Source organism: Dermacentor silvarum, chromosome 9 (assembly GCF_013339745.2).
Source record: "Dermacentor silvarum isolate Dsil-2018 chromosome 9, BIME_Dsil_1.4, whole genome shotgun sequence".
Taxonomy (NCBI): Eukaryota; Metazoa; Arthropoda; class Arachnida; order Ixodida; family Ixodidae; genus Dermacentor; species Dermacentor silvarum.
In genome coordinates this window covers 995,926-1,572,641 of record NC_051162.1, presented here as the reverse complement: position 1 = coordinate 1,572,641, position 576,716 = coordinate 995,926, and the positions used below count along the sequence as shown (strand labels likewise).

Below are 576,716 nucleotides of genomic sequence, written 5' to 3'. Positions count from 1 at the left end.
GTTGACAAGAGGTGTATGCACAGAAAAGTATGACATTCATCTTAATACTACATATAATGATTCTATACTCCTTGTGCCACAGTGACCCATGCCCAAATCAGCAGACGGGCCCAGAATGGGCACATAACCATTTGTGCATACCGCATAAGCCATGCTGTCCACTCGGCAAAACAGTAGCCACCACAGTGTAGGCAGGAAGAGGCAAAGAAACCTTTATATTATACTACCATTGCAAGGAGAGTACGAAAGCGAAGGGCCTTTGTACTCTCCTCGCAATGCTTGTCACACTTCACTCGCCATACACAAACACGTTGGTCAATGCTGCAATGCTCGGCAGAACCCTAAACATAAATCCCCACAGTGTGTGGGATCTACATAATTATTTTTTTCATTTTTCAGGCATTTGGTGGTAGAGGCCAGTGCATTACACAGAAATCCCACTACAGTGCAGCAACGTTCAGAATGTAGTACGAGGTACATTACGTAGTTGGCTATAAGTTAAAAAACATAAATTATATTAGTCGTCAAAATATAGTAGCCAGTGTTGAAACTACAGATTTTTTAAAATTCAAAATACCCCCAAAGGCCCTCATGAGGGTATTACATGGGGGGGGAGGGGTCACAGGCACTGGTCATAGATTATACATCATATTAAAAACAAGACAATATAACAAAAGTAATAATAGAGTGAAACATAGGTAATATACAAAATAAGTCACAATTATTTCAGAGAAAACATTAGTACATATTAGGACAACATAAGGCAACTGCAATGAAAAGCAAAACAGCAACAAACATCGAAAACACTGTAAAAGTCCCAAGATAATAATAATAAGATTAGTTGACAAGTCGTGAGCGAATTAAATCTTGAAACTTAGCCAAGTCAGGTTCCGTGGCAATGTCTGATGGTAAGGCGTTCCACTCAGTTATTGTGCGCGGTAAGAATGAATATGCATAATGGCATGACTGGCAGTTAATGTGTTTGACTTTGTATGGATGGTCACGACGTGTAAAGATAACTGGTGGTGACTGAAAGAAATCATCATGAAGTGATGGATGGTGATAAAGCTTATGGAAAAGTGATAGGCGAGAAATTTTACGGCGAAATGCTAAGGTGTCCAACTCAGCTTTATTCTTTAACGAGGTGACGCTGGTGTAACGTGAATAATCTGAAAAAATGAATCGCGCAGCACGGTTTTGCGAGGCTTCGATGTTGCTGATGATATAAGTTTGTTCGGGATCCCAAATGGCAGACGCGTATTCTAGTTTAGGACGTATTAATGTTGTGTACGCTAGTTTTTTAACATGCATTGGGGCTTCTTTTAAGTTATGTTTAATAAGTCCGAGAGTGCGGTTAGAAGAGGCAAGGGTAAGATTAATGTGATTATTCCATGATAAGTTTGACTGAAGATTGATGCCAAGGTACTTGTAAGTTGTGGCGAGTTCCACAGCGTTGTTATCAAGGGAGTAGGTCGTTGGAATTCGTGGCCTATTGGTGAAAGACAAGAGTTTAGTTTTGGAAATATTTAATGGCATTAACCAATTAGAACACCATGCACTTATTGCCTCCAGGTCAGTTTGTAGTAAGTGATTATCAGTGTTACTTGTTACACATCGATAAAGTACACAATCATCTGTAAATAGTCTGATTTTGGATAACACGCAACTGGGTAAATCATTAATATAGATTAGAAAGAGTAAAGGTCCAAGTGTTCTGCCTTGTGAAACTCCAGACGTAACATCAGCATAAGATGAGTTAGAACTGTTAACTGATGTAAATTGAATTCTAGATGAGAGAAAATCGGTGATCCATGCAATTATAGTAGGATGAATGTTAAGCTGTGAAAGTTTAAGTAACAACCTATGGTGTGGAACACGATCAAATGCCTTGGAAAAATCTAAAAATATTGCGTCAACTTGAAACCCAGCGTCTATCAATGCATGTATGTCACTAATAAATCTGGCTAGTTGGGTTTCGCATGAGTAGCCCTTGCGAAAACCGTGCTGATACTTGAAAATAATGTTATGGTCTTCAAGGAAGTTGATGACTTGAGTGTGTATTATATGTTCGAGTAATTTGCAAATAGTACTGGTTAAGGAGATGGGACGATAATTCAGCGGACAAGCACATGCATTCAAGGCTGAGCCACAGCATGAGAACACGGATGAGCAGACACACACGGTGGTCACTTGAGTTGGCATTCTGTCTATCTTTACCAACAAGCCCAGCTGCACAATGAGTAATTAATATTATGGCGACTGCAGCACAGCAGTGGTCTAGTGGCATAGTCTCGACCTCGCATATAGCACGTACTAAGTTAAAAACTTCGGAACTGCCATGAATCTCACAATCAATCCTTATCCCTCGTTTTCCCACAGCTGCAGTCAGATGTGCTGTATATTGGTGGGTGTCCGGAATCTTGAGATCCAGACAGGCTGCCACTGGAAGTCCCTTGGGTCAGGTGATACCTCAAATGCCTCCAAATATTTCACTGTATAAACCTTTATAGAATGAGAAACTTGTCAAGAGCCAAGTTGTTACACACAAAAGAAAACTGTCACTAAATAGTGACCAGTTTCATTTCTTTTGTAAGCCACAGGTTGTGTGCATTTGACATTGCTGACCAACTCTTATCTACTCTCCGATACAATATCCATACTCATTGTATATATATTAAATAAAAATACATATAAGATTGATCTGGTCAGAAAGAATTGCCATTTTGGGAGGGGGTAGGCTGGAGGACAATTTGTCATTCCTTTCTCTTCTCTGTGATCGAGCTGATCAACTTCACTACAATGGTAAACGTACTGCAGTTCCCTGCATTCACATATGTTTTCAGAGAAAACTATTGTGTGGAGCCATGTTTGTGGTAATGCGATGCAAGATATATGCTGTGTCGCGTGACTCTTTAGTAATATTGTTAAATTCGAGTTGTGACCAATCTTGCTGCTCTTTATCTGGTTCCTGGTGAGTTCGTGGAAGTTCAGGTCACGTGAAGATACTCAATGAAGTTTCTCTGCGAAGTTTTTAAAACTCTAGCGGCTGGCATCATAAAGTAAGTATGTAAATTGAGAGAAAATGTACATGATACAGAATAGTTCATTTTCGCCTGCCCTCTTTGTTTTATTTCTGGATCTGCAATGAACAGATCCACAGCTTGCTCACAGGCAAGTAGGCAGTGGCTTTCTCAGCGATGCTAATATCTCTATTCTAGTGAAAGACAATGTAAGCTACTGTTTTTGCAAGCATTCCGCAAATGCGGCTCGCCATCAAGCACCAAACTTTTTATGTCTAAAAAAATAACTTGGAGAAGTAAATGCCCAGTATTCTTTTTTAGCTTTCAGTAAGCTTGCCATATAGCTCAGTGTTAACATGCAGGTTAGGTTACAGAAAGCAATAATAAACGACAATAAACACTGCTTGGATGGCAAAAAACGTGAATCATATCACTTTTTTTGGCAATGACTTTTTGGGAAATAGGAGGCTAAGCAATTGGTGATATGGCTACACTGTAAAGATTGGATAAGATGGATGACTGAATCTGCAACAGAACATTTGTGGACATTGTGTGAGCCACATTTTCCATGCTTTTTCGCCGACTAAGCGAGACTACATGCAGTGAGGCAGCATAGCTTACTTTTCTATGCTTTTTTGCTGACTAAGCAAGACGACATGCAGTGAGGCAGTATAGGTTACTTTCCTGGTGCATCAGCATGGGCTTTCTACAGTTGACTTCCGTTAATTCTACCCTGACGGCACCAACGAAATTGATCCAATTATCTGGTGGGTCGAATTGAACATTCAAAAAAATGCTAAAACACCGCTGATTCATATGGCAGTATGTAATTGACTTTAAGACGCCTCCGAGACAAACGTGCGCCAACTTTCTATTTTTCCAAACTATAAAACTGAAGTGCAAATGACTTAAAACTTCAAACCCAAGTATAAACCTAACGCATACCTTATTTTTGAGAATGTAAGCTGATTTTCTAAAGTCACCCTCGCTGCAACAAAGCCGTGTTATGCGGTAAAGTGTATGAATGCTGCAAATGCAGTTTTAGTTTCCCACTCGAGTGCACAGTGCAGGCAGTTTCCGGCTTAATTTCCTTCGAAAACAAAATGTGCCCTTTAGAACCAGGTCAATACCATAATCGGACATTGTGAGCTACCGTTATGGCTTGAAAATCTTGAAACAGACGCTGCCACTAAAAGGGGTCGTTATTGGAGTCAGGTGCATGCCTGTAGCTTGGTCAAGTTTGGATTATCTGGCGAATGCCAATTTTAGGATCAAAATAACAAATGTTTAGGGCCGTAGAACTGCATGGGAGCTGGCCAAGATCTTTGGTCAGAGTCGAATTAACTGAAAGATTAACCGGAGTTGGATTAACGGAAGTCTACTGTATACACATTTTTGTTCAACAAGGAGTTGCCATTTTAATACTGCTACGGGGAGGCAAACACAACAGAAAAACGTATTTACAGTATATTTACAAGGCGATCAAGCGTCAACCATATAATCGAGAGCATGCGCCAGATCATCAGCGTCTTCTTCATCAATGCTCCTCTAGATGAATCATACCGTGACAATATGTAGTTTTCTTCTATCAGTGTGGTAATCGTGCTAAATTTAGCATTTAAGTTAAAAGGACAAGTTGCAAAGCAGGGGCACGCTTTGAGACTTGAAACATTTGAACATATAAAGGTAGGACACATTAACAGCTGCTGAATTAACCTAAGTTGGTTGTATTATGTGCATAGCATGTGGTTGCTTTTTGGGAATGTGGTCATTCTGTAAAATAAAACTGCATTTGTTTGAAATAAATTGCTGAATCTACTGCTTGTGTGTTTTCCTGTGCTCTCTGTTCTGATTGCGTGTTTGAAAGCGCAGTGAGTGACTGCAGACAAATGCACAAGGCTTCACTTTATCATGTGGCTTGATAAAGGAGCCCCCTTCGGTGCACACACACTTTCATGTGCATAAGCCAATTAAAAGAAAAAAGACCTACCTTTTCTCACGGATTTTAAAACCTGCCAGTGTTAAAAACAGAGTGAAGCTGGACAAATGCAATTTACTAGAAGTATTATTGCTAAAGCCTCGTGCGTGCAAAGTATGTGCATGCAGTGCTGCCTATGCCTTGGAAGAGCCCTGCAACAGCTTTCACCACACTGCTTGCTACAGCATTGCTGTATTTTTCAACCTGAGAGCAAAACTACAGTTCATCTCTAGAACTTCAGTAGCACAATCAACAGCTTTTTCTGCATGTTTGATGCACTCCTGGCCAGGGACTTTTCGTCCTGTAGGCAAAACAGACGGCCGCCTCGGGCGGCATTTTAGAAACAGCACAGCATACCTTGAAAGCCCCTTGTTCACCAGCGAGAGTGGAGAGGGGCACAATAATTGGATGTTGCAGCAAAATACCTTGAAAAGCTGCTGCTTCTGGCACCCGTTTACAATGCCATGCTTGTAGACCTGAACATGGAGCAACCCCATTTTACTTTATTATTTAGAATACTGTAAGCCCAAAAGGGCTGTTGCAGGGTGGGATGTGCATATACAATAGAATAAAATCTGCCATCAATACTATAATAGTAAAAAAAATACTATAATAAGAAGAAAAAACTATAATCAAGAAAAAAAATACTATAATAATACAACTTATAAAAAATAAAAGTCCAAATTCCGTTCAAAAAAAGTCAAGCCATCAACACCATTGAAAACTTCAGGAACAAGGTTATTCCACATAGCTATAGTGTGAACAAGAAATTAATATTTGCACACATCAACTCGTGAGTTATAGGGTAAAAAGATGTGGTTGATCCCTCTTATATAGGAATCGGTATAGAACACGAAAGTGAAACGTGTCTTCACAGAAGTAGTGTAATGTTTATTGCACATTGATATATAATGTCTATTGGTGTTTTGTGGCTAAAGCGCCCTTAGGCGTTGATGCACCCACGCTGACGCCTGGTGGCACGTCTCCTCCATCACGACTACCAACGTCGATGACCATGAGCAACCGTCGTGCATATGGAAGCTGCACTACGCTGCACACGCTAGCACAACGCGAAAGACGAAGCACGTAACTGACACACTAATACAACGCGCAAGACAAAGCACGTAACTGAATCGTCACCGAGTCAAATCAGCGCGTACAGCGCGTCGTAATTGCAGCCTCCGCGATCAACTTCAGAAACATTTTCAGAGCTAATTGCGGAGGCCACGCTCCGCTGTGCTGATGCCAGCGTCCTTGATGCCAGCGTCCCTTCGAATGCTGGCATCGAGGCGTCGTAGTGCTGAGACCACCGAAGCGTTCACTGTCGGTGCGCGTTAGTGTCATAATGCAGTACTTCTCTTTTCTGCTCGTAAGCGGCGGCACCGCCCCGAGCAAGAGCGCGGGTACACGGAGGAGTGTTAGATATATAAGGCGCGTCTGTGTAGCTCTCTGCAAATGCGTTTGTGGCGCAATGGGTTAAACGCTCGGCGATCTATCGTCGCGGACCGAGAGGTCGTGGGTTCGATTTCCAAATTTTCCATGTTTGTGGAACTTTTTCTTCTGGTTTCTTTCTTTGTATTATGTTCTATGACGTATTTCCGTGACGGAAATACGTCAGTGAAGTCTTGGTGGACCCCGGCATAAAACACTTTCGTGTTAAAAACATTCTTCTAGGTGGGAGCAGGTGAGTTAGGTAAACTTACTGTTCAACTGATAACGGAACTTTAGGCAGGCTATTTTTCTCCAGACATTCACTGTTTGCAGTCCTGCCCTTGTTAGCAGGGCTGTTGCAGATTACGTTCGTCGATAGGAAGAGTAAATAAATCTTGCTGCCAATTTCTGAACGCGTTCAAGTTTATTGATTTGGTATTGCTGATGAGAATCACAAATTACACTGGCATAGTCTAAGCCCGGGCATAAATGGTGCTTTTACTAAAATTTACTTCTGAATTATTCTACCAACGTGGTGTGGCTATCTATGATCGCCGTATAAAACTGGGGCAAACATTGCATGTCTAAAACGTACAAAAGCTGGCATAACTGTAATGAGTGACCTGCATTCATCTGAAATGTGTAACATTGCAAGAATGGGCCAAGCTAATTTAAAGATTGCAGAGTTTAAGTAGTCCTGGCACAATCTTTTTCTGATGCGTGTGTAGCTGTCAATCAGTTAATTACACTATGAAACTTTATATTGCTTCTGTGCACAAGAAATATATTATCCTTAATGCGAACATTTAAAAATGCCAAAGGCAGTTTGGCTCCACGATTTCACGACATCATGGCATGGTAGATCAGAAGCAAGTGATGCATGCTCCAGTTTGTGAGTAAGCCATGCCATTATTGTGCTATTGAATGCCGAACATGTCAAGGCCTCTCTGCACCACAACATTGGCCTTTCTTTCTTGGTGCACATTTGATGTGTGATGGGAGGAGCCACTTGGAAGGTGAGGGTGATGCTCCATGTTCCCTGAGAAGTACCAGTAGAAAAGTTTGTAGAGCAGACTCATTTTGTGCTCAGTGCAAAGAAATGTCTGAGAAGCATTGTGCTGCTGAGGTTGCGGGTTCGATCCTGGCCGTGGCGACCTCAGCAGCACAATTCTCATTCGGATGGGGGCGAATACAAGAACGCATGTGTGGATTGGGTGCACTATAAAATACCTCAGGCAATCAAAATTAAGCCGGAGTCCGCAACCACAGTTGTGACTTGTAGAACACCAGAATTAAATTAATTTCAGTTAAGATGTTTGAGAAGGGCCAAAAGAATATCTTATTTAGTGAAACAGGTCTTGGCATTCGTTAAGAATCGCTCAAAGCACACCCAGCTTTTCAACGGCATGGTGTGATCTTAAAAGCTGGCATGTGCAACCAGATTAATATAAAAAATTAAGCACAAAACTCCTATGTCAGTGCTTCTTTACGTGGAAGCATAAGGGACACTTGTCTTTAAAGGCGTCATCTAAATCCTGTGTAAATATTAATTGATGAACATCAAATGGCTCTACATCTAAGGCAGTGGTTCTCAAATGGGGGATCCACAAAACCCCCACTAACAAAAAAAGCAACCAAGTTTTTCTTTTTTTTTTTTGTGGCCACTGCAAGTCTTGAGGCATTCTGGTTGGGGACTGCAGAAATGTTTTCCCTTCTACATAAGATGGCTGTAAAGCTTTTGTTGCAGTTTTATATCATATGCATGCAAGCATGCTTTTTCCATGCTTGCATACTTGAAAAGCAAATACAGAAACAGGTTGAATGTGGCTGCAGATATGTGACTCTGCTTAAGCGTGACTGCATCATGTATTGACAAGCTGTCCAGACTGAGTTGAAGTGGCACTTTTGTTTGACCATTCTTTGCAAAGTAGCAATAAAAGGCACCTGTTTCACGCCTAATATTGTGTTAGTTTATACCCCCCCTCTCCCGTCATTGCAAGTGGTCCCCATCACTTCCACCAATCCACAAGGGGTCCCTGACACATCCATGGCTGAGAACCATGGATCTAAGGCAATTATAGGGTGTTAAGACAACAGGAAGCCGCAAGATTTTTGTTGTGCACTGTTCCTATAGAAACAATATAGGGAAACAACAAAACTGTTGAGCCTAGTGAAGAATTCATTCAAGATCCTTGTGAATTTGGCTAGAGGATATTCATGCCCAAGCCTCATCAGCGTGGCATCACTGATTTCAAATAATTTTATTTTGTCATTCTGCCAGAGTAAAAGTTCTCGAAACCTGCTAGGCTGCACTTTAATTTAAAACCAGCACTTTATTAATTTTTACATACCACACACCTTTAGCAGCGCTTGAGCTAATGCTGGTCGTAATCTACTATAATTTAAGCCACATGGCCATTGTCATCGCATTATTTTTATATGGTCCTACAATATATTCCCACTGTGTACAATTGAAATCTCTGCCAAGGACAACCGAAACAGTACGATTGCAAACTGCAGAATTCCCCATCTGCGGAGGCGGCTGGCTGATTACCGTATGAGGTGCTTTGTGAGCTGGCATTGATGTCTAAATCTCAACTGCTCTGCAAGCATCCAAAACAGGCTTTGGGATACACTCTTACCACAAGAAGAGAGACTATATAATGAGTGTTGCCTATGAAATATGGCACACCCATGACGAGGGATTGGCCAGGATTCTCCATGAACGCAACATCAAATGGCTTCATATCCCAACTTAATTGATAGTATATAATACTGATGTGTAACAAAAGTAAATGACAAACTAAAAAAGTGACCAGGTCTACTTATGATTGAGCCACAAAAAGAAAAATGGAAACATGTTAATAGTATGAAAAAAAAAGTGCCTGTGATCCTCCCAGTAGCAACAATATGATTATGCACTAACTAACAATACTCTTCAGACACTTCCCAAGCTGTCACACCATTATCTACAAAATGCTATGGCCAACATGAAAAAGGCATAGCTGTCAACATGTTTTTCCGGCTGAATATGTTCAGAGAAAAAGAGAAAATTATTGTATTTCATATCCTCACATGAAACACTTAACAATATTGTTACAAGCCATTCTTGCACATTGAAGAAGGCACTAGCAAGGCGGTGATGGAAGACAATTGAAGAAGCACTCATGTTGTTATTTCCGTTGCAATACAAACCTACACTTGCTCACTTGAAAGTGTCAGTGCACAATTCGACACGGTAGAAAACTAAATGGCACCATGTACTGTTATGAAGAACACGGAACAGACATTCCAAGGAAATGCAAATACAGCAAGGAGGTATTCGCTGTTGCTGTCAACATATTTAGCCAGTCTGAAGGGTAACAATAAATTCAAAAAAACTTACAGGCCCACTATGCAATACTTTTTTCAAACTATGCAAATCTGCAATCTGTGCAAGTCCTTATTGATCAGGAAAAGAAAAAAATATTTTGAGCATTTAACGAAAAATAAATGTTGCAACAATTCAGAAATGTATCCTTTGTACTTTCTAGTGACATACGGATAGAGACAGTCGGAGAGCACAGTTATTACATGAGACGCATCTGGATCTTGAACTCATGGCAGTGCTGCAGGGCAAATACCACTCTCATACCTCTGACAGGCGTCAGTTACAATACTGGGTTGGAAGGAAAACCTTTCAAGTGCTCCTTCAGAAGTCCAAGCATGTGACCGGTAAGTAGTTTAGCATGACTAGGGGAAAAATATAATCAATTTCACCAATATCACAACATCCAAATAGTGGCACACCGCTTTGATTTTCAGCTGACAACTATTTTTGTTAAAAGCCTCGGCGCGTAAATGCAACCTGAGGTAGCTAGGTCACATGAAATTGGAAAATATAGCGGCTAATGTAACACTGAAATTTGCTATCTCGTGGACATGAGCGAAAACTTAATTTGAAAAGGTTTGCTCGAAAGCAATGCTTTCACGGACGTTCGTATAACCTGAACGTCGCCCCCGAGGGCTCCGTGGTCGCTGCGCATGCCTGAGCTGAGAGAAGGTGAGAAAGGAGAACAACTCTCCTTTGCCGGATGCGACGTCACATTGTTTCTTTTTTTTTGTTTGCTTTTTGAAATAGCTACTCTCGAACGTAGATCAGTCACGAATGTCGGGTGTCGGCTGCACCACGCTCTGCGCGCGCTATTGTGCATGTCGGAAAGGCCCAAGCGTGCGCGATATTCTTGCGAGCGCAGTTTCGTGGGCTTGGACTCCGTGACATTTGCTTTCGCCATATGTGAATTAACAGCTTGCCGACAGGTCAACCGCCGCTGTACTTCGGTGAATATACATTGTTTTTCGTGATCCTGAAATAGCAAATGGTGCATCGCTGCGTTGGCGGCTTCAATTGAGTGCGGTTGCTGCGCATAGCAGGTGATTTAATTCCGCAAATACGTGCTACATTATCGGTGTAAATAGTGAAAAACTTAGGCTGTGAGCCTTACTACCGTCAGTCAGTCGGTTACCACATGTTTTGCTGTTATCCACTGCACATTTCTTCATATCCAATAACGATCTGCTTCAGATATCTCTGTTGAAACGGTCTCTTCAAAAATCTGTTGATCGTGCAGCTTATTATATTTCTTGTTGTTTTTTTTCAGTCGGCCTTTTTTTTTCGCTTACGACTCGCGATGGGCAGCAGCGTTATGTCCGTGCACGCGTCCGTACACATGTGCACGGCGCTAAACTGGATGCACTACCTGCAAGAGAGAATGAGGGAGAGTGAGCTTCACGTCACTCGAGCACCTGCTTACAAATGTTTTTTTCTTTGGGCACAGCATCGAAGCTGTGATTGAGGTAATGCCCAGCACCATATCGAATACAAAGCACAATACACCAAAATAGAGAAACCAAAAACAATTGCACGCACAAGGCGTCACCAAAGCAAACACAACACCTGCTTTATATGTTGCATATGAGCTGAAACGGGTGAATCCCAAACTCTGCGAGTGTCACATAACACCTGAAAGCATTAGCTGCTACGAGAGAACCAGTGCGGTTAATCTGGCGAGCTATGCATGCATCTGTAGCCTAATGGGCAAATAATTGGGCTGCTGCACTAGGGACTCACGTTCAATACCCACCATCAGGAGCATTACTATTTATTAATGAAGCTACCTGGGCAGGTGTACTAAGAAATTCGAAAATAGATCATGATAATGCTTTGCATTAAGAGACAACTTGCTGCCGGTTGGAGTTTAACCAACATTTTCTCCTTTGCGCTTGCGATGCTCTACTCTACCAAGTGAGCTACGTCAGCAGTTGTCCCAATGTCCATTTTCTTGGATAGTTTCACATGTGTACCAAACTTTGTCCTGGAAGTGCTAGGCAGCAGAACTAACAGCCATGATGGCAGATGTGAAGTATCCTTTAAACCCCTGACATTAAATACAACATTATCTTAAAAGCAGGCAACTGGCCAATGAACACTCGTGTTCTACCTTGAGGCACTAAGGCTGCCAATGTCGAGACATTTGCATTTTATGAGCTACAAAAATCAGGGGAACCACGGAGCTCAATTTCTTGTTAGTAACAAGCACAGACAACGAAGCAACAGTGGCTGCATAGAAAAATGGGCTAGAGCTCACGACAAGCATTGGCAACTCACAATAGAATTCTTTCTCTACAATTCATTGTCTCAAGACACCTCGAAGCAAATTTTGTGGATTATACTTTTAGCACGTCTTTTGCGACTGCAAATTTAAATGCGTGTAATACTTTGAGGCAACTTGGAACATTTTAATGTTTAGCATCTCCATACTTTAAATCTGTGCACGGACAAGCTTTGCCACCATTTTATAACAATAATTATCTGGTGTCATACACAATGACTCAAACCACTATTAGTTAAAGCAACCTTTAAAGGAGCAGAAGCATGCCCTTAGCAAATAGATATACATACCAGGTTTAGACTAAGCAAACTAAGCAGTACTTGTCGCCACTTGCTTTCAACAAGGCAGAAACAGGTCAGATGTTGACAAAGACAACAAATATAAGGTGCGGCCAAAGGAAATAAGCAGAAGCAGAAGACAGCAGCAGCACAGTGAAACAAATTAGACAAATGTGCACACCGCAAGCGTTCCTGAGGACAATACACAACGTCACTGCCGCAGTTAGAAGCAAATCCTCCTACAAGAAAAAAAAAATATCAAGATTGTTTTGGTGTAAACAGCAAGTGTGTGGAGTTGTTTACATTATAAAAACAGCACAGACAACAATTAAGGCGGACACAGTATTTGTGTCATCTGCCTTCCTGCTGTTTTTACAATGTCGATTACGGTTGCAAAGGTACGCACATGATCTACGAACAACGAAAGCAACGGATGTGTATAGAAAGGTGAGCTGAATTCATACACTCATATATGTTTAATTTTGAAGGTGCCCGTAAAAGCGACAGCAGCAGTAAAGCGGGTTTGGTTAACAGCTTGCTCACAACGTACACATTGCATGATTTAACTCCACGGCTCTCAAAAGAGTTGCTAAGAAGCTGTAAGTGAAAGAAATACGCTTTCTTTATCTCACTGCAACAAATGAAAGCCTCTGACGCACCTACCGCGGTCAGCGCAAGCAGTGAGCAAGGTAATTGAATTGCATGGGTAAATAAGAGGCGCATAGCGTAGTCATCCCATAGAGATGGAGAAACAAAGACCTACGCACGAGATATATACCAAAGGACGGCATTCACCGATAGAGCTAGTTGAGTGCATGCATTTTCCGGCGCGTGAACGCTTCCGCCGTTCGTTTTACATCGCGGTAACGCGTAGGAACTGTGATAGTACTTGTTGAAGGCACGAACGAATAAATTATCCTGCGATCACTACGAGACCTGCGACAACCGTTTCGTGCTCCTTCGAATTTCGAGATCACATCGGCCACAGCTCAAATGCGCAACCGGTTGTTTTTACAAGTGTCAGCTAGAGAACGGGCAATCGCACGACACTCACCTTTGCTCCAAATGTGTCGCGGCAGCTGAGCAACAAATGTCATCAAGCCCAACCCTGCAATGTCCGCAATTTCAGCTACTAAGCAAGTGCAAAAAACGAAACTTGAATGCTCACAATGCGCGCGCGAACGAGGCGCGAACCATAGTGTCTGAGTTCGAGAGTAGCTATTTCAAAAAGCAAAAAACAAACAATAATGTGACGTCACATCCGGCAAAGGAGAGTTGTTCTCCTTTCTTACCTTCTCTCAGCTCACGCATGCGCAGCGACATCGGAGCCCTCGGGGGCGACGTTCAGGTGTCTATTGCTATCGCCACGGCCGGGCTCGACTGGCGCGCGCGCTCGCTTCTTACGGCCTTCTCACCCGTCGGGGAAACAATGGGAGAGTTTCTCAGCACGTTTCGCCGCCCGTCGGCGGTAGGGGCGCTGCGACCCTGACCCTGCTCCGCGTACATGCGCTTGCCTTCGCGCTCGCACGATCGTTTTCCCGCGCATTTTATTCGGTGCTCTGTCAGTGTCGGTCTGTATGAAGTAATTTGTGGTCTCCGCGCCCAAAAGGACACTAATAAAATTCTCCATCCATCCATCCTGAAGACGGTCGTACAGCCTTAAGTACGCGCTGCCACAGCCAAGACTTGGCGCCGTTCATTGCACATCGGTATATAACTGTTGGGTGATGGTGTATTGCTGTCTTCCGTATTGCAAGTCCCGTTCCGGGAAAACACCCGGTGTTTCTTTTCACCAGTTCCCAAGCAATGAGTTTCTAGCTCGAGTTTCTAGCGCTTTTGGACAAGATAGCATCAACTAATAAAGGGGAATTATAAGATGGACATAACAAAGATCGTAGCCTTCTCCCCCGGATGCGCTACTCGGCAAGTACATAATTTCACTATAACTCCTTTTTCCTCACGCAGCAACTCTTTTAAGCATTCTTTTTTTTCCGCGCACAGTAGTGGACTGGAACCAGCTAAAAAAATGACGTCGTCTCTGCGCCAACATTAACTTCTTTTTTATCATGTTTACAATGACATTATTTTGTTTGTTCCATGTTTGCAGTGACAGTGTTTTACTTCTTTAGAGTAACGTTGAGTGTGCCCAACCTGTACGCTTTGTATTTATTCAAATAACAGTTTTCTTTATTAACGTGTGCATTTTCTGTACATACCAATGTATTCGTTATGCTTGTACCACCCTGCTAATATCACCGCATGGTGATTGCAGTATTTATTAAATAAATATAAATAATTAATAGCGGTTTTTTTTCGATAAAGCCTCCGAACACCTGCCACGCAGGAATATACAAGAAGTACTCGAAAGAGCAGTGCAGCCCTATTTACAACGCGCTCCCATCTTCAGCTGCCCTGAAGGTGTTGACGACAGTCATGCGATACGATCCGCAAATCTAATTACCGAGAAGTTTCTGAGAATACTCCTTGTAAATCAGTCAAACCAACTGACTGAAGAAAACGACAAGCCTTGGGCCTATGTACACAAGTCGCCAAGGAAACACTTTAGATTGTAATTGTGAATAAGACACATTTGTGAGCTACTGTGCCCGCAAGTTTTCGCCTGAAAGTATGGCAACCATTGTAGGTGCATACGAGCAATAAATATTTGTTTTCATTCCTCAAAATGCATTTTATGGCGGAGAGCTGTTCTCCCGGCGCATGCAGCCCCAGTGAACTTAAAGAAGCTCGATGTATTAATACAGTTACACTGCATCCATTTATAAGAAGCCTAGATGAAACATTTACGAGTCCTCTACAATTAGGCGACTTGTTCTTGAATGTACGGTGAGGTAAGAAGCGCGCCCGACCCAATCTTCCAGCATTGCGCCCGCTGCACAGATCGGCTGGGAGCAGCTGAGCAAGAGGGTGGGGTCGCAGCGCCCCCCTCCAAGCAGCGGCGATAGGCATGAACTAGCCCCGATGCGAAGGCCGTAAGAAGCGAGCGCGCGCGCCAGTCGAGCCCGGCCGTGGCTATCGCAATAGGTGAGGCGTAAACTCGTAAAGGCTCACGGGAAACGTCGTCTGCTCAGCGCTTCCGGTTCAACCGCTGACGGTTCCGGCACACGATTCTCCGTTCGCGGGGCCGGTCGCGCTTGCTCTCTGTGCACTTTCATCACAAAGTATCACCCACGCTGCAAATATCTAGAGCCCGTGACGTACGCATCGATGACTGACCATTATATCTGAGCATAGGTAGTCATTTAAAATATTTTTTTTCTGCCCGAATTGACCGAACACGTGAATTAGGTATGCGTGCTGTCACAGTCGCGGGTTTATCTTGAATGACGAATCGCACTTTTTTGTTCTAAAGTGAATTCTGTTCGTGCCAACGACAGAACCCACCACAGCTTCGCTGGATTCCATCTGCACGGTAGTGTAATAGCGATCTGATTTTTTTTTTTTACTTGTTACATCTAAGTTTCATGGATGGAAACAACTTTATTCAAATCCGGCGAAGTTTAATGACCCGGGCTCAGGTCTCCCATGAGGGGACTTCGAGGCCTTGCCTCGTCGCCGCCTCCCGGGCCCGCTGGACTGCCCACTCTTGTGTCTTGAGGTTGGAGCTGCGCAGAGCGGCGGCCCACTTCGACGCAAGAGCCTCCGGAGCTACTGCCATTTTCGCTGCTATAACAGGACACTCCCACAACATGTGTGAGAGTGTCGCTCTAGTTGCCTGACATAACTTGCAAATAGGACTCGGGTATTGCGTGGGGAAAATGTGCTGCAATCGCACCGGACTGGGGAAGGTGTGTGTCTGCAGTTGTCGCCAGACGACTGCCTGGCAACGTTTCAGTTTGGGGTGAGGTGGGGGCAATATCCTCCTGCCTAACTGGTAGTGCTTGGTGATATCGTTATAGCTTACTAAGCGTTCTCGCGTGTTTCGCACCAGGAGGTCCGAACTCGAAGAGGGTGTCTCAGACTCTGCGCGGCGAGTCAGTTCTCGCGCAGAGCGGTGTGCCACCTCATTCAAGTTAGGGGGGCCCTCGTCGGTGGGGGTGGCGACGTGCGCTGGGAACCACATGATTGCGGTGCTATCGAAGTGCTGTCGACCAGCTTTCCTTAGAATCTGAAGAGCTTCGGAGGCAATGCGCCCCCGCGCGTAGTTACGAACTGCGGATTGTGAGTCGCTAAGAACTACCTCGCAGAAGGGGTCGGTAAGCGCAAGCGCAATCGCAACCTCTTCCGCTGTATCTGGGTATTCCGTGCTGACACTACACGCGTGAGTAAGCCGGGAGTTAACGTCTATGACTACCGCCGTAAACCGGTGTTCTTGTGTGTACTCTGCCGCGTCTACGAAGCGCGTAGTCGTCTTCCCACCAAAGGAGGCCAGCAGTGCCTTGGCACGGGCCTGGCGTCGGCCCCCGTTATGTTCGGGGTGCATGTTTCGAGGGATAGGGGCGACGATCAGCGTGTCGCTGATGTCGGGTGGAATGGCCTGTTTCTGACCGTGTTGGACATGGTAATTGAAGCCTAGTTTCTGCAGGATGTACCGACCCGTGGCTGTCAGGGACATGCGTTCGAGTTGGGAGGCTCTTTGCGCATCCACGATTTCCTCAAGCGTGTTGTATACCCCCAGCTGTAGCAGACGAGAAGTGCTCGTGGACTCCGGTAAGCCAAGGGCGATCTTGTAAGTCTTGCGTATAAGGGTGTTCAGTTTCTCCCTTTCGGTGACATTACAGTTGTGGAAGGCAGCCACATAAGTAATGTGACTGATTGCGAAGGAGTGTATGAGGCGCATGACGCTGTCCTCCTTCACGCCCGTGTGCTTGTTTGTAATGCGTTTGATCAGGCGGGTAGCCGCTGTAACCTTGCCTTCAATCCTGCGAATAGATTCTGCGTTTGACCCGTTGGCTGCTATATGCATGCCAAGGATGCGTATCTTCGGGACTCGGGGAATACAGGAGCCGTCTTGCGTATACAGGAGTATTTCCTCACATTGGCGTGATTCGCCGGTAGGCTTGGGCCGGCGGCGCGGGCGGTAGAGGAGCAGTTCCGATTTGAGTGGAGATAGTCGGAGACCCGTGTCTTGGAGGTAGGTTTCTATTGCAGAGACTGCTGCTTGTAAGGTGCCTTCTATCTGACCGTCACTGCCCTTGTCGACCCACAGGGTGATGTCGTCTGCATACAAGGAGTGATGGAGGCCGTCAATCTCGTCAAGGTAGGCCGGGAGACCCAGCATCACGAGGTTGAAAAGGAGCGGGGATATGACCGACCCTTGAGGAGTGCCGGCGCTTCCTAGTGCATGTTCGTGGGATGTCATGCTGTCGACTGCGAGGGTGACTGTGCGGCACGACAGGAAGTCTCTGATGTAGTTATAGCTGCGCTCGCCCATGTTGAGCTTGTTAATTCGGCTCAGGATTGCTGCATGTGATACATTGTCGAATGCCTTTTCCAGATCGAGACCAAGGATGGCGCGGGTGCCACTAGTTGGGTCGTTGATGATCTGGTGGTAGAGCTGGAGCATAACGTCTTGAGTGGAGAGATGTGACCGGAAGCCCACCATAGTGGATGGGTAGGCTCCAGTGTCCTCGAGGTGGCGGTTGATACGGGTGAGGAACGCATGCTCCATAACCTTGCCAACGCAGGATGTGAGGGAAATGGGCCGCAAGTGATCCAGGCTGGACGGCTTGCCTGGCTTCGGTATCAGGACTGCCTTAGAGCGTTTCCACGCATCTGGGATGCGACCCACTCGCCAGCATTTGTTGACGTATGTCGTGAGAGCGGTGATCGAGACATCATCAAGGTTTCGTAGAGTCTTGTTTGTAACCTTGTCAGGACCAGGTGCTGATTTGCCATTAAGGTCGTGTAGAGCTGCGCGGATTTCTGACTCGTGAAATTCTTCATCGAGCGTCGCGTTTGGCTTGCCGGTGTAATCTCCGTGTTGGACATCGGGTCATTGAGGGAAGTACTTGTCTAGCAGGCGTGTCACGATCTGTTGATCACTCGTGGTAGCCCGTTCCTTGTGTAGAAGGCGCTGCAGGTTGGCACGTTGAGCAGACTTGCCCTGCGTTTCCCCCAACAGGTGACGCAGGAGACGCCACGTGCTGCCATTGTGCAGCTGCCCGTCGATTGCGTTGCAGATGTCGTACCACTGCTGGCGGCTTAAGGTGCGGCAATGTTCTTCTAGCTGGCGATTGATCAGTGCGATCTTCTTACGAAGCTTTCGGTTGTGCCGTTGCTTCTTCCATCTTGCGTATAGTGATGTCTTGGCTTCCCAGAGGTGGGCTAGTACGACTGTCGATTTTATCAACCTGGACTTCGGGTGTGACCGTCTGTGTCGCCCTGTTCATGTCGTCATTCAGTGTCTCCACCCATGCCTCGATGTTATCGATGGTCTCCTCACCTCTCTGTTCGACTCGCTGCTTTCGGAACTTGTCCCAGTCCGTCCATTTGAATAACTTAGGGGGAGGGGGTGTACCCGCCTGAGGAATCCGTGTCTCTATGACCATGTGGTCGCTACCGAGATTTTCAAAGGTATTGCGCCACGTTGCTTGAAGCACGTTTCGGACCGCCGTCAGGTCCGGCGTCGTGTCCCGTGCCGTTGACGTGCCCGTGCGAGTCGGCGCCGTGGGATCGGTAATAAGAGTTAGTTCTGCATCATGCAGGTCCTGCCACAGGCGTCGGCCTTTGGCTGTAGTGTAGCCATATCCCCAGGCCTCGTTCGGGGCGTTAAAGTCACCCCCCACCAAAAACGGGTGTGCGCCCGCCAAGGCAAGCGCCCCCCGGAACAGAGAGAGGAAACGACGCCGCGAGTGAGCCGGATTACTGTATACGTTGAGGAGAAATACACTGTGTTTACGTGTCCTATTAGGAAGGAGCTCTACGAGCATGTGTTCCGCATGTGCACCGCGTACGGTGTGTTCTTGTATTACGATACCTTTCCGTATTAAAATTGCGAGTCCTCGATCAACGGGAATCGGCGAGGCGTGTACATTGTAACCTGGAAGCTTTGGTATGGTGCCTACTGTTTCCTGTATCATTATGACGTCGGGCTTGGGTTGCGCATGTCGGACGTATTGTTGCAGCAGTGGTTGTTTTTTCGTGAAGCCCCGACAGTTCCACTGCCACACCACGAGCTCGTTAGCTGGGCTGGCCATCGTGGTGCTGTACGTGTGCATTAACTGAGATAGGACTAGTGTGAATGACGGTAGGTCCCATGGTGGGCATTGGCGTGCTTTCGCGAAGGCCTATATGGGTTTCAACCCTGTCTGTGCGAGCAGTGAGGTTATTGACCGCAACGCCAATGTTGCGGATCGCGGTTTTAATTTCAGCGAGCAGCTTCCTCATTTCTTCTTGTTCTTTGCGCCAATCAATTACTGTGGCTTCGAGCTTGTCGGGCTGTTGAGACTCAGAGCTGGCTGCAGCGCGTTTCTTTGCGGGCGGCGCCGCACTGTCGTTACCGTTTGTGACGGAAGTGGGGACTGAAGTTGCTTTAGCTATAGATGGCTGCGCCATCGACTGTTTAATCTCGCGGATTTCTTGAGTTAACTGTTGCACGACCATGCGTAACTGCGCGTTTTCGCGCTGTACTGCTTCTAATGCCACATCTCTAGGGTCCCTCTTATTGCTAGGCTCTGAGGCAGTAGCTCCCTGAGCCCCGCGTCTCAGCGAGCCCTTAACCGCATCTGCCCAGCTCACCTTGTCAGATAGCTCCAGGTCCCGGTGGCCGGCTTGCTTCGGACGCCGCGAGCTTGAACGACCACGGCTCTGTCCGGGGGTTCCGCTGCGTGCCCGGCTCCGGGATCGGCTCTGCTGGCGAGATCGAGTCCCCGCTGCCGAGCGAGACCGCGTCCGTCCTCGAGAGCGGGAACGTGAAGCAGGTGGGAAGTGTTCGTCGTAGTTCTGCTGCTGTAGCGCGAGGGCGGCCTCCGCTTCTGCCCTCTGTCGGTCCCCGCGTCGTTTCTTAACGAGATAGGGGGTCTTGAATCGAGCCATGCAGGTCCTGTCCGCTGTGAGATGCGCTCCCCCACAGAGGCGACACCTTGGCGTGCATTTGTGGTTGAGGTCTGGGTTCGAGGCTCCGCATCCTCTACAAACACGGTCTTGGGGGTTCGGGCAGACGTCCATGCGATGACCAACGCGTCCGCACTGGTGGCACACGTCAATCTGCTTTCTGTACAAGGTGCACCTGAGCATTGCACCCCCGTAGTATACCCAAGTTGGGACCTGATCACCATCGAAGGCGATAATGACCGAAGTGGTCTTGCTGAGTCTTTTGGCCGCTAAGGCGGTCGGGTTTCTCTTGTTGACAATATTGACGTGAATGGCCTTGACGTCTTCTTCGAGGGGAATGCCTCGCACGACTCCCTTGACTGTATAGTCGGGCGCAGTCTCATAAGCCCGAATCTCGAACTTGTGCCCGTCGAGCTCAAAGCTGGCAAGTCGGCGGTACCGTTCTGCATTTGAAGAGTGAGGGGTACTCACAACGATGATGTTTTGTTGTATATTTGGGCATACAATGTCTTCCATGGCGTCTTGTGGAGATACGCTTGCTGCCCTATATAGGGCCGAAGCTAGGCGGACGACCCCGACTGTTGCAACGTTCAAGCCACCCCGTGGCCTGATAACAACTTTGTGGTGATCACGTGGAAGGGTGGGCATCTTTCCTGCCTTCAAAATTTGCTGCTTGTGTGCGCGCGGGCGTTGCTGCGCCTTGTTCGTGCCTCCAACGCCGGCTTGGGAGGCTGGTGAAATGTTAGGGTTAGCGTGCTTGCCCGCAGGAGAAAGTCGTTCCCGCCGGGAAATGGTGCACCATCCCGCTTCTTCAGAAATCTCGGTGGGTGAGATATCCATTCCTTCAACTTGTACTACCATGGCGGCTTGAGGAAAGTCGACGCGCAGCCGTAACTGCGGTCCACGTAGCGGCCGAGCACGCCTTAGCTTAGCTCGGCGGCTTAGCGGCTTGGGAGAAAAGTCCAATAAAGCGGTGAAAAAGCAGTTCCCACCTTGAAGACGAATATCGGTAGAGTCCGGATAACTTGCTGGAGACGATGATGCAAAATTACAGGGGTATTTTGCAAAAACACTCCGAAATCATTTACGAAAGACGGAGCCGACGTGAAGTGCATCCGCTCCCTTCGGCTTCTTCTTCTTCCCCCTTCGGCTTCTTCTTCTTCCCCCTAGCTAGGTGCGCTCCGGTGCACAAGGGCATTCGTTCCCGACGCGCGTTCTCTTTATCTCTCGTCCGTAGCTGTGGTTTACCCGAATGATCCCCCGGTGCTTCGCCCACTCATCATCATTCACTTCGTGGATATGCTGTGATTTTTTTACGATACCGCAAGGAAGGCGTGATGACTTGCGCAAGAAGCAGTGGCTGCACAACATTGGCTGAAAGAACTTGGTTCCGTCAAGGAACAGTATTGTTTGCGAGGTAAGGCGACTTTCTTATTGCTCATATCAAAGCATCCCCTAATGCTGCAATTTTTAAGTTCTTCCGGCCTGCGCATTAGCGTTTTTGTTGCGGCAATTTGTACGTTGCATAAAAATGGGGTTCTCAGAATGCTGAATATTCTGCTGGGACTCCATCACCTCGCACGTCGTCAACTGTTATGCAATCAGAAATGCAGCACTATAGATTCTACTTTTCACTGAACAAATATATCCGAAGAAACAGCCTCTCGATCGCACTTTTCGTGATTGTTAGGATCCGTTGCCTGTTTTACTTAAAATCGGAATAGCAGCTTGTAGAGGAGCTATTTACAGCTTCGATGTGTGTGTCATTCACTTAAATACAATGAATGCAGGGCCTGAATAAAATTTGTGGGAAGTATACCCGTGGTATTGCAGGTGACGAGCGCCCGCTAGTCCACATTTTAAGGCGAGAACCTTAGTTGGATATGCTTCAAGGTGAGCGTTTGAGGTACAGAAAGTAACGTGACCTAATGAAGGCCAGAAGCGCGCCAAATCATGTCCAGTCGTGTATAATTGTCACGGAGCGGCATATTTTCGAATGGTTTGGACGCTGATTAACGACACGCCGAATTACGAGCGTCAAACACGTGGGCTCCTGACTGTGCAGCGTATAATGCATTCGACATCGACACGCCGAATTACGAGCGGCAAACACGTGGGCTCCTGACTGTGCAGCGTACAATGCATTCGACGTCGACACGCCGAATTACGGGCGTCAAAAGCGTCGTGGCCGCTCGGGCTGCCATCTCGATTCCAGACACGTCACGCCGATTACGGACCCCGAAGTGTGCGCGTACGGCCACGTGGTAGTACCGGGCTCAACCTTGGCCCTTGACATTGGGAGAGAGGCTAATCTGCGGTTCTTCGTCCATAGTGAGAGCGCGGCCAAGATTGTTGGGAGCTAAGAGAGCTGAATTCGGAGAATGCTACGTAGCGGCAGTTTCCCTACCTAGGGAACTAGGGAAAGGAGAGGCTATTTAGGCGCATGTTTTGGGCCCTGCTGAGTAGTCTAGAAGCTGAACCTATGCGCTGCTGAGAAGCCGTTGGGGGGCTAGTGCCGTCCAGTATCGCCTGGGCCGCCTGGCCACGTCGGAACTCCGAGGAACTTGTTGACGTACGAGACGTCAAACCAGCGTCTGCAACGAAGCTCACGGTAGTTCGCCTCAAGTTAGCTCAACCTGCTTGAGGGAAGTCGTCAGATCTAGACTCCCGGGAACCCCAGCTCAGCAATTCGCATCCACCTCGACAAGATTGGACCGCCAGCCTTCTTCGGGAAAGCTTTGTGCACCGACTTCCACAGTTTATGGACTTGCTGCTGCTGCCCGGCAATGCGTATGACACCATTTGTTTTCTTTGGAACTTTGATTTCTTTTGAACTTTGCCTTAGTGAAATACTGTTAAGTGTATTCTTGTGTATTTGATCCTCGCACTGTTTCATATGTATATGTACTGTTAATTGCTCGTATTTATTTGTCTTCATCATTGTGTGATATTAAGTTCAGGTGTGTTAGTCTCTCTTGTGTTTTTCTTATTATTTTATTTCATTAACTTGTGTATATTTATCAGTCGATAAATATCTTGCTTTTTTGTTTACTCCCGACTCTGACTCTTTTCACTGTGCTCGCTTGCGTACGGAACCACCAACCAGCTTGTCTACCCCGTCGATTGACTTCGCGCCGACGACGAATCGGGGACAGCTGTGACAATAATAGATTATTATTGATTAGCAAAGCAAATTCATGACATATTAATGATTGGATTAAGGTGGTTTAAGGTCGATTAACGTTAAATAAGGAGGGCTAGGATCGATTAAGGAGGATTAAGTTGGATTAGGGTTGTTTAGGGTGAATTGAGGTGGATTAAGGTCTATTAAGGGGTATTAAGGAAGACTAGAGTGTATTAAAGTCCAATAAGGTGCTTGAATGTGGATTAGTGTGGATTGAGGTGAATTACAGTAGATTTTACAAGACTCGCATTCGCGTCTCATAGGCGATAGCTTAAAGACACCTGACCCGCCGTGGTTGCTCAGTGGCTATGGTGTTGGGCTGCTGAGCACGAGGTTGCGGGATCGAATCCCGGCCACGGCGGCCGCATTTCGATGGGGGCGAAATGCGAAAACACCCGTGTACTTAGATTTAGGTGCACGTTAAAGAACCCCAGGTGGTCCTAATTTCCGGAGTCCCCCACTACGGCGTGCCTCATAATCAGAACTGGTTTTGGCACGTAAAACCCTATCATTTTTAAAGACACCTGGTAATCTTTTTTCAGTTCTTGAATTTGCTTTGAACTGGGCTGCCATGCACGCGTGAGTGGTTGACGATTATTGTTTGGTTTTCTCACGGATACAGGCAATGTGCAGGAGATGTTCACATGATCGCGCACCCTTGCTGTTGATATCGACTTCTAGGTGGAGACCGGGAATCTTCGCTTTACTAGCGAATGCGTTACAATCACCTTTCTTCGGTTTTGTTCTGTGCGTAAACCTTTTCCATCCATGTAACACGAGCCGATGTCATTGTATCAATGCGCTTTGATTACGAAGGTTGAGCAATAAATAATGATTATGGTTATGATGTAGCAATGCAGGGAATATTATGTAGGCAATAATGTTTAGCACTGCAGCGTATTAGCCCCTTGTAATTGTACAAAGGACGTTTTATTCATCCTGCCTGAGTTTGATCCGCGCATATTACAAGAACTTGAAAAAGAAGCTGAAGCCCAACGCAGTTCCAACAATTTTCTCCCACCGACCTGTCGTGAAGCACAGGAAGCCCCCTCGACAGCGACAGGAACCTCGAACTGACAGTATTAAGTGATTGCTGCTGCTTGATCCTTGTCCCGCCTCTAATAATTTCAGCAATAATGATCTCGGTCGCTTAACAACGCAGCCAACGACACTATGATCCTTTGTGCAGAGCCTGTCGCCACCGCATGCTTGGCCGCAATCTACAATGCGTCGGCAATAGGGCCTCCCGCTAATCAAAATTACAATTTTAAATATCCTACTACATAAGTTAACGGTATGTCGGTGTGAAATATCAACATACCTAATCCGGAGGCGTTTCTTTTGCCGAAAAATATAGAATGCCTTCTCCCATAGGCATACCGAGTATTTGTTAGGCTTCATTGACACCGACGCCTAAAGAATAATCTGTAAATACCTTTCCTCAGCTTCTGTTATTGTGGGCGATTAGTGGTTGCCGGCACCGCTTCATCGCACTGAAATTGCACAACCGTCCTATTCAATGCAGAAACCCCAGCGCAAAAGCTACTTTGACATTGTGACAAACACATGGACGGACGATGCGCTCGCCAGTAATTCATTATAAGAAGGCACGCTGAATATAATACCATATAATACCTGCGGTGCACATGCGCGCACATCCAAGAAAAAACTGCCAAACACAGAACGATTTGCCACAAGCAATACTAGATCAGATGCACAAAGTAAAGCAGCGTATCATGTGGCAGAAAAAAATTAATGGAGTATAGAACTCGCCTCAAAGCTCCTTTTACATCAGTGTGTGTCATTCATACGGCTTTAAGATGAAACGAACCTCCTCATAAACGTTGACTTCAGCATTCGCCATGCTGTTATCACCATTTTTTAAATTTTCTACGCCACTGGGGCGCGCAACTGGACCAAAATCATGCGCCTCCATCGAATTCTGCGGCCCGTCCGCGGGAGCAAGGCGCAATAGCGTGCCGTGCGCAGCGCGCGCAGCCGGCGGGCGAGGAGAATTGAGGAGGAAAGCGCGCGCGCGGAGGAGTCGCTACCACGTGGTCGCTACTTTCAAGATCAAGGGGCTTTGGTAATGAGCAGAGCGCCACGCCGCCTATTAGGAACTTTCGAAACGATTCGTACATAGTTCCAGGTTCGCGCCAATCTGCATCACGCCAAATGCGGACACGGTGCAGTCGAAGTAACGTCGTCAGCGCGAAATGCAGCATGCTGCATTTCGCGCCGGCTGCCGCCGGGCCGCGTACGGACGCTGGTCGCGTCGGTCGCGCCTCGCGTCAGACTATATAAAAAATATCACAGTTTCGCCCTAAGGGCGAAGCAATGAATGCGATAGCAACACAGCAATGTCATACGAAGTAAGGTGAGCGGCTTTGGTAGCAATATGAATTGTAGTAAACATGAGCTGATTAAGTAAGCAGGTGTGCTGCGGCGTAAGTAGGCCGACATGAATGACTGAGAAGGCGCGTGTGAAACGGTGGTGTTGATGAGAAGCGCTTCCCGTGGGCAGCGCGTGCGAAGGGACACACCTGTAGCGCTGCACTGCCGATCCGGGCAGCATTGCATGTGTAGCGTGCGTTGGAAAATGTAGCCCGACTATTACTAACTGAATGAACAAGCGTGGTGTGAGCGCGCACAAACAAACACGAATAGATCACACTGAATGACTGCAGACAACGACTGTCAAAACGCTGGCAGCAAGCATACGCCGCAGCAACGGGCGAAGGTACGTGCGGTCTATCGCTTCAACGGCAACTGAGCGGCGAATGCACGGCGCATAAAGGTCAGAGCCGTGTGGAGATAAGAGACGGTGCGGACGAGCGACGAGCGCGGTTGCTGGCAGAGTAGAAGTGCGCCCCCTCCCCCGCTCCCTCCGGCGCTGGCTTCCTGCTTCCTTGCTTGCGCGTGGGAGATGAGTGCGTTCGCTCTCCGTGATAGCGCGCGTCCCCACACGCTTCCGCTCGGGCATACGGCGCGCGGCGAAGATATTATCTATAGGGAACCTCACGGCGATGGTGACGGCGACGGCAGAAATCCGGTTGAAGTGTCCATATAATTGCTATCGCAATAAAAATAGAGTGCTCGCGTTTTGCTAGGGTAGCGTCGCTGTGCCCAGCGTGCGCGCGCGTCGAGGTTACGTCCGAGTATGTCGAGCCCATTAACGACTGGATCTGCGCATGCGCTGAACTTGAGGTACCAGCCATAGAGAAAGGAATTCAACAAGAGGGGACACTCCCATAGGGCCCAGCGGCCGAATTGACTGCAGTGTGCCAAGCGGTCGGTGTCGATCGCTTACATCACTTATAGTTTCGGTTTTGGGCGCGCGTATTTTGAACGTAAGCTAGCACGCCGGCTGCGCCCCCCCCCCCCCCTTTGTTTTTGCTCTTCGTGCAGAATCGGTTTATTATTTAGTAAAAATGATTGCGAACGATCTCGTAAAGTCCCATCGAATCTGTGCCACGTGCAATTTCACAAAGTAGACGCAAGACCTTTTGTGCAATGAGGAAATATTTATGTTGCTCTATATAAAAGCTCGTTCCGCGCTTTTTGTGCGTTCATCCAACGTTGTGACACCAGCAGGTAAGGCAGTAGTTCCTGTATGAAGCTCCACCGGACGGCACCAGCTGAAAAAAAAAGTAAATTACAAGCATGTTACATTTGCAAGCACGTAACAGCATGTTACAAGCATGAGTCATTTTGGTATTTAGACATAGGAATACTGCTTGTAGAGGCGAAACGTGCGAGAGCGGTGAATGGGCGGCATTACAAACAAAAGCAATTCGCTTTTACATGGCGTAGAAAATACCCGACTCATCCCAAACCATATATGAAAACATCTGATTTCCAAGCGTTCCCCCATTTCCGGACATTATTTCCTGCACTTTGGCAGCACAAATACACCAGCGACTTCGCGTTTCCGAAACTTGGCCTCGGGCGACGTGACGGTACGCTACATACATAGAGACGGACGCAACAGGCACTCAAGACAAATGCGTGGGTACGATGCCTTTTTTCAGTCCTTTAGAAGACGTAATTTTCGAATTACAATTTTCTGATATGTTCGTCGTTCGCGCGTTCTGCCGGCGCCAGCAGCACACCGCATGTTATCACTCTTGGCAATCGCCCATCGCGTTTTCAACAGGCGTCAGTACCGAAAGAAGGTATATGTTGTTGCGGAGCCACAAAAAACGTCACAGACTTGTCCCTCTAAGATTCATTACACGCCAAACTAACTTTATATCCACGGCCGAGATGCTTATCGCTAACTGCGTCACAGCACGCTGTGCGGCCAGCGTGCCTCAAAAGTACCCCAGAAAGTAACGAAATTACTTTTCAGTAATGTCTGGCGTCAGAGAAAGCGGCACAAACTTCTCCTAGCAAGATGCACTAGACTACGCACCACGGGCGAGTTAGTTCTCGCTAACTGCGACACGGCGCCCTGTGCGGCAAATGTGGCTCAAAAACCGAAATAAGTTACCATAATCCTCTAGGAAGCGTCGGAAACATGTCTCAACACGATTCATTAACTCAAATTAACTGCGCCAGGATGGCCGAGCTGTTTTTCGCTAACTGCGTCTTAAGTCTCGGTCCCGTGCCTTAAGCCTAATTGCGTCGTAGACTGTGAAACAAGATTTCTCACCTTGCAGTAGTCCAATAGTGCAGTGGTGTCTTGTCCAAGTGCAGAAGGAACGCAATAATACGCCGAGAGCCCAATAAACCAGGTTACATTTTAAAAAATGTCACAGTTTCGCCCTAAGGGCGAAGCAATGAATGCGATAGCAACACAGCAATGTCATACGAAGTAAGGTGAGCGGCTTTGGTAGCAATATGAATTGTAGTAAACATGAACTGATTAAGTAAGCAGGTGTGCTGCGGCGTAAGTAGACCGACATGGAGAGAGACTCGATGACTACGAGAAGGCACGTGTGAAACGGTGGTGTTGATGACAAGCGCTTCCCGTGGGCAGCGCGTGCTGTTGCGAAAGTCGACGTCCGAGCGTCCACGAAGGTTCCATGTATGGTGCCGTGCCAGGTGCCAAGAGGAGGAAATATCCAGGGAGATTAGAAAATTGTTTTATATACACTGTACAGTGTACATGGTATTTTACAAGAAGGGCTCCATGATATTGGAGCCGTCTACGTGCTAACATCTTTGTATGTAGTAGCGTTTACATCTCCGAGCGTTCTCCATGGTCGAACGTCTACATGGTCAAGCCTTTCTCACAACACTCAAGTCCCCTGTTTTATCCCTTTCGTTACCCTCTTTCACTCGACGAGGGAACACACTGTAGTTCTTTTAGCCAATCAGCATCTTGGATCAGGTGGCCATATCCCGCACGTGATGTGTCGTCGTTTCCCGCCGGGCTCCGCCTCCAATCTTGTTAGGTCGCCCCCGAACACAGGCAGCGGTTGACACCTTGGGAACCGAACGTTGATGTCGTTCCCCCGGGATTGCCAGACACGGGCCCCTTTCAAGATTCGCCTCTCCATAGCGGTCAGTTCGCGGAACCAGGTAGGGCGGTGGCTGTCTCGAAAGGCAGCAGTCGGCGTAGCGTCGTCGTGGTTCGGGCGGCGCTGGTAATTCACGGGACCGCACCAAGGGGCGACGCTGCCGTTTAGCCACGCATGAGGTAGCCCGGAGACCAACTGCTAATCTCTCAGTCCCAGGTGACAATTCTCGGCCGCGAGAAAGGGCGCCAGGTTGGCGCGTCTGAGTCGGCGCCGGCCTCCTTTGTCCCGAGGGACCGCCAGACACAACAGTGCGAAGGGACACACCTGTAGTGCTGCACTGCCGATCCGGGCAGCATTACATGTGTAGCGTGCGTTGGAAAATGTGGCCCGACTATTACTAACTGAATGAACAAGCGTGGTGTGAGCGCGCACAAACAAACATGAATATATCACACTGAATGACTGCAGACAACGACTGTCAAAACGCTGGCAGCAAGCCCATACGCTGCAGCGGGCGAAGGTACGTGCGGTCTATCGCTTCAACAGAAACTGAGCGGCGAATGCACAGTGCATAAAGGTCAGAGCCGTGTGGAGACAAGAGACGGTGCGGTCGAGCGATGAGCGCGGTTGTTGGCAGAGTAGAAGTGCGCCCCCCCCCCCCCCTGCTCCCTCCGGCGCTTGGCTTCCCGCTTCCTTGCTTGCGCGTGGGAGATTGAGTGCGTTCGCTCTCCGTGATAGCGCGCGTCCCCGCGCGCTTCCGCTCGGGCATACGGCGCGCGGCGAAGATTTTATCTATAGGGAACCTCACGGCGACGGCGACGCCGACGGCAGAAATCCGGTTGAAGTGTCCATATAATTGAATAAAAAGAAAAAAAAGGAGACAGATGGGTCGCCGCGCGCGAGCGCTCAAACGCGCGCGCAGCCACCCTCGCTGGCTTCGGGGGAGTGTCTGGCGGATGACGCATGTATCTGGCGCGTCATTGACCTGTGGCTACGTAAGGCAAGGAAAATAAGTCGCAAAGCTTAAGTTCATTTATACGCTAAACGTTTTAGTTTTCGCGGCAAAGAATTAAAAAAATAAATCAATGCCCGTTAACTTAAGTTCACTTTCTTTTTTTTTCGATGCTCGCGGCAGCGAACGTTCGGTGTCAAAAGTATAGCGTGACGTATGGTGACGTGTTTCCTGTTGCCAGTTTTTGCCGAGTGTCCCCTCTTGTTGAATTTCTTTCTCTATGCACCAGCTATGTGAGCGTGTGCGCGGCGGCGCTTGATCAGTAGAAGCCATGGGACGCCCAAAGATAGTTCGTACTCCCGAAGAAGAGGCTGCGCTTCGCGATATATTTCGGAAAATGCTGGGGATAACTTGGTAGTGCTTAGCCTAGCCCAAAAGCCAGGACTAGCTACGTGCCCATCAGCTCCGCTGTCTCTTTATCGTTGCTCCTCAAGCTACGCTAGTTTTTTCCTCGGCTGCTAGGAGTCTTTCTTCCACTGTCTTCCGTGCATCACGCTCCGTATTAAGTTCGTTTCTCAGATCTGCGATCCGTTTCACAAGTTCATTCTGGTCATCCTCCATTTTCTTTAGCCTGTCTTCGACATCACAGTGTCTGTTGATTGGCTCAGTTGCCATGCTATTCTTATCGGTCCCCTCGTCAACCTTGAGGGACCCCCCGCACGCTGCACGCTTTACCGCCCTTTTTGCCATATGTTGCACATGGCATTCTCAAATGCTGAGCATGAATTCGCGGGATCGAATCCCGGCCGCGGCGGCCGCATTTCGATGGAGGCGAAATGCAAAAACGCCCGTGTGCTTGCGTTGTAGTGCACGTTAAGAACCCCAGGTGGTCAGAATTAATCCGGAGCCCTCCACTACGGCGTGCCTCATAATCATAACTGGTTTTGGCACGTAAAAGAAAGAAGAAGAAGCTTTCTCAAATGCTATCATCGAACCTTCCGAAGCACGTATCTACAAAATCATCGAACCTTCCGAAGCACGTATCTACAAAAGGCCGATACGCACAGAACCTAAAACCCTAAGATGTCACAATTTATTTATCGGCAATTACTCTCAAAGTATCTGCAATAAATGTCGAGCAGACTTAAGTCATGACACACGTTCGCACGTGTTCGGACACGTGGCCACGCCCTTACTGTACTACAAAAGCAATATTCTCGATACAAATACACACACGCTAAAAACACTAATGGCTAATGTACTTGACAATTCCAACCTACTATTTCAAGACTAAAAAGACAACGTACCACGCAGTCGCATGTGTTGAAACACGTGGCCGGAAGAGACTGTCCTACAAAACCAAATACACCCGATACAAACACGAAAAAGGAAATAAAAGAAAACAATATCTGATAGCCCTGCCGCTAAAAAAACAGCAAATCTAACAACAGAAGCAAGCTCAAAGCATGCACAAAATGTTTTCGTCGCCGCCCCGGAGAAACACGTCCGTCCGCCACGACTGCCACCACGACCACTGGACATGTTTTGGTCAAGCCACCTAGAGGGTAATCTGGCACCACCGTCTATGGGAATTTCCTGAAGGGCACTGTGCCGTCATGTGAGGCTTGTGTTGTACGAGGCTTCTTCTAAAACGTGGATATGCCTCCACATATGTGTTCTTAAGTTAAAATCTACATAGAAGGTTTTCATTCACCCATATTACAGCTCTCAATGAAGTTTACTCATCCACAATGCATAATTAGGTGAAGAAAAGCAAAAACTTACAAGCTCTTCCAAAGCGAGCGCGAATCTTGTCGTCGGTCCTCCAACTTTAGCGGTGCGCTGATACTTTCTTACGTTTCATATAATTGTACATCCAATAACGAGTACTCATCATTAAACAAAACATGTTTTTGTGTAACAATAAAGCTAAAGCAGCTTTTTACGTGTTGTTTTAGTAGAAAATGAAGCATTGTGACAGACGGGACGGTGCTACTCAGGCGTATCTTCAAGGTGTCCTGGCTCTCCGAGAACGATGCCAATCCGAAGTCACGATATACCGGCATTCTCATGCATATCACAGCGCAGCAGCGCCTGATTTCCCTCTAGGTAATATAGTGAGAAACTCTGTGGGCCAGGCATTTCGCTTCCACCACACGCGTCACCAGTTATCGCCTATTGATAATTGTAAAGTAAAATATAGTTGTCATTTCTTTCCTTGCCACACATATATAAAATTGATCACGAATCGTATTTCCGGTGAATGAATCGATCTGTGTCTCGTTTTAATTAAAAACGCTTTTCTTTCCCAAAGTTAGTTCGCTCCTCACATATTTGCGCTTCAATCACTGACCACCCATGCTGATGTCGATGACAGTTTGTTCTGAACCGCTTTTCGCCCGACCACCTTGGATCCATACCTTGGCAACAACGCGATGTAGCCTGGTGTAGGCGCTGTAGGCCTTCTGCTGAGGTGTCGACGCAGTTTCCGCACATGGTTTGTCTTTCGCGTCCGATTAGCCTGTGACGCCTCGTCGCCTACGGAGTGCAGCTTCAACATACATCAGTAGTGCTTACACGCCGCCTACTGCTTCGCTTGCCATCGCTTGCCATCGGCTGCTCACTAAAACTGCTCATTAACTCAGTGGGCTTGGCAGCACCGTACTCGGACGGATGCTCATGCATTTCTGCTTTTTCGTCCAGTTTGCCCTTTTGCGGGCAGAAGCCGTGGCGGGACCGACAGAGATTCTTTCACGACAAGCCCGAACAGTCGCGCCTGCGCCGGAATGTCCCCCCGATGGAGCACCGTCATGGAAATCCGCGCCTCAAGTGCTGTTCCGACACAATCTCGTCAGCAGTGTGACGTCAGCGGACACTTCCCAGCTTGAGCATAAAAACCGGAGCCATCTCCAGCAGCCTTTCAGTGGGCTTGGCAGCACCGTACTCAGACGGATGCTCATGCATTTCTGCTTTTTCGTCCAGATTGCCCTTTTGCGGGCAGAAGCCGTGGCGGGACCGACAGAGATTCTTTCACGACAAGCCCGAACAGTCGCGCCTGCGCCGGAATGTCCCCCCGATGGAGCACCGTCATGGAAATCCGCGCCTCAAGTGCTGTTCCGACACAATCTCGTCAGCAGTGTGACGTCAGCGGACACTTCCCAGCTTGAGCATAAAAACCGTAGCCATCTCCAGCAGCCTTTCAGTGGGCTTGGCAGCACCGTACTCAGACGGATGCTCATGCATTTCTGCTTTTTCGTCCAGGTTGGTGACAAATATTTTGTCTACTCTATACGGGACGATTCACTTACTTTGACAGTGCTGCCAAGCCCACAGTGCCTGCTTGTTTCTCTGTCCGATTGTTTGCACATTATTAGACTGCTCTTATTAACATCAGGGGATGTGGAGCTTAACCCTGGACCGTCGTCAGAGTCAGAGTCCGAGGCAACTGTAAATAGCCAGCTTCTCAAGAAAATCCTAAAAGAACAAACAAAGACCAATAAGACGCTCAGCATACTCTCCGCCAACATGAAACAACTGGAAATAACGGTAGGCAACGTTCAAGAACGGCTATCTTCAATGGAGAAAGAGCTTGGACGATTACAAAAATGTGAGGAGAAGCTGGCCGAGCACGAAGTAAACCACAAAGAGAAGAGGGAGCTAATGAATGAGTTATCGAATAAGGTGGATGATCTTGAAAACCGTAGTTGGAAAAACAATGTGATAATTTATGGATTAAGTGAAGAAACAAAAGAGGATAATAAATCCTAGCAAGACAGAGTCAAACAAGATATATTTAAGGAGTTGCTTGACATCGAAGTGAATTCAATTGAGCGCATTCACAGGGTTGGTTATAAACATGCTGTCAAATGCCGACCAGTTATGCTGAGGCTATTTGATTTTTCTGAGAAAGCTAGAATAATGTCATCATGCTCTAAGCTAAAAGGAACGCAAATTTCAATATCGGAGGACTTTTCTAAAAGTATTCCTGACTTGCGCAGTAGACTGTGGCGTTCTGCAACTGTGGAAAAAGCCAATGGCACAAAGGTGTGGCTTGTTTTTGATAAATTGAAAGTAGATGACAAAGTTTATATCTGGGACCAGCTTCTAAACCGCCGAGTGGAAATCACACGATCTGATGCGCAGACGCAGCGTGGCTCCGATCATCCTGCGTCTGGCCGTGTGACCACACGAAGTCGCGATAAAAAAATGACAATCTCCATGCAAAGTTCTCCGAGTTGTTTCGCTTAATGCGCGCAGCGTTGTAAATAAATCCGGTTGCTTCGAAGATTTAATCTCCTGTTATCATCCACATGTCTTAGTAATTACTGAAACATGGTTACATGCTCATGTACAGGATTCGGAAGTCGTACCTTCTACTTATAAACTTATCCGTAAAGATAGAGAATCACGAGGTGGTGGAGTAGCTATCGCCATAACAAATAATATTGTATTTACACTATTTGATGGCATTGATAACCAAAAAAGTATATGGTGCAAACTTAAATTCCTGGGCAAAAGTATACTTCTAGGGGGCATGTACCGACCCCCAAATGCTTCACCGGAATATTTGGAAGCCATGCACGACTACCTTGCAGATAATACGAATTCCCGGTCGAACATTATAATAACAGGAGACTTTAATCTGCCTGGTATAAACTGGTCTAATTTTTCTCACGATGGCAAAGATTCTAAAAGTGCTCATGCATTGCTCACGACTACATTCAACTTCTGTTTACACCAACTAGTTTCCGACGATACCAGGGTCAATAGATCATCATCTTCACTCCTTGATTTAGCACTTGTTAGCAGCTCACTTCAAGGTTGTACGGTTAGTGTTGAAGACGGCATATCTGATCACAAGTTGCTCGCTGTGTCATGTCCGGTTACAGGGACACGTTCTTTTACTAAGCCTTCAGATACTTTCGTCAGAGATTACACACACGCCGACGATAATGCTGTTTTAAACTATTTGGAATCACGCTTTGATAATTTCAGGCAAATCAGTGATGTTAATAAAATGGGGTCATACTTCAGAGAAATTTTTCTCTTTTGCGAGCCACAGTATGTCCCGTTAAAAAAAAAAACGCACTAATAGGGAACACCCATGGTTCACGCGAGAAATGATTCATTTAAAACGTAAAATTAAGCGACGACGCAAGCGCGGTAATACAAGTGACCTTTCAAGCCTTATTTCTAACCTTCGGGAGCAAGCCAGATCGGCGAAAGAACGTTTTTTTTTTTTTTCAGTCACTTTGCACTTTGCACTTTGCAGTCATTTATGAACAAAGAACCCCAAAAGTTCTGGCGCTATCTGTCGAAGGATAAACGGTGTATAACAGAGATAAAAGTTTCGGGTGAAAGTATTGTTGACTCGACTCTCATTTCTAACAAATTTAATGGGTTTTTTCAATCCGTGTTCACGCGAACAGTTTCACATGCACTGTTACCGTCATATGTATATGATAGTCCTATGCCTGAGGTAGAGATGACTGAGGACGGTGTTCTTGGCCTCTTGCATAGGCTAGATGTAAAGAAATCACCTGGTCCTGACCAAATGTGCAATACCTTTTTGATTAGATATGCTATATGGGTGGCCAAATATTTACATCACATTTTCGTCATATCTTTAAGCACTGCAGTAATTCCTGATGATTGGCGCTCGGCCAAAATCATTCCGGTGCATAAATCTGGCTCTCTCTTGAAATTAAAAACTACAGGATCGTGTCTTTAACTAGCACCTGTTGTAAATTATTCGAGCACATTATCTTTAAGGCCATTATTACCTACTTGGAAAATAATAATTTGCTTTATCCGCAACGACACGGCTTTAGATCTGGCTTATCTACTGTAACCCAACTAGCTGAAATAACGGATGAATTAATTAGTACACTCAATATAAAAGGCCAAACAGACGCTATATTTTTGGATTTTCCGAAAGCATTTGATGTCGTTCCTCATCAAGATTTACTAACAAAACTAATAGCAATTGGCATTGAACAGAAAGTAGTGGCATGGATTGAATCTTACTTAAGAGATAGAGTGTTGCCATAAATTGGAGTGTCTCCGAATATTTCGATGTGTACTCGGTTGTTCTACAGGGCTCTGTCCTCGGGCCTCTCCTTTTCTTGGTATATATTAATGATATTCATCTTTGCGTAGAACAACCAATCCACATTAAACTATTTGCAGACGACTGTGTTGTATACACAGCCGTAAATAACCGAGATGACCAAATTAAGGTGAACAATTCTTTACAGTGCATTGATGCGTGATGTGCAAGGTGGGGCTTAAGAATAAACACTTCTAAAACAGCTTCCATTATGTTTAGCAACAAAAAGAAGCCCCTTGACTTTACTTACTCTTTAGGTAACGTTACCACCACGAGAACTGACAAAGTTAAATATTTAGGCATCACACTTACAAGTAACTTCAATTGGGAACCGCATGCTGAAAATGTATGTCGGGGAGCGCTACAGAAATTGTCGTTTTTGAAAAGGAAACTGCGTAATACTCCTTCTTCAGTAAAGCTAAATGCATACAAATCGCTAGTACGACCGAAATTGGAGTATGCATCGGTTATTTGGACTCCTAGCCAACAAGACTTGATTAATAAAATCGAAAGAGTGCATAATTTAGCTTTGCGTTTTATTTATTCTGATTACTCCTGTCACTCTAGTATTAGCAACTTACGTAATAGGGCCAACCTACAAAAACTTGAGCAGCGCAGGATCATATCTAGATTAACATTTATTTACCAACTTTATCACGAGAACTTTAAACTATCACGGGAACGATATCTTGAGGATCCTTTCAAACGATCAGAGAGAACACATCACAGTAAAAGTATCAGACAACCAGTTAGCCACATTAATTTTCACAAGTTCTCTTTATTTCCTCGCGCAATTTATTATTGGAATATGTTATCTGAGCAGACAGTAAACTCCGTCTCGTTGGAATCATTTGTTGAAAGTATTAGTAATATCAACTTCTGTTGAAATTCGAGTAGTCCAATAGTTGAGTACACTGCGAGTTAATGATAGTCCTTTGTTCGAGCATTCAATTATGTCATCTATGTCCAGTGTATTGCCATGTTTTTCCACTTTTGTATGTATTATATCTTTGCAACTATGTCAAGCACTTGCTTTAAATTTTCTTCTCTTGTTTGTATCCACTCCTGCATGGGCCCGAGAAGGGCCTGCAGTATCTGTAAATAAAAATAAATAAATAAATAAAACTGCTCAAGTGCTCCCAAAAACTGCTGCGCTAAGCGACGCAGAAAGGCCACTACGTCAACGGGCGAATCTCGCTTTGGTCCGGCGAGAGACGCCAGCGTGAAGCAGAACGCCTTCGCACGTTCGCGACGCTCGCTGCGAACTCTGCCACTCGCATTCCTGAAGCTGAGCTACGATGGCTAGATGGGTAGGTGTGCTGAACGGCGAGTCTGGAGCGTAGTTCACCGCTTCCCCAGGTCATGACGCGAAATTGGCGCTGCGGTCAGTATAACGGTTCCGCAGCGCGCGTCTTCTGTTACAGGCGGCAGACGGTGTGCATAAAATAAAGCCCGTATTGGAATAGTTGTATGTCGTCTGTTCGTGTCAGTTTGAAAGGTGAGCAGTTCCGGGTCTCTCTGACTGTTTGAAAGTTCCCAAGAGATGTGAAATATTCTTGATCGGAAAAATGACCGACGAGATTAGCGGCGGTATTGCTCCACCAAAGAAGACCACCAAGGACACTTAACTGCTCCGCTCCGACCTGCAAATCAGGTTCTATATCTCTGAGAAAGAGGCCCAAAATAGCCTTGTTTTCTGTACCAAAAGACCCTGACCGTTTTAGGAAATGGGAACTGGCTCTTCATCGAGCGGACAAGCAACTGCTGCCGACATCGGTTGTATGCGAGACACCCTTTCAAGAACGTTTCGTTCAGCGCGATTTCACCCATGTGGTCAACGGGGAGGTTGACCTGATTCCAAGGGAGCGTCCACGGCTTACCAACGATACAGTGCCATTAATTCTGCCAGGTGCTCCAGCCTATCTCTCTATAATGTGATGCCGCCCAAAAAAAGGAAACCGAAGAATTCTTTGGGACTGCGATCACAACAGGTGATTAAAACAGCCGGCTGTTTTGAGAATGCGGAGAGACGCCAGGAACAAGATGTTAACGAAGCCTGCGAAAATGGCGACGACGACTTTCAGTTTTCTACACCTACGCTTGCTAGTGCGTTCTGTCGCACGGCCGCTGGACCCGGCATTCAGTGGAAGGTACAGCGGCTCCCGCATTTTCCGTTTGCCTGAAAAAATTAGTAGCCCTTCCCCTGTCGAGGAAATGGGGGTAAACGAAGCTTGGCGTGTGGGGAAGCTTCGGTGTTCCTCGGAACGAATTGCACTGACGAGTACCACGTTGTGCTCGAACCACAACCCGTCACACGCACTGCAGCTAGCTCCGAATTTCCGGTTGAGAAACTCGCGTTGAAACCTGACCGTTGCACCGGGGAAGTTGGCGCTAGCGTTGCCAAGGCGTGCACCACCGTTGTTGGGTTCCTGGAGGGCTGGACGACGCTAACGTTTGGCCTCAACCAGGGGCTCGATCCGCAACAGGGGGGGTGGGGGGCATGCCCTATACTCAAAGCTGTTCCGACCTTCTCCTCCCAACACCCGTGAGGCTAGCGACTCCTTTGACAACAAAGGACATCACATTTTCTGGAAGTTTGTGACTTCTGATACCCGCTTTGTCGGTGCTTTGTCTACAGCGCTGCCTGTTTTCGTCTGGTTCAACGTATCTTCTATCCAAAAGTGGTTCTCCTTACAATGTGCTTTCCTAAAGGCGTCAGAGAACTCAACAGACCTTGCGAACATCGCACCTGTATGTCTGGCCTCCATAAAATCCGAATGAGGTGACAATTTGTTATCATTTGAAGAACTTCTTAGATCATCGTACGTAAGTTAACCCACAATCCGCGGATTGTCCAAACAGTGCCGAACACCATAATTAACCGCGCATTAAATAAATCACGTTTTTTGTGTTGTGTTAATGAAGTCTTCTTTCATAAAAATCAGACATATATATTGCCACGGGGCAGAAATAGTCAAGCGAAGGTGTATTTACACGTATTTACAAACTGCAGCAACGCTGGATACACACGATGGCTGCCCGAACCAGCCGTGCGGTTCTCAGCACGGCAAAATCTCAGCAAAATCGTCTTCGTTGTTCATGGACACACCATGCCCTATTGCTCCGTAACATCACGCCCCGGTCGGAAAGCCACCGTCTCGGCGGTACTGTTTTTGGGGGCGAAGTCGCGGTGAAATAGGGTTTCAGCCTAGAGACGTGGACGACATAAGTAGGAACAGGGGCAGACGGTGAACGATTGTCCAGAGGGGATACTTCGTAACTTACGTCGCCGAGCTAGCGTAGGATCTTGTAAGGCCCTGTGTAGCGCGGGAGAAGTTTTTCAGGCAGGCCGATGCGGAGGCTTGGTGTCCATAGAAGAACTATAGGGACCCAGTCGGAAATTTAACATCCCGGTGGCGGCTGTCGTACCTCGTCTTCTGTGCAACCTGTGAGGCCGTGAGCGGGCAATCTGGCGAGCTGTGTGAGACCGAGCGAAGATGTCGCGGGCATACTCAGTTGGAATGTTGGTCGCAGGTGGAAGAAGTGTGTCGAAGAGCAAAGTTGGGTGGCGGCCGAACAGCAGATAAAAGGGTGAAAAGCTGGCGGTCTCGTGGCGGGACGAATTATATGCAAATGTTATGTAGGGTAACGATCGGCCCAGTCACTGTGGTCCCTAGAAACGTACATGGATATCATCTCCGTCAACGTCCGGTTAAGCCGCTCAGTTAGTCCATTGGTCTGCGAGTGATAGGCGGTGGTTAGTCTGTGCACGGCAGAATAGGCACGAAGAAGATCTTCGACAACGCGTGACAAGAATGTGCGGCCGCGATCAGTGAGCAGCTGCCTTGGGGCGCCGTGATGTAGTATGACGTCATACAGAAGGAAATCCGCAACGTCCTTAACGCAGCTCGTCTGCAATGCTCGCGTGATGGCGTAACGCGTCGTGTGGTCAGTCGTGACTGCCAGATTTGTACAGAACAGTAAAAGTGTATTCTTGTAGCCGCAGCGACCACCAACCCAGTCGGCCAGTCGGGTCTTTCAGCGATGAGAGTCAGCAGAGGGCATGGTGATCAGTGATAACGAAAAATGGGCGGCCAAATAAGTAAGGGCGGAACTTGGCCACTGCCCAAACCAACGCCAGGCGTGATAGAAAACTTCCGCTCTGTGGTCGAGAGAAGGCGGCTTGTGTATGCAATGACGCGCTGTGCGTTGTTCTGCTGCTGAACGAGAACAGCGCCTATGCCATGGCCGCTGGCGTCTGTGTGAATTTCAGTAGCAGCGGATGGGTCGTAGTGAGCCAGCAAAGGCGGGGCCGTTAACAAGCGGACGAGGGCGGAGAGAAGGAAACATCTTTCTACAGCGAAGCTGTGTACCAGCCAAGCAAACAACTTCTACCGCAGCTGGCTCGTTGGCGCCCCTCGGTTTGCCCTCGTGCCACTGATCCCGCGTTCGTCGTCGTCTGCTTCCACACCTGGCTGCGTTGCCGCTAATCATTCCAGCGTATAATTTCACTTCTCTTCTGTCGTCGTAATGGGGAGACGGCGTTTACGGGGGTATGAGCCATTGCTTAAGGGGGTATCAGCCATTCATGAGCAACTGACGATGTGACCAAACGCGTTTGAGCAACGCCGCCGCGAACGCGCTCGGGAAAGGGCTCGACGTCGACGTGCCGATTCTGCCGTGAGGGCTTCCGAAGCCCAGGCGAAACGTCAGTGAAGAGCCGCCGACCCCGAGTTGCGGGAGCGCGATGTTGAGGCCAAACGCCAGCGTCGTCTTGCCCTCCAGGAACCCGACTACGGTGGTGCACGCCTCGGCAACGCTAGCGCCAACTTCCCCGGTGCGACGGCCAGGTTTCAACGCGAGTTTCTCAACTGAAACGTTCATGATAGACATGGTCGGTTGGGTGATTCCCAACTACGATACGCTCATTCTCATCGTGGGGGCAATAGTCACTACAGCAGACCCACCATAGTCACAGCTTCGCTAGCTTCCATCTTCACAGTAGTGGAAGCAGACGCGGATCCAGAGGGACGTCCGGATGTCCTGACCCCCCCTCAGATTTCTGCATCGCCCCTCGCTGACAGGGTGATGGCCCTGTCGCAAAAAATATGGCTACCAGCATTTTTCTAAAGTATTTTATTGCGATAGCAATTGTATAGACACTCAGAGGATTTCTGCCGTCGCCGTCACCGTGAGGGCTGCAGAATTAAGCGTATCTTTCCACCTTTACAATCACCATATATAGAGAGAAAACGCGACTTCTTCCGTCGCGCAAAAGGCCGTGGGGAGACGGAAGGGAGGGAGGGGAGGCGACGTTTAGCTGCGGCACCAAATGCGTATTTATATAAAAACGTTGCGAGGCGAGAAGGTGGTAAAGACTTCCGGCGCTCCTCGACGAGTTTCCCGTTCTGATCTCGTCGAATACCTCCGAGCCTCCCCCAGAGGCCCTGGCAACAGTCACCAAGCAAAAGTCACAGGCCGCGCGCCCTGGAAAAGGCCCTGGCAAAAGTTTTGTGACAAAACGGCGACGGCGTCGACAACAGTTCTGCGTGTTGCTGGTGCTGCTGCGTGTCCAATTAAGTTTATAGAGCTGATAGAGCTACTATCCTTAGTCCGTATAGCTCTCTACTAAGTTGCTATCGCAATTGATGCTTCGCCTTTCGGGTGAAACTGCGACATTTTTTACAGGGAAAGCTGTATATGGCCAGGCGAAACGAAAAACCGTCCGTCCCATGTTTCGATAAACGTCTCCATTGGCTGCGCCGTCAGTTACTCGTTCTCTACGTCGCACCCAAGCGCGCGCGCCATTGGCAGCGCCGTTAGTGGCATCATTCTCTGCGTCGTACCTGCTCTGCCGTAACGCCGCCTCATCGGCTCGCCGTTGTCGCATGCGTTCGATATCTCGAGTTAGCTCGGCGTCGTGGTTAGCAGCATCCGCCCGCCATTGGCACTTGCGTTTCACTTGGCAATTTCAACGTGGACGTTTCGTCGCAGCTGAAGCCACAGTGCCGCTCGAGAAACTCCCGCCGAAAGCGGGCGTTGGCCCCGGCGAACGCGTTCCCGCCATTGCCACGTTGACGCTGCTCTGCCGTAACGCCGCCTCATCGGCTCGCCGTTGTCGCATGCGTTCGATATCTCGAGTTAGCTCGGCGTCGTGGTTAGCAGCATCCGCCCGCCATTGGCACTTGCGTTTCACTTGGCAATTTCAACGTGGACGTTTCGTCGCAGCTGAAGCCACAGTGCCGCTCGAGAAACTCCCGCCGAAAGCGGGCGTTGGCCCCGGCGAACGCGTTCCCGCCATTGCCACGTTGACGCTGCTCTGCCGTAACGCCGCCTCATCGGCTCGCCGTTGTCGCATGCGTTCGATATCTCGAGTTAGCTCGGCGTCGTGGTTAGCAGCATCCGCCCGCCATTGGCACTTGCGTTTCACTTGGCAATTTCAACGTGGACGTTTCGTCGCAGCTGAAGCCACAGTGCCGCTCGAGAAACTCCCGCCGAAAGCGGGCGTTGGCCCCGGCGAACGCGTTCCGAAGGTGCGTGGTCGCACGTATCAGCGCGACCCAGGGTGATGTAACGGTGCTTACATGCACAAAATCTACGTGTTTTGATATGTTCTGACAACAATTGATGTCACCGATGAGTGGCTATCTCAAGTGAACGACGTACGAGTGGTCGCGGTACCTGCGCCCCTTGTAAACAAATGCACCGGTCGGTGCTTTGGACAGTCAGCGGCGTTCTTGTGGGATACAAATACGGAAAGTAGTGCTCCAAATCTTACAGTGAGCATGCGAAGCGGTTCCCTGAGAGGGGTAAAACACCTAAAATAGCAAGCAGCACGTATATCAGTGGTTAGGGCTACCCTTGGTCTTCATGTCGCAGCGCGATATGTTGCGCATGGGTGCTGGCTCTAGTGGTGGAGGACGGCGATTCGTGGCTATTGAATTCTTCTGAATCATAATTGTCACTGTTTGACAGATCCGAATAGGTGGTGCAGCTTACATGCAATGTCACCCGAAGGTCCGGTGCGGTCACGAATAAGCTGAGCGTCTGCTCTTCGCCGGTTTCGTTCACCCCGCGGGCGAGACCGGCATGCGTTGCGCGCCTTCCCCGCCGGGGATACATTCGTGACGTCACACGCAGAGGTTCGCTCGGCTGCTTGCTCAGGTTTCGGTTTCGTTTTTGCGCTTTTTTGCTTATTTAAAATTATTTTCGAATTTGCGGAACAATTCTCCTATCAGATGCGTCACAGGAGGGTCTCGGGAACCTAAATATTTTATTAGCTCGACATGGTCAAAAAATCGCCGGAGTTGCCCTTTAAGCTCCGAACGACTAGACTGGGGAATGCGTAGAATTTACAGACAGTATTCTGGAGAGCTGGCGTCATAGCAAGCACTGCTAATGCTTGCGTGCGAAGGCGAGAGAAAATGAATGTTCCCTGCTTTGTCATCAGCTACAATGAGAGTTCGCCCTGACTGTCGAAGAGAGAGGTTGTGTTGCGTCTCGCTCCAACGACCTCGCCTCGCCAGTCGCGCCTAGCTCTTCTCCCGTGCGGTCGTGCCTGCACATCGCCCCGGCGTGTGCTGCACGAGCCGCGTGGCTCACCATCGTCGGCGACGTCACCTGCAGCCGCGCACGATTCGCGCGTCCCAACGTGCAACCTCGTGTGTTCCCTGCGGGCTTGCATCGTGCGACGAGTGGATTTACTTCAGTGTTGTGCTCCGCGAGTGGCGTGCCCAACCCGACATCTGTGCCGCGTCCCCGGCTGTGCCGCCTCGTGCGCGCATCGCGTGGTCGGTGCTGTGCGCGCGACGTGCGTGTAGTGTGTTTGCCCCCTGTGACGCGCGGTTCGCGTGTTGACTGCGGAGCCGAGCGGCATGGAGGGCTTCCGCAGGCCAGGAGAGCGCCCGCCGCGCGCGGGCCATCGTCGAAGTGCGAGCGCGTCTCTCGCGACCCTTGTGCCCGTGACGCTACAAGCGCTACAGGCGTCGCGTGAGCGAGGCGAACTAGAGGTGCGCGCCGCCGAGATCGTGGACGCGTGGATAAAGAAACAGGCCACCACCACCCAAGCAGCTGCCGCCGCGGCCGCGCCCGCCGTCACCGAGACACACGTGGCGCCGGCTATACCTTCCCCGCAGGCGAGCCTTCCCCCCTCGGAGCAGGACGCCGCCATTGCTGCCATGGCGAGCACCCCGCTGCCCCCATCCGACGACGAGGAGGCCATGGACTCCTCCTCCTCGCGCAAGCGCATGCGCGAAGCAGAGAGCGAGGAGGAGGAGCAAACCGGTCGCCGCAAGCTGCCGCCGCCGACCGCCCCACCTTGCCCGGAGAGCAGGGACGACGGCGACGCCATCTCCCGGCGCCCGGGGGACTCAGCCGCCTCCTCGTCACCGCCCGCGGCACGAGATGGCGCCCCCGCCGATCCGCCGGCTGCGCCGGCTCTCCTGCTCCCCTCGACCACCAGCGCCGCCCCTCGGACGCCCGGCGAGTCGTCCGCTGCCTCCTTCGCGCTCTCCCCGAGGGAGGGCGCGCGCATCAACACGGTCGCTCCTCCGGCTGCCGGTGAGGCTGGCGCGAGCCCTGCTGCGTCGTCTGCTACGGCGGATGCTCGTGACGCGCCCGAGTCTGTGCCGTTGGGGCTCGCGCACGATCCCCGAGCAGACACAGCCCCAGCCGGTCCGACGCAGCACGGCCTCGCCCACCCAGCGGCGAGGTTCCTGAAGGATCCCCACCACCACACTCTACCGAGGCAGGAGGGGAAAAACAAGAAGAAGCAGAAGAAGGCGGGGAAAAGCTCTGCACCCAAACAGGCTTCCCGCCCTGCTGCCCCTCCGGCCCCGAGGCCCACTCTGGCGGGCTCCGGCACACCCACAGCAAAGGCTGCTGCACAGGAGGCCCCATCCACCCATGCACCACCAGCTGAGGGCTTCCAGCTGGTGCTGTCCAAGGCCGATCGCCGCCGCGCAAGGGCACCAGTGAGTGCTGCCATCCCGGTGGACCCCGCGGTCATTGGCACGGCCCTGTTCCGCCCATCTGTGGTGGGTGGCACTTTCAGAGGAGCACCACGCCTCTCTCTTGCGGTGGTGCTCTCAGCGCGGCCAGATGTTGCCGCTGTGAGAGTCAATCACAGGCGCAACATCGTGGCCGCCGACGCCACCACCCAGAGGTGCTTGGAGGAGCTGCTGGCCACCACGGAGCTCCGGGGAATACCGGTGACTGCCCGGCAGCCTGCCGAGCGAGGCAGGAGCACTGGTTTTGTCCACGGCGCCGACGGCATCCCCGCAGACGCGGACCTGCTGGGGGCCATCGAGTCGGGAGTCCCAGTGCTGGCTGCTACCAGGGAGGCCGACACCATCACCATCCGGTTCGCGGGGCCGGTCCCCCCTGAGCATGTGAGCCTCTACAAGCTCCGGTTCAGGGTGCGGCCGTCCAGACCGCGTCCACTGCAGTGCCAGCAGTGTGGCCGCTTTGGGCACGTGGCTGCCTCCTGCGACTCGCCATCCAGCTGCCGTCATTGTGGGAGGTCTCACGAGCAGGGTGACAGCTGCCCCAACGCGGCCCACTGCCACAACTGCGGTGGCCACCACCCCGCAAATACTCCTGCCTGCCCCAGATGGCAGGAGGAACGCAGGGTGGCCACCATCTTGGCAACTGCCCCTGCTCCCCTCTCCCGCCGGACAGTCCGCGCTGGTGTCCGGGAGGAGAACCTGCAGGCCAAGGCCACCTCAACGCCTGTGCAGGGCCTGTCTTATGCACAGGCACTGGCCGGCCTCCCACAGGCGCCCCAGCAGAAGGCAGCCCCCCCCCCGGACGGCCCCCTACACCGGCCCCACGGAAGCAGCGACGCCAGCCGCCTGCCACCCCTGGGAGCGAGCCCACCACACACCCAGCATCACTGGCAATGCCTGGCCCGGACCCTCGGGACCAGATCATTGCCAGCCTGCAGCTCGCCCTGAAGGCCATCGGGGAGATGCTGCCTGCCGAGAGCCCCCTCCGAGCCATCTGCCTGCAGGCAGTGGCAGTCCCGACCACAGTCAACCAGCATGGCTGATCCCTCACCAGCCACAGCTGGGAAATGCCGTCGCCGCCCGAGTGTTCTCCAATGGAACACCAACTCACCGCGGCGGCGGCACGCAGAGCTGTGCGCGCACCTCCTGCGGTGTGATTTCGACGTCCTCGCACTGCAGGAGGTGTACACTGTGGCCGAGGACCTGCGGCTGCCGGGATACACGGGCTACTCTGGCGCCACCACCTGCTCGACGCAGAGCTGCACGGACGCTCCCTGCCTGGAGGGTGCCCACAAGAAGGGGAAGCCGAGGACTGCCATCTACGTCCGCAGCAGCCTGGCCCACTCGGTGACCCCAGTCTCGGACGTCGTGGGCGGCGCCATGGAGTGCTGTGCTGTCACGGTACGCCTTGACAGACAGGACACGACCGTGGCGAGCGTCTACGTTCGTCCTGGACAACAGTGGGACCCCTCCAGCCTGGTGCGGCTTGCAGCACGCCTCGGCGGACATGCAGTCCTGTGCGGTGACTTCAACGCCCACAACACCGACTGGGGCAGCCGCAGGTGCACCCGCCGAGGCAGGGACCTCTGCAACGCCATCAGCCGAGCAGGCCTGGTGGTACTCAACAAAGGAGGACCCACGTACGTCCGCCGTGGGGTGAGCACAGCCATCGACCTCTCCCTTACCACCGAGCAGCGCTCCTTTGACTGGGCTACAACTCCCGACACTTGGGGATCTGATCACTTCCCCATCTTGATCACCCCCGGGTGTGGGAGAAGGCCGAGGTCACGAACATACCACGTCACAGACTGGTCCCTGTTCAGGAAGCACTGCAGTGAGTTGGAAGATGGCTGTGACCTCCTGAGTGCCATCATGGAGTGCGCCCAGGCAGCCACAGTCCAGTGCTCTGCTCTGCCCGATAATCCTGCCCCGGATCTGCTCCTGCTCAACCTCCATGCGTCCAGGCGACGCGTGGAGCGCCGAGCAATCCGTACGGGCAGTGCAGAGCACTGGACCGAATACAGGAGAGCGGATGCCCGCTGCAGACGACAGGCCAGGCGCAGAAGGAGCCAGAGCTGGGGGAGCCTCTGCGCCACCATCGAGAACCGCTCCAAGGGCCCCCTGGCCTGGCGCCTCCTAAAGTCCCTGACCGGCAGGAAGGTCAACCGCCACCCCGTCCTCGCAGTGGCTACCTCGCTGGGCATCAGCGAGGCGGCCCTGGCGGAGTTGCTAGCGGACCACTTCGCCCCCCCGGCTGCCCTCGCTGCGGCCATCCTGCCGGTCCGACTTCCCCCTGCCAACCCGCCTACCTGCCTGCTGGAGCTGCATCCGGAGTGGGCGACCAGCCAGATCGCGGCCATCTGCCAGGACCCACTGACTCTCCACGAGCTGCAGACGGCCCTGAGGAGGGGCAAGCGTCGCAGTGCACCGGGAGCAGACGGAGTGACACTCCAGATGCTCCGCAACCTGGCCACCAGTGAGCAACGACGCCTGCTCGACTGCTACAACAACATCTGGTGGTCAGGACAGGTGCCGGAGGCCTGGCGCACAGCCATCGTGGCCCCCATTCTGAAGAGCAATAAGCCGGCTAACGAGCTGTCCTCATACCGACCGGTCTCTCTCACCTCCGCTGCCTGCAAGGTGATGGAGGCCATTGCTCTGGCACGGCTCGAATGGGTGGCCCGCGCCTGCGGGTTCCTCGCGGACCAGCAGACAGGCTTCCGGCGCCGAAGGTGCACTGCGGACTCCATCGCAGACGTCGTCTCCACCCTGGAGGACGCCAGGGCCAGCGGAGACCTCGCCATGCTCCTCCTCATCGACGTCAAGGGGGCGTTCGATGGCCTCCCACATGCGGTCGTCCAGCAGGCTCTGGACCTCCTGGGCATTGGCGGCAACCTGCGGCGGTTCCTGTCATCGTTCCTGAACGACCGCACCCTCAGGGTCCGCGTGGGCCATGCAAGGAGCACTCCCCGTCCGGTCGCAGCAGGCGTACCACAAGGGTCAGTGGTGAGCCCGTTTCTCTTCAACCTCGCCCTGGCCCGGTTGCCTGCTGCACTGCCGACCGACCCTCACTACAAGGTGGAGTGCTCCATCTACGCGGATGACATCGCCCTGTGGGTGCGGGGACCGCCGCAGTCAAGCCGCCACGTGTGCCTGGCCCTCCAGAGAGCCCTGGACACCACGGCCGCCTACCTGGGAAGCATCGGACTCTCGGTTTCGACGGGGAAGACGGTGGCCCTCCTCGTCCACCCGAGAGCAGCGGCACGGCGCTCAGCTCCCCGGCTGCAGCTGGAAGGCGTGCGCATCCCATGGAGTACGTCTGTGTCGTACCTTGGGCTGCGCATCGACCACCGGCTAACCTGGCTACCGGCAGTCGGGGCCATGCAGACCCAGACCATCAGGGTCCGCAAGGCCGTGTCGCAGCTCCTTGCCCATGGAGAGGGCTGCTCGGTGAAGTGGGCCCTGCGGCTCTACGAGGCGGCGGCCACATCACGCCTGCGGTACGCCCTCCCGCTGGTGGCGCTGCCGCCACGCCGCCTCGAAAAGTTGGAGCTGCAGCACCGGGCGGCCATCCGACTCTGCCTGGGCGTCCCCCGGAGCTCCCAGATTGCCGCTACCCTTGCGGAGGCTGGAGCATGGCCCCTGTCGCTCCTCTTCCTGCAGCAGGGGCTGAGGCACGTCGACCGCCTCCACCATGCTCCTGATGGCAGAGGCCTGCTGCGTCGCCTCCAGTCCCGGCCTTCCTCAAGAATGGGTCAGCTGTGCCGCCTCTACGAGGAGGTGGTTGGCAACCCACCGCCGAATGCGGTACAGCTGCCCCCACCGCAGAGGCCTCCTGTCCCCATCGCCACGGAGCTGCCCGGGATTTCGAAGAGGCGCTCGCCCGCTTGCGCCCTGCAGCAGACGGCCGCCTGCCTCCTGGACGAGACCCTCGGAGACCACCTCCTGGTGTACGTCGACGGTTCGGTGGTACCGGACACCGGCTCTGCCACGGCGGCCTGCACGGCACCAGCCCTGCAGAAGAGCAGGCAGTGTCGACTGCCCAGACACGCCAGCGCGACTGCAGCGGAGGTGGCAGGCCTCCACCTGGCCGTCGACCTACTCTCCGAGGAGCTTCCTGGGGTACCAGCGGCCATCCTCTGCGACTCCAAGGCAGCCCTCCTCGGCCTGCAGAGGCCAGAAAGCGCCAGCCTTGGAGTCGCACTGCTGTCTACCCGGCTGACAGCGCTGCAGGACGCAGGCCACCCGGTGTCCCTGCACTGGATCCCCGCCCACGTAGGGATCCCGGGCAACGAGGCAGCCGACACCCTGGCGAAGGACGCCCACCACACCACTGTGCCCCTCAGTCGGGCCGTGACGGAGGGCGACTTCACAGGACTGAGGCTGCGGCGACACCTGGCGACCCACCACCCAGACAAACGGGTGGCACTGGGATGCCCCCCACGACCACTCCCCCAGCGAGGCCTGGCTCGCAGGGAGACCTCGCTCCTTCTCCGGCTCCGCATCGGCTGCAGCTGGACGGCAGCACGCAGCTACCGACTGGGACGAGCGACGTCCCCGGCCTGCAGCTCCTGCGGGGAGCCGGAGACGATCGAACATCTCCTGCTGGCCTGCCCGGCGTACCTCCAGCAGCGGGGTCCACTCCTGCAGGAGTTCCGCCGCCTGGGCCTCCCCTCTGGCAAGGAGGAAGATCTCCTCTTCCCCGGCCGACACCACCTTTCTGCACTTCGAGGCGTCGTGGAGTTCCTTGACTCGTCAGGGCTCTCCGCACGCCTCTAAGGACATTTCTACAAGCGGGAAGGCCTCACGGCCTCCCACCCCACCCCGGGCCTGACCGGCCTGGCACAACACCCCTGCAGACTCTGCAGCACACCAAGGCCTTCCATCTCGGCCTGATACGTGCCGCCTATGCCTGCCGGTTTTGCTTCGCCCAGCCATGGCGACTCCACTCTATCCCTTCTTTCGCTCCCACTTACCCCTCCCCGTTGGCGCTGAGCCGTGCTCCCTCAAGGGCTGCAGAAGATAGCGCCAACTTTTCCCTTTCCCTCAAGAACCACTTATCTCTCTCTCAGCTACAATGAAAATACTGCTTCTTCCCGTATGAATTGCTGCCGTTAAAAGAAGCTTTTCTACCATGCACCATGAATAGGCTCTTAAAATCAGAGAGATGTCACATGACGCCGGCCCATGTCGATGCGCTGATGAAAATTTCTATCGAAGCTCCAAGTATTCCCAATATTAGCAACGCAACAGACGAAGAAAAGGATGAATATTTGCAGTTTGTGGACCAAGCCTACATGAAAACAAAAATTTCGCAGTTTCACCCTAAAGGCGAAGCACCAATTGCGATAGCAACTTAGTAGAGAGCTATACGGAGTAAGGATAGCAGCTCTATCAGCTGTATAAACTTGGACATGCAGCAGCACCAGTACAGTGCCTAGAATATACTTATAAAGTAAGTATATTCTAGGCACTATAGCACCAGCAACGCGCAGAACTGTTGTCGACGCCGTCGCCGTTTTGCCCGCATTCGTACCGAACGCGCGCGGCGTTGGTGACTGGTGCCAGGGCCTCTGGGGGCGGCTCGAGGGTTTTCTACGAGATCAGTCGAGAAACTCGTCGAGGAGCGCCGGAAGTCTTTACCACCTTCTCGCCTCGCAACGTTTTTATATAAATACGCATTTGGTGCCGCAGCTAAACGTCGCCTCCCGTCCCCCCACGGCCTTTCGCGCGACGGAATAAGTCGCGTTTTCTTTATATACATGCGACGTAATAAGTCGCATGGCTCTATATATGTGGTGATTGTAAAAGAGGAGGGAGCCGCTTAATTCTGCAGCCCTTCAGGGAGCACGGCGCCGAACGCGCGTTTGTTCTCCGCCATGCGTTCGCTCCCCGTGAAAGCGCGCGTCCCTCGCGCCCTTTCACTCACATACAGCGTCCGGCGCGCGGCGACGATTTCATCGCCGTTGACGTCGTACGGAACCTCACGGCGACGGTGACGGTAGAAATCTTCTTTGAGTGTCCATATGACTGCTATCGCAATAAAAAATGTCTCAGTTTCACCCTACAGGCGAAGCTTCAATTGCGATAGCAAATTGGTAGAGAGCTATACGGACAGCTTAGCTATAGAGAGCTTAGGAAATTTCCAGGCGCAAGTTGGAATCAGTTAGCGTAAGACAGGGGAAATTAGAGATCACAGGGAGAGGCCTTCGTCCTGCAGTGGACCTAAATAGGCTTATGATGATGATGATGATGATGATGAAACTTGGACATGCAGCAGCACCAGCAACGCGCAGAACTGTTGTCGACGCCGTCGGCGTTTTGCCCGCGTTCGCCGAGATAAGAACAGGACACTCGTCGAGCAGCGTCGGAAGTATAGTGAACTAGAATATGTTCTAGTACACTGTAGTCGGAAGTCTTTACGACCTTCTCGCCTAGCAACGTTTTTATATTGTTACGCCGTGTCACTGCCAGTGAAAAGTGAGGGAAGCGGGAGAAGAGACAGAGGAAGACGACGTTGCTCCTACGATTGACACCAGCCAGCATATCCCAAGGATATGCGTTTTCTATATATATATATATATATATATATATATATATATATATATATATATATGTGTGTGTGTGTGTGTGTGTGTGTGTGTGTGTGTGTGTGTGTGTGTGTGTGTGTGTGTGTGTGTGTGTGTGTGTGTGTGTGTGTGTGTGTGTGTGTGTGTGTGTGTGTGTGTGTGTGTGTGTGTGTGTGTGTGTGTGTGTGTGTGTGTGTGTGTGTGTGTGTGTGTGTGGTGATTGTAAAGGAGGAAAGAGGCGCTTAAATCTGCAGCCCTTCAGGGAGCACGGCGCAGAATGCGCCTTTGCTCTCCGCCGTGCGCTCGCTGAAAGCGCGTGTCCCTCGCGCGCTTTCACTCGCACATACGGCGCGCGGCGACGATTTCATCACCGTTGACGTCATACGGAACCTCACGGTGACGACGCCGCCGATGGCAGAAATCCGCTTTGAGTGTCCATATAATTGCTATCACAGTAAAATATTAACTTCAAATTTTAAGATAATATGCCATGAAAATTGATATTAACGATGAGAATTCATTTCATATATCATTATTAAATAAAATCCTATTTAAGTATTCTTCCCTCTTCTACCCACTGTCGCCAGATTCATGGCAAATCACCTCCGTAGTGGGTTGTGCTATACATATATGCACCAAATCAAATCTATATCGTATGAACCAAGAAACCACGTCTGGTATTGTAGATATGTGCGGGGTGATACGGTGCAACTGTGTAGTTTGTGTAGTCCCACCTTTTTTTAAATTATTTTGTGAATGTGGCAGCCACGGTTGACCTGGTAGTTTCTTTGGATATTGTATGTACCGGATTGTAGCGGGCATGATGCGCATATATACTTTTTAAATGCGAATCATTTCTTGGCGATCATATACCACTTTGAGAGTATCTATATATATATATATATATATATATATATATATATATATATATATATATATATATATCCCTCTATCCGCCTACGTCTTGGTGTTCTCATGCTCGTTTCGTTAACTTTTTATGTACCAAAATTGGCATAGTATGACAAGAGTGTATGACGAACATAAATGATAGGTCGTCACATGAATGCCATGACATGCATGTCATCTAGGTCATGAAACAACCGCCTACGTCTTGGTGCTCTCATGGTCGTTTCGTTAACTTGGTAGGTGCCAAAATTGGCATAGTACAAGAGTGTATGACAAGCATAAATATAGGTCATGACATTAATATCATGACATGTGTGTCATGTAGGTCATGGACTGTGGTCAAGAACGCGGGGGGAGGGGGGTGTGGATTGTGGATACGAAGTATTGATCATCTTTTTTTGAGCGAAAGGCGGGTGTGTGTGTTTGTGGGGGGGGGGGGGGGGGGGGGAGGTTCGAGGGGCTAGTGCTTTTTGCCACGTTGTTTTATTTCATTAGGGCTTAAGGCTTTTTTTTTCAACAAATGGTGACGGATAAGCTGCTAATTAGCAGAAGTACACTAATTAACCTTTTAAGCAAGCCTATTAAACCACATCTTACAAAGGCGTTCGTCCTTGTTGGTCTATGTAGAGCTGATGTTGTTGCGCAAACAATACTACAACGAAGGTGGAGACAGTGTTGCCAGGTCCAACGAGGTGGCGTAGCCAAAAGCTAGAGAAGTTGTAGCCACAATGTAGCCAAACAGAAAAAAAAGTGCAAAATATTTCGTAGCCAAATATAGCCATTTCTTTTTGCAATTTTATTTGTGTATACATTTTCACATTCGACTACGGCAGTCCTTTTTTGCACAACCCGTCGTAACGAAATGTTCCTGCCGCCGTGACGGTCGGCCCTTTACATCAACAGCAGCGACATCATGCTTCCACAGAACACTTTTTCGATGGCCCAGGAAGCTCTTAAGTTCCAGCGAATCGTTGCAGAGGGTGAAATCAGTGCTTTTATTTTATGACAGATAAATAAGTAAGCCGAAGACCATAAGCCGAAGCCCATAAGTAAGCCGAAGAACGCAGCCACCTGCTTTTTCTTTTTTTATATAAGCAAATTCTTGGGTTTTACGTGGCAAAACCACGATATGATTATGAGGCACCCGGTTTAGTTTTTGCCACCTGGGGTACTTTAACGCGCACCTAAATAGAAGTACACGAGTCTCTTTCCATTTCGTTCCCATCAAATTCCGTGACCTGGATTGAACCCGCGAGCTCCAGAATTAGCAGCGCAACCAGTGGCGTAGCCAGAAATTTTGTTCGGGGGGGGGGGGGGGGGGGGGGGGCTGAGGTTGCAGCGCGGCCTCCTCCTTATAGAATTTGTCGAGGGATCAAATACATGAATTTGCATTGCCAATGCATTGCCAATGCATTGCCAATGATTGCAATGCCATTGTATATTAGATGCTGCAAACGAATTATTGAACGCTACGCACTGTAGCGTTCATAAAAGAATATATTCGTATGTCCTAAAAATTCTGGCAGAAATAACTGATATCAATGCGGCCGCATTTTTTGTCTATTTAATAAGGAAAGAAAATATCACACGGACATTAGAACTATATGAGTTCGAAACCAGCAAAGCAGTTTATACAGCTGATATGAAGAACGTAAAGGCCATGAAATGAATAAGTTGAGGACAAATATTTTGATGAATCTTCCTCATTCAAGAACCTTGTTTACATTTTTGAACATATGCAACGGCCAGGAAAAAACCTCAATGACGCTGTCCCTCGTTGCAATAGATTGCGCAGGAGCAGCTGTTACCGGTCGTGTATTGTAATTACACCGAGATTACACTCGCAACAGTGAGTACAAATAAAGAGTAGGAGAGAGAGAGAGAGAAGTCATAAGGGAAAGGCTGGGAGGTTAACCATGCTAAGCCCGGTAGGCTACCCCACACGGGGGAAGGGTGAGAAGGGATTGAAAGAGAAGGAAGAGAGAATTTCCCAGTTAACACGTTGCACATTTACAGTTAAGCGTTCATCGCTGAGTTTCGTCACAGGCGGTCATACAGGCTTGCGCACTTCAAAAAACACAGACGCGCCTTTGTAGCCCTGCACACAGCAGACGCACGAGGCCACGCGCCCAAGATATTTTCCTCCGTAAAAAACCTCTCGTCTAAGTGCTCCAAAGCCGTCCGAAGGGCAATCCTCTCATCTTCGTATCTGTGGCAGTCACATAAAAGTAGGAGTTCTGCAAAATATACATTAGAAATTCGAAGATAGAATGAAATATACAAATGCGAAGATACAACTCGCTAAAGGGCAAAAAAGAGTCGCTGGAAACAAAGTTCACTGCTTGTATACACAACACCTCGCAACAAGATATTTAAATGTACGTCTAAGTCTCCAATAAATCTACGTATTTAAGCAAACGTCACTGTACATAATGCGTCCAACAAGACAAATAAACATTTTGCGCTGTCACAGATTGTAAACTTTGCGCACAGAAAGACAGATAATCTAAACAAGAACAAAACTATGATCGCAGAAACCGTGATATGTACTCGGGCCATGCGGCGGTCGCGGCAGCGCCATATGGGTAGAATAATAGAGGAATAATGCAGAAATCAGTGCGAAAATGTGTAATTTAACTGCCTTCACAGCGGCAACCATTATTCTGCACCCAAAATTAAAGGAGGGTATTGCTTCGTTTCAAAAAAGAAATAAAAGCAGGTAGCTAAAAAGGAAGGCCAAACGAAAGCCACAGATGATGCTGCAAGTTGAACTATACCCAATATCCGCGATTTTTTTTTTTTTTTGCAAACGCCGCGTGGGCCGGGCTTTCAATGAGCAAGGTCGGTCAAAATTGGTTATTGATGTCCTGGTAATTTTCGTATTCGCATGATAATTTTGATCATGATGCTAACTGCTACAATAAACGGCAAAAATTTCTGCAGTTTTAAAAGCCAACGAACAGTCATACGTTTTCATAATTACGAGCTTATGTACCTGAAAGAATAGAGCTTTTTAGTTGCATTTATTTGCTGCTTCGCTATCTAAAGGACAAACTTCTCTCGGCGGGGAAGTTGAGCGAAGCGGTCAATGACTTCGGACACGTTGATGCCGACGTCTCTGTGGGTGTATAGAAGCACCAGTCTAACCATGCGTTCCACAGACATTGTAGAGCGCAAGTAGTGTTTTAGTAAACTCTTGTAAAAAAATATTCTCTCTGCGCTGGCAGTGGTCACTGGAAGGGTGACTAGAATCTGGAACGGTTTGTACACATTTACATAGAACCTGCAGTTGCAATGAGAGATGGGCATCTATTCCGGTGCTAAAACCTAAAACACTCCCTCGATGTCGTTGGCATCCTTGTTTAGGTACTTTGCACAAACAGTAGGCTGTTCGTTTCCAGCAATATACGTCGTTTCGCCAGGAAGTATGGAGAAGCAGCCTGCTTATGCAACTAGGCTTTTTTTGATAATTTCGCCACAAATTCCTATAATTTGGTTTTGTGCATCTGGGCTTAAATACGAGGCATTACTGGGGCAACTTTCCAAATGGTTCTTCAGATATGTATCTCCACAATCAGCTCGCATGCGAAGAAGCGCTCTGAAAATACCCGTATTTTCAGGGGGCCTATGCTTGAATCCATAGGGCCACTGTCCCTGTGGCCAACGAGAGCCAGACCTTGTAGCCCGCAAAAAGAATTTCCTCAATAATAGGACATTTCGTTTCGCCTGTTTTCTCAAATTGTACTTTGCCTGCCCTGGTCCAGCTGATCGATCACATTGGGCACGCGTCCTGAAAATGTTTGGCGAAAATTATCAGCTGCTAGCTCACAGTCACGGTAATATTTAGTATTTTCGTGTGTGTGGAAGATTGCGAGCGCGTGCTTTTATTTCTGGAACGGCTTGGACATGAGGGCTCCAGTGCACGCATGTTGGTCCAAGTTTATAACAGCATTAACCCCATAAAGTTCCAGAATTGAAAATCTTTTGAAGCACGCCTTTGGAAATGTCAGTGCACCTTTCGCGTCAAAAGTTTATGAGAACTTTACACCCATAAAATTTCGGAATTGAAATCCATGCACTCCGTAGATTCCGCGGCCGCTGCGAGATGCCGCAACGCGCCCGCTCGCTATCGAAAAGCCCTTGAAAGTTTGTGCTCGGATGGGGCTCCTTGCGTTACGTGACCCCAGGTGCCACGAAATCCACCACAGGTGTCACGAAATCCAGCCCGAGTTCGCAATGTTCGTGCCGAAATGTCTTTCGAGCGTGAAAAAGACATTGTAGACAGAATGCAGAATGATTGAACATAGCTCGCCTACACGAACATGTCGCAGCCTATGACACTAGGACACCTGAACAATGGAACATTCTGCACTCAAGAACGAATTATGGTCAACAAATGCTTCGACATACACTTCCGACTTTACTCAATAACCTCGCCTTACGAGAAACAGACCTTCTGTCCTGATGCAGCCTGCACAACTACTTTCAGTCAAACTAATCCTTGTTGTTTAATGAGTTTGTTCATATGCAATACTGTATGACTTTTCCCCCCTTTATTTGCTTTAGTTTATGCTGCACTGAATATAGTGCTATGTTATGTTTTTTTTTTCCTATTTTCGTATAATAAGACTTTCTTTATGTAATGTATAATGCTGATGTATAAATTCAATATTTCCTTGTTAATGCAGACTACTTGTTTTTCTAATTGTTAAAGTGTATTACACCTGTCTCGTATACACATTTTTTTTTAATTGACACCTTCCCATCTGTTTACTCACATGTGAGCGCCCGACGCCCTCTGTTGCCTTTGATGGGTTTTTGGGCTGGTCAAGTTGCCTGCGTGCAACTTTTTATCCAGAACCCCACCATGTCATTCTTTTCATGGGAAGTAAGTTATTGTTATTATTATTATTATTATTATTATTATTATTATTATTATTATTATTATTATTATTATTATTATTATTATTATTATTATTATTATTATTCCCGGCGTCGGTGGTAGTTTTGGTCGGCGGAGCATGCCGGCACGAAAAAATTGCGGGGGGGGGGGGGAGTTGAAGCCCCATCAGCCCCCCCCCCCCCCCCTGGCTACGCGCCTGAGCGCAACGCCGTATCCACGATATAGGCACTAATTAGGCTACCGCGCAGGCTTTCTTTCTTTTTATTTTCTTTTTTGAAGTATCGACTGGAAAAAAAGTATCGGCTTACGGCCAAAGATTAGCATATAGAATGGCTAACTAAAACCGCTTTCGGCGCTCGAGGTCCGACTGCATGCAATAAATGACCCCGTACCAATTACTCCGCATCCTCTTACGCGAGAAAGGCGGAAACTTGAATGGAATGTTGCACTGCAGTTTACTCTTTTTTTTTTTAATCTATACCAGTGCTTCCCGTAAATCAAAGTACAAGGCGCCGGATGGGGCAGATATGCTTTACTTGTTTGAAGCGGCAAGCAGGAAGGTTACAAATGCTGCTTCGTCTGCGTTTCGTCAGACCTACTGATAGAAAACTATATGCGCAACAATACACACGAGAGATACATGTTGCTTGAAGAACGAGAAAATTTTTTTCTCTCCAAGGGTAACCGTACAATAACATAGTAGAATGAAAGCCGACACTGCGGCCGCAATACACGCGCAATCACCGAGCGGCATTAGAAAATAATAAAATATAAATAAAGAAGAGAAAGGAAAGTAATTTATTCTTAAGGCATAAATACATGTCATATGCAATTATGAACAACATTTGATCGGTCTGAACGCAAATACCAGTGCGCGAAGTAGTACGAATGACCCTGCCGAGCAGTATCGCCAGCAGTTTCCAACGGCGCGACCTTGATGCGGCCCAATCCACTTCGACTGCAGCGCCGCCCCAGTATTTTTCCACGTCGGGCGCCTCACTGCAAAGCATGCGCCGCCCCAGCCGCTCGTCCCACTCGACCGTATTCTAGTCCACTCTACCATTGCTCTTTGTGCGCCGTCGCGGCTTTTACCATTTCGAGCGAGTTTAGTTCGGGACGTGCTCGTCGCCGAAAACGACTGCGCGCTCCTTACACTTGTGTGCCGGTTTGCGCAGCATTCTTTTAAAGCTCCGCTTACACGTATTCCGACAGTGAGTGGCATCTGTTGCCTCTCCCTTTTCTTAACGCATGTTCTTGGCGTGCTAGAGACCTAAGCTGGCGGCCAGGTTGATGTAAATTGACACTATATAGGTAGTGGTGTCCCACATAATCCGGTCCGAGCTAATTAAAAAAAAGAGAAAACAAGATAGAACGATGCGAAAAATAAAGCGAGATATCGTAGCGCGAATGACTTGTTTTAGCTCATCAAAAAAGAAGCCGTGAGCACGTCGCCGTCGCAGATAGCTGGACAGCTGAACTAGAGAGATAGATGACGCTGAACATTATTTTGTGTTCACGACAGCTAAAAAGCAGAGTGCGTAGTTAATATTGCTGGAAATAACTAAAAATAATAACTTAGTACTATCTGTCATAAAATAAAAGCACTGATTTCGCCCTCTGCAACGATTCGCTGCAACTTAAGAGCTTCCTGGGCCATCGAAAAAGTGTTCTGTGGAAGCATGATGTCGCTGCTGTTGATGTAAAGGGCCGACCGTCACGGCGGCAGGGACATTTCGTTACGACAGGTTGTGCAAAAAAGGACTGCCGTAGTCGAATGTGAAAATGTATACACAAATAAAATTGCAAAAAGAAATGGCTATATTTGGCTACGAAATATTTTGCACTTTTTTTTCTGTTTGGCTACATTGTGGCTACAACTTCTCTAGCTTTTGGCTACGCCACCTCGTCGGACCTGGCAACACTGTCGCAGCGCCCTCGCACTATTTTAGGGGCGAAGCTCCTTAGGGTGTGGGTCGTTCCCTCCTCTGTAGTAGTAGTAGTAATAGTAGTAGTAGTAGTAGTAGTAGTAGTAGTAGTAGTAGTAGTAGTAGTAGTAGTAGTAGTAGTTAAAGTAGTAGTAGTAGTAGTAGTATGTAGCCACCTCTAGTTTATGAATTGCTCAATAGATGGCGTTGTGTGTCCGTAGCCACCTGTAGTTTTATGAAGTGTTCACTAGATGGCGTTCCGGTTCCGGTTCCACTTCCGGTTCCACTTCTGTTTCCGGTTCCACTCTGCGCGCGTTCGGTGCGAACGCGGGCAAAACGCCGACGGCGTCGACAACAGTTCTGCGTGTTGCTGGTGCTGCTGCATGTCCAAGTTTATACAGCTGATAAAACTACCTTGAGTCGACCCCATGGCTGCTTCGCATACTACTCAGGGTTCCCCTACGGGAAGATGGTGCGATTTTCTCTCTCGTTCCCGACGCGCGCTCTCTTTATCTCTCGTCCGTAGCTGTGGTTTACCCGAATGATCCCCCGGTGCCTCGCCCACTCATCATTCACTTCGTGGATATGCTGTGATTTTTTTTTCCACACGCGGCGCCTCAGCGGCAGAGCGCCGTTCGGCCCACTCGACCATTGTCTAGTACACGCTAGCAATGGTAAACAACAAATTGATAACAGTGTTAGCTGTGGAAACCGGTTACTGTCAAAAAGCAAACCATGTTGATGCCTAATAAAGTTTTAGAATAGGGGCCCCTAAAGTTTGGGGCCCCAAAGAGCTTTGCGGGTGTTAGCGTTGGGGCCAAGGAGGATTTAAAAAAAAGACTGGAGTGGAGCTGCCGTCTCAAAAGTGAAGCCGGACCGCCGCCATCTTACCAGAGGCAAGCAATAACGTTAGGACATAGCTGACAAGGAAATTTATTTACCCGTAGGCACGCGTACAACTGTTGTATGAACGTATACAATGCAATATAACGTACCACACATACAATACATCGTACTTCATATAAACAGAACAGCTGAGCAAACAAAACAGTAAATTGCGTCTGCTTGACATTAACTTTGCCACACATGACAAACACTACGACAGTGTACATGCAAAATCATAAATGTCAGCCTCGGATTCATGAATGACATCCGAAGCACCGACAGGTACAGTTTCTACTCAGGCAAACAAAGTTTGGGCATTATTCTGGCTGCAGCAAAACTTTGCCTCGAGACACGGTTAGGTACCGCGTAGACCAGCGGCGAAGAAACTCGGCTTCACCGAGCTTGAAGAGCTGTTCTTCAAGATGACCCCATATTATCACCCTTAGTTTGCGCACTCTGGGGTACATTGCTCTATTTGGCTGCCGGGATCGTTCTGCAATGTTGCGGAAGCACCACAAAACGTAGCTAACGCTGTAGTAGACGAGACTCGCAAACCGATCTCGCCGCCGTGGTGCCCGCACGATGGATATTCCAAATAATCTTCCAACCAGCTTCCAGAAGGTGCGCGCTACAACGCACTCCTTTACTACATGCGTGTTGGTCTCTGTTTGTGCGCAATGTATGCATAAATCATTCGCTACCATATTCCAGCGTTCAAGCCTGTCTCTTGTAGGTAGAATACCCCACTGATATTGACAGTGAAAATCCTTCACTTTAGAAGGCAAATCAGGTGAAGAAACGGCTGTCCATGTGCTTGTAGTAGCTGTCCCTGAAGGCACAGCCGTCTCACACAACATTTCACAAAGCCTTGAAACTGGTGTCGTATGCCACTTTGTATTCCTTACTTGCACAAGCTGGCTCTGTAAGCGCGCAGCCGCCGCATACTGCGGTGCTGGCGTTACCGCTGTCGGAAGCAAGTTGCCTGAACTTTGTGGCATGAGCGTTCGACGGTAATGACCCAGCCAATAAAGGCGAAGTGGCCTACCTGGGTACTCATCATCATCAAGTAGGTCACATGTACTCTTAGTGCACAGCAGTCTACCAAATGTAACTATACACGGCAAGCTCCCTCCTCCGCTGGCTTTCGGAAGACGCAAAAATTGTTGCGCTACGTATTGTGTCTTGTTTAGCCAGAACCACGAGAAAATAATTTTGTTTACTACTAGTACTGTTGGTGACGGCGGAAGAGCCACTCTTGCAGCAAACCACAGTTTACTGCACAATACATTCTTAATAAAGAAAGCCCTTTCTGCTAGCGGCAGTCGCGACGCAGTCACTGCTTCCGACTGTGCTTTAATACAGCCGATAATGTCTCTCCACGTGTGAGGTGAAACACCACTTGTAGAAAATGTTATGCCTAATATTTGCATATGCTCGGTCTGTTTAATATTTCCTGGTAATGTTATTGCACTGCGTCCTAAATTTAATGCTTCGCATTTCCTCATATTTATTTTACCCCCTGACAATGATGCATACTGATTATAAATACGAAATACCTCTACAAGACTGTCCCCATCCCGTAAGAACAAAGTAATGTCATCCGCATACGCTGACACTTTTATGCACCCATTGCCCGGCATAGGAAGACCCCTTATAAGCGAGCTCTCGCTAAAACGCCTTAACAATGGGTCAATCGCAAGCACAAACAATAGAGGTGACAAAGGACAGCCCTGCCGCACTCCCCTTGTCACATCAAATCTAGGAGTTAAAGTGCTGTTAAGTAGTATCTCGGCTGTTGTTCCCGAATACAACATCCGCAGGATATCTACAAACTCTTCGGGAAACTTATAGCATCGTAACACCTCAAATAAGTACAGGTGTTCTAAGCGGTCGAACGCTTTGGCTTGGTCTAAACTTACCAATACTCCTGAAGCTTCACGCGCTGTTGTGTATTGTATGATATCACGTGTTAAGTGGAGAGATGAAAATATACTCCGACCAGGCACGGAACATGTTTGATGCACACTGACTATTTTAGGTAATAATACCTTCATGCGGTTTACAAGAAGGGTTGTGAATATCTTATAGTCTGTGTTGAGCAGCGTTATGGGCCTCCAGGATGTGTTTCCTGGATGAGGGTTCGGCAAGGTTGGAGTCTGGCTTTGGCAAGAGTATCACGCGGCCCCGATTAAACGATTTAGGAATACCTAATTCCCGTGCAAGGCCGTGCTTACTTCTGGCCAGCAGGACCGGTAAAATTCGACTGGTAAGCCATCTGTACCGGGTGTTGATCCACTGTTCATAGACCGGATAACATCAAAAACTTCTTGCGAATTTGTTGGAGACAATAAATTCTTGCCTTCTATGTAGTCCACGTGGGGTAGATTATTACAAAAATCGTATATTTCTTCACCTAAAAGTTGGGCATTGTAAATATTTTCGGATGAAAATGCGTCTGAGAACCAGTTCCGAAATATTCTTTCGATATCTCGTCTCGCACCGCTCTCTGTGCCATCCTCTATTATAACCTTTTCAATATATGAGCTGCCATTTTGCCTCCTGCTGGAAGTACGAGCCAGCCGCAGTACCTCAGGATCAGAAATTGGCCTGTTTGTCATCCACGCCTTTGCAGACGTACGAGAGTACCAGCTCATAAGCCTACGGTATCGTTCGCGCTGGTGATCTAGGTACTCGTACATTAGCTGTGTTTGGGAGCCACCATCTCGTACTATTCTTATCCTTCTCAGGCACTCACAAAGCTGCTCAGTCTCTTTTCTTTTGCGTTTCCTGCTAGCTACTATGCATGCCGTCCTCCACCTTTCTTTTAAAGTATCCCACGCTTTGATATTACATTCATAATCGCTTACTGATGTAGCTATTGCGGTTCTGAGTTCGCTTAGAGTCACCTGGTCACGCAAAGAAGCAATGTCTAGTTTCCACATATCGGTGCGTTCACCTGGCCTTCCTTCGAGGTTCAGCACGACAGTGAAAGCTCGATGATCTGAAATGTATCCTGCGTCTGCAGGAAGATCGAGGGTGCTGCATTGGACAATTTGCGATGTTAATTCAGGGGGGAAATACATTCGATCTAGACGACATTGCGTTTGCCTTTGCTGCCATGTGGCGGCAAAATTTTCGCCATGCATGTGTACCCAGGCATCTGATAAATTGTATTCTTTCACTATACGAGATAATTCAGCTGCATGCGCATTGGAAGCGTTTTGCCTTGCCCTTCGCGAGTCGCGCATAGGGTCGATCACACAATTAAAATCGCCAACCATGAAAAATGGATGGTTGTCTAACAAAAAAGGGGAGAGTCTAGCAAAGAAGTCATTGCGATCTTGACGTACGGCGGGCCCATAGACATTCAATGCCCGAACTTTCCTCTCGCCCCAAGAAGAAATCAAAAGCGATCACACGACCTTCTAAATCAAATAGGCGGTGACTTCCGTGTAGAAGCACCCTACGAAAAACAACTCCTACACCTCGACATCGCCCAGGGCTATATGAAAAATATGCTTTTACAGAAAATTCATCACAAAACTTCTTAACTTCCTGCTTGTTCCTTAAGTTACACTCCTGAAGAAAGAGGAGATCGACTTTTTTCTCGCGGGCAAAATGAATTACTTCTCTCTGTTTTTCTCTGCTACGAAATCCCTGTGCGTTAAGTGTCATTATGTGCAAATACATGGTGAATGAGTAAGTTGCGTACAAAATCGACTAAGGCAAATGGCTTACCATAGGTAAGTTGCGCACTGAATGGGCGTCGTACATCGTTGCAACAGCCAGACCGCGGCAAAGTAAAAAAGAGCATAGGAGCATCACAGCAGCGAACGTGAAACAGGCACTGATTATGTTCCTCACACAGGTTAGTCGGAAGCAAGCTGATTCCTAAAATGCCAAGGTTGCAGAGTCTCGCACAGGGACGGGAACGCGATTTCTGCGCCAAGCATCGTTCCGTGAACGCTGCGTAAGCTTCGTAGTGGGGAGTAGAGGAAAAGCAGCCCTTACGGGCAGCAGGAGCGGTGTAAGGCGCCATCGTTAGTACGTCTCCGAATCGGAGACAACGTCCATGGTAGTGGTGTCTCGTGGCATTTTCTTGCATTTTTTGGAGGGTGTCGAAGTTGGTTCTGATGACGTAGAACTCTCTGAAGACAGAATTCTTTTGGCGTCTTCAGACGCCGTTTGCGAGCGCGTGCGTCTCTCCTTCACCGCCGCACTGGTACTACTTGCAAGCGCTGTCGTTGTCTTGACAACCGGCGTGATCCTCGACGGACCGGCCGAGACTTCGGAGATGCCGAGATGGCGTCCATCTGCGTCCTCGCCAGCGTTCAGTGTTGTAGCACATGTAAGAAGCCGTTCTCGCTGTGATCGCGGAAGTGGGGCGTCTAACGCAGGCTCCTCGTCATCTTCCGTTGCCGACGACGACATTAGACAGTTTTAGCAGAGCGTTCACGGTCCGCTCCGCTCAGACCATCGCGTCCGAACGATTCGCGCAGAGCCGCTCAGCGGAACGCTAGCGGGAACGCTAATGCGCGTGCGCACAACGCTCATATCGGCAGCGGAACGAAGAACGCGGCCCACGGTCCGCTACGAAGCCATTTGAGCGGAGCGTTTGGGTGCGTCTACTGGTTGCTTTGCCGTTTTACAGTCGCGCTGAGCGCGCGTGGCCGGCGTCTCTGGCCGACGCGCTTGTCAAACAAGCCAAATCAACGCAGTTCACGCAGCCAGCGGTGTGCGTTAAACGTTAGCGGAGCGGAGCGTAAGCAACGCTTTGCTAAAACTGTCTATTATGGCTCGCACCGGCGGACGCTGGCGTCGGCACCTCTGGTGCACTTTCTTCTTCTCCTGGTTGATCGGTGGTTTGCGTCTGCGCTGTTCCTTCAGGTGCGTTGTCCTCCAGAGCTGGTTGTGCGGGCGTTGCTGGTGCCACCGCAGCAGCATACGAACGTGGTTGCACGCAGTCAACACTGGCGTGCTCGCCATTGCAACATCTGCATGGTGCATTGCACGTTGCTGTGGGATGGCCGAAAATGGCACATCGGGCGCATCGAGATGACGTGCAGGAGGCTCCAAAATGACCTTCTTCGCCGCACTTGGAGCACACTCTCTTCATTCCTTTGTATTCCAGCCTTACCCGAAAGCCAGTCACCGTGACGAAATTCGGTGGAGGTTTTACCATCTCGAGCTTGACCAGTCGGCTGTCATTGCTGATGTCCGTCCTGTCCTTGAAAACAACATCGGAAATGCCTCGGCACTTCCCATACGGTGCAAGTGCAGCAGTCAGGACGTCGTCACTCACACAGGGTGGAAGACGATACACCGTCACATAAACCACTGGAGTGCCCATGCGTTCCAGCGGTACGATCTTGTTGGCGAGTAGCAGAGAGCCTTTCGCCGCCATCTTGGCTGCCTGAGCCGCGGAGCGGACAGCTGCCAAGAACTTGTTGCCGCCGTGATGTTGCAGATACTGCAAACCTCCGGCACCTACGACTTCTTCGACGGAGTCGATGATGGCGTCAACCAGCGTTGAAACCGGCACATTGAAGAGAAAGCACTGGGCTTTCGTAGGGCGTTGCACGGGCGCTGGCCTGTCCATGACTGCTTCACCTAAGCAACCACGACGCAATGCGTGGTGCCCAGGCTGATGACACGTATGAAAAGATGCGCCGAGAAAAAACGAGATCTTCCGAAGCACTTTCTTCCCACTCCGTGCTGTTTTTAGGTGAATAATTTAGTCGTGCAGATATAGCTGGACGTCTTCCTTTCTGTCACTGGTTTCAGAAGAAAGCCTGAAGTTATTTTCAAATTTTATGGCACATCATGATATTAATACACAGACAAAGGTAATATTTTAAAGGGGTTGAGACACCAAATTTTGAGGCTATAAAATGCCTGCTGTAGGCTTCCTCTGTATGCTAGGACACTCAACATGAAGTGTTGGACACAGCAAACGCTTACAATATATTTTAATTCACTTTCAAAGAGTGCCTAAATGCTCGTTCTCGCGATCGAGACCCATCGCTAGCGCGATTGACACCAACGTCACTGTATTGGTAGCGTAACGAAATTTTTAGTGACGTCATACCACATTACAGTGACGTATGTACAATGAGCGGTAACCCACAGCACCGGCTAGAGAGAGTAGACAGTTTTAGTTTAGCGTGGTTACCGGAATAGCGGGCGTACCGAAATAGCGGGATCGAAGTGCGCATGCGCAGAACGCTAACCGACCCATACCGTTTACCGTGCGCACGCTATTTCTCAGAGTTAACGTTACCGTGTTAGCGTGGTGTACGTAGTGTACGTAAAACATGGCGGCGGTCGAGGTCGCCCGCTTCGAACTGAATTTGGCGTTGTTTTTGTAGAATTCACTTCGTTCGTAGCAAATGACTGCGTAAACGGCTTTTGCTTAGTCTCATGCCGCTTCGCCGAGAGAGTGTTATGGCTAATCTTGAGGAGCTGTCGAGATCGCTTCTCGTTTCGAACGCGCCTAAGCCTAACGAGATAAATTTTTTCTGAGATGCGAGCGCCATCTGTCGCTAAAGTCGGGAGATAGGCGACGACGGCATATGGCCTCTGAGATTGGAGGATTTCAGAGGCTATGGTAGACAGCTTGTACTGCTTGTCTGTTTCGCTGCAGATCGGCGGACATGGCAAGTAAAAATACAACGCGCTCCTGGCTTCCATTGCGCTGCCTCTCGCACTTTCCGGACGCATACAAACATATCTTAGGTGCCCTATGTATGCGAAATTCAAAGCGTAATGGAATAGCGTCCCGCACGTAAACTACGCTATCACGCTATACTAAAACTCTCTTTCTGCAAAGTTCGTTTGCGGAACGGTAACGCTATTTCCCGTAACCCCGCTATTACGCTAACGCTAAACTAAAACTGTCTAGTAGTGCAGGGAACCGCATCGGCTGCGGATCCACATTCGCTCGCCTAGTTTTTCTCAGCGAACTAGCCAAGCTTGCTGGCATTTTGCAAAGTGTTTCGCGTCGTCACGCGAACCTGCGACGGCGACATTCAGCGTGTGAGCTTGCTCGAGCGTTGGAGGCATCCGGACGGTTGCTCGCGCAGTGACCATGGGCCGTATTCTGAAACGTTCGCCTAGGCGAAATCAGCATACGCGCTGATTGGCTGGTTGAGCAAATTGAATGACGTCGGGCTCAACCACCCAATCAGCTCATCCAATTTTGCTAAAACAGCCAATCGGCGCACGCCTGAAAGCGAAAAAAGAAATTTCGCCTAGGCGAACGTTTCAGAATACGGCCCCATGCCTGTGTACTATTGTGCGTTGGACTTCTGCCCCAGCAAATTCGGAGACCCTGTGAGTTTCCATAAGTTCCCCCGAGATGATGCACAAAGAAACGCCTGGATAGACTTTGTTCGCGCTACCGGGCGGCACTTTTGGACGCCGGGGAAGTCGAGCGTGCTTTCTTCGCTCCACTTCTGCTCGGACGCGTACGAGTCAAAGTATGCGGTCAGCTTCGGCATTCCGAAGAAGCGTTGGTTGGTATCCGGTGCCGTGCCGATGGTGTATCCCGCTGCTGCACGAAGTCTCCTACCGTCTGAAAGCGGAGCAAGTTCGCCGAAGCGTCAGGTTTGTATTACGTCCGAGTGTATTAGCTGCAGGCATGTTTGTTGACAATGGTGGTAATGCTGGCGTATTTGATGGTTTGCGCAATGCGTAGCTGAAGTTGAGAGCGACGGTGTTGATCTCTTCGAGGAGACGACCATGGAAGAGAGATCTTCGAGCACAGGTATTTGATTTTCGCTGATCTGTTTCGTTGTAAGCCTCATTCGCACTGCTATGTGCAAAGTGCCGAAAATTGAAATTCAATGTAATAGAAACTGCCGTTGGTTGATAACTAGGCTTTGTTCTTCTGTTTTTAGCTTGTAGTTTTAGTTTTAGATGTTCTAATTACTCTGCTTTATCTCAGTTGCAGCTGTTTAATTTTTGTATTAATTTGGTGATTGCTCATGCTCCTTATTGTTATTGTATCAACTGTTTTTTCCAATTTTGGTCTGTAATATTTCCCTCCCCTCTATAGTGTAATGTACAAACCCTGAGGGTAAAATAGATAAACAAATACCGATAAACCCATGTAAGTAGGCCACATATAGTACTGTATCATTAATCTTAAAATTCCTTGGCATGTTGAAATGGTAAATGTTCGATTGTAGGGAAAATATATTCGGCATTATGTATTTGTACTCGTGAAATTCGATGAGCCGTGCACCTGATCAACAAATCACTAACATGATAGTGGCAATCATGCCACGTACGGCCTTGGCCTCTGAGTGCAAAAAGTGATTGATTAAACTTGTCGCTAAGACTGACCTCTCTGATAATCTCCTATTGATCCAGCACTTGGTCATCACTCCAACACATTATCACCACCATGTGGAGCCACAGCAGGGATTGGGTGTAATACATGCAACTCCCAGACTCAGTGCTCTGTGCAAGTGTCACTGAAGGCGACACAAGCAACAATACGTCCAAAAATGAGAAGCATTGGTGTGCAAACCGAAGGTGCCAACAGGACTGTGGGTGCGTATGGAGCGAGCGAACATATCTGGCGTTTATTGAAAAAATGTGAGGAGCATGCGGCCACATATATACCAGTAGTGAGCATTGCTGAGTTAGGATATAGGGAATGATCATATTTTGGTGCAGCTTAGTGTTATATGCAACATAAATATCATATGCAATGAAATAGACATGCTCAAAAATTATACAACAGTACAGGAGTTCACACTTTTTTATAACTGTTAGTGGTTTCATAATTGCCTACGACAAGCTCTTGTGCATGTAAGTTCTGCATAGTGGTGGCTGAAATCTAATTACAGCCCAAAATAAATGGAAGTTTGCGCGACAGTCTTGACCCAGCATTCTGCATGAAACACGAAGTGCCCTATTTGCTTTTACAGCCAAGGAGGCCACAACTAGATGCTGTGTCCGTGCACAATGTTGCAAAAGCAACGGTACAATCTTGTGACAACAACTTCGTTAAAATAGAACGAGTCAGGAACAGACTATGAAATCTGTTTCTACATTGAATTAATTGTTTTAATAGCAATAAAGACGTGTTAAAAACTGGCTGCCTACGTAGATGCGAGGGAAGTGTCTGTCCTAGTATAGCACACATAAGGAGCTTTAGTAGGCCTAGATGCCCATGAGATGGGCTGGTTGCTGGCTTTTTGCAAAAAAGTGCCAGTGCCGCCCTTATAGCTTGGCCACTACCAGCACATGATTCTGAGCAGGCTGTTCGTGGGTGGCATCCCACATGGCTACCTCTTGCTCCCATTGCTGCTCTACTCGTTCTTGGAACATTGTGCAAAACACAGCATGCCCTAATGACCAATCTGGCAGTGTCAAGACTGCATTCCATGCGCTTCATAACAAAGCGAAATCTGGCTTTCATTCGTCCAAAAGCATTTTCCACAATTCTTCTTGATTTTGACAAGTTGTAATTAAGTGCATATTCAGGTGTGTTTGGTAATGCATTTGCGTATGGCTTTTGAAGATTACATGTCAGTGAAAACGCCTGATCGCATAAAATAATAGGAGGTACATGAACACCTTCAATGGCAACTGTTGGACGTTGAAATAAATCACTTTCAATGAGCTTCCGAAGTGTCGACCTGCCATAAACAAATGCATCGTGGCATCGCCCAGGAGAGCCGACGTTTGTGTAGCGGAACCGGTAACGGTGGTCGACCATTGCCAGCAGGATCATACTGTACCTGCAGACAGAACGAAATAAGTGTTAAACCAACAGCGATCAAAAGCAAAAAAATTCCAATCATTTGCAAATATGTTCATACTTCAAAGAAACGAAATTCTACACTATTCAAGAAACTATGCAATAGTAAACAACCGCTGAGAGAACATAAAGTGCGTAATCATGTTACTGCTTTGAAAGTATGAAGGCATAGTCGAAAAAATCTCAACTCACCACCCCTTGTAGTTGTGGTAATCTGAAGCATGTTCTTTCGGAGGCGACACCGGGAAATGGCAACCGTCGAGCGCCCCAACGCCTTGCGGGAACCCAGTCATGGCATGAAACTCCCTCATGTGATCTTCAATGTCTGCAGGTGCAGGCATCTTGAGCCAGGCTTCCTCAAGGTTTTGCAGAACGGCTGCACAGAACTCCTTGTATATTTTGTTCACTGTTGAACGGCCAAGTGAAAATAACTCTGAAATCGTCCTGTCTTCCGCAGTACAACACAAACGGTAGAGAGCGACGGCGACTCTTTTTTCCACGGAAATGGCCTCGGTCATTACAGTATCTACACGTTGCAGATCGCTGCGACAAGATTCCACGATATACCTGAACGTGGCTGGTGAAACACGAAAACACCTCTTGAAGTGCGCTTCTCCCAAATTAGGCAGGGTGTCTTCAAACCACCGCTGGTTGCGAGAAAAGCGCCATCGAGATCTGGCTGTTGCGCTCAACATGGTAGCGACGGCAACTAAGTTGAACGAGTTCGAAAACATCTGAAGCTCTACGTCGCAGATCTGACGTTTCACAGCTTCTCTTTGCTCTTGGAGTCTGCGATGTTCCGCACGATCTTTTGCGCGGAAACATATTAACGCAGCTAACAGGAGTTGTGCTCGACGAATTTCCTCAGGTCGGCGTTGCAACGGTCGCGATAGAGCAGGCGCCATTTTGTTTATGGGTTCCGGATTTGACATACATTGGCCAGAGTTGCTATGGTCGATTCTAAAAGACAGTAAAAAAAACTCACGCTAACCGTACCATAGTATGCTTATTTGTACATTTCACTGTTTACTACGGTAGTTTTAAATGCATAAACTTCAAAATGCATATTTATTTTTTAATTAATACCATAAAATTGCTCACTTCAGAAGACGCTGCCATCGACACCATCGTGTCAAATGTCATTTAACTACGACGTGTGGCAGCTCCGCCGAAAAAAATGTCATTCAGGAACTTAAGGCCTTAACTACTGAATGCCATTTTCGGCGCCCGTGTGGCACGGGTATAAGTGTATCATATGAGTAACAGCAATAAGTGCATGCCCGCATGGGGCTTCTGCCATCCTGTTGGCTCAGTGGTTACGGTGTTTGGATGATGACCCGAAAGAGGTGGGTTCGATCCCGGCCGCAGCTGTTGCAGTTCGGAGGTGGCGAAATGCCAGAGACCTGTGCACTGTGTAATGTCAGTCAGGGCTTAAAGTCTCCCTTCAGTCGAGGGGGCCCCTTGGCGGCAACACACGCATGCACACACACACAATGTTGCAGGATCCGCCAGTGAAACAGGTCGAACAATAGAAGCTCGTAGGAGAACTACCAGGATTTTACCTCTGTTTCGGCCGGGGTCCGACTTACTCCGACCGTGGCCGGTCCTCGGCCAAAACGCCAGTAACATTCTGGTATATTTTATTACCTGCTGTTATGTCTTGAGATATACATACATACATATGGTGGTCCTGCCTTCGTTTGAGTGGTGTTTAAATGATGAAGGCAGGGCCACTAGCCGAAACGTTAGTAAAATTATCTTACGTGTGTGCCATACTAGGGCCTTCGTACATGACCAAATGTGATTCTACGTGACAACCGGTTCCTCACAACTCTCAAAGGCCACAGAAGTTGTGTTTGGGACCTTCACTTTATCTTTACGTATTTGGCGCGAAAAAGGGCAACGTTAAGCAGGTGTAGTGAAGCCAACTTTATCATTAATTACACAAATTGTTATGGGTGTTAATCACTTGTAAATGAGTCGCCTTTAAACTTGTGACAGCTGATGTTTACATTCTGTGTCCACTTTAATTCCCTAATCCATTCAAGGGAAGTGTCAATTTATGTGGACAACTTGTTTCTGATTACCTTTTGGTCTGAGAGTGCGATTCAATTATTTGACCGATCTGTGAACTGATGACTCGCATAGTAGTTTTTTTGTTTTAATGTGCCCACACACAGTACTGATTTCAAGCACAATGCTCTCAAACAACAGACCTGGTGTAGGTGGATTTTTTGGTTGTGGCCTCTCATAAAATTTACTTTTTTTATAAGCAAGGGCTGAAGAAGCAGTGCCACAACTATACTTGTTGCAGAATACATGCTTTTTGCAGAGCTGTTGTGTTCTTATGCTCTTGACACTTTAGCTTCAGCCTCAATATGTGCACATCTTCCATTGCAGAATGTCAGACCGAGTGCGATTTTATGGACATTGTGCTCCCCGAGGACAAACAGCCAAGGTGCTCAACGCCTAAGCCAGCAGAATTGTCACTGACTTTTCAGGATGACCCAATGGACACTACGTATGAGCCATCCTTGGAGGACTCAGGACCGTAAGTGTACTTCATGGCCCAACGCAATTTTTTTTCTATGCATTGCTTACAGATATATTTGTTGGTCATTATAAGTACTTGGAAGCATAAAAGGTTTCTTGAGATATTCACACTAAAAAGTTACTTTAGTTCAATTTGAAGTAATGCCTCTTTATAGGCCTGCCAGTTAAAGGAAAACTGTAAAGGATGCTGCATGGAAACAAAGCAATTGAGTGAAATGGAATATAAATTCACTTTACAGTGCTCTCGCCGAACCATGTCCTCGCAAAATTATTGTGTTCGAGGAAAACCTTCTGCAACTTGTCAAGTCTTGCAGGAAATGCCACCTCCCTGCAAAGTCATCACTAGAGGTATGGAAATCACTTTTGTTATTCAAAGCTGACAGCAAGCTTTTCTGGAATGGACCTTTTTTAAGTGATGTCCAAGGGTGTGCCATGGCTCCTCCGTCATTTTGCCTGCCATAAAGGGGAAGTGTTTGCTGCATTTGTTCTGCCACGAATGACGTTTTCTGTGTGCATGATGTCATTGGCACGCCCCAAGGTTCGGTAATATCACCTATGCTATTCAATCTAGCACTAATCGGGCTACTGGCTAAGTTATAGGAAATGCAACTTGCCTTACCAGAGGATAGCGATAACAGAGCAGCACACGACTCGGCTCAAAGGTTTACGGACCGAACTGCAGTCGTGGGCAACACCTGCAGTTCCATCTCATAGCACTTGATTTCCTTCACCTAATACCATAGCAGCATAACAGTAGCTGTAGTCCTACAATTTACCATATGTAGGGTGCCGCATAGGTATGTTCTTGTTTGTGCAGGTTTTTGGCTCTCTTGCTGTGGTGACATCAACATGCCAAGATGGCCATGTTTTGAGCTGGCACAGCCAGCCAAAGATGAAACGCTTTGCCATGGGCAATGTTGCTTTGGCTGCTGCAATTTTATTTACTGGCTCAAGTCCAACGCAAGTCCTGCGGCTTTTCCAAAGTGCTGGCATCGCATGCTTCAGTAAGCGTACATATGACCACCTACAGAGGGACATTATGATTCCTGCTGTGCACCAGGTGAGCATGATTTGTCTGTAATTGTTTTTATCGACCACAAAATCCTAATCGTCAAGATGGCCATGCCAGTATTCATGAAAATAAATTTATTAAGTGTGTATTTCGATGCCCAGTCCTGAGAAAATGGACCACCTTATGTGGTACTACATTGCTGATTAGTGCAGTTCTATCGTTCGAAGCATTGTTTCAAGGTTCTTGCTTTTTCTCCTTTTTTGCCTTATTTCTGGACCTAGAGAACTCTCTCTCTCTCTCTCTATATATATATATATATATATATATATCGTCTTCTTTGTTCATGGACACACTATGCCCCACTGCTCCGTAACAATATATATTTACTATTCCTTTCAGCTGTGGGAACGTGAACAACAGTCTCTCTTAAGCTGTCTAAGCAGGACGGGTGCCCAACTCGCAGGTGACAGCCGTGCAGATTCACCAGGCTACAGTGCAAAGTATGGAACGTACTCATTGCTGGACACTTCACTGAACCGTATAATTGACATGCAGCTTGTGCAGGTGAGAAATATTTCTTTTCGTTTTCACTTGTAGAGCATAGTGGCAACGAATGGAATATACTCTTCTCCTTCTCTTCCTTGACCTCCCATTGCAGTCAAACGAAGTTACCAGCAGTGGTGCAATGGAATTAGAAGGACTGAAGAGGGCACTAAAGGGCCTTGAGGACCAGAAAGTTTGCGTGCGTGAGCTTGTGACGGATAGGCACACCCAGGTGCGCAAACACATGAGACAAAATCGGCCTGATATTGCCCACCTCATTGATGCTTGGCATGTTACCAAAGGTTAGTACCTCATTTCTTTCAGTGCATAACTGGTCTGCTGTTTGCTGGACAATTGTTCTTGCCATACTTGCCTAATGTTGGTCAAGGAACCTCTCGTCTGTATTTTTTATGCCCATGTTTTTAAGCGAGCAGCAAAGCTGCCGCCGTCATGAAGCACATCAAGCAAGTCAGCAGACGAGAGAGGCTGTCACATTAGCAGAGTAGGGAGCTTTTTGGGCGTAAAGTATAAACTGCATGCACACAGTCTTGCGCGCGACAAGTGACGCGACGGAGATGGCTGTAGCAGTCGCTCTTCGCCTACAAGTCGTACCGCATGCGAGCGACGTCTCCCCGGTGTTGCCGGTATGAGGGCAGGAAATACTCGCTACAAATGGCGTGACACTTGCTTTATTAATTTAAGATTATGTGTTTGAGTGTAAAGAGGAGCATAAATAATTCTAAAGGTCTTGCACTACATTATTATCCTTGCACGTATCAAAATCTAGTCCTTTGCTCGTTCCGTGCGACAATCGGTATTGCTTGACTGATGTATGTCCAGTTCCGGCTTTGCGCTATTGGCTAGTCGCTCATAGCACTTCCGGGCGACGAGTGACGAATTGTAGATTTCTAGAACTGAGCGATTGAGCGAAAAGACCGAGCGATCTGTTCGTGCGACGGTCCGTTTCATCGCTTGTTGCCGTCGCACACAAAATCGTTCTCATGCGGTTTGGGCTTAAGTGATGTCATGTTTGTGTTTTATACAGGGCTACTTTCCTGTAAGCTGCTAAAGGGGCAACCTTATTAATAAAAAGAGTACTATAATTTCTGATCATTCTAATCATAGCCCTGCAGTTCCCTACATGAAGATTGGTCATGTGCATACATACTGTGTGCTTATTTTCAGGTTTTTATTAATGCACATTGCTCTCGACTTCATAATTTTTTAGAGTATAAATCAAAGTGGTATCCTCATAATCATTGAAGACTACTTCTCAAATGGTTGATAGGTGTTTTGGTGATGTGATTGTGCCAATTGCTTTTAAACAGAGCATTTGAGAGTAGCTGCCTACGTTCATGATTTTGTTTTGTCTAGGGCTGAAAAAGAAGCTGCAGGCTGTCTCCCGGTCACGGGGCTGCGGTGTGATTGAGAAGTGGGAGACCTCCATCATTAACCACTTCTACTTTTCGGTGAGGATAGCTGCAGCAAGAGTGATGACCGCTGAAAGAAGAGGCGAGCTCGCGGTAGCCATCTGGCTGTCGCTCCTCAACCACATTCAGAACAAGCACTGTGGCCACAGCAAGGAATATGCCAACTGCGAGCATGGGGACCTCTTGCCTAGAAAGTGGATTTTTCCAGGTACTTTTCCATCAAGCCTAGTAACTTTCCATTTGATTCACAGCGGTATCCTTTAGTATTCCTATGCAGGGAAGAATAACCCTTGGCAATCACTAATGACACTTTGAAACTTGAAGAAGATGATTGTTCAGCTGATGTATTTCAAGCAACAGGGGTGTATGCCTGCTCATTGCTCTACTATTCAATATTTATTGGTGTAACCCTTCAAAATATTTCTTCTTGCATTTATGTTGTATCCTTGAATTTCATGCTACCAGGTACTGATGCCTTTGACAAACTGCGCGGCATAGTGGAAAATAATCGCCTGCTTCTAGACATCAAGCAGGTGTCACCATCATTCCAAACATCAAGTTTGGAATCCTTCCATTCTGTCCTGAACCGGTTTGCTCCAAAGAGCTTCACATTTTCTTTTCATGGGATGCTGGCAAGGTATGAAAGTGAATCAATTTCTTCACATACTTCTCATACGTACATACTTCACATACGTACATTGGTGTAATCGTGTGCTAAATGTCATAAAGGGCAAGACTAATGTGTTAAGTGTACCTGCATTGCTGTACAAATGAACTCTTTGTTGTCCACGCATAAAAGTATCAGCACCTGTTTACTAAAATGAAAGCGGGCAATGTACATGAGATTTCACATTGTAATATTTTCAGCCATGAAAGTTGGTGTGGTTGCGTGTGAAATTAGTGCAACTCCATGTGACCACAAGCTGGTTAATGCACTTTACCGACAAAAGTGTTGTGAGCACTGTGCCGACAACAGTTTTGCTCTAAAGTGCCCTTTTACCTTTCATTTAACAATAAAGGACTTTCAATTTAAATAAATTTGGAAACAACACTTTTGCATGATTATCTGCAATAACAGTCATGTCTGTGGTAAATAAGTAGAGATGCTGTTTTACAGCAGCAACAAGGCAGAAGAGCAAGTAGTGAGTTATCATGTGTGGCTCCAAAAACAGATAAACCGATGCTAAGAGCCTGCATAAGTTGATGGTCATGGACTGCAGTTACACAACACACAAAAAGAAAAAATGGGCTGCGAATTTAGATGACAAATGCGCCAGGCTGAAGCGCATGGTTGCGAGCTCTGCACTAGACAAAGTTTTCCATATACTTGGTGTTAAAAGGTGTGCTTTCCTTGCAGCATGCATTTAGGCATGCTTTTCGCAAAACTGGAAGCAAAGTATGTTCTCTTAGCAGTTGTTTAGGTAGTGGTATGCACTTCTGATATTCTACATCTCCTTACACAGGTCAAAACTGGCTGCTTTGCACTATAATGAAAATGCGGACAGGGTGCAACACAGAACTACTGTGGGCAAGCGGCAGTGGGCAGTGAAGTACCCAAAAGCAAGAAAAGGCAAGCCAGTGGCATGCCCAGTCAAAGAGCCTGCAACTTTTGGTGCGTACATAACTGCATAGCGAGGCCAAAACTTGAATTTCTACAATTAAGACAGCATACTTAGCCCACTGTTTGCAGCAGATGCATGAGTCAAAGGTTATGAGAAAAATCATATAGCACGCACTAATAGCCTTGAAGCAGTTGTGGCATGTATAAGTAGCTTTCAACACTTTTAGCCACAACAAAAATGGCTGCACAGGTTGACACCAGCAGAGGCTCTCACATACTGTATCTTCTGTTGTTACACCTGAGTGTGAGTTCCATCCTTGTCTGAATGACACCTTTGCAAAAAAAAAAGTCACATATACACGCGCTAGTGTAATAAGACGACTGTTCGTTCAGTAAGCACTGCAAAACGTACTGAGAGGACTTCTTTTAAAAACGTGTGATAAAAATGCATGCTTGCGGCAGCTGCAGTATGAATTATTTCCTTTTCGAACATAGTTACCGGCTATGGCAAAAATTGGTGCTAGTTGTGGTGCCCACAGGTGAGGTGAAATATTAAGAAAAAAAGCTGAAATGGAGTATAGTAGCAGATATTTTTTGTCCATTTAAACAATACCTGCACTGCTGCTTTTGGCACTTAAAGAAACCAGAGACTGCAGGAGAGACACTCATACGTTGTTTTTGAATAAGTTTGACGTGTTTTTTGTTGCTTCTTTGCATGCATCTGGTGCAGGTTATGTTGGGCTTCTTCTTGAAATCGTGAACGAGGTTGTCGACAGTGGCAGTTTCGGTGATTCGCACGTCACAACTTTGCCTACGCCACCGCCACTTACAAGCTCTTTTGGACCAGTGGACAAGGCTGCGCTAGTGCGGGGTCACCTTTCAAGGTTTGCGTCCAGTGAAGACCGACCTAGGCACACAGAAGACTCGAGTGACGACAGTGCGTGATTAGGTCACACACATGCGCATCTTTTGTGGATCAGGCGATCATTGTCAGCAACTTCCCACAAGTTGTCTACGTAGGGTTAAATGTCTCAGCGTGACTCTTGGGCTTGAGTTCAAGAGGTCTTGGATTAATTTCAGCCACTGCATGGGAGAGGGATTGCTAGGTAGCTTACAATCACAATGTTAGCGTAAAGTTTGTAGTGCTGTCATCCTAATGTTTGCTTATGTTTTCATATTCTGTGTGGTGGTATTTTTCTATGCCCAGTCATTCACTCCAGCACTGCCACTTGACATTCCTGACCTGCTTGCACCTCATGAAAAGCGCTTGCATTCCAGAATAGTTTTCACCACGTGTCTATGAGCACGTGCTAGTTTCCTCGTATTCCAAACATTTGGCCCGAATCTGTGGAGCAGGATGACAACGCCAACTGTCTGAGAACTTGTGGCAAACAATATTAGCGCATTCTACCAGCATACAGTACTGTGGAAATTGAAAGATGATGCAATGGGCAGGTGAAGGGAAGGAGCACACACAGAAGAACCAATGTGTATGAAGAAAACGTGACAAACCAGCGCTTACAGGAGAACAAAACGACCTGACAGAGTGCTATATTTTTAATAAGAATGTTTGTAATGTACTGAAGGCACTGGGCCACAGTGCTGGTAAAGGAAGAAGAACACAAGAAACGCTTGCTCGCCCACTCCACCATAGCTCCCATTGACTTGTTTTTGCTCTAGCATTGAAACGATAGATTGAGTGCTGCTAGACAAACATCCCCATTGCATCTGGTGGAGGTGCTGGGTTTCTCTTCCACATCCTGGAACTCCGCAGTCGGACGCTACCACCTGCTCCTGCGATGACTGATCCCGGACCATCCCAGGCTCCTGACGTCTACCGGACGACCGGAACTTTCCATGTACTGCCACCACCTTCACGTCTGGTTCCCGTTCCTTACTCGGCCGCTGGAGCCCCTGTCATAAACCCGTGGCGCACACCTGACAACCGGCCAATATACTATTCCTGTGGTTTCCCAGGCCACGTAGCACGATTCTACTGCCGTCACAACTTCCGTTTCCTTGACAATGGGGGTGCCTCTGGCTACATGCCTGCTCAACTTCCGCGTCATGACGTCTCTAATCTTCCTGCGGACTCGTCTTCTAGTCGCTGCCCCTTCGATTCACACCGGTTGCCCTTCCCACGTTACCAATCCCTTTCCCCCATGGTTCGTCGACTCAGTCCAGCCCGCGAGGAAAGCTAACAGTCGCAGTTCCCGAGGCAAGAACTGCGTTTACGTCGAACATTTCAAGGCCTCATTTTTCTCCTGCGAACGAAATTGAGCTGTCTGTAGATAGCGTCACTGTACACGCACTTATTGACACCGGAGCCGCCGTTTCTATTATTAGTGAAGAGCTTTGCCGCAATTTGAACAAAGTGACCACTCCACTTACCTATCTATCGCTGCGTACGGCAACCTCGCATCGCATTCAGCCGTCAGCATCATGCACAGCCCGAGTCGTCATTCAAGGCGTTTTGTATGTTGTCGAATTTGTTGCCCTGTCTCGTTCCTCGCACGATGTCATTCTTGGATGGAATTCCCTATCTGTAAATCAAGCTGTTGTCGACTGCGCTCGTGCCGAACTTACATTCTCTGTGCCGTTCTTTGACCCTGACGACCACCGTTCTACTAAAGTTGCTGCCTCTGACATCGACATCGCACCTTTCTCAATCGCCCTGGTCCCTGTGTCGTGTGACTCTGTCGCGAACTCATCTGTTTTGTTTATGCCGTCAGCCCCTTGTGCGAGCCATCGGAACCTTCTGCTTCCTTTTGCTGTCGTCACTTTTTGCGGTGGTTCTGCTGCCCTTTACGTGTGCAATCCCTCCGCGTGTCCTTCATCCGTACTCTGCGGCGAGTGCCTGGGGAGCTCTGAATATTTCTACTGTATCATCCCGGCTACCATGTTTGACGATGCGGCATCACTTCCACTTTGCGCTGTCAGTCCTCCCGAAGCGACCGATGCCCCTGTGGACGTCTTTGCTCATGCCGTCGACTCAGCACTCACACCTGTCCAGCACGCTGAAATTATCAAGCTCCTCCAGCGTTTTCGGGCCTCATTCGACATTGGCCAACCGTCATTGGGTCGAGCATCAGCAGTCGTTCACTGTATCGACACCGGCCAACAAACCCTTTGCGCCAGCATCCGTATCGTGTGTCGGTTGCTGAACGCCGTATCATCGACAAGCAGGTTGACGACATGCTGCAGCGTGGCATCATCCAGCACTCTAACAGTCCCTGGGCATTTTCGGTTGTCATCGTTAAAAAGAAAGACGGCTCCATAAAGTTCTGCGTCGACTATCGCCGCCTTAACCGTATAACACGCAAAGATGTCTATCCTCTGCCGTGCATCGACGATGCCTTGGAGACCCTACAGGGCGGAGAATTCTTTTCCTCGCTGGATCTGCGCTCCAGGTACTGGCAACTGCTCATGGCAGAGGCCGATCGCCAAAAGACAGCCTTTGTAACACCTGATGGCCTATATGAATTCACCGTCATGCCCTTCTGCCTCTGCAACATGCCTGCCACTTTTGAACGAATGATGGACACCATTCTCCGAGGCCTGAAGTGGAACCCGTGCCTTTGTTAGATGACGTAGTTTTTTCTACCGACTTTGCGTCACACTCAGCCGCCTCGAGCAAGTCCTTGCGTGTAGCTAAATTTGAACAAATGCCACTTCGGCGCTCGCAAGCTTACTATTCTCGGTCATGTGGTCTCAAAAGACGGTATGTTCCCGAACCCCACGAAACTTGGTGCCTTGTCCGCGCTCCCCAAACCAACTACCCTGAAAGAGCTTCGCAGCTTCATCGGCTTATGCCCGTATTTCCGACGTTTCGTCCTTAATTTTGCCTCCATAATCACCCCCTTGACCGCGCTTCTTCCCGGCCGTTCTGACCTCCCGGACTGGTCCCCTGCATGTGACGACGCATTTCAAGAACTGCACCGCATTCTCACTTCACCGCCAGTACTGCGCCACTTCGATCCCTCTGCTCCAACTGAGATTCACACGGACGCTAGTGGTGTTGGACTAGGCGCTGTTCTTGCACAGCGCAAGGATGGCTTCGATGAGTACATCGTAGCATATGCCAGCTGCACCCTTACCAAAGCTGAGGCGAACTACTCAGTTACTGAAAAGGAATGCCTGGCCATTATTTGGGCTATCGCAAAATTTCGTCCTTACGTGTATGGCCGCCCTTTTGACATCGTGACTGACCGTCATGCCCTATGCTGGTTGTCTTTACTCAACTGCTCGGCTCGCTCGTTCATTATGCCTACAAGAAAACGACATCCGTGTTGTTTATCACTCAGGCTGAAAGCATTCCGACGCAGACGCTCTTTCCTGGTCACCCCTGTCACGTGATCCTGTCTGCTCGTCTATTTCTGCCTGCGGTGCCTTCGCCCTCAACATTTCCGACATGCCATCAGAGCAGCGCAAGGACCCATGGATCTGTTCGCTTCTAGACTTCCCGTATAGCCGGTCACCAGCGCCGATCTCTCGGACGCTTCGTCGCCAAGCCACGCACTTTATTATTCGGGATAACCTGCTTCACCGCCGCAACTACAACTCCAGCGGCCGCAAGTGGTTGCTTGTTATTCCCCGACACCTGCGCTCCGACATCTGCGCCACTTTCCACGATGACCCACAATGCGGCCACGCAGGGTATTGAAGACATACTCTCACCTCCCGGTTCGGTACTACTGGCGCTGTATGTACCGTTTCGTATGTACGGTCATGCCCGCTGTGCCAACGACGCAAGACGCCACCTAAACATGCTGCCGGCCCCTTGCAGCCTTTACCATGCCCCTCTCGAGCGTTCGATCGCGTAGGCATTGACCTATACTGTACGCTTCCCAGCACTCCCAGCAGCAATCGCTGGGTTATTTTGCTATCGACCACCTGACGCAGTACGCTGAAGCTTCAGCCCTGTCATCTTCCATAGCAAAAGACGTTGCCAGTTTTATCCTTCAGAACCTGATATTACGGCATGGAGCAGCTCGAGAATTACTGAGCGACCGCAGTCGCATTTTCCTCTCTGACGTCATTACCACGTTGCTAAAGGAGTGTCGCAACATTCACCGCACTACCACGGCATACCATCCCAAACTAATGGCATGACAGAGTGTTTTAATCGCACCCTTGGCGACATGTTGGCCATGTATGTTTCATCTGACCACTCGAATTGGGATCGGATTCTGCCTTTCGTAACATACGCTTACAATACTGCAACGCAAAGCACCATAGGATTTTCCCCTTTCTTTCTTCTTTATGGACACGAACCTTCATGCATTATGGACACGATTCTACCCTACTGGCCGGATGCTTTGGAGTCGACGACTGTTTCCCGAGCGGCTGCATACACAGAAGAATGTCGCCAGCTCGCTCGCTCGTTTACATCCCAGGACCAGTAGCGCCAAAAGCATCTCCACGATGCGTCCACTACGGCTACATGCTTTGCTCCTGGTTCGCCGGTCTGGTTGTGGGTGCCGTCTACACCACCGGGCCTTTCCTCCAAGCTGCATTCCAAGTACCACGGTCCCTATCGCGTACTGCGACAAACATCCGCAGTGAACTACCTCATCGAGCCGGTAGACGCGTCTTCCGACCAGCGTCGTCGCAGCCAGGAAATTGTCCACGTCTCGCGCCTCAAGCAGTGCCACGACCCCCCTGTGTTCTGCTGCCCCTAGGTCGCCAGGATGGCTCCTCTTTCGGTGGGGAGTGATTGTACTGAAGGCACTGGGCCACGGTGCTGATAAAGGAAGAACATAAATGCTTGCTCGCCTGCTCCGCCATAGCTCCCATTGGCTTGTTTTTGCTCTAGCATTGAAACGCTAGATCGAGTGCTGCTAGACAAACATCCCCATTGCAGTAATAAAGAATCATGCTAACGCAAGGTAGAAGATGACGAAGTTGACTGTGCTGCGATTGTCTCCGTAGATGGCATACCTTGAGCTATCATCTCCCATCCTGTAAATAAATGTGACACATCGTCACAATAGTTATCTTGGTTTTCTTTCGGAGCTTGTTGCATTTCTTATACTAATAAACATTTCTGCTGCTACTTCTGCTTCTTGATGTACTGCGACATTGTAACATTGCATTTACAGTAGTTTTTGCGGTGTAATAGCCATGACACATTCGTCTGACTACAGTATTCTCAGATTATCATTGTCACCGTGAGTAGAGAGCCCAATATGGTTACAAAGAAAACAAAAACAAGGAAAACTCAAAACTTTCTATTTGAAATTGCTGCCTCTAAGCCCCTTCTGATAGCAACTGCCACTTTAGCATGGTCTGTGCTACATCAGGAAGTGAGGGGCTACTACTTTGTCTCTCGTGTTCTACTATTTTAGACCCCCTTGTAAACTCACCCACTTCGTTTCTGCATCATTCTGACGAAAAAAAAATGAAAGGAGGCCAGTTCTGCCATAGTTAATGAAATCTTGTCTAATGTAGCACTACTTTGCATAAGCCTTGGCTGAAATGGCAGAAAGGATGATCGCACACGACTAGAAGCGGGCAAATTTATAGTTTAATATGCGTTGTCTACTCTTGTGCCATTTGTTGCAAGATGAACCTGTACCAAATAGGCCAAGAAGCCCGACTTTGCACAAGCCAGTTTCCCATTTCCGAGAGCTGCCTATGCAGGTGTGTTTGCTTGATACACCGTCGTTGAATACACACAACCACTAAGCCCTCTAAAAATTTTCTGTGTAGCTACTCTTAGGTGCAATTGTACATGACACAAACACGTAATGCGCTCCACTTGCTGCTTATAATATTGCACTCGGAAGTAGCCATTTGGTATGTGCATGTAAAGAAAGCGAATAATTTCTAAATGCATGTCATGTCTCTGAGGGCTTCTAGTTTTCGTATACCAAGATGTATTGCATGAATTGTTTCGTAACAATAAATGGACATAATAAGCAGAAATCGGTAGTAATGATTGAGCAGATCAGATTACCTATCGCCTGTATTCACTGAACTTGAAATGTTCTACCAGTCTGTGCTATCATGTCAACTGTGGATGTGTAGGCCACAACAAGTGATGCAGACCTTGGTTGTAGCGCGGTTAGCAATAGTGCCATATATTTTGTCAATAAAAAACTGTATTTTCCAATTTGTTGAGAAGGCAATTAACATCACTTGCAATGCAAGTTTGATGTCCTGAACCCTCTTCTTGTCACAGAGCATTGCAACAACAGACACAGGCACATTTTGTTCACATTTTTTTAATAATTCGGATATTTAAACCCTGCATATGCCTCAGATGGGAAGGCATCCCTCACGGCTGCTACGACACAGCTGGGCAGCACCTTCCTGTTGCCCCGTCCCAGCCGATGCCACACCCACCGTGCAAATTGGCGGTATGCAGTGTATCTGTACCGCCTGAAAAGATATGAACAAGGCTAGGAGAATTTACAAGATAACGCTATAATTAGCGGCGGGTGATGCCTCCTGTAGCGTACAGCCGGCGTCAAAAGGATAGGGTCAGCGGCTTCCGAGGAAAGGCTGAATATTTTCATGACCCCTGCAGGAATCGCGCGTAATTGAACGTTTTCTGAGATACCGTGATCCGTAAATTTGTGACGCCGACTGCACGTACGTCTCTTAGAGGTTGCGCGCGTGCTACGATTGATGGGCTCGAACACTAACACGGAAGGTTGCGACGTGAGATCACAAATACTTCCCGACTGAAAATCTAATATTGCGAACGTCGAGGCCACGGTGGAAAAGGTAAATAAATACCTGTGGATTTCTGGGGCCTCTACAAGCGCCGGGCGGTCTTCCATAAGGGCGTAATACGCCACTTCGAGGGTATGTACGTTCAGGCAAGCATGAACAAAGGTGGGGTGGCTTGTAATGCAGGCCTCGTTGCCCCGTAGTGCGTCCACGCGGTCAAGCTCTGAGCAGCACACCGACTCGAGCTGTGTATCCATGGCCCTGCAGTGTCCACATCGGCACCTGCGATAATCGCGATACAACATGAAACGCGCGCTCTGCTGGCTCCGCACACTACAATTCGCCGATGTTGCTGAGCATCGTAGTTTTATTTCCAAAGTATACCCTGAGGGTAACATAAATAAATAAATAAACTGTCTGCTGTTAGACCGACATATAGGTGGTATTCACGTGACGTCACGGAAGAGCAGTCTGGCGGGCGCTGTAGCGGAAAGGGCACAAGCTGCGTTGGCCACTATGAAACCGCCATATTTTTGGGGAGTCGGTGTCAACAAAGCCTATCTCCGCTGTTGAAGCGCTGACGATGTGTGTGTTTTTTTTTACTTTAGGAGGAGTCACTAAAGTGCCTATCTCTTGCAACTTTGCAAGCATGAATGCCAGCCCCTCATTAATGCACTTAAGCACGTACGCGCAGAATTTAGAGTCCGGTGCGAAGGTGCGCTACGTCGAGAAAGTGGAGCTTTGCGGTGGCGTCGATCCACTTATGCTTACTGGCAAAGAGGCGTCATTTGATCTCGCGCTCGTACCCAAGGTAGAACTTTCTGATATTAAGGACTACCTTGTGCACGCTACAAGCTTCATAACTCACGAACAGCTGAAAGCAAGAAAATCCCTGGAGTCTCACAACTATTTGACCAGCGGCTTTGTTCAAGAACCCCAGCTGAGAAGACACGGCGAGCACGTCATTGTGCGCACGAAGGTAAGACAATCTAAAACGCTACATCAGCTAGTTGGTCTTTGTATTACCGGGTCGAATTGTAACGCTAACGGGTAATACTTGCCAATGTGTGTGACAGTAGTGTGATTCGTGTTCGGAATGTTTCGCTGCGCAGCGAAACATCGTAGCACTTTCTCAAGTTACTGCCAGCGAGCGGCACTTTTTTCATCGTTTATGTACCGTTGCTCCTTGATAGTAGGTGAAAATTTCAGGAGTAGGCTTTCGCGCAGCGCAGCGTCCAGCAACGCAGTGCCTTCCGGAGTTAAGGGAGCGAAAACGATACCAAAGAAAATCGTTTGTACGCAACAAGTCAGCTACCACCATGCTGCACCTTTAGAAACACTTGCTGTTTAGCGGCTACTTCCAGCGGTTCACCTTGCTCCAGCCCCTCTCCCCCCCCCCCTTCCTTTTTTTTTTTTTTTTGCAAATTCCCGTCACCTGCCCAAGCGTTTACTACGTTCTACAAATTATCGCTACCGACGAGGCCGCGAGCTTTGCATACGTATGCGCAGTTGCGATTCGATTGTGCAAGCATAAAAACCACTCGCTGGTGTTTTGCTTATTTACACTCATGGATACACCTACATTAGTTTCACTCACTGCTGATTTAGTAACTCGCCTTGCTTTTTGTGCAGTGGGGCAACCTGTGTTCTCAGCATGCATAGAACCAGCAGCTAAATAGATCACTTCCTCCATTTGCAGGTAAATCACTCCCAGGCAATTTCCACTCAGCCACTCGAGCCATGGCTTCTTGTCAAGCAGGATGGAATGGTCAAAGCTGCACACTGCACGTGTATGGCGGGTCTCGGCGAAGCCTGCTCACACATTGGTGCACTGCTCTTCTATTTAGAAGCAGCTTCAAACTTTCGTGATGGTCAGGCTTGCACTGATAAGGAAAATGCATGGCTGCCTCCATACTCAAGTACTGTGCCTTGTGCGCCACTTGCACACATCGACTTTGCGTCAGCTACCACCAAGAAAAGGCGGCTAGATGGACATCGATCATCATCCTCAAAGAAACCAGCCACCACTATTGAGAGGCCTTCACAGTGCGAATGGAAGGGCTTTCTCGACAGAATTAAGAAGGCTGGCAAATATTCTGCAGTGTTGGCACTGAAAAAGGACTATTGCGAGGAGTTCATTCCTGTGCAAGTGAAGCACTCCACTGCTCTTCTCGGACACTTGGCAAGAGACAAGCCATTGTCAAGGGATGCGATGCTGGAGGAGTGCGAAATGTTTGCCCAGGCGTATGTTGTAGAGCCAAAGGTATTTATATTTCCATTGAAGGATAGCTTTATTGATATAAAGTAACTACATGTTGCATGACAGACAAGGCACTGCTAAAAGCTTGAAACTACCAGTGTTTACATTGCCCAACCTGCATGGTTGCTGCTAGCTAAATGCAGTTTTGTGATCATGTACATTGAATTAGTGTGAAAAGTCATTGTATTGAAAATGCAGGTCTGTAAGATGTGGAAGCGGCAACGAGAGGTCAGTCGGCCTCACCAACATGGTTCGCCTTCAGAGCAGGCCGGGTCACAGCATCGACAGCCCACGCAGCTTGCCGAACGACCTTGACTCAGCCATCTGTGAGCCTGGTTAAGAAGATCTGCTACCCGGAGGAGAGCAAGTTTTCTTCTCCTGCAACTAATTGGGGTCTGCGCAAGGAGGACATTGCCAGGAACCAATACGTTGCTGAAGCATCCAGCCAGCACAAAGAGTTTGTTTGCAACAAGTCTGGATTGCATATTAGTTCACATGAGCCCCACATGGCAGCAAGCCCAGATGGCCTGATTTCTTGTGCCTGCTGCCAAGATGGCGTTTTAGAAATTAAGTGCCCATATTCAGCTGCTTGTGTAAAGGACGTTGTGACCCAGAAAAGTGGCTGCTTAGAAGTTGCTGCTAGTGATAATACACTAAAGCTGAAACGACAACATGCTTACTACACGCAAATACAAATGCAGCTTTTTGTTTGCCAGCGCAGCTATTGCGACTTTTTTGTGTGGACACCAGCAGATAGCCATCTTGAAAGAATCTTCCTGGATGCCGAATTTTGTCAAGGGGTCGTGAACAGGAGTAGGGATTTTTTCAAGATAGTCCTGTTGCCAGAGTTGTTATTTAAGACCTGGACAACATCTTCAGAGAACAAAAATGGGCCTGAAGACTCTTCTGATGACGGAGCACTGCATTTCTGTTATTGCGGTGGTCCAGAGTCTGGAGACATGGTAGAATGCAGTGGCCCAGACTGTGAGGGTAAATGGTTTCACTTTCAGTGTGCCAACTTGAAGCGCCCTCCGAAAGCGAAGGCTTGGTTCTGCAAGGGTTGCAAACCCCGAAAGTGATAAATATGCATATTTGTAGTCCTGTTATAGGTAATGTAAGTGCACACATGAAAGGACCTAGTGAACTTGTTCTGTGAAATTAGCCTTACAAAATATTGCTGCATACAAGGGGAAACTGAACAGAGTCATCAAACTGTTCACCTTATCACTGAATTTTACATAGCGAAGTACATTATGAAGGAGCAGTCTAATAAATGTGGAATCTTTGGATGACAGCAGGTATTTTTCATTCACAGCAGTTTTGTTTCTATTGCAGTGTTTTCTCTAGCATGAGTGCTGCACACGTTGGGTCGCTGGGGTTCTTTGACATAATGGGCTCGGCATGTAATGCACATGGCAAAACATGGTGGATTAGGGTAGGAGCGGATTTCAAGGAACGAAAAGTGAACTTGTGCAAGACAAATTTAGGTGGAAAGATTAACTTTATTTCCAGTGCGACGAGGTTTATTGTTGCCGATAACGTTGCAATAACGTTACGTAAAGGTAGGCACTGCAAGGGCTTTTCGTAGCACGGGGCTCACTCGCGATCACGGCACGATACTTCGTCTTCCTCTTCAGTTGGCACATACATTGTTTCGTAACAATAAATGGACATAATAAGCAGAAATCGGTAGTAATGATTGAGCAGATCAGATTACCTATCGCCTGTATTCACTGAACTTGAAATGTTCTACCAGTCTGTGCTATCATGTCAACTGTGGATGTGTAGGCCACAACAAGTGATGCAGACCTTGGTTGTAGCGCGGTTAGCAATAGTGCCATATATTTTGTCAATAAAAAACTGTATTTTCCAATTTGTTGAGAAGGCAATTAACATCACTTGCAATGCAAGTTTGATGTCCTGAACCCTCTTCTTGTCACAGAGCATTGCAACAACAGACACAGGCACATTTTGTTCACATTTTTTTAATAATTCGGATATTTAAACCCTGCATATGCCTCAGATGGGAAGGCATCCCTCACGGCTGCTACGACACAGCTGGGCAGCACCTTCCTGTTGCCCCGTCCCAGCCGATGCCACACCCACCGTGCAAATTGGCGGTATGCAGTGTATCTGTACCGCCTGAAAAGATATGAACAAGGCTAGGAGAATTTACAAGATAACGCTATAATTAGCGGCGGGTGATGCCTCCTGTAGCGTACAGCCGGCGTCAAAAGGATAGGGTCAGCGGCTTCCGAGGAAAGGCTGAATATTTTCATGACCCCTGCAGGAATCGCGCGTAATTGAACGTTTTCTGAGATACCGTGATCCGTAAATTTGTGACGCCGACTGCACGTACGTCTCTTAGAGGTTGCGCGCGTGCTACGATTGATGGGCTCGAACACTAACACGGAAGGTTGCGACGTGAGATCACAAATACTTCCCGACTGAAAATCTAATATTGCGAACGTCGAGGCCACGGTGGAAAAGGTAAATAAATACCTGTGGATTTCTGGGGCCTCTACAAGCGCCGGGCGGTCTTCCATAAGGGCGTAATACGCCACTTCGAGGGTATGTACGTTCAGGCAAGCATGAACAAAGGTGGGGTGGCTTGTAATGCAGGCCTCGTTGCCCCGTAGTGCGTCCACGCGGTCAAGCTCTGAGCAGCACACCGACTCGAGCTGTGTATCCATGGCCCTGCAGTGTCCACATCGGCACCTGCGATAATCGCGATACAACATGAAACGCGCGCTCTGCTGGCTCCGCACACTACAATTCGCCGATGTTGCTGAGCATCGTAGTTTTATTTCCAAAGTATACCCTGAGGGTAACATAAATAAATAAATAAACTGTCTGCTGTTAGACCGACATATAGGTGGTATTCACGTGACGTCACGGAAGAGCAGTCTGGCGGGCGCTGTAGCGGAAAGGGCACAAGCTGCGTTGGCCACTATGAAACCGCCATATTTTTGGGGAGTCGGTGTCAACAAAGCCTATCTCCGCTGTTGAAGCGCTGACGATGTGTGTGTTTTTTTTACTTTAGGAGGAGTCACTAAAGTGCCTATCTCTTGCAACTTTGCAAGCATGAATGCCAGCCCCTCATTAATGCACTTAAGCACGTACGCGCAGAATTTAGAGTCCGGTGCGAAGGTGCGCTACGTCGAGAAAGTGGAGCTTTGCGGTGGCGTCGATCCACTTATGCTTACTGGCAAAGAGGCGTCATTTGATCTCGCGCTCGTACCCAAGGTAGAACTTTCTGATATTAAGGACTACCTTGTGCACGCTACAAGCTTCATAACTCACGAACAGCTGAAAGCAAGAAAATCCCTGGAGTCTCACAACTATTTGACCAGCGGCTTTGTTCAAGAACCCCAGCTGAGAAGACACGGCGAGCACGTCATTGTGCGCACGAAGGTAAGACAATCTAAAACGCTACATCAGCTAGTTGGTCTTTGTATTACCGGGTCGAATTGTAACGCTAACGGGTAATACTTGCCAATGTGTGTGACAGTAGTGTGATTCGTGTTCGGAATGTTTCGCTGCGCAGCGAAACATCGTAGCACTTTCTCAAGTTACTGCCAGCGAGCGGCACTTTTTTCATCGTTTATGTACCGTTGCTCCTTGATAGTAGGTGAAAATTTCAGGAGTAGGCTTTCGCGCAGCGCAGCGTCCAGCAACGCAGTGCCTTCCGGAGTTAAGGGAGCGAAAACGATACCAAAGAAAATCGTTTGTACGCAACAAGTCAGCTACCACCATGCTGCACCTTTAGAAACACTTGCTGTTTAGCGGCTACTTCCAGCGGTTCACCTTGCTCCAGCCCCTCTCCCCCCCCCCTTCCTTTTTTTTTTTTTTTGCAAATTCCCGTCACCTGCCCAAGCGTTTACTACGTTCTACAAATTATCGCTACCGACGAGGCCGCGAGCTTTGCATACGTATGCGCAGTTGCGATTCGATTGTGCAAGCATAAAAACCACTCGCTGGTGTTTTGCTTATTTACACTCATGGATACACCTACATTAGTTTCACTCACTGCTGATTTAGTAACTCGCCTTGCTTTTTGTGCAGTGGGGCAACCTGTGTTCTCAGCATGCATAGAACCAGCAGCTAAATAGATCACTTCCTCCATTTGCAGGTAAATCACTCCCAGGCAATTTCCACTCAGCCACTCGAGCCATGGCTTCTTGTCAAGCAGGATGGAATGGTCAAAGCTGCACACTGCACGTGTATGGCGGGTCTCGGCGAAGCCTGCTCACACATTGGTGCACTGCTCTTCTATTTAGAAGCAGCTTCAAACTTTCGTGATGGTCAGGCTTGCACTGATAAGGAAAATGCATGGCTGCCTCCATACTCAAGTACTGTGCCTTGTGCGCCACTTGCACACATCGACTTTGCGTCAGCTACCACCAAGAAAAGGCGGCTAGATGGACATCGATCATCATCCTCAAAGAAACCAGCCACCACTATTGAGAGGCCTTCACAGTGCGAATGGAAGGGCTTTCTCGACAGAATTAAGAAGGCTGGCAAATATTCTGCAGTGTTGGCACTGAAAAAGGACTATTGCGAGGAGTTCATTCCTGTGCAAGTGAAGCACTCCACTGCTCTTCTCGGACACTTGGCAAGAGACAAGCCATTGTCAAGGGATGCGATGCTGGAGGAGTGCGAAATGTTTGCCCAGGCGTATGTTGTAGAGCCAAAGGTATTTATATTTCCATTGAAGGATAGCTTTATTGATATAAAGTAACTACATGTTGCATGACAGACAAGGCACTGCTAAAAGCTTGAAACTACCAGTGTTTACATTGCCCAACCTGCATGGTTGCTGCTAGCTAAATGCAGTTTTGTGATCATGTACATTGAATTAGTGTGAAAAGTCATTGTATTGAAAATGCAGGTCTGTAAAGATGTGGAAGCGGCAACGAGAGGTCAGTCGGGCCTCACCAACATGGTTCGCCTTCAGAGCAGGCCGGGTCACAGCATCGACAGCCCACGCAGCTTGCCGAACGACCTTGACTCAGCCATCTGTGAGCCTGGTTAAGAAGATCTGCTACCCGGAGGAGAGCAAGTTTTCTTCTCCTGCAACTAATTGGGGTCTGCGCAAGGAGGACATTGCCAGGAACCAATACGTTGCTGAAGCATCCAGCCAGCACAAAGAGTTTGTTTGCAACAAGTCTGGATTGCATATTAGTTCACATGAGCCCCACATGGCAGCAAGCCCAGATGGCCTGATTTCTTGTGCCTGCTGCCAAGATGGCGTTTTAGAAATTAAGTGCCCATATTCAGCTGCTTGTGTAAAGGACGTTGTGACCCAGAAAAGTGGCTGCTTAGAAGTTGCTGCTAGTGATAATACACTAAAGCTGAAACGACAACATGCTTACTACACGCAAATACAAATGCAGCTTTTTGTTTGCCAGCGCAGCTATTGCGACTTTTTTGTGTGGACACCAGCAGATAGCCATCTTGAAAGAATCTTCCTGGATGCCGAATTTTGTCAAGGGGTCGTGAACAGGAGTAGGGATTTTTTCAAGATAGTCCTGTTGCCAGAGTTGTTATTTAAGACCTGGACAACATCTTCAGAGAACAAAAATGGGCCTGAAGACTCTTCTGATGACGGAGCACTGCATTTCTGTTATTGCGGTGGTCCAGAGTCTGGAGACATGGTAGAATGCAGTGGCCCAGACTGTGAGGGTAAATGGTTTCACTTTCAGTGTGCCAACTTGAAGCGCCCTCCGAAAGCGAAGGCTTGGTTCTGCAAGGGTTGCAAACCCCGAAAGTGATAAATATGCATATTTGTAGTCCTGTTATAGGTAATGTAAGTGCACACATGAAAGGACCTAGTGAACTTGTTCTGTGAAATTAGCCTTACAAAATATTGCTGCATACAAGGGGAAACTGAACAGAGTCATCAAACTGTTCACCTTATCACTGAATTTTACATAGCGAAGTACATTATGAAGGAGCAGTCTAATAAATGTGGAATCTTTGGATGACAGCAGGTATTTTTCATTCACAGCAGTTTTGTTTCTATTGCAGTGTTTTCTCTAGCATGAGTGCTGCACACGTTGGGTCGCTGGGGTTCTTTGACATAATGGGCTCGGCATGTAATGCACATGGCAAAACATGGTGGATTAGGGTAGGAGCGGATTTCAAGGAACGAAAAGTGAACTTGTGCAAGACAAATTTAGGTGGAAAGATTAACTTTATTTCCAGTGCGACGAGGTTTATTGTTGCCGATAACGTTGCAATAACGTTACGTAAAGGTAGGCACTGCAAGGGCTTTTCGTAGCACGGGGCTCACTCGCGATCACGGCACGATACTTCGTCTTCCTCTTCAGTTGGCACATACACAGGGGCGGCCTCTGCTTCATTACACCAGCAGTTGTTTCCGTTGCAGTACATGGCAGATCCTTAGGTGTGGCAGGGCCCCTTCATTTAAAGTGGTTGAGACATCAAATTTGTGGCTTGCGCGTTGTTTGTTTCAAACGTTTCTTATTGCTCCATAAAGCATGATACACGCTGGAAGGATCATATATTCTCGGTAAATAATTTAATATCGCATTATTTATGTGCACCAATTTCGGTTTCTCGGCGCCGAGTTGGACAGTGACGTCACTGGCTAGGAAGCTTGGTCACGTGGGCCCACAAGGCTGTGACGCACGCACTGCTGCATCGTCTGCTCTCGCACACACGTTTTGTACCAGCGCAAGCAAACAAACCCACGCCGACAGTTGCCATCGCTAGCTGCGGCAGCTCCGATTCCGACTGCGTCTTCGTCCGATGCAGCTTATACTGTACTCTAGACTCGAGGCTTGCCCCGTGCTGTGGGTCACCGCTCATCGTACGTCGCTCTAATGTGGTATGACGTCACTAAAACACGTTACGCTTCCAACACAGTGACGTCGGTGTTAATCGCGCTAGCTATGGGTCTCGATCGCGAGAACGAGCATTTAGGCACTCTTTGGAAGCAAATTAAAATATATTTAACACGTTTGCTGTGTCGAACACTTCATGTTGAGTGTCCTTTCATACAGAGGAAGCCTGCAGCAGGCCTTTTATACCCTCAAAATTTGGTGTCTCAACCCCTTTAAGTAAAATTTAGATTTGGCGCATCCAGATCAGTCAACAGGCACAACCGATTTGCTCAGATTTGTCAGCGCAGCACACACCGCAACAATTTTGTCAAGTTGTGTTAGAGTGTCCTCGCTTTGCACTGCTAGCAGATCAATAGGGATGGTGCTTGAAAGAATTTTGTACTTTCGCCTCAGCAAACCTATCACACGTTCCACGTGGATGCGCACATTCGCAATTTTCCTAGTTTTTTCAACCTCCCAGGCTGATAGCTGAGGTTTGCCCCTTGTGAATGCAGGAACCTCAAGGCGTGCACGATGAATGCCTACGGCATCACCAATCGTGAATCCTCTGTCGGCGAGCACCGTGTCACCTGGGAGAAGGTGGTTCAACATTCCACTCGACTCTGTTATAAGCTTGTCGCTTGTCCTGCCTCCCCACCCTTTGGAAATGAAAGTGATTGCTCCCTGAGGTGCTATTCCTATCAGATATTTTGCCGTGTTGTGGTGCTTATACCGCGACCACGTCTGTGACCTAGGGAGCATTGACGAAGGGCGCTCAATGAATATCTCGAAGCAGTCTATAATGACTGCCACACTCGTGCCAAATGCTTTTCTGAAGGCCATTGGCATGGTCTGCTGCAATTGTTCACGACTGGGCCAGTCCACCAGCTGTTTTAGTCGTACATGCATGGCCGCGATCCACCGGTTGACTACTCGTGTTGCTGTGGCTTGGCTGACCTGAAAGATAAAGCCAGTCACTATTATAAAGCAAACAGGGCCATCTTGCCACCAAATGTTAGCCCACGAGAGTATTATAACATATACGTGATGCCAACTGTAAATAAGTGCTCGCAACAATACAAATTCCACCAGTCCACTTACCTCAAATCTATACGCCAGGTCCTGCAAGGGCACTCCTAGTCGCAGCCTCACAAGTGTGAGCACAAGCTCTTCGAACTTAGTAAGCACATTGTTTGCGCTGTGCGACACACCACTCTCGAGAAGCGCGAACAGCGCTATCAAAACTGTGTAGCTTGGTAGGCCAGTGTAAAATTTTACACGGTTGTCGTCTTGCTCCAATGAAGCTTTAGACAACTGAAGTCTACGCAAAGAGCCCTTCACTTCGTTTAGCTCTGCACGTAGGGCCTGGTTGTCGCCTTCGAAGCTGTTTAATGCACTGCTTGTGATATCTGTTTGGGTTTCAGCGTCCTTTAGCACTGAAAGAAACATACAGACAATACATTACTACGCGTGTCATATTCAGGTGCAGGCTGCTATGAGATATGTGCCACTGTACTTACATGACGTGGTGTTCACTGAAGCTTCAGCCGTCGAAGTGGTGGCTTGAACACCAGCCTCAGAGAACTTCACATCTGATAAATAAATAAATAATGCAAGAATGTAACACTTGTACTCAGCATGGTGCTGAAAACCTCTGGTTTGCTGCAATTGCATGAATGCAGTACTCACAGGATGCGCCATCCACTGCAGCTCCAGCAGTAGAACCAGTTTCAGCTGAGACTGGGGCCCTGCCTACCTCAGGTGATGGCATGGATGGTGGGTCTGCGGTGAGGCATTAACAGTCATTTAAATTGTGTTCTTAAGGTGCTCAGGCCCTTTGCAACTGTGCAAACAAAGTTCACTCACGAAATATGTCAGCTGCAGTATCGGCATCTTGTGGTACAGTTGCAGCTGGTACTTGTTGCAGCATTGTTGGGCCTGCATTAAAGTGTTATCATTGGCATTTCACAACCATCAACCTTGTTTCTGCAACAACTCGGGCGCATCAAAACTGCACATATCCTGTATACACACAATAAGGCGCCTACAGCTCCAGAAAGAGAAGCACCCAATAGGTCATGCTGGGCGACCGTCGGATATGCGACACTGCTTACTGCAAGAAATGGGGTAGATGATGGGCCACCTGCAGTGAGGTTGTTCTTGACAGAAAGACTAATCATGCAACCATTAACTGCATGCAAACTCAAAGAAATGCAAGAAATGGGGTAGATGATGGGCCACCTGCAGTGAGGTTGTTCTTGACAGAGAGACTAATCATGCAACAATTAACTGCATGCAAACTCAAAGAACATAGGGAACAATAATAATTCCATTACAAGCACGCTGTAATGTTATGTCCAGTCTAAATGAACAGCTTACACAGGGCACTGACCTGAATCATTTATTGTGCAATGAGACATATGTGACTCATTGCCTTGGTCATTTTGTACTGCAATGGGACTTGCAAGTGGTGTGCCTGCATAAAAACAAAGATGTTAAGACGCTGAATGTCATTAAAGGAAATATTCCCCTTGTATGAATCAGCCATTTTACTTGTGACAGTACTGTTCACAGCACTCTGCTGTGCATTCAACATTGTAGTCAAGGGTCGCAGCACTCTGCTATCGGCCTTTTGGACCACCTTTGGAGTCGCAGCCCTCTTGCAACGTCGCTGGTGCCTGAAATAAAATGTACCTCTCTGTAAAAATGTCTACGTTGTACTCATTACCACTACTTGCATTGATGATTCTACCTCTACAACTGCTTGCTATTTGTCACAGTGCTGGCACCAGTTCTCACAAATTTGTATTCTCTTGGAAACTGAAACCCGCCTACTCTCTGCAGACACAACTATTCTCAAAATAATGCTAACTTGGAAGTAACTGATTGGAATGCATTACTTGATGACTATGTAACTTATACTACGTAACTGCAGTCGGGAGTGCAATATAAAACATAGCTGCTGTATCAACACAGTGTCCGCCAGCACCTCTTAGGTCTCAGCTATTTTTAAAGTCTGGGTTTGCTGTGCGCTACCAGAAAGAGCACATACATACATACCTTTCTTCAGATCGAGTTGTTGACTTTGTGTCATACCCTAGGTGCAAGCTTGGCGCCCAGTCCGGGTTCGTCAGATCCATTAAGTAGGATGGCCTGCCTGCAAGTATGAACGAGACTGCGTTTGCACAACAAAACAAGTTCCTTGAAAACTGACGCATTTCTAACAAGAATAGCCACTGGTTGCAGTAGCAAGAAGTCTAGCCATTACTTGAGGCCACAACTGCACGACAACCAGCTTTTACACAAAAATCACGCAGTGTGCTAAGGGCTCTCGGGCAAAATAACTTCAAACAGCAGAATCAGCAGTACGACAGGCTTCGCTCGTTTCCGGAACAATTACGCCAGCATCATAAACACGAACAGGCATGATGTCATAGCATTAGTTAATTTCTGGGGTTTTACATGCCAAGACCACTTCGAGTTCTTGCTTTAGCGCAACTCAGTTTGAGTATGAAGGAAAAAAGGGAACAGGTGACAGAATACGATGCACCAACTTGCCCAATCTACAGTACTTCTGAACCACTTCGAGGCACGTCGCAGCGGGGGACTGCGGAATGATTCTGACCACCTGGGGTTCTTTAACGTGCACCCAATACACGGTACACGGGCGTTTTTGCGGTTCACCCCATCCCATCAAAATGCGGCTGGCGTGGCCGGGATTTCGTACCGCGAAATCGCGCTTAGCTGCGCAACGCTCTAGCCGCTAAGCCACCACGGCGGGTGTCTTGGCATTTAGTGCAACTCAGTTTGAGTGAAAGGGAACAGGAGAAGGCGGCAGAGTAGCAACCACCGTGTTGTCTTTTACTACAGTTCACTACCTAAAGCAAGCCTTCAAACGTTATGCTAACCACATACGCTACAGCATTACTAGCATCGATCACGTGCAAGCCCTACCCTTCAAATTCGCGCTGCGTAATTTGTAGCAGAACGACAAATATGCACTCACCAGAAACGAAGTGCTCGCTGCAGACTTTGTAGTGGGTAGCGTCTGTATTAATGTCACCCCGGTAGAGGCGACGAAACCATTCCGCTCGACGCTTCGTTGAGATCTCTAAGGTCTGGCTGCATTGCCAACGAACAACATTCGGCACAGAAAAAAAACTAAGCTTCTTCGTGTTCTCACCAGAGTCAGTTTTCCGCCGCGACTCGTTGTTGCATCCGAACACAGCGCAATTAACCATGATTAAAATGATTGCCGAGGTCCTTGAGATTGCAATGCCTGCTGCTGCACTTCAAAGCACCACGAAACGAAAGCATTCCCCCAAGGATATGGCGGCCGGAAGCGCAAAGCTCGCCGCGCCGGCCTGAGCCCTTCCGGTCATGCTGCACGGGATCACAGTGTTGCTTACGCGTGAATACCACCTATAAAGCAAATAAAGCAATTAGTCGTCGCTCATTCGAAAACCACATTGAATGTAGGTACACTCTATCACTCTATCATTGTCGTCTTTATGCATTCACACTTAATTTACATTGAGTAAAATGCTGATGGAATAAAGATCGTCATCATCCTTGGTGTAATCATAATTATAACTATTAGGCATTTTATTCGCTGTTGGATTCCTTTGGCTAAAGCAAGGCAATTGCATATTATGCAAAGTGCTTGCTCTCCCGCCACCCTAAAAATCCCCCCCCCCACCCCCTGGCAGAGATTCTGCGTGCGCTACTGAGCCCAGATGTGTTCTCAGTCTGCTTCAGTGGGAGTATAGTTACTAACACAGTGAATGATCATGAATCGGTGTGTTTTTAGAAAGTGCCTTAATTATGCAGCTGTGCATAATGCTATACTCTCTTCTAGCACTGATTTCTTGACATGTGCCTTCAAAAAATGAAGTCAACTGCATGACATATTATGAGACAGAATTGTCTAAGTTATTCAAATGAAAAATCAACCTGGTGAAAGCTTCTTGAATGTTGCTGAACAACACATACAAGTTAGGGAATGCGTTGGAAAGCCTACGTGACCTGGCTTTAATTCAAGTTGCATGCCTCAATGAAATATTGCATTGAGAATTATTTTATGCCGGTAAGTGCACACATATTTGTGTTTATTTCTGATGTTCTTCGTTAATTACTTTCTTGGTTCAGTGCATATATTTATAAAGCAAGAGATACTGGCTTGTTATTTCTTTGCATTAGCAAATTACAATATTCGTTTAACAGCACACCTAACATAAATGAGCACACTAAACGCTGATTGGCAGCAAAACACGTACTTGTCTTTTGAATATCCCAGCTTATGTTTTAGTGTGTGCAGTTCGAACACGATTCTTGAAAAGCACTACTTGACTGTTACAAGTATCTGATGTACAATTACTCAGCACAGCCGACAGATCCAAACTATTGCAGACTGGTACTTACCAGACAATGCAAATCTAATCATGCCTCAGTATTTTTGTTTTATTTTCTTGGGTTGCCACACGGCATAATGTCAGTATGCCTAAGGACTGTAGAGGTGGATGCCGAGTACACATATTAAGGAGGGGGGGGGGGGGGGGGGCTTTGGCATGAACACTGGTAAAGGAAGTATTATTTGTAGGGGTGGAAGAATATTTGAAGTTTTGGATGTGAATCGAACATTACATGCTAACTATTCGTATTCTCAAATAATTAACTATTCAGCATTTTTGATTAAGTAAAACTAGGCAAATACTTCGCAGTAACCAAGTGTTAAAGTTGTTAGTGTTCACCATCTGCTAACAAAGTATCACAAGTTATCACAAGTGAAACAACAAAAGTTTTCGAAGCAATGCAGAAACAACATTGGTAATACAAACTGTGTTTTTGGTTTCATGATGGACGGCTACATGACAACTCCTGATTTTTTATTATAGTCTATCATTTAATTTTATTGACAGTCTAAGCGTGTAAATTTTTTATAACCAGTGATTTTTTTCTTGCAACCTGTCCTTTTACATGTCTTTACAGCAAAACAGTCCTCCTGCAGCTTTCGTCTTCCGTTTTTTTTTCGGCAACCATTTATTTAGTACTTTTTTACAGCTAGTCATACAGCAGCTATTTATTCCTAGAACTCTTGTTTGCCACCAGGCTCTAAAGATTTTGAGAGGTGTTTGTGCAGTGTTTTTTAAATCACAATTAGTGAACTTGTGTTTAAAAGTAATCCTAATCTTCCCTAATAGTTAGCAGTATTTTTCTTTTTTTTTTGTAGTCAGTACAAGCACGGTGCTTAATTATATCAAGATAAATATGCCTGCTGTAAATGTATTCGTCTGTATTCGACTATTCAACACTTACTATTCCCATTAGAAAAAATTTTCATTTGCCAACCTCTAATTATTTGCATTGAAGTAGTGAAGAGTTTGACGGAAGCTCGTCTGGTCTGGTCGAAAGAGGCATGGTAAGTAGTTTAAATGCAAACCATTAAAAATGAAAAATTAGAGATGGTTCAACTGGAGCTTTGTTCACAATCATGGCTCTCAGGTAGGAGCTGAAACATTTAATATGTTTATTTTTGTGGTTGGCATTCAATTTTCAATTGATTATTATAATTAATTGCATTCATCAAGTCCTAAAGAAGAGGCAATGTATTTGGAGTACTACTCTAAATTTTGTTTCTATTGCCAAGTTTTTTTTTATGTAACTTGATTCACCACACCAGGTACAACTCATACATATTCAATCTTTCAAGGACTTCACTACTAGTGGAGGGTGTTATTCTGTGCTTGCACAATTATTTTCAGAGATTTCCAGCAAATATGTAGTCCTCATAAACAGTACCTAAATAATTTTAGCCTATGTGGTTATTCATTAACCATGTTAATGGATAGTTACCTTCCGGTTAACCTCCCTGCCTTTCGCATCTCATTTATCTCTCTCTCATGTAGGCTTCATCAACTACTGACACGACGCGGCCTTGGCAAACTTGTGAGCCCACAAATTTGAGCATGCAGTAACCCCCCTCCATATTTGTTTTGATAAAGGCTTCTCCTTTGGTGCTACTCTGGATTCACCCTGTTTCCTGTGATTACCACCATGGGCTTCAAGGCAGACAACCGTAGGAAAACTTTTCATGCACAAACGTGGTTCTTTCACACTTTTGCTGATAAAGACGGATATTGAAATCAAGCGTGCCATACCAGGCATGTTGGTCACAGACAGAACTGCGGGGGGGGGGGGGGGGGGGGGGCGCTGAAAGTATTCATCTAGTGGACACGTCCATTTCATCTGTCGCTGAAGTGTTGATTGACTGGGGCACCTGTCTCCCACTCACGTGTGCCCCAGCCCAGCCATTAAGAACTTTAGCAGCAGTTGAAATGGTTACGTCCGTTTGGTTGATACTTGCAGAATACACCCCCTGTGCTCTGTTCCATCTTTTTGCCCTTCCGTATGTAATTTACTCAGTAAACTACTTGTTCATATGTTCGTTATCTTAATCAATGTTCAAATAGCTCAACGCTTAAATAGGTATGTACAAGTAAGGCACTATAAACCCAAGCAGTTGGGTTGGTGATTGCCACCATACAGACTCAACCAATGGCTTCACTGTAGCTTTCCATGGTAACTTTACTGCACTTTGAATGTAGAGAAGGTGGAATATAAAAATAGACTAGCATTTCTCTCATGTGCATCACCCCCTCCACTTTGTGTTGTTACAATCAGTATATTCAACCCAAACGAAGTACTAACAAAAACGAATTGACACTAATTTCATTTCACTGCCTAATTTTTAGAGGTGTAGCAAGACTCTTCAATTGCATTACCAGATGTTACTCAGGTTTCAGCTATCAAGGCCTTATGGCACGTTCGGACGTTATCTGAACTGAGTAAACGCCACAGATTGCAAAATTTCTCGATACATTTGCACAGCTTCCTTCACCTTTAGTTTTGAATTAAAGCCAGCATTTCTCTTGTGACCATCTTTAAAGAGCTTGCAGTAATGTATACCTAACATAAAAGATGGGTGCTTTGTAGTGCTAGCATGCTCTGTCCTAGAGTACATTGTTGTATGGAAAATGTGCCGACACACAAGCCCGACAAATGCCACATCAAGCATTGGTGTTTGCTACTCCACCTGGTGTTTCAATTTTACAGCATGTGCACATTTTACCTTAGCACCAGTAAAAAGGGTCCAAAGCTCTTCCTGAAAACTCTCACAAGCACTTATCACAATCAATTCCCCATATAAGTGGTTTTGCTGAAGAGAATACAGGGATACAAGCATAATTAGACACTGAGGAATGCGGGTAGGAACACTTTATTTTCAGCACACATGTTTTTTTGATGAACTGCTTCTATACTGGTGAAATCTGTGCTTTTAATAAAAGTACACCATGCTGCTTCACGACTCCATGCCAACTGCAAGTATCCTGTACCAGGAAGTCAAACCAAGACGTGGGATGTTCAGTCTGTCAAAAATAAAAACGAGTGTGAAACGTTGACGATTAAAAGGTAAAGTACACTTAAGAAAACAAACAGCACAAGAACAAATCCAACGAATCAGAATTACATTTGAGAGCAAACATATACTTTCTATGGCACAGTGAAGAAACCTTATTCCTCCAACATTTTTCTTTTTTTTTTGTGAGAAAAGATGAAAGTTCACGTGTTCTATCCCATTTTGTTATATTTCACCTTTTCACACACAAAAAGATGTCTTAACGTGCCCAACTGTCTTTGCATATCCATTTCTCTGCTCTCACGCCGTAATACCTACAGTTAAAGGTCGTAGTAATTCTTAGCTTGAATGAACCAACACCAACTATGTGCACTGTGCTAGTAAACATGGCAATGTAAGTCAAGTTCAAGCACAGCACATTCAGTGCTATATACGTTTGTTCTTGATTGTAGGTAAGATAAATAAAAGGAAGGCATGTTAATAAGAATGGTCCTTGATGCGCTATGCAGAAGTGCTCTCCCATTTGGACAGAAGTTAAGCGCAACCGCAATGAACAAGAAGACAACTTATACAGCCTTTCAAATCTAGGGACTCGATGTGCTGGAGATTTTTCTGAATTCATGGTAAAAAATCTAGATGCTAAAGGTGACGCATATATAAATAGGTCTCTGCTCAAACTGGTAATGCTATGTGTAGCTTAGTTTTACAAAATGTGCCCTACCACTGGTCTCCCAAGCTGAGGCTGCAGTCCAGTTGCAACTGCAAATCACCCAATTACGTCTAGAGCACACTTGAGCAAAACGCAGGCAAAAATTACTGCACCACTGAGAATGTACTAGAGGCTTCAACAAAGCAGCTGACAGCCTGCATGGACTGGAGCAAGAGAAGTGCGTTTTGGGTCTAGGTGTGCACAGCTTGCAGTTGCTCATGGATGCTATTTAATATATTTACATATTTCACTTACTTGTTGGTTTCAGACAAGAAATATAATGTATTTTGTATCCTTTACACTGTTAAATACTCAAACCCAGGATACCACAGGTCTGTTTTTGGCATCTGATTTCTTCTCAGAAAACTACCCCTCTAAAAAAATTTCACAGGTACTTAACCCCAACCTCTCTTGAGAAGAGCCTGGTTTTTTAACATGACAAGGCCACTATTTACACAGTGACTCCTTGCGATGTGATGTACGTAAGCACTTTAAAAGGAAAGGAAAATTTAATAGCAGTATGACAGGTACACAACAAAGCAAAGTGCCTGCTTTCACCCACGTATTCAATGTTTGCTTGTCTAATTTTCATTTTCTCTACAAAAATGCAACAGGCGAAGCTGACTGCTCTGTTTAAATCAGGGGACAGAAATGACATGTCAAATTATCGGCCGGTGTCAGTGCTCCCTGTCACATCAAAAGGCTTAGAGAAGGTTATCTGTAAAAGAGTTGTGTCATCACACCAACAGCCAACAAAAGTTGTCGAAACATCATTCTGGCGGAAAAATATGCTTTGAGACTAGAACGTTGAGACTGGTAGGGTTCGGCGCTGGCTGAAACCCTACACTCTCGATTCGCGTGACCCCTACCCAATATCGGTATGCTTCACCGCAATACACAAACTGCGGTGATACAACAGTGGTCGAACATTCTGGTGCAAACGTTTCGACAAGAGAGCTTGCCTTAACCAGCTTTTCTTGGCAGTTTTCATATATGTGGGTACACCTGCCAATACACTTATTACGCTCCTCGGCGCGCGTAATGTGATGGGTGAAGGCGAGTGCGCGCGTACATAGTTAAGGAACATATATGATGATGATGATGATGATGATTATTGGCATCCCCTTTGAAACGGGGTGGCGACAAATAGTCACCTAGCCTGCTTGATTTAATCAGGTATACTACACATGTTCTTTATCTAGCATTTTTGTATACCTTTTTCAAAAATTTAGCTTGTACCGCTGCCTATGATTTTAAGAGATCAGGTCGTATCCATCTTTTCCCTGCTTTTTTTCCACCAGTACTCTAATCGTCTCTTGCTGATCTCTACGGCTGATCTGTTTATGTTTCCTTCCACTTTAAACCCAAGCGCTTCTGGGAGTTGCACGTTACCTACGGTTCTCGCTGGGTGGATCCCGTCGCATTCCATTAGGATGTGCTGAGTGGTCTCTGGATCTTTACTGCAGCATACACATGTCTCATCTAGTTCCGAATATTTGTTCCGATATGTTTTCGTCCTTAGGCAACCGGCTCGAGCCTCGAATAGCAAGGCACTGCCCTTTGTGTTATCGTACAGATTTTCCCTTCTAATTTCTTTCTTCTCATTCTTGTAAATCTCCATTGTCCTTTTCGTTTCCATTCTTTGCATCCAATTCACGGTCTCTATTTCTCTCACTTTCTTTCTGATGACCCCTGGTTGTCTATTTACAGTTTCGATTATCCTGTACTTGGTTGCCAACTTCCTTGACCTCTTCCTCCATTCTGTGTCCACGCTTTTCATGTAGAGATACTTGTGCACTTTAGCCGCCCATTTATTTTCATCCATGTTCCTGAGCCTTTCTTCAAAACTAATTTTGCTTTGTGCTTCTCTGACTTCAAAAGAGGCCCAACCCATGTCTCCATGCACTGCCTCATTTGTCGTATTACCGTGTGCTCCCAAAGCCAACCGGCCTGCTGATCTTTGGTTAACTTCCAAACCCGCCAATATATCCGATTTTAAGCATATGATGGCATTTGCGAATGTTAGCGCTGGCACCATTACTCCTTTCCAGATTCCACGCACCACCTCATACTTATTGTGGCCCCACAGTGCTCTGTGTTTCATTAATGCTGCATTCCGCTTCCCCTTTATTTTCAGATTATCTTGGTGGTTGCTTGAGTAATTCTTTCCTTCGTTTATGTGTACGCCGAGGTACTTATATTGCTTCACTATGGGTATTACTTGCTGTTGAATTGACACCACGAAGTTACTCGTGTGTTCATTAAAGATCATAATCCCTGATTTCTCTGTGCTAAACTTAAGGCCTAGATTTGTCGCTGCGTTCCCACAGATATTCGCAAGTATCTGTAACTCTTTTTTATTGTCCGCTAGTAGCACAATGTCGTCTGCGTACATCAATCCAGGGACCTTCTGTTGCACCATTTGTCCATTACGCATGTAGGATAAATCAAAACCTAATTCGCTGTTTTCCAGTCGTCTTTCTATGCCCTTGACGTAAAGCGTGAACAACAATGGTGACAGAGGGCATCCTTGCTTCAATCCTTGGTGAATTCCCACCATTTCATTTCCTTTTCGGCCTTCCCATGCCACTTGTACTTGGTTGTCTCGATATATCTCCCTCAGCAGCTCCACGAAATCGTCATCTATGCCTTCGTATTGAAGAATATCCCACAACAATTCCCTGTCTACGTTGTCATAAGCTCCTTTAATATCTAGAAATGCTACCCATAAAGGTCTTTTCTGAGCTACTGAAATCTCTATGCACTGAGTTAGTACAAACATATTGTCTTCTAAGCGTCTGCCTGGCCTGAACCCATTCTGAACCCCCAATACACCGTTTTCCTCCACCCACTTCGACAGTTCTAATTTTATGGCTTGCATTGCCATTCTATATATCACCGACGTTACTGTAACTGGCCTGTACGAGCTCGTCTTATCCTTATCTCCTTTGCCTTTGTAGATGAGATTCATCTTGCTTTCACGCCATCCAACGGGAATATTCTTTGTTCTAATCACTTGCTCTATGGCATTAGTCAGCAGTGCCTTGCTTTTTGGACCGAGGTTTTTGATTAGCTGTATTGGGATTTCATCGGGTCCTGCTGCCGTGTTGTTAGGGACATTTTCTGCTGCCTTTTTCCAATAGAAGCTTTCTATGCTGAATTTTGATCTCTCAAGCCTCTCTGTTGTTGCTGGATCTGTTGTCTGAACTACACTTTTTCTCGTACCGAAGTTATGCCTGATAACGTCTGTGATGTACCGCAGCGCATCATCGCCTTCATAGATGTTACCGTCTTCATCCCTTATAGCCGTTTGCGAGTTTCTAGTTGGAGCTCCGAGTGCTTTTATATGGTTCCAGAATCTTTTTGGGGCGCCTTTGTCTCTTTTGTGAATGTTATGCACCCAACGTTCACTTGCGCATTTAATTTTCTCTTGCACGAGCTCACTCACAACCCTTTTCTTTTCTCTGTATGTATTCCATCTAAGGAGCACCTCTTCTTCTTGTAATCCCAACTTTTTGGCTTCTCGATGAACCCTAGATGCCTCTTTACGCTCTTCTATAGCTTGTTTAATTTCCTTGTTCCACCACTTACGTGGTTTCCTCTTTCCAATCCAACAATTGTATTGCCGTGTCCGCCTTATTTCATGCTGCATAACCTCCACCAGTTCCTTATATTCCCAGACTGCTGTAGGAAAAGCCTCAATTTTCTTCTCTATGTTGTTTGCGATCTCTGTTATTTGCTCGTCATTCATTTTTAAAAACTCTGAAGCTATTGGTTCATGTTCTGAGCTGATATCTTTCCCAAACTTTAATGCTAAACGTCTATGATCGCTTCCCAGGCTATATTTTCCATTTTCGTCTATTATCATTTGTTCCAGTTGTTCGTAGACCATTTCTGAGACTAAGGCGTAGTCGATACATGACTGCCTGTTTCCGCATTGCCACGTTACCTGTCCATGACACTTATTCTCCCTGTTAACTACTATAAGGTTCTGTTCATCACACAAATCCAGCACTAGAGAGCCGTTGTAATCAGTATATCCGTCTAAATCGTCCATGTGCGCGTTCATATCTCCCACTAATATCACCTGGCCCGAGTTACTGAACTCATTAATATCGCTTCTAATGCAATCGACCAATTCCATATTTTTTTCCCTGCTATCACTACCTGTCCATAGGTAAGCTACTCCCAGCCACGTCTTTTTACCTTGCCATGTACCACTAATCCATAAATGCTCTTTACATGTCTCGTTTACCCTTCGCCACTTCAGACCTCGCCTAATTAGTACGCCTACGCCTCCGCCTTTCCTTGACCCGGTCATTCTGTTGCACCCTTCCCATACAAAGTTGTCAATAACAGGCGGCTGCTCCAAATCTCGTAGATGCGTTTCGGTCAAGGCGTACACGCTAATCGCTTCATCATTCAGTTGCGTTTGAATTTCCAGCCATTTTTCCTGCTTACGACCACCCTGCATGTTAATGTAGCAAATTTTACCTTCTCTATTCTTATCCCTTCTGCGTCTTTTCCTGACTTCTGGTCGCCTAATTCTGCCCTTTACTGGTGTTTCGCTATGTTCAATACTCAATTCTGCTTCCTGATTGCCTGGGGCCCGCCTAAAAAAGCTACAGCTCGTGCCGCAAATCGACTTCCGACCGGTGTTGCTACACTTCCACTAAAATGTATCCCGTCACGCACAAACGCGTCTTCGCGGCCTGCTCGGTGCACTTCTCGGTTGATGTCAATGACCGTAAAATTCATTGCTTTAGCTAGAGTCCAAATTTCCCTGTTTACTGCAAGAACTGCCCTTTCAATTTTATAACCCTGCCTTTCAACCTCTGGCACCGTGCACACCGCGATTTGTACTTCTTTTGAAACATTCCGCAGGTCGGTGACCCCTTTGGCTATTTGCTTTGTGATTCCTGCTCCTCGTCCGTTCAGTACGTCAATCACTCCGCCCATTATCACCACTAGGTGTCTCTCCTCCATTGTGTCCCACATGCGTTCCTTGGCCTTCGCTATCACCTCTCTAATCGGCTTTCCGGGAAGCGCGCTAACCTGGACTCGTTCGTCTGCCCCTACCCTCTCTGCTATCGCCGGTTCTACTTTACGCATGTTGGAATCCCCAACAAAGACAACTCGACGCTTTTCTTCCCCCTCACCGCCGAAAGCTGCCCCCGAAGTCACAATGCCCTCCCCTCCTTTCTTATCCGTGCCCTTGGCGTTGTTTTCTTCCCCGGCCGCGTCAGTGGTATCCCCTTCGTGATTATCACTGACGTTTCCGCCACTGCTTCCCGGCGTGGCGGGTTCGGCTGTCTCTGCACTCGCATCGGAGCCAGCTCCGTTCGCGCTGCTCGCCTCGATGCGTTCATCATTGCTTTGCAGAATGGTGGCGCTCAGCTGGATTTCTGCGTTAGCTAGCTTTTCTTCTGCCTCCTTCCTCTGCTTCTGCTCGATTTCAAGTTCCTTTTCTAGCTTTCCAACCCGCTTAGCTAACTTATCCTTGCACGGGACACGTAAGCATCACGGGACATGTAAGCATATACATGTCCCGTGATAGCGGCCCCTTTTCACTTTTGGTATGCTTCACTGCAATAATTTTTGGGTAAGCTTCACCGCGTAACACGTCTACTGCGGCGAAGCTGACTTTAGAAAGCCGATTCATTCAACGCATCTTACGAGGCAGGTCCGCTTATCACGCTTGGCAACGTTTGAACACCACACTTACTGCATTAATTTCTTTAGTTATTTTAATTGTATTGTCACCGTGATCCTGCAGCCCGCAGTAGCAGGCTGATACTGCGTCATAATCGTTCCAACTGCATCAGGACAGCGTGTAGCTGGTAAGCGTGCATGCAACAGGCACGGCGGCATTGGCTGTTGGGAAACTTCCGAGACGCTCTTTCGCGCAGTAATGCCATTTGTCTTATTAAAAAGAATGCAGGTGGTGATTAAATGAAATGCAGCAAAGCTGTAGAAAAGCAGTAGCAAAGCTGTTCGACCATCTCGCGCAAAAACGCGATTCAACACGATCTGGCGGAACAGCTCACCATGCCAGGATTTTCTTGCGTCCTCGTTTTTTCACGCATCATTCACTGAACCACACTACTGGATGGTTCTGTACACGTACTAACGATCCTGACGGAGGATCAGCTTTATAGCTTTATATGGGATGCCACGGCCCATTCCACGGGCCGGCTGCAATTTGACGCGGCCACGAGGCAAAATATGCGCGCAAGATAACTAACGGCAACACATCAAGCAGCTGACAGCCCCAACCTTTTATTACATGCATATAGAGTGGAAAAATGGATTACTTACTCTGTAAGAAGGCACGGAATACGGACCGCTTCACAACGCGACCGGCCCCGAAAAACAGCCGCCATGAAAATAAACGGACGTGACATCATGGGTTATAGCGGACGTGACGTCATGGGTCGCACCAAACGTTTTGGGCACCTTTTGCCTGCTGCGACCCGGTCGCCGCAGTCACGGCCTTTTGATTAACCAACTTTACGCACCTTCACCCAGCCAAGTCAATCTGTGATAGGCCTACGAGCCATGAAATTGACAATTGAATTCGAAATCAGTGGTGTATAATGAATCAATCATCATTAGACATGTTAGTTAAGAGAAAGCGATAACCGCAATCACTTCTAGCGTACAATCTTCACGCATTACCACGAATCGAGCCCAGTTTTGTGCTAGGTTAGAGCCGTCGCTTCGATGGGCGCCATCACGCGCCGGCTCCCACTAAATCGATGAAGTAGCGTGCCCGACGCTAAACCTAAACACAGTTTCCGTCTTGCGCATGCGCAGTGGCTTCGACGCTATTTCTTTAGGGCCCCAATACGTTTGAGGCCCGTATTCTAAATCTCTAATAATTGCTGGGGTTTAACGTGCCAAAACCACGATATGATTGGCTCAGGCATGACGCTGTGGGGGACTCCTGTTAATTTTGGCCACCTCGGGTGCTTTGACTTACACCTAAGTACACTGGTGTTCCTGCATTTCGCCTTGATCGAAATGCGGCCGCCGTGGCCGGGCATTAAACCCGCATCCCCGAGCCAGCAGCACGACACCTCACAAGCTAAGCTAACATGGTGGGTGTTCATTTGACGTGGTGCACTGATGTCTTCGTGGCAAACATGTTTCGATATTAGCAGAATGAGTATCTGCATCCATGACGTTACGGGCAAGCCATCTAGAAGTAAAAGCACCAGAACCCACCTTTGGCTCGGGGTCTTGCTCCCATTCTTATTTATACGTTCTCGCATACGTGGCCCATTTCCCCATGTTTGGATTCTCCTCTCTGAGGAGGATCCGATCTTACGTCCAACCTATCGAAATGAATCTCGAATCTAAGCGCGAAGAAAAATTAATCTAGCAGGAAAAGGAAAATGGCAGTAAAGCTTCGCGCCAGAAACGTGGAGTAGGTCGAAAGTTGTGCCCGGCGCGATACTTCATCCGGAACTCATGGCCATGAACACAGTGGAGCGTGTCATCCACCTGTGCTTCCCTTCTTTCATGTCGGCGCCACGATCGCCCGACGGCCCCGACCCTATGATATTGCTCTCCCTTCCTGAGCATATATCCATGTTAGTACAGTGTACCGTAAAAAACTCACTTCTCCCAGGTTCATCCCGATGCCCGGGGATCGGGTGCCTAACGGTCAAGCAGGGTGTAAGTTTAAGTGCATCAAAGATTAAAGCCACCGGCTCAGACAACGGCCGGCACCGAGAGGGCAGGAAAGACGGGGGGGGGGGGGGGGGGGGGCGTCATTTTGCGCACGCACACACGCACAGCCACGCGGCCGGCTCAGACAGCTAAAACACCGCCTTCGATATTTGCTTCTACCCGATCAGGGCCACCTCTGGAGCGTGGATTAGTGTGCCACTTATAGCCCAAACACAGATTTTCAGTAGCCAAAATATAGCCACATAGCCAACTCGTCCAAGTCGACGCCACAAAATTTTTCCCGTAGCCCAATTTGGCTATATATAGTCAAACCTGGCAACACTGGGTGGAGACAGGCAGGCACGAACGAGCGCTGTATAGAAGACCGAAATGTGTGCCTAGTTTTTCGGGAATATAAATTCAGTACTATATTTAAACACCCGGCCATGGCATTCTGTCACCACGTTTAAAAATTGCAAGAACATAAGGGGCAGCATTTAGAGTTTTCATTTGATTGCACCAAGATTATTGTTTTTTTCTATGCAGAACAAAGTGAAGCAAGTTCTTAACCTACAAGTCTTATTGAAAGAACAAAGTGCAGACATTTTCAAAACTAAGTATAACATCACTTTGCACGAGAAAAAAGAATACCAAGCACAATAGGCACGGAGAAGGGATATACCTTAAACAATACAATTAAAATATAACTAAGAATAAAAAAAAGCCGGCAGATCCCACCCCCTATGTGAATCGATGTTATGCGAAGCAGTGAGCGGAGACGCTACCAAGTTAACGAAACGACCATAAGAGCACCAAGACGTAGGCAGCTGTTTCATGAAGTACATAACACGCATGTCATAACCTATCATTTATGTTTGTCATACAGTCTTGTCATACTATGCCAATTTTGGTACATACCAAGTACATACCAAGTACATACCAATTTTGGTACATACCAAAGGAACTTGGTATGTACCAAGCACCAAGACGTAGGTGGATAGATAGATACTCTCAAAGTGGTAGATGATCACATACCTGCCAACCTCAAGACTTTCAAATTCGTAAACTCGCGACCGGGGGGGGGGGGGGGGGGGGGGCGTGCACGGGAATTCTGCCGAGGAGTACGACTTCAAACACACTTGGAAGTACTGATAGTATCTAGTACTGACGAGGCTTCGAGCACGCCATCACACTTCGCAGCCTCTACGGCTACAAAACACCGGAGTGCCGGAGTCGCACTGCGCCCGATGCAGTAGCACGTCGCACAAAAAAAAGCGAGGCCCACAAAACAGGTCATACAGTAAAAGTTCGTTAATTCGGATTTCACGGGACCGAAACAAATGTCCGAATTAACCGAATGTCGAATTATCGAGGGTATCAAGAAAACAATAAACAAATGCTTACTACGTCAACACGCTCTTATTTGCAGTATGAATCAGCAAATTCTGTTTCTATTTTGCATAAACGCAATGCGGAAGCTGCAATTCTCGTCATCTCGCGACTGATTAGAGCTCGCAGCGGCTAAGGTTTCGCGACTTCCTTCACATTGCGGCCGCGGCGCGCGTCTTCATCTGAGACGGGCTTTTCACTAGCGCGCGCACATCCCGTTTATTTTTTCGCCAATGTCACCGGGTCGCCGCCCATCGCGATGTAGACGGTGCGCCTCTGGTAAGTGGTTCTTGAGGGAAAGGGAAAGGTTGGCGCTATCTTCTGCAGCCCTTGAGGGAGCACGGCTCAGCGCCTCTTCCTCTTCACAACCGCAATCTCTCTCTCTTCATCCTCGACAGCTTTACACTGAGTAAAAACGAAACTATTGCTTACCGCAACCGCTGTCAACGCGATCATGCACGGCGACCTTGCGGTTCTGAAGGCGCGCGGCCGACGCACGCATAGTCAAACCGAAACTACCGTTTGCTGCAACTGCGGACGAAACCGCTGTCGATATCGACGCGATCATGCATGGCGACTACCGAGTTATGAAGGCACGCGGCCGACGTGCGTACCGAGTCAAAACGAAACTACTGTTTGCCACAACCGCAGCGGACGGAATCGCGGCAGCTATCAAGACGATCATGGTTGGTAACTACGCAGTCACGAAGGCACGCGGCCAACGCGGTGCTATGTGCGGCGGTAAACGCAAGCTAGGCACGAATAGGAACAAATAGGCACGAAGCCTTCCGGCGTTGTTGTCATTCCAGTACTCCGTCGCTTCGTTTCGGTGGACGCTAACGTTGTTTTGGCGCGGTCCATTCATGTTTCGGAGGGTGGCGTGGCTTAGAGCTATGGGCGCGGACCATTCGTGTTCGGAGGGGCGGAAGGGCAACGGGACAGAGGCGCGCGAGGCTGGCGATGCGGAGAAGGATGGAAAACAACGCGCGGCGGCGTGGAATGGCTCAAATTTCTTTCTTTCTTTTTTTTTTTTTGTCTTTTCAAGGAGTTCGTATTCCATTCCCTGACGGCACGGACACTGAGTGAAAACTAGAGTGTACTAGTGAAAACGAAACTACTTTTAACCGCAACCGCTGCGGATGAAACCGCGGCCGCTATCAACGCGATCACGGACGGCGACTACGCAGTTTTGAAGGCACGCGGCCAATGCAGTGCTATGCGCGCCGGCAAACGCAAGAATGAAAGCTTTAAAGGCTCAAATAGGCACGAAGCGTCCTGGCGTTGCTGTCATTCCCGTACGATTTGAACTCCGTCGCTTCGTTTCGGTGGACGCTAATGCCACGTACACACTAGCGGAAAAACGCGCGCGGCACGCCGCCGGCGGCAAGACGCGCGCCGCGAAAGCAGCCGCGAAACGGGTTTTTCTTGCCGCGGCAGGGATCGCCCCTGGACCGATTTCTTGCGGTTTGCCGCGTGCCGCGAATGAAGGAGACCAATGAGAGCGGCCCGCTTCCGTGACGTGCGCGCGGGAAACTGGTACCATGCGGACCCGCCCGACCACTTGTTTCTCGTTTCGCACTATCATCTGCACGCGTGAGCTCCCGGATAGTTCGAGAAGGGGAGAGGAGTCTAGTCTGTCACGTAATTGCCGCAGCGGCGCGCCGCCGGTTGGTGTGGCCGCCCTGCCGCTGCTGCGATTTGCCGCCGGCGGTGCGCCGCGCGCGTTTTGCCGCTAGTGTGTACGTGCCATAATGCCGTTATGGTAGAGTACACTCTAGTTATAGCTCGTTTGCGTCGCACATTTGCGGCGCTCCGCGCTCGCCGAGCACCAAGAATTGTCCGAATTAACCGATGTGCGGCCAAATACGTCCGAATTAACGAGAGTTTCATTGCATTAAATAATGCAAACGCCTGCCGGGACCAAAGGACGTGTCCGAATTAACGAGCTTTTACTGTACTCGCGAAAAAAGCCTAGCGTCGCGAAAAAAGCCTAGCGAAGGTGACAGGCAAGACGACTAGCCACAGCCTCCCATACCGAAACTGTGCCTGCCGCATCGACCCGAAATCGCCGTCGTCTCTGGGGGCGCCACTTACGTACAGGTGGACCTCTATGTTGAGAGTAACGACAATCAGTGACTTCCAGCCGTCGTCAGGTACTCCAACAATCCGATGACGAAGGCAACGTCACAGATTGAAAAATCTCCTTACTCTGCAGACAATAAAGATTACGGCGCATACCTCCATCTCTGCGCCCCTACGTAAGTGGCGCCCCTACCCACCAGCAACGGTGTGAATTTATTAAAAATTTTAAAAACTATTTCGCGAATATAACCACTTTTCCGTAAAAATTGAGCCGACATTCGTAAAATCGTAAGACGTGTCCAAATTCGTACATTTTACGGAAAATTCGGAAGAGTTGGCAGGTATGTTCAGATCACCAAGAAATGATTCGCATTTAAAAAGTATATAGGTATGCGCATTATGTCCGCTACAATCCGGTACATACAATATCCAAAGGAACTACTAGGCCAAATGTGGCTGCGACATTCACAAAATAATATTAATAATAATCATAAAAAAGCTGGGACTACACAATTGCACCATCTCACCCTGTACGTATCTACAATACCCAACGTGGTTTCTTGGTTCACATCATATATGTTTGGTTTGGTTTGGTTTGGTTTGGTGCATATATGTCTAGCACAACCCACTACGGGGGGGATTGGTCATGAATCGGGCGACAGTGAGTAGAAAAGGGAAGAATACTTAAATAGAATTTTCTTATTTAAGAATGAGATATCAAATGAATTCTAATGGTGAATATCAATTTTCATGGCATATTATCTTAAAATTTAGCGTTATTATTGTTGTTTTCATGTAGGCTTGGTCCACAAACTGCAAATAATCATCCTTTTCTTCGTCTGTTGCGTTCCTAATATTGGGGATACTTGTAGCTTCGATAGAAATTTTCATCAGCGCATCAACATGGGCCGGCGTCATGTGACATCTATCTGATGTTAAGAGCCTATTCATGGTGCATGGTAGAAAAGCTTCTTTCAATGGCAGCAATTCCTACGGGAAGAAGCAGTATCTTCATTGCAGCTGATGACAAAGCAGGGAACATTCATTTTCTCTCGACCTCGCACGCAAGCATTAGCAGTGCTTGCTGTGAAGTCAGCTCTCCAGGCTACCGTCTGTAAATTCTACTCATTCCCCAGTCTAGTCTTTCGGAGCTTAACGATAACGAGAGCAATGTGACACATTGTAAATTTTATGACTAAGCACAGGGGTAGCGCTCATACTGTACGTATTGTGCATACGAGTACGTTGACTTAAAAATGGAAAAACAGAATGACCAAACGTGAATCTCGCATCTCATTCACGTGCAAGCGTTTACCGTGACCTCAAGGATTCTCCGCTCCCTGCAGGTTGCAGTGTAGCACTGTCGCCTGCGCGCTGAACATCAAAATTGGGCCTCAAAATTAAGGCTATGTAGCATCCACCTCCGCAAAGAGTAAATATTTCGTAAAGCGATTATCACAGTGCATGGGTTCAGCGTAATTTTTTTCCCGAATGCGTGCCTGTCTGAAAGAGGAGAGGGGGGGGGGGGGGGGGGGTGTCCAGATCCTCCTGGGGGGGTGTTAGGGGGGCGTGTATAAATCCCTGACCCTGATGCAGGCCGGTCCTCCAGCCAAACCGTCAGTCAATAGATATGCCATAACGTTCGTCTTCTTTCCTTTTTTGAATATTATACCTTCGGGTCTGGCGCGAAACCCTTCGTCTTGTATGCATATAAATATATATACAGAGAGAGAGAGAGAGAGAGAGGTGAACTATACTATGCGACATGAGCCCTCAGACGTCGCCCTCACACATCTGGTATACTTCCGGAGCCCCTGGCCTCAACATCGCGCTCCCGCAACTCGGGGTACGCAGCTCTTCACCGACGTTTTGCCTGGGCTTCGGACGCTCTCACGCTAGAATCGGCACATCGACAACAAGCCCTTTCCCAAGTGCATTCATTCGGAATGGATTTCCATTTTCTTCAAAATTAAATCTGTCCGTTATGTAACACAATGAATGGCTCATACCCCCGTAAACGCGGCCTCCCCAATACGACAGAAGAGAAGGAAATTCTACGTTGGAATGATGAGCGGCAACGCAGCCAGCTGTGGAAGCAGACGACGACGACGACGAACGCGAGAGCAGTGGCACGAGCGCGTCCCAAGCGATGTTGAGAATAGTTTTGCTTTGCACGGCTTACAGATTGGTTTAACAGTGTCCGATTCGTTCGGATAATGCTGGCGGAGGCACCGTGCCGTCTTAACCATTTGTTTTCTTTTCTTGTGCAAGATGTCGCGCGGTATTCATTGGTTCTTTTCCTCTTTTTTCGTTTTATTTGGCACAAAGTTCTCTATGCAGTACAAACATAACTGTTTAAATTTATCCCGGAGCTCTGAAACATCACACTTACCAAAACTGCCGAGGTTAAGATCAAGGTAGTCTAAAATATTTTCATCTTTCGCATAAGAAACAACAAATTTAACAGTCACTGATTTTATAGGAGCACTATTGCGTGCTTTTGGAGGGCATGAGAACTTCACCATGTAGTGATCTAAAAGACCTGGTTCGACTGACACTGAAAAATTTTCCGTACATCGGCTTACAAAAACAACTTCCAATATTGAGGACAAACTGCCTTGAATGCGAGTAGATTGCTTAACCACTTGCTGCTGGCTCCTACACAATATTGTCTAGTACACTCTGAACATGCACGCTATGCTCACGAGAAGCAAAAGGATCGTTCCAATCAACTCCAGGAAGGTTGAAATTGCCACCAATAATTATTTTCTCCAGTGTGAAATTCACCATGTGTTCATATAGATCATGTGAAAACTGCGGTGGTGCGCCGGAAGAATGGTACACGGCAAAGAGTAATAAAGATAAGCCCCAGCATGACAACTTTAAAGAAATACTTTCACGATTGTCGATTTGTCTTATAAGAGTTGCTGGAATGTTATGTTTAATCAAGGCAGTGACACCGCCACCTCTTGTATTCCTATCCCGCCTAAAAATTTGGTACGAAGGTGGAAAGATGCTGTTGTCACGAATGTCATCACGGAGCCAAGTTTCCATGATCACGACAACATGAGGACTGTATCCCATCTGCACAATGATGGCTTCAAGTTGATCACTTTTATTCACAACACTGCGCGCGTTTATATTTAAGACGTAGTTCTTCAACGCATGAAGCTTCCTGTCAATTTTCGCTGGAGGTTCTTTGACGACTAACCAATCCTACCCTAGAATTGGCGTCATCATCCCGTGCGTATAGGTCATTGTCTATGCACAGTTTATTATGCTGAAGAGTCACTTTCTTGCCCTGTTGTTTTTCTATTTTGGCGCTTTGCCATAACAGCTTGCGTTTTCTTAGTGTGTCCGCCAAATAATCATTCTGAATGGAAATTTTTGTTCCCTTCAGCTTTCGCGCATTTTTAAGGAATTCCTGTTTTATTGCGATAGCAATTATATGGACACTCAAAAGCAGATTTCTGCCGTCGGCGTCGCCGTCGCCGTCGCCGTGAGGTTCCGTATGACGTCAATGGAGATGAAATCGTGGCCGCGCGCCGCCGAACGCTGTATGTGCGAGTGAAAGGGCGCGAGGGACGCGCTCTTTCACGGGGAGTGAACGCACGGCGGAGAACAAACGCGCGTTCTGCGCCGTGCTTCCTTAAGGGCTGCAGAAGTAGGCGTCTCTTTCCTCCTTTACAATCACCATATATGTAGAGCAAACGCGCCTTCTTCCGATGCGCGAGAGGCCGTGGGGGAGGGGGGAAGGGGGAGGGAAGGGAGGCGACGTTTAGCTGCGGCACCAAGTGCCTATTTATATCAGAGGCTCCGGCAACAGTCACCAACGCCGCACGCATTTTGAGCGAACGCGGGCAAAATGCCGACGGCGTCGACAACAGTTCGGCGCGTTGCCGGTGCTGCTGCATGTCCAAGTTTATACAGCTGATAAAGCTAATATCATTACTCCGTATATCTCTCTACAAATTTGCTATCGCAATTGATGCTTCACCTTTCAGGTGAAACTGCGACAACTTTTTTTGGTGTAATTTTGAAAGGATACTATCACTGGCCTTTTCCTTCCCGCCTTTCCAATGCGATGTATTCTTGCGATAGAGCAGCATGTTACGTTGAGTTTATTGCAAAAAATATCTTCAATCATTTTTGTGCGCAGAGCTGTCTCAGTTTCACCCCTGTCTTCTTCTATGTCAAAGACAACCAGATTCGAGCGTCTGCTCGAATCTGGTTGTCTTTGATTCGTCCATCTGCTAGAATCTGGTCGAATCATAAATTTTAAATGAAAGGGAAACATAAACAACATACCAACTTGCCACTGGAGGGAGCTAGATCAACTATCTCAACAGCTGCAGCAGTACAACAGCTACACTGAAGAAAGAAGGAACTAGCTGTCCCGAACAAGAAATAACACATTCAAAAAATAAAACACTTATTTCATTACGCATAACTCGCAGAAACAAAATATACAATATAAACTGTTTTTATTACGTGAATTGAAACACTTCCAAAACAGGATGCTGTACCCCAAACTTAAGATTACTGAGAACTGTGTCCCGAGTTCTTGAGCGAAAGCACAGCCAACACGGATGGGCTAATGCCAGGCAGCCCATAATAACCTATTCTTCTTTCCTTTATCTGAATCAACAAAACTGTTATTTTTTTTTGTGTGTGTGAGCAAAGCGACTCTAATATTGCACCACTATAAATAAAATGGTATGACAGCATCCTACCGCAACCTGTGACATCATCACATTTAGATCATTAGAATAAAAATATGCATTTGAGTTGTCAGGCTTGCAATCGGCAATTCTGAAATTCTAATGTCCCACAGATAGGCTCATGCAGTAGTGCGCTGCTTTTTCATTTCCTTTATTTCTTGCTTCACCTATGAAAGATCCAATAAAGGGAAGAGTAACCACTTTCAAGCTGAACCAAACATACTAATATGAATATGATCCATTATACAAGGAAAACATAATTGCCTCCCTCAACATAGAAACACTGCAATAGAAATCCAGCTGCCACACTTAATGGAATGATCTGTTTTCTTTTGTGTGAGCACAGGTTAGCATTAATGGGCTTGAAGATAGCTGAGGCTTATCTTTATCACATTTAATGTGACCAGTTAAAGAGGATGCCTGTACGCAGTTGCAAAATACCGCAGGCCAGATGCAAATCACCTAGCGTCTCAATTGGGACACGTGTGTGCCCTCAGCCTTTCAGCTCGTTTAAAAGAGAGTGAACATCCTTTGCAAACAAAGGGCTTGTTTCCGTCATGTGTCTCCCGTATGTGTCTATTGACACTAGACCTGTGACTGCTCACAAAGGGGCAAAGATGACACTTGAATTCATTTACACTCCCATAATGAGTAGAGTCCTCACTCCCTGAACCATCCTTAAATACGTGGAAATTTCCCATTTTGGTTTGGCTGCTGTCTGTTCCATCACTGGCATCAGCATCCGAAGAGGTCGATAAAACAGGGAACCTCCGCAGCAAAAGAGGGGCCACAGTTTCACCATCTGCGCAAACCAAGAGATTTCCAACACTAATTACAGCAGAGTACCAAGATGATGAGAAAAATTTATGAATGACCAACCCCAGTTGCTATCTATGTGTTAGCATGCTTTTAGCATGCTTTGGGAGGTGGTTATATTTGTGGCCCTATGTTGCACTACGGGTGGCGCTTCCCTTACCACTGTGCCTTGCCGGTACAGGGGAGCCAAGCAGTACTTGGAACGCCACTTACTCAAGGACCAGTTCGGTACCCTACGTAGCATCTCCGACCTCCTCTGGCCGAAGATGCTGCGACCAGAGCCTGAACAGCATCTGTCTTCAACCAGAATTGCAGCAACTCAACGACAGCGTCTGAAAATGCTGGCTGTCATAAGAGAAGAATGTGAAAACACTCCCCTTACCACCGTGCAGTACCGCCACACGGTGGTACCTGAGTATCGTACCATTCTAACTTGGACTGCGTTATCCTCGGAATCAGCCCACAACAAGGTTAGACAGTCACAATAAATTGTGGTTAGTTCCCAATGAATGCTAGACGCATTAAAACACTCCCTACTGAGAGAAGAGTTACAAATTTGTATCAGGGCCATTACATACAAGCCCAGAGATTACAGATTTTGATACAAGCAACTACGAGGCACAGTTAAAACACTGCCTAAAAACTACACTCTCTAGAATGTAACTTTGTCATTTCATTGCACAAAACAATAACGATGATCAATAATGCATGCATTTCCTTTAACAATGCATGCTTAGCATTTCAGGAATGCCATATAGGTGGAGTCCAGTAGCATTCCTAACAGGAAATTACTGGGCACAGAGTGTTAAATGAAGTACATGCGGTTGGTGTTGATTATGGTAATGCCAAAATTACACCTTAAAAGGTGTGCAACATCTATGAGTGCATTAAACCATTGTTTGTTTTCAGCCTGCGTAACAATGAGAACATATATGAAAACAACTTATAATTTCCTAACATACATCCTAACATACGCCCATGACATATTGCAACATGCGTATGGATTACAGAGCAAACAAGTGCAGCTGATATTCTGGTTGAGATTAAAAGGCCTGTTAATGTAACATAAATGGTGCCAAGGGGAAATGAAACACAGCTGAGCATGGTGGTGTAATGATGGCATGGAGTTGGCTAACTCAAAGCAGGCATAGTTAGAGATTGCTGGGAAAGGCCTTCATTCTGCATGAAAATGAAATTGGTTGATGGTAGTGACAATTATGAACCTGCATCTATCAGACACTTAATGCATGCGCACCAATGCTTCACTGATAAACAAGTTCCATGGCAAGACAAATTTTTGTGGGTAATAATGAAGCCAGAATACACTGTTGCCTTGTACCTATGTTTAGTGCGAACCGTAGTGCCAACACAAATGGCTTAAAAAGCTTCTAAGGTATAAAACTTGCTTGGTACCAGGTCATGCAAGTACAACAGACAAGAAATTCACTGACAACACAGATTATTTTTTCGGCCAACGTTCTTGCCATGAACAAGTGTGCATTCTCAGGCTGCTGCAAATGACCAGAAGTAAGTAAACCACAACTTTTTGACCAGGTAACACGGTTCCGGTTGTTCTGGAGCACATCACAACACAACAAAATACCCCAGTGACACTCGGTCACCTGGGCAATTTTCAGCTATTATCTTTAGTCCCAGAAGACCATGAGCATAACAATTATGCCAAGTGTGGGTACTGCTGAAAACTTCCTTCAGTAGCTGCGTCGAAGTGGAAGCGTGTTTATATGTGTGTATGTATGCATTATGTATATATATATATATATATACATGAACATTTATGTGTGTACATATGTGGACATAAAATATACGCTGATGATGATGATATGTGTGCATCTACTTGAATATATATATGTATATAATACTTCATTGTCTATAATATCAAATTTTGTACCCATCCCTTATGCAATACCCCCGAAGTCGGGCGGGGGGGGGGGGGTCATTAAAAAAAATAAACTGAACCGAAGTGGGCCTCAATTTTTCGTTTACCTGCTTAATGTTTGGCTCGGCATTTTGAATTAAGCACCCATGCTAAGACCAACTCCAGTGAAATTTCACTTGAGCAAAATTGGTTATAAATGAGTAGTACATACTACTGCACCAATTTTGGCAAACCGGCAGGGCTGGCGATTGTTTGATTTCTTTATTAACAGCCTTTAAGTAGACCTAATCAGACAACATGGTTAGTGATATGATGCAAATTCCACACCACGGTGTTTCGAGATTTCTAGTGTGCAATAGCTGCCCCATAATCTCGGAATTCATGCCATAGAGCAATGCTGGTTTTTAACACTCTGGGTCCTGCATCATTTCTGTCAAAGTTAAGGGGTGGCCTTTTTTTTTTAGTGCCAGTATCATAAGAATTTATTTTTGCGAGCTTTTCATGACGTATCCACTCGCACCTCAAATGTAAAAATTTGCACTATTTGGCTCTAAACCTATACAATCTTATACTAGGCTATTTTTTCACTGTCTAAACTTTGATTGCAGTTGGCCTTTAATGGGAATGCACTGAACAATATAGTCTTCTTAAACATCACTGCCACAAAAGTGTACTGCAGATATTTGATTGTTGCAAAAGGATGGATAGTTGGGCGAGTTGGTACGGTATTACCAAGAATATGTTGATTGTTGCACCTTAATCACAAAGATAAATTGTTTTATTAATCATTTAATGGATACTGTGTTCAACATTGTGACTAGCGCAGATGACAGGGCGGCAAGAGAACACAGCTCATAGGTCTCATTGTTTTATCTTGCCCTGTTGTCTACAATCTATGCCATGTTGAACAAAAACTAAATAGCCCTGCTTTGAACTCTCAGACATTTCATTGTTGCACAAGATATCCTAAATGATAATTCAGCTTATTGATGCCCACTACAGGACAAAGGACACTCCCGGCAATCTCCAATTACCCTTGTCTTGCCCCAGCCAATTCTCTCTTATAGCTGCAAATTTCCTAATTTCATCACACCACCTAATTCTCTGCCACCCACCCACTCTGTAACTAATAAACTGCCGGTTATCTTCCCCATGCATTGCTTGTGCCACCCAACTACATCACTTCCTAATGCCAACTAGAATATCGGCTAGCCATATTCATACTGCTGTGCTACGCCTAACATATTTTGTCCCATCTCTTGTAGTGCTATTGAACATTCATAGTAGCACAATGCACCATTCTCAAGCTTCTTTGTTAACCTCCGACTTTCTGCCCCATATGTCAGTACCGCTAGAATGCAATGATTGTCCTAAACGAATTTTAAATGATGTAGTACATAACTCTACCAATCCCACAGGTATTTCATCTAGAGTGGCGCACCAGGTTTCATGTATGAGCCATTGAGCTTCCGAAGTTCAGTTTAGTCTCATTGGACTGACATGAACGAGGTGGGTTTGTCAAACATGACTCTCCAATTTAGGTAAATCTTCTTACCACTAGTAGAGCTATTAAACTAACATACAACTGCCTCCAAAGCGCTTCTACAACTTGCAATATATATATTTCAACATGATTTTTCTCACTCATTGCATAGTGAGGGCCTCGACCTTGGCAGCCATGAGGTAGCATACAAGGGTTTACGGCTTGTTGCCTGCTCCTAAGCTCACTTATTATGTGATGTCTGCGGTTAAATGGATGTTCCACATTGGCTGCATTGGTCGTGAGTAGCACTGGCTCCCAGCGATAATCTTGTACACATACACAAATGCCCAAGAAAGTTGGCAGCAGGATGACGGATGCAGTATCTGAATCAATAAAGCTGTAGAAGAACAAGATCCACTGAACATTGTTCAACATCCCATTGAGCCATCCTGAATAATGGGCAAGTCCATTTGGTAAGTTGGTGCACTCACTTTTTCAATATCGGCACACTGCTTTTTGTTTGAAAGATCACTCTGATATTTCTTTGCACTGTGCTTGGTGAGCTCATTACACATCAATGCAAATTTCCTTAATATTTGTTTTAGGGCATAAGTTGTAATTGGAAAAATTTGTAGAGCATGCTCAAGGACACTTGACGCAGCTCTTTCTACCATGCTATCCTGTAAGGTATCCCTTCACCAAAGCCCTGAGGAAAGCCAACGGCAATTTTCTTCAAAGCTCCGATTGTAAAGCCTGCTCTAAAACTCTTGGAAATACAGTGTACACCTTTCAATGAAAATTTAAAATTTAATTATGTTGAGCTAATTAGCTCACCAAGCACATACCAGAAATATCTTAAGTTTATAAGACATCTGCAAACAGTATGCTGCTAGTTTAGTCCAGCTACTCACTTTTTTTTTTTCTTTTTTTCTTTTAGTATGGGCCTCATTACATGAAACACTCACTATTGATTCAATGTCACAGAGACGAATACATAAAATAAGATATAAATTAAAGACAGTACAGAATCAAGGCAAAATATTCCACAGATAAGTACACACAATAGCAACGGAATACATAATAATGGTCAATCATCTATACATAAAGAAAATTTCAAGGCAGAAGGTTAGCATTAAAACACAGCTTGCATTTGGACAATATAATAATAATAAGCAGCAAAAAGCCATTGTCATACTGGAGAACTCAGCATAAAACGCGGGAATAAACAAGATATCCCTCGACTAACTGCAGGTCCTGTTGTCAGCTGGCAGTGTAATTATTATATTGAGCAGAAACATCAGACAATCCACAACCAGAGTAAAACACAGTACAGCACACATCTGAATCACAGGCCCACATTAGAACACTGTCACGTTATATGAACATTACACAATTGACTTTTCATGTTTGAAGCATGCGAACAAATATTGCTTGAATATCCACCGCGTCACACGTAAGTCAAACAGGCTGTCATCCTGGAATAGTTGGCATTGAATCTATGAAGGCACATGTGCAGATCCAGACAAATCTCTGAAAGTAGAAAGAAAAAAAAACATTGACTACATGTGAAGTAATTAGCATACTTTTACAAGGTTAACCTAGTTCGAAAGCACAGGTCAGCAGAATAAGCGGATACTCACTGACGTGCACTTGTAGGCACTCATTCATGTTCCTACTCACGCTATCCAACACTCACTCACATTCATAGTCGCATCCATTCACACTTACTGCTACTCACGCTCATACTCTCATCAATTTGCACTCACTCGCATAAATTCTCACGTCCTCTCACATGCACCGACAGTTACTCATGTCCACTCAAACTCACCGTCACACACAAATACCCAAGTCTACTCACACCCATCGTCACTCATTGACGCTGTATTTCATGCCTGTAAAATGAGTGTCGAGTGGGTATGTGTCAGTGTAACTGTGAGCGAGTATGCTCACCTATGTTGGCAAAATAGCAACAGTAGTAATAAAGTTTATGTGTATGCACAGTCATCTACACTTCTGTCTAGAGTGCTGAATCGGTGCACTCTTATGCAAGGAAACAGATATCATTGCATTGCTGGCAGGTTTGTGAGAATGCTTGTGACCAATGGAAGCACCAAGAACACCTAGGCGACACAGTACTCAGCCTTAAACCGTGTCGTGTTATTACTTTTCTGTTATGCAACCACATGATCGAGCGCTCTAGAGAAAACCGTGAATGACTGACTGTACAAACTTGTACAATATAGGAGACTTCCTCACTGTCTTAATTTAATGACATGTTGATAGGGGTTGACGGGGCTAACAGGGGGTGCTGAAAAGTTCAAAACCTATTCCTTTTACTTTTCCATAAACTTTAGATGTTTATGCTTTGCAATGAAATTCAAAGCCTAGCTCAGAGTTCTCATGTATAAGATACCCGAGGCACAGAGGTGTTCAATTATAAATAATGTCATTCAGTATCACAAAATTTTGGCATTTTGTTCCTGTCCTGTGCACAAGGCCATGGGTTCGGTGTTCGGTCACAATATACCAAAAACATTCCAGAATGCACACCAATATTTGTCTCGCCCATGCATTCTGATTAGGCAAGATTCTGTCACAGTTACTATAAAGTCGACAATATTTTGGAATGTTCAAAAACATGTAGCGCCATCTTGTGCTGAGTGGTAATTTCGTAACACTTGTTAGTTCGTGAAAAACAGCCCTCAGAATAAGCCGAAGAAAGCACACATCTCATTACTTTAATTCAGACTAAAAAGTATAGTTGGTCACATGGGCAGTATTCAAAACACACCAGCTTCAAGCAAATGCTGGCTCATACTGGCGCACTGTTAAGTTGCTTCCGATGGCTGTTTTGGAGTTGGCTCTTGGTTATGCATGCGTTTTATACTGCAACTTGCAACTCCATCATCAACAGGAGCTTATCTACAACCACTGTGTAAGACAAATACCTCTCTCAAAAACGAGTTTTCAAGCAACTGCTATATAAAGAATTGTTGCACATTGTAGTATACAGTTTTACATAGCTTACAAAACATGTTTCCGAGCTTATTTTTACTCAATACACCAGCTGTCAATTATTTCTATTCACATACACTAACACTTCCCCAAAATATGATTTCAGGCATTTAATATTTATCAAGCCAAAACAAGAATTAATTATGAACTGCAGTTATTAAATTAGCAAATTCCAAATCTCTTAAATACCTGCCTGCAATTACTGCCTTTAATTAGATGGTCTCATTTATTACTATTTAGCAAGCAATTGAAGATACTGAATATACTCAACTAAGGGCCGCACTCCTGCATGAGCAGCAAGCCCAATTTGGCAGCCCAAAATTCACAAAAATGTTGAAAATAACCAATTGGAAGCCTAAAGTGAGCATCACAGCTAGTGTGCATGGTCTCACATTCTGAACACGTAGCGCGCGCTGTCTTCGCACATCATTCTGAAAAGCTTTGACGTCACAGTCATATCTACCACCATGAAGGATACTGAGAATACTGAGGACGACTGTATCCAAGAGTGTGCTACCCAATTGAATTTGAGCAGCAGTGAAAGCGACAGTAGTGAGAAGTACAGACGTGCACCAGCTGCATAGCGTGCTTGCCTGAACAAACATTTGCTTTTTTGCACAAAGAAATCAAGGGTACTACACACAGCAGCAAAATTAGACTGAACTGGTCCAACCCCGTGTAAGGGCCGGCACCTACAGTCCACCTCAGTAGTTCCTTGCAGCACTGGGGAAACTGCAGGGCTTTTTAGCCCATAGGAAGGCTGAATGCCTCTCGAGATGTGTTAATCTGCGCCACGTCATCTGCTCAGCGTCTACTTGCCATCCAGTCAATATATGTTTCACGGGTGGTGAAGTGAAGCAACCAATGTTTTTGTTTAGGCTGCGTTTACATGAATGCCATAGCAGGGCTTCGCTTCACCGATACACTTCCTCAGCAGCTCATTGCAGCCTCCTTAGCCAGTTCTAGTAAGAGTGAACGCCCTGATAAATCTTTACACGTGCCACTTTATCTGCTCGACGTCTACTTGGCGTTTGCTCACCAGCATCATCATGTACCATACTAGAGCGGAGCAGTAAATCAATGATGACATAAGTGGATCTTTGGCCCTCAACACCGCTCCTTTTTGGACATTGTGCAAGAGACAGACCTTCACAATTATGTGCAACACTTCCTTTTCACGCTGTAAGGCAAACTAATACAATAAAAGCAAATCAATGACGCAGTGAACAATCAGGCCTCCATAGCGTTCCACATTGTCAACACATCACCAGCGCTGATGCTGTGGCACCATCCGCTAAATGGAAATCAAACCACTTTTACTGCTCGGCGCTGCCTTTGTAGTCCTAGTAGCGTCAAAACAAACAGCTGATCTCAACAATAATGACAAAACATACCTAATGCTTTGTGCTCAGCGTGATATGAGACTAAGCGATGATGGATTTTACCATTTACTTGTTGCTGTCAGGGCAGAGAGCCAGTAAATAGCGCAAATTGGGATCGAAGCGGGCGGTCTGGGCTGCACGGGCTGCTGCCATGTTGCTGCATAACCATGGTTAGGGAGGAAGTTACTGGTGGTAACAGCCACAGTAAGTCGCAGTATACGATGTGCATGCGCAAAGGGACAGCATCTTACGTATTGCTGTAATGTATCATGTGTTAAGCAAAAAAAATTTGTCGGCCCTTCCACTCCGTGAAGATGGTTAACCAGTGAAGCTGAAACGTGCGGCCCCGGTGTTTATCACTGGGTTAATCCCGATGGTTCATTAAAGTATCTCTCAATTATAAGGTTAGATACATGTTCGGCTGTGACGCAGAGAATTACATAACTGATGGTACGCCCTCGATCCGTTGTCATCACTTGCGTTCGATGTCTCGAGTTTCCTTGGCGGCGTGGTTAGCAGCATTCACCCACCACTGCCGCTTGTTCTCAAGCTTCTTTGTTAACCTCCAAGTTTCTGCCCCATATGTTAGCACCGGTAGAATGCAATGATTGTACACTTTTCTTTTCAATGACAGTGGTAAGCTCCCAGTCAGGATTTGGTAATGCCTGCCATATGCACTCTAACCCAATTTGCCGAGCATTTAACCCATTGCGCCACAAACGCATTTGCAGAGAGCTACACAGACGCGCCTTATATATCACTCCTCCGTGTACCCGCGCTCTTGCTCGGGGCGGTGCCGCCGCCTACGAGCAGAAAAGAGAAGTACTGCATTATGACACTAACGCGCACCGACAGTGAACGCTTCGGTGGTCTCAGCACTACGACGCCTCGATGCCAGCATTCGAAGGGACGCTGGCATCAAGAAGCACTACCAACGCCAGGTGGCGTTCACCGTACTCAGCACAGCGGAGCGTGGCCTCCGCAATTAGCTCTGAAAATGTTTCTGAAGTTGATCGCGGAGGCTGCAATTACGACGCGCTGTACGCGCTGATTTGACTCGGTGACGATTCAGTTACGTGCTTTGTCTTGCGCGTTGTATTAGTGTGTCAGTTACGTGCTTCGTCTTTCGCGTTGTGCTAGCGTGCGCAGCGTAGTGCAGCTTCCATATGCACGACGGTTGCTCATGGTCATCTTCTGTAAATTTCCTTCTCATGATCAGGGTCCCCTGTGAGTAATTAACCTAGATAAACGTACTCCTTTACAGACTCTACAGGCTGACTGGCGATTCTGAATTCTTGTTCCCTTGCCAGGCTATTAACATTATTTTTGTCTTCTGCAAATTAATCTTCAAACCCACTGTTACACTTTTTCGGTTAAAGTCCTCAATAATTTGTTGTAATTGATCCCCATTGTTGCTGAACAGAACGGGACAATGTCATCTGCAAACCGAAGGTTCCCGAGATATTTGCCATTGATCCTCACTCCTAAGCCTTCGCAGTTTAAGAGCTTGAATAGGTCTTCTAAGCATAGAATGAATAGCATTGGAAAGAGTGTGTCTCCTTGCCTGACCCCTTTCTTGATAGGCAACTTTCTACTTTTCTTGTAGAACCGATGTAGCTGTGGAATATTAGTAGATATTTCTGAAGATATTCACGTATGCCTCCTGTACTCCTTGATTACGCAATGCCTCTGTGACTGCTGGTATCTCTACTGAATAAAATGCCTTTTCATAATCTATGAAAGCCATATGCAGAGGTTTATTGTACTCTGCAGATTTCTCGATTACCTCATTGATGACATGGATGTGATCCATCGTAGAATATCCCTTCCTGAAGCAAGCCTGTTCTCTTGGTTGATTGAAGTCAAGTGTTGCCCTGATTCTATTGGAAATTATCTTGTTGAATATTTTGTACAGTACTGAAAGCAAGCTAATAGGCCTATAATTCTTCAATGTCTCCCTTCTTATGGATTAGTATAATGTTGGCATTCTTCCAGTTCTCTGGTACACTTGAAATCATGAGGCATTGTGTATAAAGGGCCGCAAGCTTTTTAAGCATTATATCTCCTCCGTCCTTTATTAAATTGACTGTTATTCCATCTTCTCCAGCAGCTTTTCCCCGGGTCATGTCTTGCAAGGCCCTTCTAACTTCATCGCTAGTTATAGAAGGAGCCTCTGTATCCTCTTCATCACTACTTCGAATGAAAGTAGCTTAACTGCTCCGGGTACTGTACAGTTGTTCATTGTCGTTGTATATTGCTTGTAGTTGTACACTGATAGTATATTGCATTGTTGTAGCTAGATTACAGGATGTAAATTCTGTTACTGTTACCTGTCAGTGCCCACTGTTGTAGGCGAAATTCACTTTATTTTTTGCAGTTGTGCATCTACGTCCTTGTATGGTAATTTCAGTCTCTTACAGCAATATTTTCAGCAAGGAATGCTTATACAGTGCTAGAGGCCTAGTCAGGTGACTATCTAATGTCAACTTTTGCCTCAAGCATCATGACAATCATGTTTTGTTAACCAAATAAATAAATAAATATAACCAAACATTACAAGCGATACATAACGATACATAATGTGCAATTAATGTGTGTGTCACAGATTTCAATGGTCTTTGGTTCCAATAGTCTGAAAGCGCATGTATGACAAGGGTCAACATAGCATGAAAAGCATGATTATGCTGTTTCACCATAATACAGTATAGACCACTTATAATTTAACCGCTTATAGTGCAGGACCGGATATAGTGCGGTCTTTTCCGACTCCCGTTAATTTTCCCATAGCACTCCATGTATACACGTATTGCTTATAGTGCAGTTGCGGGAAACGAAATACCGGTTACAGTGCGGCTGCCTGGGAGTACGGAAGTCAGCAGAGACTGCGAACGCTGCTCGAGGAAGAAAGAGAGATGAAGTGGAGGAGAAGGGCACGTGGTGCAACGAACAGCCAGTGAGGCTGAAACCAGAATCTTGAGTGCGAGTCGTGAAATATCACGGCACACATAGCGAGCGAGGGCCACGAAACTGCCAACGTCGGAGAACGCTTGCTTCACGATAACGGCAGTAAACGAAACTTCAGCGAGCGAGCGGCGCCGGCACGGCACGACGAAGGGCGCACGCGGAGACCGTGGTCAGCAGAGACTGCGAACGCTGCTCGAGGAAGAAAGAGAGATGAAGTGGAGGAGAAGGGCACGTGGTGCGAACGAACAGCCAGTGAGGCTGAAACCAGAATCTTGAGTGCGAGTCGTGAAATATCACGGCACACATAGCGAGCGAGGGCCACGAAACTGCCAACGTCGGAGAACGCTTGCTTCACGATAACGGCAGTAAACGAAACTTCAGCGAGCGAGCGGCGCCGGCACGGCACGACGAAGGGCGCACGCGGAGACCGTGGAATGTGAGGGAGGAGGGCGGCAGGGAAGCGGATTTCGTCTCGGCAACTCCGCCGCTTCGGTGGCTCCTCTCACCCTCCTCCGTAGCTCCCTCACTTTCGACTGTCACCGTGCGCACCCGCCGCCGTGCAGGCGCCGCTGCTACAGCCGGCCTGGCGCCAGCTCCCCGAAGTTTTGTTTTCTGCCGATATCGGAAAGCCGGCGTTTGCCCGCGTGGGCAGTTTCGTTGGCCGGCCTGGGACAGTGCCGCTGCTTCCCTCTGCGCCGTAGCCGCAGCGTGCAAGGTCAACACGTGACTAGAAAGTAGAGGAAGCATAAAGGAGAAAGAAGGGTTCACTGCCGTTTTAATACGTGTGGCTACGGTAGCGTGGCTGAGACGTCGGCAAGTACACGCATCTTCCGGCGCAATGCAGAATCGTCGACCTTGCCATTTGAGAGAGGGTGAAATGTCCGCCGCGTTTTTTTTTTTCTTTTTGGTTTGTTCGCGCACGAAATTGAGGGGTCTCCCCTAAGCTTTTGCTCTATGGCGCTGCCAGAGCAATGCCGGTCGGAGGTGCCGCTGCGTGAATTATTTCGAATTAACGAGATTCGACTGTAAATTGAATGCAAACATTCTAGCTGCATTCCTTGACTGTCGCATACGCATGGCGGCTCGGTGCACATGTTTTGCATATGTGCGGGCCTTGAAAATTGTTGCTTGGTTATAGTGCGGTACCGTTTATAGTGCGGATATTTGCGACTCCGGCGACTTACGTTATAAGCGGTCTACACTATATCTATTCATTCAACCTTTGTGCGACATTCTCTGCTAATTCAAAAATTCCTTTTTTAAGAGGTTAAGCCATCCTTCCTTCGAGACACAGCCTCTCCATTAGCATAAAATTACATAATTCGACCACCCTTATTAAAAAAAACAAGGGAAAGAAGGCACATAAAAGGCCTTTGGCTCTGATACAGCAGTCTTGTCTACAATTGTGAAGAAGGCTCAATCTTGTTTGAATGTCACCAGCTGCTTTGACCAGCCTGTTGAGCTATTGTCAAACCCGTTATTCGACATGCATTGTCATGCACACCATACCACCACCCCGACACACAATCAACATTGGGCCAGTGGGGGGCACTGCCCGAACATATACCATGCGTGAGCAGTCTGAAAGCTGTTCCTAGCTTAGATTTGTCAACGCTGCACAAAATGTGGATGCATATAAGCACACTTTGGCACTCTATGCCAACAAAAGTACCCAAACTGTGGAAAATGTTCCACTGAGGCTCACAGATTTCAATGGTCTCTGGTTCCAATAGTCTGAAAGCGCATGCATGACAAGGGCTGTGCTTCTTTCCCTTTTCCCAGTTTCTTTTCCATTTTATTGCGATAGCGATTATATGGACACTCCAAAGCAGATTTCTGCCGTCGGCGTCGTCGGCGCCGTGAGGTTCCGTATGACGTCAATGAAGATAAAATCATCGCCGCGCACCGAACGCTGTATGTGCGCGTGAAAGGGCGCGAGGGACGTGCGCTTTCACGGGGAGTGAACCCACGGCGGAGAACTAACGCGCGTTCTGCGCCTTGCTCCCTTAAGGGCTGCAGAAGTAGGCGTCTCTTTCCTCCTTTACAATCACCATATATGTAGAGCAAACGCGCCTTCTTCCGACACGTGAAAGGCCGTGGGGGGGGGGGGAGGGAAGGGAGGCGACGTTTAGCTGCGGCACCAAGTGCCTATTTATTTCAGATGCTCCGGCAACAGTCACCAACGCCGCACGCATTTTGTGCGAACGCGGGCAAAACGTCGACGGCGTCGACAACAGTTCTGCGCGTTGCCGGTGCTGCTGCATGTCCAAATTTATACAGCTGATAAATCTACTATCCTTACTCCGTATAGCTCTCTACAAATTTGCTATCGCAATTGATGCTTCCCCTTTCAGGTGAAACTGCAGCAATTTTTTTCAAATGTGCTCTCTTTTCATTCGTTCATGATCACATCACCCCACCTGTTGTCAGTGAATTTCATGCCTCCAAATTTAATAACGTTTCAGGATGCTTGCCGAGTCTCCTTTCTCGTCGTCTATTCCAGTTTATGTCATCCGTTACTATCAGCAATTGATGTTGCCAATTCAGTTCGATTCAGCAGCTTCGCATTGTGTGCCCCATTCGACTATTGCCCAACTTAAATTTCATGGTCAGCTCATATGGTACAATGACCACCTTGGAGGTCCTGTTTTCAATCCCCAGGCCAGAACAAATCATTCTGCAACTGCAAAGCTTTCTTTCTGAGAAACTCGCACCCTTGCAGCTTCATGCTACTCTCGAGTGGCCATTTTCTTTTTCATTTCATCACCATCGGCCTATTTCATGCTCTACTACAGAACAAAGGACAGCAGTGTCATCAGTGTCCTGAGCAGACTCCGTCGTAAGCCTGCAAACTTTCTAATCTCACCACATCACCAAACCCTTTGTCATTCTTGGCTCTCCATCTCCACCCTGTTGCTGTGGACCTGGCACCATACCAGCCTCGTGGTACATCCAGCCTCGTGCCACGAAGCAGTAAGAAATCACTGCACTTCTGAAGCAGGCTAATCGACCAAAAATACAATGTAAATAGAATAGCTGGCCTGCACGGTGCACTTTGCATGCTCATAGACCACGCTCAGGTATGTTCTTGACACCAGCCCGTGTGCATTGTAGAGTCAGTGACGGCATTTAGTAAAGCCAGAAAACATTGCATGAAATGCGCCAAACTAAAGCTTGTCCACCATTCAGATTACTACATTGCATCCGGTTCATTTGAATCAACCGATCCGATGCCAGGGCCCCCATCTAGCATTCTAAGACTTCTTTCAACTGCAACTTTGGCCGCTATTTTGTGCCAATTCTTTCTTCTAGATTCTGTGCCACCTTTATCATCCACCATTCACGGCCAGCTGGTCTCACTGATAATGCAGGCGGAGCATCACTGTAAACACTCAAAGTGGAAAAATAATAGCATCAAAAAAGGAACTGCTAAAAAATTGTGGCTTTTACCATTCTTGACTAGAAAGCAATTTGTCTTCATTACCATGCTTCATTGTTTTTATCAATATTTGTGACGAGCCGTGGAAAAACCACGTTACGGCTATTCACATTGGATAGTGCCACTGCAACATTTGCTGTGTCGCACGTGGCAGTAGCACACAAACAGCAATGCAAACAACAGAATTTCGTAAGCAAAGAATACTTCATGTGGATCAGGCTTGAAGAGCAACTGTGGCAATTTTCCAACAGTTTACGAGGGCGGTCCAATAAGTACTTAGCCTCACCGCGAGAGCGCGACGCTATCACATGAGACATATACTGACGTTGAGTACGCTCTCTTAGAGGGACACATGCAAAGGTCCAGTCGAATCGGGTTCGCGGTTTCGTTTTTGGCCGCTTGAGGAAGAGGAAGCAGGTGATTTTTCGTGTGTCCGTTAAAAAAATGGAAAAAGAGCAATATCGGTCGGTGATTCGATTCTTGTTTTTGGAAGGGAAATCGAGCAGCGAAATCAAACAGCGACTGGATGCCGTCTACGGTGAGTCTTCTCCTTCGATGGCAACCGTCAAAAAATTGGTTCAACGAGTTTAAACGTGGCCGCACGTCGGTTTTTGATGAGCCTCGCCCAGGGGCCCCGCAAACGGCTACCACAGCCGATAACGTGGCATAAATCCACGACCTCGTATTGGCAGACTGCCGACTGAAGGTGCGCGAGATAGCTGAGACAGTAGGCATCTCAAAAGACCAAGTGGGTCATATGCTGCATGAAATTTTGGGCATGAGAAAGCTGTCGGCGCGATGGGTGCCGCGTTTCCTCACTCCAGACAACAAGCGCGTCCGTGAGACCGCTTCAGAGCAGTGTTTGAAGCTGTTTAAGCGTAATCTGAAGGAGTTCCTGCGTCGTTTTGTGACCGTCGACGAAACATTGATCCACTGGTACACACCAGAGACCAGAGAACAGTCGAAACAGTGGACTGCTCCTATGTCACCACCGATGTGACAAGAAGCAGAGCTCTGGGTTGCGCAGTCTAGTTGTTGATTTCGATGCAGTTTTGCTTGATTCTTTAAGACTATTTCGGTGTCTCTATACGAACTGAACTATCTTTTGCACGACAGCAGGCACAATGAAATCTAAAAGAGCCACTTTTAAAGCGTGATAAAAAAACAAGTCGCTTTGCTCTTGTTCCAACAAAGCAGCTTCCGAGAGGTGTTGCGCGATTTTTAATAACAGCTTAAACAGCATATTGGTTGTTTCTGATGTATCTCTTACATCAGACACCAACTTATTGCATTACCCAACCCTGCATTACCAACTTCAACAGCAGTAGTACTGAAAGTTAGACATGTTACTGTTGGTCCATTGCTGAAAGAGCGCGAAAATACCGGACGTAAAAAAGACAAGACAGTGCTGTCTTGTTGTTCCCTTCTTTACGCTCTGTCTTTCCAAGAATGAAATAGCCAATTCAAGCATTGCCTCAGTGAAAGAATAAACAGTATATAAAACCATGCATACAAGTACATGAGCTACACAATTAAAGGGGCCCTGAAGCACTTTTTATTGAAATCGAGAAATGCATTTGGAGTTAAAGAAATACTTTGCAGCGAAAAGTACTTCAATGCGTTCAGCAGAAGCGCAATTATTGGCCATCAAAGATTGCCTGTGATCCCCTTACGGTGCTCCCGTTCCTTCCATGCCTTGCACTGCGAAGACTACGGCAGAGCGGGGCGTGCCCACAACGCTCCGCCTACTGAACATCACCATGAAATTTGATTTTAGATGTGCACGTAGATGCCACTATTTCCGATTTTGGCGCCTACGACGCGCCAAATGCAACTGTCCTCTGCAAGCCACAGTGCACTCAGTAAGCAAGCTAATCACGGCACCTTACGGCAGCTGAGGTATCTACGCTATGCAGCAGGCCGCAGCTACATGCAAATGTTGTATGTGCAGCATTTGCTTTGTGCACGACAGGGCTGGAATACACACTCACGCCAATGTGGCCATGCTACATGGTGCGCACTGGCTGCAACAGCTTGACCAACGGATAGTAGCTACATCCAACTTGTGCATAGTGAAGCACTGTCAATAGCTCAATACAAAAGGATGTCTGCCAAGGCGTCTAACCAGGAGCGGTCCGGAATGAGCATGCACTGGCAAGTGTACGTCTGGTCTGACCTCAAGTGTCGGGTGGTTCGAGGCTAGACGAGTGTTCAAAACTAATAGAAATTAGCGAGACTCAAGGGCTACAACACTGATAAGCAGTGCAGCCAAACTTTCATTCTTATGCGGGCGGGCGCCACCGAGCGTTAGCAGATTGATAGTCCGCGATAGTACAATAGTCGTACTTCCGGAAGTACGTAATTCCTATGAAAATTTGAAACGCAGATTATTGCTTACTTCAGCCCGTTTGGTAAACTTCGTCAATAAATATACATGGCAACAGTAGGTAGAAGCAAACACCCTTCTTAATTAATGTCAGGTAGTATTGGCCAATAGCAGCCACGTATGGGAATCTGCAATGTGATGAAATATAGCAGCCTGAAGACATTGAAAAGAGAGTGTTTGAGAAAAAGGTGACTTCGTGCAAAGCTTGCGAGCTCCTAAGCGCTGCACACGGCTGCAAAATTCAGCTGAGATATTCACAGCAGCATATGGTATGGTATGGTAAAACTTTATTATTGTCCCTCGGAATGCGTGTCAGCATGTAGCAGGCCGCCCCACGTCGGCACAGAAAGGCCGAGCCTCTCTGCTGCGTCGCGGGCCCGATGGACAGCCCATAGCTGTGCTTCAAGATCGGGGCTGCTTAGGGCAGCCTCCCATTTGGTCGACGTGACATCGTCGCCGTCGTGTAACGCGGGGCACCGCCAGAGCATATGTTCCAAGTCAGCTAGGTCTGAGCATAGCTCGCAAGCATGCTATCTAAAAACTGTGTTTTTTCTCCAAGCCTGAGGGGTGGTTCAGGACCCCTCTAAACAAGTGAATCCTGGCTTCTATGGCAGACTTTTCTAGGAAGATTAGTTCTGCCAAAGGATGAGGTATTTCTGACAAGGAAAATTAGTGCAACATAAAGACAACACACACAGGAAAGGAACACAAGGACATGCGCTTGTCTTTGTTTTCTCTTCCTACGTGCGTTGTCTTTTTATCGTGCTAATTTTCCTCATCACCAATACAAGACCAATTGGCCCAACAATCAATTCTTCTAGATAAGGTATTTACATTGACAAAGCAAAGGAAGCTAGCAGCTGCATTTTCGAACAATTTATTTCACTTTCTATTCTTTTCACCCTTCATCATTGTCTCCAATACCACTGAGGTGCCACAATTGCTCAGATTGGCCACTTGGTGTGGCAGATAAAAATAGAAGAATAAAAGATGAAATAGAAGGTTACAAAATATGGGCCAATGATCAAATGGCATGATCACGAAGGCAGGTACATGCAAGTGCAATTTTGCATGTGATTTTGTGCATTCTGTACGGATGCCTATGTCTGCAGAGTGGTTCAGTGTGATACACAGTGCAAGTGTAAATCCACCAGACTAAGCATACATTTCCAACTTCTTCAACATGGTATACCGTATACCATTCTATGCCAACGATTCTATTGCATAGTTATTTAAATGATTAAAACGTTATTTCCCACAGCTTAACTTTTCAATGACACTTATTCATGACAATATGCACTCAACGAAAGCTCATCAGGCGGGTGCAGTTATGTTAACAATAAAATGAGCATCACCCAAACAGAGAATATATATATATATATATATATATATATATCATAGGAAGCCAACAAACGACACCAAGAACAACGTAGGGGAAATTACTTGTACTTACTAATTGAATTAAAGAAATGATAAATTAATGAAAATGAAAATGGATGAAAAAACATGGGCAGCTTGGACTAGCGGTGCAAGGCTGGAGTAAACAGCGGAGCTGGTGATCAACCTAGCTTCTTCCAGGCTTTACTAGGCTTGGCTAAGTTTTGCTAGGAAATGCTAACTGCTGCAAGGCACGGTATTCCGAATCGGCTCGCCGCCGATGCGCAGATTCTCACTTGGCCGTGCGGCGCGCTTCAAGATGAGTGGCTTCTTTTTCGGGTGTCCGGATCTTCTTTGGTCGTCCCATGTCAAGGCTACATGCACTCCCCGCAGAGAGTTGTGCCACTGTCGCAGCGACTACGAGCTTTATCTCCCCAGTGACGTCACGGCCAAGCTGCGCCTCCACACTTGCCGGGGCGTGGCTGGTCGAAACCTGCTGAGCTGGTGCCGACGCCGCCCGTGTTTCTGCGGCGCGAGCGTGGGAAATGTGGGCGGCGACGACAGCAGCTCTGCGCGTTGCCTCGTTGGTGCTGCTACAATTTCTTTCTCTATCTCGCTCTCATTTTCTCTTTCCCTCTCCCGAGCATTGCACGCACCACGCGCATGCTCTCCTTCCCTTCCTTAACGTGCCATGTCAGGGCAACATGTGCATGGTATGGAGAGGAGGCGAAGCACATGCCGCTCTGAGAGGTGGCTGCTAGGCAATGCAGTGACGTCGTAGCTCGGCAAGGTTTTGCAGCAGGCAGCACTTTTGACGGTTAGCTAGAACAGCTTCGCTGTTAAAAACAACTTGCTGCAGGTGGAGAACAATCCCACTCTTCGCATTATGCGTGCGATGCTCTTACCAGTTGAGCTACCGCGGCGCCGTTTTCCCATCCACTTTCTGGGGTATTTATGTTTTGCTACTACAACTAACCCTGGGAGTGTTAGCCAGCGTGGCACCAATCACAAACCTTGGCGGCGGATGTGGAACATCCTTTCTGCCGCAGGTGTCACGAGTAAGTGATCTTTTTGAGTGAAGGCAACTGGTCAATAAACCCACACATGCTACCTGAAGGCATCATTGTTGCCAGATTCGAGACCCTCATTATGTAAGGAACGAGAAGAAAGAGAACGGAGGGGCCCTGATTTTATTAATCATATCATAGGAGGGCAACAAACAACGACACCAAGGACAACATAGGGGAAATTACTTGTACTAATTGAATTTAAAAAATGATAAACTAATGAAAATGAAAGTGCATGAAAAAACAACTTGCCGCTTGTTGGCGTCCTATGATGATTAACAAAATCATGCCGCTCCTTGCCCTTTCTTCTCGTTCCATGTATATATAGATATATTGTTTCAAGGTCGTGAACAAGTGCTCCCTGTTCACACTAAACAAAATATGCAATCACCTCACTATTAACACTCCTGTGTTGTTTAATGCAGGAGGCATGCAATCATGTACAATGACCCGCGTTTTTCCCTTAAGGATAATTTTTTTTAATTTGCACGTATCGCTACCTTGTTCTGCCTCGAATTTCACAACAAAGTTGCATCGTATGATCCAGATGATTCAATATAACACTTAGCACAGTTACTTGCTTGGTTTATCAAATGTGAATTTGAATTCATCTGCACCTCTTGTGAGTAATTGACACAGATCACGAAGCATTATCGTACTGCAAACACCATCAGAAACCAGGTGATGCAACAGCCACTATGTTTTAGGCTACTAAAAGCAGGAAAGAGAACCGGCCAAGCGGTATCAAATCATGTGTACTACTTCTGTCTCCTTTGAATTGGTAGAGGGCCAGGAGACATTCCCTTGTCTATACTTGTACAGTTATCCATTCATCCAGCTTGGGTATTGTCCCCACATACTTTTGACGGAAGTGCAATGAAAGTCAGGGAATTCTCATAGTATGGCTTCGCTGTTGTCTTGCACGAGGGGCAGCCAAGTGCAAGCTCGGGAATGGGACTATAATTGATATCTTCTCGATTACATTTCTTTTGCCAACATGCAATAACATCTGGTGTAAGGGCACAACCGGTGCGGGCTTTGTGAAATAAGACTTCGCAGCAAGCCTGAAGGCAGACGATGGGCGATGCTGTCCTTCACGTACTTGTGCAGCCCTTGTCACTCGGTGTGGAGGATGGAAGTTGCTGGTTCCATCTCCAGGGATGGAAGTGGCCAAGAGACTTTGGAGCAGCTATTGGAGCAGCAAATTTGGCACTTTGAAGCAGGTTTGGAGCAGGAATTGCCTATTTTAGAGGAGAAGATGCGCGTTTTGGATCAGCTTGGTAAAGCTCAACATGAGTGAAATACAGGCAAACCAAGAAATGTGCGTTCTGCGGAGGCCCACAAGGTGGAGTGCAGTTCACACACCTGACATAGGAAACCCCATATGGGTTTCTCAGAAATCACTATTCAGTTACATATTGGGTGTGCCAACAATTGTGGGCAAGAAAAAAGGAACAACCTAGGGCTTTGCGTAAACAGCGCCCACTGTATCTTGATAGGCTTTTGGTAATGCTTGTCAAGAATTCCTTTTTATTTCTTTTTGGTTGTGCACAAGCAACTAATATTTAAGTTGAATTCACTATCATTTATGAATTCACTTCCTCGATAAGGTTCCAATGCAAAGGTTGTGGAGGATGTCGAGAAATTACCAATAACAACCTAGGTCCTGTGCGATCATTTTTTTTTTCAAAAAAAAAAAAGAAAAAGAAAATAAAGCCTGCATAATTTTTCAAAATCTATGCAACAACCCATCCCCATGCCAGTGATATCAGCAGTCTCAGACCTAAACATCGTTATCTAGTATTCACTGTGTGTATTATGCATGACTGATTCTGATTTTGTGCAGCATGGTCGTGCAGGAAATAGAGCATCTGGAGTCAAAATTTGAGTGACGATTAGGTTGCCATTGAATATTTCTGGTCAAGAAGTTTAACGAAAGCAAGCAGGCCATTTGTCAACGTGCCGTACTAACATCCCGGTAACCAAACAGAAGCAAAATCTATTTGAACGTAACATTCATGGTGTTCGCCATTAATTGATGCAGATTTACCAATAGGGCTCACCAGTGAGCCCTAAAAGACACAACGAAACTGCTGATCTACACGCTTTACAGACTGTACGACTTATACATTCAGCTGAGAGTGTGGCTTTCTTTTCCGACTGCCCCATAAAAGGAGCGCCAGTTCAAATCATCTTTAGCTGGTCCGCATAGTACACCAAACGCATAGGACTTATATAAAACATTCATAATTCAATGTATAGCACAAAACAATTTTCATTCTCCTGCAGGCAAGTTACAATATGCCACCAAACACACCCACAGTAAATGGACACCGACGCTGAAACGGATTGCTTAGGCTTGGATTCCAAGGCCAACAAATAGCTGCGTGGTTGCCAATGAACATGCACATGCCGCAAAATTGAGCGACTACATTCAAAATTAGCATTTTGACGCAGGTTGGCGCAGCTTGATGGTTTGGCGCAAGATGGCGCAGTTGGCGCAGCACTTCCATCCCTGCATCTCTGTTCGTGAGAAGGCACATGTCGCACAAGTGTAAGCAGGCTACGGGTAGCCCGTTTTCTTAAACATTTTTTAACTATTTATATGTTTCTGACTTACGCTAATCAGCCATCCTTTCAATAAATGGTCCATTGATTCAATCATTTGTACTGAAAGATCCAGACCTAAATGTGACCTTGCTGCAAAATTTGAGCAAGATCAAAGCAGCGGTTAGTGTGATACTTTTTTGCAATCTTTTAGGGGTAACATCTTGACTATATGGCAATGGTGCTTTAAAAAATAAAAATTGCCCCCCTTAAACGAGCATGTGAAAGGTCTTGGGGAGGCCCTATTACAAGTCGGTCCAAATGTGGCTATTGCGGATTGCAACAATGAGGTTTCCTGGTTTTGTGAATTGTATTACTCTACTAGGACTGATACTTGGGCTAGTTGGTAGAAACAGCGCAGGCAGGTCATCTTTCGAATGTGCAAAAGAGACAACCGGAGGATGCCTTGGTTCTCATTGATGTGCATGCTGTTATACAAAATGTCTGAAAATGCAGCACAGCTCTAAGCTATTACCGTCACCAGTTGAAGAAGAACAGTTTTATTCCGCCTCAACAACACCAACTTGCGTTCCTTGTGCTTCCTCTTCGACCTTGCACCTCTTTGCTGGCGAGCAGTCGAGAGCGCACAAAATGTTCAATGAGAGGTCAAACGACGCCCGCATCATGTCCTTGTTTGGTGCAACGTTGCGCACAAATGACACCTGCACGTCCCTCTCCACCGGTCGCCCGAGCCCGTCTTCCACTTTCTGTTTGGCACCAGTCACGCCCTCCTCACCCTTCACGAAGCAGTAGCAGTGGATTTTCACATGACAGTTTTTCACCTCCTCATTCAAATTCTCTCTTCCCCGACAGCAGTCCCACAAATGCATCCAAAAATTCTGTTGCGAGCGCTGGCAGGTTCATACAGACGTGCACGTGCTTGTCGTCTGCTAAGTGCTTGACAAGGGTCTCTCCCATAACTTTCTGGATAAACTCACGTCCATCCATGTTGTAGGTGGTCACCCTGTCTGACACTTTGTTGAGGGTCACGTTGTGATTCAGCCAGGTATACGAGTGTGGGTTCAGGTCATTCGCGATGACTGTGCAACCCTTGCGTGCAGCGGGAATGGCAAAGGGTCCGACACCAGCAAAGACATCATACAAGACATCACCATCACGCAGAAGGTCGATGACGCGCGAGTGCTCAGTGCTGAGTCGTGGGTTCCAGTAGACATCCGTGAAGTCAAACTCGAACCTGCAGAGATGGAAGAGATCATCCATTTGTAAACCTGAAATGCAGCTTTCCAGATATCTCTACAACTACACGCTACTGTGGATAAAGTTAAAAAGTGTCCCACTGGAAAAGAAGACACCAGCATTAGGTCACGAGCCTAATGATTCATATACAAAAGCCTGAATCTTCAATACAACTTGAGCTACTGTCAAACCCACTTATAATGACACTGTTATTAACCATATATATAATATAGCATATCAGAGTATTGTATCCGAGTATCTGAGTATTATTGAAACCAGTATTGCTATAAGTGGATTTGACTGAACTTCTTACTAATTAAAATGTTTGTCCCCTCTGCTTTTTTGCGCAACCTCATTATAACCTGTCAGTTATAACAATGGGCATTTTCTTGGCACCTGAATATTGTTACAAGTGGAACCGACTGTAGTGTTCAATTCCATTGTCTTAACATGTGTTACAACAAAGTTCATGCAGCTAAAAGGCAGCACAGGGTATCAAAACTGTCCACAGGAGGTTCCTCAAACACTTAGAACAACAGAAAGTTGAGCTAGTTGGTAGGGATTGCTGAGTGTTAGGAAAAAAAAAAAAAAAACAAGTGTTACACGTTTGTAAAACTTCAAGGCGAAAACTTGTGTAGTGGGCCAGTGCTGTCAGCACCTTCGCAGAAGGAAGGGCAGTATAGGAACGCTGGCATGAAGAGTGGCATCGGAGCCAGCTGTGGAAGAAGATGAACACGTGAACAGTGGCACAAGCACATCTCTGTGACCACATGACATTTGTACTCACAGAGCATCAACACAGGTTTTTTTCAAGGTTGTTTGAAGGTCATTGTATGATAGGCATATAAGGCTTTCGCCTTAAAAAGTCAGGCATGCAGACACGGACACAAGTAATGGACAACACGAACACCATACGTTTGCCTTGTCTGTTTCCCTCTTATGGTGTCCGTGTCCGCATGCCTAGCCTTTCAATGCGATTAGCATTCTTTGTCTACTTCAGGCATTTGAAGTCTATGCACTAGTGTCGTACGCCAATGCAGTAATCCAAGCTTTCTACCAGCTTAGGCCACTAGGGTTGTGCTCATGGTCATAATGCCATCAGGGGCGTTCTATCGTCATCATTCCAGCTTTGTTATCTGACTCGTCATGCCGTAGTCGTCACGCCTTCTACGCTGACCCAGTGGGCCAAATTGCCTAATAGCTTGGGCCACTAGGTATGTGCTCGTGGTGGTGACGCTGTCATGTTCGTTGCATCATCATCATTCCAGCTTTGTCAACTGCCTCTCGTCAAGCCGTCCTCGTCACCCCACCGTCATGATACTATCATCGTCATACGGGTCGCGGGATCGAATCCCGGCCCCGGCGGCCGCATTTCGATGGAGGCGAAATGCAAAACGCATGTGTGCTTGCGTTGTAGTGCACGTTAAAGAACCCCAGGTGGTCAAAATTAATCCGGAGCCCTCCACTACGGCGTGCCTCATAATCAGAACTGGTTTTGGCACTTAAAACTCCAGAAAGAAGAAGAAGGCTTCATGATACAATCGTCGTACACTCGTCGACCTCCGTTTTCCTCATACCGTTATCATGCCATCATCGCCATGCAGTCGTCGTGGTGCCATTGTGGTCATTCGACCGTCACTGCAACTTCATTCAACTTTCAGCATGCCTTCATCGTCATGCCATTGTCATCACACAGTCGTCATACCAATGTTGTCATGTCGTGGCCCTCATACCGCTTTCACCGTCCATCGACGCCAATCCGAACATTCTATTGTAATCATGCTATCGTCATTCAATCGTGATTACGTGGCCGTGGTTATGCATCGTCATCATTGCGTCATCGTCAGACAGTCATCATCATGCATCTGTTGTCATACCATCGTCATCATTCCATCATGGTGGTGCGATCATCGTCACTACAGCTTCACCATTCGACTCTCATCATGTGATCGTCTTCATGCCGTCGTTACACAGGCCTTTCGTACAGTCGTCGTCAATTCCATTGTCATGCCGTTGTTGTCATTGTATCTTCATGATACAGTCGTTCATTCTTTCGTTGTCATGCCATCGTTTGCGATGCGTCATTGGTCATTCCGTTGGCATCATTCTAACTTTGACATCTGACTCTCTTCATGATACTGTCGTCATCATTCATTGTGATGCCGTCGTGGCGTTCTATCCAGCATCATTCTACTTTGGCATCTGACTTCATGTCATCACGCCATCGTCGTCACACAATCATCATACAACCATTTTCCTTGTCGTCATCACGCTGTCCTTTTATCATTACCCTTTCAGTAACATCATCCAACTGCTGTCATTCCGTCGTCATCATACCACCTTCGATCCATCGACATCATTGCTTCCTCGTCATTTCATCATAATGTAGTCATCGGTTATTCAATCGTGATTATGCTGCTGCTGTCATGCCATTGTAAGACAGTCACTATCTGTTGCCATACCGTCGTCGCTGCGCCACTGTCGTCATTCCAGCTTTGTGATCCAGTTGATACACCATCGTTGTCCTGCCAACGTCATCATCTATTTATTTTTTGTCGGCATCACTATAATATTGTCCTCATTTAAAGGGACACTAAAGCAGAAACAATAAATCAACTTAGACGGATTTTGTTCGAAAACTCTGCTGCCGTTAATTACACTGCAATAGGTTAATTATTTGAAGAGGAAAATGAAGCTCAAAGTTAATTTTTTTAATCTCGCGCGGAAACCCCAACGTCACATCAGTGTGACGTCACGACTTCTAAACTAATTTTCGTATTTGGGCCATGTTGGCTCAGTAAATGTTCGCAAAACTTGACATATTCAGTCTTGGGCTCCTTTAGAACACAATGCAGTCTACCTTTACCGCTAAAGAATTAACTGAGACCTAAAAGACGCTGTGAAAATTCATGACGTCACGGAGAGCTGGTGCGGGAACCACTCGCCTTCTGTGTCTTTTATTTATTCTGGCTTACCAACTGGTTTCTTGCGGTAAGAGTGATGTTTTTGGTATTGTGGAAGGTAATCTACTGATACAGCAGAAATCATTATTCCTTTCATCATCAGCCATATATAATGTCCACTGCAGGACGAAGGCCTCTCCCTGCGATCTCCAATTACCCCTGTCTTGCACTAGCGTATTCCAACTTGCACCTGCAAATTTCCTAACTTCATCATTCCATCTGGTTTTCTGCCGACCTCGACTGTGCTTCCCTTCTCTTGGTATCCATTCTGTAACCCTAATGGTCCATTCTACGCATTACATGGCCTGCCCAGCTCCATTTCTTCGCTTAATGTCAACTAGAATATTGGCTATCCGCGTTTGTTCTCTGATCCACACCGCTCTCTTTCTGTCTCTTAACGTTAGTCCCAAGATTTTTCGTTCCATCGCTCTTTGTGCGGTCCTTAACTTGTTCTCGAGCTTCTTTGTTAACCTCCAAGTTTCTGCCCCATATGTTACCACGGATAGAATACAATGCTTGTACACTTTCTTTTCAACGACAGTTGTAAGCTCCCAGTCAGGATTTGGCAATACCTGCCGTATGCACTCCAACCCAATTTTTTTCTTCTGTAAATTCTTTCTCGTGATCAGGGTACCCTGTGAGTAATTGACCTAGATAAACGTACTCCTTTACAGACTATAGAGGCTGACTGGTGATCCTGAATTCTTGTTCCCTTGCCAGGCTATTGAGCATTATCTTTGTCTTCTGCATATTCATCTTCAACCCAATTGTTACACTTTCTCGATTAGGGTCCTCAATCATTTGCTGTAATTCGTCTCCATTGTTGCTGAATAGGACAATGGCATCTGAGAACCAAAGGTTGCTGAGATATTCGGCGTTGATCCCAACTCCTAAGCCTTCCCAGTCTAGAGCTTGAATATCTTCTAAGCATGCAGTGAATAGCATTGGAGAGATCGTGTCTCCTTGCCTGACCCCTTTCTTGATAGGTAACTTTCTACTTTTCTTGTGGAGAACCAAGGTAGCTGTGGAATCTTTGTAGATGTTTGCTAAGATATTCACGTATGCCTCCTGTACTCCTTGATTGCGCATGCCTCTATGACTGCTGGGTATCTCTACCTTATTCCCTTTAGTGCCCCTTAAGAATGGTGATCTCAATGTTGTCATACCACCTATGTTGTTCTATTGAGATCGTCAGCAGAGACTGCGAACGCTGCTCGAGGAAGAAAGAGAGATGAAGTGGAGGAGAAGGGCACGTGGTGCGAACGAACAGCCAGTGAGGCTGAAACCAGAATCTTGAGTGCGAGTCGTGAAATATCACAGCACACATAGCGAGCGAGGGCCACGAAACTGCCAACGTCGGAGAACGCTTGCTTCACGATAACGGCAGTAAACGAAACTTCAGCGAGCGAGCGGCGCCGGCACGGCACGACGAAGGGCGCACGCGGAGACCGTGGAATGTGAGGGAGGAGGGCGGCAGGGAAGCGGATTTCGTCTCGGCAACTCCGCCGCTTCGGTGGCTCCTCTCACCCTCCCCCGTAGCTCCCTCACTTTCGACTGTCACCGTGCGCACCCGCCGCCGTGCAGGCGCCGCCGCTACAGCTGGCCTGGCGCCAGCTCCCCGAAGTTTTGTTTTCTGCCGATATCGGAAAGCCGGCGTTTGCCTGCGTGGGCAGTTTCGTTGGCCGGCCTGGGACAGTGCCGCTGCTTCCCTCTGCGCCGTAGCCGCAGCGTGCAAGGTCAACACGTGACTAGAAAGTAGAGGAAGCATAAAGGAGAAAGAAGGGTTCACTGCCGTTTTAATACGTGTGGCTACGGTAGCGTGGCTGAGACGTCGGCAAGTACATGCATCTTCCGGCGCAATGCAGAATCGTCGACCTTGCCATTTGAGAGAGGGTGAAATGTCCGCCGCGTTTTTTTTTTCTTTTTGGTTTGTTCGCGCACGAAATTGAGGGGTCTCCCCTAAGCTTTTGCTCTATGGCGCTGCCAGAGCAATGCCGGTCGGAGGTGCCGCCGCGTGATTTGGTTCGAATTACGAGATTCGACTGTAAATTGAATGCAAACATTCTAGCGCATTCCTGACTGTCGCATACTGGCGGCTCAGTGCACATGTTTTGCATATGTGCGGGCCTTGAAAATTGTTGCTTGGTTATAGTGCGGTACCGTTTATGTGCGGATATTTGCGACTCCGGCGACTTACGTTATAAGCGGTCTACACTATATCTATTCATTCAACCTTTGTGCGACATTCTCTGCTAATTCAAAAATTCCTTTTTTAAGAGGTTAAGCCATCCTTCTTTCGAGACACAGCCTCTCCATTAGCATAAAATTACATAATTCGACCACCCTTATTAAAAAAAAACAAGGGAAAGAAGGCACATAAAGGCCTTTGGCTCTGATACAGCAGTCTTGTCTACAATTGTGAAGAAGGCTCAATCTTGTTTGAATGTCACCAGCTGCTTTGACCAGCCTGTTGAGCTATTGTCAAACCCGGTTATTCGACATGCATTGTCATGCACACCATACCACCACCCCGACACACAATCAACATTGGGCCAGTGGGGGGCACTGCCCGAACATATACCATGCGTGGAGCAGTCTGAAAGCTGTTCCTAGCTTAGATTTGTCAACGCTGCACAAAATGTGGATGCATATAAGCACACTTGGCACTCTATCCAACAAAAGTACCCAAACTGTGGAAAGGTTCCACTGAGGCTCACAGATTTCAATGGTCTCTGGTTCCAATAGTCTGAAAGCGCATGCATGACAAGGGCTGTGCTTCTTTCCCTTTTCCCAGTTCTTTTCCATTTTATTGCGATAGCGATTATATGGACACTCCAAAGCAGATTTCTGCCGTCGGCGTCGTCGGCGCCGTGAGGTTCCGTATGACGTCAATGAAGATACAATCGTCGCCGCGCACCGAACGCTGTATGTGCGCGTGAAAGGGCGCGAGGGACGTGCGCTTTCACGGGGAGTGAACCCACGGCGGAGAACTAACCGCGCGTTCTGCGCCTTGCTCCCTTAAGGGCTGCAGAAGTAGGCGTCTCTTTCCTCCTTACAATCACCATATATGTAGAGCAAACGCGCCTTCTTCCGACACGTGAAAGGCCGTGGGGGGGGGGGGGGAGGGAAGGAGGCGACGTTAGCTGCGGCACCAAGTGCCTATTTATTTCAGATGCTCCGGCAACAGTCACCAACGCCGCACGCATTTTGTGCGAACGCGGGCAAACGTCGACGGCGTCGACAACAGTTCTGCGCGTTGCCGGTGCTGCTGCATGTCCAAATTTATACAGCTGATAAATCTACTATCCTTACTCCGTATAGCTCTCTACAAATTGCTATCGCAATTGATGCTTCCCCTTTCAGGTTGAAACTGCAGCAATTTTTTTCAAATGTGCTCTCTTTTCATTCGTTCATGATCACATCACCCCACCTGTTGTCAGTGAATTTCATGCCTCCAAATTTAATAACGTTTCAGGATGCTTGCCGAGTCTCCTTTCTCGTCGTCTATTCCAGTTTATGTCATCCGTTACTGTCAGCAATTGATGTTGCCAATTCAGTTCGATTCAGCAGCTTCGCATTGTGTGCCCCATTCGACTATTGCCCAACTTAAATTTCATGGTCAGCTCATATGGTACAATGACCACCTTGGAGGTCCTGTTTTCAATCCCCAGGCCAGAACAAATCATTCTGCAACTGCAAAGCTTTCTTTCTGAGAAACTCGCACCCTTGCAGCTTCATGCTACTCTCGAGTGGCCATTTTCTTTTTCATTTCATCACCATCGGCCTATTTCATGCTCTACTACAGAACAAAGGACAGCAGTGTCATCAGTGTCCTGAGCAGACTCCGTCGTAAGCCTGCAAACTTTCTAATCTCACCACATCACCAAACCCTTTGTCATTCTTGGCTCTCCATCTCCACCCTGTTGCTGTGGACCTGGCACCATACCAGCCTCGTGGTACATCCAGCCTCGTGCCACCAAGCAGTAAGAAATCACTGCACTTCTGAGCAGGCTAATCGACCAAAAATACAATGTAAATAGAATAGCTGGCCTGCACGGTGCACTTTGCATGCTCATAGACCACGCTCAGGTATGTTCTTGACACCAGCCCGTGTGCATTGTAGAGTCAGTGACGGCATTTAGTAGAGCCAGAAAACATTGCATGAAATGCGCCAAACTAAAGCTTGTCCACCATTCAGATTACTACATTGCATCCGGTTCATTTGAATCAACCGATCCGATGCCAGGGCCCCCATCTAGCATTCTAAGACTTCTTTCAACTGCAACTTTGGCCGCTATTTTGTGCCAATTCTTTCTTCTAGATTCTGTGCCACCTTTATCATCCACCATTCACGGCCAGCTGGTCTCACTGATAATGCAGGGCGGAGCATCACTGTAAACACTCAAAGTGGAAAAATAATAGCATCAAAAAAGGAACTGCTAAAAATTGTGGCTTTTACCATTCTGACTAGAAAGCAATTTGTCTTCATTACCATGCTTCATTGTTTTTATCAATATTTGTGACGAGCCGTGGAAAAACCACGTTACGGCTATTCACATTGATAGTGCCACTGCCACATTTGCTGTGTCGCACGTGGCAGTAGCACACAAACAGCAATGCAAACAACAGAATTTCGTAAGCAAAGAATACTTCATGTGGATCAGGCTTGAAGGGCAACTGTGGCAATTTTCCAACAGTTTACGAGGGCGGTCCAATAAGTACTTAGCCTCACCGCGAGAGCGCGACGCTATCGCATGAGACATATACTGACGTTGAGTACGCTCTCTTAGAGGGACACATGCAAAGGTCCAGTCGAATCGGGTTCGCGGTTTCGTTTTTAGCCGCTTGAGGAAGAGGAAGCAGGTGATTTTTCGTGTGTCCGTTAAAAAAATGGAAAAAGAGCAATATCGGTCGGTGATTCGATTCTTGTTTTTGGAAGGGAAATTGAGCAGCGAAATCAAACAGCGACTGGATGCCGTCTACGGTGAGTCTTCTCCTTCGATGGCAACCGTCAAAAAATTGGTTCAACGAGTTTAAACGTGGCCGCACGTCGGTTTTTGATGAGCCTCGCCCAGGGGCCCCGCAAACGGCTACCACAGCCGATAACGTGGCATAAATCCACGACCTCGTATTGGCAGACTGCCGACTGAAGGTGCGCGAGATAGCTGAGACAGTAGGCATCTCAAAAGACCAAGTGGGTCATATTCTGCATGAAATTTTGGGCATGAGAAAGCTGTCGGCGCGATGGGTGCCGCGTTTCCTCACTCCAGACAACAAGCGCGTCCGTGAGACCGCTTCAGAGCAGTGTTTGAAGCTGTTTAAGCGTAATCTGAAGGAGTTCCTGCGTCGTTTTGTGACCGTTGACGAAACATTGATCCACTGGTACACACCAGAGACCAGAGAACAGTCGAAACAGTGGACTGCTCCTATGTCACCACCGATGTGACAAGAAGCAGAGCTCTGGGTTGCGCAGTCTAGTTGTTGATTTCGATGCAGTTTTGCTTGATTCTTTAAGACTATTTCGGTGTCTCTATACGAACTGAACTATCTTTTGCACGACAGCAGGCACAATGAAATCTAAAAGAGCCACTTTTAAAGCGTGATAAAAAACAAGTCGCTTTGCTCTTGTTCCAACAAAGCAGCTTCCGAGAGGTGTTGCGCGATTTTTAATAACAGCTTAAACAGCATATTGGTTGTTTCTGATGTATCTCTTACATCAGACACCAACTTATTGCATTACCCAACCCTGCATTACCAACTTCAACAGCAGTAGTACTGAAAGTTAGACATGTTACTGTTGGTCCATTCCTGAAAGAGCGCGAAAATATCGGACGTAAAAAAGACAAGACAGTGCTGTCTTGTTGTTCCGTTCTTTACGCTCTGTCTTTCCAAGAATGAAATAGCCAATTCAAGCATTGCCTCAGTGAAAGAATAAACAGTATATAAAACCATGCATACAACAAGTACATGAGCTACACAATTAAAGGGGCCCTGAAGCACTTTTTATTGAAATCGAGAAATGCATTTGGAGTTAAAGAAATACTTTGCAGCGAAAAGTACTTCAATGCGTTCAGCAGAAGCGCAATTATTAGCCATCAAAGATTGCCTGTGACCCCTTACGGTGCTCCCGTTCCTTCCATGCCTTGCACTGCGAAGACTACGGCAGAGCGGGGCGTGCCCACAACGCTCCGCCTACTGAACATCACCATGAAATTTGATTTTAGATGTGCACGTAGATGCCACTATTTCCGATTTTGGCGCCTACGACGCGCCAAATGCAACTAGTCCTCTGCAAGCCACAGTGCACTCAGTAAGCAAGCTAATCACGGCACCTTACGGCAGCTGAGGTATCTACGCTATGCAGCAGGCCGCAGCTACATGCAAATGTTGTATGTGCAGCATTTGCTTTGTGCACGACAGGGCTGGAATACACACTCACGCTAATGTGGCCATGCTACATGGTGCGCACTGGCTGCAACAGCTTGACCAACGGATAGTAGCTACATCCAACTTGTGCATAGTGAAGCACTGTCAATAGCTCAATACAAAAGGATGTCTGCCAAGGCGTCTAACCAGGAGCGGTCCGGAATGAGCATGCACTGGCAAGTGTACGTCTGGTCTGACCTCAAGTGTCGGGTGGTTCGAGGCTAGACGAGTGTTCAAAACTAATAGAAATTAGCGAGACTCAAGGGCTACAACACTGATAAGCAGTGCAGCCAAACTTTCATTCTTATGCGGGCGGGCGCCACCGAGCGTTAGCAGATGATAGTCCGCGATAGTACAATAGTCGTACTTCCGGAAGTACGTAATTCCTATGAAAATTTGAAACGCAGATTATTGCTTACTTCAGCCCGTTTGGTAAACTTCGTCAATAAATATACATGGCAACAGTAGGTAGAAGCAAACACCCTTCTTAATTAATGTCAGGTATTGGCCAATAGCAGCCACGTATGGGAATCTGCAATGTGATGAAATATAGCAGCCTGAAGACATTGAAAAGAGAGTGTTTGAGAAAAAGGTGACTTCGTGCAAAGCTTGCGAGCTCCAAGCGCTGCACACGGCTGCAAAATTCAGCTGAGATATTCACAGCAGCATATGGTATGGTATGGTAAAACTTTATTATTGTCCCTCGGAACGCGTGTCAGCATGTAGCAGGCCGCTCCCACGTCGGCACAGAAAGGCCGAGCCTCTCTGCTGCGTCGCGGGCCCGATGGACAGCCCATAGCTGTGCTTCAAGATCGGGGCTGCTTAGGGCAGCCTCCCATTTGGTCGACGTGACATCGTCGCCGTCGTGTAACGCGGGGCACCGCCAGAGCATATGTTCCAAGTCAGCTAGGTCTGAGCATAGCTCGCAAGCATGCTATCTAAAAACTGTGTTTTTTTCTCCAAGCCTGAGGGGTGGTTCAGGACCCCTCTAAACAAGTGAATCCTGGCTTCTATGGCAGACTTTTCTAGGAAGATTAGTTCTGCCAAAGGATGAGGTATTTCTGACAAGGAAAATTAGTGCAACATAAAGACAACACACACAGGAAAGGAACACAAGGACATGCGCTTGTCTTTGTTTTCTCTTCCTACGTGCGTTGTCTTTTTATCGTGCTAATTTTCCTCATCACCAATACAAGACCAATTGGCCCAACAATCAATTCTTCTAGATAAGGTATTTACATTGACAAAGCAAAGGAAGCTAGCAGCTGCATTTTCGAACAATTTATTTCACTTTCTATTCTTTTCACCCTTCATCATTGTCTCCAATACCACTGAGGTGCCACAATTGCTCAGATTGGCCACTTGGCTGTGGCAGATAAAAATAGAAGAATAAAAGATGAAATAGAAGGTTACAAAATATGGGCCAATGATCAAATGGCATGATCACGAAGGCAGGTACATGCAAGTGCAATTTTGCATGTGATTTTGTGCATTCTGTACGGATGCCTATGTCTGCAGAGTGGTTCAGTGTGATACACAGTGCAAGTGTAAATCCACCAGACTAAGCATACATTTCCAACTTCTTCAACATGGTATACCATTCTATGCCAACGATTCTATTGCATAGTTATTTAAATGATTAAAACGTTATTTCCCACAGCTTAACTTTTCAATGACACTTATTCATGACAATATGCACTCAACGAAAGCTCATCAGGCGGGTGCAGTTATGTTAACAATAAAATGAGCATCACCCAAACAGAGAATATATATATATATATATATATATATATATATATCATAGGAAGCCAACAAACGACACCAAGAACAACGTAGGGGAAATTACTTGTACTTACTAATTGAATTAAAGAAATGATAAATTAATGAAAATGAAAATGGATGAAAAAACATGGGAAGCTTGGACTAGCGGTGCAAGGCTGGAGTAAACAGCGGAGCTGGTGATCAACCTAGCTTCTTCCAGGCTTTACTAGGCTTGGCTAAGTTTTGCTAGGCACGGTATTCCGAATCGGCTCGCCGCCGATGCGCAGATTCTCACTTGGCCGTGCGGCGCGCTTCAAGATGAGTGGCTTCTTTTTCGGGTGTCCGGATCTTCTTTGGTCGTCCCATGTCAAGGCTACATGCACTCCCCGCAGAGAGTTGTGCCACTGTCGCAGCGACTACGAGCTTTATCTCCCCAGTGACGTCACGGCCAAGCTGCGCCTCCACACTTGCCGGGGCGTGGCTGGTCGAAACCTGCTGAGCTGGTGCCGACGCCGCCCGTGTTTCTGCGGCGCGAGCGTGGGAAATGTGGGCGGCGACGACAGCAGCTCTGCGCGTTGCCTCGTTGGTGCTGCTACAATTTCTTTCTCTATCTCGCTCTCATTTTCTCTTTCCCTCTCCCGAGCATTGCACGCACCACGCGCATGCTCTCCTTCCCTTCCTTAACGTGCCATGTCAGGGCAACATGTGCATGGTATGGAGAGGAGGCGAAGCACATGCCGCTCTGAGAGGTGGTTGCTAGGCAATGCAGTGACGTCGTAGCTCGGCAAGGTTTTGTAGCAGGCAGCACTTTTGACGGTTAGCTAGAACAGCTTCGCTGTTAAAAACAACTTGCTGCAGGTGGAGAACAATCCCACTCTTCGCATTATGCGTGCGATGCTCTTACCAGTTGAGCTACCGCGGCGCCGTTTTCCCATCCACTTTCTGGGGTATTTATGTTTTGCTACTACAACTAACCCTGGGAGTGTTAGCCAGCGTGGCACCAATCACAAACCTTGGCGGCGGATGTGGAACATCCTTTCTGCCGCAGGTGTCACGAGTAAGTGATCTTTTTGAGTGAAGGCAACTGGTCAATAAACCCACACATGCTACCTGAAGGCATCATTGTTGCCAGATTCGAGACCCTCATTATGTAAGGAACGAGAAGAAAGAGAACGGAGGGGCCCTGATTTTATTAATCATATCATAGGAGGGCAACAAACAACGACACCAAGGACAACATAGGGGAAATTACTTGTACTAATTGAATTTAAAAATGATAAACTAATGAAAATGAAAGTGCATGAAAAAACAACTTGCCGCTTGTTGGCGTCCTATGATGATTAACAAAATCATGCCGCTCCTTGCCCTTTCTTCTCGTTCCATGTATATATATATATATTGTTTCAAGGTCGTGAACAAGTGCTCCCTGTTCACACTAAACAAAATATGCAATCACCTCACTATTAACACTCCTGTGTTGTTTAATGCAGGAGGCATGCAATCATGTACAATGACCCGCGTTTTTCCCTTAAGGATAATTTTTTTTAATTTGCACGTATCGCTACCTTGTTCTGCCTCGAATTTCACAACAAAGTTGCATCGTATGATCCAGATGATTCAATATAACACTTAGCACAGTTACTTGCTTGGTTTATCAAATGTGAATTTGAATTCATCTGCACCTCTTGTGAGTAATTGACACAGATCACGAAGCATTATCGTACTGCAAACACCATCAGAAACCAGGTGATGCAACAGCCACTATGTTTTAGGCTACTAAAAGCAGGAAAGAGAACCGGCCAAGCGGTATCAAATCATGTGTACTACTTCTGTCTCCTTTGAATTGGTAGAGGGCCAGGAGACATTCCCTTGTCTATACTTGCACAGTTATCCATTCATCCAGCTTGGGTATTGTCCCCACATACTTTTGACGGAAGTGCAATGAAAGTCAGGGAATTCTCATAGTATGGCTTCGCTGTTGTCTTGCACGAGGGGCAGCCAAGTGCAAGCTCGGGAATGGGACTATAATTGATATCTTCTCGATTACATTTCTTTTGCCAACATGCAATAACATCTGGTGTAAGGGCACAACCGGTGCGGGCTTTGTGAAATAAGACTTCGCAGCAAGCCTGAAGGCAGACGATGGGCGATGCTGTCCTTCACGTACTTGTGCAGCCCTTGTCACTCGGTGTGGAGGATGGAAGTTGCTGGTTCCATCTCCAGGGATGGAAGTGGCCAAGAGACTTTGGAGCAGCTATTGGAGCAGCAAATTTGGCACTTTGAAGCAGGTTTGGAGCAGGAATTGCCTATTTTAGAGGAGAAGATGCGCGTTTTGGATCAGCTTGGTAAAGCTCAACATGAGTGAAATACAGGCAAACCAAGAAATGTGCGTTCTGCGGAGGCCCACAAGGTGGAGTGCAGTTCACACACCTGACATAGGAAACCCCATATGGGTTTCTCAGAAATCACTATTCAGTTACATATTGGGTGTGCCAACAATTGTGGGCAAGAAAAAGGAACAACCTAGGGCTTTGCGTAAACAGCGCCCACTGTATCTTGATAGGCTTTTGGTAATGCTTGTCAAGAATTCCTTTTTATTTCTTTTTGGTTGTGCACAAGCAACTAATATTTAAGTTGAATTCACTATCATTTATGAATTCACTTCCTCGATAAGGTTCCAATGCAAAGGTTGTGGAGGATGTCGAGAAATTACCAATAACAACCTAGGTCCTGTGCGATCATTTTTTTTTTCAAAAAAAAAAGAAAAAGAAAATAAAGCCTGCATAATTTTTCAAAATCTATGCAACAACCCATCCCCATGCCAGTGATATCAGCAGTCTCAGACCTAAACATCGTTATCTAGTATTCACTGTGTGTATTATGCATGACTGATTCTGATTTTGTGCGGCATGGTCGTGCAGGAAATAGAGCATCTGGAGTCAAAATTTGAGTGACGATTAGGTTGCCATTGAATATTTCTGGTCAAGAAGTTTAACGAAAGCAAGCAGGCCATTTGTCAACGTGCCGTACTAACATCCCGGTAACCAAACAGAAGCAAAATCTATTTGAACGTAACATTCATGGTGTTCGCCATTAATTGATGCAGATTTACCAATAGGGCTCACCAGTGAGCCCTAAAAGACACAACGAAACTGCTGATCTACACGCTTTACAGACTGTACGACTTATACATTCAGCTGAGAGTGTGGCTTTCTTTTCCGACTGCCCCATAAAAGGAGCGCCAGTTCAAATCATCTTTAGCTGGTCCGCATAGTACACCAAACGCATAGGACTTATATAAAACATTCATAATTCAATGTATAGCACAAAACAATTTTCATTCTCCTGCAGGCAAGTTACAATATGCCACCAAACACACCCACAGTAAATGGACACCGACGCTGAAACGGATTGCTTAGGCTTGGATTCCAAGGCCAACAAATAGCTGCGTGGTTGCCACTGAACATGCACATGCCGCAAAATTTAGCGACTACATTCAAAATTAGCATTTTGACGCAGGTTGGCGCAGCTTGATGGTTTGGCGCAAGATGGCGCAGTTGGCGCAGCACTTCCATCCCTGCATCTCTGTTCGTGAGAAGGCACATGTCGCACAAGTGTAAGCAGGCTACGGGTAGCCCGTTTTCTTAAACATTTTTTAACTATTTATATGTTTCTGACTTACGCTAATCAGCCATCCTTTCAATAAATGGTCCATTGATTCAATCATTTGTACTGAAAGATCCAGACCTAAATGTGACCTTGCTGCAAAATTTGAGCAAGATCAAAGCAGCGGTTAGTGTGATACTTTTTTGCAATCTTTTAGGGGTAACATCTTGACTATATGGCAATGGTGCTTTAAAAAATAAAAATTGCCCCCCTTAAACGAGCATGTGAAAGGTCTTGGGGAGGCCCTATTACAATCGGTCCAAATGTGGCTATTGCGGATTGCAACAATGAGGTTTCCTGGTTTTGTGAATTGTATTACTCTACTAGGACTGATACTTGGGCTAGTTGGTAGAAACAGCGCAGGCAGGTCATCTTTCGAATGTGCAAAAGAGACAACCGGAGGATGCCTTGGTTCTCATTGATGTGCATGCTGTTATACAAAATGTCTGAAAATGCAGCACAGCTCTAAGCTATTACCGTCACCAGTTGAAGAAGAACAGTTTTATTCCGCCTCAACAACACCAACTTGCGTTCCTTGTGCTTCCTCTTCGACCTTGCACCTCTTTGCTGGCGAGCAGTCGAGAGCGCACAAAATGTTCAATGAGAGGTCAAACGACGCCCGCATCATGTCCTTGTTTGGTGCAACGTTGCGCACAAATGACACCTGCACGTCCCTCTCCACCGGTCGCCCGAGCCCGTCTTCCACTTTCTGTTTGGCACCAGTCACGCCCTCCTCACCCTTCACGAAGCAGTAGCAGTGGATTTTCACATGACAGTTTTTCACCTCCTCATTCAAATTCTCTCTCCCCGACAGCAGTCCCACAAATGCATCCAAAAATTCTGTTGCGAGCGCTGGCAGGTTCATACAGACGTGCACGTGCTTGTCGTCTGCTAAGTGCTTGACAAGGGTCTCTCCCATAACTTTCTGGATAAACTCACGTCCATCCATGTTGTAGGTGGTCACCCTGTCTGACACTTTGTTGAGGGTCACGTTGTGATTCAGCCAGGTATACGAGTGTGGGTTCAGGTCATTCGCGATGACTGTGCAACCCTTGCGTGCAGCGGGAATGGCAAAGGGTCCGACACCAGCAAAGACATCATACAAGACATCACCATCACGCAGAAGGTCGATGACGCGCGAGTGCTCAGTGCTGAGTCGTGGGTTCCAGTAGACATCCGCGAAGTCAAACTCGAACCTGCAGAGATGGAAGAGATCATCCATTTGTAAACCTGAAATGCAGCTTTCCAGATATCTCTACAACTACACGCTACTGTGGATAAAGTTAAAAAGTGTCCCACTGGAAAAGAAGACACCAGCATTAGGTCACGAGCCTAATGATTCATATACAAAAGCCTGAATCTTCAATACAACTTGAGCTACTGTCAAACCCACTTATAATGACACTGTTATTAACCATATATATAATATAGCATATCAGAGTATTGTATCCGAGTATCTGAGTATTATTGAAACCAGTATTGCTATAAGTGGATTTGACTGAACTTCTTACTAATTAAAATGTTTGTCCCCTCTGCTTTTTTTGCGCAACCTCATTATAACCTGTCAGTTATAACAATGGGCATTTTCTTGGCACCTGAATATTGTTACAAGTGGAACCGACTGTAGTGTTCAATTCCATTGTCTTAACATGTGTTACAACAAAGTTCATGCAGCTAAAAGGCAGCACAGGGTATCAAAACTGTCCACAGGAGGTTCCTCAAACACTTAGAACAACAGAAAGTTGAGCTAGTTGGTAGGGATTGCTGAGTGTTAGGAAAAAAAAAAAAAAAAACAAGTGTTACACGTTTGTAAAACTTCAAGGCGAAAACTTGTGTAGTGGGCCAGTGCTGTCAGCACCTTCGCAGAAGGAAGGGCAGTATAGGAACGCTGGCATGAAGAGTGGCATCGGAGCCAGCTGTGGAAGAAGATGAACACGCGAACAGTGGCACAAGCACATCTCTGTGACCACATGACATTTGTACTCACAGAAGCATCAACACAGGTTTTTTTCAAGGTTGTTTGAAGGTCATTGTATGATAGGCATATAAGGCTTTCGCCTTAAAAAGTCAGGCATGCAGACACGGACACAAGTAAATGGACAACACGAACACCATACCGTTTGCCTTGTCTGTTTCCCTCTTATGGTGTCCGTGTCCGCATGCCTAGCCTTTCAATGCGATTAGCATTCTTTGTCTACTTCAGGCATTTGAAGTCTATGCACTAGTGTCGTACGCCAATGCAGTAATCCAAGCTGTCTACCAGCTTAGGCCACTAGGGTTGTGCTCATGGTCATAATGCCATCAGGGGCGTTCTATCGTCATCATTCCAGCTTTGTTATCTGACTCGTCATGCCGTAGTCGTCACGCCTTCTACGCTGACCCAGTGGGCCAAATTGACTAATAGCTTGGGCCACTAGGTATGTGCTCGTGGTGGTGACGCTGTCATGTTCGTTGCATCATCATCATTCCAGCTTTGTCAACTGCCTCTCGTCAAGCCGTCCTCGTCACCCCACCGTCATGATACTATCATCGTCATACGGGTCGCGGGATCGAATCCCGGCCCCGGCGGCCGCATTTCGATGGAGGCGAAATGCAAAAACGCATGTGTGCTTGCGTTGTAGTGCACGTTAAAGAACCCCAGGTGGTCAAAATTAATCCGGAGCCCTCCACTACGGCGTGCCTCATAATCAGAACTGGTTTTGGCACTTAAAACTCCAGAAAGAAGAAGAAGGCTTCATGATACAATCGTCGTACACTCGTCGACCTCCGATTTTCCTCATACCGTTATCATGCCATCATCGCCATGCAGTCGTCGTGGTGCCATTGTGGTCATTCGACCGTCACTGCAACTTCATTCAACTTTCAGCATGCCTTCATCGTCATGCCATTGTCATCACACAGTCGTCATACCAATGTTGTCATGTCGTTGTCCCTCATACCGCTTTCACCGTTCCATCGATGCCAATCCGAACATTCTATTGTAATCATGCTATCGTCATTCAATCGTGATTACGTGGCCGTGGTTATGCATCGTCATCATTGCGTCATCGTCAGACAGTCATCATCATGCATCTGTTGTCATACCATCGTCATCATTCCATCATGGTGGTGCGATCATCGTCACTACAGCTTCACCATTCGACTCTCATCATGTGATCGTCTTCATGCCGTCGTTACACAGGCCTTTCGATACAGTCGTCGTCATTCCATTGTCATGCCGTTGTTGTCATTGTATCTTCATGATACAGTCGTCATTCTTTCGTTGTCATGCCATCGTTGCGATGCCGTCATGGTCATTCCGTTGGCATCATTCTAACTTTGACATCTGACTCTCTTCATGATACTGTCGTCATTCATTCATTGTGATGCCGTCGTGGTCGTTCTATCAGCATCATTCTAACTTTGGCATCTGACTTTCATGTCATCACGCCATCGTCGTCACACAATCATCATCACACCATTTTCTTGTCGTCATCACGCTGTCCTTTTATCATTACCCCTTCAGTAACATCATCCAACTGCTGTCATTCCGTCGTCATCATACCACCTTCGATCCATCGACATCATTGCTTCCTCGTCATTTCATCATAATGTAGTCATCGTTATTCAATCGTGATTATGCTGCTGCTGTCATGCCATTGTAAGACAGTCACTATCTGTTGCCATACCGTCGTCGCTGCGCCACTGTCGTCATTCCAGCTTTGTGATCCAGTTGATACACCATCGTTGTCCTGCCAACGTCATCATCTATTTATTTTTTTGTCGGCATCACTATAATATTGTCCTCATTTAAAGGGACACTAAAGCAGAACAATAAATCAACTTAGACGGATTTTGTTCGAAAACTCTGCTGCCGTTAATTACACTGCAATAGGTTAATTATTTGAAGAGGAAATGAAGCTCAAAGTTAATTTTTTTAATCTCGCGCGGAAACCCCAACGTCAACACCTCAGTGTGACGTCACGACTTCTAAACTAATTTTTCGTATTTGGGCCATGTTGGCTCAGTAAATGTTCGCAAAACTTGACATATTCAGTCTTGGGCTCCTTTAGAACACAATGCAGTCTACCTTTACCGCTAAAGAATTAACTGAGACCTAAAAGACGCTGTGAAAATTCATGACGTCACGGAGAGCTGGTGCGGGAACCACTCGCCTTCTGTGTCTTTTATTTATTTCTGGCTTACCAACTGGTTTCTTGCGGTAAGAGTGATGTTTTTGGTATTGTGGAAGGGTAATCTACTGATACAGCAGAAATCATTATTCCCTTTCATCATCAGCCTATATATAATGTCCACTGCAGGACGAAGGCCTCTCCCTGCGATCTCCAATTACCCCTGTCTTGCACTAGCGTATTCCAACTTGCACCTGCAAATTTCCTAACTTCATCATTCCATCTGGTTTTCTGCCGACCTCGACTGTGCTTCCCTTCTCTTGGTATCCATTCTGTAACCCTAATGGTCCATTCTACGCATTACATGGCCTGCCCAGCTCCATTTCTTCGCTTAATGTCAACTAGAATATTGGCTATCCGCGTTTGTTCTCTGATCCACACCGCTCTCTTTCTGTCTCTTAACGTTAGTCCTAAGATTTTTCGTTCCATCGCTCTTTGTGCGGTCCTTAACTTGTTCTCGAGCTTCTTTGTTAACCTCCAAGTTTCTGCCCCATATGTTACCACGGATAAAATACAATGCTTGTACACTTTTCTTTTCAACGACAGTTGTAAGCTCCCAGTCAGGATTTGGCAATACCTGCCGTATGCACTCCAACCCAATTTTTTTCTTCTGTAAATTTCTTTCTCGTGATCAGGGTACCCTGTGAGTAATTGACCTAGATAAACGTACTCCTTTACAGACTATAGAGGCTGACTGGTGATCCTGAATTCTTGTTCCCTTGCCAGGCTATTGAGCATTATCTTTGTCTTCTGCATATTCATCTTCAACCCAATTGTTACACTTTCTCGATTAGGGTCCTCAATCATTTGCTGTAATTCGTCTCCATTGTTGCTGAATAGGACAATGGCATCTGAGAACCAAAGGTTGCTGAGATATTCGGCGTTGATCCCAACTCCTAAGCCTTCCCAGTCTAAGAGCTTGAATACTTCTTCTAAGCATGCAGTGAATAGCATTGGAGAGATCGTGTCTCCTTGCCTGACCCCTTTCTTGATAGGTAACTTTCTACTTTTCTTGTGGAGAACCAAGGTAGCTGTGGAATCTTTGTAGATGTTTGCTAAGATATTCACGTATGCCTCCTGTACTCCTTGATTGCGCAATGCCTCTATGACTGCTGGTATCTCTACCATTATTCCCTTTAGTGCCCCTTTAAGAATGGTGATCTCAATGTTGTCATACCACCTATGTTGTTCTATTGAGATCATTTCGTAGTCGTAAGTCCATCAGTGTTATACATTCTTTGTCATGCCACCTTGCTCACGGGCCAACTCGGCAAGCAAAAGCCATAGCAACATGGGAGGATACGGGATTATGTCACATATAGCCAATGCAACGGAAGTCTCACAATGACAACTACAAATGCTAAATAAACATGACTTCAGAAATATGGCGTGTTACTACATTGCTCAAATGCTAATCGCATTACCATTCACAGTCATTGTGAGATGAGTCATGCTGTAATTTGTTCTAACATAAATTCCGCACCTCAAACAGTTTTCGTGGTTAACAAGTGGATTTTATGGACATAGAGCAGAGCACTAATTTTAGCGTGCAGCTTTTCTCTGAGTGCATGTGTGTGTGTGTGTGTGTGTGCATGCGTGTGCATGAGGCCTCACACATGCTGGCAGTGGAACATAACAAAGGAGGCTTCAATGTCAGGTGTGATGTCGACTGCAGAACAAATGTGCATGAAATTCAAACGAACAGCAAGAAGTGAAGAAGACACAGCTACCACTGTGTGATATTTGTTTTCTTGCAAGCACACGCTGCAACACAATGTAAAAGAGGAAGAAAAGGCAGAGAAGTAGAAGAGAAACAAGAACTACAAGACCGAGAAGAAGAGAAGGAGACTAACTTCTTATTTTCCATTTGAGAAATGGAAGGAGGCAGGGAATCGCTGTATGCCAGGAAACGCAGGCGTTTAGGTTTAGCATTGCGATGGGTATATCGAAGACCGCTCTTCGCAAAGAATAAAATAAGCTCTCGTGTTTTTTGGCACTCTGTTTGCGTAAAGACACCATTTATGACGTGCACGGTGCCTATAGTGGTAGCACTATGATGAGCGAAGTGGAATAGAAAAAAAAAGATTGCTTATTGTGAGTTCCTTACCAAGACAGATGGCCTTCGAGATTAAAGCGAGATTAAGGATAACAAGCTGAATCATAAATGTCGGAGGCCAAACGCAGACGTGGGGGTGCGGTGCTACTGTCATTAGTGTCTCACTCAATAAGGTGTGGGCATGCTGGTAACTCATGAAAGAACTTGATGCGCGCAAGACGAGGACTGAGAAGAGGCTAAGGCACACGAGCACAGACTTTATTTAGAGTGTTATCTAGTGTTTTATTTCAAAGCAAGCAACCACATATATAACAAAATCTGTGACACATCACGTGTGTGCCGGCCACAGAAAATTCCTATCTTTATGCAAGAATGATAGCTCCTTTCTAGAAAGCGCGATAGACTGTTTTGACACACAGGTGTCACAATCCCTGTCAATCAATTCCGCTTCGATGATTTTGTGGGTTAATTGATTACGACTATATACCGGAATACACTTAGCCTTATTTGTGGCATTTGCCTGATTACGCATGCAATTTCTACAGTGCACATCCAGAAACCACCCTCTCATTTCTAACACATTGTAGCGGTGCTCCCGAAGCCTGTCATTAAGACACCGAACCGACCACTCTGACCAACATAATTAGCCCCACAGTTCAAAGGCAGATTGTAAACTACAGTTAAACCTGGATATAACGAAATTGACAAATTCTCGAAAAACTTCGTTATAAAGAGGATTTCGTTATATGCAGGTTTGGCACGAAAATTGAAAAAGAAACGCTTACCGTATTTACTCGATTCTAACGCGCACTCCATTGTAACGCGCACCCGTTTTCCGTTTTTGTCGAAGCACTCATCCTTGGAATGTCACACCAGGTACTGGATGCGTGGACGCGTGTCGTTTCGCACAAGCGCGAGGCGTTGGAAATGAATAGTGAGCGACATGATGGCTTCGTAGCATCGTATAGTGTCACCTAGTGTCAAGTTAGTGAAGTGAAGCGCAGAGACTTGCGCAGTAACGAAAGAGTGGTGCGGCCAGCGCGCTGAAAAAAGTTTTTTTTTTTTGCAACATCCACAGGAAAAGGAGAGTGCCGGCTTGGCGGGCTAGGCCAGCTGCAGCAAGCAGCGGGATCAGGTTTGGATAAAGGCAGGGGGAAAAGTCAGGCCCGTGGCGGCAAGATCGCCAGGTCGAGGGATGCAGGCCCGCCTCGCGCACGCACGCTCAGCACGCACACGTGCGCTCGCTCTCGCCTCGCAGTCGCCGTGAATTCGAGCACGCCAAGCGCGCCGCCGCCGCTTCGCATTCTGTCACTGCAGAGAAGGTGCTTCCGGTTGCTGCTCCCGCAAAAATGACAAAATTTGGGCGAAATCTCTAGGTTGTCGGTGGGGAAATATCGTTAATTCGAGGGGGTCTCCCGCTGCCACTTCGTTACGTAGAGGTCTCAAATACATGTGCTTCTATGGAGTAACAGCGGGGAATAGAAAAACTTCGTTATATCCAGGAATTCGTTATATGGAGGTTCGTTTTAAGCAGGTTTGAATGTACGGAATGAATGTACGGAATAACCGCAACTTTGTTGTAAGTTGTGGAAGACTGAGTGGCATTAGTTGTTTGTGGTGACTTGCGCTTCAAAAGGCCTTCAGCAACACTGACGAGGACATGCATGGGGTACCCCGCGTTCCTGAGGCGAAGAAACTGTTCAGAGAAGCTGTCGGTCATGAACTCTGGGCAAGACCGCATACAGAATTGGACAGGCATAACTTCGCGATGTCCCTTTCTACCAGCTTTGAGTGCGCTGACGCATATGGGAGCAGGGGCTTCTTGGCACGAGGCTCGTATTTCCAGTATATACGTTTGTCTCGGAATAAAAGCCTAATGTTGAGGAAGCGTAAGCTTCTGTCAGACGACAACTCATGAGTTAAAACTAAAGGGGATAAGCCCTGACGTATGAAGGAAAGTGCGCTTGTAGCTAGCGTCTTAAAGCAGCCATACCTGCAATTATGAAAACTTTAAAGATCATCCACATACCTAAAGGTCTTTGTGATGCTAAATTCATGAAGTCGACCGCTGAGGCCTCTCTCCAATTAAGCTAAAAAGAAATCGCTCAGAATGGGGGCAATGCACGAACCGATACATGTCCCCTCCTTCTGTATATATGGCTGGCCGCCCCACTGAATAAAAGTAGACTGAAGGTAAAAACTGAGCAGCTCCAAAAAACCACTACATGACACCCCTGTTTCATTCCTAAAGGCGACACTCCAAACCTATCTATACAATTCTGTACAAAGGAGAGCAGACAAGCCTGGGGTAAAGAACAAAAGAAATCCTTGATGTCTATTGAAAACGCCTCAAGGTTCTCGCGTGAGGACAACCTCAGGTACTCTAGGACATCAGAGTTCTTGACAAGAAACGGGTCATCAATGTGGAACCGTGGGCGTGGGACCGGCACTGCGGAAGTGATGCCCTTCACGTGGTTATTACTGATTTTGCAATTCAGTGGAATACTTTCTACACAAAGTTCTGGAGGCAACTGGAAATCTGCTGCCCTTTTTTCATAAGGACGGACCGGAAAACCTCACCGCAACGATCTTCGACGCTGATCAATCGACATGCACTGCCGCTGGTTGCGGCGAATGTGCAACACCAGCTTACGAACACTGGTTGGACTGTGACCTTGTCTGGCTACAAAAGCCGGGGACAGTGACTGGCAGAGTGGGGCGTGGAACCGGCACTGCGGAAGCGATGCCCTTCAGGTGGTTATTACTGCTTTTGCAGGTCAGTGGAATACTGTCTGCACAAAGTTCTGCAGGCAACTGGAAATCTGCTGCCCTTTTAGGGGCGAAGCTCCTTAGGGTGTGGGTCTGTCCCTCCTCTGTAGTATGTAGTAGTAGTAGTAGGTAGCCACGTCTACTTTTATGAGAAAAAAAAATTCCGAAAGTTGTGTCCGTAGCGGAATCGAACCAGGGACCCCTCGCTTCCGAACGCGCGGCGCTAACCACTGCGCCACGAAGCGCACATGGACACACGCACCACGATGACAATAAATACCCAACATTAACGAAAGACTGCGCGTTTCTAACGCGTTTGTGCTAGCGCGTTACGGCCCGTGTAAGAAGCTGGTGTAAGACGCTGTGGCCTCTCCGCCTTACCCCCGTATTCATAAACGCTGATGGCGTCGGCAAACGCGGTGCACGTTCCGGCATGTGTAAACGGCTGCGTAAGACGCTGTGGCCTCTTCCCCTTAGAGTACTGCACGTTTCTAACGCGTTTGTGCTAGCGTCCCCTTAAGCGGGAGATGGTGCAATTATAATGAAGGGCGCTGTTATAAAATAGGAATGACGTCACATATGGCGCGTGTCATTGGTGGAAGTCAATCGTTCGATTTAGTGCGGCGAAACTGGGCGAATTACAGGGAAGATTGACGGTTTACCGATGATTCCCTCCGGAGCTTCGCCCACTCATCATCATTCACCGCGTAGATAAGCGGTGTTTTTTTCACAAGGATGGACCGGAAAATCTCACCGCGACAATCTTCGACGCTGATCAATCGACATGCACTGCCGCCGGTTGCGGCGAATGTGCAACACCAGCTTAGGAACACTGGTTGGACTGTGACCTTATCGTCTGGCTACAAAAGCCGGAGACAATGACTGGCACAGTGGGGCGTGGAACTGGCACTGCGGAAGCGATGCCCTTCAGGTGGTTATTACTGCTTTTGCAGGTCAGTGGAATACTGTCTACACAAAGTTCTGGAGGCAACTGGAAATCTGCTGCCCTTTTTCGCAAGGACGGACCGGAAAACCTCACCGCAACAATCTTCGACGCTGATCAATCGACTTGCACCAGTTGGCGTATTCCGCCGCAACTGGCGTATTCCGCCAGTTGCGGCGAATGTGCAACACCAGTTTACGAACACTGGTTGGACTGCAACCTTATCGTCTGGCTACAAAAGCCGGGGACAGTCACTGGCACAGTGGGACGTGGAACCGGCACTGCGGAAGCGATGCCCTTCACGTGGTTATTACTGCTTTTGCAGGTTGGTAATTTCAACTTTTCATCTCGATCTTTCCTTTATGTCTTGCCGGTGCCACGCCCAATACCGTTTGAATATGTGCTGTCGAGTTCTAGACCTGAAAGAATGACACGTCATCCCTCGAGTTTTCACTTGCTTTGACGTTTCTCATTTTATTTTTTGTTGCTTTTCGTGAGCGGTGACGTCGCACTAAATCTGGGACCCTTGTTTGAGGCGTCACTTAGCTTCTGGAAGGCCAAAGAGTAATTACGGCGAAGCTTACAGCTATAGGGGAAGCACAAACACAGCAGAGGCTTACCATAAGTGACCTCGGCTCCCGAATATAGTCTTTAGAATCAAAGTTTCAATGCCATGATGAATTAACAGCCTCAGTCCGAGAATGCAAAAATGAAAATGAAAGACATCAGGTACTGCAGTCACTTCTATCAAAAACTGACGAGCTCAAGAACCGCAGCCGACGCTGCAATCTACTCTTTTACGGAAGGGACAACAAGAAGGCTCACGAGTCTAGTGAGGAATCCGAAGGTCATGTCCGCAATGTTGGTCAGAGGAAACTGGGAATACAGTCTGTTTCTATCGAACGGGCTCATAGACTTGGAAAGTTTCAGCCAGGAAAATGCCGTCCTTTGATTACTAATTTCACCCTGCTTAAAGAAAAGCAACAGATTCTGAGCAACGCTAAAAAGCTTAAAGGAAGTAACATCAGCGTTTCGGAGGACTTTTCCAAAACAGTAAGGATGAAACGAAAATTTTTATGGGAGTACGCCAAGTCCCGAAAGGAAGAAAGCGATAAAGTGAGCCGTCGATATGATACTCTGATCATGAATGGGCAGAAGTATATGTATGACGATGGCATGAAACAAGTAGTACTGCTGACTTGACCATCCCAAGTAAACCATGCAGGGCTTTGCTTTCTTCTGGTCAACTGCAGAAGTATTAAAAATAAGGTAGATGATTTGAAATCTTTGATTGAAACAGTCAAGCCAACTGTTATCTTGGGGACTGAGTCGTGGTTAGATGACGACATTGCTGACAATGAAGTATTTCCTGACGGTTTCACCGCCTATAGAAAGGACAGAAATTATCACGGTAGAGGTGCGTTCATTTTAGTAGATAGCAGTCTTTCGTCAAGTACAGTCAACGTTGACGTAGGCGCTTGTGAGGCAGTGTCTGCAGGCTGATACTACCTATTAACAAAGTGTTGCTTGTGGCCAGTTTTTATCGGCCACCGGGCTCCTCCGTGAGCGCACTGTTACAGCTTACGAAAGTACTTGAAACGCTGCAGAAGTTAGTAATCCGTAGTGACTTTAACTTTCCTTCCCTACACTGGCACCAACAGCCTAATATTGTCACCACAGCTGATAGCTAAAGTCAAGAAATAAAAAACTTAATCGACCTTTTTGCACTGCACCTAATGGTGTTGGAACCAACACGCGGAGAAAATATTTTAGATTTAATACTGACAAATCAACCTGAACTAGTTTTCTCCAGTGTTGTCGTACCTGGTATAAGCGATCACAGCGCCATGGTGTGCGAGATGCATACTAGTTACGTAAAAATTAGTAACTGGTCCTAATAGGCGGGCTTTCAACTTTTAGAAGGTAATGTGGTTGAGATTAACAGGGCCTTAGATTTCTATCTAACTGTTTTTGAAACACAAGCTGAGACTGAAAGTGTAGCTCATCTGTGGACATTATTTAAACAAAAAATGGCGCGAATAAAGCATCAGTTTGTTCCTTCCTGGGTGTTAACCCCAAGGCGTGCTAAAAGTAAACCCTGGTTCACAAAACTGTTGTACAGACTAACACAGAAAAGGCAGAGATGCTATCGCAATTTTCGAGAGGTACCTACAGAAGAGAATAAAAGAAAATTGCAGGACATAATATGTGAAGTGAAAGTTGCTACTCGTAAAGCAAAGGATTGTTATTCCTGCTCTATGCCACTTTAGATTAAAACAAAATCCAAAAGAATTTTGGAAGCATGTTAAAAGAAATGGTAAGGACAAGGTAGCTGTTTCGTCATTGGTCGTTGACGGTAACACGCTACGTGACGACATTACCAAAGCCGTAGATTTTAATCAAAACTTCAGCTCTGTCTTCACCCCAGTTGTCAGAACCGATGGGAAGACACAGGACCCTCGAAGCGAAATAGGCGAGATGGATAACATTAACTTTTCCTCACGTGGTATTGAGGTGTTCTTGCTGGGATTAAATGCGTCAAAAGCTTGCGACCCTGCGGCTTGCCAAACAGACTTCTCCAACTCTGTGCAACATCAGTTGCGCCATATTTAAAGATAATTTATGACAAATCTCTAGAACAGTCCTGTCTTCCAGACGAGTGGAAAGTTGGGAGCATTGTGCCAATCTATAAGCTGAACGCACGCAGTGAAGTAACGAATTACCGGCCAGTGTCCTTGAGATGTGTTTCTTGCAAGATTTTAGAGCATATTTTGTATACTACAGTTGTAGCGCATATTAATGAACATTGTTTAATCCAGCTCAGCCCGGGTTCCAGTAAGGCCTTTCCTGCGTTGCACAATTAACAGAATTTACACACGACATAGCAGAATTCCTCGATCATCACCTCTCAGTAGACTGTGCTTTCTTGGACTTCCAAAAGGCATTTGACACTGTACTCCATACTTCCGTAATTGAAAAACTTGGAGCTTATAATATACATCCGCAGGTTATTTCTTGGATAAGATCATATCTCGCATCACGAAAGCAGTTTGTCATTGTTAACGGGGCTCAATCTCAGATCGCGAGTGTCACATCCGGAGTACCTCAAGGATCTGTGTTGGGTCCACTGTTATTTCTATCATACATAAATGATATAACTGATGGCATCCAGTCTCGGATGCATTTATTCGCCGATGATTGCGTGCTATACAGGGAAGTAAAATGTGTTGATGATGTGGCTGTTCTCCAACAAGATCTAGACAAAATCAACGAGTGGTGTGTATAGTGGCATATGAAGTTAAATGAAAAAAAAAAAAACTGTGTACATGACATTTACCACAAAAAAGCATCCGCACATGAGTAGTTATAATCTGAACAGCATACCTTTAAAACAAGTATCAGATTACAAATACCTAGGTGTTTATTTTACATCTTCGCTAAGGTGGCAGAGACACGTTAATTACGTTGCAGCAAAAGCTGGGAAAATGTTGGGCTTTTTGTGTCAGAATGGTAGAACTTTTCCTGTACCCCCTACTAAAGAATTATTGTACAAAACCAATTTTAGACCACTGCTTGAATATGCCTGCACAGTCTGGGAGCCTCCAGCAAAGCGAGACAACGATAAATTGGCAAGGGTTTCAAAATTTGGCTGCTCAGTTTGTGTCAGGCAATTACCGCAGGACTATTAGGACGGAAAGTATAAAAGAAACACTGAATTGGGAGCATTTAGACAATCATCAACGCAAGTTGCGATTGAAATTCTTTCATGCTGTTTACCATGGTCGTGTCGGGATTGACACGACCATGGTAACTGAAACCTGCTCTGAGCCTCTTTTCCTACACGACCATGGTAACTGAAACCTGCTCTGAGCCTCTTTTCCTAGCGACCTGCTCTCTGAGCTAAATATCCCAAACATTTCCTCATATGCTCACAAATTTTCAACTAAAGCCTATCAAACAACTTGTAATGCATTGCAATCCCCCAGATTCGTTGTGTCCCTCCAAAAAAATGCATCTCGTGTGAAAAATCGAACCTCCGGTATTACGCATGTCTGTTCGTCGATGTTCATAAAACTATATATGCACAACACTGTCACTATGTCAATGAACACTGTCACTATCGTCGCTCTGTTGACATTGGTTTTTCACTTTGGGCGTGGTAACTGAAATTCTGCCAGTCACTGGGTGGTACATGCACATACCGTGAAAACAGAGGACAAAAGCAATCTGCAAGTTGACGGCTGTGCTGTTCTCTGCCGTTTGCTGCAATAAGTATCAAGTTCCGCACGATTGGGCGCTGCACACATTCTTTCTCTCTCATGTTCCAATCTGCACGCTTTTGCTAACGTGGCAAAGCATATATATTGTTTCCTGCACTGAATCAAATACAATTTCACGATTAACACGCTGTCTTTAAAAAAATTTACTTCATTTTTTCTTTCTTAGGAAAAAATTTGTCTGCCCTTTCACTCCGTGAAGATGGTTAACCAGCGAAGTTAAAACGTGTGGGTCCGGTGTTTATCCCTGGGTTAATCCCGAAGGTTCATTAAAGCATTTCTCAATGATGAGGTTACACACACGTTCGGCTGCGACGGAGAGTATGATGTCACTGACGCAATGCCCGCAGTTCGCCGCTGTCGCTTGCGTTCGATGTCTCGAGTTTGCTCGGCAGCCTGGTTAGTAGGATTCGCCTGCCATTGCGGTTCGGATTCTTGAAATTAAATTGCTTCAAAATTAAATCTGTCCGTTACGTAAAACAATGAATGGCTCATACCCCCGTAAACACGGCCTGCCTCCCCATTACAACGACGGAAGAGAAGTGAAATTCTACGCTGGAATGATTAGTGGCAACGCAGCCAGCTTTGGAAGCAGACGACGATGACGAACGCGGGAGCAGTGGCACGAGCGCGTGCCACTGATGCTGATGATGATAGTTGTGAAGAGAATGCTGATGATGATAGTTGTCTGTACACAGGCGATCTCGCCTAGCCATATACGATTTCGCCTAGACATATAAAGCCTCGCTTTAAAAGCCTTGCTTCTAAATTGGATTTCCGGTTATCTTTCGAATCGAAAACAGCACGTCTTTTTCAATGATCATTGTTCTCGTACAATACCGGTTGACTCGGGTGTCCCCCAAGGCTACGTGCTCAGGCTCCTCCTCTTTTTGTTGTTTATAAATGATATATCACATGACATAGCTGTAGAAGTCAAATTATATGCGGATGACTGCATCCTATACACAGAAGTAGAAAACCATAAAGACCAGATTCATTTAAACGATGCATTTCAAAAGGTCATTCGTTGGTGCAATAAATGGCAGATGTCTGTTAATTTTAAAAAGACTGTTTTCATTAAAATTTCTTACAAACGTAACCCACTTAATTTTGCATATTCAGCCAATAATGTTTTTTTGCAGGAGGTACAACACTATAAGTACCTTGGTCTTTGGATTTCAAATGACCTTAACTGGACGAGACATATTAACACTGCAATAACCTCGTGCAATTAAAAAAATGTCACAGTTTCGCCCTAAGGGCGAAGCAATGAATGCGATAGCAACACAGCAATGTCATACGAAGTAAGGTAGCGGCTTTGGTAGCAATATGAATTGTAGTAAACATGAGCTGATTAAGTAAGCAGGTGTGCTGCGGCGTAAGTAGACCGACATGAAGAGAGACTCGATGACCACGAGAAGGCGCATGTGAAATGGTGGTGTTGATGAGAAGCGCTTCCCGTGGGCAGCGCGTGCGAAGGGATACACCTGTAGCGCTGCACTGCCGATCCGGGCAGCATTGCGTGTGTAGCGTGCGTTGGAAAATGTGGCCCGACTATTACGAACTGAATGAACAAGCGTGGTGTGAGCGCGCACAAACACGAAGAGATCACACTGAATGACAGCAGACAACGACTGTCAAAACGCTGGCAGCAAGCATACGCCGCAACGGGCGAAGGTACGTGCGGTCTATCGCTTCAACGGAAACTGAGCGGCGAATGCACTTAAAGGTCAGAGCCGTGTGGAGATAAGAGACGGTGCGAGCGAGCGACGAGCGCGGTTGTTGGCAGAGAATTTTTCAACCTACTTTAGATAATGCATCCATAATTTGGTACCCTCACACCAGAAAAAATATCAGCGAAATGGAAAAAATTCAAAAGAGAGCTGTTAGATTTATTTATAATAGTTTCGGCCGTTCTTCAATAACATGTTTATTAGCAAAAGCCAACCTCCCAACACCTACACAAAGAAATAAAGTATTGAGATTGAAATTTTTCTTTCAGTTAGTTAAAGGTTATTTTAAATTAGACTTATCACATATACTTCATTTCCCCACAGGATATGCCACAAGGCAGAGGCATGCATTTACAATTCTCTACCCGTAATAACACATTCAAGTATTCGTTTTTCCCTAGGACAATTACAGAATGGAATAATCTTAGTAATGAAGTTGTTTCACAGTCATCCTTGAACCTTTTTGCTGCGCAGCTCCAGCAGTGAGTGTCTGAACATGTGCTCCTGCTGTTTATTTCAATCACTGTAGCGATTCTCCACTCGTGATCAGCTTGAATGTAGCGCTGATTTCATTATATGCCCTTATGCCTGTTTATTGCAAACCGTTGTCTTGTCTGAAAGCGTGTACTCGCCTTACCTGTTTTATATTTATTTGTTTTGCCGATTTGTACATTTAGCAAATGTATACCCATCCTGCTAAAACCCTATGTTAGGGTTGCAGTATTCATAAATAAAAAAAAATAAATAAAATAAATAAATTTAATATTTAGAGCAAAATGTGTGCCACACAAGTGGTGAAGTGCTATCCATTCCATTTGCGAAGTTATTTTTTTAGCCGCTAAAATAGTTAGTTTTTTTTTTAATCCTCTGCTTTGTATATAAAACAGCACTCCCAAAATTGTTAAGCAAAAATAGTTGCACTCATATAGGTTAAACAAGTGTTCATGTTCCCAAGCAATTCACATGGAAACAAGCGTTGCCCTTGAGGGTTAATTGAAATGTAGCAGATGGGGTGAAAAAAAAAAATCTTGGGGGGAGTGGCGCTATTTTATACATGTCGCAATAAATAGACACAGGAAAATGAGATAGAGAACATTTGTGGTGGCCACTATTTAACATGCTGGTTTTCTTTGTGTCTAATGTTGAAAAAAAAAAAAAAAACAAGCCTATCTTCTTGCAGATGTTGCCACAAACTTCCTTGTTTTGCACATAGCAGCGAACAGCACTGGGACGACACCACAGAATCTGGGTGAAAACAGAAGCTATGCTTGTAGCCATGCTACAAAGCAAGCAGTTTCGTATTGCCGTGCCCTAGACAACATGGCAGATGGCATGCTGCTGTAAAGTGTTAGATGGCACTCGACATCTTAAATATTACCCTAAGCTCTAGAGGCGCATTTGTGCTGCCACAGTCGCGCTGTCACAATGTTGATGCACCCGTGTAGCCCAGTGAGGAGTGTCAGAAATGTGGAGTTTGTTTAGCTGCAAAAGTGTTTGAAGCGATGTCTCACGAAGTTATCCTCACACAGGGTATGAGACCGGGCTAGCTGTTCTATCTTGTTCGGCAACGTGCAACGAAATAGATTGCACTCTCAAGCTCTGCTCCCTCAGGTCTGACAGGTCGGGGCTGCCACTGCCGACATTGTGCACACGTAAACACTAGCATTCCTGCTGAGCGGCTGTGTGCTTACCACACACTGTCAGAGCAAAAAGTGGAAAGGGCATTAAATGTCAAGCTCAATCTAGCACTGTCAAACTCCGACAGTTTTCTCAGTTTTTCGCCGGTTTCATCTCGTGCGCCATCAAGGCGAGATGCCAGTGTGGTGGCAGGAAGAGAAGGATGTTGCCACGTCGAGCTACGAGAACCAACAAACTTTATTCTGCCAGCTCACGTGCTCGCTCCACTCGCACTGTCATGGCGCACTTCGGCGACGGCACTACATTGCACATCGGCACCGCCACAAAGCCCCCCTGCCACAGAGACAGAGTGCAAGTCACAAGCCCAGCATATGTTTTATTTTGTTGTTGTTTCGATGTAGGTGGCCTGGAAGAATCTGATGAGTAGAGGGTGGAGACGGCAGGAAGGAGGGTAAGGGGTGTAGCATGTAAACAGGGTCAGTGCATGTCGTCAGCATGCACGCACCGGTGGAATCAACAAGAATTCTGGAGGGTGGCTCTGAGAACTGCGTAACGGGCATACAGCGTGACGTCGTGAAGTGTTCGAAAACCATTTGCCAAAGCGGCACGATGAGGACGCTATGGCCAATGAATCTCGCCACTCAATTGCATCGAGGCAGTAGGCACACATCGACGATCAGTGTTTTGGAGCCTCGAGAGTTCGCAAGCGGAGACCGCTCTGCTAGGCCTAGCCAGGAGTAAGGGGTAAGCCCCACCCCGGCACTCAAAGCTTACAAGTTTTAAACCACCAATCGCAAAAAAAATCCACCAAATGCGCAGGTGACTGGCTGACAGTCAAAAGGCACACAACGCAGCAAGGAAGCACCCAAGAACTCCGACCTGGCTAACAAGGCACAGCAGCGCTCGCCATGCAGATCACCACCACTCCCGAGGCAGCACCTGAAAGTTATACTGAGGACACGGGAAGGCCTCGTCTTTTTGAAGTGGCCGACCCCTGTCATCACCCGAGCAGTACTCATGGCGGGGGCATACCCACGCACCACTCCGACCCAGAACCTTATCGTGCAGATAGAAAGCAAGCAGAACATCGCAGTAGTGAGCACCTCTAGCGAAGACATCGCAGCTAGGATACGAGACATCAACACTGTGCATCTCGGCGCCAAGGAATATGCAGTGGCAACATATATCGCACCAGCGGTGAATTCAGCTCGTGGAGTGGCCCATGGCATCCCTCAGGGAATGACGAACGTGGAGCTCATGCGTGGGCTGTATGCACACAGACGACAAATCCTACAAGCGCGGATGTTAGAGTCATGTGCAACCGCATTGATAACTTTCGAGGGAAGAACAGTACAGAGTGTAATGAAGAAGACAAGACAACGACGAAGCAGTCAGCAAGCAAGCCACAGTGTTGGTGGTAACCACGCGCCCCGAGCTTGTGCTTGCCTGGATTTTGGCTGCTGGTCGCCCCGCCACCTCTTGACGTTCGCCTGTCGTTTGTCGCCGTTCCTTGACGTTCACACGTCAATAAATCACGTGGCATTTGGTGGAGGCTGCGTGGGTCCCCCACACCAACCTGGAACTCCGCTCCCGGACGCTACCTTCGGTTTCTGCACCCATGATGGTCAATGACACCTCGACTCAGACTGACCCTTCGGCAGCTGCCTGCCACCTGCAGCGCCGTGTACCGTGAGCGGGATCCGCCTATCTTCAACGGCTACGGTGACTCCAATGTTGAAGACTGGTTGTCGACATATGAACGGGTCAGCGCGAATAACAAATGGGACGATTCAACAAAGTTGACTCACGTCATGTTTTATCTCGCGGACATTGCGCAGCTGTGGTATCGCAACCACAAGACCAACATTCCCACTTGGTCCGTTTTCAAGGCTTCCATTTCGGACGTCTTTGGTCGGCCTACGGCCCGCAAGCTTCGCGCAGAGCAGTGCTTGCGTGAACGTGCGCAGCATCCAGGCGAGAATTACACAGGCTACATCAAGGATGTGCTTAATCTCTGCAACCGCGTCAACCCCACCATGGCAGAGGTGGAGAAAATCAAGCACATACTGAAGGGCATCGAGGACGACGCTTTTCAGATGCTGCTCGTGAGACATCCCACCACGATCGCGGCACTCGTCTTCTTGTGTCAGAGCTTTGACGAGTTGTGTAGGCAGCGCACGATCGCCCGCCAAGCCCTCACGACGCCAGACACACTATCAAGCTTGCAGCTAGCTGCCCACCCTGCCGATCAACAGCTGCTGCTATCTACCATCAAGGACTTGATCCGAGAAGAGGTAGCGCATCAACTTTCAGTACTACCTCTCACGCACGAGCCTTCGCAGTCTTTGGCGCCAGACCTTCAACACATCATTTGGAACCAGGTTGCTGAGGCCCTCCCGCCTGTGACTCACCAACCACCTGTCACTGCGCCACTTACCTACGCTTCCGTCGCGGCCCAGCCCCCTCAACGTACTGCGCCGTATGCTCGACCTGCGATGCCGATCCATACCTGGCCAACGACTGCGAACGCTGCGCCGCTCGCCTTTGCGAGACCTTCGGCTCCGTTCCTCCGCCGCCCCGACGCGTGGCGAACGCCAGACAATAGGCCCACCTGTTTCGCCTGTGGTGTCGCTGGACACGTTGCCTGCCACTGTCGCCGATGCCCACCTTCGCCATTTGACGTCATAGACAGGCCTGTTCCTTCGTCTGCCCGCTCGCCACCAAGGTACGCCTCTGACGATCAACCAGCCTATGCTAACCGCCTGGTCCCTATCTCCGCAACGACGCTCCCTATCACCCATGCATCACCGACCTCCTACGGAGGAGGGAAACTGATCGCTGCAGTTTCGGAGGCAACAGCTGCATGCGCGTCGAACTGCCCAAGGCCTCCATCTATTTCGCCGCAGAACATTATCGACGTCGATGTTGAAGGAACCGCCGCATTAGCCCTTAATGACACGGGGGCCGCCGTTTCGGTTATCTGCGAAAACCTATGCCGCAAGATCAAAAAAGTGACCATGTCGCTCTCGGGGCTAATGCTCCGCACTGCCAGCTCACAGTGCATTGCACCTTCAGCTGTTTGCACCGCACGTGTCGTTATTCAAGGTGAACTTTATGTTATCGAATTTTTCGTGCTGCCGTCATGCTCCCACGACGTTATTCTCGGCTGGGACTTCCTTTCACGTCATCGCGCAGTCATAGACTGCTCCCGTGCAGAAGTGGCCCTTACGCCACTGCAAACCTCTCTTTCGGCGGATACTCATTCTGACGCTCACAAACTTGCCGTTGCTGCGGACACAGATATTGCCCCTGAAACATCGACCCTTGTGCCTCTGACCTGTACAGCCGCCCCTGACGGAACTGTTCTGTTTGCCCCATTGGAGGTACTTCTCTGCCGTCGCGGCCTACGACTGCCGTTTGCTATACTTATGGTTGAATTGGGTGCTACTACTATGTTAGTTTCCAACTGGTTCCTATCCTCCGTTACATTACTTCGTGGGGAATCTTTGGGTCACATACAAGGTGCTGACCTCCTGCGCTCCCTCGAGTTTGCAGAGGACCAACCCCATCTTCAACTGAATGCCATGACATCACCTGTTCCCAAACCTTCAGGTCCAGACAGTTTCTACCCTTCCATTGCTGCCGATCTATCGTCAACTCAACGCCGCGAACTCCTGGCCCTTCTTCGAGACTTCCGCTCTTCCTCCGATTGCGCTCAACCATCTTTAGGTCATACAACGAGCGTCACACACCACATTGACACCGGTTCTCATGCGCCCTTACGCCAACGACCATACCGAGTTTCAGTGGCAGAACGGCGTATTATCAATGAACAAGTGGATGATATGCTTACGCGTGGTGTCATTCAGCCGTCCCAGAGCCCCTGGTCCTCTCCTGTTGTACTTGTGCGCAAAAAGGATGGATCTATCAGATTCTGTGTTGACTATCGCCGCCTCAATAAGATAACTCGGAAGGATGTATACCCGTTGCCCCGCATCGATGATGCTCTCGATTGTTTGCAAGGGGCAGAATATTTCTCGCCACTGGATTTGCGCTCGGGTTACTGGCAAGTTCCAATGGCTGACCCTGACCGACCGAAGACGGCATTCGTCACGACTGACGGACTGTATGAGTTTAACGTCATGGCGTTCAGATTGTGCAACGCCCCAGCTACTTTCGAACGGATGATGGATAACATCCTTCGTGGCTACAAGTGGAATACCTGCCTCTGCTACCTTGACGACATCATTGTTTTTTCTCGTGATTTTCCAATGCACCTTGTTCGTCTTCGCCCGATTCTCACGTGCCTCACCTCTGCTAGCCTTCAACTTAACATAAAGAAGTGCCACTTCGCTGCACGCCAGTTGACGATACTAGGTCACGTCGTCTGCAAGGAGGGCGTTCTTCCGGACCCCACGAAGCTCCGTGCCGTAGCCGAATATCCCAAGCCCAATTCCATGAAAACACTTAAAAGTTTCATTGGGCTCTGCTCATATTTCCGTCGATTTGTGCGCGACTTTGCTACCATCATCGCACCTCTTACCAACCTTCTGACCGCCTCTAACGGCCTGTCTGCTTGGTAACGAGACGTCTCCACTGGCGCTTACTAACGTCTCCACCAATACTCCGTCACTTTGACCCTAATGTGCCTACGGAGATCCATACTGACGCCAGCGGTGTTGGCCTTGGTGCAGTATTGGCTCAAAAAACACCAGGACACCAAGAATATGTCGTTGCCTACGCGAGTCGAACGCTCAAGAAAGCCGAGTGTAATTATTCTGTCACCGAGAAAGAGTGTCTCGCCATAATTTGGGCTTTGGCTAAGTTTCGTCCGTACCTTTATGGCCGTCCTTTCGACATCGTCACGGACCATCATGCTCTATGCTGGCTCTTGTCACTGAAAGATCCCTCGGGACGCCTCGGTCGTTGGGCGCTTCACCTGCAAGATTATGACATTCGTGTTGTGTACCGATCCGGCCGGAAACACTCGGACGCTGATGCGCTGTCCCGCTCGCCGCTAGCGTCTGACACGGCCTCTCCGTCAGCTTCTTCGGCTCCCTTGTCGCCTATTGACGTTGCAGACATGTCATCGGAGCAATGCAAGGATGCATGGATTTGTCAACTCCTTGACTTTATCACTGACCCATCTACTTATCCCGCCTCAAGAACTCTACGTCGCCAATCCGCCTATTTCACTATTCGTGACGATCTCCTCTATCGCCAGAATTACGTGTCTGATGGCCGGAGGCGGCTTCTAGTTGTACCTCGCCACATGCGCACGGACATCTGCGCTGCTTTCCACACTGACCCGCAAAGCGCTCACACCGGCGTTCTCAAGACCTGCAATCACCTGCGGCAGCGATTCTACTGGCGTGGAATGTATGCCTTTGTGTGCAAGTACATACGTGCTTGCACTGCCTGTCAGCGGCGCAAGACTCCACCGCAACGCCCGGCCGGTACACTTCAGCCTCTCCCTTGCCCGGACCGTCCATTTGACCGCGTCAGTATCGACTTATACGGCCCGCTTCCCTTGACCACCTCTGGGAATAGGTGGATAATTGTCGGCATGGACCACCTCACGCGTTACACCGAGACTGCAGCTTTGCCCACGGCCACAGCAAGAGACGTTGAGTTTTTCATCTTACGCAACTTCGTACTGCGCCACGGTGCTCCCCGTGAACTTTTGAGCGACAGGGGACGTGTTTTCCTGTCTTGTGCTATTGAAGCCTTCCTCGTTCAGTGTAACATCGTTCATCGCATGACAAGTGCATATCATCCGCAAACTAATGGCCTAACTGAGCGATTTAATCGCACTCTGGGGGATATGCTGACGATGTACACGGTGTCGGACCAGACCAATTGGGACACCGTCCTTCCATTCATCACATATGCGTACAACACTGCTACGCACACGACCACAGGATTCTCGCCGTTCTTTCTCTGGTACGGACGTGAGCCGTCATGCACGCTGGACACTATGCTTCCCTACACACCTGACTCATCTGAGTACACTGCAATTTCTGATGTCGCCAGGTATGCCGAAGATTGTCGACAATTGGCCCGTTCATTGACAACCGAGAACCAAGGTCAACAGAAGCTTAGGCACGACACCGACCGACCTCTCACTACTTTCGCGACCGGTGCCTTGGTTTGGCTTTGGATTCCTCCGAGTACGCCTGGCCTTTCATCTAAATTACTGGCCCGATATCATGGGCCCTACCGCATCCTCGCTCGGACATCTCCAGTCAATTATGACGTTGAGCCTTTGACACCGTCCCAAGACTTACGTCGTCGTGGTCGAGAAATCGTTCACGTGAGTCGCCTCAAGCCCTATTATGACCCCTCGATACTGTCAACGCCTTAAGTCACCAGGATAGCTACGCTATTCCCTGGGGGCCAATGTAATGAAGAAGACAAGACGACGACGAAGCAGTCAGCAAGCAAGCCACAGTGTTGGTGGTAACCACGCGCCCCGAGCTTGTGCTTGCCTGGATTTTGGCTGCTGGTCGCCCCGTCGCCTCTTGACGTTCGCCTGTCGTTTGTTGCCGTTCCTTGATGTTCACACGTCAATAAATCACGTGGCAAGAGGTACATCACCTTCGACAGAGGCCAGCTACGCTGCCTACCCTATCGACACACGGCCAAGGTATGCAACGCATGCCATCAAATGGGGCATCGAACCGACGTTTGCCCACACCCGCACAAACCCTCCTGCAAAAGATTGTGGTGCAGCAGAGCCTAGTGATGGACACGAGTGCAAATTTAAATGTTCGTTTCACGAACATTTCAGTTCAGGGGCATTTTTTCGACACGACAGCTTTGAAAGAAAGCCCCAAGAGACAGCTACTTGCGTCACGCTCGTTGCACGGGCCGCGCAAGGAACAGGCAAACAAAGACAACACCATGACGGAACAACCGAGCAAGGATCGCAGACAGCGATCCCAATCTCAAACCCGCTCCAGGTCGAGACCCAGGGCGGCATCGCAACAATGAGGTGGCAGCAGATCCAGGTCCAATAGCAGAACCAGGTCCAATAGCAGAACCAGGTCCAATAGCAGAACCAAGTCTGGCAGTAGGTCGAAAACCCTGAGTCACGTGAGCTCCAAGGAACAACAGGTGATCTGGGCAAAACGCTGCCTCCCGAAGTCACGGAGACAAAATGACAAAACCAAGCCACACATAAGCCATCACGAGACGCAGACACAAACAAGAACACTGTACAGGTGCTTGCAGCCCTAGTGCAGGAACTGCGTGTAGAGATAGCCGAATTGCAAGTGCAGCTAAAGGAGGAACAAAGAACAAAGCCAAAATGAGCCACCAGCGCAAGAAAGTTCGCCCGAACCCCGAACACCGTTACTCTTGAAGGCCGTTACTCTCGCTCGAAGCGAGAGTAACGGCCTTTCACACGCATTTTCCATGACTCTTCCATGATTCTGCGATGAAATGTGCGTAGCCAAGTCGGTTCTACTGCCGTGCGAGATGCTGATGTCACAATTGCAAACAGTGCAAAATGCATGATTGTCATATGTAAGAGGCCGCCGGTGGCGTGAAAAAGAAAAGGAGCACGAGAAACACGGGGTTCCGAACGGCGCGAGCGCGCGAGGCGCACGAACCGAGGCATAGTCGAGGGATAAACGGCGCTGTCCGTGGAGTTTCAACGTGGCACCGGGTCAGGAAGGTCGCATCTCCAGCTATGTTCTGGCGACGGGAGACTTGGGGGTCTGGTTGAGTCCGCGACGCTGGCCGTCCAAGGTGTGGCCGTCGACCTCGGCAAGTTCGGGCGAGGCTCCTGGACGGGCTGCAGCTTCTCACGGCAGGACCAGGCACCCCAGAGAGGATCCCCCTTCTGCGGCAGACCGGCACGTTCGAATCTCCTCGGGACGACACGTCGGCACTCTTGAAGAAGTTGCGACGCATCCCGACGCTAGGCCTAGGCAGGTGGGCCTAAGCTACGGCGAACGCCATCAAGGATGAGATGATGAGCTCGCCACTGACAGAGCACTAATGAGCTAAACACGGACAAAAGAGACGACGCGACGACAGCGAGGCACAGACGTCTGCGGAATCGACAAGAGCGCTGAATTCGGAGAGAAAGAGCCGACGAGCTTCGGACTTGGACAAACGTGCAACGACAAACACAACAAGGTGACTCTTATTCGCCGCGTCCCAGCGTTAATACAAGGTTGCCTGACTTTGGTGGATTAGCCGCCACAGACGAGTGTAGGCACAAATAGGAACATTCTTAGTATATTAGGCTTTAGGTTGTAACTTCGTTAGTATTGTCCCCGCGGTGTGTTTTAGTGTGCTTGTTTATTTTTGTTTGCTTTCGTTCGGGTCTTGGGTTCGTGCGTGATTAAAAATCCTTTTGCTGTGTTGCCATGCGCCTGCCTACTCCATCTCTTCTAACACCCGCACGCTCCCGAGATCAGTGGTGACAAAACACATCACAATGATGCTCGCCTTTCCGCGACACCACAATACAGCCCAACTCTGCGGTATACTGCCTTATAAAGACTTGAAGGTATTTCTTGCGCCATTTACTCAACGCCATTGCCGACAACTACGTAAAAGACGCACTACACCATGCACCGGAACGCCAAAGCCCAACAAAGAACGTAAGAAAACTTCCGACGAGTGCTTCCTACAGGAAAAACCGGCACAAGAAAGTGGAGAGAAATTACAGGGAGAATCAGACCCTAGCGCCACGCTTGTGATACCCTGGGCAGCTGCGTAGACAATTTCGTTATGCGTAGATGAAAACGATGGCGGCGCTGCGTTCGCATAAATAGCAAAGCAGAAGTGATACTAGAAGCTTAAATTCTGCGCTTGACTGGCTACGCTTCTTAGACTCTTCACTGATCACGATGTCAATCAGTGTCACGTAGCTCCGGCGCTATGTGGCCAGATTAGGGGAAGGATTCAGCCGAACACGGGCGCATTTTTGGGAGATTTCTGTTTCAGTCATACAATCGTACAAAACCATCAAAATTCGGGAGTTTCCTGGACAATTCGAGAGTCTCCCGGACAATTCAGGAGACCTGGCAGGTATGGGAAAGCCATCCAAGAGCTACATCTGCAAATGGAGAAGGGCTTCGACGAGCTCCATAGGATGATAACGCAACTACATGAGGTTTTCGCCCCTCTGGTAAATGATCAACGCCACAAGAAGCCGCGAGTCTATCCACACAGAGAGGCAGCCCTTCAGCAAATGCTCTAAGAGGATCAAAATGGCCAGAAAACCGAATGATCAAAATGGAGGCGTCACCGTTTGGCAGTGGAATTCTCGTGGCTTCACTCGCAAGAGGGCGACGCTGCTGCAGTACATTGCCAAACAATACACACCACCAGAGGTAAAGCCTTACAGGAAACAGGAAAATCACCAAGAATCACCGGACATCACACTCATCCAACAGCAGAAGCACGTATGGCCACACTCATGAGCAAACACCTCACTGCAATAGACCACACTTATGCGGACAGGGTAAGCGATCACGCGTTCACGGAAATAGTACCCCAGCCCAGGGGAATCACAAGTCTTTTTATACTTAATATATACAGCGCGCCGAAGGAAACGCTGGGACCCCTAGACAACTTGGTGCAGCAAGCGAGGCAGCTAGCTGGACAAAATGGCCTCCTCATATTAGTCGTCAACGTGGCACTTGAAGCATGGGGGTACGGCAGACATACCGAAAAGGGAACAACCTTGTACAACATCATACAACACCACCGACTTTTGATAGTGACGGATCCGACATATCCAATGAGAGTAGGCAACAGCACGGCCTGCGACACCTGTCCTGATCTTGCGCTCGCGTCCAGACTTCGGAACATCGAGTAGGAAAACACTGAGACACTAGGGAGCGACCACTTCATACTCGACATCTCGGTACACGTGGGAAACTTCCCGAGAAGAAAGGTACGCTCCACCAAAATCACGGACTGGGCAAAGTTCCGGAGCAAAAGAGAAACGCAAGAAGCCCAAGCGATAAGTGATCTGGAGGGCTGGGTTAGAGAACTGCAAGAATCGGTAGCCAAACACTCAAAGGAGGTTGCACTCACCACGGACAATCCGGCAGTGGATCTGTGCCTGTTACACATGTGGGAAGCGCGCCACAGTCTGCTGAGAAGATGGTGAAGGCAGCGGCACAACCATAAGCTAAAAATTCGCATCGCGAAAATAATGAACGAGGCAGAGCAACTTGCATGACAGAACTGGGACCAGTTTTGTAACTCCCTTCAAGGAACGCTGGGCACTGCGAAGATGTGGGCCATACTCAGACATCTACTAGATCCGACCCAGAGCAAAAGAGAAAGCAAGCACACGATGAGCCGAGTACTACACAACTTCAGAGGCACAGACGATCAGCTATTGCGTGCCCTTCAAAGTAGATACATTGGCCAGCCGATACTCGATGTACAGCCAGCAGCTGACTACGCCGGACTGAAAAACAGCAAGCTCGACCGGGATACAACGCGTTCCCAGCTGGCACGAGCGATCGCAAAACTCACTCGAAACACCACTCTGGGCAAAGACGGAATCACAAACAAGTTGGTACATAACCTGGACGATGCAACCGTGCAGGCAATACTGGAACTCTTTGATGCACACTGGAGCAGAGGGACCTTACCCCAGAAATTCAAGGATGCGGAGATTACGCTGACACCAAAGCCGGGGAAAACGCCCTGCCTGGAGAATCTAAGACCCATTTCGCTCACGTCTTGCCTCGGTAAATTGATGGAACACGTGATCTTAAACAGGCTACAGACACATCTCGAAGAACGTCAACTGATGCCGAACACAATGTTTGGTTTTTGGCCCAACTTGTCAACACAAGACGTGCTTCAGCAGCTCAAAGAGGAAGTACTGACTGCACCAATGCCGTACTACCCAAAAGCAATTCTCGCACTACACCTAAAGGGGGCCTTTGACAATGTGGGACACAAAGCCATACTAGCCAATCTTAGTGACACGAATTCCAGCCGACGAACGTACAATTACGTGAGGGCTTTTCTCACATATTGCACAGCCACAATAGGGCTGGTAAATGTGAGGTCACAGTTAATAGACACACCTAACACAAGAACGCCACAAGGAGCAGTGCTATGGCCGAAACTTTTCAACATGGCCATGATGAAACTGCCAGCCCAACTCGAGAAAATACCGGGGATCAGACATGCCTTGTATGCAGATGACATCATGATATGGACAGTCGGAGGGTCCATAGGAGAATAACAAGAGGCATTAGAGGAGGCAGTAGACGTCATATCAAGATACGCGGAGACATGCAGACTGCAATGTGCGCCGGAGAAGTCGGAGCTCCTCATAATCGAGAAGCACTCCTGAGGACGATCAATGGCTAGCCCCGGCACCAACCATCTACCTGCGAATAGGTCCTAGAGAAATCACCAAGGTGGACAGACTTTGTATCCTTGGCTTACACATATAAAAAGACGGGGGCAGAGGATACGCCATATAGAAGCTACAACACACGACCACGCAGATCTTGTGCATGATGCGGCGAATTACCAGCAGAAAGAGGGGACTCAAGGAACAGGACCTGATCCGACTAGTGTAGGCTCTGATTGTGAGCCGCATTGCGTACTCGGCACCATATTTAAATTTCAGTAACGCGGAAGTGGAGGTACTCGACCTGCTAATACGCAAGGAATATAAGCAAGCGCAAGGACTCCCACCCGGAACGGCTACTTTTCGCCTTGAGGAGACAGAGCTGTACAACAACGCACGGGAAATCATAGAGGCCCACCTGGTAAGCCAGAAGGAAAGGCTACTATTCACAATAGCGGGACGCTGCGTCTTGGAACGTCTTGGATACTCTGAACGAAAGACCAGTGCACTGACAAAAATGCCAACACGAATAAAGAAATAATGCACGCCTCACCGATTCCCAGGAACATGCACCCAAACTTCCACATCAAACAGCGACAAGCCCGAGCGCAGGCGCTCACGAGAAAGTATGAAAACCACCCCAATGTCTTGTACGTAGACACGGCCAGCACCGCAATAAGCACCGCATTCGTCACCAGCGTAGTCGACAATCACGGGACTGAAATAAATGCGTCGGCAGTTTCCAGAGTGAGCGCTGCGGAAGCAGAGGAACTAGCGATAGTGTTAGCCATCACGACGAGACCGCACTGGGAGTGCATCATAGTTCTGACGGACTCGCAGATAGCATGCAGAAATTTTTACAGGAAGAAAATTTCCAGGGCCACACATCGCATTCTGAGTGGAGCTCACCAGTCCCCATCATACATACAAATCGTGTAGACTCCGGGGCACGCGTCCTTACGCGGCAATCAGCAGGCACACGCCTACGCCTGCGCATGCACACCGGGAGCCACAAGATGACCCGGCCGAGCAGTTCCATCCGGAGCCCTTACCATTAACCTACACGCACATCCTACAACACTATCGCCTTTCACGAAGAACACTACCGCTGCCTCACAATGCTCTGACGCGAGAGGAAGCCGTAATATGGCGAAAACTCCAAACAAACACATATCCACATTTGAGTCTTTACCACGCCATACACCCTGCGCTGTATTCCTATAAGTGCCCACACTGTGATCAATGTGCAACACTTTACCACATGATATGGGCTTGCGCAAACACACCACAGCTCACACCCATAACACACCCCACCACACGGCAATGGGAGGCAGTGCTGTCCAGCTCCAACTCGACGGACCAGCTCAACCTGGTCAACCGAGCGAGAAGGGCAGCTAAGGCCGCTGGACTCCTGGACTGAGGGGACCACCCATTGCAGAGCAGAGGAGCTACCTAGGCTCATGTGCTCTTTTGCATAAAGTTCATTCTCTCTCTCTCGGCGATCGGATGCTGGTTCGAGTGCACGGGGCCACGTGACTGTAAAGGTCCAACATGATAGGGCACAGCTTGACTACTCTGGCAGAAAGCATCGGTGTGATCTCGGCTGATTAAAAACACAGCACCTCATGGAGTCACCGTGCACTGTTCTTGGGGTTGAAGTCCATTGTGGTAGCTTGGGAAACTTGCTGACGTTGCTCAAGAAAATGACACAATGTTGTCCATGCCGTTGAGGTCATGTCTTACCTGCGGATCGAGCACAAGCAGCTGGGTGGTGCATGTAGAAGAACCCAGGGTACATTGAATGTGGCAACTCCGGCAGCAGTGGCGAAAAAAAAGCAGGAGCTCCTGAGTGCAGCAGCATTGCCAGAAGGACGGGTATGCAGGTTGGCAGTGCAAAAGAAATGCTGCATGACTCAGCAGACATTGGCTGGAACATGTATAGAGCGCACATTGTGGGCGATAAGTAGGCCCAAGCAGCAAGGCGGCCGTAGAGAACAGGGCTGCGCGTGCACCAGACGGAAGGGGGCCTGCAGCTGCACTGCGTTCTTGTATGGCCACATGAGCATTTGGCGATGTTGGAAAAAGGGCAACTTGTCTATCAAAACTAGGTGGCAGACGAAGGGCAGCTTTGGCAATGGCTGGATCATTTGTAAATGCTGTTGGCCCTGCGTGACAGACAGTCGGAGCATCGAACGTGCACAGCGTTGACCTGGGCGGCCTGGAGAATGCTACAGCATGTTCTGATTGCAGTGTGGTCAGTGGCGAACGGAGAGGTGCTGCAGAACTAAAACCTGGTGGAATGGATGGAGTCTCTGTCTTTTCGGGAGCGCACCTTCGTCCATCGTGACGGACGAAGGTGTGTAGAGACCGGGTTGCGTGGCAGTGAGCAAGTGAGGGGGCACTGCCAGTTAAAGTAGGGCTAACATGAAGGCCAAAAAGTCCATTATATGCATGTGGCCCAGCAGGCGGGGCATCACAGCACAGAGCAGGAGGAAGCTTGGCTATGTTGATGTGGTACCTGTCCTCCTGCAACACGATGTCACGGAGTGAAAACCCACAGAGGGAAGATGGTCAGGCTTCCCGGTGTCACAACTGCGGCAACGGTGGTGGCTCGATGATGCAGGCAGCGTGGTTTCCCCAGGCAGGAGCATCGTGCTCACAGATGGGGCCAGGAACACGTTTGACTCGGTGCTTGACAGTGGCCCGGTGTGCATCACGTAATTTAATGGAAAATTCAGTGTCATACTTTTATGACACAAAATGTGATGTATTTATTACATGAAAGGTTTTGAAGTTCTGAACCTACTTACTGCAGAATTAGCAGAGTGACATGTTTCTGCAACCAGCGGCCACAGTACAACAGTAGCACTCACATAAAACTTAGTATGTTGCATACTGGATGACACTGCATCGTTATTACTCGAATTTTAAATGATACAATCAACAGCCTGATGTATTTAAATTGACGATGACCTTGTGTCTGTTGCATTGTGAACAAAGGCGTGCATGGGTTCTGAAACATCTATTAACTTTTGACTTGGTTAATGAAATTTGTGTTATTTCTAATACTGTAAGCACAAGAGTGCACAAAACATTATTTAATAACCTTGCATCCATAAGTTGTAGTTGTCATATACGAAGCAGTTATTCTGTAGAAGGTACCGCAGATCAAAAACAACTGCACTGTTAAATGTGTGGAGTAAGGCTTCTATGACCACACACTACCACACACTTCTATGACCACAGCATCGTAAAAGTAAAATTCAAAGAGCGAAAAAAAAAAGACAGACCAGACTGAACACCACGATTACTGTTCAATCTGATCCGTATCTTTTTTCATGCTCTTTTAATTTTACTTTATACATAAGCCAACAAGCCCAGCAACAAGCCTTGTCCAAAGCATCGCTTGCCACCCCTGAACAGAGGGAAGCTGTTCTGTCCAGCTCAAATCCGCCTTGCCCCTGGACTGAGGGATCCTCCTACTGGCACAACATGGAAGCACGAAGTACCAGCCCTCGTCCCTCTCATCTTTTCATTTCTTTGGTAAATTTTTATCCTCCTCTTATGGATGGAACGAACAGAGTATAGTACACTAGAACCTCATTGATACGATCCTATTTTGTATGATTTGCCGGCACCAATGTTAACCCTTTGCGGTCCTGAAACTTTTACCCACTTTCCGGCTGTCCTGGTCCAAACTATTTTGCCACTTTGTGGCGTCACGAAGAAAACCACAAACTGTGGAAGAAAAACTCACACAATATTCTTTCTCTTGCGTTCTGCAGGCAACTCCTCTAACGATATTTGAGCAGCGTGTGATACTGCTCGAAGCATTCTGCTGGGTGCAGGCCAGGGTTGTTACTACAGGTTTTGCAGAAAAACAGTTTCCCTCCTGCCTCCATTTGTTTTTCGATCGCTACAAACAGCACAGTCCTTGCTGTTTTGACCTGGGAGCTTGTTGATGAAATGGCTCCTCCCATCTAGCCTTTCCTCGCAATCCTTCCGCGCAGACGGGCCCCGCTTTTTGGCTCTAGCCCTCACGTGACCCCCCAGCTGGGCCGCAATTTTGTAGCGATGCCTTCCGCTCGATTATATGCCACTCTTATCATCCACCATTCACGGCCGGTTGATCGCTTTGATAACGCGGGCGGGGCATCGCTCTGACCACTGAATATCGTCGCAAAAACGAATATCGTCGGACAAGGAATCGCTACAAAATCACGGCCCTGTTGGATGAGGTTGCGGCGGTACTGCAGGCGTCGCTGTTCTTTATCACCATGATTCTGCAGCTGTGTGTGCCTCAAAATAAAGCTATTGACAATGGAAACCTCTAGAAACTTTCACTAAATGCAACACCGTAAAACGCATGCGGTGAAAAAGTGGTCATGCTTCTCAGCGAACTAAGCGAACGTGCGGTTCCGCGCACAAGTGAGAATGCTCTGGTATCCAGAAGCCGTGCTGAACATTGTGATGCACCCTAGTGCAAAAAGAAGTAAACTTCAAAAACAAAGTTCACTTATTCCCCAAGAGATGGTGCATCATGTATACAAAGAATGCGCACGAATCGCAGTGAGAAAAACTGCAAAATTTAACCCCCAACCGCCCTTGTGGGATACCGCGCGACAGCAGACCGCTACGTCCGTATTGCGTTGTCGGGCCCCGCCCGACAATGGACTGCAAAGGGTTAATATGTTTTTACCGGTTAATACGTTCACAGAATACACAATCTTCCGCCACCAAAATTCAGTATATCCTCAAAATGCGATTTGTATGATACGTTTTCCGTCCACTAGATCCCATGTAAACAAGGAAAGGTGCGAGGCAGGCACGATAGAATGTACAGCGCAGACTGCTTATAACGTAAGTCGCCTGGAGTCGCGAATATCCGCATTATAACCCGAGCAACAATTTTCAAGGCCCGCACATATGCAAAACATGTGCACCGAGCCGCCACACGTATGCGACAGTCAAGGAATGCAGCTAGAACGTTTGCATTCAATTTACAGTCGAATCTCGTTAATTCGAAATAATTCACGCAGCGGCGCCTCTGACCGGCATTGCTCCGGCACCGCCATAGAGTAAAAGCTTAGGAGAGACCCCTCAATGTCGTGCGCGAACAAAACAAAAAAAGAAAGAAAGAAAAAAAAATGCGGCGGAAATTTCACCCTCTCTCAAATGGCAAGGTCGCCAATTCTGCGTTGCGCCAGAAGATGCGTGTACGTGCCAACGTCTCAGCCACACTACCGTAGCCACGCGTAGAAAATGGCAGTGAACCCTTCTTTCTCCTTTATGCTTCCTCTACATTCTAGTCACGTGCTGACCTTGCACGCTGCGGCTATGGCGCAGAGGGAAGCAGCGCCGCTGTCCCAGGCCGGCCAACGAAACTCCTCTTGCCGGCAAATGCCCACTTACCGATAACGGCAGAAAACGAAACTTCGGGGAGCTGGCGCCGGGCCGGCTGGAGCGGCAGCCCCTGCACGGCGGTGGGCGCGCACGGTGACAGTCGAAAGTGAGGGAGTTACGAGGGAGGGAGTTACGAGGGAGGGCGAGAGGAGCCATCAAAGCAGCCGAGTTGCCGAGACGAAATCCTGCTTCCCTGCCGCCCTCCTCCCTCACATTCTACGGTCTCCGCGTGCGCCCTTCGCCGTGCCGTGCCGGCGCTGCTCGCTCCCTGAAGTTTCATTTACTGCCGTTATAGTGAAGCGAGTGTTGGCCGGCGTTGGCCGTTTCGTCGCCCTCGCTCGCTATGTGCGCCGTGATATTTCACGACGCCCTCAAGATTCTGGTTACAGCCTCACTGGCTGTTCATTTGCACCACGTGCCCTTCTCCTCCACTTCGTCTCTTTCTTCCTCGAGCACTCCTTAGGGCGCCCGTTTGAGGGGAGCGTTCGCCGTCTCCGCTGACTTCCGTACCCCCCGGCAGCCGCACTGTAACCGGTATTTCATTTCCCGCAACTGCACTATAAGCGATACGCATATACATGGAGTGCTGTGGGAAAATTAACGGGAGTCTGAAAAGACTGCACTATATCCGGTCCTGCACTATAAGTGGTTACATTATAAGTGGTCTATAGGCACCGGGCGCGGGATGAATTTGGACCGGTGGCGCCTTCGTGCGGCTGCGCCGCGAATGTATGGCATGTGGCGGCCGGGCCGCGCGCAGCAGGCGCTGCCTTGAAACCTAGTCTGATCAAATATGTTGCGTTTTTGGGTGCACCAACAGTTACTGAAACATGACTGAAACTGGTTAGGCCATTAAATTCAATCGTTGTTCATCGCGGCATCGCGTTTTTCAGGCGAAAAGTCTGTATATGTGCGGTCTGTAGGCAACAGCGCGTACAGTGCTGAGCAACTGAAACGCGATACTCTAATCGCATGGTCAGCAGCGCTTTTTGCACTGACTGTAAGCGCTGGGGACGCCAAACTGATGCATTCTGGTGTAGAGTGAAAGCGAGAACCTTAGTAACGCATTATGACTGCATTTGGTCCCACGGCGCTCACCTGTGGCGCAAAAAAAAAAAAAAAACGGCGGCAGCCGCGCGCTTCCAGCGCTTCAATCGCTGGGCACTGTACATTTCCGACGCTGATTTGCTATGATGTAGTTGTTCTAACGTTAATAAAAGAGCCGTTCATACGCAAGAGCTTCGTGTCCCACTTGCCTGTCTTCGCCTCCGCAGTGTAAAGCTCCGGAGCTTGGGCACCGAAGGCGAACACTCAGATTTGTAGTTATTTTGCCGTCTTATCAGTGTATCAGTCTTTCTTTTAATGTACATTTTCCTTCGTAGCAATTCCAAACTCTGGTTGAGTCCGACACACGACTGTGCTGTGCATCGACGGCGAACGCCAACGCAGTGCGTGTTCACACTCGCCGCCACCGACGGCTCCCGTCGCGCTAAGCTATATAAAATGGGCCGTGACTGAAGATTGGGCTAGTTTATAAGCAATTAAGAATGGGGAAGCATTGCAAAGATAAAAGAACTACAACGGACAGAGAACGACTGACACATGTCCGATCAGCGAAGCAGCTCAAGAAACAGAATAAGGAAGACGTATGTCACCTTTTTTTTTTCTCTCGATAATTTTTGTGTTCTTCGCCTATTTACATGATTAAATACGCGAGAATGTTAACGCGCACAGCAAAATAACATCTGGAATATTACTGCTGGAGTACCACGTGTTATCTTGCCGCGGTGAGCTCCGTTCGCGTGGTGCATTTGCATCGCAATTTGCGCTCGTTTTCTGCTTTATATATTACTCGATGTCACGAATGTGATCTGCCTCGTACAAGTGACGACCTTTCTCAAAAGCAGACTCACAAAAATGCGTTTTCCGGTGCGTCAGCCCTTAAAATCCGCAGTGCCAAATCACTGGAAGCACCGAGCGCTTTCGTCCCGTCGTCTGCTTCACATGCCAGTGCTCTGACAGCTGCCGTTCGCGGCGCTGTTCGCCAGCATATCGCGGGCGCGCCGCTGGCGCCTTACAACGGCCGCCCGATGCCTATACTGTAGTAGGCGCCCTCAACGGCAGTTTCCCCGCAGTACTCACCCCCCTGTGTCAAGTGAAAATGCCGCCACGCACTTGGTTTCCTACTCCCGTACCAAGCGAATCCACCGGTTGTAGCACGTAGCCATTCACAGCTATCGCCGCCAACCCGCTGCGATAAGCATCTTCACCTATCTGTTTAACAGTGCCTGTGGCACAGTGCCGATGGAAGCGTACTGCACACTTTAATAGGCAGTGACCTAAATGCACTGTCATTTCCTACTGCAGGCGGTGCGAAGTGAGCATCAGGTTTCATTCTATCGGCATTGTATTCCGGCGTCGTCCACCAGCTCGATTTTGTTTCAGTTTCCCATCGCTGTCTTAAAACGACAATGCGCGTCTCGGGTCGCTCCGGCTCCACCAGATAGGTTCTTGGCGGCGTCGCGTGCTGCAACGATTCACGCACTGCTTCGAATTACGTAGTCGAACATAGATATATCGAATCTGAAGGGCATCACAAAAAAGTTCAATATATAGATAATTCGATATGTACAATAATAGGCCCTCAGGCAAATGGCCGCTTAGCGAGTGGTGCATCCAAGGGCCGCTAAATTACTGCACGCAACTCAGAAAAAAGAATCAAGCACACTTTATTTACGTGCAAAAAAATTGCTAATCCTGGTTTGCTTTTTCTTCTTCTTCCCACACGACGACGCCACGAAAATCAGAAAGAAGGAATGTTGACATTCGAGGTAGCACGCGGGCTATGCGAACAGCTTGACGGGGCTCAATTGACTGCACACAGAAGGCGTGCAGGAAGCAAGAAGTGCGAAAGAAAAAATTTCACGCAGAAACTCCTCTGGAGGTTGTCTAAGTATGCATAAGCATTGTGGCACTTGCTCATTCTTGCAGCTCGGTGTCATTATCAATATTTCGCCATATAAACGATAGCACTGCGGTGACACGAACTGCTGCGAACGGCGGCGCAAGGTGAATTGATAAAGCGAGTACACTGCTGCAGGTGGCGGTGCCAGGTGCGCCGATGGCGTTCCAATCATTATTTCATTTATCTATTTATTGAGTACCTGCTTCGCCATTCAAACAGTACAGTTCCTATTGCAGATGCAGCGTCACCTCTAAGAGCTGCATCCCTTAGTTTCCCTGTTGAAGGTTGAGCGGCGATGTCGGACGCCGTCGTAGAGGCGACGGAGACGACGGCCGATGCCCTGGCAGCGAACGGGACTGGTGACCTCGGGGCGACGGGGAACGGCTGTGCGGCGTAGGGGTGGCATCGACGTTGTACAGCTCAAAAGGCTGGAAGCGGCGGTAGGTGTCAGTGTTGTATGGCTGGTATGGCTGAGCAGGGCTGAAAACGGCGGTAGTTGTCGGTGCGGCTAGCAGTGTCATCCCGGATTAACGGCGGCACCCAACGGTTGTTGCAATGGCGCACGACGTGACCGATATGGCGGCAGTGGAAGCAAATCGGCCGATCATCTGCCGTCCGCCATTCAGCCGGATTACGAGAACACGTAGAAAACCGTTGTTCCTGGGGCGGTGATCTCGGACGAGGTGGCGACCTAGGGCGAAAGTCAGTTGTCCGAGACTGAGCAACGGTGCAGACGGCGAAACCCAAGTTGCCAAGTTCCTCCCGCACAATGGACCGGACCAGGGAAACGGCCGGCACGTGAAAATGGCCGTGGCCGTTGTTGGGGAGAGCAGGAGCAATTGCTTCAATTTCCCGACGAATGATTCGTGTAATTTCCGATGGTGGCGACGACTGCCGACGAGAGGGCTGTCCATCTTCGCATGATGACGTCGGGGCGGTGTTCGGTAGCCGAGCGAATGACCTCGCAATACGCCGACTTTTGGCCCGCTCAAAAACGCCGGCATTCTTCAATAATTGCGTCTACGGTCGCACAATTTCGGCACAGTAATAGGTTGAACGCATCGTCTGCGATTCCCTTTAGTACGTGACCAACCTTGTCCGACTCCGTCATGTTCATGTCCACTTTACGGCAAAGAGCCAAGACGTCCTGAATGTAGGAGATGTATGGTTCCATGGACGTCTGAGCGCGGATGGACAGCTCTTGCGTAGCGGCCACCTTTCGACCCATGGGCTTCCCAAACAAGGCACTAAGTTTTTGTTTTGAAGGTGTCCCAACTTCCAATCTCTGCCTCATGGTTATCGAACCACACCTTTGCCATTCCTTTGAGGTAAAACAGCACGTTCGTCAGCATCATCGTCGGGTCCCAACGATTGACCTCACTGGTGCATTCATAATTGGCAATCCAATCGTCGACATCAACTTCATCCGTACCGCAGAACGTTCCCGGGTCTTTAGGGTGCGTAACGATGATCGTTGACGTAGTGGTCAGCGCTGGTGCAGGCATCGCACTGATTTATCTGTAATCAGATAATCAGCCGCTCGGTAATCTGTTATCTGTAATCGGTAATCGGTTATCTGTAATCAGCCGCACCGAGTGGCTGATTACATTGTATGAATGTATGAATTACATTCATAAAGCCAGTATCACTCTCTCTCGCTTTAACCATCTGCGTCGAACCATTGTCAACCGTGACCAGCCGTTCTCCGGCAGCGGATGCATATGATGCGGCCGCGTGGGCCCCCATCTTGAAAGTGATCTGCGACGGGGACACAGTGCGCAGAGTGCTGATAGCTTCGTGTGCGCTGTGTTCTCCCACCCAGTTGACGTTGAAGCGAGAGGCAGCACGAAGGTGAATTCACTCGCTGCTGCGGTCTTGCAAGCGATCGTCTTAGGGGACGGTTCTTCTCGTCGGGTAAGCATAGAAATGCTTATGCATTTCAAAGAGTTACAGTGATGTTTCACTTCGTGAACGTGGGTGACGTGCAAGTGCATGGGTCGCCTCGTTTCTCCTTTGCCCTTTCGCTCAATGCCACCTAGACTGGCTTTGCTTTGCTGCGCACTCAGCCCGCTCCTGTGTACTTTCCCCAGCACGCGATTCTCTTCTCCACCTCCTGAAACCAGAAGGCCTCAAGGTACACAAAGTAGTGCACTTTGAGGTCTTCGGCGTGGCGCCGCGTTCGATATATCATATGTGCTGGTGAACTGGTGTTCTACACATGCGTGCACCAGCCCTATACATTTGCTTGGGATATTCAAGGGGACTTTATAGCAGTTCAATATACACATTAATTCGTTACATGTGGGTTCGATATGACTGTAGATGTAAACCACAATTGAGTCTGCTCAAGTTTTCAGTGACTTAGGGTCAAACATTATCCCAGTTAGTACTTTTCTCTAGTGTTTTCTTTTTTTTCCTGAATTTATTAACGAGGTTCTATTGTAATAAACCTTTAACTGCAAAATTAATTAGTTTTGAAAGAATACTCTCTCAGCCTAAACTGATTTAGTGTTTCCCTTTAGCACTATTTTCCTCAAGGTGAATTATTGCAATACTATAGTACAACAGCAAGATTGCAGTGCAATAAAATAGTACCTGGCACCATTCTGCTTGACCTGGACCTTGGTGTCTTGCTCTCCAGCAAGCAGCTCCATGTGGAAGTTGCGGAAGGTGCTCTCGATGACATTCACCTTGCTCACCACACATCGGATGTTCTTTACCTTGTCCAGGTACACCTGGAAATTATGAGAAACCATTTTTGAGTACAAAAGCAGTTTGGCTAGTTGGAGGTTGCCTGTGCCCCCAACAACAGGTGGGCATGTGTACACAACAGCGCCTTCATTCTCACTTGCATCTTACGTAGTCATTCGAATAACTGCATTTGCTCTGAGACTTGAAACGCTATGCAAAGGTGGTGTACCGTAAAGTCACCAGAGGTCATGCATTGTGGCAGTACCACACATTTATTTCTTCAGTGCGTGAAAATACACTGAATATGTTACAAGGAGTACATTTATTGAGAAGGTCATTCCAACCTTGGCATTTACGAAAATATGCAATTACAAAGAGTTTAGCATAATGGGCAAGTCTCATGGCAGAAAAATGAACGTTTTAGTTGTACACAGTTCTACCAATTAAAAATTAATATTCTCAGTTCACATGCCTCATTATGTAATCATAGAAGAAAGTCCTTTAAATCTGCACTACAGATATCTGAACCATCCTGATTAGTTGCGTGTCCTTTAAGCTCTTCCTGAACCACGACATAATAAACCGTCCTATTTGATCAATAGATGTTTGACATGGTGTCACTGAAGTTGCAATTTTCCAAAAAAAACATGCCCCGTTTGAATTACAGGCAACATTTTATTTTATTGTGATAGCAACTATAGACACTCGAGGTGCATTCATGCCATAGGTGCTACCGCCATTGTCATGCTGTCCCAATGCGCGACTTCCGTGCAGAGGGTCTCCATAGACGCAGTGTGCTTTTGGCTACAAAGTGAACGCACGATCAACCTTACGCCTTGGTGGTGGAACCAGTACAGCATTCTACCTTCCACTGCTGGCACGGGTGTCACGCACACGCACACTACAAGCATTCCTGTTAAGCTGCAGCGTGTATGCACTGCACTGAATGGCATGGGCAGTAAATGGCAAGCTAACATTGTCTTATACAGTTGAACCTCGTTCATACAATCGTACGATTATGCGGTGCCAATTTTCACGATCGGGAACACAAAAAATTACCCAATACAGTTGTGCTTATCTTTTACCGGTTCATACGTTCCCGGAAAACACAATCTTTCAGCACCAACATTCAATTGATTGCCAAACTGCCAAACTGCGATCGTTTGTTTTCTAGCTGCAAGATTTCATGTAAACAAGAAAAGGCACAAGATACATGCGATCGAGACCAGTAGCCACCCGCCACAGCAGCTTCCCTGCAATATTGTCCCACCCGTCTCGTGTGAAAACGCTGTAATGCACTAAGTTTCTTATTCCGGTACCAGCAAATCTCCTCCCTGGTCGTTGCACACTGCATTCCCAACTATCTTCATCAGGAGGTATTACTGAACATTACCTCCACAGTCTGTCATACTTCCCAAGTCATAAAATGTGAAGTTTGCACTTTACCCAACTTGCCTACACAATATTTAAATGACAGAAGTGGCGAGGATTCCACAAATTTTGTCAGGTTCCTTTATGGCCACCCCACTGATGCTCCAAACTTTGGTGAGTGTATGTCTTCATTCTTACATTCCACTGACACGAAATCTCACGAAAGTGATAGCACTTCCAAGGAGGTTATGCCCTTAATATCTCAGAAAGTGATCACATGAGAGTACTGCTCCAGCTCAGCGCTTTACGTTGTGCAAAACGGCTCGATCCCACAGTCCGCGCCAGCAGGCTCCAGTCTCGACTGGCCGGGCCCAAGGGCGTCCGCAGCTGGCGCGTCCCTCGTCTTCTTCGTCCATAGTGCCGCTAATAATGTTGGCGTTCCCACACTGCCCCTCCCTCTGCAAAGGCGTTGACGGCACTGGCTCACGGTAGCTAGCAGCGACGGCATGACACCCCTACCACCGGGCAAACCTTGTAGACTGCTAATGCGCCGAACAAGGATCGGCGGAGCCGGCAACATCCGAGTTACCAAGGTCTTCCAGGAACCCGCAGGCCCTAAACTTGGCTGGCTTCCAGGACGGACTCCTCGCGAAGATTGGGCAGACCAGGTGGTGCAGCCTTGGAGTGGAGGTCTTGCAGGAACCGAAAGGGCCTAAACAGTCCCCTGGCACACATCTGGTCTAGTTTTCCTCTTTGACCTCGTTCTGACGAGTGCAAGCAGCAGGCCGCCGGAAGGATCCGCCGCCTGCTCAATGCCTTGCCACCACAGAGACTGCACCGCACCGCAGCACGCAGGTCACAGGAGGGGAAGATCGCAGATGATCCCAATCATCGCTCTAACGCTTCCGCCGCCGCAACCGTTGACAACTGGCCTCGAGGTCCCGAAATCTCACCGGAACAGTGGACACCGCTCACCACGTCCTCTCGAGCCGTCTGCGTAGAAACACGCACTGAAGCACCGATGGACGGAGCCGCTCTTGATGTGGTGTCGGTGCCATCGCACTCATGACGTCACCTGCGCCGGCTGTGCCCTTCTGGAACCGTGGCGCCGGGAGCTGCAGCAGCGCGTGGGAGACCACGCTGCCACCAGGTCCCACGGCATGCTCGATGACGGTGACGGAGGAGGAACCAGCGGAAGCACTCGTCACCGAACACCCAAAGTGCAGCTCGCACCGCGGAAATGGTCACGCACCAGGCCAGGGTAGGAGTCTCTTCTGGCCGTGGAATGGGCACCGTCAGCCTTCCCCACGACCATGGTCCCTCCCGGAACACAGCCGCAGCCCCACGTTATGGGCGCCAATGTGCGAAACGGCTCGGTCCCGCCGTCCATGCCAGCAGGCTCCAGTCTCGACCGGCCGCGCCCAAGGGCGTCCAGCCGCAGCTCAAGCGTCCGTCGCGCCACTGCTGGCACGTCCCTCGTCTTCTTCGTCCACAGTGCCGCTAATAATGTTCCCACAACACCTACTTGCGTGAACCTGTTCGAACCAGTGAGCTTGCCAACGAACTTGCAAGGCATGCTCGCTGCTTCTCAGTTTAATCCATGCGCATGATTGATCTTAGGCCGGATCACCGATGAGTGCCAAACTTCACATGGAGATAGCTGCTCACCAGAACGTCTGCCGCGTCTGTTAGGTGGCCAGCATTGCTTCCCCAGGTGTCAGCAACCAAGGTTGCGGCTTTCCGCCTAGTCAACGCAAATCCAATTGCAGCAGTCGTACAGTTATCAGGAGGTCAAGAAACTATCTCACCAGTGAAAGCAAGGGTATACAGGACAATGTGAATGACGAAAACGGATGGATGGATGGATGCTATGATCGTCCCCTTTAAAACAGGGTGGTGGGTTGCACCACCAAGCTCTTGTTATTATTTTGCCTAATGTCCTACCTTTATTTTTTATAAAACACACAAATACAAACAATTCCAAGCATCAAACTTTTGGAACTATTACTGGGAACTCTGTTTCTGTACGTCTCCGTTATTTATGGCCTCCCTACTTTTCTGCCACCAAACCTCCAACCGCCTTTTACTAATCTCTATAGCGGATATGTTTACTTTCCCCCTGCTATCCCTGAACCCAAGGGCTTCAAGGAGGTCAGAGGAGCCTAGACTGGCAGCCGGGTAGATTTCTTCACATTCCAATAAAACATGTTCCACCGTTTCTCTAGCTTTACCACAGCAAGCACATGCGGCTTCGTCCTTGGTGTACCTCGCATTATAACTACGCATTCTAAGGCATTCTGATCTCGCTTCGAAAAGTAAGGAGCTTCCCTTTGAGTTATCATAAATTCTTTCTTTCCCGATTTCGCTTTTTCCTTTGAGGTAGTTAGTCATAGCAGGTTCCTTTTCCATTGCCGCCACCCATGACATTGTCTCAGCCTCTCTCACTTTGCGTTTGACGTTCTTTGTTGACGTGTTGCTGACCATACCGGTTGCATACTTGCTGATAAACTTCCTAGTTCTTTTCCTCCACTGTGAGCCAATGTTTTGCTGTACAAATATCTGAACACCTCGTGCACCCCGTCTACTTTCTTCCATTTTCCTCAGTCGTTCTACAAAATCAATTTTATTCTGAGCCTCCCTTACTACAAAATTTGTCCAGCCCATATCACCCTGCACATCTTAATTAGTAGTCTTCCCGTGGGTGCCCAACGCGAGGCATCCCACTGACCTTTGGTTGCCATCGAGTCCTGATTGTACCACTGACTTCAAGCACACAAGCGCATTTCCAAATGTAAGCCCTAGAAACATTACATCTGTCCACATACCCCTGAGCACGGTGTAAGAAGATAGGTGTTCCGACGGCGCGCCCGCGCTGGGGCGAGAGAGCGGCCACTTCGTGTGACCGTAAGTGAGCGCCGCCGCTAGGGGCAGCACGTGTTCAGGAGGCCTTGGAGAAGCGGCACAACAGTGAATAATTTACGACCTCCGTCAGCGTTTAAACACCCATACCCAAATATATGCAATTTTTCGTTATTTAGACGCCAAATCCTGAGCAGGTAGAAGGTTTCATGCCACTTACAGTCAAAATACCGTCATTTCGAACACGAAAGAGACGCGTCGTCTGCTCGAGCAGACGGCGCTCTGCGCTTACCGCTGCTCGCAGCGTCGGAGTCAATTGTAATGTCGGCAGAAATATAAAGGGACGTTCCTCCAACCAAGTAGAGTCGTTTTAAGCAGGAATTTTTCTGTTTTATGCGTCAACAGAAAAATTCTGTTGACGCAGCACTGCCATCTTGGTACAGTAAAATCTTATTTCGAAATGCAATGGAACTGGATAATTGTTCGAATAAAACGGAGTTCGAGCTACAGAGAGCCCCTTTAAATATAGTGACCAATCAATTGCACAATACACAATGCACAACACAGCACGCAAAAGCTTTACCAGAAATTTAGCAGTGAGCGCTAGTATAGGCTTTACTAATTATTTTTGGAAGAGCTGTCTTGGGGATCGCGCACCACGATGCGAGTGCAGTCAATTCGAACAGGGAACGAAGAGAGAGGAAGGCAAGCTAACCGCACTGGTGTGCATCTGTAGTTAATGTGTCGTGAGCAACACATAGTGCCAATCGTACAGTATAGACCACTTATAACGTAACCGCTTATAGTGCAGGACCGGATATAGTGCGGTCTTTTCAGACTCCCGTTAATTTTCCCATCGCACTCCATGTATACACGTATTGCTTATAGTGCAGTTGCGGGAAACGAAATACCGGTTACAGTGCGGCTGCCTGGGAGTACGGAAGTCAGCAGAGACTGCGAACGCTCCTCGAGGAAGAAAGAGAGATGAAGTGGAGGAGAAGGGCACGTGGTGCGAACGAACAGCCAGTGAGGCTGAAACCAGAACCTTGGGTGCGAATCGTGAAATATTACGGCGCGTATAGCGAGCGAGGGCCACAAAACTGCCAACGTCGGAGAACGCTCGCTTCACGATAACGGCAGTAAACGAAACTGCAGGAGCGGGCAGCGCCGGCACGGCACGGCGAAGGGCGCACGCGGCGACCGTGGAATGTGAGGGAGGAAGGCGGCAGGGAAGCAGATTTCGTCTCGGCAGCTCCGCCGCTTCGGTGGCTCCCCTCGCCCTCCCTCGTAGCTCCCTCACTTTTGACTGTCACCGTGCGTGCCCGTTGCCGTGCAGGCGCCACCGCTCCAGCCGGCCCGGCGCCAGCTCCTTGGAGTTTCGTTTTCTGCCATTATCGGAAAGCGGGCGTTTGCAGGCGTGGGCAGTTTTGTTGGCCGGCCTGGGACAGCGCCGCTGCTTCCCTCTGCGCCGTAGCCGCAGCGTGCAAGGTCAACACGTGACTAGAATGTAGAGGAAGCATAAAGGAGAAAGAAGGGTTCACTGCCATTTTCTACACGTGGCTACGGTAGCCTGGCTGAGACGTCGGCACGTACGCGCATGTTCCGGCGCAACGCAGAATCGGCGACCTTGCCATTTGAGAGAGGGTGAAATTTCCGCCGCATTTTTTTTTCTTTCTTTCTTTCTTTCTTTTTGTTTTGTTTTGTTCGCAGCGTGACATTGAGGGGTCTCTCCTAAGCTTTTACTCTATGGTGGTGCCGGAGCTATGCCAGTCGGAGGCGCCGCCGCATGATTTGGTTCGAATTAACGAGATTCGACTGTAAATTGAATGCAAACGTTCTAGCAGCATTCCTCGACTGTTGCATACGCGTGGCGGCTCGGTGCACATGTTTTGCATGTGTGCGGGCCTTGAAAATTGGTGCTTTGATTATAGTGCGGTACCGCTTATAGTGCGGATATTCGCGACTCCGGCGACTTACGTTATAAGCGGTCTACACTGTAGTAAGGTTGCTTCGTTACCACAGCACATCCTTTCTCAGGCGTAACTACGTCAAAACTTACAGCTGATCTCAATATAAACGTAGAACATTGCTAATATTTGTCATCAGCCTAAGATAAGCCTAAACGAAGGCTAATTTATCATTTATTTCTTGGTGGTGTCATGCCAGAATGCGAATGCAGAACTATGCAGTCAGCCCAGACGGAATAGAACACCATAGCATAATGCGAAATGCCTCAAGTTGGCATAGATCCAAAATACACGAAGCTTGACAAATGTACTAAAACACTTTTATTTACATGAATAGACACATTATGCCTTAAAAAAATCTGGGATCACTGTTTGAATGCATTTCTTACGATGAGAATCTAACAGCATAGATTAAAGCCTACTCACAAGCTCCGGAGCGGTGTCAGAGTTCTCTTCGCACGAGAAGTGCCATGCAACCACTTCAAGTCCAGTTGCGGCTTCGGAATCGCTTGGTGGGGGCTCCCTATGACCACTTTCATTTAAGCCATCGTCGGTGTCTGTGGCTGCAGGTGGCCCTTCAGAAGGCATCTTTCCACGGAATGCAGCCTCCGCAATCTCGGTGTCACTTAGAGACCCCGATGCCTCAACACCCAAGTCCACACTTACATAGCTTCAGAAGCTAACGCCTTCCGCAAAATACAAGCACTCAAGATCATGCGTAAGATTCTCCTATGCAGATAAAATCGGCGGCTCATTGGCCGGACTGCTCTTTCTCAAGAGTTCATCGATTCTGCACTTCTAAAGTACTTAACAATCGTTTTCGCCTTGACAGCGTGCCATGCCGCAGCTAACATGTGCATTGCGTTTAGAAGTCTGACATCGTATAGCCTGTCAGTGTCTCAGCACAACAGCTCTCTTTGCAAAAGATCCCTCATACATAGGGTTTTCAAATCTTTAGTGATCGCAAGATCCACTGGTTGTAGCACAGATGTCCTGTCTTTTGGCAAAAAAGCCAAGTGGATTGCCTTCAGATCCTTTAAATCGTCATGCAGAGTACAATTTTTAAGGGAAAGGAGAACCTTCCTCTTCTGAGGTGAGAACTTGTGGTCCAAGACACGGACCCAATCCACTATGATTTCTCTCGTCCTCAAAGACTTTTTCTTTGCATCATGGTCCACAGGAAGGGTCTTGACGCCCTTGAAATGCAGTGTTGTAGCTTTTCCAATAACGAGCATTCCGAGCCAGTTGCATTTGCACACAAGAGGATGGTGACATGCTCCATGCTGCATTTACGCCTGGGACCTTCAAGGTGATAGTATTGTTAGGGAGCAATTTGGAAGTAAAGGGCCATCTCGGCAGCATTGAATACGTCACTAAGTGAGTAGCCATCCAGATAGTAACTGTCCAGAAATCCAGTCATCACATATTTCTGAATCGACATTTGCACTCTCACCACAGACAATCTTAAAAGTCAAGCCATGACACACCTTACACCTCTATAGCAAACCTTCAGATGCATTGAAGGTGACGAAGGGACTACTTCGGTTTTTAAAAGCAACGGGCTTGGACAAGCGGCTGTGACAGTGATGTCAAGTACCACGCAAGAGTGACGGACTGTGACTGACGATGTGTGTGCTGGGCTGTGTGCTCTCTCTCTCTCTCCTCCCCATCTTTCATTCCCCCTCATCCCGCTCCCATGTGTAGGGTAGCAAACCGGTTGTGCTGAACTGGTTAACCTCCCTGCCTTTCCTTCTCCACTCTTTCCTTCCTTCAGATGCATTGAAATTTTCAATTTTCAAATGGCTGGCGAAACCCACTGCCCACTTAACGGAATGTTTCGGCTTCGCACTAGTCTGATTCAAATGAGCAATGTGCTTTCAAGTCCGGGATGAGCTGCAGTCCGCACCCTTTTTTTTGGAGGGCTCCTCGCGTTCTTTTTTTAAGTGCATACAATATGGAGTCCTTGTTCTTTATGTACGTAGGCAATGTATTCATCTCTATGCCATATTTCTTGGCAATTTCTATCTTCAAAAAGAGTCCTTGCTCAAGTTCTTCCAGTACAGCCGCCTTTGCCTTGAGGTCATTTGGCATGCCGCATTTCCTCAGGCTCATCATGACGATGACAAAGCTGGAGCACGAGAAAAATGGCGCATAGAAAGTGACATGCAAGAGTCACACACCACGCATTCGCTGCCGTAACACCAAGTAATGCTACACAGTAGCGCTATATTATAACACACAGTTGAGTGAATGTACAGTTAAACCCCTCAATAACGAAATCAGTTGGGAAGCCAAAAAATTTTGTTATTGTGAGAATTTCGTTATCGCGAAATCATAGTCATCATCAGCCTATATTTATGTCCACTGCAGGACGAAGGCCTCTCCCTGCGATCTCCAATTACCCCTGTCTTGAGCTAGCTGATTCCAACTTGCACCTGCAAATTTCCCAACTTCATCACCCCACCTAGTTTTCTGCCATGCTCGACTGCGCTTCCTTCCTCTTGGTATCCATTCTGTAACTCTAATGGTCCACCGGTTATCTATCCTACGCATTACACGGCCTGCCCAGCTCCATTTTTTCCTCTTAATGTCAACTAGAATATCGGGTATCCCTGTTTGCTCTCTGTTCCACACCGCTCTCTTTCTGTCTCTTAACGTTAGGCCTAACATTTTTCGTTCCATCGCTCTTTGTGCAGTCCTTAGCTTGTTCTCGAGATTCTTCGTTAGCCTCCGAGTTTCTGCCCCATAGGTTAGCACCGTTAGAATGCAATTATTGTACACTTTTCTTTTTAACGACAGTGGTAAGCTCCCAGTCAGGATTTGGTAATGCCTGCCATGTGCACTCCAACCCAATTTTATTCTTCTGTAAATTTCCTTCTCATGATCAGGGTCCCCTGTGAGTAATTGACCTAGATAAATGTACTCTTTACAGACTATAGAGGTGACTCACGATTCTGAATGCTTATTCCTTTGCCAGGCTATTGAACATTATCTTTGTCTTCTGCATATTCATCTTCAACCCAATTCTTACACTTCCTCGGTTAAGGTCTTCAATCATTTGTTGTAATTCGTCTCCATTGTTGCTGAATAGGACAATGTCGTCTGCAAACCGAAGCTTGCCGATATATTCGCCGTTGATCCTCACTCCTAGGCCTTCCCAGCCTAAGAGCTTGAATACTTCTTCTAAGCATGCAGTGAATAGCATTGGAGAGATTGTGTCTCCTTGCCTGACCTCTTTCTTGATAGGTAACTTTCTACTTTTCTTGTGGAGAACCAAGGTAGCTGTGGAATCCTTGCAGATATTTGCCAATATATTCACGTATGCATCCTGTGCTCCTTGGTTGCGTAATGCCTCTATGACTGCTGGTATCTCTACTGAATCAAATGCTTTTTCATAATCTATGAAAGCCATGTAGAGAGGTTGATTGCACTCCGCAGATTTCTCGATTACCTAATTGATGACATGGATATGATCCATCGTAGAATATCCCTTCCTGAAGCCAGCCTGTTCTCTTGGTTGACTGAAGTCAAGTGTTGCCCTGATTCTATTGGAAATTATCTTGGTGAATATTTTATACAATACTAAAGCAAGCTAATGGGTCTATAATTCTTCAATTCTTTAACGTCTCCCTTCTTATGGATTAGTATAATGTTGGCGTTCTCCCAGCTTTTTGGTACACTTGAAGGCATTGCGTATAAAGGGCCGCAAGCTTTTCAAGCATGATATCTCCTCCATCTTTGATTAAATCGACTGTTATTCCATCTTCTCCGGCAGCTTTTCCCCTAGTCATGTCTTTCAAGGCCCTTCTAACTCCATCGATAGTTATAGAAAGATCCTCTGTATCCTGTTCATCACTACTTCGAATGAAAGTAGCTTGTCTGCTCTGGGAACTGTACATGTCAGTATAGAATTCTTCCGCTGCTTTTACTATGTCATCGAAATTGCTGATGATATTACCCTGCTTATCTTTCAGTGCATACATTTTGCCTTGTCCTATGCCTAGTTTTCTTCTCAATGATTTCATGCTGCGTCCATATTTTACTGCTTCCCCAATCTTTTCCACGTTATAATTTCGGATATCCCTTACTTTCTTCTTGTTGATCAGTTTCGACAGTTCCGCGAATTCTATCTGATCTATCGAGTTTGACATTTTCATGTTTTGCCGTTTCTTTATTAGGTCCTTTGTTCCTTGGGAGAGCTTACCTACTGGTTGCCTTGGTGCCTTACCTCCCACTTCAATTGCTGCTTCTGAGATAAACCTAGTTACGGTTTCATTCATTACCTATATTTTGTCTTTATCTTCCTGTTCTAAAGCTGCATATTTGTTTGCGAGCACCAGCCTGAATTGGTCTGCTTTTACCCTTACTGCGTCTAGGTTGGCCTGTTTCCTCCTTGACTAATTTTACTCTTTCTCTCTTCAAATTTAGAGAAATTCTTGACCTCACTAGCCTATGGTCACTGCACTTTACCCTACCTAACACTTCTACATCCTGCACTGTGCTGGGATTGGCAGAGAGTATGAAATCTATTTCATTCCCTGTTTCTCCATTAGGGCTTTTACAGGTCCAGTTCCTGTGGCTGCGCTTCCTGAAGAAGGTATTCATTATTCGGAGCCTATTCCTTTCCTCGAATTCTACCAACATCTCTCCGCTAGCATTCCTAGAATCGCTGTTTTAGTTGCCAATTGCTTGCTCACCAGCCTGCTTTTTCCCCACTTTTGCATTGAAGTTGCCCTTGACCAACGTTACTAAGCTTCAGTTGTCAAACTCAGCGGCGCTGCGCGGAAACGCCAACCGCCCATGCCTTCATGGCGCTGCAGTCGCACCCAGCTTCACTTCCCTACTAGCCGGCTACGCGGACGGGCCGGACGAAGCACCCGGTGCAGCGTTGGTGTATTCTGTGGTTGGTTGTTGACGGCGGATTGCAGGAAGCATGTCATCCGCGGAACTGTAACCTTCGCCGCGTTTGTTAAGGATATTAGCAGATGATGCCGACGTGCTGCATTCCTGGCTGCAAAAGTGGCTATTGAACAATCTCAACAGTTCGGTGCGCCGCTTCTGTGCTCCCAGCAATGCGACACTTAGCTTGGCGTGGAATAGAGCGATTCCTCGTGCCGGCCGGGAACTCTCTGTGAAGTCCAATGTGTATGAATTACACTTTCATGAGCAGGACATCTTAAAAAGGTATGTGCGTATTATCAACGGACAGACGGTTGAGGTCCCACTTGCCGAGGGTGCGGCGCCGAAAATATTCCCGAACCTCCCCTCATACCTGACGAACCCGCCGAAAAAAAAAAGGAAATGCGAACGAAGAGAGATGTTTGGCGACTCGTTCTGGGCCGTCTTAGAACAGCTGTCAGAGACGCTGACATCGTGTTGGATGCCCCTTGCCCTTTCAGGAACTGAGTGCATGCATCATTAAATATTATGTCCCACGCATGCATTTTTATGCAAGCTTTCTGGAGCAGCGGCAGGGATCCAGTATTGAAGTAAAGGCAGCGACAAAACGTGCCAAGCTGCTGTAGGTGGAGTTGGTTTCCATTTGGGCGCAAATTATTTGCCTAGTTTATGTCCCTTCTGGCAGTTTAGGTCTTAGCTATACAGGGTGTTCATTTTTAAGTTTTACGGAATTTTTAGAAATTGCCTGTGGCAGGTAGCATAATCCTTATCATTGAGCTGGATTATTCGATAAGGCGGACATTAGTATAGCACGAGAAATCGAAACACATCTTCAACTAATTAGGAAAAATTTACTAATAACTTCTAAGGTAATTACATTATGACCGTTTTCAGTATTAATACTTTGGGACCCTCATCTGTATATTACATTTATGTACCTATGTTTTGCATATGAATAAACTTCAACTTCAACATATTGCAATTTACAAATTGTAGCCGGTGAGCTTACAAGCTCACCGGCTACAATTTGTAAATTGCAATATGTTGAAGTTGAAGTTCCAAGTCCACATGCACTTGGAATGAATTTCCAGAATGACACCAGTTTGGAGATATGCGCCATCAAACTCGCCGTAAAAATGCACTGTTGTTCCACTTACTTTTTTACCAAAATGCTGTTTTATACATTGAAGCACAGAAGTAATTGGAACGCCTATGTATTTCGTCCCACACTTCGGGAAATAATACCTTGAAACTGGTGTCATCCTGGATATTCAAAGTGGATGCGTCTAGAAAACTCACCGGCTACAATTCGAAAATTGTAATGTGTCGTAAAGTAATTAACTAAGAATTTCATTAGTGAATTTTTGGTAATTAGTTGAATATGTGTTTCGATTTCTCGTGCTACTAAAGTCCACCTCTTCGAATAATCCAGCTCAACGATAAGAATTATGCTACATGCCACAGGCCATTTTTAAAAATTCCGTAAAACTTAAAAATGAACACCCTGTATATCTGGGACATACAGTTACTTTTTACTTCGTTTCCTTTCATAAAGCATTCATTGTAGGGGTCTGCAAATATTTGAGTTCCGAATTCGAATAGAATAATATCTAATCGAATAATTCGATTCGATTTTCGAATGGTTAGTATACGAAGTTTCGAATAATTCGACAGGACGAATATTTAAAATGCGACAAAGGCCAATGGTGCAACTTGGTTAGGGTGGTGTGGTTAAAACTAATGCTAACGTCATTACAGTAGGCCTTTCGTTAAAACTTTCACTGGTATCCTGGTTCAAGACTCATCTGCTCACAGCACAGCGAAGGCTTGCAGAAAGGGCGAGTTCCTCCTCGCACATCCGTCTGGCCGCAGCGGACGGGTGGACGTGCCCCTGCCCCTGGTAGCCGCATCGATTTCTGGATCTTTCCGGACATTGCGCGGGAGTTAGCTGTCTGGGCGGCTACCAAGCCAAGCGAGCCACTCGAGCCAGTCCCTGAACAGAGCCCCCTGAACAGAGCCCCTGAAAAAGGGGCTCTGTTTGTTCCTCCTCCTCTCCAGAGGGGGTGAGGGGGCGTGCGCTCGGCACCTTTTGGTAATTGTTTCTTTCGATGCGCGCGCTCTGTCGAAGCAATCTGTTGAACGCCATGATATCACGCTGCCATTTGAAGGCGGCAGCGCGTGCTCGGTTAAGCCATAGCCTCCTATATTCTTCATGCCTGCCCATCAGCGCCGAGAACGCAGGAAACCGGTCGTCGCGCCTAGTGCCGTCACTCACCACTAGTTGGCGGTGCTACCTCAGAATAGAAATACAGGACGCTCTACGGCGGCGCGCGCTGTAGCATAACTATACCTCACGCTATTTTTTATTACCGGTGCCGATTCTATTGTTTTACAACATCTGCGGGCGTTTAACACCGACACAGAAGCGTACAGGCCGCCGCGCATTGATTCTTCCAAAAGAAAAGAACGATAAAAGGAAAACCACAGCTCTTATCTGTACTAGTATGAAGCCATTTTCCTTCTGCTTAATATTACATATGTTTTGTATGTCAGTGTGAAAAAAAAAATAATGTCGGCTCTAATAACTGCACAAGAAAAACTTTTATTGCCATCATTTGGATTCAAAGTTTGTGGAGCTTTCGTGACACTTTTGCGATGTCGTTCTTGTCCGTTATCTTCAGCGCAAAATTAGTGAATAGAGGGTGGAAGAACTTTGTCACCATGATCTCAAACAGCTTTTCGTGATGCTCAGGCACTGAACAATTACGTAGTTCACGCTCTCGCAGAACTTAAGCAGTATTCACGGCAGTCTCCCTCAGCGGCAGCGTAAAATTTCTTAGCTTAGCGAGCACTACTTCAACCTATTTGTGCAAAGAGTTCAGCAGAACTACGAGTTCATCTGACCGATACAGCAGACGGCTTCTGTCTTCAAGCCTAATCAGAGAATCTGATGGCGCCGAGGGCTTGGCTTTGTCAACAAACTGAGGCATTCTTTGCAGGACACCCGCTCATTAACAGCTTAACGGCTCTCGATAGGTATCCGCCAACCATCGCTAGTGCTGCACATTCTGGCGAACGAAACGTTTCTTTGCTCCTTGTAATGTGGTTGAACAGCGCTGCTGTCGCCTCTTTGGGAAATATTTTGGATGGTTCTGGCGTAGTACTTACGCTCAGTTGCCGGCGTAGCGACGAGCATGTGCTATCTTCCGTGTCCATCACGTTGCTGTTTGTCGATGTTGACGCAATGCCTGTCTTCAGAGACTTTTCTGTTCCGCACAAAACTGCCCGTGAGTGTGTCTGATTGTTGCTCCTAGCCAGTGGCGCACCGACGGGGGGGATTCGGGGGTTGTAACCCCCCCCCCCCTTGAGGCCGACCTAACCTTTTGTTAAATTCCTTTTGTTTAACCCCTTTTCTTTCCTTGCGCATTCGAGTACTGCAACTAAGATGTAAGACGCGCAATCGTTTGCACACTCGCAAAAAGCTAATTTTTTGACAATTTCCGGTGAAGAAATCGAAATTAGTGCTGTTTAGATGGTATTGGCAAACTGTCAACCCCCCCCCCCCCCCCCCTGGCCGAGATCCTGGGTGCGCTACTGCTCCCAGCTGACCTCCTCAACCACCCAAAACAATATTCATCGGCGTCAGACGACAGCTTTCTAGTCAGAACAAATCAAAGTGCATCTCTCTCAGCAAGTATCTGACGCATTCCACGTTTGACACATTCAAACTTGGAGCCACTTCTCTGGAAGTTCTTCATCGCTCGGAATTTCATGAAATGCGATGCCCGGGACGTTTCTCTTACTGTACGAGTTGCATCTATATAGGTCCACAACGATACGCCATACTATTGGGTATCAACTCGCAAAGCGCCCTATCAAACCACTTAAAGTAGCACAACTCACTCGTGACCACAATGTCTTCTTTTCGGCCAGAAGGCTCTCATTTGTGCTGCTGCTAAACGTCCTCAATGTGGCACCGACAGTCTCACAGCCACAGTCCTTTAATACCCTGCCGCAGCTCATCGCGTCAATCGAAGGCAGAATGCATTTTTTTCCGCAGCCGTGGACTGCTGCAGGAAGGTGGTGATCGCTCAGGAAGCCAGTGAACTGTCGGCAAGCGAGGCAAATGGGTATTGTCTCGATTTGACACTAATGGAGACGCGCACACGCAATTTTTCCCGCCTTTAACCATGCACGGCGGCTAGCGAACTATTCTGGGGTAGCAGCGCCCCTAGCGGGCGACCTGCGAGGACGTCAGGAGAGGAGGTTGAACGGCGCTTCCGGAGTGATTGCGCGGGCACAGAAAGTATATAGGAGGCTATGGTTAAGCGCTCGTTTGTGACAGCAACTGTCAGTGGCACACCTTTTCTCGTCAAGCATTTATGTGCCACATTCTGAAACATGGATAGCCGTGACGAAAAAAGGAGTTTCATTTGGAATTTTTTCGACAAAGCAACTTCGTGCTCTGCTATTTGCAGGAAGTGCGGTTCGACCCTGAAGACGCAGTCAAGCACAACAAGCCCGTTAGTGAATCATCTGAGTAGCAAGCATCACACGCAGTACTTGGAGGAACTCCAGCAGTCGTCCAAGGAAAAATCGAAGCCTAAGGGCAAAAGCTAGCAAACGTTGCTAGATCTGACTAAAGTGAAAGGTGTGCTGTCCGAAAGCGCGAAAAAGAAAACGACAATTTTCATTGCACGCATGATTGCTTGAGACCTCCAGTCGCACAAGTTCGTGGAGAACAAAGGATTTCAGGACTTGATCCGCCACCTCCAGCCCCAGTACAAGATCCCCCACAGAACTACGTTCTCAAGAACAGTAATTCCTGAGCTGTACTGAAGCACAGTCGACTCACTCAAGACACAAATCGCGTCAGACATAGCCAACGGATTAGAGTCACTCGCATTCACAACCGACATGTGGACATCCAGGGTAAATCAAGGATACATCTCTTTGACCTGCCAGTATATGACCCAAGATTTCGCAGTCAAGACCTTCACCCTGGCGTGCTGTCACCTGCAAGAAAGCCACACAGCTGTGAATATCCAAGCCTGCTTAACCGAAATCGTCAAGGAGTGGTCTTTCGACCTCAGCAATGTGCCTGTGTATGTGGTGACAGACAATGGTCAGAATATCTGTGCCGCCGTGCGTCAGATGGAATGGATCCCACTTCAGTGCCTGGGACACACGTTGCAACTGGCAATCAAAGATGCAAAAGAAGAAACGCCGGTGGTTTCATCGCTGTTCAAGAAGGCACAAGCGTTAGTGGGGCACTTTAAACACAGCGCTCAGGCAACTCGCTGGCTCAAGGACTAACAGAAGCGCACGGAGCTGCCAAGTATAGGCCTCATTCAAGATGTGGACACGCGTTGGAACAGTGAACATGCAATGCTGAGCCGCTTGGTGCAGTTAAGAGGCACTGACTCACTCAAACAAGCAACATCAGAAACAAGTGTGAGCTGCCTTTCCCCAAGTGAGAGGAATGTAGCTGCAAGCTTAGTGCAGATCCTGCAGCCTATTGCAGATGCAACTACAGATCTTAGCGGCCAGAACAGATCCTTAAAAGGCACACCAACATTGAAAACCAAGCAGCTTTGTTTGCTAAGAACTTGCTGAAGAGCTTGGAGTCACGGTTCCCGCTTTATGCAGAACGAAAGGGACTGATGCTCGCAACACTACGTGATCCGAGGTTTAAATCTATTTTCTGCACAAAGTCATTCAATCAGTCACAGGCTGCTGAGTTGCTGGCAGCCAAAATTACTGGTAGACACACTCGCATGAACTCTCCATCGCAGCACTTTCAAAATCCGAAGCCATCGACAAGTCATGCCGCAAGCAAAGAAGGCCAGGGAACAGTCTGGAAGACTGTCGAACTGCTGGCGTCAAAACTAGAACCAGCACACTGAGCTCACCCCTTATAGTCAAGAAGTTGAAAAATACTTGAATGAGCTGCTGATCCCAAGAAAGGATGATCCATTGAAATATTGGAAAGAGCATGGAGCTTCACTATATCCAGGAATCTCCAAAAATGCTTTGTGATACCTTCCCATCCCTGATACAGAGGTGTCCAGTGAACGCATGTTTTCAACTGCAGGAAACACCGTAACATTGCGGAAAGAGAGCCTGAAGCCAGGTCATGTGGAACAGCTTGTGTTTCTGCATGACAATTTGTAGCCTTGGAGTAACAGTCATTCACCACTTTGTGTGCTCGAGGACATGAGCAGACATCATTTGTTTGCTCTTTCTGTAAATTTTCAATAAAATCTTTTGTATTCGATATTTTTGGTCACTACTTGGCACTATTCGATTCGAATTCGATTCGAGATGAAATTTAATTATTCACACACCCCTAATTCAATGGTTTACAATAAAGTGCTGTTATTTTTGTGATTATAAATTTGATCTCGCTAGCTGGCGTATAACTGCCCACACCCCAGACCAAAGCGTTAATTAAGCAAGTAAAAGCAGCGAGAAAACGTGCCAAGCTGCTCTAGGTGAAATCTAGGGGAAAAGTAAACTGCGTGAAAGGTTAAGACGACAGGAAGAAACACACGACACTTAGAAACGCAGCTTCTGCGCTTTGTAGTATGCGTTTCTTTCTATCGTGCAGTTTACCCTTCTTTTAGTATGAACCAACTAGCCCGATATATCTTATTGCTATAGGTGGAGACCGCTTTCGTATGGTATCAGTAATTCGGGCGAGGGAGAACACCAGTGAGCGTGAAACACTCGCAAGCTGCCCGTCCGCACGAGCTCAAGGCTGCGGCGAGGCGTCTGCAGTGGAGCCTGATGAAGTGCACCGCCATCTGGCGCCTGCCCAAGGACAGCGGCGGTAAGCGCACGGCCGGAGAGTTTGACAACTGATTCTAGTCTTGTAACGTTGCTCATAACTACAGAACACTGAGTTTGCACCTTTCTCATTGCTAATTCAACATCTTCATAAAACTGTTCTATCTCTTCATCATCGTGACTGGAGGTTGGGGCGTAGGCTTGTACTACCTTTATTTTATACCTCCTATTCAGCTTTATTACCACGACTGCTACCCTCTCATTAATGCTGTACAATTCATCAATGTTGCCCACTATTTCTTTATGGACTAGAAATCCTACTCCGAATTCTCTCTTATCTGGAAGACCTCTGTAGCAGAGGACGTGCCCGTTAGTCAGCACTGTATAAGCCTCACCAGTACTTCTAACCCTCATTAAGGCCAATAATATCCCAGGAAATATGCCTGATAATTCCTCAGGAACTTCTGCTTCTTGGCTGGAGGAGGCATCTCAGCTGGCTGCACACCACATGATACTAACTGCGACACGCAACACTTCGCACGAGCAGTACCACGTGAACTGCGCACGATACACACAGCATAGTCACATGCCAATAACAGGTCGATGGCGATGCGGCTCTACATAAAAAAAGAAATGACACCTTCCGGCGAGCAGCTGCTTCCAGCACCGTGCTGTTTTTGTAAACAAAGATGGCGGCACCCACGCAAGCGCAATGTGGTGGTACTTAACGCAATTTAAGTGTAAAGCAAAGGCATATGAGCGCATTTCTGATGACCTTGTGCGAGTTGATAATGTGTGTCCCATCAATCTTCGTTGTTGCGGGATTGCAGTTTAGTAACATTTTGTTGTCGAGAGGTATGAAATGCATTAAATCTTATGGGCATTCGCCGAGGATACGAAAAGATATCGTTGTCGCGGGAATTTCGTTGTCGAGGGATTTCGTTATCGCGGGTTTAGACTGTATTCTCATTAATTTACACTCTGCGAACTTCTGCCTGACAAGCAGCTATGTGAGTGTCCTGGCTCCAACGTACACAGTCTTCTCCCAAGATCTTCTTTCCCTCGTGTCCCACGCTGATGGCACAATGCTCCGATCGCATGTGCCTTGTGAGCACGTTGTTGTGTCTAGCAGTTGTTTCTTGTTCTTGGATTTGGTTTCCACTGCCATCTGTTACATTACCACTCACATGTAGATAACGCTTAGCTTGAAATAAAAGTGGGGTGCTGCCAACAATGGGCAGACACTATTGGAGAAGTTGTTTTACTTAGTTGACTCTGCATGCAGTGGCCATATCTGATAGACGACATAACACTCATGTTGCCCCCTTCCCTGCTGCTCTCTTTCGCATGTAGCCGTAGACAACTGGAAAGGTGCAGGAGACTGCTGGCACGCAAAATTTGAAGGCAGCTTGTGTCACTGTCCCCCTTCCAAGAGTGTGTCGTCCCAATACTCATAAAGAAGGTGGTGGTTTCCAGGCTGTCATTCGCAATGCTTGTGAGCGAAAGCAGTTACTGTCTGTCGTAGTAAGGTTTCATTCGGATGACACGAACGATTCGTGTGGGATGTCGCCGTCGTGATGACGTGTCTTGACCTTCTGGTACAACTTCGTAGTTCAAGGGCTAAGTCGGCAAATTATCCCGTACACCAAAATAGCGATGAAGAAGCTTTTAGGATTGGCTGCGCAGTCATACACGAGTACATACCCATGCTCTGTCTCCAGGTGCGATAATCGATGTCTCCGTCACAAGTTGAATCAATTAACGTCGGTTTGCTGTTGCTGCTGAATACGATTGCGCCAGCTGTCGTGCCTATTGAGCTCCGTGTGTGAAGTCGCTGATATATGGTCATTTTCGGTGGTCTCATTTACAGGTAGCATTGCATCTAAGGTTGTGGTGACGGTCCGACCAAAAACAAGTTGTAAAGGTGTCATAAGAGTCATCTTTTGTACTACAGCATTGTACGTGAACGTAGCCTGTCCCATGTCCAGTGGTCTATGTCCATGTATAGGTGAAAAATGTTCCAAAAGCCAGGGGAACTCATAATTCAACGTGTTATCACTGGCTTTACTCAACAATAAAATATAACAAAAGCATAGACGTTTCGCCACCTATGCGGGTGGCATCGTAAGTACACAAATGGCAACAAATGGGAAAATACATCCTATTTATGTATGATACTGCCATAAACATCCGGCAGGAGACCACGGTTAGAATTGCATGCAGATCGACTGCAACGGATAAACCATGATTCCACAAATTTTCTTGGGCCCCATCGGTGTTCCCGTGCTAAACGTGGCTACATTATCAAAATCGAACATGTGTCCTTTTGTTAAACAATGAACCACCAGTTCTGTCTTTTCAACGTGTGTCATGCGTGGCTTTCGTAGCATCCCTTAAGTGTTCCTCGAGTCGAGTGCGATGTCGCCGTCCCGTCTCGCCAATGCAGCTGGCACCACAGTCCGAGCAGTTGACCTTGTAGACGACACCACTTTGTTCGTCCGGAGGTGTGCGGTCCTTTGGCTTCGGAAACACGTTTGCCAATGTGTACAAGGGTTTAAACACAGTTCGAACACCCATAGGCCGTAAATCCCTGTGCACTGCGTCTGATACACAGGTATAGTGACACCATATCGGTTAGCGTTCTGTTGAGTCGTTCAGGCAGTCCATTCTTTTTTTGGCTGGTGTGCGTCAATTTCATAATGGACTGTGCCAAATGGGCAGTAAATATGGTTCCTCGGTCCACGATGAGAACATTAGGAGCGCCATGCACTATGCTAGTGACAAAACATTCAGCTGCTTCAATGGCCTAACAAGAGACACTGTCTCGGCATATCAAGTTAGGCAGTCAGTTGCAACTATGATCCATCACAACTTTTGCGAATGGAATTTCCGGTGGCTGTATGGGTTGTAGGAGATCTGCTGGCTTCAATGGTGGCGTTTTACATCTTTGGCAATCCCGGCAGATTCTCACATTCTGCTGCACAGAATTCAACAACTTTGGCCAGTAATACTTCGTGCAAATGCGTGCTAAGGTTCTGCTCACTCCTAAGTGTCCTGCTGATGGGTCATCGTGGCACGCTTCCAATATCTCTGGTCGTAACTTTGAAGCTACGACGAGCAGAAATGTCTCAGCACTATGTTCAAAATTTCTATTGTACAGGACGTTATTCCTCACAACGAACGACGACAAGCTGTCGACAAAAGCTCGTGGAACATCGACAGGGTGTCTTTCTAGGTGATCAATGAGCAGACGTAACTCCACATCGCTGATGCTGCGCCATTTGCGATGATGTCACAGCTCCTAGGAATGGGCAATCCTGTTCATCTTCAGCAGGTGTATATTCCGTGGATTTATTCGGTGCACGTGACAAGCAATCAGCATCACTGTGCTTGTGACCGGACTTGTATACGACCGTTATATCGTATTCCTGCAGCCATAGGCTCCATCTTGCAAGCCATCCAGATGGGTCTTAAAGATTGGCGAGCCAGCACGAATGATGGTCGCTAACAGCTCGAAATGGTCTGCCACGTAAGTATGGTCTGAACTTGCTGATGGCCCATATCACCGCAAGGCATTCTTTTTCTGTAGCTGAGTAGTTCCCCTCAGCCTTCACAAGAGTTCGACTACCATATGCAATGGCTCGTTCCTCTCCATTTCGCCACTGAATGAGTATGGCCCTGAGGCCTAAATTGGTTGCCTCTATGTACATAAATGTTTTTTGGCTTCTTTGTCAAAACACGCAAGAACTAGATGATTCTGAAGATGTCTTCGTAGTTCATTGAAAGCATTCTCCTGTTCACTCAACCAGACAAAAGGCATGTCTTCTTTCGTTAGCTGCGTTAGTGGTTCGGCAATCCTTGAAAAAGTTTTGACAAAGCATCTGTAGCAGGTGCAGAAGCATAAGAATCGTCTAACAACCTTTTTGTCAGTTGGTTTTGGAAATTTTTGAACTGCCACAGACTTCTCAGGGTGTGGGCGAATGCTTTCTGAACTGACAACATGGCTGAGGAAAAGGAGTTCGTGAAAGCCAAAATGATATTTCTGTGGTTTTATCATCAAACCTGCTGATGAAACCTGCTGTGGTTTTATCATGACAGCCCGCAGTCGCTCTACATGCTGCTCGAAGGTAACAGAAAAAATTTGTCGGCCCTTCCACTCTGTGAAGATGGTTAACCAGCGAAGCTGAAACATGCGTCCTCGGTGTTTGTCACTGGGTTAATCCCGACAGTTCATTAAAGTATTTCTCAATTATGAGGTTACACACACGTTCGGCTGCAACGGAGAGAATGAGGTCACTGACGGTATGCTCGCAGTCTGCCGTTGTCACTTGCGTTCGATGTCTCGAGTTTGCTCGGCGGAGTGGTTAGCAGCATTCGCCCGCCATTGCCACTTGCCATTCTTCGAAATTAAATTGCTTCGAAATTGAATCTGTTCGTTACGTAAGACTCATAGCCCCTTAATGGCTCATGCCCCCGTAAATGCGGCCTCCCCATTACAATAACAGAAGAGAAGTGAAATGCTACGCTGGAATGATGAGCGGCAACGCAGCCAGCTGTGGAAAAAGATGACGACGATGAACGCGGGAGCAGTGGCACGAGCACGTGCCGAGCATGAGCACAACCTGAGGGGCGCCAACAAGCCAGCTGTGGAAAAAGGCGACGGCGCTCGAGCCAATGCTGATGATGATAGTTTTCTGCACACAGGCGATTTTGCCTAGCCATATACAATTTCGCCTAGACATATAAAGCTTCGCGTTAAAAAAGTGTTAAGACAAACGAGACAGGATTGCCATTTTAGACCGGTGAGAACAGTGCCCATCATATGCTGAAATGTGACAGGTGTGGAACAAAAGCCGAACGGAAGTACTTTGAACTCGTATAGTCCGTCTGGCATCAGAAATGCCATCTTCTTGCGATTGCGTTCATCCACTTCCATCTGCCAGTACCCACTTTTGAGGTCTAGGGAGGAAAAGACTTTGGATCTCATAGTCCATCTAGAGTGTAATCAATTCTTGTAAGTGGGTAAACATCCCGCTTTGTGACGGCATTCAGCTTCTGGCAATCAATGCATAAGTGCAAGGTCTGGTCCTTCTTTACAAGTGCCACAGGCAATGCCCATGGACTTGCGGACAGCTGAATTACATCATCTTCAAGCATTTCCTTAACTTGACTTCAAATGGCTTCTTTCTTCATGATGACACTCGGTAGGGATGCTCGGCCTCACTGGTTCATCAACAATTATCCGATGTTTGGCGATAATGTAGTACGTCAACCTTTGGATGACACAGTAAAGCATTCAGAGAATTCTCTTACGGGGTTCTCTATTTGCTCTTTCTGTCTGGGCAATAGACGTGGTTCGATGTCGATGGATACAAGGACAGAATCCACATCTTGGAAATTTACTGGTGCAATCTCGGGAATGCTCAGGTTCGTAAAAGGCTGGTAATAACAGTTGCCTTTGCGACATGTAGCACCTTATTTCCAAACTTAGTGAGGAAAACTTTGGCACATCCTCCACACAGCTGAACAAGGCCTCTTGCCATGCAGATCCCTTTTTTCGAGGAGGAGTCTGTTGTTGCGGTATGCATTCCTTTCGTAGTCACTGAACGCGTTGCTCCTTACTGCGGCAGTTACGCTGGAGAAACCATCATGTTCAGCCAACCTATGCTGGCCTTTGTGGGGATTGAGGGTTGCGCCGGCATGATTGAGCGCGCTTCGCCTGCTCTGCCATCCCTCACCATCGTTCCCCGCTGGCCTCCTTCTCCGCCCGCGCCGCCTAACCGGTTCCCGCGGTGGCGCTGCGCACGCGGCGGTTGGCGGTGAGGGCGGGGCGCTGACGTCACTACGCGGCCGGTTGTCGGCTGCTAGCGGCTGAGCGTGCCTCGGGACTTCTCTCCGGGACCAGCGCACGGTACGTTCATGCTTTCCTCTCGTCCGCCGACACCTTTCTGACTAGGACTGGAGCTCGCGCACGGTGCCTTTGCCCGTGCGGGGAGCGCGTACTTTGTGCTGATCCTTTCCCGACGCTAAGCCGACGAGCGGTGCCATTAGTGCTCGCGCGAGGTCGTACCTCGCCGAGCCGCACTTGCCGAAAGCCTAAGCCGAAGGATATTGCCCGTGCTCTCGCGAGTTGACCCATTGGTTATCGCCAGAGCAAGTAGCATAGCCGCCGGGACTTTTCCTAGCGGCGTGTCCCAGCTTGAGCCTGTGCTCTCGCCGCGACGTGCTATAGGCGCCTGTTATTGTATTTTCGCCCTGGTGCGGGACCCCTTTGGCTCCCCGCCGCGCGGGCGTTTGTGCAGTGCTGGTGCCAACGGTTTCAGTAAACGGTTTCCGTCAACTCAGGGCTTTACTGTGTTTTTGCGTGCGTCGCTCGGTAGCCCCTTGCGGCCTCTGAGCTCGCGCGCGAGCGGTGCTGGAGGCGACGGCTGACGCGGCCCTGTGGCTCGCTAAGCTCGAACCCACGGTGGTTGGTCTCCTGTGAGACACCAAGAACCCACACTGGCGCCCAACGCGGATTCAAAGGCTCATTAAGCCTTTGTCTGTGCTTAGCCGAGTCAATACGCCTTAGCGAATTGGGCTCGCCGCGTTATGTCTGCTAGGCGTAGTGACCTTTGTCCTTTGTTAGTGCTAGCAGACGCCGCGTTGCTCGAGAACGGGGCCAGGGCCCCCCTTGAGCAGTGCACTCCTGCACCCTCGCTTGTAACGACCCCCTGTGGGGACGGCAACGCGAGGCGCTACGTACCAGCCCCCTTTGGAGCAGTAGCGTTGTTTGAAAACGGGGCCAGAGCCCTCTCCGAACAGTGCACACGGGCACATTCGTCTGCCACGGCTCCCTTTGGAATGCCAAGCAGTGCGATGTCGCAGCGCTCCCGATCATTGACTCCTTCGGGAGTAAACGGAGCGCAGCGCGGAAACGGGGCCTTAGCCCTCTCCGACTTTTGCCCGTTGGCTGCTTCTCAATTGAACAGCCAAAACCAGTGGTATGCCGCGGCCCCCTGTGGGGAACCTTCAATCACGGCGACCACGAATTCCGCTCATACGTCTCCCTTTGGAGTACATTCGGTGGCGCCCAGTGGCACACCGATCGAGCACGCGCCTGTTTTGTCAACGCTGGCGGCAAGCGGCCTAAGCAATTCACGTATAGCTGCCTCAAGTGGCAGCTGTGAACGACAGCAGGCGCACCCCGCTAGGAGCCCTTTTTGCTCTGGGGACGGCGGTGCGCCGGCCGGTATCCCTGTGGAAACCGCGCCACTCATCGAGCTGGACGTCAGTTCATCCTTGCTCGATCGCGCCGCTAACGCGCCAACGGCTCCCTTTGGAGCAGGTGCACAGACGCTGTTGCATAACGCCGCCGAAATGATCCAGGCGCTCTCTGGGGCAGTTAAAACGCTGTCGGCTGTTCCGAAATGCGCTCACCCCGCTGTACGGTTGGCAGTCCCGACCTACAGCGGATACGGTGACCTGCTTAGTGCCAGGGACTACTGTTATTCCCTCGCACGCTACCAGAAAGCTCTGGGTTTGAACGATCAGGATGTACTCGGACGCGTCGTCCCTGTTGCACTCACTGACTCGGCGGCTAGGTGGTACAGGCTTTCCGGACACCGTGCAACAACCCTCGAGGAGTTCCGCGCGGCATTCCTGCGTGAATTCCTACCCGCTGACTACGAGAGTAGGATGCGGCGAGAGCTTGGGCTTGTGGGGATCGAGGTGCCTTCCCGCGCCTCGTCCCCCAGCTCGCGCGTGGCGCTTAGCTCGATCTCCGGGAACCGCCGCCATAACGGCAAAATGGCGGACACGGCTAGCGCGCCGGACTTACTTTCCCGCGCAAACCGTGCTTCTCCCCCCCGGAATTGGACTTGCCCCGCAAGACACGTCACCGGGACGCGCCCTGATTGGCCTCCCGCGCGGCGGCCCCCGGGCACCCTCTCCACCCGAGCTCTCGTCCGCTGAGCGCTTCCTCGCCGCGGGAGAGGCTCACAGCATAGAGAAAGAAATTCAACTTTCTCTATGCTCACAGGCTCGCAACGAGGTGGTTACATGAGACCTTTGTTCTCGCGACTCCTCGTTATCGCGCTTGGCGGACCGCTACCCGGTTAGCCCTAGCGCAGCGGGCGCGCGTACTCGATCGGTCTTGCGGCGAGCCTTGGCCCGTAAGCGCCGTGACTGTAGCACTGAGCTGTATCTTGGGTGAATAAACCCGTGTTTGTTGGCGATCTGACTCCGGAGCCTTCTCTGCGCCGTGTCGGAGAGTCGACGAACCCTGCTGTAGCGCCTTTGTGCGTTGCGGAGTGGAGGAGCGTCGTGCCCTTTCCTGACTGTCGCTCGTAGGGTAAGCCTTGTGCAAACCCATCTCCACATAACTGGCGCCCAACGTGGTTTCGGCATGGCATCAGAGCAGGCCCCTTCACAGCCCTCGTTCCTGCCTGACCCCCTGGCTGCTGACTTATCGTCCTTCGGAGCGAACGACACCGATAGCATGAGGTAGGTTCGCCTTCGCGACCCTATGCTTTCGGCCACCGGGAGCGACCCCTTCCTTGGAGCGCCCTAGGTGATGTCGACAGCTCGGATGTGTACACTAGTTCTATATAGCCACGCCAGTTACGGGTTTTATCAACTGTTTGAGACGCGCGGGGAGCAGGTGCCTACTAGCCCCTCCGGCGTGCTGTCTCCGCTCGCTGGCCTTTGTCCCGAGCTCAGTTGTGCCCAACGTGCCGCATCAGGAGCCACCCCGCTTAGATGCTCGCACGAATACGCTCGCCGGCCTCCCTTTGTCCCGAGCGTCGTTCGTCGCGCCATGTGCCGCATCGGAGCCACCCTGCTTAGATGCTAGCAAGAATACGCTCGCCGGCCTCCCTTTGTCTCGAGCGTTGTTCACTGCGCCATGGGCCGCATCGGAGCCACCCTGCTTAGATGCTCGCACGAATACGCTCGCCGGCCTCCCTTTGTCCCGAGCGTCGTTCACTGCGCCATGTGCCGCATCGGAGCCACCCTGCTTAGATGCTCGCACGCATACGCTCGCTGGCCCACCGTTGTCCCGAGCGCATTTCTCGGACGGATACGCTGCGGTGCAGCCTTCCCGCTACGCCGTAGGCGCGAGCTCGCTCGCTGGCCTGCCTTAGTCCCGAGCGCAGTTCGGTGTCCCGTGCGCCGCAGCTGAGCCTCCCTGCCTCGCTGTTGGTGCAAATTGCTCGCTGGCCTCTCCTTGTCCCGAGCGCAGCTGGGAAGCAATGTCGAGCGCGAGCCACCCCGCTCAGCCGACAAAGTCGCCGCGTTTTCCGCCTGCCGCTTGTCTCACGCGCATCCGAGCGACATTTTCGACGTGCGTGAGTCACCCCGCTCCGCTGTCGATCCGTCTGCCTGGTCATGTGAGGCCTCATGCGCCTGTCGGAGCGGCAGCCCAGCTCTTCTCTTTGCCGTTTACTGGCCCCATTCGGTCGGTCGTGCATTGAGCGGACCACCTGTCCGTTGGTCCTTTTTGCTCTCCGGAAGTTGGCGTTAGCGTACGTGCCGTTTGCTGTGGAGACGTACAATCCAGCTTAAGCGCTTGTGCGAGCCATCGGGCCGCCTCGCGCGCTGGGCGTTGACATGGCAGTGGTACCTTGTTCTGCGCTACCGGAAATGGAGTTCAAACGTGGTGGCGGACGCTTTGTCGCGAGCCCGCGTTTCGGCGTTTGATCCTTTGGTCCGCCACTCCCGCGAGCATTCGCACCAAGTAGAAGCCGGAGCCTCAGTCTCCAATGGCTCAAAAGGTGCGAGAACCTCATGCACTTAGTAGAGACCGGAGCCTGTGTCTCCAATGGCTCGAAAGGCGCGACCCCCGCCGGCGAAGCGATTCTCGGATTGCCAGCCCCGGGAGAGGACGTTTACCTGGTGGATCCCGTTACCTCATCGGGTATTGTCTTCAGCAGGCAAGAGCTGCTAAAGGCTCAGCAGAGCGATCCATTTTGTAAATAGAAATCGTTGACGGGCTCAAAGAGCAGAGCTCCCAAGAGGAGCGGGGCGGCAAAGCCGCCGGGCGCACCCGGACAGCTGGTATTGCTGTTGGCGCCGAGTGCCACGCAGCTTGTATTGTTGCGGGCACGTGGGATCCGTATCTGCTTAAGCAGAACGACCCGTTTTGTAAATAGAAATCGTTGACAGGCTCCAAGAGCCGAGCTCCCAAGAGGAGTGGGGCGGCAAAGCCGCTGGGCGTACCCAGACAGCTGGTATAGCTGCGGGCACGTTGGATGCGTATCTGCTGGACGCCGATAAAGCTCTCCTGTGCTATATCCCATCTGAGGAGGCTCCCCAGGAGTCTTTCAAGGTGGTGATACCCCGCAGTCTAAGGAAAGTCCACCCTGAGCTATTTCCACGACTCGCGGGTGGCCGGACATGCGAGTGGCCTTAAGACCTTCCAAAAGTTGTGCCGCTCCGCTACCTGGCCAGGCATGAAGCGTGACGCTCTTCACTACGCCCGCTCATGCCGCGTGTGCCAATGTATGAAGCCTCGCGCGGGCAAACCCCCCGGGCTCATGCAGCCAATCGACAGCCAGCTACCCGGGCAAGTCGCGGCCTGTGACATTATGGGACCTTTTCCCAGAAGCGGGCGAGGCTACGTTTTTCTCCTGGCTGTCACAGATCACTTCACGAAATGGGTTGAACTTTTTCCCCTTCGGAAGTTAACGGCACGTGCAATCTGGGACAAGTTGACCGAGGTCTTTAACCGCTTTGGCTTTTCGGCAGAGCTGATAACGGACAACGCGTCCTACTTCACGGCCAAGATGTTCGTGGATGCGTGTGCTGCCTTTGGCATTAAGCACCGCAAGACAACCACGTATCACCCACAGGCCAACCCAACAGAGCGGCTTAACCGGAACCTCAAGCCCTTGCTCGCGGCCTTTGCCCAGCAACATAGGGATTGGGATGTCTGTCTTAACGAGATAGGCTTCTCCTTGCGGTCCACGGTGAACCGTTCGACTGGGTACACGCCCGCTTTCCTCAACTTCGGGAGTGAGCTGCCAAACCCCATGGACCGCGTTCTGCGGACCGGCAGCGGGGCGTGCGCCACGAAAGCCGGCCTTTCCGGCTACGCGGCGGAACTGCGCTCACGGATGGACGCGGCCCTTGACCTGGTCCGTTCCAACCTGGCAAAAGCGCGAGCTGGACAAAAAGCCCAGTACGACCGGTCACATAGGGACGTGCACTATGGTGTCGGCGATCTCGTCCTCAGACGCAACCATGTCTTGAGTGACGCCGCCAAAGGCATCTCTGCCTCCCTGTCGGCCAAATGGTTGGGCCCGTACCGAGTGGAGACCAAAATGTCCCCTCTGGTATACAAGCTGGCTGACTCCCAAGGGAGACCAGTCGGCGGTCCAGTTCACGTCTCGGACCTCAAACCTTTCGTTGCCCGTAGCAACGACTGGGGAGAGGGGGAGGCGGTCAACGAACCGCAGGCAAACCGTGATACGGCTAGGCCCAGCCCACGCCACCGGTACAACCTACGGAAACGCACCTAGGCAGGTTTTCTCCCACCAGCTGGTAGCCGGACTTTATTCCCTACCACGCCGATGAACGGAGAGACACAGCTACGGTGCGAAGGCGCACGTTGAAGTGGTGACAGGCCCTTTTGGCCTAATATACCCTCTCGTGCTCACCCGCCTTCTGAAGCGCCTAGTCAGCTTTCTCCCACTAGCAGGTAGCTGGACTTCATTCCCTACCATGCCGGTGAATGGAGAAATGTAGCTACGGGGCAAGGGCGCACATCGAAGCGGTGACAGGCCCATGTGGCCTAATATACCCTCTTATGTGTTGCCCAAGCCTCAGCCTGGCAAACGCCCCTTTTTGGGCTGTCAGCCAGGCGGGCAACTTCCTTGGCACGCCGGCTATGCCGGGGGGCGTTCCTGTCCTTCACCTTGCGTCGTCCAGTCTGCTCCCTGCGCCTGGCTCCACTGTGCCACCAGTCTTGCTGACCACGAAGCCGGCTGTCCCTGGTCTTACCATGCCAGCCTGTTGCTGACCTCAAGGCCTGCTGCTCCTGGTCCTTCCGCCATGAATGACTCCTGCCTCTGGGGGCCACGAACCCGTGCCAGCCTTGCCTCCTGCTGCCTAGGCTGCCGCTAATTGTGGCTGGTCCCCAATCAGGCGCTGACCCCTGGCCGAGGAGGGTCACTCCGGCTGCCGCTGCTGACCTGGCTGCCGGTTATCCCGGCCTGCTGTTACTGCGCAATCCGGGGAGCCCAGTGACTTCTGTGGTGGCTGCTGCGCCAAAATGGCAGCCACACCTCGCGCGTTCCTGGCTGCTCTAGTCCGGTGGACCTCGAGTGTTGCTGGCTGAACCATGGTGCTGCCCTGCCCCGTCCTGCCTGGGCTGCTGACTCTTCCACCTGGCAGGGGGTCCTTCCGGTGTGCGGAACTTTGGTGGCCAAGGCAAACCCCTGGCTTTGTGTCAAGAGAAGCGACGTCTTCACCTTTTTGGACTGCTGTGGCCCCTTCTCACTGTCCTGGTCCTGAGGAAGACGACGACACCCTCTTGGACTTTGCCCCGTTGGCTTAGCCCTCTTTGGCTGAGTCAACCTTGCCACTTGGCCTCGGTCAGCCACTTAGGAGGCTGGCCTCGGTCTTTAGGAGGGGGGAATGTGGGGATCGAGGTGCCTTCCCGCACCTCGTCCCCCAGCTCGCGCGTGGCGCTTAGCTCGATCCCTGGGAACCGCCGCCGTAACGGCAACATGGCGGACACGGCTAGCGCGCCGGACTTACTTTCCCGCGCAAACCGTGCTTCTCCCCCCCGGAATTGGACTTGCCCCGCGAGACACGTCACCGGGACGCGCCCTAATTGGCCTCCTGCGCGGCGGCCACCGGGCACCCTCTCCACCCGAGCTCTCGTCCGCTGAGCGCTTCCTCGCCGCGGGAGAGGCTCACAGGCTCGCAACGAGGTGGTTACATGAGACCTTTGTTCTCGCAACTCCTCGTTATCGCGCTTGGCGGACCGCTACCCGGTTAGCCCTAGCGCAGCGGGCGCGCGTACTCGATCGGTCTTGCGGCGAGCCTTGGCCCGTAAGCGCCGTGACTGTAGCACTGAGCTGTATCTTGGGTGAATAAACCCGTGTTTGTTGGCGATCTGACTCCGGAGCCTTCTCTGCGCCGTGTCGGAGAGTCGACGAACCCTGCCGTAGCGCCTTTGTGCGCTTGCGGAGTGGAGGAGCGTCGTGCCCTTTCCTGACCGTCGCTCGTAGGGTAAGCCTTGTGCAAACCCATCTCCACAGGCTACGTACACAGGCTCCTGATGAGTCGCTTCAGGAGTACGTACGGGCGATGCAAGACCTTTTCTTAGTCGCTGAGCCCAATGCCTCGAACGAGGAACGCGTCGAACGGGTGATCAGGCAGGCACATCCGACCTTTTCGGCGTACCTGCGCGGCGGCCGCTTCCGGAAATCTGGAGGAATTAGCCGCCGAGGCAAAGCGCATTCAAGGTGACATTATCGCCGCGCGCGCCTATCGCCCACCGCCGCCCGCCAGCGAGGCCCTTGAGCCGAGCTGCGCGTGGAGAGGGCCTGAGCCCTTTCCCCAACGGCAACAACCCGGCCAAGCTGCCTTTGCGGCTGCAAACGGGTGTGTTTGGGAGCTGAGCGCGCGCGCTCTCGACCCTTGCACGCACGGGAAGCGGGCAGCCTGTGCTGCGCTATCGACCGAAACGCATGCGCAGGGACGCTTTTCGACCCAGCGCATCGCGGAGGGAAACGCTCGTTATCAAGCGGCGAGCCGACCCCGGCAGGGAGCTGAGGCTGCTCCGCCTCGGGAAAGATACCGCGGCGGAGTACGCTGTTTTCGCTGCCAACAACGAGGGCATATTGCAAGGGATTGCACCGCGCCCCGGTCTCCTGTGAGGCCGGGAAACGGGATAGCAGGTCGCTCGTGAAGGCACGAGGGACCGAACCTTTGCTTGTTCCCTCGGCGTACCGAGCAGGTTGTGTTGCTGGTACGCACGCGCCGTTTATTCCGGTGACCATTGCCGGCCGCGAATTTTCGGCGCTGCTGGACACGGGCGCAAGCGCTTCATTGTTCGGCGAAGAGGTTTTGTCCCACTTGCAAAAGCACGCAGTGCGCTTGCGGGACTGCCGAACGACATTCAATCTTGCGAAAGGCGTGGCCCATTCGGCTGGCGCCGCAAGGCTGACTGTCAGGTGGGGAGAGCGAATGAGACGCACGCGTTTCGTTCATCTCCCAGGGCTCAGTGTTCCTGTGATTCTCGGCAGGGACTTTCTCCTTAAAACTGGGATCGTTGTGGACATTGCGAATGGCGGCTATCGCGACGGTCAGTTCACGTTGCTAAAGCCGTTCATCAGCCCGCCGGCGTCCGATTCTGCCTGTGCAGATGAGGCGTCGGAGTCGTGTCGCGCACCGAGTTCGGGGGCAGCCCCCGAGCTTCTCGCTCACCGCTCATGGTCCCCTTTGGGATCGAGAGGCACGGCACGAACCGTGTCGCGCGCAGAATTCGGGGGCAAGCCCCTGCGCTATGCGCTTGTCGACTCACAATCCCCAGTGGGATAGAGCGACACGGCACGAAGAGGCACTAGATCTGAGTGCCAACGTGGTAGCTGACGCGCTATCTCGTGCCCCATTGTCCACCCAGAGCTTTTCTCCAGGTGCAACAGCCGCTGCCGGTGCCTTAGCGCCAGCTAGCGTCGGGGGCGAAACGAGCGGAGAGAGAGGCGAGTCCGCAAGCGGGCCCCCCCCCGAAACCTGTTTCTCCGCGCTCCAGGCAAGCAGCGCGCCGGAAAGCGTGCGTGCGGGAGAGCTTCACGAAAGCGAACCCATGACGCCGATGGCTGCAGTCCTGAGTGGGGACGAGACCAACCTCCCCTTTGGGAGAATTGGAATCGCTTTCAGCAGGCAAGAGCTACTGAAGGCCCAGCAAATTGATCCGTTTTGTCGCGGAGTGAGCGACGGTCTCAGGGAGACGGAGCGCCGAGACGCTGCTGGTAGTGCGGCGGGCGCAGGGGGGCCGGAAACAGCGTGTGTCGCCGAGTCCCCCGCGGATTTATATTTGCTGGATCATGATGGGCTCCTGCTGAAATACATAGCCACCGATGATGACGCTGTGGACCCGTTTAAGGTGGTTATCCCCAAAAGTCTGAGAAGCGCACTGTTGCGATGTTCTCATGACGAACCCTTGGCCGGTCATTTGAGTGGCTCTAAAGTTTTTGCGAAACTAAGCCAAACTGCGACCTGGCCTGGCATAAAGCGTGACATTTTTCGCTATTGCCGTTCCTGCCATGTCTGTCAAATGGTGAAATCAAGGGGTGGCAAGCCGCCCTGGCTGATGAAACCAATCGACAGTGAGCGTCCGTGGCAAGTGGCCATCTGCGATCTTATGGGGCCTTTCCCCAGGAGTAAGCAGGGGTTCACACACCTGATGGTAGTCGTTGATCATTTTTCTAAATGGGTGGAACTGTTTCCGCTTCGTAAAGTGACAGCGCGAGCGGTACTGGAAAGGCCACAGGAAGTGTTTTGTCGGTTCGGCTTTCCGAAAAGACTGATTACGGACAATGCGTCCTTTTTCACCGCTCGGGTGTTTGGTGCTACGTGCCGTTCCCTGGGAATTAATCACTGCACCACTTCGCCCTACCATCCCCAGTCCAATTTGACGGACAGACTCAATAGAACTCTTAAACCAATGTTAGCGGCCTTTGCCGAACGTCAAAAGGATTGGGCAGACCACTTGAGTGAGCTCGCGTTCGCAGTCCGAACCTCCGAGAATCGCTCAACTGGTTTCTCTCCCGCCTTTCTCAATTTTGGAAGGGAGTTGGCTAATCCGGTGACCAGTGTCATGCAATGCCAGCTCGGGGACGAGGAAGCGCCGGCAGACTGTTCCGCTTACGCTTCAGCACTTCGGGACAGGCTTTGTCGGGCTCTCTGTAGAGCAAGGCAGAGTTTGGCGTCGACCAGGGCCCAGCAGAAGGCTCAATACGACCGGAAGCATCGCCATCTTTCATTTAAGGTAGGTGATCTTGTCCTGAAGCGCAACCACGCTCTTAACGATGCGACCAAGGGGTTCTCAGCCTCGCTCGCTCCTAAGTGGCTTGGTCCGTACCGAGCAGAGAAAGTTTGGTCTCCGCTCGCGTACTTGCTGAAGGATCCCCCTTCGGGAAAACTTAGCCGTGCCCATATCGCCGACCTGAAGGCCTTTGCGTCACGGTCCGACGAGCTCGCGCCAGTGCCCAGTGGCATTGCGCGCAAGCATCGGGGCACACCCGAGGCAACGGACCGCATTCGGACCACGCACCAGTACAATCTGAGGAAGCGGTCACCTGTGTGATTTCGCGCCGGACGACGGACTTTTCCGCAACCGAAGGCCCTCAGTAAAATGCGTAGCCTCAGTGGGCTAGCTTCTTTACGGAGAGTGCACGAAAATAAGCTAGCCCCAGCCGAGCGTATTGCAAGTGTGTTTATGTAGTGTTTTAACAGTGTGCATTTTTTCCCCCATTTTTTTAAGTACGCACGCTGAGTGTATTTATGTTTTTTTTGAAAGTGTGTTTAATTTTCGCGTGTACAGCCTTATAGTTTAATTAATTACGTGTTTTTTTTTCTTGTACGTAGACGGTGAAGATTTTTGTTTTTCTTGTTCTTTTCTTTTTCCTTTTTTTTCTCTTTGCCGAGAAGGGGGTTGTTGATTTGCGCGGTCGTCAGGCGCGGGGAGGACCATGGTCCGATTGACTCGTCGGTGTGAGGGGGGGCGAAGGACGCTTTGCGCCTTCTACGGCGCGGCGCGTTGTGGATGGCGAGGAGCATTGCGGTGTTTGGGAGTGTTGCGCAGCCATGGAGAAAACCTCAAGGAGTGTGTGCGTGCGTGTGGGTGTGCGCGTGCGTGCGTGGTGCCTGTTGCTCTTCGAAGCAACCAGAAGTCGCACCAACTGCAGCATCGGATCGTCGTGGACACTGAAGGTGGACGGGGTCACTGACCCTCTGACGACAGACAAAAAGCCCGGCTCTCTGCGGTAGCCGCCGCTGTGCAAACGCCTTGCAGCCACGGTTGTGGCTGCCCCTTTCATCTTGGCTCCTGCGGCGTGGCCAGCTGACCCGGCAGTGTCCTGCCCCATCCGGCTGGAGTTCGGGACCGCCACCACCACGAAAGCAACAACTCCGATCTACCAACGGTGAGCCCGTTCCTGCTATCAAGACTGCCCTCGAGACTCCTACGTCTTCGGCCACCGCCTCTAGCCACAGAACTTTACGCACCGTTTCCCCTTTCGCACCTTGGACACTGTCCCGCGCCAGCGGCCGCCTTTTTTTGTTAATATTTCTCCCCCCTCTCGCGGCATTTTTTTTTTGTATTATAAAGCGTAGCAGTTTAATTTTTTATTTTTCCACGATCCTTGTATATAATTATTATTGTTGTAGTGCATGAAAGTGTTTTTTTTTTTTTATATGTCGGAACGCAGTGTGTTAAGAGTACTTGCTGGGCTGAGGTTAGCATTTAGCTTGTGCATGAAAGACTCAAGTGTCTTTGATGCATAAGCCCCTACTAGCTGTTTCGCCAGGCTGGTAGGGGGGCATTTAAGGAGAGGAGGATGTGGGGATTGAGGGTTGTGCCGGCATGATTGCGCGCGCTTCGCCTGCTCTGCCATCCCTCGCCATCGTTCCCCGCTGGCCTCCTTCTCCGCCCGCGCTGCCTAACCGGTTCCCGCGGTGGCGCTGCGCACGCGGCGGTTTCGCGGTGAGGGCGGGGCGCTGACGTCACTACGCGGCCGGTTGTCGGCTGCTAGCGGCTGAGCGTGCCTCGGGACTTCTCTCCGGGACCTGCGCACGGTACGTTCATGCTTTCCTCTCGTCCGCCGACACCTTTGTGACTAGGACTGGAGCTCGCTCACGGTGCCTTTGCCCGTGCGGGGAGCGCGTACTTTGTGCTGATCCTTTCCCGACGCTAAGCCGACGAGCGGTGCCATTAGTGCTCGCGCGAGGTCGTACCTCGCCGAGCCGCACTTGCCGAAAGCCTAAGCCGAAGGATATTGCCCGTGCTCTCGCGAGTTGACCCATTGGTTATCGCCAGAGCAAGTAGCATAGCCGCCGGGACTTTTCCTAGCGGCGTGTCCCAGCTTGAGCCTGTGCTCTCGCCGCGACGTGCTATAGGCGTCTGTTATTGTATTTTCGCCCTGGTGCGGGACCCCTTTGGCTCCCCGCCGCGCGGGCGTTTGTGCAGTGCTGGTGCCGACGGTTTCAGTAAACGGTTTCCGTCAACTCAGGGCTTTACTGTGTTTTTGCGTGCGTCGCTCGGTAGCCCCTTGCGGCCTCTGAGCTCGCGCGCGAGCGGTGCTGGAGGCGACGGCTGACGCGGCCCTGTGGCTCGCTAAGCTCGAACCCGCGGTGGTTGGTCTCCTGTGAGACACCAAGAACCCACACCTTAAAGTCATCTAATCCTAACATGCAGCGCTTTCTGCCACACAAGATCCCTGCTAAGGGCAGCTTTCTTGGCCTGCATCACCACGAACCAAATGTAAGCTGCCTTGTCTGGGGCCTTGTGCACTGGCTGAGTCAGTTTATTTTGCTTCAACAACATGCCTGAAGCTTCGGCTCCTTGCTCTTCAATATTGTTGTAACAGAGCTTGCCGGCCAAATTCTTCCCCGATGATTGATATTTTCTTTCCAGCTTGGGCGCAGGAGATTACTCAAGCCTTCTCTTCTAGCGATAAAAACTTTCACTGCTTTGTCGGCTGTGACATGCTTCTCCGGATACGGTTTCGGCAGCTTCGGGAGACAATGACTAAATGGCGATGAAATCGTGCGTAGCCAAGCATGCATCGCACTAACGCCTCGTCGCACCTTACCAAGATTTGACCTCGCAATCACAACTCTGTACAATCAGCAATCACTGTTGAACACCAGGGCCATAGGGTGGCACCCTCCGGATTTTAAATTCGGATCTTAACGGATATGCTCGTGCTGGTTCAATGCGGCAGAAGCGGTTTCGGAAACCAAAAACACGTCAGAGACATCGGATTTCGGACACCAACTATTCTCACGAAACTTCATAGAAAATTAATAATTAGAAATACAAAAAAAAATATTGCAAGTATGTTGTTTGTACGTGCACCATTTTCCGAACCAGTATGATCCAAAATGCTTCCACGGAGCTCGGATGCTTCTTCATGAAAGCTCCTTGCATCACCGTCATTATAGCAGCATGGCAGCTATCTGCTTTGCTTATGCTGCGTCGTGGCCCGAGGGGCATCTGAAGTTTGTGTTTTTCATGCGAAAGCATTATATGCCCCATTACGCGATAATCCATCGTAGCCGGTGGTGCGACCAAATGACAGTACCAAAAATGACTGACGACGCAAACAGTAAAAACACATCACAAAATGCTCGGATTGACGTCGAATTTCTTGGGGATGTTCCCGTAAACTAACTGAATTCATGGCTTTGAAAAGAAACTTTTGTACATTTTGACCCAGGCCTCTGGGGTGCGAGACAAGCACGCTTACCCAATGCCACGGCAGCTCCACACTTCTGGTTCACTAAAGGTGTGCCTAGTGCGTGCATCATTGGGCACGTGATGACACAGCCATAGGGAGGAGGTGGCACCATGTCATGTTTGTATAAAATGAGTGAATAAAATAAGAAGCATTAATGTTCAACTGAACGCCACTGAGCAGTCCTTTGAGTTATGAACTCCTCGTGGGCAAGCAAGCACGTTGAGGTGCTTGGCACCTTTTGATTTGGCCTTACCGAGGCGCAGTTATAACGCAGGTGGGTGCTTGCGCGGAGAAGGAACGCGTGGAAAAAAAACATAGCTGCAGGGCCATATTTTTGCACGCAACAATAAAGACAGCAATAGCGAAAAGGAAAAATGTGCATCGCAATTTGCTACTGCAGTCACATGGCGCATGCCAAGTTGTCCTATCGGCTCACGCAGATTTGAATTACTGGCACGCTTCTTTTGTGTGCATTTTGACAGCGGTGAGCTACACATTTCTGATTTTCGGTCATTTATTTACAGTCAAACTTCGATATAACAAAGTTGTACTTGCAGCAAAAACTCAGTTAAATTACAAACTTTAATTCCAGGTTTTAAGGTTTCACTAGTAAAAACAAATTCACAAATTCCCAGAGCATTCCTGGTGGATAGCATCTTGTTAGAAAGCACTTATAAAGAAATCGCAAGAAGGTCTGGATATAATAGCACGATTATCACGGGCTATAATAGCACGGCTATTAGCACGGTTATCACGCAGACAAACGTCGCTCATGGCGTCCCGAAATTTGCGTGCGTTGTGTCACGTGGCGCTGTAAATCTTGGACACCATGGCTGACGGCGCTTAGTGCCTGAAGCCAGTGCCCACAAATTAAAAACAAAAGCGTGAAAAGATACGCGTGAAAGCGTGGTACTCGAACATCTTGTGGCACTCGAACAACTTGTGGCACTCGAACATGCGCATCCCGTGCACGACAATGAAGGAATGATTTTGGAGCTCACATCCAGGCTTACGTACATACCGTATTTACTCGAATCTAACACGCACTTTTTTTCCGATAAACAAATCTGCGTTACCATATAGCCATCAGCATTTCAAAATGGCCACCTCGTACGTGCTTCGAGCCTAGCTACACTCTAGCCTAGCTACTGCAGTACGTGCGCTTAGGCATTAGTCTTCTCGTTTTCTGCGTTTGCTCTATCAACATGAAGTGCTGAGTTCATCATGATGCTGCATTTAAAAGGAAAGTGATCATGTGTGTGGAGATGGATGGAAATCGGGCCGCATCACGGGCATCCGGAGAAACTTGCGTGCAAAGGAGAGGATTTTCGCCAGCAAAGCAACGTTTCAGTGGACCGAAGCAGGACGTATTCTGTGACGATCCACTTCAGCGATACGATCACCTTGGCCCTATCTTGAAAGCAATGTGCGACGGGGAGGGTCCGCCACGCGCTGTGTTTTCGCTGCTTATGGTTCGCATTAAAGCGAGAGGCGTGCTAGCCTGAAGGTCAATTCGCTCACCGTGCTTCATCACTCCAGCGTTTTGACAGCGAGTTACCGCAGTCAATGAGCGATATGTGTTCATGTTTGCTTGTGCGTGTGTGACACCGTGCTTGTTAATTTAGTAAGCAAATGTTTGCAAGTTTATACAGCCGATAAAACTGCTATCCTTACTTCGTATAGCTGTCTACTAATTTGCTATCGCAATCGATGCTTCACCTTTCGGGAGAAACTGCGACTTGTTTTATTCGTCGCAACTTTAGTGCATCGGGAGTAAAGCTTTGTTTTTCCAAATGAGAGAAAGCTGTATTTCTGTATAAAAGCATGAGGTGGGCAGTACTGTAAAGGATTTTTTTTTTGGTTACGGAAAATGGGTGCGCAGTACAATCGAGGGCACGTTAGAAGCGAATAAATATGGTAACCTGCTGCCCAGGGCCACCATGGTTTGCACAGTATTCGGGACCGATGTTGCATTATGTCCAGTACCAGCAAGCACTAGCCTCTTCCCCCCACTTTGCTGTGGGGGGAAGAGGTAAAGAAAGCTTAGCTTAGCTTTAAAAATGTAAGCCGTGATGCCCACCTGCCCGATTAGCTTCTTGTAAGGCTGCAAGTGGTCACGAAGGTTGAGGTGCAGCACGTGGCCAATCACACTGTATCCTGAAGCATCTGGCTGGCCAATCACAGCACGTAGCACGTCTTCGGCTGTCCAGTTGTCGTACGAAAGCGACACCTGGCGTTCCCCCAGCACGGATACCCCTGCTTCAGAGAGTGCGACCCGAGCAGCTGGATCAAGTTCATCGAGCGTCGTAACCTGCAGAGAATGTGCCATCTTCATTTATTTTTGTGCTAATCAAGTAAGGCTATGCACAACAATGGTTGGACCCACAGCTTTAACGGCTAGTTCACGGTCCACTAAAAAGAAAAGGCACAAATGCAACAGATCTCATATTAGTAAACCAGTTCAATACATTCACGTTGTAAGTAGAATGCTATGCGAAAATACACGGACTTGAAGTTTGCTGTACTCGGGGGCAACTTTTTGTGCCTATGCAGTGGAAGCTACAAGTGCGAGGGGCCGGTTTCCACAAGCGCACTGTTACGGGCAACCGGGAAGCAGCTGCACACGCTCACGTGCCAGAAACACAGGCTGGGAAGCTGGCGGTAAACGTGGGCTATCACGGTACTAGACCTCGGAAAGTGCGACCGTGTACGAGCGCGGAGATTACAGTTCTCCACGCACATAGCGGGTACGGCCACGGAAAAAAGAGGCGTGCGCAGAAATAAGGTTGAAAAAAGGAAGAGGCATGCCTCCGTTGCTAGACGACACTTGTCTGGGCAGAGAATGTGCTCACAAAATCTGATGCGTCATCGTCCCTGCAATTAAATTTTTAAAAAGATAATTTTTTTTTCCTCCGGTGCCGCCTCGGGTTTTCCGAACTCGTGCACTGCTACGTCCACTTTATGAGCCTTGTCTGCCAGCCTACTGCACCAACTGCCGTAACGAATACAAGAAAATCTAAGAATCGCCAGATTTTGAAATATTAGTTCGTAGCAATGAGGTGTAGTTAACATGACACGCAAACTGAATAGCGATCGTTATTCTGAACAGTTCGGTATTCTGAAGTTCGTGGTACTGAAATATTTTTACATTGAAGCTATAAGCAGTCACCAGGGGATAAGTTCATATAATGTAGTGTTCATAGTAATGAGGTTTCACTGTATTCTGAACACTTGTTGAAATCCTCCATGTTGAAGTCTCAAGGTCGCATAATCTGATTGGCTGAGAGCTGCCTGAGAGCCTGCTCTCAAACAATCAGATGAGGCGACCTTGAGTTTTAACAATATGGCGGATTCCAACAAGTGTCCAGAATAGCACCCCCTAAGCTGCACTTGCAGAAATAGTCTCTTGCATTGTTACATTGTGTGATTGTGCTCGAACATATGTTGTGTTGTCATTATTCAGTATGTGCCCCCCCGCCCCCTGGTCCTGAAATGTCCACCTCTCAAAATTTTCGGGCGAGAACCCTGGCCAAACCTCATTATAATAAAGTCGTATCACAAAAAATACTTTTCTCATATCTCCTATTTGCTATAACTGTACCTGCTGATATTGTTGAAAATATATATATTCATTGTCAAGTCTATGTGAAAGAAACACAAGCCCACAGAGTTAATATAACCCGAGGAAAAGCTCCTCATGGCACCCATGCATTGAAATTGGTAACCGCAAGGGTGCCGCCATGTTGCTACTCTGCACAGGGGCAGACAACGAGATGCGATTCTGATACGAGATGTGCAATGAACACAATCCAGAGCCTCTCTCAGTATGGTGCCGCCGTCTAGTTTAGGCACCTGCAACCACATCCGTTCACGCACCATAAATTTAACATCAAAGTTTTATAAAAAGCATCGGATCTCTCCCAAAAATATATGGAATAAACTTTGCACATTATCCATATGTACAAGCTACATGTAAATGCTTGTTCTCGAATCATAATTAATTTTTTGCGTTCCAAACATTACAAGTACCAACATGATGGCGTCTTTGCGGTTGCCATTTTTTTCGCGCCGCTTTTCCTCTAGAGCCAGCTCTATGCATTGTGCCTCTGTCAGAGCGATTTCGGTGGCCAGTCGGCAGATTGTGCCGCCGTGTGGCTTGTGAACAAAGCTAAACTATAACTTCTAGTGCACATTATGCCATACCAACTAGCCCATCAGTCTGTAATTTCAAACTAAACTATAAACACACTTTCCACTAATGTTTATACATATGCTACTGTGTGATTGGTGTAATCACATGTCATCAGCACATATCGATTGCCAACTGGGGGCCAGCCAAGCCAAGCTGCTGCCCAAAACAAAGGTACAGTCGTTGGCTTTGCGAAGGCAATCTGTTTAATCCTAAGTGAACGCCCCAAGTCTGCTTCTTTTGTGAAGACGTGAAGAAATGGCTTAGCTTCCACTTCATACCGCCTAACCTGCACTCTGACTTTCATGTGACTTACCAGGAAGGAGATAAAAGTGTGAAAGCTTTGCATGCAGTCAATCACATTCCAATTGCTGGTGACTGTACCGTTTCAAGTTGCTCTTGTTGAGAGCTCTTGTAGACATTTTTGCTACTCTAATACATACCTTGAGCTGCCAAGTAAACAAAATATTCAACTCACTGTAACTGATGATGTCTTAGATCTGGCATTCTTTGTTTCATTATATCCCATCACCATTCTCATTGGAATAAAACACGGCCAACCAAATTTTACATTCTTCCTTTAGTATGTCTACATTTGTTATATCCTAGATAAGCTATACAAAAAATGTGAAGATATATTCAGAACAAAACACTTTCAGCGACTCGAACATAAATCTTTTGGTCTGCACGAAGACAGAGCAAAAGAGAGGCCAGGAAGGTCTGCTGCCCTACAATTGGGGGAGGGCATATTGAGAAGAGGTGATGCACGTGACACTTCAGAGGCAGTTATAGAGTCCAGACGTTTTTCAGCAGCGCAAGAGGGCTTCAGTAGCGGTTTGTGAAAGCCACTAGAGCAAGTAGTGCTTTTTCACAACTTTATTTTTTAATGCTCCGAATTAAAGAAAAAAGCATGCAGTAAAAAACACATGGTGCAAAGCCTAGCAAACACAACTCCTCTGTTGCAAAAGGACACAGAGCTTGCAACATTGCTGAATTTCATTAAACACAAGTTTTATAAAGCACTGCCAAAGGTTATAAACAAGTACTACACTCTATATAGACATGCACCCAATTTTTTGATACACCTGCGCTTCTTTGGATACTCACACTTGAACGTTTTACCTGCTGCTCGAGAACAGGTCCAGGGCCACTTTAACTGTTTTGCGACTGGTGATTACGACTAAAACACTACTAGTATGAAGGCTTGCAATAGTCAGCTGAACACAGATTGAGAATAAAACTTGACCTGTTTTACTGCACCTATGTTTTGGCACATTGGTAGAAGGCCTTGCACCTTTTCCAACTGTATTTTAAGTCCAGCTGGCGTGACTATGTGTGTGTCAAGGTGCTGCAATAATCAAGGGCTCTCCCTACATGACACAAGCTTCCAAACAGTGTTCAAGGTTGCTGCTAGTACCATTGAGTACCATTGCTTAAGGGGGCCCCCCTGCAGCATCTTTATATCGAAATCTACAAATGCATTTGACATTAAAATACACCATTTAAAAAAAATGTCACAGTTTCGCCCTAAGGGCGAAGCAATGAATGCGATAGCAACACAGCAATGTCATACGAAGTAAGGTGAGCGGCTTTGGTAGCAACAACACGCAGAACTGTTGTCGACGCCATCGGCGTTTTGCCCGCGTTAGCTCAAAATGCGTGCGGCGTTGGTGACTGTTGCTGGAGCCTCTGATATAAATAGGCACTTGGTGCCGCAGCTAAACGTCGCCTCCCTTCCCTCCCCCTCCCCCACGGCCTCTCGCGCGTCTGAAGAATGCGCGTTTGCTCTACATATATGGTGATTATAAAAGAGAAAAGAGACGCCTACTTCTGCAGCCCTTAAGCGAGCACGGCACAGAACGCGCGTTTGTTCTCCGCCGTGTGTTCACTCCCCGTGAAAGACGCGCCCCTCGCGCCCTTTCACTCGCACATACAGCGTTCGGCGCGCGGCGACGATTTCATCTCCAAATGACGTCATACGGAACCTCACGGCGACGGCGACGGCGACACCGACGGCAGAAATCTGCTTTTGAGTGTCCATATAATTGCTATCGCAATAAAAGATGCGCCAAGCCCAGGCCACCATCCTTCACCCGCCTGAACAGGTTTGTTCGGCTACATCTTTCCCAGCTAGATTCCCAGATAAAAACGGCGAACACTCTGTGCAACTTTTGTATGTTTACCCTTGAACAAAATAACGTCTGCATGACGTACCACAACTTTGTAATGAAAAACATATTGCATACAGTTGCCCTTGCAAAAAGTTGTCGCAGTTTCACCTGAAAGGCGAAGCATCAATTGCGATAGCAAACTTGTAGAGAGCTATACGGAGTAATGATATTAGCTTTATCAGCTGTATAAACTTGGACATGCAGCAGCATCGGCAACACGCAGAACTGTTGTCGACGCCATCGGCGTTTTGCCCGCGTTCGCTCAAAATGCGTGCGGCGTTGGTGACTGTTGCCGGAGCCGCTGATATAAATAGGCACTGCGTGCCGCAGCTAAACGTCGCCTCCCTTCCCTCCCCCTCCCCCACGGCCTCTCGCTCGTCGGAAGAAGGCGCGTTTACTCTACATGGTGATTGTGAAGGAGAACAGAGACGCCTACTTCTGCAGCCCTTAAGCGAGCACGGCGCAGAACGCGCGTTTGTTCTCCGCCGTGCGTTCACTCCCCGTGAAAGACGCGCCCCTCGCGCCCTTTCACTCGCACATACAGCGTTCGGCGCGCGGCGACGATTTCTTCTCCAAATGACGTCATACGGAACCTCACGGCGACGGCGACGCCGACGGCAGAAATCTGCTTTTGAGTGTCCATATAATTGCTATCGCAATAAAATATTTTGCATCAAAAAGTTCTTCAATGCATTCCGCAGAAGTGGAGTAAGTACTGGCAATCATAGATCACCTCTGATCCCCCTTCCTGGTGCTCACGCTTCTTCAATAACTTGCACTGTGAGCACTACGACGAAGCAGGGCAGTGCCCACAACTGAGCCTTCTGAATGTCACTGTGGCGCGCAGTTCAAATTTGATTGTGGATGTTCCTGCAGGCACCACTACTTCCGATTTTGGTACTTACGACACGCCAAACCTGGAGGCTATCCCTTAACTTACGGTTAAGTTCACGGTGTCTCATCCCTTTGCTGTGCAACAGTGTACTAGAGAGCTAAGCACAGCTCTGTTTTCTTGTAACAAGTGGCATGAGTAGCACATTTCCTTTCGCATCTATCTCTCTGGCAATCACACAATTTCCGAGGGTTGAATGAAACATTGTCTTTATGGTCGCTTGTGCGAGTACTTTGGCAGTGCCCGCAACGGCTAAGCAATGGATGCCACACTATGGACTCGGGCTGAAAGGATGCTTAAACATAACGAGCTTAGACCGTGATGGCACTGAACCTCGAAGGTGTGCAACGTGACGCTCAGGCTGGCTCACCATGCGCTCGCAGCCCCGTCACCCACAGAGGCATGGAACAAGAGAATTCTATACTCACACCCTACATCATGAGCTCAACCGCATACAACCTCGTGCCTATTCTGTTTCTCCTTCAATATTAATAGGGCTCCTGTGTGAAGTCCGAAATGCAAAGTTTTTAGTAACTTCTTTGTCTTGGTTGGTGTCCGTTTCGTTTTTCATCCCCTAGCAAGCCACCGGCGACGTTCAGTGACATCGTGCCTCATCACCACTAATACCAAAACAGCACAAACCTTGGCTGGGTCGAGGTGAAATCTCTTTCTGGTACCACCGGCACCCTCCTGCACAGCCTTGAAGTTTGGCAGCTTCAGCAGGTATTTGCGCATGTGCGTCATGATGGCTGTAACGTCTTTGACATCTGCCTCAAAGCTTGGTACAGATGCAACCGTGTCAAATGCTGCCCGTTTCAGTTCAACCATGCCGAGCACGCCTGCGGGGGGCCGGATGGCCCGACTCAGGTCCTGCGCTGTTGCCATGGTGATGGCCAAGCGAGGAAGGGAGTTCTGCACCGTCCTGGCGCTGGAATGTCGCCAGTGGCTGCCGGGCTGGTATGGTGTGCGGAGCAGACGAGTTGTGAAAATTAATGAATGAAGCAAAATGGAGACGCGCTTTCCCAGTTGGTGAATGACCTGCAGAGGCACAGAATGAAAGCAGGCAGAAATGAATTAAAAAGTTAAATTCTAGGGCTTTACGTGCCATGATATGATTACGAGGCATGCCACAGTTACAGAATAATTCTGACCACCTGGGGTTCTTTATTAGTGCCTAAATGTACATAATGGGTTTTTTAATTCTGCCCAATCAAAATTGGCTGGGATCAAACCCGCAAGCTCAGCAGCACAACACCACAGCCAGTAAATTACAGCGGAGGGTAACAGCAGGCAGTGTTGCTACATGGCTTGAACTACAAGAGGGCAGACTGATCATTGATTCAGCAGCCAGAGTTAACCCCCTCATTTCCACCCGTGCAGCGCTCCGCCGTGCCTGCTGCTGCACGGCACATTTTCCTGCTTCATTCAGCGTGTTCCTCATTGTAAGAAATTTGCTCTAAAATCTGCTACAAATATCACTTTTGCAAAATGTCTGGTTATGTTGTTCACAAAAGGCCTCTACGTCAGATTCAGTAGAAAAATTTGCAAGTCAGTTTAGAATTGTTTAAAATGTACAGGAACACAGAGTGCACCTTTGCGTTTCCTTGCAGTCAGAATGCCTCTAGAACTTGGCCCTTGAAAACCAAGCGCAGCCTCGTTCTGCTACCCTTTTCGGTGGTATGTGGTGAAAAAAATTAGCCCGCTCGGAAGCCCGTACACTTTTGTTGAGCCTGGTAGTCTGGTTGCAATGGCTACAACAGAGTGGGGTCTGGCGAGTGGCAAATTGTTAGAGTATAAAAAAACATTCGTCGGCCCTTCCAGTCCGTGAAGATGGTTAACCAGCAAAGCTGAAACGTGCGGCCCCGGTGTTTATCACTGGGTTAATCATGAGGTTTCATTAAAGTGTTTCTCAATTATGAGGGTATACACACGTTTGGCTGCGATGGAGAGAACGACGTCAATGACGGTATGCCCACAGTCCGCCGTTGTCGCTTGCGTTCGATGTCTCGAGTTTGCTCGGCGGCATGGTTAGCAGAATTCACCCGCCACTGCCGCTTGCGATTCTTCGAAATTAAATTGCCTCATCGTGAAACTGCAGCGTGCACACAAGAAACAAGGACAATAAGGCAAAAGGTAACAGACAGGCGCTTACTCGCAACTCAGTTTATTTTTGGAGGGAAATTACACACATATATATACCCAGTCTGACTAAAGTGAGCATGTGGAATAGAAATAAAATTTGCCTTAGTGTCCTCGTTTCTTGTGTGCGCGCTGCAGTTTCAAGATGAATAGCTAGCAACTCGCCCAACTTTCAGTACTTTTACAAATTGCCTCAAAATTAAATTTGTCCATTACTTAAGACAATGAATGGCTCATACCCCCTTAAGCAATGGCTCATACCCCCGTAAACGCGGGAGCAGTGGCACGAGCTCGAGCACAACCCGAGGGGCGCCAACGAGCCAGGTGTGGAAGAAGACAACGAGCCAGGTGCGGAAGAAGACAACGACACTCGAGCCAATGCTGGTGATGATAGTTTTCTGTACATTGGCGATTTCGCCTAGCCATATTATATATGATTTCGCCTAGACATATAAAGCTTAGCTTTAAAAATCACTGAAATATGCCCAAGGGTTACAAGTCTGACAGCCACAGAGGAGCTACGAGATGTGAAGAAGCCCAAATTAGTTTTCCACACTGCTGTCCTTAATGGGCCCCCAAAGCATGGTACATGACTGTCTCAGCGCTCAATGGAATGCCTCATACGCAGTTAATAATTGAGACCACAACCTTGAGACCAGGGTATTATAGCCATAGAGCCAGCACTGTGGATACACTGGAAGATGGTCGATTGTTAAGAGTATGTTGCCACATGGCACATTCTCATTTTTCTGTTTCCTGTTTACAGTAATGTTTTATCATAAGCAAATTTCTTGGATAGTCGAGCATTTCCCGTGCAGGGTGAATGTAAAAGACCTCATTTGTTTTCTGTGCTACAAATAATTTTTAGGGCTTTTGCATCGACTCCACACTTGTGGAAGCAAGAAAATTAGTTAGTTCAAAATATTTTATGTTTTACTGATATCTGTGGCTCATGATGCCGAAGCAGAAATAAATGTGTTAGAAATAAATTCTGCACTGACTTGGGTATGTGGCCCTGACCAATGGCTAATACAAATGCAACTTCCAGTTTATTATTGCTTGTTTTTATTTTTTCAAAGTGCCGCCAAAGGCCCTTTTGCAAGGGCATTACAACCTTGAGAAGAGTAAATAAAGTTCACTTATAGCTGAAAATAGTTGACCCTTTAACGAGGGCACATATAAATACCAGAAAAGAATGGAGATTTTTTATCTAAATGTGCAAAACATATTGAGAATAAGCTTAATCAATGAAAAGTAAAAATATTTTGCAGAAACCTTTTCAGCAATATGGGGGAACACCAGGCAGGAAACTGGAAGTGGGCTTCAACCCAAGCCACCTATGGCTTTGTTTAGAATTTGAGCAACCAACCACAGGGGCACATTTTGTTTGCTTTACACCACGTGTGTGACACCACTCCAGCCGGAGATCGGCCTGACACTGCTTTCAAAAGAAAGCTAGTTGCGTGCCACACTTCATCTTCCTCCTCCTGTGTTCCTGCTCTAAACCAACAAACCAAACGACGCTTGCTGCCTGTCATTCAGTGTTGGCCAAAGATATTTAGCAGGAAACTTTGTACTCAATACTCAGCAAGAAAAACATTTTTTTTCTGGTATGTTGCCTGCTGGCAACACTCTTCAACAAAGAGTTAAAGCAACACAGGCAAAGGAGTTCGAAAGAATGAGTGCAAGTAATCGGTCTTAAAATACACTGTATATACATGTAATGCACTTACATGTAAATACAATGCTGAATACATGTAAATATTGTAAAATACAGTTAATTCAAAATTATTTGCCTTCTTAGGGGCCAAGGAATGCACCAATAAAGAGAACAGTTGAAGATAGGCCACTCATAAGGCATAGACAGTCAAGACAGGGCTACGTTTGTCACTCAGGATATTGACCGTATATTACGATACCATCGACAGATGCTCAAGAGACGAGCCGCCGCGAGAAAGATGAAGTGTCTGGGCTCTTGGCACGAGGTCTGCCTGGCAGTCTGGCTCCAGTGTAAATAGCCTGTTTTTTGTGTCTTTCCACATGTAACATTCTGGTGGCAGTTTGCAATTCCTGTCCTCGCCACGGAGCTCCGCCGAGGTTGGTACATCGAGCGTGTCACCGTGCCTCCCGGTGAAGAGAGCTCATCTCCAGCCTGGAGGGACACAACGTTGACAAATGGATCAAGCTTTATGAACGCACCAGTGCTAATGTCATCTCTTATCTCAGCGGCACCCCACGCGTGTGGCTCCACACGCATGAAGACGAGATAACCAGCTGGGACAGTTTCTGCACCGTGGGACGGCATGCGCAAAGGTCGGCGCCATGAAAGATGATGAAGTGCATAAGCTGCACGCTCTTCTTCTGGCTCGCCATTAAAGAGAAGCGTCTATTTTCCAAGCCTCCGTCTTCAACCTACGTTACATTTTTCTTGTCGAGGTGCTGGGTTAACTCAGATTGGTGAGACGATGTAATTTACAATGTCCCAATGTCCGTAACATCAATGATGTCATGAAGAAAGGCGATTGTTGCTCCTCGCGGTACATGCAGATACTAGTTGCTAAAGTTTGTTAGCAAAATGACTGAACATTTGTTTCGCCCCTGAAGAAGCCCTCTGGCTATGCAAATGTTGCGTTCAAGAAGCAGGGGCACGTTTGCCTCAGCAATTCCTTCGGCGGCGTCCTCCAGTCCTCCATGTCGCATCGGACAAGCGTGAGCACGCTGCTTTTGGGTGGCAACATCGTTGGCTACGGAAAGTGCAGTCACAGTCATTGTCATTACTGTTCGCTATGGCTTGCGTACTAGCGAAGCTGACTCTATAGACTCTTGCAGGTCTATGATGGCACCGTTCGCCTGAAGGATATCCATGCCGAGTATAAGGTCCTTTGAACATTCGGGAGGAATGACGAAGTCGCCGATGTACGTGAAGCCCCGAATGTTGACTCGTGCCGTGCACCGGCCCATTGGAGTTATGAGGTGCCCTCCTGCAGTACGAATCTGAGTTCCGGCGCATTGCGTCGAAACTTTGTTCAGTATACGCGCGAGATTATGGATCATAACAGACGTATCCGCACTCGTGTCGATTAACGCCGTGACTTCGTGCTCATCTATGATAACTGGTACGTCACAAGATACTGACACCGAACTACACTGCTTTCTCTGTGTCTCAATTGCGTCATATCGCGGTCGTCCTAGTGGAGGATCATTAGCGTTCGCAACGTCAGCAACCTCACCTCTGTAGGTCGCTGGACTCAGTTGTCCTGGGTGGCAGGGCTGGGTGAGCGACGCCTCGTTGCACTCGGCGTGCAGAGGGGGCTGGAAGACCTGCTTTGGGCGGGTGATGGTGACCGGGGTTCACAGAATCGTGGAGCAAACGAGGTCCTAGCATCCGCGAGGTAGGCTTCAATCTCCAGGGGGTGTTCGCATTAAGTGAAAATCCATGGAGCCCAGCTCGGCGGTAAGGACATGCTCTGTAGAGGTTTGTTTCTTTATTGTTTATTTTCAGACAATCATGTACAGATTTTCCGTGGACGCTGGCGAAAAGGCAAATAAATGCCTGAGGTGATCGGCTTCACGACGATGAAAACACAAGGGCCTCCGGTCTACAGTGTGCCATACGTCACTCTTGAGGAGTAGTCGTGCTTCAGCCATGAATGGCGTGCGGCGAGGCCTGAAGTCGCCAGTTGCTTGTTCAACGGCGCATACACCATGAACGTCCAGGACATCGGTCACACCGTGAAAAATCAGGGACAACAAACTTCGCACAGCTTCCGCATACGACACGTGAGGCTGTGGCTGCCGTACCTCGTGCTGTGGTGTCTCGCTTCGCTCTGGGACTTTGACTGCCTGCCTGATTTCATCTCGGACGACCTCAGTCAGAGCAAGTCGCGGCACCGATGCCGAAGCCACCTGAATCTTTTGGAGCTCTTCTCGAACAACAAGCCTAATGAGCTCCCGCAAGGTGTTGGTATTGTCAAAGGGTACAGCGAGAGGGTCGTGCGATAGGGTTGACATGTCGCGGTTGTACTGCCTTGTTGGCTGCTGCAGTGCCTTTTCCCCTGATGTGGCTTCCGTGAGAAACTCTGCAACGTTCTTTGGCGGGTTGCGTATCAGGCCACCGAATAACTCTTGCTTGACACCTCGCATCAAGTTCCTGAGCTTCTTCCGGCACATACGGATCCGCGCATCGGAAATGTCTGCTCATATCTTCGCTGTCGAAGATATGTGCAGACTTTTCTGACGCTTTAGTTCGGCTGCTGTACCCTCGCCTGAATTGCAGATTCAGCTCGCTCCTTGCAATCGAGGCTTGTACGTGTGCTTCCGAACGTGTGGATCCCGCGGTGTGTACGTCCACAGGCACCACTACAAGACGGTGCGAGTGACCCAGTTGGAAAGCCTTACATTGCATGTTCACGAGCACTAATATCCCGTGCGTGCATCGCAAGGGACAATGCACCTTTGCACCACTGAGCCCACAGCTATTGTCATGTTGCATTGTGTGCATAAAGTTGTTCTGTGCATCCGTAATAAACTCCAAGCAACCGAAACAGAAATCTTGTCCAAGGAATTTCATTTAAGCAAGACGATTATACAGTGTATCAATCAATCAATCAATCAATCAATTTTCATTGTTTCTGATACATTAATGACATGTTATTTTAATACAGGCAAGACACCAGAACCCTTTCAAAGGTTGTGGCAGCGGTATGTTTTTTTAATATACGAGGTGTGTTCAAAAAGAAACTGCACTTTTGCTATAACACCTTTACTGCTTATGGTACAACATTTTAAGTGCTGTCCCCTTCAATGTAGTCCCCTCTACTAGCAATGCACTCTTCCCATCTATCTTCTATTTTTGGAAAGCCTCATGGAACACACTTTCTGGAATGGTGCGCAGGTCTCTTCTCGCATTGTCCTGGATCTCCTCTACGGTTTGGAAACGACGTCCTTTCAAGGTGGTTTTCAGCTTGGGGAATAGAAAAAAGTCTGCTGGCGCTAGGTCCGGAGAACATGGTGGATGAGGCATAACAGGAGTGTGGTGTTTCACTAAGTAGCTTCGGACAAGGAGCAACGTGTGAGCCGGGGCATTGTCATTCAGGCCTTTTACCACGCAAGAATCTCTCAAACGTGCTAGGAAGAAACTTTTTTGTTTACCGTCTGACCATGTGGCCCAAATTCCTGATGGACAATGGCTTTGCAGTCAAAAAACACAACCTTCATTTTTGACCGACTCATGCGTGCTTTTTTTGGACGAGGAGAACCTTTGGCCACCCACTGCAATGACTGCACTTTCATTTCCACATTATAGCCACAAACCCATGTCTCATCGCCTGTTAAGATGTTCTCAAGAAAGTTTTCATCGTCATTGGCAGCGGCGAACAGTTCTTGGCTGATTTCAACACGGGTCTGCTTCTGTTCGTCAGTCAACAAACGCGGTCCGAATTTTGCACTGACACGTCGCATCCCAAGTTTGTCACTCAAAATTTCATGACATTATCCTATGCTGATACCCACTTCGTCAGTGACTTCTCGAACAGTCAAACGACGATTTCCACGAATCACAGTTCGAAATCTCTCGACGTGGTCATCATCTGTGGATGTGGAAGGTCGTCCAGGCTTGGGATCGTCACCGACCGACATTCTTCCATCTTCAAAACGCTTGAACCAATCATAGCACTGCATGCGACTCATACAGTCCTCCCCGTATGCTTGGCTAAGCAACTGAAATGTCTCTGTGAAAGTTTTCCCAAGTTTGTAGCAGAACTTCACACACCCACGCTGTTCTTCCAATTCCCTTATTGTCACTTTGGCACCAATCTGAAGAACTGCTTGTTCATGTGGTCCCTTCAGCGGCTGTAGCTCGCCAACTAACGGTCAGAGTGAAACGCGGCAAATGGCAGTTTGTTGTCTAAACCTGCCGCTACATGCGCTCGGTAGTCGCAGCACACTCCCTCTGCCAGTTGACGTGCTATTTCAAAAGTTCGGTTTCGTTTTGAATACACCTCGTAAGTGATTACAAGTGAATTACAAGGCTAGAAATACTGCGACGTAGCATTAACACGACCTGTGATTACTGAGAAGGGCTTGCTATATAAATATGGGTGGAACTTTGAAACAGCCCAGACGAGAGCAAGACATTCGCGCTCGGTAATCGAATAGTTACGCTCTGCAGTTGTCAGGAGTCGGCTAGCGTAGGCTATAACGCGGTCGTGTCCGTGTTGGCGTTGCACTAAGACGGCGCCGATCCCATAACCACTGGCATCGGTTCGGACCTCTGTTGGTGCGGACGGGTCAAAGTGGGCCAAGATCAGTGGATTAGTCAGAATCGTGATAAGGCGTGAAAATGCGGCAGCCTGAGGGGAACCCCACATAAAAGACACATCTTTCTTCATAAGTTCTGTGAGTGGTTGAGCGGTTGCTGCGAAATCTTTCACGAACCGTCTGAAATAAGAACAGAGCCCCACAAAACTCCGGACGTCTTTGACAGACTGAGGTACAGGGAAAGCCATTACTGCTCGAACCTTCTCCGGGTCGGGTTGTACTCCGGAAGCATCGACGAGATGGCCGAGCACTGTAATCTGTCGGCGCCCGAAGTGGCACTTCGATGAGTTTAATTGGAGCCCAGCCTTGCGGAAGACGTCAAGGATGGCTGCAACGCACTCAAGGTGCGTCTCAAATGTAGGAGAAAACACAAGGACATCGTCGAGGTAACAAAGGCAAGTTGACCATTTGAAACCTTGAAGCAGAGAGTCCATCATCCGTTCGAACGTGGCGGGGGCATTGCATAAACCGAACGGCATAACCTTAAATTGGTAGAGGCCATCTGGAGTGACGAAAGCGGTCTTTTCTTGATCTTGCTCATCAACGGAAATCTGCCAATAACCAGATCGAAGGTCAATGGATGAAAAGTATTTGGCACCGTGAAGACAATCAAGAGCGTCGTCAATTCGTGGTAAAGGGTAAACGTCCTTCTTAGTGATTCGGTTTAGGTGGCGGTAATCAACGCAGAAACGCCACGTGCCATCTTTCTTTTTGACAAGCATGACCGGCGACGCCCAAGGACTCGACGAGAGCTCAACAATGCCTTTGGCGAGCATCTTGTTTACTTCCTGCTGAATAACTTGCCGCTCTGCCGTGGACACACGATACGGTCGGCGGTGAATGGGAACAGCATTACCAGTGTTTATCCGATGCTGAACAAGGGACGTCTGACCAAGTGGGCGATTTTCAGTGTCAAATATGTCGCGGTAGGACAACAAAAGGCGATATAGGGCGGCTGCTTGGTCAGGGGCGAGCTCCGGAGTGACCATGGGACGTAATGGGCCGTCGAGGTTCAAGGCATCCTGTGGGTAATCAGGAGGATCTGGAGACGCGTCAGCTGCAAAAGCAGTGACGTGGTCGTCTGTCACAGACCGGAGCGTGGCCACCACTATGCCTTCAGGTAACACTTGCTTCGTCAAGCCAAAATTGATGACGAGGAGACACATCCGATTAGCGGCAAGGGTAACGACGGAGTGTGGCACAGAGACGTCGCGCGCCAGGAGGACGTCACGAATAGGTGCAACGACATAGTCGCCATCAGGCACGGTTGCTGTTGAGGCCAATTCAACGAAGGTTAGGGCTTTTGGAGGTAACCGAACAAACGCTGTAGTGCAGAGGGTGTTCGGTTGTTCAGGGCAAACGTCGGAAACAAGAGGAAGCTCGAGGCACAGCGTACCGGTGGAAAAGTCGATGAGGGCAGAATGCGTCATCAGAAAGTCGAGCCCGAAGATGAGGTCGTGAGGGCAACTGGTCAGCACGGTGAACAGGACTGAAACGTGGCGGCCAGCAATTCCTACGCGCGCAGTGCACATACCACTGACGGCAACAGTGGCGTCATTGGCGACGCGTACGGCCCAAGTGATGGCAGGCGTAAGAACTTTTTTGAGGCGACGACAAAGATTAGCGCTCATTATGGACACTTGGGCTCCAGTATTACATTACAGTATATTACAGTATATTACAGTAGCTTTGTTACAAATGCATTTAAAACTTCTTTTTGTTAACATCGTTAATATTGTACGTTCAGTAGATTATTGCGAACAAGCTGCTTATAGAAATAAAATGATGTGGATGATGTGATGCTATATGGTGAAGTATTCCACAGTTTTGCGGCAATTTAAGAAAACGAATATAATCCATAGTTAGTCCTCATGTAGGGTATGCATAACGGCCCAGCTGAGGTAGAACGTAGTGAATATCTGGGTTTTTAATACGTTAACGTAATTGACGTGCATAGATCAGCGTTGTGTAAAATTTTGTAAGTATGTAGTAAAACACGATAATTCATGCAAACTGCTATAGGTTGTATGTTTAGTAATCCATACGCATATGAAACTCAGTCTGTTTTTTGTATAAAAAGCAGAGCACACAGTGATGTGTTCTGTGCTACTTTAAGGGGTTCTAGCGTTGTCTGGTAGGTTAATCCATAAATTGCTATAGCGTATGTAATGTGTGAATGTATGAAAGAATAATATATTGTTAGCAATATCTTCAACGGGAAAATGTAAGGTAACATGAAGAGTATAGGTACTTTTCTGTAAATCTTTAGCTGTAAATCTTTAACATGTATGCGCCATCAAAGCTGTGCGTCTAAGTGCACACCGAGAAATTTTGTATTACTGACTCTAATGCCAATGCTAATGCCAATGACTCTAACGCGTCATTCATTACAAGCGAGCTATTAGATGTAAAATGAGTGTTTTTAGGGGCAAAGATAACATAGTTACTTTTAGCGGTATTAGCAAGAAGTTTATTTGCATGAACCCAGAATGATTACTTTTTTAGAGCTGTTGTAGCTTTGTCGCATAGTTCATTTCCGTTTCTCGCTGTTATAAATATGTTAGTATCCTCTGTGTAAAGGATACATTCTTCAGATATAACTGATCGTACATCATTACCGTAAGTTAAGAACGAAAGTGGCCCTAGAATTGATCCTTGCAGAACACCACTATTCATTGTACACCGTGATGATGACATACCGTTTACATGTATGCATTGTTCTCTGTTAGTTATATAGTTAGAAACAGTAGTATACCCTCCAGCGTATACCGTAGTGTTCTAATTTGGTTAGCAATATGTCATGGTTAAGCATGTCGAATGCTTTTGTGAGGTCAACGAAAATAGCTGATGATGATGATTTGGTTTTAATGGCGCAAGGGCCAGTTCTGGCCAACGAAAATACCTGATGATGATGATTTGGTTTTAATGGCGCAAGGGCCAGTTCTGGCCAACGAAAATACCTATTGTAAGTAATTTATTTTTTGTATTTAATTATAGAAAATAAATCATCAAAATACCTATTGTAAGTAATTTATTTTCTATATTTAATTTTGTTTGTTCAACAATATTCAGTAGGGCATGCTCTGTGATTTTCCTGCCCTGTAGCCGTATTGCTCAGGTGTGTATAAAATATGTTTCTCGGAAAAAGAATTGTTGCAGTTTTACCCAAAAGGCGAAGCATCCATTGCGATAGCAAATTAGTAGAGAGCTATACGGAGTAAGAATAGTAGTTTTATCAGCAGTATAAACTTGGACATGTAGCAGCACCAGCAACGCGCAGAACTGTTGTCGACGCCGTCGGCATTTTGCCCACGTTTGCACCGAAAGCATGCGGCGTTGGTGACTGTTGCCGGTGCTTCTAGGGGCGGCTCGGAGGTTTTCAACGAGATCAGAATGGGACACTCGTCAAGCAGCGTCGGAAGTCTTCACCACCTTCTCGCCTCGCAACGTTTTTATATAAATACGCATTTGGTGCCGCAGCTAAACGTCGCCTCCCCTCCCTCCCTCTTGTCCCCGGGGGCCACGGCCTTTCGCGCGACAGAAGAAGTCGCATTTGCTCTCCGCCATGCGTTCGCTCCCCGTGAAAGCGAGCGTCCCTCGCGTGCTTTCACTTGCACATACAGCACATGGCGCGCAGCAACGATTTCATCGCCGTTGGATTCTATAGGGAACCTCACAACGACGGTGACAGCAGAAATCCGCTTGGAGTGTCCATATTGTTACAAGCGCGAAAGCCTTGTATGATTTGGGTATGTGCCACAAGCAGTAGTGGGACACGGAGTACGAGGGGGGCAGAAGAAGAAGACGTTCTCCTAGCGATAGCAGAACCTCGGCTGGCGCCCAAGACCGTCGGTTGCGTCCGAATAAACCCTCTTTTCACGGAGAGTTACCTGTAACAGAGTGGTGGAGGTGCTGGGTACACGACGTCGCCGTACTACGGAGTCGCAACCGCTTGAACTTCGCCGGAGCCGCCGTCTAGCCGGTCTCTCGCCGACAACATTCATCATGCCACAGAACGGAGGACCAGACCCGGAGCCAGTTGCAACCACGCAAAGGTCAACGCCAGTTGCCCTTGCCCACCATTACATGGAACCACGCTCGTTCGCGGGAAGAGCGGGAGAAGACGTGGACGAGTGGCTTACGCACTACAATCGGGTGAGCCGATATAACCACTGGAACTCGCTCACGAAGCTTGACAACGTAGTCTTATTTTTGAGAGAAACCGCGTTGATGTGGTTCGAGAACCACGAAGAGTCCTTAACAACATGGGAACTCTTTGTTGAAGAAATAGGGAAGTGTTTTGGCGACACTGATGCCAAAAAGAAACGCGCCGAGAGAACACTTGCCCAAAGAGCTCAAACTCCAACAGAGACATGCACAACCTATATAGAAGAAGTACTCAAGTTGTGCAAGATCATAAACCCACGGATGTCTGAGGACGACCGAGTCGGACATCTTCTGAAAGGCATCGCAGAAGACGTCTATAATTTTCTGATAGGGAGAGAAGACCTCACGTCCGTCTCAGATGTCTTGCGTCACTGCCGTACATTTGAGACGTTGAAGACCCGTCGCATTGCACCCAAATTTGGACGACTGGCAAACGTGACAACTGTCGCCAGCGTCGATACCAGTCCATCCACCGACCTTGCCTCTACAATCCGGGAAATAGTACACGAAGAACTGCGGCGACACAATGAACTAGTGTGCAACACAGCTCAACCGCCGGCTACGTACCCAGTGTATCACTCGGCGCCCACAGCACCATGCGCTACTTTGCCACCGTCTGTGTGTGTCACGGACGTCGATGTGGCTGGAACGACGTGGCCACATCTGGAGACGTTTCCGTCAGAGCAGCGGTATGGGCAACGCTTTCACTCCAGCCGTGATGCACAGAGGCGAACGGCTCCTGTTCAACGTACTGGGGTGCTGTACCCTGTTCGACAACCTCTGCCGGCTGAGCGCTTGGAGCGGCATTTCGTCGAACGTCCTCTGCCCTTGTGCTACAACTGTGGTATCGAGGGCCACATCGCCAGGTACTGCAACGTGGCCCCACAACGCCGCCAGCCGCCAAGGTACGACCGATCAACAACATCTGGCCAGCAACGTGTTGGCGGTGCGTACACATATCCACGCGGGATGTCCAATGAGAACCTGGGAACACTGCGAAACCGTTCACCGGCTTCCGATCGGAGCTTGACACCACCTTCTGCTCCTCGCGTAAGCCGGTCACCGTCTCCCCGGCGCCGCTACCCGTCGCCTTCGCCGGAAAACTAGTCAGCGCGGCCGTTGGAGGTGAGGCCGCTGGACAGTCTTCGATTATGACAGAAATACCTCCGCCAATTTGCATGCTTAAAAATAAGATTTGCGTACGTGTAGACGGCGTCTCAACGATGGCCTTAGTAGACACTGGAGCGACCGTTTCCGTAATGAGCCACGCATTCAAACGCCTGCTAGGACGAAAAGTGCTGTTTTCGTGGGACCGTGCCGATGTGTTTCGTGGAGTGAGTGGAGAACTATTGTACCCTGTAGGTGTGTGCAGTGCAACAGTTAGCTTGGGTTGTGAAACGTTTAACGCGGAGTTTGTAGTTTTACCTCATGCTACGCATGACGTAATTCTGGGCCTCGATTTTCTTAAGCTGTGTGGTGCCAATGTCGATTGCCGAACGGGAGAAATTACTGTAGATTCGAGCCTTCCGACCGTCTTTGTGGAACACCCGCCGTGTTACGAATGTGCCCTTTGTGTGTCCGCAGATACCATCGTACCGCCGCTGTCTGCCAAATGTGTCCCAGTCGCCTGTTCTCCTGCAACCGACAGAACATTTGAAGCTACCGTAGAGCCCATTCACCTTAGTTGCCTGAAGAATAATGTTCTGGTGCCCTATTGTACGCTGTCGGTTATCGGCGGGCGTACTGTATTATGGACGATAAATTGCTCCAACGAACCCACAATACTACCGGAGGGTCTGAAACTTGCGGCTATTCGTGAACATCAAGTATTGGCGCTCGCCATCCTTGCAGAAGCCCCCGATGCCACGGATGAGTCCCAGTCGGATGCATGCGCCACGGACACTTCGATGATGGCTATGATAAACAAATCGCTCAGCACTAACAAACGTCAGGAACTGGCAAATATTCTACGAAAACACTTCGCGGTATTCGACTTTTCCCAGCAAGAGGCTCCACCATCCATTCCCCCTTCTCGTGTACAGCATCGCATAGACACGGGATCTCACCAGCCTCTGCGACAAAAGCCATACCGGGTGTCACCTTCGGAGCGCAAGGTGATCAATGACCAAGTCCGTGACATGCTGAAGAAAAACGTTATCCAAGAATCGAGTAGTCCGTGGGCAGCCCCAGTAATTCTAGTTAAAAAGAAAGATGGCACATGGCGATTTTGCGTTGATTACCGCCGCCTCAACGCCGTTACTAAGAAAGACGTATACCCTTTGCCACGGATTGATGATGCTTTAGATTGCCTTTCTTCGGCCTCGTACTTTTCGAGTGTAGACTTGCGGTCCGGATACTGGCAGATTCCGATGCACAAGGCAGACAAGGAAAAAACGGCATTCGTGACACCCGACGGACTTTTCGAATTTAATGTGATGCCGTTTGGGCTGTGTAACGCACCTGCAACTTTTGAGCGCTTCATGGACAACATTCTGCGTGGTTTGAAGTGGGAAGTCTGCATGTGTTATTTGGATGATGTCGTGATTTTCGGACGCACGTTTAGTGAACACAACGCTCGCCTCAATCTTGTACTAGAGTGCCTAGGCAAAGCACGCTTGGTACTAAACTCCAAGAAATGTCGCTTTGGAGAACGCCAAACACTAGTTCTAGGCCACCTAGTGGACAAAGAGGGCATAAGACCTGATCCAGCAAAAACTGCTGCGGTCGAAGCCTTTCAGCAACCTCGCTCAGTAAAAGAGCTACGAAGCTTCTTGGGCCTGTGCTCATACTTCCGTCGGTTTATTCCCGGATTTGCTCACATCGCGCATCCATTGACGTGTCTGCTTCAGAAAGGCGTTCAATTTGACTGGACCCCAGAATGTGCGTGTGCTTTTCGTGAATTGAAGTTCCGTTTGACGTCCCATCCAGTTCTCAAACACTTCGATCCCTTGGCTCCCACTGAACTGCACACGGATGCTAGCGGTATTGGTGTCGGCGCAGTTCTTATTCAACGCTTCGACACCAAAGAACACGTCGTAGCGTACGCCAGTCGCTCTCTGAGCAAGCCCGAGCGCAATTACACCGTCACAGAACAAGAATGTCTCGCGGTGATTTTCGCAGTACAGCGCTTTCGGTCATACTTGTACGAACGCCCTTTCACCATCGTCACAGACCATCACTCGCTGTGCTGGCTCGTCAATCTGCGCGATCCATCCGGTAGGCTTGCACGTTGGACACTCCGTCTACAGGAGTACGACTTCACCGTTTCCTATAAAAGCGGTCGACGGCACTCCGACGCCGACTGCCTGTCGCGGCTACCGCTTCCCACGACGGACTGTGACGCGGACAACTTTGACCACTACATCGTAGCCTTGGAGCCAGCATTTCCTGATCTCAATACCTTTAAGACTGAGCAGCAAAACGACGACACTTTAAAACTGCTTGCTGCCAAACAGAAATCAGCAGCCAATCGTTATTGCACACGTGATGGGCTTCTGTACAAGAAGAACTATTCTCCCACAGGCTCACGATATCTCCTGGTGGTCCCGAAAAGTCTACGCACTTCCATCTTGCGGGCTATGCATGACGAACCAACCTCCGGTCATTTGGGAGCAGCTAGAACGCTTTGCCGTCTTCAAGAACGATTTTACTGGCCTAATATGCGTCAGACGACGCAACAGTACGTGTCTAGCTGCAACGAATGTCAACGTCGCAAACGTCCCACAAGTACTCCTCCTGGTAGATTACACCCTGTGCCACCCCCAAGGACTCCATTCGACCAAGTCGGGATCGACCTTCTCGGCCCGTTTCCACGGTCCTCCAGTGGAAATCGTTGGATCGTAGTGTGCACTGACCACCTGACACGCTACTGTGAGACGGCCGCAATACCATCGGCTACTGCAGCCGACGTGTGCGTTTTCTTACTACGTTTTATCATCCTTCGACAGGGGCCTCCTAAAGTCGTTATTAGCGATCGCGGGCGCCAGTTTACTGCAGATGTGGTTGAAGAGATGCTTCGCCTGTGTTGTTCAAGTTTTCGACACTCTACGCCGTACCATCCACAAACAAACGGCCTTACGGAACGCACCAACAGAACTCTCACGAACATGTTGTCCATGTACGTGTCGACGGATCATAAGAACTGGGACAGCGTTCTACCTTTCGTAACTTATGCATTTAACACCGCCCAGCACGAAACTACCGGCTACAGCCCCTTCTTTCTTCTTTACGCTCGGCCGCCACGTTATACCCTCGATACGATCTTCCCATTTCTGAACCACGATGATGCCTGCATATCGGAGACAATCTGTCGTGCAGAAGAAGCCCGCCGCCTTGCTTATTTGCGCACTCTTGCTTCACAAGATCGCTCGAAGGCACGTTACGACCGCCGACACCGACACGTCACATATGATCCCGGTGACTTAGTGTGGATGTGGACGCCTACCAGAAAACGTGGGTTGTGCGAAAAACTACTGGCGCACTATGTTGGACCTTACGTTGTGTTAGATCGTATAAGCGAATTGACATACCGCATAGCACGTCTCCTTTCAAATGGTCGACGGTCTTCAAAGACTGAAGTGACTCATGTTGCCCGCTTGAAGCCCTGCACCACTCGAGATGCTGTTTGACTTGCCCGGTGGGCTTCGTCTACGTGGGGGGATGTGTTACAAGCGCGAAAGCCTTGTATGATTTGGGTATGTGCTACAAGCAGTAGTGGGACACGGAGTACGAGGGGGGCAGAAGAAGAAGACGTTCTCCTAGCGATAGCAGAACCTCGGCTGGCGCCCAAGACCGTCGGTTGCGTCCGAATAAACCCTCTTTTCACGGAGAGTTACCTGTAACAATATAATTGCTATCGCAATAAAATTATTGAGCCTACAATACAGTGCCCTTTCGAGAACTTTGGCGAATGCTGACAGAATGGCGATTGGTCGATAATTCGCGAGTTTCATCTTGGCACCTTTTTTAAAGACTGGAATTATTTTAGCAACGTTTAATTTCAAAGTAAACCAACAACTTTCAAAGATATTATTGATAACATGTGTTAAGAGTTGAGCTAAAAGTGTAGATAAGTTCTTTAAAAGTTCAGCTGACGTGCCGTCATCACCTATTGACTTCATGCTTTTGAGTCCAAGAATAGTTTTTAGAATTTCGTCCTCCATTGCAGGGTGTAGGAAAAATGAATTTAGATTCGTCGTGCTAGGAAGGCAAGTACACGTGTTGTTGCAAGAAATTGTGTTGTTGGTAGTACCTACATTAGCAAAGTGATCATTAAAAGCATTGCTTATAGCGGTATCATTAGTTATAAAGGAAACCATCAAGAATTCTTGGTACATTGCTATTCGTCTTTTTTTTTATTGAGGGCTTCATCAATAACTTTCTATGTTGCCTTACTGTCATTATTTGCTTGCGTTAATTTTGAATTGAAGTAGCTTTGTTTCGAAATTTCTAAAAGTTTAATAAGGTTGTTGTTGTAACGCTTATACTAGCTTCGAGGTTAACGTTATGCGGTTGTCGCTTCAACTTTTTATACATGTCATTCTTGTGATTAATGGAGCACAAAAGGCCAGTAGTTATCCATGGTTTGCGTTGAAAAAACTGCCCTACCCGGCCCGGCCCATGGGCCGAACCGGGCCAGGTAGGGCAGTTTTTTCTCGTGCTCGGGCCGGGCACGGCATACGCTTTTTGATCCGGGCCTGGGCCAGGTTTTCTGACACGGGCCCGGGCCGGGCCCGGGTCTCGCCATAAAACTTTTGGTCGGGCTCGGCCGGGCAGCCCAAAGTGAAAACGGGCCCGGGCCAAAAAAATCGGCCCATGCAGTGCTCTAAGGTATACTTTGTCGCGTGCTTGTTATACGAGTGGTAGATGTTATTAGTTGCAACAGGCCTTCACAAGCAAGTAAATCAGTATAAAAATAACTAGCAGAGTCGTTTTGAGTAACGTCAATATTGATATCACCCAATAAAATGACATGAGTGTTAGGCATTAAGTTGGCGTCAAGTAGCTTTACAAGTTCTTGCAAAAAATGCTCTGTTTTGTTAAGCGGTGATCTGTATATGACACCTACAAGCATTTTTTTAGTCTTGTGTGGTAGGAAGCCTTTCGTGGTATGATCAGGCTGAATTTCAATAAACAAAGTTTCACATAAGTCTGACGTCTGACAGAATAAGATAGTAATGCAGTGATATAAAGCCTCCATGCGATGACGCAGTGCGTACCTTATCTGAGAACAAGTTCAATCTGTTCGTCATTTCAAGTTGGTAGCCTGGTATAGGATAAGGAATGTCAGATAAGTTACTGATAGTGCAATCACATGGAAAGCATGCTTTACAGATGCTGTCAACTGAAGCAGTTCGTCGTTGCGCTTCTGCAGGCTGTGAATGTTTAGATGAAGTAGTGACAGATCAGATGATGTCTTCATTTGTTGATCAAATTGCTCAACTTCAAGCAGTTGAGAGCCATGACGCTTCATAGAGTGCTTGCTTAAGTAGTGAATTTATTTAAGAACCACTTATTGCTCTCGCACGAAAACGCGCAAGTCGTCACTTGTTCGTATTTTGTGCACATGGCTTGCTGCTTTCTTTCTTCCTTCGATCACGCACTGTTCAGTCCACAGGAACTGCCCCCCCCCCCCCAACAGATGATTTCTTTTTTTTTCAATTTCAATGCTTCAGAGAACAGTGATTTATTTTTCGGGCTCAGGTGATCATTGAAGAACACTTGTGTGTGCTCTTCGCCACTCCCAAGGTCTCTTGCAGTTAAGCGAGCCTTGCAAGTTTTCTTTCAGAATTCAGTTTTCTTATTCCGTGAAACAAATTGCACAATGATATTATTTGCTTTGCGATTTCTTGGTGTAGGTACTCTGTGTACTGTGTTGATGTCTCCCGCTCCTATGTCACACTGAACCTTTGAACCAATGTCACTTATTAGTTTGGGAAGGTTCTCATTAGGGGCACTTGGGATTCCTCGAATTTCCACATTGTTTAAGTGTGTGTATTGCTGTAAATGAGACAATTCGCTTGTCAGAATTGCGTTCGCACTTTTTAGGTCATTTAGGTATTTAGAGAGGCGTTCTTCGCGCGCATCTTGTCTTTTTCAGTCTTTATCATGTCGTACTCTTTCCTCAAGAAGTTTATACTGGCAAGTGCATCATTAAGTTCTGTGCGGCAGGTTGACACTTTTTGCGCACTGAGCAAGAGCTTTGTGGCAAAATCATTTGTTAGTGCTGTCAATTTTTCTTCGAACCATGTTTTCATGGATTTAATTTCTTTTTCTAACTTTGCATTCGTTGGCATTTCGATGGCACATTGAGCGATACAGTGCCAAATGTTGCGTAAATGAAGTATACAGGCATAAACAGCTTGTCTAGCTAAAGCTCTGGCTTGGTCCCACTAGTAAATATGCGCAGCATCATGTTTAATGGCAAGACTGACTGCAACTGTAATCGCCAGTTTCATCCAAACTTAATTGTAATTAAGCACTGTCTGTGACAATGCAAGGCACCAAATGTATCTCAGCAACAAAACAGGACCACAATTTCTTTTACTGCAACAAAGTAATACCCCTGTCAGACGGGCATCCGCAAACTCCTTTTAACTCCATCGTCTTTATGTTGAGGGAGATGCATGCGATGTCACACGGTCGCCCTTCCACTAAGGGAGTTTAACGGAGCTTTTGGTCAAGGGAGATCGGCGATCTCCCTCAGCGGCTGAAGGGAATACTCTCGTGCTCAGGCTTGTTGTTGTAAAGCTGAGAATTTAATTATGGTTTGCATTAAAAATAATATCGAGTGTTTTTCAAAACAGTTCTGTTGAAATAAATAAACGTTCAAGTGCAAATCAGCATACTCGCCACGCCGCAAAGGACAACGCCTCCTAAAAAGTCTATTTAGGAGCGTGCGTCTAAATGTCGTACAAAAATCCCTCACGTGACTCGATCCTAGGCACCTAGAGACACGCTCATTTAGGGGCTTTTGAGAAGGCGCGATGGTGGCGCCAAGTGACGACGGCATGGGATGGCGTGTTCGTTCTCCGCGTGATCGTTCTCTGGCCCGCGCCGACCGCGCGTTGTTCAACATTGTGCTTGCGTTGCCTGTGAATTGTTGTAGGTTCTGTGTTAGTTGGCGGAAAGCCGTGAGTAGTGCTTGTGTGGCAGTGCGGCTTTGGCCTCGGTGAGCTCTGGCAATACAGAACCTGCGTTGTGTGATCCGTGTTCCTTGACAAAGCGGAGGTGGTGACGATTGAAATGTCGAAGTGGCGTAGCGCCTCGGCAGCGCAGTTCAGCGAACCGCGATGTGGCGTCGCCGTGTCCGCCTTTGCATAACGGACGTCGAGGGATGTGCTGCTCTCTACAAGTCCGAAAAATGTGACTGCGTCGACCGCCCACGGTTCAGCGCTGAATGTGTGGTTTGAGTACTGTGCTTGAAACGAGTGGTGCAGCTGTGGTGCCCTAATTTCGCACAATTGAGACACGTGCTTTTGTGCAAAAAGGGCAACAAAACCTATCTTAACCCGCTGAGGCGATGCTACAATGTCAAGAATGCCGTGCATGTTTATTATGATGGTAGTCTCTACAGCAAGCAAGCGTGCACTGCAGCTATGCTGTGAATATAGCCTCAACTCGAATGTGGCGTTTGCAGAACCCTTATGTTTCTGCTTTCAAACAAGCTGTATGTTGTTAGGATTATCACTCACTGCTCACATGAGACATGGGAGTCCATCGTGTGGGTTGGGGCTCAGCACGAATGTGTGGTGAGGGGGTGTGGAGTTGGTGGCTGTGTCAGGTGCCTCACTGAATTTTGTCATTGGAATAAATCAATGTAGAAGGACACACCCTATACCTGATGGCTCACTTTCACGGATATTGCCTTTTCTTCCTTGAAATTTCCAGCCTCAGGACGCGCCTCGCATTATATTCGGGTTCGTGACACATATAATCACAATAAATTTTTCTTTAGGAGAGACCAAAAGCCGCTCGTTGCATCATATTTGTGGTCGTGTTACTTACATGCAAATCCAGTACTTTTAGTGCCCATTGACTGACTGAGGGGTGCAGGACTTTGGCAGTGGTAGCAGCACGAAAGCAGCTGCCCAAATGGTATACCCTATAGTGTTAGATTTCTTGTGCACATGGGTGTACTGTGAAAACACGTTAAAGGAATTCCACAGTTGCTGCAGCATCATGTCTGGATCTGTGGATCACTGAGCGGTTGTTTGATCACATGTCTGAATTTCTGTTGTCACTGAGCAGTTCTTTGATCATTAGCTTAGGCTGTATGTTTTCTACATATTATATTACAGCAATGGCGTCAGAGTAGCTGCAAAAATGGGATTTTGCTGTACAATCGCAGGTTGGTTGCTTTTCTGTTACATTGCTCTATTTGCTGCAATTGCCGCCAAATGTTGCTTTACCATGTCTGGTGAATGCCTTGAACGTGAACCACATTTGGATGATGCTTGTGAAAGTATAACATACTCCTTGTATGCAAAGAAAACTATCACACCGGTAGGTGTGGTGGAGTCACTGATGAAATAGAAGTTGAAAAATGAAAGTTCTCGCAAAATCTGGAAGTGTTATGGCACTTGCCATCAAAAATGTGTAACAATCCAAGCAAACATAAAGTTAACCTACCTATTGTGAAGAATATTAAAGTGATGCTTCAAGTTGTCAACTTAAAGCTTGATATACTGGTGCCAATCAAGGAAAGAGTTGAGATTATATAGAAGGATTCAGTGCAATTCATGTTTAATCAGCTTGGCAATCTTGTCAAAACGACCAAATAAAATTGTGACTTTTAAGAGATTGCCATGATAACGTGATGAGGTTGCTGGCATTATTTGGTGCTTGGGAAACAAAGCATCACAGGTATGTGGTGATTGAGCTTCTCAAAAAGAAAAAAATTAGGTGTGCCACTAAAGATATCTAATGAATTGAAAACAAACCACTGAAAGAAGAGTGTGCAAAGGCAAATGGCTACAGCTATATTTGCACAGTAATAGAAAAGTTGTAATCGGGCTGATGGTGCACAGGTGATGGATGTATATTGCATGTTCGAGGGCTTAATTTTTCATGAGCTACTCATTTTTGTTTTCCTGTTTTGTTTCCATGTGCCTTAGTGAGTGGAATGCCTGACTGCAGACTCCCGTCATTATGTACAATTAACGAAAACTAAAGTAAATTTTTCTATGGAACTCTTTATTTGTAACTTCTGTTCAGTTGCAAATGACGCAGTTGTCCCTACTCTGTACTGAATAGTGAAGGGGGGGGAGCGCATGCGGGCACCCTATTTACTGGAGCTTTGGGGCGCCCTCACCATGGCTACTCACATGCCCATTTTTCTGGCTGTAACAACCTAGAATCAGTGCACAGGTGTTTTTAACGTTCCAGGATTAAGTAAACTTGACGTCACTATGCACAAAATTTAGATTACGACAGCCCAAGATGGCAACTGCCATGAACTGAATATAAAATTGCCTATAAGCATGCATTGTGCAATTGAATGCCTGTGAATTCTGTAATGCCACTTTCATGAAATTGACTGGCATGGTTTGCTTGAAACTGAAAACATGTTCGATCCTCAGTTGTGGCAGACTCACTTCACTATAACATATTTGATAACGCATGTGCAGATTGTGAAGGAATTGAAGCCGGTGTTACTCTTGGTAAGAATCAGTCATGCTCATTAGAAATTATAGCTAAGGCTATATATACATTACTTCAGTTGAGATCGACTAATGTTGAGATAGAAGCTCAGCTGTGGCACATAGGTACAGGCGAATAAATTTAGAAAGAAAAATTCTGGCACAACCCATTTCACGATGATGCCGATGCTAATACGATAGCATTGAAACAATGTAGAGACATTGTATTGCCACCACAGAGATCAGTCATGTGTGAGCCGGGCTCCTCTCTCACGAGTTCCTCTGGACATGCTACGCCTGTTGGCAGGGTTGCCGCTAAGTCGGTGCTTGACATTCGATTCGAATCTGCCCAGCACCTAAGAAATTTTTTTTTGTCATTGATGAGCGGCCCGGCCCATACCTCGTGACCTATTTTTGTTTCAAACTGGGTGTCCTCAGCACAACAGCCCCAGTGCTCTACCCCTTATACCATGGATCACCCAGTGACCCAAGTTTACAGAAAAATGGATAAAGACCCGGACAGACAGGAAGATAGGATATTCCACACTTTTCAGGGTCTAAGAACGGTAATTCTAGGCAATATACACAACTGGCCTGTTACGGATACGTTGCCGGCAATGCAGGAGAACAATTTACAATTTAGAGCTATTGGTAAAACCACAACAATATACACAATTTTGATTTCACAAGAAACAGTACTGCCATCTGGTTTATGTATTCATCTACGTCACAGGCTCCAGAAGGAGTATTGCGTGGAGGGGGGAGGGCATCGCATAACAAAGGAGCGAAAAAGTTATACAACGTTAGAAATATAAACAGAGACACAAGATCAACGCGATAAATTGAAAAGAACAGAAAATATAAAATCGTGAAGTAAAATTCTACCATTAGAAAGCTGGGTTATACAGTGAATAGTACGATTGCATAATTACATAAAAAAAAGTTACATACACCAGAAATAGAAACACTTGAAACTACCCAAACATACTGATTTTTTGTCTGAAGGTTATAGTATTGTTAATGTCAGCAATGTTATCGAGAAGACCATTCCAATGCCTAATGGCACGTGGCAAAGCAGATAAGTCAAAGGCATTAGTTCGACCAAAAATGTGCTGGACGCTAAGGCAATTGTGCAAGCACCTAGATGTGTGGGATGGACAAACAAGAGGCAAGGTGGATGAGAGCTCACTATGAATGATTTTATGTAGCAGACAAAGCAACACTACATTCCGGCATGATTCCAAGGATGGTAGTGACAATGACAACGTAATGTTAGATACGCTCAAATATTGGTTGCAATCCCTGGCAATTAAACGTGCAGCACAGTTTTGGCTATACTCAAGAATGCGGATTAGATATGTCTGATGAGGTGACCAAATTGAACCTGCCAATTCTAGTTGGGGCAAGAATAATGTTTGATATGCAAGCTTTCTTGTGAAGGAAGGAGCAGCATGAAGGTCGTATTTTTTTGAAGATTGATGATCAAAGCACTCGTGTATATGGAGGTTAATCGATAGTGCATACAACACTGCCACAGTGCAGTCAAGACATTGCAGTAGTGAAAAAAATTCAGAGCACTTATCAAACAAGGACATGTATGCAAACAGCAACACAACACACATGGAGATGAGATGCAGTGCAACAATGCCCTTGTAGCCTACAATGTGTGGTTACTCAATATTTAGAAGCAACGGCACTACCACTAGGGCAACTAGAAGGGTTGTGCAGAGGTGACGAGTTGACCGTAGTAGCAGCAGAAGGCACAGGCTGTGAACTTGCGGGGCGATCAGCTGTTGCGACAACAATGAACTGTAGACTGCCTAGGTCGAAGGGAACACAGTACGTTGGCCTGTTGGCTCTTCACTGATGTTGCGTAAGGGCCTATAATTTGTGCAGAAAGCATGTGGCCATCCATGGCTCAATCACAGTTGTATGGTTGTGGGTGCCGATATCGCTCTTAAGTTTTCCAAAAATGCGGGCATGACCAATTTGTTCGTCTGCAGTTTCACCTTTCTGTCACCACCAAAGAACACTGCCAATGGTGCAGTTTTTTAGTAGGCTTATTTTTTTTTTAAGCACCTTAAAAGAACATTGCCAAGAATTTCTCATCAAATTGACAAAACACAAAGAACAAACCAGCTTAGCTAGCCTCCCCATTTTTCAAACAGAATAGCAGCTCACTTTGAAGAAAATGGGCCCATATTGTCATCATGCTTACTGAGGGCATGCAAAGCGTGGAATGCCAGATTGGGAGCAGTACTGGGGCACTCCTGACAATCTTCTCATGGTAGACATTGTCTTATAACACATGCTAGGCATGTATATATGCTACATGCTTTTAATGTGAGAAAAACTGCAAAGCTGGCCGGCAGCATATCGCAGCACCTTCGCCATCGGCGTCTGTCAAGCAAGGACTGGTTAATTAAATATTATTGCGTCGACGCTACCGAATAGGGCGGGCACAGAGGCGCCGCTCCAGGGCGCCGGTTCGCGAACTGGCCGTTGCCAAGATGCCGATGTGAATTGGATATTTCGAGCGTCTGCACAGCACGGATTTCACAGCGGTCTGCCACCACAGCTGCACCACTCGTTTCAAGCAAAGAGCACAAACTGAGGCCTCATGGCGTTCTGCCACCACAGCTGGCGCGCGCCATTCGTTTCAAGTACAGTACTTGAACCACACATTCAGCGCTGAACCGTGGGCGGTCGACGCAGTCACATTTTTATTACTTGTAGAGAGCAGCCCATCCCTCGACGTCCGTTATGCAAAGGCGGACGCGGTTCGCTGAACTGCACTGCCGAGGCGCTACGCCACTTCGACATTTCAATCGTCACCACCTCCGCGTTGTCAAGGAACACGGATCACACAACGCAGGTCCTGTATTGCCAGAGCTCACCGAGGCCACAGCCGCACTGCCACACAAGCACTACTCACGGCTTTCCGCCAACTAACACAGAACCTACAACCAATACACAAGCAACGCAAGCACAATCACACACGCAATGTTGAACAACGCGCGGTCGGCGCGGGCCAGAGAACGATCACGCTGAGAACGAACACGCCATCTCACACCGTCGTCACTTGGCGCCACCATCGCGCCTTCTCAAAAGTCCCTAAATGATCGTGTCCCTAGGTGCCTAGGATCGAGTCACGTGAGGGATTTTTGTACGACATTTAGACGCACGCTATTTAGGAGGCGTTGCCACTGATCTGTACTATAGGGGGCTGGATGGCGCTTCGAGCGCGCGCAACTAAAGCTACCGGAAGTGATAGGCCTTGTCCCGGAAGTCAGGCCGTTTGCGGCTTCGCATCGCTTTGCAGCTCGCATGCGCTCGACGTGTTTTCTTTTTCTGCCCAAAAATGCCTGCTTGTTGTGCCGTGAATTGCACACGCAGGCCGGAGAAGTCTTTTGGAAAAATGTTTCACGCGTAAGCATTTTTCAAATCAGTGTAATTTGCATTGTGCGTTGCATAAAACCAAGGCTGTACCGCTGGCATTTCGGCGTGCATCCCAACACTGCAAACCACAGGCACTACAAGTTGGTTCATTTTATGCAGAGGTTCCCGTGGTCTCGGAGAGATTTTTGCAGTCGATGGGTTGCAAACTTAAGGCGAGACAAGTGGAGGCCATCACCGGGAAGCAGCCTTTGTAGCGACCACTTCGCGGAGTCGTGCTTCGACCGCACGCGAGCACGAACGCGGCTATGACCTGATGCTGTCCCTACGATATTCAATTCATTTTAACATTCTTTTTCACAACCAGTAGTCATCAGCATTGCTGAAGTGTGTGCACAAAGAAAGATTCCAGAATTTTTTTTTTAATGCGAAGCATTCCTTGGTGAACATTTGCTACTTTGACAGTATCTATCTATCTGTCTATCTAGCTGCACACGTCTTTGTGCTCTCATGGTCGTTTCGTTAACTTGGTATGTACCAAAGTTTGCATACTATGACAAGATTATATGACAAACATAAATGATATGTCATGGCATGCGTGTCATGTAGGTCATGAAACAGCCGCCTACGTCTTGGTGCCCTCATGGTCGTTTCGTTAACTTGGTCGGTACCAAAATCGGCATAGTAGGACAGGAGTGTATGACGAACATAAGTGATAGGTCATGACACAAATGTCATGACATGCGTGCCATGTAGGTCATGACAATGACCCAGCGAAAAGAATAACACTCAAAAACCACTGAAACGGGTTCGGACGTGGGTACTAAGGGGAGGAAACACTAAAGGGGGCTGGTAGAAGTCAGCCATGAGCATGGCTCAGCAAAAATGACGATGACTCAGCGAAAAAAAATCAACACTCTAAAACCAACGGAATGGGTTCGGATGTGGTACTAAGTGAAGGAAAAGGCTAAAGCTTGATGGCCGAAGTCATAGTCATAAGCATGACTTAGGTGTAGCAACTATTCTTACACCGTGGGTGTAGCTAAAGGGACTCCCGAGGACTCATGACATGCGTGTCATGTAGGTCATGAAAGAGCCGCCTACGTCTTGGTGCTCTCATGGTCGTTTCGTTAACGTTGTAGGCTCCCCGCACACTGCTTCGCATAACATCGATTCCCACATGGCGTGGGATCTGCTGGCTTTTTTTTTAAATAGTAAACAAGATGTTTTGTGCTTAGCCTGCATCCTTTGTACCATATCCTTGCACCGTTAATAGAGTTAACATATGATTTGAAATAAATGCGCATGAGTTTTCTTCACCAAACTTTTTGTTATTCACCACTCCGTGTTTGCTATGTGTTAAAGGAAGGACATCAGTGAGGAGTTATAACACCATGCACTGTAAACTGGCTATATCAGTCACGAGCATACATAAACTCCGTCTGAAAACAGCAAAGCGGAATTTAGAGCACATATCCAATATGGAAAATGTTTCCTTGCTGGCGCATAAGTAGCCGAGCATATTCAATCGCGTTCAAGCGTGATCGGGAACGAATTTCTCGAATGTGGTTGGCCGTTCTGCGCGAGCCCAATCGCGATCGATCCTGAGACATCCCTACTGCAATCGAAAGTTCCTGATGTGATGCCATGTTTCACGTAATTCTATGCAGCTGCTTTCCAAAGCTGGAATCCCGCGCCGATCGCGTCGCTATTGTGAATGATGGACACTCGAACGCTGGTCATCAATATTATTGTTTTAAGTAAATAAAATTACAAGAATACAGGCTCAGACTGGCAAAAAGGCATGTTCCTGACAGAAAAAAAAGAATAACTATTATTGCGCAAAAAAGAACGAAAAGAAAAAAACCATTCTAACGCAGCTTGATCCCCTTAAAACGCGCACTGGTAAAGGCAGCAGACACCTCCTTCCGGGACAAGCCGCCGGGCGTCTCCTAACTTCCGGTGACTTCACTTGCGCCCGCCGCGGTGAGCGGCGATGCGGCATCCAGCAAATTATAGTGGAGATCAGTGGGCGTTGCAAAGGAACACAGAGAAGCACATGGTGGCTAGCGTCGCTGTCAGCACTGCTACGTTTAGCGAGTGCACTTTGATTTTTATCGAGGTGTATGTTTTTCGCATCAAATATAATAAATAGTGTTTTTTATGGAAGGAGCGTTAATTATAATAGCTAAGAGCGTAATTAGAAGTTACATTTTTGTAATTCTACAAACATCAAACGCCGCTGATAGCGCCTCTGGCGGCTTCTTATGAAAACTAGTTATTGGCCGTGTGGCACGGCCACAACTTCCTTGAGGTCGAACTCCCTTAGGAAGTTTCGCGCTCCCTTATCCTAAAGGAGTTTGTGGGTGCCCGTGTGACACGGGTATTAGTCGTCAATTGCCACAGACAATGTGAAGTTGCGATTTACCATGTATGCAATGCACCTAGACATAGTAATTAATGAGATACACTACAAAATGCTACTTCTACATAAATTTTTATTGCATACATGCGACTAGTTTGGCCACGACAACAGTTTATTCCCTTCAAGTGCTGTGCGCACACTGGAGGACGCCAAGATAGTGCATCAAAAGCAAAAGAAGCTCCGATAAACAATAACTATATTTAAAATGTGTCGCAGACATCTTGAAGCACTACCGATTGGACCTTTCTTGCAGTTTGGATAATGTGAGAAGAGTGTTTTAGTAAAATGAGTTGGAGTTTAGTGAACGAGTTCTTGCTCTCGTTGTCAGTACGTTGTCCTGCTTCTTCCACTGACTTTGTGACTGTTTTGCGTCAGGAACATTATCCAATTGGCTAAATGGGTTGTTTCCAAGTATGCAAGACGTCAGAATAGCTGGTGTTCTCATATATCCTGTAGAGAGTTCTCACACGGAGTGCACATTCTGTAACCTTGCAAGAAACTCACTCAGGAACAGAAAATTATCAATCCATTTTCACCATCACAACTTCAGAAATGGACACAATATTTCACACAAGATTAATTATATTCACTACAAATTATAATTTTTGTTATTTTACCGCCATTTCTTAAGACTGTTGAATAAAACTATTTTGAGCCTCAATTATTGACTCAATTGCTTTTTTCTTTTGTTTTTAATTCTTGGGTTTTATGTGCCAGAACCACAATCTGGTGGTTGTGAGGCATGCTGTAGGCAGGCTCTAGGTTAACTCTGACCAACCGTGGTTTAACATGCACCACCCAATGCAAGATACATGACGTTTTTTACATTCCGATGCCACAGCCACTGGGCCCCCTGCTGTGGCACGTCTGAGTTAACACAGTTTCGTTAATGATTGCATGCCTGGATCACATAATGCGACTTGATGTTCAGCAGTGCTTCCACAATAGCAGCCTTTAAGTGAGTTTATAACATTTCATGGCTTTATTTTTGTCTTGTCTCGATTTCGGTGACACTCCCCATACATAGCAGCATATCAGGTATAAATATCGTGAACTAGGGGACGTATAATCGGACAATCACTTTCAGCAATATTATCCCTTCTGCGTGACGTAGTGCTCAACCGGCCAATCAACTAATCCCGTTTTGCTCAACCAGCCAGTCACACACCCTCAAAGTTATGCCTCCGAAAGTGACCGTCTGAAAAAACATCCCTAGGACACCACACTGAGAGCGATATGGCTGCAGAAGTTCGCAGTTGTGAGTCGCGCAGGCGCCTGTGGGAGTCATCAAATCCGTTACTTAAGAATGGAACCTGATAACATAATGCTTGGCTGTTGACTCTGCCACCTGGAGCTTGTGGAAACAGCAGAAATCCGTTACCTCACCCACCGCGAGGAGCACCAATACGCCCTCACCCTCTCTACCCTCGCTCACGGGTAGAGGAGGTCCCGAATGAGACCGCCCACGCCCAAAGCAGGTGCCAAGGGACACGAGCACGAGACACCGACCGGAGCAGAAGCGGCTGGAATCGGAATCTTCCGAGAACAACGATCGAGGAAAGCGAGCGATGCCAGAGGCCGCAGCACTAAGCCAAGGTGAATATCCGCGCTTCTTGCTAGACTGCTTTCTGCCCGTCCATCATGCCTCCCAGAAGTCTTGTTGGGAAGACCCAATAAACTGTTGGCTGTATGGTTATCGCTGTGCGTGTGTGTGTCATGTTTGCACCCGCCGGTGTGCCTCCGATGGTAGGTAACATCGAGGTGTGTGTGCACGCTTGGAAACTAGACAGTGCCTGTAGCACCTAAGTAGGAGCTAGACCAGATGGATCCCGCCTACAAGCTGCTCCATAATGGCCATAACCTGGTGCTTGAGATTCTTAATCGTTATGGGCTCCACTAATTGGAGAAGCTCAACCACCTGGGTGACATGTGATCACTGCCAGCGCTTATTTTTTAATTTTTTTTTTTTTTTGTCACGAATGACAATTTTCCATAAACTCTTGTCTCACCCCAAATCCAAAAGCTATTTCGTTCTTCCTGTGTCCATGCCAGTTTTGCGATGCCTGTTACCATGGGACGATACCAACTAGCTTGATTGCATTGCTTCTTACGAAAAATCATTTGTCCCATAACTATTCACTCAATTTGATGCTAAGAAACTTTTGCAACATCCAAGTTATGCAGCAGGAGCGAACACACTGAAGTAAAACAAGCAGTGTAGGTTGTCTAGAGAGCATGAAGTGCTTCTCACTAGCAATGCTTTAAGGAAAACCCCATATGATTCTCACTGGGCACCATATACCACTGCTCAATTAATTAAAAGGCCAAACTAAACAAAGTACAGTCAAATCTTGATGAAATATTGTTACGAGACTGCGCGCAATGGGGCAACGACGACGGGTACCATTGGGGTGAAGAAGACGACGATTGAAAAGATTCTCTTTCCGCCATCTTGGCAGTGCTACAGCTCGCTGTATATAGTTTGTAAATATATTTTCATTTATACCGTTTCCCGTGGCAATATTTACGGTTTATTGGAATTTTGATAAAGTCTCAGCCAAAATGAATTAGGTACAATGTGTTCACTTTTTGGATGAGTTGAGCGCTTTGCTGGCCACAATGTGTAACCATACCTGGCAACCTGTAAAGTTAAAATTCATAAAAACACTCACAGACACGACAAAGGGAGTGGGAAAGAGGGCAGCACACACTTTTGTTTATGCTTGCCCAGAGCACACACGTTTTGTGGGATACATATATATATATATATATATATATATATATATATGCATCTTATTTACGATCATTTACATTTAGACACAGCCATAAGGAGCAGCAAGCTTAGGCATAGCAGAGACTATTTCAGCTACACTGATTTTGCCACTTTAGCCTGCTCCTGGAATTTGTCTGAATGAACTTACACGAAGCAAGAAGACCGCTGTTTAGCACTTCGCATTGTCACAAAAGAGCCAGCACAGGTACTGTCGCAATTTCTTTCTTCAATCTTGCTTGCCCCATCCTTCAAAACTATTAAAATATCTTCGCAAACTGAATCCATTCTCATAAAACGATGCAACATTCTTAAAATTGTTGAATGAGCCCAAGTTCGGCAATTTTACCATTAATTTGGGAAAGTTGGCAGGTATGTGTCACACTAATTTCTGAACAACCGCAACATTTCTTATAGCAAGTACATGGCCACAGTAAACAGCTGCAATGTCAGCACACGGAATCTTCCCTGATCCGGGCAGAGGTTTTCATACTTGAAGAAGTACAGTGTTTCCAAAGCTGTAGAAATTGTGCCACTCGCTCAACACACATCAAACGTTTAGCAAATATGAAGGGTGGGAAACCCTTATTATAATACATTTTAACTTGATACTAAAGTTGGTCTCTAAACGCCAAACCTGGTGTGATTATCATTATCGTGACATTATGACAAAGTACAAAGTCTGTAAACGTCGTATAGCAATACAGCTAGGCATGATGACAATGCGCATACAGGAATGAAGTGGTGCGTGTGGCAGCCGTTGCGATTGCAGACATGGAGCGAGCCACCTTCTGGACAGTGGTTCATGGAAACAAACATTATAGTAAATTATTCAGGGTGTCCGGGCATTTGCCAGCTTTTCTTGAACCATCAATGATTGCAAGAAAAAAAAATTAAAAGTAATTACGAATGTCGTGTAAGCACTCCTCTGAAAAGTGCTCACTGCAAGTGAGCACTTAGGCTGAGGCAGGTCAAGGGACGAGTGCATTCCACAAATGCGTACTCTACAGCATTAAGGAAATAAAGGTCCAGAAAGCAATCAGGAACTTTTTCAAAGAAAACTTATCACCATTAATAAACAAGAATGTGCTGCATCCATTTTGGTGTTCCGATTGTGGTATGTTATGGGATTGCACAAACATTGTTCGAACTCCGGAGAAATTTATATCATCGAGGTTTCACTGTCCCTACTTGTGACAGGGCTGCCCCATTTCAACCAATGCATCAAGCGCCCCATTTCAAGGCCAATTGCACAGTAACAGGCCAGGTATGTACTGTTCTTCTTCAAAATGCCTGTTGCAAGGCAGCATCAATCACAATTATTTTTTGTATTCTACATGTTTCCCTTTAAAAGGCAAGCTTTCCAATTCAAATTAGTGGGCAAGGTTGACAGTATTTATTCCAATTAAATGCAAAGCAATATCATTTTTCTGCCATTGTAATCCTTTGGTCTTCCCATCCGAAATTTCTAATGTGCCCATTGGGTCAGCTGGTAATTTTAAGCACTTAGGTGTTACCGTTTCAAGCAATCTCGACTGGTGTGTGCTAGTGACTAATGTGATCTCATCAACTAACAAATTGTTCAGATTTAAGACGTCACTTATGAAATGCTGCACAGCACGTGAAACTACTAGCTTACAAGCCACTTCTACGACCAAACTAGAAGCCATTCGGAATCCTTGCCGGATCTGCCTCACAAATGCCCTCGAAACCTTTCAGAATCATGCTATTCGGTTTATTCACTCTGCTTTCGCATGTGACATCAGCGTAGCTTCTTTAAAAGCAAATTCAGGTGTGCACACCCTTTCTCATCACCATTTCATTGCTAGCTCATCCTTATTTCATAAATTTTATGACAGTGCACTCAATCATGCACTGTATATTTTGCCATCATCACGGACATCCCATCGCACAGGTAAGTCTTTAAACGTAACCTTTCCTCGTGCACATAATGTCAGTCTTGCATCTTATGTTTTTCCTCGCACAGACCTTGCTTACGATATTGCAGCCATTACTAACTCATCTGCCTTTCCGGAAGAAGTTACCTCACGTCACACATCATAAAGAAGTCTCCATCATTTAACATTTTCATTTTTCGTAAACTCACACCTTATGTAATACTCCCTGGCGGGGTCTGTAAGGAATGAATGGGAAAGTGAAAGCTTTCACTACTGTGATGACAGGCACTTTTGAGGGGATAGAATGAGTAGTTGTCTTTCGACCAGTTGGAATCATTTCTCATGGCGAGTGAATGTAATCGATCCTTCTATCGTTTGTTTTCAAATATTATACAATACTTATCTTGCCCAAGCAATTTGCAAAATAACCCCTCACTGTGAAACCAGGTGTTTTTCCATTCGTATGCTGAAATATAATGTGAAGCTACCCATCTGAGATGGTAACAGTATGTGTTTCAACGTGAGCGCACAAGCAACTTCTGCATTTAAGCAATCAAGCTATCAAAATAGAGCAAAATGTCAGAAATAGAAGTTAGAACGAACAGAAACGAATAGGTTTTGACAATGCAACCCGACGTCCAATATGATCACCAAAATGAAAATTCGGTCATAACTCATCTGTAATGACCATCCCGATATGCGAATATATATATATATATATATATTGTGACACTTTTACGTGCTCGTTCGTTTACGAACCCGTTCAACTGACAGCGTGCAATGCGGTATCAGCACATTCCGCTTGATGCAGCTCAGCCGAACGGGTTCGACGAAAGCGTCAAACGTTCTGTCGGTGGTAGGGAAACAGGAGACTGAAACACAGCTTGCAGATAACGGAGGCACAACTGTATCCCTGGATACACAAAGCACACTTTCGTGATACGGCAGGCTCTCCATAAACGCAGCTGAAAAGCTCGTACCTACACTAATTTCTCCTGTCCCACAGTCGACAGTGGCGCCACACAGTTTCAAAAAATCAAGGCCCAGGATTACGTCATGCGTAGAATGAGGTAGAACAGCGAACTCTGCGTTAAATATCTGACCACCCAAAATAACGTCCACATTGCACACCCCGACGGGATGCAATAAGTCCCCACTCACTCCGCGAAACGTATCGGCACGGTCCCAGCGAAACATCACTTTTCGTCCTAGGAGGCTTTTAAACGCAAGACTCATCACTGAAACGGTTGCTCCCGTGTCTACTAAGGCCATTGTCGAAACTCCGTCAATCAGTACAGACACCTTATTTTTAAACATAGAAATGGGTGGAGGTATCTCAGGCGACATCGAAGATTGTCCAGTGACCTCACCTCCAACGGCCGCGCTGACTAGTTTTCCGGAGGTGGCGACGGGTAGCGACGCCGCGGAGACGGCGACCGGCTTACGCGAGGAGCGGGTGGTGGTGTCAAGCTGCGGTCAGATGCTGGAGAACGGTTCCGCAGCACCTTCGGGCGCTGGTGAGGGATGCGTCCTAGATATGCGTGCGAGGGTGAGTACGTTTCATGTGGAGTGCGGTACCGCCTAGACATCGTCGATCGCTCGAACCTCGGTGGTTGGCGGCATTTGCAGTACCTGGCAATGTGACCTAAGTCGCCGCAGCTATAGCACACAGGTAAACGACGATCGATGAACTGCGCCTCGACGCGCTCAGCCGTGGGGGGTCGTGTAGCAGAGTGAAGTGGCTGTGCCTGCTGCACAGGAGGGACAGTCGGCCAGTGTGCAAACCTGCTGGGGCGAGGGTGTTCTTCATGTCGTTGATCGGGGGTAAATGCGCCCTGACGTGGCCCTGGAGCTCCTCTGGGGTGGATGTCCGTGACACAGACCGACGGCTGCCACGAAGTGCACGGTGCTGCAGGCGACATGGGTTGCGAGGAGTAGGCAACAGGTGGTTGCATGACGTTGCACGTAAGCACCTCGTGTCGCAGCAGTTCTTCACGCACGATCTGCCGTATAGTGGATGAAAGATCGGCGGACGGGCTCTCATTGACGCTGGTAACGGTTGTCACATTTGCCAGTCGTCCAAATTTTGGTGCAATGCGACGTGTCTTCAACGGCTCAAGAAATTAGTGTAGGTACGAGCTTTTCAGCTGCATTTATGGAGAGCCCGCCGTATCACGAAAGTGTGCTTTGTGTATCCAGGGATACAGTTGTGCCTCCGTTATCTGCAAGCTGTGTTTCAGTCTCCTGTTTCCCTACCACCGACAGAACGTTTGACGCTTTCGTCGAACCTGTTCGGCTGAGCTGCATCAAGCGGAATGTGCTGATACCGCATTGCACGCTGTCAGTTGTTCACGGATGCACTAGCTTATGGACTGTAAACTGTTCCAGTGAACCTGCAATACTACCACAGGGCCTGAAACTTGCCGCCTACCATGAAGATCAAGTGCTGTCACTCGCCATTCTTACAGAGGCCCCTGATTCTGCGGATGAACGCCATTTCGTTAATGCATGCCCTGCTGTGGACTCCTCCATTCTAGCTATGGTGAACAAGTCGCTGAGCACTAAACAGCGTCATGAAGTGGCGAATATTCTGCTAAAACATGCCGCACTGTTTGACTTTTCGCAGCAAGTGGGGCCACCATCGTTTCCTCCTTCTCGTATACACCATCGCACAGGTTCGGGATCTGCCCAGCCTTTGCGACAGAAGCCGTATAGAGTTTCACCATCGGAACGCAAGGTGATCAACGACCAAGTCCGCGACATGCTAAGCAAGAATGTAATCCAAGAATCATGCAGTCCGTGGGCAGCGCCAGTGATTCTGGTTAAAAAGAAAGATGGGACATGGCGATTTTGTGTAGACTACCGGCGTCTCAACACCATCACTAAAAAGGACGTGTATCCTCTTCCACGTATCGATGATGCTATCGACTGCCTTTCATCAGCATCTTACTTTTCCTCTGTCGACTTGAGGTCGGGGTACTGGCAGATTCCAATGCATAAGACAGACATGGAGAAAACGGCATTTGTAACACCAGATGGACTTTTTGAATTTAATGTGATGCCATTCGGGCTGTGTAATGCACCTGCAACTTTCGAGCGCTTCATGGACAACATCCTGCGTGGTTTGAAGTGGGAAGTGTGCATGTGCTACTTAGACAATGTAGTGATTTTCGGGCGCACGTTCAGTGAGCACAACGCACGCCTCAATCTTGTGCTAGAGTGCTTGGGAAAAACAGGTTTGGTGCTCAACTCGAAGAAATGCCATTTTGGAGAGCGCCAAACACTGGTTTTGGGCCATCTAGTTGACAAGGACGGCATACGACCCGATCCACCGAAGACTGCTACTGTCGAAGCCTTCAAACAACCTGGCTCAGTAAAAGAGCTACGCAGTTTCCTGGGCCTTTGCTCGTATTTCCGCCGGTTTATCCGTGGATTTGCCAACATCGCGTATCCGCTGACATGCCTCCTTCAGAAGGGCGTTCCTTTTGAATGGTCCCCTGAATGCGAGGCCAGTTTTCGGGAGCTGAAGTTGCTTCTGACGTCCCATCCCATTCTCCGACACTTCGACCCGGCTGTTCCCACAGAAGTTCATATGGACGCTAGCGGTATTGGAGTCGGCGCAGTCCTTATTCAATGCGTCGACGCCAAAGAACACGTCGTTGCCTATGCGAGTCGCTCCTTAAGCAAGTCCGAGCGCAACTACACAGTCACAGAGCAAGAATGTCTCGCAGTGATTTTCGCAGTACAGCGCTTCCGGTCATACCTGTACGGACGCCCCTTCACCGTGGTGACCGACCATCATTCTCTTTGCTAGCTGGTTAATCTCCGTGATCCGTCAGGTCGGCTTGCGCGTTGGACACTTCGTTTACAAGAGTATGATTTTACCGTTTCTTATAAAAGCGGCCGACGGCACGCCGACGTTGACTGCCTCTCGCGCTTTCCGCTTCCGACGACGGACTGCGACGCTGACAACTTCGATCGCTATATCGCATCATTGGAGCCCGGATTTCCTGATATTAATACCTTCAAGATCGAGCAGCATAAGGACAGAACTTTAGAGCCACTGCTCACTACTGCCAGGAAATCAGCACCATCCACTCGTTTCTGCGTTCGTGACGGAGTAGTGTACAAAAAGAACTATTCTTCTACAGGCCCACGATATCTCCTGGTGGTCCCGGAGAGTCTCCGTGTTTCCATCTTGCGCGCTATGCATGACGACCCAACTTCTGGTCATTTGGGATCGGCGCGAACGCTTTACCGCACGCAAGAAAGGTTCTACTGGCCTAAAATGCGTCAGACGATTGACCAGTACGTGTCCAGCTGCAACGAGTGCCAACGTCACAAGCGTCCGACGAGCGCTCCGCCTGGTCGACTACATCCAGTGTCACCCCCAAGCACTCCTTTCGAGCAAGTCGGCATCGACCTTCTCGGTCCATTCCCGCGGTCATCTGATGGGAATCGCTGGATTGTCGTGTGTGCCGATCCCTTGACACGCTACTGTGAGACAGCTGCTATACCATCGGCTACTGCCACCGAAGTGTGTATTTTTCTGCTGCGTTTCGTCATTCTGCGACATGGACCTCCCAGAGTAATCATCAGCGATCGTGGGCGCCAGTTCACTGCAGACGTGGTCGAAGAGATGCTCCGTCTATGTGCTTCAAGTTTTCGACATTCCACCCCGTATCATTCACAAACAAACGGCCTTACGGAGCGCACCAACAGAACCCTCACTAACATGCTGTCCATGTATGTCGCGTCCGATCATAAGAACTGGGACAGCGTGCTACCTTTCATTACGTACGCATTCAATACCTCACAGCACGAAACTACGGGCTACAGCCCCTTCTTTCTTCTTTATGCTCGTCCACCGCGTTATACACTGGACACTATCTTCCCGTTTTCAAGCCACGATAATCTTTGTCTATCCGAGACCGTCTCTCTTGCTGAAGAGGCCCGACGACTTGCTTCTTTGCGCACGCTAGTTTCACAAGACTGCTCGAAGGCACGCTACGACCGCCGACGCCGACACGTGATATATGACCCTGGTGACTTCGTGTGGCTGTGGAAACCAGCAAGAAAACGTGGGTTATGTGAAAAGCTACTGGCCCACTATGTGGGGCCATATGTTATCACGGATCGTATAAGCGAATTGACTTACCGTATAGCACGCCTCACATCAAATGGCCTACGGTCAGCAAAGACTGAAATTACGCATGTCGCCCGTTTAAAGCCTTTCGTCTCTCGACAGCCTGTTTGACTTACCCGGTGGGCTTCGTCTGCGTGGAGGGAAATGTGACACTTTTACGTGCTTTCGAGGTTTACGCCTTAACAGAATGTGGGGCATCCAAGACGGGTGAAGAGAAAGATGACATGCAGCTGGCTAGCTGAATCTCGACAGACGCTCAGCTGATAAAGGCCGTCGCGACTAACTCTGCCTGGCTGTTCAATAAACGCCTTTCGCGGGCGTAACAATAAATAAATATATATATATATATATTGTGATGAAAATGAGCTTACAGAAAATCATTTGTCCCATAACTATTCACCCAATCAGATGCTAAACATTGAATGGGTGTTTTTGCACTTATTAACAATCTATCTAATCATTGGTGTGTAATTGGTGATGGATATGCTTTTTTTATGTTATGATGATTATTATGAAGAGCGGCAGATTACCCAAGTTGGCATCAAAGAGGAGCGCCACATACCAGTGGCGCAGTGACCAAAGTTGTGTTTAGACTTCACTCTTCTGGATCGACATACATTGGAGAAAAAAAAACAATAAAGACTTATCTGATAGTGCCAAGAATGACATTCCCATTAAAACGGCGACATGCATTCGCTGCCACCGCGCAGCATCGTCGGTGCTCACCATGAATGCGTGACCCAGTCAGTCCTCGTCGGAATCGATGTTCTGCGGCCCGCTGGCCGTGTTCACGGCCGTGGCCAGGTCGGCACCGCTGTCGCCCGAACTGAGGCGCTCGCGGATCAACTCGGCAATGGCCCTCTTGGTGCGCCTCTCGAGTTTCTCCAGCTTTTTGGACACGTCGCGCTTCAAGTCCCAGTCGGGCTTCCTCGGCGCGAGCGAAGCTAGGTCGACCTCCTTGGCGAGGTCTTCTGAATCGCCGACGGCGATCTTCTCCTTGATCTCTTCTTCGATGGCAGCCGGAGAGATGTCCGGGATCACGGACTCCTTGAGCGCTTCGTCCTCGGGTCTGTAGGATCTGAATACGGGCTTTGGCAGCGATTCCGGCACCGGTTGCTTGGCTTTATCGCCTTCTTCGGCGTCGTTGGCGCCTGTTTTCTTCTCGCGTAACGCGCGAAGACGTTCCTTGCGCTTCAACGCTTGCTCCTCTAGAGAACCGACTTGATCGTCGGCGGCCATTACTCACGCAAACTGCGCAAACGTGCGAACCGCCATTTTAAAAAGCCGCTAGACGAGATTGGATTGAGTTGGCTAGACCTTCGCGAATACTGTCCTGCTACTCCCGCGAGCGCACTAAACCTTCTTTGTAGTGATACTGATACCGTAATGCGAGTTTTGTGTAAAAACAAGACAACAGTTTCCCGAGAAGGGTCAGTTGTTGCCTTGACATCGTCCCCTAGGCGAAACCAAGTTGAAACGTTGGCGCCAGCCGAGTTCATTCCAACGCATTCCTTGTTCGATCACACTGCTTACTGCTTGTCATTAGCGAAGACCCGAAGACGAGAGTCAACGTAGTCTGCCGCTTTTCCTTGCACACTACAGTGCCTAGAATATACTGACTTTAGCACTACTGTAATTCTAGCCACTGTACTTGCACTATGTCTGTAGGCACGAATGTTGCATATATAATAAATATAAACGTCTACAGTACACCTTCCGTTGCGGGGTATTCAGTCGAGCATACACCACACCCTTTGTTTGTAAAATATTGCACGTACTATATCTGTGAACGTAAGCTGTAGTCTTATCAATTTAAGCCAAAATAACCAATGAACGATATGGCACGACGTTTTTGTTACACTGGATAATAAGCATATGCATACGCACGTTTATCTTTGGACAAGCTAGGCAATAGAAGGCATGACGTCGGTACACATGATCAATGAACTGCAGATTATCGGATCGGGGAAACGCGACTATAGACAGCAGGCACACCGCGTGAATTTCTGATGGAGAACATACACAATCGAGTTGTAAATGTGACAACTTGCGACAGTTAATCAGCTATAGCCATTATATATCCATGCTTGCTGCGCATGTCACCGATCCGTTCGCTGCATACCTACGGCCGCAACTATATGCTGACAATATCGGATGGAAGCGACCAAGGTGATCCAACTTATGGCACCAACAAGAAGTGTACAGCAGGTAAGTGAGATTTAAATACATATAATATACATGCAGAGCTGAGGTAATTACATGCGGCAATTTTTTTGGAGGTCACTAATGTGCACCTAGCTGTGACGCATCGTGACTCGTTCCCCCTCAATGTTTCGTTATGTCGTGAGTGATGTGAAGTGACGATGAACCTCCTTCGTAGGAGAATAATCCCAATTTCACTCGGTGCAGCTGCTGCAGTGGACTACAACATTGCTGAGACGCTGCGTGGCTTTCCGAACGGGATCTCTATAAGTTGTGCTCGTCGTTCCAGTCACTACTCGATCAACATCAGTGAGTAGAGAGTCCTTTTTTTTTTTTTTATTAGCAACTAATACGCATGCCTTGTACTATATATCATGTGAAAAAACGAGGTGATGGTTTCCCGGTATGGTAGAAGAGTGGTTGGCGCGCTCTTTGATTCGAAGACGCGTCGACTCTTTGCGTAATAAATTTTACTGCTCCTACAACACAAGAGAAATAGTATTGCTAATATTTATGTATCCGCAAACGCCGCTTAAGACCTCCATTTATATTGAGAAGGCATTTTCATACATTAGAGTTTGCCATTATCGGTGTCGTCTGCAAGTGCAAGCCGTCAAATGTAGCAGACGATATGCGCTGCTGCAAGAAGCGTGTTCCATTTATACAGACGGCATCGCAGCTATGTGGTTATCAGAAAGTCATGATCGATAAATTCGTGGAAGCTGCGTAGGAAGGGCGTTGTTTAGCGACACGGTGTTGGCATACCGGAAGGGAAGTGATTAAGCAGGAAAGGCGGGCCGACAAATCAGCGGAAATTGTGCAGCGTTGTTTTGCTGGCTTTGTGTTTGCTTTGCCGATTCTCGCGCAGTAAAACATACACAGTTTGACAATCGCGACCATTCCCGTACACCATACCGCGACCAGCTGCGCAGAGCGAGAACGCGCATTCTGCCCATTTTCGTTGTATAGCCTCCAAGATTACAAACGACATATTGAGTCTAGGAGGCCATGTTAACTTGCGTGTAGTTCATTACTTTGCCGCGGCGCTGTAAGCGCACCCAGGAAAATCGAAGAGGTTACAAGCAGCGCTAGGTTGTAGCAGCATTTAGCTTGTTCCTTAGCAGCGGGCAAAATATGAACTAAGTTGTAGCTAAGAAATGGGGCCAGACGTTACGCCGTTGGGAGAAATCGTGTAAGCTCGGCGTGTGGATTTTGTTAGTCTCTTGTCTGTGCAGTCTTCGCTTGCATTTCTGTCTCCGTCGCGAACGCCAGCCGTGCAGCGAGGGTCGTCAGCGGTGGTGTGTGTGCGTGTTTGCTGTTCTGTGGTGTGTCCGCTGACTCCACAAGTCTCTCGAGTGGATACTGCGGTCTCCAGACCTCATCTCGGCAGCGATGAAAGCCAGGCGTCCGGTGTTCGGATGCTGTGCCGTTTGAAACGGCGACGAGCATGGAAGACTCTCCGGCTCGCCTCAACGGGCGAAACCTGTCGGCGGCTGTCAGGTGGGTTTCACGCTTTTGCATATAGCCCCACCGATTCTGCGCTAGGACTAAGCCGATTGAAATATCCGCTAAGCGTCGGATTAAACGCCCGGTTGAGAGCCCAATCCGGCGCGCCGGAATCCACCTCGCGAATTCCGCAGCAGGTCGCAACGTTCCGTTGCCTCTCGTCGTTCGAGAGGGTGAAACGGTCGCATCGAACGGATCAACCCCCAATCAACGTCCGAATGGCTTTCAATCTACTGTTTCGGGTTGTGCACGACTCGCGTGGACGATTTTTCCGCTCGCATGAATTGTGTCGCGGGCTGCGCTCGCCGAAACCGCTGTACCGAAACCACAGCGAGCTAGGAGCATCCATCTTTGCGCTGCCCCTTCCCGAGAGCTTGCGAGTTGACGGGTTGCGGATCGTGCTTGCATCCCGATGATTTTCTTGCGCGACCTCCGTGATGCCTGCGCATATGTATGTCATCCTGGACATCCCCCGCAGATCGCTGCAAAGCCGCGATGACCCAAGCAGCAGTTGTCTGAAACAATCTGTCCGTTATCTTCAAGTAGGTCACTGCAGCCCGATTCGGCGCGAGATAATTGGGGGTGCCCGCTGACCCCGTGGTTCGTTGCATCTTTTGGCCCCGGAAAGCAAGAGCAGCCACGGTGCTCCCCGCTTTCCCGCAATGTTCGCACACGCGCGACTGCCTCCGTTCTCGCGTAGGCGACGCACATTTTTTCAAGGATGAAACCATTGGAGCGTCGGAAAAAGCTCGTCTCTGCGCGTGACTTCGGCGAGAGCGGATGCGCGTTCGGGCCTCCACGGAATACTTGGACGCGGCTTCGTGTCATTTGTATTTTATTGCGGCATGTTTGGCGGTGTCGACGGCCCCGCCTCCTTCGTAAGGCGCGCGGGAAAAACGGACGCCGATAGAAGGCGAGGGTCTGTAGCAGACGAAACGAAACAGACGTGATGGAAAGAAAAGTGAGCAGACGAACACGCGCGGCGCTCTGCTTCTTTCTTTTTCTGGCGTTGAGCAAAACATGGTAAAGCGAAACCGTGGGAGATTTGATAGTGTAGCGCGTTTGGCAATACGATTGCGAAGAGGCGCTTGCGCGCGCGGTGTTCATCACAGGATTCTCTAGAGCTGCAAAGCACGTAAAACGTGCGTACTTGGTGCTGCGGTGTTGAACTTTTAGGCAGTGCTTCGGTGTGCGGTAATTAATGTTCCATAGCTTGAAAATCAACTGAAATCACTTTCAGTTGATTTCATTAAACGGAGCGTGCTTCGTTGAGCGCGCTTTCACGGTTGTTCTTGTCGTTTATTTTTATTTACTTTTTCTCGCATACTTGAGCTGACTTGTTCGGCGAAGTATGGCTGTCGTCACATCATCACCATTGAAGGTGGTGGGAACAGAAGCGAAGCAGTGCAGGAAAGCGTGCGCGCACTGCGAGGAGAGCAGTTGACCGCTTCGACACGTTGACGCTTTGTCCTGCAGCGTAGCAAAACAGGCACATTTCCTTCGGCCGCATTTCTTGGAAAGGGTTGTAGACGGCGCTGCAGGGTAGGGACAGTGACTCTATAACAGCGTCAGTGGGCCGCCGAATATTGAGCTCGAGCTGAACGATAACGAAACAAAAATAAATGCGCATGTGTAAGGAACAGAAAATTAATGAGTGGCCAGACATAGGCTAGGCGGTCAGGTGTGCTAAAAGCCGCAATTGCAGCTTCACTGGGCCAAGGCGACCGTTGCAGGCTTTTCGTATGGCTGTAGCGATGCACATAAAACCGAACAACATGGTTATACACTATGCATGTCGCAGTAGTAAAACTCACTCCTTTTCAATGGCGCCACACAGGTGTCAATGCGTGAAGCAGGTTTCGAGACATCATTACACACGCCGCTTCATTGCATTCGTGGAGCTGCTGCGATCACTTATTTCGAGCCACGTTGAAGACAGTCGGATGGAGACGCCGAATTTGTTTGGAAACGCGTATTGACCCTTTTCGCGGCGATCGCGAGGGCGCTGCTTTGTTTGATCACGTGGTGACGCGTCCATTGCTTGCCTCATCTGCCTCCATATTTACAATGTATGTACGTATACGCGATCGACGCGCGGTGTGGTTCAGGAAACATCTGCTTCGTGAGATATCGTAGACGCTGACTGCGTGGACGGCACGAAGCTTCAGAGGACATGTAAAAGCGCTTTCGGAGCTCATTAAATTTTGTCCAAATGGTGCGAGCAGCGTATATATGGTGCTTGGTGTAAAAGGGAGACTAAAAATGTACTCCAAGCTATCCAAACTTTCCGGTTGTCAAATGAATCAGGAACACTGTGTTTAGCTGTTCGTTCTTTATGTGGCAAATACTTTGAAGCAGCGGCTTGTCACGTTTCTGACTCAGTGAAGTTCGTCGGTGCGGTCACTAATAATATTCTATGCCAAAATGCTCGCGGGTGTGCTCAGTTGCAATACATTTGTTCTTGCTGCACAGAAGTCTTGGAACGTATAGTTGCTCTGTGCTTTGTAAATCGCTTGTATATATAGCAAACATGTGTAATCGCTAGTAACTCGCTTACTCCTGTGGACCGTCGCGAAGCATTCAGCTTCGACCATTCGTGCGCTGTCGGTGTAGTCGCTGTCACTTATTGTGCGTATATACTGCGCATATATTCAAGTGTGCGCCAATTCACTTATTCTTGACACGTTGGCGATAGAGCGGGCGTAAGTTTCCGTGCCAGTTGGGATAGATGCGTATAGATATTGTGCGCGAAACTTGTGAAGCTGCGCCTTTGTCATTGTTTAACGAGCAGTACTCACTCTTGCCAACGTTCCGGGGCTGAAGCCTCCCCCCTTATTATTATTTTTTTTTTTGAAGGTTAGCGATACAAAGCTGGCGGATGAGCAGATTTCTGTATCCTCGAGGAAAGCCGTACATCTCAAAGTGCCGGTAACACGTATACGGACAGTTGCAGCAGCGGTCCGCGAACTTGGCCACACATAGTTATTACATTCCTTAACATGCCAGTCACTATTTTTGCTGCCAAGTACTGCACACGTTTTCAATACAGAATCAATTGACCCTTTTCGCGGAGCGGTTTGTTGTAGAGAAACGAGATGGCGCTTTCGGCGGCGCGCCGTACGTCGCCTGCGCGACCGCGCACGAATGCGAAACCGTTACCTCGCTTTTGTGCGATAAGGCTCTGTCGGAAATGCAATTGAGTTTTCGCTAACACACTGTGCTCCAATCATGCTGCAAAATGTGGAGCGGTGGATTCAAGACGTGTGCAGTAATTGGCTGCAAAAATAGTGACTGGCATATTAAGGGATAGAATATGCGTGACCAAGGTCACGGATCGTTGCTACATACGGACAGCCTGTGTTGCCGGCCCTACTCGATGCCAGACTTTCCTCGTGGATAAACAAAAATTCACTCATCCGCCAGTGTTGTATCGCTAACCTTCCAAAAAAAATGGGGGGGGGGGGGGGGGGGGGGCTTCATCCGCGGAAGGTCGGCAAGAGTGAGTACGGCTCGTTAAACAATGACAACAGGAGTAGTGCACTTCCTGGCATACAGTAAGTGTCGCGCCCGTTATCTACACACATCTGCCCTAACTCGCACGCAACCTTACGCCCACGCTATTGCCAACATATTAAGGATATTGGAACGGGCGCACACTTGAATCAATGCACGAAAGCATGGGTGACAGCGACTACACCGACAGCGCACGAATGGTCGAAGCTGAATGCGTCGCGACGGTCCACAGGAGTAAGCGAGTTACTAGCGATTGTTTGCTATATATACAAGCGATTTACAAAGCACAGAGCAACTATACGTTCCAAGACTTCTGTGCAGCAAGAACAAATGTATTGCAACTGAGCACACCCGCGAGCATTTTGGCATAGAATATTATTAGTGACCGCACCGACGAACTTCACTGAGTCAGAAACGTGACAAGCCGCTGCTTCAAAGTATTTGCCACATAAAGAACGAACAGCTAAACACAGTGTTCCTGATTCATTTGACAACCGGAAAGTTTGGATAGCTTGGAGTACTTTTAGTCTCCCTTTTACACCAAGCACCATATATACGCTGCTCGCACCGTTTGGACAAAATTTAATGAGCTCCGAAAGCGCTTTTACATGTCCTCTGAAGCTTCGTGCCGTCCACGCAGTCAGCGTCTACGATATCTCACGAAGCAGACAGGCTAGAACGCAGGATGTGCTCACCACCTCACGCAATATTAAACAAAGAACAAAGCACCACACTCAGCAGAGTGCACGGTAATACTTACACCGACGGCATGCTCATGCATGGAATCTACGCGACACTACAAGGATATCTCTGTCCAATTTGCGGCGTACCTTGACGCACCTGATCCTTGAGTGCCCATGGCACCTAAACACAGACGCATCGCCCTCACCGAAACACTGTAACGCAATGCACGAAAGCGAAGACCTCATCGAAACGTGGGAAGCCATGCTCGTCTCCGAGGACCTGGAACAACAACGACACCTCGTCGCCAAGGAGGCAGTGAAGGCCAGGGGGTTCCTGGAATGAGGAGACCTCCCACCTAGGAGTGTTTTATTGCGATAGCAATTATATGGACACTGGAACCGGATTTCTGCCGTCGGCGTCGCCGTCGCCGTCGCCGTGAGGTTCCCTATAGATAAAATCTTCGCCGCGCGCCGTATGCCCGAGAGGAAGCGTGCGGAGACGCGCGCTATCACGGAGAGCGAACGCACTCAATCTCCCACGCGCAAGCAAGGAAGCAGGAAGCCAGCGCCGGAGGGAGCAAGGGGGGGGGGGGGGCACTTCTCTGCCAACAACCGCGCTCGTCGCTCGCTCGCACCGTCTCTTATCTCCACACGGCTCTGACCTTTATGCGCTGTGCATTCGCCGCTCAGTTTCCGTTGAAGCGATAGACCGCACGTACCTTCGCCCGCTGCGGCGTATGCTTGCTGCCAGCGTTTTGACAGTCGTCTGCTGTCATTCAGTGTGATCTCTTCGTGTTTGTGCGCGCTCACACCACGCTTGTTCATTCAGTTCGTAATAGTCGGGCCACATTTTCCAACGCACGCTACATACGCAATGCTGCCCGGATCGGCAGTGCAGCGCTACAGGTGTGTCCCTTCGCACGCGCTGCCCACGGGAAGCGCTTCTCATCAACACCACCGTTTCACACGCGCCTCCTCGTGGTCATCGAGTCTCTCTTCATGTCGGTCTACTTACGCCGCAGCACACCTGCTTACTTAATCAGCTCATGTTTACTACAATTAATATTGCTACCAAAGCCGCTCACCTTACTTCGTATGACATTGCTGTGTTGCTATCGCATTCATTGCTTCGCCCTTAGGGCGAAACTGTGACATTTTTATTCCTCCTTCCTTTCTTCTTCCTCAGCACGGACTCTCGCGATGCGTGCAACGATGTCGGATTCTTTTCGTGGCAATGAGACTGTGCAAGAAATGCTGACTCGGGAATGTCGAGGGGCGGATGTGTATCGGCTGCGGCGATCATGTCACCTCGGCCGTATCGCCGGCGAGTGTCACGCCTGCTGACGATACGCGTGCCTCACATTTTTTTTCATATGGTGGGAGTACGGAACAAAACGAAACGATGCGTCGCACGTGCTATAGTGCAAGCGCGCACTGATAACCGCGGTATCCGGCCTCTTTCCTTCCTTCCCGTTATCTTTTTGATTTCGTGTTTGTATTTCTCTACAGCTGTGCGTGAGGATGCGAACTGTGTCGAGAACGAGCGGTGTTGATTGTCGCGCATTGAACAAATGAGCGCCCGATCCGCGCTCAGTGGGGGGCAGCTAACGTGAGCTGCAGTTCCTCTGGCTTTTGCTTGGTTCAGAGGGCCTGATCGCGGAAAGCACGTTGGCTTCGAACGGAGCCGATTAAAGTAAGCTCCTGGCCATTAGCGACGGACAAATTCAACTGCTGCGTTGAAATCAAATCTCGGATCACGAAGACGCTCAAAAAACAGGGTTATGGCGAGAGTACGGCGCCGTGTTCGCCTCCTGTTGCCTGTCTTTGAGCGCTGTTCCGTAATGTATACCAACCAGCCTAATTTAACGGGCCACTGCAAATCAAGTCACTTTATTTGGCTTTCATTGTAGCATCGTAACGAATGCGAAGGCGGCAAATAACACAAAATACAGCTGCTATGTAGCAGCTTGACAGCCCCTGTCCTATAAACACAAGCACATTGTATATAAGTACACATTCTCATTGTGTGTGTTTGGCATAATTTTATACCTATCATAATCTATAGAAACCGAAATTTTAGGCACTAGCAGTGCGTATTATAGGCACCTAAAACAGACACAGTGGGGCCGAAATATACCGTGTTTCAGCGAACACTTTCAAAAAATTTTAAAGGTTGCCTGTGGCAGATAGCACAATTCTAGTTCATGAGCTGGTTTACTCGAAGAGGCGGACATTACTTGTACAAAAAAAATTGAAATGCACAATCGACTAATTAACAAAAATTCACTCATTAAGTTCTAACTAATTAATTTAATTATGGTCCGTTTTGCAATTTACAAATTGTAGCCGCGGAGTTCGCAAGGTGGACCACTTGAAATAAATTCTCAGGATACCACCAGTTTGGAGAAATTAATTCCCCAACTTTGCGGAGAAATGCATTGGCGTTCAAATTACTTTCTTAACAAAACGCCGTTTTATGCATTGAAGCACAAAAGTAACTGGGACGCCAGTGCATTTCTCCGCAAAGTTCGGGAATTCATAAACTGGTGGGATGCATGATCCCACCCTTTTGGGAATTGCCACCTGAAAGGGTGGGAACCTGGTGGGCGGGAACAAATAATGCGGCCTCTACTGATACGCAAATATAAGACGAGGCAATCATTTTAGAAAAAAAAACGATAATTAAAACTGCACCCGTGCGTACAGTGCACCACAATTACAAATGCACTTATCATCTGCTGATGGGATCGTGGCTTCGATCGTTGGTTCCACATTCAGATGGATACGAAATGCAAGTGTTGTCGTCTACTTGCAAGATTGTTGAAGCACAGAAATGCTCATGGATTGCAAGGATGCGTTGAGCTGCTAATCGCGAGGGCGCGGGATCGAATCCCGGCCGCATTTCCATGGGGTCGAAGTGCAAAAACCCCGTGTGCCCTGCATTGGGTGCACGTCGGCGAACCTATCCCGGGTTTCCTCACTACGACGTACCTTTTAATCATGTCGCAGTTGTGGCACGTAAAACCCCAGAATCTTTTTTTTCTTTTTTTTTTTTTTGTGGGCTTGTTCCGTTGATTAATTTTTCATTTGTCTCCCCGAGAGGTCTCTACGGGTGATCACGGCGATGTGACGGCGTGCGTCAAACATACACAAGCAAGCAAACAACAAAAAAATCACAAAGACAATCAAACGAAGAGTATCGTTTCGAAATGTTGCCCCATGTATAGGGAGGTCTCCCCCTGACAGCGTTCTTAATTTGTCAGCCGCGGCCATGAGGAGGTAATTGACATTGGTGACTATAGTAGTGATGTCTTTCGCGGTATGTTCGCTGTGAGGAATTGTAATTGGTGGGCAAAAGGAACGGGGAATTTACCAGTTACGAGTTGCCCCGACTTAGTGCTCAGCGCTCTTGAAGGTCCGACTTCACGGTGATCGTGTGGCGCCTCCTACTGAAAGGGTTCTCTGGTTTACGCCCATTCTTGGCCCGTCTTTCACGTTGGCTACCCTCCCAGCAACCCGTTCTCTAGGAGTGGCGAATATGGGCATTTTGGGGTACATGAAGGGATCCATTTTAGGATCTGTTCAGGCATGGTGCGCTGAGCAGGAGGGGCAGCATTTCCGAAACCGTAATCCGGTCATTATACCTGTGGTGGTGGAAAACGGGATATATATACCGACTTTCAATATATATCTTTTGTCCTTCCGCATTTATGAACACAATAAAGTGAGTGTGCTCGTTCCAATGTAACGTGTTTTATGTTTCATTATTTACCCCCCCCCCTTTTTTTTTTTGTTAGGTCGACTTCGAATAGGCATTTCTTTTTCTTGCGTATTGCTTCTGTGGCCTGCTTTCTTGTGTTTTGTTTAAGTTTTTGCATCAGTGCACAACTATAACGAACGTTTAATGCTTTGTTCGCTCTGTATGTATGATTGAGGTTTTTTTTCTATTAAGGTTTCATATATTTTTATTTTTTTTTACTATTTCTATAATTTTCCCCACTCAATAGTGTGTCACCTGGTGGGAAGGTTTTCTGACGCTTTGTCAGGCACGCGTTTGCCTTTTCGTCAATCGCCTTGGCCACTATGTATTCGTTGTCTAAATGAACTTGTGCCATTATTGTATCATCTGTCGGGCGGCATGCGTGCAGGGGTTACGTATAAGCAACGTGCGAGAGCTTGCTTATACTTGCTGTCACATTGCCAACTATTGCTTATAGCGATAGTTGGTTCCCGCAGTGTGCGCAGAGCGACAAAGGTATATCCCTCGTGCTTGCATTCGACGCGCCAATATATATATATATACTGGGTGATCATTTTTAAGTTTTACGGAATTTCAAAAAATCGCCTGTGGCAGGTAGCATAATTCTTATCGTTGAGCTGGCTTATTCGAAGAGGCGGACGTTACTAGCGCGAAAAATCTATACACATATTCAACCAATTAACAAAATTCAGTAATTGACTTCTTAACTAATTACTTTACGGCACATATTGCCATTAACGAATTGTAACCGGTGAGTTTGCAAACGCTTTCACTTGAAATGAATTTCCAGGACGGCTCCATTTTCGAGATATCATTTCCAAAAGTGTGGGAAGAAATACATGGGCATTCCAATTTCTTTTTGCGCTTCAGTGCTCCAATTTCTTTTTGCGCTTCAGTGCATAAGAGAGCATTTTGTTAAAGAAGTAACTGGAACAACAGTGCATTTTTAGCGCCAGCTTTGTGGCGCATATCTACAAACTGGCGTCATTCTGGAAATTAGTTCCAGGTGGACACGCCTCGCAAACTCACCGGCTACAATTCGTAAATTGCAATATGTGCGGTAAAGTAATAAATTCAAAGCACAATCAGTGGCTTTATGTTAATTTAGCTGAATATGGGTTACGACTCGTCGTGCAAGTAATGTCCGCCTCTGTAAATAATACAGCTGATCTGCAACAGGCTGTATTTAAAAATTCCGTAAAAATGATCAGCCTGTATCCGCCGACCCAGCAGCCACGCTCGCTTGGAAAGGATTCCTGCCTCAGGGCCCGCGAGTAGCGTTGGCTTGCGGCGAGGGTTCACGGTCGACCACGACATGTTGCAGGACCGTGGACCGACTGGCCCCGTACAGCCTAATTTGTGAAGCGCACGGCGGTGGTGCTTCGATATGTCTGTGGCCGTGTCCTTCGTCCATGGCGCGCTGTTTATGCGGCGCCGTAAAACAAAACCTGTTTTCTTTTATCAATTATATGGACACTTCAACCGGATTTCTGCCGTCGCCGTGAGGTTCCGTATAGATTCCAAGGGCGATAAAATCGTCGCCGCGCGCCGTATGCGCGAGCGAAAGCGCGCGGGGGACGCGTGCTATCACGGAGGGCGAACTCCCCCGCGCGCTATCACAGAGAGCGAAGGCACGGCGGAAAGCAAACGCGGCCGTCGCGAGAAAGGCCTTGGGGGTATGGGAGGGAGGGAGGCGGGGCGGCGCTGTGCTCCGGCACCAAAGGCGTATCTTGCCACTCAATCTCCCACGCGAAAGCAACAAAGTGGGAAGGCAGCGCGGGAAGGAGGGGGGGGGGGGGGCAGCTTCTCCTCCGCTAACAACTTCTCCTCTGCACAACTTGCCCTGCGTTGGCGGTCGCCGGCACCGTGTGTTATCTCCACACGGCTCTGACCTTTGTGTGCGCTGTGCATTCGCCGCTCAGTTTCCGTTGAAGCGATAGACCGCGCGAGCCTTCGCCCGCTGCGGCGTTTTGACAGTCGTTGTCTGCGGTCATTCAGTGTGATGTATTCATCTTTGCTTGTGCGCGCTGACACCACGATTGTTAATTCAGTTAGTAAGCGAATGTGTCCAAGTTTATACAGCAAATAAAACCACTATCCCTATTCCGAATAGCTGTCTGCTAATTTGCTATCGCAATCGATGCTTCGCCTTTCGGGCGAAACTGCGACATTTTTTTACCACCCTCGCAATCTTTAGCGGGAGCGTAGCAGACGACAAAGGCGAGCCCCCCGTCTGACGTCACCGATGATGATGATGATGATTTATTGGAATCCCCTTTGAAACCGGAGCGCCGTTCGCAGCGCCGCCACATGAGGCCAACACAACCTCGCACTTGCGCAGTTTTATTTCTTCGGTCGGTCCGACACAGGTGGCACCGAGCGAACTCCAGCGGTGGTCGGCACTTTACGAACGGGCAAGCGGTGGCGTTTCATTAGCGGCGCTTCAGTTTAATGATGCCCCCAGCGGGATACTATTCCGCATATGAAAGACAAACAGCTTGACAGGGCCACCTGGCCACGCTATTCGCACGGCGACATTGCAGAGGTTAAATGTGTGAGGAAAAAGTGAACGGTTGAAAGTGATTGCGCATGGTTAGAGCCCAACTTACCGCACACGTACGTATACACTCGCACGACATAAGCAACAATCAGTAATGCAAAGATTGCGTAGGCTACAACGTCATTTGGGAATTGGGCCAGAATATATTCGGAGCGACAATATGGATCTAGCGAATTCACGTCGTGGTAGCTTTACTCAAATCTTTGCGGTGTCACAGCGCTGTCTGATGCAAATTGTATTTGCTATTGTCGATAATAGAAATGGAAGCTTTTGTTTTTCCATAGCTATACTGCGGCACTTGATTACGTTTGAGCGTTCTTGTTTGCGTGTATTGAATTCTGCAGCAACGCGTAGCGAGTTCGTATTAATTACTTGCAGCTCGAGAACGACGTCGAAACAACCTGGGCAGGGTAGTGAAGAAAAGGATATGTTGTGGTAATTGGCTACATTTTCTAACCTTCCCCCGGTAATGCAAAGCAAGGTGTGCTCTGCTGCGGCTAAAGGGCCCAGCACATGACGGGGCTCGGCAGCCGCTTATTTTTTTGCTGACGGGCTGCCACGTAAAGTTGTCATGCGGTTTAGAAGGCGCGCGAAAGGGTATCTGCTGTATGCGTGTCGTTTCATTCCCCTCTCGTTTCTTCTCCGTAGTTGCGTTCAAACGCTCCTGCAGCAAGCAAGGGCCGAACTGCTTTTCCCGTCGTTCTTTATATCTTGCTCTTTCTTTGATTTCCTTCCAAGCGCTTTGTTGTCGAGCGCTATGCGAACCCTTCGGGATGACCGTGGCCGCCCTGCAGCCGAATACCTCGCACACAGGACGTCACTCGTGCAACGAATCGACTCGTATACCGATCGTAGATGTCCCGGTAGCCCGCTCTGTACACGCGCATTCAAACTCAGTGCAACAACTAGTGTGCGCCTAGCGAGCCTTCTTTCTCTCTCGGGGTTCGATGGATGGATGGATGGATGGATGAGGCTGAACCCTTTAAATCGGGCGGTGGCATACGCCACCTAGCCATAGCTATTAACATAATTTGTACTTTGTGGTGGGTGAAATTTCACCCCTGCCTTAATTTTATCCACCAATCAGATAACCTCTGTTTGGTTATTTCTACCCGGTTAAAGTCTATTTTGCCTTCACTGTCCCTAAACCCCAATGCTTTGAAAAAATCAGCCCCGTTGCCTTGCACTGTAGGGTTAAGCCCCTTACAGAAAAGTATGAGGTGTTCAGCCGTTTCCTCTTCTTCTCCACACGCACAGCACAACGTGTCTATACCTTGGTACTTGACTCGGTACATCTTAGTCCGCAATACTCCCGTCCTGGCTTCAAACAACAAAGAGCTTCCCCTAGAATTATCGTAGATATTTTCCTTGGCAATTTCTTGCTTGAAAGTTCGGTATGTGCCCAGTGCTGATTTCGTCTGCATCCCTGTTTTCCACAGACTCCTCTCTGTTTCCTTAACCTTTTTCTTAACCGCTGTTTCCTGGTTTGCACCCCTCCTGCAGTCCAAATATTTGATTGACAGTTTTCTGGTCAGCTTCCTCCATTTTGTATCAACATTCCTCATGTACAAATAACTGAAAACTCTCCTTGCCCACCGCTTTTCTGCCATCTCTCTCAATCGCTCCTCAAATTCTATCTTGCTGCTGGCTTCCCTGCCCTCGAATGACGTCCATCCCATGTCACCCTGTACCCCCTGATTTGGTGTATTTCCGTGTGCTCCCAGAGCCAGTCTACCTACCCCTCGCTGCTTAACTTCCAACCTTGCTCGAACCTCTGATCTCATGCACAGGACCGCATTGCCGAAAGTCAAACTAGGGACCATCACCCCTTTCCAAATCCCTCTCACCACTTCGTACCTATTGTAATTCTACAGTGCCCTATTTTCATCACAGCTGCATTTCTGCTACCTTTAGCCGTCACATATTTTTCATGTTCCGTTAGGTACTCAGCCCCATTGTTTATCCACACTCCAACATATTTGTACTTATCCACTACCTCCAGCGTAACCTCCTGTATCCTATGCTCGCTGCCCTGATTATCATTAAAAGTCATGACTGCCGATTTTTCTTTTCTAAACTTCAAACCTAAGCTATCTCCCTCTTTACCACAGATGTCCATTAATCTCTGCAAGTCTTCCTTGCTGTCAGCCATAAGTACAATGTCATCTGCATACATCAGTCCTGGTAATGACTGTTTAATCCATTCTCCCTGCTTGAAATAGGAAAGGTTGAAGCCAAGTCCGCTCCTCTCTAATTTTTTCTCTAATCCTTGTAAATACAGCATGAACAACAGAGGTGACAGAGGGCACCCCTGCCTAAGCCCCTGCTGTATCTCTATAGGCCCAGATACCTTGTTTTCCCATTTTATAAGCACCCTGTTACTTTTATAGATATCTTTTAAAAGATTTCTTACTCCATCTTCCACCTCTAGAGTGCCCAGTATGTCCCACAAATCCTTTTGGATTACACTGTCATAGACTCCCTTGATATCCAGAAAGGCAAGCCATAGGGGCCTGTGTTCCTTTTCTGCTATTTCAATACACTGTGTCAATGAGAACAGATTATCTTCTAACCTTCTTTGTTTTCGGAACCCATTTTGTAGTTCCCCCAGCACCTCCTCGCTCTCCACCCATGCCTGCAGTCTGTCCTTTATAATCTGCATCACCACCCTGAAAACCACTGACATCACTGTTATGGGACGGTAGTTGTTTATGTCGGCTTTGTCCCCCTTTCCCTTATATATCATGCTCATCCTGCTCAGTCTCCACCCGTCGGGGCTTTACCGTCCATTATCATTTTGCTCACTGCCTCTCTTAATGCTTTCTTAGATTTTGGGCCCAATGTCTTTATCAACATAATTGGGATGCCATCAGGACCTGTCGACGTGCTACTAGGAACCCTCTTCTCTGCCCTTTCCCACTCGCTTTGTGCCAGTGGAGCCACTGCACTGACTAGTCCATCCTCACCTGATTGAGCACATGCTATGTTTCGTTCTTTAAATTTTTCTGTCATCATTGTTCTTATATGCTCCATTGCCTCATCTCCCTCTAGTCGAACACCTTGAGCTGTAACTGTAAACCTCTGCTCTAGGCTAGTCTTATTACTCAAGGAGTTGAGATGTTTCCAAAATTTCTTCGCTGCTTTTCTATCCTTTTTGTTTACTTCTGACAACCATTGGCTCCCCTTTCTTCTGATCTTCTCATTGATCAAATTGGATGCTTCCCTTCTACAGTTTAAGAAGTTGTTCCATTTTCTGCCTACATCAGCTTCTGGTTCACCCCTCTGCTTTGAATATCTGTGTTCCCTAGATGCTTCCTGGCGTTTCTCTATGGCCTTCTTAACCTCCTCATCCCACCAGCTCTTGGGTTTACGTCTTCTGTTCCCTTTTGTCCTGACTCGTACCTTAGTAAGCTCTAGCTCAAATAGTCCTGTTAAATTTGCATATGTCCATTCTGTTTTTGTATCCTCTGAAATTACTTCCTCAATTTGCTGGGTTGCTATTTCAAGCTGCTTTTCCGAGTAAAATATCCCACCTGGTTGTCCATCTTGCCTCCTACCTACTTTCATTTCCCTTCTAAAACTCACATTAATACGTTTGTGATCACTACCTAGACTTCTGGAGCCATATTCATCTATGCTCATTACATTTAGCCTATCGTGCATCCTATGTGACATTAGTGCATAATCTATCGTCGACTGCAGGCTCCCTACCTCCCATGTTATGTGCCCTTCACACTTCTCAGTACTGTTGCATACAACTAAGTCATGCATTTCACACATATCCAGCATCATGTTGCCTGTTGAGTCTGTGTACCCGTCCATGTCTTCTATGTGTGCGTTCATATCTCCTAGTATAATAATCTCGCACCCTTCTCCTAGCTCATTAATGTCACTTGATATGCATTCCAGCATTTTTTTGTTTTCCTCTTTGGCATTTGCTCCTGTCCACAGGTATACAAAACCAAGGAGTGTCTGCTCTCCTGCAACTTTCCCTTTTAGCCATAAATGCTCCTTGCATTCCTGTTTGACCCTTTGCCAGTTCATACTTTTATGAATGAATGCACCAATTCCACCCCCTTTTCTGCTGCCCTCTGTTCTATTGCAATATTCCCATGCATAGTCAGGATTACAGGGAGGTTGCTCCATGTCCCTAAGATGTGTCTCCACAAACCCGTATACCATCAGCTTTTCTTGCCTTAGTTGCTCGTCTATCTCCTCCCACTTCAGCCTATTCCTGCCACCTTGCATGTTAATGTAACCTATGTCAGAATGACCTTGCCCCTGGTGCTTACGTCTATTTCTTCTACCGATTCTACCGATTCTACGTTTCTTGAATCTTGGAGCCTCTCTGGGTCCGTCTTCGTCTACACTGGTGGTCTTAGGGCTCTGGGTCCCCCCAAAAAAGCCGTAGCTTGAGGCCCTATCCTACTACCTACGCTCCCGCCCGTGGCACCACTGTAGTGAATGCCATCCTGTGCAAAAGGCTGGGAGCCAGACTCGTACACTTCCTGGTTTACCTACATTACACCGTACCCAAGTGGTCTGCTCAGACCCGTAATGACCCGGTTAGCCTCAAGCACCCTCCATTCCATCGCGCTAGCCTGGCCCCGGACATGTGGGATTGTGCATATGGTCACATGCACTTTCGCAGAGGTTTCTCTGAGTTTATGCAACCCAACCTCTAACTGTCCGTTTAGGTTCTGGCTCCTTCCCTTCAGCACATCGTTGAGACCAGCATGGATAACGACCAGATGTTCATGCTCGAGGTTGTCCGATACCACCTTCTGAGCTTTTGCCATTGCGTCAACCATGCACTTCCCTGACTGGGCCTCCACCCTCACCCGCCCGTCTGCCTTCACTGTTGTAAGGACGCCCTCCTTAACCCTAGCTACGTTGGAGTCCCCCACCACTAGGACCCTTCGCTCTACACGTTTGCCTCCCACCTGCGATTGTCGTCCTCCAGTTCGCGCTAGCTGGTTCTCCACCCGCCCTGCGCCACTGACACGTGACGATGTGCTCCCTGCCGTTCGTCCCTTCCCACCCGAAGCCTGCCGCATTACCTCGCTGTAGAGTTGTGGAACCGCCGTGTTGCCGCCGGCTCTCGCCTGCTGTTCAACGGCCCCTAGGCGTCCCTCCCTGCTCTCATGGCATGCCTCTGCCTGAGTTTCCGCGCTGTCCCCGCCGCCCGCCTGAGCTGACCCGGGATTACGCGCCGCCTGTACCATTAGCGCCTCCACCCGCTCTTCCAGCACGGCCCGCTTTTCCCGTTCTTCTTGTAGCTCACCAGCTATTCGCTTTACCAGGACGGCCTCGGCCCCCTCCCTGTGAAGCAACTCGCCGATCCGAGTTTCGAGCTCAATTCGCCGCTCTCGCTCCACCTTCAGCTCCCCTTTGAGCTCTTCCACACTGGCTGCCCATTCCCCTTCCATCCGCCGCACAGCTCCCTTAAATCCTTCACACGACCTGCACGCGAAGCTAGCCTCCTCTGCGTCGGCTAAACTGGCGAAGTGCGTCTCGTCCAAATAACACCAACGTTTGCACTCCTCGCACTGCACCAGCTCGTCATCACCCCTGTCCTTCCTAGCCTGCCGCGCCATTGTCCACCCGTCCACCTATCGAGAAAGCCCAATAAAATACCTGGACAAGGCCCCACGGTAAGCCGTACGGCAAACTCGCTATCCGGCTACCTCCACTAGCTTCCCTAACGCGGTTTAAAACTGCCGCTTTACACTGCTTTCACCATGCAACACGTGCGCCACAACCCGCTTCCAAAAAAAAAAAAAATTAAACAAATTGAACTATTCGCTACCTACTAACGTCCTACCAAACTAACCAAGAGACTAAAAAAGCATGAAAAACAATATATATAGATAGCTCGGGTACCCTAACACTTCTATCAACCAAATAAGAATAAACAAAAATTGAACTTATTCACTGCTCCTGCTGCGCTGAGCTCCACTCGGCCACGACCGTCCTGTTCGGCTTCACTCGAGAGAGTGCGCGCGTATATGTTGATGATGATGATGATTTATTGGCATCCCCTTTGAAACGGGGTGGCGACAAATAGTCACCTAGCCTGCTTGATTTAATCAGGTATACTACACATGTTCTTTATCTCGCATTTTTGTATACCTTTTTCAAAAATTTAGCTTGTACCGCTGCCTATGATTTTAAGAGATCAGGTCGTATCCATCTTTTCCCTGCTTTTTTTCCACCAGTACTCTAATCGTCTCTTGCTGATCTCTACGGCTGATCTGTTTATGTTTCCTTCCACTTTAAACCCAAGCGCTTCTGGGAGTTGCACGTTACCTACGGTTCTCGCTGGGTGGATCCCGTCGCATTCCATTAGGATGTGCTGAGTGGTCTCTGGATCTTTACTGCAGCATACACATGTCTCATCTAGTTCCGAATATTTGTTCCGATATGTTTTCGTCCTTAGGCAACCGGCTCGAGCCTCGAATAGCAAGGCACTGCCCTTTGTGTTATCGTACAGATTTTCCCTTCTAATTTCTTTCTTCTCATTCTTGTAAATCTCCATTGTCCTTTTCGTTTCCATTCTTTGCATCCAATTCACGGTCTCTATTTCTCTCACTTTCTTTCTGATGACCCCTGGTTGTCTATTTACAGTTTCGATTATCCTGTACTTGGTTGCCAACTTCCTTGACCTCTTCCTCCATTCTGTGTCCACGCTTTTCATGTAGAGATACTTGTGCACTTTAGCCGCCCATTTATTTTCATCCATGTTCCTGAGCCTTTCTTCAAAACTAATTTTGCTTTGTGCTTCTCTGACTTCAAAAGAGGCCCAACCCATGTCTCCATGCACTGCCTCATTTGTCGTATTACCGTGTGCTCCCAAAGCCAACCGGCCTACTGATCTTTGGTTAACTTCTAAACCCGCCAATATATCCGATTTTAAGCATATAATGACATTTGCGAATGTTAGCGCTGGCACCATTACTCCTTTCCAGATTCCACGCACCACCTCATACTTATTGTGGCCCCACAGTGCTCTGTGTTTCATTAATGCTGCATTCCGCTTCCCCTTTATTTTCAGATTATCTTGGTGGTTGCTTGAGTAATTCTTTCCTTCGTTTATGTGTACGCCGAGGTACTTATATTGCTTCACTATGGGTATTACTTGCTGTTGAATTGACACCACGAAGTTACTCGTGTGTTCATTAAAGACCATAATCCCTGATTTCTCTGTGCTAAACTTAAGGCCTAGATTTGTCGCTGCGTTCCCACAGATATTCGCAAGTATCTGTAAGTCTTTTTTATTGTCCGCTAGTAGCACAATGTCGTCTGCGTACATCAATCCAGGGACCTTCTGTTGCACCATTTGTCCATTACGCATGTAGGATAAATCAAAACCTAATTCGCTGTTTTCCAGTCGTCTTTCTATGCCCTTGACGTAAAGCGTGAACAACAATGGTGACAGAGGGCATCCTTGCTTCAATCCTTGGTGAATTCCCACCATTTCATTTCCTTTTCGGCCTTCCCATGCCACTTGTACTTGGTTGTCTCGATATATCTCCCTCAGCAGCTCCACGAAATCGTCATCTATGCCTTCGTATTGAAGAATATCCCACAACAATTCCCTGTCTACGTTGTCATAAGCTCCTTTAATATCTAGAAATGCTACCCATAAAGGTCTTTTCTGAACTACTGAAATCTCTATGCACTGAGTTAGTACAAACATATTGTCTTCTAAGCGTCTGCCTGGCCTGAACCCATTCTGTAGTTCCCCCAATACACCGTTTTCCTCCACCCACTTCGACAGTTCTAATTTTATGGCTTGCATTGCCATTCTATATATCACCGAGGTTACTGTAACTGGCCTGTACGAGCTCGTCTTATCCTTATCTCCTTTGCCTTTGTAGATGAGATTCATCTTGCTTTCACGCCATCCATCGGGAATATTCTTTCTTCTAATCACTTGCTCTATGGCATTAGTCAGCAGTGCCTTGCTTTTTGGACCGAGGTTTTTGATTAGCTGTATTGGGATTTCATCGGGTCCTGCTGCCGTGTTGTTAGGGACATTTTCTGCTGCCTTTTTCCAATAGAAGCTTTCTATGCTGAATTTTGATCTCTCAAGCCTCTCTGTTGTTGCTGGATCTGTTGTCTGAACTACACTTTTTCTCGTACCGAAGTTATGCCTGATAACGTCTGTGATGTACCGCAGCGCATCATCGCCTTCATAGATGTTACCGTCTTCATCCCTTATAGCCGTTTGCGAGTTTCTAGGTTGAGCTCCGAGTGCTTTTATATGGTTCCAGAATCTTTTTGGGGCGCCTTTGTCTCTTTTGTGAATGTTATGCACCCAACGTTCACTTGCGCATTTAATTTTCTCTTGCACGAGCTCACTCGCAACCCTTTTCTTTTCTCTGTATGTATTCCATCTAAGGAGCACCTCTTCTTCTTGTAATCCCAACTTTTTGGCTTCTCGATGAACCCTAGATGCCTCTTTACGCTCTTCTATAGCTTGTTTAATTTCCTTGTTCCACCACTTACGTGGTTTCCTCTTTCCAATCCAACAATTGTATTGCCGTGTCCGCCTTATTTCATGCTGCATAACCTCCACCAGTTCCTTATATTCCCAGACTGCTGTAGGAAAAGCCTCAATTTTCTTCTCTATGTTGTTTGCGATCTCTGTTATTTGCTCGTCATTCATTTTTAAAAACTCTGAGGCTATTGGTTCATGTTCTGCGCTGGTATCTCTCCCAAACTTTAATGCTAAACGTCTATGATCGCTTCCCAGGCTATTTTTTCCATTTTCGTCTATTATCATTTGTTCCAGTTGTTCGTAGACCATTTCTGAGACTAAGGCGTAGTCGATACATGACTGCCTGTTTCCGCATTGCCACGTTACCTGTCCATGACACTTATTCTCCCTGTTAACTACTATAAGGTTCTGTTCATCACACAAATCCAGCACTAGAGAGCCGTTGTAATCAGTATATCCGTCTAAATCGTCCATGTGCGCGTTCATATCTCCCACTAATATCACCTGGCCCGAGTTACTGTACTCACTAATATCGCTTCTAATGCAATCGACCAATTCCTTATTTTTTTCCCTGCTATCACTACCTGTCCACAGGTAAGCTACTCCCAGCCACGTCTTTTTACCTTGCCATGTACCACTAATCCATAAATGCTCTTTACATGTCTCGTTTACCCTTCGCCACTTCAGACCTCGCCTAATTAGTACGCCTACGCCTCCGCCTTTCCTTGACCCGGTCATTCTGTTGCACCCTTCCCATACAAAGTTGTCAATAACAGGCGGCTGCTCCAAATCTCGTAGATGTGTTTCGGTCAAGGCGTACACGCTAATCGCTTCATCATTCAGTTGCGTTTGAATTTCCAGCCATTTTTCCTGCTTACGACCACCCTGCATGTTAATGTAGCAAATTTTACCTTCTCTATCCTTATCCTTTCTGCGTCTTTTCCTGACTCCTGGTCGCCTAATTCTGCCCTTTGAGAGCGCCACCTGTTGCGCCACCTGTATGCGCGCGTCTTTGAGAGCGCCACCTGTTGTCGCAGCGACTGGCCGCGCTCCGTATGGGCTCCGGATCTCGAACCTTCGACGAGCGGTTCCCCTGTTTTCTCACCACTGGAAATAGTATCAACCGACGCAACTCGGAGAGCGGCATCGATCGAGACCAATTTCTCCAAGATCCGGTGAGATCCTCGCATGTTATTGACTTTGCAAGTTTTGGACCACTGGGACCGCCGCACTAAGCCTTATCCGCGCTTCACCTCCCTCGACGCGGGCGCGCGTCCGTTCCCACGCCAATTTCCACGCCTACTCCGCTCAGATGGAAACCGACGGCACCCGATCCTCTGACACCATGGACGCCGACGGTTCGTCCGGTCAAGACGAGGACGACACTAATTGGTTTCTTGTCGCTCGGAAGAAGAAACGCTTAGCTCAAGCTGCTGCGGACCTGCCGCTTCCTCCGGCACCCCAAGTCCCCCGCAAGACGAATGCACGTCTCCCACCACTGCCTATTGACGACTACAAGATTGTGTTCCGCCCGAGAGACGGCCTCAATCTCGGTGCGTGGCCTCAACCTTCTGTTGCCCGAGCCATCGGCATAGCAGCGGGGCTGGACAGTGCCGTTCTCAACGAACTTATTATTCGCATCCGCACTGACCAAAGCACACCGGACGAGAACCTCGCGGCACGGCTTCAGAGAGTTCAATTTATCTGCATGGGCCTTACCCAACACGCCGTCCAAGCGTATGTAGCTGCCCCCGACAACTCTTGCAAGGGAGTAGTCTCGGGCCTTGAACCAAACACCACTACAACGACGCTTCTGGAAAACCTCCGATGCTCAGAGCTCCTGTCCTACACGCTCGCATGATGGGACCTGCGAATACGGCCCTGATAACATTCTCCGGCTCCCATGTACCCCACTACGTCCGTATGTACGGTGCTGAACTCCGCTGCCACATCTACCGACCGCGCCAACAACTATGCAGCGTGTGCTTGTCGATGGGTCATCGAGCTGACGTCTGTCCCATGCCCGACAAACCCCGTTGCGCGGCGTGTGGTATCTCCAACCCACCGAAGGAACATGAGTGCACACCTAAATGCATTCACTGTGACGCCGCTCATCCCGCTACTGACCCTCGCTGTCCATCGCGTCAACTACCGGCACACAACAAGTCGCACGTGCTCCGTGAGCACAACAAACGCAAGGAACAGCGTCCCCCGCCCGGACCAGCACAGGGCCAGCTTGGGTCGACGTACGACTCAGCAGGGCGCTCAGCAAAACCCGACCCAATCGGCAAAGACACCAGGGAGCTCAGCGGAGAACCCCTGGACTAGGGGACGCAGCCGCACTCGCGGCTCACCCGGGGATCGCCTCCAAACTGACCGGAGTCGCTCGGCTGGCGGCTCCAAGGGCCGGACTCCCAGCCACGGCCGTTCGAGGGACCGTGGCCACAACAAAAAGGGATCCGACAAGAAAGAGCAAGCGGTAAGCTGGGCATGCAGCGCAGTTCCCACCTCTATCCCCCTCTCCACACACCCCCCCCTTCCGTCACACAACACTCTAAGCCCCAACCCACTCTGCAACCCATGATGACCGACAATGAACCGCGCCTTAATGACTCCCTGCAAACCTCTCGCACAGTCTATTGCACACAACAGGCACTGAACGAAATGGCCGCCTCCCTAAAGACTGAATTGGTAACCCTAATGCAGGCGGAAATGCAAAAAATGAAGGAGGTCATTATGGCTGAAGTCACAGCTCCAGCAGATGGTGGCCGATATTAAACAACAGATAGCGGCTGCACTCGGCCAACTTTCAATCTCTCCACCTTTGTCCAAAGGCTCCCTTTCTCCTTCACGTGAAACACAAAGGTCACATCCTTACCTTCGCCCTGCCCGATTACCGTCACCGGACCGAACACCCGCCCCGCTAACCCCGGAAAGCTCACTTCCCAGCACCTCTCAGGCCGATGTGCCGCCATCCGGACAGCCCCCGGGTATCAACCAAACACAAATAATATCCGATCATGGCCAGAAACCGTAGGGTGACACGCACTACCCCCCAACTCCTAAGCGTGTGGCAATGGAATTGCAGGGGCTACCGCCGGAAACGCGGATCGCTTACGCAATTCATTGCCACACAGCCCCATCCCCCCGATGTAATAGCGTTGCAGGAAGTGCATTGCACTCCTGCACTTCCCGGCTACAACACGTGCACAGACACAATAAATAACAACACACCACACCTCGCAGCTACATTAGTGTCCAAACATATTACCGTTATCGAACACACCCTCCAAAGCTCACCCATACCGCACGTACTTCTCGAATTGGTCCCGTGCTCTCGCTCCAGTAGCAGCCTGTTTGTGCTTAACATCTACAGCGCACCTAATGCGAGGAAGCATGAGTTCGGACATCTTTTCGCACATCTGTGCAAACACGCTAAACAGATGGTCATTGTAGGCGACTTCAACGCCCCGCACTCTGCCTGGGGTTACCAAACGGAAACACCCAAGGGCCGCCGGCTTGCTCAGCTTCTTGCGCTCCATCGCATGACTCTGCTGACGGAACCAGATCAACCAACACGATTAGGCAACAACGTAAGCAGGGACCTCACGATGGTCAGAGGGGTAGATCAACACTATTGGAGCAATCTCGTGGAGAACCTGGGCAGCGACCATTGCATTCTAGCTACTGAAATACAGGTACAACCAACACGCACTCCTGAACGTACCGTTAAGATAACAAATTGGGATGCATTTAGGCGTAACCGGTCCACACTAGCTCCTCAGGACACGCCCTTCCTTCAGGAATGGATCAAACAACTTCAAACTGATCTACAAACTGCAACTCAAAACGTCGCTGCGACGACAGAGACGCCCGATGTGGATCGCCATTTGCTCCATCTCTGGGAAGCCCGCAGAGGCCTGACCCGGCGGTGGCGGCGGCAGAAACATAATCGGAAACTTCGTCTCCGCATCGCCCGCCTAGATACGGAGGCAGCTGACTACGCGAACACCCTCACTAGCAACAATTGGCATAGCCTTTGCGATCGCCTCAGAGGCACGCTAAGCACACCTCGGACCTGGTCGCTGCTCCGCGCATTATTAAACCCTACGCAAACCAAATTACACACTGCCAACACAGTCCGCACCATCCTCCATAAATCAGGGCTCGATGACACTACTCTACTTCACACCTTACAGCAACGTTACATTGCTACAGGTACCCGCCCCACCTACAGAGACTACCCACACGTAGACGCCACCCCCCTAGACGCCGATATTACAGAAGCCGAGATTAGGGCGGCCTTGCAGGGCATTAGGCGCAACACCGCACCCGGGGCTGATGGGGTTCAATATGCACTCCTACGCAACCTAGATGATCGGGCCATTCAGGACTTAACTGCATTCTACAACGACCACTGGAGGAACGGTACACTTCCACAGGAATGGCGCCATGCGGGCATCATACTTATTCCTAAGCAAGGGAAGCCACTGTCCCTCCAGAATCTCCGACCTATATCCTTAACTTCATGTGTAGGTAAACTCTTTGAGCGGGTTGTACTCTCCCGGCTACAACCCTTTCTGGAAGACGGCCAGTTCTTCCCGGATACACTCTTCGGCTACCGCCCTAGCCTCTCTACGCAGGATGTTTTGCTGCAGCTTAAGGAGGACGTGGTGGATGGCCCCACTACGGCACAGACCAGAGCTATTCTGGCCCTGGACCTTAAGGGGGCCTTCGACAACGTCTCCCACGACTTAATTCTCGACAATCTGGCTTCTTCCCAGTGCGACGCACGTAGCTACGGATACGTGAGAGCTTTCCTTTCGGACCGCACGGCCACTATTGGCATCGGAGAGCTCCGGCCTGACGTCATCACACTCACAGGTAGAGGAACGCCACAGGGCTCGATCCTATCGCCCACCCTCTTCAACGTGGCTATGGCTAAACTGCCCCACTTACTAGACCAGATACCCACCATCCAGCACGCTCTCTACGCCGATGATGTTACGATCTGGGCAAGCCAGGGATCAGACGGTGCCAGGAAGCTGTGCGTGTCGTGCAAAACTATGCAGCCGCAGGCGGCCTTACCTGTGCAGCCGAGAAGTCCGAATTACTCCTCGTGCACAGGCGGCGCCGCAGAACCGACGAATCCCCGAATATCTCCGTTTTTTACACGGCAGCCCTATCCCTCAAGTAGCTAGACTCCGTATCTTAGGCCTCCACATTCAATCTGATGGCAAAGCCTCGCACACTACACACCTTCTGGGTCAGCAGATAGCACAAGTCACACATATGATACCGCATTACTAATCGTAGAAGAGGCCTTCGCGAGAAAGATGTCCTCCACATAGTACAGGCTCTGATAATCAGCCGGCTCACCTATCATCTCCCCTATCAGAATCTCACCGTCGTTCAGACTCAGAAGATGGACGTCCTTCTACGGAAGGCAGTGAAAGCGGCTCTTGGGTTGCCTCCACATGCTTCCACAGAACGCATTCTTAAGCTTGGCATCCACAACACCGTAGGTGAACTTATTGAGGCTCATCGCAACGGTCAGCTGTAACGTCTCAGGCGCACCCGTCAGGGCTGCGCTATACTCTCTCGTCTTGGCTACCCTGTCCCTGAGACACCCACACAAGTCCCACAATATAACCTTTCTCCTGCTCTACGCGCTAGCATTCAAGTAGCTCCGATTCCCCGCAATATGCACCCCGAGCGACACGCCGGCCGGAGACGTGCCCGAACTCAGGCCCTGGCACGCATTTTTGGAGATGGAACCACAGAAACACCGGTTCTTTACACTGACGCGGCCCGCTACCCAGGGAGGCGTGCCATGTGTTTAGCTGTCAATGACAACACAGACGCGCTTAAGGTGTCTACCACAGTTCTCACAGCGGACAGCGGCTCGGCAGAGGAGGCAGCTATTGCCCTGGCCATTGTCCACGCCTCGATCCTTCCCACATATGACTCCCCCATCACCATAGTGACGGACTCGCAGGCTGCCTGCCGGGCCTTCGCGCAAGGACTAGTGACTGCACATACACATCGAATCCTCTGTCCCCCCTCCCACGCTACGCAGGGTGCGTATCGTCTGGACTCCTGGACACGCCTCTCTCCATGGTAATGAACGCGCAAATGCGGTCGCCCGAGGTCTGACTGGCCGGGCACCATCGGAAGAGCTGTCCAACCCAGATGACGCACCGGCAGAGCCCCTACACTGTACCGGGACGCTCCAGTACTACCGAAAGGGCCGCTATAACTATCCCCCTCCTCATCCTTCGCTTAATAGGGCAGATGCCGTTGCCTGGCGGCAACTGCAGACCAATTCATTTCCGTGTCTCCAGATGCTACATCTCTGTTATCCCACCCTACACCCTTCCTACGGTGGGGCCAAACCTCCGGTGTACCATTCTTCATGGGAATGCACTAACCTTTCGGGTGTTCCTCCTATACCCAACCCTTTCCTCTTTGCGCTGCTCAGCACAAGCCGGCAGGAACGGCTGATCCAGCGGGCTCGCGAAGTCGCGCATGGCAATGGAGCCCTGGACTGAGGGCCCCACTCATTGAGGAAGAATTTCCGACTGGTTTTCCAAATAAAAGTTTATTCTCTCTCGGCGCGTCTTGCCGTTGAGCGGGATGGAGGCAAGCTCATCTCGCAGATGGCGTAATCGGCGGTCGCTTGCATCACGCGGGTCGCCTGCTGGAGGCTTACGGGTACCGCTCATTTCATCCACGTGTCGCTATGCAGATGGTGTACACTTTAATGCCGTCTAATTAAACGCATCACGAGAGGTTCACTTCCATTGATTCCAGCATGCGTGCAAGATCTGCGTGATATTTATGTTTTTCTTCGCAATAAGACTTTCTGTCGCTGTAGACGGCGCTTTTGCGTCCCAATCAAGGACGAGTAATTACATGGTGTCAATTCAGCAGCAAGTCATAGCTGTGGTTAAGCAATATAAATACCTCGGCGGATACATAAACGAAGGAAAGACTTACACGAGTACCCACCAAGATAATCTGAAAATAAAGAGGAAACGGAATGCAGCAATAATGAAACACAGAGCATTGTGGGGCCACAATAAGTGTGAGGTGGTGCGTGGAATCTGGAAAGGAGTAATGGTGCCAGCGCTAACGTTCGCAAATGCCATTCTGCGCATCAGATCGGATATTTGTCGGGGCTGGAATTTAGCCAAAGATCGGTCGGTCGGTTGGCTTTGGGCCGGGGCCCACGGTAAAACCACAAATGAGGCAGTGCAAGGCGACGCGGGTTGGGCCTCTTTTAAGGTCAGAGAAACCCAGAGTAAAATTAGTTATGAAGAAATACTCAGTGACATAAATGAAAATAAATGGGCGGCTAAAGGTGCACAAGTATCTCTACATGAAAAGCGTGGACACAGAATGGAGGAAGAGGTCAAGGAAGTTGGCAACCAAGTACAGGATAATGGAAACTGTAAATAGACGACCAGGAGTCCTCAGAAAGAAAGTGAGAGAAATAGAGACTGTGAATTGGATGCAAAGAATGGAAACAAAAAGGACAATGGATATTTACAAGAATGAGAAGAAAGAAATTAGAAGGGAAAATCTGTACGATAACACAAAGGGCAGTGCCTTGCTATTTGAGGCTCGAGCCGGTTGCCTAAGGACGAAAACATACCGGAGAAAATATTCGGAACTAGATGAGGCATGTGTATGCTGCAGCAAAAATCAGGAGACCAATCAGCACATCCTAATGGAACGCGAAGGAATTCACCCAGTGAGAACCGTAGGTAACGTACACCTTCCAGAAGTGGGCGGAAGCATCAACCGGTCAGCAGTCGAGATAAGCGAGAGACGTTTAGAGTTCGGTGAAAGAAAAGAAAAGCAGAGAGTAAAATGATACGACCGGATGCATTACAGGCATAGGTGGACGTACAAGGTAGATAGAGAAGTGTTGAGGAAGAAAACAAAAGGTTACGGAGGTATATATATATATATATATATATATATATATATATATATATATACAAAAATGTTAGCATAAGAAACATGTATTATTGTTCTTATTATTATTTTTTAATTATTATTATAGCTGTTGTTGTTGTTGTCGTTGTTGTTACTTGGTTTGTACACATACGAGGTCTGTTAGAAAGGTATCCGAGCTTATTATTATTATTTTGCGAACACTAGATGGATATGAAACAAGCGAGCTTGCATCAGCCGACCTTGAACCTTCGTGCGCATGCGCGAATTTTTTCCCGCCTGCCGATAGCGTCACTCGCTGGGACGCAGCGTTTGAGTGGGGTATAGTGCGCAGTGCTCTCGTCGGTTTTTTCATTGCAAGGAAAATGGCGCAGCGACTGGAGCAGCGCTACTGCATCAAATTTTGACAGAAACTGGGCGACAGCCAAGTGGAAACCATTCGCAAGATTCAGACGGCTTTCGGTGACGATGCTATGAGCAGCACACAGATTTAGGAGTGGTACAACCGGTTTAAAGATGGCCGCACATCGGTGGAAAGCGAGCCACGCTCCGGTCGGCCATCAACATGACGAAATGACCAGGTCATATATTGCCGAAGTGAACGCTGTGGTGATGCGGGACCGTCGTGTGACTATCCGAGAAATTGCGGAAGAGGTGGGCATCAGCACTTTTTCTGCACATTGCATTATGACCGAATATTTGGCCATGAAGAGGTCAAAAGGAAATTGGCGCATCCAGCACGACACTGCTCCTGCACATTCCTCGCACTTGATTCAGACTTTTTTGGCGAAAAACCAGACTCCAGTAGTTCAGCAGGCTCCTTACTCTCCTGATATGGCCCCCTGCGACTTCTGGCTGTTTCCCCAAAATCAAGAGGCCATTGAAAGGAGCGCGATTTCAGACAAGGGAGGACATTATGGCTGCAACGACAGCTGAGCTAGACTCCATTCCGAAAGAGGCCTTCTCGGAATGCTTCCAACAATGGCAGCACCGCTGGGAGGAGAAGTATGTGGAGTCCCAATGAGACTACTTCGAGGGTGATTAGGTTTCCAACGCTCCAGTTATGCCAGATTTTTTTTTTCTTCGGCCAAAGGTGGGATACTTTTCTAACAGACATCGTATAGCACAAGGACACGAAGCAAATAGGGAGCGAGCAAGCTGACAACTGCCACCGAGAGGGGCACAACGCCTGTCTACTCTTTCAGGAGGAGGGAATAGAGGAAATGATAGTATGAGGAAAGAAAAGAGGAAATAAAGAGATGACGGAGACACAGACAGAACAAAACAAAATACAAATAGTGTCTATTAACGGGAGGCCAAGTCCTTCAGAAAAGTTAGCAGGGCTCCATGGGCCTCATCACGTCGTGAAGCGCACCCCCTTGGAAATAGGCAATCGTCAGGGGTCGCAAATTGCAGCCCAATAAGTATATATTCCTTAATTAGGAATGCACGCTGCGCAACAAATGCGGGACAGTCTAAAATGAGATGTTCAAGTGTCTCACAGGAGCCACAAAACGTACACGACGGGCTGTCCACACGTCCTTGTCGGTATAGGCGTTCGCGCACCGACACAGAACCAACCCTTAACTTATATAACAGTGCTCTAGCACGACGGGGCAAGCCTCGACCACGAACACGGGGAGGCAACGATCCGTCTGCAGCACGCCGGTCTGGGTTCTGCTTTAGGAGGTGTCGGCGTATCAGAAGACAAGCGTTTTCATACATATACAGGGAATGTCAGGGCAGTCACGTTCGTGGTGGGCACAACTTAAAGCGGGGCGATCAGCCTCTTCATTTCCAGCGATGCCCACGTGCGAGGGTATCCACTGGGCAATGGGGGACACTCCACAAGAAGTAATTTTGCCGGAAGTTTCTTTGATACTGCATAAAATTGGGCCATCGGCATCTTGTCTCAGTCAGCTGAGGGCGGCGCGGGAGTCTGTAAGAACGACGACCTTCACTGCGTTTAATTCTTCGTGTACGTACTTCAGAGCAACATCAATCGCTGCCAGTTCTGCAGTTGTTGATGAGGTTTGATGTAGTATTCTAAACACCCGTCTGATGCCAGTCGAAGGGCAGAAGAAAGCTCCAGAAGTGCCTTGGGCGTCGCTGTGTACAGATGCGTCCGTGAAATTTGGAGTATAACCTCGAAATTTTTCAAATAGGTGGGACTGGGCCAATTGAAGTAGTGCCGAAACAGGCTGGCTAGACTTTTTGTGTATTTCGGGAATTGACAGGTAAATGGGGAAAGAACATTTGTTGCACTTCTTCGGAGTTGTGAATGAAGTAGTGTCTTCTGAACTGCCAGTAATGTTCACAAACAATGCCGCCATTTTCCCCATCCGAGAGAACGGGCTCTGAATCAGCCGATTAATCAGTACTTGGCCGTCTGATGCTCGGTGCAAACGCTCGATATGGTGTAGCGCTCCCTGGTCTGCTTGCAAGCTCAGGGGCAACTGGTGCGCTTCTGTGAGTAGTGGAACAGATTGCGCCTCACGAGGTAAGCCAAGCATGACTCGGAGGGCAACACGATGGTCCCGTTCCAATTGAGACAGCACATTTGACGGCACGTTCAAGACTGGCAAGGCATACATCACGCCAGAGAGGACAGATGATTGGTATACCTGAAGTGCTGTCGTGTGGTCGCAGCCAAGCCCCCTAGAAGTCAAGGCGGCCACATACTTGAGCAGCGACCGGGATTTGCACCTCACAGAGGTAATGACAGAGGGCCAAGAGAGGCGATCATCGATAATTACGCCCAGGTAGCGGTAGCCTGTAAAGACACTGGACGTGTCAATATATCATTTCTGTTTATTTTTTACCAAAACTCTAATGAACATCTCTAGCCCTTCGAGCAGAGCGACCAAGGAGCAAGGCGCGCGCTGCTGTATCGCGGCGCCGTTGGCTGCGCCCACCAGCCGGAGGAGGAGTGCAACGACACAATCGCACTAGGTCATCGGTCTCGGGGTAGCCGAGCTCGTTCAACGGCGCGGGGAACGTGCGTCTTCCCACTCACGGGGCCCAGTGTTGTACTCAAAGGTCATATCGCAGACGCGTGTATACGCATGAACGAACAACCAAGGCGAGCGCACATTCGGGGCTTAAAGAGAAACGACGCAAAATAGACGAGGCAGAAAGAAGCGAACGACGGCCGCTAACATTTTTCTTTAATGGTATGTTACACCAACTCGCCCACATCGAGCTTCTGTGTTACTCAGGGCGTAGGCAGAGGTTTGGTGACCATTCGTTAACTGCAGACAAACAAGAACCGGCGAGAGCTCGTTCATTATCTATACAGGCTAAAATAGCGCAGCTCATAGGGTTCCTTGTTTTCACCGATAATGCCCTTCCCGAGTGTTGTACCCCGAACAAGTTCATCGGATTCTCCCCGAAGTTCCCTCTTTCGTAAGGAATAATAAATGCGGGTGTTACATGACTATAGTGCTGCCCACCCTGTTTTGAGCAAATGGTGCATGCAGATATATTGTATCATTATAATATTATCCATATAGACGCAGTAAGGGTGAAAGCAGACCAATTCAGGCTGGTGCTCGCAAACAAATATGCAGCTTTGGAACAGGAATTGATAAAGACAAAATATAGGTAATGAATGAAACCGTAACTAGGTTGATCTCAGAAGCAGCAATTGAAGTGGGAGGTAAGGCACCAAGACAACCAGTAGGTAAGCTCTCCCAAGGAACAAAGGACCTAATAAAGAAACGGGAAAACATGACAATTTCAAACTCGATAGATCACATAGAATTCGCGCAACTGTCGAAACTGATCAACAAGAAGAAAATAAGGGATATCCGAAATTATAACGTGGAAAAGATTGGGGAAGCAGTAAAATATGGACGCAGCATGAAATCAATGAGAAGAAAACTAGACATAGGACAAGGCAAAATGTATGCACTGAAAGATGAGCAGGGTAATATCATCAGCAATTTCGATGACATAGTAAAAGCAGCGGAAGAATTCTATACTGACCTGTACAGTTCCCCGAGCAGCCAAGCTACTTTTATTCGAAGTAGTGATGAACAGGATACAGAGGATCCTTCTATAACTAGCGATGGAGTTAGAAGGGCCTTGAAAGACATGACTAGGGGAAAAGCTGCCGGAGAAGATGGAATAACAGTCGATTTAATCAAAGATGGAGGAGATATCATGCTTGAAAAGCTTGCAGCCCTTTATACGCAATGCCTCACGACTTCAAGTGTACCAGAAAGCTGGAAGAACGCCAACATACTAATCCATAAGAAGGGAGACGGAAAAGAATTGAAGAATTATAGACCCATTAGCTTACTTTCAGTATTGTATAAAATATTCACCAAGAAAATTTCCAATAGAATCAGGGCAACACTTGACTTCAGTCAACCAAGAGAACAGGCTGGCTTCAGGAAGGGATATTCTACGATGGATCATATCCATGTCATCAATTAGGTAATCGAGAAATCTGCGGAGTGCAATCAACCTCTCTATATGGCTTTCATATATTATGAAAAAGCATTTGACTCAGTAGAGATACCAGCAGTCATAGAGGCATTACGTAACCAAGGAGTACACTATGCATACGTGAATATATTGGCAAATATCTACAAGGATTGCACAGCAACCTTGGTTCTTCACCAGAAAAGTAGAAAGTTACCTATCAAGAAATAGGTCAGGCAAGGAGACACAATCTCCCCAATGCTATTCACTGCATGCTTAGAAGAAGTATTCAAGCTCTTAGACTTGGAAGGCTTAGAAGTGAGGATCAACGGCGAATATCTCAGCAATCTTCGGTTTGCAGATGACATCGTCCTATTCAGCAACAATGGAGACGAATTACAGCAAATGATTGAGGACCTTAATCGAGAAAGTGTAAGAATTGGGTTGAAGATGAATATGCAGATGACAAAGATAATGTTCAATAGCCTGGCAAGGGAACAAGAATTAAGGATCGCTAGTCAGCCTCTGGAGTCTGTAAAGGAGTACGTTTATCTAGGTCAATTGCTCACAGAGGACTCTGATCACGAGAAAGAAATTTACAGAAAAATAAAATTGGGTTGGAGTGCATACGGCAGGCATTGCCAAATCCTGACTGGGAGCTTACCACTGTCGTTGAAGAGAAAAGTGTACAATCATTGCATTCTACCGGTGCTAACATATGGGGCAGAAACTTGGAGGTTAACAAAGAAGCTCGAGAACAAGTTAAGGACCGCACAAAGAGCGATGGAACGAAAAATCTTAGGAGTAACGTTAATAGACAGGAAGCGAGCGGTGTGGATCAGATAACAAACGGGGATAGCCGATGTTCTAGTTGCATTAAGCGGAAGAAATGGAGCTGTGCAGGCCATGTAATGCGTAGGATGGATAACCGGTGGACCATTAGAGTTACAGAACGGATATCAAGAGAAGGGAAGCGCAGTCGAGGACGACAGAAAAGTAGGTGGAGTGATGAAGTTAGGAAATTCTCAGGCGCATGTTGGAATCGCCTAGCGCAAGACAGGGGTAATTGGAGATCACAGGGAGAGGCCTTCGTCCTGCTGTGGACATAAATATAGGCTGATGAATGATGATATACGCTTAAATTTTGGCTAAACACTCATGCGAAAACCGGGCACACAGAATACATATTCAAGGCCTGGCGGCCCTGAGTGAACGAAATCTTGTTGCTTTTTACACAGTGAAACTTGAGTAGATTTGCATTTGCACTGCTGCCGCCCTGCACGTCGCGTCGGCGGGTGGTTCAGAGCTCACGGCAGGAGACAAGATAGGCGACGTTTCGGCAGAGCGGGGCCACAATGCCCTCTGGACACCCCGCAAAAGCATTGCAACGACAGTCCAGGGTGGGGGGAGAGGAGGCGGGTGATTAACCCTCGATCTGCGTGTTTTGGTAGCCGCGTTTACTTGAATACGACTGTGGCCCATCGCACTTTGCGTACGTTAAACGCCGGTAATCCACTATAGGGAGCGAACGCAGCGCTGACGTTGCTCAGAAGTGCAACGCTGTGTATATAGCTGCTACCTTCAGAGGATGGTCACTCACCTGTTCAAAGAGCGGCGACATATTGCATGAATGTCACGTGACTTTCGAGCAGCCCTCCTTGTGGTTACGCGTTCCCGTGAACCATTTTCCTTGTTTAAGTACGTTTGTGTGCAAAAAGAGACAAATGCACGTTCTAATCGTCTGTGAAAGTTACCGACAAAATCCCGAACTTTGGGCTGCCAGACAGCAAAAGGACCGATTTCGCACCGGTTTTCTTCCTAAAAGATAACTCCCGATTTTTAGCTCCCGAATTTTACAAAATATAAATAGGGTCCTCGGTTAGCAGTTTATAGTATATATATATATATATATATATATATATATATATATATATATATATTAATTGGAGGAGGGGGTGGGAAGGTAAAAGACCGTAGTGAAATCGAGGGTCGGGTTGTCTAGCCGCTGCCCAAAGTTGGGGATTTTTTGGTAAATTTTACAAACAATTACCGCAAGCAACGTCTTTAAACGTTCTATTTAAACGAGTGAAATGAGTCGCAGTTATGGCAAATTGCAAATCGTGCGATCAACTCGTCTCTATACAAATGCTCGTTTCTAATCGAAGACATGCATTTCAATTGAGTTAAAATTTCAGAAATACTTCCGTGCGTTCAGCACAAGCGGAGGCAATCAAACACGGCCTTCGCGGTGCTTCTTGAATGTCTTGCACTGCGAAGGCTACGGCGGAGCGGGGCGCGCCCACAACCTTCTAAATGTGACCCCAAATTTGAGTTTGGATGTTCACGTAGACGCCGCTATTGGCGCCAAACGCGCTTATCCTCAGCGAGCCGCAGTGCGCTTAGCCGCGGTGCACATACGTACAGCAGCTATACACACTTGCAGCTGCTATGCGCAGCGTTTGGTTTGTGCACGACAGTGCGCGCTCGTATGGTCTTGGCAGGCGGTGCTACTTGGGGCTTTGGCCCGCACCAGCTTGGCCGACGGATATAGTGGCCAACTTGCGCATTTTGAAGCATTGTCATTACGAAGTCTGCCAAATCGTCTAACCAAGAGCGGCCAGGAGCATGCTTCAAGCGTGCGTGCGGTCTCACCTCAAGTTTCGCGTGGTTCGAAGCTAGTTGAATGCTCAAACCTAGTCGAAATTAGCGAGACCCGACGGCTACGACATCGATAAGCAGGGCGACCAAGGTTTAATTCCTACGCGGGCGGCCGAGCGTGAGGAGACGATCGTCGGCTTCGTCTGTAAGTAGGTAATTATTATCGAAATGCGAAAGGCAGATTTTCGCTTACTTCAGCCTGTTGTTCTAACTGCGTCAATAAATATTATACCCAGTAACAGTATAGGAAGAAGCGCAAACACTCTTCTTGATTGATGTCAGCTATTGGCCAATAACAGCCGCGTATATGCTATGTTACGAAATAAAGCGTCCAGAAGAGCAACAGGCGTCTGTTGAAAACAGAGCTTTTGAGAGAAAGGTGACTTCGCGCTCCGTTTGCGAGCTCCATGCATGCACGCTTCGCGCACGACTGCAAAACTTGGCTGAGATGTTCACATATGCTATCCGCAGGACTGTGTTTTTTCACCAAGCCCGAGGAGTGGTTCAAGGCCCCTTTAACGAAAACAACAAATAGGATACGGCTTTGGCGATCCGTTGTTTACTTTGCGTTTGTTCTCTGCGCGTATTTATCAAAATAGGAAAAGAAAAACTACGAGAGGGACTGCGCACAGGCAGTGCCTCACAGGAGGCGCGATGCTTTTCCTTATCTCGTAACATTTCTCTGTCGGACCTTTTGTTGTTGTCTCGTTTTACTGGTTTCAAGTATATACGCTCTTTCAGCAAAATTAACGGAATAACTGACAAGCATTCGTTCACTCAAGGCCGGCCAGGCGCTGCATAAACATTTTTAGAATAGTACGAACATGATTTTGCAAAGGGGAGCGCACAAGTGTTGCGTATATATCTTTATGTATACACACACTCAGGCTTTCGCTCGAGTGTTAAGGAAACACGAGGTGTATTGATATAATAATATTAATAATATATCTTCACCATTTGCTCGCAAAACATGGGCGCGCGTATTGAGTATAGTTTTTTAGCACCTGCATTTATTATTATCTTACAGAATGGCAAACTTCTGGGTTTCACCCGATGTTCATAGATTTTGCTCAGGGTGCCAAAATCGGGCTTTAACGGGTTTTACCGTAAACCAAAGGAGCCTAAGAATAAAATGCGGAAACGAACGACGCTACATGCACCTATAGGGCCTCTAAACCACTTATAGAGCAAGAAAATTATTTTTACGCCTGCGGTCGCAGGGCATATATTGCTTAGTAGTTATCGGCATTTCTTAGGCGAAGTAACCGCGGAATTTCACCGTCCTTGAAGCGACTGACTGTGCAGACTAGAGAAAATCGTCAATATACAGTAAAGAGAAACACAAACTTATTGTACGCAGATGAATCGGGGGTGTAATTCCATTCATGTGGCTCAGAAATGTTCCGTGTACTAGCTAGCGGAGAACATGGAACTTTCCTGGAATGTGTAAGCGCCGAAACCGCAGTTCCGGTACGTCACTGTGATGTCATGGATTTGAAGAGGTTTTCTTTTACTTGGAGTGTTTTAGGGCAGAAAACGTTACCCATTACTTGCATCATTACTTACTTGCACAATAATTAAATTCGCCAAGGAAAACGCCAACACCGTGATGCCGTCTGACACGGTTTAAGTCGAAGGAATAGCAAGCATGCAGTCATCAGCTGCGTTGTATGCTTGGGCCACGGGCAGTAACAACAGCCGCTAGATTATAGAACAGCCCTTCGGTGACTTCGCACTCGTACTACACATTTCTAGCAGGGTGGTTTCCAAGAACACCCCGAGAACTACTTGCGCTATAGGTTGAACGAAGTAGTCAAGTGAATCCACAGCGACCTGCCACGACCGGACGAGACCTCGGAAGATTAATCGGCAGACGGCCTATTAATATATTCACCGATTATCATTTTACAACGACGGGTGTGCTGCATTCGTCGACAGACGCGAGTAGATCGCCGTCGACATCTGGAGGACGACACCAGACATAAGCGGCGACCTGACAGCAATGGGACGTTCTTGCGTTTACGTTCGAGAGGGCGAAAAGGTAGACGAGCACTCTGCTGTTGCAGGAACACTCACGCGTGTTCGTTTACGTTCATGCTCACAGCTGAAAGTGTATTCCAAATGACAATAAAAGCAGCAGCCAGTCAAATGACAAGAATCTTCTAGCCAACTTGGCTCACAAGGAACAGCAGAGCGTAACGTAAACGGCAAGCATCGTGAGTTCTCGTGGGTTCGCATCCACGCGGGTTAGCAGATTGATGAGCAAATGACTTCGGTTGAGTCCCTCGGAGTTGTTGCAGCAGCGTTGGAATCCCTAGTCGCCATCGGACGTGTCCGTCGATATGGGCAGCAGGACTAGCTGGCGAAGGAGCGCGCCCTTCCCGCTGCACTCCAGCGTATAGTGTGCTGAGTCAGCGGCAGAGCTTACACTGGACGGCAACGAGCATGCTCTCGGCGGTGGTGACGGAAGGGAGGCGTCGGATTCCTCAACGAGCGCTGCACTGCGCTGCTCGGTTATGTATACTGCGCTTGACACGTGTCGGTGGGGCCGCGTTTCATGCACGCTTCCTGCTGCTGCGACACCGACTCCCGTCATCCTGAAGCGATCGGCCCGCGCTCACTATACTTTTTTCAGAAATGTACTGTGCCCTAAAACTCAGCCGTGAAAATTTCTTTTCGATAAGCTCTTGATAACCAGATATGTTCTAGATCACTGGTTAAAACCACGGCTTAGCTTTTTTTCTTTCCTCTTTTTTATTGTTTTTTTTCCCCACTGCATTTATGTATTAGAGCACCAGGCTGAGTGTTTTGCAATATTTTTGTTATTTTGTTCACTGCATTTATGTATTACGTAGAGTGACACGCTGAGTGTTGTGCAATATCGTGGTCTGGGCGGGGATTGGCGCATTGTCCGGCATTCAGTTGCCTTTTCGCCACCCCTTCCCTCTGTGCCAGTGGATAAGATATGTATGCTTGAATTGAAACTTCAAACTTAGCTAGAGGGACACCACCAAGCCAGTTTAATCTGATACCGTATTCTTTAGAAACTCCGTTTGCGTAGATTGCGCGGTGATTATGAGAGCTCACCAAGTTCCGTTTCTGACATGCTACAGCGCGTTACTGGCGGCACTCTTTATAGAAACTCAAATCCCCTATACCCCCTATCCCCCCTCCGTCCCCCACTACCCCACCCCATGAGCGATGGGAGACCTTACGGTCCAGCCCCCCCCCCCCCCCCCCCCCCCCTTGTCGATCCAGCTCGCGCTGGCGGCTATAGGGGCCAGGAGCTGCTGGCCGTATATGGGTCCCGAAACCAGAGAACCACCCCGTCCGACGTCTGAGAAGACGCCGTCATTTGAGCTCAATAAATGTTTTTTGTCTCTCTCTCTTTATAGAAACAGGCAAGAAAGACACGGCGCTACTTCTAACTGGCGTTTATTGAACGGTTACAGAATATTGTCACGTAGTAGTGACGCTGAAGCATGGTGTAAGATATACTCTTTAGGTGGGGACACTTCTCGGCTTGCTTTCTAGACGCGATCGACCAGATAAAGTAGTAAGGGCGCGCGTCTATCGGGGCAGTGACGGCAGCGAATACCTATCGGCGGAACTATGCAACTTCAGTTAGAACTCAGGCGAGAGCGTGCGCCGACAAGGAACGCGCGCATGCCCTCTCCCCGGTGACCTACTTTCGTGCGTCACTCAATCATTTCGGATTTCCCGCGAACCGCCGGTTGCTATAACAACGGGAGATTAAACCAATAAAACGCTTTCTGTGTTGAAGTTGCGTCGTACTGCCGATAGGTATCCGCTGCCGTCACCGGGCAGATCGGCGCGCGCCTTTGCTACTTTACCTGGTCGATCGAGTCTGGCGAGTGTCCTCACCTAAAGAGTATATATCTCACACCGTGCGCTGAAGTAAACAGTCGAAAAACTGTGTATGACGAAACTGGTTGTTTATTGGGCGAACCTGTGCCCACAAAAGTAATGTTGAATTCCAATGGCGGAGCCGGAGCAGCCGACGGACTCCGCGAGCGAGCACTCGACTCTGGCGCAGAGCAACGCCTCCAAATCCGCGAGTGGAACACAACCTGCGCCGCCGGAGCAAGGCGGAAGTTCTATCCTTCGGGCGCCAAGTTACCCAGGATACCTTGCGTGTTGTCATTCCCTTCCGCTGTTTGCTCCCAGCACCGCCGCACCGGTCACTTGTCTTTTCAGCGCCGTTCACCCGCTGCTTAAAACTGCAAAATGGATATCTTGCCAATTAAGCGTGCAACAGCTTTTGTTTGCTATGGTGAGCACACAGGATGCGGACAAACATGGTAGGTGTCTTCGCAACTTGAAGGACGTCCTCGATGAAGCTCACTACTTTCGGCCTCTTCGCAGGAATGCGGAACATCCTGTCGAATTCCCGCTCATAAGCGGCAGTTTTAGCGTCGCTGGCACTATCCGAGAAATCGCTCGTGTCGGAACTTGAGCTTTCCGACTCGGAGCTGTCACTATCGAGTAGCAGAAGCAATGCCGCACGCTCTGCCAAACTAGCCGAGCCGTTCATGTCGTCCGCCATTACCATCGCGAGTCGCGACCGGCTGCGCCCCCCGGCAGACAAACGTGGTAAAGGAAATGCGTCACGCAGAGTTCCGGTCCACTCCGCCGATTTTGGCGGAGCATCTTTTCCTGCTCCACGGAGTCACTCCCGCTCTGAATCCACCCCGACTCTCTCATTGGAACATTTTACTCCCGCCCTCACTCTGTCATTGGAACAAACTTGCTCCGAAACGAGCAGAAAAACTTGCTCCGACTCCGCCATTGGAATTCAACATAATCTACACTCAAAGCACAACGATAGCGGCGAACGCAGTCGGCGATCGTCGTAAATCTGATCAGCGGCGAAACGCGTCGGCTTTTATACCTGAGTCATCGAGGGTTCCAGATTATTCCCTGGTGCCCGCGGGTCTTCCAGAAAGTTCTAGACAATTCGCGTCGGTCATACAATCAGATAACATAAGCGCCGGTGAAAACAGGCAACGGAAAGAAGCATCGATAACGTGCCAGAAACTTCCGATACAGGCGCGTCCTGCGCCGACCGATAACGTTCAACATTTGTTAGCCGGTGGAAAGCGGCCACCGGTGAAAGATAAACATGTATACGTGTCAATATACATATAAACAAGATTAGTACGGATAAAGACGAGATAAAAACAGAGGATAAACACAACAAAACAGAAGCCAAGTTCACAGCCTGCAAGCTCCATTTTTTTCAGTTTCGCGTCGTCACTGAGAGGTGCACGTATTTCAGATGTCTTCTCCGGATTCGGGCATTATTCTTGAAACTAGCTCAGTTCACTCTATATAGAGCATGTTCGTCGATGAACCCGGACCAGGCGCGGCGAGCTGGGGCGGGAATCGTGGCCACCGGCCAATTGCGTATTTTCTCGCTTATATGCCGAGCCTCCGCTCACAGCATATTTAGGTATATATTGCCGAATGGCGCTCACATAATGTTTCTTCCTTTTAAGGCCACCGTGCTATGCCGTTAATTTAGCTCAAATTAAAATGCACGTACAGTCAACCACAAAAGTTTGCGGACCACGCGAGCGCGTGGCCAAGAGCCTCTTCGCGACACTTCCGCTACGTCACCAGCGATCGACAGCAGCGCTACGTTGGAAGACGCATCCCTCCTTAAATCTATGGCCTGTCTATTTTCGCACTGTGCGCAAATATTTTCTACCTATCTCTTTCAACGTGACGCGCTCTTTGTTAGCCAGGGCTACTTGCTTATATTTTGAGAGCAGAATATCAGTACAAGTAATCAGACAGCGTATTCTTCGGCTGTTATCAGTTCTATTTTCGCGTAGCCACGCTTTTTTTTTTTTTTTTTTCGTGAGTGCGTGAGTGAGCGGTGAGGCAGCCATGGGACACAGATGCTTAGTCAGTAGGCAGAATTTTTCCGTTCCTCCCCCATCGCTAAGTGACAGTAGCGGCCGGGATTTGATCGCCTGCGCCCAGGTTTTGCTGCGCAAAGCCCGAACCACCGCGCTGCTATAGTGGTTACATTTAGAAAAATAAGAAATAATCGGGTGCGATGACTCTTTTTATAACCCTTTGCGACACGGCGTCCTCGTTTGGGGACTCGAACTTCGGAGGCGCGTCCCACGCCACGTGTTTCTTCAAATGACCTAAAACTCAGTGTGCACATTCGTGTCCGCTTCCTGATGGGACAACTAGCGGTCAGTTAACTTCATTGTCCTGCGTATTGCTGCAGATGATCACTTTGCTGGAGACACTACCATGTTAGACAATCGTTCGACGTGCCGCGTTCCAAGACCAACGTCAAGAGTATTTTTTTTCTCCGGTCGACACGAATACAACCGAAAAAGCAAGTGTGCATGCGTTTCGGGCCTAATAGTTGATTCTTTTTATGCAAGCATTGAAGCTGACGGATTTCAGAATAATTAGATAATGAGTTATACGCTAATTAATTTTTTTACTGAAACTCGCACAAAACAGCACATTGCTTCGTCTTCTTTCTTGGAATGTAATAGTGAGCGTCTTGAAATGATGCCATGCGCATTTGACGCATTTGCAGACAGTGCATCATAATTCGTGTCTGAAGGGGATGAATTTATTCACAAGACATTTACAGAAGTGTCATGAAACATAGGTCTCTCAATGATCTAGTAGGAAGTGAAATGTCCGCCGTTTTCTAGCACCTTATTGATGCGTGTGGGCATCGACTCGTACAAAGATTCAGTAATCTCCGGTCGACCGCGCAGGCTTTCCCATTCTTGTGCGATCGCTTGCCACAGCGTATCGGCCGTGCGGCCGCGGTTGGCTCGTGTGGACAGCCGTTTCTTCAACATGCCCCAGACATTTTCTATGGGATTCAAGTCGGCGCCACATGGAGGCCACTCAAGCTGGCAAACAGCATGTTCTTCTAGCAATGACTGGACGATACGTGCTTTATGGATCGGGCTGCGGTCGTGTTGAAAAAAATAGCAGCCGTCGCTGAAGGGACCGTCCAGCGCATACGGAACGAGGTGTCTAGTGATGACGTCGCAGTACCGTGACGCAGTGAAGGGCCCTTCCAGACGCACAAGGGGACCAAGGCCATCTTTGCTGATTGCTCCCCACACGCTCACGGAACACCGTCCACTGGATAGAACACTCTGTGTGTAATTAGGCAGATATCTGCAAGAAATAGCATACAATTGGGTTCCAGCGGCGCGTCTAAAAATGTTGTGATTCCTCTTGCGTATGAACTTTATAATGCTGTTATAGAGTTGCAATAGAAAACGTGCAAACATCATTAGATAGTACTGAAAGACCCACTGGCAGCTTTTAATTAGCTTCAGAGTAAGTAGTACTATGAAACAATCGTTAATGTTTTCAACATAATACCACTACCCCCGCAGGGGCGTCTGCGTAAGCAGGCGTTTGGTGTGTTGCGACACCACGGACCCGAGCACATGGGGGTTGGACCCTCCCGCGCTTAACCGTGCGTGGCTTAGCCGTGTCCGGGGAAAAGGGGATCCTGGAGGTTGAGCCGAAGCCGGGAGTTTGGACCTTTATGGCCCCCTGGCGGAGGCAACACACCTCTTTGGCCTCGGCTTCACGTAGACGGCACCCCCGGACTGACCCACCCGGGGGAAATCGGTAGTTGCCTTTTCCTGTCACTCTCTCCCTCCAACCTTCGTCTTTCTTACTTTCACTCTTTCCTGTCCTCTCTTTATTTTCCTTTCACTTCCGACTTCGCGGGCAGCAAGGGTTAACCTTGTGCATTATATCCTGCCTTGGGTATATGTATTTGGTTATAGTGGTGGCGTACAGTTGGCGTTTGCAGGACCTGTCCCTTACAGACTCTGCAGCGTCCCCTTGTTGGGCTCCATGGTGGGTGGCTGGCGCCACCGCCGAAACTCATCCCACATATATGGATAGCTCCTTTCCTGCACTTGCTGATCGCCGCCCGAAACGGGGGCGCACCGAAGAAATATTCCTATTTTTTGGCCGACAAATTGAGAACTTTCCACGATACCACGTGGTACATAGTGAGAAAACTGACAAGTCCGTGAGAGTGATCTCACCCTTTATTGTTGCAAAGACTCTGACAGAGACCATAGGACCAGGTTACAAGGCGACGAAGTTGGCCAGCGGTGATCTCCTACTGGAACTCCGCGATAAGAAACAACATGATAAACTACAGAATCTAGTGTCGTTTGGAAATTTTCCTGTGACTGTGACCCCGCACCGCACCATGAACACCTCCCGCGGTGTTGTTTCTGATGACGACATGTTGGAGCTCACTGAAGATGAACTTCTGGAAGGATTTAAGGAACAAAATGTTTTGGCTGTAAAACGAATCAAGATGAGGCGCGATGGTAAGGAGATTCAGACCAAACACATAATTCTTACTTTTGGTTCAAGTGTTCTACCCGAGACCATTGAGGCCGGATACGTCAAACTACGTGTCAGGCCATACGTGCCAAACCCGCTCCGATGCTTCAAGTGCCAAAGATTCGGCCACAGCTCGCAGAACTGCCGAGGCCGACTGACATGTGCTAAATGTAGTGCCTCGGAACACACATCTGAATCGTGTGAAAACTCTGTCCGCTGTGTGAACTGTGATGGGGAGCACGCCGCATACTCGCGGTCCTGCCCGTCCTGGAGGAAAGAAAAGGAAATTGTAACTATAAAAGTGAAAGAGAATATTTCATTTAAAGAGGCACGAAGGCGGGTGACCTACCTGTCTAAAACCAGCTTTGCCGATGTGGCGCGTCAGGGGGCAGCGTCACAACGGTCTCCGGCTACTGTCCGGCTCACACGTAGTGAGCCGGCGGTGACGCCATCCGCCCCCTCGGCGGCTGCGGCTACCACTGCTCCGCCATCTCACAAGAAGGGGCCATCGACCTCCGGGCTCGTGGCCTCAAAGGTCTCGTCCATCGAGACGAGGCCCTCACGTCAAACACTGCGCTCGCAAGAGCGCGTGTCCAGCGCCTCGCAAGAGCCGATGGACACAACAACCGGTCAGACGGCGCCGCCAGCGCCTAAGGAGCTCCGCGAATCTCGCGATCGCTCCAAAAAAGAAAAACCGCGCATCACAGGGCCCGACAAGGGCTCTGTAAGCTAATTTAGAGTCCCTTCACACACAGCGCAAACCTCTTTCTCAATATGGACACGCAAATATTGCAATGGAACGTTAGGGGACTTCTCCATAACCTCGATGACGTTAAAGAGCTCCTTCATAAATATAGTCCGAGGGTGCTGTGTGTCCAGGAGACGCATCTGAAATCAGGAAACACAAACTTTTTAAGGCAATACGCCGTTTTTCGCAAAGACCGTGACGACGCTACCGCCTCGTCGGGCGGTGTCGCTATAATTGTCGATAAAGGTGTTGCCTGTCAACAATTAAACCTCCGAACTTCCCTTGAAGCAGTTGCTGCCCGAGCAGTACTGTTTGGTAAACTAGTCACGGTTAGTTCGATTTACATCCCCCCTTGCTATCAACTTTCCAAGACACAGTTTCAAAATTACATAGATGAACTTCCGCCGCCATATATAGTTGTCGGAGATTTAAATGCACATAACACTTTGTGGGGAGACTCTCGTTGCGATGCAAGAGGGCGCCTAATTGAAAACTTTCTGTTTTCTTCAGGTGCATCTATACTTAACCAGAAAGAGCCAACGTATTTCAGCGCTACACATAACACATACTCATCCATTGACTTAAGTATAGTATCGAGTACACTAATACCGTACCTGGAGTGGTCTGTTCTCAAGAACCCCTTAGGGAGCGACCACTTCCCTATTATGTTAAACTCAACAAAACAAGATGGATGCTTGCCAAGTTTTCCTCGATGGAACGTGGACTCGGCCAACTGGCAACTGTTCCGAGAGCTTACATGTTTATGTGGCGATGACATTGCTGATTTTAATGTAGACGATGCTGTGGCTTATCTAACATGTTTAATTATTGACGCTGCTACGAGATCTATTACGCAAACTAACGGATTGACCAAGAAGCGCCGCATCCCATGGTGGAACGATGAATGTAGGAAAGCACGCAAAAACCAAAACAAAGCTTGGGGATTGCTTCGCAATTCTCCAACCACCGAAAACCTCATTAATTTCAAGCAGGTTAAGTCACAAGGCAGAAGAATCCGTCGACGTGCAAAAAGAGAGAGTTGGGAGAGGTACCTCTCTGGCATAAATTCTTACACAGATGAGGCGAAAGTATGGCATAGGGTGAATAAATTGAAAGACCGGGAGTCGAACCCTCTGCCCTTAGTAAGTACCCAAGGAGATAGCCTGGAAGATCAGGCAGATTGTCTGGGCGAACACTTTGAATATGTGTCCAGTGCATCTCATTACACAGAAACATTCATGAGGTTCAAAGAACGTGCAGAGCGACAGCCCGTTAATCGGAAATGTGCTCGAAATGAAGATTACAACCGCCCGTTTAGTTTAGCTGAATTTAAAACTGCTCTCGCTTGTTGCAACACCTCAGCACCAGGTGCTGACCGTATCATGTATGAAATGATCAAGCACCTACACCCTGAAACACAAAAGACCCTCCTCTCTCTTTTTAATGTCATGTGGGCTGCTGGGTACATTCCATCTTCTTGGAAAGAAGCTATAATAATCCCTATACTTAAACAAGGCAAGGACCCTTCCTTGCCTAGTAGTTACAGACCCATTGCCTTGACAAGCTGTCTGTGTAAGCTCTTCGAAAAGATGATTAACCGGCGCCTTGTCTATCTCCTAGAAAGCAACGGAATACTAGATCCGTACCAGTGTGGCTTCCGAGAAGGTAGGTCGACTACAGACCACCTTGTCCGTATTGAGGGGATTATAAGGAATGCCTTCATACACAAACAGTTTTTTCTATCTGTATTTCTTGACTTAGAGAAAGCGTATGACACCACATGGCGCTTCGGTATTATCCGAGACCTATCCACTATGGGTGTGCGCGGCAATATGTTGAGTACCATCGAAAGCTACCTTTCTAACCGTACCTTTCGTGTAAGGGTGGGCCGGGCATTGTCGAGGTCTTTCACCCAGGAAACTGGTGTCCCGCAAGGCGGTGTGCTTAGCTGCACTCTGTTTATTGTTAAAATGAACTCTCTACGCACGGCTATTCCACGAACGATGTTCTACTCTGTATATGTAGATGATGTCCAGATTGGTTTTAAATCGTGCAACTTTGCTGTCTGCGAACGACATGTCCAGCATGGCTTAAATAAAGTGGCTAAATGGGCTGATGAAAACGGTTTTAGGTTGAGCCCACAAAAAAGCACATGCGTCCTTTTCACTAATAAGAGAGGAATAGTACCAGACCCTTCTATTGAGCTCTCTGGTACCACATTACCTGTAAACAAAGAGCACAAGTTTCTCGGCATCATACTGGACTCGCAACTCACATTTGTTCCGCACATCAAATATTTGAAGGCTAAGTGCTTGAAAACAATGAACTTATTGAAGCTGCTGTCACGTACAACATGGGGCAGTGACAGGAAATGCATATTAAACTTGTATAGATGCCTTGTCGGCTCACGACTTGACTACGGCGCGATAGTCTATCAGTCTGCTGCACCCAGTGCTTTAAAGATGTTGGATCCTGTTCACCATTTAGGAATCCGCCTCGCTACTGGAGCCTTCAGGACAAGCCCCGTAGAAAGCCTTTATGTGGAAGCAAACGTGTGGTCGCTCTACCTTCAGAGGACTTATGCCAGTTTTACATATTTCCTTAAAACAAATTCAAACCGTACACATCCTACCTATTTTACCATAAACGATACCACATGTGCCACACTATTTAATAATCGACCAACAGCGAAGCAGCCCTTTTTTCTACGCGTGAGAAAGCTCAGTGAAGAAATGGGTGCTGCACTACTTGAACATTGCCTAATGCCTCCAGCGAAGCTGCTACCGCCGTGGCAGTGGCTGCTGGTTGAATGTGACACATCGTTTATTGAAGTCACAAAACACGCGCCAGATGCACACATTCAAATGCACTTTTTAGAACTAAAGTCGAAGTACTCTTGCCCTGAATTTTACACAGATGCATCAAAGTCACATGCTGGCGTTTCCTATGCGGCAGTCGGTCCGTCCTTCTCGGATTCCGATGTACTTTATCCCCAAGCAAGTATCTTTACGGCCGAAGCCTATGCAGTACTATCGGCAGTGAAACATATTGATAGATTAAAACTCCAAAAGGCTGTAATATTTACCGACTCTTTAAGCGTTGTTAAAGCGTTAATGATGCCGCAAAAACATAAACACCCTGTAATTATCAACCTCTACTCACTGATCTGCTCTGCTTATGCATCTAAACAACAAATCATAATATGCTGGGTGCCTGGGCATAGAGACATTGAGGGTAATGTTCTTGCCGACCAAATGGCCACATCAATAACATCGCACGCTATTAATCCTACAGCTGCTGTCCCTGTAACAGATTTGAAACCTTTCTTGCGTAAGAAACTGCGAAGCCACTGGCAACGCATGTGGGATGCGGAAACAAATAATAAGCTTCACTTGATAAAGCCACAGTTAGGTTTCTGGCCCTCTGCATCGAAAACACGGCGAACTGATGTCCTATTCTGTCGTCTCAGAATAGGACATACATATGGTACTCACAACTTTCTATTGAGTGGTAATGATCCTCCAACCTGTGGTAGATGTGGCGAGAGGCTCACCGTCCTCCACGTCCTCTTGGAGTGTCGGGAAGCCGAAAGAGAAAGAAAGAAACATTTTCCGCTAGCGTATCGCTATTGTATCCCTCTGCATCCTGCTATGTTTCTCGGTAAAGAACCACTTTTTGACAGCAACGCAGTCCTCGCATTCTTGAAAGATGTTGTGCTACATGTTATTAGCCCAATAAGTTCATAGCGCATCCTCTCTCGAGAGGATGTTGCTGTGCTAGTTTTTATAGCACATGCCTCCAGGCCCTTGTGTTTCAAGAGCTCTGTTTAGGCACTTGTGCTTCTGGCTAATTTTCGCATCTTTAATATTTTGTAAGTTGTATCATTCCTTCACAATGCATTGTTCATGCCCATAGTACACATACTTAGTCATTGCCATAATCTTATTACGTATAGATTTTAACGCACTTTACAGCGACTGTTTTTAGGCCCATTTACAGCCATGTCACATCTAATGTTCATATAGTCCACTATTCATGTACCACTAAGCCATTACCATCGTCTTGGCGCTCTTTGGCCACATCTGGCCCTTGCGCCAATAAACCACAATAATCAATAATACCACTACAGAAAAATCTCGTAATGTCCAAAAGCCCATTTTACGTGAAACATGTTGTGATGCAGAATTAGCTTCGTGAATTAACTGCCAATACACTGTAAACACACCTGCAGTTTAGTGGACGCCAAACCCGCTTCCGTTGGTCCCAGCGCGTGGAAAAAGTTGACTCGTCGCTAAAGATGACATCGCCCCATTTCTCTGTTGTCCAATCTTTCATTGCTGTAGCGAACATGAGTCGTTCTTGTAGCTGGCTGTCTGAGAGGCAGGGCTTCTGTGCTGCTACGAAAGACTGCAGGCCAAGCTCACTCAGCCTTCTTCTTACAGTCTCAGACGATACCGTGAGCGAGAGCGCTTCTCGGATATCCTCTGCACTTTGAAAAGGATCAGCCACGATGGCGGCCGTAATCACATGGAGGCGAAATGCAAAAACGCCCGTGTGCTTGCGTTGTAGTGCACGTTAAAGAACCCCAGGTGGTCAAAATTAATCCGGAGCCCTCCACTACGGCGTGCCTCATAATCAGAACTGGTTTTGGCACGTAAAACCCCAGAAAGAAGAAGAGAAGAAGAAGGCCGTAATCAGGCGGTCCTCTTCCTCAGTCGTGGCCCTTGGACGCCCACTGCGCTCCATATCTGTGAATCTGTCTTCGTCGCGGAAAGCTTGAATAATCCTATTCACGGCAGTCCGGCTCCTGTTGGTTCGGCGGCAGATTTCGCGCTGAGGTATTCCCTCTATAAATAAACGCACAATGTGCCTTCTTTCGTCAAGTGGAACACGCAGCGGCATCTTTCCAAATAGGCAATCACCACGTGGCCTGAAGCAAGTCTACTACGTTTTCAGTGACTGATGCGAAGATGCGCCTATGTGTGAAAGAAAATTTTCTATGCATCCGATTTTTCTTTATTTTTGATGACAGTGAAACACCTCCCTACCCTTTCTCTCAAGACGCAGAAGCAGCAACGCTCATTGGACCAAGATGCTGCCAACCAAAGTGCGCCAGTAAACGTCGCGTAAAAAAATCGTCGCAGCGCTTCGTGAAACTTATCTACCCACTGGCACACCAGTCGACAAAGGTTGCAGTGATTGCTCCGATACTGCTATCAAGCCAGATATGTGGCGGTCTTATCGCAGACAGCGCTCTGCGTCAACACAACGAACTAACAATGTCATGCACGGGAATAAAAAATTAACAGGCAGGCGAGTACCAAGAGGGCTCATATCCGGGAGAGCGCCCCTGTCGCCGCTAGGTGGCGTACCGCTAGGTGGCGCGGATAGGCAGTCTGGCACGAGCTCGCGTGGTCCGCAAACTTTTGTGGTTGACTGTACGTATACTATACACGGAGTCTGCAATGCCGACGCGGAATGCCTGCACCGCCGACGCGACGGCGCAAAGTACACGCGCAAACCGCTCGGGTGCACGCGATATATAGAGTATGGCGGCGCGCTGTATTGCTCGGGCCTCTCTCCTGCGGCTGTCTTGCGCCGCAGTATATATGACGTCATAGAGCGAGTGGTTGTCGGTGGCGAAAGCAGGCTGCTACAGCGAACGGGTGTGATTTTCAAGGGTTGGCACAAGGAAAATCAGGCTTGCGTTGGCCACAATTATCTATACGTTAATGCGATTCGCACTCAAGTGGGGGGTAACATGTAATTTTGTGGTGGCAAGTTCGTTATTGATAATGGTTACGCATATCATGTACGTTACGTATTCGTTCGTCGTGCACTCGTACTGGGCGCCGAAACGTCAATCTGTTGTTTTGAGCGTTCTTTTTCATTTGGCGAGCGTACGTTTCTTGAGCCATGTTCTTTCCTCGCCAGACGCGTCAAGCCATAGACTTGTAAGCACTTCTTATGGGTTGTGAATTACGAGAGCACTACTGATGTCCTTGCGCTTCTCGTTCCGCCGGCGGGAGAGTTGACGACGAAGGCGGGTTTCGTTGCTGCGTTCTTCGGCTCCCTTACTTTGTCTGCGGCGTGGACGGCCACGTTTCGCTGCTGCCGGTGCCGCCGACGATGCTTCAGACTCCCCGAGCCTTGAGCCACGAAGCGTCACGAGGCGCGCTCGTGACGTGGCAAGTTTTTTCGCTGGGGCCGTTTAATGCTTTCGCATCAAAAAGACCCCAGTGGACGTGCAGCACGAAGGTCCTTGGGTCTCCCTCATTCCGCGATCATTCAGTGCCAGGATTGTGTCTCGTTGAATAAATGTCGCTTCGGGCAAGCGATTCTGGCCAAAAGAAGTGTGTCTTGGCGGCCGGCGATTGCTGTCAGTGGCAAGCTCGTCATCGATACATTGATTACTAAACCTTCAGCCGCCATGGTTTGTCTGCCTTCATTGTCCCAAAGCAGTCTATAGAATACACGCACAATCGCTGATATTGCAGCGGTTTCAGCCGGGCTCCCGTTCGAGCTGCGCACATCGCTGACTAAAATGGATCACACCATGCAGCGCTGTCGAGGGGAGTGCGGCATATATCCTATAGGGAATCAAATAATTCCTCTTTCGTCGAGGCTATATAACTCACGTGGTCTCATATTTAGCTGTGTTTGTACGCCTCGTGCATATCGCGGCGCCTCGTAATTATACGGAAGTGCTGCGGAAATGTGGCACGTATGATACGGGGACATTCGAAACTGGGCAGGTTAGAGCTGGGATCTACCTTGAACGAATTTTAACGCGAACCGTTCATTTCGCTCATGTACCACGAGGGCACTTTGCGCATTGGGTCCTAGCTGTCTCGCACCGTTTCGTGTTTCTTCAATATAAAAGGACTCGAGCGTCCGATGACGGCATGCAGCGCTGTTTTCATCGTCGTATACGGGACGTGACCGTATACGTGTTTGCAGAGCAGTCGGCTAAACGTCGCTTACGCAAACTGTATACCCTATATATAGGGACATATGCGGCCTGTATGTCTATGCTTACCTGCACAAACCGCACTTTGCGCGTTCGCCGGAGTGCAGTGTGTACGATGAGCTAACACGGTGTTTTATGCATCAGCACGTGTCACATATAATATGTACAGTACGGTTCACTGTTAAAGGGAACACGCGAGCGCGTGGCCGGCGGCCCGCGCGGTGCTAGCTGGCGGCGAGATTGGTAAACGCGGCGCATGCGCATAGAGTCTTAAGGGCGGCGCGTGCCCCGCTTCGTCTGCTACTTCCCTGCACTCGGGAAGCGCTGGAGAGGGCATCCGTTTTCCCGCAGTAGGATTTTTCTAGCTGCTACTCTGCCTGCTGCTCGTCGGGTAATCAGCAAGCAGAAAGAAAAAGAGTTTTTGTTTGTTGCTGCAGTCTCGAGCCAGCTTTAACTCGACTCTGTTCTTGCTCTTTGAAGCAACGTCCGCAGAAGCTCCATAGTTCGGATATTTGCAGCATCAATTTGACATGTAGTTTTGTGAAAATTATTCTGTTACATCCACACGTGCGCGCCATGAAATAAGGTGCATGTGCATAGAACGACACAAGAAAGTAAACTTGGAGGAGAAAATTTATGCGTTGTATTTTTGTGACAGAGCGTATATGGGGCCAGAACTAGCCACACGACTTTAGAAGGATGCAAAGGTAGTGTGCTTGCACGCACGCACGCACGCACGCACGCACGCACACACACACACACACACACACACACGCACACGCACACACACACACACACACACACGCACGCACGCACAAAAAACACAGACCTGTGCAAAGAAAATAGAAAATTTTCTCAGCTGAGAAAATTTACCCAAATAGTGGTTATGGAGCAGTCTCTAACTGTTGAATTCTGCAAAAGGGATAACGAAGCCTCACTTCTGCAACCTTGTGACAATGCTAACCGATAAGCTAATGGTATGTTTTTCACATATCGCTCGTAGCAACTGGCCACTTTTCATAACAGACAAGGCAATTGAAGCCCGATGCAGCGAGCATACCAAGTGTGCCCTTCGAACCAAAAATGTCAGCTATTGAACAAGCGGGTGGCAGGGTTGATATACGTTGCTTCACACTGCGAAGAAAAAAAATGTCACAGTTTCGCCCTAAGGGCTAAGCAATGAATGTGATAGCAACACAGCAATGTCATACGAAGTAAGGTGAGCGGCTTTGGTAGCAATATGAATTGTAGTAAACATGAGCTGATTAAGTAAGCAGGTGTGCTGCGGCGTAAGTAGACCGACATGAAGAGAGACTCGATGACCACGAGAAGGCGCGTGTGAAACGGTGGTGTTGATGAGAAGCGCTTCCCGTGGGCAGCGCGTGCGAAGGGGCACACCTGTAGCGCTATACACGGTTCGGCGAAAGGTTGTCAACGAGGCCTTCGACCGGCGCAACTTCAAGAATGACATCGCGCTGCACTGCCGTTCCGGGCAGCATTGCATGTGTAGCGTGCGTTGGAAAATGTGGCCCGACTATTACTAACTGATTGAACAAGCGTGGTGTGAGCGCGCACAAATAAACATGAATAGACCACACTGAATGACTGCAGACAACGACTGTCAAAACGCTGGCAGCAAGCGCATATATACGCCGCAGCAGCCGGCGAAGGTACGTGCGGTCTATCGCTTCAACGGAAACTGAGCGGCGAATGCACGGCGCATAAAGGTCAGAGCCGTGTGGAGATAAGAGACGGTGCGGACGAGCGACGAGCGCGGTTGTTGGCAGCGTAGAAGTGCGCCCCCCCCCCCCCCCCCGCGCTCCCTCCCGCGCTGGCTTCCCGCTTCCTTGCTTGCGCGTGGGTGATTGAGTGCGTTCGCTCTCCGTGATATCGCGCGTCCCCGCACGCTTCCGCTCGGGCATACGGCGCGCGGCGAAGATTTTATCTATAGGGAACCTCACGGCGACGACGACGGCAGAAATCCGGTAGAAGTGTCCATATAATTGCTCACGCAATAAAAAGAAAAAAAGCCGGTAGAGCCAGCGCTCGCTGCGCGCGCCGAGCGCTGGCGCGGAGAAGTAGCAGACGACGTGGGGCACGCGCCGCCCTCATGAATTTATGCGCATGCTCCGCGTTTCGAAATCTCGCCAGCAGTTAGCGCTCCGCGGACCGCTGACCACGCGCTCGCGTGTTCCCTCTAAGAGTGGACCGTACTGTACCTTAACTATCGGTGGCAGCTCCTTGAGTTGCACCAGTTGTTTCAGCGCTGCTTTGCGTGCAATTACGAAGACGCCCTCATTAACCCCTCTCTGGGGCATTGGCCTCGATCAGACAATTTAGTTTATTGTTACTGTGTGTGCTTGCGTATGTTCGATATACTATGTGTGTGAATGCGTCATTTCATGCGTCGTTTGCAGAAGCATGCTTGGCAAATATCCATTCAAGAATGTTTCTGTCTGCTTGCGAGTTGGCCAACTCGTGACTCTTGGATAGAGAGAGTTCCACGTTACGTCGAGAAGCTTGATTATTCAGTGAGAGAGCCCTGGCTGCTCTGCGATCTGAAGATTGCACGTATACTGTCTCGCGCACCGTTCAAGCAGGACGTGCCACGCTCGGTCGTTGAGCCCTCCGCGGTTCGCTGATTTCGCCGTTACTCATTTGTGTGCTTCATCTCGCAGAGCCGATCGAGTGCCGCTGTGCGCGAACGTTGGAGGCACCGCGTCTCGCTCAACCAATCACAGCCGGGCTCGGTGGGAGAATCTCGCGAGCCTCTCGACGCGTGTCAAAGGCGGCCGATAGACGACGAGAACTATATATACGAGGCCGCTTTCCACGCAATGCAACGTTCCGTGTGCGATGTTGGCGCGGCTGCCTTCGTGTGTTCGGCTTTTGGAAACGCCTGCAGTGCTGCGCACCATATAAGGCACGTCATTCAAGAGGAGAAAACGAGCGCAGCTGTAAGTCGATGTGTTATTACTGCTAGGTTTGCATGTGCATCACAGAGAAAAGGCAGAAGAACGAATGGTACGACGTCTGTCTGTGTAGAAAGGTGCATATAAGAAAAAAAATGTTGCAGTGGCTTAGCTCGGCTATGCCAGGATATACGTAGCGTTAGCAAAGGTTCAGCTGATTATTCTTAGCTTTCCTGGTTGTCTAGATTGTCAAGGATTAGCTTGATTGTCATGCTTACTGCTGCTCCAATGACACACACAAACGCCAGTCAGAAGCGCAGCGGCTCCAGCGCAGTGTCAGACGGCGACTGCACAGCGAGCGCGCGCCGGCGCCAGTGCGTCTACCACGGCTACGACGTCACTCCTCTGGAATGCGCAGACCGGCGGCGGTGAGTCGCGCGCGGCGGCTGCGGAGTGCGCGAGAGGTGCCGGCTCCGGTGGCTCCGGTGCGCAAGCCGTGTGACATCACTGATCCTTGCGCATGCGCAGTACGGCTCTTGATGTGCCGCGCGAAACGGGCTTGGCTAGGCCAATGTAGCTAACGCTACAAAAAAGGAGTGCGGAATATAGGAGACAGAATAAAAGGGTATATAAACTGGAGGCAGTCGTTCCTCACATCGGGCAGAATTAATTTCAATGCCGGTGTTGTGTAATTTGTCTTTGCACGGAATATGGAGGCGGGCTGCGTGTGAATTGCACCCTGCTCTCGATCAAACAAGCCGGCCTTGTTTCACAACAACGCGCCGCGTAAGCACTTCACTGAACGCACGCCTGACAGGAAGTTCGACGGGCCCGTCACAGCAATGGTGGAAGGCCCCCCGAGCAATAATTAGCGTGGCCACTTTGAGCAGCTGATCCAGTGGTTGTGAAAAGACGCGACACGATTTACCGTACACCGAGATTCAAATACTATGCGCGTAATTACGAGGAACCACCGGAAAGGATCATTCTGTCACCTCGACGTTCCTGTAATGCACTCTACAGTACCTTGGGATGAAATTACGCAACGTTGACTCGCTGACAACCCATCGTAATTCGCGAGTGCAAGGAATGCATCTGTATAGTGTTCGCAGTAAATGTACGCCTCCGTGAGAAGGTCTATATCGTATGTATACCGCGTAATGCCTTACCGCAGAGGCCCACGGAAACTGCGATAAAGCTGAAGGGAATTCGGTGCACGAAGCCCACCCGAGTGTTGTCGATGCATGTATAGCGGCACCAAGCAGCTGCCCTGTGTTCGTCGGCGCTAAGCATATATACCAGTCGGATTGACACAACCACGCGAGCGCCTGGAACGGCGCCAGCGCGTGGCAGACTGCACCGCGTATACTCAGCACGTGAAGACGTCGCAGTTCAAGGTCAACGCCTTTGTGCTCACAGCCGCGCCACCAAGCACGACGCCGGTGTCGTTCATCCGAGCAGTCGACATCTCGCGCGCACGACGGCCATGCTTCGATGGGCTCTGCGGGAATAACCGCTCTGCAAACGGTTGATTAATTAATTATGTCAAGTCGCAGTTTGGTCCGAAAGGCGAAGCATCGATTGCGATAGCAAATTAGTAGAGAGCTATACGAAGCAAGGATAGTAGTTTAATGGGCCGCATAAAGTTGTAAACATTCGCTTACTAGCTGAATACACAAGCACGTTGTCACGCGCGCACAGGTAAACATGAACTCATCTCGCTCGATGACCGCGGAAACTCGCTGTGAAAACACCGGAGTGAGAAAGCGCGCCAGCAGCTGCGGGCAAATTGACCTTGGCGCTGTCTCTCGTCTCGCATCAACGCGAACTGAACGTCGAAAGCACAGCGCATACGAAGCTACCGGCACTAGGCGCATACACTTTGTCCGCATCGCAGATCGCTTTGGAGTTGAGAACCGCGCGAGCGTGCACTTCGCCCACATCGCAGATCGCTTTCAAGATACGGCACCCGCGTGGCCGTGCTGTGAGCGGCAGCCGACGGAGCAGAACGCACCCCTCTCCGTCGCCTTGCCCCCGTGCCTCGCGCGCGAAGGAAGACCGCGCGCTTACGGCCTGCCTTCCTTCCTCGTGTGCGCTACATTGAGCCGGGATTGCCGGCTCACCCTCGTACACGCTTTCACTCGCACCAACGCCTCCTCTAGAGGAGGCGTTGCTCGCACACAGCGTACGGCGCGTGGCGACGATTTTATCGCCGTTTGACTTTATATGGAACATCACGGCGACGACGACGGCGGCAGCAATGCGCTTGGAGTGTCCATATAATTGCTATAGCAATAATAGTGATCAGTTGATTATTAATAAGGGCTAATCATTTAGCTAGGCGAAGTACAAAAAAGTAGTCTGGCTTGCTCCGTGCGACGGAAAACAACATTACGTTGTTCCTGTGCAGATACGTGACACTTGCATATAATTAAGTTTTGACATAAGTTACGTGTGACACACGCTATATAAGGGATGGCGGCCTGTGTCGCTCTGAGAGACTTCAGCGGCAAGCCTGATTGAATAAGCCTGATTGTGCTAGTTCGCGGCCCTTCCCTATAGGGTGCCTCGATACCCCTCTTCTCCGGGTATCGGCGAGAGACGGCGCTGACCCTTCCTCGCTCCGCGAAGCGTCGTCGTTGGCGGCTATCGCGTGGCATTGGGCCGGCTGTTCTCGGATGGGGCAATGCGGCAGCTCCGTTCCGAAAGGACGTCGGATGCAGGACATGCATAGGCGAGAGAGAGAGAGAGGTTTATTTGAAGAAAGGCAGAGAGGTCGGCTTGAGCGTCAGTTTGCTCTGGCCTGCTACTCTACACTGGGGAAGGGGGTAAAAAGAGCGATGAATGATGATGATAAGATTAGGAGGTGCGTGTGTACATGTACATCCCGTTGAGGTCACACTATAGCCGTGCATGGAGTCCAGTGGCTTGAAGGAAGGCTACCGTCGCTTCGATGACCACAGCTGCGCTGTTGGCGTCAGGCCAAGGACCTAAGACAATCTCGTCAGACATTGGTCTTTTAGTTACTCGCTGAATAGTTGAAATGAGGCTCTGCCGTTCTCGCGCGTACGCTGGGCATGAGCAAAATATGTGCTCAAGTGTTTCTGGCACTGGGCAGTGATCGCAGTTGGGACCAGTGTCACTGCAGCCGATGATATGCGTATAACGCCTCGTGAGTGCCACACCAAGAAGAATCCGGTGTAGCAGACTTGTTGTGCTCCTCTTCAGTTTATGAGGCATGCGGAACTTCATTTCTGGGTCCCATTTGTGCAGTCTCTTGTGTCGTCGATCAGGATTGGTCCAGTACTCAAGTGTAGAGTTCCGCATAACGCACCGAAGCAGGGCATTCGTGTCTGTTCGTGAGAACGCGATGCTTACTTCTGGCGCATTATTTACAGCTATTTTAGCTTCAGCGTCTGCTTGTTCATTTCCTATCACGCCACAGTGTGCAGGTATCCACTGAAAGGTGACGTGGTGGCCGCATTTGGTCGCAATGTCGAGAAGCTCTGCGATTTCTAGAGCTAAATATAATAAGGGCCTTGTCTCATAACGCACTCAATGGCTTGAAGAGCGGGTTTGGCGTCACAAAATAAAGTCCATATGTGAGGAGGCTCTCTTGCAAGGAATCGTATTGCCTCGCGGATAGCAACGAGTTCTGCAGCAGTTGAAGTGGACTTGTGGTCTAATTTAAACCGTCGAGCGATGGACATTTGCGGGATGACAAAGGCTGCGGCGGAGGCACATGGGGTAACAGAGCCATCGGTATACACGTGAGAAGTACCACTGTATGCTGTAAAAATGTGCGATAGGGTACGTTGCTTAAGGCCAATGGATGAAACACAGGACTTCTTCGTAATCCCAGAGATTTGAAGTTTAACAAGCGGTGTAGGCAGGACCCACGGAGGTGCACTAGGAATGCATGGGGAAAAGAATCTAAACGGCAGAATGTTCTCATGACGCAATATAGTTCTTGAAAAACTGCAGTTTGGGTGTGTGCCAGGAAGTGCTGATAGGGGATGTTGCCTATGTCGGGTCAACAAGCATAGGTGCACTCGAAGAGGTTTGCAGAGCATATATACGTTGATGGGACAAGCCCGAGCTTCCGCGATGGTTCCATTGGTCGAGGTGCAGCGTGGTAGGCCCAAGCCCGTGCGCAAACCTTGAGCTTGTATGCTCTCTAACGTGCGCACACAGCTGGGTCTCATGTTCGAGAGCACCGGCATGCTGTATCTTATATAGCCTACGAACAGGGCTTGGTACAATTGAAGAAGAGACAATTCCGACGGGCCCCATCTTGCTCCTGCCACCACCCGAAGCACAAGGACAAAACTCTTCAGTTTTGACTTCAGTGCAGTGGCGTGCCTTGACCAGGATAGTTCACGGTCGATGGTTACACCAAGGAACTTGTGGTGTGTTACGTAAGGTATCGATGTTCCTTTAACGACTATCGGATATTTAGACATTTGTTTGCATAGGCGATGCAGCAGTGTCGCGTAGCTGTATACAGGTGAACGTGACTGCGCGCGAGTGTTATACCACCAGCAGAGTCTGCATGGGAGGAGAGCTGTCGCAGCTGCTCCCCGTGGAGAGCGACATCCTCGACTGTTCGGACGCGCAAACAATGGGCGACGAGGCTTTCCTTCCGTCCTCGGAGAGGGGGTTACTGCGGCGAAACTCCTGGAATGTCGACTCTGCAGCCGTTTACACCCGCCATACGACTCTCTAAGGCCAAAGTCACCCTTATCGCTGGCCATTTCAACAGCGACGAGAACCAACCGAGTGTTGTTTGAGTAATGATATATAATTAGCGCAGTGCTTAACGTAATCAGTGATTGGTCTGCGGAACTCTACTGTAGCATATATGCGCCAAGTGTCCCGTGCTGAAATCACAGTTTTTAGGCATGAGAACGGCGTATACGATACTTGGGGCGTAATACAGCTGGGTGAAAACTTAGTCGGGCCGACAGCTCGTGCCCCGTGCGAGGCACTCTATCTATCTATCTATCTATCTATCTATCTATCTATCTATCTATCTATCTATCTATCTATCTATCTATCTATCTATCTATCTATCTATCTATCTATCTATCTATCTATCATCATCATCATCATCATCATCATCAGCCTATATTTATGTCCACTGCAGGACGAAGGCCTCTCCCTGCGATCTCCAATTACCCCTTTCTTGCGCTAGCGCATTCCAACTTGCGCCTGCGAATTTCCTAACCTCATCATCCCACCTGACTTTCTGCCGTCCTCGACTGCGCTTCCCTTCTCTTGGTATCCATTCTGTAACCCTAATGGTCCACCGGTTATCCATCCTACGCATTACATGGCCTGCCCAGCTCCATTTCTTCCGCTTAATGTCAACTAGAATATCGTCTACCCCCGTTTGTTCTCTGATCCACACCGCTCTCTTCCTGTCTCTTAACGTTACACCTAAGATTTTTCGTTCCATTGCTCTTTGTGCGGTCCTTAACTTGTTCTCGAGCTTCTTTGTTAACCTCCAAGTTTCTGCCCCGTATGTTAGCACCGGTAGAATGCAATGATTGTATACTTTTCTTTTCAACGACAGTGGTAAGCTCCCAGTCAGGATTTGGCAATGCCTGCCGTATGCACTCCAACCTAATTTTATTCTTCTGTAAATTTCTTTCTCATGGTCAGGGTCCCCTGTGAGTAATTGACCTAGATAAACATATTCCTTTACAGATTCTAGAGGCTGACTGGCGATCCTGAATTCTTGTTCGCTTGCCAGGCTATTGAACATTATCTTTGTCTTCTGCATATTCATCTTCAACCCAATTCTTGCACTTTCTCGATGAAGGTCCTCAATCATTTGTTGTAATTCCTCTCCATTGTTGCTCAATAGGACAATGTCATCTGCAAACCGAAGGTTGTTGAGATATTCGCCATCGATCCTCACTCCTAATTCTTCCCAGTCTAAGAGCTTGAATACTTCTTCTAAGCATGCAGTGAATAGCATTGGAGAGATTGTGTCTCCTTGCCTGACCCCTTTCTTGATAGGTATCTTTCTACTTTTCTTGTGGAGAACCAAGGTAGCTGTGGAATCCTTGTAGATATTTGCCAAGATATTCACGTATGCCTCCTCCACTCCTTGATTACGCAATGCCTCTATGACTGCTGATATCTCTACTGAATCGAATGCCTTTTCATAATCTATGAAAGCCATATAGAGAGGTTGATTGTACTCCGCAGATTTCTCGATTACCTGATTGATGGCATGGATATGGTCCATCGTAGAATATCCCTTCCTGAAGCCAGCCTGTTCTCTTGGTTGACTGAAGTCAAGTGTTGTCCTGATTCTATTGGAAATTATCTTGGTGAATATTTTATACAATACTGAAAGCAAGCTAATGGGTCTGTAATTCTTCAATTCTTTAACGTCTCCCTTCTTATGGATAAGTATAATGTTGGCGTTCTTCCAGCTCTCTGGTACACTTGAAGTTGTGAGGCATTTCGTATAAAGGGCCGCAAGCTTTTCAAGCATGATATCTCCTCCATCTTTGATTAAATCTACTGTTATTCCATCTTCTCCAGGCGCTTTCCCCCTGGTCATGTCTTTCAAGGCCCTTCTAACTTCATCGATAGTTATAGAAGGAGCTTCTGTATCCGGTTCATCACTATTTCGAATGGAAGAAGCTTGGTTGTTTTGGCTACTGTACAGGTCAGTATAGAATTCTTCTGCTGCTTTTACTATGTCATCGAAATTGCTGATGATATTACTATGCTTATCTTTCAGTGCATACATCTTGCCTTGTCCTATGCCTAGTTTTCTTCTTACTGATTTCATGCTGCGTCCATATTTTACGGCTTCCTCAATTTTTCCCACGTTATAATTTCGAATATCCCTTACTTTCTTCTTGTTGATCAGTTTTGACAGTTCAGCGAATTCTATCTGATCTCTTGAGTTGGACACTTTCATGTTTTGTCGTTTCTTTATTAGGTCCTTTGTTTCTTGGGAGAGCTTCCCTACAGGTTTCTTTGGTGCCTTACCTCCCACTTCAATTGCTGCTTCTGAGATCAGCCTAGTTACGGTTTCGTTCATTATCTCTATGTTATCTTCATCTTCCTGTTCTAAAGCTGCATATTTGTTTGCGAGCACCAGCCTGAATTGGTCTGCTTTTACCCTTACTGCCTCTAGGTTGGCCTGTTTCCTCTTGACTAATTTCACTCTCTCTCTCTTCAAATTGAGAGAAATCCTAGACCTCACTAACCTATGGTCACTGCACTTAACCTTACCTAACACTTCTACATCCTGCACTATGCTTGGATCGGCAGAGAGTATGAAATCTATTTCATTCCTTGTTTCTCCATTAGGGCTTTTCCAGGTCCACTTCCTGTTGCTGCGCTTCCTGAAGAAGGTATTCATTATTCGGAGCCTATTCCTTTCCGCGAATTCTACTAACATCTCTCCTCTTGCATTCCTAGAATCGATGCCGTAGTTGCCAATGGCTTGCTCACCAAACTGCTTTTTCCCCACTTTTGCATTGAAGTCGCCCATGACTAAAGTATACTGAGTTTGCACTTTTCTCATTGCTAGTTCAACATCTTCATAAAACTGTTCAATTTCTTCATCATCGTGACTAGAGGTTGGTGCATAGGCTTGTACTACCTTCATTTTGTACCTCCTATTCAGCTTCTATTATCTATATCTATCTATATATATATATATATATATATATATGTGTGTGTGTGTGTGTGTGTGTGTGTGTGTGTGTGTGTGTGTGTGTGTGTGTGTGTGTGTGTGTGTGTGTGTGTGTGTGTGTGTGTGTGTGTGTGTGTGTGTGTGTGTGCGCGCGCGCAGGAAACACGGGGTATCCCGGTGCGGGACCGCCCATGCGTGCTGCTCAACGTTGTTAAATATCGCGTGCACGTAAGGTGCATTCCGCTCCTGCGATACACGCTCGTCGTGAGAGGAGTCGTGGCGACGCCACCTTCACCTTGGCTGACGTGGTGGATTTCGACACCGTCCACTCGGGTCTTGTCACATTGCGTTCTAAAGGAGCCGATGGCTCGACCTGACACGCTCATAAAATGGCGCATGCGTGATGGGGAGACAACAGTTTGACGACATCCCCGACGTCGCACTGAGTGACCGGCGTTGTTGACGTTTCGGTGCAATCGGGAAAGAAAATCTTGCATCCATTTTCTGCGTTAGTAATCGTCACTGTTCTGCCGACTGCACCAAGTCGAGTTTTGTGAGAATCCATGTTGACTTAGTCCAACTCCTTGGCGTTCCTCGAAGAGTTCTGTCGCGTGCGGAGTCGAAGCACGCCACTGGAGGGCTGTCGTAACCGCCGAAGAAACCGCTGTCATCGATCACCGAGCCGTCGACGTATGCGACGTAGGTTACTCGCTTGAAGTAGCGGAGGCTCGGTGTACCAGCATGTGACAATGGAAGGACGTGATGTCGTCACGTGTGGCAACGCCTGCTGTTGCCATGGTCCTGCACGAAGAGTCGTTGCCTCGCTTTCAAATACTAGAGGAAATTCGAGCTGGGCCCTGTTAGCACAAAGGAGGGCCGCGGGAATTTCGGGCAGTCTGGACGAGAAAGTGTGCGACAACAGGTGCACTCTACCCGGCGATAGCCCATATATGCAGCTGAAACACTGAGCAACAGCAAACCTCAGACTCCGAGAACCGCGTAATGAGCGATGGAAGGGAAAATGATAGGCGTAACGTTTAGAGAGCAGCCGTGAGCTGATGTGGTTGAGATTAAGAACGAATGGAGCTTGGCAGGCAGGGTAGGTGGTCTATTCGAGCGGCAGTATCCTTGTGCCGAGTGGAGGGAGTGCGAATACAGATGGGTGCACGTATGGTGAAATCAGCATATGGTGGGTCCCCTTCGAGTGACGCAAGGCAGCGTGTGCTTATTTGGAGAGGGATGCCTTCGGCGGACATAAAGTATATGCTGGTGATGGCGACGAGAAGAAAGTGTTCGCGCTTGCCATCGGGGAGACTGCAGTCTTCTCCGAACGAACGCTGAGAGAGTTTCGTAACGGCAGTGTGCGTTATGGTGAGAGACCTTCATCATCTTTCGTGGCTCTTTTAACGTCGGAGCTGTTTAAGCCGGCCGTAATCTGTGCCGCCTGCCACTGCGTTGCCTAGCAACCACCTCGCTGAGCGTCGCGCGCTGTGCTCGGGAGAGAGAAAGATAAAATCAGAACGAGAGAGAGAAACAAGTTGTAGAAGCACCAACGAGGCAACGCGCAGAGGTGCTGCCGACGCCATCCGCGCTTCTCCGTTTCCCCGCATTAGTAGGGTTGCCAGATGGCCCCAACAAGAAATAGCCAAATGATCTCAAAATATAGCCCAAAGATAGCCAGACCCAATTTTTTTGTAGTCTAAATGTAGCCAAAAACATAGCCAAAAGTTCGATGATGCTCTGCAGGTGTCTTATAGATGGTGCAGATGGTTCACCGCGTATTTCTGGCTCAAAATTACTTCCGCCGCATGCAACCAGCCTAACAGTGGCCTCAAGATCTGCATAAAGAATTCTAGAGAGAGCTGCCACTCAGACGTGGATTTGGACACCGCTTATTTTTACGAGCCGAATGATTTCGTTTCCGATTGATTCATGACGCTATGAGTATTTACTGAGCCACGTTGTGAGCTAACTTTAGTTCACGCCTCGTTTTACTCAAGGCATTTTTCTATAAGTGTCGGGAAAAATACTGCCAGCTCCAGCCTCTAGGGTCAGCTTCGGCTGGTCACGATCGAGTGACCAAGAGGCGGTCCGAGCTTAATGCATGTTAGACTAGTGATGCCTTTCCTAAGCGTGATTCATAAAATAAGCATGTTATTTCTATCCCGCTCTCTCTCTCTTTCTCAATTTTGTATTTTTTACTCGAAAGCAGCTTGACGCTGAGTTAGCAAATGCTGCCGCTTAGAGGGACACTGGACTCTGGAGAAAACGTGAAACCTTCTCGCATTTTCCTCGTGCGAAGAAGGGACAGCTGTGACTGCAATTCGCCTTTGAGTGCAAAAACGGAACGACCTGCTGGGCCGTAGCAGAAGAGGTGAATTAAAGTTTGCAGTTTCAATTGTCACCTGGATTACGGCGCTGGTAACAATCCAGGTGGTATTAGTATCGAAGCGTTGAACTGTGCAATATTTAAACAGGGATTCCCTGGCAAGATTCGTGCAATCTCAAAACATGTGCGTAAGTTTCTGCGAATGCAGGCACGAATGCGTGTGTTGCCAAATTTCCAAGGGGAACTGTGTACCTTACCTTCAGTGTGACTTGAAAAAAAATAAAGAAATGTAATTCCACTGGGAACACATACGCGCACGGTGACGATGTTACCGTGTTTGAACTTTAGACGCAACCTCACAGCGACGACCACGGTAGAAATGCGCCTGGAGTCCCCATATAATTGCTATCGCAATAAAAGGAAATACCTCTTGTTCAGTTACCTGTTATTTTATTATAGACAACCACTTTTTTTAAACCTAGTGAAAGCATTCTCACGTTCCAAAAATACTCATTTTACGGGTGGTCAGCCCGCCGGTGCAGACAACAGTAAAGGAAACGAGCCCGTGCACTCTGATAACTCGTTCTTCGCGAACACACTCGGCTGGACCAGGCTGGCGCACCCTCCGTTACCGTCACCACGTCATACTAAGTGAAAATGGCGCACCTGCGTTCTTACTTATGCAAAAAGGAAACGCAATAAATATCCTACAGCGAATTAGATTATCCTTTCTTTAATAAAGCCGGTGGGCCGGCAATATCTGTGTGTTTCCAAAGACTAGAAGGGCAAGAGGGGAAGGAACGGCAGCGGTCCTCCACGCGCAGTGTGCCGTGGCTACCGATCTTGAGATAACGGCAGACGACGAGCGAGTACAAAGTATGTCCACCGCAAGTACGAAGTGCGACAGTGCGCCCGTGCCTGTGCCGAAGTTCGTGATCATGTGGGAGCCTCACGCAGGACCTTCATGCTACCTTAAAACATCCTCTTTCTGAACTGCAATATTTAAAATTCTGAGTGGCTTTATGCTTTGCAGATGCAATAGTTGCCTTCGAATGCGGAATGAATTTCGGACATTTTGTAATAGAGTAAGAAATTTGCCGAATTTCTTACTCCATTCCGAAACAACGCACCACCAGACGCTTTTAAAACCAAATATGCGCATAAAGTAAAATTTACCTTTGAAAGAGGGGTTCTTCTACCATTCCTTCTTATATGCACACCTGCATTTCGCCCACTTGCACATGCTTAGTTTTGAGAACGGTTTTCTTACTGAACCACTTGTGAAGCGGCAGCAGATGGCGCCGAAACCAAAACAAAAAGAGCGCTTAGCCTGGAAAGACGTGTAAACACGGCAGCGATGACTTAACGCCATCCACTCAGCGCCTACATTGCCTAAAAACACCGCCTTCGAGATTGCCTATGTAACTTTTTCGCAGCAATGAGCTTTGGGTTTTCATAAACCGGCGTTCCCAAATTTGGCAGTGCTGACGTCCTTAATACAAAAATAGCCCAAATATAGCTATGTAGCCAACTCGAAATTTTCGACGCCAAGCCGCTTAAAAAGTAGCCCAATTTGGCTATTAATAGCCCAGTCTGGCAACCCTACGCATTAGCGCCGAACGCTCGCGGTGTCCGTGACTGCAGCAGGCGCCTCTGGCGGCGGCTCGGCCGAGCTCCCAACAGCTGCGTGCTACTGCGCATGTGCCGTGACGTCATCCCGGCGTTTCGTCTGCTGCGCGCCGCCCGTACACTGCATAGCTTTCGCCCCACTTCCCCTACGTGTGCTCGGACTACAAGTGCTTCGCGAGGCGTTCTCCGATGCCACGGACCACGAGGAAATGCTTATACACTTCGTATAGCTTAGCATCACTTGGCTTTATTTCGTATAACTTAGCATCACTTCGTATTCGCGACTCCAGCCATTCATGCGACACCTAGCGGCGAGCGCCGGAAACCTCGTACGGAGGTCGGAGCACCGGAGCATCGTCCGTAGCCTTCGCACTGCGAGCGGGTACGCGCCACCATCAACGAAACTCCGCACAGCCGAGGAATTATACTGCGTTTTGTAGTTTTGCGGCGTCGAAGAGCCACATAGGTTGCGAATCTTATCATAAGCTGCGACAACGGCAATTGTTATGTTCGCAACGTCTTGCTCGAGAAAGTTTTCATTTTTTTTCAGGCGCGCGTCGGTTTGTTGTTTGTGTGAAGAGAATGCGATACTGTTGCTTGTACTATGTTTGCAGTAAAGCGCTACAGCGAACTTCAGGAAGTTTGCGTTGAGGTTGTTACTGCCATCGTGATAACGTTCAGCGTATGCGTGCTGCAACAAGCAGTTTCTTGTGATAGCCGGCGTGGTAATGCAGTTTATGATGCAAATGTCGCCTTGGTACTCAAGCTTTCCATCATTAAAGCTGTTATATCGGATACATGCGGCGCACAACGTGGAACTACCGAGTATGGTACATCAGCGAAAATCGATCGTTACATCGGAGTTTCAGGTACTCCCGGGTAACGTCGATAAATCGTTCTATGTAAGCACAATATGTACGCGCCAGCATGCAAAATAACTATGGTGTGGCATAGCGGTACGCCTTCCTTGCGACCTGGACACGTTACCCGTGTAACTAGTGCAAATTAGTAGCGGCTCATTTGAAAATGCGTAATTGTCAAAGCAATTGTATCTCTTATCAGTGTCTGAAGGAAATTGGCAGTTCAGAGGCGAACACAGTCCTGGTCACCTAAAGTGCAGGATACGTAAATTATAGAATACCAAGAAAAATTAATTAGATTCATAATGCAGTAGCTTAGTTAACATTAATTTACACAGAAACATTTTGTTTTTATTTCATTAGTTTACCCAGCAGCCGTAAGCGACAAGTTCGTAGACAGCGGGAAGTAATCAATCATGATCAGGCCACGCAGCACAAGCCATACATGTACATGGTGTGCAAATGTGTTTTTATTGAAGTAAGCAGATCTTTCAGTTTCTTATTTATCGTATTGTTCTCTACGAGAGAAACAATGCGCCAACTACTGGAATAACTACAGCTAAGCGAATCAACAGTCACGTTGCGCAAATCTCGAATGTAAAATAGATAACAGGAACGCAAAAGTAGCGGGAAAGGTTCGCCATAGATTCGTAGTGCATGCTCGCGATAAAGTGCAAAGCTTGATTTTAGGTTCGCTTGCTCTCTGGACTGAAAAGAGCGTGCAGAGTTTGCGCCTTCGCCGAAAGAAAATGTGTTAAGGCAACAACAATGAGAAAGTGCGTGCCGCGCATGTACAGCGGCAACAGCTGATCGAGCAAGTCGGTGCGCTGCTGCGGGCCATGTTAAACGTACCAAACTGAGCAGGTTGTACTATTTCGGCAATCCTGGCGAGGCCAGCGTGACGTATCCAACTTCGCCGGCCGCTGTCTCGCACGATCGAAACACCGGACTATCTCATCATCATCATCATCATCAGCCTATATTTTATGTCCACTGCAGGACGAAGGCCTCTCCCTGCGATCTCCAATTACCCCTGTCTTGCGCTAGCGTATTCCAACTTGCGCCTGCAAATTTCCTAACTATCCTGTTAAGGATAGGATCCTGTTAAGGATATGTTAAGGCGCGGACTATCTATCCGCGCCTTAACAGTGACTCAAAGCAGCAGAAACGTACTTGTACTTTTCCTACCATCCAACAGTGCACGAGTACTTCGGTTCCACGACCAATGGGTTCAAGAATACATTGGTGATTTTCATCAGAATCTCGCACGGGTCCGCTGTCACGCCAGATGTTTGCACACACCGTGCGACCACTTCAGCCTCATTACCCACTGTGCCTCTCTCAGATCGGCTAAAATGATTTGGTCGGCGTAAGCTACTCGCTTTCCTTCCACAAAACAGCGCAAACCGGCATCACACTGCACGAAAATCATCAAACTACAGTGTACGGTACATCAAACATAGCGGTTGCGGCGACGCGGGGACCAACGTTTATAGAACCTGCTTCAGTTGCCAAACTCTCCGCCGCCGCTGTACTCCCGAAGCGGCGCAAGAACGACTTCCGGTACAGGTGGCGCGACCGCAGCAACAGGCTCTATGTAGCAGACGACAGAATACGAACGAAGGCGGCGGCTCACTTGCAGTTGCGACTATCTGCGCGCAAATATTGAGTTACCTAGCCAACCAATAATTTCCCTCTTCAGGCAGTCGTGCAGTTAATATCTCAGGACTGTTCGGCACTTGTAATGGGAGCTCGGTTGGCGCAGGCTCGCGTCAAGTGCAAGGCTACAAGGGTAAACGTTTCTCACTGATTAAACGCACCTTGCGACCGCTTGCTACGACAAAAAGAGTAGTTTTGACGCAGGTTCTATAAACGTTGACTTTGACTGACCCTTTTCCTGGCTAGCAGAGAAAACTGAAAGGTTTTCGTAGGTTCTATAAAGGTTTCGTAGTTCTATAAACGTTGGCGGGGACCTCCGTATCAACGTTTATAGAACTTCTTTCAGTTTTCAAACTCGTCGCTGTTGCGCGGCGCCGCCGCAAGCACCGGCGGCGAGTGGCGCTATAGTCGCGCCAGGCTCTAGCAAGTTTCATCAGGCGTGGGCAAACAAGTGGAGGTGTGCGTCGTGTCTGGTCGTGTCATGTGGATTTTTGCAGTACACAGGCAAAAAGCGCACACGTGCTGCTGTTTTCAACCGAGTGTGGATCTTTGCGCGTCCGCAATGCTGACGTGTTGCGTGCCCGGCTGCACAAGCGGCTGGCTGCACAGGTGATCCGGCTCTCCGCGCTGCGTGGGATCGGGCCATTCCTCGTCTGGACAAAAGGCTGTCAGACAAATCGCGAGCGTGCGATGTGCATTTCCACTGCCAGGACATCTTGAAGACGTACACCCACGTTGTTAACGGGCAAAAAGTCGAAATCGATAAGGGTAAATGGAGTCTTGTGGAAGGGAGTGTGCCCAAAGTTTTCCCCAACCTGCCATGGTATCGTTCAAAGGCGCAAACGAAAAAAAAAAAAAAAAAGGAAGACGCCAGATCGGGACACGCTTGTGCTAGAGAGATCTTCGAATCAGTCAAGCTGTGAACCTCAAGATTCGGCAGGAAATTTTGACTTGACTTTGAATAGCGGTGTTCTCACTTTGAAGGATATCGAAGACGCTTTCTTGCCGTCTACGAGTTGGCGTAGAATTGTCGATTGTGACGAGAAGAGTAGCTTTATTGCCTTTTACGCGATTAAGGCTGAACAAAGCACGCTGGTTATTGAAAAATGCGTCATAGTCGCTCAAGATGAGTGTGAGTGCAATGGTCGTGTGGCTAAATCCCTTAAAGCTGTTGTCATCGCCGTGTCACAGCTGACAGATGTGCTCGCGCATGTTGACTCACTGAACGTGTGTCAGGGCTGTGAAAAGTATGCCCAGGAGGGCTGCTGTATGAAGGAAGAAGCAGCTGCTGTGAAATACTAACACAGAGCTCAAACTGCAGCCGTTGCTCGAAGCTTAAACTTAGGTTGACCAGACAGGTGAGCCAGGAAGGTCGTAGGCAAAGGCAGCGGCAGCAGAAACTGAACAGTTTTCAAAAAAAAAAAAAAAGAGCCGTGCGAGCGGCGTGTCGGCGAAGCAAACTTTTAAACAATGTGAAAGGGCTAAAAAAAAAAAAAAGCTGGAATATCAGAATCCGACTACAACCTCAAAGAAGCACCGAGTGTGTTACCACCTATTCAACAAGTTGCCATTGAAAGTTTTCTAAAACAAGCGAAGGCGAAAGCTCCTCAAGGGGCACGCTACAGCACGGCATGGATGATGAATTGCCTGCTCTTAAGAATCGCGAGCCCAAAGGCATACAGGCTTATCAGGGCCATGAAACTGTCGGCGTTGCCAAGATGTAGTCGATTTAACCAAATTCTTTCTGGAATGCCTTGTGAATAGGGCTTTAACAAAGTTGCACTGGAGAGCATTCACGCCTATTTTAAAGAAAAAGTAGGTACGTCCTTGCACAATCAAAAACATAAGGCGGCATTGTAATATTCAATGAATTTTTAAAGGAAGGAACATAAAAACTGGCAATCTTCAAAGTGTAATCGAAGAGTGGCAATAACAAATGACCATATAATCATACTAATCATACCAACAAATAGTCATATTAACAGCCTGTAATCTATTTATTCCCTTTCAATAAAACCGATTCTGACTGAAACAAAATTAAGAGCTATTTTTCCTCTTAATGAATGATTAAGGGTCATTATGCAAGATTCGGCCTTCAGTACGAATTATAGTATCATGGGAGCTGAGAGCCGAATCCTATCTGGGAGCTGAGAACCGAATCTGTACATGTTATTATACTAACTATGATGTGTCTGCGAGCTTAAAATTCATGAAATGCACTCCCCTGCATTCGCGACCTGAATAATCAATGTGCAGCGGTGTTTTCTAGTATCTCCGCTGTTTCTTAAGCTGAACGCGTCTACCATAATCTAATCTGGATTGCAATTTTCATAATCACATAGGGTCTCGCCGCAAGAAATGCAAGCAAAAAAAATAAATAACACGGCTACACGAGACTGCACGCCGACCGCGCTTCCGACGAAATTCTGTAATAGCACATTTGCTTCCGAACCTACGAAAACCTTTCAGTTTTCTCTGCTAGCCAGGAAAACGGTCAGTCAAAGTCAACGTTTATAGAACCTGCGTCAAAACTACTCTTTTTGTCGTAGCAAGCGGTCGCAAGGTGCGTTTAATCAGTGAGAAACGTTTACCCTTGTAGCCTTGCACTTGACGCGAGCCTGCGCCAACCGAGCTCCCATTACAAGTGCCGAACAGTCCTGAGATATTAACTGCACGACTGCCTGAAGAGGGAAATTATTGGTTGGCTAGGTAACTCAATATTTGCGCGCAGATAGTCGCAACTGCAAGTGACCCGCCGCCTTCGTTCGTATTCTGTCGTCTGCTACATAGAGCCTGTTGCTGCGGTCGCGCCACCTGTACCGGAAGTCGTTCTTGCGCCGCTTCGGGAGTACAGCGGAGGCGGAGAGTTTGGCAACTGAAGCAGGTTCTATAAACGTTGCTCCGTATAACCGCCATGTTGCACAGTGTAGCCAGACGCGGCCAGTTTTCGCAGCGTCCCCTGCAGTTCATTTGAGTTGCGAATAGCCAGGAAAAGTTAAGAACCAATTAGCTCCACTGTGTCTTTAGCCTTGCGCCACTAGTGCAAGCTACCCCGATTTTTTTTTTTTTTTTGTCCCCTTTACATTTTCCCCGGTGCGGAGCAGCAGGCCAGAGCTAAGGCCGACCCCTCTGTCTGTCTCATAAATTCTCTTCCTCCTTTCGAGGGCCGCATAATTGAAAACCGGCAACAGTGGGAGACCCTGCTGCCCAGCTCAGACCAGCAAGACCAGGTCTGGGCCGTCCAGCTAGCCGAGGACCCAGGGGATTTCGGCCGTCTGCTAGGCGGAGGGAGGCTGCGGCCGCCCTCGTGATTGCTGGCACCAATCTCTCCCTCTCTCGTTTGCGCTACACTATAGCGCTCGTACTCACGTGACTCGGGATGCTCAGATTTGAGTGCGCACGACATCTTTAATTGATCTGTTGACAGTTTCGCAACGAAGCACAATAAATGTCGGTTAGCTTTGAACACTAAATACCCCCTTGTAACACTGCAGTGGAATCTCAATCTGGATCAGACTGATGAGGGTTTACCGTGCCACAAAGCAGCATATATACAGGCTATGAGATGCAACAGGGGATTCCACGTTAATCTTGACCGGCTGTTTCCTTTCTTAAAGAAGAAATTACACATGCGCGCCCCATAAGAGGAGCGCGATAATTGGGCATTCACTGCGTCCGCCCAGACCGCGCATCCCGTTTCTTCTCGACAGGATGCGCGCCCTCTGACGGCTTGTTTTTTGAGTCCCTCGAAACAAGAAAAAGAACCTAAATGAAAATGATGGTAGCCCGCGCCACCAACGTATCGCAGAAACCAATCAAAAGAAAATGAATAAGGGTGTATCCCAAAGAAAAATTTAGGGAAAAGCCAATTTGAAAAAAAAAAAAAAAAGAATGCCGAGGGTGAGCCGACCCAAAAGACGGAGAAGACATTCGAGCATGTCCTGTCAAAAGGTGTAAGCTAAGTATCTGCAATGGCCTGGCGTGGCGCGTCTCAGCGTTTTATTTTAAACATACACGTATTTCACAGACATGCATACAATTAGAAAGAAAACAGAGTAAGAAAAAGGAAAAAATAACACAGATAGAAAAGCAAGAGAGAGAGAAAAAAAAGAAAAAGAAGAAAAACACCAGCAAACACCAGCAGGCACAGTCCAGACGTAGTACGGTTGGCTTCAATGATGAAGGCTTCCATGAGGCACCAACAGTACTGCCAGTCCGGGCCCCTGGCACCCAGCTGGACCCATTGGCTCCATTGACGGAAGGCCTGTAAAGCTCGACCAGGTGTGAACTTTTGTCTCAAAGAAGCAATAAAGAGCGAAAAAGAGTTGAGAGAAGATGATGATGATGGTATGTGCCAGACATTCCGTCCAAACTGTCCCCGGAGCCAAGCTCCAGCTTTGTTGGCATAACAAAGGACAGCAGGGAACGAAAGCTGAGAATGAATGAATGAAGAAAAAAAAAAGAGAATTAAAATTAGGGAGGGCACTCGCTTGGACATGGTCTGATTATGCAGTTGCCGGAATGTAAAGGAGGCTATAAGGTGGTAAAGTTGAATGATTAGTGCTCGCTTCCACTTGTTATTAAGTAAAACAATATAAAGGTTAGGTGTTATTATAGTTTGAGAATTGTCCTTTAATAAACGGGCGAGATGATTAGTGAGAGGACAGTCATGGGAAAAGTGCTGTACGTCTGTGCATGGCATCCCACACGCACAATTGCTATTAGGGGAGAGGTTAAACCGGAAATAATAAAAAGGCATCCGAGCATGTGCAGTAATGAAATGCGCAAGTGGTTTTTTTTTTTAGGCGGAAAAAAGAAAGGTATATTATTTATGTTGGGAATCCACCGAAAGGGTTCAGTGTCCGTGTTATCTCGCGTCCACGCCACGTTCCACTGCGCATAGGATGAGGTGCGCATTTGTGATTTGATGGTGGTCGGGGAGGCGAGAACGAACCGAGACAGACCCCGCGATGCGGTAGAATTCGCAAAGTGATCCTTCGACCCCACTATGCGCGGGGACATGAGCCACGTGACGGAGGGGACAAATTGATAACGCTTGACTTGAAATACATACGGATTAGTGGTAGTAAGAGAGGATAGCGCAGACAATAACGATCAGAATGTATGTTGACCGGGATATTGTTAGACAGAGTGCGGTAAGAGCTTCTAAAAGTGCAATCGTTTCCGTTAAACAGGCGCCAATTATTCTGTATGTGCCAACTTTCGTAAGCTGTCCGTGAACGTTAAAAAGTAGAAAGGCCGAACCAGAGGAATGGCCCTCTGACAGCGTTTCCTGCCGATCGCGGCCCACGTTTACCATTTCAGGCGCGTGCGACTCGTTTTCGAGCTGCCATTTCCTGGGGCACTTGAGAGCAGACCGCGGGAACCTGCGTTTCTCTAAGTTGGAATGTCATTCGTAAAGGTGCACACCATCCACCCCGTTTCCATGTCCTGGCTTTTATACACGCGCTAACCCGATGCAATCGAGCAGCGCCTGCAGATCTGTCCAGAAAAACAGAAAGCTGGCAGCGCTTCGTCAAAGTTGCGCTTCGTCCCACAATCTGAAAGGTACCGACTGTTTCTCACCTGTGTACGCAGTTCGGGGGAACTTGCGAGACGCATACCAAGGTCTTTATATGTGAAATATTATGTCGAGCAGGCAGGCGGTTGAATACAACTTTTTTTTTTTTTAATGTGAAGTTTTACGTGTCAATACCACGATATGATAGAGATGCCGTAGTGGGGGATCCTCATTAATTTCGACTACCTGGGGTTCTTTAAAGTGCACCGGGGCCATCGTAATGCCCCCAAGTAATCGCCCCCATCGAAATGGAATTCGACCATCGTGCTTAACAGCTCAACCCCAAAGCTAGTACGCCACCACGGCGGGTAGTCGCATTAATGGCAAGACACCGAGAGCGCCATTTTCTTTTAATATTGTTATTACATTTGAGGTTAACTACAGCATATAAAATGGCTCCCAAAGTACAAGACTGCAGCGGGACCTTTGGTTACATATAAATATTACGAGCAACAGCAGCAGTTCGAACAATAGAACCAATTGTACATCAAGTAACAAAAACACTAAGCATAATATAATAGAAAACAAGCCCGAATGTTCTAAAAAAATAAATACATTATATAGAAGCACAAATGCAGAACAAGAACTGAAGACGCACGAACATCAAGAATTTATCAATATTTTCATCAATTCTCGAATGAAAGAAACGTTGGATTTTAGAGGCACGGGTCAACGATTCCATAATATTAATAATATTCCATATTATTAGTAGTACCCTTAGGTGCAGTACTCATTAAAACTCTGAATCAATAAATTACCAAGAACTTTATTTGTTGTACAATATAGACTAAAATGAAACAAGTTATTAATAGTTTAGTGCTTGCTTTGTTCTTACTCCCTTTCTGTGTGTCCCTCGACTCGAACAAACTCGCCCAGCAACACATTGCACGCGAGTTATCAACAGTCGAGATGTTGTTGCAGCGAAGCAGGGCAGTGGCGCTGCAGTCGCGAGAACTTCAGAATTGGATGCAAAGAATGGAAACATGGGAAAATCTGTGCGATATTACGAAGGCTCGAGATGATTCTCTGAGGACATGCCGGAGCTAGCAACTGGATCAGGCATGTGTGTGCTGCAGCGAAAATCCGCAGGCCATTCAGCGCAATGGAAGTGAGCACCGTGTAGGTATAGCGTACACCTTCCAGAAGCGCTTGGATTTAACGCGAACGGAAGCATCAACCGGTCAGCAGTCGAGATAATAGGCGAGAGAATATTGGTGGGAAAAAAAGCGGGGAAGAGATGGATTCGACCGGCTCTGTTATACGCATCTATGTATAGTGGTACAATAGGTTTGGAGCAAGAGGAAAAAAAGATGTATAAAAAAAGAAACGCTAGAATGAAAAGCATGTATAACATACCTAGTAACTCAAACAGGCTTTGTCACCGCCCCGTTTCGAAGGGGATGCCAATAAATCATCATCATCAGTCTGAATAGCCTGATTTTGTAAATGCTGAAGGGATGAAAGATGGCACTGGTATGTATTCCCCCATGGACAGGATATATAATAACTGACATGACTATGTATGTTGACTTTTGTCTCATAAGAGTTTTATGAGAAAAACAATTGAACAGTGCTTTAAGCAGCAGTGCTGCCATCTTTCTCACTTGAGCGCGATATGGCTAACGAACTTAAGGTTAGCATGTGACGTCAAAGTGAACGCGAAGGATTGATACACTGCCACAGGCGCTAATGAAACGCGAGTAAATTGCGACGCCCGGTAATGAGGTTAACTTACGTTGAGGTGATTTGTGAACGAGAAATGTTGGTTTATTTTGATTAATAGGCAAATAATTTTCGTGGCACCACTTGGACACGCTCCAAAGAAGAGCATATTTAGTTGAGTATAGCGACATCGTTAATACACGTATCGGCGCACGAAACGGTCGTGTACAAAACGCGGTGAGTGAGACGTGCAAGTTTCCTGCTCGCATGCACTGGGAGCAAACCGTTGTTTCAGGTCTGTCTCGGAATAATGCCGGCGCACGCGAGCTGCTACTTTATGACGCGTCTGTTTCGCTTAGGAGAGTTCGATAAGCACCTGTCCTGCTTCGTCCCCGTCATTTTGTTTTTGTCCTCGCTCCCACACTGCATACGTGTATGCAGCGCACATATTGCGAAGAATTTCGAAGCACCTTTTCATACCGGGGTCGTCGTGACGCAGGTTGGGCTTCTCGTTCGTTTCGAATGCAGTGTGTTACTATGCCGTAGTCAAATGCATGCCATGATATACGCGCTGTCAAAGTTGGTGACGTCACGCCGATGGGGGCCACCCTTCTTCTTCCTTCTGGAGTTTTACGTGCCAAAACCAGTTGTGATTATGAGGCACGCCGTAGTGGAGGGCTCCGGATTAATTTTGACCACCTGGGGTTCTTAAACGTGCACTACAACGCAAGCACACGGGCGTCTTTGCAGTTCGCCTCCATCGAAATGCGGCCGCCGGGATTCGATGCCGCGACTTTGTGCTCAGCAGCTAAATGAGCCACCGGGTTAGGGGCCACCCGTCTCTCGTCCTTTTCTCCGAGAAGCGTACTTCCAATATCGCCCGTCTTTGATCCTCTGCAGGAGTGCGTAATCCGCAGTCTCTGCTACATGTTCCCTGCCCGCGGTTGTTGCGTGTAGTAATGTGCTCGCCCTTGCTGTAGTAGCTTCGCGGATGGAGGCACCCCGTGGTCGAGCACCAGCCGCAGCTGTGACGTCGCGAATCGCCAACGCGCTCCAACGCCTTGACGACGCGATGCGCGAAGGTCGCTGCACTCTCAGTCGGGACCTGTGACACAAAAAGCCCCTGGAACGCAGTACCCGACATCCTCTCCTGCGGTGAAGTGACTTCTCTCCGCTCGAGTTTTTTGCCCACCTTTCAGAAATACTCGCTATACGGTGCCGCGCATTCCACAATCGACGAACGTCTTCTTGGTCGACAGAAAAAGGTATGAAATGCCCTCGATGACATGGAGAAAAAAAAATCAGTAGCCCTTCCTCTGTCGAGGGGGTGAGCGAAGATTCGGTGTTCCTCGGAACGAATTGCACGTTGTGCTCGAACCACAACCGGTCACACACGCACTGTAGCTGGCTCCGCAGTTCCGGTTGAGAAACTCGCGTTGGCCGTCGCACCGGAAGAAGCTGGCGCTAGAGTTGCCGAGCCGTGCACCACCGTTGTCGGGCAAGACGACGCAGGCGTTTGGCGTCGCGCTCCCGCAACTCGGAGTCGGCGGCTCTTCGCTGACGCCTGGGCTTCGGAAGCCCTCACGCTAGAATGGACACGTCGAGCCCGAGCGCGTTCATTCGGAATGGATTTCCATTTTCTTCAAAATGCCCGCCACGTAAGACCCTTTAAGCGATGGCTCATAGCCCCGTAAACGCGGCCTCCCCAATACGACGACAGAAGTGAAACTCTACGCTGAAATGATGAAACGCAGCCAGCTGTGGGAGCAGCTCCCAGAGGAGGCATCGCGGGCGCGCAGGCTAGCGCTTCGCTCGAAAAAACTGCCGAATGCGTCGCGATCGGTCACCCAGTGGCGTTGCGAGGTCGCGGGTGCGATCCGTTGCGATGAGGGCGGAATGTATGTACCGGACGTTGGTCCAAGAACCCCGGTGGGTAACAGATTAATCCGAATACGGCGTGCCTCGTAATCGGGTCTCGGCACGCAATTCGTTCGGCCGCAGTGCGCCTCGAGAGAGGCGATGCCTGGGCGTCGGCAGCTGCGAAGGTACATCGAGCGCGGTTCTCAACAGCTGCGGAGCTCGTGCTTTGCCGTCGCACCTTTTGTTGCGCGCTCACAAGCGATCAATCGATGTTCTTTAAATTAGCTGTATTTCGATGCGCCGAAATAATTAGCGCGCGAAAGTCTTCAGTGCAGGTCGGTTGCGTTGTTTTCGTCGATTGAACAGACGGAATTCATTTCGGTGCAATTGCATGTAGCGCGAAAAATATGCGAGTGCCGGAGCATACCGGCACCCTGTTTGGTGCTGCATGCTATTCTCATATCACGAAATTGGAGTCAACTATATATATGCAGTGTTCTGTATGCTCAAGTGGAATAACATTAAAAGTGCTAAACAAAACATAAAGAATTTAAAAAAAAAGAACACGCACTAGATAGAGCCCAGGTGCTCTGTCTTCTCGGTGTTTTTCGTATCGCTTTCAATTATGTTTGATTCGGTGAACCAACTGTAGCCCAACAACACGGCTTACATTGCACTGCATGGTTTGATCAGCTGTGTGATTGAACAGCTAAGTTCGCGTGTGTAATATTTCCTCGTGCTGCATGGGGGAGAAGTTGACTGATGAAACGTGTGGTTCTTTATGACGCACGGCGCCAACGTCGACGATCAGCGTGACCTATACGGGTGACTTGTTCGTGGGCGGCATTTTGATTCTGGCATCGCTAAATTTAGCGTAAAGCTTAGACTGCAGAATCCCGCGGGTCTGTGCGCTTTCAGCCAGCTCGCATGAAGGCGGCCGTCGCTACTTTCGTCTGTCAGTGGCACCGCTGAGGACGGATACGCACGACTGATCGCAATACCATTTGCCGTTCGTGGTACACATGCTGGTTCGCAACTACGCGGGAAAATCCCGCCATGTTGTACAATTCGCCATGCATATTGACAGCTCTGATTGGCCGGCCCATATATGGCTGCCATGCGGCCTCTTTTATGGCCCCGAAATGACGGCATTGCGTAATTGGACGATGTGGCTGAATTTGACAATCTATACCCAACAGCATCTCCGCTCGGGGCGGCCACACATGTCTGCAACTCGGAGCAACGCCTCCTATAAAGAGCAACGCCTCCTTTAGGAGGCATTGCTCGGAGTTATCTCGGCGTTGCCTGCAGGCTGTGCTGCAGGACGCTGACTGCGCGCCCATGTCGCGCACGCCAACTCGCGTGGTCTCAGAAATCGCTGTTTGCAATGCTGCTGCGTCTTTTAACAGCGAAGCTGTTTAAGCCAGCCGTAATTTGTGGTTCGTATCAAGAAACCAGCAAGAAATAAAAGAAAATAATCTTTCTTGCCGAGGCGGGATTCGAGCCCGCGTTTTCAAGGCGAGCGTCGTAACCACTAGGCGCCACGCTTGCAGAACATGCATTTATGCCAACCATATATGATTGCGTTCGTGTGTCGTCGTCCACAGCTGGCGCGTTCGCACGCTCGTGCTCTGCGAGGTGAAGAAGAGGTTTTGCGCGCTATGGGAGCGGGAGAGACGCATTCACCGGAACGGGTCTGCTGGAATGCGTTGTCGGCATTGCAACGCGGTGTCGGTGTTGCAAGCTGCGCCATGCAACGTAAAGTAACGGCCGCGAGTCCGAGACGCGCGAAAAGAAATTATCATCATCATGAGTAACAAGATGAAAAGTTCGCGCGCACATCCGGAAAATGCTGGGCTACGATCGCCCAGCTTCGCTGTTTCAAGCGTTGCGCGGCCGAGTCCAAGGTTAAGCGTTCTTCGTTTTTTTATCGGCGCTTTAGTAATTCCTCACTGCGTGGGGCTTTCGTGTCGGTATAGTCTGCCGCCGGACCAGAGGCCACTATTCCCGCGAGTCCGGAATATATATATATATATTCTCGCGTATACCTTTGTGAAATGTATACAGTTTCCTCCGTCGTCCCGTTCTGGTGGCCTCGCTGCGACTCGTGCCGAACGTTGTTGGTTCGATGCGCTCATCGCGTCCAGTATACATGTAACGCGCCTGGCAACGTCGAGATGCAGCGGGCGTGCCGTCGATGCCGGCTAGCCTCTCTACTACGCAAAAGCGCACTGACGTGGCGCGGGTCGAAACCCGAGACGGCGTTGCGTTGTTTGTTTGTTCGCTCGGGCCGCAGGTATTATGGCGGTGTCGGACTGAGGGTGGGCGCGTTCCCGCGGGTCACTCTGCGTGATCGCTGTCGCTGTGCTATACCCGCCGGTGCCCGCATTCCGTGCGCAATCGATCGTCCACGGACTGCACACACTCACGCACGTCGGCCGATCGACATTCCGTGCCCGTGTGTCTGGCGGCGCGCGTCGGGATCAGCAGCGGTGCCTGCGCGAACAGCGGGGGACGCGCCCATCGTTGTTGTAGGTCAAGGCGTCGACGGGGGCGTCGATCCGCTCCTCCCACGCACTGCATGCAACTCGCAGCAGGTAAGAGGAGCGCGCCGCCGCCACGGGTGCGCGTGGGACTCCCGTCGCGTTCTTGGCCGCGTATACACTCCGCGCGCAATAACGTCGTCGGGGCGTGGTTGTGTGGTGCATGCAGCTACGAGCCGAAGACGCCAACTGTACAGTCAGCGACGAGGCGAGAGCGTACCGTAGTGTAGTGCATCTTAATAAGGGCCGAGGAAAAAAAAAAAAACACCGCCCAAGCAGTCCGTACAGATGTTTATAACCAGCAAAGCTGAAACGTGCGGCCCCGGTGTTTAGCAGTGGGTTAATCCCGACGCTGTATTGAAGCGTTTCTCAATTATTGGTTACATGTTTCTGTTTCTAGTGGGACGCAAGCGCCAATGGCGGGCGGATGCTGCTAACCACGACGCCGAGCTAACTCGAGATATCGAACGCATGCGACAACGGCGAGCCGAGGAAGCGGCTTTGAGGGCAGAGCAGCGTCTACGTGGCAATGGTGGGAACGCGTTCGCTAACGTAACGGCGCTGCCAATGGCTCGCGCGCTTGGGTGCGACGTATAGAACGACGTAACTGACGGCGCAGCCAATGGAGACCGTTATCGAAACATGTGGCGGACGGTTTTTCGTTTCGCCTAGCCATATACAGCTTTCGCTGTAAAAAGGACGCTATGTATACCTTTCTGACTAACTGCGAACACCGTGCCGTATGAGTGGTTGGAATTGTAGGGAAAGAGACACGTCGGAAGAGGGCTCTGGAGACGCGCGCAAGGAGCTCCGTGGCCGAGATAATTCCACCAGAGCGCGGAGGGCTCGACAGACGCGCCCTCTCGACCCTCCGCGGTTCCAGCACATGTAGTTCCCCACTTAGGCGATCGCGCACCCCTGCTGTTGAGGCGGAGGCCGGGAATCTTCGCTTTAATAGCGAATGCGTTACAATCACCTTTCTTCGGTTTTGTTCTGTGGGTAAACCTTTTCCATCCATGTAACATGAGCCGATGTCATTGCATCAATGCCCTTTGATTACGAGGGTTGAGCAATAAATAATGATTCTGGTTATGGTGTAGCAATGCAGTTAATATTATGTAGGCAATAATGTTTAGCACTGCAGCGTATTAGCCACTTGTACTTGTATAAAGGACGTTTTATTCATCCTGCCTGAGGGATTAACTCTTCGATAAATGCTCTAGCTCTACATTTCACGGAAGACCAATTTGAACCGCGCATATTACAACAACTTGGAAAAAAAAAAGCTGAAGCCCAACGCAGTTCCAACAATTTTCTCCCACCGACCTGTCGTGAAGCACAGGAAGCCCCCTCGACAGCGGCAAGAACCTCGAACTGACAGTATTAAGTGATTGCTGCTGCTTGATCCTTGTCCCGCCTCACCCGCCGGGGTGGCTCAGTCAGCTAAGGCGTTGCGCTGCTGAGCACGAGATCGCGGGATCGTATCCCGGCCGCGGCGGCCGCATTTCGATGGAGGCGAAGTGCAAAAACGCCCGTGTGCTTGCGTTGTAGTGCACGTTAAAGAACCCCAGGTGGTCAAAATTAATCCGGAGCCCTCCACTATGGCGTGCCTCATAATCAGAACTGGTTTTGGCACGTAAAACCCCAGAAAGAAGAAGATTGTCCCGCCTCTAATAATTTCAGCAATAATGATCTCGGTCGCTTAACGACGCAGCCAACGACACTATATGATCCTTTATGCAGATCCTGTCGCCACCGCATGCTTGCCCGCAATCTACAATGCGTCGACAAAAGGCCTCTGCTAATCATAATCACAATTTTAACTATCCTACTAGATAATTTAACGGTGTGTTGGTGTGAACTATGGAAATACCTTATCGAGAGGCGTTTCTTTTGCCGAAAAATATAGAATGCCTTCTCCCATAGGTATACCGAGTATTTGTTAGGCTTCATTGACACCGACGCCTAAAGAATAATCTGTAAATACCTTTCCTCAGCTTCTGTTATCGTGGGCGATGAGTAGTTGCCGGCACCGCTTCATCGCACTGAAATTGCACAACTGTCCTATTCAATGCAGAAACCACAGCGCGAAAGCTACTTTGACATTGAGACAAACACATGGGCGTACGATGCACTCGCCAGTAATTCATTCTAAGAAGGCAGGCTGAATATAATACCTGCGGTGCACATGCGAGCACATGCAAGAAAAAACTGCCAAACACAGAATGATTTGCCACAAGCAATACTAGATCAGATGCACAAAGTAAAGCAGCGTATCATGTGGCAGAAAAAAATTAATGGTGTATAGAACTCGCCTCAAAGCTCCTTTTACATCAGTGTGTGTCATTCATACGGCTTTAAGATGAAACCAACCTCCTCATAAACGTTGACTTCAGCATTCGCCATGCTGTTATCACCATTTTTTTTTAATTTTCTACGCCACTGGGGCGCGCAACTGGCCCAAAATCATGCGCCTCCATCGAATTCTGCGGCCCGTCCGCGGGAGCCAAGGCGCAATAGCGTGCCGTGCGCAGTGCGCGCAGCCGGCGGGCGAGGAGAATCGAGGAGGAAAGCGTGGCGGGGAGGATAGTGTCGCTACTTTCAAGTTATCAGGGGGCACCCTAAAGCGGAAGCGCCGCGCGGAGGCGAGGAGGGACAGCAATAAACGAAAACAACCAGAAAGATCGCCTTTCGCGGTTGCACGGTAATGAGGAAATAAACGCTTCTTGCGGATAGAACGGATTGCGCTGCGTGCTGAAGCCGTGATGCGTTCAATTAAGGCGCACGTCGTACTTGCTGGTAGTCCGCTTAACAAAAAGGCTCCGTATAATGCGTGTACTCGTGTGTGGACTCTTTATGCACTCACATAAAGCTTCGCTGTATATATATATATATATATAGTATATTCCAAGTCGTTGGACCTGCTGCATTTCTTCCCTCCGTGTTTCATGGCGCTGAAGACTCGTGGGTCCTGCTACCTGACCATCGGACATGTTATTGCTCTTAGAATTTACATGTATATTGTTCATTATCTCCGTGTATAACTTGCGAGGCATTTTACTCCTCCCTGGAGCCCGACTGGTTTGTCAACTCCCCCACAGTCCAAGTCCCAGGCCATTTGATATAACTCAACTTATCTGGACCGCGTCATGCATGCATAGCAGGAAACATGCCCAAGGATGCCCGTTACATTCCGCGCGAGAATAATTGCAGGGGCGGACAGCGCTGCAGTTGCGACACCCGGTTGCACGTATGGGGCGAGAGCGCCATGTATGCCGCAATAAGTTACGCAGCCCTCGGGGATTTCATCCTATATGTAGGTGCGTACTATATACGAAGAGGAAATGAAGCAAGTGAGGCGATCGGATAAAAGCATATATCGTTTCCTACAAGAGTCACTGGAGGGAATAACTCAGGCGATAATGTCTGTACACGGGACGTGCAATTGTGGCGGTTTCGGCCAGCATCGGAATGATGGGCAGTTATATATATATACAACGTGGATTTGCCGAAACTTGGCTCTTCTGGCTGCAAACGTCTTTGTGACTTTGCACGTTGACAGTCTCGAGCAAAATACGGCGTTACATATGTATGCCACAATTCGCTTGTGCGTGCATGCGCGCAGAGTGGCTTCTCAACTTTGAAATGTACGATCCACAGGTGTTATATAAGGCCAGGCCGTACTATCCTTGCTATGCTATTGCTGAAGGGACGCAGCGTCGCGAGTTCCTTCTAGTAATTTTAGTGTACTGTCGACTTCCTTAATTGAGACCTCGGCGGGATCGCAAGAGTTGGTCGAATTTTTCGAAAGGTCGATTTGTCGAATGGCGACAAAGTGAGCGAATTGAGCTATGTGCCTAGTGAGCGAAACGTCGAATTGGCCGACGTCGAATTGCGGGAGTCGACTCCGTATATGGGAGACTCGGTGCGGGATAAAGTGCAAAGAGACGAGGATGAAACAGGTACAACAGACGGGCGCTAACTTCCAACTAAAAAAAAAAATTATGTGAGGAAACAAGGTTTGTATACATGAAGAAAACGAATTGCACCACCGTGAACTCTCTGTCGCATCAGAAAGGCAATCTCTTTGTCGGCAAGTGCCGGGCAGCTAATGCACGTGCCTTCGCAATGTAACAAGCTATCCCCATTTCTAGTCTATCTCCGGAACGTGCCAGAAACTTGGTGTCGTAAAGGTTCGGACGGCATTTGTGACGGTTTACAGTGTTCAGTCAAATTGTTATTTACGGCCCAGCTGTGCTCTCGCATCCTTTCATTGTAACAATACCTGCTTGCAGTTCAGAGGGAGACAACATTTCTAGTGCAACGCGTGTATTGCGCTGCAGACCATGGGTCACCATCGGGCCAGTTTACATGGCGACAGTGGAACGACAATTGCTGTGCGCAATTGTCGACGTACAAAAGAAAACGTGGCGGTTTTTTCGAGAAGCCCACTCGCACATGCCCGGACGGGCGAGTTCTCCCCTGCGCATGCGCACACCCAATTTGCGCCGTACGTGTGCATTTGCTTCCGGGTCCCACAGCTCGTGGTTGTTCACCGCCGGGCCGTGTGTACCCGCGGGAGCGCAGCACGCAGTAATTATACGGCTTCTTATTATTCGTCCTTCTTTTGTTGTTCTGTTCGCACTACTGACGCGCACTGTCCTCTATAGTGCACCTTCTTTGCCGTAACCATTCCCGGCTTTGATGATATACGAGTTATGCCACTGTGATGCGAGTGCATACACCCCTTCGTTACTGGAACCGGGACGAAATTGAGCGAGGCGGTTTTGCCAATGTATACCATTAACCCGAATTAAGAGTTTTGACTTATTCTGCTGTGGCAGCATATGCGTATCTTGCATATATCTATAGGGCTCCGTGTTTATTTTTCTTGAAATTCGGAGGGTGTTTTTCAGAGCTTATTTTCTGGCGGAAATTCCGAGTTTATTGGAGTTTATTGCTCGGCAATCCCCTATTCTCCGAAATTCCGAGTTAAATTTTGCATTATTCTAAATACTACAAAATCTTAGATGAAATGTCTGGACACGGAAAACATCAGAACACACGAAGCGTATTTTTGTTGTTTGGAAAGTTTGAACGCACAAACACATACACACAAGCACAAATACTTGAATGCAAAACACCCACGTTTGTGCGTATTACAACCTTAAAGCTTGTTGTAATAGACGCAATCATAATTTACGAGGTTGCTGTGCACTGATGGAAGCACGCTCCTTCCGATTGATGATTCTCAGCTTTGAAAATGTCCTTTCAACGTTTGCGCTAGAAGACTCGGGGCACAGCGAGAAAGCTCTGGGCACTGGACAGTGTGAAGTCTCCAAAGCGACAGGGGTTCAACAATGTTACTGATTAATTAGCTCTGACAGTTCGCAGAATCACTCATGAGTTGGCTCATGTCGCCAGTTTCAAGAAACACTAACTTAAAAATCGGCGCATAGGTTTCGTCCGCGCGGGGTAACTCCTGCTTCACATTTAGATTCCCAATTTGAACGCTATACCAAAATGATTCACGGGTGTACTGGAGTGCATCGAAAAGGTTCATCTCAACTGTCTGTCTCCACTTTTCAGCGACAGCAGCGTAGTATCCATGAAGGTCTGCGACAGTCGTTGAGCGGTCATACGTCTCTCGCTCCGTGAGCGACAAGCCCTTTGTTAAATGTGCGATGGGTGTGGTCTACGAGATACTGTTGACGTGAGGTAAAGCTTATATCGGCCAAACCAGCCGATGTACCAACGACTGCTTAGAACATACCCTTTCGATATAGAACGGAACAGGGTCGTATTGGCCGTTAAAATCGGGAGTTTATCGGATAAATCCGAATTGTCAAAAATCTCGCCACATTGTCCTCATTTTGAAGGCGGCACCTGTCGCAGGCCTATACCACAATTCTAACCACTCGGTGAGAAATGAAGGTCTTTGACTTTAGGACCCTCGTCTGTATATTATCTCTAGCCCATTCACTGTATTTAGATAATCCGAATAATTAACGCAGTTAGGCTAATCACCTTTTAATTAATTAATTAACTGCAAATATGTGCATTTAGGAGTTGTAGCCGGTGAGTTCGCAAGGCGTATACACTTGGAACGAATTTGGACAACTACAACAGTTTCGAGATATTAACGTTTAAAAGGGCCGACGAAATGCATCGGCGTGTGATTTACTTTTGTGCTTCAGTGCATAAAACGGCGTTTTCATAAAAAAAAAGTAATGGCGGGAAATATCGCGCGCCGACCAGTCGTTTAAAAAAAAAAAAAAAGGACGTTTCGGCCCCGCTACGGGAGCCTCGTTCACAACCAGGCGGGCTTCCGTCAAACCCTTGATTTCACAAAACAAAACAAGGATAAGTGGTACAACAGTGCATTTTTATCGCTAGCTTGAGGGCTCGTATCTCGAAACCGCGGTGCCATGCTTAGAATTCGTCCCTAGTGGATATGCCTTGCTAATTCACCGGCTACAATTCGTGCGTTAAAATGTGAGCTGTAAGGCTAGTAAATTAACGTTGATTAGCGTAATTATTTCAATTCAATTAAACATTTCCATTCCTGATGAAGTAATGACGGCCTCATCGAGTAATTCAGCTCAATTGTGCTATCTGCTACAGGCGGTAAAAAACACGCGCACACATAATGACGTAGCTAAAGGAACAGTCACCTCGTGTATAACAACTGAGCCACACCGCGGCAGTCTGCCAAACCTGATAGGTAATGGCGCAGCTTGCGTTCTGCGGCTTTCCTCGTGTTTCGTTCAGTGTTGCGCGTCACCGATGCGAGCTGATATGGAGCAGCCGCATCTGTGAAAGCAGCCGTGCGTCCTCGTCGCACCGTCAAGTGACGGTCGAGCGGGCACCATCGTCCGAAACGAAAGCGTCTCGAGACGCGGAAGCGAGCCGTGGGCGCAGCGCCGACCCACGCGGCTGTGGGCAGGGCCTGGGGGCCGGAGTGTCGCGCGGGCAGAACAGCGGCGACGCTTCGGCACTGGGTCGGGCACAGTGTGGGCGCAGCATCTGATACCACACGACGGCGCACTTTATAGGGGGCGAGGAGCCCGCGCACTCCGAGCGCCAAAAAGAGCGGCCAGCGCAGTGCTGTAAAGCCCCTTACAGTGTTATACGCGACAGCGCCCCCGTGTCGCAGATAATCAGGCGTCGCGGTGTCGGCGTCCGCGGCCGAGAAAAATCATCCCGAACCACCCCGACCACGCGCAGCCCCTCCGCGTGGCGCAGAGGCGCTGGGGAACGAATTTCTCAAAGTAAAATAGGTCAGAAAAATCGTAAAGTACGACAACAACACACAGACGTGATAGCGTCGGATTGTAATTTAAATATACGAGAAAACATAATTCTATTACGCGCAAACTCAAACACGAACCCCTTTTCCAGCATTTGTACCGTTGATACAGTGGTGCGCCACGGTTGGTTCCTTGCAAAAACACCATCCAGATGGCGCTCCCCTTCTGAGCAGCCTAGAGTCACTGGAAAAATTCCAGTGACTCTAGAGCAGCCGCGCGCGGAGGCGAAGTTTGACGAAAAAAAAAAAAAAGCTGCAGTTGCCAGGAAGCCTGATAAGCAGCCAGGGATCTTTGGATGCTATCGCGTTCCACTCTTAAAAGGCGAAGCTTAAGGGACGCTAAAGGCAAATAAAAAAAAAATCACATCATCTCACCCTACGGGCAACCATGGTGAGATGCGAAAGCATCGCAGAGGGTGCGCATCGAGTTTCCGTTTCGTTTCACTTGGCAACACAACGCAATGAAAGTTAAAGGGAGAGAATGTATTGAGAAGAGAGGAGACGTTTGTACGGGGTTGTTTTCGTTTGATGTGTACGTCGATCGCCGCGTCGTCGGGAACGTTCCTGGGTAGGCATTGCACGAGTTGCTGCACTTTGATCGGAACGTTCACGACTTGCCCCGACGGTGACGTTCGTTCTGGACGCTCCCGACCTTGCTCAGGTTGTTGTGAAACCAAAGCCGGTCGCACACGTTGCAGCTGTGCCCGAAGCTCCGAACGCAACCACCCCGGCTTCCCGAGCCTTACTCTGCTCCGCGGCGGTGGTGCTGCCGCTGCAACTAGCGCCGACGTTGACGTTGTTCGTGGCGTTTCGCACATCGTTGCACAGAGAGAGAATGACGGAAGCACAGCGAACGCGCGCTTTATACTGCGCCGCGACACTTGCGCCGCCTACCGGCGTACCATTAGAGAGAGAGGGAGAGAGAGAGTTGTATTGGAGTGTACTAGAAGGGGGAGTGGGTCCAGCGGACGCCTTAGCAAGCGGCGAGAGTGAAGCAAAAAACACGGAAAATGTGGCGGCGCTGCCGTCGCCTTCTTCTGCCCTCTTAAAATCATAGGCAGCGGTACAAGCTAAATTTTTGAAAAAGGTATACAAAAATGCGAGATAAAGAACATGTGTAGTATACCTGATTAAATCAAGCAGGCTAGGTGACTATTTGTCGCCACCCCGTTTCAAAGGGGATGCCAATAAATCATCATCATCATCTGAATCTCCAGCCAATAAACGTTTGCTCCAGCTGTTTCGGCAGCGCTCATTGGCTGAGGCGAGCTCGCGGGCTGAGTAGCTGTGGTCTGCTCGACGCAGCGTCGTTGTTGGGTCGTTTGCGTTCTTTCCGCCGCTCTTTTTTCATTTTATTTACAATAGATCGGTCGGGAATAATCTCAGTGTTACCGCCACCGAGTATCCGCCTGTCAATGCTCAATGCAGCTGCGGTAGGGTCTCCGACGCGACAAGCGTCCGGCCGGAGAGCGGGGTCGCTCATTCGGAAGAAAGTGACGGTGGCGCCACCTGGATTTTCAATAAAAAATGCCTCAGCGCAGAGCCCTCGTTGGACCCGCTCCCCCAATCTAGTACACTCTAGTTGTATGCAATGATTTGCTGCGCCGCACCTGTGGCGGAGAGGGGGAGAGGGGAGGAGGAGAGCGCACACCTGCGTAGGAGAGCAGAATAAGGGAGAGTTGCGCATGCCAGTGTGGGTGCGGACCGCGGAGAACGGACACTGCCCCGAGCATAAGATGCTCTCGCATCTAAATGTCAAGCTAAAGTGATCTAGACTAGACCAACTGACGGCAAAGGCACCGAGGCGAGGCGAAGCCGGCAGCCCGGCGCGTCTTAAGCGCGTCTAAGCTTACCGCGCCACATTTCCCCTGGTGGCATCGGTGCGTAAGGGGGTCACGCGCGCCCGAAGGAAAGCGCCGCCGGTATTCACAACTCCCCATTCTAGCCAGCCTAGCATGGCTACACACCGCGGAAATCTCGTAGACTGACTGACACGCCAGCACGTAGCTTCGGATGACGGAGCAGAAGTGCTCTCAGGCCGCCCGCTTTTAGAAATAGGTGACCTCTACATCCACGTTCAAATGACGGCTCTCTCTCTAGGTAACGGAACCCGATCTCGTAGGCCGTACTTTTATTGCGATAGCAATTATATGGACAGACCAAGCGGATTTCTGCCGTCGTCGTCGCCGCCGCCGTGAGGTTCCGTATAAAGTCCATGGGCGATAAAGTCGTCGCCGCGCGCCGTATCCTGTATGTGCGAGTGAAAGCGCGCGAGGGACGCGCGCTTTCACGGAAAGCGAGCGCACGGTGGAGAGCATACGTGACGTCCTCCGTCGCGCCAAAGGCCGTGGGGAGATGGGAGGGGGTGACGTTGTGCTGCGGCACCAACTGCGTATCTTGCGACCGGGCGCAAGGGGAACTGGCGACTCAATCTCGCACACGAAAGGAGGAAAGTGGAAAGGCAGCGCGGGAGGTAGGGGGCGGTGTTTCTATACTCTGCCAGCAACTGCGTACTTGTACTTTGCGCGGCTGCGGGCGGTCGTGCGCACCGTATCTTGAAAGCGATCCGCACACGGCTCCTACCTTTGCATGCGCTGTGCTTTCGCCGCTCCCTTTCCGTTGAAGCGATAGACCGCACGAACCTTCGCTCGCTGCTGCTGCCGCGCTTGCTAACGCCAGCGTTTTGACAGCGGTTGTCTGCGGTCATCGAGTGTGATCTATTCATGTTTGCTTGTGCGCGCTGACACCACGCTTGTTAAGCGTTCAGTTAGTAAGCGAACGTGTGCAAGTTTATACAGCCGATAAAACTACTATCCTTACTCCGTATAGATCTCTACTAATTTGCTATCGCAATGGATGCTTCGCCTTTCGGACGAAGCATCCTTTTATTGCGATAGCAATTATATGGACACTCAAAAGTAGATTTCTGCCGTCGCCGTCGCCGTGAGGTTCCGTATGACGTCAATGAAGATGAAATCGTCGCCGCGCGCCGAACGCTGTGTGTGCGAGTGAAAGGGCGCGAGGGGCGCGCGCTTTCACGGGGAGTGAACGCACGGCGGAGAACAAACGCGCGTTCTGCGCCGTGCTCGCTTAAGGGCTGCAGAAGTAGGCGTCTCTTTCGTCCTTTACAATCACCATATATGTAGAGCAAACGCGCCTTCTTCTGACGCGCAAGAGGCCGTGGGGGAGGGGGGGAGGGGGAGGGAAGGGAGGCGACGCTTAGCTGCGGCACCAAGTGCCTATTTATATCAGAGGCTCCGGCAACACTCACCAACGCCGCACGCATTTTGAGCAAACGCGGGCAAAACGCCGACGGCGTCGACAACAGTTCTGCGTGTTGCCGGTGCTGCTGCATGTCCAAGTTTATACAGCTGATAAAGCTAACATCATTACTCCGTATAGCTCTCTACAAATTTGCTATCGCAATTGATGCTTCGCCTTTCAGGTGAAACTGCGACAACTTTTTTTGTTAACGGCATACGCAGGAAGCGATTGCGGAGCCGGAAACACGTCATATGCGCCATGTTTTTGGACAACTGTGTTGAGCCTTTTCGCGGAGCAGTTTGTTCTAGAGAAACGAGATGGCGCTTTCGGCGGCGCGCCGCACGTGGCCTCAACGACCGCGCACGAATACGAAACCATTAGCGCTTCTACCTTGCTTCTGTGCGATCAGCTGTCGGAAATGCAACTGACTTTTCGGTCACGCACTGTGCTCCAATCATGCTGGATTGAATCATGCGGATTGAAGACGTGTGCAGTAGTTGGCTGCAAAAATAGTGACTGGCATGTTAAGGAATGGAATTAATCTATGTGGCCAAGTTCGCGGATCGCTGCTGCAACTGTCCGAACGTGTTACCGGCACTTCGAGATGTACGGCTTTCCTCGAGGATACAGAAATTTGCTCATCCGCCAGCCTTGTATCGCTAACCTTGAAAGAAAGGGCTTCATCCCCAGAACGTCGGCAAGAGTGAGGACCACTCGTTAAACAATGACAAAGGGAGTAGCGCAGCTTCATAGTAAGTTTCGCGCACAATGTCTACACGCATCTACCCCAACTGGCACGTAAACATACGCCCACTCTATCGGCAACCTGTCAAGAAAAAGTGAATGGACACACTTGAAAATGTACGCACTGTATACGCACAAGAAATGACAGACTATACACAGATAGCGCACGAATAGTGAAAGCTGAATGTTTCGTGACGATGCACAAGAGTAAGCGAGTTACTAGCAATAATACGTCTTTGCTACAAGGTACTACAATGTGCAGAACAGGTATACGTTTCAAGTCTTGTGCGCAGCAAGAACAAATCTAACGGAACTGAGCACACCCGCGAGCGATTAGGCAGCAAATGATCAGGAAGTGACCGCACCGAGGAACCTTACTGAGTGAGGAACGTAACGCCGCTGCTTGAAAATATTTGTCAAATAAAGACTGACGACCAAAACACTATAATCCTGATTTACTTCATGAGCGGAAAGTTTGGATAGCTTGGAATGCATATTAATTCCCGCTTTTATAAGAAGCACCATATACGCCGCTCGCGCCGTTTGAACATAGCTTAATCAGATCCAAAAGCTCCACCGTCTACGATATCTCCCGAAACAGGTTTGCTAAGCCGCATGCACATACATTGTAAACACGAAGGCGGTTGAGGCAAGCAATGGACGCGTCACCACGTGATCAAACATGGCAGCGCCCACGGGATCGCCGCGAAAAGGGTCAATAGCAATCCACGGGACTGTTTTAGGTGTGGGCGTGCAAGATTTTAAAATATAGCAATAATTTCCTTTGCCGTTTTTTTTTTTTTTTACTCGCACGAGGTGACGCCAAGCCGTACGGACGCGGTTCAAAAACGTCCCAATACACTTTTTACAGGTTTCCCCAGAGCGCCCCCCTTTCTATCAACGCACTCCCACTGATGTCCTTCCGCTCATATTGTAGTGCTGAGACGAGATATCGTTATGAAACGTTTATTTCAACAATATTGAATTGTAACATATACAAAATATTATTAAGCAGTTGGTTTCACTTTCTTGTGAAACGTCCGCAAAGAAATGCAGTCCCTGCGCAGCTGAGGCGTCAGTGACACAACGCGCGCACAAAGAATTTTTATTCTTTCTAAACCAGAGAAAGATACGACACATATGCCATCTTTAACAGCACAGAATATTTCAAAATATTGCCTCAACGTGACTCTGCTAGTATGGAAAATATAGTATACATACAGGGCAAACGCATGGGTGCACCTACACGTGGCGAAAGCTGTCATATGGCGTCTGCAACGTTCATGCAGAGGACGAAAAAGGCCACCCAATACACAACGTAATGGCAACGCTTAAAAGCACGAGAATATACCGCAGATGAAAAATACGAGAAACAGCAAGTTACAGTATTTAGTAATTATTGAAGATAAACGCTATGACATGCCATTTTTTTCCCTTCTGAGCATCCAAATGTACAGTTGATAATCTTACTTTCTGGCGCTTGATAGGAACATGTAATAGAAACAAGGGCTATAATTACTTTTTTTGCACAAGATAACACGCACGCATGATGTCATGCTCAACAAACATTATACAAACTAATTGATATGTTATGTGGTGGTAAACATATTTTATGACTAGATTACTAAAAATGTGTAGCACGTGGGAGATATAGTACTTTTCACCAACCTGAAAAGTCTAAAGCAAAAATCTACGCGATTTTGTCGCGAACTGTTCGATGACTGACTCAGAACTTGTTTACAATGCAATCTGTTGCTCATCGAATGGTAAAAGCAGCCACAGAAGCCGGTCATGACTCATAGTTGATCTCAGCTTTGTTTTCACAATGGCGAGCTTTGAAAACGTCCGCTCGCATGAGCAGCTAGTGACAGGGACAACTGCAAAGCTTTTAAGGATTTAAAAAAAAAAGTCCTTATAAACTAACGCTCCTAGGCCGTTTTGCTGCAACCAGTCTAGCCATTCATTACAGTCACCGAGCTTTATGTGCTCTGTGCTAACCTGTGCCTTCAGTCAGCGGAGCTCAGCCGGCAAGCTGTCAGATTCCACGTCAAAACACTTGGTGACAACGTCTATTTCCTCGTCTTTGGCAGTGAGGCGCAGAATGTTCATTATCGCAGATATGAGAACGACGGTCTCCTGCGTGAATTTTGCCTTCAACGAAAGCATCAAGCATGGGGTTAAAAACGCTGACGCGGCGTTTGTTTCGTGAAAAAACTGACTGGCGAAGTTCACGTCTGCGCGTCTAGACACTTTCCTCTGTCTCACAGCAGGATTCCACGAGTCTGGCATATCTCTGTGGCACCTTTGTAAATGCACTCTCGTCCAGCCTCATTTCCTTGAGAGCTTCTTGGAGATTTTTCATTCCTTAGAACGCAGTAAGAAGATTTATTTTTGGGTCCTGGAGCATGCGGCTAACCTTGAGGACCATCTGCAGCACAGGATGGGCCATTTCCATGCAGAATTGAAACTCGAAGCTTTCCAGTTGCGCGAGAAGTCCTTTTGCTTTTGCTCGCATTTCCGAATGCTGCGTGTTTTCCATGATTTGCTCTACGGCGTCTACCAAGGCGCAGTAGTTATCCCGCACTGCTTTGACGGCTTCTGCCCGGCAAGCCCATCTTGTTGTGGACAAAGATTTCAGCGTCGTTAGACCTGTGCCTAACGCCGAATATATATGCTCAAAAATTGCGTGACGCACTCGGCTAGATTCTATGAAGTTGTATATGCTACATGCAAGGTGTCGAAGAAATAAAAAATAATTTTGTTCTCGGCCCTTGACAAACAGGCATCAACGAGAACCAGATTCAAACAGTGAGCGTAACAATGGACGTATAATATTCTGTTGTTTTTCTCTTTGCATTTGGCTTGCACCCCTGAAATGTGCCCTGACATGGCAGCAGCGCCATCGAAACAGAGTTCACTGATGTCCACGTGATTTTGAGAGCACCTAGAAAAATACACGAACAGACTTGATTCATGTAAAAAATCCAGAAGTGAACGATGATACGGTCCATGAATCCAACGTTCCGTATCATCGTTCACTTCTGGATTTTTTACATGAATCAAGTCTGTTCGTGTATTTTTGATATGCTTTGTATTATGCCTAAGGGCAAGCTTTCGAATTAAAAAAAAAAAAAAAAAAACTCGCTCCAGTGCCGAGAATATTGAGCTGCTGTTAAGAAGTCGCTCCAGTGCGGTGAACACTTCTACGGGTCGGTTATTCTCCTCACTGAAGTACATTATTACAACAGACAACTGCTCGTGGTGTCCACAGTCACTAGTCTCATCGCATATGAGAGACATAGTTTTTCCTTCCAGGCAGTGAATAATCGATTGCATCATCGCAGCATGCAGTGCCTCAATGAGATCGTACTGCGTTCTATTGCTGGTGTACAAGTGAAGCGGACAAGGTGAGTCAAGGTGAGCTTGCAAGACAGGATCATATTGCTTCAACAGATTAACGATCTCTAGGAACAAACCTTTTAGATGCGAAGCATCTTATGCTCGGGGCTATGTCACTACCTTCCTCCCTACCTCCCTACCGCCGTGCATCCACACCCCTACTGCGCATGCGCATCCTCCTCCCCCTCCTCTCCTCTCGGCATTCCTCCTCTCCTCTCCGGATTGCGCAACGAATGGCAACACCTGCGGCTCCGTGCGCGATAATGCGAAGCAGCTTAGGCTACAGGCGCGACGGTAGGCGCCCCAGAGGCACCGGCAACAGTCACCTACGCCGCGCGCGTTCGGTGCGAACGCGGGCAAAACGCCGACAGCGTCGACAACAGCTCTGCGCGTTGCTGGTGCTGCTGCATGTCCAAGTTTATACAGCTGATAAAACTACCTTGAGTCGACCCCATGGCTGCTTCGCATACTACTCGGGGTTCCCCTACGGGAAGATGGTGTAAATTTTTTCTGTGCTTTCCTCGCTTTCGTTATGGCCTCTAAAGGGCCTGCCACTCTTCGCGAGTAGAATTACAACGTCAACAAAACGCTGTAAAAGTTCTCGGATTCTTTTTCGTTTTTCTTCTCTCAAAACGGCACGCGTCTCGTGATTCTCATCTAGCAGTTCACCTTCAGATTTGCATTTTTTGTAAGAGTTTCGGCGCAGGATGCTATTTAAGTGACTGTCGGACTTTTCATGAAGCCTGAACGGCTTTCTTCCATGTGTTGAAGCCCACGGAGACGAATGCTGGATCTGAATGACCCTTCCACGCTGAACTCTACTGCGGAAAAGCGCGACAGTATAGAAGCAAAACGCAGCGTCTTTCTCTATGCTATATTCCAGCCATTTAAACTCGTCGTACCAGCGCGCGCAAATCTTTCGCGTTCCGTTCGCCGTCTGTTTCTGCGGGTAGCAATTGAAACGCGGCTGACCACGCATAAGCCTGGTGCGCCTGTCAGTGTGAAGGTCGTCGCACGGCAACGGTCGCGAAGGGTCATCGTCACTCGATGCGCAGCTGAACGTATTCGTAGTAGCAGCTGAGTTCAGTCTGGCAGTTGTCTCCTTGGCAAGAATGTGATACCTGAAGTGGCATGTCCTCGAGGTGCTGATATTCGGCCACCCGGTGTTCACTGGCAGTCTCACATTCTTGAGGTTCTGAAAGCAATTTTGGTCCTTAGCTCAGGCTACGAGTACTACCGATTTGGAGCCTATTCTGTAAATTTAAACGCAAGCATGAAAATGAACAGCTTACCTGTATAGAAAGAAGTCAAGCTCGCAGCCTGTCTCCTTGCGCTTCAGCCAACTTGTTTCGTCGGCAACTGAACGCTTGTCATGGCATCGCTTTCTGCGCGGAAAAGTTTTTCAAGCTGGCTGCGGCAGCCGCGTACGCAGGATTTTTTTATTTTTTTTTATTTTTTTTTGGGGGGGGGGAGAGGAGGTGTCATATGGCAATTTTTCTAGGCGAATCAGAGGGGGATGGGTTCGTTTACAAGTAAAGACGTGAATAAAGCCCATAAAAAGGAGTAAACCTGCAACTAGGAATGAAACAAAGTGTAACCCGCTGGTACGCCTGTTGGGGAAACCAGGAAACGCATTAAAGAAACTCACGAAAAAAATTGACTCACGAATCACGCTTCCAAGAAGAAGTAAACAACAAGAGATAGAGAAAAGTAAATATTTCTATGAGCGTTTTATTCAGTCAATCAATTCACTCAGGTCTGGAAGAATTTTCGTCACTGATCCCGTTAAGGGGTTGCAATCGCCGGGCGGATTCCAAAGGCTGTCGGATCTGCCCCCCCCCCCCCCCCCCCCCCCCGAAACGCCCCACGAAAGCACGGACAATTTTGAGGGGTGGTCCTTTTAGTGCGCCAGCGAACGCCGGTTGTGGACCAAAGACCGAGTCAGAGCCGAGAGTTGATTACACAAACGCAATATATTCTCAGTTAAGGCAGTACAAACAACACAAAACCATGCACACTCGGCTGGTAACAATCACAACTCAATTCACATCGCAACTCACTCTATATCTCATATAGTGTTTACAACCACGGGATGCTTGTGCATGCTGTCGTCGTACGTGGATTGTGCACGCCACAATTCAAATATCACGAAGTGACATGGAAACAACTGCTACGCTCGAAAGGGCGCACCTTTACGACAATGGGCTGAACCGAAAAATCTACCCGTGTGCTCGCTGCGTTTCCGTGCATAACGAAACCAACGGAGACGCAAACAAGTCTTGTAATGCGCCTTTCAAGACGCAGATTTTTCGCAGCGCTTTTCTGTGGGACTTTGGTATGTTTTATGCACGTGTAGGGGGAACAAACGAATACCAAGACAGTTTCAACGTTGTACGAAAATAAAACTGTAATATTATGAATTTAATATATATATATATATATATATATATATATATATATATATATATATACTCCGGAAGTTCATAAAATCGCGGAAGGTGTTCAGTTACCGTGGTATCGCATTTGCCGTTAACTCACATCGGCTTGTTAGATGTCGCGAGGACGACCCGAACTTGAAGCCCCTCACATCAACTCTCCGACGAGAGAGTTTAAAAGCACACGTACACTGCTCGCAAATCAGAACTCGCAAAAAAAAAAAAAGTCCAAAGACTCTTACTTATTGTGTAGCAAGACTCTTGCTACGCAATATTAGTACCACCTGTATTATGAAGCATGATATATTGGAAACGAACCACCGCTGCCCCAAGTGTCATCTGGTGGGTGAGAGCGCTAGCAACTGTTGAGCTCGTTCAGTGCATAGGCGCGGCTCGTAACCTCTTCAATATAAATGCTGGGGCCGTGATAAGGGCACCTAGAAGCTAGAGCACATCCTGGAAAAACAACGCGTGTGCGTTAAGTGAGAATGAAAGCACCGCTTTTTTTTTTTACCTTAATTTCAGGAGAAAAGATTTCATCGTGGCCACATTAGTTTCATTAAATTGCACGGTATACATGGGTCGATCATGTCGCATTTCGGAGGCGTGGCACTTTGGCAGGATAAACAGAGGCTCACCAAATTGCGACACACATATGGAGCGGTTTTGCTGCGGCAGTAACACGTGGATGACATGCACACTGCACAACAATGTCCGGGTCACCTCATTGGTGTTGTTCTACCTGGGGAAAATATCGCAATTCCAGCAGTGTACGCAAACAAGCGTAGCAGTAAGTATTGCAGCGAGTTTTTCTAACGCTATGTTATACGGGGGAACGTTGTTGGCGGCCAAAGGCGGGAATGTCGAATGCTACGTTAGACGCCTTCCAGCTCGGTAGCGGGCAGTTGCAATCTAGGAGAACGCGTTTTTCTTTAAATTAAGCATTCTCTTGGCACGAAATAAGTACTACGGAGTTTCTGTAATGGTGGTTCTTGCAGCAGTCCGCGCGAACCTTATGATTCCCTTTAGTGCCCCTTTAACAATAACGGGCCCGGCGCGACTGAGAAAAAATATGGGGCCAACTTCGCACCCCCCTCCCACCCCTCCGTGCGCACGTCTGTGGCATGCACAAAGTAACGGGAAGAGCATCAAGCGGCGCCCGTGCGGTGTGAGCGGCCCGTGGAGTGTTTGCTCATCTCGGCCATGGGTGAGCTCCTCCGCGGCGGTCAGTGATCTCCCCGGTAATAATTCGTCCTCGCGGGATTCCGCACCGGTCGTTCCGCCCCGACCCACCCTCGTCGGGCGCTGTGTGCACTGATGCTTCCACGCATCGAGCACCCTGACCGCGTTCCCGTGCTCGGTTTCCGTGCCGCCTCTTCCGCCCTTCTATTCCGCGCGCATCTTGCATTTCAGAAGGGTTTCGCTCCGAGGAAGCTTCACTTGCAGAGCTGCGCTATTCGGCGAGAGCCCGCGAGAGTTGTTAAGAGAGCTTCGTATAGTCGGAGAACTTCCTTTGGTCCGGAAGTCGCAACTCGGGACTGCCACGTGACCGGAGCAGTCGACCGGCCATCTCTAGGCAACACTTTTTAGCCGGAATAATTTCCCGTTGGGCTACACTTAACCTTAAAAATTAAAGTATGGGGGTTTTTACGTGCCAAAAGCACTATGTGAGGCACGCCGTATTAGGGGACTCCGGAATAATGTGGACCACCTGGGGTTCTTTAATGTGCGCTTAAATCTAAGTACACGGGTGTTTTCGCCCCCCTCTAAATGCAGCCGCCGCGATTCGATGCCGAGACCTCGTGCTCAACAACTAAGCAACCGCGACGTGTGCACTCTGTCAAACGTGTGGCGCGGGATCTCATTTCTGTGTATACGTCTGTGTGGAATATCGCGCCCATCTTCTTGGCTAACAGTATTTAGCCGGATTTTATCCAACTGTCTCGCGGGGGGCACAATCCGATAGGTTTACTAATGATTGTATCGTGTTACACTGACGGAACACCTATAAAGCACGAACGTAAAAGAACACAAAATGAAAGAAGGCGCTGGTTGGTTCTTATAACCGTATTACGCGACTTTGCGCCACTTCCTGTTCTTTTATGTTCGTTCTTTAGCTTTTCCGTCAGTGTAACACTGTGCGCGATACAATGTCCAACTAGCGCCGTTCGTATGGCTTTACTTAAGGGTTTGTATCAGTTTCTCTTGGCGCACCCGTCGACGCTGATATCGATGCAATTCGCCGTCCTCAAGTGGCGGCTCATCGACTGTTTCCCGTCCGCACCGAGGCGGCGCTCTGCAGAAGCGCTCGTGTGTGTCTGCCGTAGCATGCACGCTGCCCCTCGATATACACGTCTCTCGTAGGTATTCAATCAGGGCCCCCGCAGGGGCGTCTGCGAAAGCAGGCGTTTGGTGTGTTGCGACACCACGGACCCGAGCACATGGGGGTTGGACCCTCCCACGTTTATCCGTGCGTGGCTTAGCCGTGTCCGGGGAAAAGGGGATCCTGGGGGTTGAGCCGAAGCCGGGTGTTTGGACCTTTAAGGCCCCTCGGCGGAGGCAACACACCCCTTTGGCCTCTGCTTCACGTAGACGGCACCCCCGGACTGACCCGCCCGGGGGAAACCGGTAGTCGTCTTTTCCTATCTCTCTCTACCATCATCTTCGTCTTTCCCTTCCACTTTTAATCTGTCCTGTCCTCTCATCTTTTCCATTCACTTCGAGTTTTCCTGGCGGCAAGGGTTAACCTGGTGTGGCTGTCCTACCTTGGGTATACCATATTGGGTTATAGCAACGGCATACTGCTGGCGCTGTGCAGACTTGTCTTATGTTCTGCCACGTCCCCTTGTTGGGCTCCGCGGTGGGTGGCAGACGCCGTTGCCGAACATGTAGTTTCTTTCCATGGGATCCCCGAACCCTTTCTCAACTGATCGTGCCTCGAAAAGGGTACGCACCGATGCAACATCACTATTCTTGCCCAAAAACAGCGAACGTTTTTCGAAATTCCACGTCCTCCACTGCGAACAATCATCTACAAAAGCTAGAACAATTTCACCATTTCTTGTGGCCAAGTGCCTAAGAGAAACCATTGGAACTGGTTATAAGGTAACAAAGATGACAAGTGGAGATTTGCTCCTGGAACTAAAAGACAAGGAACAATACAACAGACTAGCACACCTCGTAGCCTTTGATAATATCCCTGTTTCTGTGAGCGCGCATCGAACTATGAACACAGTCAAAGGCGTAGTATCAGATGAAGACTTAATGACATTGAATGAAGAAGAACTCCTGGATGGATGGAAGGACCAAGGCGTAATCCACGTGCAGCGCATCACAATCAGAAGGAATAACAACGAAATCCCAACAAAGCATTTAATACTCACTTTCAGTTCAACCACATTACCCGAGACTCTTGAAACCGGCTATGTAAAACTTCATGTTCGACCTTATATTCCGAACCCGCGACGTTGCTTCAAATGCCAAAGATTTGGTCACGCATCCCAAAGCTGCCGAGGGCAGCTTATGTGCGCAAAGTGCGGCACAACTGGTCACTCTTCTGACGATTGCAAAAATGACGAGGTACATTGTGCGAACTGCGACGGCAGTCACCCGGCATACTCCAGAGCTTGTCCAGCCTGGAAGAAAGAAAAAGAAATAATTACTGTAAAAGTGAAGGAGAATATCACATTCCGCGAAGCACGTCAACGTATCTCCTCGTTGTTCTTGCTTAAAACATCTTTCGCTGAAGTGGTGCAACGGGGGGCGGCACCACAACGGCCTCTGGCGGTAGCCCGGACCACGCCTAGCGTGCCGAGGCTAGCGCCACCCGCCCCTAAGGTGGGAGCAGCCAACGCTGCCCTGCCATCTCTCAAAGTGTCCACACCAGTGGCCTCTACAAGCTCCGGCAGCAGCCAGGCCACCGCAGAGGCCACAGGAGTCCTGTCGACCTCCGGTACGGTGGGGACGAAGACTTCGTCGCTCGAGACAAAGTCTACGCGACGCACACATCGCTCTCTGGAGCGGGTGTTCAGTGCCTCGCAAGAGGCTATGGACACCAGTCCAATCCAAACGGCGCAGGTAGCGTCGAAGGAGCGGCGAGGTTCTCTCGACCGCTCCAAAAAAGACAAAACACCAATTACAGGGCCTGACAAAGGCCTTGTAAAGTCACTCTCCTCCCTTTTGAGACACACAGCGCCTTTTATTTTCCTCCAACATGAACACAATAATGCAGTGGAATGTTAGAGGACTAATCCACAACCTAGACGACATCCAAGAACTTATCAATAAATTTAATCCAAAGGTGCTGTGTGTTCAAGAAACACACCTAAACTCCAGAAACACCAACTTCCTACGTCAGAATATTGTTTTCCGAAGAGATCGCGAGGATTCTGCCACATCATCTGGTGGTGTGGCCATCATACTCGACAGAAGTGTAGCCTGTCAGCCACTTCCACTCAAAACGGCACTTGAGGCGGTAGCCGTTCGCGCTGTACTTCTGGGTAAACTCGTCACCATTTGCTCGCTCTACATACCCCCACATTATTCTTTACACAAGCATGAATTTCAGTCATTTATAGATGAATTACCAGAGCCTTACCTCGTTCTTGGCGATTTCAATGCACACAGCAGCTTGTGGGGCGACACGCGTATCGATGTGCGAGGACGCCTAATCGAACAATTTCTTTTCTCTTCTGGTGCGTGTCTCCTGAATAAGAAGGAACCCACCTACTACAATCTCGCAAACAAAACATTTTCTTCCATTGATCTCAGTGTAGCCTCCCCGTCTATATTTGGTGAACTTAAATGGGAGGTTATAAAAAATCCTTACGGGAGTGACCACTTCCCGATACTGCTGAGATCGCCACTACAAAACGAACCTCCACCACAGGCACCTCGCTGGAAGCTGGATATGGCAGATTGGGAGAAATTCCAAAGTCTTACAAGTAGTATCTCGTGGTCTGACATATCTTCGCTGGGAATTGATGCTTCCGTCGAGTATCTTACATCTTTTATAATTGATGCCGCTTCTGAATGTATACCTGAAATAAGTGGTGCGACTTGCAAACGCCGTGTCCCATGGTGGAACGACGAATGTCGGAACGCTCGTAGGAAGCAGAACAAGGCGTGGGGGTTGCTACGCGACTCCCCAACTGCGGAGAATCTTGTCAATTTTAAGAAAATTAAATCGGAGGGCCGAAGAACGCGCCGACAGGCCAGGAGAGAGAGTTGGGAGAAGTTTTTATCAGACATCAACTCATATACAGACGAGGGCAGAGTCTGGAAGAAAGTTAATAAGATAAACGGGCTACAAACTTATTCACTCCCGTTGGTAAACACACAAGGCGACAGTCTGGAAGACCAAGCTAACTGCCTGGGAGCACATTTTGAACATGTGGCAAGCTCATCCCATTATTCGCCAACATTTAAAAAACACAAGGCTACAATAGAAAAACAGAAAATAGAAAGAAAATGCACCGGAGACGAGGCATACAACCAGCCATTTTGCATCGCTGAGCTATATGCATCGCTTAGTTGTTGCAACAAGTCTGCCCCAGGCTCTGACCGCATAGTTTATCAAATGCTAAAACACCTTCCCCATGAAACAAAGAAAACTCTCCTCTGCCTTTACAATGCTATATGGTCCTCCGGCAAGATCCCCGCCGCCTGGAAAGAGGCCATTGTCGTCCCTATACTGAAGCAGGGCAAGGACCCATCGTCTGTTTCGAGTTACCGACCTATAGCACTAACAAGCTGTCTCTGCAAACTGTTCGAAAAATTGATAAACCGCCGACTAATCCATTTCCTCGAATCAAACAAACTGCTTGACCCGTACCAATGCGGGTTTCGAGAGGGTCGATCCACCGCCGACCATTTGATACGTATTGAAACGCAAATTCGTGAAGCTTTTGTCCATAAGCAGTTCTTTCTGTCTGTATTCCTTGATATGGAAAAAGCCTACGATACCACGTGGCGGTTTGGAATACTTAGAGACCTCTCACACGTTGGTATACGTGGTAACATGTTAAATGTCATAGAAAGTTACTTATCTAATCGCACATTCCGTGTTCGTGTGGGAAATGCTGTATCAAGACCATTTGTGCAGGAAACTGGAGTGCCACAGGGCGGGGTGCTCAGTTGCACTCTCTTTATTGTAAAAATGAGTTCTTTGCGCCTGTATATCCCAAGAAACATGTTTTATTCTGCATACGTCGATGATGTACAGATAGGTTTCGCCTCGTGCAATCTCGCAGTCTGTGAGCGGCAGATTCAGCTTGGTCTGAACAAGGTGTCTAAGTGGGCAGATGAGAATGGATTTAGCCTTAACCCACAAAAGACCACCTGCGTCCTGTTCTCCAGAAAGAGGGGTCTGCACCCCGATCCTGACATTGAGTTGCAGGGACAACGTGTGGCCGTAAAAACAGAACATAAATTTTTAGGTGTGATTCTAGATACGAAGCTTACGTTTGTGGCACACATACGGTATCTAAGAAACAAATGCATGAAAACAATAAATATTCTAAAAGTGTTGTCACGCACCGCTTGGGGTAGTGATACACGGTGTCTTTTGAATTTGTACAAGAGCCTCATACTCACAAGATTAGATTACGGCGCCATAGTGTACCATTCCGCTACGCCAAGCGCCCTAAGGATGCTGGATCCTGTACACCATCTAGGCATCCGCCTAGCCACTGGTGCCTTCAGGACAAGTCCTGTGGCAAGCCTGTATGTAGAGGCGGACATGTGGTCGCTTGATATACAACGTTCATCCTTAAGCCTCACCTATTTCCTGAAAGTAAATTCGAACCCGGAACATCCGTCCTTCTCAACCGTAAATGATATGACCAGTTCCACACTCTTCAATAACCGGCCGACAGCAAGAGAACCCTTTTCACTACGTGTAAGAAAAATTAGTGAAGAAATGGACATCCCACTACTTGAAAATACCCTGATGGCCCCAGCAAAGCCAGTGCCACCGTGGCAGTGGCAACTCATAGAGTGTGATACTTCGTTTGTAGAGGTCACAAAAGATGCTCCAGAAGCACATATCCGGATGCATTTTCTAGAAATCGAGTTTAAGTACTCGTCCTGCACTCAGTTTTACACTGACGCTTCCAAGTCACATGCAGGGGTATCTTATGCAGTAGTCGGCCCATCGTTCTCCGAGTCCGATGTACTGCACCCGGAAACAAGCATTTTTACGGCTGAGGCCTATGCACTTTTATCGGCTGTGAAGAGTATAGGAAAATCCAAACTCAAAAGATCAATAATATTTACAGACTCCCTAAGCGTCGTAAAAGCCGTCATGACTCTACATAGACACAAAAACCCTGTACTTATTGAACTATATTCTGCTCTGTGCAAGGCATACCTGTCTAACCAGCATATTATTTTGTGCTGGGTGCCTGGCCATCGAGGCATCGAGGGCAATGTTCTGGCTGATCAAATGGCCACATCAACTACATCGCGAGCTTTTAACCCTACCGCTTCTATCCCTGCCACAGATCTCAAGCCCTACTTGAGAAAGAAAATTCGAAGCCACTGGCAGCGCTTGTGGGATGCCGAAACGAACAACAAGCTCCACTTAGTTAAGCCACAGATAGGTCCCTGGCGTCCCGTTACGAAAATTCGAAGAACTAATGTCCTATTCTCTCGTCTGAGAATAGGACATACATTCGGCACCCACAATTTTCTCTTGACTGGAAATGACCCGCCAACCTGTGGTAGATGTGGAGAGAGGCTTACCGTTCTCCACGTGCTCGTGGAGTGCAGGGAAGCCGAAAGAGAGAGAAAAAGACACTTTCCTCTAGCGTACCAGTACCGTCTACCTCTCCACCCCGCTATGTTTCTTGGTGACGAACCTCTCTTTAACACCAAAGCTGTTTTGGATTTTCTGAGCGATGTTATACTGCATGTTATTTGCCCAATAGTCTCGTAGCGCATCCACTCCTCAGAGGATGTCGCCGCGACAGTAGTTTTGCATAGCACGTGCCTCCAGGCCCTTACGTGTTCAAAGGGTCTGTCAAAGCAGTACTGCTTTTCGCTTATATATTTTCGTTTATCGTCATCATCGTGAAATTTGTTCTTTCATTATCATAGTGCACCTCATTAGCCAATGCCATAATTTTATTACATATATTTTTACGCATTTTATAGCGATCTGTTTTTAGGCCCTTTTACAGCCACGACACACCTTTCGCAATTCATTGGTCCATTGTCAGTTCATAACCACTGTCCTGGCGCTCTTTGGCCATACCTGGCCCTTGCGCCATTAAACACCATTCATCATCAATCAGGGAACAGTTGAATGTTTGCAACCGCGGTCTGAGCAGCCGTCAACCGTTCGCATCGTTAGTTCTTATCTCCAAAACTGTTAAATGACCGCGGAAATTGAGGTATAACTTTGAGCTGTCGTCGCACGAACTAGTGATTAAGGTGCTCACATCCCAGAGTTAACGAGGCTCAACCGCGTGCGCCAGTTCCGTGGTCGCTGGGCGAGGGTTAATAAAAATAATTTAATTCCAGGGTTTTACTTGCCAATACCAAGATCTGATTATGAAATGCGCCGTAGTATAGGCAGGCCGAAGTGTATATAGTTCCGGATTAGTTTTGACCAACTGGAATCCTTTAGCGTGCACCCAATGCCAGTAGCGCACCCAGGATCTCTGCCAGGGGGGGTTGACAGTTGGCCTTAGTTTGCCAATACCATCTAAACAGCACTAATTTCAATTTCTGCACAGGAAATTGTCAAAAAATGCGCTGTTTGCGCAAGTTTGTGAGTGTGCAGACGATTGCGCGTCTTACATGTTAGTTGCAGTATTCGAAGGCTCTAGGAATGAAATGGTGTTAATCAAAGGGGGGGGGGGGTTACTCGTCCTCAGGGGGGGGAGGGGTTACAACCCCCCCCCCCTCGGTGCGCCACTGCCCAATGCACGCGGTGTTCCGTTCCCATCGGAATGCGGCTGGGGTCAGAGCCCGCGATCTGGAGTTCAACAGTGCAACGCCATATACCGCGGCGGTTGCTGGGCGAGCATTACGCGCACCACGACGAATGTGGGAGCGCTGTTGTCTGCACGGCCGGAGGATTCACAGTCATCGCGCAGCGGCGTGTAGAAGGCAGCACTGCTTGTTGTGCGCGACAAGAGAAATCACCGTCGGTTGCGACCTGGCCATGGACACCTGCATTCAGCAACACTGCACGAACCGTAAGGAACGGAATGTCGTTTACGGGATCCGTAGAATAATAATTTTAAGAATGTTAGGGGCAGCTTCACACTAAGTGGTGTGAAGCTACCACTGAACTGAGCAAACAGCGAAACTGGTGGCCCTTTCCTAGCTTTAACTTCGCTTTCCTTCGCTTGTGGGGATGCGCGATTCTGACGCGTCCCATGATGTTGTTTTCCCCGCATGTCTCCTGTAGTCCGGCTTCTCTGCGTGGCTAAGCCCGGCGGTGGTTGCGGCGCGTTGCGAGAGATGGCGCTAGTGTCGCGATGCTGCGCTAGTGTCGCGATGCTGGCGCCACCGAACGGCGGGGTCACTTGGGGCGCTCTCTCTTTGGCTGGGGATCGGCGACCAACACGCACGAGCGCCTCGCGCGTGCGCCGGCCCGCTTCGCGCGACCGTCGCGCGAGGCTTAGAGCGGGACACCGGTATGGACGAACACGGATCGTTCGAGCGCGCCACCGTTCGCGTGACTGTACACGTGAACGACTAGGCGATGGTGTCATAGCATGGGGCGAACGTATTCGCTCGCTATCGGGTCGCGGTGAGTCGGACTTCCTTGATTTGTCGCGCGCCCGTGTGAATGTTCAATTGGTTGTAATTCGGCTAGTATGTATTAGTGTATGAAAGGTGCAATAAATGCCCTTTTTATTGTTTGCACTACTATGTGTCGTTCCTTTGTCCCAAGAGCACATGTGAGACCCCACACGCTTAACTTGGTTTGGTTTGGCTGGTTCTTAGCTCTAACTTTGCTTAACTTGGTTTTGCTTGGCTGGTTCTTAGCTTTGTCCTTGCTTAACTTGGTTTGGCTTGGCTGGTTATTAGCCAAACTTAGCCGACCCGATACTCGGGCTCTAAAAGCCACTTTATAGTCCGACGTAGCGTTGACGCGCGAGCGCACTCAGCACGGGGACGCCACGCCAGCGGAAACGCAGCACCAGGGTCCTTCAAGAAGAAAGTATTGAAGGACCCTGGCAGCACTATTTAGTCCGGCGCGAGGCGTGGCCGACGTTCGTCGGCGTGCCCCGACTGCAGCCGGCGTCGAGATGCGACATGCTGCGTTTCGCGCCGGCCTCGTCATCCAGAATGGACCGCATCCGCGTCGTTTCGTCGAGCAAGATGGACTGGTGGATATTGGTGGCGGCACGTGCAGCGAGTTCGCAGTTTCGTATCATCCTGAAACCCCTAGTTTCGTATAAAATGCGCATGCGTCTAGGCGGCGCGGCGCACACGATGGACTATATAGGGGTCGGTTTTCGCGCCTTCCATAATCACGGCTATACACCAGCCAATCTTGCTCGACGAGACGCAGATCCGGTGCATTCTAGGTGGTGAGGCCGGCGCGAAACTGTCGCATCTCGACGCCGGCTGCAGCCGAGGCACGCCGACGAACACCGACGAACGTCGGCCACGACTCGCGCTGTGGCGAGGGTAACCTGGGAGAGGGAGGTAACCTCGCCGAGCGATGACGCCACGTGCGTCACCTAGCAACGCCTCGCACCAGCTGTGCGAGGCGTTGCTAGGCCACGCACGGTGACGTCATCGCCAGGCGCAGTTTCTTTGTTCGCACTACGTGGCCTAACCAAGAGCTTTAAACAGCTCCGCTGTTAAAATATTGCCGTGGGTACGCAACCATACGAGCAAGCGTTGCTACTCCAGCCATCAGACAGGAAGCATTTTGCTCGCACTGTTGTTCGAAACTGCAATGTTCGCCTGTGACTCGGCATTCGTGCGAATCAGGCGAGCCATTTCGCTTACGCTGTGGGAGTGATATGTGGTTCGCTTTCATGTTTATTACGTGTTTACTGTACGGATGTCGAGGCACGGCTTTTAGCGCCACAATATATATTTTAGCGCCCTGCGCGTGACAAGTTGCGAGGGTCTCCTTGAAGGGCAACCTCTGAAAGTAAACATCATATGCGTAAAACTTGTTTTTGAAAAATAAACGAGCAGCAACAGCGACTCGTTACACGTGCTGCGCTCCTCCAAACGTATATTGTAGCACTTGCTTAGCTGTAAACGTTCCACCATGCGCTTTTAACATAAGATTGTGCAATGCACGTAGGCATGCAGACTGCAAAAATAACAATTTTTTATGCCCGTGGTGCGGGGCAACACTCTTTCACATCACGTGGTACGAATGGGAGGCCCTGCTGTCTAGCCCGGCCCTGGAAGATCAGCTACGACTGATCCAACGAGCTGAGCGGATGGCCCGTGCTATAGTGGGGCACCAGCCTGCTGGACAGTCTTTAACCCCCTCTGTGGACTGGGGTAGGAGCCTGTTTCTGATTATAGTAAAGTTTTACTACTGCTGTCAGCGAGCGCGGAACTTAATTCCCGCTGCCCGTCACAGCGCGTTCCGACACAATATGGCGGCGCAACTCGACGTGTCACCACCCTGCACGGAGAAAGAAGTGTGGTCTTCGAGGCATTCGAAGAGCGGCCGCGGTTGGCTACGGCACGGTGGCGAGGGACTCATAAAAAATGCTACGCGAAAGTAATGCTTTGGCTCGGCTTCGCTTTTGCTTGCTTACGTTGCTAGCTTATGCATCTGTACCCATCGCTTTTTCCGGAGCCGAAGAATGCATTGTTTTTTTTTTTTTTTTTTTATCGAGCGTCGCCCTATATCCGATCCGCTTCTGAACCACTCCTCTTCTTGCTGCTAATCTCCTAGTTCCTGTCGTTGTGCCGACTACGATATTGCCGTTGTCGTTCCCTTCTTCCCATTTCACCAAGCTTGCGTTTCTTTGGTGCCACTGCAAGAACTCGTCTCGGCACATCCAGCCCCTTCAAGGCGACTGAGCCTAACAGCTACCACAACGCGTTTTTTTTTTTTTTTTTTTTTTTTTGCCAGACCACATCTACCAATGAGCTATTATCATTTTGTACTTCTTTATTACATCAAATGACTCTGTCGAGGCGACGGCGAGGTGACCTTTTCAATCGATTCTAAAGCTACCAGTCATCTACACTATTATAACGATTCAATGTCTTGACTAATTACGCAGTTATTTCCCACTTACAAGGCGTTACAGGAAAGACACTCGCCAAAGAATGCTTGCGAATTAACACACAGTGCCGCAAATAACCCTCCAATCAGGCTAAACGCATTCTTCGATCGCAACCCGGAGTTGGTTCTACATAAAAGTTCTTTAAAGAAGGACGGCATCGCATTCTATATAATGGGGGCACATAGCGAGTTTCGCCAAGTTCTGTTGCGTCGAAACGGCCCATATACGCGAAAATACTTCCAAGTGCGTGAGGTCACACTGCATGTGATGTATAGAACTAAAAGTTGGGCGAGTCGTCTTTTCTTCATCCTTCGCTTCCCGTCTGTTTGCACTGTTCCGAAAATGTCACGCTGGCGTTGCTGTAGTGACGCTGTTTCGGCGCCAAATTCACGAGAACGAAGTTTGGCCGTAATTTAATTATGCTGTAACAATCCACGTTTTCCAGCCTAAAATTGACTAATAGAAGTGAGGGTTTCAACGCACTCGTTTTGAGTCGAATCGCATTGAGCGTTGATGTGTAGTGAGCCTGTAAACGTTTTCCTACAAAATTTACAAGATGGAACTGTGGTGCGAGCTGCAAGCATCAGACGGCTTCAGGGCATTGCAAATGGCTCATTTTCGACAAAATATATTGCGTTACAACAATTCGAAACACCCCTGCCCGAGTGCCGATTCTCGTTGCCGTTTCTAAGTGTAAGATTGCTTCGAAATTTGGGCCGGTAAAGGGAGATATATTGAGCACTAAACAAAGCCGCAAGGAGGTTTCAAGCCGCTATAGCGCCAATTTCAGACAAATCCGCATGTACTGATCATCATTATAGGGTGCCTAGCCACCCCGACATCATTCCCGGGATAACTGATAAAGCCAAGGGGATTTGGCAGCAGACCGATCACGGCGCCAGAGTTGCCGACAGGAGGTCCTGTGCCGCGACCACTATGTATCTCACACCGTGGGCGCGACATGCCCGTGGAACGCTGCTGCTGCTCGCATGCACGGGTCGCTGCAGTTTGCACATGCACCCCACTGACACGTAGTGCGACGGGCGTTGTTTGCGTGGCTTACATCTGCGCCGATCGGGAACAATGCAGCGCACATATAGCGCGTCTGCGCGCCGCAAATGCTTTCCTGCTTCCGTTGTGTGTCGCCGAGTGCGCTGTGGCCGTGCACATCGCCCATTCGCTTCGGTGGACCGCGCTGGGAACGCGCTTCGGGCGTTCATATTTATCAGCTACGAATTGCATTCCGAAGGAACCGTGTACGTACTCAAGCTATAGCAAGTTTACAACACAATGCCCCGGCGAGAAAAATACTTCCGGATCATTGACGTCACATTTATTGGAAATTTGGTTTCGGCACGAAATACTACAGAAAAAAAAAAACTCTTGCGCTTACTTTGCGCAATAAGGAGCGCTTTTGCTCCACATGAATGCGAATGAGGTTCTGAAGAAGTACTTTGGCAGAGTACGTGGCGTTCGTCCTGTCTGTTTACTTGGTTTGTTAGTGCGTGTGAATCCGCGCCACTCTTCTGACCGCCACTGAATTGCCGTTCTTTGTAGGGTCGCGCCTTTAAGATCGAATCACAGTTGGAACGGCCCGTGGGATATCGAAGCAGTTCCTCGCTCGATGATGGCCGTAATTGAGTATCGATTAATGCAACTCGGTGCAACTCTACGAGAGATTTTGGAGACTTGCTGTGCGTTGAGAGCTTGCGATATGGGCTGTACCGGTGATAACCGATTAGCTATATATATGTATAAAACGGTGATGATTAGTATGTACAGATGAGAATATGAAACGTATGAATAATGCTCACACTAATTTCCCCGCGCGCGTAAGCGGCAAGCCAGGCCGCGACTTAGCCAGGAGGGAGGCGCCGAACGAATCGTTTGAGACGCGAAACGTGAACGATCTCTGAACCACGATAACGATGGTCGGAAGAAACCGCGATGGGAGTAACGCGATAGTTCACTGGGGATGTTTGTTCATTAATAATGTAGGGGCCAAGAAAGCGCGATTCAAACTTCTCACACAAACCGGGTGTACGAGTGGGCGTCCAAAGGAGCACTTCATCTCCAGGACGAAAGGAGACGTCGCGACGAGAGATGTCGTAACGTTGCTTGCGGTCGAGTTGACTGACTTCTGTGTTGAAGCGAGCACGGTCACGACATTCGTCAAGTCGCGAGACGAACTGTTCTGGCATACTGGCCGAGGTGTTAATTGGGGCAGTTAAGAAAGCGGAGTCGATGGTGAATGTCGGCGAACGGCCGTAAACTAGGTAGAAAGGTGAGTACCCTGTAGTTCGCTGGATAGCAATGTTGTGAGCAAACGTCACAAACGGTAAAAGCTTGTCCCAGTTATTCGTGGCTTGGCCCGATATACATTGATATCATATCTGTTAGCGTGCGATGAAATCGCTCTGTTAAGCCATTTGTTTGAGGGTGGTATGCGGATGTCGTCTTATGAATTGTGCCACAAGCTCTGAGTACTTCTTCGATCATTTGTGACATGAATGTCTTGCCGCGATCCCTCAACAGTACACGAGGTGCACCATGACGCAGCACAATGGCATCCAGAAAGAATCCGGCAACGTCTGAGGCCGAACTAGAGCGTAGAGGCGCGGTCTCTGCGTACCGTGCGAGGTGGTCGACAGCTGTCACGATCCATCGATGACCTGCTGGCGTTATGGGCAGAGGTCCGACCAGGTCAATTCCAACGATGGCAAAAGGTGTCTCGGGACATGGGATGGGCTGTAAAAGGCCAGCAGGAGGTGAAGTCGGTCGTTTCCGCCGTTGACATTGGACGCAAGAAGCGACGTACTTGGCCACAAAGGTAGACATGCCCGGCCAAAAGAAACGACTCCTAACGCGGCGGTATGTTTTGTGGAAACCCAAGTGGCCAGCAGATGGGTCGTCGTGAAAGGCTTCAAGGATTTGTGTGCGCATCGAACGTGGAACAACAGGTACCCAGCGGTGGCCGTCGATGGTGTAAATGTATCGGTGCAGCACATCGTTGTCTAGGTTAAATAGTCACAGTTGTCGACGTAATCGGGCATTTGGTGCAGAAATATTACCGCACAGGCGTTGGATGATGCTGCTGCAGTATAGGGATCAGGACGTTGACACGAGGCGGACTGAGTTCCGCGATTAGAAGATGGCGTGTCAGTAACCGCTAGAGGTAATGACGTAAGTGGAAACTTAGTCTCATTATCAAGTGGCGAGCAATAGAGAGACGTGCTCGAAGATAATAATGGCATGGGGCAGCGAGACAAAGCGTCGCATCTTGATGCTTTTTCTCAGACTTGCAGACAACGTCAAAATCGTACTCTTGTAATCGGACCACCCAGCGACCAAGGCGTCCAGACAAATTTTTCATTGACAACAACCAGCATAAGGCATGGTGGTCGGTTATGACTGTGAAGTGGCGTCCATAAAGATATGGTCGAAATTTTAGTATGGCCCAAACTACTGCGAGACATTCCTGTTCTGTGATCGAGTAGTTCTGTTCGGCAGCCGTTAATGTGCGACTGGCATAAGCAACAACTCGCTCTCGTACAGTAGTATCACGCTGTAGAAGGACAGCACCAATCCCATGGCCACTAGCGTCGGTGTGCAAACACATTGGTGCGTTCTCATCGATGTGACAGGACGGGGTCGGACGTCAAGGCTTGCTTGAGGGCTTGGAAAGAAAGCTCGCAGTCGTCTGTCCAAGTGAGAGCAGTGCCCGACGTCAGCAACTTGTGCAGCGGTGACGCCATGGCAGCAAAATGACTGATGAAGCGGCGGAAGTAGGATGCCTTGAAATCAGAAGTGTCAGGGTGTAAGCGGAGCATATTAAGCTCATCGAGGCGCTGACACGTACTGATAATGTCAGCGATGGTAGTGGGGTTCAGCACTACAAGAGCATTGAATGCCAGCGTCCCAATACCCTTGAGCAGGTGGCGTACACGGTCACTCTCTGGCATCGAGGTGTTCACGCGGCGGCAGAGCGTGAGCACGTCCTCGATGTACGAAGTGTACGACTCGCCCGGGCGCTGGACACGCTCAGCAAGCTTCTTCTTGGCAATATCGGAGCGGACAGAAGAGTTCGCGAAAATCTGGCGTAGGTGGTGTTTAAACGTGGTCCAGTTGACGAAATCGAGCTCATGGTTATAAAACCAAGTTCTTGCAACGCCGGTGAGGTAGAAGGCGACGTGCCTAAGTTTTTCAGATTCGTTCCAGTGGTTAAAGTCACTCACGCGCTCATATAGCTCCAACCAGTCTTCAACGTCTTCACCGGGAAGTCCAGCAAACACCGGTGGATCCTTCTGAGGGGTGGTGACCGTGCAAGCAAGGGTTCCCGCCGGAGCAGGCAAGGTGGATGTCGCGGTATAGTGGCCTGCTGTTCTTGAGACATGGTCGAGTGCAGTTGGTAGAGGCGGCGACCCGAGCGGAGCTCCAGGGATGTAGCGTAAGTGAAGCTGGAGAGAGACCGGCAGCGAGAGGACGAAGGAACCGGACAGCACACTCCACCACTTGCGAGACAAGGTTTAGTCAGACTCTCCTTTATTCTCTCGAGCGAGAGCCCGCTACCAGGCCCCAAAACGGTGATGATGAGTATGTACAGATGAGAATATGAAACGTATGAATAATGCTGACAATATATATATATATATATATATATATATATATATATATATATATCGTCATACTGGCCGAGGTGTATATATATATATATATATATATATATAGAGAGAGAGAGAGAGAGAGAGGCTGTTAGTTAATCCACGGCGTCGTGGTGCGGGAACTTGAGGGTGTTGTCGCCACCTGTCTTTACGCCCCCGCAGGTGTATTACAGCCTCGTGTATACTGCAGGAGGATATATACCGTGCAAGCGTCCTTTCTGACTTGAGGCGTTGGTGTCGCAGCCACACTTGCGGGACGAGCAACAGCATGCGTACCCCCACTGGCCGAAAGCTTCGAAACCTTTCTTGTTTTAAATGCGAAGCATTTCTTCGCGAACATTTGCTACTACGACAGTATCTATCTATCTATCTATCTATCTATCTATCTATCTATCTATCTATCTATCTATCTATCTATCTATCTATCTATCTATCAGATAGCCGCCTACATCTTTGTGCTCTCGTGGTCGTTTCGTTAACTCTGTATGAACAAAAATTGGCATACTATGACAAGAGTATATGATGAACATAAATGATATGTCATGACATGCGTGTCATGTAGGTCATGAAACAGCCGCCTACTTCCTGGTGCTCTCATGGTCGTTTCGTCAACTTGGTACGTACCAAAATTGGCATAGTATGACAGCAGTGTATGAGGAATATGTGTGATAGGTCATGACATAAATGTCATGACATGCGTGTCATGTAGGTCATGACAATGACCCAGCAAAAAAGACTAACGCTCAGAAATCAGTGGAATAGGTTTGGACGTGGGCACTAAGTGATGGAAACACTAAAGGATGCTGGTAGAAGTAATAGTCATGAGCATGACTCACCAAAAATGACGATGACTCAGCGAAAAAAGATTAACACTCAAAAACCACTGGAATTGGTTCGGACGTGGCACTATAGTGAAGGAAACACTAAAGGATGGTGGTAGAAATCATATTCATGAGCATGACTCTGCAAGAACGTCAATGACTCAGCGAAAAAAAGATTATAATATAACACTCAAAAGCCACTGCATTGGGTTATGACGTAGGTACTAAGTGAAGGAAACACTAATTGATGGTGGTAGAAGTCATATAGTCATGACCATGACTCAGCAAAAATGAGAATGACTCCGCGAAAAAAGATTAAGACTCAAAAATCAATGGAATGGGTTCGGACGTGGTACCAAGTGAAGAAAAAGGCTAAAGGTTGATGGTGGAAGTCACAGTTTTGAGCATGACTATGGCTTTCACCTTAAGGTCTCTTCTTCATCATCATCATCATCATCATCAGCCTATATTTTATGTCCACTGCAGGACGAAGGCCTCCCCCTGCGATCTCCCATTACCCCTGTCTTGCGCTAGCTGATTCCAACTTGCGCCTGCGAATTTCCTAACTTCATCACTCCACCTAGTTTTCTGCCATCCTCGATTGCGCTTCCCTTCTCTTGGTATCCATTCTGTAACTCTAATGGCCCACCGGATATCCATCCTACGCATTACATGGCCTGCCCAGCTCCATTTTTTCCGCTTAAAGGGGTTGAGACATCAAATTGGTGGCTTGCGCGTTGTTTGTTTCAAACGTTTCTTATTGCTCCAGAAAGCATGATACACGCTGGAAGGTTCATATATTCCCGGTAAATAATTCAATATCGCATTATTTATGTGCACCATTTTCGGTTTCGGTTTCTCGGCGCCGAGTTAGACAGTGACGTCACTGGCTAGGAAGCTTGGTCACGTGGGCCCACAAGGCTGTGACGCACGCACTGCTGCATCGTCTGCTCTCGCACACACGTTTTGTACCAGCGCAAGCAAACAAACCCACGCCGACAGTTGCCATCGCTAGCTGCGGCAGCTCCGATTCCGACTCTGCGTCTGCGTCCGATGCAGCTTATACTGCACTCTAGACCCGAGGCTCTCGAGGCTTGCCTCGTGCTGTGGGTCACCGCTCAGTGCACGTCACTCTAATGTGGTATGACGTCACTAAAACGCGTTACGCTTCCAACACAGTGACGTCGATGTTAATCGCGCTAGCGATGGGTCTTGATCGCGAGAACGAGCATTTAGGCACTCTTTGGAAGCGAATTAAAATATATTTTAAACGTTCGCTGTGTCCAACACTTCATGTTGAGTGTCCTTTCATACAGAGGAAGCCTACAGCAGGCCTTTTATACCCTCAAAATTTGGTGTCTCAACCCCTTTAAGGTCAACTGGAATATCGACTATCCCCGTTTGTTCTCTGATCCATACCGCTCTCTTCCTGTCTCTTAACGTTAGTCCTAAGATTTTTCGTTCCATCCCTCTTTGTGCGGTCCTTAACTTGTTCTCGAGCTTCTTTGTTAACCTCCAAGTTTCTGCCCCATATGTTAGCACCGGTAGAATGCAATGATTGTACACTTTTCTTTTCAACGACAGTGGTAAACTCCCGGTCAGGATTTGGCTATGCCTGCCGTATGCACTCCAACCCAATTTTATTCTTCTGTAAATTTCTTTCTCGTGATCAGGGTCCCCTGTGAGTAATTGACCTAGATAAACGTACTCCTTTACAGACTCTAGAGGCTGACTGGCGATCCTGAATTCTTGTTCCCTTGCCAGGCTATTGAACATTATCTTTGTCTTCTGCATATTCATCTCCAACCCAATTCTTACACTTTCTCGATGAAGGTCTTCAATCATTTGCAGTAATTCGTCCCTGTTATTGCTGAATAGGACAATGTCATCTGCAAACCGAAGGTTGCTGAGATATTCGCCGTTGATCCTCACTCTTAAGCCTTCCCAGTCTAAGAGCTTGAATACTGCTTCTAACCATGCTGTGAATAGCATTGGAGAGATTGTGTCTCCTTGCCTGGGACCCCTTTCTTGATAGGTAACTTTCTACTTTTCTTGTGGAGAACCAAGGTAGCTGTGGAATCCTTGATGTTTGCTAAGATATTCGCGTATGCTTCCTTTACCCCTTGATTACGCAATGCCTATATGACTGCTGGTATCTCTACTGAATCAAATGCATTTTCATAATCTATGAAAGCCATATAGAGAGGTTGATTGTACTCCGCAGATTTCTCGATTACGTGATTGATGACATGGATATGATCCATCGTAGAATATCCCTTCCTGAAGCCAGCCTGTTCTCGTCGTTGGCTGAAGTCAAGTGTTGCCCTGATTCAATTCGAAATGATCTTGGTGAATATTTTATACAATACTGAAAGAAAGCTAATGGGTTTATAATTCTTCAATTCTTTAACCTCTCCCTTCTTATGGATTAGTATAATGTGGGCGTTCTTCCAACTTTCTGGTACATTTGAACTTGTGAGGCATTGCGTATAAAGGGCCGCAAGGTTTTCAAGCATGATATCTCCTCCATCTTTCATTAAATCTACTGTTATTCCATCTTCTCCAGCAGCTTTTCCCCTGGTCATGTCTTTCAAGGCCCTTCTAACTTCATCGCTAGTTATAAAAGGGGCCTCTGTATCCGGTTCATCACTATTTCGACTAAAAGTAGCTTGGCTGTTTTGGGCACTGTACAGGCCAGTATAGAATTCTTCCGCTGCTTTTACTATGTCATCGAAATTGCTGATGATATTACCATGCTTATCTTTCAGTGCATACATCTTGCCTTGTCCTATGCCAAGCTTTCTTCTTACTGATTTAATGCTGCGCCCATATTTTACGGCTTCCTCAATATTTCCCACGTTATAATTTCGAATATCCCTTACTTTCTTCTTGTTGATCAGTTTTGACAGTTCAGCGAAGTCTATCTGATCTCTTGAGTTGGACATTTTCATGTTTTGTCGTTTCTTTATTAGGTCCTTTGTTTCTTGGGGGACCTTATACCTACTGGTTGCCTTGGTGGCTTACCTCCCACTTTAATTGCTGCTTCTGAGATCAACATAGTTTCGGTTTCATTCATTACCTCTATGTTTTCTTTATCTTTCTTTTCTAAAGCTGCATATTTGTTTGCGAGCACCAGCCTGAATTGGTCTGCTTTTACCCTTACTGCCTCTAGGTTGGCTTGTTTCCTCTTGACTAATTTCACTATTTCTCTCTTCAAATTGAGTGAAATCCTAGACCTCACTAACCTATGGTCACTGCACTTTACCTTACCTAACACTTCTACATCCGGCACTATGCTTGGATCGGCAGAGAGTATGACATCTATTTCATCCCTTGTTTCTCCATTAGGGCTTTTCCAGGTCCACTTTCTGTTGCTGCGCTTCCTGAAGAATGTATTCATTATTCGGAGCCTATTCCTTTCCGCGAATTCTACCAACATCTCTCCTCAAGTGTTCGTAGAATCGATGCCGCAGTTGCCAATTGCTTGCTCACCAACCTGCTTTTTGCCCACTTTTGCATTGAAGGCGCCCATGACTACAGTATACTGAGTTTGCACCTTTCTCGCTGCTAATTCAACATCTTCATAAAACTGTTCTATTTCTTCATCATCGTGACTAGACGTTGGTTCGTAGGCTAGTACTACCTTCATTTTGTACCTCCTATTCAGCTTTATTACGACGACTGCTACCCTCTCATTAATGCTGTAGAATTCATTAATGTTGCCCGTTATGTTGTTATGGACTAGAAATCCTGCCCCGGATTCTCTCTTATCTGGAAGACCTCTGTAGCAGAGGACTGACCGTTAGTCAGCACTGTGTAAGCCTCACCAGTTCTTCTAACCTCACTAAGGCCAAGAATATCCCAGGCAATGCCTGATAATTCTTCAAATAGTCCTGCTAAGCTAGCCTCACTCCATAAGGTGAGCGTGTTGAACGTTGCCAGGTTCAGTTTCCATTGGCGGCCTGTCCGGACCCTGAGATTCTTAGCACCCTCTGCCGCGTAGCAGGTCTGACCGCCGCCTTGGTCAGGTGCTCCGCAGCCTCTGGGGACTGAGGGCCATGGGTTAATTGTCGGAGTCATGAGGGAGGTAGTGGCCGAATACTGCGCCGGGGAAGCCAATACCTCTTCAGGTGAGGGAGTGACTTTGATGAAGCTTGGTGAGCCTTCCTAGCTTGGTTGCACCTGAACTAGTATAGCCGCACTAACTCTCGGCAATATATTTTTTTCTTGCCGGTGTCAGGCACCACTCCATGCCTGAAAATGTAGTGGACTGGAGTAGGATTCGAACTTACGACCTTCAGGTCTCTTAGGTGTAGTTAAAGGGACTCCTGAGAACTCATGACATGAATATCATGACATGCGTGTCATGTAGGTCATGAAACAGCCGCCTACGTCTTGGTGCTCTCATGGTCGTTTCGTTAACTTGGTAGGCTCCCCGCACACTGCTTCGCATAACATCGATTCCTACAGGGCGTGGGATCTGCCGGCTTTTTTTTACAGCGAAGCTTGTCTGGCCTCATAAGTGTCGGCGGCGGTGGTAGTGGTGTCATGCTAAAACCCTATTGAAAACCTCTCGAAAACTCGCGGCGTCTCGTTCACTTGGTATACACCAAAATTGGCATGCAGGGAAGGTACGAATGTATGACTAACATGACTGATAGGTCATGAGATCAGTAACATCACATGCTCGCCAGTTGCGTCATGATTAACGGTAATAAAATCACGTGTGGCGCATACCTGCATTAGATATGTGGGCATGAGCCAGGGATAGGGGGGATATGAGCCAGGGACAGGAAAGAAAGGAAGAAAGAAATAAATCACGTGTGGCGCATACACGCATTGGATATGCGCGTATGAGCCACGGACAAGAAAGAAAGAAGGAAGGAAAGACTCAGAGAAGAAAAGAAAGAAAACCCGGCTGCTCCCAGAGTAGAGCGTGCGGGGAACGCTACACCGGTGCCGGATCACGTAATGCGCGCGACCAATCAGGGTCGTTTGGTGTGTCGCGGGGAGGGAAAGGGAAGGAAAGGGGGTTGGCGCACGCTCCGCCTCAGATCTGTTTCGGCGATGGTGGTGCGTTCCGCCGGTGAGCAGGCTGCGTTTGAGCAAGGCGCCGCGAACTCGCTCGAGAAAGGGCTCGTCGTCGATAGGCCGATTCTAGCGTGAGGGCTTCCGAAGGCCAGAGGAAACGTCAGCGAAGAGCCGCCGACCCTGAGTTTAAGACAAACGAAGCGAAACGCCTGCGACAGCGTCGTTTTGCCACAAGCTTCGCTTACCCTCATTGTCTTGACAGAGGAAGGGCTTATTTTTTTTCTTTATTTTATTATTGAGAGGGAAAAAATAAGGGGAGTTGTGGTCGCTTTTTGATGGCGACGACTCCGGCTTCTCACTTGATTTGTAATACGAGATGAAAGAATGATAATGCGGGTCCAACGCACATCTACGCGAAGCGAAGCAGTCTTCACTTCTGGCGGGAGAAGAACAGCCTAGAGCGTAAGTACGCTTTGGGAAACACGAGACGTTTTCAAACAGACAACACAGTTAAGAGGAATGGTGCAAAACTCGCGCAGTACTGTCTTTGCCGTCGTCCTACGCAACGTGTGTAACCCCACGCAATGCTTGTTTGTGCACCGCACATCTTCAGTGTAATGCGATGTCTGTGGAGGGCAGCGTTCAGAAGATGTATAGTATATGCCGGAATGCTGGCAGCAGCAGTTTGTGCGAATGAACATTGCGAGGCGGAGTGACGTCACGAAGGCGATGCTTGTCGAGGGAGGCACATGGTGCGCACATACAGAGGACGCGGAAGACGGTTATTCGCCCTTTTCCATTTCCAACGTCTGTGGTAACTGGCCCGTTTGCTTTTGGGCAGATGTGCTGCGCGGCGTCTGAGAGAGGTACCGGGATATATCGAACCCACATATAACCAATTATGGTGTATATCGAACAGCTGTAAAATCCCCTTGAAAATCCCATGCAAATGGCTGGTGTGCGCGTATCGTCCGTTCACCAGCACATTCGATATATCGAATGCGGCGCCACGCCGACCTCAAGGTGCGCTTCGTTGTGTACTTTAAGGTCCTCTGGCAGAAGAGAATGGACAGTGGGTCGTGTGTGCAGTCAGTGGAGCTATTCGGCTATAGCCCGCGCGCGCTACCTCGAACGACAACATTCTCATTTTTGTGGCGTCGTTGTGGGAGTTGAGTGCCTATCCGTGAGTTCCGCGAGCGATGCCCGCTGCAAGTGTAAAGAAAAGAATCAACTTCGACTTTGCAATCAAGTTGAAAGTGATCCAGCAATTTTTTCGCAGGTAAATAAAGTGTGCTTGCTTTTCTTTTTGTGAGTTGCGTGCAGTAACTTAGCGCCGCTCGGACGCACCAGTCGGTAAGCCGCCGTTTGCCTCACGGCCTATTATTTGGTCGAATTACCGATATATCCAAATTTTTTGTGATCCCCTTCAGATTCGATATTTCCGGGTTCGACTGTAGTTGGCGCTGGGACCATCGGGCTCTCGTGCAAGTAGACAGGTTGCACCACATCATCGCGGGCCCGAATTCATTTTCTTTATTTTTTATGTTCGTATCGACACTAAGCGTACAAGTCTCGTCTCTCGAACGTTTTCCTTTCAAACAAAGTCCGCTGGTGTCTGGAGCACACAAGTATATACCCACGAATGAGACACACGCAATTACACACTGTGGAGTCCACATTCCTCACTTATATGCCAGCGTCTTCAAAGAAGCGTCCGAGTGCTTTCGTTACTTTGTGGTGCGGTAGCAGCGCTACTTTAATTATAGGAAGTACTTTGTGTAAGCAGTTCCGAGGTGATGTAGGAGGGCGTCGACGGCATCGTCCGTGTTTCGGCCCCCTTAGCGCTCTTCTTTGGGACCCGACGCATCGGCAGCTATAGACCAATAAGTGTGCGAACCCCGTTGTAATGTCTCTGAAGTCTTCGCGAAGCGTTCGAAAATGACGCTTCGCTAACGCGAGCCTATCGACAGGGGCCAGCGAATGCCTGCGCAAGACGGCTGCGAAGCATTCGTGCAGAGGCGCGAATGTCGATTGAACTCTTCTCCGTTGCAGCACCCCATCTGTCTCACTTTTTTATTATCGAATAAGCCCTTTATTTGTTGTTGTAGAACCCACAGCAACAAAGTTGCCTAGGTACATATAAAGCTCAGTATATCTCCACAGGCGCGACTCGGGTTTCGAGATTGGTCGCCTTCGGCACTCGACCCTTCCCGATGAAGCAGTGTTGAGCCTCGGCTCCCGCGCCACTTCGTAGGACGTTGGCGCCAACGAGGCGCGCGTTGCCGCCGCCCAGGATGTACGAGCATATGGCGGTGTGTGCGCGCTGCCTGGACGACCATCGGGAGGCTGCTCTGCGGGTGAATAATTTGTGGCGCCGAGGGAGGGAGGAGACCACACCTGGGAGGGGCTGGCAAGCGTCGTCTGTTCGGCCTTTTCTTGCACTTTGTTGCCCCGTCCGGTCAGAGTGGCGCTACTGCCGTGAAGCCCTCCCTTCGAGTGCGTCACAGCGCGTGGCCATCGTGAATTATTTAGCGCGCCGCCTCTATCGCGAGACACGCTGCAGCAGCCAGTGATCGACGACGGCGCGACGGCTGCAGGGATCGTTGTGACGCCTTGGTTCGGCACCCACGCCACGCAACGAACTCCACTTGGACACGGGCGCTTTGCGCGGGCGAATACGTGTACTAATTACGTTGCGCAAATAGAGGTATGACCGGATACAAACAATTGGAGGACGCTTAAGCTTCGCTCTTAAGAATAGAACGCGGCAGCGTTATCGGGACCCGTTCGCATCGCATCGTTCGCATACGGCAAGTAGGCTTCATTCACTGCAACCTTGAACGTGGGAAAGCCAGCTTACAAAGACCAAGCTTACACCGTTCCCCTTAAAGTCGGCTTCACTTTTAAACTGAAACGAATTTCTGGAAATACGTTTTTTTTTTTCCAGGGGCAATATAAGTGGTCTTATATTAAAATGTGAAGGCCCTAGCACATTTTTTATTTTATTAATTGCTTGCTATTGCCCCGACGCGCGCAGGTCTGGTAGAAATTCTGGAAAAGAGGTTTGTGTTTGAGTTTCCTCGTAGCACCATTAGGTTTTCTCGTACATTCAAATTACAATCCGACGCCGATTGGTAAAGAATCCGACGGCGAATCCAACGCCGAATGGTAAAGTCGTACTTTACCATTTTTTCTGGCGGATTTCAGTGTGAGAAACTCAATTTTTGTTCACCAAAACCTTGCACCACGTGGAGGGCCTGCGCGGTCGATGTGGTTGGATGATTTTCTCCGCCACCCGCTGATCACACGCCGGTTGCCGACGCCGGATTTTCTGCGACGCCGGGCCCTAAACGCTATTGCTCCCATTAGGCGCCGATTAACACCACATACGGGTCGAGCCCATCTCGTGCATCGGTGATTGAGTGCGTGCGATGTTCGTCTTCCTTCGCGCCAACAGCGTTGCACTGGCTTCTGCGATGCTCGCCCGTTCGCGAAACAGATGCGCCAACTGGCAGATAAAGGAAACCGTCGTAGAGGGATGAACGGTCGATGTCTTCTCGGTAGATGTGCTGCTGTTTGAGAAAACATATTTAGCGCCAGCGGACAGGAGGGAAACGACAACACAACGCGTTAACTTCATTTCCATGAAACAGCTGCCTATTTAACCCATGCACAGTGGCGTCAGTTTACCAACACGCCCAACATATGGCAATGCTGATAGCGGACACTTTCTAGTTGTAGCGCCACTTTTTCCGTTGTGCTTTGGCCCGTTTTACGAGGGAAGTGGCTACGTATCATTTTATTGCGATAGCAATTATATGGACACTTCCACCGGATTTCTGCCGTCGGCGTCGCCGTCGCCGTGAGGTTCCGTATAGATAAAATCTTCGCCGCGCGTCGTATGCCCGAGCGGAAGCGTGCGGGGACGCACGCTGTCACGGAGAGCGAACGCACTCAATCTTCCACGCGCAAACAAGGAAGCGGGAAGCGAGCGCCGGAGGAAGCGGGGGGGGGGGGGGGGGGGGCATTTCTACTTTGCCAACAACCGCGCTCGTCGCTCGCTCGCACCGTCTCTTATCTCCACACGGCTCTGACCTTTATGCGCTGTGCATTCGCCGCTCAGTTTCCGTTGAAGCGATAGACCGCACGTACCTTCGCCCGCTGCGGCGTATATGCGCTTGCTGCCAGCGTTTTGACAGTCGTTGTCTGCAGTCATTCAGTGTGATCTATTCATGTTTGTTTGTGCGCGCTCACACCACAGTTAGTAATAGTCGGGCCACATTTTCCAACGCACGCTACACATGCAATGCTGCCCGGATCGGCAGTGCAGCGCTACAGGTGTGTCCCTTCGCACGCGCTGCCCATGGGCAGCGCTTCTCATCAACACCACCGTTTCACACGCGCCTTCTCGTGGTCATCGAGTCTCTCTTCATGTCGGTCTACTTACGCCGCAGCACACCTGCTTAGTTAATCAGCGCATGTTTACTACAATTCATATTGCTACCAAAGCCGCTCACCTTACTTCGTATGACATTGCTGTGTTGCTATCGCATTCATTGCTTCGCCCTTAGGGCGAAACTGTGACATTTTTTTTTCATTACGACCCTCGAAGGTCAGTAGAACAAATACGTCCCACTTCTTAAGGGGCCCCTAAACCACCTCAGACAATTTTTGAACATTTCGAATAAACACGCGCATCGAGTTCACAATGCCGTCACGATCAACGATGCCAAACGCTGCAGGGTGCACCACAAAAAAAAAAAAAAAAAACAATGCCGTCCTCCTCTCCTGGCCTTTCCGGTATCCCCAGCGGTCGTCACGATGCCGCCAGGGTGCATCTGGTCATGTCAACTGCGGTTACGCGCCCATTGGTCGAACAAGGACCTACGATTTCCGGTTAGTCTGCTATCAGGTACGCGCGCTCCCTGCTCTTCCTCGTCGTGTTGCTCGTTTGTGCGCCCTTGCGAATCGGTAATTACAGCCCGCAACGCAAGTGCCAAATCGCTCGCGTTCCATCCAACACAGTCGTGCCCGGATTAGCTGCGCGAACAGAGTGTGACAGTGTTGGCCTTTCTAGACGTGCTCGCAACACAGGGTCCATAGCGGCACGCTTCGCATGAGCACGGGCTGGTACGGCAGCCACAGCGGGTAGCCACAGCGGGTAGCACGTTACCGGCACGGTAACTCGCCGCACGCCGTTTGCCATTCGCAGGCCGCCGTTCGACAGCAGTTTTGCTCGCGAACGGCGAGACTTCCTTGCCGTACGTAGAGAGGATGAGACGGGGACTCGTTTGTGCGGCAACCTCACCACAGAACACCCATACAAACTGGCCTCACAGCCGCTAATCACTCGATGGCGCCGACATCGTCGCTAGGCCTTTTCCGGTTCCCTTCAAAGCTAAATTTAAGCGGACGGCGCTTCGAAACGAATTACCGACGCTCGCAAGCCGCAATATTTTCTTACCGTTGTTATCGCTCTTCGCAGTAAAGAAGAAACGCTGATATTAGCGGCGCCGTGGGCTGCCATGAGAGCACTGCAGCGCAGCCGGTCGTCTCCCGTCGGTAGCCGTGCATTTCGTCGCCGGTGGCAGAGGCTTTGCGGTCCTCGATTGGCCCGTTGATCGATCGTCCTGCGCGGAGTGCGCCGGCCGAACTGCTGTCTACTTTGGACACCTCTCGCGCGGCAGACGTTCTACGGCACTGGAGGCCGGTTCACCGTCGGTATATTTGCCGCTAGCGTGGACGTGTCTTAACCGGAAATGGACAGCGCGTTGGCGATGACGTATGTCACGTGACATTTGGAGGAGCGCTCGGCGAGGAGGAGAGACCAGCCGACGAGGAGAGTAGCGAAGGAAAGAGCGAAACGAGCGAGGGCCGTGTTTCGATCATCAAACGCGTGTAACTCCGCTATTACGGAACCATTTCGAAAAATTATCGCGCCTACGTGTTCGTTGTAGACTCGTGCACAACTGCAGCACCACAGCTAAATTTCGGCCTCTGGGAGGGGCCCTTTAAGACTAAACGGCTTGTTGTACGGAAGTGTAATATTAGTCGCAAACTACTTCTAAACGCCTCATTTACTTATACCACACAAGAAAAGCTTCGGCAGTGTTGGTTCATGAGGTTAGTGGTGAGAAATAATTTTGTATTCTGACCCTAAAGAGTCAGTGGGACATATGCGTCTCAGTTCTTGAAAGGCAATGTGGTGTTAGTGGGGCAAGTACGTCCCACTTTAAATAATCGGCTTGGTGTAGGGAACTTGTAGTAAACTGCTTCAAAGCAGTTCATTTGTTCATACCGCGCAAAAACTTTAAGCGTTTTATTAAAGAAAAAAAAAAGGAACATATGCCGTCCTATACAGGAGTAAATCCCACTCGAGGACGTTTAATGTGTACTGGTGTCGGGATGTATATACGATAAGCCTGCAGCAGGCTATCGCCACGTCTTATTGCTGCGGGATATAGTTGTTACTCTGTAGTGGACGCAAAGTGCGCGGTAAGAGCCAAAGAAAGCCTCGTTTCAAACTGCGTATACAAGCGAATAAGACAGTTAAGTGGAAGGCATGCCGTGTCCGCTGTGGGCAGCGCATGTGCTCTGCTGGTCGCAATAGGCGTTTTACAGGTCCTGCGACACTGCTGTTTTCTCGGTGTTTCCGAGGGGACGCCTTCTGGACACCACTCGGGTTTCTCTAAACGCATCCGGGAGACCCTGTTCGCAGTAACTCAGCTACAGGAACCAGACTCGTCCGGCTTTCAATTTTGTCTCTCTCTGATTCCCTGTATACCACATAACCAAACTGAATTGTACGCTTCAAGTTTTACCGATAATTTCGGTTGCACCAGAGATTTGAGGCTCAACCTTTAAAAGACGACACGACAGGTTCGGATTCGTCTCGTTGTTTGTTTCTGTAAAAGGCATTCGTGAATTGCCATATGAGTCACAGGTGGGAGCCTCCGGAACGTTTAAATAATCGTGCGCGGCCCCTCCCTCGCTCTGTTTGCGCCTCCCCGTATATAATGTCCCTGGGCGTTTCTGACTGAATGAACCGTAATAGGGAAAAAATAAATGAAATAATAAGCAGAAGAAAGGAAACCGGACGAGCAGCAGTACGTAGCAAAGAAGCGGCTGGGCTTCCACGGAGCGAGGCCAAATAAACGAGAAGAGCGGCACACTGCGGGCGTCTCGGCACTGCGCTGACGCTTCCGCCGTCGCAGCTGGCTGCGTGCTCGGGGCACAGCAGCTGTCCGCGAATGGAGTCTCGCTGTGCGGCGCCATTGTGGGTCGCTGTTATGTCGCCTGCTTCAGCGATGTGCCTCTTCAAGTGACGCACAGGTGAGACCTCTTGTAACGCCAAGCACACTTGGACATCGAGGAAAACTCCAGCACTTTGTTCTTTCTGCACCCATGGAGATTGCATTTGTAGGGGCCCGGAAAGCCTTATTCGCGTAGTAATCAATTGGTCTCCTTAACTATCCACCACTGTACACTCGCTCCAACATAAAAAAGAACAGTATAGGCTTCGCGTTAACCTTACCACGCGTAAATGATAAAGATATCGAGCGCGGCGTATTCACAAATGATACGTTGGGCATCATTGCAGGGTTAATTAAGCGGACAGCAACAAGTGCTCCACAGGTCTCCCGTGTTCCGTGAAACTATAGTGAATTTCGAGCTCTGTCGTTTTTCACCTTTAGTTCGCACGTTGGGTTGGTGCGGAACATATTTTGCTGCTCGTTCCATTTTCCGGAGCTTCACGTTTGATGTGCCGAGTGTTGTCCAAATGCCGAGCGTGCTATGCGTCTATAGTAGAGTCGCAAACGGTGATGGCTGCCATTGGTTCCTTCAAATGCCATGCCTTTTACTGCGAGGCCTGCTTAGCGGAACAATGAATAAACACGCTGTTTCTTGCAGAACGAAGAACGGCCCCAAGACTTGGAGAACGCACACCACGCGGGGCCGTTCCGTTTTCAAGTCGATCTCGTTTTGCGCACGACAGCGCGCTTATCCGACACACTGACTAGCCCCAATTGCAGCCTTGCTGTTTAACGAGCTAACGTTCGAATTCTATGGTCGCTACCTGTGTTTCGAGCGATGCGTCTATTTTACACTGGGATAACACATCGTTGCTGCGTATAGGGCGAGCTGTTGGCCAGCGAGCGTATGTAACTCGTGTAACAAAGCCTCCTTTGATGTCAAATTGCGTGCAGAGTTTTGATCCAGAAATAATTTGATCGCCAGTATCATTTCCGTGGCAGAGCCCGCGATCACCACGTATAGTGCGTGAGTTGCGTGTACTCGCACACAGGGCAAAATAATGTTTTCTTTTTACTTGGAAGTAGCCGTGATTTACACAGGTTCGTCACTGACAGCCGTGTATAAAATGAGGAGGACTAACGTAGCACTTGTCCCTATCTCTCGTCATCCACTTGCGTCAGAAGCACGTGCTTGTGTGTCAAAAAATCGAGTTCTTTTTGGGAGAGGGTCAGAAAGGGCATACTAACGCTTTTAGGCATGCTATTAGCGCGTCTTGAATTTCTTCGCTATAGTTGTTCTTACTTTGTTTTTTGCTATAACGCAACCACAATCCCGGAAGTGGATACCTAGGTGGCCACTAATCGCTTGCTCTTTTAATCTCTCATTTATGCATCTTCCTGTTTGTCCTACATACCACAGGACAGCGGCACCGAATAGACACCGCCTTCAATAACACAGTTCTCAAAGCGGCTTTGGAGCAGGACTGTGGCTTCCTTGCGGTTTTGTTTACTTTCAAACACATTGCGGAAACTCTTTGAAAGAAGACTGGAAAGCGCGCCAGCGTAAATGTTGCATTCTCTGCTCTTAAAGAGCTTTCCGCATTGTGTTTGAAAGCAAACAAACCCGCAAGGAAGCCACAGTCCTGCTCCAAAGCCGCTTTGAGAACTGTGAGAGTTATGCCCCAGGCGATGCATGTAGCGTTACTTGGCGCTGTTTTCCTTTTTGCATGATATTCGAAGCAGGCTGCGCTCATTCAGCGCCATCTGCAGCATAGTCACGGCACCACTGGGCCGCTGTTCGAGTGCCGATTGGTGGCGTTGTTGCCTAGCTGTATGGCAGTCGCTGCTTTCTTAAAAGCGAACCTTGCTGCGGCCTTGCCCCTACAGGCCAACCATTCACAGCGGAGTACGCGCGCCGCTGGGTTACCGCCAGATGGCGCTGCGACAGTGCCTGAATAAAGCCTTCTGTGCGGACATTCAATAAACATAAACTCGTGTTTCGACTATTTATGCACTCACACAAAGCTTCGCGTGTATTGATTCCAATTTCGTGCATAATATTCAACCGTAATTGTTGGTATATCTTGTTCAATCTGCCCACCCATATGTGATTAGACTGATCGTTTCGCGCTACTCTGTGTGTCATTTAACGTGGTACTGGTGCTCTTCCCGACCTTGTGTTGCTGACGCAGGTGACTCTACGAACAGCGACAGCATGCCGGACAACCACGACTGCGACTTCGAGCCGGCCCTCGAGTTCGACGACACAGAGCTGGTGCAGACGTCGCTTGGTGAGCTTGTCCAGTGGATGGTTTCGAAGGCCGTGCTTTTTACTAACTACATGCGCCGAAAGCAATTGCACAGCCCCGGGGGAAAAAACCGTCACGAACCCCACGGGACTGACGCAGCGTGCTTGTATGCTGCGTAAAAATGGGCATCTTCGGCAGAAGTGAACACCAGCTCGCAAGTATAAAGCCTGACGCGTTATGACACTCGTAGGTGGTGGCCGAATACACAGCTCCCACCGAGTAATAGAAACTCATCTCGAAGGCTTTTCCTGAATGTACTCGCCGAAAGCAATTGCAAAGTCGGAGACACGTCATCGACGCCATGTTTTGGACACCACCTATTAGAATATAGCTTGACGTACGCGGAGTTTAAGTGTTTGGATTCGTAGTGTCGATGACCCCACTCTGAACACGCTGGGCTGCTTAGGCAAGTTCAAGTTCATTTATTTACCACATACATGGAGTTTCACATAAGTGGTTGGGACGAGGGAAAAAAAAAGTTGTCGCAGTTTCGCCTGAAAGGCGAAGCATCAATTGCGATAGCAAACTTGTAGAGAGCTATACGGAGTAATGATATTAGCTTTATCAGCTGTATAAACTTGGACATGCAGCAGCATCGGCAACACGCAGAACTGTTGTCGACGCCATCGGCGTTTTGCCCGCGTTCGCTCAAAATGCGTGCGGCGTTGGTGACTGTTGCCGGAGCCTCTGATATAAATAGGCACTGCGTGCCGCAGCTAAACGTCGCCTCCCTTCCCTCCCCCTCCCCCACGGCCTCTCGCTCGTCGGAAGAAGGCGCGTTTGCTCTACATACATGATGATTGTGAAGGAGAACAGAGACGCCTACTTCTGCAGCCCTTAAGCGAGCACGGCGCAGAACGCGCGTTTGTTCTCCGCCGTGCGTTCACTCCCCGTGAAAGACGCGCCCCTCACGCCCTTTCACTCGCACATACAGCGTTCGGCACGCGGCGACGATTTCTTCTCCAAATGACGTCATACGGAACCTCACGGCGACGGCGACGCCGACGGCAGAAATCTGCTTTTGAGTGTCCATATAATTGCTATCGCAATGAAAAGCTGCATTAAAAACAGCTTGACTAGCCCCACGTCCCCGGTTCACTATGGCAGCATGGCAGTAAAAGAAAAGTACATTTCAACATCGGTGTCAAATGAGAAAACACATGATATCGACAGAAAACATTTACAAAAAGTGAAATTTAACTATCAACATATTTAACACAGCGTGCTTAAAACAGAAGTGTTAGAGAGTGTGCGAACATTTTCATAAGAAATCTTGAATTTATTTAATGTCTTCGGCAAGCAATAACCTAATGTTTGAAAGCCATAGTTTGTGCGCGGCCGTGGCACCTACCATTGTTCCGAGTGTCTGTTTTGGCGCGAAGAAGGATTTAGTTGCAAGTTAGCTACACTGTGTATATAATCGCGATTTTTCACAATATCAGATCTAAAGGAAAGTAATAAAGTGTATTCATATAGCACGTTCAATTTAATTACATTATATTTAACAAATAGTTCTGAAGTGTGGGCATTATATGGTAGGTTTGCAACAGAAGGTAGGGCCTTTTTTTTGTAGAATAACAACATTATTTATGGATTGCTGTGTACCGTTGCCCCCAAATTAAGTTACAGTAACGTAGATGTGATGAGAAGAGTGCCTTAAATATCGAAAGCTTTTGAGGAACTGGCAATATACGCTGACATTTTCTCAGTACGCCGAAGACCTTGCAAAGTTTGTTTTGTAAAACTTCCGTGTGGTGATCCCATTTCATATGTTCGTGAAACATTACACCTAGAGATTTTGCTGTAGAAGAAAATTAATTTTATTATTATTCACCATGAGATTATAAGAATTAGTGGGCTCATAAAGCGGGGATTTAGAGCGAAAAAGAACAGCTTTAGTTTTCGTGCAGTTAATTTGAGCAGTATTTTTATTAGCCAAAAAGAGGTCAACTTAAAAGAAAGAAAAATGGAGTACGATATTTTTTCAGTCCGTGAAAGTACATCACTTTGCGCGCATCCGGTTTTGTTTCGCATCGTGGTGCACGTGAAGGCAGTTGTTTATCGTTTGCAATCAAGCTCCTCAGTTGACCGCACGTCCAGTTGTGAACGGCATTACATACATGTTGACTCTCCCCAATTTTTCGTGTTACGAATTTGACCTCGCTGTACGATTTTACAAATGTTGCTTAACGTTTTACGAAAAATCGGTACAGTTTGCGAAAAAGTATTAAAGGTGTCAAAGGATGGGGCGGCGCCAGATAAGAAAAAAAAATTATGCAAAAGAAAACTTGTGCTAGCACCTGTGTCGTCCTTTTGTAGCAGCACTATAGTCTGTGACAACCTAAGAATTACAAAGAAGCTCCATCGACAGAAACGTAGTCTTCACCTCTGAAAGAGAGCTTAACCAGCTACAGTCCGCTCACAGCTTAATGACTTTGGTCGGCTATGTAAATGCTAGGCTAATTAGAAAATAAAGGCTAGTTGTTTCAAGCTGAAGTATTAGCCTTGGCTGAGCAGTTCATGACATCAGGATGCCCTATGAAACATGCGTAGACGTTCAGGTTTTACCCTGAAACCATTGACACGACGAGTAGTCTGTACGGAGAACATAGTTGTTTCAAGGACGCGAAACCGCTTGACGTCAGCTAAATAAGCGAATCTAAGTGGTTGGCGCATCTGAGCAAATTTTGTTTTAGTTGGACAGTGTACCCTTAAGTGTACAGTGTAGTGGACATTGTACATTGTAACCTTGTAATTCTTGGGTTTTCGCCGACTATAGTCGTCATATTCAGGGAAGTTCCTGAAGCAGGTGAAATCTACAACAAAGTGTGGTGGCTTGTCAGTCGAAAGGTAAATGATTGTTAATAATATGGGTGGCGCCCTCTGGAATTTAAAGTTGGGATCTTAAAGGATGTGCTTTTGCTGGTTGAATGCGGCGGAAGCAATTTTGGGAGCCGGAAACACGTCATAGACGTCGGGTTTTGGACACTACCTATAAAGTGCATATGTATCCCATAAAATGTGTGCTCAGAGCAAATTGTAATTAGATGTTTGCTTCTAGGAGACAGCAGAAATCAAAACAAGTTTCGGCTCCCGCAGCGGGTTCACAATGAGGATAAACGAGAGGAAAATCTGGTTGTGTGTATACGTTTCAAGAGGGGACGTAACCAGCGTGGAAAGTTGCCGTCGTTGCGATTGCGCTCAGTGGTCTAGCTGGATCATCAAACATTCAAGGTGAAGCCGCGAGGCCATATTGCAGTCGGTGATTCTAGCATAGTTGATTCCGTGATTAGTAGTTGCTACGTGTTGACCCGTGCGTTTGACAAAACGTTCTTTTTGCTACGATAGTAACGGTGCTGTTTTAATCCTTGCTCGGAATTGCATGTGTCGCCCACATAAACGAAATCGCAACCTTTGCAAGGGATGCTGTATATCATTCCTGTGCAAGTTTGTCTCTTACTTTCACCAGAGAGCGCCTTAGCTCCTGTGCTGGCACGTGATGGGGAATCTGCGCGTTATATCCGCTGAAAACGCGAGCCAAAGATTCGCTGATTCCAAGGGTGCGCATTTCTTTCGAGGCGCAACCCGTGTGGGTTGCCTTTCTGTTCACGCGAAACGACAATGCATCGCGCCTTACGTCAAGGAAACGAAGCTCCTCGACACTTGATAGCTGCGCGTTCAGCTGTTTCGTGAACGCCGGTTTGATTATACCGAAGCAATCCTAGCGGAAGAACAACTTTTGGCTTCGGGTTCACGCCATTGTCAAGTTGGCGGCCGTGACGGATACAGCCGCACTCATCGTCGTGCATTTGCTCTCGTAAGTGTGTGCACCCGGCTCAATGTCGGCCTTGGCAATACATGTGTGGTGTCGCTGCATTGCTAATGACGTCGACGTGGGATGGGGCTTGCCGCGGCTTTCTTTTTCCCCCTTTGTGTGTGTGACTGAGGTATAACTTCCAAGTTGTACCTAAGGCTGCTCGTCAAGTCGGAATATCCAAAATTATATATTTTTTTTTCACCCCACTTTCACACCATGGTGGAGCTCGAGGGTTGGTTATGAGGGCATACATATCCGTACCGCACATTCTGTCACTGTGTACAACTTGGGAGGAGAACCAGCTCGCATCTTATATGGCACAACTGCTGCTATTCCAGAGATAACTCTCGCGCCTGATTGGATGCAGACGCATGCGTTTGTATTGGAGTGCCTGTGGGGGGGCGTTGCTTTGTGATTGAGAGAAGGCGCGACGCCGACACCCCTTTGCGGGACGACTACAGTGTTGCGTCCCAAATCGGCCGGGCGCATTCTTTGATTGTTTCCCATCGAGGCAGGCCCTTTCATGAGCGTCGCCCAGACGGCGACAGTGCCAGACACCGACTAGACGGGCAAACAGGCGCCCTAACTCGGCAGTGCCCATTCTTTGGGTGCTTCCCCCGATGCCACCCCTTTCATCAGTGTCGCCCAGACGGCGACAGTGCCCGACACCGGCAGTGCCGCGATGACAAAGAAGCTCACATAGAAGCGACCGACCACAACCGCCACCCTTCGTTAGACGTGGGGATTAGTGCGAACGCCATTCTCCCGACCCTGGCAAGATGACCGTCGGAGGGCAAGAAACAAGTCACCGACTTTCGTGGAAGGAGTGTCAACCCCCTGTTTCCGGATTGCCTCGTCCTTGCTTCGAAGGTGCAACATTAGAGGCGGAGTTCAGCGAACAAGACGGCCCAGGCCCGTCTGATTGGCCGCATCAAGGTCATCTGATTCCCCAGTCGGGTCAACTAGGGAAGACCGATGTTTGATAAGGAGACACCTTGCGTGCAGTGGTGTGGCCTGACGTGTTCCGATATGCGCTCAGACATGTAGTGAGCTGAGACTTTCAAAGTGCTCCCCCATGGAGTGGGCTTCCATATTTGGAGCCACTGTAAATACTGTAGAATAAACCATTTTTTCTGTCGCTCTTAGTCCCGGACGTACTCATCCCTCTGGCTGAAGGATCACCGGCCTAAACGCTACCGGAGTCTCAACAACAGTGACGTCAGAGTGATAAGAATTATGCTACCTGCTACAGGTGATTTCTAAAATTGCGTAAAAGTTCAAAATTAACGCCCTGTATATATTGATACGTTAGATGCTCACATCCCCTTCTGCAGATAAGTTGTCTATAGATATCATTATTGACGTCAGTTGGATAATGGAAACGCCGGGCTGTAGTCCCGAATTGTCATCATCACTGTGATGACAAAATTTTATTTTATGGCAAAACTTTATCGGTATCAATCTGATAGGAAGAAACATGAATCTGCTCGTTAATAAAAGACAGAAATGTTATCGTTAATACGAGAGATCATTGACCACAGACAAAAATTACGGAGATCCAACGAACGCACATGTCGGAATAGTGATGCTTTGTTCAGCGATTGAAACAGGTCACTTGGATATATGACGGCCCGCGCTTTTTGCGTAGCGCTGGGTGATCGCCGAATGCGTGTCGCAATGCATCGCTTTCAGGTGAAACAAAAATGCATAATCTCGGTGGTGCGAAAGGTGCCGAGCAGCCTACCGCTGTAGTATGTGGATGCTTACGTTGGTGCTTACGAAACGAGTGGAACGAGTTGTCCGAGCAATCGGTTTGTTTCTGCCGAGACGTTGTGTAGCCGCTGTCTGTTGTTGGCGCTGAAGGCCGTTTCACACCACGACACATGATGAGGTTTTCCCAAAGCGACGCCGATGAAGGAAGCCCCGTGTGCCACACGAAGCAGGCGAGGCTTCCTAGAGTGCGCCGCAGTGTCACCACGGCGGGGCTGGCATACACCAGCAGCTGCCGCGAGTTTTAGTCGCGGCACATGGTTCCGCATGCCAACCTGGGTCTTATACATATAGAGCCCGGCAGGGGGCGTGCGTTTTCTTCGTATCCTGCATGCGCGTCACTTTGGCGTTGCTCAGAACCCAATTTGCGGCATGTCCGCCGCTGTCTGTCTGCCCTCGGCCAACATATACTTGGTTGGGCATCGGGCTGCTGTGCCAGAACAACTTGCGTCACTGTGTTCAGTGAACGGATAAACAGATGGGTCACCGCGATTCTTTCGCTTTCTGTTTTTTACACTCCAAAGCGGATGGACCGCTAGGTGGCGGCGAGTAGTGCGCACGTGTACCCCTCGGCTCCCGACATCGATGCAATTTCAATTGGTCGATGCCCGTTTCGTCCTCTCTGCACTACCGGATCATTGCCGGCAAGTCACTGGGAGTATTTGGATACCAAATTTATCCCTGTAGACCCCATCTTTACCCCTTTTTGAAGCTCAGTTCCGAACGCGCACCTTAGCGTTCCCTAGGCCTAGCACGACTACGCTCTCTCGGCGCCGCCCCGCCCGGCGCTCGCCACCGCAGCTGCAAGCATGCCACTAGAATCAATGGTCGAAGGCGAAGAAATCTCTCCCGAAACCGCCGCAGGATGTGGCTGGCTCCCAGCCCATCGTCGTCGCAACGCAAGCAAAGCACAGGCCGCCGCAAAGGCGCCGCAACATGTAGGGCAACATGGCGTCGCAGTTGGCGCCAAACCGCCCGGTCCACTTAAAAGGCTCGCTACTGCCAGCAAGCCGCCGAATCTACCCAAGGATCACTTCAGAATCGTCGTTCGCCCGGGCGGCGGTCTCGACGTACGTCACTGCAGTCAACACAAGGTTTTCAATGCACTCACGATGGCCGCACGCCTGACGCCATCGGCTACCGAAGAAGACATCGTCTGCTCGAACTCGATGCAGAACATCTTCGTGGTGAGCACACCGCAAAAAACGAATGCTCTTGCTTATTGCACCGTTCAAGAAATTATTCTCACTGATCAGCGACACCCAGTTGCTACCTATCTTACCCCGCCGGGTCACTCCTGCCGCGGGGTGATACGAGGCGTCGACTTCACCGACGCCGACTTGCAACGCATGCTACGAACGCCACACAACCCAACAGTGCTCGGCGCATGCCGAATCAAGAACACTACCACGGTCGTCATCCTGTTCAACGGCCTCAAGGTACCAAATTATGTTTACTGCGGACCGATCATGTATCGCTGCATGCTCTCTACAAACGCCAAATAGACACTTGCCGCAACTGCAGCCGAGTGGGTCACCGCCAGGACGTCTGCCCGCACCCCACCGACAAGGTGTGTAATCGGCCACGGACCTCTCGGACCGGACCACGTATGCTCTGCACCCAAGTGCGCGCTGTGTGGAGGCGCGCATGTAACGGGCGACCGGACCTGCCGGAGCCGCTATCAAGTACCCTACCTCGTGCGGCGCCGTCGTCGACGTTGCAACAAGAGCCGTTCGTCACCGGTGCCCGCTGCAAGCCTCCTGCCTGCAGCATACACCCAGTCTACACCTATAAAGGTCGTTCAACCCCAAGACCAGGCCACACCGGGCAGCTCACGCGCCCCGGACACCTCCAAGCCCACTTGGGTCGACAAGGTCACCGGTAAAGGTGAGACCCGCGCGTTCGGGATCATTGCCACAGCACGTAGCAGACAAAATGTGAAACTCTCGAACGCGAGAATACTTTTCTTCGCAAAGAGCTTTCTGAGATCAAGGCGCTTCTTAAAACGCCCCAGCGTCTAGAGAAACGCGAGAGCAACGCGAGTGACCCTCCCGCTGCCTCAAACCCAGTACGCGGCGCGAAAAAGCGCGCTGGCTCCGCGCTACAGGCCGAAGAACCTCTGACGATGTCGAGCATAATAGGTGAGGCGTAAACTCGTAAAGGCTCATGGGAAACGTCGTCTGCTCGGCGCTTCCGGCTCAACCGCTGACGGTTCCGGCGCGCAATTTTCCGTTCGCGGGGCCGGTCGCGTTTGCTCTCTGTGCACTTTCATCATAAAGTATCGCCCACGCTGCAAATATCTAGAGCCCGTGACGTACGCATCGATGACTGACCATTATATCTGAGCTTAGGCAGTCATTTAAAATATTTTTTTTCTAGCCGAATTGACAGAACACGTGAATTAGGTATGCGTGCTGTCACAGTCGCGGGTTTATCTTGAATGACGAATCGCACTTCCTTGTTCTTAAGTGAATTCTGTTCGGATCAACAATGGGAGTGATCTTGTAACATTTCAATGGTGAATATCAGATTTGGGCTAGAGCCCGTCGTATACACTAACGTGTTTGCCTTTGATCGTAGTCCTTGATAAATCGCGTTGAGCAAGCGCGCACAGCTAAGAAACTTGGCTTTACTTAAAAAAAAAAGATACCCACACACGTGTAGCTTTTCGAACTTTTATGCCACTGATAACGTAGATGCTTGGACCAGTTGGTATGACATACAAGGAATTTTATATCATTTTACAGCGAACCTTTATAGGTTTTGCGACGTTTATCATGCATGTGTTGTTTTCTACAATAACTTGCTGTCCACGTTACTGATAATATTTCATGGAACATGTTTAATAACCAAACGTTAACGACGCGATCGGCATGGTTTAACGATATTTTAACGTAGTATCTCTTTCTGCAACTTCACCAAAACATTCGTTATAAAAGTGTACAGAAATTTATAACACATTTTAACGCGATCCAAGCTGCAGTATACCCCTTGTGTTTGGGACACTTTGTGATAGCTGTGTAAGATATGGAACGCAAGGTATGCTAGAAGCGTTTGTCGACTGCAGTTGACTTCCGCGCACGCTCGAGTCTGTCTTAATATGCTTTCGACGTCTCTTTATAAGTAATATTGCAGCTTTGTGATCGTTAGGCTAATGTTTCTCGTCTTGTGCACCTTTCACAAAACATACGAGAAAAATTATCGTATCCCGGCCACGGCGGCCGCATTTCGATGGGGGCGAAATGCGAAAACACCCGTGTACTTAGATTTAGGTGCACGTTAAAGAACCCCAGGTGGTCCAAATTTCCGGAGTCCCCCACTACGGCGTGCCTCATAATCAGAACTGGTTTTGGCACGTAAAACCCCATAATTTAATTTTTTTTACGAGAAAAATTACGGTCTACGCTTTTTAAATCCTTCCACTACACCTTGCTCATCTTGCATGCATCTAGCACTAAATTAAGGTCGCTATACTATGCAAGTTATTCGCTTAAATGTTGTTCCAAGACATTCGTGCCAAGAAAAAGCTATTGATTGGAACCGCCTGCCCGCCTCTAACGCCTCCACTACTAAACCATGCATGTTTGATCAAATCAGCCTAGTGAAACTTAGATGTAACAAGTAAAAAAAAAAAAATCAGATCCCTATTACACTACCGTGCAGATGGAATCCAGCGAAGCTGTGGTGGGTTCTGTCGTTGGCACGAACAGAATTCACTTTAGAACAAAAAAGTGCGATTCGTCATTCAAGATAAACTTGCGACTGTGACAGCACGCATACCTAATTCACGTGTTCGGTCAATTCGGGTAGAAAAAAATATTTTAAATGACTGCCTATGCTCAGATATAATGGTCAGTCATCGATGCGTACGTCACGGGCTCTAGATATTTGCAGCGTGGGTGATACTTTGTGATGAAAGTGCACAGAGAGCAAGCGCGACCGGCCCCGCGAACGGAGAATCGTGTGCCGGAACCGTCAGCGGTTGAACCGGAAGCGCTGAGCAGACGACGTTTCCCGTGAGCCTTTACGAGTTTACGCCTCACCTATAGCACACCTGACGGCGCTGCTAGAACAGTTCCGTGCAGACATATTGTCCGAAATCAACCCACTGAAACTTCAAATGACTGAAATAGCAGCACGAGTGCAAATCCTCGAAGCCAACCGGCATCAACAGATGCAGGGCCGGCCAATACTTCATCATTAAACATGGCTACCTCAAACAATCTCACCATTTGGCAATGGAATTGCCTTAGCTTCCCGAAACGGAAGGACGCCTTACAACAAAATTACTGCGCTCAAATGCTGAGCTAGAACCCTTCTGTCCTCCTCCTTCAGGAGACGCTCACCGATAGCCCCGCATTGCGAGGATACCGCGTAGAGTCACTCTTTCGGAAGGGGGGATTGCCACTTGTATTGCGAAATCTTTCTCGTACACAAAGCATGAAGTTCGCCCTGACCTCAAGGTCGAACACATCTTGATAGAACTCATTCCGAACGCACACCTCAAACAGTCGGTCTTTCTTCTTAACGTATACAGCTCACCTGCCGACAGCAGAGAAACTTTCATAGCCCTCTTTCAGAAAGCATGCAAGATAGAAGGCGACAACGCGCTATTGATTGCAGGCAATTTTAATGCTGCGCATCCCGATTGGGGTTACGGATACCTCCACTCCAATGGCAAAGCGCTTGCCACGCAGATAGCACACCGCTGTCTCACACTACTCACAGACCCCGCGTTCCCTACACACACGGGTAACTCGGTAACAAGAGATACTACTCCAGACTTAGCACTAGTTCAAAACATCCGCAACTCTACGTGGATTAACACACAGGTCAACCTAGGTAGTGATCACTACATCTGTAGCATCACCCTAGCCGTATCCAGTCCCCCACCCCGTAAATTCAAGGGGGTCGACTGGGATCATTTTCGCACCCTTAGGAAGCAAGACGAAAACACCTACACCTCTGTTCGAGACCTGTTCGCTCGGTTACAAGAGGACGTAACGAGAGCCACAAAAGAAATGGAAACCACGCGCGATGTAGAGCGCATGGATAGCCGACTTGCTCACCTCATTGAGGCGCAGCAAGCCTTACAGGCAAAATGGAAAACGCAAAAGCTCAACCGCCGTCTTCGCAAAAAGATCGCGGAGCTCAACAAGCAAATCGAAGAGCACAGTCGCACTTTAGCTAGACAGCAATGGGACGAAGTATGCAATTCGGTAGAAGCACAGATGAGTAAAGGATCCAAATGGAACCTGCTCAAACATCTGTTGGGCGACAAACCCACGAAATCCAATCAGCAACTCACCATAGACCGCTTAATTCATAAGCTTCGCAAGGAAAACTTTACGGACGAACAGATTACACACGAGCTCGCGTCGCGCTACCTCTGTACCGAGTCGAGCTCAGACACGGATTACCCCCCACCTCCAATGCACACGGAAGGAGACCCATTGGTTTCTCCCTTCACGAGTGCGGAGGTGCGGGCAGTACTCGCTGAGCTGAACTGTAGATCAGCCCCTGGCCCTGACGGCATTACAAATAAGCTGCTCAAAAATCTAGCGGACGAGGACATAGACCTCCTCACTAAACACATCAACGAGGTATGGGAATCCGGCGAAGTCCCGCTTGAGTGGCGCGAAGCCGCCGTAGTGCTCATACCTAAGCCGGGCAAACCTCTTGAGCTTGGCTCGCTCAGGCCCATCTCCCTCACCTCGTGTGTGGGCAAGGTGGCTGAGCACGTCATTCTCAAACGGGCCACGAAACATGCGGAAGAGAAACACCTCCTCCCTTTTAATCAAATAGGCCTTCGCCCGTCCACGTCGACACAGGACGTCATGCTTATTCTGAAACACAAGATCTTAACGGGCAAGTCCCGGGACACCAGGGCCGTGCTCGCACTAGATCTAGAAAAGGCTTTCGATAACGTTAAACACTCGCACATACTACAAGCGATTGCCGACGCTGGACTCGGCAACCGCTTCTATGCATACGTGCTGTCGTTTCTCAAAGACCGCAAAGCCACCATTAGACTAGGAAGTTTGGGTTCCAAGACGTACAACTTGGGTCCCCGAGGCACACCGCAGGGAGCAGTGCTCTCTCCATTTCTCTTCAACTTAGTTTTGAGTGCTCTCTCGAGAGAATTGAGCTCAATCGATGGCCTCGGCCACGCTTTCTACGCCGATGATATTACCATCTGGTGTGGGGGCGGTAGCGACGGGGACATCGAACGCAATCTACAGACGGCGGTAGACAAGGTACAGGCCTACTTCCGACAGACGGGTTTACGGCTATCGGCCAAAAAGTCTGAACTTTTACTGTACAGACCGCAACTAGGTCCCAAATGGCTTCCCAACTCACCCATTTCAGTATACACAGAAGACGGTACGCAAATTCCGCAAGTCACTTCGGTTCGTATACTAGGAGTGATCCTGCAGGAGGACGGCAGGAACGGACTCAGCATAGAGCGCATAGCCGCTAAAGCAGACTCCTTGTCTAAACTAATCAAACGCGTTGCCAACAAACGAGGCGGACTATCGGAAGAAAATCTACGGCGTCTCTTCCATGCTTTTCTAATGAGCCACATCAATTACGTAGCCGTAGCTCACCCCTGGACTAAAGGGGATGAGAACAAGCTCAATCTGATCATTAGAAAGAGTTTCAAACAGGTACTCGGACTCCCCATTCAAACCAACACAAAGAAACTTATGGCACTAGGCCTTCATAACACTTTCAGTGAGATTGTCGAGGCCCAGATTGCTCGACTCTCCTCGACTGAGGCGGGAAGGTAACTCCAGGCCTACCTCAAAATAAGCTCTCCAATAATCAACCAAAGAGAGTGCACGCTGCCGTCAGAGCTTCGAGAACGCCTAATCGTTCCCCCGCTCCCACGTAACATGCACCCGCAATACAACCTCGGCCGACGTAAGGCTATAGAGCAGCCGCCCTCAAAACGGCTGCTGCAATGCCAGATTCGGTAGCATTCGTAGACGCCGCTCAGCACGTCAAATTTAAGCACTTCGTCGCAGCCGTTACGTCGCTGCAAGGCGAACACCTCACTTCTCTAACACTCCCCAACACGGATGCAGACCGCGCAAAACAGGTAGCTATAGCATTAGCTCTGGCGACCACGGATCGCACAACAGTCTACACAGACTCCAAAGCCGCAGCACAGGCCTTTCGCGCCGGCTCGGTTTGTAAAAAGGCAGCCCGCGTGCTCTCGCGTGCAACGTGGGCCGATACTAAACACTTGATCTGGTTCCCCGGCCACGTGGGCCAAGATGCTCATCCCCTTGTCCCTAACGCCAACGAGCTAGCTCACTCCCAGGCGCGAGACCTTACTCGCCGCGCGAGGGAAGAGGGCGGCCCGAGGCCCAAGGGCGAGCCATGGCGGCGGGACCCGCTCCTAACGTACAACGAAGTTTGTCATCACTACCGCCTTGAGCGCAGAAAGTTTCCTCTACCTCACCCCCATCTAACGAGACCGCAAACTCTCACTTTGCGACTGTTACAAACAGGCGCTTACCCTTCACCTGACTTTTATTGCGATAGCAATTATATGGACACTCCAAAGCAGATTTCTGCCGTCGCCGTCGCCGTGAGGTTCCGTATGACGTCAATGGAGATGAAATCGTCGCCGCGCGGGGGGGTAAGTGGTTCTTGAGGGAAAGGGAAAGGTTGGCGCTATCTTCTGCAGCCCTTGAGGGAGCACGGCTCAGCGCCAATCGCCGCGCGCCGCCGAACGCTGTATGTGCGAGTGAAAGGGCGCGAGGGACGCGCGCTTTCACGGGGAGTGAACGCACGGCGGAGAACAAACACGCGTTCTGTGCTGTACTCCCTTAAGGGCTGCAGAAGTAGGCGTCTCTTTCCTCCTTTTCAATCACCATATATGTAGAGCAAACGCGCCTTCTTCTGACGCACGAAAGGCCGTGGGGGGGGAGGGGGAGGGAAGGGAGGCGACGTTTAGCTGCGGCACCAAGTGCCTATTTATATCAGAGGCTCCGGCAACGCTCACCAACGCCGCACGCATTTTGTGCGAACGCGGGCAAAACGCCGACGGCGTCGACAACAGTTCTGCGTGCTGCCGGTGCTGCTGCATGTCCAAGTTTATACAGCTGATAAAGCTACTATCATTACTCCGTATAGCTCTCTACAAATTTGCTATCGCAATTGATGCTTCGCCTTTCAGTGAAACTGCGACAACTTTTTTATTCACGATTCATAAGTGAAATAAAGCCAGGTTGCCCTCGATGTGGGCTCCCGAGATGTAATTTACCACATATGCTGTGGCAATGCCCCATGCTGCGCGCGGCTGCAGGGTCTCCAGTCACGGAAGAAGAATGGACCGCTCTCCTCACCAGTCCCCACGAGGACGACCAACTTCGGGCTGTCCAGAGAGCCACGACCTGGCCACCGAGTTCCACCTCCCGGTCCCGTCGTGGACGCGGCCCGCAGACGAGCCCCCTTAGGGGGACTTGCTCTTCTCAGGACCAAATAAAGTTCAGTTCAGTTCAGTTCCAAAGCGGATTTCTGCAGTCGGCCTGAGGTTCCGTATATGACGTCAACGGCGATGAAATCGTCGCGTTATGCTGTATGTGCGACTCCGAGTGAACGGGCGCGAGGGATGCGCGCTTTCACGGGGAGCGAACGCACGGCGGAGAGCAAACGCGTGTTCTGCGGCTGCAGAATTAAGCGTCTCTTTCCTCCTTTACAATCACCATATATATATATATATATATATATATATATATATATATATATATATATGTCTCCAGTCACGGAAGAAGAATGTTATGTTTTCTCTCTGTATATATATATATATATATATATATATATATATATATATATATACAGAGAGAGAGAGAGAAAACGCAACTTCTTCCGTCGTGCGAAATTAAGGCCGTGGACGGGAGGCGACGTTTAGCTGCTGCACCAAATGCCTATTTATATAATAAACGAAGCGAGAAGGTGGTAAAGTCTTCCGACGCTGCTCGACGAGTGTCCCATTCTGTGCCGTCAGAGGCACCGGCAACAGTCACCAACGCCGTGTGCGTTCGGTGCGAACGCAGGCAAAACGCCGAGGGCGTCTACAACAGTTCTGCGCGTTGCTGGTGCTGCTGCATGTCCTAGTTTATGCAGCTGATAAAACTACTATCCTTATACGCCGTATAGCTCTCTACTAATTTGCTATCGCAATTGATGCTTCGCCTTTCCGGTGAAACTGCGACCTTTTTTTTTTCCTTGTCACTGGAAATACTTCTTTGTATCTGTTCCTGGACATGCATATAAAGCATGTCTGTCAATTAAATGAACAGTTGGAAGCGAGCGCTTGTCCGTGCCTGCTATTCGTCCCCGTGTGTATTAATTACCAGTATGAACTAGCCCACTTTAGCTAATCCTGTCCTCTTCTTCATCTTACCATGCACCGAATAGGCCAGTGCACCGCGTTGCTGCTTCAGTGAGCCTCTTTGACGCCAACTTGGATCAGTCGGTATGCGCCGCTTTTCATATAATGTGCATCACTGGATGTTTCCGCGAAGGCTTTTGCCCATTAAAAAAATTAAATACATATCTGGCAGACATCACGATTGTAATCCTTGAGCTGTATTGCTCAAACTGGCGGGCACTGCTTGCACGAGAAATGGAAATACGTAATCGACTAATTAACAAAAATCACTAAGTTTTAACTAATTTCCTTACTGCACATTGTACGCAGTTCCACTTAACGAATTTCAGAATGACACCAGTTTTTATATATTAATACCCTAACTTCCAGAAGAAATACATTGGTGGTCCAGTTCTTCTTCAGTGCATAAAACGGCGTTTCGAGAAAGAAAAAAAAAGTTACGAAAGTGCATTTTAGCGCAAGTTCGGTGGCGCATACGTCTAAAATCCGCAGAATTATTTCCAAGTGGCATCGGCTACAATTTGTTCATTGCGCCGTGACGTGCGTATTACTTAAAAACGGAATGATTTATTTTTGGTAATTAGTCGATTATGCATTTTGATTTCTTTTGCCGCCTCTTTGAGTAGACCAGATCAACGGCTAGAATGTCTGCCACACGCGATCCCCGCTTGGTGTCATCGTGGTTTCAGCCACTCCAAAACTGTTCAGTGCACTGATACGTGTGCCCATCTGCGATCCTTCTTCGCAAACAGCAAAGGACTTGCATCCCCGCGTCGTGCTGCGCTCCCATTCGGCTGCTTTCAATAATTGTATCGATTGTATTTATTTATGAACGTGTACACTAGTTGGGAATGCACGCCACGGCGGCCGCATTTCGATGGGGGCGAAATGCGAAAACACCCGTGTACTTAAATTTAGGCGCACGTTAAAGAACCCCAGGTGGCCCAATTTCCGGAGTCCCCCACTACGGCGTGCCGCATAATCCGATCGTGGTTTTGGCACGTAAAACCCCATATATATATATATATATATTACGCAGTAATTCTGAACGTGCGTACGTTCATTTGAGGTAATCGAAGAAATTAATGCCCATCAAGATAGATTGCTAATCACATCATCTCCTAATGAATGCGCCGCTAATTTTCCCTATAAGCGCAGTTCCCCAAACCGACCCCTTTAATTGCGTTGTTGAACGCCAGCAGCCGAAAACAGACGGCAGCACGGGCTGTGTCTGCTCTGTCCGCGGCCCAATGACTGTCGTGTCCACCTGCGTGCGTAGTGCCGCCTTTATCTTCGGATGGGGGGCTCCGCGAGCAGTGATAAGCGTTAGCCAGAACGCTCCCACCGCCGATAACACCTTCTGCTTTCCACCCCGAGGCAACGATGTCCGACGCCTCAGGTGCGTACGATTGCGGACTGGAGCGGCACTCGATTGCGGGGCCGCAGTTGAGCGTAACAAATGTGCATTGTTGGCGACTCGATAATCACATTCGTGGTGTCAATATTTCCACCGACTCGTGTGACAGAACCGAAGCCGCGCCTTTCAGCGCAAACTCCAGCCTAGCGGCGGGACGTTCATCGTTCCGTGTGCACTGCCGCTCTCGGTGACATCGGCCATTATTTGTTAGTGCCCGAAATTTGGCGCATAGCGTAACGTGTTATAGATGAAGCGCAACAGTGCACGCGAGCGCAGTTCCGCGTGGTGGGCTTCCTACTGTGAATGGTGTCGCGCCCGCCCTCGTGTTACCGGAGCCCGCATTTCATCTTCGACCAGTGAATGAACAAATCGGAGCGTCATCTCTGCTACATGTTCGTCTACTGGTGACCAACTGAAGGCGCCAAGGTAAACTCAGTGGACGCATCGCGAAGTGCAGTTTTCCTCCGCCATAACTGCCTCGCTTGGCGTTGCTTCGCCGACGGCATATGCGCGCTATGCAGTTTGAGAGTATATGACCTCCTCGCCGCTACATTTAGCTCGGGGGCTCCTATCAACATACTTATTGGGAAATGAGAAATCCTTTTTCTCGACAACAAATTTGTTGCATTGAAAAGAAAAAAAAGCTCAAATATCATGACTGTTGGCAGCGGATTTTTTTACTTAAGGCGTCAATCATTTAATAAACATTGCTGAATATCGAGAATTTTCAGAAAACCAAACTATCAAGTTTACAGCTCTTTTAACTCGGCAGTGAAAAGCGACATCGCAATTCTGTAAATTGCCTCTAATAGCACATCTAAAGCGGACAAATTGGATGCAGCATACATGGCTCTCAAATACGCCGCTAATATGCGAGTAGGACTTTTGCAACGCCTGCGTAAACACCGTAACAAGGTCGCGTAAGATCTAAATTAATATATCAAATTTGACCGCCTTGAATGTTCTGACGGATGCAGTTTACAAAACTAGAATACCCATTTTTCGTGCAGAGTTAAGATTCGTAAGCTTGTGCTTCTACTATTTTTTTCAAACTTGCCTATTTTCGGTAGTAATTCTTGTAAGAACATTAAGGCCATAAATCAAAACTTGGCATCCAGCAGTCACTAGAATGTGACTTTTTCTCTCAAGTGCCGCAAATGTCATTAAACTCTGGCCAGGGGTAATCTGCGTACTGCGTCTTACGTGTATTTGAACAGGCGGTGTCGGAGTTGGGGCCGAGCTTCCTTCTCCCCGTCAACGTGGTCCATGCGAGCGGCTTGCTGTGCCAAATTGACAGCGCGAGCGAAAGACGACCGTTCCCGTCTCTGGTTACGCCGAAGGGTGTCCTGCTCGTAGATGCTCTCGTTCTGTAAATGGAAAAGCTCTCGCAGACCTTGGCTTGCCTTTCGTATCGGCGCTGCATGCCTCTAACGCCTCTAATTGCCTCTAACGAGAACAGGAAGGCAATATAATTAAAATGGGAAGAGAGTGACACAGTGCACGTGGCGCCGTTTAAAGGCCTCTCCAATGTCGCCACCAGCCTGACATGTCCTTGCCGAAACGGCTGGCTGACATTCTTCTCGCCAGAGCACATTGCGCTACGGAATAATGACTACCACGGGTTTTGTTCACCTCATTTGCAAGTGACGCGTGGCCGGCACATATAGTGTCTTTGGCATAGAAGAGTCGAATCTTGCGTTCTGACTGCTTCCTGTGAGATGTCGCCGATATGCCTCCACGGTGCGACCGGTTTACTAAACATCGAGAGCAACGCGTTGTCGACTCGCGAGTATTCGAGGCGCGACTGCCCCGTCGATGCAAAACAAGCCCGCACCTTCGTCAGTCGTCTTCATTCCACTCCACAAATCAACGCCGAGTTGGATGACATACAGTTTTATTTCTCTATGTAGGCGTATAAACGCGGCACAGAAGCTACTATACTCACCACATTTGGGCTGGCTGGCACATCTTGTTATTAAGCAACACGCAGCTTTGAAGAGCTCGACGCAGGACGCAACGAAATTGTAGCGCTCTCTCGTGTGCTTCTTTTGCTGTGTCGCGCTGTCACAGTTGCGGTATTCATTCTTAAAAAGTTCGTTTATCGCTGTGGCAGACCGGCGAGTATGCATATCTGCGTTACTAAATTACGCGCCTGCAGTGGCAAAGTTTGTGAAAGGAGGCCTCGCAAGCCAGAGGAATCGCGCAACGAAAGCCAGATATGGCGAGCGGCCCCTTGAAGTTCCCGCGCCGTGTATTCGCGGGCTTCCTTCGCGCCCGCATAAACGCTTTTATGTAGCACGTGTTGGGCAGCAGAACGCTCTAGCGGTAGTTTTTAATGAGGCTCTACAATTTTCTCAATGGCACTTTTTATCTAATTATAACATTAGAGAGGTTGATTAATTAAGACTAATTGTGCAATTAGACGGAATGAAAGAAATCTGAGTATCTCCAAGCGACGGTAAACGACATTACCTCGGTTCTATCCAGCTGTCGGGCATTTGCATGTTTCTAAATCTTGGTGCATCATAGTTGGGACACCCTCTATATAGCCTGTAAATAACACTTGCGCGCATTGCTTGCTCTAATTGTGGCCATGAAAAAACAAAAAGGCCTTCCTATCTCGGCATTTGCGACGTTTTACTGCTGGACATTATAAAGCAAGTTCTAATCCATGCCATTCCATCTCCTTGGCTGACGTTGTGACGTAACTCAAATCACATCAATTTATTACGTATTTATTCGGTTATAAGGCGAGGGTGCAGTTGGGCGACCCGAGAAAAAGAACGTGGACAGTAATGCAAGGAATAGCCGGCGGATCATTCAGATTTGGCGGGGATGGCCCGAAATACCGAATTATCAGAAGCTCCCGGAATAATCAGAATACAGTCAAGCGCCTTTCTAACGAATTGCTTGGGACCTCCAGAATCCGTTGTACAGGTCACCCAGTTGCAAAGAGGGGAAAAAAAATCACCGATGATTAAGATACTCCCAAATGCGAAATTTGAGCGTAGTTCTATACGTGTTTTCATTTCGCGATATATTGGCTGGCGCGGACAACCTGTCTCGTGCGGCGCGTTGCAAAGGGAGCGAAGTGTGGCGCGACTGCCTCGCTTATCTGGAGATGGTGAGAGCCAGCGCGTGGGTGACGCGTGGGCGCGATTCACAACAGCTTCCGCCGCCGACAGATCTACCAGACAACGCGCGCTTCTTTGGCGCCATCTCGTCGTCGCCGCACTACTTTTCTTCTCGCGCTTTCACCATACTGCACTCTTCTTCGCTTTCCCCCTTTCATCCCCCACTGCATGCGATCCGCTTTCATCTTGCGCTGTGCTCGTTCGCTCGGTTACACCGCCGACGCTCGCCGCAAGAACGGGCGCTGCGCTCTAAAAAAAAAGTCCCAGTTTCGCGCGAAAGGCGAAGCATCGATTGCTATAGCAAATTAGTGGAAAGCTACACGAAGTAAGGATAGCAGTTTTATTGGTCGTATAAGCTTGTAAACATAGGCATACTAACTATATATTAACAAGCATATGGTGTCACGCGTGCACAAGCAAACATGAACACATCTCACGCGATGACCGCGGGAACTCGCGGTCAAAACGTTGAGTGAGGAAGCGCGGCGGCAGCAGCAGCAGCAGCAGCAGGCGAATTGACTGACCTTGGTGCTGAATCTCGCATCAACGCGAGAAAACAGCGCGCGGCGAACTGTGTCGCCGACACAGATGACTTTCAAGATACAGCGGCCCGGCTGTGGGCGCGCGCGGCTGCCGGGGCTGCCCGGAGTAGCCCCCCCCCCCCCCCCCCCTCCCTCCGGAGCGTTGTGCGCAACGTAAGACGGCGCGCTGCCTTCCCTTGCGTGCGCGAAATTGAGCCACGATCACCCGTTCACCCGATCACCGGTTCACCCTTGGACGTTTTCACTCGTACATACAGCATACGACGCGCGGCGACGATGTTATCGCCCTTGGACTTTATACGGAACCTCACGGCGACGGCGACGGCAGAAATGCGCCTGAAGTTTCCATATAATTGGTATCATAATAAAATAAAATCTTTAACGTGTATTCGAGAGGCTTAGGTACTACCGCACCTGCCAAGGCTTATTATTAGACTTTGCACTGCCGTCTAAAATCTGGATCGCCAGAAATGTGGCGCTGCCATGTATTGAAATTGTAACTGAATCTGTCAACCTCTCCTAAAAGGGAAAGGGAGAGGTTGACAGCGTGCCATCCATCTCCCTTAGTGCAAAAGAAATAGATTTCCTCACGCGCTAATCTGAAATTTTGTATCCTCGTTCCTTTTTAACGATGTCGAGTGCAGCAAAAATGATCATGTGACAGAGCCGGCTTGGTATTGGTGGATGGCACTTTCTGTTAAGTTTTTTGTTGCTCTCCGCCTTTGCGTATCTTCCTGTATTTATTCTGCTGACAAGGGAGTAAATCGATAGTTGCAAGTAGCACTCTGTGGTGTGTGTTTCTCTTTTGTGTGTCTCGTCAAAATGTTGCGCAATCCAACCTCTAGTATGTTACAATGAGAGATTACTGAAACAAATTCAGTGTTAGAAATTTAACTGCAATGATGCAAAATGTAATGTTATTGTTGCCTTTTTACTGAGGCTTTATTTACTGCTTCGTTGTTTGAAAATTGCCTTTTTGTACACGAATGTTTTTCTTCCAGTTGATTAACAGCGTAAATTTTACATTTGCTTTTTCAAGGCACCCATGGGACTCTGCCAATCAAAGGTGAGTTACTTGGCTATGTGCAAGGATGTGCGATTAAGTTTAACTTAAATGTGGATGATAACAATCAAATTACAGCACCTCTACCACTTGGTTACCTGGCATTGTAATGTGTGATAACAGGTGCTAAATGCACTCTGGAGCCAAAACTAAGTGTCTGTTAATGGATTATGTTTACAAATTCAGAAAAGGTGGGTTCTTAGTGTCTGCAGCGGCTTGTGAGGCAGTGTCCGGCAGCTGATGGCATCAACATTGAACACCACTCTTAAACATATATAGAAAAAAAAAATGAGAAGGGCATTACCAGAATTTATGCTGCACATTTATGCTATTATAGATAAATACGGATAATGTAATGATGTTCTGTAATGCAGTGTTTTGTAATTGATAATGTAATGCCTTCTGGTCTGGCTCCTTGTGTTTGGATTTCATTTTGTTGGTGTAGTATTTGTATTTTTGCCTGCACGTGTAGTCTATGTGGTTGCATTGTCAGTAATTGTCAATCAAATAATAAATGAATCATTCAATCAAATTACGGTGCCCTGGAAAAGCCATCAAATCCCTGTGTTGGTGCAATAAAGAATAGCAGTAAAGGGCATAACACGACATCAGAAGGAGTACAATGTGGAAGTACTAGCACTAAAAATGCGAGTGATGACGAGAATGAAAAGTGGGCTGTATTTTCATCACATGGAAAGTATAATATTTAGGAAAAATGATAACAAAAGTAAGAAGGTTGCAGTTGAAGTAGCTGAATAGCTGTAACTTAGTGGCCCCCCATACTTTTGTAGAGTATTCTAGCTGTGATGTAGCTCCCTGTTGGTAAGAAGGAAGATCATTCTTTGAGCACAACAGCAGTCTACCCAATGATGGGATGCTTTAGCTAGCTCCAGTTCTATGAGCTGGAATACGTGGAAAGTGCAGAAATTGGGCAACAAGGAGGAGTGTCAGCAAAGGGCTTGTCTGGGCCCTGAGTCATTGTGACAAAGTCCCCTTGTCAAAATGCTGGCTCTGGGCTGAGCTTTCCCTTGTTTTGCACTGTATTCATCCATTCAAGTGCCCATTTTTTTGTGACCCCTTTTTAAGGAAGGCTTAAGCGGAAGTGTGCTAGTTGTTAGTAGCAGTCAATGGAACGTTAGTTTCAACAATACAAAAACGTTTTACAGAAATATTTAGCCTGATAACCTATTATGTGGCTAGTTGCCGGTCGAATAAGATAAACAGCCAAGAATGTGTAGGTCAGCTGAAAAAAACACACACATATATATATACTATATGTAAGCCCACAAGATAGAGGAGACTTCATGAAAGAGAAAATTCGTAAGCCACCCAAAATGGGTTTCTGAGAAGCCCATACAGATATAGAAATTTAACATACAATTAACGTAGGCTGAAACTATATCTCGAACAATATACGTTGTAAGTTCACAGGTCTTGCATTGACAGGAACAATGACTTGCATGCCGAGTCCAAAGTTATGTGCAGTCTTTATCTCAAGGCCGGGTTATCATGTTCCAAATTTTAGCTCCATTAAATTCTATTATTACTTCGCCATAAATGTTGCGACATTTAGGCAAGTGAAAATTCCCATTTGTCTCACATGTGGCGTATTACACACAATAGAAAACATCCATAATGAGAGGATTTGAAGCACGAAAGACAACAAGCCGGACAGACAGTGCTCGTCCGTTCTGGACGACCCCGTCTTTGTTTCGGGCTTCAAATCTACTCGTGTGTCTTGCTTTGGACTTGAGAGGCTGAGTGCCACTTGTACCTCTCAGCTGCCGAGCCCAACCGGAATCTCACGGTGCACCTTGACCTGAGAGACACGACGTCGTCGGCCAGTGCACGGTCGGGGACAGCAGCCAATGGCCGGTACAGCAGCAGCGGCAGCAAGGGTGGCTCCTCGCCCGAGTACCTGGACTCCTCGCCGTCTCTCTCCGAGAGCCTGCTGGACGACAACAACTACGAGGCCGTGCTGGGCCTCGACCTCGAACCGCCCCCCGAGCTGTTTCCGCCCGAAGAAGGGCGACGGCAGCTGGAGGACTTCGCCGACATTGAGTGCCACGGCATCGTCGACATTGCTGGTGAGCAGAGCTGCTACTGGAGGCAGCAGCGATTGCTGCGATGGCGCTTAGTGGTTTGGAAACGTCGCCTAAGTTCTTGTACCTGGCAAAATGAGAAACGTGTTATATCGGGGGAAAAAAATGAACCATATACAGAGTGTCCCAGCTATCATGCAGCGCAATTTAAAAAAAGAGCAACGGCGTTACGCGAAGCAAACCTAGTGCGTATTGTTTCCAGTACAGTGTAGTAGCCGGCAGTAATTTTTTCATTACTGATATTTAATCAACTATTTTAATTAATTATCTAACTCGGGAAGTTCTGTCCTAATTATCAAAGTGTCAAAGAGGCATTTGTAGGCAACCACGTGGGGCATCTAACTGCAGTATTTTCAGCGCCGTACTAATTGCATACTCATTTTTTCCAAGTGATAAAGAAACCCCATGAAATATAAAAAATACCACGTGACGACGCTCCCACCCGCATCATAAAGCAGCGCCTTCAAGTAAGCTGATTGAAAGCAAAGGCTTTTGCCTGTCGCACCGCCCAAGAGGCAACACATCACCTTGACAATGGTATTGATGGATCCGCAACAGCAAGTTTCGCGGCATAGCAGCAATTTCTTCCTGTCAATTATACGTCACGCTTCTTATCTGTCTCTCAAGGCTGAGTGAGCCACTTGATAAAAATGGTCCTTGATAACGCGGTCGAAGCCACGCTCTGATCACGGGCGAAGCACAATAAGCAATGAAATAGACAGAATATTTCAAAATACCAGCTCTGCTCGCACCGCATCGAAGGAGTGCATGCGCAGCTATACTTCGCGCCAGAAGCTTGCTTCGGACCAAAGCCAAATTAAAGTGAGGGCGTTATTTTTCATGAGTACGTGCTTCCAAAATAGGTTCATGGCAAAAAATAAAAGTAAAATAAACACACTCGGAAGTTACCCACGTGTAGAAAAAAGACAAAACCGATGCGTTCAAGTAAGTAATGTTCCACTGCCTAATGTTCCAATTTGGCAATCGGAACGTTAGCGAAAAACAAAGTAAAAAGTCAGATCTCGGGGTTGCTTTATTATCGGTGCATTCGTAAGCGCCGTTGAACACTAGCTACCGATTATAGGACGTGTTCGAATAGGTCCCCTTCTGCAGTCATGCAGTACTGAGCCCGCTTTATCACATCTTCAGTGGCTTTTTTGATTACAGAGGGTGGTATTCTGCTGCAGACATCCGTTATCCTTGCCTTGAGCTCATCTGACGTCTTCGTCTCGGTCACATAAACACAATCTTTTACGTAACCCCACAGAAAGAAATCGAGTGGAGAGAGATCAGGGGTGACCTAGCCGGCCAATGAATAGGCCCATGCCTTCCAATCCATTGTGTGTGAAAAGTTGCATTCAGCCAGTTTTCGTGCTCGGCTGCTGCTGTGTGCTGGCGCCCCATCTTGCTGATACCACAGAAGTGGAAGACGTGACTGTGGGACTTCGCTGCAAAACCCATCCACTGTCCCTTCAAGGATTTCGTCCACGTAACGCTGTCCAGTCAGTGTCTGATCGAAGAATATGGGACCAAATATACTACCGTCATAAATTCCACACCACACATTGAACGACCACTGGTACTGGTGCCGAGTGCGCTTTACCCAGTGTGGATTGGAGTCACTCCAATAGTGTGCATTGTGCAGATTTACCTGGCCATTTCTGCAAAAATTGGCTTCATCTGTCCAGATGATGTTGCTAAGAATGGTCGGTGATTCACCGGATTTTGTGAGGATCCAATTTGAAAAATCTAGATGATTCTGCAAGTCCCTTGCTTCCAAGCATTGGTGCAGGTTAATGTGGTACGGGTGAAAGGCCGAGTGATTTAAAATCCTCCAAACTGACGACTTGGAAATTGGTGCCTGGGCAGCCACGTCTCGCACGCTAGCTTGAGGGTTTGAGGCCATAAATGCCAAAACATCCGTGCTTATGTTAGGACTCAGAGATGAAGTCCTCTGCCGCTATTTCTTGAAGCTGCCGGTTTCTCGCAGGTTTTCATAATTTCTGATGATTGTCGATGCGTTGGGTCTACCGCCACACTTCTATGACCGATAAATCTTTTCGGCCTTTCTTGTGTTGCCATTTGCAGCTCCCAAGGCAAGCATCATGTTTGCCTTCTGCTCATTAGAATAAGACATGGCCATGACTGGGGCGATACAAAACACACCTTTAAACATTTGCGCGGATTTCATCGATCAGCTTCTGCGGTGACAGGTTCTGCGCAGAAAAAAAAAAGGCCACCCGTGCACACATCTACGCTAAGACAACAGCTATCGCAGCTCGTTTCCAACTAACACCAAACGCGATGTGCTCCTTTGGTCGGGGTAAAGCACAAAGTCGGTCACGATTTCTTCTTTCTTTCTTTCGTTTATTTCATTCTGGCTAACTCGGAGAGAGCTTGTTCGAGGGCGCTGCCTTATTATGCGGGTTGGAGCGTCGTCACGTGGTATTTTTTATATTTCGCAGGGTTTTTTTATCACTTGGAAAAAGTGAGTATGCAATTAGTACGGCGCTGAAAATACCGCAGTTGGATGTCCCACGTGGTTGCCTACAAACACCTCATTGACACTTTGATAATTAGGACAGTACTTCTCGAGTTAGATAATTAATTAAATATCAGTAATAAAAAAATTACTGGCGGCCACTACACTGTACTGGAAACAATACGCACTAGGTTTGCTTCGCGTAACGCCGTGTTTTTTAAATCGTGCTGCGTGATAGCTGGGACACCCTGTATATCAATCAACGGCTGATTTTTCGGACTCCCTAGGGGCCGCGAAAACGTCCGAAAAAACGAATGCATGCCTTTTGCTGCCTCCAAGGGCCCAAATTGGCACAGGCACGTCCGAAATAGCTATGAAGGCGTATATATTGCGAGCCAGCTGTTCAACCTCAACGGTTTATTATGCAGGCTGCGCGCTGAAGCGAATGACGCTGGCCATGATGATGAGTATTTACAGATGAAGAAGATGAAGGGGTAATATAATGCTCACACAATTACCCCCGCGCATGGAAGCGGCCAACCTGGCCGCTGGCTATGGCGGCGAACCGTATGAAAGGCTTTAAACGTGAAACATGCACAATCTCTGTGGTACGGCAGCGGCCGTCCGAAGGCGTAACAACGGGCGTGACACGATAGTTAACTGGCGAAGTCTGTTCCTGAACAGTGTAAGGCCCGACAAAACGGGACTGAAATTTCTCGCATAAGCCAGGAACGCGAACTGGAGTCCACAGCAACACTTCGTCTCCAGGCTGGATGGAAACGACACGGTGGGATGCATCATAGCGAGTTTTGCGGTTTTGTTGACTGGCGTCGGTGTTGAGGCGGGCGTGTTGGCGACACTGGGCAATGCGCGAAACAAATTGCTCACACATAGATGTGGACGAGGGCACGGGTAAGTCAAAGAAAGAGACGTCGAGGATAGTGATCGGTTGACGACCAAACACAAGGAAAAAGGGCGAGTACCCCGTTGTGCGTTGGACGGCCATGTTGTAAGCGAAGGTGACGAATGGGAGAATAACATCCCAATTGGTGTGGTCAGGGTTGATGTACATGGAAATCATGTCAGACAGCGTACGATGAAAGCGCTCTGTGAGGCCATAAGTTTGAGGGTGGTAGCTGGAAGTCGTTTTATGGATGGTATTGGACGCACGGAGAACATCGTCGAGAAGTTTAGACAGAAAGGTCCTGCCGCGGTCACTCAAAAGGATACGTGGGGCTCCGTGTCATAAAAAGATGGCTTCCTAGAAAAAGGATGCAACCTCCGCTGCGGAACCGGAAGGTAGTGCGGCTGTTTCAGCGTACCGTGTCATGTGGTCTACAGCTGTGACAATCCATCGTTTACCGCCAGCCGATAAGGGTAGTGGTCCATACAAGTCGATACCAACGACTGCGAAAGGAGCTTCAGGACACGGGACAGGTTGTAGCAGTCCAGCTGGAGGTGAGGTCAGTCGTTTGCGGTGTTGGCAGATCGAACAGGAAGCCACGTATCTTGCTACGCTTGTTGCAAGTCCAGGCCAAGAGAAGCGGCTGCGAATTCGCTCATAGGTTTTATGAAAACCAAAGTGACCGGCAGTGGGATCGTCATGAAAGGTCTCCAGTATCTGGGTCCGAAGTGATCGGGGAACTACAGGGACCCAACGGTGTCCTTCGGGATGAAACACGTACCGGTATAGCACCGAATTTTCAATCTTGTGGTTCTTCAACTGCCGACGGAGTCGAGCGTTAGGTGTGCGAGAGGATCCCCGAATATGTTCCATAACGGAGTGGCAGTAGGAGTCACTACGTTGGCAAGTTGCAAATGTATGAGAATGGCTAGGTGGGAGCCGGTCTAGAGCTGCGAGTGAAGGAAATGCAGGAGAGACGTCCGGCGGGTTGCTCATGGAAGGTGGTAAGCAGGCAGTGTTTGAAGATGGTGGTAGGGGACGAGAGAGAGCATCGGCATCCTGGTGTTTCTTTCTAGACTTGTAGGTGACGTCGAAGTCGTATTCTTGTAAACAAAGTATCCAACGGCCGAGACGTCCCGTTAAATTTTTTACCGTCTCCAACCAGCACAAGGCGTGGTGATCAGTAACGACCGTAAAGTGGTGGCCGTGCAGATAAGGCCGGAATGTTTGGACGGACCAAACAACGGCAAGACACTCTTGCTCGGTAATCGTATAATTTTTCTCTGCAGGTGTTAGCGTGCGACTTGCGTATGCGACCACACGTTCTTCGGAAGTTTGCTGACGTGGTTCTTTTGGCCTGGCTTATATCGTTCGGTGCGCCGATACATTGCTGCCTGCGAGCGCTGTCAACGCCGCAAACATCCTGCTCTTCCTCAGGCTGGCCTGCTTCAACCTGTCGACATTCCACCGGAGCCCTTCTTCCGCATCGGCCTTGACTTGCTCGGACCTTTCCCTACGTCCGTATCCGGCAACAAATGGATTGCCGTTGCAACTGACTACGCCACCAGATATGCCATCACACGCGCCATGCCCAGTAGCTGCGCTACCGACGTTGCCGACTTTCTGCTCAATGACGTCATTCTTCGACATGGGGCTCCACGTCTGCTTCTTACGGATCGTGGCCGCTGTTTCCTTGCGAAGGTAATTGACGAAATTCTGCGTAGCTGCTCTACTGAACATCGCCTTACGACAGCCTACCATCCACAGACCAACGGTCTTACTGAGCGGCTCAACCGAACTCTCACAGATATGCTGTCCATGTACATCTCTACTGACCACCGCGATTGGGACGCCGCCCTACCCTACGTTACTTTTGCCTACAACTCGTCCCGACATGACACTGCCGGCTATTCACCATTCTTTCTCCTGTACGGCCGCAACCCTGCATTGCCCTTCGAGACGCTCCTTCCTGCTGATCCATCCGTACCAACCGCATATGCTCAGGACATCCTCTCTCGAGCCAGAATGGCTCGCCAGGTTGCTCACACTAGGCTATGTGCGTCACAGGCCTCCCGAAAAGAGCGCTATGATAGCCGGCACCGTGAAGTGGAGTACCCTCCTGAATCTCTGGTCCTGCTCTGGACGCCGTCTCGACGCCAAGGCCTGTGCGAAAAACTCCTCCCTCGCTACACAGGACCCTGCAAAGTTCTCCGCAAGCTCAACGACGTTGACTACCTCATCACTCCGCTCCAACATCGTCCGTCTTCTTCTTTTACGTCTGCTGCTGATGTTGTCCATGTGTCGTGGCTAAAACCCTACTACACCAGAAGTGCCGACTACCTTTAGAAGGCGCCGTGACGGCGCTCAGTCCGCCGGGGGTGATGTTACGAGGCATTGTGTATGAGCCTGCCATTAAAAGACCGCTGTGCTAGGCGAAGAGGAAGAGGACAGGACAAGCCTCGTGGGATGCTGTCAGCCATTCTCTGGTAGCAGCAGCCTGTATATTGTCTCTCCAGTGTACTTGTGAATCCCCGTGACAATATATATGTTTTTTTCAGCTGACCTACACATTCTTGGCTGTTTATCTTATTCAACCAGCAACTAGCCACATAGCCACTTATTAGGCGTATCGTAGCTCGAGGCGGCGGGTGCACGCGTGTTTAATTCAAGGAACACATTCCGTGGCCTGTGAGAATTGCTCCTTACCACTCTTAATATGCTTCACCGCAATACTTTGCTTATACTTCACTGCATAACGCTGCTGTACTGAGGCAAAGCTGACTTTTTGGAACCGGCATTATGAAACACTTTCTGAGTTTCCAATACATTGGCGAGGATTACAAAGACAGAGTCGGCGCCATTGCTAACAGAGGCGAATTGTTTCAATGAAAAACATGGCACAAAACAGAAAGAAGCTTGGTAGCGAACCTTGAAGTAGCTAGGCCGAGCGTTACCGCAGTGGTGGCTACGGCTGCCAGCGGATCTGCGTGCGAGAACGCCGGTTCGAGGAGGCAATATAATCAAAATGCTGGCGGTAGTGGCTTCGATTAATGCCATTTTGGAGCTGCGGTCATGGCAAAAAATCAGGAAAATCTGACGGCAAAGGTTTCTAGCGTCCAAAATTTCAGAAGTTTTACAGCGAAAGCTGTATATGGCTAGGCGAAACAAAAAACCGTTTGTCCTATGTCTCGCTAAACGTCTCCGTTGGCTGCGCCGTCAGTTATGTCATTCTCTATGTCGCACCCAAGCGCGCGCGCCATTGGCAGCACCGTTAGTGACATCGTTAGCGAACGCGTTCTCGCCATTGCCAGTTTTGCCACGTTGACGCTCCTCTGCCCGCAACGCCGCCTCCTCGGCTCGCCATTGTCGCATGCATTCGATATATCTCAAGTTATCTCGGCGTCGTGGTTAGCAGCATCCGCCCGCTATTGGCACTTGCGTTCCACTAGAAACACAAACATGTAACCAATAATTGAGAAACACTTCATACAGTGTCGGGGATTAACCCACTGCTAAACACCGGGGCCGCATGTTTCAGCTTTGCTGGTTAACCTTCTGTAGGGAGTGCTTGGGCGTTTTTTTTTTTATACATTGACTCTATGGGGTACGTGGTGGTACCGCATGTCCGAAAAATCGGGCGTCCGCAAAATCGTCTGTTGACTGTATGTGTATATATATATTGTTACGGGGAGTCGAAACAAGAAAGCTGCGTACTTCTTGCGTGGACCGTGGAACCGGGAAGTCGCGGACGGCACGGACCTTGTCAGGGTCCGGTTGCACGCCAGTAGCGTCGACTAGGTGTCCAAGTAATTTGATCTGGCGGCGCCCAAAGGTACATAATTGCTGGAGGCCAGAACGCCGAAATATGTCGAGAATGGCCGACAGACGAGGGAGGTGGCTGTCAAAGCTGGGCGAGAAAACTATTACGTCATCCAGATAACAAAGACAGGTTGACCATTTCAGACCACGTAGAAGAGTGTCCATCATGCGTTCAAAAGTTGCAGGAGCATTACACAACCCAAAAGGCATAGCCTTAAATTGGTAGAGGCCGTCGGGTGTGATGAATGCGGTCTTCTCGCGGTCTCGCTCATCGACGGCAATTTGCCAGTATCCCGAGCAGAGGTCTAGCGACGAGAAATATTTGGCACCATGGAGGCAGTCGAGCGCATCATCAATTCGTGGAAGAGGATACACATCCTTCTTCGTTACCCGATTGAGATGGCAATGATCGACGCAAAACCACCAGCTGTTGTCCTTCTTTTTCACAAGCACTACAGGGGATGCCCAGGGGCTAGAAGAAGGCTCTATCACATCTTTATCAAGCATTTTATCAACCTCCTTTTGGATGACTTGGCGCTCAGAGTGAGACACTCGGTAAGGGTGCTTGTGAAGGGGGCTGGCGTCTCCAGTGTCGATGCGGTGGGCCACGACTTGTGTTTGGCCTAATGGAGTGTTCTCAACATCAAATACGTCAAGGTACGAAAATAGGACACCACGGAGTGCTTCACTTTGGGACGGTAAGAGGTCGGGGGATATCATTTTGTCCAGAAGTGCCTGGGTTGGCGCCGGTATGACAGGTCGGGTCATGGGCTCAGCGTCAGCAGTGAATGCAGAAACAGTACATTCTTCCAGAGGTGACAGTTCGGCTAGTGAAATTCCTTGAGGAAGAACATGGGTCGAAGTAGAAAAGTTGAGGACTAGAAGCAGCGTTCTGTTGTTGGCAACAACCACTATGGTATGAGGAAGCGCGATGTTGCGCGAGAGGATCAGGTCTGTGAGGGGAGCGACCACATATTCACCATCAGGGACTGATGGAAACGGTGACATAAGGACATAGGTAGCAGCCTGCGCGGGTAGTCGTAGAAACTCCATGGAACGTAGGCGAGTGTTACTTGATGCGGCATAATCAGGACACAATGGCAGTTCGAGCCGCAAAATGCCAGTAGAACAATCGATGAGGGCAGAGTGGGCGCTCAAAAAGTCAATACCAAGAATGACATCATGAGGGCAAGCGTCTAGAACAGCGAAGAGAACTGAAGTGTGGTGACCGGCAACAGTAACGCGGGCAGTGCACATACCAAGAACCGGTGTTCGGGTGCCGTCAGCTACTCGCACAGTAGGAGAGACGGCAGGTGTCAGCACTTTGCGTAGGCGGCGTCGGAGCATAGAACTCAGAACAGATATGTGGGCGCCAGTATCAATGAGAGCAGTAACGGGCACACCGTCGACGAGAACACCGAGCAAATTGCGTCTGGAAGTAGGGTTCAATAGAGGTTTTGCGGTTCTTGTCGTCAATGCTGCCTCACCTCCCGGAGCTGCACTGGCTAGTTTCCCGGGTGGTGGCCAGAGGAAGCCGGAGAAGGAGAGCGACGGCGTTGAGCGGAGCGCGACTGGCGAATTTGAGGGGACGGGGATCGGCTGGACCAGTGTCCTTGTGCGGCAACATCGGCGTAAGTCGATTTAGAGCGCGAAGACAGACGGTGAGGATCACGGGCCGGAAATTGGTCGTCGAGAAGAGATGTGCTATAGTACTGGCCACGATCTTGGCGGCGGTCACCAGGGAAGCTTGGTCGGTAATTCCGACGATTGCGGCAGTGGCGTGAAATGTGGCCGACGCGAGAGTAAGAAAAACAGATTGGGCAGTCTTCAGGCGTCCTCCACTCAGATGGGTTTCAGTAGTGGGGTGTGAACCGGGGAGCAGAAGCGGCAGCAGCAACAATTGGGGCGGCGTGGTGTTCAGTGGGAGGACCGGAAGGGCACATGGGCGGAGGAGCATAACTGGTGGCTTGTGGAACTAGGATGCCCATATTTGCAACCTCTTGACGGACGACGGCCTGAATGAGGGATATTGACGCCAAATGGTCGTGACCAGGTGCCTGATAAGCGGCTGGAGCCATGGCTTCGAGCTCCTGGCGAACAATCCTGGTCAAGTGGTTAGGCGTCGAGAACGGAGGGGGCGTCATGGGATCTTCGCACGAGGAGGTCACAGCTGTGTGCGGGAGTCTGTTAAAGCGCTGAGTAATCCGTCTGCTTTTTGCTTGTTCAAACCGCCTGCATTCTGTGATGATGGAGTCAACCGTGGTGCAGTTCTTACACATGAGGATGTTGAAGGCATCGTCAGCTATGCCTTTCAACACGTGGCCAACTTTGTCCGCCTCTGACATGTCTTTGTCAATTGTGCGGCATAAGGCTAGCACGTCTTGGATGTATGCGATGTACGATTCCGTGGACGTCTGAGCTCTGGCCACCAGCTCATGCCGGGCTGTCATTTGTCGCGCGGCCGATCGACCACACAATGCGCGCATCTTCTCCTTGCAGACGTCCCAACTTGTCAGTTCTTCTTCGTGCGTGTTAACCACACGCGAGCCGTGCCCCGTAGGTAAAAAATGACGTTGGCGAGCATTAGGGTCTCATCCCACCTGTGGTGCTTGCAGACGCGCTCGTACAATAAGAGCCAATCGTCGACGTCATTGTTGTCTGTGCCGCAAAACGTGCCGGGGTCGAGGGGTTGCGAAAGGACCACGGTTGCTGGAGCCGCGGGCTGGAGTCGCGGGCTGCGATGACTGCGTACTGTCCTCAGCCATGGAGGCAGGAGAAACGTGGCGTCCGCTTCGAAGATCCAGGGCCGGGTGGAATAGAACCCACAACCTCCACCAAAAACATGTTACGGGGAGTATTGAATTAGCGGTAAACGGCTAGCGCTTGTCTAGTCAAGACTGCACAGAGCGCACAGGTTCCAGTAGGTTTCAGTCTGACAGAAGAGCCTCTGACCCAGCCCCACTACAACGTCTTTGTCTTTGCCATGGCTCGTGACAATATCAACGATAAGAAGGGAAATCTTGTGGCTCGGTGTTAGTAAGTCACAACCACAGAGTAAGAGAAACAAGAGTGCCTGATGAGGCATTGTGTGCCAGCTGCTTTGTGGCACAAATAACAGATGGCACGGAAACTACTAGCACCCAGAGCTGCGTCGTCTGCAGCGGCCTAAGCACGGCATGGCGTGTAGTGAGGCTTCCTGTTGTTGTTCTAATTCATTTGTTGTAGAGACCTGCGTGCATTTCCGCTGTTGCCTGCATGGCGCCCGTGTTGCCCGCGTGTGTGTGCACATGCCAGAGCCATATATGCGTGCATGCTAGCAAGTACCGCTCATCCTCTGCCAAAGTTCGTAGGATATTTAGTTGCTTTTAAATGCATAAAAGTTTACTACTGTGAGTTCCAGTATCATGACAGTGGCTGTTAAACAATACAATTCTTTATGTTGGCGTGCTTTTACTAAAATTACGTTTGTTATTAAAGAACCAAAATGAAAAGCTGTAAACTGCCTCACATATGTGTGCATTCAGTACATCGCAGAGAGAAAATGTGTAGCATTGCTTACTCGAACGTGTTTTCATATCTCGTCTGTGTTCATGAACTTCAATTAACAACTAACAGCATGTTTCAGCCTGTGTCATGGCATGCTTCAGCCAGCATGCTATTCATCATATGAGTCCTGCCACCAGGCTAACATCCCCAGCCACAATTAATGCTTTATTACCACTTAATTCGGCGATTCGTGGCAGCAGTGCCCTAAAATGAGTAAATGCACACGGCGCAGGCACTCAGGAACATCGGCACACTTCTGGTTTATGCTGAAACTCTGCTTAAAAAAATGCTAATTTATTCAAATTACGGTCATGAATGTAGTAGCACACTGGCACAAACTAAGAGGCCTTTCATATTGTTTTCTGCGTAGATTAGCTTAGTGCCTGCAAGCACCATGACAAACCAATACGCTGCTACTGCTCTATACGTGCTGTTATCACCTTTATCTCCGTTAACTGCAATGAGTTACTTCGGTAACACAATACTTTCTCAATCTTGGAAATTGGCTGATCGTATGTTTTGTCGCTGCAGTCGAAATTGAGAAATGTGCCGCAATCATATACTGCTTCGAGCCGCGACAATAGTGAAAGCGCATCGGGCCACTTAATAGTATTTTGATTGCTGAAAGGGTGCTCGACACGTTCGCTTATCAGCTTGACCACTGTGTGGCCTGAATGTTTGGTGCCAACAGCTAGGGAATGAAGAAAGGCAGGAGGGTACCTTGGGAAGTCGCGAAGAGGTGAGCAGAGTGGAATGCTGGGCTGCTATTATTGCTGGGACATCAGTTGGCCCCATCAAATGGATTGCAAGATAGGCAAGTCGGCGCTCCTGTGTATTTTAATCTGTCCTCACAACCATATGAAGCCAACAGACAATGTGTGCGATGCTCTTACCAATTGAGCTGCCGCAGCGCCATTTTCCCCTCCACTTTTTTATCGGTATTGTATATTTTTTATTTTGTTGTGTATAAGGCTAGGTTCCAGACAAGATATCGGCATAATAAACAGCTGTTTTTAAGAAGTGCATCAGCTTTTCAATTTTAAGCTTGCGATAACCGAATATATCTATTCTACCTTCAAGGGTGTATGTATATATATATCCACCTTTCTTTTCAGTGGTACTGATGTATGCCATTTACCTTGATGCCAGTGTAGAGAGCATGTGGAGAAAAATTTTGAAGTACACTAGATGGTTCAGCTTCATAAATGTCAATGAATACAGTTAAACCTGCTTATAACGAACCTCCATATAACAAATCCCTGGATGTAACCAAGTTCTTCTATTCCCTGCCGTTACTCCATAGAAACACATGTATTTGAGACCTCTACATAACGAAGTGGCAGCGGGAGACCCCCTCGAAATAAAGAATTTTCCCCGCTGACAACCTAGTGATTTCGTCCCAAATTTTGTCATTTTTGTGCGAGCAGCAACTGGAAGCACCTTCTCCACCGCGACGGAATGCGAAGCGTCCGCGTAGCGCTTGATGCGCTCGAATTGACGGCGACTGCGAGGCGAGAGCGAGCGCATGTGTGCGTGCGAGCGTGCATGTGCGTGCGAGCGTGCGCGAGGCGAGCCTGCATCCCTCGACCCGGGGATCTTGCCGCCGCGGGCGTGACCTTTCCTCCTCCCGATCAAATGGGTCCAAAAATTGCCTGCGCGCTAGAATCGAGTACGACCCTAAATTTACGCTACCATTTCGCCATCGGCTTTTCAATATGCCCACCTCCTACGCACTTCGAGCCTAGCTCCCGTAGCTTCGACCATGTGCTGTAGTACGTGTGCTTAGGCATTAGTCTACTAATTTAGTTAAACAGCGAATGTTTACAAGTTTATACGGGCGATAAAACTACTATCCTTACTTCGTATAGCTGTCTGCTAATTTGCTGTCGCAATCGATGCTTCGCCTTTTGGGCGAAACTGGGACTTTCTTGTTCATTGCAACTTTAGTGTATCGGGAGTAAATCTTGAGCAGCAGTTGTATTTCTGTATGAAAGCATGAGGTGCGCGGTACTGTAAAGAATTTTTCTTCCTCTCTTTTGGTCACGAAAAGCGGGTGCGTGTTACAATCGAGGGCGCGTTAGAATCGAGTAAATACGGTAAGCGTTTCTTTTTTGAATTTTGGTACCAAACCTGCATTTAACAAAATCCTCTTTATAATGTAGTTTTTCGGGAATTTGTTAATTTCGTTATATCCAGGTTTAACTGTATATATGTGCCTTAGCTTATCTGTGGATAAAGACTGAGTGAAGTCGTCTGATTCAAGGTTTTCCTAGGGATCAACCTAGACAAACTAATGCCAACTTTCTCTGTGTGACTATGTAGTTTTCCAGAACAAAATGGCTCCAGCCATGTGGCAAGTGCATGGCAAGGACATGTATTGCAAAGCAATGATGACACTGTGCCTAGCTCATCATCGGTTTGCTTGGCAGCTGCAGCACTGTTGGGCCTAATGTGGTGCACACAGGCTTTCACCAGCTTTTCGTAAATTCGCTATCTTGCAGTGAGCTGCCCGTGATGCACATGTATAATTGTTGTAGTCGACAGCACGTATTGAAAACCAGTGTGCTCACTGTTTACCTGCCTCGTTGTGTCCCACCAGGTGACGATGCGTATGGCCGCAATGTGATAGTCATCTCAGCGTGCAGATTGCCACCCCACAAAGAGCTGAACCACCCCAAGTTTCTCAGGTGCGTACTGTGCATGGCATATATCCAGCTGATCCACTGCAGTGACTGCTGTTTTAGACTATCCCTTTCCTTGTGCACTTAGAAGAAACAGCCGTTCCCACTGCCACATTATAGTCTTGCATAATGGCCGCACCACCAACCTTAGTAGATGGAAATGGCAAACAGACATGCAGTTCACTGCAATTCAGCTACATTATTTACAGTATAGACCACTTGTAACGTAACCGCTTATAGTGGACCGGATATAGTACGGCCTTTTCAGACTCCCGTTAATTTTCCCATAGCATGCCATGCATATGCATACCGTTTACAGTGCAGCCACGTGAGACGAAATACCGGTTATAATGCGGCTTCCGCGGGGAAATCTCGCCGACTAGGGTAGTAGCAAGCACGCTTCTCAACGAGGTGCGCCCATCAATGGGAGAAGAGATCAACGAGGGCGATGCGGAGGAGGAGCATGAGACGTGGAGCACGAGTCCAAGGGCAATAAAATTGTTGCCGCGCGCCGCATGTGCGAGTGAAAGCGCGTGGGGGACGCCCGCCTTCACGGAGAGCGAACGCACAGCGGAGAGCAAATGCGACTTCCATTGCGCGAAAGGCCGTGAGGGTATGGGAGGGAGGGAGGGTAGGCAACGCTCTGCTGCAGCACCAAATGCGTATCTTGCAACCGGGCGCAAGGGGAACTGGCGACGCAATCTCCCACGCGAAAGGAGCAAAGCGGGAAGGCAGCACGGGAGGGAGGGAGGGGCGGGGGGCGTCTTGTACTTTGCCAACAAATGTGTTCGCGCCTGTGCCGGCTGTCGGTGTTGTCGCACGCACCATATCTTGAAAGCAATCTCCACACGGCTCTGACCTTTGTATGCGCTGTGCTTACGCCGCTCAGTTTCCGTTGAAGTGATAGACCGCATGAACTATCGCTCGCTGCGGCGACTGCGTTTCCCCACGCCCGTGTTTTGACAGTGGTTGTCTGCGGTCATCGAGTCGATTCATGTTTGCTTGTGCGCATTGACACCACGCTTCTTAATTCAGTTAGTAAATGAATGTGTCAAGTTTATGCAGCCGATAAATGTACTAACCTTACTCCTTATAGCTCTCTACTAATTTGCTATCGCACTTGATGCTTCACCTTTCAGGCAAAACAGACATTTAAAAAAATTATTACTTTGTCTGCTTCATGCGAAGATCGTGGGTACTTGGACATTAACCTTTCAACGTTCGTAAATTTAGACGGATGCAAAACTCCCAGTCGCACACTTCGATTCTCGGATACGCGTGGCTGCTTGATCTACATGTTTTGCATATGTGCAGGGCTAGAAAATCGTTGTTTTGGTTATAGTGCAGTACCGCCTATAGTGCAGATATTCACGACTCCAGCGACTTACGTTATAAGCGGTCTGCACTGTAGTAACCAATTACATGTAATCAGAGAGAAGCTGTAACAGGTGATGCCGCCTTGAGCACTTGAATTCAGCAGGACCTAGAATAGAATATTGCCCTTGCATAGATCATGTGCCTTACCTACTGGAGCGAAAGTACCGTCTGCTTTTCAAGCAAATAGCAAGCTCACCTTAGCCATGTCGAGGCTTGTACGCAATTAATTACTCGTATTTAATTTGTAATGTAATCAGCTACATATTTTTATAGTTTGGTAATTTACTTATTACTTTTCTTCCCTTGGTAACATTCACTGTAATTCAGCTACATTATTTAGTAACCAATTACATGTAATCAGTTACTCTATTGATGAGACAAGCTGTAACAGGTGACGCCACTTAGAGCACTTGAATTCAGCAGGAACTAGAATAGAATGCCTGCAGTCGTGTCACTAAGTGGCATCGCAGATGTCATTGAGTGACACGAGAGGCAAACACAGGCGCAGAGTTTTTTTTTTTTTGCTCATCTTAACGCCCCACCAAATGCTGGCCGACAAGTTGAACCAATGTTGCTATGGCTTGATAGTAATATCTACTTCGGACATCAAAGCCAGGAAATCACCTACGCCCAGGGACAATTTGTCACCTTTTCTTTGGCCATACCGAAAGCACCCTCTTCGAGCCCCAGAAACAATTTAGCCCTGCGGCCCACAGAGAGCCCACAGATGAGCATTGAGTTACCATTGAGTTACCGCATTCTTGTGCGCCAAGTGTTTACACGTTACAACACCTTCCCTCATATATTGACCGAGTTTTCAGTGTCACTTCTGGTATCTTCACAAGAAAATGAGGAACGATGACAGACAAATTGAAAAGCAATTGTTAATGAAAATAAAGTGTGAAAGGCTCCAGAGGATGCACTGAAAGAGCCAGGCCAGCTCTTTTTATTTACTGCAATAATGCAATTTGAAGAAAAGTTTGAAAATGTTGCATAAAGGTAACCAATTTCTTTATAGTCATTCTCCAATTATTCTTGCGGGGCAGTAATTATTACCATTATCGGTTACTTTTTTTCTGTAATATGTGCAATCTGGCCATGTTGAGCCGTAGCCACTTGTCTGCGAGTTTTGTAGCTGCTCGTGTTAAACATGCCAGGAGCATACCAGCCAACTCTCCCGAATTGTCCGGGAGCCTCCCGAATTTTGCTCGCGTCTCCGATTGTACGGACCCAACCGCAAATCTCACAAAAAGTAGTCGCCACAGCACAGCGTTTTCTTTTTTTTCATTCTGCTTTTTTTTTCTACGCCCTATCACCATGCGAGAAAGCAGTGTGAGAGCAGTTAGTCTCCAGCATGCACCTTGAATTGTGGTAGCGGCCGCCGGCACCACCACGAACCCAAGCAACCGACGGGTGCTGCCATATGAAATTTTCCGGATTAGCTCGTCTCTGGCTGGCTCACGCGTTTTTAGCAATCCAGTCGTTAATCAATCATAAGTGCGCTACGCTTTTGGCTTTGTCAGGTTGTCGAGTGAAGTGCAGAATGCCGAACTACTCTGTTTCCACGAGTGTGGTTAGAGCGATAGATGGTGCTTTCATAAGCCAAGAATAAGTACTTCAAGTATTTATGATATTATATATGACTGACTTTGCGTGCTTTGTCACTTCGCAGAGAGATGACAAGTATGTACTTTCCACCACGTGCGCCGTTTCTCACGGTGGCAAACATTTTTTTTACCTCCCCCCCCCCCCCCCTTGCGCGGCAGTCTCCCGAATTTTATTGTTGCTAGGTTGGCAGGTATGCAGGAGCACATGCGGTAGTTTCATTTTGAGAAGGCAAGCTGGCAACCTTCAGCAATGATCTTTTAGTGTCAAGCTTCGCATTCATGTGATCTGCAGTGCGAGTTTCTGCACATAATCGGGAAAAAAATTAAGAAAATTGTGGTTTCATAAGTCTGCAAGGCAGATGTCTCCTTGACATGCGGCCACTGCATTGAACAACCTGATCTGTCTCGCAATTTTTTAATGCCAACTAAAATTGTGCACTTGTGCCTTTTAAAATGCAGGGATAACCAGGTTTCTTAGGTTTCTGCCAGCCTTCTGCAGAATTTCATAAAATTTAACTTGAATATAGTCTTTTTAGTTAGTACTGGTACTTTTGTGCCTAAAGTACCGGTACCAATAGCGGAGCTGAAACCAAAGTATCGAGGGTTTTTGGTCCTTGTGCAATGTAGCTGTAGCTGATGTGCAATGAGGTAAGCCGATGCATGACACTCTGTGTAGGGCAGTAAGTAGTAGTGCGCATAATTTGATGGTATTGTAAGAGTATGACATTGTAACCAGGCTGCTTGTGCTTCTGCTGCTGTTTTTGCCAGCATGGGGACGAGGGAGTCCCTCAAGCCATCCATGAATGGCTTTTCCCTTCGCCTCCGATTCCATGTATTAGATAAACGAGTGAAGAAACAGTCAATCAATTAATCAAAATTAAATTAATGAATCAATCAATCACTTCGCCATCTTTTATGTGGCATCATAGCCCTTTAAGTGGCTGCATGTGCAAGCCAAGAAAACTGATTCTTGAGCAAGTTGGTAAATCTTGCTGTACATTTTTGGAAACGTTGCACAACTACCGAATGCGAACTGTTGAAAGGAGTATTTCCGACCTGTCAGATTTTTACATTTTAATGAAGGTCCTAGCAATCTAAAGCCTAGAAAACGTACAGACAAGCATTGGAGCACCCTAAGTAGTTTAACATAGTATTCTTGTTTCTATGAACCAGTTACCATTTCGGTACCCAGGAGGTGGATGACATCGTGCTACATTGGCCGTCTTCATTCCATAGATGCAAGCGCTGCCAGAATGAATGCGCACAGCACTCTTGTTTATTTTTTCATTAATTAATTCATTCATTCATTCATTTTCTTATTTACCCAAAGGGTCCAGAAACTGCACATTGCATGAGGCATGAGTGGGTAACTACTGAATATTTTTTAGCACAGCTAGTAACAGCACCAAAAAGGTAGTAAGAAGCATGAAAGCAAATAAAGAGCATAGAAAAATAATAGGGAGTGCAGTGCAAATAGTTGTAGCTCAAAGTAATGATCATGCAATACAGTGTAGACCGCTTATAAAGTAAGTGGCCGGAGTTGCGAATATCTGCACTATAAGCGGTACCGCACTATAACCAAATCAACAATTTTCAAGACCCACACATATGCAGAACATGCACACCGAGGCGCCACGCGTATGCGGCAGTCGAGGAATGCAGCTAGAACGTTTGCATTCAATTTACAGTCGAATCTCGTTAATTCGAACCAAATCACGCTACGGCGCCTTCGACCGGCATTGCTCCAGCACCTCCATAGAGTAAAAGCTCAGGAGAGACCCCTCAATGTTGCGCACGAACAAAACAAAAAAAAAGAAAGAAAAAAAACACGGCGGAAATTTCACCCTCTCTCAAATGGAAAGGTCGCTGATTCTGCGTTGTGCCGGAACATGCGTGTACGTGCCGACGTCTCAGCCACGCTACCGTAGCCATGCGTAGAAAATGTCAGTGAACCCTTCTTTCTCCTTTTTGCTTCCTCTACTTTCTAGTCACGTGTTGACCTTGCATGCTGCGGCTACGGCACAGAGGGAAGCAGCGGCGCTGTCCCAGGCCGGCCAATGAAACTGCCCACGCCGGCAAACGCCTGCTTCCCAATAACGGCAGAAAACGAAACTTCGGGAAGCTGGCGCCGGGCCGGCTGCAGGGGCGGCGCCTGCACGGCGGCGGGCGCGCATGGTGACAGTCGAAAGTGAGGGAGCTACGAGGGAGGGCAAGGAAAGCCACTGAAGCGGCGGAGTTGCCGAGGCGAAATCCGCTTCCCTGCCGCCCTCCTCCCTCACATTCCACGGTCTCCACGTGCGCCCTTCGCCGTGCCGCGCGGGCGCCGCCTGCTCCGCGAAGTTTCGTTTACTGCCGTTATCGTGAAGCGAGCGCTGGCCGGCGTTGGCAGTTTCGTCGCCCTCGCTCGCTATGCGTGCTGTGATATTTCACGACTCGCACTCAAGATTCTGGTTTCAGCCTTACTGGCTGTTCGTTCGCACCACGTGCCCTTCTCCACTTCCTCTCTCTTTCTTCCTCGAGCACTCCTTGGGGCGCCCGTTTGAGGGGAGCGTTCGCCGTGTCAGCTGACTTCCGTACTTCCAGGCAGCCGCACTGTAACTGGTATTTCGTTTCCCGCAACTGCACTATAAGCGATACGTGTATGCATGGAGTGCTATGGGAAAATTAGCGGGAGTCTGAAAAGACCGCACTATATCCGGTCCTGCACTATAAGCGGTTACGTTATAAGTGGTCTATACTGTACAATAGCACAAGATAATGATCCTAACACAAAAATTATAATGCAATAAATACAAACTGGACAACAAAGCAGCACAAACGGAAAAAAGAAATAGTGGGCAAATGAAGCCTAAATAGAATGAATAGTCCTAAAATTCTTAGTTGTTTATGAAAGCTTTGTTTGTATAGGTGGGTTAGCAGAGCCAATTGGAAAGTAGATGATTCTGTAATATTGGCAATGGCTTGCAGCAGGGCGTTCCACTCGTTTATTGAAAGGGTGGCTGTAAGCGTGCAACGCTGTCATACCAGACAACGCTGTCATACCAGACGCTGTCATACCAGACATACCATACCAGACATACCAGACATACCAGTTTGTCATTTCCAGACTGACAAGCATTTTCCATGAGTCATACTTGTCAAGAGTAAGTGACCTTTACATGCAAGAGAAGTGCGGTAGAATTGTTACTCCAGTAATTGTTACTCAGTACTCCTTTAGTGAAAGGGAGCACAGATTGCTTGACATTCTTGTTTCTTTTTGCTTTATTTTGTCTAGGAGCATAAGCATAAGGAAACCTACTTCTGCAGAATATAAGCAAGTACACATGCTACTGATGCACACACCGGCCCGTATATTTTTACCGAGGATGCTTTTAGCAATTCTTATACTATTTGATCCCCACTCACGTCCAAGATCTTGGCGCACGAAAAGCAAGGCGCACGTGAATGAGACGATGTGCACCATCACCTTTATTTTAATTGTTCCAGTTCTCACTCAGTTATCCATCAGCCTGTTTCTCCCACAGGATCATTGACAGCATTTTTGAAGGCTACACTTTAGCCAGGATGACATAACAAGGTGCGCTAGCATGGGCGGCAGGCTGAGCTTGCATCTGTTTTTTCTTTTTTCTTGCTGGCATCTTTCACAATTTAATAAAGAGACACTAAAGACACACATTGAATTTATTTAGGCTGGCAGTCTGCTCCTTCAAAAACCCACAAATTTGGCATGAAAAGGTGGATTATTACTGTAGAAAACGGAAACTCCGACTTCCACATCTTAAATTTTGCTCGAAGATTTTGTCGGGACTCTTTGTGTGTGACATTACAGATTTCAAAGTGTTTTCTCATATTTAGATTACTGTGGTGCACTAAAAGTTCTCGAACCTTTCTCACTTGAGTCTCTGGTTTCTGTAGATTGCCAGGTGATCTTTTTTTACTGATGAACAATCAACATCTAAGTGGGCATTGTCCGTGGCACCATAGAAAGTCGGTACAGGAAGTACTGGGCCTTAAGCAGGAGTAAGTGTTACAAAGGCAAAGTGAGTTCATTATCACCATCAGCCCATTTTTTGTGTCCACTGCAGGACAAAGGCTTCTCCCAAGAGGAGGAAACAACTTTATTTTGTTAATTTGCTTAGTGAGGGGTGGCTACCAGGTGGTGCCTTACAGCCACCTCCTCAGCTCTTGTGATGGCCCGAAGTTGAACCTCCAGGTTCGGGTTCATGAGTATCGCTTCCCACGCTTCAGGCGAGGGAGCGGCCAGGAGATCTGGTGGGGGGAGATCTTCTCTGCAGTCCCAGAGAATATGATTTAAGGAGGCTATGGACCCACATAATGAGCAGTGTGGGTCTGTCAAGTCAGGGTAAAAGTGTGCGTATATTTGTGGGCTGGGAAAGGAGTGCGTTTGGAGTCGGCGCCAGGTGACTTCTTGTCCGTTGGTGAGCTTGGGATGAGGTGGGGGTTTTGTCTGTCTTGCGAGGCGGTAGTATTGGGCAATTTCGTGGTATGTGGTCAGTGGCTCGCTGACCAGGTCCCCTGGGTCAGAGACGGGACCCATCGTTCGGCTGACGAATCCTCGAGCACACTGGTGGGCCGCCTTGTTCTCCGGGTTCCCTGCGTGAGCCGGGACCCATATCAATTCAATTGGGGTGGTTTATTCTTCACTATCTTGTTGTTTAGGGGAGAGTAGGGGATGCAGTAGTCGTAGTGTGGCTGGGGCCACGATTCCACGTGTAAAGTTGGATATGGCGATCTTTGAGTCGCTGATTATAGTTGTAAATCCGGCTGCTGCAGCGAGGGCAATGGCCGCCTCTTCTGCCTCCGCCGAGTTGAGGGCACGCACAGAACAGGCCGTCCGTATTGGTGTTGCTCGGGGAGTAAATTGGTTGTTGTTATTGTTGTTGATTATCTTGGGGAGGCTAATTACGCTAATTGCATACGTGTTATGTGGCAAGGAATATTGAGCAGCGTCAACATATGCTGCTTCGGAGTTGGACCCGTGGGTTTTGTGCAGGGCTTGAGCTCTCGCTTTTCGTCTGCTGTCGTGACGACCTGCCAGCATGTTCTTTGGCAGTGGCTTGATGATGAACCTCTTTGTGATGTTGGGGGGAACGGTGGCAGGATCCTTGTGCGTTGGAGACACTCTGTGCCCGATGCGGTCCAGGATCCAACGGCCTGTCTTGCTTCCCTGTAGTCGGTGAATGTGTGCCATGCAGTGTGCTTCTAGAAGTTCTTCCACGGTATTGTGCAACCCCAGGCTTAGGAGGTGCTCGGTAGGGGTAGTACGGATGAGCCCCAGCGCAGATTTGTACACTTTGCGAATGAGGCCGTCCAGTTTTGCTTTTTCAGTTTGGAGTAGATGTAGGTAGGGAAGGGGGTAGGTGAGCCTTGAGATGACAAAGGAGTGGATGATTTGGAGTAGCTCCTTCTCCTTCATACCTTGCTTGCGTGCCCTCACTCAGGTGATTAAATTGACCGTCTGATTCACTGCTATAGTGAGACGATCAATAGTGAAGTTGTTGTGGCGATTCTTTTGTACAAAAAGGCCCAGGACCCTCATATAATCCACGTGAGGTATTGCAGTGTTGTTGACGTACACGTTAATGTTGGGTAGTGGGGTTTTTATTCTGCTCCGGTCTGGGGGTCGCAGTACTAGTATCTCCTATTTGCTCTGCGAGCACTCTAAACCCGCGTCAGTCACATGCTGGACGACTGTGTCGGCTGCCTTCTGCAGGGTCTCTTCGACTTGTCTTCGAATATTATAGGACAGTTGATATATGCTAGCTCAAAATATTTATAACAAACAATGACGTTACCTGACGTGACAGGACAATTACAAAGCACACAAAATCAACATAAGATGTGTGTTCCATCGAAACTGTAGACAGATATAAGGAACTCTAGACAGAAATCTTGCACAGCGTTGTCGGAAACAGGCATGTTATTGCTGCAACGCACACAGCTATCGGCCCGACAGCACTGTACTTACGTCCACCGTCAGGATTTTAAAAAAAAAAGAAGAAAACGCTTCATACTGTACTACAGAGGCATAAATAAGAAGTATAATTACCTCGAAATGGCAAATCAGCGCCGGGGAAAACGCTGCACATCGATGCACGCTGATAGACCCACAAAGCTGCGAAGGACAGGGGTAAAACAGTTGCCTTGCGTTGTTTTGAAGTATTAACAGCATCCATAGATAAAACTACCAAATATATTACTGCACGAATGAGGTTACGCAGGCGCTAACACCACGGGTTCCTTAAAAACACATCGTTCATTCACTAACACGCACGCCTCGCCTTGACATGGCGGCCGCCATTGCACACGTGCTGTGCGCAACTACGGCTGACTACGGTCGCAGTTTTATATCCTTCCCAACCGCCGTGTTCCCTTCTCCTGCGATACTGCTCTTTGATGTCAATAAATATTATGGCCTTTTATATGCGGTATCAAGTCAGTAATTTAGGTTAAAAGTTTTTACATTTACTTTTTGCGCACTTCAACAGAAAATACGACACTAACGAAACTTCAGCCGCAAACAAATATGGTTGCTGCTATTGCCATGGGTGTTCTGTGCTATTGCACCGTCGTTCGTAAGCTGACCGGGCAGCGCGATTCTGCCTTGCAGATTACAGCTGGTAATTCATTTTTTTTTTTTTTTTTTCATGGGGAAGTATTCGCTGTGCTGTAAACACTAGCTGTTTCCTCAACGACTCATCGCGACGAGGTTCAGTGAAGCACAATTGGCAAGACCATGTTGGCGCACGGCGCTTTTGTGTATGTCGCCGAGAGATGGCCAGTTTCACTAGCTTAGTGCGCTGAAACTAATGCAAACGTGCGAACGCAGTCTGCTGCACATTTGTACAGCAGGCCTGATTTTTAATTATTCAGTGATTAAATAGAAACACCTCTCCATGCAAGCAAGGGGTCCGCTAGTCTATTTTTTTCATCAACTTTCACCAGCAAACACGAGCTGTGGAATCCATCAATACATGTTGTATCAGACCAGCAACAATCTGCATAAGACCAATAGGACCTATTAGTCTAACAGAGATACTAGTAGACACGCAACACTGTTTGCATAAGACTAATACAGGGCCTATTGGTCTTATAGGTAAATCAGTACGACTAATAGAAATTTCTATTGGTCTAATACAAAACTGATACAACTAATACAAAACTGTATTAGACCAAGACAAACTTGTAATAAATTTCTATTAGTCTAATACAAAACTAATACAACTAATACAAAACTGTATTAGACTAATACAAACTTCTATTAGAATTTTTGCTAGGGATGGTCTGACTACCCCGCAGCGTCTTACCACGCCACGGCATCTGACACACGTCTTTCGCCCGGCGAACTGCTTCACTGAAGAGGGTCTGGAATGCCAAACGCATGAAGCTAGCATTGGAGACTGAGGAATAGCTAGCTATTCGGCTCGCAAAACACTTGGACTTGTCGGCTTATAATTTATACCTGGCTCATATCGATGAGTGTATACCCGAGTATAATAATTACAGCTACATCAAAGGCTAACCAAGTGAAACCATGCCTTAATCAGGGTAAACCAAGCTTTCGCTTTGCATATCCAGGGTTAGCTCAGCTAAGCCGCATTTGCTATCTTCAACTGCACTTCCCTTGGCACCCATTCTGTGACACCGGTTATCCATCCTGCCCACCTCGATTTTTTTCTCTCTATGTTAGTTAAAATATCGGCTGTCCCCGTTTGCTCTCTCATCCACATCACTCTCTTCCTGTCTCTTTAACGTTAGGCCTACCATTTTTTGTTCCATCGCCCTTTGCGCGGTCATTAACTTGTTCTCGAGCTTCTTTGTCAACCTCCAAGTTCCTGCCCCATATGTTAGCACTGGTAGAATGCAATGATTGTACATTTTATTGCGATAGCAATTATATGGACACTCAAAAGCAGATTTCTGCCGTCGGCGTCGCCGTCGTCGGCGCCGTCGCCGTGAGGTTCCGTATGACGTCAATGGAGAAGAAATCGTCGCCGCGCACCGAACGCTGTATGTGCAAGTGAAAGGGCGCGAGGGGCGCGCACTTTCACGGGGAGTGAACGCACGGCGGAGAACAAACGCGCTTTCTGCGCCGTGCTCCCTTGAGGGCTGCAGAAGTAGGCATCTCTTTCCTCCTTTACAATCACCATATATGTAGAGCAAACGCGCCTTCTTCCGACGCGCGAGAGGCCGTGGGGGAGGGGGGGGGGAGGGAAGGGAGGCGACGTTTAGCTGCGGCACGCAGTGCCTATTTATATCAGAGGCTCCGGCAACAGTCACCAACGCCGCACGCATTTTCAACGAACGCGGGAAAAACGCCGACGGCGTCGACAACAGTTCTGCGTGTTGCCGGTGCTGCTGCATGTCCAAGTTTATACAGATGATAAAGCTACTATCATTACTCCGTATAGCTCTCCACAAATTTGCTATCGCAATTGATGCTTCGCCTTTCAGGTGAAACTGCGACAACTTTTTTTCTTTTCAATGACAGTGGCAAGCTCCCAGTCAGGATTTGGCAATGCCTGCCGTATGCACTCAAACCCAATTTTATTTTTCTGTAAACTTCTTTCTCGTGATCAGGATCTCCTGTGAGTAATTGATCTAGATAAACGTAAACCTTTACAGACTCTAGAGGCTGACTGGCGATCCTGCATTCTTGTTCACTTGCCAGGCTATTGAACATTACCTTTGTCTTCTGCATATTCATCTTCAACCCCACTCTTACACTTTCTCGATTAAGGTCCTCAATCATTTGCTGTAATACGTCTCCATTGTTGCTGAATAGGACAATGTCATCTGCAAATCAAAGGTTGCTGAGATATTCACCGTTGATATTGACTCCTAAGCCTTCCCAGTCTAAGAGCTTGAATACTTCTTCTAAGCATGCAGTGAATAGCATTGGGGAGATTGTGTCTCCTTGCCTGGACACCTTTCTTGATATGTAACTTTCTACTTTTCTTGTGGAGAAACAAGGTAGCTGTGGAATCCTTGTAGATGTTTGCCAAGATATTCACGTATGTTTCTTGCGCTCCTTCATTACGCAATGCCTCCATGACTGCTGGTATCTATACTGAATGAAATGCCTTTTTATAATCTATGAAAGCCATATCTATGAATCTATAGTGGAATCTCGTTGATACGATTTTCACAGGAACCAGAAATAAAGCGGATCATCTGAAAATCGTATCATCCAAGGTATTAACTAAATCTTTAGTATTATCTGGAAAATAAAAAAAAACTTATCATCCCAAAAAATGTGTTACGCAGAATCGTATCAACGAGGTTCCACTGTAGACAGGTTTTTGATACTCCGCATATTTCTGAATTATCTGATTGATAACATTGATGTGATCCATCGCAGAATATCCCTTCCTGAAGCCAGCCTGTTCTCTTGGTTGGCTGAAGTCAAGTGTTGCCCTGATTCTATAGGAAATTACCTTTGAGAATATTTTATATAATACTGAAAACAAGCTAATCTGCCTATAATTATTCAATTCTTTAATGTCTTCCTCCTTATGGATTAGTATGTTGGCGTTCTTCCAGCTCTCTGGTACACTTGAAGTTGTGAGGCATTGCGTATGAAGGGCCGGAAGCTTTTCAAGCATGATGTCTCCTTCATCTTTGATTAAATCTACTGTTATTCCATCTTCTCCTGCCACTTTTCCCCAGAAAGCACGCCGTCAAAAAAAGAAACAGCACTGTAAGGATAATTTGAACGTACACTGTAGTAGCATTGTAACATTGCAAACAATGATGGAAAACTCCAAAAAGAAACGAAAAAAATAATGCACTATATCAGAATTAAATATCTCAGAACAAAAGTGTTGCCAGAACACTGCACAAAAAGAAAGCAATAATGATAATAATAACAAAGAAACTGTCAGCCCTTCCACTGGGGTGGAGATGGAAGACCAGCGAAGCTGTACTATGGTGGGAATTATGTATTTCTAATTATGACTATTAACATGTGATGGTCTAATTGGTTATTTGAACTATTAAAGAATGAGAAATATATATGATCCGGTGTTTTTCATTTATTTAGTGCCTAATGCCGAGTGTCTATTTATTTAGCTGCTACAGTACACCGCCATATGATGTATGGCAAAGGTTGGCACGTTCTTCATAAACATGTCACCAAAGCCACGCGCGTTCAGTGCGAACGCAGGCAAAACGCTGCCACCGTCGACAACAGTTGTGCGCATCGTTATTGTGACCGCACACAACCGCTGTCAAAACGCTGGCTACGTGACGGAACGGCTAAACGCCGTTGTCGACACTGTTAGGGGAGAGGCGGGCGAGAGCCCAGAGGAGTCGGCGGCAGAGGCCGGCAGGGCTGCGCGCATGCGCCGCAGTGGGAGAGCGGGCACGCACAGTCTAGAGTGCCTCGGTGCCCTCCTCGCCCACCACTCCCCTTCCATTGGGAAGTCGCGTTTGTTCTCCGCCATGCGTTCACTCCCAGTGAAAGTGCGCGTCTCTCGCCCTCGCGCGCTTTCACTCGCACATAAGTCGCGTTTGCTCTCCGCCGTGCGTTCGCTCCTCGTGCGTTCGCTCCCCGTTCACTCGCACTTAAGTCGCGTTTGCTCTCTGCCATGCATTCGCTCCCCGTGAAAGCACGCATCCCTCGCGCACTTTCACTTGCCTATACAGCATACGGCCAATGAGAGTTTTTTTTCTATTGCCAGGCGTGACCACCGAAGAGTGAGCCCTTAGCAGCTTTGCTGTAAAAAGGCATAATTGCTGAGCATAATTTAGTACAGTGTAGACCGCTTGTAAGCCACCGGAGTCGCGAATATCTGCATTATAAGCGGTACCGCACTATAACCAAAACAATGATTTTATTGCGATAGCAATTATGTGGGCACTCTAGGTGCATTTTTAGCTGCTGTAGCTGTCGCTGTGAGGTTCCGTATAGAGTCAAAGGGTGATAAAATCGTCACCGTATGCTGTATGTGCGACTGAAAGCGTGCGAGGGTGAGCCAGTGATCGCGTCTCAATCTCGCACACGCAAGGGAGGAAAGCGGGAAGGAAGCGCGCTGTCTTCCATCGCGCACAAGTCTCGGAGAGGGGGGGGAGGTGCATTTACTCTGAGCTCGCACGCCCGCCCGCAGGGGCCGCTGTATCTTGAAAGCCACCTGCGACGGGGGCACAGTCCCCCGTGCACCGTGCTTGCTAATGCGCAGAGAGCCGCGGCGACGGACGTGCTTTCGAGTGCTCCCACCATTTTACCCGCAGCTCGTGAGGAATGCTGGGATGCGTGGCCAGCGCGGCTTGGTGCGCTGGACGAAAAATATGAAGAGCGCTATTCACGCGCCAGCAACGTTGCAACACGCTCGATGGCGCGAGACGCGCCGATTGTTTGCCACCATGACGTCGTGGAGCTCGACGTGCGCACTCGCGTTACGTTCAAGTATATCTCCGGCTTGAGGGGAGCGTTTGCCGTCTCAATTGACTGCCAAACTTCCAGGCAGCTGCACTGTAACCGGTATTTTGTCTCCCGCAACTGCACTATAAGCAATACGTGTATACATGGAGTGCTATGGGAAAATTAACAGGAGTCTGAAAAGACCGTACTATATCCGGTCCTGCACTATAAGCGGTTACGTTATAAGTGGTCTATACCACATACAGCTCAACTGAATATTTCCCTTTATTGTTTCTGTTAATTCATAAAAGACAGTGAACATGAAAGTTACAGAACACTTGATGGTTGCACCATTGTAGTTTGTGCCTGCTCAAGGTAAAACTGCAGAGTGTGCAGTTTTGCACTGTAGCGTGTGCAAACTGACACGGTGTGTCTGTTTCTGTAGCAAGTGTTAAATAGCGTGGATCTGGAATGCACAACCATTTATGCCAATGCAAAACACAACCAAAAGCATGCAGCAGCTGCATTTTATTCGACCACTGCTGCTGGCAGGTGGCACCAGATTCGCACCTGATACACAGTGTTCCCAGCAGAATTCTGAACGCTCACTGGATGCAACTCAGGCTGCAGCATGCAAGCATAACAGCGTCCCTGCTCCTTAGTTCTCACCTTTCAACGGTGCTTGTCGCACTGAACCTGTTGTGTGTAGGGTTGCTTTTGCCATTGACTCTCCTTCTTGAGTGATTTGTCGGAATGATCTGCTATCCCACTCGCTGTGGCCCATTTCTAGAAAAGTCATTTCGGTCTTGCGTTTAAGGAGATCCGTTCACATCCTCTGGCTGCAGGTACCTGATGCACACGCTGGATCAGTTTGTGGAGAGTGACTACACGCTGGTCTATTTCCACCACGGCCTCAACAGCAAGAACAAGCCGTCCCTCGGGTGGCTGTGGACCGCCTTTCGCGCGTTCGACCGCAAGTACGGGCTGTTATCACTTCCCCATTGTTGTGGTCGTAGACGGTGCCACTTTGTGATTGAGTGGCACTGGGAACAGGGCTGGCAAATTCAGCCTCTTCGGCTGGCCACTTGCTAATAAATAAACATTTAGCATGACCTCCGTCACTAATACGGCCAATTTGAAGTCATCTTGGAGGAGAAAAAGTGAGTCACCATCAAGCAGCAGGAAGAGTATTCTACCATTTTCATTGAACTTTGTACTAATTCCAAGCTCATTGAAGGCATCCTAATTAGGCATGGATGCTTGGGCGTGTTGGTATGGCATCGCTAAATGTAAGAGCGCGAAGCACAATGCTGAACACCACAGTGCTGTTTTTTAAATTTTTTAAATTTATTTTCATATACCTTACAGGCCTCAACTGAGGCATTGTATAAGGGAGGTCAAATGCTGAAGTATATACAGAGTAGGATAACAATAAAAAAACATAACAGCAAAATTGGGGTAAGTAGAAAACTAGTGATCTCGTATATTAGATTGCAAGATATTGCAATTCAGAAGAAATTATATCAAGTACAAGATGCCAGCTATGCATCATGGAACACAATAGGAGAAAATGCACAACAATATGCACAAAATATGCACAAAAAAACAAGTTGTATGAATTATGAGGACAAACAGATTAGCTGAGTGTTATCAGTGAAATGTTTTAGCAGATGTTAGCGAAAAGTGTCGTGATTGCGCTGCAGGGCTATGCAGTCCAGAAAATAGTTCCACAGGCGGATGACGCGCGGGAATGATGAGAAGTTAAAAGCATGTGTAGAGCCGTAGATGCGGGTGTAGCTGTAAATATGTAATATATGCGATAAGTAAGAGCGACGTTTAGTGGCGTTTTAAATGAAGCCTCGGGCATTACTCAAGCACAATACGTGGAAGCGCCAAACCAGTTTCAACTAGTTAATTACACTTTGAAAACATAAATTTTTTTCATTTTCATGGCAGAAAACAGATTTATTACTGGTAGCAGAACTCGCACATCAATTTTAGGGCTTTTTGCATAGTGTCACGTAGTAGTGACGGTGAAGAAAGCAGTCGCAAAACTGTGAATGACGAAACTGACTTTTTATTGGGCGAACCTATGCCCACAAAAGCAAGTTGCACTCAAAGCACAACAATAGCGACGAACACAGTGGGTGATCGGCGAAATCTGATCAGCGGCGAAATGCGTCGGCTTTTATACATAAGTCATTGAAGGTTCCAGAGTAATCCCTGGTGCCCGCGTGTCTTCCAGAAAGTACCAGACAATTCGCGTTGCTCATACACTCAGATTGCATGAGTGTCGGTGACAACAGACAACAGATAGAAGCATCGATAACGTTTGAGAAACTTCCGATACATACAGGTGCGTCCTGCGCTGAGCGATAACGTTTAACATTTCTTAACCGGTGAAAAGCGGCCACTGGTGAAAGAGAAACAGGAAACGTGAAAGAAAAAGAGAAACGTGCCAGTAGATAGCAGCATCGAAGTTCTTGGTGTGAACAGATTTATTTGCTTCTTCAAGTACCTCTAAAAGCCATCAGTTCAGGTTAGGTAGTATGGAGTAGGACCAGTTAATCAACTAAGCAGCTAAATGAAGGATTATAAGAATGCTGCATTACATTTGATTCAGTACAGTAGCCAATGAATGATTTAGAGTACATTAAATACAAAGTATCAACATTAACATAGAAACACTGAATATATGCTTCAGAACCAGTGTGCATATATAGCAGGAAACATCCAAAAAATGGAAATACATTTTGGAGTACTTTTGCATATTTTAGTCCCGTCTGTGCAGAAAGACTGCACGAAAGCTGCCAGGGTTTTGGTTACATTTGAATGCAATGTTATACTCATTCATTAATTAGCGATTAACGAAGCTGATGCTCTGAGAAATGTATGATGTCACAACAATGTGGTGTGTTTATTTTGATGTCGCGTTGACACTCATATTTCGTTTTTGTTTCATTTAGTGGCATGTCAACCGTCCACTCTAGATGAGACTGACTTGTTTGAAATTACTATAACACTATAAGCGGTCTCTTAAACCGTGCACTTCAATTAGTGTACTAGTGCCCAAATCGCTTTTTCTGCCAGTGATAGGTGTAGCCACGGTCCAAGTATCTAACGGTCTCGAGTGACTGTAGGAAGCGGACTTTAGATTTAGGACCACTAATTTTTAATGAAAATTCTCCAAAATTGCCAAATTAAAAAAAAATTGAAGCACGAAGTTTACAAATCTGTAACTTTGCATAAAAAAACAGATATTGGAGTTCCGTAAACTGTATCTGTTAGAACAGCTAAAGTGTGCAAATTTATCTATGGGTTTACAGTTTGCATGAAAAAGTCATATTCATCAATTAGTGGCATATTTCACAGCAGTATATACTAATGCACCAATTTTGTCCACTTTAATTCTATTAAGGTGCAGTTTACGGAATTGTGACAATGTTTGTCATTGCCAAGTTACAGAGTTGTAAACTTGATAGTAGAGTGTCTTGACATTCTGAGAATTTTCAAGAATAAAAAAAAGAACAATAGAATGGACGGCCTGAATAGAAGTTCTGCTTCCTACAGTCCCTAATTTTCTTTTAAATGCAACAATCCTCATCAAAATCGGTGCAGTGGTTGCTGAGAAAAATGATTTCTTCATTCCCATGTATTAGACAGGAACTCATAAACTAAAGCGTCCGGTTAAACTGCTATTGTCCATTTAAACAGGTATAAGGTTTGTACCCAAGTAAATTTGATCATACAAAGTTCCGTGAACTCGATTGAGCATTTGTGTACAACTTCTCATGCAACACGTGCTGGCCTTCTGCTGACAAGAATGTGAATCGGAGGATCCATCTTTGATAGCAGATTCTTTTTGCCCAACAGATTCTGCAGCAGCACTGTAAGTAACACAGAGGCATTCGCACCATCCGTAACTCCTTCTGTGAGCTTGTTCACCATGTGGCTAGGCCAGCACTGCGGTGAAATTTAACCCTGTCTCATCTCCACAGCCGCCCCTATAATAATACCGGCTTTAACAACGTATCGGATATAACAATGAGCAGCCTGGGCACTTTGAACTTTGGTCTGTGTTCTATGGTAAAATAAACAGCTTACTACAATGTTCCTTTGCTGCGCTATTGGTTATACAGTCAAACCTCGATATAAAGAAATTGACAAATTCCCGAAAAACTTGGTTATAAAGAGGATTTTGTCACATGCAGGTTCGGTACGAAAATTCGAAAAAGAAACGCTTACCGTATTTACTCGATTCTAACGCTCCCTCGATTGTAACACGCACCCGCTTTCCCTGACCAAAAGAGAGGAAGAAAAATTCTTTACAGTACCGCGCACCTCATGCTTTCATACAGAAATACAACTGTTGCTCAAGATTTACTCCCAATACACTAAAGTTGCAATGAACAAAAAAGTCCCAGTTTTGCCCAAAAGGTGAAGCATCGATTGTGACAGCAAATTAGCAGACAGCTATACGAAGTAGGGATAGTAGTTTTATCGCCCGTATAAACTTGTAAACATTCGCTGTTTAACTAAATTGGTAGACCAATCCCTACAGCACATGGTCGAAGCTCCGGAAGCTAGGCTCGAAGTGGGGTAGGAGGCGGCCGTATTGACATGCCAATGGCGATGTGGTCGTGCAAATTTAGGGTCGTACTCGATTCTAATGCGCAGGCAATTTTTGGACCCGTTTTATCAGGTCCTAGTGTCAGGTTAGGGAAGTGAAGTGCAGAGACTTGCGCAGTAACCAAGGTGGGGCGTTGCCAGCACGTTGAGAAAAAATTGTTTTTCTTCGGCAACATCAACTGGAAAACTAGAGCGCTGGCTTGGTGGGCTAGGCCAGCTGCAGCAAGCGGTGGGATCAGGTTTGAATGAAGGGAGGGGGAAAGGTCGTGCCCGCGGCGGCACGATCGCCGGGCCGAGGGATGCAGGCCCGTCTCGTGCACGCTCGCACGCATGCACACGCGTGCTCGCTCTCGCCTTGCAGTCGCCGTGAATTCGAGCACGCCAAGCGCAACGCCGCCGCTTCGCATTCCGTGGCGGTGGAGAAGGTGCTTCCGGTGGCTGCTCGCGCAAAACTGACAAAATTTGAACCGAAATCTCTAGGTTGTCGGTGGGGAAAATTCGTTATTGCGAGGGGGTCTCCCGCTGCCACTTCGTTATGTAGAGGTCTCAAATACATGTGCTTCTATGAAGTAACAGCGGGGAATGGAAAAACTTTGTTATATCCAGGAATTCCTTATATGGAGGTTCGTTATAAGCAGGTTTAACTGTAGCTCACTACTAATTTGCTATCGCAATTGATGCTTCGCCTTTCGGGCGAAACTGAGACATTTTTAAAAATTATTACTTTGCTTCATGCGAAGATCATGGGTAGTTAGACATTAGGCTTTCAACGTTCGTAAATTTAAATGGATGCAACACTCCCAGTTGCACGCTTCGATTCTCGGATACGCGCGGCTGTTTGGTCTACATGTTTTGCGTACGTGGAGGGCTTGAAAATCGTTGTTTTGGTTATTGTGCGGTACTGTTTATAGTGCGGATATTCAAGACTCCGGCAACTTATGTTATAAGCGGTCTACATTGTATATACACTGCAACTGCACATTGATAACACAAGCGTGAATATAATGTGAGGAGAGATTTTCGGTCTTTAAGAAAAAGAAAAAATGGAAAGAATAATTAGAATGCAAAGTGATGCTGCAAGGAAACGGAAGACAATGCATAAAAGCCCGTGCCCACAGAGCTATGTTCGTCGTTACTGCGAGCTTCAGTGAAGTAAAAGGACGAGTGCTGACGTCCTTGTCACTGTCCACCAGAACACTGTCGTCAACAGTGACGGCCACCAAGGTTATTAGACAAACAGGACTTCAGAAGTTCCCATGACACGACTGAACACGGCAGTGGCTTTTACGGATTGCGCTACATTGAAGACAGTTCACTTGACCTGCATGCACAACATTGTCTTGCTCAAGGTTGTGATTAATATGCTGTAACCAAATTGATGCGGCACTAACAGCGTTCTAAATCAGGAGAAGAAAGACGGTGCAAAATGCACAGATGGCAACGGGGAGCTTGCTGCTCTTGCAAGGCACACACAGGAGGGCACCATACATCGCGATGGTGCCTACTGGTTTAGTTCCCTGCAGTTTTAAGCACCAGTTATTAAGAAAGAAAGAAAAAAAAGTTGTTATTAGAACGTATAACGTTGCACATTATATTTGTGTCATATTGTTATATTTGGTGTTATTATTGTTATTGCTAATATTTTTATTGGTGTTATATGTGCGTCACAAACCTGTGTATAACGCGGCACATCCTGAGGCTGGAAATTTAGAAAGAAAACTGTCATTGTGGTTATCTTGGTTGAGGGCAGATGTGCTCTGTTCGGGAATGCTAGTGCGGGCACTGACGCTCTCTCCTGGTGCAGGTACAAGAAGAACCTCAAGGCCCTCTATCTAGTCCACCCAACTGGCTTCGTCAAGATACTCTACCAGCTTTTCCGGCCCTACATTAGGCGAGTGCCTGTTTCCCTCGCATACCCACGAGTAATGAATAGATCGAGTGCTTCAGCAAATCCAAACATATGTTGGAAAGTTCCATACCACATCTAACTGATGTCTCCTTTTTTGCTGTGAAATACTATATTGCTTAGCCTTTTCTCTCGCACATTTTTCAGTTGAGAAAGCCACTTTTTTCTTGCCCAATGGTCTTCATGCAGCCTTTATACTTTACTTTGTGAGAAATTGGAAATATGTTGTATTCTATATTCGAGTTAATTTTTTTCAAATGGCTGTTGAAATTCAAGTGGCTGACCAATTGGCTATTCCTTCTCACATTACTCACAGTTGGTGCTGTGATGGCACTGTGAAGACTTTGATATGTTTACATTGTTTATTTTGCACCAGCTAACCAATGTTACAAAGTTATTGTTTGGCGCAAGACGTGCCTTCGTGTATCGGAACTTTCTGGAATATTTTCGTTGATTCTATAGCGAAAGGATCTTGTCCACTCGGATAGTGTAGGCGAGGTTCATGCTGGAAGTACAGTCTGTTTCACACTTAGGGGAAAACTCGGAGCACCTTGGAAGGTGCTCTTGAGTTTTCCCCCCAAATGTGAAACAGACTGTAAATGCTGGAACATAGGTGAGCACCAGCCATTATGCTAGAATGTGCGATGAGTCATGTATAAATAGCCTTTACCGTCAATCAGATTTCGACGATTGTGCTCGCTGCTATCATTGTGCTTTGGGTATTATTTGTATCCTGGGCACAAGTTTGCCCAATGAAGAGGTAACCTCATAACACACCTTTGGCGGTGTCATACTTCTCACTGTCATTACAACGTGACAATAAGCTTCCCTTTAAAATTCCATAACGATTTGATTAGTTGATTAAATGATTGATTGCTTGATTGATTTGTGCAGTGCCAAATTTGGGAGGAAAATCTCTTACGTGAACCACCTGCACGAGCTGAAGCAGCACGTTCACTATGACCAGCTGCGGATACCCGAACAGGTGCTCGAGTGAGTAGTAGTACGCTGTGGCCCATTACTGCTCTCCGTTTGTTTATTTTATTTATTTCCAATCCCTCACGGGTTTATAACAGGAAGGGCGATAAGCTTATTGTTGGCAACAACCATGTGAGGAAAGCATAGGGGATGTCAACTGCTCCTTTTAATAATGCCAGTATAGGGGGAACGAATGTGGATGGAAACCCAGTGGAATGCCTGTGGGAGTGCTTCTTTCGCATTATGCAGGCAATGTTCATGCAAACTGAGCTACGGCGGCAACTGTGCCCCTATTCTTGAGTATTCGTATGTGTGTAGTAAAACTGTACCTGGGACTGTCAGTCAGTGCCACATCTTAAGCTTCTGGTTATACCTATGCCACAAATTCGGGTTGATTATGCACAAGTTGCGCTAGACAAAAAAGGTTGCAACGTAGACTTATAGACATTTGCTTGCAGCACTGGGTATGTCATCACAAAGTGGGTGCACAAAACTCACACCGTCACGCTAGCATTCTCTGCTACACAGCATCTGTCTGCACACTTTGCTGTCTTTTACCTATAGGAAAGGGGCATGGCTTTTCTGCTTTTTGTATTTCTTGTACTATACGCATAACAAGAAGCAAGACTGATGTGTAGAGAAAGTTTCAACGTTGAAATTGAAACCAAAGTGTGGAGCTGGGCAGGCCATGTAATGCGTAGGGTGGATAACCGGTGGACCATTAGAGTTACAGAATGGGTACCAAGAGAAGGGAAGCACTGTCGAGGACAGCAGAAAACTAGGTGGGATGATGAAGTTAGGAAATTTGGTGGCGCAAATTGGAATCAGCTAGCGCAAGACAGGGGTAATGGGAGATCGCAGGGGGAGGCCTTCGTCCGGCAGTGGACATAAATATAGGCTGATAATGATGATGAATAAGAAAATTATACAACTGTCAGCCCTGTGGCATCGGCAAGATTGCACCAGTGCTACCATATTTACACGAATGTAACGTGACCACAATTGTAATGTGAAGGTCAACTTCCCGGTCACGCGAAGTAAAAAACAATAAAACCACGAATGTAACGCATGATGAAGGGAAAAAAAATTGGCTGTCGTTTGGTTAAACCTAGTCGAGTACAGACCCCCGGCTGTGCTTAGGCATCTAGCGGCATTGATTTCACGGCGTTTGGCCAACCGTTTGGCACGCTTCTCTTGAGTCTCTTCAGCGCGCTGTCTCCACTTCATTTCTACGGCGATCCCTGGCCTCCTTCAGGCTGGCCGACTTCTCACCATCCATACTGCGGCCTCAAATATGGCTGGGGTGACGCGAGCTCTCCCCTTCTATACTACCGGTTATCACAGCTGCGGAGCGCGGGGTGTGACGTCATACAGAGGGCACAGTGAGCGCCCAACGGCAGGAGCAGTGGCCGCACAGCGATCGCGACGAGGCGAGTTGACAGAGAATCGAGGCCTATGGTGTGACGTCACACAGAGGGCGTGGCGAGCGCGCCAGCTGTGGCGGTTGCCAGGCAACCGCGGATGCACGCCTGTAGGCGCGGTGGCCGCGCAGCGACTGCGACGAGCCGAGTCGCCGGAGAATGGAGGCCCATGGTGTGACCTCACACAAAGGGCGTGGCAAGCGCCCAACTGCAGGAGCGGTGGCTGCACGGCGACCGTGACGAGCTGAGTTGCTGGAGAATCGAGGGCTGTGGTGTGACGTCACAGTGCGGCCACGACTCAAAGTGCGGCGCCGGCAAAGAGGCGAAAACCTGGCGTAATGTAGCTGTCGCTACAAAATAAATGGTACCTTTATTTAAGGAATCACTATAGGAAAACGATTTCACTCATCATAGTTGTCTGAGCAAGAGGCAGAGCTCGGGCAATCACTTTCATAGAGGTTTCACTCTCGTACCGAACGCGTCCCCGACAAGTGTTTCTGGTGCTGTGCCAAGCTCGCCATCTACGCACACTGCCAAGAGCGTTGTTGGCCGTATACATCAAGGGGTTCGGTGCCAGGTTGAGCCGAGTCTCGGGAAAGCAAAACTATCTCCAAAAGTGATTACCCGAGAATCAAGTGGTCGTCCGTGCCGTTGAACGCGTGTGAGATAAATCGCTTCTTAAAAGACCGCACAATGTACCAAGCTACTACAAGGCCCACAGAGCCCTTTCGACCAGCCTTTCGAACTGCCAGTGATGAATCATGACAAGAGTTGCACTACCTTGTCTACAATGTCTTTTGAACAAGAGCAGTGAAAAGAATTGCTATGGGCATTCCTGGTATCATAATTTTTAGAGATGAATGGCAATGTATATGGTACATGCAGGTAAAAAGAAATCCGCGCTTTTCATAAATAAAAATAAAAGTCATGTCAGTTAAAGAGGGCCCCATCATCTGTGCTTCAACTCATTGATGTCAGAACTGCGACGTAAAGGCACAGGTTGCCAACGTTACACTAAAAACTGCAGGATTTAGAATATTTGATTAAAATGGTCATTGTTGCCGATTCAGCGAGGGTGGAGTTTAAGCAATGAAAACAATGAAAGAAAGCTCTCGTTACAGTTTAGTAAATACAGTATATACTACTCATATACATAACCAATTAAGCTAAAGTGAACTATCACTGTAGTTGGCCTTTAAAAGCAGCAGGGGTGCTGCATAACACTCATGGGGAACAGCCTCGCAGATGACGCTTACAATGGTGTGGGCTTTGTGCACATGTGATACACTGTAGCCTATTTCACAGGCACAGTCTGCTACACATTGCTGACTGGCTGTCTTGTGTGTTATTAAGCAATTGAATGGGTTTTGGGAGAGGGTAGGTGTGGCAGTGAATGTTGTTGGGTGCAGGCACGACCGCAAGCTCCTGTCCAGTGCAAAGGGGGCACGGATCCCACACTCTCACAGCAGTGGCTTCTTCAACAAGGCTGCACCCACGTACCAGCCAACGCAGCAGTTTCGGGCCTCTCTTGAGCAGTGAGTGCAGAATCAATCAATCAATCAGCTATATTATAAAATAGGCATTTAAGCTGGTTCATTCATCACTACTTGAATACATCATGACACTGTAACGAGAATGGACAGCAAAGTGGCAAGAAGCCACTGGTGGCGACAAGCGCAACACTACAAGGATCTAATGAGGGTGCCGTGTGCTAAGCATCTAGGCCAAGAAGGTACACTCTGAACATACAGGGAGTGGTGCCTGATCACTCACCAAATCAACAAGTTTCTTTGGGTATCAGTATGCCAGCAGCTGCCTAAAAAAGGAAATGGCTCGGCGATGAGCCGCAGAAGGTGCTCATCTCAGGAGACCGTGAAGTTCCCACTGAACACACAGACATTCGGCAGCATGGGCCGAAGTTTGCCGATGAAATGGGGAAGCTGGTCTATTGCAAAGCCATTTTAAGGAAAGTACTCGAAGAGCTCTGCCCAGGTTCTGAATGTGTGGACGTAGTCACTCGGACTAGGAACCACGAGCGAAAGCCTGTAAGTCTGTGTCCCCTCTTAAATTTATTTGCCGAAAAAAATCTCAAGCTCTCACTTTCTGACAGGGAAGGCCATTCCGTGGTACTATCGAAAAGCCTATTTTCAGAGAAGGCTAATGCTGTGATTATGAAGAACTTCACACGAGTTTCTGAGTAGGCAACCAAAGTGAAGCAACATGCGCTAAAGTTGCTGGACAAGCTGATACTCAAAAAAATTCTTTGTTTGCGAACAAGCCAGGTGTACCGTTTGGTGCGATCCTTTCCGAGAAGCACACATGGCTCGTGGTGCTTTCCCCATTCCTTCAGCGACAGCTTTCGTGCCTGAGAATAGGAGACCTGTTCCAGATTCCTAACCCCCAGGCCTTTGTCGAACATCTAAGCAGCCACAACCCGGGCGACTCCACAGCGAGGAACTTTTTTACTTGCTGCCACACATGAGGTGATGGAAAGCTTACATCATGCAGTTCAGTGATGAACTTGAATTCAATCACGTTGTGGTTTGACTGTTAAATCTTTTCTGGAACTTCATCTTCAGTCGACGTGTTTCAGTGCAGGTAAGCAACCATACGTTCAGAAGGCAGGTGTTTGTATAGAATCCTGCGTTGCACCCATTTTCAGTGACATCTTCCTCAGCCACGTTACCACAAGAATATTGGAGCAAATGGAAGGGACAACGGAAACCATTTTTAGTTACATATTTTGGTCATTTTCAGACAGGACTACAAACACAGGGTCATTAATGTTTTCAAGCTTTTCCGAGAGTGCAGGTTCGAGGAAGCTTTAGCTCGGGTGCTCCTATCTAAATACATGTAAAGGGAGAATTCGTTTTTCTCGGCAACCAATGCACCAAACTTGACGATCATTTAAAAGAAAAACGTAAGATCTAGTGACTATTGGTTTCAAATTTTTGATTTAGGTCGTAAACTTTTTATTGAAAATTGGCAAAAATCCCACATTTTCAGTAAACGAACTATCAAATTTACAACTCTCTAACTCAGCCATGAAAAATGATATCACAATTCTGTGAATCGCATCTAATAGTACTTTTAAAATGGACAAAATTGACATGTTACACATGAATTGCAAAAAAAATTTGTAATATGGAAATATAGCTTTTGCAAAACCCTTGTACACAACACAACAAATTGACATATCGAATTTGTCTGCTTTGAATCATCTAATGGATGCCATTTATAGAACCACAATATGTGTTCTTGATGCAGAGCTATGAATCTGTATACTTCATGCTTCTATTTTTTTCGAACTATCGAATTATTGACAAATTTTTTAACACAATTCAGGTCCCAAATCAAAATTCCACTTCCAACAGTCACTAGAATTTAACTTTCTCTCTTAAATTCAACAAATTTCATTAAAATTGGTCCAGGGGTTATCTCAGAAAAGTGTTTCTGCATTTTACATCTATTTGAATAGCCGCGTTGGAGTTGGGCTTGAGCTAAAGCTGCCTTTTAAGGATCACAGTTTAGCTGGCCCAGGATAACATCTTCCAGTTTTGGGACACTAGATTTTCTTTTATGCCTGGGCACATATGTTAGCGGTACAACCCGCTCACAAAAAAGGCCCTCTTGAATTTCTCATCAAATCATTCTGAACCAATAAAAATGCCATTGTTGTTTTGTATTTTTTTCTTTGCGCACGTCATTGTTGAGATTTTGCACCCACGAACTTGCACCTAGATCTTGCACCCAGCTTTTGCTATCAGATAGCCCGTCTAAAATCAACCCCAGTCACATATTAGGCGCTGCATGGGCCAGACTCATCCCTGTCGTATAAGGAAATGTCAGGGGCAGTCGCAGACAGAATGAAGGCATGGAAAAGATTTCAACATTCCCGTATGCTCTTGCAGGGTTTGAAAAATGGTGTGGCAAGCTATGGAGTAATGACAGTGTTCACTGCACATAGCAGGCTTTCGCAGTTGTGTTCCAGGAAAAAAAAAATTTGAAACCCCTGTTGCGTTCATGGTGAATTTCTGTACAGCGCCCACAATTACGACGACGGACGAAGAGCAGGACAACACGCAGACCCTGTTGCGAACTGAGAGGGTGGTTGTCAAATAAGGAGCGCTGCACCTTGCACAAAACCGCTGTAGTGTGCCAAGTGCCATTCTTCAGCTGCAGCAATGTGTTATGTTGGCCAGGCTTCAACAATTGGCTCAGGGAACATGATTGGTCCCTGTCCAAATCAGCAGCTTTAGATCATAGTTGTGGTTGCAGACCTGCATTTGCCCGCATTTTCTCCCTCGACAGGCGACAACTTGACCGCGAAATTCTAGAGGCATTCCATGTTAAAAATATGGGAGACGCTTGCGTCAGCCTGGCCCCTATTAACGGAAAAAGAGTTTGTAGTGCGGGATTGACTGATAGCAAAGGTGTGCATGTTTGCAATGTTTAGGTTCACACCTCTCTTGTCACGATGTTAATTTCACCACCAGATGGTGCTTGTAAGTTTTGTATAAATACTGCTCCATCAATAAAAACACCATTTGAGAGCTCGTGTTCCGTCATCCGTGTTTTCTTGTGGTTGTGGCATGTCCAGTTCACCTGGCCTCGTATCGGTATGCCTTGTTGATAGAAACTTATCCAGGGCTTTCTTCAACATTTCAGCATCAAGAAGCACAATAATGGTGACCCTATTCCAAATGTGGTTCGGGACTGCGTCACCTACCTGGACAACGACAACGGTACGTCTCTACAAGTGGTGTCACAATGCCGAGCACTGTGATGCAACAAGCAATGCTGCCAACGAAAGTACTTTGCAATGGAAATCTCGGATATCTATTCGCTGCAAACCTCATTATATATCCAAGTTCCATGTGACATAAAATTACCTTCGGTATATCCAGTATTTGTTGTACGCATATATTTGTTACATCAGTCAGAAACAATTTAGATACACTTAAGAGACCTGATAATTCGATATACCTGTGTTTATTATAGTGAGGTACAACTGTAGATGCCTATTATGGATTGTGGTAAATTCTAAAAAAAGTTAATAATAATAAATAAATAAATATAAACAAAACAAATTACATATATTACAGTAAAACCCTGTTACCTCACTGCTGTAGAAACCAAAAAAGAATTCGAGATAAGCGGCGTTTCACAATAAGTGAAATTATGAGAATAGGTACAAGACCACTGGCCACGCACAGACCACATGAAGCCTTTTCAAAATGGCACCGGTAATATTCTCGATCACTCTCGCGTGCCTTGGCACCAAATACATCCTGGCATTGTGCCAAGACTTGGCACTGAGTCAGGGCTATTGAACCTAATGCAAGATTTGAGGCCTGTCACCCAGGGATTTTATAACTGGTTCTAGACACGCAAAAAGGTGACACTGCTAATTTCTGCAGTGTAATGAATTCCGGGCTATTTGACTGCAAAAACCAAAAAGCAAACTGTGGAAGAGCGTAATTGTCACACCTTTAGCAGACAGCCACGAGTGATGTGCCGTTTATGCCTCACAAATATGCGAGCATAAAGCAAGCGTCCTTATCAAGCCATGATCTCACTGAAACGCTGTGGGGTCGCATGCTTGCCTTTGTCTGGGTGCAGTTCAAAGACTGATTGCACCTGCTCAAAAGTGGTGATCATCTTGCTCAAGGTCATGATTGACATGGCTGTAACCACATATATGCATCACTGACACCATCCTAAATGAGCAGGTAAAAACGGAAAAACTCAACTCCCAGCTCACTGGCTGCTGTGCTGAGCAAGTGCGTGCGAGCGGTGATATTTGGAAAAAAAGGGATAGGCGCCAAGTCCAGCTCGGCTAGCGTAAGCCGGAAAGGAAAGCAGGGACTTTAGGCTAGCGGGCTTGACGCCAGCCGGATCGCTCACTCTTCGATTTGCCATCGGGACTGTCCAGAACTGCCCGAGACGCTGCATATGCAACACTAATTGGCTGAAGGCATCTCCTCGGGCAACCTGGGACTGTCGGGGACGAATAATAAAAGACTGTCGCAGGTGAAATGCAAGTGCGAACGATGCTGCCTCATTTTCCAGGAAACCTGCGTGTGGCAGGGCAAAAGCTGTTGATAAGAAAAGTGTCCTAAAAAATCACAGCTGCATGCATGCCCGAATGCGGTGTGAAGCTTGGCGCAAGTCACAAATCATTTCTTCATTTATGGGGCAAATGGCACCGGTTGCTTAAGATGATCGCTGCTTTTCCGGACATGGCCTTTGTCGGCATGGCACAAAGTGCAGTGGCACACTTCGGCGGGAGTGATGTCAGGGCAAGAGATTGTGCAACCACAAGGCATTGATGCCGTTAACTGGAAATTGCCGTGGTGGCAGAATTCTGTTTTCACTTTTTGGTGATGTCAAAGCTGTGCATAATGTATGGAAACTAGCGACTTTTCCCTGGTATTCTTGCAGTTGAAGTTTTGGAATGTCAAGAGTTTGGCACAAAAGCTTTTTGAGATAAAGAGATAAAGACACATGGAGTTGACACTGCAGTTGGAAAAAATGTATATTTAACCGATATTATGAAATATCACAATGGTTTACTGTACTTTGTTATATATTTGTTCTTTATGTCGAGGTTCAAAGAGGTAACTTGAATTTGCACCCCACTGTTAAGGAATGTTGAAGACCCTATGATCAGTTAGCAGGAAAGTTTTTTTATTTTTTCTCACTGCTCCCTCGATGTTAAAATGTTTGCGAGTGACTTGGTGTCAGTTTTTGCCCTCTTCACAAATGCAGCACTTGAGACGGAGGGCATCTTCAGACGTTCTGCCAACACCCAGGTTGTCAAAGCGGTGCAGGCGCTCTTTGACGAAGGTGAGTTTGTGCAACCGAATGTGGCTGGGTCGAGGTTTTATTGTAATGGCGATTATACAGGCACTTGAGGCACATTTGCGCTATCAATACCGACATCACCATGCTGTCAACTGCGCATAGGTGGCCCATGGATGCATGGTTAGATGGCCTCCAGAGACGCAGAGTGCATTTGGCTTCAAAATCAATGAAGCGGAGTGGACGCACCATCAGTGCTATGTTCACTCGAGCCTTGTTCTACCTCCCACTGCTTGCACGAGCGTTCTGTGCAAGCACAGTAGTGTTCCTGCTGAGCTGCTGTGTCTGTCTGAGCAGTAAACGTCATTTAATACTTCACTGACTGACTGAATGGTTTCCTGTTGCTCTCATCTCGTGCACCATCGAGGCTCAATCACCACGCCAGCATTGTGAGGCGCCTGGTGGCGGCCAGGGTGCTGTTCCTCCAGCAGGAGTTGTCTTGCATGCTGCGTCACGCCAACATGTCGCACACTCGTATAGGAGTTATAACGCTGTCCGAGGAGTGCAAGTGCAATGCTGGACTTTGCTATCGCTGTCAATGCTTCAGGCGAAACTGCCAATTTCTTTAGCGCTGCTGATGCGAGTACCGCATTTACTCGTGTAAGACGCACCTTAATGTACGGGCTATGCTCCATGCTTTGATCTATTGGTTATAACGACCGTATCTCGGTGCACTTACAATTTTTCTACTCTACCTGGTGAAACTGCACTCAGATATAACAAACATTTTAAAGTGAAGTCTTCTTCTGCCTACCATCCCGTGGGTCGGTTGGTCACTGCTCAGGTTCTCGCCAAGTAGATTCCTTCTCGCTGTTAAAAAAAAAGAAAAAGAAGTGCGTCGAGCAGTGGGATTCAAACCTCAGCCCCCCAGCACTCTAACCACTGGGCCAGTATTGTACGTATACTTCTATCGTGCCAATGCCAGCTAGCTCTTTGAGATGATCGCCACTTGCTGATCATGGTTCCATTCTGTGGTACATTTCAACAATGGGGGATTGGCTAAGAACTGGCCGGTGCATTCAAAATAAATAAGAAGAAATGAAGAAATACAAGCCAATATAAGACTAAAACTTTAAGCACAAGGGCAGAAGTGCACAAGAGCACATCGGTGTATGCGCCAGTTTTCTTCATGCCAAAGACACAAGAATGAAATGGGCAGATTTATAGCGCTTTATTAATCGCTTTTATTTCAAAAATGTGCTTTGTATCTGCATAATTCTTTTTTTTAAAGTACCGTAATGTTACAGTGAATACCTCAAACACAGTTGTGGCACAAATGGAGCACTCATGAATGGGGGGGAAAAACAACAAGACAAGCCCTCTGAATCACGTGAAGCACTAACTGCCATTTAAGCATTCCTATTGTTGCTTTGGATCTTCAGGCAGCCGAGTCAGCGTAAACGTGTTGCACTGGGCACCGCTAAGGTGCAATGGGTCGACACTTACTTATGGAGATCACGGTTGGTCGACACTTTGTTTACGTTGTTGCTGATAACGGATCGCAACGACATTCAGCATTTCCTGCTTTTTCTGCTGAAGCAACATAGAGAATGTAACTTCATGGCTCTCGGAGGAAAATGATGGCTGTGCTCATGCTTTTTCAAATATAGGTGATCTCAATCGTGTGACGTTTTAAAAGAACTACGATGCAGGATTTCATTTTTTGGATTGAGGTTAGGAAGAAATTGGGCAGAATTTTTAAACGAGAATTCACAGCTACTGTAAAATACGAAATAGATAGAGCTTTCTTCCCAGGAATTCAGTCGGAGAGTGCCCTATAGGGCGTTATAGCAGTCTTTGGCTGAATTTAAATTGTTGGTCTGGCCACCATATTGCATGACAAAAAAAAATCAATAGGAGAGAGAAAAAGCGCTGCTATTTTTGTTCTTGCTGTTACTGTTGTGGACGTGTGAGCTTTGCAAGCTTTGTGCAAACCTGCATTACTACTTCCTTGGCGTGCAAAATAAGCACATCTCAGCTTGACTGTAGTGCTGCCTTCGAAAACAGTGTGGTAGGATACGTGGAAGGGAATGGTGGTGCTCCACTGTTTTCCATTCACAGAAAGTGAAATGTCGACTTCCACTGAAAACTTCATTCTGTTCGCACTGAACTTGAGGACACTGTGCAGGAACTTCTTCGCAAGCATCGTGCAAGGGTTCTCCTAGTAATGGCAGATTCGATTCATTGCAAAGGCCATGCAGTTCACTCGTAAGCATGTGGCAAGTGTCGCATCACGAGGCGAGAAGGCTTAACATATTGCTAGAGGCATTGTTAGTGCTTTTGTAATAAGACTGTGGAAAAAGAATGACTGTGTAACTAATTTTTTGATGTCTTGAAGGGCGTGTTCGCATTTAGTGAACTACTGGTATAACTTTTTCCAGGACTATTGAGTTCGTTATAAACCGATTAGGGGGACTGTATTATACAAGTAAACATGCAAAGAAAGCAGATGTACAAATTAAACTAGCACACGATGAGCACAGACTCTCTCTCGCTGTTGCTCATAAGTTTAGTGAGTTGCTGGCGGTACAGTAGACACGTGGTATAGCTATGTGGCTTAGCTTGAGTACTTTTGAATCCTTGCCACAGCCTGTCAGTCTATCAATTTACGCACATGACATCTGCATCTGGGCTTCTGGAGTAACTCGCCCGCAAGTTCGCGCAAGGTTACAAAAGGCTGCAACGATGACGTCTGCTTATCTTCAGAGACAAGGTCTCAGCGTTTCAACAGAAAAATGCGCGTTAGTCGCCTTCACGCGAAAATCGATGGCCGAATATCCTGTGTCTATTAATGGCCAGCCTATTTTGTACAAAAAGAACCATCGGTTTTTAGGGATCACTGTTGACCGCGACCTCTCCTGGAGCCCCCATGTATCCTACCTAAGGAAAAGACTCCTCTCGATCAGTCACCTCTTCAAAGCCATCGCCGGAAAAGCATGGGGACCGTCGGTGCGTTCTATGCTGCAACTATACAAAGCGCTTTTTATGGGGTTCTTGCGCTACAGCACCCCGGTGTTGTCAAGCGCCCGGAGAACTAACCTCAGAGTGCTTGAGAGCATGCAAGCTCAAGCACTTAGAACGTGTCTTGGCCTACCGCGATGCGCCTCAACAGCTGCAACAATTGCCATCGCCAGGGAACATCCCATCAGAACGTATGTCGCCACAGACACCCTTCGAAATCATCTTCGGCACGTTTCCCGACTACAGTCTCAACGCCTTGCTTCTCTCTCGGAAAGTAGGCCAGATGCAACTTTTTCGGGCACTGTAACCTCCTATCGATCTTCTCTTCCATCGGACTTCACGCCTGCCGCAATACCACCTTGTCCTTTGTGGTGTCTCCAGCAGCCACAAGTGCGGCTCTCCATTCCAGGAGTTACAAAGAAGTCCGACTTGCCAACTTGTGCCCTGAATCAAGCTGCTCTACATATGCTGCATGATTCCTACTTTGATCGAATTCACATTTATACAGATGGCTCTTCGACTCTGACCAGCTCTACTGGTGCGGTAGTTATTCCGTCGGCATCATTCTGCAAGAAGTTCAAGATCAGCCACGTCACAACATCGACAGGGTCTGAACTTGCCGCCCTCCGTAGCGCAGTGCTTTATGTGCACGAACAATCACCAAATGATTGGGCTATATTCTGTGACTCAAAGGCAGCCCTACAGTCACTTTTATCAGCTCTGCGCCGCAGCCCACATGAACATTTGGTAGCAGAGATACGAGTACGCTACCATCAAGCGGTGGTCAGAGGCCACGACATTGTATTTCAGTGGCTACCTGGGCACTGCAACATCACTGGCAATGAATGTGCCGACAAAGCTGCCCGTGAAGCACATGACGAATATGAAAGAATCCCCATACCATTGTCAAGAACGGACGCAGCGCGGCACCTCAGCAGTCTTGCCCATACTATAACTCTAGGAAAATGGCATACACCAGAGCTTACTAACCGGCGCCTATATGCCATGGACCCACAGATGCAATTACGACTTTTACCCGGTTTTAAACGACGTGAAGAAACCTTACTGTGCCGCCTGCGATTAGGAGTTTCTTTTACGAACTCCTATTCATTCCTAATTGGAATGGCGGACAGTGCGAACTGCAGCACATGTGGTGTTGAGGAAACCACCAGACATCTCTTATGTGACTGCCCTAGATACGAAGAAGAGAGGATTGCCCTTCGGACTGCTTTGGGGCACTTAGACGACAGGCCTTTTACGGAGGAGAAGATCTTGGGCCCGTGGCCTCGTGCGTCTTCTATGTACAGGGCTACAAAGGCGCTGCTGCGCTTTTTGAAGTGCACAAGCCTACATGACCGCCTGTGATGAAACTTAGCCATGAACGCTTGACTGTAAATGTGTGAGGTGTGAACTGTGAACTTCTCTCTTCCTTCTCCTCTTTCAATCCCTTCTCCCCCTTCCCCAGTGCAGGGTAGCCTACCGGGCTCAGCCTGGTTAACCTCCCTGCCTTTCCCTTATGACTTCTCTCTCTCTCTCTCTTGAGTACTTATGCTTCGGTAAGAAATTTTTACTTAATACTAATGTGTCATTTAAGTGGAGGCTAAACCATTGTGACAGAAGCAACACTGGTTTCCTTCAAGGTTGTCCTGTCTGAGATCTACACAAATCCCCCACTTCCCGTGCATGCAAGTGTAGTTCCCGCTACTAGTTATAATTGCCCTGTGCTGCACATGATAACAAGAATTTTCAAGTAAATGCTATTCCTGCGTACCTGCACGAGTGCCATTGTGTTTTGTGCAGGCAAGTACGTCAACTTTGATGCATACAAGAATGTTCACGTTGCGGCGGTGATCCTCAAGACCTTCCTGAGGGAACTTGAGGAGCCTCTACTGACCTTCAACCTTTATGACGATGTCATGAGCTTCCAAGGTGAGCATTGTCAGTCCCACCTTGGGAATTTGTGCCATGTGGAGCTTTGGGGAAACACTTTTCTCCGTTTAACTGGCTGGGCCTTATGCAGAAGGCAACGCTCACTGGAGGCCTGAAATGTGGTAGCATTGGCAATCCAGGTTGTGCATTTTTATTAAAGCCTCATATGTCTCCTCGTTCAGTCAACCTTTGACGTCCTTGAGTGAAAACCATGTAGTCAAAGCAAAATCGTACACGATGATGACTCGATGTAGTATTTCACTTACTACACCGAGCCGGCACCGTGTCTTACCTATTTTATTTTAAAAATGCAAACGCTCACGCAACAATTGTGATGGTGTGCGGGTCACCGTCATCATCGTGTTAATTAAGATAGAGTTAATTAAGGGAATCAAATCCTCCAGCTTATGTGGGAGTCGAAGAAGGCCGCGAATACACGCAAAGTGCCTCGAGCGGCCCTTCGTGCGGCAATTCTGCGTGTATTCGCGGGCTTCTTTCGCGCTCGGAAAACTCTTTATGTGGCAGGTATTCAGCAACAGAAAGCTGTATCGGGAGTTTTTCATGGTGCTCTACAATCTTGTCATTGACACTTTGATAATTAGGACAGTACTTCTCGAGTTAGATAATTAATTATAATTAGCTAATTAAGTCTCAGTAACGAAAAAATTACTGGCGGCTACTCCACTGCACTGGAAACAATACACACTAGGTTTACTTCGCGTAACGCTGTTCGTCTTTTTTAAAATCGTGCTGCGTGATAGCTCGGACACCCTGTATATATGTACACATGTGACACTACCTGCTGTAATTTCTAACGCAAAGCCTTTTTTGCGTACATTCCCGGGTTTGGCATGGCTGCCTGCAAGGGTGCTGTTAGGTTGGTCACTACGGCGGCAGAAATATTTGTGGCAAATCAGTTCTGCCGGAGCCCGCAAGGTGGAGGAAAATTCATGAAAGGGAAAATTGACATCCACCCCCCGAATGTACAGTGCAAAGGACAACTTTTTCTTCGAAACTTTCTTTCTGGGAAACCCATTTGTACATCTGTGCTACAAGACAGGTCGATGTAACAGACGTGTGCATACTCGGTCAGCATGCAAGGTGTGCGTGCATGTGTGCGGGTGCTGCACACACCCACCTGTGTGCACACACACACCTTGTATGCTGACCAAGTATCACACGTCTGTTCTGTGTAACAAAAAATTATCTTCCTACAAATAAAACCTGAACACACAATGTCGGCTCGCAGGAATCTCTAAGCTGGCCAACCCTTTAATGGAATGACGGATTTACTTTATTATCTTTCATTTAGCTACCACTGGGTGCTCGTCCTCCATGTCCCACTGTGACACAAGAGATGCATGCAATGCCTTGGATGCGTGCCGTACTTTTCTGTGCACACACCGTCCTTCCCTCGACAGGCCTTCGTCATTGCTGCACACATCTCTCACACTGTGCATCCACCTGATTTGGTTTGCGTTTTGTCATAGCCTTTAAACGATGCAGTGCATAAGCATCAAAATTGCATGACATTAAAGTTGTGACCTTTGTGGTGAGATTTACACATTGCATGCAACGAAAGTAAACAAAGAGATTGTATGCATCTCCATTAGTTGCAAAGTCATTTAAGTTACCCATCTTACTAAAGCTTTGCCTCACATAGACTCCAGCATGTGCGCTGGATTTGCGTATATATATGTATATATATATATATATATATATATATATATATATATATATATATATATATATAAACCGTATTTTCGCGATTCTAAGCACCCCCCCCCCTCTATTTTCGCGAAAAAATTGAGAAAAAAGTTTGCATGCGAATCTAAGCACCCCCCTACTTGTTAAGAAGAGCGCGTAGCCAAGGCTGCAAGCGCGCTTGCGCACTCTCTTCAGAATCGGAGCTGTCCGAGTTCCGAGGTGGCACGGCGTCCGCAGCGCGATCTCGCCGCACAGTCGGACTGCAGAGGCGCGCGGACGACTCCCGCGAGCCTCGCCAACTTGTGACCCCCGCGCGCCGTGCGTAGCCAGAGCCGTTGGATTCCCGAGGTGGCACGGCGTCCGCAGCGCGATCTCGCCGCACAGTCGGACTGCAGAGGCGCGCGGACGACTCCCGCGAGCCTCGCCAACTTGTGACGCTCGCGCGCCGCGCGTAGCCAGAGCCGTTGGAGTCCCGAGGTGGCACAGCGTCTGCAGCGCGATCTCGCCACACAGTCGGACTGCAGAGGCGCGCGGACGACTCCCGCGAGCCTCGCCAACTTGTGACGCTCGCGCGCCGCGCGTAGCCAGAGCCGTTGGAGTCCCGAGGTGGCACGGCGTCCGCAGCGCGATCTCGCCGCACAGTCGGACTGCAGAGGCGCGCGGACGACTCCCGCGAGCCTCGCCAACTTGTGACGCTCGCGGGCCGCGCGTAGCCATAGCCGTTGAGTCCCGAGGTGGCACGGCGTCCACAGCGCGATCTCGCCACACAGTCGGACTGCAGAGGCGCGCGGACGACTCCCGCGAGCCTCGCCAACTTGTGACGCTCGCGCGCCGCGCGTAGCCATAGCCGTTGGAGTCCCGAGGTGGCACGGCGTCCGCAGCGCGATCTCGCCACACAGTCGGACTGCAGAGGCGCGCGGACGACTCCCGCGAGCCTCGCCAACTTGTGACGCTCGCGCGCCGCGCGTAGCCAGAGCCGTTGAGTCCCGAGGTGGCACGGCGTCCGCAGCGCGATCTCGCTGCACAGTCGGACTGCAGAGGCGCGCGGACGACTCCCGCGAGCCTCGCCAACTTGTGACGCTCGCGCCCCGCGCGTAGCCAGAGCCGTTGGAGTCCCGAGGTGGCACGGCGTCCGCAGCGCGATCTCGTCGCACAGTCGGACTGCAGAGGCGCGCGGACGACTCCCGCGAGCCTCGCCAACTTGTGACGCTCGCGCGCCGCGCGTAGCCATAGCCGTTGGAGTCCCGAGGTGGCACGGCGTCCGCAGCGCGATCTCGCCGCACAGTCGGACTGCAGAGGCGCGTGGACGACTCCCGTGAGCCTCGCCAACTTGTGACGCTCGCGCGCCGCGCGTAGCCAGAGCCGTTGAGTCCCGAGGTGGCACGGCGTCCGCAGCGCGATCTCGCCGCACAGTCGGACTGCAGAGGCGCGCGGACGACTCCCGCGAGCCTCGCCAACTTGTGACGCTCGCGCGCCGTGCGTAGCCAGAGCCGTTGGAGACCCGAGGTGGCACGGCGTCCGCAGCGCGATCTCGCCGCACAGTCGGACTGCAGAGGCGCGTGGACGACTCCCGCGAGCCTCGCCAACTTGTGACGCTCGCGCGCCGCGCGTAGCTAGAGCCGTTGGAGTCCCGAGGTGGCACGGCGTCCGCAGCGCGATCTCGCCGCACAGTCGGACTGCAGAGGCGCGCGGACGACTCCCGCGAGCCTCGCCAACTTGTGACGCTCGCGCGCCGCGCGTAGCCAGAGCCGTTGGAGACCCGAGGTGGCACGGCGTCCGCAGCGCGATCTCGCCGCACAGTCGGACTGCAGAGGCGCGCGGACGACTCCTGCGAGCCTCGCCAACTTGTGACGCTCGCGCGCCGCGCGTAGCCAGAGCCGTTGGACACCCGAGGTGGCACGGCGTCCGCAGCGCGATCTCGCCGCACAGTCGGACACTGCAGAGGCGCGCGGACGACTCCCGCGAGCCTCGCCAACTTGTGACGCTCGCGCGCCGCGCGTAGCCAGAGCCGTTGGAGACCCGAGGTGGCACGGCGTCCGCAGCGCGATCTCGCCGCACAGTCGGACTGCAGAGGCGCGCGGACGACTCCTGCGAGCCTCGCCAACTTGTGACGCTCGCGCGCCGCGCGTAGCCAGAGCCGTTGGAGACCCGAGGTGGCACGGCGTCCGCAGCGCGATCTCGCCGCACAGTCGGACACTGCAGAGGCGCGCGGACGACTCCTGCGAGCCTCGCCAACTTGTGACGCTCGCGCGCCGCGCGTAGCCAGAGCCGTTGGAGACCCGAGGTGGCACGGCGTCCGCAGCGCGATCTCGCCGCACAGTCGGACTGCAGAGGCGCGCGGACGACTCCTGCGAGCCTCGCCAACTTGTGACGCTCGCGCGCCGCGCGTAGCCAGAGCCGTTGGAGACCCGAGGTGGCACGGCGTCCGCAGCGCGATCTCGTCGCACAGTCGGACTGCAGAGGCGCGCGGACGACTCCCGCGAGCCTCGCCAACTTGTGACGCTCGCGCGCCGCGCGTAGCCAGAGCCGTTGGAGACCCGAGGTGGCACGGCGTCCGCAGCGCGATCTCGCCGCACAGTCGGACTGCAGAGGCGCGCGGACGACTCCCGCGAGCCTCGCCAACTTGTGACGCTCGCGCGCCGCGCGTAGCCAGAGCCGTTGGAGACCCGAGGTGGCACGGCGTCCGCAGCGCGATCTCGCCGCACAGTCGGACTGCAGAGGCGCGCGGACGACTCCCGCGAGCCTCGCCAACTTGTGACGCTCGCGCGCCGCGCGTAGCCAGAGCCGTTGGAGACCCGAGGTGGCACAGGCGTCCGCAGCGCGATCTCGCCGCACAGTCGGACTGCAGAGGCGCGCGGACGACTCCTGCGAGCCTCGCCAACTTGTGACGCTCGCGCGCCGCGCGTAGCCAGAGCCGTTGGAGACCCGAGGTGGCACGGCGTCCGCAGCGCGATCTCGCCGCACAGTCGGACTGCAGAGGCGCGCGCACGACTCCCGCGAGCCTCGCCAACTTGTGACGCTCGCGCGCCGCGCGTAGCCAGAGCCGTTGGAGACCCGAGGTGGCACGGCGTCCGCAGCGCGATCTCGCCGCACAGTCGGACTGCAGAGGCGCGCGGACGACTCCCGCGAGCCTCGCCAACTTGTGACGCTCGCGCGCCGCGCGTAGCCAGAGCCGTTGGAGACCCGAGGTGGCACGGCGTCCGCAGCGCGATCTCGCCGCACAGTCGGACTGCAGAGGCGCGCGGACGACTCCCGCGAGCCTCGCCAACTTGTGACGCTCGCGCGCCGCGCGTAGCCAGAGCCGTTGGAGACCCGAGGTGGCACGGCGTCCGCAGCGCGATCTCGCCGCACAGTCGGACTGCAGAGGCGCGCGGACGACTCCCGCGAGCCTCGCCAACTTGTGACGCTCGCGCGCCGCGCGTAGCCAGAGCCGTTGGAGACCCGAGGTGGCACGGCGTCCGCAGCGCGATCTCGCCGCACAGTCGGACTGCAGAGGCGCGCGGACGACTCCCGCGAGCCTCGCCAACTTGTGACGCTCGCGCGCCGCGCGTAGCCAGAGCCGTTGGAGACCCGAGGTGGCACGGCGTCCGCAGCGCGATCTCGCCGCACAGTCGGACTGCAGAGGCGCGCGGACGACTCCCGCGAGCCTCGCCAACTTGTGACGCTCGCGCGCCGCGCGTAGCCAGAGCCGTTGGAGACCCGAGGTGGCACGGCGTCCGCAGCGCGATCTCGCCGCACAGTCGGACTGCAGAGGCGCGCGGACGACTCCCGCGAGCCTCGCCAACTTGTGACGCTCGCGCGCCGCGCGTAGCCAGAGCCGTTGGAGACCCGAGGTGGCACGGCGTCCGCAGCGCGATCTCGCCGCACAGTCGGACTGCAGAGGCGCGCGGACGACTCCCGCGAGCCTCGCCAACTTGTGACGCTCGCGCGCCGCGCGTAGCCAGAGCCGTTGGAGACCCGAGGTGGCACGGCGTCCGCAGCGCGATCTCGCCGCACAGTCGGACTGCAGAGGCGCGCGGACGACTCCCGCGAGCCTCGCCAACTTGTGACGCTCGCGCGCCGCGCGTAGCCAGAGCCGTTGGAGACCCGAGGTGGCACGGCGTCCGCAGCGCGATCTCGCCGCACAGTCGGACTGCAGAGGCGCGCGGACGACTCCCGCGAGCCTCGCCAACTTGTGACGCTCGCGCGCCGCGCGTAGCCAGAGCCGTTGGAGACCCGAGGTGGCACGGCGTCCGCAGCGCGATCTCGCCGCACAGTCGGACTGCAGAGGCGCGCGGACGACTCCCGCGAGCCTCGCCAACTTGTGACGCTCGCGCGCCGCGCGTAGCCAGAGCCGTTGGAGACCCGAGGTGGCACGGCGTCCGCAGCGCGATCTCGCCGCACAGTCGGACTGCAGAGGCGCGCGGACGACTCCCGCGAGCCTCGCCAACTTGTGACGCTCGCGCGCCGCGCGTAGCCAGAGCCGTTGGAGACCCGAGGTGGCACGGCGTCCGCAGCGCGATCTCGCCGCACAGTCGGACTGCAGAGGCGCGCGGACGACTCCCGCGAGCCTCGCCAACTTGTGACGCTCGCGCGCCGCGCGTAGCCAGAGCCGTTGGAGACCCGAGGTGGCACGGCGTCCGCAGCGCGATCTCGCCGCACAGTCGGACTGCAGAGGCGCGCGGACGACTCCCGCGAGCCTCGCCAACTTGTGACGCTCGCGCGCCGCGCGTAGCCAGAGCCGTTGGAGACCCGAGGTGGCACGGCGTCCGCAGCGCGATCTCGCCGCACAGTCGGACTGCAGAGGCGCGCGGACGACTCCCGCGAGCCTCGCCAACTTGTGACGCTCGCGCGCCGCGCGTAGCCAGAGCCGTTGGAGACCCGAGGTGGCACGGCGTCCGCAGCGCGATCTCGCCGCACAGTCGGACTGCAGAGGCGCGCGGACGACTCCCGCGAGCCTCGCCAACTTGTGACGCTCGCGCGCCGCGCGTAGCCAGAGCCGTTGGAGACCCGAGGTGGCACGGCGTCCGCAGCGCGATCTCGCCGCACAGTCGGACTGCAGAGGCGCGCGGACGACTCCCGCGAGCCTCGCCAACTTGTGACGCTCGCGCGCCGCGCGTAGCCAGAGCCGTTGGAGACCCGAGGTGGCACGGCGTCCGCAGCGCGATCTCGCCGCACAGTCGGACTGCAGAGGCGCGCGGACGACTCCCGCGAGCCTCGCCAACTTGTGACGCTCGCGCGCCGCGCGTAGCCAGAGCCGTTGGAGTCCCGAGGTGGCACGGCGTCCGCAGCGCGATCTCGCCGCACAGTCGGACTGCAGAGGCGCGCGGACGACTCCCGCGAGCCTCGCCAACTTGTGACGCTCGCGCGCCGCGCGTAGCCAGAGCCGTTGGAGACCCGAGGTGGCACGGCGTCCGCAGCGCGATCTCGCCGCACAGTCGGACTGCAGAGGCGCGCGGACGACTCCCGCGAGCCTCGCCAACTTGTGACGCTCGCGCGCCGCGCGTAGCCAGAGCCGTTGGAGACCCGAGGTGGCACGGCGTCCGCAGCGCGATCTCGCCGCACAGTCGGACTGCAGAGGCGCGCGGACGACTCCCGCGAGCCTCGCCAACTTGTGACGCTCGCGCGCCGCGCGTAGCCAGAGCCGTTGGAGACCCGAGGTGGCACGGCGTCCGCAGCGCGATCTCGCCGCACAGTCGGACTGCAGAGGCGCGCGGACGACTCCCGCGAGCCTCGCCAACTTGTGACGCTCGCGCGCCGCGCGTAGCCAGAGCCGTTGGAGACCCGAGGTGGCACGGCGTCCGCAGCGCGATCTCGCCGCACAGTCGGACTGCAGAGGCGCGCGGACGACTCCCGCGAGCCTCGCCAACTTGTGACGCTCGCGCGCCGCGCGTAGCCAGAGCCGTTGGAGACCCGAGGTGGCACGGCGTCCGCAGCGCGATCTCGCCGCACAGTCGGACTGCAGAGGCGCGCGGACGACTCCCGCGAGCCTCGCCAACTTGTGACGCTCGCGCGCCGCGCGTAGCCAGAGCCGTTGGAGACCCGAGGTGGCACGGCGTCCGCAGCGCGATCTCGCCGCACAGTCGGACTGCAGAGGCGCGCGGACGACTCCCGCGAGCCTCGCCAACTTGTGACGCTCGCGCGCCGCGCGTAGCCAGAGCCGTTGGAGACCCGAGGTGGCACGGCGTCCGCAGCGCGATCTCGCCGCACAGTCGGACTGCAGAGGCGCGCGGACGACTCCCGCGAGCCTCGCCAACTTGTGACGCTCGCGCGCCGCGCGTAGCCAGAGCCGTTGGAGACCCGAGGTGGCACGGCGTCCGCAGCGCGATCTCGCCGCACAGTCGGACTGCAGAGGCGCGCGGACGACTCCCGCGAGCCTCGCCAACTTGTGACGCTCGCGCGCCGCGCGTAGCCAGAGCCGTTGGAGACCCGAGGTGGCACGGCGTCCGCAGCGCGATCTCGCCGCACAGTCGGACTGCAGAGGCGCGCGGACGACTCCCGCGAGCCTCGCCAACTTGTGACGCTCGCGCGCCGCGCGTAGCCAGAGCCGTTGGAGACCCGAGGTGGCACGGCGTCCGCAGCGCGATCTCGCCGCACAGTCGGACTGCAGAGGCGCGCGGACGACTCCCGCGAGCCTCGCCAACTTGTGACGCTCGCGCGCCGCGCGTAGCCAGAGCCGTTGGAGACCCGAGGTGGCACGGCGTCCGCAGCGCGATCTCGCCGCACAGTCGGACTGCAGAGGCGCGCGGACGACTCCCGCGAGCCTCGCCAACTTGTGACGCTCGCGCGCCGCGCGTAGCCAGAGCCGTTGGAGACCCGAGGTGGCACGGCGTCCGCAGCGCGATCTCGCCGCACAGTCGGACTGCAGAGGCGCGCGGACGACTCCCGCGAGCCTCGCCAACTTGTGACGCTCGCGCGCCGCGCGTAGCCAGAGCCGTTGGAGACCCGAGGTGGCACGGCGTCCGCAGCGCGATCTCGCCGCACAGTCGGACTGCAGAGGCGCGCGGACGACTCCCGCGAGCCTCGCCAACTTGTGACGCTCGCGCGCCGCGCGTAGCCAGAGCCGTTGGAGACCCGAGGTGGCACGGCGTCCGCAGCGCGATCTCGCCGCACAGTCGGACTGCAGAGGCGCGCGGACGACTCCCGCGAGCCTCGCCAACTTGTGACGCTCGCGCGCCGCGCGTAGCCAGAGCCGTTGGAGACCCGAGGTGGCACGGCGTCCGCAGCGCGATCTCGCCGCACAGTCGGACTGCAGAGGCGCGCGGACGACTCCCGCGAGCCTCGCCAACTTGTGACGCTCGCGCGCCGCGCGTAGCCAGAGCCGTTGGAGACCCGAGGTGGCACGGCGTCCGCAGCGCGATCTCGCCGCACAGTCGGACTGCAGAGGCGCGCGGACGACTCCCGCGAGCCTCGCCAACTTGTGACGCTCGCGCGCCGCGCGTAGCCAGAGCCGTTGGAGACCCGAGGTGGCACGGCGTCCGCAGCGCGATCTCGCCGCACAGTCGGACTGCAGAGGCGCGCGGACGACTCCCGCGAGCCTCGCCAACTTGTGACGCTCGCGCGCCGCGCGTAGCCAGAGCCGTTGGAGACCCGAGGTGGCACGGCGTCCGCAGCGCGATCTCGCCGCACAGTCGGACTGCAGAGGCGCGCGGACGACTCCCGCGAGCCTCGCCAACTTGTGACGCTCGCGCGCCGCGCGTAGCCAGAGCCGTTGGAGACCCGAGGTGGCACGGCGTCCGCAGCGCGATCTCGCCGCACAGTCGGACTGCAGAGGCGCGCGGACGACTCCCGCGAGCCTCGCCAACTTGTGACGCTCGCGCGCCGCGCGTAGCCAGAGCCGTTGGAGACCCGAGGTGGCACGGCGTCCGCAGCGCGATCTCGCCGCACAGTCGGACTGCAGAGGCGCGCGGACGACTCCCTGCGAGCCTCGCCAACTTGTGACGCTCGCGCGCCGCGCGTAGCCAGAGCCGTTGGAGACCCGAGGTGGCACGGCGTCCGCAGCGCGATCTCGCCGCACAGTCGGACTGCAGAGGCGCGCGGACGACTCCCGCGAGCCTCGCCAACTTGTGACGCTCGCGCGCCGCGCGTAGCCAGAGCCGTTGGAGACCCGAGGTGGCACGGCGTCCGCAGCGCGATCTCGCCGCACAGTCGGACTGCAGAGGCGCGCGGACGACTCCCGCGAGCCTCGCCAACTTGTGACGCTCGCGCGCCGCGCGTAGCCAGAGCCGTTGGAGACCCGAGGTGGCACGGCGTCCGCAGCGCGATCTCGCCGCACAGTCGGACTGCAGAGGCGCGCGGACGACTCCCGCGAGCCTCGCCAACTTGTGACGCTCGCGCGCCGCGCGTAGCCAGAGCCGTTGGAGACCCGAGGTGGCACGGCGTCCGCAGCGCGATCTCGCCGCACAGTCGGACTGCAGAGGCGCGCGGACGACTCCCGCGAGCCTCGCCAACTTGTGACGCTCGCGCGCCGCGCGTAGCCAGAGCCGTTGGAGACCCGAGGTGGCACGGCGTCCGCAGCGCGATCTCGCCGCACAGTCGGACTGCAGAGGCGCGCGGACGACTCCCGCGAGCCTCGCCAACTTGTGACGCTCGCGCGCCGCGCGTAGCCAGAGCCGTTGGAGACCCGAGGTGGCACGGCGTCCGCAGCGCGATCTCGCCGCACAGTCGGACTGCAGAGGCGCGCGGACGACTCCCGCGAGCCTCGCCAACTTGTGACGCTCGCGCGCCGCGCGTAGCCAGAGCCGTTGGAGACCCGAGGTGGCACGGCGTCCGCAGCGCGATCTCGCCGCACAGTCGGACTGCAGAGGCGCGCGGACGACTCCCGCGAGCCTCGCCAACTTGTGACGCTCGCGCGCCGCGCGTAGCCAGAGCCGTTGGAGACCCGAGGTGGCACGGCGTCCGCAGCGCGATCTCGCCGCACAGTCGGACTGCAGAGGCGCGCGGACGACTCCCGCGAGCCTCGCCAACTTGTGACGCTCGCGCGCCGCGCGTAGCCAGAGCCGTTGGAGACCCGAGGTGGCACGGCGTCCGCAGCGCGATCTCGCCGCACAGTCGGACTGCAGAGGCGCGCGGACGACTCCCGCGAGCCTCGCCAACTTGTGACGCTCGCGCGCCGCGCGTAGCCAGAGCCGTTGGAGACCCGAGGTGGCACGGCGTCCGCAGCGCGATCTCGCCGCACAGTCGGACTGCAGAGGCGCGCGGACGACTCCCGCGAGCCTCGCCAACTTGTGACGCTCGCGCGCCGCGCGTAGCCAGAGCCGTTGGAGACCCGAGGTGGCACGGCGTCCGCAGCGCGATCTCGCCGCACAGTCGGACTGCAGAGGCGCGCGGACGACTCCCGCGAGCCTCGCCAACTTGTGACGCTCGCGCGCCGCGCGTAGCCAGAGCCGTTGGAGACCCGAGGTGGCACGGCGTCCGCAGCGCGATCTCGCCGCACAGTCGGACTGCAGAGGCGCGCGGACGACTCCCGCGAGCCTCGCCAACTTGTGACGCTCGCGCGCCGCGCGTAGCCAGAGCCGTTGGAGACCCGAGGTGGCACGGCGTCCGCAGCGCGATCTCGCCGCACAGTCGGACTGCAGAGGCGCGCGGACGACTCCCGCGAGCCTCGCCAACTTGTGACGCTCGCGCGCCGCGCGTAGCCAGAGCCGTTGGAGACCCGAGGTGGCACGGCGTCCGCAGCGCGATCTCGCCGCACAGTCGGACTGCAGAGGCGCGCGGACGACTCCCGCGAGCCTCGCCAACTTGTGACGCTCGCGCGCCGCGCGTAGCCAGAGCCGTTGGAGACCCGAGGTGGCACGGCGTCCGCAGCGCGATCTCGCCGCACAGTCGGACTGCAGAGGCGCGCGGACGACTCCCGCGAGCCTCGCCAACTTGTGACGCTCGCGCGCCGCGCGTAGCCAGAGCCGTTGGAGACCCGAGGTGGCACGGCGTCCGCAGCGCGATCTCGCCGCACAGTCGGACTGCAGAGGCGCGCGGACGACTCCCGCGAGCCTCGCCAACTTGTGACGCTCGCGCGCCGCGCGTAGCCAGAGCCGTTGGAGACCCGAGGTGGCACGGCGTCCGCAGCGCGATCTCGCCGCACAGTCGGACTGCAGAGGCGCGCGGACGACTCCCGCGAGCCTCGCCAACTTGTGACGCTCGCGCGCCGCGCGTAGCCAGAGCCGTTGGAGACCCGAGGTGGCACGGCGTCCGCAGCGCGATCTCGCCGCACAGTCGGACTGCAGAGGCGCGCGGACGACTCCCGCGAGCCTCGCCAACTTGTGACGCTCGCGCGCCGCGCGTAGCCAGAGCCGTTGGAGACCCGAGGTGGCACGGCGTCCGCAGCGCGATCTCGCCGCACAGTCGGACTGCAGAGGCGCGCGGACGACTCCCGCGAGCCTCGCCAACTTGTGACGCTCGCGCGCCGCGCGTAGCCAGAGCCGTTGGAGACCCGAGGTGGCACGGCGTCCGCAGCGCGATCTCGCCGCACAGTCGGACTGCAGAGGCGCGCGGACGACTCCCGCGAGCCTCGCCAACTTGTGACGCTCGCGCGCCGCGCGTAGCCAGAGCCGTTGGAGACCCGAGGTGGCACGGCGTCCGCAGCGCGATCTCGCCGCACAGTCGGACTGCAGAGGCGCGCGGACGACTCCCGCGAGCCTCGCCAACTTGTGACGCTCGCGCGCCGCGCGTAGCCAGAGCCGTTGGAGACCCGAGGTGGCACGGCGTCCGCAGCGCGATCTCGCCGCACAGTCGGACTGCAGAGGCGCGCGGACGACTCCCGCGAGCCTCGCCAACTTGTGACGCTCGCGCGCCGCGCGTAGCCAGAGCCGTTGGAGACCCGAGGTGGCACGGCGTCCGCAGCGCGATCTCGCCGCACAGTCGGACTGCAGAGGCGCGCGGACGACTCCCGCGAGCCTCGCCAACTTGTGACGCTCGCGCGCCGCGCGTAGCCAGAGCCGTTGGAGACCCGAGGTGGCACGGCGTCCGCAGCGCGATCTCGCCGCACAGTCGGACTGCAGAGGCGCGCGGACGACTCCCGCGAGCCTCGCCAACTTGTGACGCTCGCGCGCCGCGCGTAGCCAGAGCCGTTGGAGACCCGAGGTGGCACGGCGTCCGCAGCGCGATCTCGCCGCACAGTCGGACTGCAGAGGCGCGCGGACGACTCCCGCGAGCCTCGCCAACTTGTGACGCTCGCGCGCCGCGCGTAGCCAGAGCCGTTGGAGACCCGAGGTGGCACGGCGTCCGCAGCGCGATCTCGCCGCACAGTCGGACTGCAGAGGCGCGCGGACGACTCCCGCGAGCCTCGCCAACTTGTGACGCTCGCGCGCCGCGCGTAGCCAGAGCCGTTGGAGACCCGAGGTGGCACGGCGTCCGCAGCGCGATCTCGCCGCACAGTCGGACTGCAGAGGCGCGCGGACGACTCCCGCGAGCCTCGCCAACTTGTGACGCTCGCGCGCCGCGCGTAGCCAGAGCCGTTGGAGACCCGAGGTGGCACGGCGTCCGCAGCGCGATCTCGCCGCACAGTCGGACTGCAGAGGCGCGCGGACGACTCCCGCGAGCCTCGCCAACTTGTGACGCTCGCGCGCCGCGCGTAGCCAGAGCCGTTGGAGACCCGAGGTGGCACGGCGTCCGCAGCGCGATCTCGCCGCACAGTCGGACTGCAGAGGCGCGCGGACGACTCCCGCGAGCCTCGCCAACTTGTGACGCTCGCGCGCCGCGCGTAGCCAGAGCCGTTGGAGACCCGAGGTGGCACGGCGTCCGCAGCGCGATCTCGCCGCACAGTCGGACTGCAGAGGCGCGCGGACGACTCCCGCGAGCCTCGCCAACTTGTGACGCTCGCGCGCCGCGCGTAGCCAGAGCCGTTGGAGACCCGAGGTGGCACGGCGTCCGCAGCGCGATCTCGCCGCACAGTCGGACTGCAGAGGCGCGCGGACGACTCCCGCGAGCCTCGCCAACTTGTGACGCTCGCGCGCCGCGCGTAGCCAGAGCCGTTGGAGACCCGAGGTGGCACGGCGTCCGCAGCGCGATCTCGCCGCACAGTCGGACTGCAGAGGCGCGCGGACGACTCCCGCGAGCCTCGCCAACTTGTGACGCTCGCGCGCCGCGCGTAGCCAGAGCCGTTGGAGACCCGAGGTGGCACGGCGTCCGCAGCGCGATCTCGCCGCACAGTCGGACTGCAGAGGCGCGCGGACGACTCCCGCGAGCCTCGCCAACTTGTGACGCTCGCGCGCCGCGCGTAGCCAGAGCCGTTGGAGACCCGAGGTGGCACGGCGTCCGCAGCGCGATCTCGCCGCACAGTCGGACTGCAGAGGCGCGCGGACGACTCCTGCGAGCCTCGCCAACTTGTGACGCTCGCGCGCCGCGCGTAGCCAGAGCCGTTGGAGACCCGAGGTGGCACGGCGTCCGCAGCGCGATCTCGCCACACAGTCGGACTGCAGAGGCGCGCGGACGACTCCCGCGAGCCTCGCCAACTTGTGACGCTCGCGCGCCGCGCGTAGCCAGAGCCGTTGGAGACCCGAGGTGGCACGGCGTCCGCAGCGCGATCTCGCACAACAGTCGGACTGCAGAGAAGCGTGGACGACTCCCGCGAGCCTCGCCAACTTGTGACGCTCGCGCGCCGCGCCTAGCCAGAGCCGTTGGAGACCCGAGGTGGCACGGCGTCCGCAGCGCGATCTCGCCGCACAGTCGGACTGCAGAGGCGCGCGGACGACTCCCGCGAGCCTCGCCAACTTGTGACGCTCGCGCGCCGCGCGTAGCCAGAGCCGTTGGAGACCCGAGGTGGCACGGCGTCCGCAGCGCGATCTCGCCACACAGTCGGACTGCAGAGGCGCGCGGACGACTCCCGCGAGCCTCGCCAACTTGTGACGCTCGCGCGCCGCGCGTAGCCAGAGCCGTTGGAGACCCGAGGTGGCACGGCGTCCGCAGCGCGATCTCGCCGCACAGTCGGACTGCAGAGGCGCGCGGACGACTCCCGCGAGCCTCGCCAACTTGTGACGCTCGCGCGCCGCGCGTAGCCAGAGCCGTTGAGTCCCGAGGTGGCACGACGTCCGCAGCGCGATCTCGCCGCACTGTCGGACTGCAGAGGCGCGCGGACGACTCCCGCGAGCCTCGCCAACTTGTGACGCTCGCGCGCCGCGCGTAGCCAGAGCCGTTGGAGACCCGAGGTGGCACGGCGTCCGCAGCGCGATCTCGCCACACAGTCGGACTGCAGAGGCGCGCGGACGACTCTCGCGAGCCTCGCCAACTTGTGACGCTCGCGCGCCGCGCGTAGCCAGAGCCGTTGGAGACCCGAGGTGGCACGGCGTCCGCAGCGCGATCTCGCCGCACAGTCGGACTGCAGAGGCGCGCGGACGACTCCCGCGAGCCTCGCCAACTTGTGACGCTCGCGCGCCGCGCGTAGCCAGAGCCGTTGGAGACCCGAGGTGGCACAGCGTCCGCAGCGCGATCTCGCCGCACAGTCGGACTGCAGAGGCGCGCGGACGACTCCTGCGAGCCTCGCCAACTTGTGACGCTCGCGCGCCGCGCGTAGCCAGAGCCGTTGGAGACCCGAGGTGGCACGGCGTCCGCAGCGCGATCTCGCCGCACAGTCGGACTGCAGAGGCGCGCGGACGACTCCCTGCGAGCCTCGCCAACTTGTGACGCTCGCGCGCCGCGCGTAGCCAGAGCCGTTGGAGACCCGAGGTGGCACGGCGTCCGCAGCGCGATCTCGCCGCACAGTCGGACTGCAGAGGCGCGCGGACGACTCCCTGCGAGCCTCGCCAACTTGTGACGCTCGCGCGCCGCGCGTAGCCAGAGCCGTTGGAGACCCGAGGTGGCACGGCGTCCGCAGCGCGATCTCGCCGCACAGTTGGACTGCAGAGGCGCGCGGACGACTCCCGCGAGCCTCGCCAACTTGTGACGCTCGCGCGCTGCGCCTAGCCAGAGCCGTTGGAGACCCGAGGTGGCACGGCGTCCGCAGCGCGATCTCGCCGCACAGTCGGACTGCAGAGGCGCGCGGACGACTCCCGCGAGCCTCGCCAACTTGTGACGCTCGCGCGCCGCGCGTAGCCAGAGCCGTTAGAGACCCGAGGTGGCACGGCGTCCGCAGCGCGATCTCGCCGCACAGTCGGACTGCAGAGGCGCGCGGACGACTCCCGCGAGCCTCGCCAACTTGTGACGCTCGCGCGCCGCGCGTAGCCAGAGCCGTTGGAGACCCGAGGTGGCACGGCGTCCGCAGCGCGATCTCGCCGCACAGTCGGACTGCAGAGGCGCGCGGACGACTCCCGCGAGCCTCGCCAACTTGTGACGCTCGCGCGCCGCGCGTAGCCAGAGCCGTTGGAGACCCGAGGTGGCACGGCGTCCGCAGCGCGATCTCGCCACACAGTCGGACTGCAGAGGCGCGTGGACGACTCCCGCGACACTCGCCAACTTGTGACGCTCGCGCGCCGCGCGTAGCCAGAGCCGTTGGAGACCCGAGGTGGCACGGCGTCCGCAGCGCGATCTCGCCGCACAGTCGGACTGCAGAGGCGCGCGGACGACTCCCTGCGAGTCTCGCCAACTTGTGACGCTCGCGCGCCGCGCGTAGCCAGAGCCGTTGGAGACCCGAGGTGGCACGGCGTCCGCAGCGCGATCTCGCCACACAGTCGGACTGCAGAGGCGCGCGGACGACTCCTGCGAGCCTCGCCAACTTGTGACGCTCGCGCGCCGCGCGTAGCCAGAGCCGTTGGAGACCCGAGGTGGCACTGCGTCCGCAGCGCGATCTCGCCACGCAGTCGGACTGCAGAGGCGCGCGGACGACTCCTGCGAGCCTCGCCAACTTGTGACGCTCGCGCGCCGCGCGTAGCCAGAGCCGTTGGAGACCCGAGGTGGCACGGCGTCCGCAGCGCGATCTCGCCGCACAGTCGGACTGCAGAGGCGCGCGGACGACTCCTGCGAGCCTCGCCAACTTGTGACGCTCGCGCGCCGCGCGTAGCCAGAGCCGTTGGAGACCCGAGGTGGCACGGCGTCCGCAGCGCGATCTCGCCGCACAGTCGGACTGCAGAGGGGCGCGGACGACTCCTGCGAGCCTCGCCAACTTGTGACGCTCGCGCGCCGCGCGTAGCCAGAGCCGTTGGAGACCCGAGGTGGCACGGCGTCCGCAGCGCGATCTCGCCACACAGTCGGACTGCAGAGGCGCGCGGACTCGTGACGCTCGCGTGCCGCGCGTAGCCGGAGCCGAGCGTCACGGAGATCTTTCGAATCTAACACCCCCCCTCACTTTGGGCATCGCGATCATGAAAAAAGGGGGTGCTTAGAATCGAGTGAATACGGTATATATATATAAGTCAGAAGCACAACTTCGCGGTTATCTTAGGTTTAATATTTTCCCAACAGTTTCGGTCGGTGGACCGACCGAATTTTGCCAGAAATCTTCGCTTGCGGGAATATTTTCATGATAAACCCAGCCGAACAGCATTCCCCGGAGCATCAGGAACAAATTGGTCACCACTAGATCAGAGGGACAGATATTTGGAAATGTATATATCCGCCGTCCAAAAAGATATCATGAGAGCATGCTCAAAAGTGAAACCCTTTCGACAAAACTTGTCGTACGAAGAGCGCAAATCGTTGGACTCACTGAGCCGTCGATCAGATGTTGTAATTAAACCTGCGGATAAGGGTGGCGCAATAGTAATATTGGATAAGGTCGACTACCTGAAAGAAGGATATCGACAATTAGAAAATAAGGAATTCTATACGGAACTCACAGAGGACCCCACTAAATTGTTCGAATCAGAAATATGCCGCGAATTAAATTCACTGCACAAGGAGGGGAAAATATCTAAAGATATGCTTAAAGCAATGCTGCCGATTCAGCCAGCCCCTGGTCGTTTTTATTTGCTACCCAAAATCCACAAAACTAACCACCCCGGTCGCCCTATTGTCTCAAGCAACGGCACGGTAACAGAAAGAATTTCAAGTGCCTTAGACTTCATAATTAAGGACATAGTCCCGACCATTCCATCTTACATTCAGGACACCAACCAATTTCTTCGCACAATAACTGGACTAGAGATCCCCGAAGAAAGCTTCCTGGTGACAATGGATGTAATATCCCTATACACAAACATACCACAAGCAGAGGGCATTGGCGCGACAGTCAACGCTTACATGAACGCAAACACGCCTGTAAGTCTAGACGAGGACACGCTGTCAACGCTACTGCGGTTAGTACTAGGATACAATAACTTTGAATTTGACGAGAAACACTTCCTCCAGATAAGCAGAACGGCAATGGGCACGAAGATGGCTCCTAATTATGCGAATATTTTTATGGCATCACTTGAAGAACCTTTTCTTGCGGCCAGACCTTTGAAGCCGCTCATCTACAAAAGGTTCTTAGACGACATATTCTTTATTTGGCACCACGACGAAGAAAGTCTCCTTAAATTTGTAGCAGATTTTAATTCAGTTCATCCGTCAATCGCTTTCACTTACAGCTATTCTAAATCAGCTGTAAACTTTCTTGATGTCACGGTACAAATTAAAGATAATCGCATATTCACAACCTTATATAAAAAGCCAACAGACCGCCACCAATATCTTCATTTCAAAAGTAGCCATCCACAACATTGCAAGAAAGCCATCTCGTATTCACAGGCCCACCGATACCGCCGCATCTGCTCTGACGAGAAAGACTTCCAATGTCATGCAAAGGAACTCAGAACGGCCCTGGTGGCGAAGCACTACCCGGAACGTATTGTTGATGATGCTATAAGCCGAGCACAAGCCTTAGACAGAAATGAAATTTTGACTGGCTCAAAGCCCCGCCATCCGAAAAACCAAACCAACCTTATCCTCACCTACTCATCTACATTACCGCACGTGAACAACATCCTAGCCAAACACTTTAATATCATTCAGCAGAGCACACGTTTGTCTTCAATTTTCACAGAGCCACCCCGAGTTGTCTATCGCCGGGGAAGAAATCTAAGAGATATCCTCGTCAGAGCTAGGACAACCACGGTTCAAAACATAGAATCAGGCTGCAGACCTTGTGGTAAACCCCGCTGCAAGGTCTGTAAGCACATGACTTCAACCTGTCTTGCTAAGGCTACTTCCTCTGATTTCGCATTCAAAATTAAGGAACCTCTAAATTGTGACAGCAGCAATGTGATCTACATGCTCCATTGTGAAGTCTGCGACCAACAGTATATAGGCCAGACTGGAACCGCGTTCAGACTCCGTCTAAACAACCACAGAGCTCACACCCGCGCACTACCACATCTCCCATTCTCAAAGCATATCAGTCTGCCTGAGCATTCATTTGATAAAATACGTGTCACTCTTCTCCAGTCAGGCTTCCGCTCTTCTCGTGAACGGGAACAAAGAGAGTCATATTTTATCCACAAATTTAGAACAATCACGCACGGCATAAATGAACACATGGGAAACCTCTCGTTTCTTTGTCCATAAGTTAAATTAGCTAAAATCAGAACTTAATCCCTGCATGGGCAAGCCGAACACGTGTGTGATGTCGAAAGAATGCCCACTACCGCAGTGGGGGAGCGGACCAAACCACCCACATTATTGTGCCTTGCTTTTTAATTTCATGCTTATTTTGCCACGCTGTTACTATTATATTTGCAGGTTATTTCTTCTTGTTTCGTGTTTCTCGTGTTTTGCCCTTGCTTTTCAATTTCAACTTCATGCTGATTTCGCCAGGCTGTTACTGTCATATTTTCAGGCTGCTTCTTCGTATTTCGTGTTTTTCGTGTTTTGCCCTTGCTTTTCAATTTCATGCTGATTTCGCCACGCTGTTACTACATTTGCAGGTTATTTCTTCTTCTTTCGTGTTTCTCGTCTTTCGCCCTTTACTTTGTCTGGCACGACCAGGTCTTGGTGTCTTTCCTTTAACTCTCTTTCCTTTAACTCTCCCTCTTTTTTTTCTTTTTTTTTTTTCTTTTTTTTCATGCTCAACTTAACATGACAGGCGTGTCCGCCAATTGTGCATGTGTAAGACGCTTACCAGCGACCTTGCCCTAAGCTTCGTCTGGCACGACCAGGTCTTGGTGTCTTTCCTTTAACTCTCTCTCTCTGTCCTTTTTTTTTTAACATGACAGGCGTGTCCATCAATTGTGCATGTGAAACACGCTTAACAGCGACCTTGCCCTTTGCTTTGTCAGGCAGGACCAGGTCTTGGGGTCTTTCCTTTAACTCTCCATTCTCTTTTTTTTTTTTTTTGCATGTTCAACTTTGTCATATATCTCTCTATCTCTCCTTTCTCACCTTTTTTTGGCGCCTTCTTTCTCTGCCTGAAGATATAAAAAGACTGTTGCAAGATTTTCCTGTATCCCTTGAAAAAGGTCGGTCCACCGACCGAAACTGTTGGGAAAATATTAAACCTAAGATAACCGCGAAGTTGTGCTTCTGACTTTCCTAAATACGCTTGGCCCATTGAAAAATCCAGTTACTTATATATATATATATATATATATATATATATATATATATATATATATATATAATATATTTTCATAATTTGAAATAAGCATCTAAGCAGAATAAAATGTAGTGTATTTAGCGATTATTAACTTAACTAGAGAGTACTGTTGTAATATTTCGAATTAGTATGTGCTACGTTTCACTGCTGGTGGCTGCTTTTCCAGCCAAGCAAAAGCTAACAAATTATTTATTGATTTAAGCAAACGCTAAAGGCAAATTTTAGGCCTAACTATAATGTAAAATTACACTCGGCATTCTTTTTGTGCCGAGTGATGACTTAGTCGCAGAGAAACCAGTATCAAAAACAGTAGATTGCACAAAAAAAAATGTGAGGAGAAATATGGCATGCAAACATGTTGGCTTAGTTCAGGTGCTCTTGACTGCTTTTACTGCTGGTCAGTGTCGTGTGCTCCAAGTTCGAAGGCTGTGCACATGGATTAACGGCAATGCAAAGACACCTGCGAGTTCTTCTGTAGGAAAACTCAACAAAATTGGTGAAGTGCCCGTTTTAATTCCCATTCAGATGTGATTATGTTTTGATAAGTGGTTGACTACTAGCTAGTGACTAATCATACATTGGGTGCATGATGTCACCAAGATTCTACATTGGCACAGCAGTGGTGCTAGAGATTCCCTACGTCGACGTCGCTTCCTTGCTTGAAAGGGTAAACATGGCATCACATCAATCCTTTGGAGACGATTGACGACGTTCATGTGATTAGAAATCTTTCTTATGACGGTGGTGTGATTGGTGACGATATGTTTTATATGTTTTATATATGAAGAGCAACACATATCCAGTGACTCAAGTTGGCATCAAAAGAAAACGGTTAGATCCAGACATAAATAGATACCGGAAAGTGCGTGAAAAGCTAAGAATGCTAATTGGGGGGATTAAGTATTTTTTGGGGGGTGGGGGGACTAGTGTTGCACTGTGGGCTTGTTGGTATGCCATCTTGGAATACTATTGTAGCACGTACAGACAAGAACACAAGAAGGCACATGAAAGACACAGACATGTTAACACAGCACCGTGCCCATGTCTTTCATGCACCTTCTTGTGTCCTTGTCTGTGTGCACTTCAGTAGTATTCCGAGTCGGGCAGACCATTTTTCCGGTTTTCAGATTTCCACAGAACTTGTTTCCTTATGAATTCTCTTGCATTCAAAATGTTCTCAGTGAGAGTGATGTCTAGCACCTTAACACGAGCTAACACTTTCTCTGTCTCCCCTCAGAGTTGGACCAGTCTGAGAAGCTGGCGCAGGCCCGCTCCTTGCTGCTGGAGCGGCTGCCAGAGGACAACTACAAGCTGCTCAAGTACATTGTCGAGTTTCTGGCCAAGGTCAGCACTGTGTTTCTGTTGCGCTGCTAAGCACGAGGTCGCGAGTGCGAATGCCGACTGCGGCAGCCGCATTTTGATGGTGGCGAACATTCGTGTAGTACTTAGATTTATTGGTGCACATTAAAGTGGTCATAATGATCCAGATCACCCCTGATAACCAGATTGTGGTTTTGGCACGTAACACTTCAGAATTTAATTTCATTAAGCATTGTTTCTGATACTGCATTGAAGTCCAATGTTCGAGAGTTCCAAATACCGTCAAATTCTGCTATGTTGAAGAGTTCTGCCACATTGGTGTTTTGATCCAATCAGAAGACAGGGTGTAGCTGCCTTGTAAGCCAGTGAGAGTGGACAAGTTAGTGAATTCCACAATAGCATTCCTGTAGTACAACTCTTCCTATTTGCAAACAGTGTGACGTAAATGCGGCTGCCCCCTCCCATCTGCCACACCTTCGAAGTGGGCGCTGGTTGGTAAAAGACATTCATGTTACCTGTTCTCTCTGCATAAGAGTACTGCTTGTATGTCAACTACCACCATTGTAATTCCGGGATATTGCTATGTTTTGAAGTGACACGCATCTACGAACTGTGCTTGGAAAGTATAATCGTCCCCATTTTACCACCACAACAATGTAGCATTGTTGCCAAGTGCATGGTTCCCTAAGTCAGCATGTAGTGATTTCCTAAGAATGTGCCTCTTTCGTAAATCAAACCGCCACAGGAATTTATTACTCTTCTAAAGCAAACATTTTATCGTGGAATATGCACATTTTCCCAGTGCCAAAATAATACTTTGCTTAAATGACTGGTCTTTGGACAAAAATTTGCATTGCATTGTCATGAAGGTACTAATTTGTGCCCCACTTACACTGTAGTGTTAACCGATATGCAAGATGCACTTCGTCTACAACTATCAGCCATACCCGTCATGACAGCTCAGTAGAGCCTTAAATTCAGACAAGAGAGAAACACTTGTTGCCGTGTTTTAGGAGCACGCTAAGAGACTCCAGATGGCAAAAATTAACCCAGAGCCCCATAAGGCGCTGTGCAGGTTAGCGATGTTAAACACCATAATTTAATTTTACTTTTTAGCCATGGTCATGTGAATGTGCAAAGCAAAAGCATACATAGTCCGTTGCACAGTAACTTTTCTGTGCCTGATGCCTGCAAAGTGTCTGCTGCTTCCCTTTGCTGCTGTCAACTTTGTAAGACCCAACCTTTGCATGTTTATGCGCACCATCACAGCATAAAGTTTGTACTGTTAACGTAAGTTCAAAAAAGAAAGCTTAGTTTTAAGACTCATGAGGTCTTTGTTAAAATGTGATAATTTCAGTGTTTTGCATTTTGTGCATTCCCCGTGGTGAAATGTAAACATGCAGCTGTGGCAGTGGTCAAAACATGCTAGGAGCTCAGATATAGTCATACCTTTCAATCAGTTATGCTCAAACGAAGGTTTTTTTCTTTTTTCTTTTTGGCACACAGCACAGATGGCACCGAGATGCATGCGCTCACTAATCATTATGTCCCATTAATTCTCACCTGTTAAAGAATTACGGGTCCTGAGGCTCTATCAGCGCCTGATCACTACGACTGACCTTATTACATGCAAAACGAATACACAGTTTCACAAGTGAGATTTATTGCTGAGCTGTAAAGATGTAAAGATGCAGACACACACGGAAGCATACACGCGCGTGCGCGCGCTCACGCACACACACACATCTGAAATGATGAAAAATCTATATTATTCATCGCACAATCAATCACAGACCACCACGTGGTTCATGTTTGCAAGTAAAATTACCAGATTTTCATCATGCAGTGTACCACATACCACTGTTCTCTGACACACAATACTGCTAATCTGGCTGACAAGAGAATTGTGGAGGCTCACGTTAAAGAAAAAGAAAAAAAAATCACCAGCCTTTCCCCTGTTGAGGAAAGTGGGGTAGGCGAAGCTTGTGGTATGGCAACGCTGTCGCAGGCGTTCTGCTCCGTTTGCCTTAAACTCAGGGTCGGTGGCCTATCGCTGATGTTTGGCCTCAACATCGCGCTGCCGTAACTCCAGGTCTGCAGCTCTTTGCTGATGTTTCACCTGAGCTTCGGAAGCCCTCTCGCTAGACGACGAGCCCTTTCCTGAGCGACTTCGCGCCGCCGATGCACGCAGCCTGATCGTCTATGGAGCGTATCATCTGCGACCTTCCCATCCGGTCGCCGAAACTGCTCTGAGGCGAGGAAAGCCCGGTGGAGTGTGCACCAACCCCCTTTCCTTCCCTTTCCCTCCCTGCGACACACCAAACCAGCGGAGCTGAAATGTGCGGCCCCGGTATGAGCCATACGTGATTTCTTTCTTCCTTCCTTCCTTTCTCATCCCTGGCTCATACCCATATATCCAATGCAGCTATGTGCCACACGTCATTTTATTATTGTTAATTGTGACGTAACTGACGAGCATGTGATGTTCTTGATGCCATGACCTATCAGTCATGTTTGTCATACATTCGTACCCTTCCATGCCAATTTTGGTATATACCAAGCAAATCAGACCCGAGTTTTTGACAGGTTTTCGATAGAGTTTTAGCGTGACTCTATCACCACCGCCGACACTTGTGAGGCAATACTAGCTTCGCAATAGAGATACCAGCATAGTAGAGATACCAGCAGTCATAGAGACATTGCGTAATCAAGGAGTACAGGAGGCATACGTGAATATCTTCGCAAATATCTACAAGGATTCCACAGCTACCTTGGTTCTCCACAAGAAAGTAGAAAGTTACCTATCAAGAAAGGGGTCAGGCAAGGAGACACAATCTCTCCAATGCTATTCACTGCATGCTTAGAAGAAGTATTCAAGCTCTTAGACTGGGAAGGCTTAGGAGTGAGGATCAACGGTGAATATCTCGGCAACCTTCGGTTTGCAGATGACATTGTCCCATTCAGCAACAATGGAGATGAATTACAGCAAATTATTAAGGACTTTAATCGAGAAAGTTTAAAAATTGGGTTGAAGATGAATATGCAGAAGACAAAGATAAAGTTCAATAGCCTGGCAAGGGAACAAGAATTCAAGATCGCCAGTCAGCCTCTAGAGTCTGTAAAGGAGTACGTTTATCTAGGTCAATTACACACAGGGGACCCTGATGATGAGAAAGAAATTTGCAAAGTAAAATTGGGTTGGAGTGCATACGGCAGGCATTGCCATATCCTGACTGGGAGCTTACGACTGGGAGCTTACCACTGTCATTGAAAGGAAAAGTGTACAATCATTGCATTCTACCAGTGCTAACATATGGGGCAGAAACTTGGAGGTTAACAAAGAAGCTCGAGAACAAGTTAAGGACCGCACAAAGAGCGATGGAACGAAAAGTCTTAGGAGTAACGTTAAGAGACAGGAAGAGACTGGTGTAGATCAGAGAACAAACGGGGATAGCCGAGATTCTAGTTGACATTAACCGGAAGAAATGGAGCTGGGCAGGCCATGTAATGTGTAGGATGGATAACCGATGGACCATTAGGGTCCATCGGTATTGAATACTAAACACTGGCGCTAGGGCTTAGTACAGTTACATAAAAAATTAAGAGAAGGGAAGTGCAGTCAAGGTCGGCAGAAAACCAGATGGGATGATGAAGTTAGGAAACTTGCAGGCGCAAGTTGGAATACGCTAGCGCAAGACAGGGGTAATTGGAGATCGCAGGGAGAGGCCTTCGTCCTGCAGTGGATATAAAATATAGGCTGATGATGATGATGATGATGACTAGCTTCGCTTGGAAAAACATGCGTCCACGTGGTGCCCAGCTACACCAAGCACTGCATAACTCTGCATCACGCACAATGCCAGCGGCGACTGTGTTTTGCCAACCAGGGTCACTGCACGTGCGCTGGTGATGTCACAGCGCGATGTCACCGGCGCGGTGTGACATACCCCAGGAGAGGTCTATTGTTCACACTTTATGACTGGACTTCCAGAGTGAGGCCAGTCGCTTTCCTTGGTGTGTTATGCTCACCATAAAGTTTCTTATAATCAACTAAAGGATAAAGAGGGCGCAGCAGTGTTGTTGCACCAAGCGGATGCTTTGCTTTGGCATCATTTTCAGAGAACCAGGACACCCTGATGAAAATTGTTTTGTCTGTCACAATGGCTTGGTCACCATTACAACGGCATCATAAATGCAGTTTTTCCCCCTCCATCATCACGTCACAACCAGGGCGGATCCAGGTTTTTTCTGAGGGGGGGGTCAGCTTCTGTCAATGATGATGATGATGATAGTAGCCTTTCTTAATTACCGAAATTCACAGTTTCTGCTCACGATAAACCGGCGTTTTATACGGCTAGAGCAACACTTGTAGCCCGCCGTGGTGGCTCAGTCAGTTCAGGCGTTGCGCTGCTGAGCACGAGGGCAGCCGCATTTCGATGCAGGCGAAATGCAAAAACGCCCATGTGCTTGCGCTGTAGTGCACGTTAAAGAAACCCAGGTGGTCAAAATTAATCCGGAGCCTTCCACTATGGCATGCCTCATAATCAGAACTGGTTTTGGCACATGAAACCCCAGAAAGAGGAAAAAGACCTGTAGCGAAGCCAGGTATCGGTTTCTCCAAGCTTATAGGAAAAGGACGTTGGCCAATACAGCCATGTGCTTGGCGGCTGTGCCTGATAATACAGGGTGTTCAAAACTAAGCTTTATGGTTTTCTTAAAATTAGGCACTGGGAGGCACGCGAAGACCACCTGTACAAATAAGTTATGTGGCCAGGGGGGCACAAAGTGAGATGATAATTATCGCTGTGAGCAGCCCAATTAACTAAAATTTAACAATTATTTTTTGTCGACTGCAGTAAGTGGGTATGTTTGTATTGAAAACTTAGAGGCAGTTGTGTTTCTACACAGTATCAGTCGGAAGAATTATTCTAGCGTGTCCGTGCTCCGAGATATCCGACTCCAAATTTCAATTGTCGTACTGCGCAGAGTTATCAAGTCAACGCGAGAGCGGTTTATGCTTTGTGGCGTTCTTTAGGGCGTTCACATCTTGATCGGTGAAGTGCTGTCATGAGATTTGTGCATGACAACACCAAACTTAAAGCGGCAGTATGAAATATTTGTTAGCATAGCTAAAAGGTTTCTGCTGTTGATGGTGCAGTTGTTGCTCTTGATTTCAATAAAACTTAAAATACTTAGAAATCAGCAGTCACTTTATTTGCGTAGCCCAGGCAAGGACCATGCCCGGTCGTCTAGTCACCATTACGCACATGCACTGCCCTCAGGCTTCTCCGCTCGCGCCATTATCTCGGCATGGCAGCTGCTACCATCTTTACAGGCTGTGCGGTTGCGTGTTACAACAGCGGTTACGGATTCTTAGATTTTTTTAAATTTCACCAGCTGTGAGGGGAAGGGGGACAGTTATTATGTTTGCCAATGCCTCCGCCCCGTTGTCAGACTAAACGCCGCACGCAACAGCCGCGTCACATCAGGGAGGAGTTGAATGCGTAATTATGCGAACGACAATTAAAATTTGGAGTTGGATATCTCGGAGTGCAGACATGCTAGAAGAAATCTTCCAAGTGAAACTGTGTAGAAACACGACTGCCTCTAACTTTTGAATACAAACATACACACTTACTGCAGTCAATAAAAAGTTAATTATTCAATTTTATTTAATTCAGCTGCTAACAACGATAATTATCATCTCACTTTGTGTCCCCCTGGCCACATAACGTATTTGCGCAGATGGTCTTCACGTGCCTCCCAATGCCCAATTTTAAGAAAACCATAAAGCTTAATTTTGAACACCTGGTATATCTAGCCTGTATTGTTTCTTAAAATAAAATTTGGGATGATCTGTTGCAGGTTAGTTATAAATGCGCAAGCATGCGTCCGTTTTTGGAGTTTTGTTGGGACACCTTGATTTCCTTAAGAAGATCCTTTGTGTTCAGCTGAGACACCTTCGTTTGCTTTGGAGAACTAACTCCCGTATTCTCAAACAGCCCTCGACTCGAAGCTCTTACTCCACTCCACCTTGTTGAGCACAGCGCCGCCTCTCGACTGAGAAAGACGCGACAATTCTAAAGAATTCCCGTGAATGATCATGAAGCTCAGTGACCACTTCTTTGGAGGGATGGCGGTGCTATCTTTCCTCTTGAGGCGAGGTGTTGTGTTGACTAGAGGAACGTTCTTGAATACGGGCGTAATGCCCTGCTCCAACGCGGCAACCACTACACTGGGTGTTTGCGATATGCGAATCACCACGTATGAAGACTCACGACGCCACCTACAAGAAGAACGATGTGGCGTGTTAGCCGAGAGCGCGAGCCAGCGTCTTCATGTTTTGTTTCCCCCTCGATGTCATCCTTTTACACAAAGCGCGCATCTTCTCCCGTTTCTCTAACCACGCGACGCCATCCTAGGCCCACGCGCTGGCGTTGGCCGCTAATGTCACGCTCCCCCACTTCGCAGACGCGGCTCAAGGCTTCGCCCCGCTATGCAAGAACGCCCACTCAGAAAAACGGATCCGGCGGGTTTGAGCCTCCTATGCTTCATGTACGACAATAAAACTGTGAAGTTACAATGAAAAACTTGTAGCGTACAAACGGTACTGTGCTCGTGCTGGATAATGTCAACGTGTAACTGTGATCACAATGAGTGCTACAGTTAAAAAAGTTGCCTATGCGTAGTTCTTAGTTGAGCTGTTAGTTGTTATTATTTATATATAAACACTTCAGTGAGAGATCTCTTTCATTAAGCAGATTGGTCGCGGAACCGATGACACCCCAGGGGGAACTAAGTTAATCAGGCGCGAAGGCGCTCACGCGCACATTGGCGTGCTTGGCAAAAGGGACGTCCCCTCATTCATTCGACGCCACTGACGGGACGAGTAAGGCACGGCCGGTGCCAGAAGGTCCAAGGTGTTCATGACAAAAAATAACTACGGCAACTTCGCGACACCACACCCCTACGGAATACAACTAAGCTTGTGAGCGAGCTAGCTTTACTTCTACATGGCTGCTGCCACTGGTACTCGCGAAAAATACTTTTGAAGAATGCTGGTGCCCATATTTTTTTACGACAGGGCCATCCCCCTGCCAGCGAGGGGTCGATGCAGAAATCTGAGGGGGGGGTCAGAACATCCGGACATCTTCCCTGGATCTGCACCTGGTCACAACAGTTTGTTTTGAATACGAACTCACTGGCGCTAGGGCTTAGTACAGTTACATAAAAAATTAAGAGTACCTGCATGTTACTAAAATACCAGGAAAGACAAGAAGATAGGCACACACGGTGCGTTTATTTCGGTTTAGTGTTTCCATTTTCGTAGTATACTACTAGTTATAATTTAAGCAAGATGCAGCAAAACGAAGCATGACGCTTTATGGAGATTTCATTCTAAACATTCATTCACTCATTTGCGCATCCATCCACGTCTTAGGCCAAGTCAAGTTCAAGACAAATTGAACACTCAATATCGCAAAACTGAGCTGTCACTCCATATCCCAGAATATAAGCACAGCTCAGTCGAGATATCCTGGATTGTTCTTTATGTAGCACTGCAAGTAATATTGTGCTCATTGGCCATCACTGGCCCTTGCACCACGAAACCCCAAGCATCATCATTGCTCCAATAAAGATCTCCTGATGAGACAGTTGCACATTGCTGTCTTCACAAAGCTCTTTGCATGCACTTTTTTAGAGGGCACCACACTGCACCTAACTCCTGCCTTGAGGTGCTGCTTTATTTGGTTGCTTTATTTTGTTGCACTAGCGCACCCAGGATCTCTACCAGGGGGCGGTGGCCGGAAGCAAGCGCTTTGCATAATATGCAATTTCCTTGCTTTAGCCACAGGAATCCAACAGCAAATAAAATGCCTGATAACTATAATACTATAATGACACCAAGGATGATGACGATGTTTATTTCTTCAGCATTTTACTCAACGTAATTGAAGAGAGTGAATAAATACATAGTGATAGAGTGTTCTTGTTAATCAGGTAAATTCGACCTCAAGCCACCTTCTGACTTTTAATGACAATGGGAACAAAGCACTGAAGGCACACGTTGGACTGTTGGGGCTGGACGTGTGAGGGGGAGGGGGGTTGACTCGGCCTCAGGAGGGGGGGGGGTACAACACCCGAACCCCCCCCCCCGTCGGTGCGCCACTGTTTTGTTGGGGACCCCAACTCTTTCATTGGCTAAAAGTAAATTAAGTTCACCGACATTTGAAGCAAAGGCAGGTAGCTATGATGTGCTACAAAACCGACACACTAGTGCTAGTACGTGGTCGGTGCAAGGAAGGTGGCTAGCAAACATCATCACTTCTATCAGCCTAATGAAATTTAGAGTTTTACGAAAACTACATTGACTTAAAGGGCCTGTCTACTGCTTAGAACATGTCTTTGGATTATGGTGGGATTGAGAATATCGTCTGTCGCATTGACGGAAGCGAGCATGCGTTTACTCTATAAACAAGGAATCATATGTTTAATTTGGCTCTGAAAGTGTTGTAGAAATAGCATCAAGCAGTGTGAACCGCGTGTACTGTCGCCTTACCTAAAACTCGAGCAGGGAGAGTTATCTTGCTTACATACATTGACGTAGTGCTTGAAATTATATTTTGTGCGCTTCTGCTGACTTTGCATCATATAGTAATTTCGTTTTTATTTACAGTTAATGCATGTTTAAAAGTGGTGCTGCCTTTGTGAAAATCAACAGACTGGTGCGTCACTAGGTTCTCAAGTTCTGAACATGATGACATGCAACAGTGGGAGTGGTGCAAGGGTTGCTGTTGTGTTCAGGATGTGAAAAATGCATGGCGCAGTTAAGGCGGTGCCATGACAGACATTCCTTACCACAATGTGCTAGGGTGCCACGAAAGAGACTTGGATTTCAGCAGCACAAAGCTGCGCACGTGAGATTATAGGCAACTGAGAGAGAAAGAAACAAAAAACTGATGACTTATGAAACCAATTATGTGCTGAGGATGGCTGTTGGCGTTATCATTTCAGTGTTTAAAGGGACACTAAAGGAAAATATTAATTCAAACTAATCAATGCACGAGAACGTCTAAGGCGCCAATATTGTTGAGAACAGAGCCTTAGCAATTGAGAAAATTTAGTAAATGCAGGACACGGTTTGAGACTCCACTGGGACATTGAAGTACTAGCCCGACAACGTAGCTTCTCCTCATTATAATTCTGTAACTAGTACTCGATAATGAAAAAATTATTGCATTGCATTGCATTATAAGACGGAAGAAAGTGCTACTTGCCTACTTCTATTCGATTCTTAAAAACAAATTTTTTTGCATTACCCTTCAAAAACGATGCGAGCAAGCAAAAGGTTTCGGTTTTACCAGGGGCCGGAAACTGCCGATACCTCCCATGGGACGCTCGGTCCCATGCCGATACGCGGCGGCAGCGCCGTTTTCACCACTGGCGGCTGCCGAATATCCTACTGAAAATAATTGACAAACAAAAAAAGGCCTCCATGACGTCACTGATGAGGTTAGAAAGTAGAGAGAGAATGCGTAGCTGGGAGGAGGAGGGTTGCTGATGAAGTCCGCCTTTCCCACTTTGCTTGCAAGCGGACTCTCTTGCAGCGACATTGGCCAAATTGCGGAGCAGAAACCGCTTAAGTGTGTCGTGTATTAGGAAGCGCTTTCTTCCTACCAGGTTTACCTTGCAAGCTGCTATTCATTTTCTAAACCACTGGGACATTTCTCCTACGCACCAATGCCAAGCAATTATAATGAATATTTATATAGCGAACCGTCGTTAATTACCAATATTCGCAGTTAATATTGTCACGAGTCAACGCGAAACAAGAGACAACATGTTGGACAAGACGGCGGAACAGCTTAAGAATCACCAGAACAAAGACATCTTCTTCGTCTTCGAATTACCCTGTCCTACCACTCAGAGTCAGTTAAAGCACATATTGTCATCGTCGTTTAAATGTCTACATAGAGTACGCATCATTTGCTTTCTCTCTAAAAGAGCATCGCCCCGATGCTAGACAATAAAGTTCGCTTGGTGAAAATGAAAGTCGCTCGTACAGTCACTTGATGACGTAGGGCTTCATGCGCACTACGTGCACAAGTTCAGAATGGTGTTGGCGGCGCCTTGTGCAGTAAGGGCTATCTGGAACGACCTCATATGTGACGTCACTTAGCCGACACAGCACTTTATAGGGTCCGAAATACCGCCTCAGCAGCTTCGCGGATAATGCCCGTTTTCGTATAGGCGTCCAGGCTATACCTGTTTGTCACCGGTTTCATAAGTTACAGGCCTATGGTGGGCATTATAGTGACCTGCATCGCATTCTTGCTGCTGGTGTATTCGCACGCGTGCGAGCTGCCTGGCTTCTTCTGCACGTTGCGTAAACGCATCGGCATCCGTGTCAATGTCGTCAGGTTCGTGTGGTAGCATGGTGTCGAGCATCGTCCTTACTTCACGTCTGTGGACAAGGCTGAATGGAGTCATCCGTGTAGTTTATTGTTTAGCCGTGTTATAAGCAAACATGACATACAAACGTGACAAACAAACGCAGAATGTGGTCCCAATCTTTGTGCTCTATAGTCACGTACATGTAAAGCATGTCTTCAAGTGTTTTGTTCAGGTGCTCTGTTAGTCGGTTTGTTTGTGGATGGTAGGCCGTTGGGGTCTTTCGATGAGTTGTGCCACTGAGCATCAGGACGTGATCTAAAAGCGCGGCTGTGAATGCGGTGCCTCAGTCTGTTATGGTGATGGTTGGTGCGCCATGTCTCAGCACAACATTGTCTATGAAAAATCGGGCTACCCATGCTGCTGTGCCTCTCTGGATAGCTTTTGTTTCGGCGTAGCGAGTAAAATAGTCAGTTGCTACAATAACCCAGCGGTTACCAGTAGTAGAGGTAGGAAGCGGACTCAAGAGGTCCATTCCGAGCTGGTCAAATGGCGTTTGCGGTACTTGAACAGGTTGTAGTAAACCGGCTGGTTTCGTTGGAGGTGACTTCCGCCGCTGACACTCTAGGCAGGTCCGAACGTGATGTTTCACAGCAACGGGCAGTCCTGGCCAATAGTATCTTTGTCGCACTCTGTTCAGTGTCCGCGTATATCTTAGATGCCCAGAAGTGACCTCGTTGTGGCATGCTTCCAGTATTTCACTACGACGAGCAAATAGCTTGATCCGCTCGATGAGAAGTTCAATTTGTATAGAACTTTGTTCCTTAAGCAAAACGATGATAATCCTCTTGTGAAAGCTTTAGGTGCTGTCTGAGTTCGTCCGTCCAAGAAATTAATCAGCCCAAGCAACTCAGGGTCATCATGTTGTTGTTTTGCAATGGTAGACGTGTCGAGAAGACCGAGGAATGCTGTTTCCTCTTCATCAGTCGAAGGAGATGACTCTATGGGTGACCGAGACAGGCAGTCAGTGTCGGTATGCCGTCTCCCTGACTTGTGCAAGGCCGTCATATAAAACTCTTGCAGTCTCAGGCTCCAACGTGCTAATCGCCCGGAAAGATCTTTCAGATTTGTGAGTCAGCAAAGCGAATAATGGTTGCTGATAACTTTGAAGTGGCAACCGTACAAATAAGGGCGAAATTTTGTAACTGCCCATACCACGGCGAGACATTCTTTCTCGGTTGTAGAGTACTTTGCTTCTGCGCATGAGAGCGTTCTGCTTGCATAAGCGATCACTCTTTCTGTGTCCTCCAGGCACTGCACAAGAACAGCTCCGAGATCAACATTGCTGGCATCAGTGTAAAGCATTGTCGGAGCTGTCTCGTCAAAGTGGGCAAGCACAGGGGGCGTTTGTAACCGGTTTCGCAAATCATCAAATGCAGCTTGCTGTTCGTTGCCCCCATACAAACGCAACGTCATCTCTCGTGAGGCGAGTTAACAGCGACGCAATGCGAGCAAAGTCTGCAATAAACCGCCGATAATGTGCACAGAGGCCGAGAAAGCGCCTGACAGCCTTTTTATCTGAAGGAACAGGGAACTGTGCGACAGTGGCAATTTTTTCAGGATTCGGGCGGACTCCCGCGTGGCTGACGACATGGCCAAGGAACTCTAGCTCCTCAAAGCAAAAGTGGCATTTCTCCGGCTTTAGGGGGAGGCCGGCAGACCGTATAGACTGCAAAACTGCTTCAAGCCGTTCAAGGTGCTCTTTAAACGTTGCAGAAAACACTATGACGTCGTCGAGATAGAATTAGCAGGTTTTCCACTTCATCCCCGAAAGCACGGTATTCATAAGCCGTTGAAAAGTAGCAGGTGCGGAGCACAAGCTGAAAGGCAAGACCTTAAATTTGTATAGTTCATCTGGCGTGACAAAGGCGGTTTTCTCACGGTCTCTCAGGTTTACTTCAATTTGCCAATACCCGCTTTTTAAGTCCATTGAAGAGAAATAATGAGCGTTTCGAAGCCTATCAAGTGAATCGTCCATGCGGGGAAGTGGATACACATCCTTTTTTGTCACCTGATTTAGCTTTCGATAATCCACACAAAAATGCAGGCTGCTGTCCTTCTTCTTTACCAAGAGAGAGAAGTCATAAGGGAAAGACAGGGAGGTTAACCAGGCTGAGCCCGGTAGGCTACCCTGCACTGGGGAAGGGGGAGAAGGGAAAACTACAGGTGATGCCCAGGGGCTCTTGGAAGGCTGAATCACATCGTCTTCAAGCATTTGGTTTACCTGCTGCTGTATCGCTTCACGTTCTTTTGGGGCCACACGATAAGGGTTTTGCTGAATCGATCTCACTTCGTCCTCTGTGATGATGTGGTGCTCGGTTAGGGGCGTCCGACTGACTCTTGACGTCGTCGCAAAGCAGTCGTGGAACTCGGCCAGTAGCGCAAGAAGTCGTTCTCGCTCGTGTTGCGGTAAAGTAGTTTTTACGTCAAGCACAGGTGCTGGGTCTTGTGCATGCGCTTCTTCTAGTACTGAAAAGCACCCACGAACATCAGCGACATCGTCAAAATAGGCCACAGCTGTGCCCTTTGGTAGGTGCCGTTGCTCTGTGCTAAAATTGGTCAACAACAGGTTCGTGCACCCATCGGTGATATTTACGATGCCTCGTGCAACGGTGATACCGTTAGTAAATAACAAGGGGATACTTGGTCTGCAACTCCATCACAATCAAACGGTACATCACATGCGACCGAAACAAGGATACATGACCGAGGTGGGACGATCACGTCGTTTTCGATTAGACGACAGGCGTTGCGTTTTGGCGATAAGCAGGGAATTAAATCCGGAGTCCCGGGAAACGTAATCAAGCGGTCCGGGATGGTGATTACGGCGTCGTATTCCCGTAGAAATCCTGCGGTGGGATTATTGGGGGTTTTTCATCGTCTTGTCAGCCCGCAACCATACCCCCAGAGGTCGTCGCCGTTGTGGTGGGAGGGTTCGAGCCGAGGCGGCCGAGGAGGCAGGCTGAAGCCCGAGGGCCGCGGAGTAAAGACACACGCTCCGAGTCCCCAGCAGAAGTGCCCCCGTTTATTCACAGCACAGCCTTTATATGCTACATCCTATAGAGGGCGCCTCATAATCGGCTTAGCACTCGCGCCCTCTACATCCCCCCTTTTGGGAAAGTAACAGAAAGCAACCCCTTGCTCTCAGGTATACAACGTAATGACAAATGTCTCATGGCACGTTCTACAAGTTCAGCCGCACCGGCGGCCTAACACAACGTCCAGACCGAGTGCGTACAACTGACCCAGGCGGTCTTGAGGGAGTAGCCGGGGCAACCGGTGGCGATGCAACTGGTAGAGGAGTAAGTGCCCTGGGAGTTGGACTGCTGCACACAGGCTCTGGGCGAGTTGGAGTCTGTGGCAGGCTTTCAGATCCTCGTGTCCGTGGACTGGAGCTGCCGAGGTCTAGACCACCTGATGACGGAGACTGCTGCGGAACCAGATGTCTCCGGTTGCGGACGAGAGCACCTGCATCCGTCTGGACCACGTAGGAGCGTGGACGCTGCGCTGGGCTAAGAACAGTGCCAGCACAATCTGTGTCGCGAATCCACACTCTCTCTCCCTCCTCCAGGGGCCGCAAATCTTGTGCAGCATGTCGACGGTCAAAATCTTGACGCTGGCGACGTCGTTGGGTAGTGTCACGCCGGTGGAAGTCGGCAGCGTTAGGTGGTTCTGGAAGCAACGCGGCCATGGGGACCGGAAGGCGAGTCCTGAGGCTGCGCCCCATGAGCAGCTGAGCAGGGCTGTACCCGGTCACGCCAGGTGCGTTGCGGTATGCCAAGAGGGCCAAAGGCCAGTCCGGAGACTTCTTGAAGAGTTCCTTAACCGTCCGCACCATACGCTCGACTTCCCCATTAGACTGCGGGTACCTGGGACTGCTGGTGACGTGGGAGAATCCGTAGCTCTGGGCGAAGACGCGGAATTCTGCCGACGAAAATTGAGGCCCATTATCGCTGACGAGGGTCTCTGGGATCCCATGCCTTGCGAAGACACTTTTGATGATGGAGATCACCGCTGTAGACGTCGTCGAGCGAAGGGACAGCACTTCAGGGTACCTCGAGTAGTAATCTACGAGGAGAAGGTAGTCGGCTTCGTGATGAAATATGTCCACCCCGACTCGCTCCCAGGGACGGCTAGGCGTCACGGTAGGCAGCAGTGGCTCTGCTCGCTGGACCCGCGTGGTAGCACAGTTGGGACAGTTCTCCACCATTGTCTTGATCTGACTCCCCATGGTCGGCCACCAGACAGCTCCCCTGGCGATGGCGCGGCAACGGTTCACTCCGAGGTGTCCGTCATGGATGAGGGAGAGGACGTGCTTCCGCAGAGAAGCGGGCACCAGCAGGCGTCCACCGCAGAGGAGAAGGCCGTCACCAATACTGAACTCGGCCCGATGAGCCCAGAACTGAGCCATGCTGAGAGGCAGATTCTCTTTCCTAGGCCACCCTTGCTCACAGTACAACTTGAGCTGCGCGCACTCCCCATCTGCAGCCTGGTGAGCTCGGAAGTCGTCGAGGAGGACTGCAAATGTAGGAGGGATAGCACGGAGTGCTTCTTGAACGTACAGCTCCACCTTGTCAACAGCTGGAGTCGCTGGCAGCTGGACGACTGGGTCCCTTGAGAGTGCATCTGCGGTGGCCAGCTGTTTCCCAGGAACGTACTTGACATCAAACTGGTACTGGAGAAGGCGGATGCGGAAGCGCTGGATTCGTGGTGGCATGAGATCGAGATCCGCGGTTCCTAGGAGCTGTACTAACGGCTTATGGTCGGTCTCGAGGGTGAAACGAAGACCCCGAAGAAACTCGTCGAATCGGTTGATGGCCCAGGTGGCAGCCAGTGCCTCCTTTTCGATCTGGCTGTACCTCCGTTCCGTTTCAGTCAGCGCTCGAGAGGCGTATGCAACTGGTCGGCGCTCCCCTGATGGCTGGTCTTGAAGGAGGACAGCACCCAACCCGAAGGAACTGGCATCTGCGGAGACTGTCGTCAACAGTGCAGGGTTGTACCTTGCGAGGCAGATGTCCGACGACAGCATGCTCTTGAGCTTTTCAAATGCTGAAGCCTGCGCTGGTCCCCATGTCCAGGCTGCAAGCTTGTTCAGGAGACTTCTGATTGGCGCAGTCGCAGTCGTTTGAGAGAGGCCCGGGAGGAAGCGACCGACATGGTTGAGCATACCGAGAAAACGTTGGACACCATGAACGTCCTGAGGAGCTGGCATGCGCTGAATGGCGGCCACTTTCTCTGGATCCGGAGTGATGCCATTGGCACCGACGACAACGCCAAGGAACCGCACGCTGGACACGCCGAAAGTGCACTTGGCAGCGTTGAGGGTGACCCCCGCTTGTTGGAGGCGACCAAGGACTGCCTGGAGGCGTTGGTCGTGTTCTTCTGTGGTGCGGCCAAACACAAGGATGTCGTCCATAAGGTTAACAACACCAGCCAACCCTTCCAGCAGGCGAGACATCTGACGCTGGAAGTATTCCGGGGCCGATGTTATGCCGAATGGGAGGCGGCAGTAGCAATACCTGCCAAACGGAGTGATGAAAGTCGTGTACTTCTGGGAGTCGCGCGCCAGGCGTACTTGGTGGAAGCCTGAAGTTGCGTCCAACTTCGAGAAAACGCGTGCGTCACCGAGAAGTCCGAGGGTTTGGTCGACGGTCGGGAGTACGTGGCGTTCACGCAGAACGACTTGGTTGAGTTTGGTCAAATCAACGCACAGGCGGTAACCCCCCGCTGGCTTCGGGACGACGACAAGTCCCGCGCACCAGTCCGTCGGTTCGTCGACGCACCGGATCACGCCCTCCTGCTCCATCTTGTCGAGCTCCTTTTTGACTACGTCTCGTAGCGGTATCGGGATACGCCGGGCTGTGCTGAGGGCATACGGTACCGCGTCAGGCTTGATACGTATCGTGTACTCTTCCGGAAACGTGCCCAGGCCGGTGAAAAGGGCTGGAGGGACTTCACGAGGTGGTGCGTCCGGCAGAGCTGGTGCGACGGCGCCGACAAACTTGACGACCCCAAGGGCAACGATAGCGGGATAGCCGAGAAGTGGCTGCTCTTGTCCCGCAACGACGTAGAGGCGCTCGTTGACTTGCCTGCCTCTCCAAGACAGCGCCGCGTCGAAGGTGCCGAGAAGCTTCAGGGCTTGTTTCCCGGGTCCGAAAAGTTCTTCGCCTCGCGGCTTATCGAGGACGGCTGGGCAGCCGGGAAACGTGCGTGGAACCACCGAGACGTCGGCTCCAGAGTCCACTTTGAAGACGAGAGGGTTCCCGTTGACACGCACCTCAACGTACCGCCCGTTGCGGGCCACCGCCGCGACGGAGTGGAGCTCGACGGATCCGAGGCGCTTCCCTGAGCGACATACCGCCGCGAAGTGGCCTCGCTTCTTGCAGTGGTTACAGACCGCTTTGGCCGCTGGACAGTCAGACCGTCGGTGAAACTCGTGACCGCAAAATCCGCATTGCCTACTTAGGCCTAGGCCGCATTTCAAAGCCTCGCCAGCTCTGTTGCTCGAGTGCGAACCGTCGGGTCGGTCACGTGACGCAAAGTCAGCAAAGTTGCCAGAGTCCCGTCTATTGCGTCGTCCGCGTGCACGCTGCGCGGGTTTACGCGAAGTCGCCGCGTCCACGTGAGCTGCCGTAAGCGGTTGCCCAGCGGTGAGGGACAGGCGTTGTCTTTCGCGTTCGGCGTCTTCGTGCTGACGAGCTTGCACGAGTGCGTCGTCCAGGGAAAGGCTCGGAGTGCGGCACAGCTTGTCTGAAAGGCGAGAATCCGCCAAACCCACGACGAAACGGTCGCGAACAAGACGCTCTTCAACGGCAGGTGACGGGTAGTTACACTTGCGTACCATGTTCCGAAGGGCCGTGAAGAAACTGTCGACGGTTTCGCCTGGCTCTTGCGTCCGCTTGTGGAACCGAGAGCTCTCGTACACCTCGTTTACGGGGTGCACGAAGTAGCTTGTGAGCCGCCGGGTGACTTCCGCGTAGGACTTGTACGCTTCTTCATCGGACATGAGAGAACTGAGGACGATGCGTGCACGGGGGCCCATACAGTAGAGGAGAGTCCTAACCCTCGTCTCGTCCGGGGCTGCGTGCATGCCGGTGGCGAAGGCATAGTCCTCAAATTGCCGTAACCAGGGCAGCCACTCGCCGACATCGTCGAAGGGGAACGGAGCGGGACTCCGGAGACTGGCGGCAGCGAGAGCAGGAACTGGAGCGTCTTTGTTAGCCATGGCAAGTCGCGGGAACCACGCATCCCACTTCTGACACCATGTGGTGGGAGGGTTCGAGCCGAGGCGGCCGAGGAGGCAGGCTGAAGCCCGAGGGCCGCGGAGTAAAGACACACGCTCCGAGTCCCCAGCAGAAGTGCCCCCGTTTATTCACAGCACAGCCTTTATATGCTACATCCTATAGAGGGCGCCTCATAATCGGCTTAGCACTCGCGCCCTCTACAGCCGTTAGTTTCCCCGGCATGGACTGGGCGACCTTCTTCCCCGGAGGTCAGCAAAAGTACGTCCACTCGGTGCAGATGAATGAGCAAGGGACTGAGAACATGACCGCCAGCCAAAATCGGTCTGGTGGTTGGGCTGAGAGCCATCATTCAGAGTGCGCATTGTGGGAGCGCCTTGAAAAGCAGCGTCGTGTACGGCGTAGCATGTTGTTGTCACTGGTGCATTGACCGTCAGACCAGGATTGATAAGGTCGAAATGAGGCGTTGCGGTACCAGCAATGGCGGGAAACATGGCCGATGCCTCTGCAGTGATAACAGAAGGGCGTCTAGTGACAGTGCGCCATAAGTTTGTGCTTCGAATTTGCGTCCGCCTTGAAGGCTCATCTTGTGGCAGTGAGCAAAATGCAGCTGACGGCGGCTGGTGGTAGGACGGGATCGGCTCAACAGGCAGATGTCTCAAAGGTTCCTCTATTGGTGATGACCAAGGTGTGGCCCTTGGTGGCTGATGGTGCGACCGTATGGGCGTCATAGCTGGTTGACGTCGGACAACATCGGCGTAACGGGCGTCATAGCTGGTTGACGTCGGACAACGTCGGCGTAACTTAGAGGGCGCTGCTCATGAACAGGATTGCCTGCCGAAAACGCTCGCATAACTTCATCACGGACGATTTCAGCGACTGATGCCATGGGTGGGCCCACTGCCGGTGTCCAGAGCTTCTGAAGTTCTTCGCGAAGAATCTCCCGAATTAGATCATGGAGGGAGTTCTGACTGGTAACGGTCATTGCGGCGGAGTTGATAGGAGTGCTGGTGGGCAAGCGATCATACTGCCTGCATCTTAGGTGGAGTGCGCGTTCACTACTAGTGGCTTCCTTTATAAAATCAGCCACAGTACTCTGTGGATTGTGCACAAGTCCGCCGAATAGTTCTTCTTTTACGCCACGCATAAGGTAGTACAACTTCCTGTCCTCAGGCATGTGAGGGTCAGCTCTACGACACAGGCGAGCCATGTCCTCGGCAGACATTGCCACAGTTTCATTGGATTTCTGGAAGCGCAACTAAATTAGTTGCTGGGCACGGTCCCGTCGATCAACACTCACAAATGTTTCAGTGAGCTGATGTTGAAAATCATTCCATGTGGCGATGTTGGCTTCACGGTTCTCAAACCACGTGCGAGCACTGCCGTCAAGGGAGAAATAGACGTGGGAGAGTGTTTGTTAAGCAGTCCACCCATTGACCTTGGCAACACGTTCGTACTGGTCAGGCCAGTCTTCAACGTCTTCATGTGCACCACCATGAAAGCGATCGGGAATCAGTGGTTGCAGAAGGGTTACCTGGGACGGACTGTGAGTAGAGCTGTCTTGTGGAACTCGTGAAACCTGTGGCGATCTGGTGGTCGCCATTGACAGAGGTAGACAGGGCTCGGACCAGCGTTCTTGCAGGGGGTTGAGCTCGGGAGCAAGGCCTAGCAGCCGCCGACTGAAGCAATGCACAGGAGTTGTAATTGGAGATGGGCTGGATGAACGGCTTCCAGGAGGAGTCTGAATCATCAGGCGGGGTTGTGTACCCCGCAGCTCCACCAGTGTCACGAGTAAACGCGAACAAGAGACAGCACGTAGGACAAGACAGCGGAACAGCTTAAGAATAACCAGAACAAAGACTACTTCTTCTTTGAATTATGCTGTCCTACCAATCGGAGTCAGTTAAAGCATATATTGTCATCGTCGTTTAAACGTCTATATGGAGCATGCGTCAATGTTATTTCGTGAAAGTAGTCGCTTTGAAAGTCCTAACTTGTGGTTACATTTAGGGCTACTTTTCAACTAGTCCACAGACATAGTGGGTGGTAGCATAAAGAAAATAACTTCCTGGCACCATCAATCGTTAATTTTGTTCGTGTGTTGTGAAGTGGATCAACTAAAACTAGCCGATTTCTCGACCAGCCAAAACTCAACACAAGTAAAAGTTGAACGCTTTTGTTTTTATTCACACATTGGGTACTGGAAAAAGACTGACCTCCACACAGTGCAAAAATGACAATCTACAGAAGCAATTTGCATTCACAACAGAAATTTGTACATAATGAGTGAAAATAGATCCCAGAAGATCCAAACCAGTACGAAAATTATTAACCACCACGGCTGCGTCTTTGTTTCTTTTCTTTTTTTTTTTAACCTTGGCTGTGCGTGTCGACAAAAAGTGAACAAAATGTATAGCCCAAAAACACGCACTCAAGCCCTTCATTACAAGTATTTCACCGGCAACAGATGGGCTGCCGTCATGGCAAATGAGTCGAGCAACGCTGCTCTTATGTCAGTTCACTCAGGCTTGCACAGAACTGGTTTACTCATGCAAAATGAATACCTGCTCGGAAAATAGAGTGAAATACTTGTGCTTACTCATGGTCATTAAGAAACCTGAAAAACTTGGCAGAACTGGAATTCCCGGTGTTCGAACACCACATAGCTGCGCAACACATGTGATGCCCCGATTTAGCCATCTTCGTCTAATGCTTGGTCGACCTGGTTTCCTGCGTCTTCCGTTCGTTTGCACGCCTGACCAAACTTCTCTATCTTATCTTTCCTATCTTCACACTTGGGACGCCAACCGAAGCAGACGACCAAGCGCGATCTGACGTGTGATATCGCTGAGCAAGTGGCAAGGGTGAGCGGAGGCAAGCTCGACTGACGCACGATGGCAACCACTTCCCGCAATTTGCCCGATTTAAAATTCACAAAAAGAGAAATAAGAAAAATAACTTAGGATGTCTGGCAACCGCTAGGAGCCCGCATGTTCCTTTTACTTTCCGGGGCCTGGTTTTACTTGTCTCTGCGCCATCCGCGCTTTTGCATTTCAGTAGTTTTATCACATAGTGCTGCACTGGTTTTGCTGGCTCACGAAACTCGCTCACACTGTGAGTAGCAGAGAACAATTCCCTTCATGATGAGCGTTGAATATCGTGTTGATGATTCGGTGCACACTTTCCCTTCCTCTTTTGTTCGCACTGTCGGCTCTGTCTGGTTTGGTTTCTGGCTGCACTTTTGCACTTTGTGCAAGAAATCGTAACGCCGGTTGTCTGGGGTCGTTCACTCACCGATGGCAGTTGATGGCGAATGCAATGTCACGACTCCCTGCTCGGTGGAAGGCGAATTGAATTGTGCTAGAGGTGTGCGGACCCTTCAGATGTGATTTTTTCTTAAGCTAAGTCTTTCCTTGGTACGAAACAAGCACTGCGAGGTTTCTGGGATGGTATTTCAACAGGCCACGTTGACTTTATATTTGCCTTTAGTGTCCCTTTAACCCCGTATCTGCCGATGACAAGATAACTTGCCATCACAACGAGCGTCCTCTGGTGCCGATGACTAGATAACTTGCCATCACAACGAGCGTCCTCTGGTGCCGATGATGAGTTAACTTGTTGTAAACTTTCCGCAAGTTTTCCACATGTGTATATGTGCAGTTTCCTATAATTTTGACAAGAAAATAATGCACAATGACTTTTGCAATTTTTTTACAAGACCAGTAAGAGTGCAATAGGCAATTCTGGTATCATATATATATTTTTTTTAAGTTGGCACATAATATGTGGGTCCAAAGAAAGTTCTGCGCCATTGCGTCCAGTAATCAGTGTTACAGGCATGTGCATACAGGTTTGAGAAGAGACTACGCAGATAGAAAATTTTTTTTTTTAATTTCTTCTCATTTCTCAAAGAAACTGCCACACATATGGACACTTGGATAGTTTAGGCTTTCTATTGTGCTACGAAAATAAAAGGTCCTTGAAAAATTAATTGTTCATCTTGCCAAAGAGACAAGTAGTACTTTTCCACTGTAAAATCAGTTCCATGATTGTGACATGTACACTAAAATTATTACTAAATAATGAATTTAATAATATAGGTGAATAGCCTCTGGTGATTATTGCACAGGTTTTGATGTGTGCCAGTGCTGTGAATGTTGGTCCTCAAAAATTATTTTGTCTTGAATCTGCTATTTTTGATAATGAGAAACAGCTGTGCTGAAGCAAGTGTATCTTCAGAGCTGTTGTGTATGGCACCTGCCTGCACAAAATACCCAATGTTCTGTGTTGCTGATAGCACACTGTCAGTGCAAAAGTTTGAGCAACAGGTTTTAGAAGTAAAAAAAAAAAAGAGAGAAAAAAAAATTCAGTTTCAATGAATTTTGAAGAAAGAGTTTTACATTTCTTGGGTCATGCATTCTCTCTACTTGAAGCTATATGTCTGTACTTTTTTTGGCAAATCTTTTTTTTTTTTTTAATTCAATGCCTCACCATCCTATGGCATTGGCATTAACCTTTTTAACCCCTTTTGTACCTCACTATTATATATTGAATTCTTTCCAAAAAGGTTAAATTATTTTTAAGGACTCCAGTTGCTAACGTGTCTTCCTCAGAAAGAATAAATTTGCTTCTGCTTGCACTGTCCCATCGATTGTGTGGTGCCATCTGCTAAAAGAACGACTAAGCACTGAGACAAAAGTAGGCTCGTCCATGGAATTGCTAGATAATGCAAAGTACCGTTGATGAACTGAACTTATCTTTGGCTGTTTGCAACAATCGTGTGGACAAACTCAGCTCGCCCAAGGCATGGAAGAAGTTCATGTTTAAATGTGCAGCTAATTTCAGAGTGGCTGCCAGGCTCTGGTCGCCAGAGAGGGTACACCCATCATCATCGCGTGAATGTACAGTCGAGTCCACTTGTAACGAATGTGACGGTTGCGCTGATTGCGTTTGTTATATCCGAAGTTCGTAGTAAGTGGACTTCCCATATTACTTGACAACAATAAAATGTCAATTAAGAATAGTGTTTATTTCTTTTAAAAAGTCTGTTATGTACATCTGCTTTTTCAAACCACACACTATCACGGTGTTTTTTAGGCTCTCCAGGGTGGCCATATGCTCCTCTCCAGACTGTTTCAGGGACGTGATTTAACTAACCACTGTTGAAGTGCTCACGGCAACTGGTGGCAGGTCCTCAACATCTTCTTCAGGGTCTTCACCTTCGGGCAGTGCTCGCCTTCACGTGTAATGACTTCATCAGTGCATGGCTCTGCTGTCTCGGCGTTGTCATCCGCACTCGTGAAGTAATTCCAAGCAATATCGTGTCTGGCCAGTTGCACGTCAACGACACGTTGCCACAGCTCCACTTGAGTCGGATTGCAAGGCAGTTCTACAACGTTGGTCCTGGGCCCATAAGCCTGATGGAAGCAATTCACGATGCCCTCTGCACTTGGCTCAATCCAGACAGCCTTAAGCATTTCCACAGCTACGAACAAAGAGATACGAAGAGGGGCATCGGCACCTGCTTGATCAAGTGCTATCGGCATCCGCTGGATTACGTGCTGCCGATAGGACACCTTGGGCGGAATGATGCCCATGTCCAGTGGCTGAATCTTGGATGTCGCATTCGATGGCAGAAAGAGTATGGTCGCCACAGTCAGTAAAAGGTGCTCGTCGTGCTCCAAACAGTTGTTAAGTGTGAGTAGGACCTTCCTGTTTTGCTTCATCATGTCCTGGTCGAATTCAACCGGCCACTCGGCGAACAATTCACGTGTCATCCAGGCCTTTGTGATGGTGTCTGTAGCGCACTGGAACGTAACTCTCAAAGCACCGTGGCCTCATGACAAATGGCAGCCACCAGTCACTGCGCCGTCTTTTTGTTTGTGCACAACAGGATGGTAACACGAAGCTTACTGTTCTTCCCACCAGCACAAGTGTCTCCTTTAAAGGCATCGGTCTTTGTCGGCAGCATCTGGAAGAACAGTACAGTTACGTCGGCATTGTATACGTCCCGTCGAGCATAGCTTGCTATCGTTGGAATGTTCTCGGAGAGTCACACATCGACGTCCTCGATGTTAACTGAGGCTGCTTCGCCAGCGACGGTTTTGAACACTAGAGACTTTTAGCTCAGCAGATATATGGGCTGCTGCGGCGAGCAGACGAGCAGAGATGCCACTGCGCATGCGCAGAAGGCTGAAGCGATCAGCTGGTTTACAGAGCGGCACTCACGCCCACTCGCCTGCTCACCCCAGCGGAGCACGCCCAGTGAGTGATCGGCTTTGCAAAACCAACATGGCGGCCACCGGCACAAACTTTGGTGCGTTGACATCGTCATCTTCAAACGCGCCGCTAGCATACCTGCAGGCGAAAAAAGCCTTGCAAGTGCTCAAGAAGACCTGTGGATTCTGCATGAAGTAGCAGCAACAAGCCCTTTTGGCAACGATGTGAAGTGGATGACGGCCTTCAAGAATGCCAAACGGGCATTTACCCATCAACTCTCGCTACATGCGATAAAGGACCACGTTAACCTTGAGATTTGATTTTGGAGGCAGCAAGTCGTGAGAAACCTTAAAAAGCGAGTGTTTCTGTGATGTGTTTTGTCACCAATCTCGGGGGCGTGCAGGTGTTAGAGGAGATGGAGAAGGCAGGCGCATGGCAACACAGCAAAAGGATTTTTAATTACGCACGAACCCAAGACCCGAACGAAAGGAAACAAAAATAAACAAGCACACTAAAACACACCGCGGGGACAATACTAACGAAGTTACAACCTAAAGCCTAATATACTAAGAATGTTCCTATTTGTGCCTACACTCGTCTGTGGCGGCTAATCCACCAAAGTCACGCAACCTTGTATTAACGCTGGGACGCGGCGAATAAGAGTCACCTTGTTGTGTTCGTCGTTGCACGTTTGTCCAAGTCCGAAGCTCGTCGGCCCTTTCTCTCCGAATTCAGCGTTCTTGTCAATTCCGCAGACGTCTGTGCCTCGCTGTCGTCGCGTCGTCTCTTTTGAAGGTGTTTAGCTCATCAGTGCTCCGTCGGTGGCGAGCTCCTCAGCTCGTCATCGATGGCGTTCACCGTAGCTTAGGCCCACCTGCCTAGGCCTAGTGTCGGGATGCGTCGCAACTTCTTCAGGAGTGCCGACGTGTCGTCCCGAGGAGATTCGAACGTGCCGGTCTGCCGCAGAAGGGGGATCCTCTCTGGGGTGCCTGGTCCTGCCGTGAGAAGCTGCAGCCAGTCCAGGAGCCTCGCCCGAACTTGCCGAGGTCGACGGCCACATCTTGGACGGCCAGCGTCGCGGACTCAACCAGACCCCCAAGTCTCCCGTCGCCAGAACATAGCTGGAGATGCGACCTTCCTGACCCGGTGCCACGTTGAAACTCTACGGACAGCGCCGTTCATCCCTCGACTATGCCTCGGCTCGTGCGCCTCGCGCGCTCGCGCTGTTCGGAACCTCGTGTCTCTCGTGCTCCTTTTCTTTTTCGCGCCACCGGCGGCCTCTTACATATGACAGTTTCTAAAGTGAAGCTTCCTTGCCAAGTTCGAGGCACAGGTGCTCAAGAAGACCTGTGGATTCTGCATGAAGTAGCAGCAACAAGCCCTTTTGGCAACGATGTGAAGTGGATGACGGCCTTCAAGAATGCCAAACGGGCATTTACCCATCAACTCTCGCTACATGCTATAAAGGACCACGTTAACCTTGAGATTTGATTTTGGAGGCAGCAAGTCGTGAGGAACCTTAAAAAGCAAGTGTTTCTATAGTGAAGCTTCCTTGCCAAGTTCGAGGCACAGGTGCTCAAGAAGACCTGTAGATTCTGCATGAAGTAGCAGCAACAAGCCCTTTTGGCAACGATGTGAAGTGGATGACGGCCTTCAAGAATGCCAAACGGGCGTTTACCCATCAACTCTCGCTACATGCTATAAAGGACCACGTTAACCTTGAGATTTGATTTTGGAGGCAGCAAGTCGTGAGGAACCTTAAAAAGCGAGTGTTTCTATAGTGAAGCTTCCTTGCCAAGTTCGAGGCACAGGTGCTCAAGAAGACCTGTGGATTCTGCATGAAGTAGCAGCAACAAGCCCTTTTGGCAAAGACGTGAAGTGGATGACGGCCTTCAAGAATGCCAAACGGGCGTTTACCCATCAACTCTCGCTACATGCTATAAAGGACCACGTTAACCTTGAGATTTGATTTTGGAGGCAGCAAGTCGTGAGGAACCTTAAAAAGCAAGTGTTTCTATAGTGAAGCTTCCTTGCCAAGTTCGAGGCACTTTTTCGTACGTATCTGGCCTCTGACGCAGAACGCCATGGGCACATGTTTTGGCAAGCGGCCCTTTATCGCAGGCAAGCCAGCGCGTCGAGACACTTGGCGTGTTTTCAAATTGAAGTTGCACTAGAAAAACCCAACGTAGCAGAAACACCACAACTGCAGCACGACACTATGGACCACCACTCGAAGTTTAGACAAATAATATATGTATGATGCACTGCATGTGTATATAATCTCCAGCTTGTCAATAATTTACTGCAAATAAAATAATAAAATAATTTCTTCCTATAACATGCTGCTCTTTAATATTAATATTTACACCTCGAAAACCACACTTCATATGCACACAAACATGGTTCATGAGTCAATCACACCAAGAATGCTTCGTTTTACGTTGATGTCAACTGGAGTTGAGTCTCCGTGTTCTTTCTTTTTTTCTTTATTCTTTTGTTTGTTTAGTTCAGATCATGTGCTCAGCTGGCACACATGTTTATGTGACCTCTACTATAACAGGTGCCAGAGAACAGCTTGCATTGTAACTCGGGCTTGACTTAAGTGGCCAACTTTTTTCTAACGTAACATCTTTAATACTAGATCCAAGACACCAGTAATATCAAATCATACACTGAAAACACGAAATCTACAGTCGAACCCGGATATATTGAACCAACATATAACGAATTATTGTGTATAACAAACAGCAGTAAAATCCCCTTGAAAATACTTGTACCATATTTTTATTTTATATATTGATATTATCTATATATATATATCAAACTTTTTTTGTGGTCCCCTTCAGGTTCGATATATCCGGGTTCGACTGTACCTTTATTTGTTCTTTTAGCATAATAAAAGCAAGCTTGCTTTATATTTATTTCATGATAACTCCAGTTGTGACTGACAGGTGGCACAGCAAAGTGCTCTGCTCGAGCACGTGAAGGATTGCCGGGCTAAACCTCGTGTGATGCTCCGCTGGAGACTACGAGCAGAGCGATGCATAAATCTGCTGAACTAAAGTCTCTACCACGGAGTAAGATAAGACAGGAGCACCAACTCCGCTCGTCTGGAAGGGACACATTCTGAAACGCCGGTTCCTGCTTCACTGCGTGTTCGCGAGATGGCGCTACGAATGAAGAAAAACTCTGCAGCGGAGAGGAGCAAAGGCGCGGGGACTCTCTCGCGGCGCCTGCTTGCCTATCCGTTTTGTCGCCTGCTCCGCGCACGCCCTGACGCCTGTAGCACGCATACCTCTTGCGGTTCACGGAGTGACGTTAGCAGGAGAAACAAGTCATGTATCATTTTATTTATTTATTTTATACAGGCCAAATGCAGGGCATTTGTCAGGTGGCCTGCATAGAACTTTACAAGGCACAGGAACAGAAAATAAACAAATTACGGAAACTAAGACGGAAAGAAAAACTATAGCAAATGGTAAGGCGATATAACGGCAGTTCGGGTGGTCTCAAGCAATGACAGACGACAGCGAAAAGAAGTTTTTGTGCAGAAGCTGACGTTTATCACTCTTTTATCTGAGCACGCATCAAGTGCTAAGATGCTTCGGTTGCTTCTTTGTTTCTTGCGGTGCTTTTCGTGTCGCCCGGTTCTCTTGCGAGCAGAATCGCCACATTCTCATTAAACATAATAATTGGGAATTCCTGCCAGTGTTTCCTGCTCATTATTTCACAAGAGAAGCTCTGATTATGTGTCTGCATAACTGGGGGAATCATCTCGAAGGCGAGGCTGAGAATTTACAGGGTAGCCAGCCGGTATTTACACTGGCTAACCTCCTGGTCTTTCTTTCCCTTTCTTTCTCTCTCTCTCTACATTACGGCATGTCTCTGGACAAGGAAAAACACCTGCACTGTGTGTAGTTGTAGACAAATTCAAATTGAGCTCCTCCCGTCCTTCCGAATTGGCGTCTTTTGGTTCCTCCTGGCATTCAGCATCATTGAGCTACGCCAGGCTTCCCTAAACAAATTGAAGAAACGGCTCTGCTTCGAAGTCGAGGCACTTTACATCTAGTAGGACATCGCCTTTGTCTTTGCTGAAGTAACTATCAAAAATAAGCTGCTTCTCGAAGTGTCGCACACGTATTTTGTCCATTGCTTTAAGCGCTCGCTTATTTCAGGAATTTTTTGACGCCACTGGTGCAGTAGTTGAAGATCAGATGGCGAAGCGAAGAGCGAAAACTTCTCGCGTCCTTTGCCATAACCATATTTACAGCCAGGAACAAAACACTGTTCTGTTGCTCAGTCTCTTCACGCACAAGTATCAAGATACCTTGTTCCATCAGGCATGAATAAACATACTGCAGACATGGTAAACAAAGCGAGGAAGATGAAAATTTCGCACCTTTTCTTCCGCACAGACGTAGAGGAGTGAAAAACAAGTACTTCTGTTGTGTCTTTCTGTACAGCATCATTTATCGTCTGTTTCCTCTAAAGACATGTAAAAATGTTTCGCTTACGTGCATAAAAGCGCTACCGCGTGTTTATTTGCGTTTTATTATTTGTGCACATATATTTTTTTGTGTTTGATTGCTGTCAATTGAGACGGCCGAGGGTCTACGTTTGTAGCAGACGACACGCTCTACGGGTGCCGCGCTGCCAGTTCTGCGCCGCCATCGCCGCCGGTCTCCGCCACTCAGCGCATGCACACATGGAAGCAAGCTATTGAGTGTTTTCCACGCGCCTCGACAGATGGTGCTACGCGATGTATAATTTAGCGTTACACGGTTTGTCCCTCGAGCGAATACATTGTGCGGAGGCGGAGTCGGCGCTCCTGTTTATCTTACTCCGTGGTCTCTACTATTCTATGGAGAGCTTTAAACCGTTGCAGCCACCTATTGCCCGGGCTGAAATCCAGAAAGAGGGAAGCAAAGCTTCGTACCTTGGAAAGCATCAGCGGTCGACTAATGGGAATGTTTTGGGACCAGGCAAACTACTTAGCCAACCACGTATGCAACGCATCTTCAACATCGTCGTAGGTCACTTTCCGAAGGCACTTTCTTGTTGTCAGGTCAGCGTTACTGCTTGCACTTAAAATTTTGTCCTTGTAGACAATGCCGATGCACCTGTCGGCATGCGGTGCCTTCTGCAGTTCCACTGCTTTGTTGTTTTTTTTTTTTTATGTGAAAGCATCAAAAGTCCCATTGAGTGAAAAAGCCGGCATCTGTAGCAGCGAAATGGCACCTGAATTCCTATCGACTGCGACGCCACGTCATGAGCGCGTCTCAACTGAGCAGAGTGGGCAAAATGGAACAGTTGCTGCCACGGTAGCATGCCAAAAGTTGCATGAAGGGAGAGGCCATCACCAGCGCGCCACGATGGAGCAGATACGGCGATGCAACACCGCGGGGTGGTCGTCGGTGGGGCGGTCGTGCAACGTGTGGGTGCCGCTGCCTCGCTCTCTGAAGCCGTGCATGGTCTCACCCCCACTGGGCTTCGCTGCTGCTTCCTCAGTCTGTCGTCGCACAGGACGTCAGCGGCATGCGGCGTTGACATTAGAGGCTGCTGCTGCTCTTTGGCTCGGGCAGCACGTACCGCTATGATACATTACTAGCAGCGCATAACTCGAAGGAGCGGTGGTGTTCAATTGGGCATTAATTCTTTCGCATTCAGAACTCGTAAAAAAAGCTTAGGTGTCCTCGAATGTTATTGCTTTTTGGATGGCCAGTTTCTTTCCTGGAGATGGGGGAGAGAGTGGAGGAATGTGAACGAAGCTGGGAAACTCTGTTCGATCGCCGTGCCTGTACGAATATTTAGACAGCGTGATAGAATTAACAGCGCCTCCGCTTTCGCTTTATTAACCGAGTTGTGCGGCTGCGTTTGTTTCCTGTATCTGAGATGCAGTGCCATTGCAGTAATACATATTTTGACGTAGCACCACCCTGGTTCGTTCATTGTGACTGTGGCCGTTATAAGTTGACTCGACTGTATATGGCACTACTGTGACAAATATGCTTCACATTGCTTTTGAAGTAAGTCGTGTTTCACTCTTTCATTCTGCTTTCTCTCTGATTTTTCTATGCAGGTGATAGACCGGAGTGATCTGAACAAAATGACTGCATCCAACCTCGCCATCGTCTTTGGCCCAAACCTACTGTGGTCTCGCCAGGAGCAGGCCTCGCTGAGTTCCATTACCCACATCAACCAGTTCACTGAGTACATACTAAGGAACCAGCACCTGCTGTTCAGCAAGTGAGCTCGTGGGCGTAAGCAAACCACGCTGGCCAGAAGTAAGCTGCCAAGCGGCATGGCATCTGCCACAAGCATCGTCCACTCTGCTCTGTCCATCCCAAAGATCTTTGCTCTGCCGAAATGGAGCTGTAGAACAGCGTCCACACTGCATCAATGGAAAAGCAGACAGCTATGCGTTGTCTGCTTTAGAAACATGGTTCGCATGTCGTCTGCTGCGCTGTCCACATGCTAGACATTCCACTGCACTGGAACCAAGCTGTGCAGTCCCGCAACACTGAGTGCTTGTAAATTTGTCAATAGATGAATGCTTGTTAGTAGTTAAATGCCTGAAATGAATCTGGAGTGTTCAGTATATAATCTACAATGTGTTTGGAGCTTTATTGACCAAACCTCTAACTGTTCGCCTACCGTGTCGATTGTGAGCAAGACAAGCTTTGATTGCTGCTTGACATTAGTGACATTTTATCTTGCCGAGTGCATCATCCGTACAGGTGCCATGTTGTAGAACTTTTGTCCTGTGCAAATCAATCGCTGCACTCTTTGTGTGACCGGCTGTTCTAGCAGGCTGAATTAAACGTGGCAGCTGGAATGCGTGCTTGTAGCGAGGGACTTCATATAAATGTGCTGTCTTGGCATCGTCTGCTTGTACTCGAGCAGTTGAACCAGCGTGCAAGTGTGTGTGGCCATACCCACAGTTTATAATTTACAGACCAGCATGTTGGAGCCCCTCACTGAATCTTGTGGTGCAATCTTGCGGCCTTTACTTAAACAATTTTATCTCGCACAGCAAAGGCAATGCACAAGCATAACAGTGTGTCCTCTCTATCCCTGTAGTGTTTCTCACAAAAGCCCTTGCTTTTGTGGTATTGATCATCATGCCGTTGATATCAATCTTCCTGCCACCAGCTGGTTCCAAGTCTGCTGGCTTTCATTCTTACCAGTCTTGTGATGTGTTTCACTGCTGTGTCAGATGTATGCAGTGCTCATGTCGTGAATAGTTTGTTAGGTCTTTCGAACACTGGCACATACTGGTGTCAGGCTTTACTGCTACTACTGATATTACAGCGAGAGTCTCGATGAAAATATAATGGTATGGTACAAAAGGCACATGTGCTATTTTGGAAGAATGAAACTCAAGCTGAGAATATCGAAACATCAAATTCAAAAGATTCAGCTTTAAATATGGGACATATCAGTCTGCTTGATCAGAACTTTTATGCGAGGTACACATTTTTTAAGAAGAGAATGGTGCCCTCCGTTGGAATTTGGCAATGAAATTTTGAATTTCTTCTATTGATGTATGAATTGCCCTCTCTGTATTTCATTCATCCACGATAGTAGTGTAGGAGGGGTTCTGTTGCAAACAAGCACCAGTCAACATTGCATGCTTGCTGAAACTAAAGCATGCAGAGATAGTCATATGTGTCTGGTAGACCAGCATATTGACACCACCTAACGCAGTTTTCCCTCAAGTTCGTACATTTTTTGGCAAGAAACATTTTTAATTTACTTTTTTTTATTTTTTATTTATAACATATTGCGGACCACAAATCGGTCCTTGCAGGAACCTTCATTCTATCCGAGTTCGTTATGCCAAGATTCAACTGTAATTTGCTGCTGGGGCACATGCTTTTTCATAATAAAGTGTTCTTACAATGGTCACAAGGGTAAAACATAAAGGCATGAACTTTTCCGGGAAAAGACTTTCTAGTGCTTTTTTTTTGTGGATATTGATGGGTTAATCTTCATGCCGGACAAAAGAAAAAAAAAAACGTCAGGACACTGCTGCTTGAATTGTGTTATAAGTACTGCAGCGCTGATGATGTTATCATTGCTGCACCTTTAACTCTGTCTTCTCACGCTTTGACCACAGGTGCATGGTGTGCCAGATGTTGCTTAAATAAGAGCAGCAGGTGTGTTGGATTCTTCCAGCTAAAGTGCCGACTCATTGATGCTCAGATTTCATACAGGCGTGTCCTTTCATGGTGTATGCAGGTTAACACTATGTTTTTGTGCATTGCTTGCCTCTTTCGTCCAAAATAACACGTACCGTTGAACTAGACACCTTCGTTATAGCTGATATTTGTTGTAGGCATACTTTTGTCGCACACCCGCCACGGTGGCTTAGCGGCTATGGTGTTGCGCTCTTAAGCACGAGGTTGCGGGTCCCGGCCGCATTTCAGGGGGGGGGGCGAAATGTAAAAGCACCGATGTCCTGTGCATTGGGGGCCCCCACACTATAGGCGTGCCTCATAATCAGACCGCAATATTAGCACGTAAAAACCCACAATTCAATTCAGTATTTTGTCACACATTGATTCAGTGAGGAATGACTGAATCGAATTTTTAACGTAATAGCGTTAAGGACCCCATGTCGCAAAAAATCCGGTGTCCTTGTCCGTGAGAGATAATTTCCACATATATATATATATATATGTATATATATATAGATACATGCCACACCTTGCTATATGCGGGTTATATTATCACACCATTCTATCACTAATGTTGCTCATACCTTGTCTTACATTCTTGACAAAGTTATTCCCCTGAATTTTGAGAATGACAGCCCACAAACAAATGTCCTGAAACAAAACACCGACAGTGCATGCCGTTTATGTTAAATCTTCTCAGACTGAAATATTAAAAGTGCAAAACAATAACAGAAGATCGGCCCACGCAAGAAGCTGCATTTTTACCAGAAAGCCCGCGCGCCTTCGTGCATAGCGTTCGGTGCCAGCGTTTCCTGGTAAACATTACGGTTACATAAGCTGCATTTGCCGGGAAGTGTGAGAAGCAGTCGGGGATCTTTGAATGTCATTGCGTTCCACTGTTAAAAGCGAAGCTTAAGCGTCTTCCAAGTTTTTTTTGTTTTAATATCTGATAATTCATTATATCCATGTTCATTATCTTGAGGTATGCATTCTCTGTGGCAATGCCAGACAAAAAACCTTTGCTGCAGTGTGGAACCATCTGTTGCTGTCACAGTGAAATAGATTGCGTGCAGTAATTCACTGTTACAGTGGTAGATGGTGGCACTGTTCCATTACAAGATGTACATTTCTTGTTTTGTAGATAGCTGGCAGTCGTAATCGACGTCTGCAATGAGGGTTGATGCATTGTCGGCATTGAATTGCTGCTCCAGGAATTGAATTACTATAGTAACGACTTTAATAAGCTCATTGTAATTGTAGCTGTGATGCGCACCAATTTTTCTTACCTTGATGTGAAATTTGTCTCTGCGTTCTCGCAATGGCAGTTCATCGGTATGCACTGAAGCCTGAGTTTGAGCGCAAGCATATTAAAAAGAAAAAAAACATGTATTGTCTAGCTGCACACCTTCATTGCTGCATTCGCTTTATGATACCAGTTAATATCACGTCCGAGGCACATTTAACTGATGGAACAGTAGGAATGTCTGGTAGCATTTCGTTTGCCAATTATTCCAGTGTCTTCTGTGTTAAGAAACAGCTTTCGTATTGATGCAAATGCTGTTGACAAGGTCAGAGCACAAGGATTTACTTCTATATGTTTTCAAGAATTTCAAGTCCTTCGAGCCACCTAGTTACCATGGACAACAATGACCGTCCTTTTTCCGGTAGTTAGGAACATTGTGTTTTTTCAACAAGCATGGGAAAAAGTGTTGGTGGTCTTGTTTGTCTATGACTGAAGACCTTGTACGCCTAGCCAGCCTGGTGTGGTATGGTTTTTTTATTAGGTTTTAGTAAACATTATATTGAGGCTAGACTTTCTTCATGTGAATCTTACACTTGCAGGAAAAGTGATGAACGCACAGTATTGCAAAGCAAGATGAAACGTTCCACATATCACTGACGTCCATGAGTTGCTGACGACACTTGTTCTACTTAACCACGGAAGCCATCAGTTGCACTGATTAAATCGGCACCTTTGTTGAAGCGCCTAAAAGTTTAATAATTGGGGCAAAGTCCATGGTTCGCTGCATATTAATGCTGGGTGTACAGGTGGCACCACAAGTAAATGGAGCATGGTGCTGCGGGATGTTTGGTTACCTTCGGTATCAGGCTTGGCATGCGTTTCTGCATTAGCATTGCTTGCTTTCAGTATAGTTGGTTCGCCCTTGAAAACAATAAGCATAGCAAGAAACCTGACGAGATGTGTTGGGCTGCTAAGCATGAGGTCGCGGGATCGAATCCCTGCCACGGTGGCTGCATTTCGATGGGGGCGAAATGTCAAAGCACCCATGTGCCTCATAATCAGATCGTAGTTTTGGCACATAAAACTCCATAACTTAAGTTAATTTTAAAGCCTGACGAGATTTCATGTGACTAATGCCGGATGCGTCAGGGTGTACAAGTAACAGTGTTAGTGGCACAATGCCAGGCATGCTAGGCATGCCGTGTAGGTGCCGAACGCATCTGGCACTAGTGATACAAGGTCTCATGACAGTGATTGTGTCCCCGAAAGTGATCATCCGAGACTATCATCCCAAGACAGACGCAAGAAAGGCGGCACGATGAAGAATCATCCCACCGACTTTCTTGTGTTTGTTCTGGTGATGTTTATTTTTACTCAAACAGGATACAGCTGTGCAGAAATCATCTGTTGGGCCTCTGCTAGGTTAGACACAGCGTTTCTTACTAAATGATGTACAAGAAAGTGTGGTGCCACTGTCTATGTGGGTTCATAAAGGGATGCTGTGGCCACTACAGAAATGGAATGTGAAAGGTTCAACTTGGCCTGGGTGTGTTGCTGGGAGGTATCGCAAGTCACTACATCTAGTTTACTTCAACCATTTATCTGCGTTAATCTGCGCTCCTCTTTCTAATAGCTGCATTTTGCCAACTAGCCCAACAAGTTGACAAGTCACGGCTTTACGGCGATACAAATTGCATTATTATTTGCTCACATGCAAGAACTGAATGAGACCTAAAATTGACCCTGGCAGACACTGAGCATTCTTTGTTTTTATTGTATGGCCCTCCAGTTAACACTAACCACACACGCTTGTGTCTGTATCTTAATAGCACTATAATATCAAAAACCAAAAACAAAGAAAGAAAATCAGGTTGCGCATTGTTTGAGCAGATGGATTGTGACAGTGTGGTCAGCACACACGGCATGCGCCAGCCCCCTGCGACACGTGTTTGTCAAGGCCCCCAGCTCCGTGACATTTCTGTGCTGCCCATGACATCCCAGCGGCACTTTTCCTTTATGTAAATTCAAGAAACTATGTGGCTGTTATATTATTTTCTGCTCTGTTGAATGCTGCCGAGATAAGGTTATTAGTTTCTGCCACCATTAATTCCTTCCGTGTAACGCTATTGTACCAAATTCTGACCGAAAATGGCTAAAGTATTTTTGAGGACCTGCAGTCGCCAACGTGTCTCCGCCGGAATAAAACTCACTCCTGCTTGTGCCGCGCCACAGATTGCCGTCTGCCAGAAAGCACCAAGACGAAAGCGGCTTGTCCATGGCGTAGCTCGAAAAGTACTTCGGCTCGATCTTTACCGTTTTTACCAGAAACACGTGGACGAATGCCGCTCGTCCACAGCATGGAAAGGGCGAAAAGGCAGCCAACAACGTCTGCTCCAAAGGCCGACCCGTGAAGCATACGTTAATTTCACTTCAGTTTACGAGTGCGCAGTGGCTCAAAGTTATGTGTCAGCTGGCAGCGTTCATTTGCTGCCTTTGCTCACCTTGTTCACCTGGCACATTGTTGCAGCCTTTCGATTGTTCTGTTAGCTGCACGGCGTCCAATGTAGATACCGAACGTTTCATAAATACGAGCACTTAGCACACCCGACTCTTCCTGCTAGATTGCCAGATTGCTCGGACTTCAAGTTCATTCAAAAGGTGGCATTTTGCGGTGCACGCGGTTTAATACCACATTACTTGCCTGCTCCGTGCAGATTAGATCAGAAGTATGTGTTAGTCTGCAGCATTTGCAGAACAAAATATTTCTTATTTTGCTGCAACAGAATGGTGACACTCTCTGACATTTAGTCAAGCTTGTCTGGTCGTGTAGCATGTTTTGCAAAAACAAAATATTAAGGTCACTGACCGAGTAAAAATTATTTATTGACGTTTCGGAACCCCTACGGGTTCCTCGTTCACGATTCCAAGTTTGTTTTTGTCTGTCAACATTAGGCTGAAATGTTTGGCAATTACATCGAGGTGGCATCGCCGTTTTGTTGCTGTAAAATGTACATTTTTTGTCGCGACACATTAATGCGTACTTCCGCTTTACTTGGTATAAAAGGAGCAAGTAAGGCGCATAAATTTGGTGCTCGGCTGTGCGCTCGGCAAAGTGTGTGAGCATGAGAACACTAGCGGTTTAGCCAGAAAACACTTGGTGCTGTTATTCGTGGAACTCTTGATACTGTTTGGTATTAACACGTCCCGTAGCAGTTGCCACTGCTTCGTAGCCAAATGCATATTGAGTGAGCAAATACCAAAGCCTGTTATCTCCTTCCATTTTCACCTACAAGTTTCAGGGATGCATCGCTGAGATGCACGCAGTACAATTCTTTCTGTATGAGTTGACCTTGTTTTAAACGAGCAGTGGATGTAATCTCCAAGTGTGTGCACTGTCGTGCTTTGCTTAAATGTACATAACATGCAAACAAGTGTCGTGCTTGCAAACTGAGAAAGAGCTGCTTCTCTCCCCTCTAGTCATCAAATTATGTATAATAACCAAGTCCGGGTCTGTTTTCTCTCGCATGCCATTGCATATTTTGGGGGACGTGCATTTTTATTATCCGACCCCCATCCACTGTGGCACCAAATTAGTTCATTTAATATTCTTATTCCGCATAATGTGCAATATTGAGTCAACTCACGCAGTTAATGCATATATGTATTATTAATTTTTTACATTAACTACGTATTACAAATGTGATGTACACGTGCAGGTGAATATTTGTGAAAATATGTTGCAACGGAGAGCCAGGATTTTCTCGACAGAAATGGTGGCACAGAATATAGATGTCAGGGGTAAAAATTTTACAAGGAAAAATTGAAAACTGCTTTTTGTTCTAGGCCTCATTTTCTTTACCAAATGAAACAGCTATAACCCCTCTGTTGTAATCCTTTCACCCTGAGGGTACAATAAATACATGCACTGTTTTGGTATAAATTTATACAAGGTTTGAGTCTACATTTGAATTTGTTTCATTTTCATTATATTAGTTGAAATTCCAGTGGTAATGAAGGTATAAAAGAAAACACTTCATTTGCCATTGTTGTCACGCCAGCAATTAAACTCCAGTTCAGCAAAATTCAGTTAGATATGAGTCTATCGTGTGTTTTATTACACTTTTCTGTGCCATTGTTTCTTTTGGAAGCATGCTCACACAGCATGCTTAATTTTTTTGTTTTTTTCGTCAGGTGCAAAATGTTTTGGGATATGCTTGTTGTCACGTACCTTCAAACTGTCAATACCGAGCCAAGTAGTTGCGCAAGTTTGAGCGTACGCTTGCATTCTAATTCCAGGGGTAAAGTTCAGAAGTAAGGCGATCTGTGAAGTGAAATTAAATCTGCAATTGTACATCTTTGTGTGCATATGCAAAAAGCCTTTTTATGACCCATATTTTTATGTAAGGGCACACAGTTAGAGTGCTGCTCCCTGACATGAAGCCGGGTACAGCGTGCGTTGTGTGCTTTTTACAATGTCACCTGTGACCCCTAGCTAAACCAAACTGAAACTGGCCCAGAAAATTCGTCAAGTTTGATAAAATAGTTTTGTTACAGCCACTAATCAGTCGTTGTGGTAGAAGTGATAAATTCTTGTTTGAATAATGTTCCACATATGAACACAAAATATTGCATAATGCTCTTTTGTAACTTTATGGAAGAAAAAAATCTGCTCCTTGTGACATAATCCGAAAGGTTAACGGTGTTGTTTAGTGTGCTCATATTATTTTGCACACGCTATACCATGACTGTTCTAGAAACTCAGTAGATTGTAATGGATGAGATCTGTAGGAAATATAGTATTGTTGCCGATTATCAGCCAGGCTTTTGAAGGTTATCAAGATGAATAATTGCAGCACTGTTTCGTTTCATAGAACATATGTGTTGTGTAAAAAGTTCTGCACTTCAGATAACATTTTATCTTTTGTATGCATCCTGAACATTGTGTTTACTATCCGTAGGTTGCAGTGAGTTTACAGTGCAGGTGTGTAACATAAGAGTTGCTTTGAGATTTAAGATGAAAGATTTGTGCTGTAGCGATGTGATTCTAGCATAAGCGAAAATTTTACAGATATTCGTACATGTATGCTTGCAGTGTATCTGTTAGGGCATCTAAAGCAGTCAGAATGAACATATTAGTTCATATTCATATTTCACATGAATGCACCAGTTTTGTTTGCTGTAGGATCTTTACTGGACCTAACTTCAAGAACTGCAATACCTGTTACTGGAGCAAACGTCATGTTTAAATTTTTTTTTTTTACAGGTTTTCGAGAGCGCTCTTGTAAAAACTGTGACAACTTAAATTTTAGAAAGTTGGAGATCATTTTAAAAGTCAGTGGAATCTACCTTTTATTTTCAAATGCAGCAGAATTGTTCAGTACAGCAGTTTTCTGATAAGAACATTTCCATGTTTCATTTCTGTAGCTGAGCTAAATCTCTTTCTTCAGTCTCAGCACTTCAGATGCACCCTTCAAAGACAGAACAAAATTCCGCCTAAAATATTCAGTAAAGACATTTGCATGCTGTGCATATTTACTCATGAGGTCACACCGCTGCCCATACAGTAGCAGCTAAACATGAGACTTGCGTAAGCTTTTCGCTTTTCTTTTCAATTTTATTTGCCATACTTTCTAGCAAAATACTTTTGTATGACACAGGCTGTACTCGCAGCCTAACATCATCTATGACAGTATGCAATGCTTGCAGTACTGTTAAACTCAAAATTAATAAACAAGCTGCGTATGATGCCTTTAACAATTCAATGATAAGCATCACTGCTGTAAGAAAAGAGAAGCCTGTGAAGTGGATGTTGTATTGGCCACACTAAACAATAGCTCTAAATGATCTGCAACAGTAGTTAGTGATGGAATGTTGAAGACGAGCTCTAAAGCTTTCACACTGAAACCTTTTCGCATGGCACTCAAGACATCCGAGCCAAAGCCAATGTGAAAAAAAGTCCATCCACAATAATGTGCTGCCACACATTGTTTGGCAGTTTTTCTATAACATGAGAACTTTAGCGTGATACTGACAAACATGTACAGAAAACACTTGGTCTTGCTGTCCTCTGTGTGTGTTAGTCTATGCCATGCTAGAGTTTCCAAGACATCAGAACAAAAAAATTATGTGTTTTGCTGACACTGGTACACATTGTTATGAGCTACACAGAGTTTTAGTTGATGTGAAATTGGTTCTGCAACAAGGCATCTTATGCTTGTGAAGAGAATATTTATAGTCAAATTATTGTCCATCTACTGAAGGCACGAAAAGTAAATGAACAATTATAATCGTGGCTACGAAAGAGCAATATTGACTAACTGTGTGGTCTAAACTGTGAGCTGTGGACAACAATAAAACTTGCACCAAAGCCAGTTAGAAAAATGTTTTCTTCAGCCTTTGTAGTGTTGAGAGAAAAGAAACTGTGGTATGGGCAAACCAATTTTAAACTTAACCTGCAATCCTCCAACATGCATGGTTTCAAGTTTAGTATTGCCAGTGACAAAACCAAAGATGATTTTCTACTTAAATTGCACCGTCAGGTTACGTCATCCCAGTGTGGTCGGTACAAGACTTTAGCCAGTCAGTACTTTATTAGAATTGAATGTATAAGAATATTTTTCATCTTTTGGGATCGTACAAATACTGGAGCTCCATTGCTGTGCATGAAAGAGAGTATATAGTCAATCCTCATTACAATGGAGTCGCATCCGACATTGAAATCAATTCACTATATCCAATATTCATTATAAGCGCACATTTGTAACACAGTGGTATTGGCAAGAAAAGTTTTATTTGGTTACATTTGCATTCCTGATATTGAGGTTTGGCTGTATACGAATACTCCAATCATGGCACAAAGCACTCGCTGCTGCTGCTGCTTCTGTGAGCACACAGATTTTTCCCTTCACATTTCTATGTAAATTACTAACATGTTAAATATTTTGACGCGTGACACAGAGGTATCTATGAATATATGTGTATATGTATGTATACCTAGGAAAAAGAAGTGTGTGTGCATGACAGAGAAGACTCCTTTTTGTATTGTGCCAAGCCAACAATGCTGCTGTGAATGCAGGGAAGAAGTGATGCCATGCCTGTAAATAAACATTTTTCTTTTGCACAAAATATGGGCGTGTTTGTTTTCCTTGGCCATTTTGCCTTTTCGTTGACAAAGCGTTGGCCTGGTGGGCTTCCCATTTTATTCACTTGCACATCTGGTGTGATTTAGTATCAACACTAGAAGCTACTCAACCTTATGTGCAGTGAAAACCTGTTATAATGAAGTCACAGGTGACACAAAAATACCTTCATTACATCCATTATAAGCATACAGGCTAATGTTATTGAAAAAGTAGAACATTTTATACTTACTTCATTATATTCGATAATTGATTATATCCATGTTATATTCAGATACACCTTATTTACAGCGATTAGATGTCAATTGGCTGCATTCATATCCACCAAGATGGCATAGCAAGGACCCAACAGTGGTTCATACTCGTTTGCTTAGTACTTAGATGCACCTGCCTTTTTTCATACTGTCTAGAAAGTAAAATGCATAAGCACTTCAGCAGCCATCTTCAGCATTCTTGGTATATGCCCAACTTTTTTTCCGTAAAAGGCAAACGGAGACATGGAGACAATGCATGCTTGATGAAGGACATCTCGCAATTCTCTCGTAACGCATGACCACGTAGGCTTAATTAGTGATGTTCGGTGCACCTACATTTTTCTGGTTTTTCTCGCTGAGTTGCCAGTCTAAAGCTTTGTTCTAAGCCTGTGCACCAATTCTCCCTGAAGTGTGCCCAAAGGGAACAAAGCGACATTAATGAGGAATACTATGAAGTTAGGCTGGATTGGTAAATAATGCCAGTCTAATTGTGAGCAGTGTCTTGATTATGCCAAAAAAGATGCAAGAACAAAACCATGGTTTTTGAGACATCGTGAGATTTGGACAATGTAGTTAATAGCTTATTGATGAACCAGTACTATGCTGCACTCTAAAGAAACCATTGTGTGTTTTGAGTATTTTCGGGAAGATAAAATGGCCCAAACATGTGAAACTAGTACGTTAGAAATCTGTGATGTCATGCTAACATACCCGCGCTACGGTTAAGGCATCAAATTAAAAAACATTTGTACTTCATTTTCCTTTCAACCAACTTCTTTGCACCAATTAAATGCAAATTGAGTCGTTAAAGAATACCTCTTTTGACTAAACCAGCTTACTGCGAATGCCCCTTTAACCCATTATGACCCATGATAAAACTGCTGGTGGGATTTTCATCAAAGTTTGTGAATAATAAAGAATAACACAAATATATCACATGCTCAAAAAAGTTATTGAGAAATATTTATTGCTGCACAAGTTACAATGGTGTACTACACTGGGTGCACACACACACCCTATTTCCATTTCTTGAACCCTGAAGGCGCACACACACACCCTGTGTCAGGGTGTCACAGGGTGTGTGTGCGTGCCTTCAGGGTTCAAGAAATAGCCAAAAGGAAATATTCAGCTATTCAAGAGGTGGGGATGTGAAACCAAGTGTACTACTTCTAGGACAGTGGGTGCTAATGGGTTAACAGGCACGATCAAGAGAATGAAAGGAGTGTCTGCAATGGTGCGACGATACTGCTAACACTATGGGACTTGCTTTGTGGCAACATAATGTTAGATTAAAAGAAACATGTCTGCACTATGATTCTTCAAAGGAGTGTCAAGGTAAGTATGCAAATGGTGCTGTAGCGGTATTTAGTTAACTGCACAATGCCCAAGAAGACGATGGCAAAGAGCTCTGAGCTAGGCTCATGCACATGTGCCATGTTCAGCTTGAACCATTAGGGCTCACTGTATGATTAGGGCCAGACGCCTCCGCTGCAAATTGTGCACACTGCATCGCACAAGTGAACGATGAGTATTCCCTTGCAGTAGTGACAAGGACGTGACGTTCCTCAGGCATGCAGAGCAGTGCAAAGTGGGAAGGTGTCTTAAAGGGACACTAAAGGCAAATATTAAGTGAAGCTAAAGTGACACAGTAATACCTAAAAACGTCTAAGGTGTTAATGTCGTAGAGAACAGAGCTTTAGTAAGCAAGAAATGGAGACGTGTGTCCGTGAAGCCTTGATTTCAAGAAGTGGAGAAGAATTGAGGGCACGAATTAAGACTACGGCGACATTCTAGTACTAGCCCGTGAAGTAACATCATCTCATTATAAGTCTGTCACTTTATTCTTTATTCTTCATTCAAGAATTACCCCGCATTGCCCGAAGGCGTTATAGCAGGGGGGTTACAGGAGGGAAAAAAACAAATCTTCATTCGTACAGCACACTTGCTCTTCACACAGCTGATTCCACTCCACAATAGTTTTAACAAAAAAGGAATCCGCAAGCAAGTTCGTCCTGGCACGGTACTCGCGGATTTTAAGAGAGTGGTCATTACGCCTAGAAATATAATGTGGTTGTTTCAAGTAGCTTTCACTGCTAATTCCTGTCTTATTATTAAATATGAGGTGTAAAAACTTTAGTCTCAACTTTTTCCACCGAGAGGAAAGCGGTTCCCAATTCAATTCCTGTTTCATTTGAGTACAACTTTCTCTCCGCCCATATCGCCCCAGGACGAACCTAGCAGCTCGGTTTTGAATTCTTTCCAGTTTATCAATCAAGTTTTTTTGCGCGGGGTCCCAGACAGCGCAGGCGTATTCTAAAATCGGTCTCACACATGTTAATTCAGCAGTTTTCTTTAGGTTCATCTGTGAACATTTCAAGTTCCTCTGAATAAAATTGAGTGCCTTACCAGCTTTTACAATGACGTCATACACATGAGCAGACCATGAGCAGTCAGATGATAACGTCACACCTAGATACTTGTATATAGGTTCGGTTTTTATCAGGGTATTATTTATCTGGTAAAGACTTGCAATCCGTTTCTTCTTTCTTGTAAAACATACATGAACACACTTTTTTAAATTCAAATTCATCTTCCACGTGGAACACCAAGTATTAATACATTCTAAGTCTAACTGTAACATGGCAGCATCTTGTTCACTCTTAATTTTCCTGTAAACAACACAATCATTGGCAAACAACCGTATACATGAGGAGATACCAATAGAAATATCATTGATATAAAGTAAAAACAAAAGTGGCCCTAAGACTGAGCCCTGTGGGACTCCTGACGTCACATCCACGTATGCCGAGCTTTTGCCGTTCAAAACAACACATTGTCGACGCTGAGAAAGATAATTTTCAATCCATGCGAGCACACTTGAGTTAATATTTAACATTTTAAGTTTAGTAAGAAGTGGATGTGACACTGTGTCGAATGCCTTGCGAAAGTCTAAAAAGACACAATCTATTTGTCCTCCCTCGTCAACATCGAATGCCAATTCATGGTAAAACTCAACTAATTGAGTTGTGCAAGATAGACCTTTACGAAACCCGTGTTGCTCTTTGATTAGTATATTATTATTTGTTATGTGACGCATTATCTCGGTATATAAAATATGCTCAATGATATTGCACGAGATGGACGTAAGTGAGATAGGCCTGTAATTCGCGACATCTCTTTTCGAACCCCCTTTATGAATAGGTACAACTTGAGCAGTTTTCCAATCATTAGGTAAGAGACCTGTGGATGTCAATTTCACATAGATTACATAAAGGTACATCGAGATAGGTGTAGCACACCACTTTAGTATACGTGGAGATATACCATCCGGACCGTTTCCTTTGGTTTCATCTATGACCTTTAGGAGTGCCTCAATGCCTCTAACGCTTAATTCAACTTGTTCCATTAAAGGAAGTGTGCTTGCATGTGGAGTAGGGCTATAGTTGTATTTAGGTAGGAAGACAGATTGAAAATATGTATTCAAACACGTTGCCTTTTCAGTATCGTCTGTAATTATTTGTTGATTACAAACGATTTCATTTATTCCTACAAATCTGATCCGCATCCTTTTAAAAACCTCCAAAAATGTTTAGGATTAGATTTCATTCTGTCGTTGAGTGTCTTAAAGTACTCTTCCTTCGTATTTTTTATAGCAAACTTATACTCCTGTGTTACTTCAGATAACTTATTTCATCATCATCATCATCATCATCATGATGATGATGAAATAACTTATTTATGTGATACATACTTTTAGTTTTTTTTGTATCTATTAAATGCTCTCTTTCTTTTTTTGATTATTCTGAGAATACACGAATTCACCCAGGGTTTCTTACGTTTTTTGAGTCTGGTGGAATCTATGCTTGGAACATACTTGTCCGTAAGCTCAAGCAGTTTATCTTTAAATACCCGCCATAAATCATGGATGTCGTAATCCTCAGCAAGACATTCAAAAACCAGCAAGTGATCGAGGAGCTCTTGAGAGATACTACAATAATCACCTTCTTCAAAGAAAAAAATTCTCCTTGATGTGGGTGACTTTGATCGGTTAATACCTGTTTTAATATTTGCAATAACAGCGTGGCGATCGCTTATTCCTGGTATTATATGAACCGAGCTAATAAGCGTAGGTGAGCTGCAGAACAAAAGGTCCAGAATGTTACTATTCCGAGTTGGAGCATTGACATACTGTAATAGTCCGAAGGTGTTTACAATGTTTTTTCATTTCTAAGTTAATTCGGCTGTCAACCTTGCATACACAATCACCTTCTGACCATTCCAAGTCAGGTAAGTTAAAATCACCCGCAAGCAAAATAGGCTGCCGGGATGCCTCCGAAACAATATCATACAAAGATTGTAACGGTTTTAAATTTGAACCCGGTGATCTGTAGAATGATCCAACAGCGTACGAGGAGTTATCAGGTAGGGTGACTGAGCACCAAATTGATTCAACATCGTTGGTATCAAGATCTAGCATAAACGACTTAAGAGAAGAGTGAATAAACAAAAACACTCCTCCACCGAGGCCTGTCCTTCCGATAAGCAATGAATTCTTTAGGGAATACTTCACTATCCGCGATAGACGAGTTCAGCCACGATTCTGTGCCAAAAACGATGTCAGCCTTAACGGACTCTATCAGACCAGCGAATTCATCGACTTTGTTTATTATACTCCTACAGTTTACTACAACAGCAACGAGGTCACGGCATACTTGTTTCGTTTCCTTTCTACTGCATCATTGTTTCCTGAATGGAACAACTTCGTTTTTTTCTCTGTCCCACGTGAAGGTTTTTCCGTTAATAATGAGTTTGTCGAAGTTTAGCTTTACCTTGTTATTGCTGTTCGCTTTTTTAACTTTTGCGTATTCCCACAGATGCTTGCGTATTTGTCGGGTCTCAGATGAATAATCCTGATCCACACTGTAGGGTGATCCCTCGAACTTATGAGCATTTGACAGGACGTCCTGTTTTTCCTTATATGAAGAAAAATTCACTAAGACTGGCCTGTTGAACCTAACGCTGTAATGACCCACACGGTGGGCCCTTTGTATCGAGTTCAGTTCGATCCCCAGGTTAGCTTTGCAAATACTTTTAACCAAGTTTTCTGACTGAATCCACGTTTCAGAATGGTTTCCGTCATCTATTCCATAGAAGATAAGATTAAGCCTGCGACTTCTGTTTTCAAGATCGACGTTTTTGTTTCGCACGGCAGATACTTGTTGTTCAAGCGATCTTATTGCATTTGCTTGATCCGACACTAATTTATTTACCGTTTCAACCCGTTCCTCTGTTACACCAAGCCTACTGTTTACTTCCGCCAGCATAGCCTCGTGCTTCACTAACCTGGTATCTGTTGTGTTTGCCTGTGTTCAGCTGTGTTCAGTTTGCGGGTTGGCAACCTCTCCACGATAGTACTAGTGTAGTCAACCTTGTGCGTGACGGGCGTAGGGTATATAAGGCCCTGACCGGAAATAAAAGCTCTTTGTTGTTTCGCCGTTACGACAGTAGTTTCGGGCTCGCCTTCGCCCGGTGTCTTTTTCTTCGCGCCGTCTTGCATTGGTGCGGAATACAACAGTATCGATGGTATCTAGTTTGCTCATAATTGCTGCCTGACCAGTCTGTAAACTTTTCAGTACCTCCATTGCTGCTTCGGTGAGAGGTCCAGGATTAAGCTCGACGTCGCCCGATAGCAACAAAAGAAGAATCAAGTACAACACTCGATTAACAAAGAGGCGGAAATTTCGACAAGACAATCGCGCGCACATTCGTCTACGAGGGTGCGCAGTAGCACTTATCATGGGAGGAGCCGGCAACGCACATAGCGGACCATGCACTTGCATTGGATAGTAAGTACTAACCTGCATAACCAACAGTGGTGTTAGCTGCATGTCAGCCAGCGTGCCGGCTCCAAATACCACGAAGCCAAAGTGCTGCGCGTTTAAGTAGGTTCGGTTGATGTCACGTGGTCCTTGATGCTCAGCAGAGACTGGTAGTTCGTCGTTGACGAGCGCCTCATCCAAACGGTGATGTAAGCCGGTGATAACTGGCAATCCGCTGTTGAACTTGGTTGTCGCCGTGGCCCATCCGATTTCTCTTGATGAAGACGGTTTCGGCGATAGTGGGAGCAGTGCCCGCTCGTCATCCACGCCAAGCAGGATCGCTGATCCGATTGCAATAAGGACCTGCATAACCAACAGTGGTGTTAGCTGCATGTCAGCCAGCGTGCCGGCTCCAAATCCCCAAGACAACCCTATACTAACACTAATACTCAACCACTGATAATGAGCAAGTAATTGCACTGCATTATAGGTCTTAGGAAAATGCTATATGACTGCTTCGATTCCTATAAAAAAAAATAAAAAGTTCGCTGATGTTGCCTTTGACGATGCCATGTAGGGTAGTCAAAAGGTATAGTTCTTGCTCGACACCATGCTGCCCGCATTCTCCTGTATCAGTGATGCATAGTGCTGCATTTGTTTTGCTGGCCTACGAAGCTTATGCTAAGGAGTCGACCACATGCATGCGATACTCAAGCGACAATGACAAGCGATGCAACAGACAGACCCTGTCATGTCTCGCTGTGGTACTATATACATGGGTATAACATGGGCATAATATACATGGGTATATACATGGGTATAACACTACAAAAAATAAAGTAGCGACAAACTGTCATTCTTGTCTGAGTAAATACAATTGTACACCAGTAAAGGAAATGTCAAATGTGCCATGAGGCCAACATTTTAACCAGAGAGTACTAGGTCTAGTTTTAATATGCAGTCAATGCCAATAAAAATGCATTCCATGCTGCCAGCGGTAAGTCCTGTGGTGCCCTCTGACAGCTATAAATCAAAATATTTTCGCGATGCCATGGCCTTTGAGATTGTGCACCACCAGGTTGTCTTGCCGAAATTGACTTCATCATACTGTCCAGCAGCATACTTGTTTTACAGTGAAGCTGTATATGGCTAGGTTCTGACCAAAATAATGTGCGTCGACAGGGTGTGTAGAAAAAAGTTGCGTCGACAAAATTGAATTTACAGTAGCCTATGTATGTAGGTTCCTTAACATAAGTGTCAAAACTAGTGATGGATGACCATTACGTCACAGTCTACCCACCAATTAACCAATTAAGGTGGATGGAGGAGGATTAGGGTGGATGAAGGAGGACGAGGGTGGATTAGGGTTAATTAGGGTGGATTAAGGAGGTCTAGGGTGGATTAAGGTCAATTAAGGAGGATTAGGGCTGATTAAGGAGGATTAAGGTGAATTAGGGTGTCTGTCTTGATGCTTTAATTGCCTATATATAGTCGTCCATGTCATCAATCAGGCAATCGAGAAATCTGCGGAGTACAATCAACCTCTCTATATGGCTTTCATAGATTATGAAAAGGCATTTGATTCCGTAGAGAAGCAGCAGTCATAAAGGCATTGCGTAATCAGGAGTACAGGAAGCATACGTGAATATTTTGGCAAATATCTACAGATATCCACAGATACCTTGGTTCTCCACAAGAAAAGTAGAAAGTTACCTATCAAGAAAGGGGTCAGGCAAGGAGACACAATCTCTCCAATGCTATTCATTGCATGCTTAGAAGCATTCAAGCCATTAGACTGGGAAGGCTTAGAAGTGATCATCAGCGAATATCTAAGCAACCTTCGGTTTGCAGATGACATTGTCCTATTCAGCAACAATGGGGACAAACAAATGATAGAGGACCGTAACTGAGAAAGTGTACAATCATTGCATTCTACCAGTGCTAACATATGGGGCAAAAACTTGGAGGTTAACAAAGAATTTCGAGAACAAATTAAGGACCGCACAAAAAGCAATGGAACAAAAAATGTTAGGCCTAATGTTAAGAGACAGGAAGAGAACGATGTCGGTCAGAGAACAAATGGGGATAGCCGATATTCTAGTTGACATTAAGCGGAAAAAATGGAGCTGGGCAGGCCATGTAATGCGTAGGATGGATAACCGGTGGACTATTAGACTTACAGAATGGATACCGAGAGGAGGGAAGCGCAGTCAAGGACGGCAGAAAACTAGGTGGGGTGATGAAGTCGGGAAATTTGCAGGCACAAGTTGGAATCAGCTAGCACAAGACGGGGGTAATTGGAGATTACGGGGAGAGGCCTTTGTCCTGCAGTGGACATAAATATAGGCTGATGATGATGATAGTCATACATCTATATAATTTCATCATTTATTATTTATTATCTCTTAATGACCCCTTTCAGGGTATTACATAAGGGGGGGGGGCAAAAGGCATCAATAAACACTATGGTCATTATTATACGTTTCAGTGGTATACAATGGTAGAAGTGATTTAGTTACCCGTACAATGGTAAACAAAACTGGCAGCACGACCGGCAGTACAAAAGGCAGCACAACCGGTAGTATAACAGAACAGTACAAAAGGTAGACGTTAGAGTAACAGCACAGTGATGGTAAGTTAGGGGTTTAAGAAACATGACAATATGTGCCTAAATTTATCTGAATCACATTCATGTACTATATCATCGGGTAGCGCGTTACATAGTTCAATAGCAGTAGGTAAGAAAGATTTGTTGAATGCATTAGAGGTCCCATGCAAGCATTGTAGGCTCAGGTTGTTGAACAGATGGTGAGAAGTTCGGTGGAGTAGTGTATCTAAGGTGTGGGAAGTTCAAATACAGTTTGTAGAAAAGGGAAAGTTGTGAAATCTTCCTATGAAGTATTAGACTAAGGATGCTGAGGGATGATTTAATGCCACTTATACTTATATGCCAGTCATAGCTTGAAGTGATAAAACATGCCGCGCGATTCTGCACTGCTTTTGAGCAAGTTAATCAGGTAAGACTGGTGCGGATTGCAAATTGCTGAGGCAAACTCAAGTTTAGTCTGAATGAACGTTTTGTAGGCGAGCTTCCGTGTGGGAACAGGAGACAAAAATCGATCTTTTAAGGAGGCCAAGTGATTTAGAACAGTCGTTTATAAGATTCGTTATGTGTGCAAACCACGTAAGTTGATTAATGATTGTAACGTCGGGATAATGCTAAGAGTCAACTTGAGTGAGGGCTGTAGAATGAAGAGAGTGCCCGTGGTTAATGATTTGCCGCTTGCAACTTACACACATGTACTTGCATTTAGAAATGTTGAGGGACAAAAGCCAAAGCAAGCACCAATTTACTATTTTGTTTAAGTTTTCCTGAAGTATTAGTTGCTCATTCTGAGAGGATATGTGCCGATACTGAACGCAGTCATCAGCGAATAATAGGATTGACGAAAAAATGCTGTTAGGGAGGTCATTTATAAAAATTAGATACAGAAGGGGTCCAAGCACAGAGCCCTGCGGTACACCTGGCAAAACTGGACTACTTGACGGCTTAAAGTTATCGATGACAGTGTGCTGTGAGCGGTTTGTGAGAAAACATTTAATCCAGGACAATACAAAGGGGTCAAGACTAAGGCAAGCAAGTTTCACGGTTAGACAACGATGGGCAACACGATCGCATGCCTTTGCAAAGTCAAGATAGATAACATCTGTTTGAAAACGGGAGTCAATGTGAAGGTGAAGGTCTGTGGTGAATTCAAACAGTTGTGTTTCACATGAGTGGCCTCGTCTAAATCCATGTTGATGGGAAAGAAAAACGAATGCTTGTCTAGATGAGATGCAATGCTGGAATACAGTATATGCTCTACAAGTTTACAAGTTATGCATGCTAAGGATAAGGGCGATAATTACATGGGTTGGAACGGCTACCAGTTTTGTGTATAGGTACAACATGGTTAATTTTCCAGTCATTCGGAGTAGTGGAAGAAGCAATGGATTGATTAAAAATCAATTGCAGGAAGCGGCTAGATTGCGATTTGGTGCCCTTTAAGGCTTGAGCCATTATGTTGTCTGGACCTGGCACACTGGAAAATTTAAGGTTATAAATTAAATCGGAGATTCCTTGAGTAGTTACAATAACAGCCGCCATTTCTGAATAATGAGTAGGGGGCAACATATGAACATTGGCAGCAGGCTCATTAGTGAAAACCGGGAGAGAAACAGAGATGGGGTGAAAAAGGCAAAGAGTTCATGACATCGGGACGCTGATCCCCTGGGACAGGTGACTCATCCAAGTTGATCAACGCGATACCATGACATGAAGTATGTTTAAGTGATAATGAGTTCCAAAATTTGCGAGGGTTATCATGCAGAATGCCCAGCAGATCCTGGTGGAAATATTTGCGTTTAGATCGCCTCAGCAAGCTTGTGTATTGTCGCAGTACTGTTAAGTCCCATTTTTGTGGATTGTGATGTCGTTTGAGTTTGCGGAAAATGCGCTTTTTTTTTCTAGATAGTTTTCTAAGGCTGTTCGAATACCAAGGCCTGCCGGCATCCCCATGAATGCGTACAAAAGGAACATAAGCATCAATAAGAGACAAAAGTTTGTGTTTATAGAGTAACCAATTTTGCTCAACTGTTCTAGAAGAGGCTAATTGATGGAAGTCTACAAAGAAGGATTCAAGCTGATTGTTAATTTTGGGAAAGTTTGCAATATTGTAATCTCAGATGTATTTAGTAGACAGCTGGCGGGCTCAGTAGCTATGTTAGAAAAACGATGTTATGGTCGCTAACAGTGGCGCACCGACGGTGGGGGTTTCGGGGGTTGTAACCCCCCCCCCCCCCTGAGGCCGACTTAACCCCCCTCTTTTGTTTAACCCCTTTTCTTTCCTTGCGCAATTGAGTACTGCAACTAAGATGTAAGACGCGCAATCGTCTGCACACTCACAAAAAGCGCATTTTTTGACAATTTCCCGTGGAGAAATTGAAATTAGTGCTATTTAGATGGTATTGGCAAACTGTCAACCCCCCCCCCCCCCCCCTGGCAGAGATCCTGGGTACGCTACTGGTCGCTAACACCTTTAACATACTGTAAAAAATGAATTAGTTCTTTATTGGTAGAAAGAACTGAATCAAGAATGATAGTACTATGAGTAGGTCTGGCAACTAGTTGACTAAGACTTTACATAAGAACTATTTCTAAGAAATCTTTGGACACGCGGGATGTTGCGATGCAGTTTTCCAAGTCAATATCCGGAAAGTTAAAATCGCCGCTTAGCACGACATTAGCGTGAGGAAAGCGGGAGATTAGATTGGATATGATGGGATTAAGTTTGTTTGTAAATGAAACGTTACAATCAGGAGCATGATAACAAGAAATCAATATGGTCGTGCTTGTTGGCAGTACTATATTGAGGCAAAGGATCTCATGGTGACTCTCAATAGATAAGCGAGAAGAGACCAGTCATTGTTTAACAAATATACCAGGAAGCTCGTGGTCCTTGATATCAGAGTTGAGCCATGACTCTGTGATAACAGCGTCAGTGTCATCATCTGTGATAACAGTTTGTAGTGTTTCTTTTTTTGGCATGAAGCTTCGAGCATTAGTTAACATAACTCTCATCGTGTGAAACATGGGGCTTCTTGACGGCGCATGGCTGGCTAGGATAGGGTGGGAAAGTGGAAGAATTGTGATTCGAGTTGATGGCTACTTCTTTAGTTCTATGACTGAATCAGACAAGACAAACTTTGTTATCTATGATGAGCCTGTCAAAATGAATTTTAAATTGGGAGTCCGTTTGTAAACCAAACGAATATAACTTCTTCCGAGTGTGCGCACGTGCGCAGGGAAATCCTCTCGGACCACAAAAGAGGAGGCTTTAAGTTTAGAAGCTGCATGAAGGATGGCGGTTTTATCTTTATAACATGTGAAAGTGTGTATACAGTTTATTCACTCACGAAAATAAAAGCACAGTAACAAGATATACAGAATTTATTGAATTTATTGACATGAAACAATTTACAAAAATGAAATTGCAATAATGCATCTGAGTCCCTAGCCAGAGGCTAGTTCGGATTCATTCAAGTATAATTATGAAAAAGAGCATGTCACATAACGAAACATTAATGATACAAACAAAAATATTTTACTAACACTACAATACTTAAAAAAACTAATTATAACATGATTATCACACTGCAATACAATTTAAAACGTTTCCTGCATTTCTTGCAAGGAGGTCCCAAAGCTCAAGGCTGTAAGGGGACCTCCTGTTCTAATTAATAAGAACAAAACAAATTAGGTTAGCAAAAATGCAGCAAGGTTGTAAAGTTGTCTACAAATAATTACACACGACAGCAAAAGAATTGAAACATTATATAATAGTATACAGAATTACGTTTTGAACAAATAGAAAGTAACAAAACAATTCAGGTTAATGCAAAGGCAACAAATAGGTTGAATTGTTAACATGTATTAATGCAAGAAAACAAGTAAACTGAAAACTTGGCATAACGCTGTACGGAATTACATCTTGTACTGAATTAAAAACAAAACAAATCAGGGGAAGTGAAATGTAGCCAAGGGGCAGAGTTTTAACAAGTACTGACACAAGGAAACAAGTGGACTGAGATGTGGTGAAATGTTAAACAGATATAATGGTTTACACGTAAATGAAGCAAACAGAACATGTTAAATTACATCACAGCATTCACAAGTTAAGTAAATATGAGAATAAATGCCTTTTAAAGCTGCCTGTACTAGGAGACAGCTTTATGTTCGTTGGAATACAGTTCCAGAAAGACATCGCTGTGAACGCAGAAGTGAATTTACCATAATTAGTTCTGATTTTAGGTAATAAGAAGTTGTTAGCTAATGCAAATTGAGTTTTATTATGATTACCAAGTTGTTCAGTGTTAAAAATTATTTGGGGAATGTTTGAGTGAAGGGAATTGTAAACAAGGATTGCCACGTTTATTTGAAGTAGTTTATGAATTCTGAGAATGCGATGCTCTTGCAAAAGAGCAGATACACTACACCGGGGTGACTGGAAAGTAATTATGCGGATGGCCTGGTTCTGAATGTATTGTAAAGGAGCAAGATGAGAGCTATATGTGTTGCACCAAGTCGCAATACAGTAGGTGAAGTGACTGGGAATGAATGCATGATAAAGAGAAAGCAAGGTTGGTAGACAGGCTCGGCCAGCTTTAAAAGGCGGCGTGTCTCAAGAAAATATTCGATGAGGGAGCCCTGCTTGAATTTGAAATTAAGCGCGGAGTCCCATCTCTGTACCAGGTTGCTTCGGAAAGTCGTCAAGAATGTTTCCTTCCATTGGCTCCAAGAGTTGTCATCTTCAAAAATGTGCAGCTCGTACCACTTGCGTGCAACACCTCTCAAGTAACTATGCACGTTAGTAATCTTGTCCTCATCAGAGTGCCACATGTTCTTCCCAGCGGCATATTCATAGAATTCAAGCCAACTTTCTGGGCTTGAAGTCATGCCGTCGGACGCATTGGGTTCTACAAATTTAGTCACCGGCTTCTCAGTGTTTAGCGAGCTAATAAGCGATGTCACCCCTTGGTTCTGTTGCACAATATGTTCCTGCTGTATCTGAAGAGCTTTCGAAATGAGGCTCACCTCCTCCGTCGTGGACTGCGATCCAGAGTCCTTTTCACGCATCAGTTGAAGAATGAGCTCGTTGAAGGTCGCCAGACGCAAGTTCACTTTCACAGCACCCTTCCGACATAGTTCAGCAGTGTCCATGGAAGTGTTCTCCAAAACCAGGTTCACGAGTTCTGCAGAGTTAAGTTCACGAGGTAGTTCCACCGATGGTTCATCTTGAGCTTGGAATCTCGAAGAGATTATCTTCTCTACGGGGGTCTCCTCAAGGAAAAATGTCACCCTGAACATGATGGAGTCGATTGTCGGCTGCGCCAAAATAATGTAGCATTCCTGGTTAAAAGGACACAATAGACTTTATTATGGAACTGGTGTCCATCTTATTTCAACTTCAACCTCCTTTTCTCCCATCCCTTGGTTCCTGCGCTTCTATTAGAAGGCTCATTTGAGTGGGATAATGAGTGTGAGAGAGTCTACCGTGATCTGGTGCACAGAATCTCTGCTGACCCTATTCTACGCATACCTGATTTTACTTTACCCTTTGAACTGAATACCGACGCCTACGAAATACAAAGAACGATATTGTTAATACGATAATACGAAGAACTGCGCGTGTGTTGGAAGATGCCTGACTGCCTGCGATCTCGTCTCTATGCCCCCTCGATCATCTTGTAAATAAACTCATCTCATCCGTAACAATATTAATATTTTTTAATAAAAATAATTTATTACAGGCTAATTTCGGTGATAAACATGAGGTTTATTTCACAATATTTAATAACTTATATCCATGTTATATCGAAGTTTGACTACTTTCTCGTATTGGTGTGCTCCCTTTATGATTGAAAGCAAGCTGGACTGCCTCTCGTCTACCGTATTCGACCATACTTCTAAGGTTGACGACCTGCGGACGACAGTCGACCAACTTCTTTTGAAGGTCGACGACTTGGAGAACAGAAGCAGAAGGAACAACCTAATTATATATGGCATTAAGGAGTCAAGGGGAGAACAGCTTGAGTCGTTGCAAGCAGAAGTTTCCAACAAAATATTAAACAATACTTTGGGGCTTCCTGATGTTTCAATTGAACGCATTCATAGATTCGGAAAGCCGAATGTCAGCAAATGCCAACCAGTAATCTTTAAGTTAGTAGAGGGAAGAGATAAGACGAAAATACTGAAAAATTGCAGCAAGCTTAAAGGTACCAACTACAGCATCTCGGAGAATTTTTCACCCCGTGTTGAGGCAATCTGGAGGAAATTGTGGGCGAACACGAAGGAATACAGAGACGGGTGAAAAAGTTGTTCTCCTTTTTGATAAAGTAAAAATTAATAATTCAAATGGGATGCTGGAAATGGCACGATGGTCCCACTGAATGACAGGTTTTTCTGAGTGCAATAATGGGGTGTCTCTAAAAAACAACACAACGCCACTGTCACCACGTACTACCTGGAACACGTTTTCTGTGATGGATGTGAATGCTAGGAGCATTCTGCCTAAATCTGACGATCTTGAGAGCCTTCTTCTTGCGTATAACCCAGACGTGACGGTGATTTCCGAGACATGGCTTCACGATAAGATTTCTGATAAGGACATCATACCAACTTCGCATGAAATTGTTCGCCACGATCGGGGAGCCAGAGGCGGTGGCGTCGCAGTTGTGCTGAAGAAAAACATTGAGTACATGGTGATACCTCAGAATACCAACGTTGAAATGTTATGGATTCTTGTTTGCCTGTGCCAATATAGTGTTCTAATTGGTGCACTTTACAGACTGCCAGAAGCCGATCTTTCAGTCCTGGAAGCACTGCATGACTTCATGCATGAGCACTGCAAACGCAATGCTAATATCATCCTGTGCGGTGATTTCAACCTGCCAAAAATTAACTGGGATCTACTAAATGCTTCGTCATCTTGTCAGCATTCCAAGTTGATGCTTGATATTGCTTTTTCATTTCGTCTGAAGCAGCTTGTGGATCAGCCCACACGAGTAACAGCTACTTCTAGCACATTTCTTGACCTTTTTTTCGTTTCAGATAAAATTAGTGACTTAAGCTATGACATGTCGTATTTCCCTGGAATATCAGATCACGACATTGTGTTTTTTACTGGCCATATGCGGGTCTTACGATCTAAAAGCAAAAACGTAATTAAAAAGTTTCCCGGCTTTAATTGTGCTCAAGACGAGAGTATACTTGACCTTCTGGAACAAGACTTTGATATTTTTGAGCAAAAGCATGCTGCCGGAAGTTCGACAATCGATGACTTGTGGATCCACTTCAGGAATACTGTAAATGAATGCATGTTCCCACTAGACAAAAAAAAAAAAGCAACCGTCAGAATCCTTGGATCTCGCATGAGATAATACAATTGAAACGCCGTGTCAAACGCCTATCACATACGACCGCTAACCGAGGTGCGATTTCACTGCAGCTGCTGCGTGAGGAATTGCACACAAAAATAAAGCTGTCCAAGTTCAACTTTCTTAATGTCAAAATGCACAATTTTCTTATCAACGATCCGAAAAAGTTCTGGTTGCACCTAACAAGGAAAAACGATACTATTAGCAAATTGAAACTTGACGACGCAATCACGAATGATAGCAACCGTATAGCCAATGCATTCAATGACTACTTTTCGTCTGTGTATCTTAATGCCACCACTCCGCCTACATCTTTTCAGAAAATGAGTTTTACTATCCTGGATCTAGACATAAACAAAAGGGGCATTTTTTCGGCTCTACTTGAATTAGACACCAAGAAAGCTATCGGTCCGGATGGCATACCAAACGTATTTCTGCGTAGATATGCTGAATGGTGTGTGAAGTATCTGCATATAATTTTCAAAGAAAGCTTAAGGAAAGCGGAAATACCTTTGCAATGGAAAACAGTGAAAGTGGTGCCACTTTATAAATCGGGTGACAAACTCAAAGTAATCAACTATAGACCGGTCTCACTGCTGTGCAGTTGTAGCAAAGTCTTGGAGCTATTTATATTCAAGCACCTTTCTTCCTTCCTAGAGGACAACTTTTTTTCAAGCACTCAGCATGGATTTCAGCACGGCTTATCAACTACGACACAACTCATTCACACCACAAATCATCTAATGGTAATACTAGACAAGGGCGGACAAGTTGATATGATTTTCCTTGATTTTGAGAAAGCTTTCTTTTTTTTCTTAATTTATATCGACGATTTACAAACTAACTTTCCAGTGCGTTGTCGTTTATTTGCCGACGATTGTGTTGTATATATGCACATTGAGTCAGATGAAGACCAACAAATACTAAACAACTTCTTAACAGCAATTAACAACTGGTGCTTAATCTGGCAAATGCGAATAAACATTTCCAAATGTGTTCACAGGAGAGTCATACGCAAAAAGTGTCCGCTCATCCGAACCTATAGCATCAACAATGTTCCACTAATTGCGGTAAACCAATTTAAATATTTAGGATTATACATAAACTCTATGCTAACCTGGAACAGTCATGTGAAATACGTAGTTTCATTGCCTTTGAAGAAACTTTACATGCTAAGGCGCGTCCGGAGTGACATACCTACAGCTGCGCGCCAGGCTCCAAAAAGCTGCCACTCAGACTGCACACTATCTCCGAAATCAAGGCCTGGAGATTTCATCTGACAAATGTGCACTTGTGGCATTGACGCGTAAGCCTATGACGCATTACAGTGTGTTAATCAATGGTCAGATGATACCATTTGTACGGTCATATAAATTCCTGAGTGTCATAATTGACAGAGACGTTTCATGGAGCCCCCATGTATTGTACATGAAAAAACGATTGACAGGCGTCTGTCACCTTTTGAAATTCTTTGCTGGAAAGACCTGGGGAATGTCGACAAGCGCTATGCTTCGATTATATAGAGTACTTTTTCTCGGCTTCTTGCGGTACAGCTTGCCAGCATTGTCTAACGCAAGTCCAACAAGCCTACGTACTATACAAAGTGTGCAGGCCCAGGCGCTCCGGATTTGTCTAGGTCTTCCTCGAAGTGCGTCAACGGCGGCAACTATTGCAATCGCCAGAGACCACCTCATAAAGACCCACATCGCAGTTGAAGCAATAAGCATGCACGTAATGCACCTTGCACGGACTCCTTGTCACCATCTAGCCTCTCTACCTGCGGAGAGACCACACGCCTCGTTCTGCAGAATGGTATCCGCACATCGTGAGGCTATACCATCTTGCTTCACACCTGCCGCGAGACCTTCCACTCCTCCTTGGTGCCTCATTCAGCCAACGATCATCCTGACAGAACCTGGCGTCCAGAAAAAAGCAGATATGTCATCGCCGGCTCTTAAACAGCTTGCCTTACTCCTATTATATGAAAAGTACCAGAATTACACCCACATATACACCGACGGTTCCGTCTTGCAGAACAGCTCTACCGCCGCTGTCGTTATTCCAGAACAAGCCACCACTATCAAGATGAAAACATCTCACTTGACAACGTCGACGGCAGCAGAACTGGCAGCGCTTCGAGTCGCACTACATTTTATTAATGATGAACCAGCCCACAAACGGTCCGTTTTCTGCGACTCGAAGACGGCACTGCAGAGTTTACTGTCAGCCTTACGGCGCGGTCCACAGGAACAACTGGTTTTCGAAATCACAGAGGCCATACACCACCTGACTGAAAAAGGACACGAAATAATATTTCAGTGGCTGCCAAGTCACTGTGGAATTATTGGCAATGAACGTGCCGATCAAGCTGCTCGTTCAGCTCATGAACAAGACAACCGCCTATCGATCCCGCTGTCTAGGACAGATGCTGCAAGGATGCTCCGCCTGCTTGCACGCCAATGCACTTCATCAGACTGGAATAAACCACATTTTATGAACGCCCGATTATACACCTTGGATCCAACCTTAAGCCTTCGACTTCCAACAAGACTTCCCCGAAGAGATGCGACCCTTCTGTGTAGGCCATGGTTGGGCGTTGCGTTCACCAATGCCTACGCGTTCCGCATAGGGATGGCCGACAGTGCAGCATGTGACAATTGTGGAGATGCGGAAACGATTCGTCATGTTCTTTGTCAGTGCCCACAATACAGTGTGCAGAGACAATCGCTCTCCGTCGTGCTGAACCAGTTGGATGACCAGCCGTTATCAGAAGAAACAATTCTGCAACATCGACGCAACTCAACATCGCATCAGAAGGCCGTGCAAGCGCTCCTGCCGTTCCTGAAGTCCACTGGCCTGTGTGAACGTCTGTGATTGGAACGCCTCCTTTGTTACCAATGCCTGTGTTTTTTTTCTGTTTTTTTTTTCGCTCTCTCTCTCTCTTTGCACTCTCTCCAACCCCTTTATCCCCCACCCCAGTGTAGGGTAGCAAACCGGAAACTGACTTCTGGTTAACCTCCCTGCCTTTCCTCTCTCGCTTGCTCTCTCTCTACATGCTAAGGAATCGTCTAACACATTGCACTTCCAAAACTAAGCTTGTGGCATACACGACATTAGTTAGACCGTTATCAGATCGATGTCTGACTATTAGTTAGTCAGACATCGTTTGGGATCTGCACACCAAAGTTGATATAAATTGCATTGAATGTGCCCAGAAAAAACCGCTAAGATTCATCTTCAACGCTTATGGCAGGCATGTGACGGTTACTAACCTTAGGCAATTAAGCGGTCTTCCTACCTTAGAATCATGCAGGAAACTACACCGACTGCAAATGCTCTTTAATATTGCAAATGGTAGAACAAAGATGGAATTCATCAGTTACATGCAGTATAATAGCGCAAGGCCTACGATATGGAAACACAGCAAAACGATTCTAATGCCACGAGTGAAAACAAACGCATATCGTTTTTCCTTTTTTCCTCGAACCATAGCTGAATGGAACGCGCTTCCATGTGACGTAGTTGGGTTATCATCAGCCGATGCTTTCATATCTGCCATACAACCTTACTTGTAATATTTATTGACAGTGATCATGATTGTACTATTTCTTTTTTTTTTCCTTGCATAGAGCCTGCATCGTAAGCGAGCCACTATTGCCTACTCCCTAGACACTTCTGTTACTTATCCAGATAGCTAGGGTTACCAGATGGCCTCAACAAAAAATAGCCAAATGATCCCAAAATGTAGCCCAAAGATAGCCAGACCCTAAATTTTTGTGACCCAAAAGTAGCCAAAAACATAGCCAGAAGTTTGATGATGTTCTGCAGGTGTCTTATAGATGGTGCAGATGGTTCACCGCGTATTTCTGGCTCAAAATTACTTCCGCCGCATGCAACCAGCCTAACAGTGGCCTCAAGATCTGCATAAAGAATTCTAGAGAGAGCTGCCACTCAGACGTGGATTTGGACACCGCTTATTTTTACGAGCCGAATGATTTCGTTTCCGATTGATTCATGACGCTATGAGTATTTACTGAGCCACGTTGTGAGCTAACTTTAGTGCACGCCTCTCTTACTCGAGGCATTTTTTTTATAAGTGTCGGGCAAAATACTACCACCTCCAGCCTCTAGGATCACCTTCGGCTCGTCACGACCGAGTGCCCAAGAGGCGGCCCGAGCTCAATGCATTTTAGTTAAAATAGTGATGCCTTTCCTAAGCTTGATTCATAAAATAAGCATTTTATTTCTATCCCACTCTCTCTTTCTCTCTCTCTCTCTCAATTTTGTATTTTTTACTCAAAAGCATCTTGACGCTGAGTTAGCAAATGCTGCCGCTTAGAGGCACACTGGACTCTGGAGAAAACTTGAAACCTCGCATTTTCCTCGTGCGAAGAAGTGACAGTTGTAACTGCAATATGCATTTGAGTGCAAAAACGGAACGACCTGCTGGCACGTAGCAGCAGAGGTGAATTAAAGTTTGCAGTTTAAATTGCCACCTGGATTACGGCGCTGGCAATAACCCAGGTGGTATTAGTATTGAAGCGTTGAACTGTGCAATTTTTAAACAGGGATTCCCTGGCAAGGCTCGTGCAATCTGAAAACGTGTGCGTAACTTTCTTTGAATGCAGGCACGAATGCGTGTGTTGCCAAATTTACGAGGGGGGCTGTGTACCTTACCTTCAGTGTGACTTGAAAAAAAAAAAAAATGTAATTCCACTCGGGAACACATACGCGAGCGGTGACGATGTTACCGTGTTTGAACTTGAGACGCAACCTTACAGCGACGACCACGACCACCGTAGAAATGCGCTTGTAGTCCCCATATAATTGCTATCGCAATAAAAGGAAATACCTCTTGCTCAGTTACCTGTTATTTTATCATAGACAACCGCTTTTGTTGACAATCATAAAATACTTATTTTACGTGTGGTCAGCCCGCTGGGACACACAACAGTAAAGGAAACGAGCCTGCGCACTCTGACAACCCGTTCTTCGCGAACACAATCGGCTCGGCCAGGCTGGCGCACCCTCCGTTACCGTCACTACGTCGCACTAACTGAAAATGGAGCACCTGCGTTCTTACATCTGCAAAAAGGAAACGCAATAAATATCCTATAGCGTATTCGATTATCCTTTCTTTAATAAAGCCGGTGCATGGGCCGGCAATATCTGTGTGTTTCCAAAGATTAGAAGGGCAAGAGGGGACGGAACGGCAGCGGTCCTGAACGCGCACCTTGCCGTGGCTACCGATCTTGAGATAACGGCAGACGACGAGCTAGTACAAAGTACGTCCACCGCAAGTACGAAGTGCGACAGTACCTGTGCCGAAGTTCGTGATCATGTGGGAGCCTCACGCAAGGCCTTCATGCTACCTTAAAACATTCTCATTCTCAACTGTGATATTTTAAATCCTGAATGGCTTTATGCTTTGCAGATGCAATAGTTGCCTTAGAATGCGGAATGAATTTCGGACATTTTGTATTAGAGTAAGAAATTTGCCGAATTTCTTATTCCATTCCGAAATAACGCATCACCAGACGCTTTTAAAACCAAATATGCGCACAAACAACAATTTACCTTTGAAAGAGGGGTCCTTCTCCCATTCCTTCTTATATATGCACGGCTGTATTTCACCCACTTGCCATGCTTAGTTTTGAGAACTGAACCACGTGTGAAGCGGCAGCAGGTGGCACCGAAACCAAAACAAAAAGGGAGCTTAGCCTGGAAAGACGTGTAAACACGGCAGCGATGACCTAACGCCATCCACTCAGCGCCGACATTGCCTAAAAACACGGCCTTCGCGATTGCCTACATAACTTTATCGCATCAATGAGCTTTGGGTTTTCATAAACCGGCGTTCCCAAATTTTGTCAGTGCTGACGTCCTTAAAAAATAGCCCAAATATAGCCATGTAGCCAACTCGGAATTTTCGACGCCAAGCCGCGTAAAAAGTAGCCCAATTTGGCTATTAATAGCCCAATCTGGCAACCCTACAGATAGCTTGCATTCGCAGAAAGGTTTCGTGAATCTAACCCTGTACCGATGTATCAGTTTCTGAATAGCCATTGTATGTTTACCTTTCCCTTATGTTTCCTTTAGATGATTTCAATTAACATCCAGAGTCTTGTTTGTTATCTTCATCCTGAAATACGAGTTATGTGCAGTACCAATGATTGCGTACTTTTTTTTTTCTTTCTTGTTGTCATTCAGCCATAGATGCTTTCTCACTATTTTCATGCAATACTATTGTTCTTATCAATTTTGTTGACTTGAATAATTCTTATGTATATTTATTCTTTATTAAATCACTGTACCCACTCCTGCCATGGCTTCCAAAAGGCAGCCGGCAGTATCTGACAAATAAATAATAAATAAATTAGGACTGTTGCTGTGCTGTAAATATTCCCGAAAGTTGCTATGTTCAGTCTTTGGCTCTTTTAGGTTATGACGCAGTTCATTTTTAAGGACAAACAATCGGACTTGAGAAAACAGGCGGCGTGACCACCCGACTTTTCTGGCTTACCAGGCCTTGGTAATGGTAATGTCGATGCATACTTTAGCATGCAGCTGGGAGAAAAACCTCATAGGGCCGAGGGTAAGAGAAAGTTTGTTCAGATTGACCAGCACAGCAGCATGGTGACCAGAGTGAAGTGCCTGCTTTTTGCACCGGTTGTTATACAACGAGCTTTCCAAGATGGTTATGGATCACAGTTAGCCATGGGCGATATTTGATGAGCTGCACGAGCCTAACCAACATGAGTGTTTTCAATAAGTAAGTGTGCAGCCGTAAGTTAAAGATTTGTTACGGCAGAACTCGGTATCTCACGATGGCTGTCAACGGTAATGCGAATAGTGTTCGAGCTATGTAGCGACAGACCATATTCCTGAAGTCATGCTTATTTAGCACGTGTAGTTGTGATTCTGAGACTTTCATTGCTTTGGCTAACGCACATAGTCTGATATCGTTCCACTTTGCTATGGCACTCATTTGCCAAGGTCGCCCGTGAGCATGGTGGCATTTATTTATTTATTTATTTATAGATACTGCGATCTTTTACAAGATCTTAGCAGGGTGGGAACATACAAGTACACTGATACAAACATACATTACAAGAAATCTTGCCGACGCTTGAATTCAACATGACAAAAGGACAGAATGCAAGCAAAAAGAAGCAAATAAAAGGAAAGCGAGCAAACAGCGAGCGAACATATTCGCTCGCTGTCGGGTCGCGGTGAGTCGGACTTCCTTGATTTGTCGCGTGCCCATGTTAATGTTCTATTGGTTGTAATTTGGCTAGTGTGCATTGGTGTATGAAAGGTGCAATGCCCTTTTGACTGTTTGCACTACTGTGTTGTCGTTCCTTTGTCCCAAGAGCATGTGCGAGACCCCTCTTCTGGCTGCTCAACGTGGAGCCTCTTGGGGCATCGGACGATAATTTTAACAGTTTTGCTCGGTCCGCGACAACCTTTGTTTCAACCGAAGCGTAGTCCTAGCGTGGATTTTGATCACCAGTGTCGGCGGCGTGCTTTCTTGAGTGAGGCGACGGTTTCTGTAGCGTGTTGGAACTTTTCAACTTGCTAAGCCTTTTCGTGAGTGTTTTGTTAAAGTACACCCGTCGGTACGAGAGCCACGTGGTCTGCATCCTGGGAGAGCGAGGCCTAGCGCCCACGGAGAATTGGCAAGCCAGAAGCAAGTGAGTACGGAAGCCTCGTGGGTGGTACGAATTTTTTATGTAAATAGCTTCTTTTATCTCTTTGACTTCGGAAGTCGCAGCTCAGAGAGCCGGGTGGCCGCGGGCCACGGGTGCCGCTACGGCCTGACTGGTATTGCGGCCTGGCACCGGGCGCTCCGACACCGTCTGGGACGGTGGGCGCCGTCAACTCGGATGCTGTGTGCACCGAGCGAGGTAGGACAACCTCACAGAGCTAACGTCTCCTTGCGGCTGCTTGTTGTGCCCATTTTGGGTGATGTTTTTTTTTGGATGCCGGTTGTTGTCAGGGTGGCGACGCATTAGGCCTAAGGCTTTACAAAGCCGCCTGTCGCACGTTGAGGGACACAACCTGGTGGACCGTGGTGTTGAGGTGTCGCAGATTGCTTCCCTCATTAGTTCGCCTCGCACGAATTGAAATTACTTGTTTGACTCAAGAAAGTAAGCTTTATTCACGTGAACTTCGCACCTGAACTGCCGCCCGAAATTTTGCTAGCCGAATTGAACATCGTACCACGTGGGTGATACATATGCCCAATTCCTCTCCCTTGTACTACTTTAGTGTTTGTTGAGTGCGTTGAGTGTACGCAGCGCGAGCGGAGTCACCCTGCTTTGCTGTTACCTGCACATCATCAGCAGTTGCTGCTGCTGATGTGCGCTGCTGCCCCGGACTACAATCAAGCTACCCCAGGCGATGCAGATGCCTGTGGCCAGTTCGGCGCAGCAATTTCGGCGGCCGCCTGTGTCCGGCTCACAACCCTCGGCGACTGGGAAAAGAGCCAGCAGTCACCAACGGCTACTGCGGCTCTGTGATGAGCAGGTTCTTTTGTCTAATATTTTCTGGTGGTTCTCTGAGGCGAAGCCTCCCAGAACCCAATCGAGGACAAAGCCGTTGGTTGGGAAACACACAAACTTTTAATAAAACTAAAAGGAAAAGGAAACCATAAACCAAACACACAACGATAACATGAAAACACGTAGCTGGAACGCTAATGTTATGAGGCAAGTTCGGGCAGGCTGCGGGTGTGCGTATGCACTACAGTCTCGACGCGGCGAAGCGGAGGCGACGAGAGAAGCGTTGTTGGTCTTACCAAAAGACGTTGTGTCGGAGCGTCGTACAGGCTGCCAGAGCGTGGCAGCTCTGGCTCGGTGGAAGAGGACAGGCGGCTCGGTAGCACGGGTCGACGGTGGTGGCGTTCTGGTCGGGCAGCTGATTGTGGCACTCGGGCTTGTAGTCCGACAGCTCACGTTCTGCCCACGGGCGCAGACGCTCACCGGTCTCGGGCAGCAGCAGTTGACTATCGGGCAGGGTGGCGATGCCCGGGAAGGCAGGCGGCTTGGCAGCAGGGGTTGACGGTGGCGGCGTTCTGACCGGGCAGCAGGTCGTAGAGCTCGGGCCCGTAGCCCGACAGCTCTCGTTCTGCCCACGGGCGCAGACGCTTGCCGGCCTCGGGCAGCAGTTCTCGAACGGATGGAGTGGCGGCGCCCAGGAATGGGTTGGCAGGAGGCCCCGGCCGGGTGAAGTCCTGGTGGCTCGGGTCCGGAACCCGACGGCCGTCTTCAACTCCCGATCCGGTGGCCGACCTTGTCCTGGTGCCGCTTCTGGAACTCCTCCCCCTACTGCCAGCGCGGCTCCTTTTTCTGCTGCTCTGGTCGATTCGTCGATTTCTCATTGGCTGCTCGAGGCTCCGTGTTCCTTTGCGATTGGATTGGCTTTCTTTTTTTTTTTGATTTCTTTTCTTGTGCCGCGTGTTCACGCGCCGGACGGTCTTCGGCGTCGTCGTTTTCCATCAGCATGGAATTCGCCTTGGCGCGCTCTCCTTGTCGTCTGCTTCTTGTTTGAATGCACCGCACCTTGTCGCACACCACAAATATCACCGTCGCGCACCGCACATCACAGGCTCTCGCCAGCAGGGCGTGTCGGCGCGAGCGACGCTTGCTCGTGCCGATTTCGCCGTCGCCGTCCAGAGTCCTGTGCTGGAGTCGTGCCATTGAATCTGCAGAGGTAGTGCTGTGACCAACGGATGCCAGCGGTGAACCCCAGAGACAATGTCAGCTCACATGTTGTGGATAACAGGTGGACATTTCCTCAGCGTGGCCACTGTCGCATGTACTAACTTTTGTTCGCGACGCGCACCTTGATAGACTGTGTGACATGTTTCGCCGGAGTATGTGTAGTAATTTAAGGTTGGAGGATGCGCGACTCTCGCGTGTCCCCTGCTGTTGTTGTCTCCGCATAGCTCGCGTCTCCTGTAGTCCGGCTTCTCCGCGTGGCTAAGCGCCGGAGGCAGGCGTAGTGGTTGCGGCGCGTTGCGAGAGATGGCGCGAGTGTCGCGATGCTAACGCCACCGAACAGCGGGGTGACTTGGCAGAAAAAGGTCAAAAGCACTTCCTATTTGGCTTGGGATCGGCAACCAACATGCACGAACGTTTCGCGCGTGCACCGATACGCTTCGCGGGACCGTCTCGTGACGCTAAGAGCAGGACACCGGTATGGACGAACACGGATCGTTTGAATGCGCTACCGTTCGCGTGACCATACACGTGAACGACTAGGTGATGGTGTCATAGCATGGGGCGAACATATTTGCTCGCTATCCGGTCGCGGTGAGTCGGACTTCCTTGATATGCCGCGGGCCCATATGTGAATGTTCTATGCATAGTATTTCGGCTAGCGTGCATCAGTGTATGAAAGGCGCAATAAATGCCCTTGTGTTTGTTTACACTACTGTGTCGTTCCTTTGTCCCAAGAGCATGTGTGAGACCCCACAATTGATAATCCCCTCGTGCTACTTTTCAGCACGCATCGACCATCGTCATAAGGTTGGTATTCCTTCATGCCACACCAACAATTTTTTCAATTCATTCATCCCCAGTACGTCAGAAACTTGGAATCACCTTCCCCGATCCGTCGTCGAAATATCTGATAATGCTAAGTTCAAAGCTACTTTAACAAACCTGCTGTTGTCATAAACACAATTGTAGCATTGCTTTTTTTCTTCTTAGCAATTTTTTTTAACACACCAATCTTTTTTAAGACGGGTGTTCTGTGTTTTGTAGGCCCCATATTACTACTTTGAGCGTCATTTCTTTCGTTTATTTATTTGTTGCAGAAGATCTCTTTATGCTTTGTTTCTTCAGCTAGCTATTTTCTCTCGTACTGTGCGCTAGTTATTGTTAATTTCCTTTATTGTATTGATGTCACTTTCTCTTTTTTTCTCTTTTTTTTCCAGTGAGCCTAAATTATGCTTAGTTTTATATAAATCTACTGCTGTTTCTTGTTTTCAACTTTCTCGAATGTAACCCACTCCCCTCTGTAATGCCCTCGGGCCCTGAGGGTACTAAAATAAATAAATAAATAAATAAATAAATATACTTCCTACTCAAATTGAGAACAGCACGTTTGATTACATTGCTATAAATCATGATCTTTTCATTTCCATCAACATCTCGTGACACATTCTAGGCGGTTGTCAGTCCCTTTAAGGATCATACTGAAATAACGCTGATCTTGAGCAAGCTTGCATGTGCAGCCAGGACCATATTAAAAGCAGTTCATGCAACAGATGAGCAGGCACAGCCCATGATGATACATACAAGAAACAACAATCTACCAGCATTGCTTTTAATGTACAAACGCTACTCTTTTGGGGGCTGCGATTCCACTTTGCGCCTCTTGGGAGGAATGTAATTTCCCATGCCAGCTGCAGCTTCTGCTTCAGCCTGGCTGTATGGCTCCTCTTCCAGGGCCTTCAGTCTGCACACAGGAGAAGCAACAGTACATAGGCTTTGAGTTCCAAACAGTATTGCACTGCATGGGTGTGAGAAATCTGGGGATCGACTTGTCCTAAAGTGTAGATAATAGGTCATACTGCTATGACATGATCAGATGTACAAAATGTTGCATAACAGCACCCTGCACATGTACATGATTTTTACGGCAAGGTTTCTGGCTCATCTGCACTCAAGTTCTACACAGCGATGGCTGGTGCATGCAGTTTAATACCACATTTGGGTGCATTACATGCTTATTTTGTCTGAGGCTATGACAGGAAACAATGTTGGTGCATCTTTCACAGTAATGGCAAAACAAAGCACGTGCCATGTTTTGTTCTGCAAATTACAGACAATTTCACTGCAGCAAAATCACCATTTTGGTTTGGTTGCAAACAAACACACAAGACAAACAAGATTAAAAAAATAGACAGTTTTAGAATTGGGGACCCAAGACTCTGGGCCCCCAAGCTGCGTTGCGTTAGTTGCTTTTGGGTTTAGAGGAGCAGCAGAGTTTGAGAATTGGGTCAAATGCAGACAGCGTGGGGTCGAGTGCTCGTGACACCGCAGTGGGGAAAATAAAAAGGTGCTTGAAAGAAGAAAAGCTTTTCTTGCAAGTGAAAACAAACAGAATGCATTTTGAGCAAAAAGAGCGAACAATAAAATGTCGTAAATGTAATCGCTTTGTTAGTACTACGAATTAAGTCAACTATTTTAAGTCAAGCAAAGCCAATCGCAGCCAAGTGCTCTTAAATGGTGTTTTTTTGTGATTCACTTCAAAACGGCAAGTTCACCAGTGTAAAATGGCAAAAATCAGTCGAAGGACAGCAAGTTTGCTCTGCGATCATCTGCTGTATGCTGATTTGAGTTGGGCTGACATCGAAGATCTATTTCTACTGTTGCCAGAAGCGATTTACCGACGACATGGCCGGCGGCAGTATACGTCTTGCAAAGGTTGCATATTGACCGCAGTGAAAATAGTTTCTTCGTACCCTCTGCAAGATTTGTTGCAACTTGTGGCCACAGCTTAACGTCCTGAAAAGGGTTCGCTGTGAGCACTTCACGTCATTTTCTGCTGCGAGCACGGGTACGTAGCTCTCGGAGCAGTCATGCGTACCGCCTGAGAGATAATGGCTTTGGATGGCTGCGGCTCGTACGGCTCTCCTGGCTATCTCGTGATTTCTCGTCACCCGCGAGGTTGACCCAAGACAGCTTGGGGGCCCACGCTAGTTTTTGATTTCTGGGTCTTGGGCTAACGCGAATGCAAGAACCCAAGCCAGAACCCCAGCACCGATGTGTCAGTCTGGCGTTAGGGATTTCAAAATAAGTTTTCATATTCGAGCCGCTGTGGCTCAGTGAAAGTTCTCGAGACTTGCTAAACGTCGTCTTTTAGAATAGAATGTGGTCCATCTTTGCCAATGGACCTTTGCTATGGCAAGCTGCACCACGTTGATTGAGATCACCACAGCTGACCCTCTGCTGAAGTAGTACGTCTTCAAATACAAAATATTGTCTGCAACAACCAGCAAACTTTTGTGTATAAATAAAGAAAATGCTAAATAAAGAAAAGCAACCACAAAGCTGCCAACACCACACGACTAGATTAGCTTGACTTTTGCAGTGCACTAGCCTAGCATTGCCAACCGTCCCAAATTAAGCAGGACAGTCACGATCTTTTAATTAATGTCCCACGTCCTGACTTGCCCCAGTCGGGATGGCCAAATGTCCCAACTTTTGGTTTTATTGCACTTCTGGATGACAACAAATACACCAGATTTCCTTTTTAAAATACCTAGCAGTTCGTTCGCACATCAACCTTTTTTGTGTTCTGTTGCATGGTCGTAAACATAAAGGCGGTTTCACTTTTGTTGTGGCCCTAGTTCTGTTGTATGACCTAACCGTTCACAGTACCTCGATCCGTATTGGTAGCCGTGTTTGTCAGGCAAATACACTGCACCCTTCTAGTTGACATGGAAGGGCTAAAAAAAATGTTCAAACTTCGTTGCACATACAGACTGGCGGCTCCTGGCACTGACACGTCAGTCATCACCATCCGCCCCCGCCCCCCTTTTCTCCCCCTCGTCCCGAATTCATCCACATGAGAGTTGGCAACCCTACACCAACATAGTGGCCAGATGTCCAAAGAAGTCTGCTGAGCCTATCACAATATGAAATTCAAGCATTTTTATGCAAAGTAGCAGGCCAGACCTGCTCCTCTGGCCAACTTCTCTACATTTCCTCTAATTAAATATTATTCCCTCTTTCCCTCAAGGATTTTTAAAAAGCACTTCATATATTTACCCTTTGTGAGGTGCTACATTTTAGTTTAAATTTCGTTCTTAAAAACTGAAGAACAGCACTCAGGATGACATAAAATATGTTTGACACTATTTTTAAGAAATTTGGTAGAGCAGTTTATGAAAAAAAAAAGTTGTACGTATATGTACCACTGACTTTACTACAAGAAATGAAATGCGGTGTACATTTGCACAGCTGTCCACAGGTGGTATAAAACGAAAAGGTAATACCCAAACAGGAACAATATTTACAAAATCAATAGTGCTGTTGTTCACTTGTGGAATCGCTTCAAACATTCAATGCACAGCGGAACTTGGCATTTGCTGCAAAGATGGCTT

The 576,716-nt window shown here is 48.4% G+C and overlaps 10 protein-coding genes, 2 long non-coding RNA genes and 1 pseudogene across 18 annotated transcripts in view; 5 read left to right on the top strand and 8 right to left on the bottom strand.

The window, feature by feature from the left end:
- LOC125939987 (uncharacterized) overlaps window positions 1-4,840 on the top strand; it is a 13,815-nt gene extending 8,975 nt beyond the window's left edge. For all 3 annotated transcript variants that reach the window (XR_007463225.1, XR_007463227.1, XR_007463226.1), the window contains one exon: window positions 2,380-4,840. This is a non-coding gene — a long non-coding RNA (uncharacterized LOC125939987). The remainder of the gene's footprint in view (window positions 1-2,379) is intronic.
- A 3,833-nt stretch (window positions 4,841-8,673) lies between these two features.
- On the bottom strand, window positions 8,674-12,533 carry LOC125939986 (uncharacterized). Its single transcript, XR_007463223.1, has 2 exons — window positions 12,371-12,533; window positions 8,674-11,168 (listed from the first exon to the last, which is right to left on the bottom strand). It is a non-coding gene; the product is annotated as an uncharacterized LOC125939986 (long non-coding RNA).
- A 50,715-nt stretch (window positions 12,534-63,248) lies between these two features.
- On the bottom strand, window positions 63,249-71,286 carry LOC125940288 (uncharacterized). The gene is made up of 4 exons (XM_049656302.1): window positions 70,239-71,286; window positions 69,599-70,026; window positions 65,412-65,884; window positions 63,249-63,293 (listed from the first exon to the last, which is right to left on the bottom strand). Exons 1-4 carry the CDS (start codon window positions 70,976-70,978, stop codon window positions 63,249-63,251), a joined length of 1,686 nt encoding a protein of 561 aa, XP_049512259.1. The 5' UTR covers window positions 70,979-71,286.
- Window positions 71,287-72,337: 1,051 nt separating this feature from the next.
- Window positions 72,338-75,491, top strand: LOC125940287 (uncharacterized). Its single transcript, XM_049656301.1, has 6 exons — window positions 72,338-72,597; window positions 72,839-72,947; window positions 73,417-73,659; window positions 74,011-74,175; window positions 74,270-74,386; window positions 75,483-75,491. The coding sequence occupies exons 1-6, from the start codon at window positions 72,425-72,427 to the stop codon at window positions 75,489-75,491; spliced, it is 816 nt and encodes a 271-aa protein (XP_049512258.1). The 5' UTR covers window positions 72,338-72,424.
- LOC125940286 (uncharacterized) lies at window positions 75,475-78,090 on the top strand. Its single transcript, XM_049656300.1, has 4 exons — window positions 75,475-75,792; window positions 76,050-76,221; window positions 77,048-77,196; window positions 77,876-78,090. The coding sequence occupies exons 1-4, from the start codon at window positions 75,510-75,512 to the stop codon at window positions 78,088-78,090; spliced, it is 819 nt and encodes a 272-aa protein (XP_049512257.1). The 5' UTR covers window positions 75,475-75,509.
- A 7,197-nt stretch (window positions 78,091-85,287) lies between these two features.
- Window positions 85,288-92,117, top strand: LOC119465106 (uncharacterized). Its single transcript, XM_049656299.1, has 3 exons — window positions 85,288-85,801; window positions 91,215-91,778; window positions 91,974-92,117. The coding sequence occupies exons 1-3, from the start codon at window positions 85,406-85,408 to the stop codon at window positions 92,115-92,117; spliced, it is 1,104 nt and encodes a 367-aa protein (XP_049512256.1). The 5' UTR covers window positions 85,288-85,405.
- Window positions 92,118-93,259: 1,142 nt separating this feature from the next.
- LOC119465105 (uncharacterized) lies at window positions 93,260-98,284 on the bottom strand. 3 transcript variants are annotated; one of them, XM_037725906.2, is made up of 9 exons: window positions 97,937-98,283; window positions 96,991-97,087; window positions 96,484-96,608; window positions 96,323-96,406; window positions 95,797-95,868; window positions 95,620-95,712; window positions 95,451-95,522; window positions 95,032-95,366; window positions 93,260-94,887 (listed from the first exon to the last, which is right to left on the bottom strand). In XM_037725906.2, exons 1-9 carry the CDS (start codon window positions 98,169-98,171, stop codon window positions 94,195-94,197), a joined length of 1,806 nt encoding a protein of 601 aa, XP_037581834.1. In that variant the 5' UTR covers window positions 98,172-98,283; the 3' UTR covers window positions 93,260-94,194. The 3 variants fall into 3 exon arrangements, with proteins under 3 accessions (XP_037581834.1, XP_037581835.1, XP_037581832.1); XM_037725907.2 differs by having other exon boundaries at window positions 93,260-95,366; window positions 97,937-98,052; window positions 98,114-98,270; XM_037725904.2 differs by having other exon boundaries at window positions 93,260-95,366; window positions 97,937-98,284.
- Window positions 98,285-141,843: 43,559 nt separating this feature from the next.
- On the bottom strand, window positions 141,844-142,575 carry LOC119464903 (tRNA (guanine(37)-N1)-methyltransferase-like). Its single transcript, XM_037725775.2, is given in 2 exon segments — window positions 141,844-142,157; window positions 142,159-142,575. Coding segments are annotated over 2 exon segments (720 nt in total). The 3' UTR covers window positions 141,844-141,854.
- Window positions 142,576-157,858: 15,283 nt separating this feature from the next.
- Window positions 157,859-281,405, bottom strand: LOC119465101 (tRNA (guanine(37)-N1)-methyltransferase). The gene is made up of 5 exons (XM_037725902.2): window positions 281,379-281,405; window positions 242,592-242,987; window positions 236,778-237,008; window positions 197,266-197,405; window positions 157,859-158,563 (listed from the first exon to the last, which is right to left on the bottom strand). Exons 1-5 carry the CDS (start codon window positions 281,388-281,390, stop codon window positions 157,870-157,872), a joined length of 1,473 nt encoding a protein of 490 aa, XP_037581830.2. The 5' UTR covers window positions 281,391-281,405; the 3' UTR covers window positions 157,859-157,869.
- Window positions 281,406-281,592: 187 nt separating this feature from the next.
- LOC119465103 (coiled-coil domain-containing protein 12) lies at window positions 281,593-282,087 on the bottom strand. Its single transcript, XM_037725903.2, has one exon. The coding sequence runs from the start codon at window positions 282,085-282,087 to the stop codon at window positions 281,593-281,595; it is 495 nt and encodes a 164-aa protein (XP_037581831.1).
- A 2,109-nt stretch (window positions 282,088-284,196) lies between these two features.
- On the top strand, window positions 284,197-546,526 carry LOC119465099 (rho GTPase-activating protein 1). 3 transcript variants are annotated; one of them, XM_037725901.2, is made up of 14 exons: window positions 284,197-284,550; window positions 412,776-412,874; window positions 434,018-434,044; window positions 435,823-436,128; window positions 449,494-449,581; window positions 464,788-464,919; window positions 470,376-470,462; window positions 471,372-471,470; window positions 474,286-474,411; window positions 477,545-477,621; window positions 479,648-479,725; window positions 484,502-484,630; window positions 505,993-506,099; window positions 536,067-546,526. In XM_037725901.2, exons 1-14 carry the CDS (start codon window positions 284,469-284,471, stop codon window positions 536,235-536,237), a joined length of 1,608 nt encoding a protein of 535 aa, XP_037581829.1. In that variant the 5' UTR covers window positions 284,197-284,468; the 3' UTR covers window positions 536,238-546,526. The 3 variants fall into 3 exon arrangements, with proteins under 3 accessions (XP_037581829.1, XP_049512147.1, XP_049512148.1); XM_049656190.1 differs by lacking the exon at window positions 434,018-434,044; XM_049656191.1 differs by lacking the exon at window positions 479,648-479,725.
- Window positions 519,720-520,365, bottom strand: LOC125940254 (uncharacterized; annotated as a pseudogene).
- A 27,391-nt stretch (window positions 546,527-573,917) lies between the features above and the next one.
- The window catches only part of LOC119465097 (zinc finger protein 593-like), a 29,013-nt gene continuing 26,214 nt past the window's right edge, over window positions 573,918-576,716 (bottom strand). The window contains exon 3 of the mRNA XM_037725900.2: window positions 573,918-574,063. Within this exon, the coding sequence (XP_037581828.1) occupies window positions 573,946-574,063 (118 nt within the window). The 3' untranslated portion in view covers window positions 573,918-573,945. The remainder of the gene's footprint in view (window positions 574,064-576,716) is intronic.

Coding starts and splice junctions, on each gene's coding strand:
- LOC119465105 (XM_037725904.2), bottom strand. CDS start 98,171: ATGGTTAATTGCGCTGTGTTCGGATGCAACAACGAGTCGCGGCGGAAA. Junction 96,609..96,990: donor ACAACTCGATCTGAAGAAAG/GTATGTATGTAT, acceptor ATTTTATTTCAG/GCACCAGCGACGTTGCAAGA. Junction 95,367..95,450: donor TTCAGTGAACACCACGTCAT/GTAAGTACAGTG, acceptor TGTTTCTTTCAG/TGCTAAAGGACGCTGAAACC.
- LOC119465103 (XM_037725903.2), bottom strand. CDS start 282,087: ATGGCCGCCGACGATCAAGTCGGTTCTCTAGAGGAGCAAGCGTTGAAG.
- LOC125940286 (XM_049656300.1), top strand. CDS start 75,510: ATGATTTTGTTTTGTCTAGGGCTGAAAAAGAAGCTGCAGGCTGTCTCC. Junction 75,793..76,049: donor TAGAAAGTGGATTTTTCCAG/GTACTTTTCCAT, acceptor TCATGCTACCAG/GTACTGATGCCTTTGACAAA. Junction 76,222..77,047: donor TTTCATGGGATGCTGGCAAG/GTATGAAAGTGA, acceptor CTCCTTACACAG/GTCAAAACTGGCTGCTTTGC.
- LOC125940288 (XM_049656302.1), bottom strand. CDS start 70,978: ATGTCAAATCCGGAACCCATAAACAAAATGGCGCCTGCTCTATCGCGA. Junction 70,027..70,238: donor TACCACAACTACAAGGGGTG/GTGAGTTGAGAT, acceptor TTCTGTCTGCAG/GTACAGTATGATCCTGCTGG. Junction 65,885..69,598: donor GCACAATGTTCCAAGAACGA/GTAGAGCAGCAA, acceptor GTGGTTGCTTAG/GTGAAGCAGTCATGGACAGG.
- LOC125940287 (XM_049656301.1), top strand. CDS start 72,425: ATGTGCACATCTTCCATTGCAGAATGTCAGACCGAGTGCGATTTTATG. Junction 72,948..73,416: donor CTGCAAAGTCATCACTAGAG/GTATGGAAATCA, acceptor TTGTTTGTGCAG/GTTTTTGGCTCTCTTGCTGT. Junction 74,176..74,269: donor TTGACATGCAGCTTGTGCAG/GTGAGAAATATT, acceptor CTCCCATTGCAG/TCAAACGAAGTTACCAGCAG.
- LOC119465099 (XM_037725901.2), top strand. CDS start 284,469: ATGCTGTGCCGTTTGAAACGGCGACGAGCATGGAAGACTCTCCGGCTC. Junction 464,920..470,375: donor TTTCGCGCGTTCGACCGCAA/GTACGGGCTGTT, acceptor CTCCTGGTGCAG/GTACAAGAAGAACCTCAAGG. Junction 506,100..536,066: donor TTGTCGAGTTTCTGGCCAAG/GTCAGCACTGTG, acceptor TTTTCTATGCAG/GTGATAGACCGGAGTGATCT.
- LOC119465101 (XM_037725902.2), bottom strand. Junction 237,009..242,591: donor TTCACCTCGACCCAGCCAAG/GTTTGTGCTGTT, acceptor CATTCTCTGCAG/GTTACGACGCTCGATGAACT. Junction 158,564..197,265: donor GTCAAGCAGAATGGTGCCAG/GTACTATTTTAT, acceptor CCATCTCTGCAG/GTTCGAGTTTGACTTCGCGG.
- LOC119465106 (XM_049656299.1), top strand. CDS start 85,406: ATGTGTGTGTTTTTTTTTACTTTAGGAGGAGTCACTAAAGTGCCTATC. Junction 85,802..91,214: donor ACGTCATTGTGCGCACGAAG/GTAAGACAATCT, acceptor CTCCATTTGCAG/GTAAATCACTCCCAGGCAAT. Junction 91,779..91,973: donor CGTATGTTGTAGAGCCAAAG/GTATTTATATTT, acceptor TTGAAAATGCAG/GTCTGTAAAGATGTGGAAGC.